The 576,716-nt window shown below is 43.0% G+C and overlaps 1 protein-coding gene across 3 annotated transcripts; it reads left to right on the plus strand.

Moving 5' to 3' along the window:
- The first annotated feature begins 151,919 nt into the window (after positions 1–151,919).
- LOC126299485 (uncharacterized) lies at positions 151,920–478,860 on the plus strand. Of its 3 annotated transcripts, none has more exons than XM_049991422.1 (6): positions 151,920–151,993; positions 216,638–216,778; positions 311,438–311,544; positions 418,142–418,381; positions 436,511–437,017; positions 444,609–446,034. In XM_049991422.1, the coding sequence occupies exons 1-6, from the start codon at positions 151,945–151,947 to the stop codon at positions 444,825–444,827; spliced, it is 1,263 nt and encodes a 420-aa protein (XP_049847379.1). In that variant the 5' UTR covers positions 151,920–151,944; the 3' UTR covers positions 444,828–446,034. The 3 variants fall into 3 exon arrangements, with proteins under 3 accessions (XP_049847379.1, XP_049847380.1, XP_049847381.1); XM_049991423.1 differs by lacking the exon at positions 444,609–446,034 and adding an exon at positions 478,559–478,860 and having other exon boundaries at positions 151,923–151,993; XM_049991424.1 differs by lacking the exon at positions 216,638–216,778 and having other exon boundaries at positions 151,930–151,993.
- The last annotated feature ends 97,856 nt before the right edge of the window (positions 478,861–576,716 follow it).

Genomic DNA, 576,716 nt, shown 5'->3' on the forward strand with positions numbered 1-576,716 from the left:
AAAACCATTTTTATGTGCATGTTCCCCTTCTGCTGCTTGGTGAGTAGATTATTTTATCTATCACACTACATTGTAATTTAGTTTTTGTATCAATTTTATTTGCTCCTCATTAATTATTGACAGTGCATAAATTAACAAAGACAAAATATCTTTCCATGAACTGACTTTTTATTGCAATTTTATTTTGAATTTAAGTGCTTTGGTCAATTGACTATGTCACTGAAATCATATTTAGCAGCTGTGTCATATTCTGTCAACAAAATAGCTATATTAGACAGTCTGATGTTCAAACTTAAGTAGTATTTTAGCATGTTCTATTTGCTGAAGCCATGTCCACAAGATTCTGTAGTTACTGGTGTAGTCATAAACATCATCAAAACGTTTTTTTGATGCCTGGCTATGCATCTCTTAACTTTCAATATGTCATAATGGGAAGCTGTGTCAAATGGTCAAATAGCATATTTGCCTAAGCACATGTTCTTTGACTTTTGATATCCTACAATACTGTATCAAGTAGCAGGAAGAACTCTATTGTTGAATGTGAGTGTCTTGTGTAGCAGCATCTGTGCTAACTAGGAGGATTGTACCACATGATGTGTGTCTGTTCGATGGTACTCATTCTGTTACGATACTACACAGAGAAAATGGCAACAGCATGCATTTACAGTCAAAGGCCAAGAGCAGCGGTGTCTTCTCATATGCAGAAGATAGAAATATGGGGTTTAGAAGAGCTTACATACCTCTCATGGTTAACATTTCTGTCTTTTTCCTCCTGCCATGTTTTGTGCCCTCTTTGTGCCTGCCCCCTTAGCAGACGTCTGTCTCACAATCCTCTCAGTATGGACCGCATATACCCAAAGAAATTGACCAAGCAAGGTGGCGCAGTGGTTAGCACACTGGACTCTTATTTGGGATGATGATGGATCAAACCCACGTCTGGCTTCTGATTTACGTTTTACGTGATTTCCCTAAATCGCTTCAGGCAAATGACGGGATGGTTCCTTTGATAGGGCATGGCAGATTTCCTTCCCTATCCTTCCTTAATTCGAGCTTGTGCTTCCTCTCATGACCTCATTGTTGACAGGACGTTAAACACTTATCTCCTCCTCCTCCTCCTCCCAAAGAAAGCAAAGTCTGCTTGGCCCACTGTCCATGAATGAGAGGGAAGTGTTTTGGTGAATATGTAAATTACAGTTTCAAAATATTTCACTGAAGCTATTATTACTCTACAGGGACAATGTTGCCTGAGAACTATGTGAACATTTGTTAATCAAGCTCATTCGGAAATGTTATTCATTAACAAGGGCATCATCTTCCAAGCTGATAATTCCTAAATGACGTGTACTATCTTTGCTCAACTATAGTTTGATTAATAAATGGACACACTTCAAAATGTTCTGTTACTCACTCAGTTATTCAACATTGGCTTTATCTAGCTAGTAAGAATATTTCAAAACAGAGCACTTGATGCTGATTTTGTCCCTTACCATTATTGATGGAATTAAGTACTACACTGTTTGATGAATAGTATGGAATTTTTCTGTTTACAATTTATGAGGGGCACTCATTAAGTAATGCAGCACACATTTTTTCTGAAAGCAGGTTGGTTGTATTCAGGATTTCCATATTCCATATCATTCCTCACTTTTTTGGTTACAAAACCCTATTTTCCAACATTATCTCCACTGAATGCGATGGCCTTACGCCACTTTGCTGAAAGGGTCTGTATGCCCGCAAGGAACCTCACTAGTAGTCAACATCAGAGCCAACATCCTGCTGCATCAATAACCTTTTCGCCATCACATAATGCTTCCCATTGAGTTCATCATTCATTGGGCCATACAGATGGAAGTCAGAAGGAGCAAGATACAGGCTGTAGGGTGGATGAGGGAGAACAGTCCAATGAAGTTTTGTGAGCTCCTCTTGGGTGCACAGACTTGTCTGAGGCTTTATGTTGTCATAAAGAATGAGAAATTTCTTTGAATTTTTGTGGTGACAAACGTGCTGAACTCATTTCTTCAGTTTTCTAAGTGTACTACAATGCACTTCAGAGTTGATTGTTGTGGCAAGGAGGAGAACATGAAACAGAATAACCCCTTCAGAGTCCCAGAAGACTGTCACCATGACTTTACTGGCTGAGGTGCAGTTTTGAATATTATTTTTTGGAGGAGAGATGGTGTGGTGCCACTCCATGGATTGCTGTTTTGTTTCCAGTTTGAAGTGGTGAACTCATTTTTCATTGATTTTCACAATGTTCAACAAAAATTGTCATGATCAACCTTGTAACACTCAAGTAATACCACATAGATGGTCCTTGGTTACTCTTTATGGTCTTCTGTTTGGCGGCAAGAAACCCAGTGGGCAAACACCTCCAAGAGCGTGGACGAGTGTGTCAGCATTACCATCAGAGCAGCAAGCTGTCTGAATGTTATCTGTTGATAACTGCAAATGAAAGTGTCCACACATTCCAACATTGCAGGTGTCACAGCTGTTTGTGGCGAGCTGGTATGTGGATCAGACAGGTCTGGAATGACTCACTGTGCTTTTGTTCAGTAACAGGTCTCCATAGACATTCTCGAAGTGTCCATGAAATAGTAGTCCACTTGAAGAATGGAAAGGCCACAATATAGTAACAGCAATATGGAGAAGATAGACTGTTACTCATCATACAGAGTCACAGACTGGTACAATGAAAAAGACTGCTGAAGCATTAAAACTATCAGACAAAGTCCTCCTACTACAGTAGAAAACACACACACATTAACACAAGCACAGCTCACAGACACATAGCCACTGTCTCAGTACACAAAAGCCTGACTGGTGGGCTCCAGTGTCCTGATGAAGTGGCCAAGTGTGTGTGAGTTGTCCTTGTGTGAATGTGTGTCAGTTTTCTATTGCAGTAGGAGGTCTTTGCCTGAAGGCTTTAATATTTCAGTAGTCTTTTCCTTGTGCCTGTCTGTGACTCAATTCCTCCTCTACATAGTCAGTTGTAGTCTATCCTTTCCATATTGCTGTTATTCCATTGTGGACTTTCCATTGTTCAAACAGATTACTATTTCATAAACTGAGATATCTTCGGCTAATGGCACATGACTTCTTCCCTCTCATTAGGCTTGTATTTCATCTCATACACTTGCTTAAAAGGATCAGCTGCATCCATTCAGTAAATCCTAGACAGATAAATTATTAGCTAAGTGGAGCACATCCCCTGCTATCAATCAGAAAACAGTGAGTTACTCTCCAGCAAATGTTTTCATGTGTCTTCTCTAGGAAATATGGATCTAATGGTAAATTTCTGATTCTGAATGTGGAGTTAGAACATGTGTACTCCTTTTGTTCACATCAAGAACACCAAAAGGGCAAATAATTATGACTGCTACTTAAATAAATAGTACCTTATTTAGGAAACACTATATTTCTATTTCATATAGACATCCTGCAATGAATTTTCCAAGGTTAGTCTATCTCATTCCAGCACTATGGTTGGATGGTTACTTACAATAAAGTACTGTTATACTTTTCTCTTTTCTTGCCAATGATTAGTACTTTGAAATTAACAATTTGTTCAATTTAATTATTATAATATGATTATTGTTGAGGTTTATACATATTTAATTAATGGTAGCCTGATATAGTGAGGTGACACATGAACACATGTTTCTATCAAATATACATAAAATAAAACAATAGGAGGACCTCAAAAGGGACAATATTTGGTTAAAGGGCATACTTCATCATTTACTGAAGCATGTTCTTCACATAGTACAACAATATAACTACCTATGTCAAGCCCTCATAAAATTATGAATTACTACTTTTTGCCAATGAGCAGTTAGAATTATTGGCTCTGATTCATTCAACATTTTTATCATCACTACTGTCAAGGCAGCAACAGAACATAATTTTACAGTTTTTATTACTTATATGTAAATATTAAACATTTATAATGCTAATTATTATGAACATATTACCCTAAGACCAACAACTTACCAAGTGTTAGGGACAAACTCCATTATCATTAGCTCAGAACTAGCATAAAGTATTTGTCAAACATTGACTGCTGTAATAGCAGCAAAAGCAGGAAATGAATTAGCTGCAAGACAAGGCTACAGTAGCTATGGCCATAGCATCAAATGGTGTTGCCACTCCTGTTACAACATAAATAATCATCATGTTTAATATTGTTGTCACAACAATTTGTTTTGTTGAATCAAGGGATAAAGGGGAACCTACCAATTCATCTTCTAGCTATGTTGTGAGACAAGTAATATTTCCAAACTCAACAATGAAAAGGTTTTGTTATGTTCTTCTAGTAGTCACTGGCATGAAGTGGTTCAAATGATTTAACCACTGCTAGAACCTATTAATTTGTCTTTGGACACCAGTTTGTTCTCCAGTCACATGTAGTGGCTGTGAGACTATTGTTCAGTAAGCATCAGGAACAACTACCATGGATCAGTCATATGCAGAATAAGTGACTGACTTCCATAGTCTCAGCAACAAGTAAAAGTAAATTTATATTGCGTGTTTGAGAGGGAGACCCCATGTGGAAGGTTCAGCCACTTACTTTGAAAGATATTTCTTACTTTGTGCACCATGGCAGCTTTTCTCCATGAAGTGTGAGAGTTAGGTGTTAAGTGTGTGTGTTGAGTGTAGGTAACTGCAGTGTGTGTGTGTGTGTGTGTGTGTGTGTGTGTGTGTAGTATGGTGTCATGTTTGTGTTTTATTATGACAAGAGAAAGGAGAGGGTGTGTTTTCTTTCTGTCTTATATTGATTCACTGATTTCAGATTTACCACACATAGGCTATGGCTGTATGGTCTTCTGATGCTGCTTTTAGTGAAGTGTCAAAAATTTCTGTTTGATGAATCCGTACATCAACATTGCAGGCAACTGATCTTGATATTGAAATATCTGTAAGACAATGTTGTACACGTCAGTTACCAGGTTACAATACTTCGTCAGCCTTAACATAAACCAATTCACAATCACTGAGTACAACAGTTAATTGTGATCCGATGAAGACCAAACAACTACAATCATTTCTAAGAAAAGTGAATTATTACACAAAGTTCATCACCAATACAGTCCATACTCCATTCCACTAAATGACCTAAGGAAAAAGGGTGCCAAATGTTTTTTTTTTTTTTTTTTTTTTTTTTTTTTTATGTACAACCTGGCAGGAGTCTTTCCTGAATCTATGCCCCATGCTTGCTTCTGATGTCTCCTGGAATGGAACTGGTGGATTCATATCAAGCAAAAATTCCAATGCCATGAATAACTAATCACCTTTGCATGTAAAACGTTGTTACGATTTCAGCTAAAATATTATCAGATTGAGAAAGAAGTCTGAGTCATGAAGTTCCCCATACATAATGACTACAAATCACTAAATTTTCTATTCAGCCTCTAGTGCCAGTATTTGCAATGGTTAGTCTTATACATCAGTAGTTATTATTATGGTAGTCACTATAGGCCTCTCTCTCAACAGACCAACACCAATGCCACTTTCTGGTTATGTAAGGGTCTGCATGATATGGTGATGATTATGGTAGTAGTCCCTTATTAAACTGGAAATTCAAGTAAAATGATGTGAAATGAGAAACAGAGAATGGTCATCTCCAGGGTCGTAAGCTCATCATGATGGTAGAAAATTTGTGTGACAGTAACTTAAGTCATATGATTAGAAGTGAGATAAAACCTAGACAACTAGGAACTATAGCTGGTCATGGGTAACAGATGCCAGTGTGGAAACCACCACAACTGGAGACTCCCAGCAACAAATACATGTTGAGAGAAGTGCACCCTCCACACGTGCCTCATGCCATCATCACTGATGGAAACACTAAGAAAGGCCATCAGATTCAGTATGACTAAAATACAATGAGAAAATGTAGACTTGTACAGAACAAAGAGCTCACTAGCTTCAACAGTTAGATAAATACAATGTGTTCATAAAAACTTAAAAATGCCCGACAGTATGGTGGAATCAATTTGAATCTAAGTTATGAACTTATGATAGAATTTGGTATCTATGTGTAAGAATTGAGTTCCTTGGATACTATTTTGTGATGTATGCTTAGTGTATGTGCACTGAAGATGTGAAAAACACAGCAAGCTTGCTCAGTATTGGGGTCACCACTTTAGGTATATGACATAATACCTCTGAATAAACACTATTATATATACTGCACTCTCTTTGATTTCTTGTATACTTCCTTCAGAGCACATGCAATAATCATACATGACAAAACAGCATCCAAAGATCTCATTCCTTATGCATAGATATCACTTTCTATCCTAAATTCATAACTTGGTTGAAATCAATTTTGCCACAACAGTACAATTACACAAAGCAGCTGGAGGCCTCTCAGAGCATGTCATGCAAGAAGTACTCCCTCCACCCCTACCCCTCACATTAAACACTGATGTGCATTAAATTTTGTTATAATGTCTGCGCACTCTCTAGAAACATATGGCATTTTTAGCTGCTACCCCACTCCCCACAAGTATCTGAGGTAGGGAAGCAGACTGACTCATGGCTAGTCTCAGATCAGCCAGCAGGGAATAATCTGTTGGACTGTAGACTATGATTAGGGAACAACTAGCACAGGTCCTCTTGATGTAAAGGGAACACATGAGTGAGTCTAATGGGGCAGCCTGCCATTTCACATCCTTGGTTTTTCCAAATTTTCTTCTGCGGTTACTTCTTTAGCTAATTTCTAGAGAGTTAGCTGCCAATTATGCCCAAATGACTTGGAATCTAGATGAATTTTATGTTGTGCATCTTTATATTTTTGTGGTGAAAAGACTCTTCCATAAAATTTCGGGCATGCGGCCACATAAATTCGAATTCTTCTTCTAATATTTCGCCTGAATACCATCCAGCCATCTTCAGAGTGAGCCAGAGTGATACTCCAGCACTTGATCCATCCATGAATTTTATGGTGCTTCTGGAGCTATGGAGGTCTACTAATAGGTCTTGGATATTAGTGATCAAAGAGTTTCTGGGCTAGCACTGATAAATTTCTTGTAATTAGTTCATGGGTTTGCTATGAACAAAGAAGTTCTTTGTTGTGAGAGTTTAGATATTTTGCATATCCTGAGCCATAGCTAACAACTGAGGAGCTTATACACAGTATTCACTCAGTAGGGAATGCTTTTCATGATCTCTTGCATATGCAAAAGCATTAACCATATCTGTCACTGACTTTCAGCCTATATTTGTGTAGATGCATCACAAATTGAGGTAGTTGTGGGGAACTGAATGGAGTAGTTATCTGAGAATGGGGGGGGGGGGGGGGGAGGGTCTGTACTTTCCTTAGGGCTATAGAATCAGAATCACAGGACTGAGTACACACAGCAGAGGATGCGGAGAGGAATCTTTGTGTACACAGACAAGATGGGGAAGTTGGAGGTCACTGAGCAGAGCCTTCAGTTTCATCCCAACTGGTCAACCTATTCTTCAGTAATCCACAAACAGTCTGAACTGCTAGATGTCAAACAAAGTCCAGTAACACTGATGGGTAAGCACCTGAAACAGTGCGACTGTGTAGTTCAGCAAGAATTGCTGCTGTCTGACCCTCAGTGATGGGATAACAGCTACCACATGGAGACTGTCTATGTGGCTTGTACAGAAGGCTCCAGTTGTCAACCACATACTGTAGTGGTAGGCAGGGTCTAAAAAGTGAGATCTCACCACTTTCTGCAAGAATTTTCATGTTTTGACTTCTGGGAGAGCAAGTGACCTGTGGCTCTCTCAGCCACTAGTTAGTGTTAGACTGCTGGTCTGTTCTTTTTCCCTGGTGATGTTGCAGAAGAATGAGGCATTGCTGGCTGCACTGGTGGGGTAGTTACCACCTGTGCTGTGGGTTGGGGATTGACAGATATTATGTCCTCTCCCTCGACTAAAAGACAGGCTTTGACATGTCACTACAGTCAGAAGTTTGTGTCTGAGACCTTGTTGCCATCGTACTAGGTGTACATTTTTTACAGAGTTTGATGTCATGTCAACTGGATGATATTATTCAAACTTTTCTTAGCATCTTGATATGACAGGTGGTGAAGTGTTTTATATTCCTAAATTTTCTTATCCTTCTTGAAAACTGGACTTATCAGTGAATGAGAGGAACAATGCTCTGAGCATTTATGTATGTATGGAGTTGTCCACAAGGTCTGCCCCCGTGTGTCATCCTTCCACATGTCCCACAGGCATATTCATTAGTACAGTGGCAGTAAGTGTGTGCAAATCTCAGTCATTTGAAGAATCTTATAGCTGGAGGGAAATGTGGTTTTATATCACACCTATATGTCATGACCTTAACTTTCTCAAGTAAAACATTTCTGACAAAGATTAGGGCGAAAGCTCAAATGTCCACCCTATTATGTTTAGGTTCTCTTTGAATATAACAAACAAAATTTACTCCACAACAGTCTAGTTTAGTGTGCAGTTGTATGTCTGTTCATAACATGAAGGTCCAAATGGAAGATGTTATGAGGAGAGATGGTAAGTGGTATATCCCCAAGCTTGTAACATGCCTGACATGCCTCAATTGGTAACATTAAACATTTAAACCAACAGATAGCCAGTTCTCATTTTCTGTATTGCAGAAATGTCTCTGAACCTATTCTTAATGGAAAACAGTGGATTTGTTGTTGCAAAAGAATCTCCATCACTTCTGGAGCATACCAAGAACAGAGCAAACTGTCCACTTCCATTTCCTCTGGCCTGACTCTCATCCCATGGTTTGGCAGAATATGGAAATGCCATGGGGTTGTAAGTCTCTGTATTGAAACCCTGTTTCCTAGGTGCTGAGATGACTGTGTTGACATAGCTACTGGTTTTGTTTCATTGTGGACTGTCTGCCTTGGTTCCACTCACTGCACTCAGAAGCTGTTCCATGGTTGCAGCCTCACCACACCAGAGGCTACCAGGCATAGTAGCTGTTGCCTGGAGTCCCAGTGCTCTGAGATGGGCAGGCACCTAATGCTCATCATACATGGAAAGTCACACCTCAGGTATCGGTGATATGATCCCTGCATTGTCAGGGGGCTACAGCTGTGAGTGTGCATGATGAGTCCTCCATAATGGATTGGCTACTGCATTAGTTTTTATGTCTGAACATAAATCCACTCTAATAGTAGGTGCGTGGAACCACAGTGCACAGTGGATAGATTATGCATCACGTAAGGTGTCCTTCTAAAAAGAGCTCACACTTCTGTGAAATTGGAGGAAAGTGGCGGTCAAAAGAGTTGTCCTGATAATAACCGAGTTGTTAACATGACAGCTTTACAAGGTGTAGAACTTATTTTAATCACCTCTTATGATAGGCAGGAGTTACTACAGATCTATTCTAGCTCCTCAAAGAGCAGAGGAGGGGGAAGGGGTGGATGAGGAATTTGACAGGCCCACATGTTTCAAATTGACAATAATGTGAGACAACCCCCAGACATTTTCAAAATCACCACAAAAAAGTAGCCCAAGCAACACATCAGGGCCTGCAGAACTGAAGGGAACTATCTACGATTCACAATGAATGGACCTTGCATCACCTACTATCCTTGTGAGACAAAAAGCAAAAATAGCTTGCAGGCTTGTCAGTTGGTGCTGACACTATGATCTGAATCAACAATATTGGCCCACTTCTACCAATAATGGTCCACATACCATGCTAACAATCAGAAAGCTGACATTTGCCAGAAGTACTTCACAGTAGGGGGCTTTTGGGCATACTGGCGCAATGGTTTATGATCTGTCAATCTGTTGCTCCCTCCCCTACTCCCTACCCTAGATTACTGACCCACTGCCCCATCACATCCCTTGATTTATGCCCCCCTCTACCCTATTCAAAGGCAGTTATCTCACTGGTTCTCTCAAAGTCAAAATGACTGCCTCAGTCACATCAAAACTCAAGATGCCAGAATTATGATGTCACAATCAAAGGTGGCAAAACTAGACCCCTTGTTCTTGATGGTTATAATGGATTTCCCTCTCACCTTCCTCTGAAGTTCAACATGGGAGGATACTTGTCTTGGCACACCCTTTACCTGACAACATTAATTATTATTATTAAATGGTACAATATGGAGAATATGTCTAGCCCACCTGTGGGGTGTCCATGATGATTTATGTGAACATAGATAAACAACACAATGGATCTAACCGACTTGCATGTATGATAAACATTTATTAAATAATTGCACTCATGATATGTAACAATTACACTGTGAAAGTACCATAATTCATTTGGTTCACCCTTTCTACATAAAAATTACACTGTGAGGCTGTTGGAGTTCATTAGTACATTCTTACTACATAATAGCTATACTATGGAGGTGTGTGTACAAATTACATTGGCTCTGTCTGGCTCTATGTTTAATAATTACAGCAGCCTCCAAGACATATGTATAGCAGTTCTTAATTATCAGTGAACCACAGACATTTTATTTAAATAGGTGGCAGGCTCGTTCGCATTGTGCATCACCTGTCATGTGAGTGCCACTAGAGTGGTCATGTATTATGTAGGTGGGCATCACATGCTGTCAGGCACAGTGTTGTCCACCCAAACAAGCAGCTGATAGAATTACTGCACGTATGGCAGAGTGAACACCAGCACCCACTGCCACAAGAGATGTGCTACATGCACCCAGCAGTCAAAGCCAGTTCACCAAATCAGTTCTCCAGTGCCTGCTGCCTCACCTCCTCTCAGTCGGCAAGACCTTGCCTCACCATGGGCAGTGGTGATGCAACACCTACTCCACAGTAGTCTCATGCACTGCAGCAGTAATCTTTGCTCTACCTTCCTTCCTACATTCCAACCTCAAGGGACATATGAGATGAGACATGAGTAGAACCATCATCAATAATCATCTGGTTTCTACAATGAAATGTTCACACTCTGGCACTAGCTCTTGAAATATTTGTGAAGGTCACAGCTGTCCTCGTTTCAATGAGAACATTTCAAGCAAGTAACACAACACATTTTATACATGTTTGTGTACATTTTTATGTATAAGTATGATCTAATAAATTTTTGTCACAGATGTCCACTTGCTTGCAATCACATTTGAGAAATTAAAGACTGTATCCATGAAAACATACACTCTGGATCCTCCATTTTATTACATTCACCAGAGCTTTAATAAGAAACCATGCTCAAAAGTGCAGAAGTTAGCATCATACTCTTAATTGATGGTGACATGTTTCTGTTTTTCAGTGCGAAATTTATGTTTCCATAGGCATGCCAAGGCAAATCACTCATGAATGGGTGTAAAGGTGAACAAACCATCTGATGATTTGTGTTACGTCATGAACTTGGATGTAAACAGCTCAGATGTGACAGCAGATTCCAATGTAGGATATGTCTTGGATGTGGACTTGATGTACCCCAACAGTATGCATGATGTACACAACAATTTGTCAGTTTGTCTGAAGCACCAAGTTCTGCAAAATGGTTCCATCCCCAAAATGATGATGAGATATGATAAAAATGATATATACTGCATTATAGCTAAATCTGCATTGGTGGCCTTGTCATTTGTACTCAGATGACTCATGTGAAAAGGTGTCTGGCAGGATTATGGCTGCACAACAGGAATTAACAGAGTTTGAATGTGGAATGGTAGCTAGAACTAGACACATGAGATTTTGAATTTCAGAAATTGTTAAGGAATTCAATATTCTGATATCCAGTCAAGTGTATGCCAAGAATACCACATTTCAGGCATTACCTCTCACCACACACAACAGTCACCAACGACCTTCACTTAATGAGTGAAAGAAATGGCATTTGCATACAATTGTCAGTGCTAACAGACAATCAACACTGCATGAAATAACTGCAGAAATCAATGTCGGATGTATGACAAACTCATCCGTTAGGGCAGTGAAGTGAAATTTGGCATTATTGGGCTATGACAGCAGATGAGTGAGGCAAGTGCCTGCAGCGTCTCTCCTGGGCTCGTGACAATATTTGTTGTACCCTAGATGACTAAAAACTGTGGCCTGGTCAGATGACCCCTGATTTCAGTTGGTAAGAGCTGATGGTAGGGTTCAAGTGTGGGGCAGACCACATAGAGCCATGGATCCAAGTTGTCAACAAGGCTCTATGCAAGTTGGTGGTGACTCCATGATGGTGTAGGCTGTTTTGATATGGAATGGACTGGATCCTTTGGTCCAACTGAACTGAACATTGACTGGAAATTGTGATGTTTGGCAACTTGGAGACCATTTGCAACCATTCGTGGACTTCATGTTCCCAGACCACAATGGAATTTTTATGAATGACAATGCACCATGTCACCAGGCCACAGTTCTTTGTGATTGGTTTGAAGAACATTTTAATAATCTGAGTGAATGATTTGGCCACCCAGATCATCCAACATGAATCCCATTGAGCACTTGTGGGACATAATTGAGAGGTCAGTCCATGCACAAAATCCTTCACCGGCAACACTTTTGCAATTATGGATGACTGTGGAGGCAGCATGGCTCAGTATTTCTCCAGTGTACTTCCAACAACTTGTTGAGTCTATGCCATGTTGAGTTGCTGCACTACACTGGAAAAAATATGTCTGGTATGATATTAGGAGGTATCACGACTTTGATCGCAGTGTGTTTCAAAACTGATGGTCAATATTCAGGGATATGACAGGAATGATCATTCAAAATAAAAAGGTCAAATGAACATAGGCTCTAAAATGCCTACTTAAGGACTATGAACAATTCTTGAGCTTCAATAATGTGAAACAAATCTCTTCTACTGCAAGCTCTTTGCTTTCCATATTTTGAGAAGTGATAATATGAACCAAAAAAAAGAAAAAATGGCCAGTAATCATGTGCTCTAAAATTTTTTTATTGGTCCTGTAGATCATATATTTTGTACAGCAAAGCACATTATGATATAGGACAAGTCAGTTTGAAAATTATGTTAAGAGAATGTATGATGAGAGATGACGTTAGTGGTACATAACTCACATAGCAGAATATATACAGGATATATAGACAAAATATAAAAAAGGTGGTGTGTGATGAGAGATGACATTGATGTTACATATTACACATAGCGGAATACATATAAGAGATACAGACAGAATATAAATAACATAAAATAACTAAATTATCTCACTAAGTAGAAATACCTACAAGTGAATTAACAGGTTATTACAAGTAATTAAAATTTGTTTCAAGAAATTCATGTACAGAATAGAAACAGTGATTTAATAGTAATTCCTTTACTTTAATTATCATTATTTTTGGGTTTTTGATTGTATTTATATCTGTTGGGAGGTGATTGTATATTTTAATGGCCATACACTTGAACCCCATTAGCATATAATTTTGTGTTGTGAGCTATTATTTGTAATTGGGTTTTTTTTCTGGTGTCGTATGTGGCAGTCTGCATTTCTGTTGAGGGAATCCCAAGTGCTGTACTGTGGAACAAACTAGTTCCATTATATAGAGACACAGCAGTGACAGGATTTTTAACTGTTGAAACAGTGGTTTACAGTGTTCAGTTCTTTTTTTACATTTCATTATTCTTCCTACTTTTTTTGTATCTTGAAAATTATGAGAGATTCCGAGATATTTCTCCAGAAGATTAGACCATAGATCAAGACAGATTCAAACAGATCATGGTACACCAGCTTCAAGGTATCCACACTGTCTGTGTATTTTAATGATCTTAATAAGTAACAGATTTTATTAAGCTTTTGTGACAGTGCCTCAATAGGTGGTTTCCAATTTAGAGTGTTGCTGATAAGTCCAAGAAATTTGGTGCCCTGCTTGTTTGTAATGTCATCTCTGCCAATAACTATAACTACATTGAAGAGGGTAAGTTTTTGTCTAGTGTGGAAGTTCACACCTACAGTTTTTGAGTCTTTATGAGTAGTCTATTTGCTTCAAAACAAGATTTTAATTGAAAAGTAGTTTCATTGACTGCATCCTCTAATGTGTCTCTGCTACTGGTTATCAGAATATTTGTGTTGTTAGCATACAAAGACGAGCTGCCAGTTGGTATGTTTCTGGGAGATCATTTATGAACAGTATGAAAAGAACAGGCCCAAGAACAGATTCCTGAGGGATGCCATTTGTTGTATGCAGTGCCTGGATGTCTTTGATTTTCTTATTTCTACATATTGCTTTCTTTCACTACGGAAGGTAGCTATGGAACCTCTAATCCCATACTTCTGGAGTTTCATAAGAAGCAGCTTGCGGCCAGCCATGTCAAATGCCTTAGACTGATCAAGAAATATACCACCAGCAGGTTGTTTATGATTAACAAAACTTGAGCATTTTTCTAGAAATGCATACAAAGCATGTGTGTTGAACCTATTTTTCCAAAATCCATATTAGGAAGATGTGATTACATTGTTAGAATTTAAAAATGTTTCTAATCTAATTGACATACAGTATTCAAATATTTTTGAGAAGCAATTGGCCTATAGTTCGCTATGTCCGTTTTCTTTACCTCCTTGTAGAGAGGTATAATATTAGCAAGTTATAGCTGGTTTGGACATGTTACCTCTAGAAATGAGGCATTTATGATATTTAACAGGTGTCCACTGGTGTAATTTGAACACTTATGAAATAAGAAGCAGGGTATCATATCATGCCCTGCAGAATAAATCTTGTTTTAATAATATCTTCAATTTCATATGGTGTGGTAGGAGACAGGAAAAAGGAGTTCAGAGGAGTACTGTTTTTGAGAAAAGAGTGTAGAGTGTTTAGAGAGTTAGTTAGGAGATTTGTGGGAAGAGAGTGTACAATATTTGAAGAGTTGGTCAGGAGATTTGTGGAAATTTCTGAAAAATGGATGTTGAATTTATTGGCAATTTTATGTGTATTTTCAATTTTTTGTCCTTCTATATTTAGTGTGATTTTATCCCCTATCCTTAACTTTCTACCAGTCTGTTCATTTACTATACCACAGAAGGTCTTAACATTTGTTGGAAAAGCCCCTATGTGTTTTGTCATTATGAGCTTTTTCAGCACATTTGATAACTCTCCTTTATGTGGTTTTGCAATTGTTATAGTATACCTTGAACTCTTTGGATTTGCCACTGTCCAGTTTGCTAAGTCTGTGCAGCAGCCTCATATTTTCTGGTGACGTTTTAATACCTTTTGTGATCCAAGCATTCTGTTTTTTGTTAGTGATAGTCTTTGTATTCTCTGGGAAATGGCAGTTAAAGTAATATTCAAATATCTGCAGAAAATTGACATATTTTTCATTAGTAGTTGAAGAAATAAATACACATTGCCAGTCTTCTTTCTTTAAGCTAAGTACAAAGTTATTTATGTTACTGTCACTATAACTTCTACACTTAATAACTGTTTTTCCTGTTGGGAGTACGTTGAGTGGTGGATTAAAATGTATTGTTAGTGCACTGTGATCTGAAAAACCAACATCTATAATTTTTACAGTGAAATCAGTGTTAGAAGCAACCTGATCAAGACAATTGTTTAATCTCGTTGAACATATTACATTCATATTTAAGTTGAATGACACCATTAAACTTACTAATTGCAACATTTGAGCAGGTTCTTCAAGGAAATCAATGTTGAGATCACCACATGTTATTATATTTTTTTGAGTTATTGTGACATGCTTTTTCTAGCAGTAGTGCAATGTTTCTGAGGAAGACAGAAAAATTACCACTAGGTGATCTAGATACACACATTATATACATATTTAGATTGGCAAGTGCTACCCCACATATTTCAATGTCTTTGTCAAAGGAAGACACTTCACAGGGATGGAAAGGTTCACAGCTAATGCTATTTCTTATGTAGATACAAGTTCCACCACCTATGTAATTTTTTCAAGAATATTGGTGAACTAATCTGAAGTTTTGAATATACTGATAAGGTAATTCTGACTGTTTTAGCCAGTGTTCACTAAAACACAGTAAGTGTACATCTGACAAAACATTAGCATCACTCGTAAGAGTTTCAAGTTCACTTACTTTATTTCTCAATACTTGTATGTTGTGACAGTATATGTTAAGGTTGTCACATTCTTCTATATGAGGAAGATTTATGTCTGCTGTGTCCTCTTGGGAAAGTGGTGACTTGACCATAAAAAATGTTCATCATTAGATGACAATTTTTTTATTTTTCTTGACGATCTTCTCGGAGATATTGAGATCTTGCTTCTCGAAGCTGTATTCCCAGTAGAAACATGACTCTCCACTGACGAGTATGATGTAGTGGGAGTACGTCGTGATCTTGTAGACTTTTCTTGTTGAGCTGTTGTTCGGATAGCAAATTTTGACTGTGTAATAATTTGCCAAAACTTTCTTGCATTTTTGTAGGTGAAGTTTTCCTATCTGCTTCTTCACTATTTGCAAGTGACTTTTTTTTGATGCAGCTGTTTATTTTTCTTCCAATAGTATAGTTTCATTAGCTACAGGTGCTTTTAGTGTGATTGGTGGAGTGGTGTTTTCATATAGGGGACACTGGGGCACAGTAGGCACTTTTTTTTCAAGAATTTGTTGTGATGTAATTTGAACATATTTTGGATTATTTCCCATCTGGCAGGAAGCGTAAATCATCTAGTATCTATGTTAAATTAATTGTTTTGCTCTGATAAAAATTTTACATATAAAATAAATGAAAGCAAAGCCATGTAAAAGTGCCCACTGTGTCCCCTTCATTGGTATGGGGCACACTGAACACTAGTAAAAAAATCCTCACACATGCTGAAACATTTATTTTCTTGCCAAACATTATTTGATACAATCAGTTGATACACTATACAATCACCCGACATTGTAAGATTCTGTGTCAATGGGAAATACAAACATTCCTTCTGTTCGTTTTGTGCCACCAACTGTGGAAGGCTTTGGTAATTTACAAATAACATCTGTTAAACAAATTTCACCCGCTTCTGCACCTGCAGGAAGTGCAAAATGCTTGTCAAACATAGGTTACTTTTGCCTTCATTTTTATTCACCGAATTAATATGCACAATAAAGTAGCAAAATGGTATTTCTTTTCCTTTCATTGGCACTTTCACAACAACAGAGTCATTGTCTTCAAGCTCACCTTCTGGGTTAAATTCTTCTTCACTGTGAAGACTCAAATTATCATCACTATCATGAACAAAGAATAGCAGAGCCTTCACTGTCTGATCTACATCTACATCTACATCCATAACCCGCAAGCCACCTGACGGTGTGTGGCGGAGGGTACCCTGAGTACCTCTATCGGTTCTCCCTTCTATTCCAGTCTCGTATTGTACGTGGAAAGAAGGATTGTCGGTATGCTTCTGTGTGGTCTCTAATCTCTCTGATTTTATCCTCATGGTCTCTTCGCGAGATATACGTAGGAGGGAGCAATATACTGCTTGACTCTTCGGAGAAGGTATGTTCTTGAAACTTTAACAAAAGCCCGTACTGAGCTACTGAGCGTCTGTCCTGCAGAGTCTTCCACTGGAGTTTATCTATCATCTCCGTAACGCTTTCGCAATTACTAAATGATCCTGTAACGAAGCGCGCCGCTCTCCGTTGGATCTTCTCTATCTCTTCTATCAACCCTACCTGGTGAGGATCCCACACTGCTGAGCAGTATTCAAGCATTGGGCGAACAAGCGTACTGTAACCTACTTCCTTTGTTGTCAGATTGCATTTCTTTAGGATTCTTCCAATGAATCTGTCCGGCATCTGCTTTACCGACGATCAACTTTATATGATCATTCCATTTTAAATCACTCCTAATGAGTACTCCCAGATAATTTATGGAATTAACTGCTTCCAGTTACTGACCTGTATTTTGTAGCTAAATGATAAGGGACCTATCTTTCTATGTATTTGCATCACATTACACTTGTCTACATTGAGATTCAATTGCCATTCCGTGCACCATGCGTCAATTCGCTGCAGATCCTCCTGCATTTCAGTACAATTTTCCATTGTTGCAACCTCTCGATACACCACAGCATCATCTGCAAAAAGCCTCAGTGAACTTCCGATGTCATCCACCAGGTCATTTATGTATATTGTGAATAGCAACGGTCCTATGACACTCCCCTGCGGCACACCTGAAATCACTCTTACTTCGGAAGACTTCTCTCCATTGAGAATGACATGCTGCGTTCTGTTATCTAGGAACTCCTCAATCCAATCACACAATTGATCTGATAGTCCGTATGCTCTTACTTTGTTCATTAAACGACTGTGGGGAACTGTGTCAAACGCCTTGCGGAAGTCAAGAAACACGGCATCTGCCTGTGAAGCCGTGTCTAAGGCCCTCTGAGTCTCGTGGACGAATAGCGCGAGCTGGGTTTCACACGACCGTGTTTTTCGAAATCCATGCTGATTCCTACAGAGTAGATTTCTAGTCTCCAGAAAAGACATTATACTCGAACATAATACGTGTTCCAAAATTCTACAACTGATCGACGTTAGAGATATAGGTCTGTAGTTCTGCACATCTATTCGACGTCCCTTCTTGAAAACGGGGATGACCTGTGCCCTTTTCCAATCCTTTGGAACGCTTCGCTCTTCTAGAGACCTACGGTACACCGCTGCAAGAAGGGGGGCAAGTTCCTTTGCGTACTCTGTGTAAAATCGAACTGGTATTCCATCAGGACCAGCGGCCTTTCCTCTTTTGAGCGATTTTAATTGTTTCTCTATCCCTCTGTCGTCTACTTCGATATCTACCATTTTGTCAACTGTGCGACAATCTAGAGAAGGAAGCACAGTGCAGTCTTCCTCTGTGAAACAGCTTTGGAAGAAGACATTTAGTAATTCGGCCTTTAGTCTGTCATCCTCTGTTTCAGTACCATTTTGGTCACAGAGTGTCTGGACATTTTGTTTTGATCCACCTACCGCTTTGACATAGGACCAAAATTTCTTAGGATATTCTGCCAAGACAGTACATAGAACTTTACTTTCGAATTCATTGGAAGCCTCTCGCATAGCCCTCCTCACACTACATTTCGCTTCGCGTAATTTTTGTTTGTCTGCAAGGCTTTGGCTATGTTTATGTTTGCTGTGAAGTTCCCTTTGCTTCCACAGCAGTTTTCTAACTCGGTTGTTGTACCACGGTGGCTCTTTCCCATCTCTTACGATCTTGCTTGGCACATACTCATCTAACGCATATTGTACCATGGTTTTGAGCTTTGTCCACTGATCCTCAACACTATCTGTACTTGAGACAAAACTTTTGTGTTGAGCCGTCAAGTACTCTGTAATCTGCTTTTTGTCACTTTTGCTAAACAGAAAAATCTTCCTACCTTTTTTAATATTTCTATTTACGGCAGAAATCATCGATGCAGTAACCGCTTTATGATCGCTGATTCCCTGTTCTGCATTAACTGATTCAAATATTTCGGGTCTGGTTGTCACCAGAAGGTCTAATATGTTATCGCCACCAGTCGGTTTTCTGTTTAACTGCTCAAAGTAGTTTTCAGATAAAGCACTTAAAAATATTTCACTGGATTCTTTGTCCCTGCCACCCGTTATGAACGTTTGAGTCTCCCAGTCTATATCCGGCAAATTAAAATCTCCCCCCAGAACTATAACATGGTGGGGAAATCTACTCGAAATATTTTCTGGCTGAAGTTGCATTCTGATATTTTTTTAAAAATGGGCTTCTGGGCTGTTTTGTTTGTAGAGTTTGGTCTGTTTCTTTTTTCCTAATGTTCTCAGATTCTAGAAGCTCCGGCATCTCTGGGGTGTCAGGAAGAATTCTTGTCCTTCCTCTTTTTCTTCCATGCTGAGGTGTCTTACAGATGATTGCTTTTGGAAGAGGTCAGATTTCCTACTGTGATGCCAAGGATCCTGACGTACTTCAAATGCTACTATTTGCAGGCAGTCTTACTGCTGGAACAGTGCTTGTGTTGTTGCAGTCTGTTATATTTGTCCCATTGGGATCATCAACAGTATTTTCTGGTACACTTCCAACTAATGCACATTGTTGACCATCTACATCTACATCTACATTTATGCTCCTCAAGCCACCCAATGGTGTGTGGCGGAGGGCACTTCACATGCGACTGTCATTACCTCCCTTTCCTGTTCCAGTCACGTGCGGTTCGCTTGGAAGAACGACTGCTGGAAAGCCTCCGTGTGTGCTCGAATCTCTCTAATTTTACATTCGCGATCTCCTCGGGAGGTATAAGTAGGGGGAAGCAATACATTCGAGACCTCATCCAGAAATGCACCCTCTCGAAATCTGGACAGCAAGCTACACCGCAATGCAGAGTGCCTCTCTTGCAGAGTCTGCCACTTGAGATTGCTGAACTTCTGCGTAACACTATCACCCTTACCAAATAACCCTGTGATGAAACGCGCCACTCTTCTTTGGACCTTCTCTATCTCCTATGTCAACCCGACCTGGCATGGATCCCACACTGATGAGCAATACTCAAGTATAGGTTGAACGAGTGTTTTGTAAGCCACTTCCTTTGTTGATGGAGTACATTTTCTAAGAACTCTCCCAATGAATCTCAACCTGGCACCTGCCTTACCAACAATTAATTTTATATGATCATTCCACTTCAAATTGTTCCGTATGCATACTCCCAGATATTTTACAGAAGTAACTGCTACCAGTGTTTGTTCCATTATCATATAATCATACAATAAAGCATCCTTCTTTCTATGTATTCACAATACATTACATTTGTCTATGTTAAGGGTCAGTTGCCACTCCCTGCACCAAGTGCCTATCTGCTGCAGATCTTCCTGCATTTTGCTGCAATTTTCTAATGCTGCAACTTCTCTGTATACTACAGCATCATCCGCGAAAAGCCGCATGAAACTTCTGACACTATCTACTAGGTCATTTATGTACATTGTGAAAAGCAATGCTACCATAACACTCCCCTGTGGCACACCAGAGGTTACTTTAACATCTGTAGACGTCTCTCCATTGAGAACGACATGCTGTGTTCTGTTTGCTAAAAACTCTTCAATCCATCCACACAGCTAGTCTGATATTCCGTAGACTCTTACTTTGTTTATCAGGTGACAGTGCGGAACTGTATTGAACGCCTTCCAGAAGTCAAGGAAAATGGCATCTACCTGGGAGCCTGTATCTAATATTTTCTGGGTCTCATGAACAAATAAAGAGAGTTTGGTCTCACATGATCGCTGTTTCCAGAATCCATGTTGATTCCTACAGAGTGGATTCTCGGGTTCCAGAAATGACATGATATACGAGCAAAAAATATGTTCTAAAATTCTAAAACAGATCGATGTCAGAGATATAGGTCTATAGTTTTGCACATCTGCTCAACGACCCTTCTTGAAAACTGGAACTACCTGTGCTCTTTTCCAATCATTTAGAACCTTCTGCTCCTCTAGAGACTTGCGGTGCACGGCTGTTAGAAGGGGGGCAAGTTCTTTCACTTACTCTGTATAGAATCGAAATGGTATCCCATCAGGGCCAGTGGACTTTCATTTGTTGAGTGATTGTAGTTGCTTTTCTATTCCTTGGACACTTATTTCAAAGTCAGCCATTTTTTCGTTCGTGCGAGGATTTAGACAAGGAACTGCAGTGCGGTCTTCCTCTGTGAAACAGATTTGGGAAAAGGTGTTTAGTATTTCAGCTTTACACATTTCATCCTCTGTTTTGCTGCCATTATCATCCCAGAGTGTCTGGATATGCTGTTTTTATCCACTTACTGATTTAACCTAAGACCAGAACTTCCTAGTATTTTCTGTCAACTCGGTACATAGAATTTTACTTTCAAATTCACTGAACACTTCACGCATAGCCCTCCTTACGCTAACTTTGACATCGTTTAGCTTCTATGTGTCTGAGAGGTTTTGGCTGTGTTTAAATTTACAGTGAAGCTCTCTTTGTTTTTGCAGTAGTTTCCTAACTTTGTTGTTGTACCACGGTGGGTTTTTACCATCCCTCAAAGTTTTACTTGGCACGTACCTGTCTAAAATGCATTTTACGATTACCTTGAACTTTTTCCATAAACACTCAACATTGTCTGTGTCGGAACAGAAATTTTCGTTTTTATCTGTTAGGTAGTCTGAAATCTGCCTCCTATTACTCTTGCTAAACAGATAAACCATCCTCCATTTTTTATATACCTATTTACTTCAATATTCAGGGATGCTGCAATGGCTTTCTATGAGTGCGAAGTTCTGGTATTTTACCAACGCAGCTTCAACAGTTTACAATTACAATACCAATTGCTGCTTGGTCCCCGCATGTCCTGACTTTGCCCTGCGCCCTTTGAGGCTGTTTCCCTTTCTGTACTTGCTGCAGGCCATCTAACCTAAAAAACTGCCCAGTCCATGCCACACAACCCATGCTACCTGTGTAGCTGACTGCTGGGTGTAGTAGACCCCTGACCTATCTAGTGGAACCTGAAACCCTACCACCCTATGGTGCAAGTCGAGGAATCTGCAGCCCACACGGTCGCAGAACTGTCTCAGCCTCTGATTCGGACCCTCCACTTGGCTCTGTACCAAAGGTCCGCACTCAGTCCCATCGACGATGCTGCAGATGGTGAGCTCTGCTTTCATCCTGCTAGCGAGACTGGCAGTCTTCACCAAATCAGATAGCTGCCTGAAGCCAGAGAGAATTTCCTCTGATCCATAGTGACACACATCATTGGTGCCGATATGAGTGACCACCTGCAGATGCATGCACCCTGTACCCTTCATGGCATCTGGAAGGACCCTTTCCACATCTGGAATGACTCCCCCCGGTATGCACACTGAGTGCACATTGCTTTTCTCCCCCTCTCTTGCAGCCATATGAGATCTGTGTCTCTCTTATCCTGTCAGTAACATATGAGCCCAAAAAATCCTCATCAGGATTAAATGGCCAAATACCAGTACATTGAAAACCAGAAACAATATTCTTTGAAGTAAATACCAATGGGTATGCCTTTCCTACAAGTCCTGCAATTTCAAGTGTTGTTATAGTTTTTCCTGGATTCATCAATATGTAATAGTCACAGGCATTGTTATAAAACTTTTTGAATGGACCATATACAGTTCTATCTAAAGGCTGCAGTGTGGTGGCAATGTCAGAATAGTTACATTATTTGCTTTTGCCAGATCAGTGGTCTTAACAGTCAGATGTGAATCATGGTTGTCATATATAAGTAAAACTTGGTGCTGTTTTGATGCATTTGGAAACTGAATGAAATGTTTGATTGCACAATGGAAATTATCTACCATTATCCAGCCAGAAGGATGCACCAGTCCCAGTGTCTGTGCAGGGGCTCCATGAAGGATACTCTCCATAAATCGAACTCAGGGAAATATCAGGACTAGTGGAATTGCATTCCCTTGTGCATTAACACATCCAACAAATGTAACCAATTGATCACATTCACCAGAGGTGCATCTTCCAACTTCTTTTTGACCCATTGGTGCAATGATTTTATTTGGTGTCTGAACAGTGATCACACCAGATTAGTCTAAGTTGTATTTGTCCGCAGGACCATAAGAGTGTCTGGTATATATTCAAAAAAGAGAAGCCAGTTGGTTCTATAAATCTAGTTGCTCTCCCAAGACTTGTTGGCTGTGGAACCCTCAGTGATAGTGATTGTCTCCTTATAAATCCCTGGCACCAATCAACTCCTGCCATCTTATTTGAAGTCTAGTTTACAGGCACACTGATATTGTTAACAGTAGCAAAGTCATATGCCAGTTGCCTCAGACTCTTCATTGTTAAGCCATATAATATGTTGGCTGATTCCTGTGCATATCCCACAAACATGTTTTCTTCTTTTTTCATAATAACTAATCTGGACTGATACTTTGAACAGTAATGCAATTCATCTGGATTGGCAACTGCCTTGGCCTGTTTTACATACCTAGAAAATGTGAAGGTAATATGTAAAGCCTGGTTACCGCAATTTAATTTTAACCCAACATAAAAGAGAAAAAAAGTACTCATTAAAGGAATTGCTACAGGTGTTTGTTCAGAATATCATTATTCAAGGGATATCAGTCTCATATTGCAGGAAAAGCTCAATAAAACCTGAAATTAAGGAGCATTTTTTCAAAACAACAAAAATCAATCAACTGAACTAGGCTCTTTAATGGCATAATGTTGGCCTTTTACATGAACAAATTTTAATACCTTTCATTGCAATGTTTTATTAATGTCAGTGAGATCGAGTAGGCCTAATTATGTATAAATGTTCAAACATACCAGTATCTAGGTAAAAATAGAAAAGTTACAGTTCCTGTAACTAAAAATTCGATTGCTTATTCATAAGAATAGTGACTAGATCTCGCCCATGGCTATCAGAAAAAAATGCAAAGATTTGGTTTTGTTGCCTCTCCTCTCAGTAACTTCTTCTGTCTTTCTGGCTGTAAATTGATTTTTAAGCCATTTACTACACTTCTAACGCCTTTAGAGTTGCTCTGTATATTATTTGTTTGGTTCTGTTTTGAAACTTTTGGTGCCAAGCCTAAATCACTTAAAATATTTGACCTTGGCACACCTTTAGAGCCATGAGCACTTAGTCATCTTCACTACTGTCAAACAACACAACTCTTGTAATGAACAAGTGCTCATAACTTTTAAGATATGCATTTTAGAGCACATCTTTATTGGACATTTTTTCTTCTTTTGATGCAAACTACCACTTCCCAAAATATGGAAAGCAAGGAGCTCGCAGTAGAGGAGGTTTGTTTCACAGTGCCAAAGATTAAGAATTGCTCATAGCTGGTAAGGTATGTGTTTTAGAGCCCATGTTTACTTGACTTTACTGTTTTGAATGATCTTTCCTGTCATATCACTGAATATTGACCATCACTTCTGAAACACCCTGTATATTGGACCTGTCCAAACCCCAAATGTTCTAGTTTCTGTATGAGTTAGCAAAAAATTAATTTTGCAGACCCAAAGTTACTTTATGTAGATATGAACAGTGCCATCTATTGGATGAAGAGTTTTGACTCACATGAAGTAATTAGGTGGTACCATGATGCTTTCAACATATCTGGATGTGCAACTGCTTTCAACATATCTGGATGTGCAACTGATAATCCTTATTATTGTGACCTTATGTGGGTTCACAATATCAAATTGTTCAAATGGCTCTGAGCACTATGGGACTTAACATCTGAGGTCATCAGTCCCCTAGAACTTAGAATTACTTAAACCTAACTAACCTAAGGACATCACACACATTCATGCCCGAGGCAGGATTTGAACCTGCGACCATAGCGGTTGCGCTTTTCCAGATTGAAGCGCCTAGAACCGCTGGGCTACTGTGGCTGGCCCACAATATCAGACAAGATGTCCAGGTACAGATAAAACAATAAACTCTTTACTTTAATTAACATAAAATTAACAGCACACTGTTGAAACTCATGTCCTGTCCAGGTTGATACGTGGGACTTAGGGAAAGCAGGAAAAGGGGAGGACAGGACCTAATCAGTTACAGTTGGTTGCACAGTAAACAGATACACTTTATTTAAGGAAATATTTTTTTTAAAAAACAAACATTTAAAAAAATGACTGTAACACAAGCTTCACTGACAGCTGAAGGCCTTATTAAGAGAGAATTCAAAATTATTTGTTGGCTGAAGGCCACAAGCAATACTTCAGAACAATTAACAGCTGAAGGCCTGTATCTCAAATGAGCAGACAATTACATGATGAAAATACCAAAACAATCTTTAAAACAATCATTAAAGGAATTGACTGTAATGTAAGTTACACTGACAGCAGAAGGTCTTATTATATTAAAGAATTCAAATTATTTGTCAGCTGAAGGCCACCAGCAATACTTCAGAATAATTAATGGCTGCAGGTCTGAATTAAAAATGAGGAATAATTTAAACAAATATTATTTTTAAACAATTGACACTATCAGACCAAATAAAAAAAAGGGAGTGATCCACAGACAGTGCTCCAAGGATCAACCTGAGAAAAGTCGCTACAGCTGGGTAATCAGTGAGACAGTCATCCAAGAGTTACACTCACCTAAGAGGATGGCATCTCAAACTAGTGACAGTTTAAATGCCATTCAATCCTCTTACCAACTCCACTTAATGTGATAACCAGTTCAATGATGGAATAATTCCAGTGAGGGCGAAGTGACAGACAACACTGCGTTTTCAGAAGCCAGGGTTTAAAGGCAAAAGGAACCAATAAAACTGAGGTAGACAAAAGAAACCACAGTCCACACCACAATCGAGGAGGCTGTTGAACTACACGTCATGCCGGACAGCATCTGCCAGACCAGGAAAAGTACACTGCCGCTAAAATATGCTAACCGCCAGGCCGGTTAACGGGCGTTAGCGGCCACTAGGCAGTGGTTGCACTTCACCAAATAATGACACAAAATTCAAAAACTAATAACAGGCAGTAGAAGACGGCTAATAGATTCTGCCAACTCCACACGCCCCATCGCCATTAACTGCAGTGACCTTATGGGTGTTCACAACAGCAGACAAGATTCCAGTTAGAGATAAAACCATACACACTTAATTTTAATTAACATAAAATGATTCACAACTAATGTCCACAGATGAAGCAGATTAGCACTATTAGCTTTATATAAATAAATGATCTTCTCGATGTATAATTTATTCTGAATAATTCTTATTCAATTACTGCAGAGTTTTTTTTAATAATACAAGACTAAGTCCAACTGGGCCGAATCTGTGATGATAATCTTTGAACACAATCAAAGCAGTCAATAAAAGCTGGTAGATACCACGGTTTGGTGACCAGAGTCTAAGGGAGGCCACTGTCAGAGATGCAAAGGCTTGTAGATTATGCATGGTTGTAACTTAAGGTTGTTGTGGCAGCTGGAACCACTGGCTCCATGTCTGGATGGCAACCTAAATACTGTTCTGGTGGATGGATACGACCTGTCATACTTGCTGGCATGTACCAAGGTAGAAGCAAGCAGTGCCATGCTAGATGTACCTCTAGTGGCAATATGGTCAACCCCTGTATATGGATCAGGTGCCGCTTGTCTTTGTGGGGTCCACTGGAGCTGTACACAAAAACAAGCCAATGTTAATGTTGTCAGCTGGGAATGTTTACTTGTGGTTCCTGAAGTAGTGTTGCCTGTGGAACAAGCACTTATGTAACCCACGCACAGGCTTGTGTTGCTATTAGACAAAGTGTTCCGATACAGCAGTTGTGGCTTAAATCCAATAAGGTTATCAAGTGAAGGAAAGATGAGGCGAAAGGGTCACAGGTTGAGTATTTTTAGATCGAAAATATACACATAGGGTATTATACAGTGAAAGATTCCACCCAAAGGTGGCAAAGGGTGTGCAGCATGCAGTTCCGGTGGCTCCTACCATTGATTACTTCGAATGACTGTGTGGTAGTACAGATGATGCTCCTCCACATATGCTGAGTCAGGTTAATATTCTATCGTGTAGCGGTGTCATATATACTGTATAGCAGACGAAAATCAGCCTGTCACATCGTAACGATAAATAGGTCGTTTGTGAGGACAGACTCAGAATGCTGCAATACTTGCACCATTCACGTGGGAGAAAGATAAGGAGTAGATGTATTTACGAGTGTGGTTTGATAAGGCTGATAAAAAGGCAAGAAAAATGTTCATTTTATTTCTTGACATAGTCTCCTTTGAGAGATATACACTTGGTCCAGTAATATTCCAGTTTCTTCATACCGTAGGAAAAAAGGGTGCTGTCAAACTCTGTAAAACACTCATTGATTGCAACTGTCATTTCCTCATTTGATGAAAATTTCTTCCCAGTAAGTCAAAATTTCAAGTCACGGAATAGGAAGAACTCACTTGGGGCTGAGTCTGGTGAAGGGGGTGGATGAGTAATGGATTAAAAAGTCAATCCATGCACTTTCACCGTTATTATCAATGATGTGTGGGATAGTGCATCATCCTGGTGCAAGAACACTGTTTTGCATGCCAACCTTCGTCTTTTTTCAGGCAACGTAAGTTTCGGATGAATCAAAATTGAAGCCTAATACGGACCCTTTATGGTTTTGTCTTTTTTCAAGCGATCTGTGAGGATTATTCCTTGGGGATCCCAAACAACAGTGGCCATCAAATTACCAACTGACAAAATGATCCTTGCCTTCCTTGGTACACTTATACTAGTCTTTGTCCATTGTTTTGACTGATGTTTTAACTCCAGTGTGCAAAACGTCTTGTGGACTGAGATTTAACATCGGTAGACATTGTGTTGGATTGTTGTGTTACCTCGCAAAGCAGTTTGAACACACGAGATTTCGTGAATTCAGTGTCAGTGTTCGCAAGGTAAACTGCACTGAGTCATCTCTGTGATGGAAAGGAAAGTGGGAACCACGTTTAAACAGTAATTTTTCTTTCTGTAAGGGATTCACAAATTTAACAAGGAAAACATAAAGTTCGGTGTCAAAATATTCTGTGCGTACCTGATCCGAACTCAAACCGAAACTATCTACCAACCAGTCTTGCCAGAGAGCTGGGCTGAATTTGAGAGGTAGATTTATCACAAGAAAAGGTCACTGTACCATTATGTGGAATAGACATGGACGCCATAGAATCAAAAGAAGCGGACAACGCCGCTACCAACGGCACATTTAAATTAACACAACGACGAATTCTACGTAGGGTATACACCCAGAACACAAAATCTGACGTAATTTTCAATGCTTGTAGCGCTGTGACGGAACGGAAATAAATAACGTCCTACCAGTTCGGCGTCGTAAGCGGAACTCTCAACTGCACTTTCACAAGCACTTGCGGCCAGAGTCGCAATGCGCCGGGACGTATTCGACACATGAAACTTCTGTTGCGATTTTCGAAATCGCCCAAGTAGTGCTCCTTAATACTTGCTCATTATGTTACGCTAGTGAACTACTAAAAGTGTACGAAGTTTGAAATTCGTTACCCGAACGTCATAACCTTCCCTTGTTAGTATATCTTGGGATATGACTTGATTTTAGGATAAATTCAGAAGCAATACTAATCCATCCAATGTATAATGCTTCCGTTTTAGATACTTGAAAATAGGCTAAGGTCTAAACTGTACAATCGTACATCAAATAAAGAAAATATCAGCTGGAGGGATCGAAAATCATTCGAAAGATTCATCGCAGTGCACATCCAGTCGCAATGATTATTATGCTAATATCTTTGAAAAGGGCACAGACAATTCACTCTACCATCATTGTTCAACTGAACTACTTGTCCGTCTCTATATCGCTCTACATATGTCCTCAGTCCTACACAGTGCGTAGAGGAGTCATTTAGCATTCCATCTTCTGCTCTCGCACAGTCACTCAACTTCGACCCCTTACCGTACAACACAACAACATCAGCAAACAACCACAGATCGCTGCCCACCCTGTCCGCCAAATCATTTATGTATACAGAGAACAATAGCGGTCCTATGACACTTCCCTGGAGCACTCCTCACCCTCTCTCTCTCTCTGATGAACACACGCCGTCGAGGACAACATACTGGGTTCTATTACTTCAGAAATCTTCGAGCCACTCACATATCTGTGAACTTATTCCATATGCTCGTACTTTCGTTAACAGCCTCCAATGGGGCAGCATGTCAGATGCTTTACAGAAATCTTACGTCTCTTGCAGTTGCTTCAGGCAGCCAACTGACTGAGCAAGGTGATATTTTTCGCGCTCTCCACCAATACACGGAAATATATGCGGTGGACAACAATGTGAGACCCTTTCCCGATGATGCTCAAAAAATGGTTCAAATGGCTCTGAGCACTTGGGACTTAACTTCTGAGGTCATCAGTCCCCTAGAACTTAGAACTACTTAAACCTAACTAACCTAAGGACATCACACACATCCATGCCCGAGGCAGGATTCGAACCTGTGACCGTAGCGGTCGCGCGGTTCCAGACTAGCGCCTAGAACCGCTCGGCCACCCCGGCTGGCCGCCTTTCATGCAGATACGGTGTTTGCTCATCTAGCTGATTATATCTCTCTAGTAAATCAGCTGGCCTTTCTCGGGTGCGCCGTTTACGCTGATGTTAATTAAGGTTATGCAAGGGAGAGTGTTGCCTGCAGACTTTAGGGTGAGTAAAACAATATTAGTACCGAAACAATCTAGCCGTGTCGTCTTTCTTTTCGTCTTCTAACTTTGCTTAATTTTGACGATAAAACTGTTGCGAGAGCAATCAGTAGCAGGTCACCCTCTCTGCTCACGAACGTGGTTGGCAGCCTAAGAGTTGCCTTCCTCGTCGCTCATTTTTGACTTCAATAGTGGAGAACAAGGATGTGATGTCAGCTGCTTCTGTTCACTGTGCTCTTGCTTTTATAGATTTTAAGAAGGCATTTGATCGTGTTTCTCATAGTTATTTGGTCATTGTATTGGAGATAAACAGTTTTACCCTGAAATTCGTGTATTTCCTTCCGATGTGTTTCAGGGCATCGCGGCGGAGATACTTGTTAACGTTCAGCTGATGCCGTTGATCATTAGTCGAAGTGTGCCCCGGGCGCCCGCTTTCGACGTTCATATTTGTTATCTCTCTGGAACCGCTGCTTCGCTGTCTCTCACTTTAATTAAGAGAAATGATCCTTTCTGGTGCAACCTTCACGGTTCGAGCATATGCCGACGATGAGGCGGTTCACCTCCGCCGTGGTGGGAAATTTCCCTTGTTAAAAGCAAAGTTAGATGATTCTCGTCGAGTCTCTGATGTACGGCTGAATGAGGGCAGAAGCAAAATTCTCATACTTCGCGGCTTGCTTTAGACCGGTATACGTCATTGGGGCTCATCGTCCATCGTTGGCCTCTTAAAACGGCGACACTGGAAAGCTATAACTGGCAAAATCCAGGAGACCATATTTGGAACACGAGCGGTGCCAAGTCACAGTTCTTCAAAAGTTCGCATTTTGGATACATACGTATTATATAACTCATTTTACAGTGCCTATTCGTTCTCGCTCCCTGTGATGACGACAATAAAGTTGCAGCAATTGTCTGGGTGGTTTTTATCAGACCGTTAGATATCTATGATGGGCTATGCGATCACGACCAAATCACGTGTCTTAGGGGGTTTGAGGCTCTCTGATATCAAGGCCAAAGCTTCTGCTTTGTACATTGGGCATACGGTTTTGATCATTACTCAAGAGTCAGATTCTTTCGCAGCTCGGCTGTTCACACTTGTGCGTGCACTGAATCTTGCTCCACTGTTGGTCGCCTTAATTTTAAACCACAGCACGTTAAAGAACTTTACTTCGCCGTGAGCTACTTGGGTGCCGATGTGTAGCAGTCGGCAGTACTTACGACCCAGTCTTTGGTCGCTCGCTGGAAGGGGATGGACTGTCTCAACCCTACCGAACTACTGCCGCCGCAAGTCCCCTGGAAGATAGTATAGAAGAATGCTAGTGTACCGGTTCATTCCATGCCAGTGGTCGATTCTTGGTATACAGTGGTAAATAATTTGATGCCCCCCCTCCCCTAATGACCGTTTACATCTGATCTGGGTTACTGACAAGGACTAATGTAACAAATGTACTCTGATAAATATCATGCAGCATCGACTACCTGCTGTGGACATTTGGTGAACTAGTATTGGCTTTGGAAACAGTTGGCGTTCCTTACCAGATCTGCTGACACTGCGTACACTACTGACATCGCTCTCCAATCTGCAATTTTGTTTGTTCGTTGTTTTTTTTTCGAAAGCGAAAAACAATACTATAATGTGGCTGCTTGGTCATTTTGTATACTTCGTGGTCGCTGGTAATGGGGTAGATGACCACTTTGCGTTTTGCCAGTATATGCATCCCACATACTAGTGCAGCTGGCAACTGCCCGCCTTCCAGGAACCCTTTGCCAACATGTTCACCCTTACGTCCTACCGGCAAGATGATGTCGGATGGGGATACCGGAGACTAGTGATGGCATGCTTTGTAACACAACTACACAGAAACACTCATGCAAGAGATGAGTCATCTTACAGTACCGGCTGACAGGTAGTAGACACGTAACAGTACAGCTGAACAATATACACTGAAGTGCCAAAGAGACTGGTATAGGCATGCATATTCAAATACAGAGATACGTAAACAGGCAGAATGCGGCGCTGGGGTCGGCAACGCCTATCTAAGACAACAAGTGTCTAGCGCAGTTGGTAGATTGGTTACTGCTGCTACAATGGCAAGTTATCAAGATTTAAGTGAGTGCTATAGTCGGTGCACGAGCGATGGGACACAGCACCCCGGAGGTAGCAATGGAGTGGGATTTTCCCGTACGACCATTTCACGAGTGTACCGTGAATATCAGGAATCTGGTAAAACATCGAATCTGCAACATCGCTGTGGCCGGAAAAAGATCCTGCAAGAACGGAACCAACGACGGAATAGAATCGTTCAACGAGATAGAAGTGCAACACTTCCGCAAATTGCTGCAGATTTCAATAGTGCGCCATCAAAAAGTGTTTGCGTGCGAACCATTCAACGAAACATCGATATGGGCTTTCGGAACTGTAGGTCCACTCGTGTACTCTTGATGACTGCACGACACAAAGCTTTACGCCTCGCCTGGGGCTGTCAACATTGAAATTGGACTGTTGATGACTGGAAACACGATGCCTGGCCGGACAAGTCTCGTTTCAAATTGTATCGATCGGATGGATGTGTACGGGTATGAGACAACCCCATGGATCCATGGATCCTACATGTCAGCAGGGGATTGTTCAAACTGGTGGAGTCTCTGTAATGGTGTGGGGCGCGTGCAGTTAGAGTGATATGAGACCCCTGATACATCTAGATACGACTCCGACAGGTGACACATACGTAAGCATCCTGTTTGATCACCTGCGTCCGTTCATGTCCATTGTGCATTCCGACGGACTTGAGCAACTCCAGCAGGACAATACGATACCCCACACGTCCAGAATTGCTACAGAGTGGCTCCAGCAACACTTGCCTGAGTTTAAACACTTCCGCTGCCCACCAAACTCCACAGACATGAACATTATTCAGCATATCTGGGATGCCTCGCAACGTGCTGTTCGGAAGAGATCTCCCGTACCCTTATGGACTTGTGCGTAGCCCTGCAGGATTCATGGTATCAATTCCCTCCAGCACTATTTGAAACATTAGTCGAGTCAATGCCACGTCGTTTTCCGGCACTTCTGCGTGCTCGCTGTGGCCTACATGATATTGGGCAGGTGTGACAGTTTTTTGGCTCTTCAGTGCATAAAAAAGTGCAATGATGTGTGGCTGGAAACCGAAAGCAACTAAATAATAAAAGCAAAAATAAAAAGGTAATTAGCGTTCAAGCTCCGTAACTGGTGGATCGCTAGAACGAGTACCACTCTTTTTTTCATATTTATATATTTTCAACACTGGTAACATTATTTCATACATACGACATTTGAAAGGTAATACAATGAAAAAACACCTGTAGCTGCATGAAATTTAATTGAATTTCAAACGTCGTTTGGCTGTTTCTTAATTTTAATTACTACAACAATTATTACATTTATAATTATGGACAAGTAAACGACCAAACGCATAAAATTTTCCTGAAAATTTACGTCTGTCATGATTTGCGAAATAGCTTCTATCTGCAATCGGGTAAGGTACCCGGAACTACTTTGCACCTGGACGTTTCGGCCTGCAGGCACAGAGACAGACCCAGCTTGCTAATGTAGCTAGAACGAATAGCGTACGTGCGACTTTTTTGAACATTACAAAATTTACATTTTTACTGTAAAAATGGAGGTGACTCCCGTTTCTTCGAGTACTGTGGAAGATGGATGTTGTGAAGGTTCAATTTATAATACAGATGCAAAACGTTAGTTAAAAGATGCGTTCGAGTACTGTGATAGTCTTCTTCAGGAAGCGGGCCTTACTGATACAGAATCATCTCCAAGGATTTCTGCAGATGCAATGGTGATTGGAGAAGAACTTTATCAGTCTACCGTCGAAATCTTCGGAGAATAAATACTTATTACTGACGAAGTCTTCGTTCATTCCGACGAAGCTGATGAGGAAGGCCTATTTCGAGAAGCTGCAGATTTTTACGATAATGAGGATTATGAGCAAGCCGAAAAGAAGGTAAAAGCTGGATACATTTCGTTAGAGACAAAAACAAAAATAGTGAGACTGACAAAAAAAACCTTACGTGGAATCTACAAATTCTTCATATAAAAGGTTCTTGACTTTAAAAATATTTGAAGAGATGTAAGGAAACATAAAAGGAGTAACATCTATCGATAAATTTGCAATACTTGATTCGTGGACCAATGATAACTTCGTGGAGGCTTGCAAAAGTCACCAGCAACATAGCGCATATTTTTATTAACTTTACATCTAATTTTTTTAATCTTCAACGACCGTATTAGAACAAGAAATTATAGGTAATGAAATTTATGTTTAATTTTGCTTTTCAAGTAACAAGGAACTTACAGCAGTGAGCTTTGGCTGCTGCAGTACAGTTTCCGTCGGAGGACTTTACCTTGAAACCATCTCTTCCATGGTTTAAAAAATTCTAGGAATGGTACACAATTCGCTAGAGGAAGATTCGACATATGGGAGTAGCAGCGTATCTGTGCCTTGGGAAGAAATAATAGAAGCGGCAAGAAAGTTTCACCTGAGGACGAACGCAGTTATCTAAATTTTTTACAAAAAAATTGTGATTAATACAGACCAACCAGTTTGCCAGTATGAGTCAACTTACTACAGAACTCTTTCTGGGAAAATTCAAGAACTGAGTTTCTAAAAAGGCACGATATGAACGAGGTAGCATTCACAGAGTGTACACTACGCGATGACGATAGCTGGTTAATTATTATGCCAATTGTTTTTGTTTCCGCAAAAAGTCACGAGAAAGCTTGGTCCAAAGGTTCAAAAAACTATTCTTTGAGGTTTTGGGAGTGCAGCTGGCTCATATTTACTTCTTGCTTCAATATTTCGGCTGGCAACCATCGAGCCATCATCAGGTGAGTGTCCGCCACTGGAGACTGCTAGTTCACGGTGTTGGTTTCATACATTTTTTCCTTTATTGTTGTTTCAGACCCCTGCCCCATGTGGACATCAAGACGAGGATAAAAGATGAAGGTTACACATGAGAAGGGGAAACAATTGGAGTTAAAATATATAAAAAGAGGCTAGTTTCACAAGGCACGTTTACATAAAATCCACATATAAATGAAAGGGTACCCGACGAACACGTAGCACTTAAACGCTGGCGGCACGAAGAGCACAATTAAAAATGGCGTTCACAGTAATGAGAGCCATACTGGACGACGACACTGACCACACACTGCACTTACGTTATATACAAGGCGAGCACCAAAAGACAACAAAGTAACTGGGTTAAAATTGGAAGGACTTGCCAACAGAGGGGAAGTCAGTGAGGAGCGAGAGAGGATAGAGAAAATAGGAATTGGTGGAGGAGGGGGCCAGGAAGGGGAGGAAAGGGGTGAGCCGGTAGCACGCCAAGGGGCATGAGACAGGGAGGGTGGGGAGGGAGCAGCCCAGGAAGGAGCGCAAGGACTGGGAAAGGAGAAGTAAGGACATAGGGGTAGGAGGGATGAAACAGCAGAGGGGTAGTGGAAGGAGAGGGAGCCGAAGGGAGGAGGGGAGGGAACAGGAGGGTCCGAGTTGGAAGGAAGGATAAATATTGGAGTGAAGCACATCATCCGGTATGGGGAAACGTTGGAAGCTTCTTTGGGAGAGGAGATGGAGTGTGTGGAAATGGAGAGTTGGTGGGACACATCGGTAGAGGGACAGCAGCAGGAAAGGAGTGGAGAGGAAAGAAGACAACAGAGGGTGAGGGGGATCAAGGTGGCAGTTGGTTTAGAGGATATGGATGTGTTCAAGGAAACAGAGGAGATATGGGAAGGGGATCAGGTCATAGAGGATCCTCATCGGGGGTGGTAGACAGATACAGTAAGTGAAGCAGAGCACGTGGGGTTCAAGGATTTGGACAGCTTTATAGAATTTAGGAGGGGCAGAGATCTGGGCAACACTGGCATAACAAAGGACGGGACAGATCAAAGATTTGTAGGTATAAAGGATAGTGGAAGGATGCAATCCCCATGTCCGGCTGGACAGGAATTGCAGAAAGTGCAGTCTACTGTGGGCTTTGCGTTGGATGGTGAGGAGATGGTGTAATGGTACTTGAATTACATAACTGTTAAGGCACCTCACCTCAACCTCTCGAAATCAGCAATATTCTACTGTGTTCCTGTAAAGTAGTTAACATATTTCTGAGACAACATTCAGATTTGATTTTATTAATGTAGAGGTACTTTGATACATCGATACGTTTATATTGCAATGATATTATTCTTATGTGAATTCTTTCTTTTGTCACTATGATCTTTGACGTACGGCGCGTAAGCGATTATTAGAGTCAAGACTTGGTCGCCATGTTGAAAAGACGCAAATTGTAGTCAGTTTATAAAATGTGAACTTTAACAGTGAGGAAGATATTTTCAAGTATGTTTTATATTGTGAAGTGATGTTTTGTGAGTCACGTGATATACCAAAAAAATAATAATAAACAAGAAGAGTAACTTAAATTCGGAGTGCTGATTAGTTTTTTTACATCACCATTGTGCTAACTTGCAAAAGTTTAATCTTCAAGAATGGTTTGTGAAACACATCTATAAAACTTTTGAATATCGCAGAATAACACCTAGGCCTCTTTGCATCCGAGCTTGGAATCATCACTACCTAGATTTTCGACGATTGAGCCATGAGTTCACGAGACCAGTGTGGGAAACACGAAAAGATGAGTGCCTAGTTTATCCATTATTTCATGAAATGACTTTATTAACTGTGCTCTAATGACACCTGCCACGTAATGTAACTTTGTTGTTGCCCGAAATTGCAATATTTAGCAGCGTGAGCAACACTACAATCGTAATTAAATTTTACCTTTGTTGTGGTAGGGTTGTTAGAATGGGGAGTCCAAAAGTGAGGCCAAGGTATTTCAAGTGGGGGTAAGTTGGATAGGATGGTCATAGATGGCGAGATAGAAATCATGGAGCCGGAAGGAGGGAGTGGTATGTCCTATAATGATTGCTCGGGCTTTAGAAGGATTGATTTCAAGGGGCCACTGGTTGCATCAAGCAGTAAACTGCTTTAGGTGGGTTTGGGGGCAGTGCTGGACCCATTGAAAGTTACGCTAGAGGGCAAGGCAGCATATTGGAGGAGATTTGACAGGTGGGGGTAGATCGGGCATATCAGCGGTGTACAGGAGGTGTAGGAGAGGAGAAAGGACGGATTCCTGGGGCACAACAGTAGTAGGTTAGAAGGTACGGGAATTGGTATTATGAATGCTGACATAGGACGGATGGTAGGAGAGGAAGGGGGCAATGAGGTAGATGAAGTTCAAAAGAAAGGCATAGGTCTGGAGCTTGAAACGGAGTCCAGAATGCCATACGTGGGTATAGGCATTCTGGAGGTCGAGCAAAACAAAAATAGCAGAGTGACAGGAGTTAAGTTGGAGGGAGAGGAGATGGGTAAGGTTAAGGAGCTGGTGGTTGGTTCAGAAGGAGGGCCATAAAGCACACTTTATAAGAGGGAAGAAGTGGTGTCGAATTAGGTGGTGATGGAAACGGCGGAAGAGGATGGACCTTACTGAACATGGAGGTGTGGCATATGGGGTGATAGGAGGAGGTGTCAGAAGGGTTTCTTGAGTTTAAGGAACGACAGGATGCAGGAGGCCTTCCACAAGTTGGTGTAAGAGCCAGTGGAGAGGATGGTGTTGTACAGGGTAGTAAGAGCGGCGAGGGAGGAGAGAGGGCATTTCTTGAGCTGGCAGTAGGTGATCAATCGTGATAGAGAGAGGTGTTGCATATGGAGTGGAGGATGAGTTTAATATCTTGTGCTGTGATAGGAGTGTTCAGATCTGAGGGCAGTAACTGGTCCAAGTACGAGAAGTTGGGAGCAAGGGCGGGACAGTGGTATCAGTGCAGTCAAGGACAATGGGGAAAAGAGAGTAATCAAAGTGAGGTTCATTGGGTATGGAGAAGACTTCAGAGGGGGGGGGAAAGCAAAATTGTTAGCTTTACTGAGGTTGCCAGTGAAGGGGTGGTTGTCATGGAGGAGTCGGTAATCCGGGGCGGGATTGCTAATAGTAAGGTTGTGGTGTCAGCACTAAAGCAAAAATTGATGTGGAAATACATGCACATTGGTGGCCGTCACAGAAGCATCCTCTGTCGAAATCCGCGCCCTCTGCAAATACAGTTTCTACCTCACTATTTATGGTCGTCCTATCCAGCCCACCCCCACCCTGAGATACCTTCTTGGCCTCACCCTCGACTGTCACCTCACGTGGACCCCTCATCTCCTGACCATCCAGCAGAAAGCCCATTCCCGCCTCTGCCTCCTGAAACTCCTGTCTGGCCGGGCATGGGAATTGCATCCTTCCATCATCCTCCACAACCACAAATCCTTCATCCACCATATCCTCTATTATTCCAGCGTTGCCTGTAACTCTTCCCCCCCTCCCCACTTTTATAAGGCTCTCTGAATCCTTAAACGTCACATGCACCACCTTGCCTTCTTTCCTCCACACGGCTCCTGTATGACCTCATCCCCTTCCCTCACCTCCTCCTTTTTCTCCAACATCTCCTCATCCTTTACACTGTCTGCAGGCTTGATCTCCCCCTCCCCCTGGTTTCCTCCTTTATCTCCCTCCCTCTCTCCACCTTCACACCCTCCATCTCCTTCATCAGGGCAATTTCCAGCACCTCCCCTTTGCATATGTTGAACTTCGCCGTGACATCTACCATTCCTACCTACTATAGCTTTGCCTTGTTCGTCCCCCCTCCACAAGGCCCCCCTTTTTCCTCTCCGCTCCTTCTCCCAGGGCGGATTTCCCTCCTTCCCCCTGAGTCCTTGCAACCCCTCCTTGGCTGTAGCCCTATCCCGACCCTTCCCTCCCTAGCCCTCCTTCAGCGTGCCCCCTCCTCATCCCCCTTTCTCTCCCCTCCTTCTCGCCTCCTTTTGCCTTCTCCCATGTCTCCCCCCCCCCCCAGCAGATTCTCCCAGGTTTTTATACCTTGTCAAGTGTGCTGCATTTGTGTTGTGTTTGGTGCCATTGTACAGTGACATTAAGTGATGTGCTTTTTATACTGTGGTTGACTTTCAACTTGTTTTTGCCGTCAGTGTTTTTTAAGTACTCTACACATGCCAGCTGTGTTCTTTTTAACTTTATGTCGACTTTTTAACTGTCCCCCAGCGCATGTCCCCATATTACTGTGAATTTAACTCCCATCATCTGCATTTACAGTGTTCTTTATGTCCCCTTTTTTAACCCCCTTTTATATAAAAGTTCGCCTTTTGTGTTTGTAAAGCCCTTTGGCTGAAGAGCGGTGGACTGTGCTGCTGACAGCCCTCCCCTGGCCGTGTGGGGCAAGGGAATGAAAGTACAATAAAAAAAAAATTAGCAGTCTCCACACACCCTGTGGGTTGAATTCCCACGCCTTCCAAGCCGGAAGACTTTCACTGCCTGGGTTTCTCTCAAAGCCAAAATCGATGTTTTGGAAGCTTCTCCCCTGTAATCTGATGCTGCCGGCATCACCATCAGTTGCTGTTTGTTGTAGCCCGCTGCTGTCTGTCCCCGCTCACTGCTGGTTCCTGTCACCGCCTGCTCCTGCTGCTGGGGTCCTGTCATCACCTACTCCTGCTGCCTGTCACCACCTACTCCAGCCACTGCCTGCTGCCAGTGCCCGCCACTGCCATCTTGTCCTTCCGTCCGCATCTGCAGGTTAACCCCATCTTCATTTTATCTTCCTAAACACTGATACCTGTCACCGGTAGGCCTCCGCACTGTCCACTGTGGACAACCCCATCACTACAACATTTATACCTCCCCTTCCCCTGCCCCCACCATTGCCTCCAGTAGTGCCTCCTCTGAGCTTCCCACCCTATGCTCTGCCTCCTCTCCTACAGTCTCCTCCTGTTCCATCTGATGCCCTGCACTATATCCCCACCTGTATACTACTACTGCAACTTCTACTACTACCGCTACTGTTCTTGTTCCTGCTCATCCTCCTGCTCCCGCTCTTGCTGCTGCTCCTGCTCCCACCGTCACCACCTGTCGGGATAACTTTCTCCTACTCCCCACTCGCCCTGCTATGACTGCCCCTGCTTCCTCCACACATCTCCTTGCCTGCCTCGCCACATTTCGTCACTAAGGAGCACTCAACCTCACTTCCAACTGCCTCTGCATCACACAAGGGGCATGCCTCCCATCACTTCCTACTCCAACCAATCCCTCACCCCTCTTCCCAGGCCACCCCAGCCAAAATACCCTGCAAACGCCCAAGTGCCAACCTCGCCTTCACCCCCTCTTGCAAGAAACCATCCCTTGTCCTTCTGATACCCCTATGGACACCACCCATTGTCCCACATCCCCAGCCCCTGCCCTGCACCCTGCACACATTCGTCCTTTCCACTTCCGATCCCAAATTCTTTAATGCCTGCACTCCCACACTAGAAACACGTAAGTATGTCCTCAGTGCCCCCATCGCTCAGTTTATCCCTTGTAGAGACTCTGTCTTTATCAAATACCCCTCTCTCTCATTCCATACTGAAATACTCTAGAAACTTCGCCATATCACCTTTGGCCCCCATGCATCTCTCACACCTTTCCTTACCTCCTCCTCTCCCAATCAGCCCAACCCCCTCATCGCCCTCCAAGCTTAAATGGGATGATCACAAAGCACAGCCCTGTGATCACAGAGGCAGAGGTATTGACGGCATCAAATGCCCACCCCACCCTGTAAATCCGCTCAGCCTGACGAATCTACAGTGACTCCGGCCCTATCTTCCTGGTGCGTGTCTTTACCAAGTCTGCCTCCAATATTGATCGCCTCCTCACTCAGGGAGCCGTGATTTTTAACTTTTGCCACCCTTTTGACCCCTGCAATTCCCCTCCTCAATCCTACCACTGCCAACAATGCCTCCTTTACAATGACCACCTCACCCAAAACTTCAAAACCTCCCCCACCTGCCCTCACTGTAAAGCCTTCCAGTTCCTAAAACAGTGTCCTAACTTTGCCTCTCCTCCTTTCTGCAACACTTGCAATGAATCCCATACCACTGCCTAGAACCTCCTCGTTCCTTACCTTATCAGTCCACCTAATTTTCAACATTCGTCTATAGCACCACATCTCAAATGCTTCGATTCTCTTCTGTTCCGGTTTTCCCACAGTCCATGTTTCACTACCATACAATGCTGTACTCCAGACGTACATCCTCAGAAATTTCTTCCTCAAATTAAGGCCGGTATTTGATATTAGTAGACTTCTCTTGGCCAGAAATGCCTTTTTTGCCATAGCGAGTCTGCTTTTGATGTCTTCCTTGCTCCGTCTGTCATTTTTTATTTTACTGCCTAGGTAGCAGAATTCCTTAACTTCATTGACTTCGTGACCATCAATCCTGATGTTAAGTTTCTCGCTGTTCTCACTTCTACTGCTTCTCATTACCTTCGTCTTTCTCCGATTTACTCTCAAACCATACTGTGTACTCATTAGACTGTTCATTCCGTTCAGCAGATCATTTAATTCTTCTTCACTTTCACTCAGGATAGCAATGTCATCAGCGAATCGTATCATTGATATCCTTTCACCTTGTATTTTAATTCCACTCCTGAACCTTTCTTTTATTTCCATCATTGCTTCCTCGATGTACAGATTGAAGAGTAGGGGCGAAAGGCTACAGCCTTGTCTTACACTCTTCTTAATATGAGCACTTCGCTCTTGATCGTCCACTCTTATTATTCCCTCTTGGTTGTTGTACATATTGTATGTGACCCGTCTCTCCCTATAGCTTACCCCTACTTTTTTCAGTATCTCGAACAGCTTGCACCATTTTATATTGTCGAACGCTTTTTCCAGGTCGACAAATCCTATGAACGTGTCTTGGTTTTCCTTTAGCCTTGCTTCCATTATTAGCCGTAACGTCAGAATTGCCTCTCTCGTGCCTTTACTTTTCCTAAAGCCAAACTGATCGTCACCTAGCTCATTCTCAATTTTCTTTTCCATTCTTCTGTATATTATTCTTGTAAGCAGCTTCGATGCATGAGCTGTTAAGCTGCTTGTGCGGTAATTCTCGCATTTGTCAGCTCTATCCGTCTTCGGAATTGTGTGGATGATGCTTTTCCGAAAGTCAGATGGTTTGTCGCCAGACTCATATATTCTACACACCAACGTGAATAGTCGTTTTGTTGCCACTTCCTCTAATGATTTTAGAAATTCTGATGGAATGTTATCTATCCCTTCTGCCTTATTTGACCGTAAGTCCTCCAAAGCTCTTTTAAATTCCGATTCTAATACTGGATCCCCTATCTCTTCTAAATCGACTCCTGTTTCTTCTTCTATCACATCACACAAATCTTCACCCTCATAGAGGCTTTCAATGTATTCTTTCCACCTACCTGCTCTCTCCTCTGCAGTTAACAGTGGAATTCCCGTTGCACTCTTAATGTTACCACCGTTGCTTTTAATGTCACCAAAGGTTGTTTTGACTTTCCTGTATGCTGAGTCTGTCCTTCCGACAATCATATCTTTTTCAATGTCTTCACATTTTTCCTGCAGCCATTTCGTCTTAGCTTCCCTGCACTTCCTATTTATTTCATTCCTCAGCGACTTGTATTTCTGTATTCCTGATTTTCCCAGAACATGTTTGTACTTCCTCCTTTCATCAATCAACTGAAGTATTTCTTCTGTTACCCATGGTTTCTTCGCAGCTACCTTCTTTGTACCTATGTTTTCCTTCCCAATTTCTGTGATGGCCCTTTTTAGAGATGTCCATTCCTCTTCAACTGTACTGCCTACTGCGCTGTTCCTTATTGCTGTATCTATAGAGTTAGAGAACTTCAAAGGTATCTCGTAATTCCTTAGAACTTCCGGATCCCACTTCTTTGCGTATTGATTCTTCCTGACTAATGTCTTGAACTTCAGCCTACTCTTCATCACTACTAGTATATTGTGATCTGAGTCTATATCTGCTCCTGGGTATGCCTTACAATTCTGTATCTGATTTCGGAATCTCTGTCTGACCATAATGTAGTCTAATTGAAATCTTCCCGTATCTCCCGGCCTTTTCCAAGTATACCTCCTCCTCTTGTGATTCTTGAACAGGGTATTCGCTATTACTAGCTGAAACTTGTTACAGAACTCAATTAGTCTTTCTCCTCTTTCATTCCTTGTCCCAAGCCCATATTCTCCTGTAACCTTTTCTTCTACTCCTTCCCCTACAACTGCATTCCAGTCGCCCATGACTATTAGATTTTCGTCCCCCTTTACATACTGCATTACCCTTTCAATATCCTCATACACTTTCTCTATCTGTTCATCTTCAGCTTGCGACGTCGGCATGTATACCTGAACTATCGTTGTCGGTGTTGGTCTGCTGTCGATTCTGATTAGAACAACCCGGTCACTGAACTGTTCACAGTAACACACCCTCTGCCCTAGATTGAGCGTTTGCGTTTCCCTTTTCAGATTTTCTAGTTTCCCTACCACGTTCAAGCTGCTGACATTCCACGCCCCGACTCGTAGAACGTTATCCTTTCTTTGATTATTCAATCTTTTCCTCATGGTAACCTCCCCCTTGGCAGTCCCCTCCCAGAGATCCGAATGGGGGACTATTCCGGAATCTTAGGCCAATGGAGAGATCATCATGACACCTAAAAATTCAAAGCCAAACCCCCTCCCACCAACCCTGAGCTTACCTTCCCCATTCGCCCCAATGATCAGCCCATCCACCCTAACAATTAGCTTTGCCTGCCCCCTGCTGCGGATGACATCATCCATTTCCTTATCATCATCCTCCAGAAAGTCCACCCCTTCCAATGCCCCAACACTCTCCAGCACATTTCCCTTGCCTCCCATTGCGTCTTCCATTCCAACACCTACACCACCTACTACCACAACCAGGCCCATCTTGATAGCCCCGTTTAAGCCTCTGTCCTCCTCCCTCCACTCCCTTCCCCCTTCCCCACATGGCATACAAACAGTATCGTCTCATCTACCAAAACATCTGCTCCTTCCCTGCCAACAAATGCCTCTTCATGCATACCTTGTCCTAGTACAATGTCGACTCCTTCATCCTTAAGGGAATCTTCCTACAACCTCATCATGTTGCTGCACCTCTCCCTACCTCCTTCACTTCACTGACAATCCCCTTCCTCTAGGGTGAGGTGAGGTCGCTATTTACCACCCCAAGCTTACCCCTGTCCAGCCAAAACACTTGCTCAATGGCCTGACAGAACACGTCATCTTCAGTATCATTTTTGTCTACCTCACTGTCACCTGTGCCACAATCTATGTATGTCTAGCAGCTTCTCTCCCATATGACTTCATCTCCCATGCCGACTGCACCTTCTCCTATGTGATTGCCGCAGACCTCATTATCCACAGCCACAACCCCACCACCTTTCAGTGGTGACATCGGCTCCTTGTTACCCTCCTCCTCCCACATTACACCCATCTTGAAAGTGATTCCACCCCTGATGTCTTCGCTTCCCCCAAAATCATTGGTTATATTGCCACAGAAGTCCTAGACCCTATTGGTAGCGACCACATCCCAGTCCTTCTCACCATTTTCTCAGCCCATCACCCACCTCCTGCCCCCATCCTGCTGCCCACCAAGGTTTGTTCATGACTACTGCTGAGCCAACTGCAATGCCTACTGGGAATCCATTGTCACTCATGTTGAAAGCTGCCCACTTATCTTTCAATATCCCACTGATGTCACCTATGCCTCATCTTTCCTCCAGAAGACCATCACTGACACAGTGAAGACACATGTTACTACCACAATTATCTGCCCTCACTGCCCTACCCTTCCTCCACAGGCCATCCTACTTTTCCATGAATCCTTCAGGCTCTACTGCTCTTTCGTCTGCACCAGTGACTCAACACCACCCACCCTGTCAACTCCTCCAAGTACTGGTCTACCTTCCACTGCTTTACTGGTACCCATCTTACCCTGCATTTCCCCCTCCTTGATGATGACCGCCCCTTCCCTGACAACCTCAGTAGGGCTAACCGTTTTGCTTCCCGCCTCTCTGAGGTCTTCTCCATTCCCAGCGATCCCCACTTTGATTACTCCATCTTCCCCACAATCCTAGAACACATTGACACCTCTCTCCTGCCACTCGTTCCCAGTTTCCAATACTTGAATCAGTTACTTCCCTCAGATTTAAACACTCCCATTACAGTACATGACATAAAACTCATACTCTGCTCCAAACGCAACATTGCCCCTGGTCACAGCTGTGTCACCTACTGTTGCCTCAAGGAATCGCCCCCCTCCCTCCTGGCTGTCCTTGCTACCCTGTATAACGTCATCCTCTTCACCGGCTTTTACCCCAACATGTGAAAGACTTCCCACATCTTATTGTTCCTCAAACCCAACAAACCCCCTTCTGAAACCTCTTCCTATCGTCCCATCTGCCCACCTCCATGTTCAGTGAGGTGTTCGAGTCTATCAGCTCCCAACATATACATCAGCACCTGAGCCAGCACCACCTCCTTCCCCTAACCCAGTGTGGCTTCCAGTCCTTCTCCACTGACGACCAGGTCCTTAACCTTATCAGTCTTCTTTCTCTCCAAATTAACTCCTGTCGTTCCACTGTCTTTGTTACACTCAACATCCAGAGCACCTATGACCATGTATGGCATCCCGGGCTCCTCCTTAAACGCCAGACCTACCCCCTCTCCTCTATCTCCTGTACACTCCAGATGTGCCCAAACCTCCCCTGCCTTTTCACCTCCTCCAGTTTGCTGATGAAAACGCCTTACTGGCCCTCTATCCTACCCTTCAACGGATCCAATGTACCCTACAAACTCACCTTGACCAGTTCATTGCGTGGTGCAACCAGTGACTCCTGTGCATCAACCCTTCCAAGACTCAGGCAATCATCATAGATCGCACCATCCCCTCCTTCTGGCTCCACGATTTTTACCTTACATTTTATGGTTGTCCTATCAAACTCACTCCAACCCTGATATACCTCAGCATCAACCTCAACTGTCACCTCTGTAAATTCCGCATCTCCTTACGATCCAAAACAAAGCCCACAATAGACTTTACCTCCCACAACTCCTGTCCAGCTAGACGTAGAGACGGCATCATCCCACCATCCTTCACACCTACAAATCCTTGATCCATCCCATCCTTTGTTATGCCAGTGTCGTCTGGATTTCCACCCCACCCAGATTCTATAACGCTCTCTAAATCCTCAAACGCCATGCACTTTGTCTCACTTTCCTTACCTGCCTCCTACCCCCCACATGGATTCTGTATGACCTCATCCCCTTCCCACATCTTTTCTTTTCCTCGAATACATTCTCAATCTCCCTCTCCCCCTTGCGTCTCCTATCCCCTCTAATCCCCGTCTGTTGCCGCACCTTTACTGTTGTGTTCCGCCCTCTTTCCATCTCCACACTCTCCACCTCATTTACCAACACAACTTCCAGTGCCTACCTCTCCTGGATGGTGAGCTTGACCCTGATATCTACCCCTCCTACCAACTCTAACTCCATCCCTCCCCCCCATCCCCCTACTCAGGACACCCTCTGTCTTCCTTTCCCTTCCCTCCTGGCAGTTTTACTCTGTCATCTGTGCTCCATATCCTGCAATGTTTTTGAAGTGCCGTCGTTCTGGTGTGTATTTTTAATTCTGTGGCTAACTTTTATCTTGTGCTTGTGACTCTGATGTATTATTGTGGCCAAGATAGATACGAAGCCCACGCCTATCACAGTAGTACAAGTTTTTATGCCTACTAGCTCCGCAGATGACGAATAAATTGGTCAAATGTATGATGAGATAAAAGAAATTATTCAGATAGTGAAGGGAGACGAAAATTTAATAGTCATGGGTGACTGGAACTCGATAGTAGGAAAAGGAAGAGAAGTAAATGTAGTAGGTGAAGCCGCCTGGTAGAATTTTGCACAGAGTATAACGTAATCATAGCTAACACTTGGTTCAAGAATCATGAAAGAAGGTTGTATACATGGAAGAAACCTGGAGACACTGGAAGGTCTCAGATAGATTATATAATGGTAAGACAGAGACTCAGGATCCAGGTTTTAAATTGTAAGACATTTCCAGGGGCAGATGTGGACTCTGACCACAATCGTTTTGGTTATGAACTGTAGATTAAAACTAAAGAAACAAAAAGGTGGGAATTTAAGGAGATGAGACCTGGATAAACTGAAAGAACCAGAGGTTGTAGAGAGTTTCAGGGGGAGCATTAGGGAACAATTGACAAGGATGGGGGAAAGAAATACAGTAGAAGAAGAATGGGTAGCTTTGAGAGACGAAATAGTGAAGGTAGCAGAGGATCAAGTACGTAAAAAGACGAGGGCTAATAGAAATCCTTGGATAACTGAAGAGATATTGAGTTTAATTTATGAAAGGAGAAAATATAAAAATGCAGTAAATGAAGCAGGCAAAAAGGAATACAAACGGCTAAAGAATGAGATCGACAGGAAGTGCAAAATGGCTAATCAGGATGGCTAGAGGACAAATGTAAGGATGTAGAGGCACATATCACTAGGGATAAAATAGATACTGCCTACAGGAAAATTAAAGAGACCTTTGGAGAAAAGAGAACCACTTGCATGAATATAAAGAGCTCAGATGTAAACCCATTTCTAAGCAAAGAAGGGAAAGCAGAAAGGTGGAAGGAGTATATAGAAGGACTATACAAGGACGATGCACTTGAGGACAATATTATGGAAATGGAAGAGGATGTAGATGAAGATGAAATGTCGGGTAGGGCCCATGTCCAGTATGGAAGTGTATGAAGTATGTTAACTTTGAACGTTCCTCCATATTTGCCAACAGCTCATAGGTTCTGCGCCCCGTTTCCTCGTTATTCCACTGATCCTGCCGTAGTTCTAACCCTCTCTTTTTTATTGCAGTCTTGTCCCGTGCATAGACCCCCATTATTTCTATTACTTTTTCCCTCCTCTCCTTTTTCACCCAGTACCAGGCAGCCTGCTCTCTGATTTTAATATCCAGTGGACAGATCCCCATTAACACTAGAAACGTCCCTCCAAGATTTCTTCTGTATGCTCCTGCTGAACGTAGAAGCATATTACGCTGCACTCTTCTTACAGCCATGGCAGGCGTGACCCTTGTGAGTCTGTGTGCCCAGACCCCTGGTCCGTATCCTACTATCGATGTTAGAATGCTGTTATGGTAAAGTTTTATTAGGTTACGTGGAAGATGAAAACGTTTATGACCTATTCCGATGAGGTTGTTTAACAGTACCAGAGATCTTTGAAATACAATATCAATGTGTGATGCAAAGTTCCACCTCTCGTCGATGACTACACCTAGATATCGGGCCTCACGGCGTCGAAGGACTGGTGGGCCATTGATTCTTACTGTTGGGTTTCTGACAAGTTGACCTTTAAGTAGCAGATATGTTGGCTTACTAGGTGCGATAGTCATTTTAGCCTTGTGGCACCGTGCTGTCAAAATAGTTATGGCTCTCTCTACTTTGGGCTCTAAAACCTCGCGGCCCCGGCCGCCGACGAGCAGGAGGAGGCCGTCAGCGTAGGCTATGACCTCTAGCACATCGTCACTATTCTTCATGTCTTCCACAAGTGGCTCCATGTCGATGTCCCAAAAGAGAGGTCCTAAGACGGAGCCCTGAGGACATCCTTTGGTTACTTTCTTACTGACTTTGCCGCTAGATGCCGATAGCCAGACCTCCTTGTCTGCACAATAGCTCCTCAGACAGCCATACAGCAGCCCTGGACAGTCCCTGTGCCGCAAGCAGGAGAAGAGTGAGGACCACCATAGGTTGTCAAAGGCGCCACTGATATCCACCACAATGACGACGACATGCTTGTGCGGGGCAGAGTCACAGACATCGGTAGCCGGGGCAATTGTGTCAGACGCAGATCGCCCTGACCGAAAACCTAATTGTCTGTCACTCATCCCGCACAGTACACGGTGTGCTGTCAGTCTGTCTTCTAGCAACCTCTCAAGAAGTTTGCTCAGTAGGTCCAATAGACAGATAGTTCTGCATGATTTAATTTCTGTGGGATCTTTTCCCGGACCCTTTTTGATTCTTACTATATTTCCTTTTTTCCAGATTGCTGGGAATTTCCCGAGTGTTAGGCACTTGTTGTACAACTTTGTGAGAGGTGCTACCAGCTGGGAGGCGAGGAATTGCACCACCTCCGCAGTAATGCTGTCTGGCCAGGAGCCTTTCCCCTCATAAGGACCTTGATTTGGGCAGCTACTTCCTCTTCAGAGAAGGGGTAGATCATGGTGTTGTTCTCATAGGCCCTTAGGTCTCCTCTTCTAATTCTTTTCTGTTCTTCTGTGTCATCTTCCTCATCATCGTCAGGCAGGAGGGCCTCGGCACTTTCCTGCCTTGTACCTGTCATCCAGTCCCCGTACTTGATGGTGGATAACACCATTGGTGATCTTATTTTTTCCCGTACATGTTTGTACGGGACCCCTCAAGGGTCTGTAGCCTACTGGCTTTGCACATAGTTTTCCCAGATCCTCATCCTTATTGTCTTGAGCTCCTGTTGAAATTGCTCCTTGCTTTCTCTGTAGACTATCAGCCATCGTTGTTTTTCTCCCCAGACGACACTCCGCTAGTAGTACCTTCTCACCCTCCTTACAGCCTGGCGCATCTGTCCCACTTCGACAGACCATGGTGTGGGGATGGCCGTGACGGCTCTCCACGTGGTTGGTACAGCTGCTCGTACCGCCCTGGTAATTGCTTGTATCAGTTCTTCAGCGTACTCCTCCACGTTTTCACAACCATCCGGCAATATCGGGATGTCACACTCTTCCGCCAGGCGGTCCCAGTTTGTCTTGTTATAATTAAGCTGTATCTCCCACCCCATGTCTCTTTACCCTATTGTGAAGGGTTTTAGATTGTGGTCACTTGTTGTTATTCTGTCCCACACTTTCCAATATGTGACTTTTGTGACAAGATATGGCGTTACTAATGTAATGTCAATGTTTGTATCTTCCCCTCCGCCAAAGTAGGTGGGGGGGGGGGGGGGTTCTCTTGCCTGTTGGCAACCACAAGTTACAGTGCCATAATCGTTTCCTCCGCCTTTTCCCCACGGTCGTATTGAGTGTCACTGAAACATAGGGGGGACTTTGCGTTTATGTCTGCAGTCATGAGTATTTTGCGCCCCTGCAATGCTGTGGCTACTTGTGTTACCTTGTCCAGGAATTCATCTATCCTCTTCGATATTGGAAGCACATGTTTATGATGTGTGACACTCCCGCTGGCGATTGTAACTCCACGACATTGCAGTGGTCATCGGAGAACTGTGCTACGACTGTGGCTCTTAATGCTCTGTTGATTATTATGACTGCAGCCTTTGGTTCTGCTCTATAGTGTATCACTTGCCAATAGGCAGCCATGAATTGGATCCACACAGCTTGGGAGTACGGCTCCTGCAGAAAGACATTTCTCCTCCACCACTTTTCCGAGTTCCTGCAAGACTAATTTGCTGTTGTGAGTGTTAATGTGTCCCACGTTTAAACGGCTCATGGGGAAAATATGTATGAATATGTGAGTCTGGCCAGTTCTTTGTCCAATCGTGGGCTACTCTTCCATTTGTTATGAGAGATTGATTGTACAGTTCTCAAGATCAAATTTTTCATTGTGTCTTTCAAACACTTTTTTAACTAAGTCCTGCAGGGCCCCAAAGTCGGTGGTGCGATTCATTGTCTTGAGCTGAATTCTATCTCCAGCCTCCACAACCGGGAAGGTGATGTCTACACCGTATTCGTGGCCGACACGCACCACATGCCTTAAGGCTGTGGTGAGGACTGTCAGCTCCTCTATACGAGATAATTGCAGTGCATGCACCAGGTTTGGGTATATTCTTGCCAGATCAATTCCCATTCCTCTCTGAGGTGGTGAGTCTGTGGGTGAGCTTGTGCTGCTCACGTCATTGCTTTGGACATGTTCTTTAGTGGTTATTTCTTTGAGTTCTAGCATCGGTGAACTCCCTACCACGGGATGCCTTTGTGGCCGTGGATGATCTTCAGTCGACCTTAGTCCCCGGCTGGGAGGATAGGCAACGTCTTCTTGATCGCTGCAGTCTGTTTGTATGCACACGTCTTTCATCTCTATTGTGTGGAATTGTGATTTTGTGATTTTTTGAATAAATTCTCTAAATTTGTTCGCCCTCACTGCGTCTGTCAACCTCTTTCTCGGGGACTTCCTTTTCGGCTTCCTGTGTACAGGTGTGGCCTCAGCCATAATCAATTCGAGCGATTAATCTCTGCTCTAACATCCTGTACGTAGGGCAGTTCCTACCGGTGGTATTGCACGGCTTCCTTCCTCTTTTTGTGCGTGGAATGCAAGTCCCTATCTTACTACAGTTTTTTCTGACATGATCTTCCGCCCCACAGCTGGAGCAAGCCGGCTTCCTATCACAATGCTTATGGAGGTGGTCCAAATGGCCACAATTGTGGCATCGGGGGACTACTAGGTAGTCTCTAACATTGATAGCATGGAACCCGATCTATATTTTCCCCATAGTGCTAAGTTTCGCCATATTTTTCCGGAGACCTCGGCAACGGGATGGACAACATCGCGTTCCCGGGACCCCGTTTTGAAACGAAGCTTAAATTCATTTTTAAAAGTTTCCCATTCCACATCGTCAAAGTTTTGATTGTACATGGTCTAGTAAATGTCCCCTTCTTTTAGTGCAACTGGCACATCATACAGGATCACCAGCGGCTTACGCTTCTTGGCTGATTCGCACTTGATAGCTTTGTTCAGTTTAGGATTTTTTAGAATTTTGTCCCTATCTTCCTCAGTTGTGAGATATACTACTACAACGTTTTTGGTGGCTTTAACTTTGTTGATTTTGATTTTGTCTTTGGCAGGGTCAATGGTAGTAGTGAAAATCTCCTGCACCTTTTTAATGGTCTGGTCAGGCATGGGTCTTAGAAAGACCGCCGTGTCAGATCTTTTTGAGATTTTTGCTATTGTTTCTTTCGCAGTTTGGGCATTTGTGGCTGCTTGCGCTACCACTCCAGCCCGTCTTTTAGTTGATTGTTGTCTCAGTCTACCATTTTCCTTTTCTAGTTCCTCAAAACGCCGCTCAAGCTTCGCATTTGCGATAGCCCAGGCAGCAAGTTCATTTTTTATTGTCAGGACTGCAGCCTGGCTGATTTTACCATTTTTTACACTTGAGTCTAGTATCTAGCTAATTCTACAATGTCCCTCGTATACATTTTCATTGTCTTGTCCCACTTCCTCCTGTGAGTTAGAAACGGTAGACATACTCGCCCTCGAGTGAAAGGAAATGGGAGCCCGTCTCTTGCCCCAGACCGGCTCCTCTGGCATTGGGGGGGGGGGGGGGCAGGGGGGGGGGGGGACTGATGCAGCTCGCCCACCGGCCTCGCCCCAAGGCCAAGGGCACTCTCCAGCTGCAGGGTTCAGCGCGCCGTCGCCAGCGCACTGGTCCCCATCGGTGGCTCCTTCATCAACGATTTCACCCGACGCTCCTCGGCAAGTGCCCCCCGCACTCCAGAGAGGCGGATGCACCTCACGCCCTTCACCGCTTACTAGCCCAAGCTCCCACCTCTCGCCCGAGGACCCTCAGGTGGTGGGCCAGTCCCCAGTCGTTCAGAGGTGTGGCCCAGCTAACCTGGTCCAGGCGATGTCACCACCTCCTGGGTTTGGCAGAACACGCCCCGGTTACCCAGGGTCGCGGTGAAGCACCCTTGCCGAGGTCGCCAGCATGCAGAGCACCTGCTGGTCTGTGCCCTGCGAAAAGAGAGAGCGATTTACAGGGGATAAGCAAAATAATATGAACAGTGGTAGTAATGGGATGGTTGTGTTTGACGGTCAACAACGCAGGTAAGACACGTGTTGCGCTGGATTGTGCATGTTCAGTACGGACTAGGCATCAGTACAGGTTGTTTACGAGTAGTGCAGACGTATTTTCATTCAGAGGCCGACGTCAACGTTGAATGAAAGACCTAACAGAGTTTGAAAGAGGGCAGATTGTGGGGGCCCGATCAGCTGGAGCATCAATAACCAAGATAGCCAAGTAATTGAATGTTTAAAGAGCAACTGTTTCAACGGTCACTACATCCCACACAGAACATGGAAAGACATCTTCGTATTAACGTAATAGTGGGCACAAATAAAACTAAATGACAGAGATCATCCTACTGTAACACGAATTGTGTCAAAACAACGCAAAACTACGGCGGCTAAAGTGACTGCAGAGTTCACTAGCCATCTATGGACACTATCCGCCGAGAGCTCTATAAAGCGAATAGTCGTGGACGAGCTGCTATGCCGAAACCGTTAGCGACGACAACCAACCAACGCAAAGAAACGTAAAACATGGTGTGAAGAGCATAAACCCTGGACGGCTGATCAGTGGAAATGCGTCATATGGTCCGACGAATGACGCTATTTCTAACATCGGGCCGTGTTTGTGTCTGGAGAACGCCAAAAGAAGCCTACAATCCTGACTGCTTGATTTGAAAGGTTAAGCATGGAGGTGGAAGTGTGATGGTGTGGACAGCCATATCATGGTATTCTGTTGGTCCCATCATTACCCCCAAAGGCTGTGTTACAGCCAACGATTATGAGAACATTTTATGTGATCAGCTGCACCTCATGATTCAAATTTGTTCCCCAACAGTGATGCCATATTTCAGGACGATAATGCACCATTGGCACAGCCAGGACAGTACAATTGTTATATGAGGAGCATGTAACTGAACTGCAGCGTCTTCCCTGACGAGCACAATCCCCGGGCTTGAACATTATCGAACCCTTGTGGGCAGACTCCAGAGCAGACTTCCGCCTCCCTCGCCACTACAGTAGTTAAAAGAGTTTCTGATCGAAGAGTGGCATGACTTTCCACTGGAAACTACACAATCATTATATGCCAGTATTCCAAGAAGAATCGCAGTTGTATTATGAGCAAATGAGGGTTCAAAGCATGGTTCAAATGGCTCTGAGCACTATGGGACTCAACTGCTGAGGTCATAAGTCCCAGAGAACTTAGAACTACTTAAACCTAACTAACCTAAGGACAACACACACATCCATGCCCGAGGCAGGATTCAAACCTGCGACCGTAGCGGTCGCGCGGTTCCAGACAGTAGCGCCAGAACCGCTCGGCCACCCGTGGCCGGCGGCAAATGAGGGTCCAACCCCTTATTAATAAACAATTCCCAAGTAAGTACAGGTGTTCACATTATTTTGCCTATCCCCTGTATCTGACATCCAAAAGGGCACGATCATTGGTTTAGCGTCAACGGTGGAAACATTTACGAAACGGCTGTTTGTAAACTGTTCACGTGCCATTGTTGTTAAAGTATACCATGCATGGCAAAACACGCTATCTAAAACAGGTGCTGAAGCAATTGTGGTGCACTATGGGCCATAGATGGAAGGGGTGAACGAGCGAGTAGACGTGCAACTGTTGAGCAACTGACCACCCTGATGAACCAAGGGGCTACTGACAGTATTTCGTCAACGAGCCATCAGCGAACATTGCAGCATTTGGGCTTCCGCAGCAGTTACCAGGTTCATTCATGCATGGTAACTGCTATTCATCGGCGACAAAGGCCGGAATTTGCATTCCAGTATAGCAAGTGGTCTCCATTGAGCGACGACAGGTGCGCTTTTCAGATGAATCACGTTTCGTGATCTATTGGACTGAAAGCAAAACCCATGCAACAATCGTCGGTAGGCCCCAGACCGTAGGAGGGAACCTTTTAACTTGGTATAAGTCTTAGTGGCATTTCTTGGGTGATCTCATCATTCTGGAAGGCGACAGTCATGTTGGTATCCCACCGCTGTCCGGCGCGTCTCTAGACACGTCTTCGCCTTGAAAATCCATTGACTGGAGCAGAACTGTCTTCATTGACGAGTCCTGCTTCGATCTGAGCCTCGCTGACCGGCGAAGAGACGCCTGGACAGCAGTGGGGTACCATCCTGACTGGCGCCCGCCATACGGCCCGACGAGTAAGAGTAATGGTCTAGGGTGCCATTTCTTTTCACAGTAAGGCCCCATTGATTGTCATCTGCGGCATCCTTATAGCACAGCGCTACATCAATGATATTCTATGCCCCGTTTCGTTGCCCTTCGTGGTGAACCATCCTAGGCGTAAATTTCACCAAGATAGTGCCTGCGACAGGAGTTTCTACTTTCTGTCTTCGTGCTTACCAAACCCTATCTTGGTCAGCGAGGTCGCCTAATCTCTCCGCAATTGAGCAAGTTTAGAGCTTTATGCGAAGAGGCTTCCAACCAGTAAGGGATTTTGACGATCTAATGCACCTGTTGGACGGAATTTGGCACGATATCCTTCAGGAGGACATCCAAAAACTCTATCAGTCAATGCAAAGGCAAAAAATTGCTTCCATAATGGGCTGACGTGGATCAACGCGTTCTGACTTGCTCAGTTTGTGAAACTCTTTCTCCTGAATAAATCACCCATCACCCAATATTCCTGATTTTGCAAGAATTTTTTGTCAGTACGTGTACATCACATCCACCGAGTTCCGTCCTATTCGGATAATTCGTTCGTGGTCCGTCGTTTCTTTTCTTCTTTTTATTTGTCTTAGGGTGTATTTTACAGAAATAAAATGCAGTCGTATTTACAACAGTGATGGACGATAATTAAGCTGTAATCCTCCTAGTATATCTTGGGGTATGACTTGTGTTTATGCTGAATTCATAAGTGATATTAATGCTCACAGTATATACTGCTTCCGTTTTGCAGTAGATACTTGCAATGGCCCAAGGTCGAAATTGTTGTTGTTGTGGTGGTCTTCAGTCCTGAGACTGGTTTGATGCAGCTCTCCATGCTACTCTGTCCTGTGCAAGCTTCTTCATCTCCCAGTACGTACTGCAACCTACGTCCTTCTGAATCTGCTTAGTGTATTCATCTCTTGGTTCCCTCTACGATTTTTACCCTCCACGCTGCCCTCCAATAGCAAATTGGTGATCCCTTGATGCCTCACAACATGTCCTACCAACCGATCCCTTCTTCTGGTCAAGTTTTGCCACAAACATCTCTTCTCCCCAATCCTATTCAATACTTCCTCATTTGTTATGTGATCTACCCATCTAATCTTCAGCATTCTTCTGTAACACCACATTTCGAAAGCTTCTATTCTCTTTTTGTCCAAACTATTTATCGTCCATGTCTACACTCCATACAAATACTTTCAGAAATGACTTCCTGACACTTAAATCTATACTCGATCTTAACAAATTTCTCTTCATCAGAAACGCTTTCCTTACCATTGCCAGTCTACATTTTATATCCACTCTACTTCGACCATCATCAGTTATTTTGCTCCCCAAATAGCAAAACTCCTTTACTACTCATTTCCTAATCTAATTCCCTCAGCATCACCCGACTTAATTCGACTACATTCCATTATCCTCGTTTTGCTTTTGTTGATGTTCATCTTACACCTTCCTTTCAAGACACTGTCCATTCCGTTCAACTGCTCTTCCAAGTCCTTTGCTGTCTCTGACAGAATAACGATGTCATAGGCGAACCTCAAAGTTTTTATTTCTTCTCCATGGATTTTGATACCTACTCCAAATTTTTCTTTTGTTTCCTTTACTGCTTGCTCAATATACAGATTGAATAACATCGGGGATAGACTACAACCCTGTCTCATTCCCTTCCCAACCACTGCTTCCCTTTCATGTCCCTCGACTCTTATAACTGCCATCTGGTTTCTGTACAAATCGTAAATAGCCTTTCGCTCCCTGTATTTTACCCCTACCACCTTCAGAATTTGAAAGAGAGTATTCCAGTCAATATTGTCAAAAGCTTTCTCTAAATCTACAAATGCTAGAAACGTATGTTTGCCCTTCCTTAATCTAGCTTCTAAGATAAGTCGTAGGGTCAATATTGCCTCATGTGTTCCAACATTTCTACGGAATCCAAACTGATCTTCCCCGAGGTTGGCTTCTACTAGTTTTTCCATTCGTCTGTAAAGAATCCGTGTTAGTATTTTGCAGCTGTGACTTATTAAACTGATAGTTCGGTAATTTTCACATCTGTCAGCACCTGCTTTCTTTGGGATTGGAATTATTATATTCTTCTTCCTGTCTCATACATCTTGCTCACCAGATGGTAGAGTTTTGTCAGGACTGTCTCTCCCAAGACCGTCAGTAGTTCCAATGGAATGTTGTCTACTCCGGGGTCCTTGTTTGGACTCAGGTCTTTCACGCAGTATCGTATCTCCCATTTCGTATTTATTTACATTCTCTTCCATTTCCATAATATTGTCCTCAAGTACATCGCCCTTGTATAGACCCTCTATATACTCCTTCCACATTCTGCTTTCCCTTCTTTGCTTGGAACTGGGTTTCCATCTGAGCTCTTGATGTTCATACAAGTGGTTCTCTTATCTCCAAAGGTCTCTTTAATTTTCCTGTAGGCAGTATCTATCTTACCCCTAGTGAGATAAGCCTCTAGATCCCTACATTTGTCCTCTAGCCATCCCTGCTTAGCCATTTTGCTCTTCCTGTCAATCTCATTTTTGAGACGTTTGTATTCCTTTTTGCCTGCTTCATTTACTGCATTTTTATATTTTCTCCTTTCATCAATTAAACTCAATATTTCTTCTGTTACCCAAGGATTTCTACTAGCCCTCGTCTTTTTACCTACTTGATCCTCTGCTGCCTTCACTACTTCATCCCTCAAAGCTACCCATTCTTCTTCTACTGTATTTCTTTCCTCCATTCCTATCAATTGTTCCCTTATGCTCTCCCTGAAACTCTGTACAACCTCTGGATCTTTCAGTTTATCCAGGTCCCATCTCCTTAATTTTCCACATTTTTGCAGTTTCTTCAGTTTTAATCTACAGGTCATAACCAATATATTGTGGTTACAGTCCACAGCTACCCCTGGAAATGTCGTACAATTTAAAACCTGGTTCCTAAATCTCTGTCTTACCATTATATAATCTATCTGATACCTTTTAATATCTCTTATATGTATAAAACCTTCTTTCATGATTCTTAAACCAAGTGTTAGCTATAATTAAGTTGTGTTCTGTGCAAAATTCTACCGGCGGCATCCTCTTTCATTTCTTAGCCCCAATCCACATTCACCTACTATGTTTCCTTCTCTCCCTTTTCCTACACTCGAATTCCAGTCACCCATGACTATTAAATTTTCGTCTCCCTTCAATATCTGAATAATTTGTTTTACTTCATCATGCATTTCTTCAATTTCTTCGTCATCTGCAGAGCTAGTTGGCATATAAACTTGTACTACTGTAGTAGGTGGGTGTGGGCTTCGTATCTATCGTGGCCACAGTAATGCGTTCACTATGCTGTTTGTAGTAGCTTACCCGCATTCCTATTTTCCTATTCATTATTAAACCGACTCCTGCACTACCCCTATTTGATTTTGTGTTTATAATCCTGTAGTCACCTGACCAGAAGTCCTGTTCCTCCTGCCACCGAACTTGACTAATTCCCACTATATCTAACTTTAACCTATCCATTTCCCTTTTTAAATTGTCTAACCTACCTGCCCGATTAAGGGATCTGACATTCCACGCTCCGATCCGTAGAACGCCAGTTTTCTTTCTCCTGATAACGACATCCTCTTGAGTAGTCCCCGCCCGGAGATCCAAATGGGGGACTATTTTACCTCCGGAATATTTTACCCAAGAGGACGCCATCATCATTTAATCATACAGTAAAGCTGCATGCCCTCGGGAAAAATTACGGCCGTAGTTCAGGAAAGATAGATTAGGCAGAATTGGTGGTGGAGTGTTGGTGTCTGTCAGTAGTGGTTTATCTTGTAGTGAAGTCGAAGTAGATACTCTGTGCGAATTGGTGTGGGTGGAGGTTATACTTAACAGCCGAATTAAGTTAATAATTGGCTCCTTCTACCGACCCCCAGACTCCGATGATACAGTTGCGGAACAGTTCAGAGAAAGTTTGAGTCTCGTAACAAATAAATACCCCACTCATACGGTTATAGTTGGTGGGGACTTCAACCTACCCTCGGTATGTTGGCAAAAATACTTGTTCAAAACCGGTGGTAGGCAGAAAACGTCTTCCGAGATTGTCCTAAATGCATTCTCCGAAAATTATTTAGAGCAGTTAGTCCACGAACCCACGCGAATTGTAAATGGTTGCGAAAACACACTTGACCTCTTGGCCACAAACAATCCAGAGCTGATAGAGAGCATCATGACTGATACAGGGATTAGTGATCACAAGGTCATTGTAGCTAGGCTCAATACCATTTCTTCCAAATCCATCAGAAACAAACGCAAAATAATTTTATTTAAAAAAGCGGATAAAGTACCACTAGAAGCCTTCCTAAAAGACAATTTCCATTCCTTCCGAACTGACTATGCGAATGTAGACGAGATGTGGCTCAAATTCAAAGATATAGTAGCAACAGCAATTGAGATATTCATACCTCATAAATTGGTAAGAGATGGAACGGATCCCCCGTGGTACACAAAAAAGGTCCGAACGCTGTTGCAGAGGCAACGGAAAAAGCATGCGAAGTTCAGAAGAACGCGAAATCCTGAAGATGGGCTAAAATTTACAGACGCGCGAAATTTGGCACGTACTTCGATGCGAGATGCCTTTAATAGGTTCCACAACGAAACATTGTCTCGAAATTTGGTAGAAAATCCGAAGAAATTCTGGTCGTATGTAAAGTACACAAGCGGCAAGACGCAGTCAATACCTTCGCTGCGCAGTGCCGATGGTACTGTTATCGACGACTGCGCCGCTAAAGCGGAGTTATTGAACGCAGTTTTCCGAAATTCCTTCACCAGGGAAGACGAATGGAATATTCCAGAATTTGAAACACGAACATCTGCTAGCATGAGTTTCTTAGAAGTAGATACCTTAGGGGTTGCGAAGCAACTCAAATCGCTTGATACGGGCAAGTCTTCAGGTCCAGATTGTATACCGATTAGGTTCCTTTCAGATTACGCTGATACTATAGCTCCCTACTTAGCACTCATATACAACCGCTCGCTCACCGATAGATCTGTACCTACAGATTGGAAAATTGCGCAGGTCGCACCAGTGTTCAAGAAGGGTAGTAGGAGTAATCCATTTAACTACAGACCTATATCATTGACGTCGGTTTGCAGTAGGGTTTTGGAGCATATACTGTATTCAAACATTATGAATCACCTCGAAGGGAACGATCTATTGACACGTAATCAGCATGGCTTCAGAAAACATCGCTCTTGTGCAACGCAGCTAGCTCTTTATTCGCACGAAGTAATGGCCGCTATCGACAGGGGATCTCAAGTTGATTCCGTATTTCTAGATTTCCGGAAAGCTTTTGACACCGTTCCTCACAAGCGACTTCTAATCAAGCTGCGGAGCTATGGGGTATCGTCTCAGTTGTGCGACTGGATTCGTGATTTCCTGTCAGGAAGGTCGCAGTTCGTAGTAATAGACGGCAAATCATCGAGTAAAACTGAAGTGATATCAGGTGTTCCCCAGGGAAGCGTCCTGGGACCTCTACTGTTCCTGATCTATATAAATGACCTGGGTGACAATCTGAGCAGTTCTCTTAGGTTGTTCGCAGATGATGCTGTAATTTACCGTCTAGTAAGGTCATCCGAAGACCAGTATCAGCTGCAAAGCGATTTAGAAAAGATTGCTGTATGGTGTGTCAGGTGGCAGTTGACGCTAAATAACGAAAAGTGTGAGATGATCCACATGAGTTCCAAAAGAAATCCGTTGGAATTCGATTACTCGATAAATAGTACAATTCTCAAGGCTGTCAATTCAACTAAGTACCTGGGTGTTAAAATTACAAACAACTTCAGTTGGAAGGACCACATAGATAATATTGTCGGGAAGGCGAGCCAAAGGTTGCGTTTCATTGGCAGGACACTTAGAAGATGCAACAAGTCCACTAAAGAGACAGCTTACACTACACTCGTTCGTCCTCTGTTAGAATATTGCTGCGCGGTGTGGGATCCTTACCAGGTGGGATTGACGGAGGACATCGAGAGGGTGCAAAGAAGGGCAGCTCGTTTTGTATTATCGCGTTATAGGGGAGAGAGTGTGGCAGATATGATACACGAGTTGGGATGGAAGTCATTACAGCATAGACGTTTTTCGTCGCGGCGAGACCTTTTTACGAAATTTCAGTCACCAACTTTCTCTTCCGAATGCGAAAATATTTTGTTGAGCCCAACCTACATAGGTAGGAATGATCATCAAAATAAAATAAGAGAAATCAGAGCTCGAACAGAAAGGTTTAGGTGTTCGTTTTTCCCGCTCGTGGAATAGTAGAGAGATAGTATGATTGTGGTTCGATGAACCCTCTGCCAAGCACTTAAATGTGAATTGCAGAGTAGTCATGTAGATGTAGAAGTAGATGTAGTTTCCCCTTGCTTTCAGCCGTTCGCAGTACCAGCACAGCAAAGCCGTTTTGGTTATTTTTACAAGGCCAGATCAGTCAATCATCCAGACTGTTGCCCCTGCAACTACTGAAAAGGCTGCTGCCCCTCTTCAGGAACCACACGTTTGTCTGGCCTCTCAACCGATACCCCTCCGTTGTGGTTGCACCTACGGTACGGCTATCTGTATCGCTGAGGCACGCAAGCCTCCCACCAACGGCAAGGTCCATGGTTCATGGGGGGGAGGGGGGGGGGAGGTTGAAATTACACAGCCGTAAATCAAGTTAAGAAAATTTTAACTGCAGGCGCCACAAAATCATTTTAAAAAATTAACGTAGCATGCGCCTGAATTCAGGGAAACCACAGAAAACGTAAACCAGATTGTTGAACAGATAGTAGTAAAAAAAAAAAAAAATTAAAAAAAATTTGTTATTTCCTTTGTCAGCATTTTTCTGCACTGGTGTCGAAAATTAAAGCAAGGTTGCGTTTATTTTACCACAAAACAGTATAAACAGATGATAGTAAAATTGAATCAATGTAAAGAATACAGAACATAATCAACTGCAACATGCATGACGGTAGACAAAAATGTTCTTCGTTTTTTTTCCAGCTCAAAGGATTTGCGCACACATTCCGACAACTGGTTAAGGTGCTCAGTGTGGGTTGTCTGGCACCAGTACAGGCCAGACAAAGACGGGACATTCTGTGAATGATGTCATAAATCTCATGTTGAGGCAGTGACACCCAATCTTCCTGCAGAGCCGCCCACAAGTTTGGACAGTAGTGGCTGCTGATGTGATGCAACCCGTCTCGATAGCGCATCCCATATATGCTCTATGGGATTCATATATGGAGAGCGAGCAGGCCATGCCATGTGTGCAATATCTTCCACAAAAAAAAAAGAAAACACCTGTGCTCTATGAGGTCAAACAGTACCGTCCATCAGTACGGAGTCTGGGCTTGCAACAACTCGCAACAACCTTGCATGAGATCCCAAGATCTATTCACGGTACATGGCAGCAGTTAAATTTTGCTGATTCATTTGGACAATTTCATGAAGAGGTATTCGGGTGGTCAACATAATCCCTGCCCACACCATTAGCGATCCTCTTCGATATCGGTCTCTTTCTACAATGTTTGGGTCCCGAAATCGTGTTCCACATGCAATCGAGAATCACTCTCCAGATCAAATCGGCACTCATCTATGAAAAGAACATTGGCCTACTGTGCGACCGTCCAGGTGGCATATTGATGGTTACACTCTTGACGTTCCCTTCTGGGAAGACACACCAGAGGTAAACAGACATCAAGTCTCCAACAATGAAGGCCACTCTGCTGAAGCCTCCTGTACACCGTTTGCCTCGACACAACACGTCCAGGGGATGCTGTGAGGTCAGATGCCAGCAGTAACGCGGTACTGTCGTGCCCTTACGGCTGAACAGCGGTCCACCCTTTCTGATGTCACGTGTGGTCGGCCATAGAGTTTCGTTCTCTATAGACTGTCGCCTCATCCGAGAAACAACAGCCATTCACATTAAGCCATCAGGCCGCATCAGTTTGCGACTCCTCTGCTTCCATTCTTCCTATGGCCCTCCCCAGCAAAGAGTCTGTAGGCGTCTTCTCTGTCCCATGTTGCACCGTCTGCGACCGCGTACACAGCGGGACTACCCTCCAAATACTACCCCGCTTGATAGGTGCCCTGACGTCATTTCGCCGCGCGTAATGGCCGCACGGATAGAGGCGCCATGTCACTAATTGAGCGGCCTCTGCCGACGGAGGTTCGAGTCCTCCCTCGGGCATGGAATTGTGTGTGTGTGTGTTGCTCTTAGCATAAGTTAGTTTAAGTAGTGTATAAATCTAGGGACCGATGACCTCAGCAGTTTGGTCCCTTAGCAATTCACACACATTTGAAAATTTGAACGTCATTTCTGGTGTGGAGAACACGATCGTAACGACATCTGTTGACAGTTTGTATGATTATATCGTGAATTAGACACAGGACGGGGAAACAGCAATTTGTTGATTTAATTTTGGACATCGGTATAGAACAAGTACAATGTGCTGAACATCATAATATTTACTTGACTTAATTTATCTTCATCTGTTCAGTTCAGAAAATTATTTTTCTAGAAGACAAGCAGTAACTAAAGCTTCTGACGTATTCTTTAGTCTTAGGCATTGCTATAAGCGTCTTTACCTGCTCGTTATAAGTTAACAGCTGGAATCACAGAAGTTTATGGATGAAAATTACACTACAAACCAAAAGAAACGTCTTTGTCTGTGCTATAAATCTTACTTCGGACAGCGTCTACGCGCGTCGGCGGCGTTTTACGTTACCAGGATGCGTGATGCACAGTAGCCTCGAAACGTGGTATCATAACCAATTAAAAGAAGTTCTCGCTCTAGTCTGGATCACAAGCAGGGCATGTCTCATTCGAGATATATCTTGAGACGAAGCTCACGCGACTGTGAGAGGATGAGGTGATGTAATTCCAGCTGTAGCAAAGAAATCACGTGTTATATGTGCAAAGAGGCCAGTGCTGTGTTCTAACAGAACAAGCACATGGTAATTCACCAGAAATTAAAATTAGCAATCTGTATATCCTGTGCGATGTATTCCCAACATCGCACAGGATATAAAGATTGTTACCATAATAATAAAATCTCCATAACTACAGTGGCTGATATATCGGTGAATCACCTTTAACCTGTAGTACAACTGCGTATCGTCGTGGAATTGATATATACAATACGAGAGCTATTTGCAGATGACTTATACTTCAGTCATAGTACGTTATAAAACTTGCAATCAACAATGATTATGAGAGAGGACATTTTAATCGGACTACCTGTTCTAAAAGCAACCACATAAGCTTGATCACATTGAATTGCTATGAATGGACGACCCAAGTGAGGTATAGAAAACTGTTCGCATGCTCGTCAAGCAACAAATTTGAGGTTTGGTCATTGGTATCTTGAAATGCTAAACACCCAATATGTTCTCACAATAACTGACTGCAGTTCGTTATCAGAGGGCCAAGAGAGCACTATGAAACTACAGCCAACAGCAGCATCAGTAACTTCACCATGTTTGATGACAGTATATAGGTACTTCAGCTTATTAGGTTCCTTTACAGTACGTACTGATGACGGAAAAGTATCAATGTAATCAATGTCATAAGAGAGACATGCTTCTTTCATCATGTCTCTCTTATGATCATTTCTGTTCTTTGTTGCTTTTATTTTTCCAATGTTTTGCTCTTTCTAACACTTCTTGGTGTTGATCAGACAGAGATTGTTACCCAGCCTCAGGTATTCAGAATTAGTACTTCGCGTGGGCCTGTAGTTCGTTGAAGACGTTGATTCAGTTTTAACGTTGCTTGTCTCATTAGCTCAGCGCTTTTATGAGAATATCTTCATAAATTGCCGACAATCTGGATGTGTTATGATTCCTTGTATACGTTGTTATTAGACGCTGATTACGTCTCACTGAGAGACAGGTGGACATTGTTACGCTATACATAAATATTTTCAGGCGTCTTTACGATAACTGGAACTAACCTCTCTTCACCGATGTGCTCTTTTTCGGAGTCAGAGAGGTCTTAAATTTGGCTTCGTCTACATATGCATACAGGAATACTTGATACTACGTTAGAGCTCTCCAAACTAAATCCTTCCATTACAATAACTAACGACAGTAACATCTCACTATTGTCACTGTTATCAGAACCATTAATGAAATGTATGAATTCAAGAAGCATTGGAAATGGATGGAACTTCGTAAGAGTAAAAAACCCAACAGCAGTCGTAATTACTCTACTGACGACAATAGACACTTCGGTGTACTGCGAAATGTAAAAGTCAAGTGCAAGTATTGAGTGAAACATTTCATAAGTTACGTGTACAGATACTATACCGCCAAACACTGTAGCGTCATTGGAAATAACTTGATTCGGTCAGTTGTGGGGTGCATTTAAAGGCAGATCTCTACTTTCCATTATCGATCCACACATACTTCACTAGGGCCAAAGCACGCTCCTCCCGCGCTCTTGACAGACTCAATGTGATTTCTAACTGTGATGGCTTCTGTGACAAGTGGTTCAGAAACCCTAACATTTGATTCGTTGAGACATATCAATCACGATAATTAGGAGCTGTGGGATCTGTACAGGGTGACTGGCTCTATTAGAGAAATTTCCTGTTTCTGCAGCACTTGAAGATTTAGAACACTTCTTTCTTGTTTTATGTTTACAGGCAACAATCATAGTCTTATATCATATAAAAGTTAATTTTTACTGTAAGCTGCAGTCATCTTCAGATAAAATGTTGCGATATAAAGAATCTCTTAACACCTGAGATATATGCGTTGTCTTGCTACGATAATGCATAGGCCTTAATGATTATAGGGAAATTAGAACGACTGCAAGGCTTGAGCGGTATTTCCAGTGGTACCATATGCTAACTTTCCTTAACTGAAGTCAAATGCAGGGTAACGCCCATAAATAACATTAGGAACGCGTCAGATTTAGATAAAAGCAATAGTGGTGAACTTCAGGAGACTGTCACACTGCATAAATACTGTATGTAGCAATATGAAATGGAACAAAGATGTGAAATCAGTAGTAGGAAGGGTAAGTGGAAGATTTAAATATTTTGGGAAAATCCTGGAAATGACTGAGCATCTGCTGTGGGAATCGTATACAAAATTTTACTAGGCCTACGACCGATTCTAGAATACTGCTGCAGTATTTTACGTCCTTACCAAGCTGGCCTGACAAAAGACGTCGAAGGAACTCAGATGCTGTATGGGACAAAGAATCGAGGAACTCAAATGCTATATAGACTGAAGTGTCGTTGAATCGGAAGGTTCCACAGTTTCAGTTACACAGCACTTAAACGCGATGTTGACGAACGCTATTTTAATGAAAGCGAGGTTGCTAGCAATGCTGCGTGACACTGCGGTAAACACGCCATAACAATTGAAGTTAAGGAGCGGTGAGAGAAATATGTCATGAATAGTACATGTTAGCAATATACCAACGACAGAGACCGATACCAAAATACTGTAAAGGCAATATATGGACAAGGCAAAAATTGTCCTCTGATGGTAGATGCCAATGCAAAATGTGAAATGGGGAGGAGCCGTGAGACTTAGAAGACGGATTTAAAGTTACGGAACTATAGACTAATTGCTGTTTTTGTCGTTAATAAAGCAAAATAGCATCGTAAGTTTGAAAACTGAACGTAAGTTTGTATGACCATCGATATAACTCTGGCAAACACAACTGCGGTTACGAGTAGGGAAAGCATTTTTACCTAAATAAATATTTATTTTGCTTTTTGATACAATACTGTAACTAAGACACAAATTCCCGAAACAGCACATTTCACTCGTATACGAAGTTCGGTTTCACATAAATATACAAACTTTTTAATATTCTATGTAAATGAATATTTTAAATAATATTGCTAAAACACAATAGTTTGTTACTTTTCTTTGTTATAATATCTAAATTTAAACAAAAATCTCATGAATTGTCATATTATGGGAACGCAGTTTGAATGAACTTCATTCGTAAACGTATTGCGTCGTGACTGACTCCATCTACTACAGGTGTTGGCTAGCAGTCTAAATGGGGAACCCTTTATTTATGATGTGGACGGCCGTAGCAAGGTTCACAACAGTCGTCAGTCATTGCTCTCGTCTTGTTTAAAGCAGAACGCTTGCACAGTATGGTATTTTAAGTGAAGTTATCGGTGATATAACGCCGAAAGTACACTGACCAGCCAGAACAGTATGACCGCCGACCTCCTATCGATATAAACCCGTCCAGGCGATAGCAGCATCGCTTGGCGAGGGATGACTGCTAGTCAGGCACAAGCAGAGTGCAAGCAGCATCAGTGAACGTGCTGTCCGTGTGTAGAAAGGGGTAAGCGCTCGATGTACCTGTTGGGCCGAGGACAGATTGTGGTAGCCCAGAGGCTCGGCACGAGGATTTCAGAAACTGCACGATCAGTCGGGTGTTCGAGGAGTGCTGTTGTGTGTCTTCAACACGTGGCGAGACCAAGGTGAAATCACATCCAGACGTCGTGGGGTCGGGCGACCACCTGTCATTAGAGATGTCGGACGCCGTAGGCAGGGCAGACTGGTAAAACAGGACAAGCCGCGACCTGTGACGGATATAACATCAGACTTAATGCTTGGCAGAGTACACGTTTGTCTGAACACACAGTGCACCGAAAACTCCTAACGTTGGGCCTCCGCAGCCGACGACTCATGCATGTGCCAACGTTAACACAGCGACGTCGGCAACTACGACTAAAATGGGCACGTGACAATGGGCACTGGACGTTGTCGCAGTGGCAGAACGTCGGGTGGTCTGATGAATCCCGGTACCTTCTTCGTAATGCCGATGGCAGGGAGCGAATATGTCGTCTTCCAGGGGAACAGCTTCTTGATGTCTCTACTGCGTGACGCAGACAAGCTGGGGGCGGCTCCATTATGCTCTCGGGGACATTCACGTGGGGACCGTGGGTCCAGTGGATGTCGTTCGAGCCACTATGATGACCATGGTGTATCGTGCACTGGTTGCAAGCCATGTAGACCCGTTCATGTCGATCATGTTTCCCGACTGCAGAGGCATTTTTCAACAAGTTAGCGCTCCATGTCACAAGGGCTGGAGTGTGATGGAGTGGTTCGAGGAACACGAGTTCCAGTTGATGTGCTGTCTCCTCAACTCACCAGATCTGAACCCGATCGCATACATCAGGGATGTGGCGTCAGAGGTCATCGCCTCTCTCCCCAAAAATTACGGGAGTTAGATGACTTATGTGTGTAGATGTGGTGCCAACTCTTCCCAGCAACCAACCAAAGCCTCATTGCTTCCATGCCACGACGCGTCGCCGCTGTGATTCTCGCCCAAGGTGGACATACCCGCTATTAGGTAGGCTGGTAGGCTGGCATAATGTTTTGGCTGATCAGTATAAAGTCAAATATACACTCTCGTTTGCAAAATGTTAATGAATTTAGAAGCACCATTACAAGTGATGATACAATTCTAATCTGTCAAAACCATGGGTTCAAATGGTTCAAATGTCTCTGAGCACTATGGGACTCAACATCTGTGGTCATAAGTCCCCTAGAACTTAGCACTACTTAAATCTAACTAACCTAAGGACATCACACACATCCATGCCCAAGGCGGGATTCGAACCTGCTACCGTAGCAGTCGCGCGGTTCCGGACTCAGCGCCTAGAACCGCTAGACCACCGCGGCCGGCAAAAACGTGGGGAATCGGTAAATGTAGACCAGTGATCTGAAGTCTTACAACACTTAGCAGGTAGTGAACAAAGAATGGCCGCTTCGCGTACAACTTCTAGACATGTTCTTCTAGGCGAAACAGTTCCTCTTCACATACTGTAGTTTCAGAAATTTCCAAATATTATGCAGATTTACGCAACACTTTCCTTTCGTATGACATTCCTTTATAGAAACTCAGATGTCCAGCGCTCAGAAATTTTCTTACGAAGAACACAACTTTTGAAACACCAGTCAACAGCAAGAAAATTGTATGTGCCTGCCTGTTACGAAGAAATGCCAGTAAAGATCGGAGCAGGATGTCAAAATAAAAAAAAAATAGGGTAAGCAATGACGAATTATCAGACTCTGTCCGTAGGAAATGGCAAATGCTGTGGTTGGTGTGCTAGATACGGATGAAAGTTTCCAAGCAGTTTTTTCGATTATCATGTAAACATAACAAACATAACAATGGCTTGCTCATTCAACGAATCTCTGCAGTTGTTAATGGCGAATGGGGGAAAATTTGATAGCATTTTACTTTTACTTACGGATGAACTCAAATGGCAAACAGATGTTTGTGAAAGCGCCAACAAGAATTGATTTGTTCACAGTCAGAAATCCATACTTTGCATTTTCATCTAGACGCATTGTTACGGATTGTGGGACACGGTTAGAAGTAGCAGTGTACTATACAAACAATTTTGAAAACTTTGAATCAGTGATTGATGAAGGAAATGAGGATGACGCTTATTCAATTATAATGCTTCAGAATATACTCAACGACAGCACACAAAAATTGAATTATCTTACATATCTGCAAATTTGAGTTTTTTTGTTTCACTCTATAAAAAGTTAGAAACATCAGCTAGCTTCTTAACTGAGGCAGGTAATGGGGTGCAAGACATTGAGGAAAAAATGCATTAACTCACAGGCCCAAATGTGGAAGCTATTACAGACACATTTAAAACTGTGTTGAAAAAAAAAATGTGATTTCATAGGACGTGTAAAATTTATAAGTTTTTAGAAGAGTAAGTAGACGGTGGTAAAATTGAAAATGTGTGTGCTAGTCACATTCTTTTGATGAAATGTGGAAGACAATCATCATGTGATGTTGAAAGGTCTTTCTCCCGGTATCGTGCATTATTTCGCGACAACCAAAATCGGTTTGTGGTGGAAAACTCCGAATAACCCGTTCCCAAGTTACAATGTTCTGTATATGGACAGTCACACAAAAATCATCCTCATCTAATCGTGATGACTCGTCCAGACCAATACAGACGAGTGTCCACGATTCCATAATGGATCTGAAGGAAGTGGATTAGACAAAATTCCCAGAACACGAAACTACCTTCCCTCAAAACTAATACAGACGGAACTGTTTATTTGTGTGTTGATTCAGATAGCAAGTGTGTTTGATAATCCTATAAAATAAATATCTAAAATTACTAGATCCCCTTGGATCTTCGCAGATGCGAATACGGACAACAATGAGCTGTGTAATGGAATGACGACAATGAAAATTTGTGCCGGATCGGGTCTCGAACACAGATTTCCCTCTTATCGTGAGCGCTCGCCTTGCCATTAGGCATGCATGCATGTCCGAAGGAACTTTACATCGTAATTCGAAATAACACAGGCACTGCAATATTGTTTCGTATCGTATTATGTAAAGGTCTTAGACTCGCAGGAAGGCTCTATAAAGGATTTTTAGGCGCCCAAGAAAGGGAAATAAGATTTCCTCAGCATAGCTGCAGCATAGGAACAATAGTTATGTGAACTACCACGGGGTTACCCTAAGGAGTGATACAAAACAGTTACTGTTTACAAGATATTGAATTTGTTTAAGTGAACCATATTCTTAGAGGAAATAATACTGCTCAAAGCGAGGAAAAGTCTTACAGGCACATGTTCGTAAACACTTCTCAATAAGTGGGGCATTACATTCAAATGTAGGTATCTGACGACAGTCTGTAAAGTACTCACTTTAGGTACCACACATTCTTACACATCATTCAGCCCTCCTCAAAGAACCACGCACTCAAATGAGCACGCCTGGTTGCCCTCGGATTTGGTAACATTCATGAGACAGACGCTTCTGAAAATGTTGTCGATGGTTGTGGTCTACACCAATGCCTTTAAATGCTCCAGAGCCAGAAGGCGATGGGACAAAGGTCAAGTGAACGGGGCTGTCACTTTACTGGACCTCCTCGCTCAATCTCTCAATCATTAAATATTTGTATTATATATTGTCGTGCTTAGAGTAGAAAATAGGGTGTTCCCGTCACGCATCAACCAAATCCTTTAACTTTCTGCAAGGGTAATATTGTCCATTAACGCGTGTGATTTGCTTCCCAGAAAGAAGTGATAAGCGACATTTGAAAAGACAGATACATCACTGAAACTAACTCAGCAAGAATTTTGAAAACCAAGTATAGCATGTAAAGAAAAGAGCTAACTTTAACTATCTGAATGAAACTATAAATGAAAAAATTCAGAACTGGAAAAGTGAAATTAAGATATCTGTACAATAAACAAAGTTTTATAAGGATCTAAATTTAATCCATTAGAATACTATTGTAAAACCGGACGTCTTCTATGGGTCGGAAACACTATTTTAATCTGCACGCACGACTGCATTGGAAGATTTGGAAACGATAGAAAGGAGAATCTTGCGAAAAATATTCAGTCTAATCGAGAACAAAGATGGCAGTTGGGTTTTGAGCCCAAATAACGACAAATACTGTTTCTGCCATAAGCCAACAGATAATATCAGGAAAAGACATATTGCTGTTTGTGGACATCTAGAAACAATAAAGTATTGCGCTCCTGAGAGCTGGGGTCACGTCGTGAGCAGTACACCAGGCGTAGAATGTGAGTGATTGGTTCAGTTGATGCCTGGATGCGTCGGTGATGTAGTGGTATCTGCTGGAACATTTATTTTTCGTGCTGAGTTTACAGAGTTATGAAGTGCATTCAGGTCGGCTGTAGGAGGCTGGGAATAAGCGCGTGTCATGAAGAAGTGCTGCTGCTCATCGGCGAGGCTTGCCCTAGCTCCACGGGTCAGTCAGTGACAGTAGCTCGCTGCGCTAGTGGCAGCAGGGCAACGAAAAGGCGTCATCCGGCCAGACGATCTGCGGTACAGGGCAGCTTCCATCTCACAAGACAGCCTGTTGCGTCCTCAGGCGAGGACAGCCGACTGTGGTCCAGGATGTCGATTTCTGTGAGGACCGGGCTCTGGTCGTCCGCCATGGACTGCCCGAGGCTGCAGCAGATGTTCACAACACGCCCAGAAGGCTGTGGGTAGAGATCACAGCTTGTAGATCCTCTGCAATGGATTGTAGTGGAGGAGAACTGACAGCACACCAATCTCCTCCTCATCGGCGATGTCCCAGTAGACAACAATGGCAGACTACAGCTGTGGTACGCACTGCGTCGACAGTACCAGGCAGACCATCATCGATTGGCTTGTCGCGTTTCACTGAAAGTCAATGGACCATCATTCTCTCTGGTTTTAATGCCATGGACCGTGTGGCACCGTGAATTAATGTGCCCTTAAGCTCCTAAGAAATGGTTCAAATGGCTCTGGGCACTATGCGACTTAACTGCTGAGGTCATCAGTCCCCTAGAACTTAGAACTACTTAAACCTAACTAACCTAAGGACATCACACACATCCGTGCCCGAGGCAGGATTCGAACCTGCGACCGTAGCGGTCGCGTAATTCCTGACTGTAGTGCCTAGAACCGCTCGGCCACACCGGCCAGCCTTAAGCTCCAAAAGTCTCATCGCCACCGGTGTGGCGGATCTGGGTGTATGGACCCATTTTCTCTCGTTTATCGATCCAGTAAGCGCCCGTTTGCCATATAATTAATTTAGAGAGATCCGCTTCTGTTGTATTAATTATTCGTTGAAACCACGACCGGTTTCAGGACTTTAAAATCCTCCCTTCAGGTGTACAACGGATAGGAGGGGGGGAACTATAATTCAACATACCTGAAAAACCAAGAGAGCAGACTACCGAAACGAGGCAACTTATTGTATTTGGTGTCTCTTGCGACTTACAGTATAGTCTGTGGGATATGGCCATCCTCTTACAGTACCAGTGATGAAACCTTAAACTGCCCTCTGCAATGGATCAAAAGCATTACATTTAATAGGATCGTCCCGCATCGGCATCAGCAGCAGTTTGAGAGATAAATTCGATGACGGATGAGGTGTCCCGTTAGGAATGCCATTCTGGGAAGCATCACAACAACTCTCTCTCTGCGCCAGACCCACATCGCAGCTATGCGTCATTGCACTAGCAACGGCACCTAGGTGAGTTCTATATCGGATGAAGGTAGTGGAACTTTGATAGTTGGTAATTTTTCTCTGTTGGATGGTACAGAATAACGATGATAGCATGTTGGGGAGATAGATGTGAATGGACGCGGATCTGCTTCGGATTGTAGTATCTGTATCTAGTTTGGAGACGCGCGACAATGCGCGCATTTCCACCGAATGGTCAAAACACGGTCCTGTTGCACTAACTCAGGTCGTTCTGTTTCTACATGAGTTGCAGAAGGTGGTGGATATGGCTTTCTCCAACTTCTGCTCAGTTCCAACTTAAAATGGAGCGATCACATGCGCAAAGCTGCAGAAATGGGGCAGTTACAGGATATGTAGGGACTGACTAAAACCTTGGTGGAATTTTACTGTAGCAGATAAGTTCGAGAAAGGTGACTTGTTTCGAGATATGAGAGTGTCAGAAATATGATTCACCTGTGGTTGTGATCCAATGCAGGTATGCAACTTAAAATGGAGCGATCACATTAGCAAAGCTGCAGAAATGGGGCAGTTGCAGGATATGTAGGGACTGACTAAAACCTTGGTGGAATTTTACTGTAGCAGATAAGTTCGAGAAAGGTGACTTGTTTCGAGATATGAGAGTGTCAGAAATATGATTCACCTGTGGTTGTGATCCAATGCAGGTATGTGGTTGAATGGAAGGACTTGATTCCAAACCATAGACATCATTTCTAGCAGATAGCGTAACACTAGAGATGTGAAAAGCTAGTGTACATTTCTTACAACCTCAATTATCACACCATCTACTACTGTTTGTGATCCTTCTCAATCAGTCATCGCCTACAGCACAGTGGACATATCGCAGAAACTCTGACATGGTATCGAGACACAATATGTTACAAATACTATAGAAATATTTAGCGGTCTGAGGGAGCTGAACATACCAGCATCATACCACGTTCCTTAGCCGAATCAGCTTTAAAATTCAGCGATTTCATTACTAGGTTGCATCTTGGGTTACATGTAACCTGACTCCTTGTCTGATAATATACTCTCCTACGATCTTGGTTTTTGTTTGCAGAAAAAAACAATTCATTCGGAGGTAATGCCATACCTCGATTTATAAAACCGGTATAGCTTTGAACATAGATACTTGTAGCATCTGTAGAACCAAGAATGCTTGTCACAGTAGTTGTTGCAATCGGGTTTTTAACATCAGGCGGTTTGTAAGACGATTATGTCTCTCTTTCTAGGACAGAATGGTATCACTCGCAAGAAAACTTTTTAGACATGTCTACCCATCGCTCATTTTCGGTCAGTATTATTTTATATCGTCTGCAGTCATTTACTCGTGAAGTATTATACTTAGTAGTAGCAGGGGATGCGTGATAGATTAACTTTGAGCATGAGGTTTATAAAAAGTATGTGTTTGTGTTCCAAAATATGCAAAGGGAAGAGTAAAGTTCTAAAGGTGGTACAGATGTTTCTATTTCCAGACCCACTGCCCTCAGCAAAGTGTATTTCCGATACTTCGCTCATTGTAGAATGCCGTTCAATTGTGACCGCAATCCTAACATTTAGTTGTAAGTACATTCATAAAATATGTATGACAGTAGTTTCTTAAGATGATGATTCTATCTATGCGTGCAGTGTAGTTGACCTGTGCGTGAATGATTCACGTTTCCCGTTAACTGTATGAGTCGTGCGAATGTAGATGACTTAACTGTGTTACCCTCTAGACGATCAAATAGCGAACTAATAGTATGTGTTGGATAGCTTTGGCGATCGAGCGGAAACTTGAGACGGGTGAATATGGAGGTGTGTTTGCGCTGGATCTTTATTCCCTCCCATATAAATTGTTTGGTGACTGCTTCCGCACATTTCCCGTCTCTATTTAGTTGAGAGAATATCGATTGTGGTGTGTGCATCTAGCAGATGAAAGATACGTTTGTTGGTTCTCTAGACATTAGAAACAACTTAGTTGGGTTTGTAAATTATAAGGATGATTTGGAATGTATTACATCATCGACAACGGTATTCGCGAGTGGAAAAATCAGTTTTCTCTATTTGTTTCGAGTTCTCGTGTAAAGGTCTTCGCAGACGGGATAAGCGCTAAAGTTTCGGGGTTGTAGAGAAATAATTTCCAGTCTATATCTTTGGAATCATACTGCGCAAGCGATCGGTAGTATACTGCTGTCTGCTTGAGATCGAGAAGTACCGCGAATATGGTATGATATTCTAGCAAGCCATGCGAGATTACATATTGTTCTTGTAATCCCAGAGTCTGGAGATGGGTGTAGAAAAGCGAGCAATCTAGCAAGTAGGTCCAGATCAAAAACAGTAACACGTTTGTGCCGAGAGTAAACGAGCCCGAATTTGTAGAACCGTTCTGAGAGTGACTTCGATCTACTGAATTCTCTCTGGTCACGCGTTGTGTGTTGGTGCCCGCCCGACCTCGAGGTAAATATCTAGTGCCACGAGTACACATACTGTGCTGTCTGTCTTTGTGATATGTGTACGAATGATGTAAAAGGGCAGATTTTTTATGGCGCAGGATACGAATTGCATGTTTACTAGATCAGTCTGGTATGCGGTGATATATTGATGGGCCCGAGATCGGTTTCACATTGTAATATCGAAGCTCCTGTCCTTGGTGGGAGAGCAGTGTAATTGAGTAGGAGCCTTTCCGTATTTGACGATATGTAGGGCACTTTGCAGGGTTCAATTGCCGTTGCAATATGGCGGTCTGTGTAAAATACTTTTTTGCTGCTGAAAGTCTTTTCTGCAGAAAGAAGAAAAAAGGCAGACAGTGCTTCCACACCAGTGGCATCAGTAAATCGGCAGGTAAATTCGATAAGACAAGACATAAGATTCACAAGACATCCTTTGTACCAGGACGTAGGTGAATCTACAAACTAATTCGAACAAGATGGAGGCAAGGTATGTACAGAAAGTTCAGAGAAAGCAAGTGTTCAAAGACAAGTTGAAGCATACCACCCATCTCTGGCAGGGATTCTGTCATCCGCCACTGTGGCATTAGGTTATCTCCAGACCTGTAGCTGTAGGATACTGAAAATTCATGACATTTTTTCTCTTCTGTATGATAGTGCTTTGGGTTCTGCTTGCGCAATTGTTCTGAATTGCCCCCGTCTGTGCTTAGACAGGGATCTATTTCCAAAGATGGAGAATGTTTTTATGATGAAAGGTGTTATCGCAAACATGCACAGGCTTTTAGCTGTGTGAACGTTTAACGTTTCTGAGAGGTATATTGACAGCAGAACGAACATTCCACCATGAAGCGTGAGGCATGGCTAGACACAGCTCGCATGTTCCGTTAGGAATGTGAGGAACAAAGGACCCTGTGATATTCTGGTAACGACTTCTGTAGTGTCTGTGACAGTGAGTAAAAAATGGTTCAAATTGGTCTACACACTATGGGACTTAACATCTGAGGTCATCACTCACCTAGACTTAGAACTACTTAAACCTAACTAACCTAAGTACATCGCACACATCCATGCCCAAGGCAGGATTCGAACCTGCGACCATAGCAGCCGCGTGGTTCCACACTGAAACGCCTAGAACCGTTCGACCACAGCGGCTGGACGAGTGTGAGTCGCTAGGCAATTAGGTCTTCGTTGGACTGCAGGTAGAGAAAGGGTTCACACGTGCGCACGCTGCCAAGGATGACTTGGTGCATATTTAGATAGACGGACATGTGATGTCAGTATAACACACGATCCTGTGCTGGCTCATGCTGGCTGTCCCTGATAACTGTGGTTGATGATAGTTCGGAAGCGTTTTTTACATGCACTGAGTATTTGTGATCTGGATTTTTTTCCCAGCTGTTTAAGGGCTGTGAGCGTTAGACATGCAATGTGGTTTGAGGATTTAGTAGTTGTTTTGGTGATTTTTGTATTATATGGTGAACAGGTGTGCAGTGCATGATATCGAAAGTTGACAATTAGTAAGCAATTTTGGGAAATATTTTAAGTGGAGTCGACACGCAGGCACCCTTGGAGTATCTGTGCTATCCAAATGGATCTTCGCATCTACATCTACATTTATATTCCGCAAGCCACCCAACGATGCGTGGCGGAGGGCACATTACGTACCACTGTCATTACCTCCCTTTTCTGTTTCAATCGCGTATGGTTCGCGGGAAGAACGACTGCCAGAAAGCCTCCGTGCGCGCTCGAATCTCTCTAATTTTACATTCGTGATCTCCTTGGGAGGTATAAGTAGGGGAAAGCAATATATTCGATACCTCATCCAGAAACGCACCCACTCGAAACCTGGACAGAGCGCCTGTCTTGCGGAGTCTGCCACTTGAGTTTGCTAAACATCTCCGTAATGCTATCACGCTTACCAAATAACCCTGTGACGAAACGTGCCGCTCTTCTTTGGATCTTCTATATCTCCTCCGTCAATCCGATCTGGTACGGATCCCACACTGATGAGCAATACTCAAGCATGGGTCGAACGAGTGTTTTGAAAGCCACTTCCTTTGTTGATGGACTACATTTTCTAAGGGCTCTCCCAATGAATTTCAAACTGGTACCCGCCTTACCAACAATTAATTTTATATGATCATTCCACTTCAAATCGTTCCGCACGCACACTCCCAGATATTTTACAGAAGTAACTGCTACCAGTGTTTGTTCCGCTATCATATAATCATACAATAAAGGATCCTTCTTTCTACGTATTCACAATACATTACATTTGTCTATGTTAAGGGTCAGTTGCCACTCCCTGCACCAAGTGCCTATCCGCTGCAGATCTTCCTGCATTTTGCTGTAATTTTCTAATGCTGCAACTTCTCTGTATACTACAGCAACATCCGCGAAAAGCCGCATGGAACTTCTGACACAAAGCAATGGTCCCTTAACACTCCCCTGTGGCACGCCGGAGGTTAGTTTGACGTCTGTAGACGTCTCTCCATTGAGAACAACATGCTGTGTTCCGTTTGCTAAAAACTCTTCAATCCAGCCACACAGCTGGTCTGATATTCCGTAGACTCTTACTTTGTTTATCAGGCGAGAGTGCAGAACTGTATCGAACGCCTTCCGGAAGTCAAGGAAAATAGCATCTACCTGGGAGCCTGTATCTAATATTTTCTGGGTCTCATGAACATTAAATAAAGCGAGTTGGGTCTCACACGATCGCTGTTTCCGGAATCCATGTTGATTCCTACAGAGTAGATTCTGGGTTTCCAGAAACGACATGATACGCAAGCAAAAAACATGTTCTAATATTCTACAACAGATCAACGTCAAAGATCTATAGTTTTGCGCATCTGCTCGACGACCCTTCTTGAAGACTGGGACTACCTGTGCTCTTTTCTCCTTTAGAGACTTGCAGTACACGCATGCGTGAGGTCCCGTCAGCAATAGTGACTAGGTGATCACATATTTTGAGAGGAATTTCTCGGGTGTCGAGTATGAAAGGGGTGCCACCGCCTCATGCTTGCAGGACCTGTGCATCATTTCGCTGGGGGTGCCTGTACGTCTTGACTTCTGGGAACGTGTGCAGTCCAGTGGACAGGGGGCAGCGGGCTGTGCCTGTGTGTGTCTGTTGCATTTTTTCGCAAGCAGGTCTGTAGGCTGTGCTATGTGTTATTTGGACAGTTGACGACTACTGAGCATGTCTACACATCAGTCTATTGCGTTATTTAGGAGGTGTTTGAATGTCTGTACTGAAATTATTTCGGTAATTTAGGAGTTGTTTGTGTGTCTGTGGGCTGTGTGGCATGATCCCAAACATGTCAGTGTGTGTGTTTTGTATCAGTGTGATAAATATACTATCTTTCAAAATCCATCCCTAAATAAATTGTTCAAAAATAAATAAAGTACACTCCTTCCCTACTCTCTCCAGCAGCCCAGCGCTGGCTGAGTGATTTTTACACCATTTTCCCCCTCCAGACTACCATCATGGATTATGTCACAGGAGTGATGACAGCACCCTCTGTGGCAGTACTGTGTACTAAGTCAGTTGGACTCTAGATATGGTGGTGGAGACACTGCCTGCAAAATAAGGACTTATGTCCAGCACAGGCAGAGTCCTTTTCCCACCATTTCTCCCACCCTGGACCGTCATCTTGGATTGCCTCAGAAAGCAGACTAGAGCGCTCTCTGGTGGTGATAATGTGTACTATACCCAGACCTCGTGGCGAACAAATTGTTTCCCATCATCTTGGATAATATTACTTGCGTCATCAGCTGACGTCATGGCGGCCATCTTGGATAATGTCGTGGATTGTGGATGAGAGCGCCCTCTAGTGGTCTTACTGTGTACTAGGTCAGTTCGAGTCCGGACCCCTTGGCGACCACAATGGATGGTGGTAGTGCCTCTAATTGTTTAAATAAAATAGAGTATGCAAAATAATAAAGACTTATGTCAAGCACTATTTGAGTCCACTCCCCACCTATTCCTAAGAAGAGGTGGCGGTCGGTTGACTTATGTTAGTGGAGGTTGCCCAATTGACCTTCTTCCCATCAAAATTAAAACTTCCCTCCAAAACCCGCCATTTTGGATGACATCACAGCCGTCATCTTGGATGATATCACACACTGTTGCCAAGTCTACACCCCGCCATCTTGAATGACGTCATCGCCGCCATCTTGGATCCATTTGGCAACAATGGAAAGTGGCACAGAAACAGTTTTGCCCCAATACTTGGATAGTCCATATCTCCTCGTTCTGGGGAACTTTGGTTGTAATCTGAAAGCCACATGGTCTTTGTAAGCTGCTTGTGATCTTGTTCACTTTGTTACACTTTTACCTAGCATGTTCAGCACTGCAGCCTTCCTACTCAATGTATCTGCATTTGTGTGAATCCGACCCAGTTTATGGATCACGTCTCAATCAAACTGGCTAAGCTTGAGTGCCTATCTTGTTAACCTACTCAACAGGTATTTCAGCTCCTACAGCCATTTTAATGATACGTGGAGTGTGACAGCCTTAAACGTCCATCCATATAAACAACAAGAAAGTATGCCACTCCATATATTACTGCCAATGTTAACGTAGTGGAGTACCTATACTCCTTTTTGTTCAGTTGCCTTGACTCACACAGCACTGGGTGTTCCTATCCTTCAATATTGTGGCTCAGTTTTCAACGAAACTTATAATGTGGAAATCATTAAGCCCTCTAACAGACTAAAGTTTCTGAGCACCAGTCTGTACACCAATGTCTCGGATTAAATAACAAAAAATTCTCCGCAGTCTCCTATGAAGTGGGGGCATTGTGAGGAGCAGGCTATGTGCCAGCACTGGGTTTCTCCCTCCCCCTTTCTTTCATCCTTAACATCACAAACCCAACACCACCCACTACAAACCCAATACTAAACTTTAAAAACACTAATCACAGTCATTCCTACGACAATAATACACACTTCATAACAGGTCAGAGGAGAGCAACAGCAAACCACCTCCACTAGGCCCTCGCCATGACCGACAGTGCAGAATTCCTGTATTTACTCCCCTATGCTCATTCGCCCTACGTATGTGACTATCTACGTATCACTTATGTGCAATTAGCTTCTGTGCACAAACCGAAGCATTCTGTCTAATTCTCCAGTTTCTCTTAGTGGCTCCACCACATACAACGCTTCACGTGGTAAATCGGTACCAATGAGAACCGATACTAACTTCCCGTACCTGCTGACATTTATTATGGGAATCAATCTTTAGCATACGTGTTCGCAGTTTAGTTGGAAACATCTTCAGAGGGTGTGCCACATGACATTGCCTCGCTTACAGCTGTATCCCCCAATTGAAACAAAGTTCCACTGAGTTCTACTGTATACTGCAAAAGGTGTATTTTGGCATGTTCGTCGGGAAAATTTTTTCCAAGATTTGCTGAACACCCATCGCTGATGTATGGTAACACTTCCATATGTTCATTAAAATTCTTAGTACCGATCCTAAAACAGAGCAAAATCGTACCTAACGAATCTACATTATTATCACTCTACACAATTTGTAACGTGGGGTCCTAGTATCCTTCTGCCTATAAGGTCCAGACTGATGACTGACACGTGTGCACCTGTATCCAACAGAAATTTGTGCTGCTTGCTTCTCAGAAAGCCTGCCAAGTAGAATTCCGTTCGTGCATCTATTTGTGCAATGTGATGTCCTATTGGACTCGCCTTCCGACTTAAGATGGTGAAGAGCGGTCATCAATGGCCAGGCATAACTGCATGCCACAAGGAAGTGCGCGCCTCATCAAGGAAATGTGACATTGCCCTGCAGGTTAGTGAGTCAGGGCCACGTGTTCTGTTGGTGGCAGTTGGGGTACTAGAGGGTGTGGCCCTTGATGGCTGCTTCTGGTCATGATGTTTTTCTTGCCTTTGTTTCCCACACTCCTGTGCTCGGTGTCCATCTTGGCCACACTTTTGGATTCAGACTGCCCCAGGATTTTCCATCCTTATCCTGTGTGACATCTCGGTGGTAATACGACGTAGAAAAACATCCAAAGTTCTATTCTCGGCTTCCTGCAACAAGGCTTTGTCTGCTTCTGTGTTGTGCGTCAACTAGTATGTTTCAAAATCATATCTGAAAAGATTTCCACTGATTCCATATGCTTATGCGTTCAGTTGTTCAATTTTTCACGGAAAAACCTTGCACTAATTTGCTTACGATAAACTGTAGCTACCTGCTGGAATGTTTATGCCTAACTGAGAACTTTGTGGTACAACACGTATGTCTTTGCTTCGCCTGCCAATGGTAAATTAGACATAAGGAGCATAAGCTCGTCTGATCAACCATTCAGTGTAGCGGTAGCCTTAACATCGTCAATGAACGCAGTTACTTCTATTGACTTGCCAGAGAAAGGCGTTATGAAGGTAGCTGCCAGTGTATCAATGGACTGAGAGGATTGGGGAGGGTACACACCTACTGCCTCGGATTCCTCTGACCCTGGCTGCAAACTAGAACATCTAAAACGTCCACCAGCCTACAAAGCTCCTCTTTTTCCTACTGGTGATGGGAATTCAAACTGGCAACAGTCGCACCTATAGCAGCAGGATGTCTGTCTGGCATTTTGAGTAATCCAATATCGCCGTTTACAACAACAACAAGTAAAAAAAAAAAAGAAACTGAACCTCCAGCACGTAAAAAATAATTATATACTAATCCATCATTTCCCTATGAGATTCATATCAGACCTATGCCAAACGCCCAAATAGTCTAAAAGTTCTGGAACAGGCTCAGTATGCGTAAATTCATGCCTTGACAGGTTACAAAACATACATCGAAATGGTGTTAAATATATTTCCCTTGCACACCCTCTAAACAATGACAAATCCACAAGCTCTAGTGGTTTACAAAATAATACCTTAAGGGTGCTACTGATGTCTCTGGCACTTGACATTGCCCAAGCTTATACACTAAAAAGGCTATCAGCAAAGAAAACCTTCACTCACCACATCACATTGTGCTGTTACTAATAGAGGACGGTCACTGTTGTAGACGTAGCTCCACTGTCACTGAAGTCCAATTCTGGCACCTGGAGAACTGTGGTCACGTTGCAAGCAGGGCCTGGGCTCGGAGTTTGGGTGAATGGTCCTGTTTACGCCCAGTGGCGTTGGTGACACAATGGTGCCTACGATAACATTTATTTCTGGGGTTGCGGCTACAGAGGTACAGAGAGTCTTCAGGGCGGTCGTCAGTGGCCAGGCATAACCACATGCTGCGAGCAAGTGCTGGCACCTCATCAAGGAAATGTGACATCGCCCTGCAGATCAATGATTCATGGCCACGTGTTGTGGGGGGAGAGGGTGTCGCCTGCCAAGACGTTCTGCAGTACAGTGCCCTCCCATCTCATCATTCTCGAAGACACCTTGTCGCATGCTTAGGTGATGACAGCTGTCCAGGAAGTCGGTTGTTGTGAAGAGTAGCCCCTGGTGGTCCACCATGGATCGACCAACACTGCAGGGGATGTTCACGAGTCCGCCAGGGGGCTGCATGAAGACATGATCCCTGGTTGGTGTGGAGATGACAGTTTGCAGATCTTCTGCAATAACCCATGGTGGAGGAGGGCTGGCTGCTCACCAGTCTTCTCCTCATTTTTGATGTCCCAGTAGACATCAGTGGCAGACGACGGCTATGGCATGCATCAGGTTGACTGCATAATGGTGTTGAAGTCAGCATGCAGTTATCAGGCAGACCACCATCGATCAGCTTATAATGGTTTCACTTAAACTCAACGTACCGTCATTATCTCTGGTGCTAGCGACACAGACAGAATGGCAGCACAGCTGAATCTGTCTTTAACTCTGAAAGCCTCATTATTAAAGGGCCAATCCTGCACCTATGATGCGTTGGCTCTGGGTGTATGGTTGCATTTGCCCTCGTTTATCATTTGCTCCTTGCCTCACTGTGGTAAGTCAACGAATACAGATATTTCAGCCTTTTCAGCCTACAAATGACTTTGTAACGACGCTCTGGCTGTGAAGTTATGAAGTGTTACTTCACATTGTGTTACTATGAGATTTTTGTTTCTACTTTCGTCGCTCGGCGGTACATCTTGTTGACATTCCAATTGGCACTCTGGTCCAAAGCTAGCCTTCTCTGCTCTGAGCTCGCCTCATATAAATATAAAAAATTTAAACATGAGCAATAACCTTATCCTGCTGTGTAACAGAAGGGAAACAGATTAACATGGAATATATACACATTCTTCCAAATCAGGAAAACAGACAAAGAAAACGGAGGGGGCCAGGAAAGACCTAAAAGGACTTAGAAGAAATACAGATTGAACTAGAGGCCTTATACAACAGACACAGAGTCAGACTAAAAATGAAAAAATTCAAAGGTTTTCAAAAACATAAAACAGATAGAAAAAGCAACTGCACTCAGACGATCAGGTGGAAGGAAAAGAGCTCATTCTGAGAAAACGAAAGAGTTTTCAGGGAGATTGTAGGAAACGAGAAATAAATAGTTAATCTTATATGGTCCATAGTTGACCTGAAACGAAGTGAAAGGAAAGCAAGATGCAGTCTACAGAACTTTGGTTTTCTGTTTTGGAACTTATTTTCAGAGTTTTCATATGGGATGGTGGTCTTCTGGCCTCAGAGTTTGCACTCTCTGTAAGTGATGTGCATAAAGTAACTCCTCGTGCAAAACTGATCGCCTTCAGTAGCATCTATTCTGTGCACACATGTTTCAAGATCATCTTCTACTCGGATTAACACGCCACACTTTTTGGTTCTGAATGCACAGTGAGCATGTAAACACGCGCCTATAACAACAGTGTCTTTTTGGTTCTGAATGCACAGTGAGCATGTAAACACGCGCCTATAACAACAGTGTCTCCTGCCAAGTGTGAAGTGCCTATTAAAGGGTTTCGCCTGATTTCATGCAGCCCACACAATGTAAGAGTCATGCCATTCCTTCTTGATTACGATACTCGACAGGTGCAACAAAAACTCTCCTGCAGTGTTTTCGATGGGAAGTGTTTGATCGCCCACCATAAAACCCATTCTTGGCTCACTCTGACTTTCCTCTCTTTGCTCAAATGAACCACTGCCTATGAGGACAGCATTTTGGCGCAGACAATGAGCTGTGATGTTACATGTGTTAACGGAATCAGATATGTTTCCATGCAATACAAACCAATACATCATCGAGTCACTACTAGGTTAGTGGAGCGTACATATTACCTATGGAGTGCTGTTCCCAAAATATCAAAACAACCTGTTATTGGATGATATGGAGCTGGGTAGTAAAACCCATTTTTTTGAAAGAAATTTAAAGATAACAGCCATCGTCTAATAATAAGAGTTGACGTATCTCTCTAGGTATTTCTTGCCTCGATATACAACAATGAGCATATTTGACCTATCTTTTTTCCCCAAGACAGGCTCTACATTCAGGAAATTCAAAATAGTAGCACTCCCCACCGCCGCTCCATCCATTCAACCTGCCCATCCTGGACCAACAGGTTTCAGCTTGATAGCCCTCTCCACCACCACCACCCCCAGACAGATGTGGACGATTGTGATTAATATACAGCAACTGGCTGGCCTATATAACCTCATCAGTCCATCCAACTAGTTAATTGACAAAATAATGTTGGTGTTCACCAATATGTATCATTTGTCCACCATTGGGTTGGAGTGTGTTAATGTTGAGATAGCATATGACATTGAGTTCAAGATTATAGTAGAAGCTTAAAATGTACAGCAAGGTATGAAGAAGAGAGACTTTCAAACTGAGCAGGAGCAACTGATCAACAATCTGATATACCTGTATATTGGGGCTGATGTGGAGATAAAAAGAATGACTGTGTTTTAAAGCTATAATATATATGGCCAATGTTGTCCTATGTCAAAACATTGTTTGTTTGTGTGTGTGTGTGTGTGTGTGTGTGTGTGTGTGTGTGTGTGTGAGAGAGAGAGAGAGAGAGAGAGAGAGAGAGAGAGAGAGAGAGAGAGAGAGAGAGAGAGAGAGATGAAAATGTAATAAATTGATATATTACAAGTTGCAATATGTGTTTAATTTCATGATGCATGTTATCATATTTCTGTGGCAAAAGATGTGAATTAACAGAGAGTCTTTATTCAAAAACATGTGTAGCACGATATTTTTTATAACATGACTATCGAATAGTAAATTTCTATTCCTGTATCTCAGGTCTAAAGTATCATGTAAACTAGCATGTACTGCCATATGCCACAGTAGTAGTACTGCATTTTATTATCAGATTACTGAGAATAAGATTTAGAAAATGTGCTACATGGGTATTTCTTCTACTTAAAATCTTGAATAGAGATTTAAGTCTGTTTGACACAGTGACTCTTTTACCTAATACTTGCACAATAACATTGCTTGTGTGAACCAGCCCTAATTTGATAATATCTATATTTGACTGTACTGTGGTGATTGGTTTTCTGGACTGAGAAAAATATTTATCCTGCTTTAATAAATAGTCCCATATTGCTAGCATTTAATTCATTTAGAAAGTTCCCCACAGAATGAAGCACGAACAATCAAGTCACACTTATGAATTGTAGCTTTAAAAGTATAGTCCCTCGAAATGGTATCCAATGCTCCTTCACTGATTTTTTTCCCCCAAATTGCTTCTTGCTGCCAATGTCGAACGTTGTACCTCAAGAGAATAGTTTGTTACTAAGTGCATCGAGTGATGTTTTCGTACTCAATAACAGTTGTAAATCATCAAGCAATCCTGTGGCAAAGAACTGTGCAAAATGTTAAGTAAACCTTTTATCCATTTATGTAATAAAGTGAGCTAATATTTCATATGTTCTAGTTTTATGAGCCTTCTCCCAGAGCAGTCAAAGTACCCACAGTTATAACCGGAAGACAGTAATTCTGTGTGATCACAACAGTTAAGATGTAGTTCATTTCACTCTTTGAGCATCCATGGACTTTCATATCAATTTTCTAGTTACTTTTTTTCGTAAGGTGGTCATTGTTTCTTCCGGAATAGTATCGCCCTACATTTTCTCTTTAGCTCTATATTCCCATTTCGCAGTAAAGTCTCTCATATAACAGTTGAGTTCGTCCAGAAGTTGTTGAACCATTCAGCTTTACGTTTTCCGAGGGTTCTTAAGATAACTTAATGCAAAAGCTGGGGTGCTACCTTTGGAAGGATACGACCGACTCCTCTTCCATCTATTCTTCAGTCAGGGATTGTGCTCCACTTCTAATACCTCTTCCTTCAACCCTTAAGTTCCGTACGTTTTATTGAGATAATGTGAAAAGTTGTGGGTTGTGGACGTAACAGAGAGAGATTGGGGGGGGGGCGGAGAGAGAGAGAGAGAGAGAGAGAGAGAGAGAGAGAGAGAGAGAGAGACAGAAAGAGAGAGAGAGAGAGAGAGGGAGAGAGAGCTTTTTACATCAAAACTGCTTTTTTTAGGTTGGCCTGTTTTATTAGAATTCCATTCCTGGTGTGCAAGTCTAGAAGGGCTGCAAAACACCAGTGCGCTCTTCGGACTCAAAAAATTTTCCACCAACAAATTTCTTTTGATTCTGGAATAGGTAGAAGTCATGGGTTGCCGGATATTCCAACAAATCGTACTCAGAACCTCAAGTTTTCCCATTTCTGCAGCACCCTTGGAAGCTAGTACATTATCCTGATCGTTTTACCCTTGCAAACTACGTGCGCTCTCAAGTATTTCTTCGTTTAATTGGTTCAAAAGAAATGTGTAATATTCGCGAGTTTTTATTAAATCCTTTTTATAACCAGTGAGAAGCATCATTTGTGCAGCAACAAAAGTCTGGGCATAGCCTTCAGCTTCTTTTGTCCATTGCCATCGGCTTCCACCTATCGATTTGATGCAGCTTGATTTCTGGCGACAACTGGGGCACCAAAGTATCGTCCATTGTTCGTAAAATGGTCTAAACTGTTGATTTTAACCAGCAAGCCTAAAATATGGCAACCATCTTGCACGAAAATCCCTCACAATTCGTAATCTAAAACGTTCTGTTCTCTTTATTCGGAAATATCCTTAGTGTATGCTGTTTCATATACCTTTAATCGCTAATAGGCTAATACTAAGTTCCTCTCTTGATGCAGTCGCTGCGTATCATATACGAGGATCAACCTCAAAAGAATTCGGAAGCCCATTTCTTAACCGTTCAAAATGAAGGATTGCAATCGCAGTAATCAAAAACACATGGACAACCGCAACCTATTGCTGTTATATTTGATAGGCTGCGGACCCGTCCCTCATCAAACAACTTTTAATAAACTGTTATTAGCTTTGAGTGAAATCCATTTGTGGCTAAAATGTCGAAACCAAAGCAAAGGGTACATTGTGTATGAGTCACATTACCCCTCCACGTCCCCTACTGTCTCATTAACGGATGGGAAGAAAGTACATCGGCATCCTTAAGTACGGGTCCGAATTCCTCTACTTTTAGCATCGTGGTTTTCATGGGAGATGTATGGTTGGTTGGTTGATTTGGAGGAGGGGATCACACAGCGACGTCATCGGTCCAACCGGATTAGGGAAGGATGGGAAAGGAAGTCGGTCGTACCATTTCAAAGGAACCATCCTGGAATTTGCGTGAAGTGATTAAGAAAGCCACGAAAAACTTAAATCAGGATGGCCGGACGCGGGTTCGAACCGTCGTCTCCGGAACGCGAGTTGTAATCTTCCCCTCCCTTCTTTGTTTTTGCTACTGTCCCCTACAGTGAAATCTTTTCAGAAGTATCGAGAGGAGTAAGATTTAGAATAAACTTTTTACTTGTCTTTTATCACACAGTTGGCTCCAGTTCTCCATGTCCAGGGGTCAGATTCCCGATGCTGAAATTCTCTTAAAAAATTGGGAAATCTGTGGTAAGTACCATGGGACCAAACTGCTGAGGTCATTGGTCCCTAGGTATACGCACTACTTAATCTAATTTAAACTAACTTACGCTAAGGACAACACACACAACCATGCCCGAGGAATAACTCGAACCTCTGGGGGGGGGGGGGGGGGGGGGGGGGCGTGCGAACCCTGACATTACACCTCAGACTGCGCGACTACCCCGAAATTCTCAAATTTTAGGTTCTCATGGTTCAATTTATCTAAATAATTTTGAAGAACGTAACTGCAGAATTTTTGCTTTTACGATAATTTATCGTCTCACATTTTACTATATCACACTGTCTTCTGAATTTTTACATTAAAAAAGCCGAAATTGCATTGTACGTCCGAAATACAAAAATACGTCCTAACACATCAGAGGCATTCTTACTGATACTTCACTCTGTGGTAATAACAAAATTCCAAAGGGTTTACAGTTTTTCTTGACAAATGAATTTCTATTAGTTTTGATTATTATACTATAAATGAATCCAGAAGTAAACATGATAAACAGTAATAGATTGCGTAATTACTAGTAGAAATTTTAAGCGTGCCAAATATTTCGTTATTTCAAATATTTCTAAAAAAAAAAAAAAGCAATTTGAACTGTGCGTTCAGAGCTAGTACATATCGATTGTAACAACGAAAATAAAGTAATTCCTTTTCATACAGTTTACCTTGAAATATAACACATTTTGTATAAAAATTATATGAAATTTTTCAGAAAAACAGCTGAGATAACATTTACCTGTCCGAAATTCAAAAAATATTAGCGATATCGACTACTAATGCGGAGGAAAAGTAATGCTAGAGTCCAGTGACCTAACCATTGCGACATCTCGCTCAGTGGACATGTATGGTGGTGGTGGTGGTTAGTGTTTAACGTCCCGTCGACAACGAGGTCATTAGAGATGGAGCGCAAGCTCGGGTTAGGGAAGGATGGGGAAGGAAATCGGCCGTGCCCTTTCAAAGGAACCGTCCCGGCATTTGCCTGAAACGATTTAGGGAAATCACGGAAAACCTAAATCAGGATGGCTGGAGACGGGATTGAACCGTCGTCCTCCCAAATGCGAGTCCAGTGTGCTAACCACTGCGCCACCTCGCTCGGTGGACATGTATGTTGGAGGAAATTTGGCTCTCTGACTTCTGCTGGTAAGACTCTCTCCACTGAACACTATCTCTCTTGCAACATCTCCTATTGCAGTTGTTTGAGCGTTTCCATGACGTATGATAAGAAACAACCATGAGCCACTAAAATGATAACATTTTTCTTCAATACGTTTTATTATTTTTGCCATTGACATTTTTGGAGGTTTTATTCATTACCAGATGGTTTCACTTTACTTACTATGGTGCAAGCCCGTGATCGGAATCGACCTGACTGCAGTCAGCTGTAGCCCAGGTACTAGGAGGGATGGGTGTGGCGGGTCCGTTTCCCTGCACGCCTTTTACCACTGGAGAAGATCCCCGATACTCATTTTGGCAGCAGACTAATTGGACCTGGCCATCCTGGAAAGATTGCAACGAAGAAAATCCCTATCCCAATCGGGACTGAAACCGAGACCACCCACTAGATCACCGTGCCCACTCTGTATTATAGCACGAACTGGTAATCAGCTGTTAAATATTTGAATTCCAAGGCGCACTACAGTGAAGGCATTTCAAACTTATAAATTTTAGAAAATAAAATGAAACTCTAGGAAACATTTCATTTCGATGTGTATGACAAATGTATAGTAAATATACATGTAGTGAATGTGTACTAGCTACTTTGGAAACTTGCATAGTTTTCGCGTAAAACAAAATATTATATCGGATAAACATACCGATGTCACTGTGTTGCATGTTTCTTGATCATTATTAAGAACACACAGAGTTGAAAGCGGGTCACCATTAGCACTTTTACTCTGAACAATCTGATGTTATATTAACATAGCGTCTTCTGTGTCCACTGATAGCAAGCAAAGATGCTACAATAGATGGCAGAGCACCATGGCGTTCAAAGCCTGCAACAGCTGATTAATAGTTCGTCGTAGATATACGAAGCAGCCATCCGATAAGAAACAAAACGTTCGAAACTATTAATGCTACGAAACAAGAAAATGTGTTAGGAAACGTCATAAAATTATTGGTTGGCAACTGTATTTATGACAAATCTTCTAACACAACCACGGAATCCACATAATGTGATACCTGATAAAATACATTCCCTTGACGCTCTCATGCTGAGTAGAGAAACCGAGACGGACAGTGTAGTTAGTAGTACTGGGGCAATGAGGGTTCTAGGCCACTCTGCATTTTTGCCAGATGTATCAAACATGGCGGCGACGACGTCATCCAAGATAGCGACGTGTAGACTTGGCAACAGTGCATGATGTCATCCAAGACAGAGGTCATAACGTCATTCAAAATGGCGGATTTTGGCGTGAAGTTTGAATTTTGGTGGGAAGATCAATCAATTGTGCTACTTCCACTAACCTAACTCCCTGACCCAGAAAATGGCAGGAAGTTCAAATTCCATCTGGATAATGCAACACACCTTTACCAGCCTAAGAAATTGGTTGGGAAATAGGCCAATTGGGCTACCTCCTCTAACCTCAGTTACCTGACCGCCAACTCATCCTGTAACTGGTGGGAAGTTTGAATTTTGGTGGGAAGATAGGTGAATTGGGCTAACTCTACTAACCTAAGAAAATGGTGGGAAAGAAAGGGGACTTGGACTACCTCCCCTAACCTAAGTGACCTGACCACCATGTCTTCCTAGGGTTGGTGGGAAGTTTGAATTTTGTAGGGAGGATAGGTAACATGGGCTGTCTCTACTAACATAAGAAAATGGTGGGAATGAAAGGGCAATTCCACTAACCTAAGTCACCTGACAGGCACCTCATCCTAGGAAATGCTGGGAAAAGGACTCATCCTGTGCTAGACATAAGGTTCTATTAATTTTGATGCACTATTTATTTAAACAATTTGATGCAGTACAGCCATCCAGTGTGTTCTCCACACTGTCCAGTCTCCAACTTGACCTAGTATACAGTACAACCACCAGAGGGCGCTGTCGTCCATTCAGTGACGTAATCCTAGACGGGGGTCATGATGTCAGCTGATGACGCAAGAACTGTCAACCAAGATGGCGGGAAACAGCAGGTTTACCGCTTGGTCTGGACCGAGTACACAGTACTGCCAGGGGAGACCACTCTCATCTCTGACATAATTCAAGATGGTGGTCATGACCACAGCTGATTACGCAAGTACTGTTATCCAAGATGGCGGGAAACAGTGTGTTCGCCACGAGGTCTGGCCCTATAGCACAGTACCAACACCAGAGGGCGCTTTCATCGTCTGTTCTGTGATGTTATCCAAGACGGCGGGGGACAGTGGCGGCAGACAGTGTGTTCACCATGAGGTCTGGACCTAGTACACAGTACGGCCACCAGAGAGCAAGGTCATCCATTCCAAGACATAACCCAAGATGGTGAGGGAAAATGGTGGGAAAAGGGCTCTGCCTGTGCTGGACATAAGTCTTTATTTTGCAGACAATGTGTTCACCACCATACCTAGAGTCCAACTGACCTAGTAAACAGCACTGCCTCCAGAGTGCTGTCATCTCTCCTGTGACAAAAATCCAAGATGGTGGTCTGGAGGGGGAAATGGCCCGAAAATGACTCAGCCTCCGCTGGGCTGCTGGAGAGAGTAAGGAAGGAGTGTACTTTATTTATTTTGGAGCAATTTATTTAGGGATGGATTTTGAAAGATAACATATTGATCATATCGATACAAAACACAAGCTCTGACATGCTGGGCGTCATGCCACACAGCCCACACACCTGTAAACTACTCATAAATAACGCTCTGCATACACGCAAACAACTCCTAAATTACCGAAATAATTTCAGTACAGACATGCAAACTCCTACTGAATAATGCAGTACACTGATGTGCAGACACTAAATCAACTCGTAAACTCTCCAAACAACACATAGCACAGCCTACAGACCTGCTAGCAAAATAATGCAACAGTCACCCAATCAAAGTGCGCAAGCACCATCCGCCACCCCATGCCCACTAGACCTCACAGGAGGCTACCGGCAGCCCCTCAAAGTGACGCGGCTGCCGCCTGTCGAACCACGCACAGGTCCCCTCAAGTGTGAGGCGGCGACAAAATCCCTCGAAAATATGTGATCACCTAGGCACCATAATTGATGCAACCAGACAAGAGTGAAGAATTATTTGTAGAGGCCACTGCTGGACGCAGGCCAGTGCGAGCCATCACTCTCACGCCACTGCTACCTGCAGCGAGCTTGTGAAAGTTGCATCAATTTTCGGGTATACAATTAGAGTTCTCCGAGTGTTATACTGACGTCACAGAACTCCAATGTGCACTCACGACAGTCCCATATGTGAGACACCGCAGGGCAGCACGTGTGTAAATGCTCAATTCATTCACAACACAATCTTTTGTGCTGGTATATAGGAGTGTCTACATAACGGTGGGAACATTTGTGTGTGTTGAAAGCAGGAAGGGTAAAACGTGATGGACGGCGTATCATGTTAGGATGGCAACTGATTTTACACAGCCATGAGACATCAGTATAAGATTGAGAACCTTGTTAGATGCGCTTCCGATGATTTGAAGAATCACGCGCACAGTTTACAGCGTTGCGACAGTCAAGCTGGGCAGTTAAGCATGGTTAAATGCGCCCACTTGTTGATCTAGGAACAATGCACCCTGTGCTGTTTGGTGACGTCGACATACGCAGGCATCGCATCAGCATTAGTAAAATACAAATGCTGCCCCAAGGGGTCTCGCATATGGAACCGTCGTGAGCACGCATTGGAGTTCTCTGATGACAGTATAACACTCGGAGAACTCTAACTGTATACCTAAAAACTGAGCAACTTTCACCTGCTCGCTGCAGGTAGCAGTGGCGTGAGAGTGATGGCTCGCACTGGCTTGCGTCCAGTAGTGGCCTCTGCAAACAGGTCTTCGCTCTTGTCTGGTTGCATCAATTATGGTGCCTAGGTGATCACATATTTTCGAGGGATTTTGTCGCCGCCTCACACTTGAGGGGACCTGTGCGTGGTTCGACAGGCGGCAGCCGCGTCACTTTGAGGGGCTGCCGGTAGCCTCCTGTGAGGTCTAGTGGGCATGGGGTGGCGGATGGTGCTTGCGCACTTTGATTGGGTGACTGTTGCATTATTTTGCTAGCAGGTCTGTAGGCTGTGCTATGTGTTGTTTGGAGAGTTTACGAGTTGATTTAGTGTCTGCACATCAGTGTACTGCATTATTCAGTAGGGGTTTGCATGTCTGTACTGAAATTATTTCGGTAATTTAGGAGTTGTTTGCGTGTATGCAGAGCGTTATTTATGAGTAGTTTACAGGTGTGCGGGCTGTGTGGCATGACGCCCAGCATGTCAGAGCTTGTGTTTTGTATCGATGTGATAAATATACTATCTTTCAAATTCCATCCCTAAATAAATTGCTCAAAAATAAATAAAGTCATTTTCGCCCCATTTCCTCCTCCTGACCACCATCTTGGATTACGTCACAGGAGAGATGACAGCACTCTGGAGGCAGTGCTGTTTACTAGGACAGTTGGATTCTAGATATGGTGGTGGACACATTGCCTGCAAAATAAAGACTTATGTCGAGCACAGGCAGTGTCTTTTTCCCACCATTTTCCCTCATCATCTTGGGATACGTCACGGAACAGACGACAGCACTCTCTGGTGGCTGTACTGTGCACTAGGTCCAGATCTCGCGGTGAGCACACTGTCTGCCGCTATTTTCCCCCAGCATGTTGGATAACATCACAGAACAGATGACAAAAGCGCCCTTTGGTGTTGCTACTGTGCACTAGGTTCAGACCTCGTGGCGAACACATTGTTTCCCACCATCGTGGATAACAGTACTTGCGTCATCAGCTAAGGTCATGACCGCCATCTTGAATTATGTCACGGATGAGAGCGGTGTGTGGTGGCAGTGCTATGTACTACGCCCAGAGCAAGCGGTAAACCCGCTGTTTCCTGTCATCTTGGTTAACGGTACTTGCATCATCAGCTCTCATCATCAACGCCATCTTGGATTATGTCACGGAATGGTCGACAGCGCCATCTGGTGGCGGTACTGTGTACTAGGACAGTTGGTGTCCAGACGTCGTGGTGAACACACTGGATGGTGGTGCTGTCTCTAATTGTTTAAATAAACACTGCATGCAAAATAATAAAAAAACTTATGTCTACCACAGGATGAGTCCTTTTCCCAGCATTTCCTAGGATGAGGTGGTTGTCAGGTGACTTAGGTTAGTGGAATTGCCCTTTCATTCCCACCATTTTCTTAGGTTAGTAGAGATAGCCCAATTGACCTATCTTCCCTCCAAAATTCAAACTTCCCACCAATTACTAGGAAGAGGTGGCGGTCGGGTGACAGGTCAGTGAAGGTAGCCGAAGTGACCTATTTTCTCACCATATTCTTACGTTAGTAGAGATAGCTGTGGTGTGTTGCATTGTACCGATGGAATTTGAACTTCCTCTCAACCCGTGGGAGGAGGTGGCGGTCGGATGACTTAGGTTAGTGGAAGTAGTCCAAATGCGCTTTCTTTCCCACCATTTTCTTGGGTTAGTAGAGATAGCCGAATTCACCTACCTTCCTGCCAAAATTCAAACTACCTGCCAGTTCATAGGATGATTTGGTGGTTGGATGACTTAGGTTAGTGAAGGTAGCCAAATTGACCTATTTTCCTGCCATTTTCTTAGGTTAGTAAAGGTGTGTTGCATTAATCTGACGGAATTTGAACTTCACACCATTTTCTGGGAAGGGGATTAGGTTAGTGGAGGTAGCCCAATTGACCGATCTTCCCGCCAAAATTCAAACTTCCCCTCCAAAATCCCCCATCTCGAATGACGTTATGGCCTCTATCTTGGATGACATCATGTGCTGCTGCCAAGTCTACACACCGCCGTCTTGGATGACGTCATCGCCGCCATCTCGGGTACATCTGGCAACAATGCAAAAAATGGTTCAAATGGCTCTGAGCACTATGGGACTAAACATCTGAGGTCATCAGTCCCCTAGAACTTAGAACTACTTAAATCTAACCAACCTAAGGACATCACACACGTCCATGCCCGAGGCAGGAATCGAACCTGCGACCAGAGCAGTCGCGCTGCTCCAGACTGTTGCGCCTAGAACCGCTCGGCCACCCAGGCTGGCGCAACAAAGCAGAGAGGCTCGGAACTCTCACTACCCCTATACTGTTAGTTACTTGTTCCAAGAACACTAGTGGGCCAATAATCGAAACTTGTGTAATTGCCATTGAAATTTCACACATGCAGATGATGTACCATTGCTTTTCTTAAATAAGAATTAAGCTACGCTTGTGCTGACCTATACAGGGTGTCCCTGCTAAGAGTGGTCACGCGCATTATCTGTGGTGTTTCGTTGTGTATTTGCAATTTCGCGTTTGAAATGTGAAGCTTTAGTGAATCCAAACAAGTTCTGCTTATCACGTCTATTTTGCGCTGCCCGTTGTTGACAGAAAGCGTCAGTTTGTTTCCCATTACAGACCTAATTATTTTTAAGCAGTATGTCACGCGTCCATATGATAGAGCGGTCCCAGATTAGTGCAGCGCTATATTTGTTTCATCGTTATGTGTTAACAGGGAAATTAAATCACAAATAATAACCAGTATTACAGCAGCGAGTGAGCAGCGGCGCTGCATGGCGGTAGCAGTCAGTGAGGGCCAGGGCTGTGCTGCTACCCTCAGCGTACTGGTTTTCTTCTTATTTTACTGTTCCTGTCACCACATATCTATTAAATCAATATCACAATTGACTTATCTGTGATCACTCTATTGGTTTGAAATGTAAAATTCCGCTTTAAAAATAATTCTGTTTCTAATCGGAAGCAAACCATTGTTTTCCATTGACACTAAGTGTAACATGAACGATTTGATGAGTAGCATTTGTTTCAACTGACTCCGGCTACACACTGCAGAAATTAAATTGCAGATATCTACCGAAACACCAGAGAAAATGTATCTGTCGGCTCGTAGGAAAGACAGACTACACAAGGTGGTCCATTGATCGTGACCGGGCCAAATATCTCACGAAATAAGGATCAAACGAAAAAACTACAAAGAACGAAACTTGTCTAGCTCGAAGGGGGAATCCAGATGGCGCTATGGTTGGCCCGCTAGATGGCGCTGCCATAGGTCAAACGGATATCAACTGCATTTTTTAAGAAAAAAAACCCCTCTTTTACTGCCTATTCGTGTAGTACGTAAAAAAATATGAATGTTTTAGTTGGACCATTTTTTCGCTGTAATAGTCACAAACATATGGCTCAAAATATTAGACGAACAGTTGGTAACAGGTAGGTTTTTTAAATTAAAATACAGAACGTCGGCACGTTCGAACATTTTATTTCGGTTGTTCCAGTGGGATACATGTATCTTTGTGAACTTATCATTTCTTAGAAGGCATGCTGTTACAGCGTGATTACCTGTAAATGCCACATTAATGCAATAAATGTTCAAAATGATGCCCGCCAACCTCAATGCATTTGGCAATAGGTTTAACGACATTCCTCTCAACAGCGAGTAGTTCACCATCCGCAATGTTCGCACATGCACTGACAATGCGCTTGACGCATGGTGTCAGGCGTTGTCGGTGGATCACGATAGCAAATATCCTTCAACTTTCCCCACAGAAAGAAATCCGGGGACGTCAGATCCGGTGAACGTGCGGGCCATGGTATGGTGCTTCGACGTGCAATGCACCTGTCATGAAATATGCTATTCAATACCGCTTCAACGGCCCGCGAGCTATGTGCCAGACATCCATCATGTTGCAAGTACATCGCCATTCTGTCATGTAGTGAAACATCTTGTAGTAACATCGGTAGAACATTATGCGGCAAATCAGCATACATCGCACCGTTTAGATTGCCATCGATAAAATAGGGTCCAATTATCCTTCCTCCCATAACGCCGCACCATACATTAACCCGCCAAGGTCGCTGATGTTCCACTTGTCGCTGCCATTGTGGATTTTCCGTGGCCCAATAATTCATATTATGCCGGTTTATGTTACCGCTGTTGGTGGCTAAATAGAACGCGTGAAAAAAATCTGTCATCGTCCCGTAATTTCTCTTGTGCCCAGTGGTAGAACTGTACACGACGCTCAAAGTCGTCGCTATGCAATTCCTGGTGCATAGAAATATGGTAAGGGTGCAATCGATGTTGATGTAGCATTCTGAACACCGACGGTTTTGAGATTCCCGATTCTCACACAATTAGTCTGCTACTGATGTGCGGATTAGCCGCGACAGCAGCTAAAACACCTACCTGGGCATCGTCATTTGTTTGCAGGTCGTGGTTGACCTTTGACATGTGGCTGAACACTTCCTGTGTCCTTAAATTACGTAACTATCCGGCGAACGGTCCGTACAGGATACCGAGCAGCATACGTAGCACACGCCCGTTGGGCATTTCGATCACAATAGCCATACATCAAAACGATATCGACCTTTTCCGCAATTGGTAAACGGTCCATTTTAACATGGATAATGTATCACGAAGCGAATATCGTCCGCACTGGCGGAATGGTACGTGATACCACGTACTTACACGATAGTGACTATTACAGCGCCATCTATCACAAAGCGAAGAAGTGGTCCGTCTATAACATTTATATTTCTTTACGTACTACACGAATATGTAATAGAAAATGGGGGTTCCCGTTAAAAAAAAACGCAGTTGATATCCGTTACGGCAGCACCATCTAGCGGGCCAACCATAGCGCCATCTGGTTTCCCCCTTCAAGCAAGAAGAGTTTCGTTCTTTGTAGTTTTTTCGTTTGATGCTTATTTCGTGAGATATTTGGCCCGGTCGCCATCAAACATCTAAAAAATGGAAGAATATTTATGTATCTAAATGCGGACCATTTAGAGTTTTTCTCTGTAAAAATGATTAATTAAATCTGTTCAAAATCTCCTGTGTAGTATATAAGGAGTTGTTAAGGGAGAAAAACTTCAGTCTTCATTTGAAAACACTTTTGCCATCTGAGACTTCCTGGCACGTTATAACTGGGGGAGACTGTTCATAGTCTGATGAAAAGTGAAAATCCATTGTGGAACCTTTGCTGACTGCCAGCCATTTTATTTCTACGGCTAAACTGTCAAAAAGTTTATAGCTGCATGTTTCGCCTCTCTGTGTGCCAAAGTTAGGTTTATTAAATGATAATGCACGCCATTTTTTGCTCATTCTGATTATCCCTGTTACCCTCAAACTCAGATGAGCGGTTCATAACAAATTTCGTAAGTGAATAAATATACGGTTGTGTTGTGGTTAAGCCGGCCGCTGTGCCGAGCGGTTCTAGGCGCTTCAGTCTGGAACCGCGCGACCGCTACGGTCGCAGGTTCGAATCCTGCCTCGGGCATGGATGCGTGTGATGTCCTTAGGTTAGTTAGGTTTAAGTAGTTCAAAGTTCTAGGGGCTGATGACCTCAGATGTTAAGCCCCATAGTGCTCAGAGCCATTTGAACCATTTTTTGTTATGATCAATATTTCCAATTGCTTAAGGAAATACGTGTAAGATATACATGTGTGAATGGCACACATAATTCTCTTTGAAACTTCCTGGCAGATTAAAGCTGTGTGCCGAACAGAAACTCGCACTCGGGACCTTTGCCCATGGCAGGCAAGTGCTCTACCAACTGAGCTACCCACGCACGAGTCTCGGTCCGGCACACAGTTTTAATCTGCCAGAAAGTTTAATATCAGCGCACACTCTGCTGCAGAGTGAAAATCTCATTCTGATAATTCTCGGTATTTACTTTGTGCCAGGAATATCTGTTGCTTAAGTGAGGAGTTACTATAGAATATTATTAAATAAAGCATCACTGAATGAAAAATGCTAAAATAATGATGTAGTATGTCAATGTACTAACATAAGGAACTGGTATATCTATTGAGACACTGGTTACATTATTTACAGATCAAAAAGCTTTAATTTGTTTACATTTGTGACATCACAAGTCACACTCCTTTATGAATGATGTCTTCTTGATGATGCCACACCCCCTTTTCAATGATGTCACGTTGGTAGGAAATTTATAAAAATACAATGATGGCAGTGGTGGGAAAGTATTTAAATTTTTCAGCCAATCAAAGCGTTTAAAAATGCGAGATGGTAGAGGCAGAAAAAAATTTACACCCAATGACAATGCCGTATATTTCTTTGCTAAAGTCAGCCGTATTCAAAAGTACCCAGTTATACTACAGTACAGACACACATCATTCTCACCACAGGCAATGCATACAAGTAGACGGAATCATCCTATTAAATCGCCCCCCCCCCCCATATATATATATATATATATATATATATATATATATATATATATATATATATATAATTTTGCGCTATGTTTAAAAGTGTTCTCTCTATCAGGATTCTCGATGTCAAAAAGATATGTAAAGACATAACACTCTGCCTCATTAGTAAATTCCATCTTTGTTTTTATTTCATATATTACTAAGAAAGGTTTATGTCAAATATGATACCAACCATCTCACTTTTGGTCTTACACATATCTGTGTCATTTACCAATATACATAAGCACCTAAAATTCTGTCTTATGAGTGTACTACATCATCAGAACAGCAAAAAAATTCCATAACGGTGTTACTGACAGTATTTCCTTCATGAAAAATATGTAAGAACCTACAGTTCTCCCTCATCATTGCACTGAAACATCAGTAACAGCAACAAATATGTCATTGAGATGCAACTTACAGTATTTCCAGCGTCAAAAATACGCAAGCGCCTAAAATCCTGCCTTCTCAGTAAATTACTCTCTCCTTTGAAATCAAGTATAATCTCTCCAGGATCCAAAGAACTCAATTTGACATCTGAAAACCCACACAGTAATTATGTGGACTGTTTCTAAATCATTTGAATTTGCGAAATGTACATTTTCTGGATGGCTTTGAACTGACTAAATGTTCTCATGCACAACTTCGCATTCTGCAATTGAGTCTTTCATTTTATTATTTTCAATGGCAAATTGTGAACTTCAAGCAAAAATCCATACTTTTTGAAATTCCTCTTCGATAGGTATTTCATTATCATGTGAATTATTGCCAACCACTTTTAGAGCCGGCAATAAAACTAATCACTCTATCAATTTATTTGCGAGAGCAATTTTCCAGTGAACAAAATGGATATGTGCTGGTTATTCGTTCCACAATATTTTACAATAGTAAACTCCATCTCCCTCATCGTAATCATCCTCTTCTGCTTCTTCTTCTTGTTCATATTCTCGAACATCTCCACTTTCCTTTTTGATAAATACACTGTTTTCTTTGACTTTAACATCTTCATCTTCTTGGCCTTGGTGTGTCTTCTCCTTTTGGAATAACTCTCCCAATCTCTGCAGTGGCTGAGATACGAGAAAAAAGTGCATCCTTCATGAATTGCATCTTCTCCTCTGATAAGATCTGGTGACACAGTTTTTATATAATATTAGGCACAGCTGGATCAGGATCTCAGATTCAGAATAATATAGCACCTCAGTCATATCTCCATTAACGATGACAAGAGGCAATATTAATGTTGTATTTAACACTCTTATTGACTCACTGTGTTTGTTATGGACGATAGCAATAAATTTGCAAATTTATTTAAATTAAAATATTCACTGAATTATTTTATATAAAATAATTTGTTCTTAGCTAATTATCCTGTAAACTTATATGTAACTAATTATTACTAGCAGAAACAGTTTTGATAGAATCGCTGTGTTGTAATGCAATTTATTCCTTGAGAATGAAATCTTTCGCGATAGCACTATTGTGGAAAACATTCACGAACTTATGATTCGTTCAGAAATCCACTTAGAATGCGTTCCAAAATGTTCATAAACCTGGATGCTGAACGCTTTGTGAAACGAGGTTTTTTTCTTCAAAAATATGAATCTGGCACCAGATTTTGAGCCTCCCCCCCCCCCTCACCCAGATCTGGGCCTGCTTTTGATGTAAGCAGTGGAACGTGAAAATTTTGTTCGTGTTTGTAGCAGACAGAAAGACCAGAGCCTTCGGCACTCACGTAAGAGCTGTAAGAGCTGTACGTCAATGATGCCGCGGCCCCAAACCTCTGCTACACGGACCTCAACGACATTTCAAGGTGCAGCCTTACGACTAGCTAGTACCTGTTCGAACAACATCGCTTGATATCACATACTAACAACTGCAAAAATATCGACCGTCATCAATTAAATCCACATGAGAAATATGCGAAATTCGTTGTGATAATTTAAATTCTATAACACATTACTGAGAAATTTTTAAATGTATATTAAGGGGCGGCTCCGTCTCAGAGTCCTTAATACGAGCGCATCTGCTGTAAATGTAAATTTAGTCTACCTGTTACGTCAGTCCATTCATTTACAGGCACACGAAACGCACCAAGTACTGTTGTCTCGTATTTATCGAGAAAACAAAAGATGTAATTACGCTGCTGATCGTCTCTTGGTAAAAACCCTTGTAATAGCCACTAATTTTCTCATGGCTGTCACTTTACGACATGTATGTGAGAAATAGTAGTTCACAACACTTACAGCGGTACGGAGCTCAACTCTCAGCTCGCCTTTCCCAGAGTATAGCTTACATGCAATACTCTCACGAATCTTCCAGTCTTTGTTATATAACACTTGAATCCACATGTTTCTGACGAGTAGGAGATGTCCCCCTCCAAATCACAGATTGTCTCGATATCCCATCACGTTCCGACAGCATTGTTCTATCAGTGAGAAGGCTGTCTAGTCCTACAGTCGTCATTGACTAGGCAGAGAGCTATCGCAACGAGAAAAACAGGACACTAACGTACAGGAAGAAATAAACAACCATGCAACGTCTACCAGGACTACAGAAAGGAATTCAGAAGCATACCACCTACAATTCATAGCTATCGAATCCCTCTGTTCTTATACTAATCTTCTTTATCGTATTCCTATGATTGTTACGCTAGAAATACGACAGTATAATGCTGTCAGAGTCTTCGTTGACAGAATGTTTCGTGAGAAATACATCTCCTTTTTTTCAAATGGATCATACCGCTGCAATACGAATCTAACAGTATCACAGCGCTTCCACTACACTATCCAATGAATCATCTACAATGGTGCAACAGCCCCAACCTACATGCATACTTCAGAGCTGCTGCAAGAGTAGTTGCAGATTCGAGACTTCACAGCTGTTGCTCATTTTTACCCCCACGCGCTGTTCGATAGTGGACCGTCCGCGATGCCGTGTTCCGTCTAGACCAAAGTATGTCCACATGGGTAGTACGCATATGTCTAATGGTTGTTATTTATTTAGAAGCAAACCCAGAACTTACACGCTTATCCAACTATCGTACATCGAGAGCCAATTAGGACGTTCTAGCTACACCAAATTAATGTCACTGTTTAGTCCAGCATCAGCAGTCATCTTAGAACCTCTTACACCTCGATTCGAATTGTACTGCCACAGTCTCTAGGCGACATACCGACGGGATTTGAGGTCACTCCCCTCCTACACTGCCACGTCTTAGTGGCTGGATCACACCCGCCTTAAAAATATATGCAGTTGACGTATCAGTTCTTAGTGTTTGGATGGCTTCCCTTAAGATTCCAGCGAATGAATCCGAACCCGACATATGCACTGTTCCTCAGCTCGCTGCGGATGCTTACTGCTAGGTATTTTACTACATTTAACGCTTCTGATTACGGTGTACTAGATTTATAGTCCTATTAATGTGCAACTACAAACCCCATGATAGGTCTTCCCGCCAGCTTGCAGACAACTACTTCACCTGCTAACATTCTAGATATAAAAGAAATACACTACATGTCACTGTACAGTACTTGATGAAAGGTACAATGCACTAGTATTATCAAATGGTTCAAATGGCTCTGAGCACTATGGGACTTAACATCTGAGGTCATCAGTCGCCTAGAACTTAGAACTACTTAAACCTAACTAACCTAAGCAGATCACGCACATCCATGCCCGACGCAGGATTCGAACCTGCGACCGTAGTGGTCGCGCGGTTTCAGACTGAAGCGCCTAGAACCGCTCGGCCACTCCGGCCGGCACCAGTATTATCGATTACGTCCCATCCCAATCTCATGCTCTAATCAGGTTAAAAAAGAAAGATTGTCTATTTACTTACATATACAACCTAATCTGGCCTTGGACAGCGACTATATGGTGTTGAGCTGTCGAATCGATGCTGCTGTTCATCAGTATATGTCATTTAAGCACAAACCGTAAGCTCGCATACAGAAAAATAACGCATTTCTGCTAAGTGTTTACAATTTTACTACATTTACGAGCAAAGTGGCCCAAAGTGATGTTATGATCATGTGAGCAGAAGTGTTGGCGTCTTGGATCTTTAGAATAGGCTATATATAAAGGGAGCATTGCTCTGTAACATAGTGGAAGTTTGGGAGTGTTGGGCAGGTATATTGGTGAGTCACACTGTTAGTATTGTAGGATAATTCTAACCTTTCCAGAAAAGAGATACTCTCACATTCATCTCCTGAATCAGCGTTGTTATAGAGTTCAAGGTGTGGTTTGCAAGAGATTAGGTTAGCTCACCTCAAATATAGAACTTACGATGTGAGACTGGCACGTTTCAAAGGTTGGTCTTTAGCTATTAAGCAACGTCCTGACTAAGTAAAGCTGGATTCTTTTATACCTTTGACGGAGACTGAATAATGTGTTTCCATTGTGGTGGAGGATTGAAATATTGGGAAGAAACGCATACCTCTTGGGCTGAACATGATATATGGTTTTCCAGGTACCTGTTTGTGCTTTTTTCGAGGGGCACGAATTTTGTGGATAATATTTGTCAGGAGGGAGGTGCAAAAATTGTTGCGGGTGTTGCATCTAATATGAAAACTCCATCAAATCTTCTGAAAGCGGTATCAGAACACAGTGTGACTGCAAGAGCTTCTGACAATGTGCACCTGTGTAAAATCTGCTTCCAGTAAGAAGTGGGAGTGCTATTCTTTTCTTGCTGACACATTGCTGTCTGCGTTAAATATGGACCTACCCTTTCCTCGTATGCCCTGTGTGAGAGACCTGTTTTACCTACAGCAAGAGCATTTTTGACGAAGTAAATGATGTTGTTAGAGGTACTAATACTTAACGATGAATTCTGTATACTTTGTTAATACCCATTGTGATCAATAGAGCATTATCCCTAAAATTCGATATTTTCTTGTTTTCTCCTACATCAATCACACTTAGGTTTGCTCTTAACATGATTGCACAGTGATCTTAACAACTCCTGACCTGCATTGAAGAATGTTTGAGTGTCGAAGCTTGGAATTGCCATACAATACCACCTTTCTGTCAATGTAAGCAGTCTTCCATGGGGTTAAGAAATATCATTTCGCCTCATTGCAAAGAACTATCGTTAAGACCTGCACTAAAGAGTTCCGTATAATCTGGTACCAAATGCTTTGCGACTAGATTCTGTATTGGAGTGTACTGCATGGCCAAAAAGAGTGCTGCCTGCAGCTGAGTGACCTATCACTTTAGTACAAAGCATTACACGGCGGATGTAATAATGTCGTGTGACTAGGGCCACCCGTCGGGTAGACCGTTCGTCTTGTGCAAGTCTTTCGTTTTGACGCCACTTCGGCGACTTGCGCGTCGATGGGGATGAAATGATGATAACTAGGACAACACAACACCCAGTCCCTGAGCGGAGAAAATTTCCGACCCAGCCGGGAATCGAACACACGGGCCCTGAGGATTGACATTCTGTCGCGCTGACCACTCAGCTACCGGGGGCGGACACAGCGGAAGTAAGTGGAATAGGCCGCTGAAGGTTCTTGGTTTCTTGACGTATGCACTATTTGTTGGATGGACGGGCGATGTCATATGCCAGTACTTAAATAGGGGAAGTCTATGCACTCTAGACACTTTGTATCGTATTCCATAGGCAGGACCATATTGTATATTAGGAGAAACTAGTTTGGATGCAGCAGGAATATAAAAAAATCCATCTAAAGCAGAACTGGTTGACGTTTCAATGAACCATCAGTCTCTGCTATTGCAATGGCCTTCTATAGATGACTATTAGCTTATGGATTTGGGTAAAAACTCTAGACTTTTTTATCAGAATGGATATGTGCGAGCACATAACATTTGAAAGAAACGTCCACATCTTTCTCTGCTAATAAGAACCTGATTTTTAAGCTCTGATTTATAACTATGGAAATAGGCTGTTCGAGTGTGATCTTGTCTAAGTCTAACATTGTGGACATACACTCGACAGTACAAAAACCTGGCCAACACTCAATTCGAACGTGTAGGCCACACCAGACTGTATGCAACCAACATAGCATAGCTGTGTCTCAGGTCCTCTAAACTCTCTGATGTACAATCGTTTGATTATACACAATGGGTACTACAAAATACTACAAGAGACATTGCTCTTTATGACAGTCAGTTCAGATGTAAACCAATACCATCATACAACAAAAATTACAAAACACATCATTAAAGATGAGACAGTCCTTAATGCTTGTAAATTAAACTTCTTTACAGTAAGTGATACATCAGAAGTCTTATCACACTCAATAAATCACATGAATTGTTGTTCATGATCCGAATTTGAACCCACTGTTAATAAAGGAAAGCTGGAGTGTCTGATCGAGACTCGACAAACAGATTGAACTTTTCGGTTCTGTAACCGCAGAACAGGGAATCAGTGATCATAAAGCCGTAGCAGCATCCCTGAATATGGAAGTAAATAGTAATATAAAAAAAGGAGGAAGGTTTATCTGTTTAGCAATAGTAATAGGAGGCAGATTTCAGACTACCTAACAGATCAAAACGAAAATTTTTGTTCCGACACTGACAATGTTGAGTGTTTATGGAAAAAGTTCAAAGCAATCGTAAAATGCGTTTTAGACAGGTACGTGCCAAGTAAAACTGTGAGGGACGGCAAAAATCTCACTGTGGTTCAACAACAAAATTAGGAAACTACTGAGAAAGCAAAGAGAGCTTCACTGCAAATTTAAACGCAGCCAAAACCTCTCAGACAAACAGAAACTAAACGATGTAAGGAGGGCTATGCGTCAAGCGTTCAGTGAATTCGAAAGTAAAGTTCTATGTACCGACTTGATAGAAAATCCTAGGAAGTTCTGGTATTACGTTAAATCAGTAAGTGGCTCGAAACAGCATATCCAGACACACCGGGATGATGATGGCATTGAAACAGAGTATGACACGCGTAAGGCTGAAATACTAAACACCTTTTTCCAAAGTTGTTTCACAGAGGAAGACAGCACTGCAGTTCCTTCTCTAAATCCTCGGACGAACGAAAGAATGGCTGACATCGAAATAAGTGTCCAAGGAATAGAAAAGCAACTGAAATCACTCAACAGAGGAAAGTCCACAGGACCTGACGAGATTCCAATTCGAGTCTACACAGAGTACGCGAAAGAACTTGCCCTCCTTCTAACAGCCGTGTACCGCAACTCTCTAGAGGAAAGGAAGGTTCCAAATAATTGGAAAAGAGCACAGGTAGTTTCAGTTTTCAAGAAGGGTCGTCGAGCAGATGCGCAAAACTATAGACCTATATCTCTGACATCGATCTGTTGTAGAATTTTAGAACATGTTTTTTGCTCGCGTATCATGTAATTTCTGGAAACCGAGAATCTACTCTGTAGGAATCAACATGGATTCCGGAAATAGCGATCGTGTGATAGCCAATTCGCTTTATTTGTTCATGAGAACCAGAAAATATTAGATACAGGCTCTCAGGTAGATGCCATTTTCCTTGACTTCCGGAAGGCGTTCGATACAGTTCCGCACTGTCGCCTGATAAACAAAGTAAGAGTCTACGGAATATCAGACCAGCTGTGTGGCTGGATTGAAGAGTTTTTAGCAAACGGAACACAGCATGTTGTTCTCAATGGAGAGACGTCTACAGACGTCAAACTAACCTCTGGCGTGCCACAGGGGAGTGTTAGGGGACCATTGCTTTTCACAATATATATATATAACCTAGTAGATAGTGTCAGAAGTTCCATGCGGCTTTTCGCGGATGTTGCTGTAGTATACAGAGAAGTTGCAGCATTAGAAAATTACAGCAAAATGCAGGAAGATCTGCAGCGGATAGGCACTTGGTGCAGGGAGTGGCAACTGACCCTTAACATAGACAAATGTAATGTATTGCGAATACATAGAAAGAAGGATCCTTTATTGTATGATTATATGATAACGGAACAAACACTGATAGCTGTTACTTCTGTAAAATATCTGGGAGTATGCGTACGGAACGATTTGAAGTGGAATGATCATCTAAAATTAATTGTTGGTAAGGCGGGTTCCAGGTTGAGATTCATTGGAAGAGTCCTTAGAAAATGTAGCCCATCAACAAAGGAGGTGGCTCACAAAACACTCGTTCGACCTATACTTGAGTATTGTTCATCAATGTGGGATCCGTACCATGACGGGTTGACAGAGGAGATAGAGAAGATCCAAAGGAGAGCGGCGCATTTCGTCACAGGGTTATTTGGTAAGCGTGATAGCGTTACGGAGATGTTTAGCAAACTCAAGTGGCAGACTCTGCAAGAGAAGCGCTCTGCATCACGGTGTAGCTTGCTGCCCAAGTTTCGAGAGGGTGCGTTTCTAGATGAGGTATCGAATATATTGCTTCCCCCTACTTATACCTCCCAAGGAGATCGCGAATGTAAAATTAGAGAGATTCGAGTGCGCACGGAGGCTTTCTGGCAATCGTTCTTCCCGCGAACCATACGCGACTGGAACAAGAAAGGAGGTAATGACAGTGGCACGTAAAGTGCCCTCCACCACTCATCGTTGGGTGGCTTGCGGTGTATAAATGTAAATATAGATCTAGGCATAAAGGGACGTAAAATACCGAAATGTTCACCAATATCAGTTTACAATGTCGAATGTCGAAATCTGGAAATTAAAAATTTTTCACTATTGTCTTATAGCCACAAATAGACATGAAATATTTGTTGTTTCCTCACGAGTAGTGATATGTGCAAACGTTCGACTATGGGTAACGCGACGAATAGTTCTGTACGGCCTGTAGCTCCAACCCCACGCATATTGTCGTTGTTGACGCTACACGAAGAGGCGTCAGCTATCAAATTCCCTTTCACTAGTAGTTAGAATAGCGGCATTAGGAGAGATCTGTAGGAGTTTGGCATCGTGAGGAAACAATGAATTGATGGGACATTATCATCTTGACGGGTTCAAAACCAGAGAAAAGTTGTAATAGCAGCTCGAATCCGAGTCCAGTGCCAGTATTTTCAAAATCTAAAGAAAACCTAAAATAAAAAATAAAGGTATTATGACCTTACATGCCAACTGGTTCGTGAACTAATATAACATTACTAGTGTAAGAAAGCTTACGAGAGATAGAGTTCCTCAAGCACTTACTTCCGCCACCAGAGATAAAAAACATAAAATTCTGTGCTACTGAAAATAAACAAATATGTTAATGAAATCGTATCACTGAATACTCTGTCAACTGTGTTTCATTCAGCAGCTACTCTGACAGCCACATTGTCGTGGTATTATGATGAGACACCAGTCGTATTAGCGCAGTGCATATTAACAGCGTTTCCCATTAGGTTACTGAACGAAACAGACACAAATAGCAGAAAAACTGTCGTCAATATATTCCACCTCGACATCGAATACCGTCTGATAATGTGCAGTTAGTTTCTCGATCTCAAGCATGCAGCGACTTGTTGATTCTGATTGAAGTCACGTTTAAACAGAAAAAAAACTAACATTGTTGGTGTCTGATCGATAAGGAGCAAGAACGGTAAACACATGTGATCGCCACATCAGAAAATGTGCGGTAGACGTGTTTACCAAAACAAATTCTTTGTGCCACCAGGTGTATATCAATAACAATATGTTTAATGGATGTATAGAGGCCGTCGTTTGAGGTAATATTTGTTATGGCTTACCCACTATTTTCTTCTTACGAAGTTACCATACGGTACTTCAAATAGCCATCAGGTTGCACTGATTTAAATTTACGGTGACCTCCTTACATCTGTTATGGAAAATGCCAGGATCTATACTTTGAATGAGCACAGACAACTTCCTTCCCCATCCTTCCCAGTTTGAAATTCGGCTTCGATTCTAATTTCATTTTCGACGACGCGTTGTACCGTAATCCTCTTTCCTTTCTTGTGACCTCAATATGACTACTGAAGGCAAATGTTGCACGAAGGTTAATTGGTCATCACGGCTGCCAGGTATGGGATCCACTGTCATTGACCATAGTAGTAAATCGTGCAAATGTCCTTCACCGACGCTTGTTTGTCTTCTTGAATGTGGTGATTAATTTATCTCAAAACGATCGTATGTGAAAGGATGCAACTTGACTTTCTTGATAGCACTCACGCCCTACAGGACACAGGTATTTCGAATTGCTTCCGTTGCTTTCAACCTTTTATTAAACATAAAAGGAGCACAACGTCACAAATGTTAGACTCTACTCCATTTTAGACTCCGTTTTCTAATGCAGAACCGACGCTCCTCGTAACGTCAAAAATGAGAAATATTCAGGTAGTCATTGCTCGAGCTATACTACAAAGACCACAGTTAAATACACTTGTAGCAACATGCCATACAAAATCGCTACGGAGCATGCTGAAACACAGTATCATATCATACGCAACGTTACATAATGTTATACTTGCTAATTGGAACGCAGAAAAGTCAGCTCTATGCTCGATGCTTCACGATCACTTCAGAGAACGCTGGTCTGTATCAAGAGGCCGTCGGCTGATGGTGCTGAAATTGGTCTTACCATGACAGACATGCATGAGCCCTTTCATAAACATGCCTCCGCTAGATTTTTCTATTACCGGGTGGTTAGAAAATGAATGAAACTGTGTCTGACCTTCTGTCAGACTGATGCTGTTTGGAGACAGATGGAATGCGGCTTTTTTAAAAAAGAAAAAGGATGGGTTTGATATCATGGTTTTGCGTTCACATTGCATAACATTGGTAACTAGACAACGAATAATATTCACAACAACAGCTCAAGAAGCTCGCATCTCGTGGTCGTGCGGTAGCGTTCTCGGTTCCCGCGCCCGGGTTCCCGGGTTCGATTCCCGGTGGGGTCAGGGATTTTCTCTGCCTCGTGATGGCTGGGTGTTGTGTCAGTGTCCTCAGGTTAGTTAGGTTTACGTAGTTCTAAGTTCTAGGGGACTGATGACCATAGCTGTTAAGTCCCATAGTGCATAGAGCCATTTGAACCATTTTTTGAACAGCTCAAGGTCAACACTTCTCGTACCATGTGCTGTCTACCTCACTATGAGAAAAACATTCAAACACATGTGAAATTCAGTGACTGGTTGGACTGAAGCTAAATTGTAATAGCTAAGATGTAGGTTTGATTTGCTCTGGGGTACCAGTTTTTAACAGCATCAAACATACCCTCTTCACCTCCAATAAAGCCAAGTAACAAATGCAGGACTGTGCCATGGTTCCAAATCAGCATTAAACATGTCCATTCGCTACTGACTGGAATGGAGTTGGATTAGTTTTGGCTGTTAGAGGTGGAAGTCGCTCCTTGCAGCTTTCTTACACTAGTAATGTTATATTAGTTCACGAACCAATCGTCATGTAAAGTGAGAGGGCCTTTATTTTTTATTTTAAGTGACCTTTAAATTTTGGAAATATTGGCACTGGACTGGGATTCGAGGTCCGATTCCTTCTTTTCTCTGATTTTGAGCCCTTCAAGGTGATACTGTTTCATCATTTCGTTGTTTCCAAGCGATGCCAAACTCCTCCAGATCTCTAGGAATGGTGCGATCCTAGCTACAAGTGAAAGAGAATTTGGTAGTTGACGCCTCTTCGTGTGGGGTCATCAATGACGATACGCGCGGGGTTGAAGCCCCAGGCAGCACAGAACTATTCATTGCGTTACCTCTAGCCGAACGTTTGCACATCTCATTACTGGCGAAGAAACAATAAATATTCCTTGTCTATTTGTAGCTATAATAAAATAGTGAAAGGTGCCAGGTTCGACTCCCTGTCAGATAAAAATCATCTGTGCCGTCGTTTCAGGTTCCAGTATCACGCTGTTCGTGAACATATTTAATATTGACATATGATTGTACTTAGTTAACAATTCCTATGGGCTCTGGGTTCTATTCCCCGTCCATCACCACAACTGTACTTCATGGTGTTCCACACTTGCGAGTCGCACTTCATTACATACTCTTCGTTCTTACTTGTCAAGGCAATATAAGCTTCATGAGGTTCCTGGTGCAGTGCTAAACGTATCGTCATTTATTTCCAGGTTCGGACATTCAGTATTCTAAATTAATACTTGTGAACACTTCCATATTTTACGCCCCTTTAAGCCTAGTCGAGTCTGGATCAGACAAGCAAGCTTTGTTTGGTTAACAGGGGATTCAAATGCACGAACAAAAACACGTGATGTCATTTAATGGGTGTGTTAAGATTTCTGAAGTGTGACTTATTGTAATGATTTTTAATTTACAAGCGTTAAGGACTGTCTCATTTCTAATAACGTGTTTTCTAATATTTGTATATCGCGATATTAGTTTACATCGGAACTGACTACCATAATGAGCAGTGTTCTCTAGTGGTCTCTTGTGGTAACCATTGTGTAAAGTGAGACGACTGTACCTGTTTAGATGACATAGCTACGTTATGTTGGTTGCATTCAGCAGAGGCCCACTTTTTCTATCAAGTGTACATTTCATAAATCAGTATGCTATGTACACTCCTGGAAATTGAAATAAGAACACCGTGAATTCATTGTCCCAGGAAGGGGAAACTTTATTGACACATTCCTGGGGTCAGATACATCACATGATCACACTGACAGAACCACAGGCACATAGACACAGGCAACAGAGCATGCACAATGTCGGCACTAGTACAGTGTATATCCACCTTTCGCAGCAATGCAGGCTGCTATTCTCCCATGGAGACGATCGTAGAGATGCTGGATGTAGTCCTGTGGAACGGCTTGCCATGCCATTTCCACCTGGCGCCTCAGTTGGACCAGCGTTCGTGCTGGACGTGCAGACCGCGTGAGACGACGCTTCATCCAGTCCCAAACATGCTCAATGGGGGACAGATCCGGAGATCTTGCTGGCCAGGGTGAAGAAACAATAAATATTCCTTGTCTATTTGTAGCTATAATAAAATAGTGAAAGGTGCCAGGTTCGACTCCCTGTCAGATAAAAATCATCTGTACCGTCGTTTCAGACTTACACCTTCTAGAGCACGTTGGGTGGCACGGGATACATGCTGACGTGCATTGTCCTGTTGGAACAGCAAGTTCCCTTGCCGGTCTAGGAATGGTAGAACGATGGGCTCGATGATGGTTTGGATGTACCGTGCACTATTCAGTGTCCCCTCGGCGATCACCAGAGGTGTACGGCCAGTGTAGGAGATCGCTCCCCACACCATATTGCAGGGTGTTGGCCCTGTGTGCCTCGGTCGTATGCAGTCCTGATTGTGGAGCTCACCTGCACGGCGCCAAACACGCATACGACCATCATTGGCACCTAGGCAGAAGCGACTCTCATCGCTGAAGACGACACGTCTCCATTCGTCCCTCCATTCACGCCTGTCGCGACACCACTGGAGGCAGGCTGCACGATGTTGGGGCGTGAGCAGAACACGGCCTAACGGTGTACGGGACCGTAGCCCAGCTTCATGGAGACGGTTGCGAATGGTCCTCGCCGATACCCCAGGAGCAACAGTGTCCCTAATTTGCTGGGAAGTGGCGGTGCGGTCCCCTACGGCACTGCGTAGGATCCTACGGTCTTGGCGTGCATCCGTGCGTCGCTGCGGTCCGGTCCCAGGTCGACGGGCACGTGCACCTTCCGCCGACCACTGGCGACAACATCGATGTACTGTGGAGACCTCACGCCCCACGTGTTGAGCAATTCGGCGGTACGTCCACCCGGCCTTCCGCATGCCCACTATACGCCCTCGCTCAAAGTCCGTCAACTGCACATACGGTTCACGTCCATGCTGTCGCGGCATGCTACCAGTGTTAAAGACTGCGATGGAGCTCCGTATGCCACGGCAAACTGGCTGACACTGATGGCGCCGGTGCACAAATGCTGCGCAGCTAGCGCCATTCGACGGCCAACACCGCGGTTCCTGGTGTGTCCGCTGTGCCGTGCGTGTGATAATTGCTTGTACAGCCCTCTCGCAGTGTCCGGAGCAAGTATGGTGGGTCTGACACACCGGTGTCAATGTGTTCTTTTTTCCATTTCCAGGAGTGTATATGGTGTGAATGACTGCAGTTTAATGGAACATTTGTTAATGATGGACAGGCTTACACTGCACAGCATCACTCTGCTTAAATAGTGCTGACAGTCATTTGGAACCTATGTTACACGCATCTTATTCCATTGCACGACAGGATTAGAGGACACGTTTTCCCTTCGTAAGCATATTGCTTTTAGAAATTAGAATGGAGGTTATACACATGTATATGACATAGAAGAGTGTAGTTTTAATGGTACACTTGTTAATGGAGGGAGGGAGTACAGCATAGCATCATAGTACTTAAATAGCCCTGAAAGACGTTTCTAAATTAAGTTACGCTCACCTCATACCTCTTCACCGCTGGATTATTACGTTTTTTTTTTCTTCGTAAGTACATTACGTTTCGAAATCAGGAGGGAATCTATAAGCACGTATATGGTATGGAAGGCTGTAGTTTTAACGGAACATTTGTTAATGGCGGGAGAGAGCATCACACACGGCATCATCTCATTTAAATAATCGTGACAGACATTTGGTAACTATGTTACACATTCTCAGTATGCACTATAGCTTTCGGATGATTGTCAGCTGCTGTCGCGACATACACATGCATAGACCCGTTTGTGGTTATAGGATATGTACTGGTGAACAGGAACATCGACCGGCCGCTGTGGCCGAGCGGTCCTAGGCGCTACAGTCCGGAACCGCGCTGCTGCAACGGCCGCAGATTCGAATCCTGCCTCGGGCATGGCTGTGTGTGATGTCCTTAGGTTAGTTAGGTTTAAGTAGTTCTAAGTTCCAGGGGACTGATGACCTCAGATGTTAAGTCCCATAGTGCTCAGAGCCATTTGAACCAGGAACATCGATTAGACAGCACAGCACTACATAGCCACTGTCCACCAAACATGTGAGCCCACATCTGCTCGTGTGATGTGGCTGATTCACGAAGCGGAAGAGTCATGTGGATACTGTTAGGATCGTATAACTTGGCATACTCCATACTCCATTCAAATACGTAACAGGAAAAAAATCTCTGCGAAAGGTGACCTATTTCTCCTGGAAACATAAGGCTGGATTATTTTGTGTATGGAAGTATATAGACAATCATTTTTTTAACTCGAACACAGCCTGAGATCGGAGTGGAAGGGTAATCGATAATACTGGTGCGATGTACCCTCCATCAAGCTCTGTACAGTGGCATGTAGTGTATTTCTTTTATATGTAAAGTGTTCGCAGGTGATGGAGTTGTCTGCGAGCATACGGGAAGACCTAGCATGCGTTTTGTAGTTGACCTGAACGTAAATAATCTGTTGTACATTAATAGGACTATAAATCCAGTACACTGTCATCTGAAGCGTTGACTGCAAAATACCTAGCAATAAGCATCTGGAGCGAGCTGAAAATGAATGCTTATATCGGGTTTGGATTCAGTTGCTGGAATCTTAAGGGAAGCAATCCAAACACTAAGAACGGACAAGTAGGTGAGATAAAGCGGAAGAATATGTCGGATTCAAATTCATCTGCATAGACGTTTAAAGGGGGTGTGCTCTACCCATTAAGAAGTGGCGGCGTAGGAGGCGAGTGACTGCAGATCTCGTCGGTATATCACCTAGAGCCTGTGGCACTGCAAGTCGGATCGACGAGTAAGAGATATTAAGATGAATGCTGTTGCTGGTGGAAATATTCGCACTGATTTTGTCTCCCTTGTACTTGTTGGTTAATTGCCTCTCGATGAACGATAGTTGGATATGCCTGTAAGTACCTGGTTTGCTTCTAAATAAATAGCTACCACTATGCGTATGTGTACTACCCATGTGGAAATACTCTGCTCTAATCGGAATACGGCACTCTGCTCTAATCGGAATACGGCATCAAGGATGGTCCACTATCTAACAGCGCGTGGGGGTAAAAATGAGCAACAACTGTGCATAAGACTCGAATCTCCAACTACTTTTGCAGTAGCTCTAAATTATGTGTGGAGGTTGTGGCTGCTGCACCATTGTAAATGATTCAATGGATTGTGTATTGGAAGCGCTGTGATACCGTTACATTCGTATTATAGAGGTATGCCCCATTTGAAGAAAAGGAGATATATTTCTCACGAAACACTGTGTCAACGAAAATTCTGACACCATTACACTGCCGTAATTCTAGTGCAGTAATCACAGGAATACTATAAAGGAGATTAGGGCACGTACAGAGGGTTATTTATAGACAATCTTTCGATATCTATGAACTGCAGGTGTTATGCTTCTAAATATCCTTGTGCAGTCCTCGTATACTCCGCTCGGTTGTGAATTTCTTGCTGTACGTTAGTGACGGATGTAGGACTAGACAGCCTTCTAGCTACACTCATGCTCATATATTAAGGACAATTGCAGAATGTGGTGCCACACAACGTGGCACTACACAAAACTGGCGCTAATAGCATAGGCACATAGGGAACACACACGACACAGATCCGTAAGTCCACGGTTTTCGTGATAAGTTGAGAAAACCGTCCCGACCACTGTTTCCTGCGCATGTACCCCGACATTAGGATGGTATATGATCACCAAGCACACGTACACAGGCCGCACAACGGGTTGGCATACTCTGGATCAGATTGTCGAGCAGCTGCTGAAGTGTCGTAGGGGTTTGAACACGTGCAGCGATACGTCAACCGAGAGCGTTCCAGACGTGCTCGCTGGAGTTTAGGTCTGAATAACAGGCAGGCCACTCCATTCTCCTCGTATCTTCTGTTTCAAGGTACTCCTCCACGATGGCAGCTCGGTGGGGCCGTGCGTTATCATCCATCAGGAGGAAGGTGGGACCCACTGCACCCCTGAATAGGCGGACATACTGGTGCAAAATGACGTCGCGACACACCTGACCTGTTACAGTTCGATTGTCAAAGAAATGCTGGGGTCTACGTGCACCAATCATAATCCCACCTCACACCATCAAACCACGACCTCCATACATGTCCCTTTCAAGGACATTAAGGAGTTGGTATCTGGTTCCTGATCCAAGCCAGATGAAAACCCTGTGAAAATCACTGTTCAGACTATACCTAGAGTCGTCCGTGAACATAACCTGGGACCACTGTTCCAATGACCATGTACTGTGTTCTTGACACCAGGCTTTACGGGCTCTCCTGTGACCAGGGGTACCAGGGGTCAGTGGAATGCACTTTGCAGGTTTCCAGACGAATAAACCATGTCTGTTCAGTCGTCTGTAGAGTGTGTGTCAGGAGACAACTGTTCCAATAGCTGCGGTAAGGTCCCGAGCAAGGCTACGTGCAGTAGCCCGTTGCCGTCTGCGGGCACTGACGGTGAGATATCGGTGTTCTTGTGGTGTTATACACTGTGGACGTCCAGTACTGTAGCGCTTGGACACATTTCCTGTCTGCTGGAATCGTTGTCATAATCTTGAGATCACACTTTGCGGCACACGGAGGGCCCGTGCTACGACCTGCTGTGTTCGAGCAGCCTCCAGTCGCCCTAGTACTCTACTCCTTCATAACGTCATCAATATGTGTTCTTTGAGCCATTTTCAACATACAGTCACCATTAGCACGTCTGAAAACGTCTTACTCGCTGCACTGTACTCTGTACTCTGACATGCACCAACACACCTCTGCGTATATGGATTGCTGCCAGAGCCACCGTGTGACGACCGCAGGTCAAATGCACCGCATGGTCATACCCCGAGGTGATTTAAACCCTCAAACCGCCCACCAGAGCGTTGTTTCCCATGTATGAGCATTATCCTTAATTTATGAGCATGAGTGTAATAGAGCAGTGCTGTAGGAAAGCAATGGGACTTCGAAAGAATTAGCGGGGATGTCACTTGGCGGGGCACATCTTTTATTCGTCAAAATCACGTGGATTCAAGTGCTTATGTGAAAGACCGGACGATTCGTGAGAGTATGGCAGGTAAGCGATACTTCGATGAAACGACAGCTGAGAGGTGAGTTCTATAATGCTTCTTGTAAGTCTTGTGGGCAAACATGTTACTATATCCCACGAACATCTCGCGAAGAGGCTGCAATGATAAAATTAGAGGCTAATACAATAGTTTTTAACCAAGAGACAATCAGCAGCGTAAGGTCTGTCTCGTGTTTTCTTAATAAATAAGAGAGGTTTTCAGTGCCTATAAATGGATGGACTGAAATTTTAATAGGTAACTAAATTTACATATGCACCTATATGCATACTTCGCAAACCATCGTAAGGTGCGTGGCGGAGGCCACCCTCTACCACTACTATCATTTTTGTTTCGTATTCCACTCGACAATGGAGTGAGGGAAAAAAAACGACTCATATGCTTCTGTATGAACCCTAATTTCTCGTACCTTATATTCGTGGTTGTTACACTAAATGGATGTTGCCCGTTGCAGAATCCTTCTGCAGCCAGCTTTAAATGTCAGCTCTCTATAGTTAGCTTCTCTATAGTGTTCCTCGGAAAGATCATCGCCTCCTCTCCAACGATTCCCATTTGAGTTCTCGAAACATCAGTCCCCATATTTGACGGTAACCAGTAGCTGGGAGCGGTGCAGCTGTTGCGTTCGTGATCCAGGGGCAGCTGTTGCGTTCGTGATCCAGGGGCAACGGGCACGAGGGCAGAAGCGTCACGGGGTGGAGAAGAGAGTAAAACATCCTAATGACCCGTAGACCGACAGGATTAATTCAGAAGCAGTATACCACAATTCTAAGGGTTTTACTTCCACCACGATGATAAAGCAACCAACAGGTAGCACGTAATGGGTGTTGGACATCTTCGGCTATTTGACGACGGTTACCACCCATTTTGGTAGCGGATGAAGTGATACCTAGCCCGTGATAAGCCCCCAGAGACTCCACACAATCATCTGCAGTGTGTTACCTGGCGAGCGTAATCCGACTGCAGGAAAAAAATTACCATGCAAAGGGACTCTCATTATCAATTTAATTAATTAGTTAATCAATTTGATATCAATGACGTGCTGCCGGCCCAGTGGACACGAGGGCGAGAGCACATGGATAAGATTCATGAGTTGCAGTGGTAATGAGGAGTGTTTTCGTTGCGGCAAGATCTTTTAACGAAATTTCAGTCTCCCGTGTACACAGGGAAAGACGGCCATCGTAATAAAATCACCTATATTACCGAATTTATAAAGTGATACGTAGCATTGACCTCGTATTCACAACTACTCTGTGCTGTTATTTGTGCGCCGTAAGAGACTTCATACGTGATGATGCATTTGACTAACTTGAGAAAATTCAAAAGAGAAAATAGAGGTAGAGCATTCTCTTAGCACTCAATCATGAGCCAAAAATAAGTTTAAGATTCTTGTCCTGTGATGCAGGAAGTAACAGATATTAACCTGATCACAACAGATTTCTTTTAATTGATGAAGGAATACTTAGAGGCAATAAGTTTTTGCCATACCGTTGTACAGGTTTTTCACACAAGGAATCAGCAGTTGCCGATACTTTAGCGATGTAATAAAGCGTGTATGCTCCGATTTCTTCTGTCATCGAAAGTAACGCGTATAAAAGAGGAGGAATCTACATTTCATTTCGCAAGTTTTAAACTTTGACTTGAGATGGGCGCGTCGCAGTATTCAGGTAGTGAAGAGAGACGAAAACTTAATAGTCATGGGGGACTGAAATTCGAGAGTAGGAAAAGGGAGAGAAGGAAACATAGTAGGTGAATATGGATTGGGGGTAAGAAATGAAAGACGAAGCCGTCTGGTAGAATTTTTCACAGAGCACAACTTAATCATAGCTAACACTTGGTTCAAGAATCATAAAAGAAGGTTGTATACATGGAAGAATCCTGGAGATACTAGAAAGTATCAGATAGATTGTGTAATGGTAAGACAAAGATTTAGGTACCAGGTTTTAAATTGTAAGACATTATCAGGGCCAAATGTGAACTCTGACCACAATCTATTTGTTATGAACTGTAGATTAAAACTGAAGAAACTGCAAAAAGGTGGGAATTTGAGAAGATGGGGCCTGGATAAACTAAAAGAACCAGAGGTTGTACAGAGTTTCAGGGAGAGCATAAGGGAACAATTGACAGGAATGGGGGAAAGTAGTACAGTAGAAGAAGAATGGTTAGCTCTGAGGGATGAAGTAGTGAAGGCAGCAGAAGATCAAGTAGGTAAAAAGACGAGGGCTAGTAGAAATCCTTGGGTAACAGAAGAAATATTGAATTTAATTGATGAAAGGAGAAAATATAAAAATGCAGTAAATGAAGCAGACAAAAGGGAATACAGACGTCTCAAAAATGAGATCGACAGGAAGTGCAAAATGGCTACGCAGGGATGGCTACAGGACAAATGTAAGGATGTAGAGGCTTATCTCACTAGGGGTAAGATAGATACTGCCTACAGGAAAATTAAAGGGACCTTTGGAGAGAAGAGAACCACTTGTATGAATGTCAAGACCTCAGATGGAAACCCAGTTCTAAGCAAAGAAGGGAAAGCAGAAAGGTGGAAGGGTCTATACAAGGGCGATGTACTTGAGGACATTATTATGGAAATGGAAGAGGATGTAGATGAAGATGAAATGAGAGACATGATACTGCGTGGAGAGTTTGATAGAGCACTGAAAGACCTGAGTCGAAACAAGGCCCCGGGAGTAGACAACATTCCATTAGAACTACAGATAGCCTTGGGAGAGCCACTTCTGACAAAACTCTACCATCTGGTGAGCAAGATGTATGAGACAGGCGAAATACCCTCAGACTTCAAGAAGAATATAATAATTCCAATCCCAAAGAAAGCAGGTATTGACAGATGTGAAATTTACCGAACTATCAGTTTAATAAGTCACAGCTGCAAAATACTAACACGAACTCTTTGCAGACGAATGGAAAAAATGGTAGAAGCCGATCTCGGGGAAGATCGGTTTGGATTCCGTAGAAATATTGGAACACTTGACTGAATACTGACCTTACGACTTACCTTAGAAGAAATATTAAGGAAAGGCAAACCTACGTTTCTAGCATTTGTAGACTTAGAGAAAGCTTTTGACAATGTTGGCTGGAATACTCTCTTTCAAATTCTGAAGGTGGCAGGGGTAAAATACAGGGAGCGAAAAGCTATTTACAATTTGTACAGAAACCAGACGGCAGTTATAAGAGTCGAGGGACATGAAAGGGAAGCAGCGGTTGGGAAGGGAGTGATTATTCAATCTGTATATTGAGCAAGCAGTAAAGAAAACAAAAGAAAAATTTGGAGTAGGTATTAAAATCTATGGAGAAGAAATAAAAACTTTGAGGTTCGCCGATGACATTGTAATTCTGTCAGAGACAGCAAAGGGCTTGGAAGAACAGTTGAACGGAAGGGACAGTGTCTTGAAAGGAGGATATAAGACGATCATAAACAAAAGCAAAACGATTATAATGGAATGTAGTCGAATTAAGTCGGGAGATGATGAGGGAATTTGATTAGGAAGTGAGGTACTTAAAGTAGCAAAGGAGTTTTGGTATTTGAGGAACAAAATAACTGAAGATGGTCGAAGCAGATAAGATATAAAATGTAGACTGGCAATGGCAAGGAAAGCGTTCCTGAAGAAGAGAAATTTGTTAACATCGAGTATAGATTTAAGTGTCGTTTCAAAAAGTATTTGTATGGAGTGTAGGCATGTATGGAAGTGAACATTGACGATAAATAGGTTGGACAAGAAGGAAATAGAAGCTTTCGAAATATGGTGCTGAAGATTAGATGGGTAGATCACATAACTAATGAGGGGGTATTGAATAGACTTGCGGAGAAGAGGAGTTTGTGGCACAACTTGACAGAAAGAAGGGAAAGGTTGGTAGGACATGTTCTGAGGCATAAAGGGATCACAAATTTAGCATTGGAGGGCAGCGTGGAGAGTAAAAATTGTAGAGGGAGACCGAGAGATGAATACACTAAGCAGATTCAGAAGGATGTAGGATGCAGTCAGTACTGGGAGATGAAGAAACTAGCACAGGATAGGGTAGCATGGAGAGCTGCATCATACCAGTCTCAGGACTGAAGACCACAACAACAACAACAACAACACACATAAAAAATATCGTACGATGTATTTCTCACGTTTCTGTTGGGTAGGATGCTACTTGAGGCTCGTAAATAGGCGTAAGTGTGTTTCTTTCCCCAATGCTATTGCCCCATGACTCCTGTAGATAGGTAGTATGGATTTAATGCAGATCTGAGACATTGGGTCACTGTCATAATATTGTTATTCATTTTTATATCCATCGTAGCAGCTATTCACTTGTAGATTGGTAGGAGGCTACTCCCCTGCACTTCTTCGATAGTTTGCTGTCCTATTATCGTCTACCCCTTCAATGAGCTGCCTTTGGTCACCACCAGTTTTTTCACTCGTGAAGTCACAATTTCGTTACTGACAGTAGCAATGTGAAATGTGATCTAGGTCTGTCACTCTCCACACATCAAGGTCATCATATGCACAAGAAAAAATTTTTGGAAGCATTTTGCAATAGGAAAACACCCAAAAAGATGAAATAAAGACATGTCCTTCCAAACCAACAGCTCAGAACCGACTGAGCGTTTCCCGCCTTTTTTCCAGTAGGAGAGGGGAGGGGAGGGACTGAGCTTTTTCGCAAATTTCCAACAGAATAATTCCTGAAAGAAGCATCCTATATGCTTCTACACCAGCAGCTCAGCACAGACTGAGCAATTTTCCTGGCATTTTTGAAGTTGGTGTAAGGGAGGGGAAAAGGGGGAGACGGTATTTAATTGTTGAGTTTAATTAATTAATTTGATCTCGAAAGTGTATCATTGCCACATGTACACCAGAGGGCAGGGGGTGTAGAGGTGTGGGGTCTATCGTCTTGAATAGATGACGTCGTATCGGCCTTATTCCCCTACTACACATACAAATGCCTACAGGACCTAACTCTGTCATACAGAAGAATAATGGTGGAGCTCCTGTAAAATTAAGGTCTACCAGCTGATGTCATTAAAAATCTTGGAATATGAGCTGCTAGAGCTCCTAGGTTGTAAGAACTACATAAAGTGCACAAGGGAGTTATTCTATTGAGGTCAATTGCTGGTGCAATGGGTACTCCTACATACAGACTGGCCAAATATTTAACGAAGTTGATGACTCAGATAGTTCGCCGCTGTGAACATCATATCAAAAAGTCTCATATGTTTATTGAGAAAATTAAACAGATTATAGTTGGCCCATACGACATTTTAGTCAGCCTGGATGCGGTCTCACTATCTACAAAAATTCCTGTGGAGAGCACATTACAGTTGTTGGCAGAGCGTTTTCTTCCTGAAACAATACAGTTGTTCCTCCAACGACGACCCCCTACTTCTTGTATGGCGGTAAATTTTATGAAAAGATGGACAGAATGACTGTGGGTTCTCGGTTTTCTTCATAAATGGCCAACATTGTTACGGCACATTCTGAGGAATATGGATTAATTGTTGCCCCCCTTCGTCCATCTTCATTTTATCGATATATTGACGACATGTTTATGATCTGGCCACACAGCGTAGAAACTCCTGAGCACTTCTATAAACACGTGAGTAGTATTCATTCGAACATCCAATTCATTGTCGAGACAGAGAAGAGGGGAGGCTTCCATTTTTAGATGTTTTGGTACAACGAAAGTCGTATGGACTTCTCAGTGTACTGCATGCCGATGCACGCTGATTTATATCTTAGCTCCCAAAGTTTTCACCAGCCAGTCCAGAACGGAGCAGTTTCAAATACACTGGTACACAGAGCAAAAACTATTTCTGACAAGGATCATTTGGATTCCAAAATCAATCATCTGAAGTATGTGTCCCAAATGAACGGCTGTGGGTCATGTGATACGAAGTCAACGTTCTCCAAGAAAAGGAAAATTGAAAATATTGAACATTCACGTGACGAGACACCAACTGCATTCTTTCTTTCTGAGACGCTACATCTAGCACAATACTCAGAACCCTCAGAACCGCTGTGCAGAACGTCAACAGCATATTAAAAATCGAGAACTGGAAAAATCTGCAGTTGCTGAGCGCGGCCTCATAAACAAAAATAAAATCTTATTTGACAAAATAAAAATTTTGTCACATGCTGCTACACACTGGCAGTCTGTAATTAAAGATGCTGTACAAATAAGAATGTGCAAGAAGATCTTTAACTGTGACACTCTTAGCAGTGCACTGAAGCGACTCTCGATGCAGAAAAGAACCACAGATATTCGTTGCAATGTTTAGGCTACGGACGGAGTTGTGCCACCACTGTCGAAGCCATTGTCAGTTGATCCTGAAGAACAGGATGGAGATAATCTTCGAAAGCTTGAGATTCTGCAATGAACTGATGCGGTAAGAAGTCCAAGAATGTTTTCCGCAATTTATTCCACGTTTGTTACCAAACTCGGTGAAGAACCAGCTATTACTTGCTTTGCCACTTTGCTATAGGTTTCGGTTGGGAATTGTGCCTCTGTTGATCTTGTTTTTATAATTTCCCATGTTGTCTTCACAAGGAAAATACAAAATACAAAAATTATCATAACTAAATGTAGGCTGTTATACCACCACAATTTATAACAAAATTGTATGAAATTGCCCATGTATCACTTTTTTATATTCAGTTACAGGTAAGCATAACAAAACGAAATTGTATCAAATGTGCCTCATATATCAGCAATGTTACAACAAAATTGCCACAAATTATCTATTTTGCAGCGAACTTGTAACGAACTGGCCCTTGTGACAACAAGAGTGTAACAAATCGCTTTACACCCTATCTGATCAAAGGTATCTGGATATCTATTAGCGGATATTGAAATGAAATGTCGTGTGGCTAGGGCCTCCCGTCGGGTAGACCGATCGCCTGATGCAGGTCTTTCGATTTGACGCCACTTCGGCGACCTGCGCGTCGATGGGGATGAAATGATGATGATTAGGACAACACAACACCCAGTCCCTGAGCGGAGAAAATCTCCGACCCAGCCGGGAATCGAACCCGGGCCCTTAGGATTGACAGTCTGTCACGCTGAGCACTCAGCTACCGGGGGCGGACAGCGGATATTAATACAGGGTGAGTCCACCATTCACGTGAATTTTGGTGGGAATTCTTTCAGTGTTGTGTCTGAAAGTTTGTGGACGTGTGGCAGCCCGTTCTTACTCAGTTGTTAGACACAGGAGTCTGGAGCAAAGTCATTGTTCTAACTGCTCCCAAAGGTATTCCACTTGGTTCAGGTCGAGACTGTAGGCAACCCAGTCCATTTCTATTGTATTATTGTCTGTAAAAATTTGACTCACAATGCCACTTTATGACAGGGTGCATTGCCGACCGCGGTGGCCGAGTGGTTCTAGGCGCTTCAGTCCGGAACCGCGCGACTGCTACGGTCACATGTTCGAATCCTGCTTCGGGCATTGATGTGTATGATGTCCTTGGGTTTGTTAAGTTTAAGTAGTTCTAAGTTATAAGGGACTGATGACCTCAGAACTTAAGTCCCGTGGTGCTCAAAGCCATTTTTACCATTTTTGAGAGGGCACATTGCTGATGTAAACAATCTTCGTCTCCAGACTGTTCCTCTACTGTATGCAGTACAGAATGCTGTAAAATGTGCCCATATGTTTCAGAACTTAGCATTTTCTTAAGCACATAAGGGGGCCAATCCCTTACCATTAAAAACACCCCGAGACGGCAATTACACCTTCTCTGTGCTTCATTGTTGACACTAAACATGATGGCAGGTAAAGTTTTCAACCGTATTGCCACTGGATATAGCATGATCCACTCATTTCTCTTCCACAGTCCAGTGATATCTTTCTTTACACCGCCCTAAACGTTACTTAGCACTGACGTCACACAGCTCTTCTGTCCAACCATTATGCTACTACTTCTTCTCTAGTGACAACACCATACTCCCCTGTTCTTTTGTACTGGTGGGTGCACTTCTCATAACACCTAGTGGTCAATCCACATTACATAGAGGTGTCTGGACACTTTTGATCAGATGGTATATGTTACAACGAAATTGTAACAAATTACCCCCGTGTTACAGTGAAACTAATAAATTACCCTACACGTAACAAACGGAGCAATGTTACAAGAAAACTGTAAAAAATTGCCCTCTTTGTACCAAAGTGAGCCATGTTACAACTGTAATAAACTGCAATACATGTTACAGCAAAACTTCAATAAATTGCTCTCCATGTTACAATAAAACTGTAGCGAAGGATCCCCTATGTTATAGCAAAACTTTAGGAAACTGCCCTTTATGTTACCATTCCGTTTTTGTTATTTTCAGGCACAGTCACAAGATTAACCAATTTCAGCTCAGGTAACTCACTTTGGTATTACGAACACAGGTGATATTTTGTGTGCTACAGTGTTATACGTTGATAACCACATTTTGTGAACGGTTTTGACTGCATCTCACATATACACAAGGAGAATCATAATTAACAGCAAAGAACTGACATGAAACAGAGTTTGCTCATAAATGAAGATTAAAAAGATTGTATGAGAAAGTAAAAAAGAAAAGGAAGGATGTCATTCCTGAAAAAAAAAATTCAAAGTGTGATAAACAGCAAATTTTTTGCAAGTCATAGTTTCAAATTAACTTTCAAGAGTGCTTTCACTTTGACATACTAGAAAGCCATTTCATAACGTTGCGACACAAAAATTTATTGACTCAGAGACTCGGCAATACGATAAAGTAGACCCGAGAACTCTATTTTCTTAACCTATATCATAAAAAATACGCTACCTTGAATAACATATAACATCAACTGCATTTTGCTACAGGCTTCTGGTGCTCCTCGCTTGATGTTTCTATAAACCATTTAGGAAGCACCGAAAATTTCGTTATTTGGTTTATGATTCTCGCCAGTGCATATGACAGTTTCGTGTAATATGACACACACGTCAATTACTTGACAGGCAGGCCATCAGCAAGTTTGAACTCGCTGACTGAGCATTTTGCTTGTTCTGACAAGTATTGTCTTGATGACATCGGCAACACTGAGAAATAGCACATTTGTTTTTGTTGAGTTAGCAAATTATGACATGCTTGAATATTGTGAAAATATTGACCCGCAGACTAAGCAAAAAGTCAGATAACAAAGAAAGGAAATTCCTTGTAAAAAATTATTGATTTTGAGCCATCTTAGCAATCATTCAACATTTTCTTCGCACGCGAAGGCAGCTCTCTATCTCTCTCTTCAACACATATTTCACTTGCTGATTACTCGCTGTACCTCAAGGATGCTTTTTTCTCATTGAGTGTTACAGGATCTGAAGCAGCCGAGCATGAAATGCACATGACAGCGGTTGTCTCCAAAAAATGCGTCACAAAATTCGGAACATCTGCTGCATCATTGTCTTTCTGACGTAGTGCCAAGGCAACAGACCTGAGTTTTTGGACAAGTTGTAGTATGACTGAACAACAATGACACTGAGGATATCCAAGATCGATTTCTACATTGTAACTTATGTCAGAAATGAAATGAACTAAAGTGATTCTATGGCCTTTCATTGGCTGAGAGATTCCATTTGTGGTTGTTCGGCTCCTTAGTGCAAGTCTTTCTACCTGATGCAACTTCAGCAACTTGCACATCAATGAAGATGATGTGAAATGATAATGATAACACAAACAACCACTCCTAGTGTGAAACAATCTCTGACCAGGCCGGTAATCGACCCCGGGAGCGATGCCAGCCACTAGACCACGAGCTGCAGACCAATGTCAGAATCGTCTCATATGTTTTGAACATTATAACAACTGATGCCACACTCAAGAAACTGTAATTGTTCCATGTCTGTAATTTGCAATTTAACGTTGTTAGTTTTCAACAATGCATCCAATGCCAAGGCAAATGAGATCACATAATGGGATCAAATTAAACTGCTCGCTGTCAAGGTGAATTCTCTCTTTTTATTTTCAACTCCTCAGGAATTAACCGTAAGAAACACTTTTAGAGAACATGCCAGAAAGTTAAAGGAATCTATAAAACAAATTTCGTTTTTTCTGTGATCGCCCACAGAGATAAATTTAGTGAAAGTTTCATATTTTCCAAAAACAGAGACATGTTTTGGATTTATTTCAGTCATTTTCCCCACTCATTTGCATAGATTCATAATTAGAAAATCTGCATCACAGTTCGTTAGACTGTGAAACACAAGTGACACTGTAAAAATACCTCTGTAATTTAAATTACATCTATCATGTACAGCTCAACGAAATCTACATGTAAAATAACAATGATCTATATGTTTCACATCCGTCTGCTTAAAGCATTCCTTGCAGATGTGACAAATTTCTGACGCCTCTTCCTCTTCAGGGCTAATAATCATTTGCTTATTTTACAACAAGTAATTTTTGGTTCTTTCCTCACTAACACCCAGTTGCATCAAGCATCATGTCTGCATAAATGACAAATCTCCAAAGCTGGTAGTTTTCTTTTAGGGAAAGTAATTTTACCTATTCATTTTAGGAGTTCTGCTGTATGCTTTTTCCCACTTTAAAATTTCACGAATATCCTCACCTAAGAACTTATAATTTTCTACTCCGTTCATTATTTCTTGTTGGTATACTAGGTTAACAGGAAGTGGGATACTTTTGACAATAGAAAGCAGGATAATTTGTGGTTTTTCAAGGTTTATAACTTGTCCATTTGGGCAAAACCATTAAGTAACATTCAGAAACATATCATTCGCTATTTCTATGTTGTGCTTATTTTCACTGTTACACAAAAGACTTGTATCATCTGCAACAGGACTAATTTTGCCTTCTGATTCAAATAAAACCACAGATCATGAACATGAAGCAAGAACAGTAGTGTCCCAATAACCGAAAGCTGCGGAACTGCCATTGAACTTTCTCCCCATGCAAATGATGTAGCGTCCCTTTGCACATCATGCTGACAGAGTTTTATGAATTTATTGGTGAAAGTGTATGGCCTGTTTGACTTCCTACACCCCCCCCCCCCCTACACCCTTAATACATAAATATAAAACGAAAATCACACAAGACAAATTTTCGATTCCTCTATCGAATGAGATCTTAAAAGAATACTTTAAAAAGTCACTTTGTTTGTACCGTGATTAAAACAGACGTTTACATTCGACATCAGACGTCGCATGAAAGACGTGATGGGTAGCTTCGGTTTGGGCTCACGTCAGCTACACGTTGCAGAAATGAAATTGCAGATATCTTCTGAAACATAAGAGAAAAATGCACGTGAAGCCTGTCAGAAGGAACCCCCAGTTATATTTCATAAAAACGGAACTTCTCCAGTGGAAAACACTGCTTGACAAAATGAGTGAAGCACCCATAAGGGAAGGAGCAAGCGAAATGAGTTCCAGGTGTTAAGAGGCTATTTGATGACACTGCACTGACTACAAAATCAAATCACATTTGCAAATAAATTAGCAGCATGAGCCCACTTATCAGTACGATGTTGAACTCCAATGGTTCAAATGGCTCTGAGCACTATGGGACTTAGCATCTATGGCCATCAGTCCCCTAGAACTTAGAACTACTTAAACTTAACTAACCTAAGGACAGCACACAACACCCAGCCATCACGAGGCAGAGAAAATCCCTGACCCCGCCGGGAATCGAAGCCGGGAACCCGGGCGTGGGAAGCGAGAACGCTACCGCACGACCACGAGATGCGGGCTGTTGAACTCCGTCTAGCTTGTCTGCATGCACTGATTCGGTAGGGAGAGCCGGGACGGAGTTGACGTCCGACCTGATCTTACGCATGTGCTATTGGGGATCATGCTGGCTACGGGAAAATCTCAACAACACGCAGATATATCGTAGAGACATGCGTCATTTGCGGACGAGCATTTTCCTGTTGATAGATTGTACAGTCGCATAAGAGATAACGCACGAGTACCTAAAGTCACACGTGATGTCTCCCCACACCGCGACGCCAGGAGTAACACTGCTGGGCCTCTCCCTCTCCAGAATATTGGAAAAATGGGGCCTCTTTCCGATTCGCCTTCGTAGTCACCGGCAATGTTTATCCGGAGTGGTACAGAGCCGTGATCCGTCGTTGAAGGCAATGGGGCGCCAATTGTCAGCACTCAATGCTTCCCAGTCTATGTACCACTCCAAAACGCAGCCGTTTATGTTGTGGTCTTAATGGCAACCTACGCGTGGGGCTATTAGGTCGTTAGTTCAGCGACTACTAGTCTCCGACCAATGTTGCAGGAGGACGCAGAATGTTGTAGAGACTCAATTACTCGTTCTCGGATGACGGGCGCAGATGTGAAGGGGTTTCAATGTGGTTGGTACACAATGCGCCGATACTCTCTTGTGGTGGTCAGACGTGTTCGAGCGGAACCTCGTTGACGAGTATGCCTGCGCTCAGGACATTGTCACATTCGAACGGTGGTGGTGGTAAGCTCCTGTGGGACCAACTGCGCCTCAGAGCGCACGGCTACCCCGCGCTGCGCATTCCGATGACTCACAAATGGAGACTCACGATGAGGCCGTTTTCAAACTCTGTCAGCTGCTCCTAACGCTACATTACACGAGTACGCGCCATCGGCGTGTCCTTCACAGTGAACAGTCAACATCTGACGCTGTTCACGCCATTTATATTCCACAAGAGGCCCAGTAACAACACTAAACACGACCGAGACTAATACACTCTAGTAACCGTTTCCCAAGTCACAGAACTGCATTCATTTACGTACCCTCTGATGGTGCATACGTGTACGAAGTTACATTAATATTCGACCGAGTCATTTGGGTTCCTCAATATTTTTTTTGTAAGACAGTTATTAAGTTTATTTATGTTCTCAGTAAATGCATAAATTGAAGACTCAGTATAAGCTCTTCTTTGAATGATTTGTGGCTCACTTGTTAATCCAGAAAGGCAAGAATCCCTGACTAACAAACATTACTCAATAATATTCGACTAAGCCATTTGGGTTCCTCAAATTTTTTTTTGTAAGACAGCGTACTAACGTTATTTATGTGCTCAGTAAGTGGACAAATTACTGACGCAGTATTAGCTCTTCTTTCAGTGTATCCTGCCTCATCTGTTAGACAAGCATCCCTGACTAACAAATATTACTCAGTAACTGGTGGAAACAGTTTCTTAGTCACTGAGATGAGAAAAGTCACAGGCTTATGATATGAACATATACAGATGGTGGCAATATCTCGTACACAAGGTGTTATGGCGTCAAGCCTAGCGCCGCACGCCAGCCGGGAACGATGGAGAAGAGAAGGCTGTGACAAGACGTCAGCCAATAGCACACTGGCCGACCCCCCTCCAGACCGACAACGCCACAGCAGCGGCTCCTATGTGAAGCGCCGCGATTGACGGCCGACACCCCAGTTCAGTAGTAGCTCCGAGACTAGTGACTTGTATAGCGGCGACTTGGGGTTGTCTTTACTCAAGAAAATTGATTATTTCGTATGCTGCCCTTTGCTTGCAACTCATCTGTGTGATTGCAAGTTAAGTATTGTCACATCATTACGGCCGCACGACCAGAGTTAACAGACTTTGAACGCGGAATGGCACTTGGTGCTAGACGCATGGGATATTCCATTTCGGGAATATCCCATAAGTCAATTTCGGAAATTGTTAGGGAATTCAATATTCCGAGATCCGTACTTTCAAAAGTGTGCCAAGAATATCAAATTTCAGGCATTACCTCTCACCACGGGTTATGCAGTAGCCGACGTCCTTCAGTTAACGAGCGAGAGCAGCGGTGTTTGCGTAGGGTTGTCAGTGCTAGCAGACAATCGACGCTACCTGAAATAGCTGCAGAAATCAATGTGGGACGTATGGCTAACGTATGCTTTAGGACAGTGCCACGAAATTTGTCGTTAATTGGCTGTGGAAGCACACGACCGACGCGAGTGCCATTGATAAAAGCACGACTCCATCTGCTGCGCCTCTCCTTGGTTCGTGACCGTATCGGTTGTGTCCTAGACGACTGTCAAACCTTAGCCTGGTCAGAAAAGTCCAGATTTCAGTTGGAAAGATCTGCCGGTAGGGTTCGAGTGTGGTGCAGACCCCATGAAGCCGAGGACCCAAGTTGTCAACAAGGTGTAGGCTGCGTTTACATGGAATGGACTGTGTCCTCTGGGCCAACTGAACCGATAATTGACTGAAAATGGTTATGTTTCGCTACTTGGAGACCATATTCAGCCATTCGTTGACTTCAGTGATCCCAAACAATGATGGTTTTTTTATGGGTGACAATGCGCCATATCACAGTGCTACAGTTGTTAGCTAGTGGTCTGAACAATTCGAGCGAATGGTTTCGCCATCCAGATCGCCCAATAGGAATCCCATCAAACATTTATGGGACATAATCGCGAGATCAGTTTGTGTACAGAACCCTGCACCGTCAACACTTTCCCAATTTTGCAAGCTACACACAGTGACTTTTTCCATCATGTACAAACTCTAGGGACTGATCGATAAGAGGATACAGAACAAGAAAGATCTAATGAACTTATGTCCAGAAGAGCATTGTTTCCACGGTAGCGACCATTTATTCAGTCATACACTGCTACAGAGACTGTGGTCCAATACTCTCTGTACCATGCAGCCTCAGCTACATAATGTGCTGAAAATGGTTTCTGTGTGCCTCAATGCATGCGTGTAAGAGCCGTAGCATGTTCTTTCTCACACATTCACATTAGCCAGGCTGCATCCGATCAGTGTCAAAGGAAGCACGAATACATTGCTCCAATGTCTCCACACCTGGAATAGGCTCTGCTACACGATAGTTTTGAGATGGCCCCATAACCAGAAATCCCATGGGTTGGAATCAGCACGCTAATGGCGAAGTCTGGAGCACCATCATGTAGCAGCCACATAACCCTTTGTATAATCAATGGCACTTCTTCCAGCAGCGGAAGCAAAATCACCTGAAAGAAACGCCGATAGTTCCGGTCTATTCGGCGACGTGGAAGGAAGACTGATCCCAAAGTACGGTCGACAATTATCCCGGCCCACGCATTCTGGTTGCAGCGATACTGATGATTCGCTGTCACCGTACTATGGGGGTTCTGCATACTATCCCACAGACGACTGTTATGTAAGTTGAAGATACCACACCGCATAAAGGCGGCCTCATCTGTGAATGGGATGTACGACACAAATCTCGGAGAAGTGGCTGCCTCGTGAAGAAACCAGTGACAAAGCTGCCCCCGATGTGGAAAGTCTGTCGCTAGTAAGCCCTGCACACACTGTAAGTGATACGGGTAGTAAAAATTCTCATGGAGAATGTTCCACACGGTCGTCTGGCCTATCCTGGACTGGTGGGCCAACTGCCAGGGGATCACCTTCCACAGTGTTCATCGTATTCTCCTCCAAGTCTGGCGTATGTCCTTCATGGTTTCCTGCTTCCTGAATGACCCCGTCTCAAGAAAATGGTGAAATGTTGTTTTAAACATTGAATGCTGTGGTTATTGTCAGTGGGGATGGGTCTCCCGATGCAACATTGCTGCCGCCGCCCGTTGGCATTAGCATTTCCATAAGGAAACACCATGTCGACAAGCTGTTGACTCGGATACGGAACCATTCTGTACAACACTGTATCATATCCACTACAAGACGAGACAGAAAGAGAAGTGAATGAGACACAACGTTACCAATTGATAGAGCATAACGTATGAGCAATAGTATCACTCTCAAGGAGGAAACCATCCATACTACAACTATAGCTGAATGGTACAGCGTGTATTAGGCCGCAGTCTCTGTAACAGAGTATAACTGAATAAATGGTCTCAAGCATGGAAACCATGCATTTCCGGACACAAGTTCCTTAGACCTTCTTTTGTTTCATATCCTCTCATCGATCAATCCCTAGTGTTTGTACACGGTCAGAAAAAATCACCCTGTAGAGGCAGCATGGCTCATATTTCTGCAGTGGACTTCCAGCGCGTGTTGGGTTCAAGATGCTGCACTACATCGGGCAAAAGGCGATACGACATGATATTAGGAGGTATCTCACGACTTTAGTCACCTCAGCGTGTATGACCTACTTCACAGGTAAATTACACTTCCCAAGGATCCTTCCAATAAATCTAAAACTTCCAATAAATCTAACACTTGACTTCCCCATACTTACATTTACGTGTTGATCGCCTTGAGCCACATAAAGGTTGTGACTCAGTCAAGTGGCAGAGCTCTTACAACGTTAATAAGAGATACTGAACCATTTCGTCTATTTAGGCGCATTACGTTACATTTGTTTATGTGAAGAGGCAGGTGGTTATCATTGCTTATCATCCGCAAATCGATCTATATTTCGTAACAAGTTTCTAACTATGTGAACAGCCTAATAGCGGTATAGACGTAATCCGCCAGGTTATTTTTATATCGGGTGTTTCAAAAATACTCATCCAATATCACAAGAGTATATCTTCTACGTGAAGCAAGATAGAAACTCCGGGTTGCTTGTAATAGTACACAACTGTTAAGATTAAATTTTCTGAAGAACCATCCGATTTTACAAGGGTATAACTTTTACATGCCATCACATTCAACCGATGGGTACGTTTTCATTTATGTTCAGGATCAAAATTTTCGTATATCTTTCACAAATGTTCAATGGACCCTTTAATTAATGTGTTGTGACCATCTCGAATGGACACACACTGCCGTATTGACCGTAAGGTGTCAGGCAAATCCAACACCTTCCATGAAAATCCTGACATCATGAGCAAATCCAGTAGTATATCACACAGCTGCGAATAAGTTGTGAAATTAAATTAACCAAAGTAATACGAGTAACGAGTGAGCAAATGGAATACCACAGACTAACACAAGAATGCCTAAATGCATGTCATACCTTTCAACCGTGAGACAGACGCAGTTCCGAGGGGAGAAACGAGAGCAGAAGCAGAGAGCAGAACCGTGTTAAGCTGGAAGGCCCTACGATAAGGGATGGACACCCACGTCGCCAGCTAACCGCTAGGACCACACCCCAGCTGCAAATTTTTGCGTGAGACTTTTTCGCGTCTCTGTTATGTCAGGACCACCCCCCAGCCCATGTTAAAAGATAGAGTCCTCCAGAAGAACAGTATAGATCTTATGATAACACAAAAAGGGCCACACCACCCACAAGTTTTAGCGTGAGACTTTTTCGCGTCTATGTCACGTCAGGCCCACCCCCCAGACCATGTTCAAAGATAGAGCCCTCCAGAAGAACAGTATAGATCTTACGATAACACAAAAAGGGCCACCCCAACTGAAAGTTTTTGTGTGAGACTTTTTCGCGTCTCTGTTACGTTGCAAACTTTAAAAACATTGGCCCAACACGAAAAGTATGACGTTTCTCATTGGATAGACAAAATTTTTGTAGGCGGAGCTTAAGGTTAACATTGAGACCCTGATTGGTCAGATGAAGACACAGCCAGATAGTTTTTTTAAACCAACTTCGGTAAATTGTAGTAAGGAGAAGTGAGGGGAGAGTTGCTTCCGAGATGGCGAGGTGATCGGAGCTATGCTGCCCACCGCCCCCTGACGAACACCGACAAGGTAATGAATGCACGCGATGCTGCATAACAGAGCATAAAGCTTCACTCAGAACTGCAGAACTTTCATCTGTTACACCCCCTTTTTGCGTAATACTAGTGTCTATCGTCAATTAAAGTTCATGGTGTTCATATTTGCCACTTGAAGTAAAAATCTGAAACGCGATGATTTTTCTGTTATGTAGTTATTGAGAAGCCACCTCAGCCACGGTAATTTATGACAAGTTAGATAATTGCGGCTCACTGTAGACCATTTTGATAGTTTTCTCTTTTGTGAAACTTAATTTAAACCTAGATTATATATGTGATATGGCATAGGTCATCCTTCGATCCATTGTAGAACTTGGAAACCCATTCAGGGAATATGCGTTCACAGTTTTGTTGAACGCAGTTGGTTTTTACCATCCTGTATTAAAACATTTCCTTTTATCAATAGTGCAATGTATAAACAATGTTTTGCGAGTAGAATAAAATTTCCAATGGTAAACCTAACTGCTTTTTCGATGTTATTTTTAGCAGCTAACTAAAAATAGGAAAGCCTTAAACCCCTTCCACTAAATTTAGTTAGTATTAAGATTCTTTTACAGGGAGTGCAGTGGAGCTGACGCTGAAATCATTAAGTATTTGGCTATATCATTGCTAGTCTCACTGACCTCTTCTGAATTCTACATGTCATGTGTGGTCTGACGTCTCTTTACCAGCAACAGGTCCCAGGTTCAAACTAGTCAATTCCCTAAAAAACACGCTCAGAGCATTGTTGCGTGAAAGTTGTAGGGAGACACGATATAGAACAAACAGACACCATGCCGAATGTTAGATAATGGCGACCATGCCAGGATGGTAATATACCATGATTGAAGGGCGACCACATGCCTAACTAGGTCAGAAAAATATCCTGTTAAAAAATTTTCGTAGTAAAATTTTTTTCTTAATGTTATAGATAGTCGAAAACAGTAGCTGCAGCGATAGCTTGTAAGAAAGTACTCAATAAACAATGAGACATTCTAGTAGTGACAATAGCATAATTAAGTTATGAATTTTAATATTGTCAGAATTAAGTTTTCTCTCCAATGCAAGTGCACAGGTGGTGGATACATCATTGCCAAGTTGGTTCTGACCCAACAAGTAAGTGAATGGTTTGTCTAGTCGTGTGAACAAAAAGTTTATGAAACGCGTGAGATCGTATGAGCGCATGTTGACTCGAATTAGGGCGCGTGAATTGCTTTTAAAACAGAAAATAAGGGTTTCGGAAAGATAAGCAATGGCAGATCGAGACCTTGACGGAATTGAGGTAGAGACCCAGCATGAAAATGGACAGAGAATAGAGGACAGTACAACAGATGATGCAGTATCGCGAGAAATAGGACATATAACGCACCATAACGAGGATACTGTACGTCAAGTCATAGAAAACGTAAGTCAGCATACGACAGAGGAGCTGGAAAGTAGAGAGACAGTCGATGAGGATTCTAACTTGCGTCTTGAATACGTAGAATACATAGTACAAGTAATCAGAGCTCCCTCACCACAGAGTACAAGGAATGCTAGCAGAAACGTGGCACAGTACAGTTCAATGCAATCGGTTGCTAACCAACAGTTGAGCGAAAACATAGAGCGTAGGACGTCGGAAGAAAACGCAATAGGACCCACCAATCTGGCAGAATTATTACCACAAATTACGGAAACCATGACAAGGCAAAATAAAGAAATAGCGAACCAAATTCAAATTCAGAATGCACAAACCACGAGACAAATGCGTGAGAATAAAGAACAAAACAAACAAATTCAGTTACACCTAAGTCATATTGAAGACGAGGCAAAAGTATCTCGAGAAGTGATAGGAAACTTAATAACAGGTCACAATCAATTGAGAACATACATTGACAAGGTACAAGCGTACGCACAAACAGTGTGCAATGACATTCAGGACGAGATGAAAATTTTACGTAACAACGCCTAGGGAGAAGTCAAGAAACTAGAGAAACAGATAAACGAAATTACTAGACAAGCAGCAGGTACAGCGCGTGAAGTTGTTGAAAACAGTGTGTTACACAAACGTATCACAAAAGCAGCGCTGAAAAGATATGATAACCGCATAGTCAAAATAGAAGCGCAAACGGAGCGACAATTTCAGAAATTGCGAACAGAGTTGTTGCAAACCATTGAAGAGCGTAGTGAACAGGATCGAACAAGTTGTTGAAAACAGTGTGTTACACAAACGTATCACAAAAGCAGCGCTGAAAAGATATGATAACCGCATAGTCAAAATAGAAGCGCAAACGGAGCGACAATTTCAGAAATTGCGAACAGAGTTGTTGCAAACCATTGAAGAGCGTAGTGAACAGGATCGAACAAGCACAGAGTCTGCAACCACATCCGTATCTGTAACAGCACCGGAAAAAGAAGCAATTAACGAAGATATTACGCATTTGCGATTCCAATCACAGGCGGAAAGTAACATACGTGAAATCAGACAGCCTGAACAGCAACAAACACGTTTCGAAATTATTGATGAACAAACGGCACCACAAACACATGCGGAACCACAAATGTATGTTTCAAGACAGTTTGGATTGTGCAATGAAGCGGCAAGGTTATCCAGATAAGATTCCGAACCAATACGTGACAATGGAAAGCCAGGTCGCGAAGAGTACAGTGCAATGCATTCAGCTACACGTTCACAACCGATGGAAGAAAATTATTGCGTACCACTCCAACGATACTACGCAATGGTAGGCGAAAGTTACAGTGGACAATATCCAATGGATCTACCACAACCAGAAAGAACGATGGGAGAAATGATCAGAAACAGAACTGACGAAGAATCGCGAATTTCATATGGAACTATGACGAAGTACGACAACGATCATTTCCTCACAGTCAGAAAATTTCAACACTTTCGAGAAGGAAACTCATTACATCCACGAACTTTTATTGATCAGTTCCGAGTAGGATTACCAGAACACTGGATGCTAGCACACAAATTAGACTTTATATGTGCACACATGTCAGGAACAGTCGAAAAACCATGCAGAATGTTGCAGCGACATGCCGATCGTACGAAGATTTCAGAGAGAAGTTTCTCTCACGATATTGGTCCAGCGAAGCACAGAACAGAGTGAAGTACGAATTATTACTGAACCCATATTTTGAAAATTCAGGGGAGAAGACTCCCGTGAAATTTTTCGAATTAATGGCAAAGAAAAATCAATGATTAGATGTACCATACAGTGACGGAGAGTTGATTAAATTACGCGCGATGAAGTTACCATTGAAATACCAGCAATCATTAGTAGGTCGCGGAAGCAATGACGTCGAAGCATTTAAAGGTATTCTAAGGGAACTAGAGTTCATATTTTCAGAAGATGACGCAAGAAAAAGACGAAGGGCACGTGAAAACGAAAGCAAAAAGCAGTGGAATCCACAAGACACAGTACAAGGAAAAAAATAATTACGAGCCATGTGATAGCTTCGCACCAAGAAACCACAACAGATTTCAACAAAGAATCGGTTATGGATTTAGAAGAGAATATGGCAATAACTATAATTCACCCAGGAACGGCAACAAGTATTACAGAGGGAATAACGGCAACCGGAACGGGTACTGGAGAACCAATAGACCGACAAATTATCAACCAAGAAACCACTATCAACAAGCTGAACAAGAAAAGAGAGTACAGATAGAAGAGGTGGAGGTAATACTACCAAACCCCGATAAACTTTCGAATTGACAGGTAAGCGCCCATGCCAAAGAGAATGACGCACTGACCCAGGACAATTGCAGCACCTTGAAAAGAGAAGTAGAAATCTTATCACGAGAAGAGAAGAAGGAAGAAACAAATCCGCAGGGACCAGATGAAAACGAAGACAAGAAAATAACAATATCGTGTTAGGACGAAATTAATTGGGAGAATACTGACGAGGAAGATGAATTACCAGAGGCTTGCACAACGAATGTAGGAGGAAAGGACGAAGTAATGAGTATTGCAGAGCTATTTGAGATGGAAACCAGGGAAAGCGAATTCAATGGGGATAATGCGCAGTCGACAGAAGTTGAAAATAAGTTACAAGTGGGCACACAACCCAACGTATATAATGAAGGAAGTTATGAAGCAATAATTAGTGCATTTATATACGATTATGTGGAAGTAGCGACGAAGAAGGAGAAGATAGACGAGGATGAGGAAAAAGTAGAGGATGTTGAAGAAAGTGTAAATGATGGAAGAAATAGAGAAGAGGAAATAAAAGAGAGAGAAGTAGCAGTCGAAGCTTATCCTACAGAAAGTTCGAATTCCCAAGGAAAATTCCTAAAAAGACTCATGTATGATTCAGTGGAGGATTCGTTGATGCAATAAGAAGAAGAACAGAACCAACCCTTTCAAATTCAACCAATTGTGAAGGCCATGGTAAAGCATATCCCAGTCAATATTGTAAATGATAGCGGAAGTGAACTGACTGCGACCTCAGAAAATTTATTCATGCAGTGTAATGCCAATGAGGAATTGCCAGTTCTAAAAACACGTAAGATTAAAGTAAGAGGTCCTATTGGAAACAATGCTATGGAAGTTACGAGAAAAACAAGGTTAACTCTTTCGTGTCAAGGTCAAAAGATCGAAGCCAACTTCGTGATTATACCTAAACTAACTGTAGATTTGATTATAGGTGCAGATTTTTTAAATGAGAGACGAGCGATAATAGATATGGGGAAAGGTAGCGTAACATTCGGGAATGTCACACTTCTCTTTGAGCAAAAGCTACAATTAGAAGAAATACCAGTTATAAACAAGCAATTAAGAATGACGCGAGATAAAGAGGATGAAGAATTAGAATGGTATACACAAAAGAAGGAATCGCCTCAACTCATGTTAGAAGTCCGCAAAGAAATCGACGAAAAATTGCAAGTAGTTCAAGGTATTTCGGAACACAGTAAAAGAGAATTAGAGGGTATTTTACGAGATAAAGCAGAGGTATTTTTACCTAAGACTCGCAGTATTAAACGCTTTCAGTACAAGTTTCAAGTAAAACATCACAAACCATTTAGAGTGCCACCCTATACAATCCCATTAAGCTACAGGAATAAAGTATTCCAGGAGATATCTAAAATGTTAGATGACGATATTATGGAACCAGCTACCTCCACATATAACAGCCTGCTCCATATTGTACAAAAACGAGATGGGAGCATCAGGTTAGTGCTTGATTCCAGACAGATCAACACAATCATAATCACTGAGACAGATCACCCAGAAAAATTAGAGGAATTTATACAAAACTTCCATGGTGCTAAGATATTTTCATCAATTGATTCAGAGAGTAGTTTCTGGCAAATAGAATTGACCCCAGAATGTAGAAATTTACAGCATTTATCGTATTCGGTAGATGTTACCAGTTTAAACGATTGCCATTTGGTTTAAACATATCATCAGCAGCATTTATTAGGGGATTTAATACTATACTCAGTCCTGAAATTTTACAAAAAAATTACTTGTTATGTTGATGATGTGATTATAGCAGAACCCTCTTGGGAATATCACAACGACACATTAAATCAGTTTTTACAGATCATGAAAGAGCATGGTGTCACAGTAAATATAACAAAATCCAAATTTGGAAGGCGAGAGGCCAGATTTCTAGGACACATAATTTCAGAGAAAGGGCTAACGCCTGACCCAGAAAAACTAACAGGAATCAAAGAATTCTGTACTCCATACAATAAGAAAACTCTCAGAGGATTTCTAGGTCTCACCGGATTCTATAAAAATTTATTTGGATCGACTCTCTCGCAACACCACGCCTATGTGCATTAACTGGAAAAAACACGCCATGGGTATGGGATCAACAAACCAATGAAGAATTTTTAAAAGTGAAAAACGCACTAACAACAGCACCGATTTTAGCACATCCTGATCTAACACAAAATTTTTGTATGGCCACTGATAGAGCGAAAACAGGTTTAGGAGTTGTTTTATTCCAAGAATACGAACAGTCAGGGCTAAGATCATATAGAACAATTGCATTTGCCAGTCGGGCACTCACAAAAAGCGAGAAAAACTATTCAGTCACGGAGCTGGAAGCATTGGTCATTGTATGGGGCTTCCAACGTTTTCGATACTTCCTATTCGGAAGAAAAAGAAAAGTATACACTGACCACAAAGCATTAGAATTTCTGTTATGCGCCAAACTAATTCATGGGAGGTTAGCCACACGGATGTTAATACTACAAGAATTTGACTTCACTATTACAGACATACCAGGACCAGCGAATGTATTAGCAGATGCTTTATCAAGATGTCTACAGGGCGCATTCAATAACATTGGTTTGGAAGCAGCAGAAGACCAGTTTACAATGTACAATATGATACAAGTACCTTTCGAAAACTACATTACGACTGCATTGAAAAACATAGACAAAGAACAGGAGAAGGATCCCGAAATACTAGGAATCAAACACAAGTGGAGAAGTAAGGATTTTCCAGACATTCGACAGCACTATCTCGTAAAAAACAATGTTTTATTTTTTAGACGAAATGTTGCAATGAATGAATGGTTAATTTATATCCCAGATGAACTAATTAATAAGTACATATGGTATACACATTTAGGTAATGGCCACTTTGGACCAAAGAAATGCTTTTTAAAAAATAAAGTAAACAAGCCATTTTCCTAATATGGAAAGACGAATTAGAACAGTATTAGTCAAATGCAAAAAATGTATGAGGGCTAAACACGTAACTTTCCAAACCAAACCACCTAAGTTTCCAATAATCCCTAAAAGATTAAAACAAATAGCTGCAACAGATTTGATGGGGCCCCTCCCACGCACAAAAAATGGATATATTTTCATATTTGTCGTTTTGGAACTTACTTCTAAATATGTCACCTTGACAACATGAATCAGCAACAGGTCTTACTATAAGTAAATCATTTAGACAAGATTTTCTCAGACAAGTAGGTCGAATGGAACGAATAAATTCGGATAATGGCCCACAATACAAATCAGTGCAATGGCAGAACACGTTAAAATAACACAAAATAACACCCATCTACATATCTAACCTAGCGTAAATCCAGCAGTACGATCTATGAAGGACATAAGCACTTTATGCCGATTATATGCAGGCAAAAGACACAACACTTCGGATATATACCTTAAAGATTTTCAAGAAGTAATAAATGAAATTTATGTAATAAATGACTACACTACTACCTCCAGTTACTGTACTTAAAAATATTGAACCCCCAAACATAACCAGAGAAAATGTTAGATATGGTATTGTACCACGTAGACAGCACAAACAAGTCATAGCAACAGCACTCTCCAACATCAGAAAGGCAGCCATTAAAAGAAAAGAAAGAGGAGATAGAACAGCAATTAAAAGAACATTCTCCGTAGGCCAGAAAGTATTTGTAAAAACACACCATCTCTCCAGCAAACAGAAACACAAAATACATAAGTTTTCCACTGCATACACAGGACCTGTCATAATTAGCCGAATTGCTCATGATAATGCTGTGGAACTAATGAACCCAAAAACAGGCAAAACCTTAGGACTTCACCATGTGAGCCATATCAAAAAGTTTGAAGATTAATTTTATTAGTGTTAAATAATCAGCACAATATTTCAAGATTATGTTGCAGATAAGATCGTCAGAAGAAAGAAGAATGAAGAGAGAGGAAGGTGGGAAAAAGAAAATAGTTTCAATAATAACACCAATAGTACCATAGATTAAGGTGAAGGGATAAAGGTAGATAGTCTAATAGCATGAAATACTAAAATGCTATACACCATGACACTACACAAAAAATAAAAAACGAATTTGAGGATTCTTTTAGAAGTTAAGACTCAAAATATCTTAGAATTGTAACATGGAAAGGGCGCCGAAATTTGTAAAGCTTTTAAGAAGGCGTAAAACAATGTAGGTACTAGACATATGTTAGATGATTATAAGTAAAACTTTTTGTAAGAACCATTGTAAAAACTCCAGCAAGGACGAGATGCAACGACCCACAAGTTGCAACGAGAGAAATATCAAGAAAGAAAAGGACGTAATCAGCAAGACACGATTCCTACAAGGCAGAAGCGTCGAGAGAAAGCAAAGGACAGCGAGACCAACAGAAGGCCCTTGTATCGGAAGTGGGCCGCAAATCTGCCTGCTAGGCAGAACCCTGCTGGGAAAGAACATGGAGCCACACGGTGGCGGAGCCCTGCAGAGACGTGATGGGACGCCGAACGCCGGAAGGGTCTCCTAGCGCCCCGACTCAGCGGAGCGAGCAAAAACCGGCCCGGCGAGAAGACGGCTTGGGCAAGCCACCACTGGCAAAAAAAATATGTGTAAAAGTCACACTACTGCTATTAAACAGCACGCTGATGCACGAAGCCGAAGAAAACTTCCACAAAGTAAAAATGACATGCACAAACAATTTATCAAACTGTTACTAAGAGGAGAACTTCAAAGCGAATAGTTATCAATAAATATTTCCATATCCTGCCCAGAGAAGAACCAAGAAGCAAGTAAGAAGTTGAGAAAAAGCAGGAAGAACAGAAGTTGAAGATTCGCAAGATTGAGACAAAGAAAGAAGATGAGTGCAGAATAGACGACGTACCTTCCCAAATCCCTATCCTATTGTAAACTAGTCGTCTGCGAAGTATTACAACGAAAAACGAGCGCTTTCAGCGGAACATAACGATGACTTTCACACATACAAAACCAGTAAACCATGAGATTCTGCACTCACAGCTCCATTCCATTATGGGACCTCCACAACAGCAACACACACTTGCAAAGCCAACAAGGAATGATGACCGAAGCTGTACACCAAATACTTGCCCACATCCATCTCTCTCAAATCCATCACCTTCGTGCGAAAACATTCACCAACCTGATGCTTAAACATTCATAGGATTGTGTGAAATCAAATTATGTGATGTAGGAATTGTGCAAAAGAAACGTGTGAAAAACTAAACAAGTTAAGCACACTAGACAGCTAATAATCTACAAAATAACAGTCATTGACTATGGACTTAAGAAAAAAATTGACTATCGATAAAAAAAGTCATTACTTCTGAAATGAACAGTATATAAAGAACAAAAGTAAGGCATAATAAACACTAAAACTATATGCCACTTATTTTCTCCGCATAAAAATAAAAGAATAACTACATTTTACTTATTTTCTCGCTATAAAAACAATAAATAAAAAATTATCTTGTTGGATGTTTTCCCTTTTTTAACATTTGTACCATTTGTTAGGATAATATCTCAATACTTGTGCATGTATATTTTTTTGTCAAAGCAATTCTTGGAAATAATTCTTATTTGTTAGTGTAACAATGTTGAAATGAGTGTCTAGAAACAAAAACGTTTTACTTGTACCTGATATTTAGAAAAGGTGTTAGGAATAGATTTTACTTAATTACTACATTTATAAAAACAATATTTCTAAGAAAATCGATGTGAAAGACTCATCACTTTCGATAACAAACTTCTTAAAAAACAAACTTCACAATTAAATAAAGAAAGAAAATAATTAAAAATTAATAATAGCATAAAATATTCTTCTCTTGTCATTTTTGAGAATAATGTGGAAGAATAAAAAAATATAAATTAGTAATACAAACTAGCATAGAACCAGAATAATGTGGCTGAACAGTAGGCAACAAAATTTAGATAAAGGAATAATTTTTGACTGACTTAGACAACGATTCAATCATTGCCTAAATTCAGTGCAAAAATTAAGTTCGAAGGCTGGTGATATGTAAGGTGTCAGGCAAATGCAACACTTTCCATGAAAACCCTGACATGATAAGCAAATCAAGTAGTATGACACATAGCTCCGAATAAATCGTGAAATTAAATTAACCAAAGTAATACGAGTAACGAGTGAGCAAATGGAATACCATGACTAACACAAGAATGCCTAAATGCATGTCATACCTTCCCACTGTGAGACAGACGCAGTTCCTAGGGGAGAAACGAGAACAGAAGCGGAGAGCAGAACCGTGTTAAGCTGGAAGGCCCTACGATAAGGGACAGACACCCACGTCGCCAGCTAACCGCTAGGACCACACCCCTGCCACAAGTTTTAGCGTGAGACTTTTTCGCGTCTCTGTCACGTCAGGACCACCCCCAGACCATGTTCAAAGATAGAGCCCTCCAGAAGAATAGTATTGATCTTACGATAACACAAAAAGGGCCACCCCAACTGAAAGTTTTTGTGTGAGACTTTTTCACGTCTCTGTTACATTGCAAACTTTAAAAACATTGCCCCAACACGAAAAGTATGACGCTTCTCATTGGATAGACAAACTTTTTGTAGGCGGAGCTTAAGGTTAACATTGAGACCCTGATTGGTCAGATGAAGACGCAGCCAGATAGTTTTTTTAAACCAACTTCGGTAAATTGTAGTAAGGAGAAGTTAGGGGAGGGTTGCTTCCGAGACAGCGAGGTGAGCGGAGCTATGCTGCCCGCCGCCTCCCTGACGAACACCGACAAGGTAATGAATGCACGCGATGCCGCATAATAGGGCATAAAGCTTCACTCAGAACTGCAGAACTTTCATCTGTTACACCCCCTTTTTGCGTAATACTAGTGTCGATCGTAAATTAAAGCTCATGGTGTTCATATTTGCCACTTGAAGTAAAAATCTGAAACGAGATGATTTTTCTGTTATATATTTATTGAGAAGCCAAATCAGCCACGGTAATTTATAACAAGTTAGATAAGTAATTAGAGATGATTACGGGTCACTGTAGACCATTTTGATAGTTTTCTCTTTTGTGAAACTTAATTTAAACCTAGACTGTTGTTGTTGTTGTTGTCTTCAGTCCTGAGACTGGTTTGATGCAGCTCTCCATGCTACTCTGTCCTGTGCAAGCTTCTTCATCTCCCAGTACTTACTGCAACCTACATCCTTCTGAATCTGCTTAGTGTATTCATCTCTTGGTCTCCCTCTACGATTTTTACCCTCCACGCTGCCCTCCAATGCTAAATTTGTGATCCCATGATGCCTCAAAACATGTCCTACCAACCGGTCCGTTCTTTTTGCCAAGTTGTTCCACAAACTCCTCTTCTCCCCAAATCTATTCCACACCTCCTCATTAGTTATGTGATCTACCCATCTAATCTTCAGCATTCTTCTGTAGCACCACATTTCGAAAGCTTCTATTCTCTTCTTGTACAAACTAGTTATCGTCTATGTTTCACTTCCATACAAGGCTACACTCCATACAAATACTTTCACTGACACTTAAATCTTTACTCGATGTTAACAAATTTCTCTTCTTCGGAAACGATTTCCTTGCCATTGCCAGTCTACATTTTATATCCTCTCTACTTCGACCATCATCAGTTATTTTACTCCCTAAATAGCAAAACTCCTTTACTACTTTAAGTGTCTCATTTCCTAATCTAATTGTCTCAGCATCACCCGATTTAATTTGACTGCATTGCATTATCCTCGTTTTGCTTTTGTTGGTGGTCATCTTATATCCTCCTTTCAAGACACTAGACATTCCGTTCAACTGCTCTTGCAAGTCCTTTGCTGTCTCTGACAGAATTACAATGTCATCGGCGAACCTCAAAGTTTTTGTTTCTTCTCCATAGATTTCAATACCTACTCCAAATTTTTCTTTTGTTTTCTTTACTACTTGCTCAGTATACAGATTGAATAATCACTCCCTTCCCAACCGCTGCTTCCCTTTCATGTCCCTCGACTCTTATAACTGCCGTCTGGTTTCTGTACAAATTGTAAATAGCCTTTCGCTCCCTGTATTTTACCCCTGCCACCTTCAGAATTTGAAAGAGAGTATTCCAGTTAACATTGTCAAAAGCTTTCTCTAAGTCTACAAATGCTAGAAACGTAGGTTTGCCTTTTCTTAATCTTTCTTCTAAGATAAGTCGTAAGGTTAGTATTGCCTCACGTGTTCCAACGATTCTACGGAATCCAAACTGATCTTCCCTGAGGTCGGCTTCTACCAGTTTTCCATTCGTCTGTAAAGAATTCGTGTTCGTATTTTGCAGCTGTGACTTATTAAACTGATTGTTCGGTAATTTTCACATCTGTCAACACCTGCTTTCTTTGGGATTGGAATTATTATATTCTTCTTGAAGTCTGAGGGTATTTCGCCTGTCTCATACATCTTACTCACCAGATGGTAGAGTTTTGTCATGATTGGCTCTCCTAAGGCCGTCAGTAGTTCTAATGGAATGTTGTCTACTTGTTTCGACTCAGGTCTTTCCGTGCCCGGTCAAACTCTTCACGCAGTATCTTATCTCCCATTTCGTCTTCATCTACATCCTCTTCCATTTCCATAATATTGTCCTCAAGTACATCGCCCGTGTAGAAATCCTCTATATACTCCTTCCACCTTTCCGCCTTCCCTTCTTTGCTTAGAATTGGGTTTCCATCTGAGGTCTTGATATTCATACAAGTGGTTCTATTCTCTCCAAAGGTCTCTTTAATTTTCCTATAGGCAGTATCTATCTTACCCCTAGTGAGATAAGCCTCCACATCCTTACATTTGTCCTCTCGCCATCCCTGCTAGCCATTTTGCACTTCCTGTCGATCTCATTTTTGAGACGTTTGTATTCCTTTTTGCCTGCTTCGTTTACTGCGTTCTTATATTTTCTCCTTTCATCAATTAAATTCAATATTTCTTCTGTTACCCAAGGATTTCTATTAGCCCTCGTCTTTTTACCTACTTGATCGTCTGCTGCCTTCACTACTTCATCCCTCAAAGCTACCCATTCTTCTTCTACTGTATTTCTTTCCCCAATTCCTGTCAATTGTTCCCTTATGCTCTCCCTGAAACACTCTACAACCTCTGGTTCTTTCAGTCTATCCAGGTCCCATCTCCTTAATTTAGCACCTTTTTGTAGTTTCTTCAGTTTTAATCTACAGTTCATAACCAATAGATTGTGGTCAGAGTCCACATCTGCCCGTGGAAATGTCTTACAATTTAAAAGATGATTCCTAAATCTCTGTCTTACCATTATGTAATCTATCTGATACCTTTTAGTATCTCCAGGATTCTTCTATGTATACAACCTTCTTTTATGATTTTTGAACCAAGTATGAGCTATGATTAAGTTATGCTCTGTGCAAAATTCTACCAGGCAGCTTCCTCTTTCATTTCTTCCCCCCAATCCATTTTCACCTACTATGTTTCCTTCTCTCCCTTTTCCTACTGACGAATTCCAGTCACCCATGACTATTAAATTTTCGTCTCCCTTCACTAACTGAATAATTTCTTTTATCTCATCATACATTTCATCAATTTCTTCATCATCTGCAGAGCTAGTTGGCATATAAACTTGTACTACTGTAGTAGGTGTGGGCTTGGTATCTATCTTGGCCACAATAATGCGTTCACTATGCTGTTTGTAGTAGCTTACCCGCATTCCAATTTTCCTATTCATTATTAAACCTACTCCTGCATTGCCCCTATTTGATTTTGTGTTTATAGCCCTGTAGTCACCTGACCAGAAGTCTTGTTCCTCCTGCCACCGAACTTCACTAATTCCCACTATATCTAACTTACAAATATCCATTTCCCTTTTTAAATTTTCTAACCAACCTGCCCGCTTATGGGATCTGACATTCCACGCTCCGATCCGTAGAACGCCAGTTTTCTTTCTCCTGATAAAGACATCCTCTTGAGTAGTCCCCGCCCGGAGATCCGAATGGGGGACTATTTTACCTCCGGAATATTTTACCCATGGGGACACCATCATCATTTAATCATACAGTAAAGCTGCATGCTCTCGGGAAAAATTACGGCTGTTGTTTCCCCTTGCTTTCAGTCGTTCGCAGTACCAGCACAGCAAGGCCGTTTTGGTTAATGTTACAAGGCCAGATCAGTCAATCATCCAGACTGTTGCCCCTGCAACTACTGAAAAGGCTGCTGGCCTATCAACAGATACCCCTCCGTTGAGGTTGAACCTACGGTACGGCCATCTGTATCGCTGAGGCACGCAAGCCTCCCCACCAACGGCAAGGTCCATGGTTCATGGGGAAGGAAACCTAGATTATAGATGTGATATGGCATAGGTCATCCTTCGATCCATTGTAGAACTTGGAAACCCATTCAGGGAATATGCGTTCACATTTTTGTTGAATGCAGTTGGTTTTTACCATCCTGTATTAAAACGTTTCCTTTTATCAATAGTGCAATGTATAAACAATGTTTTGCGAGTAGAATAAAATTTCCACTGGTAAACCTAACTGCTTTTTCGATGTTATTTTTAGCAGCTAACTAAAAATAGGAAAGCCTTCAACCCCTTCCACTAAATTTAGTTAGTATTAAGATTCTTTTATAGGGAGTGCAGTGGAGCTGACGCTGAAATCATTAAGTATTTGGTTATATCATTGCTAGTCTCACTGAACTCTTCTGAATTCTACATGTGATGTGTGGTCTGACGTCTCCTTACCAGCAACAGGTCCCAGGTTCAAACTAGTCAATTCCCTAAAAAACACGCTCAGAGCGTCGTTGCGCGAAAGTGGTAGGGAGGCACAATGTAGAACAGACACCACGCAGAATGTTAGAGAACGAGTCAGCAAGCTAGGTACACCAGGGAGACCCCTACCAGCAAATAGTAACTGGTAACATGCTAAACATTTAATTTCAGTGCGGAAGCTAAAATTTTTCCCAAGTTTCTATCTTAATTTATGCAGAAGAAATAGCTTTTCAGAATGATTAGTTATTTCATTGGCGTGATACAATATTGGACTGGTTTAGAAAATATATTCTTTGTATAAAGGTGTGGCATTGTGCGTGTATAATATATGAATGAAAAATGTTTTATGACGCACTAAGTATAGTTAACGTACACCCAAATATTTTGCGAGACTATTATCTTTCCTGGCGCGTAAGCGGCGCCTGAGCAGCAACTACGCTGGCAGCATCAACTATCAATTGTAAACAACAACTATGCATTCGACTAGTCGGTTGTGAACGCGCTCTATTATGAAGTGGACATGCGGCTGTAGTGTGTGAACGATGTTGTGTGACAAATCGTAATGGCGCAACATCTCCCAACCAGGTGTTCGTGACATTATCCGGTATGTTTAGAAGAAGGGAGAAGAATGTGCATAGTTTGTCCCACACACCTTGATTACCGGATAGAAAAGCGACTTGGAAGCCTGCCGCGACTCGATTGAAATGTGGGCAATTATTTTCTGGAAAAAAATCATCACGGGTGGCGAGACGTCGCGTTATCAGTACGAACCTACCAAAAAATGAAAAGTGCATAAATTCACATGAAGGGTCAACACTTTGAAGACGCCGCCAACATTCGAGCCAATGTGACGTGAGAATTTAGGGGAAGGTTGCTATCTGTGGGCCACTTAAACGAAAAGTGTAATAAAATCCTCGAATGTTGTAATAAGTATTTTATTTTCAGAGTAACTCGAACATTATTTTTATTCATTCACTGTAGGAGACGCAAAAGTCATAAATATTCATTTTTAATGAAATATTTGAAAACCAAAAACAGGTGTCACGATCCAGTCAAGGGGATTGCTTTCCCTCATTGGTCCAGGAAGTTTCCGTGAAGGGGCTGTAGTGTAACAGCTCTTAAGTACTATACACATCTAAACAAGTAACAATAAATTTCATATTTCTTATTCTTAGGAGTTTTTTTCCTTGGCATCTGAAATCGCATAACATGTATTCGACAGCAAGGATGCTACAAGTATAAATGTTGTCGAAGGTTTCATTTTGTTCATAGGCCTAAGATAAGACAAAATTCGAGGTGACTTATTCGTGACAACTCGCACTGCGTCGCTTAACAACACCTAGCATACGTCCACAGTATGTAACTTTATATTGTGAATATGACAAAATGGTGTGAATCGCTCGTTCTTTCCAGTGATAGCTGCAGAAATTTAATCACTATTACCTTAACACTACGACCTTTCACTCATTAATATTAGTCAGTTAGAAGAAAATAGTGCAAATCGTACGTTTTTTTCACTGTTACTTTATGTCTATATGGATCAACGCACCACTAAGATGACGAATATTTGGCAACAAGGGATACACTTAATGGTCGGCAGTATGCGCCTATTGTCAATATCGGTAGAGAAATCGAGCCGGCCCATCGATAACAACCTTCCCCTAACAACATCCCAAAGAAGGACGAGTCTGATTGTTTTACACGGTTGTGTGGGTGTTCTACACGTTGTTCAGAACCTTGGTGGAGGGGGAGGGGGCGAGGGGGGCGAACGCGAATCCTGTAGCATTGAAAGCCCATTTTTTAAAATATAAATCCAATCTCGTAACTTTTTTGGGTACGCACTTTATGTATAGTTCTCCATCAATATAGATCGTCCTAACATTGTGTGAATTTGACCGAAATCGATAATCTAAACAAAAGAATAAGTACAAGGTATATGAAAGCTGTCCAGCACTACCTGCGCAAACTGTACAATGTATATCGTAAACAATTCCGATCCTATAACACCACCTCGATGTACGCCATCGTTATCTTCGTTTACGATTATTACTTTCCTTTAATAACTACATTCTGAGCACTGTTTCCTAGGAAGTCTCGTGTCGGATATTCTGTGTACACGCACAACTTCAGTTTCTTCAGAGAGCTGAGAGAAAAGCAGGCAGCAGAACTGTCTACACTATCGTAAACAAACTGGACCTCTTAAAATCTAGGCGACCTCACAGCTCCTCGGCCGAATTTTACCCCTCACCCACATACCGTAGTGTCTGTTTTAGTGCTTCCAGAAGCTGGCCGGAGAGAAGGATGATAATTAAAAGGAAAAAAAGGCGTGTGTGGGCCACGAAAAATGGGGTAGATGCTGCAAGAAGGAAGATATGTCAAGGTGAGTGGTTTAGAAACTCGCGGTTCCCGTTAGGCGATTGGCCGGAGCGGCGGCCGAAGGGGGTCAGCCCGGAGCTGCGGCGCGGCGCGAGCTGGCGCGCCAGTCCGACGCTGCCGCCGCCGCCGCAACATGCAGGTCACCGACTGCGCGCGCGCATGCGCTCTGCTGCTGCTCCTCGGTGAGTTCGCGTCTCGACGCACGACTCGACCAGCTGACTACGGCACAGCACCCCTTCCCCTACACCGAGCGCTTTGTTCGCCGACGTAGCTTTTCAGTGGAATACCCGTAACAGTGTGCGTGCGTGTATTTGGCAAAGAAGAATTAATTTAATTTGTGTAAAGTGTCGAAGCTTGTGCCTCTCAAAACGATTGCTCCCTAAGCGGATATACGAATGTTTTACTTTGTTATTCATTTCTGGATTAAAGGTTTGAAAGCCTGTCAGTATAGATAAATTATCGTCGACTATTTTTGTTCATCCGTACAACTCTGTCACTTCGACGTCCTTCTGGCTCTGCAGGGTGAATAAAAGCCTCGTAATTTACAGCAACTAAAGATGAAATTCTATGTATTATTCGCAGATGCCTCGACAATGGCAACTATAGCCGAAATAAGTCTATCGCAATAAAGAAATACAACTGTTGCAGCTGACTTGCATTCATTAACATACTGTTCGGTCGGTTCTTGGCAGAATATTTTATACGTTATGAATGAAAACGCACACAACACTCGTGTAATATTCTACTATATTTATTATTTGTTTCACGACAGCCGAAAGCCGGTTTGTTAAATGAGTAATAAAAATTGAAGAATATTACACCCGGGTTGCGTGTGTTTTAATTCGTAGTATGTATAAAATTCTGTCACTGCTTGCTCCTTAAGTGCGTAGATTAAATATTCTAGATCTCTTACAAAAGTTCGGTTGCAGTTTCGATCAGTTTCATTAGTGAAGCAACTAGAGCGTAAGTTACTTACCGCTTCAGATAAAAACAGCTACCAATAATTTTTATAGTAAGTGACGTTTATGACTTACTTTGAAGACATATATCTTCATCTTCCAATGACCATTGCTCGTAACTCTATGTCCTCGCGAAAGAACGTCTTTATGTGGGAGTTTCTGATTATTTTCTTCAAACGAAACGAAATTCACATGTGGTATATTTACTTATGTTTTCATTAATTTAATCTCGAAATAGTGTGCCATGAAACGAAAACGGCGTGTTGACACCTTGATATGTGCTATTTAGAGATTTCGCTCTTGAAAAATCTGAAGAAAAATTGCTACATTTTATACGTTACTCTCTGAAAGGAGATACTGACCCAGCGCTTTGATTGCCGTTGCCGTCATTGAAAGCTCCCAGACAGAGAAGATGGCGCACTGGAGCCCCGTGTCACAATATATGTTAAATAGCAGACTTTTGGCATTGAAAGATAAAGATATAAATCTCGAATGGCGTCAGAAGGGGCACGAAAGTATTTAACAGTTGTTTTATCAAAAAATAGTAAGTAAAGAGTGTTTTACCTCGTTGTCCTTCCTTGGTGGAAGTGGTAGAAATTATGACTGATGTATAACAGTAAATTTGCCAATTATAGGAGTAAGTAGAGCGTAAAAACTGACGAGAAAACTGACATAAGTATGACTGGGTGCATAGGCGAATTAAATACAGTAAGGAGCAATGAGAAACATTCAAAGGACAAATGGTTGATGTCATTCTTGCCCGACTGTCCACGGGTGGTGCTGTGTTTACGTCTAGTAAAGTTATCGACGGTCCAAAGCAAATTACAATATGCTATAGACAAGACATCCACTTGGTGTGAAAAATGACAAGTGACCCTGAACAATAAAAAGTGACATCCTTCACATAAGAAGTAAAAAATCCGTCAAATTTTGGTTACACAATAAACTACACAAATTTAAAGGTTGTCGATTCAACTAAATACCTACGAACTACAGTTATGAACAGCTTAAATTGGAATAATCATATAACAATACTGCGGGGAAAGAAAACCAGACTGCGTTTTATTGGCAGAGTGCTTAGATGCTTGTCTGCTCTCTTGTGGTGCGCTCTATAGAAACCTTAACACATAAGATTGACGGTGGCTCGTGATAGGGCAGATCGTATTACATTACTGCGAAATAGTGGAAAGAGTGTCACGGATATGATAGGCAAACTGGGATGGCAATTACGAAAACAAAGGCGTTTATCGTTGCAGCGAGATCTTTTCGTGTAATTTTCATCACCAACATTCTTCTCCGAAAGCCAAAACATTTTGGTGACTCACACCTCTATAGACAGAAATGACCATCATAATAAAATAACTAGAGCTTGCACGGAACGATTTAGCTGTTCATTTTTTTCTCATACTATTCGAGAGCGGAATGGTAGAGAAATACCGGATGGTTACAATTAAAATGCGGTTACCCACAGAGGTCCATTGTGGACCGCAATTATCGTATGTCTGCGAAACTTGGTAGTTATTCTAATGCATTAATGCGGAATTCATTTGCGCTGCAAAAAATTAGTTCCAATTTTGAGTACCAGGTGGAAGCCTGGCGCTGTGGATGCAAGAAAGGCGTATAGAAATGTTTCGACGTGTAATGGATTAGGAAAGGGACGTAGACAGAAGAGGTCAAACAAGAAAGAAAGGCGTACTGTTGCTTTTTTACTAACCGCCACTTACGCAAGTTGTTCAAGACGAGCACCGGATACGTCGACGAAATGTTGTAAAGCGCCAGATTTGCACGTGGTGGCCGAAATTAGAACTATTTTTTTCCAGCGTAAACTGGTTCTGCATTAACACATTAGCATATCTACCAAGTTTCGCTGCCATACGATGATTACAGCCCACACTGGACCTCCTTGATTAGCTGTCATTTATTTATAATCACGTGGTAGCTAGGTAGGTAGGTAGGTATGAACCCTTCCCAAACACTTAAATGTGGATTAAAGAGCAATCATGTAGATGTAGATACATAAAGACATGCATTGTTATTATCTTTCAGTCGATTTTAAGGCTGCATCTTATGTATAGAGAACACCAAATGAAATTTCAAGAGTTCTTCCTTCATTCTGTCTCAGGAGAAGACAATATGCCTGCACAATATGCATGCACAATATCCAGTGTATGATTTAAAAATTAGACGATTTTCTCTGTGCCAGGTTTCGCAAACTCAGCCTAAAGCTGTAGGCCGATCACATATGTACCTCACGTGACTACAAAAGATTAGTCTGCGTGGAGAGCGATTGTAATTTCCGATACACTATGTGATCAAAGGTATCCGGACACCTGGCTAAAATGACTTATAAGTTCGTGGCACCCTCCATCGTTAGTGCTGGAATTCAATATGGTGTGGCCCACTCTTGGCCTTGATGACAGCTTCCACTCTCGCAGGCATACGTTCTCTCAGGTGCTGGAAGGTTTCTTGGGGAATGGCAGCCCATTCTTCACGGAGTGCTGCGCCTAGGTGAGGTGAGGCCTGGCACGAAGTCGGCATTCCAAAACACCCCGAAGGTGTTCTAGAGAATTCAGGTTAGGATTCTGTGCAGGCCAGTCCATTACAGGAATGTTATTGTCGTGTAACCACTCCGCCACAGGCCGTGTATTATGAACAGGTGCTAGATCGTGTTGAAAGATACAATTGTCATCTCCGAATTGCTATTCAACAGTGGGAAGCAAGAAGGTGCTCAAAACATCAATGCAGGCCTGTGCTGTGGTAGTGCCACGCAAAACAACAAGGATGCAAGCCTCCTCCATGAAGAACACGACCACACCACAACACAACCGCCTCCGAATTTTACTGTTAGCACTACACACGCTGGCAGATGATGTTCACCGGGCATTCGCCATGCCCACACCCTACCGTCGGATCGCCACATTGTGTACCATGATTCGTTGCTCCACACAACGTTTTCCCACTGTTCAATCCTCCAATGATTACGCCCCTTACACCAATCGGGGCGTCTTTTGGCATTTACCAACGTGATGTGTGACTTATGAGCAGCCGCTCGACCTTGAAATCCAGGTTTTCTCTCCTCCCGCCTAACTCTCACAGTACTTGCAGTGGATCCTGATGGAGTTTGGAATTCCTGTGTGATGGTGTGGATAGATGTCTGCCTATTACACAATACGCCCCTCTCAACTGTTGGCGGTCTCTGTCAGTCATCAGACGGAATCAGTCTGTACGCTTTTGTGCTATACATGTCCTTTCACGTTTCCACTTCACCATCAAATGGGAAACACTGGATCTAGGGATGTTTAGGAGTGTGGAAATCTCGTGTACCGACGTATGATACAAGTGACACCCAATCACCTGATCACGTTCGAAGTCTGTGAGTTCTGTAGAGGGTCCACTCTGCTCTCTCACAATGTCTAATGAATACCGAGGTCGCTGATATGAAGTACCAGGCAGTAGGTGGCAGCACATTGCACCTAATATGAAAAACGTATGTTTTTGTTGGTGTCCGAATACATAGTGTATGTACATGCATACATTAATCCTTGTTACATAGATCATGAATATGACATTTCGTAATGATGTGGAACGAGTCACTTAATATAAGTAATCTTTACACAAAATAATTAATGAATGAATTAATTTTTTTACAGTTACTCCTTCATATGTAAGAATTCATCTATTGAGTAGAAGGAGATGTCATTCAGAAATTCTTTTAATTTGTTTTTAAATGTTGGTTGGTTATCTGTCAGACTTTTAATACTATTTGGCAAATGACCAAAGATGTTTGTGGCAGCATAATTCACCCCTTTCTGTGTCAAAGTGAGATTTAATCCAGAATAGTGAATATCATCCTTTCTTCTAGTATTGTAGCTATGCACGTCGCTGTTATTTTTGAATTGGGACGGGTTATTAACGACAAATTTCATAAGTGAATAAATGTATTGCGAAGGTACTGTGAATATCCCGAGTTCCTTAAATAAATGTCTGCAGGGTGATCTTGGGTGGGCTCCAGCTATTATTCTGATTACATGCTTTTGTGCAATGAATACTTTCTCTCTTAATGACGAATTGCCCCAAAATATGATGCCATATGAAAACAGTGAATGAAAATAGTCATAGTCGGCTAATTTACTGATATGTTTATCACCAAAATTTGCAGTAACCCTACTAGCACAAGTAGCTGAACCCAACCGTTTTAGCAGATCATCGCTGTGTTTCTTCCAAATCAATTTCTCATGAATGCACACACCCAGAAATTTTGAGTATTCTGCTTAGTAACAGACTTCCGTTCATAGTCTACATTTATCAATGGTGTTATGCCATTTACTATACAGAATTGCACAAATTGTGTTTTCTCCAAATTTAGTGAGGGTCCATTTGCAGAAAATCACTTAATAATTTTCTGAAAGACATTATTTGCAATTTCCTCCGTTGATTCTTGCTTATTTGGTGTGATTACTGTACTAGTATCATCAGCAAAAAGAACTAGCTTTGAATCTTCGTGAATATAGAGTGGCAAGTCGTTAATATATATTAAGAACAATAAGGGACCAAAGACTGAAGCTTGTGGGACACCATTCTTGATACCTCCCCAGTTAGAGGACTCTGCTGGTTTTTGCAGGCTATCTGTACTGTTAATTTCAACCTTCTGCATTCTTCCAGTTAAGTATGAATTAAACCATTTGTGCACTGTCCCACTCATACCACAATACTCAAGTTTATCTAGAAGAATTTCATGATTCATTCAGTCAAAACCCTTTGAGAGACCACAAAATATCCCAATGGGTGATGTTTGGTTATTCAGTGCATTTAATATTTGATCAGTGAAAGCATATATAGCATTTTCTGTTGAAAATCCTTTCTGAAAACCATATTGACATTTTGTTAGTACTTTATTTTTACAAATATGTGATGCTACCTTTGAATACATTATTTTTTCAAGAATTTTGGGTAAAGCTGTCAGAAGTGAGATTGGGCAGTAGTTGTTAGCATCAGATCTATCCCCTTTTTATGCAATGGTTTAACAATAGCATATTTGAGTCTATCTGGAAAAATGCCCTGTTACAGTGAGCTACTACATATGTGGCTGGGAATCCTAGCTATTTGTAGGGAACAAGCTTTTAGTTCTCTGTTGGAAATGCCATCAATTCCATGTGAGTTTTTACTTTTGTGTGAATTGATTATTTTCCTAATTTCAGTAGGAGAGGTGGGTTAAATTTCAATTTTATCACATTGCATAGGTACTGCCTCTTCCATATATGGCCTTGCATTTTCTAATGAATAGCTGGATCCTATTTTCTCTACGACACTTACAAATGATTATTGAAAATGTTTTCTACTTCTGACTTCTTGTTAACGAACTTTTCATTGTGTTTCATAGAAATACAATCTTCCTGTGCTCTCAGCTGCACTGTTTCCCTTTTCACAATATTCCAAATTGTTTTAATTTTGTTACCAGATGCGCTAATCTCAGACATAATGCACATACTTCTGGACTTTTGAATATCTTTTCTTAATACAGTGCAGTAGTTTTTATAATGTTTCACTGTTTTGGGATCATTACTCCCCCTAGCTGTAAGATACATTTCCCTTTTCTGTTTTCAAGATATTTTAATCCCTTTCTTAAGCCATGACGTTTTATATGGTTTCTAACAATTTTATTTCACTATTTTATTAAGGAAACTGTTTTCAAATATACTCACAAAGATATCACGAAATAGGTTAAACTTTAAATTAGCATTATGTTCCCTGTACACCACATCCCAATCTAACTGTTGCAAGCTTTCTCTAAAATTTTGAATTGGTAAGTCGTTAATGAAACGCACTATTTTAGAGGACAGTTTTGCATTACTGTATGGAGCTATATCATATACTGTAACCAGCTGTGCATCATGATGAGCCAGACCATTCTAAACAGGAAACGTTTTTATTCGATTAAATTTATCTTGGTCTGTGAAAACGTTACCTATCAGTGTGCTGCTTTCCTGTACAACCTGAGTAGGAAAACCAATAACTAATGTCAAATTGAAAGAACCAACTAATACTTCTAGGTCAAGCTTTCTATTGGACTCTTTCAGAAAATCTACGCTGAAATCCCCACAAACAATAATTTCCTTTTCTTTGTCTGACAGATAGCACAATAAAGAATCTCTAAGTTTTCTAGTGGGGACCTATAAGCGGCTACAATTACAAAAGTGCCATTATTTAGTTTAAGATCACTATATGTTGCTATACGCAAAAATTTTTAGTTTCCAAATGTTTCACGCTATGACTGATTTTAACATTGTGGCTAGTCCTGCTCTCTCCATAGTGTCTCTGCTTACATGTGCTGAAAGCTTATATCCACCTCCTTTTACCATTTCTGTACCTGTGACTGTATGATGTTCAGACAGACATAGTACATCTATTCCACCCTCAGTTTCTAAATGTTCTAAACAAACAAGAAGCTTTGTTTTTTAATCCCCTGATATTCTGATGCAACATATTAACATTATTTTTCAATGTGCTTTTGTATGACTCTTGTGACATACTAACATTATTTTTCACTGTGCCGGCCGCGGTGGTCTCGCGGTGCTAGGCGCGCAGTCCGGAACCGTGCGACTGCTACGGTCGCAGGTTCGATTCGTGCCTCGGGCATGAATGTGTGTGATGTCCTTAGGTTAGTTAGGTTTAATTAGTTCTAAGTTCTAGGCGACTGATGACCACCGATGTTTAGTCGTATATTGCTCAGAGCCATTTTTCACTGTACTGTTATGAGAAGCTTGTGATATTTTCGCATCTCTAGTATATGCCTGTCTGAACTTCTCAGAAGATTAATTTCAATCGTATGATGATTGGACACTGATCTAAGCCTAAAAAAGTACTCCTATGAGTTCCAGTGCCCCCCCCCCCCCCCCCCGTTAAGGATTTTGCTATCATCTCAGCCAGTTTACCCTTCGCGTTCCTATTGAGATGCAGGTCATGACTTATGAAGTCCCACCTACCAATACCATCAACAAGAACCAAACCTATGCCTGACAAAGTAGCCGCCCGAAGCAGCTGATCTAGCTCCATATTGACTCTCCTGACAGAGCTGTTCAATTGGGGCCAGTCATACCGCATGAAAGCAAGAACCAAGCCAACATTTGTATGGTTCGTTGCAGATGCTATTTTTACCAGGTTACACTCAATATTGTAGCCATGATACCTATCAATACTGCTTCCCTCTCCACCCACTACCACAACATGATCCTGCTTTGTAAAACCCTTGCACAGTGATCCTACATCGTCTATCACTTGGCTAAGACATACAGTGGGCTTGAAAATACTTGTGATCTGGTACCTGTCACCTAATTTTTCCTGTAAGACCTGGCGCACGCCTCTTCCATGGCTACTACCTAGCAACAGAACTTTTCTCCTACTTTCTGCTTTTTTGCGACAGTTGGTTTCCTTGCGAAAGTCTGTTGAGTGCTGACTGCACTTACATTTACTTGATCCTCTTCCTTAGTTGACTGAGGTAGCAAGACAAATTATTGTTTGTGCCAACGATGAAACTGTCAGATACTGTTCTATTCCTGTGACCCCTGTTCCTTGCTACCACTTCCCACCTGCCTTCACCCTTCTCCCCCCTTAACCTCATCAGTTCCTCCCTAGCACTAACCAATTCAGCCTGAAGGGCTCTAATCTTCCCTTCCTGTTCCGCTGGTTTCCTATCCCTTGAACATAATCTGCAATACCATGGAAGAGACCCATTTACTTCCCCGATTCCCATGCCACTTTATTCACCCCAAAGTAACCATCTGCCACAACAGCTGCACAGAACCGCAGAACTGACTTTCCTACGGCAGCTCAAACACTTTTTGTTCATGGTTGTTTACAATATTTTTTACAAAATTTATCTAGGCAATAACAGTAATATTCTATTAACTACAGATCACAAAAGTCACTTACGTTATGTGGAACACTAATATACTTGTATACTATTAATATAGTAACGTAATGCAGTTAAACTAACGTTAAAAATCAAAACTTGTACACCCGAAAAATTAGGCCTAAGATCGTGTATGCGCGATACGGTCTTTACGCGTTTTGAAAGGAAATAAAAGATAGAACCTTTAATTCCCCGCGTAGATACGGCACTACTAAATATATGTGTAACATATAACATGCAAAACAACCTAAATTCTTCACTTAATACTTAAAGAAATGTCTTAAATTTGTATGTAAACCTACGTCTAAAGTAAGCGGAAAGCGGCCCTCATGTTATGTTTTTGTTTTTTTCGGGAAATACTTTGAAACGAGTGAAACCTTCCACAGATAATATAAAACAGATTCCAATTAACTTAGTTACGGTGTAATATTAACTTAATTGACAGTTATTACAGAATTAATTACGTATCTTCACGAGCTTAACATTCAAGCGTGTGCGATCTGCGCCAGTGCTGCCAACCAACTTGCCATCAACAGCTAAGTTTAGGATCTATGAGAACTTATGTGAAATTATGTTAAAGATTAGCTCACAGAAACCTCTGCCTAGTTTTTAAATTTTATTTTATTTATTTGATAAATTTTATTATTCCATTGATGTCATCACTGACAGAAAGTTAACAAGCTTTCAACTGACAAGGCCGCTTTCAGAAGTCTAAAATTTTACCGCTAAAATGTCAGTCACACTGAAATTCAGCTACGGTGCCCGAATTCCTAATCACGTCTCGTGAAAAAAACTTGTAGTGTTTAGTTAAATACACCAAGAAAGTCAACGATACAATATCAGTTTGGAGTGCTGCATAGCTTGGTTTTCTGTATGTTTTGAGTCTGACGTGGGCTCAGTAGGCTATCCGTGTACGACTGTTACAAAAAATACGAAGTACTGATTAGAAAACTGTGAAGAGTGTCTTGATCGTTTCATTGCGTAAGTGTTCGTTTCTTCGTAACTTGGTTGAGGGTAATATTTGCATGTTTGGAAGCGTAGTGGTGTTGAGTTCCTAATGAACGGGAGGGCTGTGCGAAGCGGTTCTTCTGTGAACTGATTTTTATAACTGTTCCTTAAAGACATATCAGTGGCTGACCGACCCAAATGAAAGAGCAGTCAATAGGTGGAAGGAGTGGTTAACACCTCAAACATTAATTCCCTAGAACAATTATGACTGTTTTTTTACGTTCTGTTGGGCCAGCAGCATAGTATACGTCAGTATTAGACATTATGAACACGAATGCTCCAAACTAGCCGTAATAAGGCAGTCAAAAATTAGTATAGCGAGATATTCGGTGTAACAATATGTTTTAAGAGGGACAGGAATAGACGTGGCGCAGGCGGGACACGTGCGGCGGCAGCCAGCCGCTGCCGAAGTATCGATTATTCTCCGTGCTTGAATGTCACTTATCATACGTATCGTTAGATCACATTAATTTGGGGCTGCTCTATCGAACGGACACACAAATTCCACTGTGCAAAACATCGGTGTTTATAACGAGAAACAAAAAGACATCCGTTTTTAGACAAAGCGCAAAGCGTCGCGTGAAACACATGATGAGCAGTGTTTGTTTGGACAAATTCCAGCTACAGATCGCAAAAATGAAGTTGCAGATAACAGTCTAAATAGCAGAGAAATAGGTTCCAACAACTCTTAGCAAAGACTCTTGGCTGTACGTATGGTTATGGTTTCAATTGCTCTGTAAACTTTGTCGGACCAGGAGGTCTATTGGTAGCTCGGCGTGTTCCGCCAAAGGACTTGGCACCCTCTGTAGTAAGAAACTGAGAAAGTTTTCACCAAAGGAACTTGAGAGATGTCATGCAGCATCTGCACAGAACTGCAGAAAAAAATCAAGAACAGACAGAAAGAACAGTTGAAAAATGTAGTGAAGCGTGTGCTGGAAACCGAAGGGTTGCGGGATCGAATCCCGATCAGACCGCGGAATATTTCGTTGTGCCTTTAACTTAACCTTCACCCCCAAATGATGTGAAAATTCACTAGTAGCGACAGGTGGTTCGCATTCTATGTTAAACTTCCGGTCCCTTTTGCCCTGTAGAGTTATCGGGGTAGGTTAGGACAAGAAAGTTGCCGTAGTGACGAACAAAACATCTGTCTTAGCTTCATATTTACTCATTTCTGTGAGTATCGGTCTGGCCACACTAACGACCGTATGTGGACCTAAGATACATGCTTTCTAAATTTTTGCAATGAAACTGATGATCGTAAGACAGCCACCCAGACTTGGTTCATACAACAATTCATGTAAGTAGAAAAACATTAACATTACCATTTCAGAATAGTTTTGCGATCTTCAGGAAGAGTTTCCTCATGATAAAACGGGTAATCTGTTTTTTTTTTTAATTTCGCGATCTTGACATAACAATTTATTATATGGACTAAATATGGGTGATTGACGGACTTAGGGCCATCAGTTTCAGTGCAAAAGCTTACAAAACATGTATGTTTTTGTTTGGCAGGCAAGGCAGATACTGACAGAAACGACCAAATATGAAGCTAAATTAAAAAATTGAATGGTAAACCAGAGGTGTAAAATCTAAGTTGAAATGTTTTCTTGTGGCAGACTCCTATACTCTACAGGAGTTCCTCGCAGTAGTTGAAAACTTTTCTCTACAGTGTGTTATTTAGTACTATACACCCTCAATTTTTTCGTGTTTTACGAATTCCTTAACTGTTTGTTTATAAATTTTTTAATCAGCATTCTGTACTGACTCGTTCCATGAGCCATTACCTTCAGTTTCCACGCTCCTACAGAACCTGATAGATAAAAAACTGAATAAAGTCGAACGTTACTAAGTTGTATTAGGAAGGGTTCTGTTTCGGAGCCTGGTATGACAAAGTAATTGGAGCTATTTTCCATATGCTCTGATGTATTCGTCAAAATCAGTAGACTGATGCAAAACATTTTAAATCGGCCCGGAAAAACTTTTTGTAGGAATATTAAATATTAACAGAATAATCTTTCTTTCACGGATTAACAATCGCCTTTTAGATGGTCAATATGGCACGGGGGTCCGCAGGAAGATCTGACTAACCTGGTAATATTTCTGGCAGGTAACGTGACTTCCACACGTGGTAACGCCTTGTGCGTGAGGAAAAAATCAAGTAGGACTGCGGCTGGGGTCGACGCATACCTTAGCGTCCCGCTATAAGTGGCTGTGTGTGCCGGTTCTCAGCAGCTCAAATAGGACATTACAAATAACGCTTTGCAGTGTTCAAAAAACCTTTAAATTGATGTCTGTCTTTATCTTGTACCTTAGAGGTAACTAGGAGCATTTCTCCCTCGCTCGTGTAATATTTGTTGTCCGTGGTTAGAGGTGTATCATAAAAAATGTACGAATCAATGTGTTCGACTGAATAATAACATTTCTTATACGTATGTTTTAATGAAAGTAATGGGCGTGACACACAGAACAAAGCCAAAGAGCATTCTTTCGCTTCTCCGTGGAAGCGAATTCAGTAACGCCGTCTCGTTATTCGATGTGGCCGAGAAACAGTTGCCGTAGCTCATTTCGCCATTCGCAAAGCGATGTGCTTTAGTCTCACACTCATGTGTCACAATGACGTAATTTCAAAATTGAAGTATTTCTTTTGCCTTCGACTAGCTACGATTATTATCTCATCTAAGAGTAAGGAACATATGATTGTGCACACACATACAGACTGAGCTCGATTGCATTATTGCCTAACACTATTGCGTACATTCAGCACGGTTTTTTTTTCTCTGATGTATATCACAACATTAATATGGTTAAATAATCTGGTATAAATTAGCGATATTGCATTTCTTATCAAATACGACAAGAGCTTATTAGCTTATACAGCTAGGCCAGGTGGCGAGGTCAATTACAGCGCTCTTTCTAGGCTACACGACTATAGTGCTTTTACTAAGCTAGAAAGCTTCCGTCAAGTAGTTTTTTTCTGTTTAGTTCATCAACCTCCATACCCGAAGTCGCTAACTCACCGTGAGGCGCTGGTACTCGACGCGGAGAACTTTCTCGTGTGCTGTTGGTGGAAGATGTTTTCGTCTGCAGAGTTTCGTTGGCAAGGGGAAGGAGGGGTAGTGGTGTGCAGTTCACAATCACTAAATTAAGGTTACATGCCCAGTGTGCAGTGTTAAACTACTCTGCAGTTTCTTACAGAATGAAGATCGACAGTGATTCGCCTCCCGTCGGAGAAGAACGTTAAGTTTGGTGCCATATCACCGGGGGAGGGGGGGTTGGTATGTCAGCATTGGTACTTCAGAATGACCCTTCTGTCGTTTGTTACATTATAACAGTTGCGAAACACTGTACGTGTACCAGTTACGGTCATCTGATTCAGACTTCAAGGAGTCGAAGTTGGTTTCTCTCTCAGGCAATGATAGTTAAGAACGACGCAAAAGCCCTAATTACTGTCCTGGACAAGTTCCTAGTGAAAGTAGTTTGCCTTTGCCCTTCTCTGACCTTTGGGAAGAGTCACACAGCTACATGTGGATGACTGCGATAAGTCCTTGTGGGACGAAGGGTTTCCTCTCAGGCAGGCGCAGGTCTATCTAATGAAGAGATCATCAGTAACAGCGTCACAGCCGGCCGGAGTGGCCGAGCGGTTCTAGGCGCTGTCACATGTGCTCTACCTTACGCTGTTGTTTTGTCTTCTACCAGAGCTGATAAGTATGCGCAGCCACACAGGTTTGAGTACCTAAAATATTCTCCACTTCTTCGCTTTAATGCACAACCTATAACTGGACAGAGAAATGTCACGTTCACTAAAAAGAGCAATTAATCTTTTCATAAATTAACGAATATCCTTCATACATGCAACTATTTCTGCATCAGTCCTAATATTCATCAGTGAGATCACAAATTTTTGCAGCGTAATCGAATGAGAGATCGTTCAGATTTGTTTTAATTAACGTAACTGCTGGGTATCTATGAACTTATTGTTTGATATTCGTCAGCAACAATATCGAAAAGCCTCTGAACTCACAGCTGTTGCCGAGGCCATAAACTTATGCTACTGGCAGTGGAATCGAGCTAGTTGGCCCATCGGACTCGCGTTTCGGAGGACGGCTATTCCAGTCTCCGTCTAACACACGCATTTAGGCTGTACGTCGTTTCTCTAAGCCACTTGAGGCAAATAGTGGGACAGTTCCTTCGAAACAGGAGTCGGCCATTTGTTTTCACGAGCCGAGCAGCTATCCCGTCTCCGATGATGAAGAAAAGACAGTGTAATACAAAAGCTGCTCTTTACTTGCTGGCCAACCAGTTTCGGGTTTTGCCCATTTTCACAAGCCACCTGTTACCGGGAACAAAATTTGTTATGAGCGGATGTGTAGAATATAGATAATAAAGGTATCACTGAAATGGTTCATATGGTATCTACTCACATATTTTTATTTAGGATATGGTTGGCGTGGACAGTTCTGTTTATAACATCACACTTAAATGCATCTCATATGAATCAAAAGATGCCCCAAATGTAGTCACACATTACGGTATTATGTCAATGTATGTGCATTATATATATATATATATATATATATATATATATATATATATATATATATATATATATATATATATATTTCTTAATTGTGGTACCTGCATTATCCAGCATAATGTGATCCACATGCCAACACTATTGTATACACAATGTAGAATTTTTTTCCTACTGGATCACGCTGTACGTCACGCTGGCTTATTTATCGTAGGTGGTATTGTCATTTTGACAGATTTTGATGCAAAAAATTTTATCATGAGGTCTTACATAATCCCTGACATATTGAATTTACTTCGCGGTTGTATTAATATCACTGACTTTGTTCAGCGTGAGACACAGTGTTCCATCACAACACAGTTTTACAATAAATTTTTATTTCCTTTTCAGCACTGTGTCAGAGGAAAAATACTATTTCATTCGTATTTCAATAGAATCCACATATGATAGTATTGTTATGCTGTTATAATTTTCAGTTCATAGTTTGTAGTGTCGTTGTTAAAACTGAAAACATTTGCATAGAGTACCACATAAAAACGCTGCACGTGCGTGCGTGCGAATCGTTTGTAACCAGGTTCAGGGCGACTGTTTCTCGACGTCGTGTGTGGGTTGTTGGGTTGCTTTTGGGGGGAAGAGACCAGACAGCGAGATCATCGGTCTCATCGGATTAGGGAAGGACTGTGAAGGAAGTCGGACGTGCCCTTTCAAAGGAACCATCCCGGCATTTGCCGGTAGTGATTTAGAGAAATCAGGGAAAACCTAAATCAGGATGACCGGACGCGGGATGGAACCGTCGTCCTCCCGAATGCGAGTCCAGTGTGCTAGCCACTGCGCCACCTCGCTCGGTGTCGTGTGTGGTTCGTGTTGTAGAGGCAAGTGCACAATGAAAAAAAAGACAGCCACTTACCTAGTACACATGATTCTACATAATAACTGAAACACAACACCAGTGTGCACAAACACTAGTCATTACTCTCCACACGATTTGATTATACGTTTGGGCCATCAGCACGGATAAGAGCATGGAAAGATAAACAACCTCCACTTACTAGGACAGCAAGTACAATTCTGTCGTAGCAGATGAGCTCTAGAAAGCTTTTTCGTGACATCTGTTAAACATTATACTTCAAGGTGATTTGATTAAAGTCGTAGACACGCGATGATAAAAGTAACTGTACGTAGATTTAGACTCCGAACGTGTTTTCAACAACAAATTGCGCCGTTCCTGGAATATTGTTTTTCTTGATAAACTAGACTAATTACTTTGAAATATCTTTCCAGTTCGCTACGTAAATTTTCAAAATTGATCTGGGTGATTGCTGACTCTCCAAAGTACAACATTGTGATTGATACATTTTCAAAAATGTCTATTCACTGACACTACCGCTACGTAGTTTCCCACTGTTACCATTCTGAGTGATAAGACTTGTTAAATACGTTGTTGCAGCATGACTTTTACACTGTGGAAACCAGTAACAGTGTGAAAATACTTGGTGATTGTGTCTGTGATTAAATATTTTTGTTCATTTCTACTGCCCTTAGCCTGGTACTTGTTGCAACTTCAATTCCGCACTCATGTGGTATTTCTGAACTTTTTTGTTGAACAGCCTTTCGTAAGCAAAAAATTCTCTCATATAACTCCGTAATAGGTTCGAATCCTTACATGACAGGACGATCAGCATGCTAATAAGAATAAAAGCGACACTCTCTGTTAAGTGAACTATGCACGGTTTGTTGAAATATTGCTACGTTGTTACGAGCTTGGTCTTTAGAACGGTTTCCGAAAAAATTAGACTGACGGATTTCGTGTGAGTCTGATTGAAATGCCACCCACGTTGCTTAACAAACGACGCAACCAGATGTAACTATGAGTCTACCATAGTAACGCCCTACGACATATCCTCAATATCTTTTTCGTATTGTGTAGTATCTGTTTGCCTCGTGCAACACGAAAGAATTGGCTTTCCAGAAATGAGTAAGACTTTGATACTAAAGAAACGTTTACCACTTAATACTGGAAGTACCTCCACCATTGTTTCATTTACCTCGGAAGGACAACTATCGGAATCATTTTTCTTTTTTTATATTCATTGTAGGGGTTGAACACTGTAATGTACAAGAAGAGACAAGTAATGATATGCAAGCGCTTGTAGTCCAGGAAGAACTTTTAGCATTCTTTAGTTCGGTTCGTCGTAAGGAATCTGAACTTGGGCAATGAGGTCACTGTGGTTTTACTGTTTACCGTTCCGTAGGCATCCGTGTCAGTGGAGCGAAGCAGGTTCCTAGAGCCGGAAGTGAACACAGAAGAAATCAGCGTGACATCAGTTGGGAAACAGCTGCTAATGAAGTGAAACCTGGTCCTTCCGGATACTAGCTTACATTCTAAGGGTGTCATACATCACATAGCGTCCTGGTGATTTCGAGGTCGCTAGAACGCAGCCTTTACTTCAATATACAAGGACCGCAAAAGCGTAATGTGCTGCCTTGCACAAAAACCCATTTCGTATGTTTAAAGAAGAGTAAAACTTAAGTCGTGATTACTTAGTTGGTGATCGAACCGAGTCAGTGGCAACGTATATCCGTTATCCAACCCGCGTTTTTTAGATAACAGGAACATTTCCCTCATAGTCCGACCCACAAGAATGTTTTGAACACTCCAAAACCCTCGCAAAGAGTTTGTGAAACGCTAGTGGGGAGGTCTTCCATCGATAAATAAGTACTGGGAATGCAAAAACATCCTTTAGAAGTTGACACTGTGCACAACATAGCTACTAAATGAAGTCTTAATTTCAATCTGTTTTTGCAGTGATTTCGGGGGTATGATAGTGAATTTCAATAATTCCCAAATCTAGTGGGAATCCTGATCGACACACCTGACATGTTATCGAACATCGTTTCAGAGCTAATGAATTCCTCCTGATTCTACATGTCCCACTTACCTCTGACTACAAATCAAGGATTTACAGACTCCAGTCACGATGAACTACTGCAGCATTGCGTGCCATATAATATTAGTCAAAACCTTATAAGATTAGTTGTCAAAATGTTCTAATTCATTGGCACATATCTTGTGTGACACTATCCGACTATCAGGAGTGATAAAAGCGCCAAAATATAGTTGCGTACCTGTAGCTGTGAAAAAAGACGGAACTCTAAGATTCTTAGCGCCGATGCTTTTCTGTGAATTATAGCGTTACGAGAATTTTACTGGATGTGGATACCATTACCACACATTACTTTGAAGTAGTAGTAACTGTCAGTAGTTTTGTTTCATTTTTAGAAGGCTGCGTTTCACTACGTAATTATAATTTACATCAATACTGCCTGACACGTAAATGTAACGTTATAAAGAATCACAAGCACTTGAGACAACTAACCTATCTAGAAACGATGAGAAGTTGCCTTGTAGAAAAACTATTAAATTTTTTTAATCCCACCGAACGATTTTCTGGACGCCTGTGTGTCCAACATATTTGTCTGGAAAGTAGGAAAAAAGTCGCTTCAAGTATACGATTGCGAAAGAATGTACTCCTTTTGCAAATATTTCACTCTTTTGCTTCCGAAAATTTTTGTGACAAAAGCCTCTATTTCTTGTATGCATGCGCCACAACGCCTGCACTTACTGGCCACTAGAAATTATTAATCGAAAATATTTATAACACAGGCAAGACTTAAAGGTTCTTCAAACTTTATGAACATCATTAATTAAGATAATCTAGGTACGTATAGTTCTAAAATGGCAACTTGTCTGTGACGAAACAAGTAGCTTGTCAACGAGTACGATTGCATGTCAGAGAAAAGGTGACGGCAATAAAAAAGTATGCTCCCAGATTTTCTCCACGCCCCCACCACCTCTTGCAGCATCGCTTGCTACCTGGAAAGAGGACAGCGTTACATAAAAAGAGGAAAAGACCAGTTAGTGATAAGAAATTATTGGTAGAGCGCCTTATAAAGAAGATACCCGCCAATAAAATAAAACATTGTGATTTCACTCTTCCAGTATTTTATTAAAATGAGTCCTGTCTCATCCTTCCAACAAGCCCACAGCTTGTTTCTGCTCCATCTTCGTCTAGCTGAACTAGGGCTACATGTCTAACAAGCTTGATAAAGATGGGCGCTCTAAATAGACTAATGGATTTAAGTGTTTAACTTAGGTGTATATTCCACTATATATGGAAGACCTGGAACAATTTCAACTGAACTTTATACACCTGAGTAATTATTTAGAAGACGCTCATGCAGAAGTAAGACACTTCTAGCTTTCCTAAGGTGTAATGGTGGTAGGTCGTGGTAAGTTTGGAACTCTATGGGACCAGACTGCTGAGATCATCGGTCCCTGGGCTTACGCACTACTTAATCTAAATTACCCTAACTTCACGCTAAGGACAACACACACAGCCAGGCCCAAGGGAGGACTCGAGCCTCTGACGGGGGACCCCGCGCTGTGACAAGACGCCTCAGATCGCACGGCTTCCCCGCGCGGCTAGGTCGTGGTAACAAGCAGAGTTGCAAATATAGCTGTAACTGTGGAACCGCTGGAACAATTTGAACCAAATATGGTGCAGAAATGACTTACTATCTGGTAAAAATACTGTGTTGGTAAGACACCCCAACCCACCCTCAGACCCGTGTAGTCGACCAACGTTGCTGCCCATCTATGATATCACTCTATCAGATCTCAATTCCTTATGAAACCAAAATTCCTGTGGAGAGCACATTACAGTTACACTTTAATAACTCTGATGACTTTACGGTCCTCAATTTATTTATATATGATGCACTTGCTGTAGTTATATACTATTTGTTTCTTGCACTGTCTACGATTTCTAAACCTTGTACCGCTGTCAGTAAGGGACAACTCTAGTCACGGCGTAAGTATTCAGCGTCTAAATACTACTGTGCATTTGAACAGATCATTTTGTGTATACAATTTAACATTTTGTATCAAATTCAGTATACTTAGCTGAGGGATGTATACGCCAGTGCAATAAATCGTCACCTCAGTACGTTTTCTTCAGGTTGGCTCAATTATTTGTATCTAGGTAGCCTTAAAATTAAGTTAGATAAATGAACACAGGTGCCTGAGTGCATTATATACGTTCCCAAACACTTTCTACGTGCCACAAATAGATGATTGTTTATTATTGCACTATATTTGAAGCAATGCGTGCTCTGTTTTTCGAAAGTTCACACACTACAATCTTCAATTGCACATCCATTCACTCCAACTAACTAATTATTCGTTCCAGCTAACTCCAAACATAAGTTAGACATCGTCGATTATTGTTATGTATTCCATGTTTTAAACAATAGCGCTGCCCGAACCTCACCTGCTATTCACCGGTCGGCCAGAGTGGCCGAGCGGCTCTAGGCGCTTCAGTTTGGAACCGCGTGACCGACCGCTACAGTCGCATGTTCGAATCCTGCCTCGGGCATGGATGTGTGCGATGTCCTTAGGTTAGTTAGGTTTAAGTAGTTGTAAGTTCTCGGGACTGATGACCTCAGATGTTGAGTCCCACAGTGCTCAGAGCCATTTGAACCATTTGAACGCGCAGTGTTGCGCATCTTACGCTTTCACTGTTTCTATTTTGCTCGTTTTTTCACAGTTAAATACACTTCCTTCCTGTTTTCATGCTTGACCTGTGTTCAGGTTTTGACGGTCTATCCGTTGTGCTATCTTTCCCCTAAACCTGATGGGGGTGTGTGGGGGATTTCTCTTGTTAAGAGTACAGGACGTTCCAGGAGGAAAGGTGAATATTCAGCGATATGACAGGAACGATCATTCAAAGAAAAAAAAATCTAGTAAATATGTGCTATAAAATGCATACCTTAAGAGCTATGAGCACTTCTTCACCTTCGCTGGTTTGAAGCACATCTCTGCTACTGAACAAATACTAATAGTTCTTCAGGTAAGCATTTTAGAGCCCATGTTTGCTAGAAATTTCTTGTTTTAGTCCACACTTCCCTAAATATGGAAAGCAGAGAGTTTACAGCAGAAGAGATTTGTTTCACAGTATCGAACATGAAAAAGTGTGGCCGGCCGCCGTGGCCGAGCGGTTCTAGGCGCTTCAGTTTGGAACCGCGCGACCGCTACTGTCGCAGGTTCGAATCCTGTCTCGAGAGTGGATGTGTGTGATATCCTTAGGTTAGTTAGGTTTACGTAGTTCTAAGTTCTAGGGGACTGATGACCTCAGATGTTAAGTCCCATAGTGCTCAGAACCATTTGAACCATTTTGGAAAAGTGCTTCCAGCTTAAGGTATGCATTTTTCAGCCCATGTTTACTGGACTTCTTTGCATGGAGTTATCGTTCCTTTTATATTCCTGAATACTCCTCCGGGAACGTCCTGTATATGTCATTACTGTATGTCTTTTTGTGTTCTAGGCATCGCTCTAACATAGAGCTCGCATTGCGTAGCGTCTGTTCTTTTGATATTTTCTTTTAAGAGTACTATGCCAAATTTAAACAGACGCAAAATTTCCAAGACTAGCGATCTTTTACAGAAGCTCGAAATTTAGAACGGACTTCAATGCGAGATGCTTATGATAGTTCCCACAGCGAAACTTTGTCTCTAATCCTGGCAGAAAATCCAAAGAGATTCTGGTCATATGTGAAGTATGCTAGCGATAAGAAACAATCAGTGCCTTCTCTGGGCGACAGCAATGGAAATGCTGTCGACGACAGTGCTGTCAAGGCAGAGTTACTAAACACAGCGCCGGCCGGAGTGGCCGAGCGGTTCTAGGCGCTCCAATCTGGAACCGAGCGACCGCTACGGTCCCAGGTTCGAAACCTGCCTGGGGCATGGATGTGTGTCATGTCCTTAGGTTAGTTAGGTTTAATTAGTTCTAAGTTCTAGGGGACTGATGACCTCAGAAGTTAAGTCGCATAGTGCTCAGAGCCATTTGAACCATTTGAACTAAACACAGCCTTCCGAAATTCCTTCACCAAAAAAGACGAAGTAAATATTCCAGAATTCGAATCAAGAACAGCTGCCAACATGAGCAACCTATAAGTAGATATTGGCGGAGTAGTGAAGCAACTGAAATCAGTTAACAAAAGCAAGTCTTCCGGTCCAGACTGTATAGCAATTAGGTTCATTTCAGAGTATGCTGATAAAATAGCTCCATACCGAACAATAACATACAACCGTTCGCTCGACGAAAGATCGGTACTGTACAGTGAGGGCCGATACTGAATGGATTTATTAGTATAAAGTTTGATTTTTAATTTTTCACTTTATGTTCGTCAGTGCCTTCTGCCTGGCGGTAAGCTGCAGTGTCTCAGTCACGTTGCCCAGAACCGGATAGAACCACCCTGAAACTCACGTGTTGAACCATCAGCAGCTAAACTCACGTGTTTCTGACGAGGTAACGCCACCGAACTACGCGTCTTACGATCTGACCGACCAATAGGGAGGCTTGGAGATGGTCAAGGGGGGGGGGGGGGGGGGGGGCGGAACCGCGGCCGCGGCCGGCTGCCGGGAGAGGACACGCCGTTCGCTCTCTTCTGCTGGCAGCCTCCAAACCGATCAGACGCCCTCCTCACCTGCTGTCTTGGGCTACTGCCCATTCAGTCTCGGCGGCTTCCCCAGGTCTGCCTTTCTTTACGGCCTTAAAACTTTAAGCTATGTTTGATTCTTCACCTCAACGGGTGCCTACTGCTTTCCCCTCCTGGCCAATCCTAACGCAGTAACAGTACCCAAAGACTGGAAAGTTGCACAGGTCACACCAATATTCAAGAAAGGTAGTAGGAGTAATACACCAAATTACAGGCCCATATCGTTAACGTCGATACGCAGCAGCACTTTGGAACATATATTGTTCTCAAACATTATGAATTACCTCGAAGGAAACGGTCTATGACACACAGTCAACACGGATTTAGAAAACATCGTTCTTGTGAAATACAACTAGCTCTTTACCCACACGAATTTCTAGATTTCCAGAAGGTTTTTGACACTGTACCACACAAGCGGCTTGTAGTGAAATTGTGTGCATATGGAATGTCGTCTCAGTTATGTGACTGGATCCGTGATTTCCTGTCGAAGAAGTCACAATTTGTAGTAGTTGACGGAGAGTCGTCGGGTAAAACAGAAGTGACTTCTGGCGTTCCCCAAAGTGGTATTATAGGCCCTTTGCCGTTCCTTATCTATTTAAACGATTTAGGAGACAATCTGAGCAGCCGTCTTACATTGTGTATGGATGACGCTGTCATTTATCGGCTAGTAAAGTCATCAGAAGATCAGAGCATATTGGAAAACGATTTAGAAAAGATATCTGTACGGTACGAAAATTGGCAACTGACCCTAAATAACGAAAAGTGTGAGGTCATCCACATGAGTGCTGAAAGGAATCCGATTAACTTCAGTTACACGACTAATCAGTCAAATCTCAAGGCCGTAAATTGAACTAAATACCTAGGAATTACAATTACGAACAATTTAAATTGGAAGGAATACATAGAAAATGTTGTGGGGAAGGCTAACCTAAAACTGCGTTTTATTGGCAGGGCACTTAGAAAATGTAAGAAATCTACTAAAGAAACTGCCTACACTACGCTTATCCGTCCTCTTTTAGAATACTGCTGCGCGGTGTAGGTTCCTTACCAGATAGAATTGACAGAGTACATCCAGAAAGTTCAAAGAAAGGCAGCACGTTTTGTATTATCGTGAAATAAGGGAGAGAGTGTCACTGAAATGATACAGGATTTGGGGTGGACATCATTAAAACAAAAGTGTGTTTCGTTGTGGCGGAATCTTCTCACGAAATTTCAATCATGAACTTTCTCCTCTGAATGCGAAAATATTTTGCTGACGATGACCTACATAGGGAGGAACGATCGCCATAATAAAATAAGGGAAATCAAGGCTCGCACCGTAAGATATAGCTCTTCGTTTTTTGCGCACGCTTTGCGAGATTGGAATAATAGAGGATTATTGTAAAGGTGGTTCGATGAGCCCTCTGCCAGACACCTATAAGTGATTTGCAGAGTATCCATATAGATTTAGATGTACTGTGTAAGATTGGGAAAAACCGACTGGTTAAAACAGACACCTGTAGTTAGTTCTGAATAACCGGAATTTTTCGGTACTGCTCGGTCTTGGTTATAATAATTTTTAATAATAGCCGGGTAAAAAACCAGCATGTCTATTTGTCATTGCAGCAGTGTTAAATTGTTAAATTTTTTAAGTATTTTTTTAAACTGGTAATGCTTATTCTCAAAATTTCCATATCTTTGAAAAATTGGAGTATTATAGAAAGTGGGAGAAGCGATTAGTGCAATTTTAATATCAAAACCGACAAATGAGCAACAAACACACGACATAAGAACCGGTACAGTATTGCCGAGACAACACTATACTTGTCATCGTATGGCGTGTACGTCCAGTGTGCAAGATTTGCCCCCACCTGGTTTATACAGCAGTTTTTCACTGTCATACTCGGACATCGATTGCATTGCAGCATGCCACATTCGCAGTTTGGAAGTGTTTACGAAGTGCAGTAACAAAGAAGTACGGTGTTCCGTCTGCACTCCTCCACTGGAAGAAGAAAACATCTACAATGTTCCTTGGAAGAGAAAGTAAATTTGATTGATATATCTATAATTCTATTAGCACTGAACCCACAATTTGTGGTTGCTTCAGTGTGAAAAACTGATACCATCCGAAAGTGACGATGCAGGGAAGTCATCAGTTTCGCTGACACCGTCACCGCTCCTGTCTCTTTCACCTTCACCATCTTTGCTGGAAATAGTGAGAGCGATTTTTGCCACAGCCTTAAAGCCACTTCGATCGAGATCTCCTATTCATTCGCCTTCGTTAGAAATTTTCAATCTTTTTTCCAAGTCTTCGTTTGTTGCTGAAAATAATAGCAATAAAATACCGAAAATCGGTTATTTAAGAAACCAGTCGTTTTGTACGATTTTAACAGGCAGGGTATACTGGTATAACCGAAAACTGGTTGTTTCAGCGATAACCACCATCCCTAGTACTATGTCCTGTTTCATTGGACTTTTTATCCCAACCACTGGCCGCTGTTCTGCCGTTAGAACTGAACAGGGGGACAGCACAACCCTGCGGTGATGCCTTACTTCTGTGAGATCGTTAGTGGGCGGAATTTTCTAGCTGTCTGAGAACTCGTCTCGAGTTGTGGCTGACGTCGTTAGTACCGGTCCAGGAGTTTCGCCATCTCTGCAGGCTTTCAGATTGTGCCCGTTGTCTCATCCTTCGTGCGCTACGGTTGCTAGCTACTCTCACCGCCAGGTGACAAAGTGAAAGAATTATCCGCTGCTACCTCCGTCCGTTACACAACATTAAAGTCTCCATCGCAAACAGATAAATAAGTGTGCAATGTCGACACAAAACTTTCACGACGTGCTCGTTGCGCCAGCAGCCGCGCGGCATAAGAACGCACACAGTTAATTGTAGATAAAAACGAGTAACACAAAAAAAGATGTTTGAGGCGGCAGCAGCAACCGGTCTTGTGGCCAGCTGGGGTCCGCGACTGACCTCGTGCAACGATAAACGACGTACTGAAGGCCGTTTTATTACAGAAACTGTGGCATTTGTTTCTCCGATGCCGATCTCATTAGGTCACTGGCACAGTTGGGTTCAAATGGTTCAAATGGCTCTGAGCACTATGGGACTCAACTGCTGTGGTCATCAGTCCCCTAGAACTTAAAACTACTTAAACCCAACTAACCTAAGGACATCACACACATCCATGCCCGAGGCAGGATTCGAACCTGCGACCGTAGCTGTCGCACGGTTCCGGACTGCGCGCCTAGAACCGCGAGACCACCGCGGCCGGCAGGCACAGTTGGGGAAGGAATGCGAAAAAGAGTGGGGCGAGCCCTTCTTGAAACATCGCACACGGCTTTCAGCTAAAGTATGAGCTCATTGTTATAACCAACGTCTCATGTTACCTGCCGGAACGGAGTAGTTCCCTAAAGTGAACTGACGGCTGAATTACCGGGTGATCAAAAAGTATAAATTTGAAAACTGAATAAACCACGGAATAATGTAGATAGAGAGGTAAAAATTGACACACATGGTTGGAATGAGATGGGGTTTTATTAGAAGAGAAAAAAAAAACAAAGTACTGCTAGACGCGTGAAAGATCTCTTGCGCGCGTCGTTTGGCGATGATCGTGTGCTCAGCCACCACTTCCGTCATGCTTGGCCTTGGCCTCCCAGGTCCCCAGACTTCAGTCCGTACGATTATTGGCTTTGGGGTTACCTGAAGTCGCAAGTGTATCGTGATCGACCGACATCTCTAGGGATGCTGAAAGACAACATCCGACGCCAATGCCCCACCATAACTCCGGACATGCTTTACAGTGCTGTTCGCAACATTATTCCTCGACTGCAGCTATTGTTGAGGAATGATGGTGGACATATTGAGCATTTCCTGTAAAGAACAACATATTTTCTTTGTCTTACTTTGTTATGCTAATTATTGCTATTCTGGTCGGACATTTAACTTTTGTATTTTTTTTTTTTTGTTCTAATAAAACCACATGTCATTCCAAGCACGTGTGTCAATTTGTATCTCTCTACCTACATTACTTCGTGATTTATTCAGTTTTCAAATTTATACTGACTTTTTGATCACCGGGTATCAACGTATTTGTTGTTATACATAGTTAGGATGTCTCCCGTAATGATTATGAAGTCGGAATGCGCAAAAGGTAACGATGGATTTAATATTTGTTTGTGATGACTACACTGAGAGGAAAAGCAACATGGAGGGTTCTATTAGGACGAGTGATGGCCTCCATCAACAAGATCAAAGTCAAGTTAGAATTCTGAACACTGGTGGGCAACTGAATTAAAGGCATTCCCTCAGTAACGTGGAAGAATTCTAATCTCTCTGATACAGTCGGAAGTTCCTCAAGACATCTGCAGCTTTGGGAAGCGGTACCGAAATCGTCAAACATCACAACATAAAAGACTTGCTCATTACAATGAAGGTCAGAAGGCTAGATAAAAAACAACTACTATGGTTCATTTTTGGGGAACTCTGACACAAACTGAGATGTAGATTAGGAGTTAACGTCCCATCTACATCGAGGTTATAAGAGACGATCCCACACTGGACAAGGTCAGACAAGGAAATCGACTGTGGCGTCTTTCGAGGAAACCTCCCAGCCATTTTCAAAAACGGTAGGGAATCCAAATCTGAATAACCAGACGTTGGTTTGAACACCTCTCTGCCAGACTATAAGTCTAGCTTCGTCACTAACAAAAATCGGAAGCGAAGGGATGGTGCAGTGTCCACAAAACGTGCATGGCTCCACCGGGGCAGTATCAGCAGGCCCCTATATCGTTCACCTACTAAAGACGACGCCCAATACAACAGATCGCATCCTACTGCCAGCACTATCGACCACCTCACACTTATTTGTACAGATTGGTAATCCACTATCGATGATGGGCGATTCATCAATCCGGGCAGGGTTTATCCATATGACCAGCTTCAAATGGGGATTTTCCTTCGGCTGTGTTATCTTCTTTGCCTTCAAAATATTGCCATGTTGCGTCTGTGGGCTTATTCAATTTTATTATAAACATTATCAGTCAATTCTCACAAATTTTGTTTATTGGCTACATTGACTTCGACTATTTAAGCATTTTCAATACCATGTGATGATTTTCAGGGGAGGACAGCGTCATAACGTAGTATGAGTGATCATGTAGGAGCCTTGAGGATCTGCTCACTCCCATTACTTTCTGACACAGCCATGGGCCGATAAAAATTTGGGGTATTGAAAATGACTAAACAGTCGGAAGCGGTATAGCCAATAAGCAAAATTTGTGGGAGCATTGAGTGATAATCTTTACAATCTCTGCTTTGTGGAGTGCGATCAATAGAAGTATGCCTATGCGACAATGGCCTATTTAAGATACAACGAAGAGCTAGTTATTATAGTCTAGCATTAATGCTAAACTACTACTGATGCTATTATTACTGCTACTACTGCACTGCGTCCGGTGTACGTATGAGCTAGCCGATAGGGACGCCCTGTCATCAACACGCTGTTCCTCATGACACGTTGTTCCTTCCGGCTGCAGTTTTAGCCTCGACACAGTGTTTCCAGAGAAGGGCAGTGCGTGCTCAACATTGATTATGGTCCATGCGTTTGGTCGGTTGACCTGGCCACATTTGAACGCATTTAGATGGCTAACAAAAACTCTGACGACACCATGGGCACATAATATGCTAAACTAATCCATTCCCTTTTATAATAATGCATACCACCTTTTACAGTAACTTTTTCAGATAAACCTATAGAATGTTATTACTTTTTATGTGAGAGTTTCAGAATTTCACAAATACGTTTCTCTAAATATGTAAATGACTGAAAATTACATGTGCAATGTACGTCATCCATTTTTGTATTAACAAAAGTGGAATCCCTTACGATCTGGTGCATGACGTCAGTAGTTCCATGAGGGTGATTTCTGATGACCTTATTATATACACGGTGAGTCAGCTGATCCGACTGATTCGTTTAATACAACACGCACCACATCTGGATCAAGATCGGTATCCAGACAAGTGACAACCACTTAGTCGATGTAAGTTCCCTCTCAGAGCTTTGGGTTTGCAAACGGAACCATACAGTAAGAAATGCAAGTGCGGATTTTCCATGGCTTACACGATATCTTTGTACCAAGATATACCTTACTTCTGCCATATTTATCCAAGTGTGTCTAATTTTTCTTTATGTAGTTAGCAGTTTGGTCATACAGGTTTTGGATGTCTCTTTAAGTTTATTCTGTTTATAGTATTTAATCTTCCGTAAATCGTACAGGGGCTACATTTAGGAAAGTTGTTACTTCCACGATTCCCATTTGATATCTCCTGTTTCCGATGGTGAAACACAATTCAAACGGCAAAGTTTCTATCGTTGGAAGACATGTGTTCGTCGCCAGGGTGATTATGGTGAGAAATAAATGCGCAAACATGAAGAATAAAGATGTAGAATGTTAATAACGTTTGTTTTATTTAAAAACTTTTTTAAAAAGTTTTCACATAAAAAATTCTGAAGCACTACTTTTCAGAATTCGCTCGTAATTACGCTGCTCCCATCATCTCTGCAAAAAATAAAGAGACAAATTAGAAAAACAGTCATTTATTACAAACGTTCTATGTACCATCACCCCTGGTTGTTGGGCCATATCGTGGAAGAAAGTCAGGTTGGTATCCTACTCCTGTCTTTAAACACGTCTTCGTTCGTCGTCGGGACTCATTTCGAAGCAGGACCCATCAAAGAAAACAGTTCTACTCCAGTCAATGAGATTCAATGCCAAAGACGTGTCTGGAGACGCCCCGGTGAGCAACAGGATTCCATCCCGACAACCGGGAGTGTTAGTCTGGAGCACCACTTGTGTTCATAGCAGGACCCATTTGGTTATCATCCGCGACGCCCTTACAGCACAGCGGTACGTCAACGATATTATTGTTGCCCTTTATGGCAAGCCATCTTGGGCTTATATTTAAGGATGATAATGCCCGCCGGTACACGGCTAGAATTTCTAACGTGTGTCCAAAGTCTACCTTGGCCAGCAAGGTCGCTAGATCTCTCCCCAATTGAGAACGTTCTGAGCATTATGGGCAGGAGGGATTTTGACGATCTAAGGCACCAATTGGACGAGTTTGGCACGATATCCCTCAGAATGACATCCAGCACATCTACTGGTTTCCATCCCATTCGGATAATTCCTTCGTGTTGTGTTTTTTTCTCTCTTAGAGCGTATTTATTTATGCATTTATTTGACAAGGTAAAATTAGGGCGTTTAGGCACTCTCTTACATCAAACCTCCATCCGTAGAGACAAAGGAAAGTAGAAGCGCATGTGGGACCAGTTAAGTATTTCAACATCTTTCAAAAGCCAGACTGCACTGAAAAATCTAGAAACGAAAAACAGCACATCCATAATAAAAATGTAAGTATGACGAGGACAAATTTAAATTAATTCTGTATTTATGTTCACAGTTTACAACTTAATTCATAAACTTCAAGCTAATAATCAATGCAGGAGGCATTTCATAAAACTAGTCTTGTTTCCCTTCTTCTTTCCCCAAACCAACGAACAAAAATAACTGTCTACAATGTCTCTTAATGCAGAGAAGAACGAATAATTCAAGTCAATCCAAAGAATGAGAAAATTCTTTGTTGTTATTAGGACGGTATCTGCATTCAAAAAAATGCTTAAGCCTTTACTCCTCGAGGATGATAGCACAACGGAGCTTAAATGAAGTTTTCAGAGAACTGACTGCTTAGAACCGAGCTGCCAGCTCCTCAGAGAGACAATCTACGGCTGGTGGCTGCCTTTATGCGAGGAGGTGGGTGTCAGCATTTCAGAGGCGGAAAGCCCGGCGCCCTGATGTAATTTAATCACTCAGCACCGGGTTTTCTGCTGCAACGAGAAATGCGGAGAACTTCGCTTTTGAAATCAGCATTCAAGTCCGAATGCAGCGCGCTCTCTGTGGTTTTGCGGGGGATGGTTCATCCGTGTTGCTTTAGTTGTTCTTGTGCTCTCGTCACTCTCGAGAACGCAGTTACAAATGGAAGACTCTCCTCAATTCACACATCACATTCGGAACTTTTTTGTTTTAATTTTATTGTTGTTACATCACAAAAACCTTTTCATATTGTTTGGCTGAAACAGACCTTCTACACCGTCCACTAACATAGAGCGACGCTTGTGTGCACTACAGGTTACACTAATATTTCTGTTGTATCCACAGGGCAAAAAAGTTGTGAAATGGATAGCAATATTTTATTCAATTGCTCGAATGAGTGCCAGGAACACAAGGGAAGTAATCAACATGAAAAGCTTTCTGGGAAATAAGATATAGTGAAGAGCGAAGGCAATAAATACATTAAAATAAATAAATACAGGCAATTACTCGATGGAAAAGCTAAGCATAATGACGAGACAGTGAAGCACTAGTATTAAGAATGGCGTAGTGCTTAACCCCTAAGACTTTATTATGCCAAATATTTTCCGTTGACCTGTGTTATCCATTCAAATTTTAAAATAATACTGTAGTCGATGAATGTAAAATAAGATTCGATGTCTAGGCATCTGTAAATAACATTCTGTGTAACAAAAATCTAAAAGGCAATACTGTACCAAGAAAATATAAAAGATGAAAGCAGGACAGCATTTTGGAATAAAAACAGATATATATCATAATCAACACCAGAATCCACTTTCGTAACAGGTCAACTTAAGTAATATTTGTAGTCAAAGTGAGACCAAGATTATCTCTAGTTACGTAACCTGGTGATAATTCTACACGTGATGGTTTTTACTCTGATGTCTGTGGATGTTTTCATCTTTTCTGGATCCTTAAGAATTAACTTGTTGATTATCGATTACTCGGAGTATCATTTCTACGTTGAAACGTTATGGTCCCTAAATAAATTGCAGTGTAATTGAAACTTCCGAATATGTAACACAGCTGGGAGTAAAAAAAACATTTGGTGTACTAAATCAATTAGCAGTTTACAACACCAGTTCTTATTGTCTCATCGATGAACTCGACAAACAAAGAGAAAACTAAATTTTTCCCGCGCAATCACGTTGTAGTGCCTAGTGCCGAGTATAGGGACAACACACTAGGGATCCGTGTAGTGTTAGACGCATGCTTGTGGTGGGCTTTCGTTCACCTGAATACCCGTACATGGGAACTGTCACTGTTGGCGTGGACGCTCTCGGTGCTTCACCTTTCATAGACAGCGTGATTACTAGAAGTAATCATAAACCAGAAGGTTCATGTGGTATCATATTAATTCCTGTTGCACTATGAGTAACTGTGTTACATGTAGATAAATGAAACTTGGTTGGTGGTGTGGACTTCAGTCTGGGGACTAGTTCGGTGCAACTCTCCATGCTATCTGTAACGTGTAAGTCTCTCCATTTCTACATAAACTGTTTCCGTCTACGTTCTCCTGAAACTGCTTGCTGTAGTTAAGCCTTGGTCTTCCTCTACAATTTTTTACCGTAACACACTTTCTCCATTACCTAATCGACGATTCCTTGATGCCTTAGGATGTGTCTTACCAAATAATCCTTTCATTTAGTCAAACTTTGCCACAAATTTCTCGTCTTCTCAATTCGGTTCAGTACCTCCTCATTAGTTACCAAATATCTAAATAATCTCCAGCATTCTTCTGTAGCACCATATTTCAAAATCTTTTATTTTTTTCTTGAATGAACTGTTTATCGTCCACGTTTTACTTCTATACAAGGCTACCCTCTTGACAGGTTGTTTCAGAAAAGACTTCCTCACATTTAAATTTATACTAGATGTTGAAATATCTGCCTTTTTCCAAAACGCTTTTCCTAATATTGTAATATGGATTATATACCTTTCATACTTCGACCAAAGTTAGTTATTTTACTGTCCATAATGGCAAACTCATCTTCTAACTTCTGTGTTTCATTTATTAGTCTGGTTCCCTCCGTACACCTTGATTTAATTTGCTTACACTACATTACCCTTGTTTTACTTTTGTTTCTGTTTTGCAATCTCTAACAGAAGTACAGTCTCAGGGGGAAACCTTAAAAATTTCATTTACTTACCTTCAAGTTTCCAAATTTCCCTTCGGGTTCCTTTACTGCTTGTTCAATATATATATATATATATATATATATATATATATATATAAAATAACATGGGGGATAGACTACAATATCGTTTCACTCCCTCATCATCTACTGGATAGCTGTCAAGTCCTTCGTCTTTTGTCATTGCAGTCTGGATTCTCTGCACGTTGAAGATAACCTTTGGCTCCCTTTGTTTTACCCCATCTACCTTTCGAATTTCAAAGAGTTTATTCCTGTGAGTATTCCCAAATGTGTTCCCTACATTTTAAAATTGGTAGGTTAGTCTTTTTAAATCTATCTTCTAAGATAAGTCGTAGAGCAGTATTGCCGTCACGTTCTTTCACTCCTCCCGATCTCCTCCGAGACAGTTTACAAGTTTATAATTACGTCAAGCAAAAGCCTTCATCCTAATTGCTAACGTTGGCCTTTTAGTGGTTTAAGCTCAGGTTCAAACTGCCTTGCAAACGCTCGACGCTTGAAGCGCTTTTCAGCTTTACTACTATAAACGACTGCAATTGCCGTATTGCTACTGACGCCCTCCGCTCTGTACTACGCAGGAGAAAATCGGATCACGTATAGGTCGTTGCACGCGAAATGTCTCGTTTCCGGAATACGTAAGTCATATACTCACGGAAGCCGGCAGATGATGTCCCTTTATACGAAAGTTAGTCACGTGACATTGTACAGTGCTGTTTTTACAACTTAAAACTTGGACAGAACACTGAAGAAACTGCTAGGAATATCAAAAGAGCATTTGATGATATGAATTTGTACCGTTACAATTTGCGTTTGAAGATTCAGTCATCCAGTTTATCATTGTTTGAAAGTTACGCTCAACTGACGGCGTCATCTTCTACGTATACATACGTACAATCTACTGTGGATCATTCTCTCTTCGTTGTAATATCTCAACTAAGATAGCAAAACTTTAAGGTAACACTACGAGAGAAGAGAGGGACAGATGCTAAGATGTTGGATGTAATAGGTTACGTCATAAAATCTTGAGATGACACAGTTAACGCCGAATTCCTCCACTGCTGCACCAAATTGCACTATCTCATCATATCTGCCCCAAACATTAGTCACTGAGGTTCGCTCTTAAATCTCGAAAAAGTAATGTTACCGTGTGACAAAACTGCTCAGTAAACCGTCACCTTGAAACTATATGCAAATTGTTCATCAATTGCTGTGAGGTTATTTTCTGTCCAGTAACAATAATACTTCATATGCATTGAGTCTTACAGGAGAAAACGGGCCTGATCTTAGTGTTACAACTATTCTGTGAATTCACTGGCCGCGTTTATATTTACTTTGTTGCAATCGTTAAAAACTCTTTCAGTTCTTGCACTATCTGAAGCTTATACAAATGAAAGTGCTAATCGACAAGAAGATTTCGGTGAACTCGCTGGTGGGAGAACTAGAGAGCGGCAACCTGTTAAAGAATCTAACACTGTGGGCTCCGTATCATTGAACGTCGCACAACCTCGACATTCCACAGACTACAAGTACTTCGTGGTCGCTCGTCTGCCTCTTTCTCTGAACGGATCCAGCTTCTTCGGTGTTAGCAATCCACGTTTTCATCCGAACTGGAAGGAAAAAGGTCATGCCTCAGTGCGCACAACTTCAAAATTACCACTGTGTTGGCGAAAAATTCTTATGGCGTAAACACGATGTCGTTCGTTCCATTGCTCCACGATTCATATATGGCAAGCGTGTTCGTAATTCGTGGTCCACGTTCTAAAATGATACCAACTACTCAGGGCTGTCACAGTACATTTCAAAAGCTTATTTTTTTCCTTTTCACACTGTAGTTACGGTGCAGAAGAATCCAACACAGACGTATATCTGCTGCAGAAAATTGTTAACGTGCAATAACTGCGGCCGTGATCGACAAGTTACGACCAAATTTGTGATAGAGTGAGTCTAATTTTCGTCTAACACTCGTTAGCGGCAACGGCTGCAAATTTCTCCATCCTTCTGGCGTCTCCAAAGGCTCGGCAAGACGAGTGGTTTCTCTCTGGGACCACGGGACGACAAACAAAGCTTATTTGGCAGTTCCCCTCCAGAAAACGAATCATTCCGTTATGTAGAGTAGTGACAAGTGGCACAAAATCAGATTGTGTTCTTATTTGCGCCGTTGTAAGCGACAGCTTGCTGCTCGTCCAGGCTCTGGTGCTCGTGGCACAGCCAACCTTGTAGCCAGATCAAATAGTGATGATTGTTTGGTGCACGGCTCCAAGGCAACTGTGGTGCATCAGTGGGCACAGATGCCAGAGATGAACGACGGCTGCGGGGACCTGTACGTGCATCTGTCGATTAGCTGCCCGCTCAGATGAACCAAAGGGCTACCAACAGCGCCCCCTCGACGCGAACGCTCCTGCTAATCAAAGAGAGATTATAAAATCCGTGGCTTTCTCTAATCTGTCATTAACTAGCCCTCTAACATACAATTACACATGTAGCAAATTTCTGAATCACTTTATATTATTTTCTAAGAAACCGTTCTCGCTTCACCTACAAAATTTAACAAAATGGAGTTAGACGGTTTTGATTGCCTACCGTCGCCACGCTGATTGCTGTTGATCGCCTGCAGGAGGTTGGAATTTACACGCCCCTACGACAACTGGTCATCCACTGAGTGGCGACAGTGGCCTTCTCAAATGTATCACGTTTTATGCTCCATCGGACGTATGGTCGTTGGCGTCAAACTTCTGAAAGCGAACACCCTGCAACAATCGTCGGAAGGGTCCGTGCCGGAGCAGGGAGCGTTACGGTCTGGGAAATTTTTCGTGGCATTCCCTGGGTGGTCTCGATATTCTGCAAAGAACAGTGGATCGACAGAAGTATGCATCTATCCTCGAAGACTACGGCAAGCTCTACATGCAGTTTATTTCTCCTCGTATCTGCCAGCAGGACAGTGCTACGTGTGATACAGCTCGCAGTGAACGTGCGTGGTTCGAAGACCTCCAGGATGAGTTTACCGTACTTTCCTGGCCTCCCAGTTCCCTAATTTAAACCCGGCCCAGAATCTGTGCGACCACCTCGATCGGGTTGTTCGCGTCGCGTACCCTCAACCGAGAAACCCATCGCAGCTGGAATCGCAACGACTTTGGAGTCGGCATGACCCCACCTCCCTGTCGTTACCTTGCAGAACCTCACCTTCCTGCACGTCTCGCGGCGATCAGCGCTGCAAAATGTGGTTATTCAGGCTTTTGACAGGTGGTCACATTAAAATCAGTGCTCAGTGTATTACTCGGGGATGCTGTCGCTACAAACTCCGTAGACGTACTACTGAAGATACTTAGGTTGATAAACGGAATGAGCCTCAGTTCTTCGCAACAAAATGAAACCGTAGGTGGCAATAACAGCTATGCAAGAACATCACTGATTGCACTGTAAGCTTCTACTTCATGTAGCACACTAATCAGACTACTAAGTGGACAAATATATTTTTTTAAATTTATGGGCTTCCTAGACCATCTTCACATAACTTAATACTAAACAGATAGTCCACACAACATCAGCGAGTGTTCGTAAATATGGTTCAAATGGCTTTAAGCACTACGGGACTTAACATCCGAGGTCATCAGAGCCCTAGACTTAGACCTACTTAAACCTACCTAACCTAAGGACATCACAGACATCCCTGCCCGAGGCAGGATTCGAAACAGCGACCGTAGCAGCAGCGCGGTTCCGGACTGAAGCGCCTAGAACCGCTTGGCCACAGCGACCGGCAGTGTTCATAGCTGTACAGAGATTGCCTTCAAAATATATGTGGCATTTGAAGACCATTTATCGATACAAAAACGCAAGCAAAATGTAGTTCACAGAACTGCACCTAACATAACTTTATACTCAAAGTTTAAAAGTATAGGAACGCATAAACCAAAAACGTTGAACACGTGAGCACTGCTACAGACTTGTATGTTATTTGGAGAAACTCCTGAACATGCCGAAAAAAAAGGCGGGAGGGGGAGAGGGAAGAAAAGTGTCTATGTAATGTGGGTGTGGCATAATTATAACAAGAATATTATCTAATGGTGAGAAAAATATCAGCTGCTTGCTGCTACTTTAGTAAGGGTGAATGACGAAACTGTGTTTAGTATTTAAGAACAAGCCAGAATTCTTTGATCGAAGTTTATTAATGGTCGGAATTTCGAGTAGTGTTAGTTCTCCACTTTCAGTTCCACTATGGAGAACAACACATTTAATATCATAAGAATGACATCATTCAGAGCACGTTCAGAAAAGGTGGAATCTTTCTGTGACAGTCTACAATTCCTTTCATGCTTAGTCATTCTAGCAGTTATAGTTCTAGATAATTGATCTACATATAATTTCCCACAGAGATGCTGGAAATCCTATAAATTTCACTCTTTTCTAAAGGTGAATCTTGTCTTTATTGTCGAAAAGAATATGGGCAACAGTATTTCCACTCTAAAAAGCTGGACTATATTTCCTGGATTTTAGTACCTGTGCAATCCTACCTACATATGGCATGGGTAATCAGTGTGGGTTAGTACTTTCTGAGAAGGATGTAGAAGTGCTGTTATCCTCCGTCTCTCCTTTCTACTGAGTATGTTGTGAATAACATTTGGGTAGGACTATAACCATTGCTGTGTGTTATTCCTTTAATTATTTTCAATTCATTTTCAAAATCTTGTTTGGTTTGTGGAATAGATAGTAGGCGGTGTACTATGGATGAGAAGGGTGCATGTTTGTACGTTACAGGAGTGTCTGTAGAAGTTACTTTCCTGCATATCTTAAATGAATGCCATGGCTGGTTCTACCCCACCATTCTGCCACAAAACTATTGTTCTTTCTCTGATGACCTCAGTATCAACGACGCTCGAAGCCTAACCTTCTGTTTCGAGCCAAAGTAGCCTGTGATTATGTTTATTCAGCATATAACAAACACAAAAGTAACGTCACTGTGTGTTTACATCTTTTTGTGTGTTTGTATGTTGAGCAAAGATGTCCACTGCGTTAACAAACACCGCCTCGGGTCCACAAGATGGATAGTACTGAAGGGGTAACCTTCAATACGTGCGTCTCAGAAAATACCTGTGACAATCTTGGTAAACCTCACTCGCTTTCGATGCGTCACCAAAGCCTAATACCCCAGAGAAAAATTTTAACGGCCTTCATGGAAAAATAGTGACCAGAGGACAATTGAACTTTGTTGGAACATTTGTAAGAAGATGTGGAAGAGAAATAAGGGATAAACCATTGAAGGAAACACATTTTAATTTTTACCTGAGAGGGTAACATATCTTAATTGCGCACCACGTTCACCTTCTAGTTTACAAACGTTGCTCATTGTGATGACCATTTGCATCATCTGCATCAACGACAGCCTGGAATGGCACTACAGATACCATTTCACAATTGTTCGCAGCACTTTCCGAGCAGTGGACCACGGAATGTTCACGCAGCTCGTGCTCTGCCTGAAGATCGCTTATCCCGTCCAGCATTCTCAGTCACGACAAGAATAACTTCTTCGACAATTTGGGGCGCAACTGGCGAACGGCCTCTACCAGGAGCAATTCCCAAATCGCCAGCTGATTCGAGCTTTCGAATCATCTATTCTCCGTATTCCTTCAGTGATTCGATGCTAGCGAAGAGCAGCAGCACGACTACTGTTGTTTTGATAAAAAAGCTTTACGAGTAAAGCCTGCTCATCTTGTCCAGGTCCATGTTGACTGTCTGCATCTCTAATGCACACTGATGTTTGTGTTTCAACCCTACGTCGCCGTACCAGTACCGACGCCTACTAACACCACAATTCCTGCAACGCACAGTCTCAACATCATTTCTATAAAGTTGGGCACCAATGCGTTAGATAGTTCTCCGTCTACACTGCCTAAAGTAGCGAAAGTTTACTTACTGTATTACAGGTTGCACTCAGCATAGTTCATACTCAAGGAGTCTCGGTCAATAACTTCAGTATTTAGTGTAGTCGCCTATGGATAATATGAGATCCTGGTAATGTATAGAAAGACGTTCATAGATGTGTCGGATGTCATCTTTGGAGACTGACAATATATGGAAAAGATAGATCGCTATTTACTGTAAAGATGACACATTAAGCTGCAGACAGGCCCAACTAAAAGGGTTTCGGCCACAGAGTTTGTCAGAAAAACAAACACACACATTCATTCACACGAGCAATCACATCTCGACCACACACGAGTGCCATCTGTGGCGTGTTTTTTTTATTACGAAGGCTGCAGCGGAAAGCTAATGTGTACGTGTCTTTTAGTTGTACCTGTCTGCAACTTAACGTGTCATCTTTGAGGTAAGTAGCAATCTATTTCTTCCTTATACTGTTGATATTCCAAGCCGGACTTTCCATCTTTGAAGATTACGGACGCAAGGCCCTCTCTTGCATCTTTCCAGGAACAGCACATACCAAAGGTTTCACAAAACATTCGTAATAATAATAATAATGGTAAAGAGCATTAAGAATATTATAGGTTAGTTTAGCTCATTTTACGCCATGTTTAGTATTACCAGAAGCGAAAGGGATACAGAACTCTGCCGACAAGGTTGAAGGGGGGAGGGGGGATGGAAGTTGTGGAGGAGGGAGATTGACAAAAGTGAGCTGCAGACTAGTATGTATGAGAGATGACTGTTGCGACAGAAGGTGGCTGCCCTTTAAAGTTGGAAGGAATTCTATTTTTGTGATACTTCGAGGAAGATTGTTCGAAATCAGGTTCCTGATACAGAAAATGTTTTACGAAGTATGCCAGCGTTATGAGATGGTACACATAGGAGTTTACTTATTTCAGAAGGAATATTTCAGACGTGCTGTTCGGATAGTGGTGTAAGAGTTGAAGATAAAGAAGAGGGAGTGCAATGATACAGTATCTACTCTTATCAGTACGTAACCATGATCGCAGGCAAAAGAGATATGGTCAAAATAGAGTGCGTCACAAATGTATTTTACACAAGCTTTAGTCGTTAGCTCTAGCCTTGGAGACTCGTAGCATCACTATAGTCGAGCATGGGGAGTATTAGTAACTCTGCAAGCTTCTTTTTAAGTTCGAAAGGAAATTTTTTTTATATTCATGTAGTTAATGAAGCGACGCTAACACCTTCTTACCGAGTGAAACTGTGTAATAGTCCAGAATTATCCCCAAGTTCTTTGCAGAAGAAGAAAAGGTTACTTCTGTGCCATTTAGGATAAAGTGTGGACGAGCTTCTCTGAACTGCACGGTAATAAGTCTCTTGTGAGCAATTAAAACTGCTTGCTTTTTAAATAGGTTAAGCTTCAAAGCTATCTTCTGTGTCAATTCCTATAACAAAGTAAATCAGTATTTGCATGCTGGATGGCTGTGCACACGTTTGGTGGATGACTATGTTCCGCGCTACTCTTAATGGCGATTGCATCGGGTGAAGGGGTGTCTCCAGTAATACATGCCGGATAGACGCCGTCAAGTCGTGTTCCACGGGGTACAGGTCTGGTGATACTGCGGACCAGTGAAGTGTGTCCTCGGCTACTGTCGTGCTGAAACATCATATTTCCCTGGCTGCACTCTTCGGTCTATTCAGAATCCTCTATCAATAATACACTGTGCAGTCACATAAATGTGAGCACCTGTCAAAAGCCCGAATAGACCCAACTTTCGCAGCGCGGACTTCTGAGAGCCGTGCAGGAAGAGAGTGAATGAGATCCTGGAAGGTACGTACAGGGATGTAGAGCCTTACCGACTCCAGATGCTCCATGTTCCACGACTGAGGATCAGCCCGATCGAGGTGCACCCACAGATTCTCGATTGGGTTTCAATCCGAGGAGTTCGGCGACCAGAATAGTACGGAAAACTCATCCTGGTGCTCTCCGAACCGAGCACGTACTGCACTGTCCTAGTGGCAGCTCCCATCTCCCCGAGGAAAGACAAACTGCATGTAGGGGTAGATGCATATTTGTGGTGACGTTTGCTCTCAGACGTTTCACGCTATACACGCGTGAAGCATAGCACGTGGAGCATAGCACGTGAAGCATAGGACGTGGAGCATAGCACGTGGAGCATAGCACTTGGAGCATAGCACGTGGAGCATAGCACTTGAAGCATAGCACGTGAAGTATAGCACGTGGAGCATAGCACGTGGAGCATAGCACGTGAAAGGCCACCTATCGCCACTCAGTCGACATCCGGATGCGGTACTGGAGTGCAAATTTCAGCCTTGGTCGCCAGTGAACATGGCTGCATGAACAAGGCGCCTGGCACAGAGGCCGTAGGCAGCAATGTTCGCTGCACGGTCGTCTAGGAGAAACTGTCGGCATCCCCTAGATTCATCTGGACGACCATCTGCTCGGCAGTTGTACGTGTATATCTCCGCAGCCGTTGTTTACCCCTGTCATCTAGGCCTGTGCTATACCACAGTTGCCTCGGTGCCGGATTTCGATTGTGCCATTTTGCCGTGCAGGGTATACTTTAACTAAGGCACCACGCGAAAGGTTCACAAACTTAACCGTTTCAGAGATTCTTCCACCGTTTTTGGGAGGACTGTGTTTCAAATCACCATCCTGTCGTCCTCATTTACGTTTACCGCAATTACCTAAATCCTTTAAGACAAATACCGTCAGGGTTCCTCCTCCAATCTGAGCTTGTGTTCTGCCTCTAATTATCTCGTCGTCAACGAGGCGTTAAAACCCAATCATTCTTCTCTAAACGAACATGTGATGGATTGCGCTATTCTTCTTTGTATCTTCTCTATGAACACTATCAAATACACTCCTGGAAATTGAAATAAGAACACCGTGAATTCATTGTCCCAGGAAGATGAAACTTTATTGACACATTCCTGGGGTCAGATACATCACATGATCACACTGACAGAACCACAGGCACATAGACATAGGCAACAGAGCATGCACAATGTCGGCACTAGTACAGTGTATATCCACCTTTCGCAGCAATGCAGGCTGCTATTCTCCCATGGAGACGATCGTAGAGATGCTGGATGTAGTCCTGCGGAACGGCTTGCCATGCCATTTCCACCTGGCGCCTCAGTTGGACCAGCGTTCGTGCTGGATGTGCAGAACGCGTGAGACGACGCTTCATCCAGTCCCAAACATGCTCAATGGGGGACAGATCCGGAGATCTTGCTGGCCAGGGTAGTTGACTTACACCTTCTAGAGCACGTTGGGTGGCACAGGATACATGCGGACGTGCATTGTCCTGTTGGAACAGCAAGTTCCCTTGCCGGTCTAGGAATGGTAGAACGATGGGTTCGATGACGGTTTGGATGTACGGTGCACTATTCAGTGTCCCCTCGACGATCACCAGAGGTGTACGGCCAGTGTAGGAGATCGCTCCCCACACCATGATGCCGGGTGTTGGCCCTGTGTGCCTCGGTCGTATGCAGTCCTGATTGTGGCGCTCAGCTGCACGGCGCCAAACACGCATACGACCATCATTGGCACCAAGGCAGAAGCGACTCTCATCGCTGAAGACGACACGTCTCCATTCGTCCCTCCATTCACGCCTGTCGCGACACCACTGGAGGCGGGCTGCACGATGTTGGGGCGTGAGCGGAAGACGGCCTAACGGTGTGCGGGACCGTAGCCCAGCTTCATGGAGACGGTTGCGAATGGTCCTCGCCGATACCCCAGGAGCAACAGTGTCCCTAATTTGCTGCGAAGTGGCGGTGCTGTCCCCTACGGCACAGAGTAGGATCCTACGGTCTTGGCGTGCATCCGTGCGTCACTGCGGTCCGGTCCCAGGTCGACGGGCACGTGCCACTTCCGCCGACCACTGGCGACAACATCTGTGTACTGTGGAGACCTCACGCCCCACGTGTTGAGCAATTCGGCGGTACGTCCACCCGGCCTCCCGCATGCCCACTATACGCCCTCGCTCAAAGTCCATCAACTGCACATACGGTTCACGTCCACGCTGTCGCTGCATGCTACCAGTGTTAAAGACTGCGATGGAGCTCCGTATACCACGGAAAACTGGCTGACACTGACGGCGGCGGTGCACAAATGCTGCGCAGCTAGCGCCATTCGACGGCCAACACCGAGGTTCTTGGTGTGTCTGCTGTGCCGTACGTGTGATCATTGCTTGTACAGCCCTCTCGCAGTGTCCGGAGCAAGTATGGTGGGTCTGACACACAGGTGTCAATGTGTTCTTTTTTCCATTTCCAGGAGTGTATATCTGATCACAGTCACGGAATAACGAGTAACACTCACGTATCGGTCAAACGAGTGTTTTGCAAGCATCGACTTACGTCTTTCGGTTGTGGACTACGACTCTTGAGAATTCATCCACTGAATCTATCAGGTATCTCCTTTGCCTTCATTTAGTTTTTCACTTCAGATAACTTCTTGCCGAAACCCCTGATGTTTCACGGAAGTGACTTTGCAGTGAGTATTCGGTAATCGTGCAGTAAAACAGTAGCGAATCAGTTCGCCTGTTTGTGGGCAACACGTGGCACTTATTTATGTTGGGGATCAAATACCAATCCCTGCACCAAACGACGATCATATACAGGTTTTGCTGCATTTTGCTACAATTTTCCGTCGTTGCGGCTTATTTGTGTACGACAGCATTATCCCCAAAACAGCATCACCCACAATGGTGCTCTTGGGACTGAGCGGGGTGGCGCAGTGGTTAGCACACTGGTCTCGCATTCTGGAGGACGACGGTTCAAACCCGCGTCCGACCATCCTGATGTGGGTTTGCCGTGATCTCCCTAAATCGAATCAGGCTAATGCCGGGATGGTTCCTTTGAAATGACACTGCCTACTTCCTTCCACATCCTTCCCCAATCCGATGTGACCGATGACCTCGCTGTTTGGTCCCCTCCTCCAGCCAACCACGCTCTTGGAACTTTTCTGACTGGATACAACGGGTATTTCTTATAAGTTCCTACCTTCGCTGGGAGTAACTACATAATTGTGAGTGAACATCATGCTTCCGTTCATCCCTGTATGAAGAAGTAACTGACAGTATATTGCCCCGATGTACAATGGCGTATATTCGACGCCATGTTGTTATTTCGAGTTGTTGGCTTTCAGTATACTGGGTGATTTATACTATCGTACAGTACAAAGAAAACCTACCGTATTGCGTCACAAGTAAACAAATAAAAGATTCCGAATTGCGTCCCCATCAGTAAATAATTCAAGTGTTCTTTATTAAATAAAGTCTGTAAACAGCGTTTTTTATTTTGCTTGTGGACAACTGCTAGGATCCCCTTCAATTCAGCCACAAAGTTGGACTGATATTCCTTACGCTCGTATTTTGCTCCGAAGGCAACAGTGCTGAACTGTATGAGAATCATTGAGTCAAGGAACGCAGCATCGACCAGGTCGCCTTTGTGTCTCGTCGACGGACAGAGCGAGCTTCGTTTCACGCGACCGCTGTTTGCGAAATCCATTTTCATTCCTATAGAGGTCATAAAACGTGATGAGTATGAAACGTGTTCGAAAATTCTACAACAGACTGAATTCAGTGATGTAGGCATATAAAGGAGTGCATACATTCGACGATCTTTCTCGAAAACTACAATGTCTAGGGCATTTTTCCAATCACTTTGAACATTTCGTTCCTCCAGGGACCTACCGTGGATCACTTTCTTTCCCCTACTCTATACAGAATCGTATGAGTATCCCATCAGGCTCAGTTGCCTTTCCGCTGTTGAGCGATTTTAGGTGAATTTGTGTCCGCCCCCTTATCTGAATGGTCAGCGTATTTAACTGCCATACAGCGGGCCTGGGTTCGTTTCCCGGCCGGATCAGAGATTTCTTCCTCTCGGGGACTGGTGTTGAGTTGTCTTCATCATCATCGTCACGCAAGTCACCCATTGTGTAGTCAGCTGAAAAGACTTGAACTCGGTGGCCAAACTTCCCCAGGTGAGGACTCTTGGCCATCGATGTCATATGATCACTTCATTCATTTTCAGTTAATTTTTTATCCCACGGTCACTTATTTCGACTTATGTCATTTTGGTGTTAGTATGACGATTTAATGGAGGAAATGCAGTATTATCTTTCTCGCTGAACACAACTTCGTTGCATTTTCCCTCCAGCTGTGTCGTTTGCCACACCGTCGGAAGTGATGAGTTGAAAGCCTGGCGAACGCCACCTTTACTCGTAGCCCAGATGCCACACGCGAGGCTCGTATCTGTCTTCCTGGGTGCTGTATTCATCCCTGTTTGTCTCGCAGTCGTCGTATGGCTAACAACCGGCACTCTTTCTGCGGGCGGGCGAGGCATCAACGCATACTCATTCCACTGAGTGTACTTTTTATTTTAATGGCGGACTAGTAGCGGGCATGTATACTTGTGTCACGTATATAGTTTTTAGCACATGCAAAAAACATTTGTTGATAATGTTAAGTAATTATCCAGTGTATGGCTGTGGTAATGAGCATATGCATTTTGACACTGGGGCTATGTCCTTCACATCCACAGATTATCAGTTGTTTGTACCACTGACTATATAATTTCATTTCGAAGTTGTTCTGTCTGAGTTCTCGGAATATACAAAAAAGGAATGTGTTTAGTGACTAATTGTTTGCTGGAATATTCGTGAAATTTTCTATACTTTTTTTGTTTTCTTAAGATCAGTATGTTTAATCATATATGCGATTTCCTATTTCTTCTAAAATTTTGAGCTTACAAAACACTATACGCTTGAGATAAAGACATTGTAAAACGTACTTAGTTGTCTGAAGTACACTCTATCGGACAGCTTAATAACGACTGCCAAATAATTTCAGACAGATAGTGAAATTTCGCTCATGAAAAGCAGAACAGAGCGACTCCTTCTTTTCCTGCCGTGTGACTTTATATCCGCCTACAGAAGGTGTGTTCGCTAAATTACTGCAACTTAAAATACATTTATTGCCGCCTCGATGGGGTATTAACCACTGATTATGTTCAAATGGAAACTGTTCCTCGTGTTGTACTTTTAACGGACGGTGACCCTTCGTGAGAAGAGGATGCACAACGTGTCACTGTTTTGAGTTTATGCATTAATACGGGCCCGAAAGTTCACCTCGTTTATATGTGTGCACCCACTTGTGGACTCAACGCTACGTCTCATGGCTGTCCCATTCAGCCTAAACAGTCACCGGACACATTACACTCGTAACTCTAATGGTTCCCAGAAAGCGGCAAGCACACCCGAGGCGCTACATTTCTTGCGCTACTACATACGTGGCCTGCGTGTCTGATACCTTTTACTCTTTTTCTGGATTTCTGTGTCGGCTTCGCAATTAGCCGCTCTCCATTAGCTGTCACGATTCAAAGAGAACACCAACAACTCGGAATAACAACGAAGTGTCGAACGTAAGCCATTGTACACCAACACACTACAGGAATACTTACAGGAGAAGCATGCTCTGCAAAATGCGCAGCGACTATCCTGGCCAGCACGATCTTCGGACTTGTCTCCAATCGAGAACGTTTGGGGTATGATGGGACGAGAAGTGACTCTTGCGACTCATCGACCGACAACTGTTACAGAAGTACAGGAACAGGTCGAGCAGGCGTGGTATAACTATGCCAGGAGTCGATCAACTGGATGCCAGAGGATACAACAGGTACTAATATTGGGGTTTCAGCATGTGTCGATAGCTGGTATTTCAGAACCGTTGGTGCTATTGATCTGTAAATGTAATCATTTCGTGTAACCTTGAATGAATTCGAAGCTTCTAAAAAGGTGTACAAATTTTTTCCGGCAGTGCATTATGGATAAAATGATGGGAAAAACTTTGTCTACGCTACTGCTGCTGCGTGTTGGGCGCCCACCACAGGAATCCACTTTTTTCTCGCATCACGCAAGCCAATCTCTGGCCTACGCGGAGACAGGGAAACTTCCTTCCACGACTAAGCTTGCAGCTCATAATAACGCCGGTTGCGATATTCTTGGGCTGTACTGGTCTCGCTCTGAGGTCTTTTCTATTTATATCTTCTCCCGTTTAGGTGATACAATACGTGTCTGGAAACATGTCCAGATAAAGAAACTATGCAGCTGAGGTGGTGAAGTAGCAGTTTTCAGAGGAATCAGCTCTCCAACAAATATTTGCCTTGGTTCAAACTCCTGCCAACCTGACACCTGATAAGAAAATTACGCTGTTCCCACATATTCACTTCAGGCAGGATCATGTTTTTCGATGCTTTGGGAACACTGACGAAAGCCAGTTTCGCAATGTAATTTAGAATTATTCTTTATCTAGGTCTCTGTAACTGCCAGAGTCTGTCTCAGACGATTAAAAAAAAAAAAGAAAAAAAAATATGGCTTTGAGCACTATGGGACTTAACATTTGAGGTCATCAGTCCCCTAGACTTAAAACTACCTAAACCTAACTAACCTAAGGACAGCACACACATCCATCCCTGAGGCAGGATTCAAACCTGCGACCGTAGCAGAAGCGCCTAGAACCGCTCGGCCACAACGGCCGGCGCAGACGATTACAGTATCACAGCTGTACATGGAAAAAATTGCCAATCGAATGTTACTGCTAACATAAAAATTCGATGCACACTGTTGTCTCTAAGATGGTGTTACAAGGCGTCATGTAAAGAATCGATAACCTGGTTTATACCACTCGACTAGATAACCTGGTTTATACCACACGACTATAGCTGTATTATGAAGTAAGTAGTGGTTTAACTCGGTCTGATGCTTTAACAGAACTGCTAAGGAATCCTTGTGCTTTTTAAATAGATAGAATATCTAATAAACAAAGATTCAGTTTTCAACGCCCTTAAGGAAGAATTTATAGATCTCTGAAGACTCATAGTTATGTTGGCCGAAATACCAAATGATACATAAGTAACAGAAACAGTTAGCAACTAATGATTTGTTTTTTGTAATATCGGTAGCTCGTTGCGGTTTCACAGAATGGAAACAGTGAAAGTAATCATTGCTATAATAGTTCCCTGTTCAGTGACGGGTGGCGCTGTAGCAATGCCGGTCTGCTGCACGTCATCATTCTAACAGGCTTACAGGCTGGTGCAACTGGAGAACCAAGCGACCTGTTTCTCAAACACCGTGTGGACAGGCGAGGTGCAGTTTACTCTTAATACAATTATAAATGCACACAACTGTGAATTGCATCACACCAGTATACGGCCTGCAGCATCTAGTTCGACAACTCACAAGCAATGCAAATATTTCAGACCGTGGAGCTAAAAATAGGTTCAAATGGCTCTGAGCACTATGGGACTCAACTGCTGTGGTCATTAGTCCCCTAGAACTTAGAACTACTTAAACCTAACTAACCTAAGGACATCACACACATCCATGCCCGAGGCAGGATGCGAACCTGCGACCGTAGCAGTCGCACGGTTCCGGACTGCAAAGCCTAGAACAGCGAGACCACCGCGGCCGGCTAAAAATAGGTCTGACCTTGTCGACAGTTTCAGTAGAGAGGTAGGGATTAGTGATCATGACATCATAGGGACGATGGCTACTAAGGTTAATACTTCCATGAAGAAGGCTAGGATAGTCTTTATGCTAGAAAAGGTAGATAAGCAGGTCTTGGAACCCTACTTAGTCAGTGAATGGACTTCATTTATTTCCAATAAGATGGAAGTACGTAGTTACGGGAAAAGTATAGACTGATTTAAATCTAACTCTGAACAAGTATGAACTGAGCAAGAGGATTTATAATAAAATTGGGAAAACGCTGAGGCAACAGAAATTATTAAACTCTCGGTTCAAAAAAGAACTCAAAAAGTTTGGCAGGCAAAAGTTAGTAGAAATTTATATGGCTACCAAAGTGTCGACGAGCGCAGCATACAAACATTTCCACCGTCGCATGTTAGCAATGGACCTTGCCGAGAACCCGAGAAAATTCTAGTCCTAAATAAAATCGCTCAGTGAATCGAAGGCTTCTATTCAGTAACGTGTCAATAAGTCTGGTATAGCAATAATTGGAAATAGAAAGTATTAAATTTCGTGTTTAAATATGATTCACGCAGATGAATCGTACTGACGTAATTCCATTATACAGAGAGTACTCTTCGGCATTGGCCCCTTACTTAGCTTGCATTTCTCTCGAATCTTTCACCCAGCGCAAAGTTCCAAGCGATTGGAAAAAAGTACAAGTGACTCCTGTATGTAAGATGGGTAAAACAACCGCCCGCAAAACTACATATCAGTACCCTTAATGTCAGTTAACTGCAGAATTGCTGAATTACATGGCACATTCTAAGTACGAATGTAACAAATTAGCTTGAGACAAAAAGCTTTCACAATAAGATTCAGTCATCAGTTGCACAATTATTTTTAATTCACGTTACCGTTATCAACAGACTAATCTGTCATCTTCATAAAAAATTTGGGATCCCATAAATCATTAGAACTTGTTTATACATTTATGTGAAGTATAAGAAGTCTATTACAAAATTTACTTAGAACTGGTTTAATAGAGGTCAGTATATTCACAGAAGTATAACGCTATAGCATATCCAAAAACAAACGCGTTGTACACTGATCAGCCAGAGCATTATGTCCACCTGTCAAATAGCCGGTACGTCGACGTTTGGAACGGATGGCAGCGGCGTCGCGCCATGGCATGGAACCAATGAAGACACTCCTCAAACATCTGGCAAGTCGTGCAGTTTCCGAAATGCTCGTGCCGAGCCTCCAGGCCGTCATGATGTGCCCTCGGTCAAACTTGGACAGTTCGCGCCCCTTCCCTGCCCTACACACGGACAGCATGCTCGCTGACAGTATATGCACAGTGCGTGTGTCTGATCAGCGGTCATTCCTCTCCAGGTGGTGCTGCCGTCGCCTGAATGGATCGGCGGCCATAACGTTTTGGCTCATCAGTGTATGTCATAGCTATAAACACATATTGACACATTCACAATTTACGGTAAACGAATCATATTTATGTACATAGTCAAGTTGCTTTGCTAGCAATAAGAAACATATATAAAAGCATATGAACAGTGTAAAAATGGTATATAAGGGAGGTTATATGCAATAAATCTGAAAAACATGACACATAGTTCCGCACAAGCTACTGCTGGCATTAATGTCTAAAAGGACTAAAGCTAATTTTCACAGTTTTATGAGATGCTATACAATCAAAATAGCCGGCCGCGGTGGTCTCGCGGTTCCAGGCGCGCAGTCCGGAACCGTGCGACTGCTACGGTCGCAGGTTCGAATCCTGCCTCGGGCATGGATGTGTGTGATGTTCTTAGGTTAGTTAGGTTTAAGTAGTTCTAAGTTCTAGGGGACTGATGACCACAGCAGTTAAGTCCCATAGTGCTCAGAGCCATTTGAACCATTTTGCCAATCAAAATATCTCTAGTTTTCAATGCAAGCTGATGGTTCAACAAATCTTGTGAATTAAGATAGGAATGTTTATGTATTTCCAACTCTTCTAAAAGGTTCATTTTGTAACTCTTGTCAACTATATACAAAAGTTTTACGTTAAGCAAGGATGGAGGAGGAAGCGTGTTTTCCTCTTTTGAGACGTTTTGAAACAGTTGACTTACACTTGTTAAGCAATTGCTCACACAAGCAGGACTTAAATTCCCTTCCTGCCTGTCCTATATAAAAACGTGAACATATATCGTATTGAATTTTATATAGTCCTTCCTCAGATCTGAGAAAGTTTTCAGTTCGAGTCTTCTCAGAAAGTCTAAAGAGAAACTTGGTGACAGTATTGGTGGTAACGGATACAGTGATGACATATTTAAAAAAAAAAAATTGCTATACGGTATGAAATGTCACATACGAACGGGATTCTTAGCAGAAAGGCCATTTTTATTGAGTGTAGAGGAAATATTTACTACAGATAGTGAGAAAATAACAGCTATGAATAAAGTTACAAAAGAAGATTCTGTCCACGTATCAGCAAGGACTTAGGAAGTATCTATCATTCTTGCGAAATTTAATTTGCCCTTTTCTCGCACGATATCCTGAAAATCATGGATGAAGGGCAAAAGGTAGATTCATTATTCCTAGAGTTCCACAAAGTGTTTGACACGGTGCCCCACTACAAACCGTTAACGAAGGTCCGAGCATATGGAATAGGTTCTCAGATATGTGAATGGGTTGAAGACTTCCTAAGTAGTAGAATCCAGTACTTTGTCCTGGGCAACGCGTATTCATCAAAAACAAGGTTATCGTGAGGAGTGCTACACGGAAGTGTTGTAGGATCATTCTTTTACTCTGTGTGTATTAATGACCTAACGTATAAGGTAAGCAGCAATCTGTGACTGTTTGCTGATGACGATGTAGTGTATGGGAGAGTATCGTTACTGAATGCGAGTAGGAAGATATACGATGGCACGGACAGAATTTATAATTGGCATGATGAATGTCGGCTTGTTATAAATCTAGAAAAATTTAAGGTACTTCAGCTGAGTAGGAAAAACAATCTTGTAATTTACGAGTACAGTATTAGTGATGTGCTATATGACACAGTAACAGTGATTAAATATCTGGGCGTAATTGTGCAAAGCGACATGAACTGGAACGACGACGTCAGGTCCGTTATAGGAAACGCGACTGGTAGACTTGGGTTAATTGAAAGAATTCTAAAAAAGTGTAGTTCATCTATAAAGGAGACCGCGTAGAGAGTACTTGTGCGACCCCCATCCTTAAGGACTGCTCGAGTGTTTGGAATCCTCACCAGATCGGAATAAAGGCAGACTTCGAAGCGATTCAGGGGCGTGCTGCTAGACTTATTACCGATAGCGTAGATCAACACGCGAATATTACAGAAATGCTCCATGAGCTCAAATGGGAAACCGTGGAGGGAAGAGGACATTCTTTTGGCGTACACTATTGAGTCTACGAGAGACTGCAGAACGATGTCACTGCCATCAGCATACATCTCGCGTAAGGACCACGAAGACAAGATAAGAGAGACGAGGTACTGGCAGAAGTAAAGCTGTGAGGACCGGCCGTGAGTCGTGCTTCCGTAGCTCAGACCGTAGAGCACTTGCCCGCGAAAGGCAAAGGTCCCGAGTTCGAGTCTCGGTCGGGCACACAGTTTTAATCTGCCAGGAAGTTTCAAGATAAGAGAAATCAGGGATCGTACCGGCCACACTTACTAGTGGAACAAGGAAGGTAATGATTAGCAGTGGTGCAAGGTACCCTACGCCATGCACCGAATGCTGACTTTTAGAATATGAATTACTAAAAAGAATCCGTGAATTCGTTGCAAGGATTACGAAATCGGAAATTGTTACAGAATTATCGCTCACAACTTGTTCTATTTCATCTGGAGTAGGTGGTGCTTCAGACATTTCTGTCTTACGGACAAGACAGGAATGCAAGGAGCAGAATCTGCTGAAAATGAGTGCTGCGTAAAAAAAGCATCTGAGCTGACACGCTTTCTCGCTACCAAGACGGAATTCTCTTGCGGCTGCATTGTCGTGAAGCATCAAAACTATTGCTCGCTGGGAAAGTGTCATCCCGTCTTCTTGCAACATATTTGCGCACCGCAATACTCCGCCGTTCTCAAAGACAGTCTTTATACAACTGCATTCTTCCCCCGAACTCTGACAGTATCAACATCTATGCAGAGACTTGCTTCATAGCCCTTCTAGATACTGATGCGACCTCATCCTTGCACTGCTTAAAATTTATTTGCCTTTGCGAAGTGTTGGGCCGAGGTCGCATCCACTCCCTCCGATTCTGGAGAAAATCAGATGTTTATTCACGTTATCCGGTTCTTCGGAAATGTTTGTATATCTCATGGAAGCTCAGTAAGACTATTGCTCACAATATACAGAGTAATAAGTACTATCTACAGAGAACACTGCTCTCGCAAACAGTACCGTCCGTATAATAAGTTTTTGCGGCCACTTTAAAACATTTTTGAGAATTTAATATGAATACACTTCAGTAAGTTTACTCCAAAGCCAGCTGCAATGTAAAATCGAACAAATTAAGGATAACTGGGTCCACGTCCATACACGAAAATATGTATTTCCAGACAAAAGTGTCGTGTTCTATTTTTTTTTTTTTTTCGTTTAGGGGCTACTACTGAATTTTGTATCCATAGTTTCTATTCTTTCTGCATATAAACGGTTTAATATACCGGGTGGTTATAATTAAAGTGCAGTTACTCACAGTGGTCCAGTGTGGCTGTAATCATCGTATGGCAGCGAAACTTGATAGATATGCTAATGCGCAAATGCGGAATTGTTTTACGCTGGAAAAAATAGTTCCAATTTTGGCCACCAGGTGCAAGTCTAGCGCTGCAATTGCAAGAAAGACGTATAGAAATTTTTCCTTGTGTAATGGATTAGCGGGCAGAAAAGGTCTTTGAAGAGAATATACCCAGTGGGCCTGGCAAGTGTACTGTGACGTCTGCTCGCTATCGACATCACCTTGCGCAGCAGGTGATTGCTGCTTTGGAAGAGCACAACTGTCTGGAAACCACTGGTTTCGTGGAAGATGGGGCAACACCTCATGTCGTTCGCCCTGTCAAAGATCTGCGTAATCCAACCTTCCACGAACGTTTTTCCTCCAGATGTTTTCCATATGCGTGGCCTGAAAGATCATCTGATCTGAGGCCACGTGCTATCTAAAAGAACGCATTTACCAAGGACACGCTTGGTCTCTACCTGTTCTGAAAGCCAGTATAAATGAACACTTTGGGCAGATTCCATCTCAAATGCTGCAAGGAACTGCTGATAACGTCGTTTTACGGATGCAGCACCTCGTCGACGTCTCCGGTGTTCATACTGAACAAATAGTGCAAACAGCGGCTAATAATTAAATCGACACTATTCCTTTCCCACTTGCCTGAACTATTCTGCTCACGTCCCGTTTCTAATCCATTACATATAGAAACATTTCTATGCGTCTTTCTTGCATTCGTAGCGCCAGATTTGCATATGATGGCCAAAACTGGAACTTTTTCCAGCGTAAAACGGTTCCGCATTAACATATCTACCGAGTTTTGCTGCTATACGATAATTACGGCCTACACTGGACCACTGTGAGTAGCTGTGCTTTAATTATAAGCGCCCGGTACAACGTCTGCAACTTCCTAGGACTGACCAGAGACGGTGCTGTTGTTTAGAGAGGTATTCTCTCGTGGAACTCATTATATCTGCTGATAGTCTTCTGAAAATTATCGGCAACTACCTGGAATGGCGACTGCTGATTATTTGTAATAAGCTTCAGTAGACGAAACCCCCCTTGTATTCTTTAATTGCTGCTTGAATTAATAAAGCTAACCAGCAACAAACACAGTCAGAAACACAAACTGATGATGAAAAAACATGACAAGAAGAAAGATAAACAAGTCATAAAAAAGAAGAAACACAGCAGTAAGGCTTCTTTATACCATACAAGAAAAACAAAACATTAAAACGTCTGTATGTCCATCTTTTAGAGATGGTTGCGGGACTCGGCTGTCAAATTAAATACCTATCACCTGTTAGTTTCCAACCTTAATTTATTTGGCAACCGGTTTCAGCGTTTTACAATGCCATCAAACAGTCGGCAGGTGATGGTTGAAGAGATCACTGTAGCAAATATCTACTAATACTAGTATTTTTGGCCCCTGTTTTGATCACGACCGAGGTCGTTTCTTCCTACACGTAGAAGGTCTGAAGATGGCGTAGTAAAACTCTGAAACTGGTTGCCAAATAAAGTAAGTTTGAAAACTGACGGCTCAAAGGTATTTAACTAGACAAAACATTAAAAAGACGCGTTACCCAAGATACAGAGCCCAACATATTAACACAGAAATAGCCCAACTATCAAACAGTTTGGAAAAGGCAGAACGGAAATATGAGAAGGAGAACGTGGAAATACGAAACTAACAAATCCACTTCGCCGATCACTTTCGGGACGAGAACAAGAAAATATCAAATTTAAAAATTTAAGTCTCAGAATATGCAAACATCCTGAACTGACTACCTGTCAAGGAAACCTCCACTTACACAAAGCCACAGCTGAACAGAAGCAAGTGCTTTAAGACTGCACAGACATTGGAGATTCTCTATTTAGGCTGCCGAAAGACCTAGAAGACGGCTGACGCATAAAAACGAATTACATCTACGCCTCTAGCCTCACTGTTACAAAATAATCTCACATGAACAAACAGACAATTTATAAGAAATTACGTCAAATACAACCACAGAAATGGTTACAAGAAACAAACAAGCAGCTAGAAAAGGTACACATATATATTCACTAAAAAATAAAAGACACTCGATACTCCATTAATTCATAATACCTCACGAAACTCTATACATACACTTAGGAGCTGTAATTGTCGCGCGTCAGAAAAATGGTGATAGATGAAACGATCGTCCACGGACCTACCACTCTTGATGTGAAATCAGAGACAGACATGAGCATATAAAAGAACAGGAAGAATAAACAATGAAGTAACGATGTACATCTCTGTGACCTACTTTGTTAATACACAATTATGAAATTGATCCTTTCTAAACAAAAATTCACCACTGATTGTGCTGTTAGACATAAAGTGGGACAGCCTGATGGTAATAAAAGAAATATTATGTACATGCAGATGATTTTCATAACCTTATCAAAAATCACTTAAGTTACGGCATCGTTAATGTACCTTGATTTGTGGGTTCTAAAATGACTCACGGTGTTTAGGGGGAAGAACTCGGTTGTGGAACGTTGGGAAGACGATAGGTAGCTATAGATTCCGAACGAAAGAAGTGTCGTATAAAACACTGGCACGGCCCCTCCTTGAGTACTCCACTTTTGATTTGGATCTCTTCGAATCACAGTAACTGAATAAAGGGAAACAATTCGTATAATACTCATGCAGTTTCTGATTGGTCTACGTGGTCGACGTGAGAGGTACACTGAAGTACAAAGGCTGGTCCTATGAGAATGATAATGTGCATTACGTGAAGTATTACTTTCACAGTCTGGAACCGCGCGACCGCCATGGTCGCAGGTTCGAATCCTGCCTCGGGCATCGATGTGTGTGATGTCCTTAGGTTAGTTAGGTTTAAGTAGTTCTAGGGGCCTGAAGACCTCAGATGTTAAGTCCCATAGTGCTCAGAGCCAGATTACTTTCACTCTCTCGAAAGCTTATGTTATCGAGAGATACTAAGGAAATGAGCCTCCCTGGCCTACATATTAGCCACCTCGCAACAGAGTCTTGTAAGGCTGTTGCAGTGGTACTCGACATGCAGATCGAGTTCGAGTGCTGGCGGCGGGGGTAATTTTTATCGCCACTACACTGACGCCAAAAGAGACAAAAAGTAAGTGTTGTGGAAGAAGTCATTACAACGACGCGCAAACTGGGATCGTAGTAAATGGGGAAGCAAATTGGCTGTCTCCCTTACATGTTTTTCGTAGGACGTTTCGCGGCATTCGCCTTAACCGACGTAGGGAAACCGTGTAAAATCTGCGCTTAGATGACTTTGAAGACTGCTGCTGCCAAACGCCTTAACCGCCGCACCACCTCTCTGGGTACGAATGTGACACCGTGGTGTTGTTTGAAACAAGTAAAGTTTAATGGTAAAAATTTGTTTGCCGGAAATCCATTTCTGCTAGTGACAGATTCAGTCCTCTAAATGCTCTCTCAGTTCTAGCCAAGATCCCCTTCTTCGGCGCTGTTTTCGCTTGTCGACGATTCATAAGCAATGTGGATTTATGTACTAGAGTTTTAAAATTTTAATTTCTTGCCCGTGTGCGCCCCTCGTCTTTACAACGTTACGCTAACGCAATGGGGTGTGACAGCTGTCGATGTCTCAGAAGTGGAGATAAAAGACAAGCAAGATATTTCTCCAAACATTCGTGGAAAATAAACCAAAAACCAGGTACTGACTGGACCGTGAGTCAAATCGGTGGAGCTTAATCGTGCCTGCGAGTTCAGTCTGGACAGGGTTCACCTCAGTTTTTCAGTATATCCATGGGATGTGACAAAAATATGGAACCACCACTAGAAATGGATGCTCGAACATACATGCAAACGCTAGCCAAGCCTGCAGATTTCACTGCTGTATTTGGCCACGAACGGTAGTTGTGCAATGGTCTCAGTTGGTTGCGCGGGTCCGTCGTCGTCAGACTAGTGTTCTGTGCAGTATGTCGGAATTAAGTACACTACTCGCCATTAAAACTGCTACACCATGAAGATGACGTGCTACAGACGCGAAATTTAACCTACAGGAAGAAGATGCTGTGATATGCAAATGATTAGCTTTTCAGAGCATTCACACGAGGTTGGCGCCGGTCGCGAAACCTACTACGTGCTCACACGAGGAAAGTTTCCAACCGATTTCTCATACTCAAACAGCAGTTGATCAGCGTTGCCTGCTGAAACGTTGTTGTGATGCTTCGTGTAAGGAGGAGAGATGCTTACCATCACGTTTCCGACTTTGATAAAGGTCGGATTGTAGCCTATCGCGATTGCGGTTTATCGTATCGCGACATTGCTGCTCGCGTTGGTCGAGATCCAATGACTGTTAGCAGAATATGGAATCGGTGGGTTCAGGAGGGTAATACGGAACGCCGTGCTGGATCCCAATTGCCTCGTATCACTAGCAGTCGAGATGACAGGCACCTTATCAGCATGACCGTAACGGATCATGCAGCCACGTCGTGATCCCTGAGTCAACAGATACGGATGTTTGCAAGACGACAACCATCCGCTCGAACAGTTCGACGAAGTTTGCAGCAGCATGGACTATCAGCTCGGAGACTATGGCTGCGGTTACCCTAGACGTGTGTGTTACGACCCGTGGCTCTACCCTTCATTCTATCCCTACGAAACCCTACATTTCAGCAGGATAATGCACGACCGCATGTTGCAGGTCCTGTACGGGCCTTTGTGGATACAGAAAATGTTCGACTGCTGCCCTGGTCATCACATTCTCCAGATCTCTCGCCAACTGAAAACGTCTGGTCTATGGTGGCCGCCTGTCACTACTCGTGGTATCGTGTTGAAGCGGCATGGGCAGCTGTAACTGTTCACGCCATCCAAGCTGAGTTTGACTCAATGCCCAGGCGTATCAATGCCGTCATTACGGCCAGAGGTGGTTGTTCTGGGTACCGATTTCTCAGGATCTATGCACCCAAATTGCGTGAAAATGTAACCACATGTCGGTTCTAGTATAATATATTTGTCCAATGAATACCCGTTTATCATCTGAATTTCTACTTGGTGTAGAAATTTTAATGGCTATTAGTGTAACATTGAAAGCTGTAAAATGCTCGTATGGTGGGTGCTTCCGTAACCAAAGGAGCCGAAATGTTAGGTGTTTCCAGAAGAACAGTATCGAAGATTTATACTGCACACGGGGGAAGCATGAAAACATGATACGCTAAATCCAACAAGGACGAAAGTGTGTACTGAGTGATACTGACGTCCGGTCATTGAAGAGGATTATGACGAAGAATAAGAGGACGACAGTTGCAAAAGTCACTACAGAACAGAATATCGTAGTCACGAACCCTATCGGCACCAAAACATAACGAAGGCAGGTCCATAAGCTGGGAAATCGGAAAACCACTCACTAGTGATGAAAATGCCCGTAAAAGGGAAACATGGTGCACAAGCCATAAAACCTGAACCGTGGAGCAATGGAAGAGAGTCATTTGATCGGATGAGTCTTGTTTCAAACTGTTTACAACTTCTCCAAGAGATTAAGTCCCAAGAGTGAAAAATCGCAGATGTTCGTGATTATTTGGGCAACCATATCGTTGTATTCCAGGGGGACCATGGTTACTCTGCAAAGCTCCATTACTGCCAAGGATTATGTGACCATTTAGCTCATCAGGTCCATCCCGTGGTACAATGGTGATGCTGTGTTCCAGGACGACAAGGCCTTGTACACACGGCTAGTATCGGCCAGGACTTGTTGTGTGAGCACCAAAATGAACTGTCGCATCTCCCCTGGCCAGCACAGTCACCACATCTTAATCGTATTGAGCCTTTGTGGTCTACTTTGGAAAGAAGGGTACGTGGTCGCTATCTACGTTCTTCATCGTTATCTGAACTTCCTGCCAATATTTTGCCGGAAGAATGGTAGAAGATTCCCTTGAAAACCATGCAGAACCCGTATTTATCCATTGCGAGAAGACTGGAAGCTGTTTCGCACGCCAAAGGTTATCCTACACCGTATTATGCCTGCTAATGTGTTGCGTTTGTGTTGTTTCCATATTTTTGATCAGCCCCTGTGTTTAACACCATTGAAAAGCATCGACATCATTAGTAAGTAAAACATTTGCAGTGGAATAAAGGACTTGTAATATAATACGAAAGACTAATGGATAATGTCAGTCGTTTCTTCAAATGGAAAATGAAAATCGTTTCAGTTAGAAACAGGTTCAACATTTGTAGTAACAACTTCGCTCAAAAACAATCTGAAAGTTATGGGAGAACCTACTTAGAATGTTCACTGTGACCGAGTGAGGTGGCGCAATTGTTAGCACACTGGACACGCATTCGGGAGGACGATGGTTCAAATCCAGCTCCGGCCATCCGGCTGTAGGTTTTCCGTGATTCTCTAAATCGCTTGAGGCAAATGCCGGGATGGTTCCTTTCAAAGGGCACGGCTGATTTCCTTCCCCATTCTTCACACAATCAGAGGTTGTGCTGCGTCTCTAATGACATAGATGTCGACGAAACGTTAAACCTAATATTCCTTCCTTCCTTCCTTCCTTCCTTCCTTCTTTTTTTACTGTTTCGTAATGCTATTGCTTGTACAACGCCACGGATGTAGAGTTACTGACTGCAATTAGATGTTGGCATGCAAATAAGTAGGTAAACTATAACCACAGTATAATTTGTCGATACGTACAGCCTTCAAAATAGTGGTGGTGGTGGTGGTTAGTGTTTAACGTCCCGTCGACAACGAGCTCATTAGAGACGGAGCGCAAGCTCGGGTTAGGGAAGGATTGGGAAGGAAATCGGCCGTGCCCTTTCAAAGGAACCATGCCGACATTTGCCTGAAACGATTTAGGGAAATCACGGAAAACCTAAATCAAGATGGCTGGAGACGGGATTGAACCGTCGTCCTCCCGAATGCGAGTCCAGTGTGCTAACCACTGCGCCACCTCGCTCGGTCTTCAAAATACTGAATATATGTATGGGGTGGCTGATACTGTTATCCTGATGCAAATAAATTAAGTTTTTTTGGTCACTTCAACTATTTTCGTGATTTCCACTGCAGTTATTTTATAAAGATCGTTGCCAGTGTGTTTGCTATCCCCCTTTATAATAGAGTATATATAATACTCGTGAGCTGCCCATTCAGTATTTTTAAGATTGTCCTGATACAAGCTACAAGCGTTTGCAATCTAGAATTTGCACAGTTCGGTTTACTAATAACGAAGGCCATAGTGTTTCTGTGTTACACATGATCGAGTTTTCTTATTCTTTTTGTTATACGACGTTTGCACTAATCATGCCATGTAAAAACCGTAATGGTTTGTCCCGGTAGTCTTTTTTTCCATAGCGTTCATCCCTTTCAGCACCCCGTCCACTTTTTTAGGATTTGGCAAATTTTATTTTATTGTTTAAATTTGTGGCCGTATGCCTTTCCTAACGGCACAACCGTTAAGTTAACCTAAGAGAAGGAAGTCGTGTGCGCTACCTGTGTGTGATTCGTGTAAACTTTGTTCTCTCTGTTGTAATTTAACTCTTCGTACATCATATTCTTTGAAGCTGAATTTGGGGACAAAGCCTACCACTTTCCTAAACGAGTGAGGGAAACCTCCGAAAAACTACACTTGGAATGCCCGGTGTAACAGCCCACGGGCGGAAACCAACCTCACGGATTCTAACCCCGTCTGTTTCGCAAGATTCTGCACTGCGTATTAAACTATAATCAAGGGATACGGCACCTAAATAGCTATATGACGATTATTTAACACCGGCATCTAAATAATTTTGGTGTTAGATGAATACCAGGTACCAAATCCACTGTGCGGTCAGCTTTCTTTGATGACGTTTTCTTCGTGACATTTTGCCTTCAACTCTTATCCCTCCATATTCTGCTTAATAAAATGACGTAAATATTCGGAATCTAAAATTTTACATTATTCCCTTAATAACTACTTGTGGATCTACATTGTGGTCCATTGATCGTGACCGGGCCCAATATCTCACGAAATAAGCGCCAAATGAAACAACTACAAAGAACTAAACTTGTCTAGCTTGAAGGGGGAAACCAGATGACGCTATTGTTGGCCCTCTAGATGGCGCTGCCACATGTCAAACGGATATCAACAGCGTTTTTTTAAAATGGGAACCCCTATTTTTATTACAAATTCTGTAGTATGTAAAGAAATATGAGTGTCTTAGTTGGACCACTTTTATCGCTTTGTGATAGATGGCGCTGTAATAGTCACAAACATATGGCTCACAATTTTAGACGAACAGTTGATAACAGGTATGTTTTTTAAATTAAAATACAGAACGGAGGTACGTTTGAACATTTTATATCGGTTGCTCCAATGGGATACATGTACCTTTGTGAACCTATCATTTCTGAGAACTCATGATGTTACAGCGTGATTTCCTGTAAATACCACATTAATGCAATAAATGCTCAAAATGATGTCCGTCAACGTCAATGCATTTGGCAATACGTGTAACGACATTCCTTTCAACAGCGAGTAGTTCACCTTCCGTAATGTTCGCACATGCATTGGCAATGCGCTGACGCATGTTGTCAGGCGTTGTCGGTGGATCACGATAGCAAACATCCTTCAACTTTCCCCACAGGAGAAATCCTGGGACGTCAGATTCGGTGAACGTGCGGGCCATGGTATGGTGCTTCGACGACCAATCCACCTGTCATGAAATATGGTATTTAATATCGCTTCAACCGCACGCGAGCTATGTGCCGACATTCATCACGTAGGAAGTACATCGTCATTCTGTCATGCAGTGAAATATCTTGTAGTAACATCGGTAGAACATTACTTAGGAAATCAGCATACATTGCACCATTTAGATTGCCATCGATAAAATGGGGGCCAATTATCCTTCCTCCCATAATGCCGCACCATACATTAATCCGCCAAGGTCGCTGATGTTCCACTTGTCGCAGCCATCGTGGATTTTGCGTTGCACAATAGTGCATATTATGCCAGTTTACTTTACCGCTGTTGGTGAATGACGCTTCGTCGCTAAATAGAACGCGTGCAAAAAATCTGTCATCGTCCCGTAATTTCTCTTGTGCCCAGTGGCAGAACTGTACACGACGTTCAAAGTCGTCGCCATGCAATTCCTGCTGCATAGATATATGGTACGGGTGCAATCGATGTTGATGTAGCATTCTCAACACCGAAGTTTTTTAGATTCCCGATTCTGGCGCTATTTGTCTGCTACTAATGTGCGGATTCGCCGCGACAGCACCTAAAACACCTACTTGGGCATCATCATTTGTTGCAGGTCGTGGTTGACGTTTCACATGTGGCTGAACATTTCCTGTTTCCTTGAATAAAGTAACTATCCGGCGAACGGTCCGGACACTTGGATGATGTCGTCCAGGATACCGACGAGCATACATAGCACACGCGCGTTGGGCATTTTGATCACAATAGCCATACATCAACGCGATATCGCCCTTTTCCGCAATTGATAAACGGTCCATTTTAGCACGGGTAATGTATCACGAAGCAAATACCGCCCGCACTGGCGGAATGTTAGGTGATACCACGTACTTATACGTTTGTGGCTATTACAGCGCCATCTATCACATAGCGATAAAAGTGGTCCGACTAAAACATTCATATTTCTTTACGTGCTACACGAATATGTAATAAAAATGGAGGTTCTTATTTTAAAAAAACGCAGTTGATATCCGTTTGACCTATGGCAGCGCCATCTAGCGGGCCGAAAATAGCGCCATCTGGTTTCCCCTTCAACCCAGACGAGTTTCGTTCTTTGCAGTATCTTCGTTTGGTGCTTATTTCGTTAGATATTTGGCCCGGTCACTATCAATGGACCACCCTGTATAGCTTGGTTTTTTTACAAAGATATGAACAGCGGTATGACTTTTTAAAATGGAACCCTGTATTTTTTATTCGGTAATTCATTTCCTCTCGTAAAGACCTATTCAAAAATGTATCACTGAAACACAACGTCATTAATTACATAACACAACATTGACGTTGACGCTCCCAGCCTTTAGTGCAGGTACCCGGGGTAATGGAACACATCCACGTGCTGACATCGACAGAGGACAAATGTAAACATAAGTAGTTAGCACATCCTTCATTCCGTCAACCATCGTCAGATGAAGAGTTGTGTGAGGAGAATGTACACCAACGAAGAGAAAGTAGAAATGCTACTCATCTATGGGGAATGCAAGTTAGCAGAACAGTAAATGTAATGCTGTTTTCTTATGTATGGGTACATTTACTACAGTAGTTTAGTCCTTTTAAATATTGTTATATAGAGTAGGCATACAGTAAAAACTGTCCTTCCTACAAATTGCATCGATATAATGTGTCTTTTATTGTTGTCGTTGCTGTTGTTGAAGGTAGGCGAAATGCTACGCAGGCAGCAGAACAATACCGAGAGCTATATCATAACGAGAACCCACCTTCCCGACGAATGTTTTCTCGTCTTTTTGCGACGCTTCAGGAAACTGGAAGTTTCAACCTACGACAACGCAATCGTCGTAGTACTCGCACAGACGAAGCTGCCGAAGTTGCTGTTCTCGCTTCCGTTGCTATGAGTCCACATGTGAGCACACGACAGCTTGAACACGAGAGTGGCATTCCTAAAACCAGTGTATATCGTATTCTTACAAGTCACGGGTTCCATCCTTACGATGTACACCTATATCAAGAATTGCAAGGGAATGATTTCCAGAATCGTGTCAGTGGGCACAGCAGCAAATTCTCGGCAATCGGAACTTCTTCTCCAATGTTCTATTTACCGATGAATGTTCCTTCTCAAACAAAGGACAGGTAAATAGAAGGAACATGCATTATTGGTCCAGCGACAATCCACGATGGCTTAGACAGGTGGAACATCAGCGTCAATGGAGAGTTAACGTCTGGTGTGGGATGCTTCGTACTACAATTATTAGCCCTTATTTCATCAATGGTAGTCTAAACGGCCAACTTCCTCAGACGAATTCTTCCTCCTCTTCTGCATGAAGTGCCACTAAGAACCAGAATGCTTATGTGGTATCAACACGATGGATGTCCAGTACACAATGCCTTGCGTGCACGTCATGTTCTGATCCGAAGGTATCCTGCCAGATGAATTGGTCGAGGAGGAACAGTTACTTGGCCCGCTATGTCTCCTGATTTAAATCCTCTGGACTTTTTTCTTCGGTGGTGCATTAATGACGTTGTCTATCGCGATATTCCAACAACTCCAGAGGACATGCAGGAACGTATCATGCTTGCTTGTCATTCTCTTCAGCAAGCAACACTGGAAGCGGTAAACAATTATTTCATTCAACGAGTGCACCAGTGTATCGGTGTCCTGGTTCACTATTCTGAGCACCTTTGATTGTTCTACTCCTGGGCAGTGGTACAGGAGAGTCAATGTCAATTTTGTGTTATGATTTTACTTGGTTTTCATTTTTTTTCTGACAACTTCAGCAAGTGGACGAGTTTGTGATTGCAGGCTCAAAGTCAGTGTTATGTTGTGTAATTAAGAACGTTATGTTTCAGTGAATGGTACACTGTGATACAGTTTTGAATAAGTCATTAGAATTGGAAATGAATTACCGAATAAAAATACAGGATGCCATTTAAAAAAGTCATACTGCTGTTCATATCTTTGAAAAAAAACAAGGCTAGAACGAAGGCAATCATGCTGATTGACGTCCCCCTGATGGCTAAAGATCATTTGCTTGAAACATTTTGTAATTTGCATCTGGACAAATAATTATTTAGGGTGGTCAAGATCAATGGGACACCTAGTATATAATTTTATTCCAGTAGTTTCTGAGATATCTTCATAGGGATTCATGAGAATTCTTTGAGATTGTTCCAAATTTATTATTTGCAATACCGAATTGATCTTTTAAGTGTGAGCAATACATTGGGTGGTCAGAAACAGTCTAAATAGCTTGTAGGGCTGTTGCAGGGTAGGTTGCTAATTGTTAAGCATAAAATTCGATTCGTTGCGCCGTTTTCGAGTTAATTATCAATTGAAGTTAGCCAGTCAGGCCGGTGCGGGAACAAATTCGAGCGGCCCGCCAGAGACAGTGTCGTCAGACTTGTTTGTTGTTTGGTTTCTTAAAACAGAACAAAACAGCGTATAAAAATTGGACGCGGGACGGTAATAAGGACCGATCCTGAGCCGAAAGCTGAGCAGTCTCGTGCGCTATCATCTACGATATAAGAACAACTGACGCTAATTGTTAACTGGCAGATTACTTGAACGGCCTGATTGGCTAACTTCAATGCTAATCGACTCGGTAACGGCGCGACGTGTAGAATTTTTTTCTTAGGAATTATTTCTCAGCACAGCCTACCGTCAACACCCGCAGAGCTTTTCAGCCTGTTTCTGACCGCCCTGTAGATCTATGATTATTTCAGTCTTTCACGTATAGTATGAAACACTCGTTTTGCATCTTTATGACACCATACTTAAAAAGTGATATGTCGTATGAGCAGAAGGTTCGGCATTACCCCAGATGTTAATAAGGGGCATAGGAAGCGTCTTCGTAGCAAGAGCCCTGTCGCAAGCCGTTTAAAGTTCACGACAGACGTCCGCAGCGCTAATAACAATGGGTATGCCCGGAAACTTTCACCTGTTAGCGCCGCCAGCCCCCTCGCTTCTTTGACGGCAGACTTTCCTGACGACGATTGACATAACTGTGACGAAACTCTTTCCAGTACTCGCTTGCGGCTACTGATTGGCTTCGTGCTTGTGTGTGTGGCAGCTTGGAGCGACTTTTGGAGACCTGCCCACGGGACCTGCGTGTTCCAGTCGGACTTCGGATTTAACGTGAGCTGCGCCTTCAAGAAATCCGGCCTGTTCAGGGTGCGGAACCTGGGCGGCGTCAAGGGATATGTCGATCTCGGTCAGTATCGTACTCATGCACAAACACTTCTTCTTTTCACACATACGTTTTTCTACCCTTAAGTAAATACCATAGGCCTAGAATTGATACACAGTGCGAGGTTTTCGGCCGTGCAGTAGGGAGTGGAGGTGCCTTAGTATTTACTCACACACAAATTGGTGTGATCACTCGAACAATCAATTTAGGTTGAACGGCATTTCTTAAACGTTATAATTAGTATCTGAGACAACACACAGTCATAGTCACTCAGTTTTGTATTGTTATCTGAACCTCGACCCCACTGGACAACTATTATTGCTGTCATGCCCTGGCTTCGAATTTGCCGGGCAGAATAAATTTAACCTTGATTTTACTTTTCCCACTACTTGGTGCCACGTAAATTGAAGCAACGTTCGTCACGCTACAACGGAACGTTGTTACTATTTCGTGCACGAATATACTGATGGAAGTAAGTTGAAGCACACTCAGTTGAAATTGACACATCTTTCTTCTTAAATAATGAGAATCTTTGGAAGGAAAGCGACTTAGTTCTCACGATATTCTTCTGGGTGTGTTTAGAAAGCCGTTATTCGAGTGAGACTGTACAATAGTTGTAGTGCCTGTATGGTATATCACTCATAGAAATCGCGATAATAAGATAGAATGGATTGCGGAGCGAACGGAGCGATATTAGTAGATATTTTCCTTTCACTTCATTCGGGAGTGAAATAAAGCATGGACATGAACACGCATTCATATAACTGATAAGCCTAGCTGTGCAGTGGATCCACCTTCTTTAGTGAGGATGCAAACATACGTCCGACCTCCTGTGGAAATCTCTGAGTACCTAACGGCAATATAATGGACACTGACTGCGGATATGGCGGAGCGATTCTAGGCGTTTCAGTCTGGAGCCGCGCAACCACTACGGTCTCAGGTTCGAATCCTGGGGCATGGATGTGTGTGATGTCCTTAGGTTAGTTAGGTTTAAGTAGTTGTAAGTCTAGGGGACTAATGACCTCAGATGTTAAGTCCCATAGTGCGAAGAGCCATTTTTGACTGCGGATAGGAGGCATTCGTTGGCAGTGTAGATCGGCCGTTTGGCGTGCCGGGATAGACCGTGCCGTTGCGATACGCAATGGGTTACCGCACTTGCCTAGTAAGCAAGGGATCCCGGGTTCGAATCCCGGTCCGATGCACATTTTCGCTCGTCGCCGTTGATTCCATCTAATGTCCCGCTGCGGCTGACTCCAGTGATCCCTTTCAATTTACACAAAAAGCAAGAAGGGGCTACTACTGCAACAGTGTGCTTTCCACGATACATTGTCCAGCAGCTTGCAGAGTACGTATGAAGACGCAAGTTTAAGGATGGCACACACTAATCACGTGGCAATATACGGAATTGATCTTAAACTTGGAGGTACTTCTTGGGTTATTAGGGAAGTACGTGCGTACGGGGAATGTTGTCAGGTTTGCCAGCGTATTGTGGACTTGGCTCTGAGCACTATGGGACTTCACATCTGAGGTCATCAGTCCACTAGAACTTAGAACTTATTAAACCTAACTAAACTAAGGACATCACACACATCCATGCCCGAGGTAGGATTCGAATCTGCGACAGTAGCGGTCGCACGGTTCCAGACTGTAGCGCCTAGAGCCGCTCGGCCACCTCGGACGGCATTGAGGACTTCTTTACAGGTATAACACTGGACGTTAACCTGAATCGCGGATTCATCCTCATACACAGAAATAATTTCGGTGAGCCCCAAGAATATGTGAATGGTTCACTACTGTACGTGTTACATACTAATCAGTTAGTCGATACTATCAGATCTTCCGTAAATCTACGAACAGGTATTGTCCGACAAACCATGTAGTAACAGACGGTGAGTAATTACAAAATATCAGCTTTGTATGAAGCTGTCCAACTAACTCTTAATGTATAGAAATGTAAAAAGAATACACTTCAGGAAATTTAGAAACTTTATAACCTTCTATATATACTGGGTGATCAAAAAGTCGATATAAATTTGAAAACTGAATAAATCACGGAATAATGTAGATACAGAGGTACAAATTGACACACATGCTTGGAATGACATGGGGTTTTATTAGAACCAAAAAAATACAAAAGTTCAAAAAATGTCCGACAGATAGCCCTTTATCTGATCAGAATTGCAATAATTAGCATAACAAAGTAAGACAAAGCAAAGATGATGTTCTTTACAGGAAATGCTCAATATGTCCACCATCATTCCTCAACAATAGCTGTAGTAGAGGAATAATTGCACGGACTGAGGTCTGGGGACCTGGGAGGCCAAGCATGAGGAAAGTGGCTGCTGAGCACACGATCATCACCAAACGACGCGCGCAAGAGATCTTTCACGCGTCTAGCAATATGGGGTGGAGCGCCATCCTGCATAAACCCCATGTCATTCCAAGCATGTGTGTCAATTTTTACCTCTCTATCTACATTATGCTGTGGTTTATTCAGTTTTAAAATTTATACTGACTTTTTGATCACCCGGTATATATAGTTAAGACTCACCAGTCATTTGACCATCTTCTTCTGTGCGGATGCACGAACAGTGGCCGAACTCTTACGGGAATCGGCGGTAAAGCCGCCAGTAATGAGTATAATGGGCAGGGGCACTATGAATGTAGTGCAGGACAATAAGTTGGGAATGTGGGTCTCACGGGAGGTGTGCCAGATGGATAGAGCGTATGCCATGCAAGCAGGAGATCCCGGGTTCAAGTCCCGGTCGAGGCACACATTTTCAACTGCACCTGTTGAATTATATCAACGCCTGTATGCAGCTAAGGGTATTCATTTCATGGTAATTTAATAACTTTTCTCCGTTTCACGCGAGAATTCGTCTTGTGATGCAAACAACTGGCAGTAATAATAAAATCAGCAGCCGATTACGCGAAGAGCAATCCATTGCTCAGAAACTGTAAAACTACTATTATTTTTTCCTCGAAAGAGACTGTTTACACATTAATTGTAGGTAATGTACTGGTATTTTGTTCAGGTCATTGGGACCCCTGGTGAACTAACAGAGGATTTGAAAGTGCGCAGCCGGCAGCGGTGGCCGAGCGGTTCTAGGCGCTTCAGTCCGGAACCGCGCCACTGCTATGGTCACAGGGTCGAATCCTGCCTCGGACATGGATGAGTGTGATGTCCTTAGGTTAGTTGGGTTTAAGTAGTAAGTTCTAGGAGACTGATGACCTCAGATGTTAAGTCCCATAGCTCGCAGAGCCATTTCAACCATTGGAAAGTGCGCAGAGGAGAGCAGGGCTAACAGTTACAAGCTTGTTTTAATGACAAGCGTGTGCAACAGAAATTCTGCAAAATCTGAAATGCACTTAAGGAAATATGTCTACTACGCTCCGAAAATCTGGCCAAAACTTCGTGGAATCTATTTTCAACGAAAGACCTCTACATAACGCTGCTATAGGATCAATGCAAACAAAATTAGAGTAATAACATATCGCACAAAGTGAATGTAGAAGTTCTCTTTAACACGTTCCATCTGTGGAAAGTACAATGAAAATCTCCCGCTATCTCACACTATACATTTATTCGTAGACTACAAAAGCGGATATACATAATAAAACTGAACAACGTGTAAACGCCCGCAAGTGTTGCAGGTAACTTGGTAGCCATATGCTGAACTGGCGTAGCTGTACGATGGTAGTCGTCAGGATCAGAGCGGATACTGGTGCTGTCTGATCATGACCAACGGGTGTACGATCGTGTTCACTTCTAGAGACTACAAAGATATAACTTGTGTAGAATCCTCTATTTTCCCTTTCGTTATAATTCTAAAGAATGATTTCTGTCATATACAAATATGAGACTTCTCAGATACAAGAAACACTCTGCACGTATAGCAAAAGTAACAGGAATTTGAAAATTTTCTTTTCCTAGCATTATGCCGTTTACATATTTCGCCTTTGGTGTATCTCTGCTTTTCGGATGTCTGGCAAGTGTTTTCGTAGCTGGATGACCTTCCACACACCACCTCATCCCTTTCATGTAGGGGGAGGACTATAATATGTACCATCTGTGTAAACCCACATCCGTAAAAGAGTGCCTTAACACATGCGTAGACGATGGCGGTCGACTTCGAAATAGTCTGGTGCTAGTAGGACTTCTACGGCCAGTATTTGCAGGAGAGGAAAGGTGGTGGTGTAATGTTCCTGATCACCAAACTTTTCATCAATTCATCAATGTCCAGGATTAATTTCCACAGCTCTCTGCAGTGTCTCATGAAGAGAGGGCATATGATACTGTTAATGTGATCCGTCCATCGGACGGGGACTTTAAGATCGGCGGTGCTGTAGGAGGGGAGTAGACTATGTGCTGCCACCGGATTTCACCGTATCCATTCTCGAATCATCATCATCCAACTCAAACATGAAACCACACTATACACGCACAATTAGAGTCACCCACGCTCAACAGCTACACTTAAGACGTAACTCCCACCCACAGCGTGGAAAGGGGTCATTTGTGTACGGAGGAAGGTAACACTTCCCGATTAGGTGGCTAAACGACCTGTCTGAGTTTCCCAGCCAAAAATGCCATTTGAACCTTTTTGTTTTTCAGATCGTGTAATCAATGATGTGCGTGTTTTAAGTTGTTGTGTATTTCTGAGGTTTACACGAGGAACTTTCGGCTAAAAGAGTGAAGGAAGCAGCCTTAAATAACGACATCCAGGCTAGCTGATACACCGGACAAACAGAAGTCACAAACTTTCTATTATTCGTAACATATATTTCCTACTCACAGCTGTTGTCTAATCATGTATTCAAATGTGATCGTATCGGAAACTGCATCGTCAAGCCCCTCATCAGACGCCACGATTTCGTCGATGTCGCAAGAACTTGCTCAGAAACGCGATTATGTACACAATCCAGAATATTAGGTATGATGCTAATAATCAGAGGAATCATGTTACATACGTTGCGATACGGCTGAAATTGACCACTCATGTTGTAGACAAATAAAAAATGTATCGGAGCCCCATACAACAGTCGTCAGTCCGTTTCTGGAATTTTGTCCAGGTCTGTTTCGTCTCCCTACGTTGCAGGCTAGAACAGTACACGTTTCGTTATTCTAAGCTTATCCGCCTTAATTTCGGAATTTCAAACGTGATTCCCCAACTGAGGCAGCGAAAATATGACGAAATGTCCCGGTCATTCTCACGCTTGCAGAACAGACCGCAATCGTCACTTTTCTCAAATAGGAAAGTCTCTCACAGCTGAATAGAAGCGCTCACTGTTCGCTTGCTGTAGTGCATTGTGTCTCGGCAGCAACTAAGACGTTCTCCGCGACGACGGATCATCCGGAGTGAATGTGGCAGAGGAACGCATACATGGTTGCGGACGCGTGTAGCCATTCAGGCACTCACTGCTGCGATAACGATCCAGTTTTCAAGCACTTCAAAAATCCTTTGTTTCGTGTAGTTCATAGCATCAGTGCGTGACAAATGATGTATTAGCGGTAGAAAGTTAGACCACACGAACATACCCTGAAATACTGCGGTATGACCCCGCCATATTTAAGCAGACGGACGTTTTGGTTAATTTGTGATTCGATTTTTTACATGTTTCGTGGGGAAAGGAGCCAAAGAAACGGGTGCAGATACCTAATATCGTGTAGGGCCCCAGGGAGCACGCACAAGTGCCACAACAAGATGTGGCACGCGTTCTACTAATGTCTGACACTATGAATCCTGCAGGGCTGTCCATAATTCCGTAAACATACGCGGGGGTGGAGATCTCTTCTGAACAGCACGTTGCAAGGCATCCCACGTATGCTCAATAATGTTCATGTCTGGGGAGTCTGGTGGTCAGCTGAAGTGTTTAAACTCAGAAGAGCGTTCCTGGAGCCATTCTGTAGCAATTCTGGATGTGTAGGGTGTCGCATTGTCCTGTTGGAATTGACCAAGTCCGTCGGAATGCACAATGGACATGAATAGATGCAGATGATCAGACAGGATGCTTAGGTAACTGTCATCTGTCAGAGTCATATCTAGACATATCAGGGGTCCCATATGACTCCAACTGCACAAGCCCCATACTATTACAGAGCCTCCGCCAACTTGAATAGTCCCCTGCTGACATGCAGGGTCCATGGTTCAGATGGTTCAGATGCTTCTATGCACTATGGGACTTAACATCTGAGGTCATAAGTCCCCTAGACTTGCAACTACTTAAACCTAACTAACCTAAGGACATCACACACATTCATGCCCGAGGCAGGATTCGAACCTGCGACCGTAGCAGCAGCGCGGTTCCGGACTGAAGCACCTAGAACCGCTCGGACATAGTGCCGGCCCAGGGGGCCATGGATTCATGAGATTGTCTCCATACCCGTACACGTCCATCCGCTCGATACAATTTGAAACGAGACTCGTCCGACCAGGCAACATTTTTCCATACATCAAGAGTCCAATGTCGGTGATAACGGGCCCAGGCGAGGTGTAAAGCTTTGTGTCATTTAGTAATCAAGGGTACACGACTGGGCCTTCGGCTCCGAAAGCCCATATCGATTACGTTTCGTTGAATGGTTCGCTCGCTGACACTTGTTGATGGCCCAGCAATGAAATCTGCTGAACGATTCTCTTCAGTCGTCGTTGGTTCTGTTCTTGCAGGATCTTTTTCCGGACGCAGCGATGTCAGAGATTTGATGTTTTACCGGATTCCTGATATTCACGGTAAACTCGTGAAATGGTCATAGGGGAGATCCCCACTTCATCGTTACCTCGGAGATGCTGCGTCCCATTGCTCGTCCGCCGACTATAACACCACGTTCAAACTCGCTAAAATCTTGATAACCTGCCACTGTAGCAGCAATAACCGATCTCGCAACTGCGCCAGACACTTATTATCTCAAATAGGTATTGCCGACCGCAGCGACATATTCTGTCTCTTTACATATCTCTCTCTTTGAATACACATGCCTATATCAGTTTCTTTGGTGCTTCAGCGTAGGATACATTCAACAAGAGAAAACATTTCCATGCAGCAGCCTTAGAGCACAACATAGCAACTCAGAGGTGCTAACTATGTGTCCAATAAGCTTCCTTCATCTACCTCATCCTTTCTAAAGCTCGATATTTCTCTTGCGGTTTGTAGCAATTCTCTAGAAAACAGCAATAAATACGGCCAGTGAGTTGCGTACATTTATCGAAGTCTATTAAGGCCAGTTACGTGAGTGCTCTCTGTGGCACTCAAACACGCAGAGAGAGGGAAAGGCAATTTGAAGCGACTGGGACGCAAAGCATGTAGCAGCAGCGTAACTTTAAGACCCGGGCTCCAGTGGCCGGTGGTCCGTGACAGCGCGTAGCGCCGCGTACTCAGCACTGGCACACTTTGTCTTCGCTAAAGCACCTACCTTTATTTTCTAAAAATTGTCGAGCTGTTGCCACTAGACGAGGTAGCTCAGTGACAGGGAGATAGTCCTGACTATTTAGGCTCCTGCTACGTCGTAATTCCTCTGTCCCAGTCCGCGTTCGATTCCTAGCGCGCGCGCACACGCACACACTCGTTGCATCACAGTCAGCCAAACAATGAAACGGACCGCCGACTGTAAGACACGTAGCTTTTATTTGCAGACACAGGTTGTTTAGCAAATAATCGACTGCTGATGCATTACAAAAAATTAACATTTAGTTTACAGCTGAGCGTCGGTGAAGGCTTGAGGAGCACGTAATATGTCGCAACTCTTTGTAGTTCCTAAAGTGGCGTTGTCCCAAATAAGGTAACATTTAACAGTTGAAAAACAGAAAAGGAAGTCGAGACCGGTTTCTTGCCGGTGACATCGAAAATAATGGGAGATGCTAGCTCGTAAACAGTATAATATAATAAAATAATGGAATAGATGATAATAAAATGTTGAAATGCGTGGCTTTTTAAAATGTATTGAATTAATGAGATTAATTTTTCGGCATGAATGACAAGCACAATAAGCTGAGCTATGCCTGGAAATAAGTTCGTATTAGTTCATATTATTTTGCAGGGCGAAGTAGTTTCTTTCTCCGCTGTAGATTTGTCCTTACCGTTCTTTATAATTCTACGTTTGGTCGCCATGTTAACCTTTGAAGTCTTGACCGTGTTCCCATTAAGTTTATCGGATCTTCGTAATTTTTCAAAGTACACAGGTGGGTTTCAGTTCTTGCAATTATTGTACTATTTGAAATAAAAACTCACACGACCTTTCTGTTAATAAAACAATACTGTATTTTTCTAAACGGTGCACACATAAAATACATACTCCTGACTTATTCATAGCGACCCCAAAATGGCGGTCTGCAATTACTCGCTAAAAATGGCGTGCTTCTCACTCGTTCACTAGCTGAGAGCGAATCCTTCCTTCCTCCTACTGGTACCAGAAAAAAATACTCTGTTTTTTAACAACTGAAAGTCAAAAAATACATGACGGTAGGCATAGGCTCTATGATGGGCTACCGCTTCATCTTCTCTCTTTGCCTTTAAAGAACACGAAAACATAAAGGAAATGCAAAAGGTTTATCACAACAGGTAAAGGAAAAGTGAAAAATGAAATAAGGTAGTCAGTATCTGGGACACGCAGTATTTATGCGCCGTTTTTTGTGTCTGCAAGGGAGGCGACAGCTCGAGGAGAATACGTAATGCACAGACTCTTGTTACGTAAAGTAGTGAATATGCATCACGAGCTATCCCCCCGCACTCATGTTGCCATTTCAACAGCTTGAGAAAAACATTCCACTTTGTCTCGTGGGTAGTGAGGTCAATACAGTGAATTAAGACTTCAAAAAAAAAAAAAAAAAAAAAAAAAGTCCTGAATCTGTGTTTCCTCTACGCCATATCATTTGTGTATAAATAACGTACATTCCACTAAACGGATTTTGAAGAAACTTTTCTTGTGCATTCACAGTTATTTAATATAAACTGTAGACTATGTTTATACACTATCAGTCAATAGCATGAGAAGTGATACTAATTCGTAGTAAACGAGGATGAAATCGTGGTGTTGTTCACTTTTGCACCCAACACATATCTTTGTATTTTCAGTACGCTGGCGACTGAAATTCATAGAAAGAGCACATGCGCTGGGTATTCGCAGTGTCATACCGAGCGCTGTAGGTCAACAGATTGAGCGACCGATTTTCTCCGCTTGTTGTTGTTGTTGTGGTCTTCAGTCCGAAGACTAGTTTGGCGCAGTTCTCTATGCTAGTCTATCCTGTACAAGCCTCTTCATTTAAGAATAATTAATGCAAGAGACATATAATTGAATTTGCTTACCTTAATCATCTCTTGGCCTCCCTCTACAATTTTTACCCCAACACTTCCCTTCGTTAGAAAAACTACGATCTTTTAATGTTTATACACACTGAAGCGCCAAAGAAACTCCTATAGTCTTGCTTATTCAAATACAGAGATACGTAAACGGGCAGAATACGGTGCTGCGGTCGCACCGTCTCTGGAAAACATCAAGTGTCTGCGCATTTGTTAGATCGCTTACTGCTGCTACAATTGCAGATTATCAAGATTTAAGCGAGTTTGAACGTGATGTTATAGCTGGCGCACGGGCGATGGGACACAGCATCTCCGAGGTAGTGATGAAGTGGGGTTTTTCCCGTAGGATCATTTCACGATTGTACCGTGAATGTTAGGAATCAGATAAAACATCAAATCTCCGACATCGCTGAAGCCGGAGAAAGATATTGCTAGAACGGGACCAACTACGATTGAAGAGAAGCGTTCAGCGTGACAGATGTGCAACCCTTCTGCCAATTTCTGCAGATTTCAACGCTGGGCCATCAACAACTGTCAGCGTGCGAAACGTTCAACGAAATATTATCGATATGGACTTTTGGAACTGAAGAGCCAAACGTGTACCCTTGATGACTACTCGACACAAAGCTTTACACCTCACCTGGGCCCATCAACACTGACATTGGACTGTTGGTGACTGGAAAATGTTGCCCGGTCGGGCGAGTCTCGTTTCAAATTGTATCGAGCGGATGACCGTGTACGGGTATGGAGACTACCTCAAGAATCCACGGACCCTGCATGTCAGCAGGGGACTGTTCGAGCTGGTGGAGGCTCTGTAATGGTGTGGGGCGTGCGCAGTTGGAGTGATATGAGACCACCTGATACGTCTAGATACGACTCTGACAGGTGATACGTACGTAAGCATCCTGTCTGATCACTTGCATCCATTCATATCTGTTACGCGTTCCGACGGACTTGAGCAATTCCAGCAGGACAGTGCGACACTGCGTACGATCAGAATTGTTACAGAGTGGCTCCAGGAACACTCTTTTCAGTTTAAACACTTCTGCTGACCACCAAACTCCCCAGACATGAACATTACTGATCATGCCTTGGATGTCTTCGAACATGCTGTTCAGAAGAGATCTCCACCCACTCGTTCTCTTATGGATTTATGGACAGCCCTACAGGATTCATAGTGTGAGTTCCCTCCAGCACTACTTCAGACATTAGTCGCGTCCATGCCATGTCGTGACGTGTTGCGGTACTTCTTCGTGCTCGCGGGGCTCCTACACAACATTAGATAGGTGTACAAGTTTCTTTGGCTCTTCAGTGTATTTATTACAAGATGTAGTTATTTGCTTAATGACGTGACCAAGCGTGACAGATGCATATCTTAATTCACGTGCCTAACAATTTCAGTATTATTGATGATAATAATTTGGTTGGCGAAAGTGGCTTCGATACTGAAATACGTACTTTCAATAATATAGCTATTCGGTGTGTCATCTTCTCTGAGAGATCTTTTTATTAAAGTTTGTCGTTTTGTAAATCTTCAATCAAATGCTTGTTGAAAGACACCTAACACCTTTGTCAGTATACTTCAGACGAATGAATGACTGTACGGTTCTTCAACAAGCCATGGACTATTTATTTCGTTTGTTTCCTGAGCTGAGCTACTTCTCCGTTTCCGGCCTGCACGTCGATCACGCGTTAAATCCTCCTTCCTGCAGTCCTTCTGGACATACAGGCAGCCTTTGCATGTTCCACTCGACAATGCTACTGCAGGGGGTAAGAATGACGCTGCTACCGTATACATTCCAGAAAACACAGTGCAGTTGCTGGTGGAATAATACGTAGTTGAGTAATTTCTGCCATATTCGCAGCAGAAGCTTACATAAAACGGTTTCGTAGGACGGTTTCAGGAAATAAAAACTGGAACGCGACACTCCGCAGTTTCTGTTTATCGAGATTGCTTGTACAGCTATTTGATGGAACTGAATAAAATGTTCTCGGGTTTCCAACCGTGTCAATTGGTTAAGAATACACGAGCTTTCGGCCAAGCCCTCCTTGGCCATTGTCAAGTGTTATGACTGCCAGTGGGCAGAACATTTTATTCAATGTTATCGCCGCGAGACTCTGCATTCATACATTTGATGGAACTATTTCTGTTCGAAGGTGTTATGCTTTATCACACAACCGCTACATAGTACCGCTACGGGGACAACGTCCGGCGCTCCGCACCCAGAGCGCAGCAAAGCTGCGTCAAGCCAAAGGTAACCCCAGTCCTTACAGCCTCCACGGAAGCCACTCGTTAGGGGCTTTCTACATCGAATTAAATTGCAGTCCCTGAGCTTGCTAATGCTTCGGCCGCTTTGGCATGTACAGTAACAAATGGCAAGCTGTTTCACTGGCAGCACGAAACATAGCTGGAAGCCCTGAGGTTGATTTTTGGGACATTAAAGTCTGTAACAATAATTAAATCTTCTTGATCATCGGGAACTGCCAGGAAGGTATGACAACTCAATGAAGGAATTACCAGAAAGGTATAAATTAATGGCTATATTCACTACTAGTAATTGAAACAAATGAGTATACCTTCAATGGTAAAACTATATTAACACTGAAAGGTAAACAAGGGGCTATTCCGAGGCGCCAACCCGGTTTACAGTAGGCCGTTTTAGCATCAAGGCATACATCATAGTTCCGATAATTTATTTCCCATATATGTCGTATGCAGGTGTGACGATCTGATGGTATAATCTTATTTCTTTCTTTATTTTCTAGTTATCTGGTGGTCTGTACCCTAGAAACTAAAACAGACCGAACATTTTAAATGCAAACCTTTTAGATTCTGTTTAACCGTGACTGTTATGAATATCAACTGGTGATAAAAACCATTGTAACCCGTCACATCTATCACTCGTGCCTGAGGATTATATCTCGATGATCAAATGGTTTTATTACAACCAAAAAGGCATAGACGATTTGTATACAAGACTTTTGTGAGCAACCTGTAACACTGACTTTCAGCGATCACAAATTGCTTTTCGATTTCCGTTTACATTATACATTTCACTATCGATAGTTCTAATTTCAAGGGTTCGAATAACTGAGAGTTCGAGTTAAAGATATTGTGACTGATCAAGGGGGATGAAGAAAATGTCGATGTAAGAATTTCTCCTCCAAAATTAAATTTAAAAATATTACTGTAGTTTCAATAATATTCTTATTTCCTTCCAGAGGAACAACTAGATCTCAGAAGTAGATGACTTTTTTAGGGTTCATTAACTGTTACTCATTTTAACATTTAAAACGAAAAGCACATATAAAATTCCTACAATAAGTAAGAAACTTTCAATTTTTTTCTGCTTCGGTGCCATTCATCGTGTTGTCAGCACATTTCCTATCGTGACCAAAACCGAAAACACATCAACGTCTACTTCCGTTCTGACAAGGGGAACTCCCAATCCCACCCCCCTCAGAATGAGTGGTAAGATGATCCAGTGGATAGCCCGTCAAGAACTGGGCAAAAATCTAGCACGAAGGTGTACCGAACTGTGGAAAACTGAAGCAAAATAGTAACAGTGAAAGTTTCAAGCTGAAGACGTGCAACAGCGAGCGAAGTGGTACAACTGTGGCGTCGTGGCCCTGTGGTCACAGCGCTGGACTACAAATTTGGTCACCCGTGTTCAAATCTCTCTCCCGCCCTCGCTTTTTTCCCCAAAATTATGAACTATCCGTCCGGTCACTGACGTGTCTGGAAGTCGTGGGACGAGGTGAAACCCGAAGGTAGAAGTTCAGTGAATTAGAAAACCACGTATACCAACAATTTATTCAAGCCATAAATGAATTAAGTGCACTGCATGATACAGACTTGCAAATCTGAGAATCGCATTATGCTAGAAGGATCGGTCTGGACTAAACGGCTTCACCTCATTGGATATTCACTTTCAAAAGGAAATACAAGATTACGTGCAGAAATATTAACAAATCTGTAAGCAAAAACTATACCTATAAACTGTAAGAACTTGTAGACTGTTTCAAGAAGTTTGTTACAGCAACTAACGTCAAACTCTAATAGTATGAAGACGCATATGTCATCAACACAGATCAATCTGGTTTTAACTATGAAATGAAATCCACCCGCACCTAATCGTTAGTTTGAGAAGACGACAATAAATGTAGTGTAGACCAGCTGCAGCGAACGAGGTGGCGCAGTGGCTAGCACACTGGACTCGTATTCGGAAGAACGACGGTTGAATCCCGCGTCCGGCCATCCTGATTTATGTTTTCCGTGATTTCCCTAAATCGCTTTAGGCGAATTCCGGGATGGATCCTTTGAAAGGGCACGGCCGGCTTCCTTCCCTGATCCGATGAGACAGATGACCTCGCTGTCTGGTCTCCTCCCCCAAACAATCCAAATCCAGACCAGATGCATGCCGCTTCCCACAGTTGCATCATGCAATGTTTCCTTAACAAAGCAGGATTTCTTTTACCTACATTTTACTTAAGTTTGCACGAACAAAAATGGTGTCTTTGGACCGCAAATTCAGCAACAGGTGAATAATGTACTTGAGCAAACCACCAATGTCATTGTGAACTGTAGTGTGTTGGGCAAACTGGTGAAAAGACTAGTGAAAAATTTTAACTAACGTGTGATTACTCCTTATACAAACAAATATTTTGCTTTACTTCTTGACAGCAAAGCAGGACAGAAGGATCAGCCATTGTACAATTTTGGTGTGGAAGTAGACATGATTATCATTCCTCCAGGTTGTACATCTCCTGTGTAACCGTTAGATGTGTTTGGCTTTAGACAAGTAAAAATACTTTGTGAAAAGACTCTACGGTTTTTCAGAGCTGGACAGATACACAGAAAATTATTGTTTACGTGTTCGTGTGTCTATTGTCGAAGTCCAAGCTCTTAATCATAATCAACTTCGCTCTTTGAAATTCCAGGACATGTTCAGATTTGCTTGGACATATGCGTGATTTGATGGTGTACACGTGGAAAACTTCAAAAACGTTCAAATGTATGTTTTGATAGAGCACATTGAAAACTATATGATCACTGTTGCGTTTATTCGTTGCAGCTCATGTGACGAACTATTATGTTTTCATCATTTCTTTGGGAGTGATCACTTCCACATTCATACAAACATCTGAATCAGGAAAGGAGGAATAACTCGATCGCTCACCAGGGATTAAGTTAGGTGCGTCGAAAAGAGATTCGTATGATACGACACACACACACACACACACACACACACACACACACACACACACACTGTCTCCAACGCCGTTTACGACACACCAGAGTTTTTTTCCGGTGGAGGATTCCGTTGACTTGTTGCCTTGTTATCAAATGTTTTAGGTTCCCATTCGAGAGCCACTTCCTTTCGGCTACTCGTAGAGCATTTGTGGGGCATCAACTTTCGTTATAGGTTCCTTCCGCAGACCTCGCCGTTGAAAACGGACTTTACACCACAACAGAGACACTACTTTGAATAAAGCGAACAGGCACGTCAGTGACCAGTCGGACAATTCATAATTTTGTGAAAAAGAATGGGCTCGAGGGAGATTTGAACATAGATCTCCCGCTCTGCACTCCAACAGCGTGATCACATAACTGCGATTCCATGGCTCTGAGCAATTCAAAAATGATTCAAATGGCTCTGAGCACTACGGGACTTAACTTCTAAGGTCATCAGTCACCTAGAATGCAGAACTACTTAACTAACACATCCATGCCCGAGGCAGGATTGGAACCTGCGACCGCAGCGGTCGCGCGGTTCCAGACTGTAGCGCCTTTAACCGCTCGGCCGCACCGGCCGGCTCTGACCAATTCGCTCGAAGTTGCACATCTTGCGCGTGGACTGTTAACTGTTTCTGTTTTGCTTCTTTTGTCACAGTTCACTACACCTTCTTTCTATTCTCATGCTTGATCTGTTGGACGGGCTATCCACTGAGTTTATGTTACCACTAAACCTGAGGTAGGTGCGATGGGTAGTTTCCCTTGTGATGATCTACACTGATCAGCCAGAACATTAAGATCACCGACCTGCTATCGATATAAACCTGTCCAGGTGATACAAGCGTCAACTGGCGAGGAATGACTGTTAGGCAAACACACGCACGGTGCATGTAGTATCAGCGAGCCCGCTATCCGTGTGTAGAATGGGAAAAGCGCGTGATCTGTCTGAGTTTGACCGAGGGAAGACTGTGATGGCCCGGAGGCTCCGTAAGAACATTTCGGAAACAGAACGACCTGTGGGCTGTTCGAGGAGTGCTGTGGAGAGTGTCTTCAACATGTGACGAAACCGAGGTGAAACCACCTTCAGACGTCGTGGGGTTGGGCGACGACCCACCATTACAGATGTCGGATTTCATAGGCTGGGCAGACTCGTAAAAGAGGACAGACGGCGAACTGTGGCCGAACTAACATCAGACTTTAATGCTGGACAGAGTACAAGTGCGTCTGAACGACGTTGGGCGACGACCCACCATTACAGATGTCGGATTTCATAGGCTGGGCAGACTCGTAAAAGAGGACAGACGGCGAACTGTGGCCGAACTAACGTCAGACTTTAATGCTGGACAGAGTACAAGTGCGTCTGAACACACAATATATCGAACACTCCTAACGATGGGTCTCCACTGCCGACGACCCGTACGTGTGCCAATGTTAACAAATGGTTCAAATGGCTCTAAGCACTACGGGACTTAACGTCTGAGGTCATCAGTCCCCTTGACTTAGAGCTTCTTAAACCTAACTTACCTGAGGACATCACACACATCCATGCCCGAGGCAGGATTCGAACCGCCGACCGTAGTAGCAGTGCGTTTCCGGACTGAAGCGCCTAGAACCGCTCGGTCACAGAGGCCGGCGCCAATGTTAACAACACGTCAACAGTAACTACAACTGAAATGGACACGTGACCATCGGCACTGGACTCTGATGCAGTGGAAGAGCGTTGCACGGTCTGATGAATTCCTATACCTTCCTCATCGTGCCGATGGGAAGGCGTGAATCCGTCTGTTTCCAGGGGAACAGCTTCTTGACACCTTCGCTGAGGGACGGAGACAAACTAGCGGCGGCTCCATTACGCTCTGTGAACATTCACGCGGCAATCCATTGGTGCAGTGGTGCTCGTACAAGACACCATGACGGCCGAGGACTATCCGTACAATGGTTGGAGACCACGTACACCCCTTCACTACGGTCATGTTTCCCGACGGCCGTGGCATTTCTCACCAAGATAATGCGCCATGTCACTAGGCCAGGAGTGTGACTGAGTGGTTAGAGGAACACAATGGCGATTTCCAATGTATGCACTGGCTGCCCAACTCGCCAGATCTGAACCCGATCGATCACATCTGGGATATGATTGAACGTGGCGTCAGAGCTCATCGTCCCCCTGCCCGCAATTTATAGGGATTGGATGCCCTGTGTGTGCAAATGTGGTGGCAACTCCCTCCAGCGACGTTCCAAGGCCTCGTTGCTTCCATGCCACGACGCTTCGCCGCTGTTATCCTTGCCAGGTATTAGGTAGGCCTGATGAGCGTATGTGCGCAACGTTTCCAGTGACGACTTGGTCTCTGTTGGAGTTACAGACGGAATCAGTGCTGCCTCTTCTTCTTCTTACAAATGATGCTGGCGGGTTCGCTTGCTCTCTCAGTATGATACGTTTTCAGCAGTCCGATCTCTCTGTTTCAGGACTATTGACAGCGTCGATGGCGGAATCCCGAGAGATTTCTCTACAGCCTTTCTTTTATGCTCCACATTCCACGTCCTCAGTAACCTTGCTTCTTTTCTGTGAGAGGCAAACGCTTGGACTTTTTTAAAGTCATTTTTGTAACTGATTTATGTACTATAGTAAATTATTCATTGTATAGTGAACAAAAGAGTGTTGCCAAAGAGCTGAATGACGAAACAAATGCAGAAACAATTCACGAAACAATTCGAATTACAGTGTTAGAAAGCCGCTAACTTCGAATAATAGTGTATCTGTTGGGCAGTCTGATTTGACTATTGCTTCGATTTATCGAGTGGTCGAACCCGACAAGGGCTGTTGTGCCTGCCAGCCTGGTTGTAGTTTTTAAGCGGTTTTCCACATTCGATTAGGTGAATACTGGGCTGGTACCCATGTCCCAAACACGATTCGCAAACACTCCGGAAAAGTTGTCATTCTTTCACATGGGATAATACAAACCACAAGGAGGTGGTGTACAAATTCCGTCCTGAGGAGGAAACGGTGGAGATAGGGAAGATACCTGTCCACCCTATATCAGTGACACAGGTCAGGGGAAAGAAGAAGAAGAAGAATGCACTTTCTATCTAGTTCACAGAAGGTGTACGAGGTGTGATGAAAAAGTAACGGAAATTTTTAATTTCGTGGGCTTTGTAGACCTGATTTTCAATTTTTTTTATCTTCTTAGTACACATGTTTCTGATGTATGTTTGTATTTTCAGCTGTTTTGAACATTAACTTATTGTTGATAGTCGAAAAGGTTATACGTGTTTTCGTTTGCTCGGCGAATTTCTACTTTAGAAAAAGATGGATATAGGAATTTGCATTAAATTTTGCATGAAAACTGGAATAAGGTTCATCACCGCATTCAAAATGTTGACCGTGGCTTTTGGCGAATCTACTGTGAGTCACACAGGAGTTTACGAGAGGTAAAAACGTTTCAAAGAGGGTCGAAAAGACGTTGGAAACCGCCCTGGACGCTCTAACACATTTACTAACGACGAAGTGGAAGAAGTAAAGGAAATGGTTCTGAAAAATCACCGAAATACAATCAGAGATGTCGCTGATGATGACGGTATAATCTTTGGTTCATGCCAAGCAATTTTTTCGCATGTGCCGGGCATGAAACGTGTAGCAGCAAGCTTTGTTCCGAAATTTCAACCAAAAACGACGTCGCGTAGACATCGCTCAGAAATTGCTGAATGACGTCGACAATGATCCAGAATTTCTAAATAACGTTACAACAGACGATGGAACATGGGTATACGGGTATGACGCCGAAACCATAGCTCAATCGTTGCAATGGAGACCGCCTGAAGAGCCAAGACCGAAAAAAATTCGACAAGTTCCGTCACATGTGAAGGTTCTTCTCACTGTTTTCTTTCATTACTATGGGATAGCACATCACGAGTTCCTGCCTTATGATCGTACAGTCAAGAAGGAATACTATTCGGAAGTTACGCGCCGCTTGCGAGAAGCAATCCAGAGGAAACGACCAGAATTGTGGCAAAACCACTCGTAAAAATTGTATCACGGTAATGCTCCCGCTCACATCTCAATGCTTGTTCGTGATTTTTTGGCAAAATACGACACCGTTATGTTGCCTCAGCCACTGTATTCGCCAGAAATGGCCCCCTGCGACTTCTTTCTATTCCCGAGGTTGAAGAGAACCATCAAAGGATTCGTTCTACCACCAATGGTGAGATAAAAACAGAATCGCTGAAGGAGCTGAACACCTTAATGAAAAGTCAGTTCCAGACGTGCTCCAAAGTTTGTAAAAAGCTCTCGCACAAGTACGTTATATCTGAGGATTACTTTGAAGGGGCAGACTTGATGTTGATGAATAAATATTCTTTAAGAAAAACAAAAATTCCCTTTTCTTTTTTATCACACCTCGTATAAACATAAGTTCAACTTGAAAAGCACCCTGTGCCCAAATCGTCTATTCCTTGTTAATTCAAATAAAACCATCTGATAATGGATACATTAGTTGAGAAGAATAATAAATGTGACTGCGGTAAGTTGTACACTCAGCTGACAGATAGCTCACTACGTTTTCCTAGCTGTTTGAATCCAGAGCGTTGAATCTTTTATTGTGCATTGAGTGCAATGTGTCGAAACGCCGACACAGTATCCCTCTTGACTACTCAGCTAAGTGAATGAGATTTTTATCTGTGATGTGTGGAGAACTGTGAGTCAGTGTTTGTACAGTATCGCAAGTGTGTTAGTACGGAAATAAAAGTAAAAGACTGGCTGCGACCCAGAGATTGAGCATCCTTTCACAGCGCCGCCAAACTTAACGTCCCATTTAGGCAGACATATAGCCAACCACCAAAAGTGTCGTTCGAAGATACAGTGCAAGAGGTATGATGATTAATAAAGGATATGTTTGCAAATCTTGATGGTGAGATATTGTATAGCACCATCCCTACTCGCCTCGACAGCCAAATACGAATGAACAAAATTTACTCCAGGACTGGTATTCGAAACGGCTTTCTCTGGGTATAAACTATTAAAAATTTGGCGGTATAATATCGGCTTCATAATGTGTAATTTTTTGAACTCTAAAATTATTTACCTGTATAGAGAATAGCCCATTGCTTGGTCAGAATTTGCCTCCTTAGATACTAACTGAACCAGTATCTTATTAATATTGCCTAATTAGAATTTCTCACGTTATATACTAACTACAGTCATATATTATACTGTTATCAGAAAATAACACCACTGGCTACTAAAAAGGAACAATATCTATCTAAATATACTGCTTAAATGTATACATTACCACACCCACCCACCTTATTATTAGATCGAAGTCTACCACCTGCGCTCACCCTGCTCAATTACTGCCCACCGATACTCAGACACAGCTGGAATCCGGTACACTCAGCTGTACACAATTAACCTACTGAACTACGTGGCCACCACAGATTCGCTTTTTAAATATGCGTTACGTCCTATGAGTAACTCTTAATTGTCGAAAAAAGACTTATTGCTTTACACTGAGGTGAAAAAAAGAAATCCCAGTATATTCTATGTAAACACAGCCCACACCATTATGGAGCTGCCACCAGCTTGCATATTGTCTTGTTGACAACTCGGGCCCACTGCTTGCGAGGTCTGCGCCGTATTCGAACACTAATATCTCTGTCGTAAAGGATACGTTAGTCGTGCGTTCCACAATGATTTCTGGAATTATTTCAAGCACAGTTGTTTGTCTGTTAGCACTGAAAACTCTACGCAAACGCCGCTGCTCTCAGTCGTTACGTGAAGGCCGTCGGCCACTGCGTTGTCCGTGGTGAGAGGTAATGCCTGAAATTTGGTGTTCTCGGCACACTCTTGACTCTGTGGATTTCGGAATATTAGATTTCGTAACGATTTCAGAAATGAAATGTCCCATGCTTCTATCTCCAGCTATCATTCTGCGTTCAAAGTCTGTTAAATCCCGTCTTGCGGCCATAAACAAGTCGCAAACCTTTTCACATGAATCAACTCAGGACAAATGACAGCTCCTCAGATGTACCTTGTGCACCCGATACTACCACCATATCGCTATCCCATGACTTTTGTCACCTTTGTGTATAACTGCAGCGAGCTCTCATTCTTTTGTCCAAATCTTTTTTCCTGTAGAATTACGATCCACGGCGCGCTGAGACACCACTCGTAAGCCACATGGATGGTACTGATATCTGTGTCCTTCCTCCAGGCCTAGAGATATCTCTGTTCCATACATCGTAAAGTAGCATCGACTGGGACTAGAGTGGCCGTCACGGTCTCTGAAGACAATTATGGCCATCCTTGCACCGCATCTCCCGATCACTTGAAGACACATCGCCGGTCGCTGTGGCCGATCGGTTCTAGGCGCTACAGTCCGGAACCGCGCTGTTGCTACGGTCGCAGGTTCGAATCCTGCCTCGGGCACGGATGTGTGTGATGTCCTTAGATTAGTTAGGTTTAAGTAGTTCCAAGTCTAGGGGACTGATGACCGCAGACGTTAAGTCTCGTAGTGCGTAGGGCCATTTGAACCATTTGACTGATGACCTCAAATGTTAAGTCCCACAGTACTCAGAGTCATTTGAACCATTTGAAGACACATCGATTTCATTTTTTTGCGATACTTTTTTCTCATTTTGTCTCTGAGCCAGATGCAGCAGATATTTCTTGATACTCTTCCTACGTGGCGTTGCAATTCTGTTAGGTATTTTGCAACTGGTATAGGCTCCCTCCCTTCGGCTGCTGCATCTTGTTTATTGACACACTATCAGACTATAAGGATCAAGTAGTCAATTTCTCCAGCACTGGATACCTGTAGATAAACGAGACACTCTTCGTGAGTGGTGTAGTCTACTGCTGAAAAGATTTGTTCGGCTACCGCTGCTAGCCACAAACACTATGCAAGCCAGAGTATCCCCGATGACAACCCATACCATCACACCCCCAGCCAGCCCAGCACCTGTCACTGTTATGGAGAACAAGGTCTGAAGACGACCTAAGAACAATAGATCGAAAACCGTTACCAATTTAAATAAAATATTTATGCGATCAGGACTCTGTTTAGCAAATTTTATTTTTAATTATTTGCATATCCGAGTATGTTGTACATTGCATGCCAGTTTGACGTTTGTTGGAATTCCACCCTCAGAGTTTTGCAGTTTTAATAACGGTAGTGTATTTCATTCGCTGTAGTGATAGGAGCGCTCTCTGTTGGATGCAGCGACTACTCGTATCTCCCTTTCAGCAACTCATGAAAACACTGCCCACTCACTCTAATGTAGCCACTTGTCGAAAGCGTGAATTACCACCTTTTGTAGCGTGACGGGCAGGAAGAGTGTCAGCGAGGTTTTGAAAGGGACCATCAGGAATGTGAAGCCTTACCGACTCCATTGCCGCTGCGACTCCAGCTGCTATAGATTTCTCGGCTGAGGATCCGTGGAACGAACACACAGCTCGGCCGGGGTGGTCCCACAGATTGTCGATTTGGTTTGAATCCGAGATGTCTGGTGGCCAGGGCAGTACAGTAAACTCGTTTTGACGTTCTTTGAACCACTCTCGTACACTGCAAAGCTGTGTGACGAGTTGCATTGTCCTGCTGGTAGATGCCATCGTGCCGAGGAAAAACAAACTGCATTTAGTGGCGGACGTGGTCCCCAAGCAGAGATGCATACTCGTATTGACCCAGTGTTCCTCCCACAATAACGAGATCACCCAGAGAAAGCCACGAAAGAGTTGTGCATGTGGTGACGGCGTTCAGGACTCCCGAGAGTACTGCACCACAATCGATAAACCGCGGTCGAAACACTCGTAGTGTATCAACTGTATAGGTAGGCAGTACAGACTGCACAAAGGTCCGCCAGGAGCTGCAGCTGACAACCCGTGGGTATCACGTGTGTGGATAGCGATCGGTCGATGCCTCGTTAAATACCGGAGCACTCAGTTACGGCGGAAACCAGAGTAAGGCTAACCATTTTGCTTCTCATCTCTCCGAGGTCTTCTCCTTTTCCGATGATCCCCATTTTGATTACTCTCTCTTTCCCACCGTCCTTGACCGCACTGATACCTCTGTCCCACTGCTCGCCCCTAGTTTCCGGTACTTGGATCAATTACCCCCCTCAAACATAAACACTTCCATCACTGCACGTGACAACACACTCATCCTCTGCTCCAAATGCAACACCGCCTCTTGTCACGATGGCGTTACCTGTCGCCATCTCAAGGAATACCCCCCCCCCCCCCAATCCTTCCTGGCTGTTCTTGCTACCTCCTCCTCCTCCTCGCCTCTGGCATTTACCCCGCCCTGTGGAAGACTTCCCGTGTCCTGCTGTTCCCTAAACCCAACAAGCCCCTCCTCTGATACCTCTTCCTATCGTCCCATCTGCCTCATCTCCACGTTCAGTAACCTCTTCGAGACCATCCTCTCCTGATGTATTCACTGCCACCTTAACCGGCACCACCTCCTTCCTCTTACCCAGTGTGGCTTCCGGGCTTCCTTCTCAGCTGACGACCAGCTCCTTAACCGTACCAATCTTCTTCCATCCAACTTAACTCCTGTCGCTCCGAAATTTTTGTTCTCCTTGACCTCCACAATGCAGACTGCCTATAACCGTGTCTGGCATCCTGGGATCCTCTTCAAACTCCAGAACTATGCTCTCCCTATCAATTTCGTCTGTCTCGTTACTTCCTTCCTCTCCCTTCGTCCCTCCTATGTCACTATCCACAGCTCCAACTCCCGTACCTTCTATCCCTCCGCCAGCGTTCCCCAAGGCTCCGTCCTTTCCCCTCTCCTCTATCTCCTGTACACTGCTGATATGCCCAAACCTACCTCACCGGTTCATCTCCTCTAATTTGCTGATGACACCGCCTTCTTAGCTCTTTATCATACCCTTAAACAGTCCCAACGTACCATACAAACCCACATTGACCATTTCACCACTTGGTGCAACCAGTGATTCCTTCGTGTCAACCCCTCCAAGACCCAGGTGATCATCAATGGCTGCACCATCCATTCCTTCCATCTCCATGATTTCAACCTAGCCATTTATGGCCATTCTATCCACCTCACTCCTACCCTCAAATACCTTCACCTCATCCTTGACTGTCACCTCACCTGGACTCCCCATCTCCTTACAATCCAACACAATGGCCACAACAGACTCCGCCTCCTGAAGCTCCTGTCTGGCTGGACATGGGGATTGCATCCTTCCACCATCCTTCACGCCTACAAATCCTTGATCCACTCTATCCTTTGTTATGCCAGTGTTGCTTTTCTATCCCTCCCAGGTTGTATAAATCCCTTCAAATCCTAGAATGCCATGCACACCACCTCGCTTTCCGTATCCATCCCCCATGCGCATCCTCTACGACCTCATCCCCTTCTCCCACCTTCTACTTTTCCTTGAACACGTCCTCACTTCTACGTATATTGTCCACTGACTCGATCGCCCCCACCCCCTGGTGTCCCCCTTCCTCTCCACCCCCAGCCTGTTGCTGTGCCTTTACCGTTGTGTCCCACCCTCTCTCTATCTCCAACCCTCCACCTCCTTTCCCAATGCAACTTCCAGCACCTATCCCTTCCGGATGATGAGCTTTGCCCTGACGTCTACCCCCTCCTACCAACTCCAACCCCACCTTCCTCCTGCCTCACCTCCTCCTCATGGCTCCCTCTCCTCCCCCTCCCTTCTCCTGAGTGGCTTTCCCCTTCCTATACCCCCTCCCTCTCCCATGCTTCCCTTCAGTGTCTCCGCACTCCCTCCTGACTTGTCTTCCCTCTTCATCTCCTGCCCTGCCTGTCTCCTTCCTCTTGGTGTGCCTCCTGCCCCCTTTTTTTCCTTCTTCCTGCCACCCCCTCCCTCCCAGAACCCCCCCTCCCAACCCCCCCCCCCCTCTCCACAACACCTTCCTCGCCTCTTTTTTCCTCCTTTCCAGCCTCCAGTACCTCAGCAGGTCCCTACCGGCGGTTTTTTATTCTTCATGAGGGCTCCATCGTCTCCAGTGTTTTTTTTAAGGGTCTTGCTCTGTCTAATTTTTATCCTGTGGCCGACTTTTAACTTGTGTTTTCCTCCAGTGTTTTTTTAAATGCTGTGTTCTTTTAAGCCGACTTTTTGACTGTCCCCAGTACATGTCCCCATCTTAGTGTATATTTTAACTCCCTTCATCTCCATTTACTGTGTTTTTATGTCACCCTTTTTATCCCCCCCTTTTCATGCAATCACCCTTCTGTATTTTTATAAAGCCAGTTGGCTGAAGAGTGGTGGACAGTGCCCCTGCCAGCCCACCCCTGCCCATATGGGGCAGGGGAATGAAATTACAATAAATAAAGAAAAGTTATGGCGGACAGTTCTCTTTAGTGCAGCGAGTCGTATGCCAAATTTACAAGCTGCAGGGTTCATCCGCCGTCTCCAAGACATAGGCTCTGTAGGCATTGTAGGCCAGTTCTGGACTCTAAATAGGCATCACTCAGAGGCACAGTGATAGGACTTTGATATTTTAGGGGACTTGTAAAGTTAAGTGTTTCTTCATGTTTAATGAATAAAATTTTATTACTAATTTTGAGAGTCTTTCTTATTGAAGGTAACCTACGCTGTCCTCCTGCATTCCCAACTCCCCAGACTATATAACGCTTTCACCTGGCTGCGCCGGCCGGGGTAGCCGAGCGGTTCTAGACGCTACAGTCTGGAACTACGTGACCGCTACGGTCGCAGGTTCGAATGCTACCTCGGGCATGGATGTGTGTGATGTCCTTAGGTTATTTAGGTTTAAGCAGTTCTAAGTTCTAGGGGACTGATGACCTTAGAAGTTAAGTCTCATTGTGCTCAGAGCCATTTGAACCATTTGAACATGGCTGCAAGCTGTTTCATACTGAGTGCGCCAACGGCCATCTGATCGCTGAAGCATAAAACGTGATTCATCTGAAAAGGTCACCTGTCATCATTCAATGAGTGTCCAGTTACGGAAGTGGCGTGCATATTTCAGCCTTCGTCAGTGATGAACAGCAGTCACCGTAGGTGCAAGAATCAGACGCCTGCTTTCGCTGAGGAGACACTGTTTGTACCCCTCGGTTCACCTGGACCGTCAGCTGCTCTACACCTGCGCGTGTAATCGGACGTACGTATCCCCGCAGCCGCCGTTAACGCCTGTCATCTAAGACCAGTGGTGCTCCACAGTTGCCCTGGCGTCGGTTTTGGCTAGAGCCATTTTTCCGTGCACAGTATACTTTAACTACGACGGCACGCGAAACTTATCCATTTCAAAACTATTTCCACCAACGGCCAGAAACCCAATGATCGTACCCTTTTAGACGTCTGATAAATCGCTGTTTCCATATTATGACAAGGACTGCACTGTTTTCCACGTCCCCCTCGACACGTTTTATACATGCTTCACTGCTAGTGCTGCCAGTGGTTATGACACGGACTTAGGCGGTCACATTAATGAGACTAGATCGTGTACGAGTAAACGTAGATAAGCGGGATCTGATAGAGAATACAGAAATGGACTGGAGCCAGAAGGGTAGACGAAGAAGGAGAGTAAACAGAAAGCGAGGAGTAGATGAAAGCAATACTGCAGCCTCTTCATCTCGGTATGTAGTGCGGTACTGTTTGGGCAAGAGTATTCAACTCGATTGCCTGGGACGCCATTCCCCTGGTGTAGAGTAAGCGTGTTGGAGCTCTGTGGTAACCTGCAAGAATCCGTTAGGTGAACGTGCTGCTGCGGAAGTTTTGCTCATTAGTGCTGCATTCCTGGCGCCAGCTAACACGTGGAATCCACGTGGCCTTCTGCGGGACAGCGTCGCTACTCTGAGCTCCACTGTCACCGACGGAAGACCTCTTAGAAGCTGTCCTGTCCCCGTGGCTAATCTGTTTCTGCTGTCTCTGTCCGAGACGCTCTCATTATTTTCCCTTCTTTCACAGTCACCGCTTGTGACAACTTTCCATCCCTCTAAAGCTGTCTCGTCTCTGAGTACTCGTTGTGCTTTAAAATTCTTATGTTTATTTTCTGTCCAACCATTCAGCAACGCGAGTCTTAGCCCTTGTCACGCGCTGGGCTTAATCTTCTGGGTGCTGGACTCGTGGTTGGAAATTGTCACCACGTTCCACCAACACAGGAGATCGAAAATTCAACCATCTCTCAGTATGTCCTGCCTCCAATCTGTCAATGGCAATATATCGTAGTTTTTACGGTTCAGGCTGCCCCGACTTCGTTCGAGAGAGTCGATCATTACAGCTATTTTCTATCATTCCCATTACAACTTCTGTCCACTGTGACTCTTATGTTTCACATCCGTATTGCTGTTTTTGTCAGTTTTAGTCATGCGAATTAACACGCTATCTGACTGGTACTTTAGAAATGGGATACGTCATACAACAAAAATAAGGAAAATGCATTTTACTGCTGCGCTATGCAGATGGCGCTTTACTACTTGCGATCTTCCTCGTGTAATCAAAGAAGCTCAAAACGTCCACCATTAATCTAAGTGAATACGAACTACTGGTGTCCCAGTGCACAGAGTTTCCACTGACACAGAAGAGATTGTTGCATTACAATTTCTGTTCTCGATCATAGCTCCTCTTGTGTTATTTGCAGCAGTGCTCTTTAAACAGCAGTGTCCTGGGAACTAGTAAGAAGGGCGTCTTGTTGGAAAATTACTCTCTTAAGAAGCTCTAACGTCCGTTGACGTCTTTTGGATCGGCTGTTAGCTGCGTGATGCATATTATTATAAAATACGGTTGATAACTGCGGCCAAACAAATACTTGATTCAAGCCGCATACGGTCCTCGGGCCGCTGTTTGACGACCACGAACCCCATTGGTGAGCGGAACAGGAAGAGGAATGACTAACAGCAGTGCAGGTTACTCTGCGCAAAGTACCGTACGATGGCTTACGAATTATGCATGTGGATGTAGATCATACATTCATCCAGTGCTCCGCAACTGTAGTTCATTTGGCAGGCCAGTGCCACTCTCATTTTGATTCCATTATTGCTTTTGCAATCGGCTAAACACAAACATTAGTGAAGGCATACCCACTAACAAACAATAATATACACATCAAAAGAAGTTTTGCGTCACCCCGGTTCCCAGCACGCCTGAAGATGTTGACTGTGGATATTGTATCACAGTCACTGACCCTTTGAATGTTCAGAGATGTCACTAAACCCGCCAAAAGATGTAAGCAACCATGCATGAGCAGCTCCTATTAGACAGATCAGTTCTAGTCATTCCACCAGGAAGGACGTACAGGGCTCGTGTTGTCTGTTGTTCAACCATGCGTAGACGGTCAATACCGCGTTTCGATCACGTCCGCATTGTTTCTTTGTGCCAGGAAGGGCTCTCAACAAGGGAAGTGACCAGGCGTCTCGGAGTGAACCAAAGCGATGCTGTTCGGACATGGAGGAGATACAGAGAGACGGGAACTGTCGATCACATGCCTCGCTCTGGTCGCCCTAGGGCTACTACTGCAGTGGATGACCGCTACCTACGGATTATGGCTCGGAGGAACCCTTACAGCAACGCCACTACGTTGAATAGTGCTTTCTGCTAATGCAGCCACAGGACGTCGTGTTACGACTCAAACTGTGCGCAATAGGCTGCATGGTACACAACTTCACTCCCGACGTCCATGGCGAGGCCAATCGTTGCAACCACCACGACACCATGCAGCGCGGTACAGGTGGGCACAACAACATGCCGAATGGACCGCTCAGGATTGGCATCACGTTCTCTTCATCGATGAGTGTCGCATATGCCTTCAACGTCGGAACATGTTTGGAGACAACCCAGTCAGACTGAAAGCCTTAGGCACACTGTCCAGGGAGTGCAGCAAGGTTTCCTGCTGTTTTGGGGTGGCATTATGTGGGGCCGACGTACGCCGTTGGTGGTCGTGGAAGGCGCCGTAACGGCTGTACGATACGACAATGCCATCCTCCGACATACAGTGCAACCATATCGGCAGCATATTGATGAGGCATTCGTCTTCAGGAACGACAATTCGCGCCCCCATCGTGCATATCTTGTGAATGACTTCCTTTAGGAAAAAGATATCGCTCGACTAGAGTGACCAGCATGTTTACCAGACATAAACCCTATCGAACATGCCTGGCATAGATTGAAAAGAGCTGTTTATGAACAACGTTACCCGCCACCACTGTGATGGGTCTACGCCGAATCGTCGGTGAGGAAAGGAACAATCTGGACCAACAGGCCTTGATGAACTTGTTGATAGTATGCCATGAGGAATACAGGCATGCATCAATGCAAGAGTACGTGCTACTAGGTATTAGAGGTACCAGTGTGTACAGCAATCTGGACCACCACCTATGAATGTCTCGCTGTATGGTGGTACAACATGCAATGTGCGGTTTTCATGAACAATAAAAGGGCGGAAATAATGTTTATGTTGACCTCTATTCCAATTTTCTGTACAGGTTCCGGAAATCTCGGAACCAAGGTGATACAAAACGTTTTTTGATTTGTGTATTTAAAGAGACAGTAATACTTTCATATGTGTTTAATTTTAACTGATGTTGGTGAATTCGGTAGTGAGCTAAGCAAGGCTGGCCGTTTACCTCATGGGCAGAGGGGTAAACAGCGCGACCACTGCAGGGTTGCAAGATGTGAGAGTGGGAATGTTTTATTTATCGTCTTCCAGTACTGACTACTCACGGGTGTGTGTGACTCGTACTGATTAGCTCCCTTTAACATAAATTTTGCCAGGTCTCTAACATGCACTCGTAAATGTACATCACAGAGACGTCCATCTTCAAATGTGGTACTTATTTGCGGCAAGGAACGAATGAATTAAGACTGTTGCAGTATAATGCAGTCAATAGAAGAAAACTGGCATTTAAAATAATTTATGAAACTTTTGTGGTGATGACTCATACTCAGATGTAACTACATATACTGTTACTAACCAATTTATCATCTTCTCACACTCAGAACGCACCAATATTTCGTCAGGCAGTTTTACCTGGGTAGGGTCACAAATTGCATATCTGAAACAGAGGACACCTGATACGAAGTGTTGCGAATATCGGCGACTTTTAACGATCGCCGCTGGGGCGAGCGGTTCTAGGCGCTTCAGTCCGGAACCGCGCTGCTCCTACGGTCGCAGGTTCGAATCCTGCCTCGTGTGTGATGTCCATAGGTTAGTTAGGTTTAAGTAGTTCTAAGTCTAGGTGACTGATGACCTCAGATGTCAAGTCCCATAGCCCTTAGAGCCATTTTTAACGATCAGTACTTGGAGGCTGGCGTCCAACTAATCGCGCCCTTACTATAGCTGTTCTGTAGGGGGCTCATAACATACTAATTTATGTACATGGTTGCACGTATGGAAAAGCCTCGAAAAATGCATGCTTGAACATAAATGCAGATGCTAACCTAGCCTGCAGGTGGCGCTGCTGTATTTGACAGTGAACGGCACCTTGCAATATCCTCAATAATTTGCAAGCGTCAGTCAGTGTATAATTAGTGTTGGAGCTAAGTGAATTCGAATGTGGGAAAATTGCTGGTGCTAGTGTAAACGTAACCACGGTAGCAGAAGTGTCTGGTGTTTCAAGAAGGGCCCCATCGAAGATTTATGCCCCACACGGAGAAAGCAAAGAAACATTATCCGCTAAGTCACAACGCGGACGAAATTGAGTGATCGTGACAGACGGTCATCGAAAAGACTGAAATAATAGGACGACAGCTGCAAAAGCCAATGTGCAAATTAATGAGCCGGCCGCAGTGGCCGAGCGGTTCAAGGCGCTTCAGTCTGGAATGCGCGACCGCAACGGTCGCAGGTTCGAATCCTGCCTCGGTCATGGATGTGTGTGATGTCCTTAGGTTAGTTAGGTTTAAGTAGTTCTAAGTTCTAGAGGACTGATGACCTCAGATGTTGAGTCCCATAGTGCTCAGAGCCATTTGAACCATTTTGCAAATTAATGACGCACTCGCGAATCTTGTCAACACCAGAACAACACGATGGGAGCTCCGTTGTATGGGAGCTGCAGGGCGACCTCGAATTCCAAAACCACTCGGAAGTGACGCATGTAAAAACCTGCCATATGGAGTAATGGAACAAAGTCATTTGATCGGATGAGTCTTGTTTCATATTGTTTCCAACTTCTGGCCAAGTTTACGCCACAGAAGTGAAACATGGCGGGGTTCGGTGATGATTTGGGCAGCCATATCCTGGTATTATATGGAACCCATGACTACTCTGCAAGGTCGTATTACTGCCAAGGGTTTTGAGGCAGTTTTCGCTGTGAGGTCCCTCCCACGGTACAACATTTGTTCCTCAGTGGCGCTGCTGAGTTCCAGTTTGCACGGACCAGGACTGGCTTTGTGAGCTGTGAGGACGTGGATGAATGTCGCGTCTCCCCTGGCTTGGTACTGCTGGATGCATGGTGTCGGCGACCGTTTTAGGGGTGTGAGCTGCGGCCCCTATCGTTTTCAAAATGACGTGCAAGATATTGAAATCGGATTCATGACTGATTATCACTTTCTCCACTATCGTTTCGATTGTGATACCAGGACCACCACTCCTCTTACAGTTCCCAGTTCATCACAGATCACAGTGCGATTGGGGGGGGGGGGGGGGCTGAGCTACATAACCACAGTGCCATATGACAACGAATTGTTGCGTATAGTTCCACCAAATCAATATGGATTGTTAGAGCGTTGTTTTCCCTTGAAATGCTGAAAACGAATGACTACACCACTCTCCACTTCATCAATGGGATCCGCCATTTGTGTTTAGTCATCACTTTCTGTGAAAATTAATACATTTCGACTTCTCCTTTTATCTTCTTTCTTTTCTTAGCTATAACTATACTCAATAACGAAGTATTTTCGTTAATTTGTAAATGACAAAATACCATCAGCACGTTATTATAGCTAGTAAGAGAGTTCCATGGAACTTTAATCACCTGTAAGCTTCGGGTTTCCGTTACCCAATGCGTTAATTAATGGCAATTAAATTTTCAGTTCGATCGCCTCGGATTTCGTAAAGCGTGCGTTAATGAGGCTCACTGTAAACGGCCACTGACAAGGCAAATTTACCGCATACGCATTGCATGATGTCGTACTTTCGGCATAAAATGAGATTTCATGTAATAGGGTAGGCTTTGGCTTATTTTTACATTTAAGATGTATATTAAACGAAATTGTCAGTATAAAGTGTTGCCTCGTTTAGGGACAAATTTAAAACTTATATCGGGCTCTTTTTGTTTAGGTGTAGAGTTTCCCCTTATGTTTCAACATTTCGCACCACATAATGTGAGGCATTTTCGGGTCCACAAGTAAACACAATAAAAGTGTACACATATCCACTAAGTGAGCAGACGTTTTAGGGTGAGATATAAAAACGGTCACTACATTCGAACTCGCCAGGAAATTGTTTGAAATTCCGCACTGGCCATCCTAATTTAAATACTCCATGGCTTCCATAGGCATCTATATCTACATCTACGTCGGTACTCCTCAGTCCACCTTAAGGCACGTGGCGGAGGGTGCCCCGTACCAATACTAGCTTTTTTTCCTGTTTCACTCGGAAATAGAATGAGGGAAAAACGACTGTCTGTATACCTCCGTATGAGCCTTAATTTCTCGTATATTATCCTCGAGGTCCTTACGCACAATGTATGTTGGAGGCAATAGAGTTGTTCTGCAGTCAGCTTCAACTGCCGGTTTTCCAAATTTCCTCAATAGTGTTCCTCGAAAAGAATGTCACCTTCACTCCAGAGATTCCCATATGAGTTCCCGAAGCATCTCCGTAACACTTGTGTACTGTTCTAACCAACCAGTAACATACCTAGTAGCCCGTCACTGAATTGACTCGGTGTCTTCCTTCAATCTGAACTGGTATGGATCCCAAACACTAGAGCAGTACTCTAGTATAGGTCGCACCAGTGTCCTTTAAGCGGTCTCTTTTACAGATGAACCTCCCTTTCTTAGAATTCTCCCAATAAACCGAAGTCGACCACCAGATCTCAATAATATTGAGCCTCTGTGGTATGCTTTAGAATAAAGCTTGTGTGGTGACTATCCATCTCCCTCATCGTTACCAGAGCTTTCCAACATTTTGCATGAAGAAGGGTGTAAGATTCCATTGAAAACCAATCAGAACCTGTAATTATCCATTCCGAGACGACTGGAAGCTATTTTGTATGCCAACGGTTTTCCTACACCGTATTAGATATGGTAATATATTGTGTATGTGGTGTTTCTTTATATCTGGTTCTAATGGCTCTGAGCACTACGCGACTTAACTTTTGAGGTCATCAGTCGCCTAGAACTTAGAACTAATTAAACCTAACTAACCTAAAGACATCACACACATCCATGCCCGAGGCAGGATTCGAACCTGCGACCGTAGCGGTCGCTCGGTTCCAGACTGCAGCGCCTAGAACCGCACGGCCACTCCGGCCGACTTCTTTGTATATTTCCACCACTTGTAGATTAAAAATTGATAATACGTTCGGTACATATGCGGCCCATGGTTCGGCCCCACAATGTCAGTATTGGCTCTGGAGTAAAGAAATTTGACGATCACTGGTCTACATGCTTCAGCACGATTCCTGTCTTCACTTATCTTCTCTTCGCAGTCGTTAAGCAAGTTATATATTGGTACCAGTAACATCTTCCGGCAGTCTGTCGTAAGTGCCGATTGTCTAAACTGTGTCAATAATGTTTCACATCTTCTGCCCTCCAGGGATGCCCAATTGAGTACACGTAGCATTTCCGTAATACTGGAGTGTTGATGGAACCCACCGGTATGAAACCTAGTGGCACCAATCTGAATTGCTTCTATATCTTCCTTTAACCCTGCATGATGAAGATCCCAAACATTTGAACAGTATTCAATAATGGGCCCCACAAGTGCTGCAAACACAGTCTCCTTTATAAATGAATTACCCTTCCCTAGAATCGACCGTTCGCTTTTTCTACAACCAGCCTTACGTGCTTCTTCCATTTCACATCGTCTTGCAACGTTACTCCCAGATATTTAACCTACGTGAGTGAGTGGAGCAGCACACCACTACAGTATAACACTGTTCACATTCATTAACTTACTTTTTCCCACAATAAGAGCAAACAGAAATGACACCAGGTAGAAATTCTATCCAAGTCATCTTATATCCTAATGCAGTAACCAAAAGACAGTAGTTTCCTTCATACTACAGCGTCATCAGCAAACATTTGCAGATTGCTGCTCACCCTATGTGTCAAGTTGTCTATGTCGTAGAGAAAAAGTGCGACCGCATTTCCCTCCCCTGGGGCACTCGTCACATTTTTGTTACGACCAACACTCGTCATCTAGGACGATGAACTAGGTTCTATTACAGTGATGTCCATAATTAAATCAACAAAAGGAAATTTTTCAAGGTTGAGTTTATTTTGCCACGAAACAGTACAAACAGGTGGTAGTAAAGTAGAAACAATGCAAACAATACAGAACGCAAACAACTGCAACATGCATAACGATAGTCAAAAATGTTCTTCATTTTTCCTAACTTAACGGATTCCACACACATTCCGACAGCTGGTTACTGTGCTAAGCATGGCACCAGTACAGATCTGAGAACGACGAGGCATGCTGGGTACGATGTCCTCAGTCTCACGTTGAGGCAGTAATGCCCATTCTTGCTGCAGTGCTTGGAGCGTGGTTGGTGGGTGCTGACACGATGCGTGCCGTCTCCCTAGTGCATCCCAGACATGCTCTACGGGACTCAAATCGGGAGAGCGAGCGGGCCACGCCATGCGTGCAATATCTTCCGTTTCCAAGAAAACATCAACTACCCGCGCTCTATGAGGTCGAGCATTATCGTTTATCAGTATGACGTCTGGGCCCACAGCACCTCGCAACAACCGCAAATGAGGTCCCAAGATCTCGTCACGATACCTGACAGCAGTTAAACCTTGCCGATTCACCTGTACAATTTCATGAAGAAGAGTTCGAGTGGTAAACATAATCCCTGGCCACATCTTTAGGGATCATCCTCGATCTCGGTCTCTTTCCACAATTATTTGGTCCCGAAATCGTGTTCCACGTTCGCTCCAGGTGCGAATCCATCGAGAATAACTCTCCAGACTAAATCGGGACTCATCTGTGATAACAGCATTAGCCCGCTGTTCGACCGTCCAGGTGGCACGTTGATGGCTCCACTCTAGAGATTCCCTTTTGTGGAGACGTGTCAGAGGTACACATACAGCAGACCTCTGACATTAAAGGCCACTCTGCTGAAGCCTTCTGCACACCGTTTGTCTGGGTACAGCACGTCCAGTGGATGCTGCGAGCTCACATGCCGGTTGCCGTGCTGTACTAAGGCGGTAATGTCGTGCCCTTACAGTCAAATAACCGTCGTCTCTTCTTGAAGCCAAACGTGGTCGGCACTGCCGTGGTCTTCTTGATACAGTTTCGGTCTCTATAAACTCTTGCCACATCGGAGAAACAACAGAACGATTCACATTAAGCCGTCGGGCCAAATCAGTTTACGACTGTCCTGCTTCCTTTCTTTCTATGGCATTCCACCGCAGAGAGTCTGTTATGCATCTTCTCTGTGCCGTACTGAACCCTCTGTGACTGTGTACACAGCGATTGTGAATGTGGGGCTACCCAGCACACACTACCCCGCTTCACAGGTGCCCTGATGTCATCGTTGTCCGTTGATCGGAATGCCATCTTTCGTGCAGAACACGATCGTACGGACATCTGGTTGTCAGTTTGCATTATTATATTGTGAATTAGGCACAGGACGGGAAACAGCGGTTTGATACTTTAATTTAGGACATCAGAGTATTTACAAATTATTTGAGCCATCAACATATTTGAGAAACTGTTCCCTATGCTGTAACCTTGAATAACAATCAGCTGCGTATGGTTAAAGCAACACTCAGTGTGAGTACCTTTCTTCATCTCCTTCTTCTCCTCCTGCTCCTTCTTCTTCTTCTTCTTCTTCTTCTTTGGGATAGATACTCTAATCCGATTCTCATCGGCACCGTTTTTTGCAAACACCTTCCGTCCCCTCTCCTGTCGACATTTTCTGTCGTTTCTAACTCCCATCATTAATAAGTTTGACGAGTTAATAACAAGCTGTCGTATCTGTCCACCATGACATTTTCTACGAACACTACGCATGCCCGCCCGGCGAAGTAACAGTGTGCACTATTTTGAACCAGAAAATGACAGTTACCTAGTCACGTAACTAAGTTTCCTTTACTGTCCTATCCACAGTCTGCTTTATCGAGTAATACACAATTGCGATTTAAATTCTTGATAACTTTCTGCTGTGCATGCCTGTTTATATATGCAATTAGCGGCACTAACAGCCTCACTATTGAAGAGGTATTAAGCAATAATCGTGAAACAATTACTAACGATACGACATGCTCTGTCAACTAATCACAAGCTTATCTGACTAAAACTCATATTTATGAGGTTTCTGTAAATATAATCCGATTTCTGTTTCGTTGAATATTTAATTTGTGATGTGTTCTGAGGATTTTAATTCCTCAACATCCGAGATAGACTTGTTTGTATCACCGACGTTAAGGATGTTTAGATTCTTTTCCTTAAAAATGACAACACGTTTCATCTGTGTTCTATAATATCGGGCACATAACGTAAGAGGATTTCTGTATCACATTAGAACACAAATACGCATCAAAATCACTATATTATTACAGAGGTTGTTTTGTGGCTACTTGTGAAGTCTATGAATTAGAGTGATACTAATATGGTAGACAGAGGAACATACTAATGTAATTATCAGGATACAGACATTTTTCCTGCAATGTATTAATTATTAAAGAGCACGGAAAATATTTTTAAAAAAGGAAACATAAAGTTCTTATCGCAACAACCTCATTGTCTTAACATGACTCTCCACCTACGAATGAAGGACTAAAATTCTTAAAATAAGTAATGGATAAAGTAAATAATATTGATTATACTATGTAGTGCGTTTTACTTTTAATTTAATTTCTAACTTTCGCGTGCTTAACCTCAACAACAACTGTCATACGTCTTATTAGTTAACAATGTATTAAACGATCACGTTAAAACTGAAAAATAATTTATTTGGTTTGTTTAAATTATAACAAACGTGGTGAGGTGGTAGAATGCAAATAATCTAGGAAGTACCCATCGATGTTACCTTTTCCATCCATACTGACAAAATAATTCAAATTGAAATAAAAGTAAACGTTCAGGGGGTTAAAGTGAGGTTAATAAGTGGGTCATTATACAACTCAGACGGTAATATGGAACAAGGAATAGTTGTACAGTCGACCCACGACATTTATAGACATCCAAAAAACCTGTGGAGGACGACAGGAGTGTTGTTTGAAACAGATTCGACCCTATCTAATAGAACATCCCAGACCTTATCTGTGACAGGCAATTGATCAGTTCTGAAAGTTAACCTCCGAGTAATATTCATCGTAAACTAGTTTCATTGCTCAAATTTCTTATATCAGTCCAAAAAGTTCAAACGATCAGACATCAACTCCACTTATGAAAGGTGAAAATATTTGTTCCTATTCAGCTGGGAAAACTCAAGTCTCTGACGTAACTGTCAATGCAACATCTCCATCAAAACTAGGACAGCAGTTAGATTATAGCCGTAACGTTCGTCTGTCCTGATTAGAAATAGCCTCGTCTCACACGGTGTATATTTATTGAGTCCCGACAACTTTCACTACGCAAACGTTGGCTAGTGTTGCGTCTGTGGTTTTGATGTACCCTGACCACAAATATTCCGAGTACGTATCGCATTTCATTGGTATTATGGTCATGCTAAAGAGAAAAAAATGTTGTTTAAATGATAATTAAATCAAGACCCTTAGTTGCTGACAGACGTTGATACACATCAAAGGGGACAGTATGCCCCGACCGGGACTCGAAGCCGGGATCTCCTGTTTTCATGGCAGACGCTCTATCCATCTTTTTTTTTCTTTTTTTTTTCTTTTTGATCGGTATTGTTCGTTGCGTTTGGTCTGGGCGGACGTCACAAGACATCCATTCAAGTTGATCGTTGATTGCTTTACTCAGTTTTTATTACAGAGGAGGAGCATCCCTCTGACCGAACGGTGAGCTACCGTGCCGGCTGATCCATCTGAGCCACCGAGGGCACAGAGGATATTGCGACCGCAGGTATTTACCCCTTGCACTCTCCCCTTGAGAGCCACATTCCCAACTTAATGCCCACACTCTGCATTCGTAGTGCCCCTACCCATTACACTCATTACTCGCGGCAGACAATCTTACCGAGTCCCGTGAGAGTTCGGGTAATGCGCGTGCATCCAGCACAGAAGAAGAAGGTCAATGGCAGTTAGCCTTAACTGTATGAAGATGGTATCTGTTCTTTCGGACATCTTCATATAAATGTTGTTTACGTCCATGAGTTACCTTCCACGAGTGATGCATGACATCCGACGTGATACGTCTGTGTGTCTCGTTTCAGTTTCACCGAGCGAGCAAGATGGCGCTGCGGTTAAGGCCGTGCATTCGCATTTGGTTAGAGGGTCCAGCCAGAAAGATTTGTTTTCCTTAATTTCACGAAATCCATAAAGCAACTGTCGCGATGGTTCCACTGACGGGACGAGGCCGAAAACTTTCTCATCCTTGTCCAGTCCGACCTGGTGCTCTAATGTCCTTGTCCTCGAGAGGACGTGAAATTTTCGTTCCTTCCATTCGTTCCACTGCTCAAGCTTACAACACGGCCTGAACGTTTCTCGAGACTATCGCAAGAAATACGTGTACCGTGCAATTAACCTTCTGAAAACTACACAGCAATATTTCCGTCATGTATAAAGAGCGAGGCCATCGAAGACGCCGATATCACCCACACACTAAGCCCGCAAAACACAAAATTCGATTCGTTGAGAACACCACTTCCACTTCAATGCAGCTGAGCAACAGACGGAAGGCATGTAACAATTTGCCTTGATCTCTCCCAGTGTAAAGTCGCAAGCGTATAAAAACGCTAAGAGAACGGACCCGCAAAATTACACACGAATAACCTTAACATCGCTCTGCTGTAGAATTCTTGAACATATTCTCAGTTCGAATATAATTAATTTCCGTGAGACGAGGAAAGCTTCTGTCCACGAATCAGTACGGTTTTAGAAAGCATCGCTCGTTTGTAACTTAATCCCTTTTCTCAAGTGATAGTCTGTAAGATGTGGTTGAAGGGCAACAGGCAGATTTCACATTTCTAGATTTCCAAAAAGCGTATCACACGGTGCCCCACTGCAGAGTGTTAACGAAGATATGACTATGCAGAAGAGGATTGCAGATATATGAGCGGCTCCTAGATACCTTAAGTAACAGAACTCAGTACGTTCTTCTCGACATCGAGTGTTCATCAAAGACAAGATACCGCCAGGAGCGCCCCAAGGAAGTGTGATAAGACCGCTGTTATTAGCTATATTCATAAATGATCTCGCAGACTGTGTGAACAACAATTTGCGGATGTTTGCTCATGGTGCTGTGGTGTACGGGAAGGTGTCGTCCTAGCACAACTGTTGGAGGATACAAGATACCTTAGGTAAAATTTCTAGTTAGTATGATGAATGGACACTAGCTCTAAATGCAGAAAAGTGCAATTTAATGCAGATGAGTAGAAAAAACAAACCCGTAATGTCCGAAAACAGCTTTGGTCGTCCGGTGCTTAACACTGTCATGTCGATTAAATATCTAGGCGTAACGTTGAAAAGCGATATGAAATGGAACGAGCTTGTATTGTAATAGGGAATGTGAATGGTCGACTTCTTTTTATTGGAAGAATTTTAGTAAAGTGTGGTTCACCTGTAAAGAAGACCGCATATAGGACGCTAGTGCAACCTATTCTTGAATACACCATGTTGGGTTAAAGGAAGACACTGAAACAGTTCAGAAGCAGGCTGCTAGATTTCTTACAGGTAGGTTTGAATATCTCCCAAGTATTATGGAGATGCTCCGGGAACTCAAATGGGAAGCCGCGGTGGAAATGCAACATTCTTTCGAGGAACACTGCTGAGAAAATTTAGAGAACTAGCATTTGAAGCTGACTGCGGAACGATTCTGCTGCCGCCAACATAAAACCGCGTAAGGACCACCAAGATAAGATGCGAGAAATTAGGCCTCATACAGAGGCATATTATCAGTCATCTTTCCCTCGCTCTTTTTGCTATTGGAAAAGAAGGGAAATGACTATTAGTAAATATGGTTATGCAGGGTACCCTCAGCCATGCATCATATGGTGCCTTGCGGAGTATGTACGTAGATTTGTAGATGTGGTGTAGAACAATGTGACTGCAGTCGTTGATTATTCACTTCAAAACAGAAAATGTGAATATTCAAACTGAAATCACGCAATAAATATCTCCCCCCCCCTCCCCCCTCTATCTCTCTCTCCGTATCTCTCCCTCTATATCTATCTATCGCGCGCGTGTTGTCTCTGACACACATACACAAACATACACGCAGAGAGAGACAGAAGGGGTAAGGAAGAGCAAGAGAGAAAGAAAGGGAGAGAGAAACGTACATTGCGACGAATCTAAGAGCCAGCCGTAGTGGCCGAGCGGTTCTAGGCGCTTCAGTCTGGAACTGCGTGAACGGTACGGTCGCAGGTTCGAATCCTGCCTCGGACATGGATGTGTGTGATGTCCTTAGGTTAGTTAGGTTTAAGTAGTTCTAACTTCTAGGAGACTGATGACGTCCGCTGTTAAGTCCCATAGTGCTCAGAGCCATTTGAACCATTTTGAACGAATCTAAGAGTCTTTTTCTCGTCATGAAACATCAGATTTGATGTCAGTGATTAAGGACTATAAGCTGGGACTATAACCTGAAAGTAACACCTAAGATTACCGAACTCCTGGGGACATTGAGAACATTAATCACATATCGAGAGAGGAAATAATCGGAACTCACGACTAATATAGCCTGTAGATTAGTAGTTGTACTGATAAGGGTAAAGAAACATCTTGGACTGCTCTGACACAGCTGTAACGTGTCCACTGCTGGCGAAAACGAATTACCGTAGGATACTTTACATCATCAGCGGGCTCCGAAATTTTGTTTTGACTCCTCTAGCGGTGTGATACGGTGCTGTGACACGATTTTATTATGTACCTGGAGTGCAGAGATGAACCTGAAAACAAACGTAAATTAATTACGTAACTTTATTTTTACGAGGCGACAATTAAAACTTTGACTATCACTCGCATCACTGGGCGTATGTCGTCAGAACTCCATCACTAAACAGTCGCCTACTAAAAAACACAGTTGCAACGGACGTGCTTGAGGGTGACGCCACACAACACCAGAACGTGACCGCGACATTCAGACGGCTGCTCAGTCAGCAGCTGCGGTCAGGCGCGAGGTGGCGCTGGTGCTCCAGACGCCGCAGGTGGAGAAGACGGGATCGTCACATCCGCCGCTTTACGGCCAGTGGCGCAACGAGCAGACAAATCTTGCGCTATGCCCTGCTTCTGTAGCTCTCTGCTGTTGCAGTCTCGACGGTTCCCTGCGAGCGGCTGGGTTACATACACCACGTCACACACGCGGCTTACACCGATGACATTATGACCACCTGTTTAATAGCGTGTTGTTCCATTTTTCAAACGCAGTACAACAGAGATGCTGTTTGGCACGGATGCTACAAGTCCTTGGTAGGATTACAAAAGTATGTGGCACCCGCAAATTAAGGAATGGTGGTTTACGGGTACGCGGCTGGCGCCCGAATTGTGTTCCAGTGGATTCAGATCAGGTACATTTGCTGGCCAAGACATAAATGTGAGTTCACTATAAAGCCCCTCAAAGCACTGCAGCACGATTCTGACCTTGCAACGCAGACAGTTATCCTGCTGGCAGATGTCACCGCCGTAAGAGAGACTTCCAGCTCGAAAGGATCAGGTGGTCCGCAATAATCTTCACGTAGTTCAGTGTTGTCACGATGCCTTCAGTTACCACCGCAGATCCAGTGGAACACCAACTCAATGTACCCCGTAGCATTATTCTGCCCTCACCGGCCTGCATCTGTGGCACGGTGCGTGTTTCGTGCAACCATTCGCCTGGATGACGGCTTGTAAGGACCCAACCGTCGACCTGGTGTAGCAAGGAATGCGATTCATTCGACAGAAGACACATTTAGATTTATCCAAGGTGAAAACACAGTGATGTGTGCCCACTGCAATCATAACTGACGTTGTCGTCGGAGCCGGCCGTGGTGACCGAGCGGTTCTAGGCGCTTCAGGTCGGAACCGCGCGACTGCTACGGTCGCAGGTTCGAATCCTGCCTCGGGCACGGACGTGTGTGATGTCCTTAGGTTAGTTAGGTTTAAGTAGTTGTAAGTTCTAGGGGAGACTATAGAAATGACACCGTTATTCACAGTCAATAATTACACTGAATCCTCCGCGATTTATGATGGCTCTTTGAATATTACAAATGGCGGACACAGTGTGTGATGACGGCGGAAGGCAATGCATGTTCTCATACTGGTTGTTGTGGTTGCTCCACGAGCGCCGTTGACAACTACTAGATTGCCATCTCTCACGTCCTCCATGGAGCAGGCCAGGCCATCCTCTCGTTACAAGAGATCCTCCACCTGTGGTCGCCAACTCTCATCCAAAACCCTGAAAAGATGCGAATGGGGAAGGAGTACAAACGTTGACTGATGAGTGTTCCGTGTTCAAAGATTTGGATGTCATACCATTAGGCCTATGCCTCCCCACGCAATACCAGCTGAACCCCAAAGCGATCATATTCGACAATGTCGCAAGGTGCATTACGTGTTCCCACATAAGGGTATGTGCAGCGTTCGTCGAACATTAGTGTTACCGTGTGGGGAGGCAAAACGTTGCATAACAGTATTGACCTCCAAGTCTATGAACGCAATCCACTCGCTTCTCAGCGTTGTTTTGACACTGTACTCCTGGCTCGTGTACGTCTTTTCAGTAGTGCGTAAGGTCCTGACTTCATTTGTAGGGTTCCGTGCCTCAATATGTAAAAACGCAACCCATATAGGAACGGTTTGTTGTCTGTCTATCTGTCCCTCAGACTGTTAAGAACCCATTTTTCTCATGATCGGGTTGACGTATCGAGTTCAAATTACTGCCATATATTAAGGTCTGTGGCCTCTCGGCAGCGTAAAAATGTTGACCTTATAAGTCAATTAAATCAAAAGTTTGGCCATTTATGTCACGTACTTTAATACTCGAAACTCACTCTGCAAAACCTATATCTACTTCCAGTTGAACTAGAATCAAGAAATTTGGAAAGAAGCAAGATTTATCAGCACAAGTAATAGAAAACATTCGAAAATTTTTAATTTGTTGTTATATAACACAAAAAATATATTTGTCATTTTTCATTTCTCTGTCAGTTTGTTTGTCCGTCCGTTACTGCCTGTTTTTCTCCTAAACAGATTGGCGTATGAAGTTCAAATTTAAGTCATATAATAAGCTCTACATGCCCTTGGCGGTGAAAAAATTTTAAGCTTCTAAGGCAGTGTAATCAAAACGTACAACCACTTATGTCACATATTTTGATACTCGAAAATACTCTCATCAAAACCGAGAGGGTACTTCTCGTTGACCTAGAACCATGAAATTTGGCAAGAACGAAGATTTCACAATAAAAGTAAAAGAATCTGAATATAGTTGAACTGTAGCTATATCACACAAAAACATCTTTCTGCCATTAGAACATACACTGCATTCATCATCTGTCAAAAGTGTAATAGACAAACGTTTCTGCATGCAGACAAAAATTGTAGTCATGTTATGATAAGCAAATAAAAATATATTATAAGAAGAGGTTCAAAAAAGTCAGCCAATTAGTTGCAAACCAAAGTTTTATTTAGCCTTCGACCTAAGTTTCGATATTTATAAAAATATCTTCTTCTGAAGGAATGGGTCTTGTTACATCACATGGTGGACAATCCAGATTACATTCAGCTTATGTCAGAATAAATGAACAAATGTATTCGCCTTCTGGTAAACAGTCTTGTCTCCATAAAATTATATCTTGAGTCCAAAGAATAAAATATTTGCATTATATAAGGTTTCATCATGCCACAGACAAAGGCCAAAGGTTTAGGTCAAGGGCTAAATAAACCTTTGGTTTCCAACTGGTTGGCTGATTTTTTCAACCTCTTCAAATTTACGCAGTTGCTGAATCACAGCCATGTTTAAGATTTTGAAATGTATTGTTACAGCTTCTGTGTCTACATATATAAACTGAAGTCCCCAGGTCGCTCCTTTTTGTATTCCGGGCTACCCTGACGAACTACTGCAGAGATTTTGACCCGGTCTTGGAATTCCCGGGGCTGACATAAGTTTGCACGGAGCCCTTAGTGCGTGAGTCCTACTCGCAGCTGGCCAGTTTTTACTAATGAGGTACCTCGACCGCAAGTGGAACTGTGGCCGACACGTTCCTCCGACTTAAATCTCATGGAGCATGCGGGGGGGTGCGTTGACGAGACGTATTGCAGTACTTCCACGTTCAGCATTTGTCCATCGCGCTGCTGCAGAAATGGAAGTCCTACCCACCTTGTGGGAGTACGTGGTTGAGAATGCATTGCTTTCCAGGGTGGTCACACACACCACTAACAACCGAGACACTCCTTTCGTAATGTCCGGGAGACCATAATGAATCGTGGTGACTTCAGTGTAATCATTGTTTTGAATAAAAGTGTCACATCATTTCATTGCTTATTGCTGACAATTACCTAAAGCACTTCTCTGCAGTTATTCTTTCCACTTTGTTCCAAGTTTCATCGAGCTATGTTATTTTGAAATGACAAGTCACGCGAAAGTTATTTTCGTCCTCAAAATTTTGCACTCGGTGTACAATTCCTAACGTCGCTTACATAAATGTCGACGAGTCTACATTCAAGGTAACGTGCCGCCTATTTCCTAGCAAGAAGTCCTCAGTCTAACGACAGATTTCGTTTGATACCAAGCGGTAGTATGGTATCGACAAGAGAAGGCTCTTGGCTCTAACAGGAATTCGGTTTTAGGTTGTATTTCGAATCTTCATGTACCACTGTGATTAGGGTGGTGAAAGCATTTGATTGTGTTATTCGTAGCTTGCCCACTATCGGACTTTAAACATGTAAATGAGTTTCCTTAACAATTGAGCTGCAAAATCAAATGCCAATTGAATTACACTCTTGAATCTAGCAGCATGTGCGGGAGTATTGCACATAGCCGCTTTCCAGTAATATTGGAGTATAGGCTGACACACTGAATCAGCTGGTTATGAATAATAGCACGTAATTTTCATTATGAAAATTCTATTTTCTAATTTAGTGTCGAAGTCACTGCAGAGAGTCCTTGTAGAGTCAGTAATCATTCTCGCATATGTTTTATATTGCCGGAAGAAATATGCACCCAAAGGTTGTACGTATTCTGTTGTTTATGGCTGAATGCTCACGTATTCAATGTCCTTACTTGCAACATTACTATTTTTGTGTACTCGTGAGCACTCAAACAATCGTAAAGCAATATACACTTCTGATTATTTGCGACATTATCACATTCACATAAAAGTATTTTAAATGGTCTTTTGACATTTTCCCAATTCTCCAGATGCTGGAAGATTTTTTAATAGCCTTTTTAATTTTCGGGCGGAAACTTTTTTCCATGAACAAAAATATACAGTATTTTAGGTGTCCAGTCATACAAAGTCCAATTCCTATTGTATGACTATGAGTTGCATTGCGTGCAGACTGCACCAAGGCAACTGTTGACTTTTCCCCTTTTTTAGATAGTTTCGCAGCTGAAGTTAGTTAATAATTAAATCCACTTTGATCAGTGTTCCAAATGCAGTGTGGCAGTATTGGGAAACTTGAAGTTTTCTGGTTTACTGCTTTGATAAGACGAGCCCGAGACTGGCGAATATCTTGGTATTCCTGTACATCTCTGACTGTCATAGAAACATCACTGTTTTCATGATGTATCCTTTCTTGAGGCGTACTATATGAGCTGCAGAACATTTAGACTTAGTGTGCCCAGTTTCTCTTGCTTTTTGCATTGCCCAAAATTTCAGGTGTCAATAATGGACATATTTTCCTTTACTCCTTGCTATGTTAAATTGGGATAGTATGTGTTGTTCTATGTCTAGTTCTTTGATTGCATAATTTCCGCGAAATAGGTGTTCACTACGTCTGTTTTTCTACACATAATCAAAAATTACTTTGATATTCGACGAACTTTTTGTAGGTGGATCTCTCTTCAATAACGAGCTTAGGGTCACAGCTTTACGTGGAGGTGTATGATAATCGTCACAAATACATTCAAGACGTTCTTTCGAAACTTTTGTTAAAGTGGCAACAGTATTGGGTCTATTTTCTGGTGAAGGTTCATAATCACAAGAACTCTTAGCTTTTCTTTGAGGAGTTCTGCTCCAGCCACGGCCACTAGCACTACAATCTTGACACTATTAATCGCGTCATCGTCTATAAAGTCGTTTTCTTCGTCCACTTTCATATCCAGTCTAACTTCAGTTGAGTAGTCAATTGCGTATTCACGTTTCTGAATATTCATCGAAAACACTGCCAAACTGTCGTCATCCTGTGCTACATCGTTTTCGGTTGGATAACACCTTCATGACGTAGATGGCTCAATATTTAAACAAACATTAATGGTTACGTTCATTTTTGCTCCATATGCACGACAATACTGACATACGTATACTAAATACGTCAAATGCTTGCTCAGCCTGTCGTGTTAATCCCCCTCCTCGAAGACTGCAAACGCTGTTGTGTACAAACCGAGAGAAACAGGATCACACACCGTTTCGGGCGTTGGTAGAAAGGTGAGATGGTCCTGTGTACGAACGTTTAATTACAAATTCCTCTCCGAGAGACATGTGAGTAAATTGACTATCCCGCTCGCTAGAAGAGCCTCTCCATTGCACCTAGGTGCGACGCGCTCCGGTCACGGAGAGGCGCTCTCACGCAACGCGATGGCAGGAGCGCGCAGTGCGGTGGCACAAGTGTTGGTGGCCGGCCTTTCCCCCCGGCCCACAAGGCTGTCCGCGAAAGCCGGTCGAGTGGGTCTCGCTGCCCTCACGTGGAAAGCCCAGCCAGCTGACGCACTGCCCGTCGTCACAAACAGCGCTCTGCTTCTGCAGGCCCACCGACAGTTTTTCACAGTCGACGCCTGCGGCGTTACCTAACGGACGCAAAAGAGGTCACTGGAAACAGAATGAAGTAATTTAACGAGGAATGTTTGACCGATGAATGTAGTTTTTGTCGCTCGGTAGGTGCGGTTGGATGTTGTAACCTGATTTGAGACCTTGGCCCCCCTGTGGCTGGCAACAGTTGTGCTAAAGAGACTAATTGTGTATCTGAGCTACACACGACCTGCATCAGCCGGTAACTCGTACCTCACGGCAGGAGCGGATTCGTGTGGATATACGAAAACTGCGGCCAGTCACATTTGCGCTCGTACAAAAATATACGAATTATTCCCGGAAACTACCTGCTCACTAAGTCGTGGGCTATCTGCACCCTCATAGTCCACATCCACCGCAAACTCTCCTTATACACTATGCCGATCTGCCCGAGCCGCTTCGGCACTGCCACGCAAGTGCCGGCAAAGTAAACATCTTGTTTTTATGTAAGTTATTTTATGATCAATACTCTGTCCTTTTAAACTATATCTCGCCTAATAAACAATTTTATAATTCTCGTACATCTTCCTTTTGACAGTACTGATAATGATATGCAGAATTATAAATACAGAGAAAACTGTTTTCGTGTTTGGAAGTCTTATGTAGCGCTAGGAATGGGAGTAAAAGCTATGTACAGATTATTCACCCAAAATACATGCATACTCCTGGCTTTCAGTTAATAAGAGTAGTACGTAGTTTGTGTGTACCGTACGCTGATCGACGGGCAAGGATCACATTTTATTTTATATTTATTTTAAAATATGCCTAGTGAAGTAGAGGATAAATGATTTTTAAATTCTTCGATTGTAATTTGGTTTTTATGTTTTCTATTGCAGTTTTCAAACGTGCGGTCACTAGTAAAAATGTTGTAATTACTCAGATAGAAAATAAAATATATTATGTTCTTCTCCAATTGCAAAAATTTTGGCATCACAATTCTCGTTCGAGGCTCTCCAGTCCTTTTCGTCTGAACAGCACGCAGGAGTCCTCAGCTGTTCTGCCTGCCGGGCAAATTGGGGAGATCGGACAGGAGGTCAGTGTACGATTTCTGGGTGTTAATTTGACTGGAAGCAGTTTGCAGGACTCGATTCTTTGCGGAGGAGAGGAGAGGAGGAAAGGGTGGGGTCACATTTTCTTATCGTCTCCCCTTTCTCCATCCCCTCGCAAATATCACTTCGCAGTCACTCACGCTTTCAGCAGGCCACACTTACTCACATCATAAAAAGTTTTGCATCACCTCAGTTCCCAGAACTCCTGAAGACAGACGTTGACTGTGGATATTGTGTCACAGACACAGTCCCTTTGACTGTTCAGAGACGTCACTAAACCCGCCAAAAGCTGTAAGCAACCATGCATGAGCAGCGCCTATTAGACGGATCAGTTCTAGTCATTCCACCAGGAAGGAGGTACACGCCTCGTGTTGCCTGTAGTTCAACCATGCGTAGACGGTCAATACCGCATTTCGATCGGGTCCGCATTGTTACTTTTTGCCAGGAAATGCTCTCAACCAGGGAAGTGTCCAGGCATCTCGGAGTGTACCAAAGCGATGTTGTTCGGAGATGGAGGAGATACAGAGAGACGGGAACTGTCGATGACATGCCTCGTTCAGATCGCCCAAGGGTTACTACTGCAGTGGATGGCCGCTGCCTACGGATTATGGCTCAGAGGAACCCTGACAACAACGCCAACACGTTAAATAACGCTTTTCGTGTAGCCACCGGACGTCGTGTTACGACTCAAGCTGTGCACAATAGGCTGCATGATGCACAACTTCACTCCCGACGTCCATGGCGAGGCTCATCTTTGCAACCACAACACCATGCAGCGCAGTACAGATGGGCACTACAACATGCCTAATGGACCGCTCAGGATTGGCATCACGTTCTCTTTATCGACGAGTGTCGCATATGCCTTCAACCAGACAATCGTCGGAGATGTGTTTGGAGGCAACCCGGTCAGGCTGAACGCCTTAGACACACTGCCCAAGCGAGTGCAACAAGGTGGAGGTTCCCTGCTGTTTTGGGGTAGCATTATGTGGGTTCCACATACACCACTGGTGGTCATGGAAGGCGCCTTAACGGGTGTACGCCACGTGACTGCCATCCTCCTACCAATAGTGCAACCATATCGGTACCATATTGGAGAGGCATTCGTCTTCAGGGAAGACAATTCGCGCCTCCATCGTGCACATCTTGTGAATGACTTTCTTCAGGATAACGACATCGCTCGACTAGAGTGGCCAGCATGTTCACCAGACATAAACCCTATCGAATATGCCTGGGATAAATTGAAAAGGCTGTTTATGGACGACATGACCCACCAACCACTATGAGGGATCTACGCCGAATCACCGTTGAGGAGTGGAACAATGTGGACCATCAGTGCCTTGATGAACTTGTGGATAGTATGCCACGACGAATACAGGCATGAATCAATGCAACATGATGTGCTACTGTTTATTAGAGGTACCGGTGTATGCAGCAATCTGGACCACCACCTCTGAAGGTCTCGCTGAATGGTGGTACAACATACAATGTGAAGTTTTCATAAAAAGGACTGAAATGATGCTTATGTTGGTCTCTATTCCAATTGTCTGTGCAGGTTCCGGAACTCTCGGGACCGAGGTGATGCACAACTTTTTTTGATGTGTGTACCTATGATTTCAACAATAATAACAATAAAATATATAAAATGTTTTAATATAATAATATTATTAATTTCTTTACTGCGTCGCTTTGGCGTAATATCTTAGAAATTTCATTACAGAGAAATACAACATTGGAAAAGCGTTCGTTAAAAAAATATGACAATCTGTGCCAAGCAATTGTTTCGACAACTATAATAGTAAAAAATTCTTATAATTATGAGAACGCCGTAATTTACACGATATAAAATCAAAATATGCACTCACCATTAGCAGTATTTCTCTCAGCACCACTACTGGAGTCATGGGTCGTACAAGACTGTGGCTATGCGAGCGTGCAAATGAAGGGAATGTTGTTTCTTCCAGTCGTTTCCATCTACGTTCGGGAAGTCAGTGTTTCCTCCAGTCGAGAGCCTTTCACTTTCTATCTTTACCTGCTCGAGTTCCTACAGCTTGTCGGTACTGGCGGTGGACTTACAAACCGTGTCTGAGTTGTTGCTGATGTCGAAGCCCTCAGACATCACCTGCAAAGTTGTGAAACGTAGCTTGTCATGTACACAAGTCCTTGCCATTTTCATGCTACTTTGTTCTACTCTAAACAGCAATTGATTGGAGGTCCAAATGTTTTTCGTGGACTGCATCTGAACTTCACTTGTGATGTACAAGCAGTGTTTGGAGGTAGTACATGGCTGACACTGGCTGTTGTATGGGGCAACCCAGCAGATTATGGTGGCCTTGAAGCATTTCCAGATGCTAACATTTTGGCATGGAAAACTTGGAGTATTGCTGAGACTACAGGACTGTTGGCTAAACAGTCTTATGGTACTCTTGTTTCAAGCATGCCATTTGAGAACCGAGCACGATTCCAGTCTCTACTCAACTCTTTCACGACACCAGATTAAGACTGAGAGTGTCAAGGTGTCACGGTATCCTGGCCACAGGTATACTAGACCTTAAGTCTGCTGCAAGCAGACGGTTCCCGAAGGTCCCTGATGACACATCTAATGCAACATGTCCCCACATTTCGTCCCTGGATGACGTTTGGTCGGCCACCGCTGCTACCACAATGTGTCGACCGTGACGTGCGTCTCTGTTTCGCGGACGTGCAGAACCGAGCATAGAGATATGGGATTGTTGCACAGACTACTGTTGAAAGCATCTCATCAGCGATGCATTGGAGACCAACAAGTGCGACAACCACCGATACATCCATCCAGCTCCCCGCAGCCCACAATACAGTACAAAAGGAGTACGTACTCGTCGGTGGAGCACGGTTGTACCCTAGAATGGATGGTGCAGATACTGTTCACTTCTAGACTCTGCACAGCTACTCCTTGCTGAGTCAAAACAGAGGACCTCCTGAGCCCCACGTTGCCACTGTTGTTTCTACTACGCCGCAGAGGCTTCGCTGAAAAGCCCTTACACATTCTCCATACATGACCGATCTCTTCCTATGCGATTTCCACATTTTTGGTGCCCTGGTTTCGGACAAAGAGGTGCACGACTGCGTACAGTCACGGTTTCACAAGCAACCGCAAACATTTTTCCATGAAACCCAATGTTGATGGTCTTGCCTCACAGTGGGATAAATGTATTAACAGCTGCAGCGATTACTTTTGAAATAATAAACTGTTTGCTTACTTTTCACCGAATCATTTTACTGCCCCTTATATATGAAAAAGACGACTGTCACTATAACCTGAAAGTTATAATTCATATTCATGGATATTACTCTGACGAACAAAATACTAAGACGTGGGCCCCTTGCTTCCTCGGTCTCTTGCAATAGATTAAGTGTTTGTATAGTGTAACGTTGCGTTTGCTATGAACCACTACAGAAATGGAAATATCGAAAAAGATTAAACGCGATACCAGTGATAATGTAATAGCATGAAAGATCCTCCGATCTCAAAGCCCACGTCGGGTCGTTATAATATCAGACACTGCGGAGAGATCCGTGGCTTAATCCAGGGCACTGGCTTATATTCTGGTGATCAGGATATCTTGCATATACGAGTCCAACACTGGTGACGTAAATGTCTTGCACCACTGGTTCAAAATGATTCAAATGGCTCTGAGCACTATGGGACTTAACATCTGAGGTCATCAGTCCCCTAGAACTTAGAACTACTTGAACCGAGGCAGGAATCGAGCCTGCGACCGTAGTGGTCGCGCGGTTCCAGACTGAAGCGCCTAGAACCGCTTGGCCACACCGGGCGGCATGCACCACTTGGATTTTAACCAAAGGCAGGAGCGTGCATTGGCGACTCCAGCTGCGACGATGGTTGAAGTAGACGTTAGTATAAATCATGATCAGACGACCATACATAATTTTTTAATAACTAAGGTGAACCATGCGAATTATCTGTGAAACACGTGCTAACTGAGTAGGTGTTTTCGAATGGAAGTTGGTTTTGAGATGTTAACAAGAATATAGGTTGGAAATGTAGCTTGTGTCAATGTTTATTACTTATCTACAGTACAAATATGGAAACTTACAGTGAGTCAATCTGGAAGGAGAATAAATACTTGACATCCCGTCGACGGCGTGGTCATTGTAGACGCATTACAAGCTCGGAATGGGAAAGGAATGGTCAGGACTTCGGCTGCGTTCTTTACAAAGAAACGATCACGTCATTCACCATCACCTGTTTAGAGGAGAAGCCAGAGAAAGGCAAAATGCAGATGATCGATCAGAGATTCGAAACGCTATCCTCCCAAATGCAAGTCTAGTGTCGTAACCAGTGCTCCATCTTGCTCGTTGTGAACGAAAACAAAAATTAAATAATCGTCCGTTCGTAGAGCCCAAAAAGTAACCATACATATGACAAGTCCATTGATACAGTATTGAACTGGGCTGCAAATGCTGTCCTCCAAAAAAGTGAAACGTCAGTCTTTTACGCTCCGTCAATATCGAGGCCATTAGAGAACAAACATTTTCTTTGAGTAAGAATGGAGAATGAAATTGGCCGTGACCTTGTGGAAGTAATCATCCTGACATGCACCAAAAGTAATTTAGAGCAACCATTCGACGAAACACAGTCGATGAAACTGCTCAGAAAGAACTCTGTGATATCCATCGTCTTCACACATACTCATGACGAAGAGACGTTCCAGGACGTTAACGTCGCTGCTCGCACCTTGTGCGATATTCAGACAACGTTTGAAGATAATTCTGACGAATTTAGAAAGAGGGCTTGGCCACCAGGTTAATAAGAAACGAATGTAACAATTATCGGAAATGTTGTGTAAGACCCTTCGCTTGCGTAGCAGTGAGTTGTGGGCACGTACTGGAGTGTTCAATAAGTCTAATACTCAGACACAAGATCGCTATGGTATTGTGCGTTTCATTTCTGACGGTGTACGACTTGCTGCATATGCATGTAGTTTTTGGGGACATAATCCAAAATATTGTTCTGAACGATTACGAAATTAAGATTCACGAGGTAACGAAGAATGTTAGCAGCTCAGACGAACGAGTATCAGTCACACTACACGAACATTTTATTACAAGGAAGATGAAGGCAACATAAGTGCCACTGTTCCTCACAGTGGGCCACCAGCAGAATCTAGTTGCAGTTTCCTAGCAGTGTCTGGACACATTCTGCCTCAATCACGTGATGTTACTAGGCACTATGTTACGGCTGATGAAATGTGAATTCATTACTTACAATCTGGAAGCAAGAATCAGTTAAACCAGTGTATTTTCCTCTGTGAACAAGCTATGTTGATGATACCATTTCCATTAGCTGGAAAAATCATCCAGGAAATCTTTTGGGTTTTGCATTGTACGATATTTCTGTCAACTCAAAGCTAAAAGACGATACGAAGTTCACATTATGTTCGCCTTAAAGGAATTTTTTTAAGTAGTATCAAAATAAAAGCGTTTTATATGCCAAACAAAAGATATCTCACTCACGAGCGCTACAACCACCCAACATCGGTATCTCACACTTCAATAATCTGTAGAACTGTGCTACAAACGGTTACTTCGTGCAAGTTGATTTCGAGGTTTGGCCTTTGTCACTACCTTTTGGAAAGGTTCGTTGTGAGGAAAATATCGTGACTGAAAAAACTTAAACTTTGCAGAGACTGATGATCTTTTTGCCTTCTTAAATAATTTCGCAAAAGAAACTTCCTGGCAGATTAAAACTGTGTGCTCACCGAGACTCGAACTCGGGACCTTTGCCTTTCGCGGGCAAGTGCTCTACCAACTGTGCTACAGAAGCACGACTCACGCCCGGTACTCACAGCTTTACTTCTGCCAGTATCCGTCTCCTACCTTCCAAACTTTACAGAAGCTCTTCTGCGAACCTTGCAGAACTAGCACTCCTGAAAGAAAGGATATTGCGGAGACATGGCTTAACCACAGCCTGGGGGATGTTTCCAGAATGAGATTTTCACTCTGCAGCGGAGTGTGCGCTGATATGAAACTTCCTGGCAGATTAAAACTGTGTGCCCGACCGAGTGCTCTACTGTACTGTTGGTAGAGCACTTGCCCACGAAAGGCAAAGGTCCCGAGTTCGAGTCTCGGTCGGGCACACAGTTTTAATCTGCCAGGAAGTTTCATATCAGCGCACACTCCGCTGCAGAGTGAAAATCTCATTCTGGCCAATTTCGAAAAAGATTATTTTGAATCAATGAAATGCTACTTTCATTACTTGGTACATGAAGCATTTACAGAACTAAATCATAAATTTACTACGATCAATATCTTTTCTGATATTACTGTACGGGCCGCAATCCGGGTAGCCGTACTTTGAAATACGTGGGCCACCAATTACGCCGCCGCGTTTGCTACAGCCGCCACGGCGGCACGAGAGCGCTGCCACGAACGATTACACCACTGGAAGCATCTCCTATCCGGAGTTCCAGCGCCGGGTCTACATTCACGCACTGACCCCATTTTGTGTGTCTGCCCGTCGAATAATATTTACGGACTATCGTAGCGGCCACAGCTCGATATCTTCTGAATAGACATTGTACTGAAGAGTGACATTTATAAATCTTTTCTACCTGTGTTTATTTTTAAATTCAAATCTACCATTAGCAATGGATGCTGCCACTACAGCAAGAAAGTTATGTATTATTCTTACTATTTGATATTAGATGTAGAATAAATTAATATCTGAATTCTCCGTTCGTGGTCGGCATCTGTTCCTCGCTCCTGCTACCACAAAAGAACAACATAGTGTGAAAAAGGAAGTCATAACATATCTAACTAAAATGTTAACTATAAGGACCATGTTATACTTATGCGTTAGACGTGTCATTGTGGAAGTTTGGGAAGAGTTCATCACTTTTCCCTTTCATGCGTAGCAATTAGGAAGCAAAAGAGGGTACTCCTATGTCAATAACCAAGGAAAAAGGGTGAGTACAAAAAAAGGAGTGGTTCGTATTCTTATAGTGAGCTTAGGTCCAGTTGCTGAATCGACGTCACAGATTCTGAATCTGTGTGACGTATCTGTTACCTATGCGGTGCCTTTGTTCCTATTGATGTTACGTTTCTTATTGGGAAGTCTGTCGCAACAAAGCTCTGCTTACAGTTTCAAGTGGGTGACTTAGTGTTTCTCATCAGAAACTTATATGCAATCAACATATCAAACAATTTTTCACATTTTATAAACCCGAAATTCTATCTGTTTCGTTGATAAGGACTAATATCGGTCTTCTGAATTAAGCTAACATATTTAGTTGTCCTGAAAGCCTCATAATAATTAGGATCATTGTATCAGAATGTAGAACAACTACAGTTAAGCCGGCCGGGGTGGCCGAGCCATTCGAGGCTCTATAGTCTGGAACCGTGCGACCGCTACGGTCGCTGCTTCGAATCCTGCCTCGGGCATGGATGAGTGTGATGCCCTTAGGTTAGTTAGGTTTAAGTAGTTCTAAGTTCTAGGGGACTGATGACCTCAGATGTTAGTGCTCAGAGCCATGCGAACCATTTTGAACAACTTAAATTGGAAGTCATACGTAGAAAATGTTGTGGGGAATGCTAACCAATTTTTCCAAATAGCGAATTCTTATATATGCCTTCGTCTCTCTACGAGTTTTTCACTCATCTGCTTTAGCACACTTCCAGTAGTCCGCCGTAGCAAGGTTGTCTCAAAAGATGACAAGTTGAATGACGTTACAGACTCGTGTAACGCTAATCCTTTCTGACAGTTCGATTTCAGAAGCAGCCCACCACTTCTACATATCGGAAATTCTTTAATTACTATTTCCGCAAGAAAATGGCGTTTTTCTACTTTTGTTCTCAGCTGGTTGCAATTATTCGGCAGCAATGTTCAATCTCCATTTCTCACTATCTTCATCAAGTCTCTACAGTTTCGAGTATATTGCCAAATTCACATCTTGTTTTATCTTCCTGAAGTATTGGTCTTCCCCACGCATCCTTGCCGGGCATTTTTGATCTATTAAGTTCACGACGTAGGGACAATGTCTATATAAATGTCCAACCCATCAGTCACTCCGTTCCTTGATAGTCCTCCACAATGAACTTTTATTTCATATGTTGTTGAAGACTTCATTGATAATTCTCTCTGCCCACGAAGTCTTTCATATTCTTCTCCAAAACCATGCACCAAAGGAATGTACTCTTTTCTGTTCTGGCTCCCGTACTATTCACGTCACCAATAGGGCAACGCTTCAAACAAAAGTTTTTTCACACTTTTTCTTGTGTCTAACCCAATATTTTTCGATATCGGTAGCTTCTCCTTCTTATTGCATGATGTTTCACCTTGTACAGTTCTGCATTCAGTCTTGTGGCATGTTCTACCATCCTCTGCTATGGTACTATCCAGGTACTTAAAGCTGGTGATATGCTTCAAATTCTCTCCATCCACACGTAGGTCTGCTGTACTGGAATTATACTGCATACAAGGATTTCGGTTCTTTTATTTATTTTCCTATTATATATGTTTTGAAAATAGGTTATTCATACATTTTATGCCCTGTTTGGACTTTCTTTTAAGATTCGGCTGATACTGCTACACCACAAGCAAATTTAAGCATTTTGATGTTTTCGCAATGTATTTAAAAAAAAGTTAAATGGAGAAGGCTAAACGGTGCCAAACACCTTCATTTACAGAATCAAATTCTTACTCTGCAGCGGAGTATACACTGATATGAAACTTCCTGTGTGCCAGGCCAATACTCGAATGCGGGATCTTTGCCTTTCACGGGCAAGTGCTCTACCGTCTGAGCAACACAAGCCTGACTCACGATACGTCCTCACAGCATTACTTCTGCCAGTACCTCGTCTCCTACTTTCCAAACTTCACAGAATATCTCATACGAACCTAGCAACACTTCCTTCCAGGAGGGCCAGTCATGCTAGGTTCGCAGGGGAGCTTCTGTGAATTTTGGAAGGTAGGAGACGAAGAACTGGCAGAAGTAAAGCTGTGAGAAGCGGTCCCGAGTTGCGCTTGGGTAGCTCAGTCGGTAGAGCGGTTGCTGCGAAAGCCAAAGTTACCGAGTTCGAGTCCCGGTCTGCCACATTGTTATAACCAGTGAGGAAGTTTCATATCAGAGCACGTTCCCCTGCAGAATGAAAATTTCAGTGTCGGAACATCCCCTAGGCTGTGGCTAACACATGTCTCCGCATCATTCTTTCTTCCAGGAGACTCGCCGTAGTTTGGTAGACGAGGTCCTGGTGTAAGTACAGCTGCGCGCGGACGGGTCGTGAGTCGCGCTTGGGTAGCTCACTTGCCCTCGAAAGCGAAAGGTCCTGAGTCTGGGTCCGCTACACAGTTTTAAGCTTCAAGGAAGTTTCACCTTTATTTACTCTTGCAAATCTTGAATCACTGGCTAGAAAATTGCTCGATCCGAATCAAATTCGCGTAATTGGAAGGTTCCACACAAATATGCTCTTATGCGTAGGTATTTCACACAGATTCCCACATTCGTCCTTAAGAATCCGGAAGCTAATATCAGTTTAATACTAGGAAGATACTACAAGTGAAAAATGTTTCTACGTGGAAGGTTATATCTCTCGTTAAGAGATGGCCACTCGACCCCAGTAGGAACGATGGGACATGGTAGAGGCTTACTTTCTCCGTAGCCTGACCTAGGTCGAGTCCGTGAGCCAGGCGTGTTACAGGATAGCCACCTTCGTTTTGAAAGTAGACAAAACCTGTTACTCCCACGCACGGGCGACGCCTCTGCACCGATCGCTGGTTGCCTCTGAGAGGCGCTTCTGTCCGAAGGTACGTCGGACAAGCATTTGTGTTAAGCGAATCTACGAAAAAAGTCTTATTGCTTCTAGGAAAATAAACAACGGAAAGATTAACGTTTTAGATGACTTTAATTTAAGCTTGCCAATACAGAATTATCTATCGCCCCTTCATATCATTTAGAAATAAAGTTACGAAAACTAACTAAAACAGATTCCACACAGCTGTCAAAATAAATACAAGGTTGTCTACCACTGAAACAGTATCACATACAGGGTGCAGCACTGTAACTTGGAACAGCGAAAGATATAAATGAAAAATATTTTATTATTATTCAGTTGTGAGATTAAAAACATGTACCATACCTGGTCTGAAAGAAAGAAAGTTAGGTAGGAAAGTTAGAGAAAAATATCTCGGTGACTTTATTGTAAACGAAGCGCTGCCTGTTTCGGATAAAGGGGGAGGGTGGAGGAAGGAGAAGGAAAGGACCGTGCCCTGTTTAAATAACCATCGTACCATTCTCCAGGTTGAACTGTATGGAACGTATATGTGAATGGCCAGGCGTGGCTTCGAGCATATTGCTTTAACCATTGACCCACTTCGTTCGATATGGGACCCCATACCCAATATTTGCGTTTGGCGGGCAAAAGCCTACCAACGGGAAAATCCGAACTCAACTAACAGCTTAAATCTGCCAGTAATTTTCATATATAGCTCCTTGTTCCTCAAAAAAGACAAATATCCACTTTCGAGTCTCATTCCCGTACGCAGTTTCAATCTTTCAGTGGATCACCATCGATGAATACTCTGATAGTGAATTAACATTTCAGGCCACTCGTTTAGCACGTTTCGCATCGATTTGAAAGACTTAAAATAGGTGAAACAGCTTTCTAAGGTCAGCACCAGAGCGTGACAGTATAAATGAAGTATCTGAAGATGTGTTACGTATGTCAAGGGACAAATTGCAATCACAAAAGTGGAGACGATTGACGTCGAAGGATGCAAAGCAACATATTTTTGTAAAGGTAGTACACAGAAAGAAATATGTGCTAGACACACGACAAGCGTTGTCAGATATCAGGCTCTCGCCTCAATCAATTCATCATCGCCCAAAGAATCATCAATGTATATCTGCGATCTGCTTAACCACTCAGCCTTCAATTACAAATCCATCTCATTTTTCTCCAAAATTTTCAAAACTCCTTCGCAAGATTGCCTACAGCAGATTACAGACTGTCACTTACCAACTGTATCCTAGTTTATCTTCTTTGTAGACTTTTCAACAGACAAATTAATAGTTAATCTCACTAATAAAATTTTGGTTCAAATGACTCTGAGCATTATAGGACTTAACATCTAAGGTCATCAGTCCCCTAGAACTTAGATCTACTTAAACCTAACTAACCTAAGGACATCACACACATCCATGCCCAAGGCAGGATTCGAACCTGCGACCGTAGCAGCAGCGCAGTTCCGGACTGAAGCGCCTAGAACCGCTCGGTCACAACGGCCGGCTAAAATTTTGGCGGAGCTAAAGTAGAGAAATATACTGTTGAATACGTAAACTTCTGTTAGGCAAAATATAAACGTTACCATATTTGTAGTTCGCCCTTTGGATGACAGAAGTCTCTCTCCATGGCAAGGAACAAATGGAAACGTATACAGAGGCCCAAAGACATAGCAAATGGTATTCAGAATGCAGCGACATGTAAAATGCTGACCCTCAAGAAACAGTTCTTGGATCAGTCTTCAGCTTAATCTATATTTAGTGAGCACTAAACGCTAAAGGTTTCCTTAAAGAAGCAGAAATGTTTGCTGAGGATACAAATTACATATCAGTGACCCAAAGTCGATTGTACCAGACGTAAGTGAACACAACAGCTGAACAGATTCCACTAAAACTACAGCAAGTACAAATGTTCTCGGGCATTCAAAGAAGCCTGTAAAGCTCGTCAAAGAAAGGAATTTGAAACAAGTTCTAGAAACAGCTATTATAAGTAGAAAGCTGTATGATTTGTGTTTAGATATGTAGTATATGGAAACAAACTAATTTATAAACTGATCGGAAAACTTAGTTGTGATGGCCTGGAAATATCAGTTGTCTCTCATATAGTCGAAAAGCAAACGTAAACGGTTGCATTCTTTTTCAGACATCTACACATTCCGAACTTACGAGATAATCTTCCGTGATAGCAATGCAACGAATGAAATATGTTTGGAAAGTGATCAGGATGACTATCGTATGGAGGCAATAACAGACCATTATACAGAGACCTTTCTGTGGATCTTCGAATTCTGACTAACAGATTTAACGGAATTTGTTGCTACGTATTTAGAAGCAGTTAATTTCGTCACAGACCTTGCATTCCCGTGTGACGACAAATAGGTAACATCAGCTAAACATAAAATTTGAAAAAGCAGCAACTGTTAACAAAGTAGCAACCTTTCTACGAACTGATTACCAGGTCCAATTCAGCCATCTTAAGTAATAATAACTGTAATCCGTTGATGAAGTCGCTCACGCACCTTGGTATAGCGATACTCGACCCGATACAGCTGGTGAGAAGCCTGATCACTAGGTGTAAAATAACATCCTGGATTCCAAATAAATCTCACCACATAGTCTCAGGGAGTGGGGGTATGTGGCACGGTGATCCGTCTGTCCAAAGGTGAGAGTCACACTTGGCGGTCCTCGTGACAGGAGTAAGCTGTTGTCGCTACGTGGTTTCAGTGAATGCAGGGTGCCTCTCCTAGAAGTCGACAGGCGCATTTTCTCTGTTGTTCCGCCAGTTAACTACGATTTCGTTTTTGCGATGGAGCCGGCGTAGACAAAAGCTGCCCGTAACCTGTTTTATGTGACTCCCAGTGTGAACGGGAAGAGTCGGCTCGTCCCCTAATAAGAAAAAAATTACGTGTCCGTTAGATATTTGGTTTATCGATATGTATTACCAAGGACAGTAAAACAAAATGGTTCAAATGGCTCTAAGCACCATGGGACTTAACATCTGAGCTCATCAGTCCCCTAGACTTAGAGCTATTTAAACCTAAGTAACCTAAGGACATCACACAGATCCATGCCCGAGGTAGGATTCGAACCTGCGCCCGTAACAGCAGCGCGGTTCCGGACTGAAGCGCCTAGCGAGCAAAACTGAAACTTATACTAGCTGTGCTCCAAAGAGCACGATCCAATCTCCACGCTGTCACAAGGAAGTCTCTTCTTTAAAGCATCTCTAGATGCCCTCGCTACCCGCCGGAGAAATCACAAAAATCTCTAAAGAGGCTGGAAGTGTTTGCCCAATCGGGAGGACGCTAGAAAAGCGACAGGATCGTTGTTCTGGACCCACACCATTTTATCGGACAAAATTTTGGAGTTCAGTGGAAAATTTCCACGACTTCGCGCATTGACTTGCTTGACCAATTGCGAATGTTAAAAAGAAGGTCGGACATTAGTTTTCCTCGGTCACATTAGGCCACAAGCCACGTCTGAACAACATTCCCAAGACACTCCAAAGTGAAGCAAAAAATACCTACTCTGACCACTACTGATACATGTGCACACCCAATTACTCACCCATCCACACACTGCCGAGCCTATTCAAGGTGGTGATTACGGAAAAGGGTCAGACAGGTGGCTGATGTGAAACACAGAAATATTAATCAACAAAAATGGGTTTCTGCGCTATACTTCTGGAAGCATATAAATATTATAAGAATAAAATAACGGAAGGCCAGTCTGCCAGACTAATTCAGAGTAAGCTAGGAATTATAAACGATAATTATATAAAAGGGAGCTGAAACAGGAAACACACCGACGCTTTCCATTGACACTGAGCATAGCGTGAAAGATGTGATGAGTACTTGAGCAGTATTTGTTTGGGCCGGATCCAGCTACACATTGCAAATATCTGCCGAAATAGCTAATAAAATGCGCCCGACGACACACAGAGTGTACCACTACATCTATGCTCCGCAATCCACCTTACGCTGAGGGTACTTTCGGTACCACTTTGATTCCCTCCTCCCCGCCCCTCCCTTTTTCTTATTCCATTCGTGAATGGTGTCCCCATATGAGATTCAATTTCTCTAATTTTCTCGCCTGGTCATTTATTCAGATGAATCTGAATCACGATAATATGTAACCTGACTTCTTGGAATGTCCGCTATTAGAGTTTTACAGAACATTTCAATGTCAAGCACAACGGCACTCCTGTTGCATTTGCTACTGGAATTTGATGAATATCTCCTGAACTCTACCCCGTTTACTAAACGAACTCACGACAAAATGAGGCGCTATTCTTAGGATCTTCTCCATCTCCTCTACTGATCCTAAGCTGTAAGGGTCCCAGGCTGAAATGAAATACTCAAGAATCTCTAGACGAGTGTGTTGTTATCCACGTCTTCCGCGGATAACTTACTGTCTCGAAATCTGGCAGAAAATACAAAGAGATTCAAGTCGTATGTAAACATACCATCTCGAGACACAATTGGTGCCATCAATGAACTATAATAACGCTAATGTTACCAGCGACAATACCACTAAAGTGGCGTTACTAAACATGGTTTTCTGAAATTCTCTCCCTAAGGAAGACGCAGTAAATATTCCATAATTTGAATGAGTAACTTAGAAGTATATATCCTCGTCGTAGCGAAGTAACGTATATCACTTAATAAGGGCAAGTCTTTTTGTCCAGACTGTACACCAGTTAGGGTTCTTTCAAAATAAGTAATATAATAGCTCCATATTTAGCAATCATATACAGTTGCTTATTCAACGAAAGATCGGTACCTGAGACTTGGAAAGTTACACAGGTCACACCAACAGACAAGACAGGAAACAGAGGTAATCCGCTGAATTATAGACGTATGTCACTGACATCGATTTGCAGTACGATTTTGGAACTTTTGCTGTGTTCGAACATTATGAAATACCTTGAAGCAAACGAACCGTTGTGATCTGTTGACACATGGCTAGCACAAATTCAAAAAACATCGTTCTTGTGAAAGCACAATTGGCCTTTTATTAACAAGAAGTAATGAATGCTACTGACAGGGAATCTGAAGTGAATTCCGCATTTCTAGTTTCGAGATGGCTTTTGACACCGTCCACCACAAGCATCTTCTAATCAACTTGGTTGTCTATGGAGTACCGCCTCAGTTGTATGAGTGGAATAGTGACATCCTGTCAGCAAGGACATTGTTGGTAGTAACTCACGGAAAGTGAGAGTGAAATCGAAGTGATATTTTGGGATCCCTAATGAAGTGTTGTATGTCATTTACTGTTCTTAATCTATATGAAAGATTTAGGAGATGATCTGAGCAACGGGATTGTTTAGAGATTATGTTGTCGTTTACCACCTAGTAAACCCGTCAAAGGAGCAGTATGAATAACTAAATGATTTACACAATATATCTGGTGCGAAAATTGGTAATTTATCGCGGAAAGTAAAGTGTTAGGCCCTCCACTAAAAATATCCGTCAAATTAAGAATAGATGATAAATCATACACATTTAAAGTTTGTCATTCAAGTAAATACCTGGGGATTACAACTATGAGCAACTTAACTCGCAAGCATAACATGAAAAATATTTTGCAGAACGTGCAACAAGTCTTCATCAGAGAATGTATACACTACGCTTCTCCGTCCCTATACTGCGCGATACGTTTTTCTTACCAGATAGTATTGACGGAGGACACCGAAAAATTCAAGGAAAAAAGTATTTTTTTGAGTTTACCGAATTTTAGATGCAAAAAGTTTTTTTCCGCAAAGCCGATAGCGGATACAAAGTGAGACCCCAGCACGAAAACAAGCAAGTCCGTAAGAGCCATCTGAAAACGGATATATAAGAAATACGAAACCGGAAATGGTTTGATTTAAATAAGCATTTTTAAACAATAGTTGCAGTTGGTTGCAGTTACAAATTATAAATCTTATAATGACTTATTTATTTAAGTTGAGGATCAACCGCCAGACTATACACAAAGCATCGATATTCTGCAGGTCTTCTTGCGTTTCACTACTTTTTTCTGAGGCTGCAACTTTCCTATGTTCAACAGCATTTTCAGAGAATTTTTCCAACTTACCAGTTTTCTGCACTCATTCCATGCTCCCCTGTAAGAAGACCCATTCTAAAATCCTCCAGCACTCATTAGACCTCCACTAGATACATATGAAACGTCTTGTAACTTAACACGGGTCTGTGAATGGAAATGGTAAACCACAACCACTAGAATCTTGTCCAGGGCATCAACATGGAATTCTCGCTTTTATTCCCACAGCTCACTGAAGAGTGTGGAACTTTGTTTGACTCCGAGAGAAAACTAAAGAAAATACAGCTGGTTAATATTTAATATAGATGCGAAGGTAGTTGGCTGTCTCTTCAAGCGTTACTGAAGGTTCTCTTTCGTACAGGTGCCTACTAAGCGACAAGTGTGAGTGAAAGTATCTGCTGGTGGTGCTGGAATGCCCAGTTTCCCACTAATGATGCACAACTGTTTCGCAAGCATACTCAGACTGGTGACGCTAGAGGCCCCTCTTTTATTAAAGTTATGTTACGGTAGGCCTAAGTTTAGATGATGTTGAATTAGTTCATCTTGTGCGACGGTCATAACGTCAGCGTACAGTATGCAGACAGAGCTAAAAACGAGATTCATAATTTTTTCCGCATAAATTCTGGATCTAATTTCTACTGCTCGTGTGAGACCCACGAGAACGTTATCATCATTATCTTGCAAAGTTAATTGATATACAAAGCAATGACAGAATTCTCTTCGACACTGCGTTCAACGTGTTACAGTTTATGAGAATTTACTGTCCGAAAATGTAAGAATGAAATTCACATGGAAAGAAAACAAACCGTTCATTTGGTAAAGTATCTCAAAATAAATCCCCTGCAAAAAAAAAAATAGTCCTGAGTTACAAATATTAAAAATAGAGCGCTTAAGAAATGTCACAAGTCAGACATGGACAGTGTTGATAAGTAGTTTTCACAGAGTGGATTGGTAGTCAGGAGCTTGTATTGTTAGCGAATAAACAGACTGAAGTAATACTAAGAAAAAGTCCTTTTTGTGGAAACATACACTTTTTTAAATGGTATAATTCCTATTGACATTAACAGATTAAAAGTAGAGTAAATTAGAACATCACTGTGCTTGAACGATTTAAAATTCTGAACTAACTAACTCAATTTTGTGTATATTCCAAGCCACCCTGTCAAGAGAGTGTTATTGATGTAGCATACATGGTCCGTATGAGATGACTTAAGTAATATGACCACAAAGAAAAGCTAAAATAAAAGTCTGAAAATGCCTATTGTCGTATATCGCTGGTACAAAAGGACCAAAACGTTATTAATAATAATAATCACAATAACATTTCAATTTTTGTCCTTTTCGTCATGGCTGCATGCTTTAGTGCGAAAAAATCATACAGCTTGGAACGATATACTAGTCCAGTCACTTTTGTGCTAAATGCATTACATCATTATATTTAATACAACCTAAAGCGTTTCCACCTTCAGCTCGTCATAATGTGACCTTTCTGGGGCTGTAGCATTATAGCTACACATAATGGGCCGTGTGCATTTTCGGACTGCGTTTTACGCATACAACAGTACCGCAAGGCGTATTATATAATACGGGTGAGCATACTGCCGGCACTACCGAGGGAGCGCGAGGCCAAATACGAGCAGGTTGAGTGGGTGCTCCAGCTCACATGTAGGAGTAAAAAATGTGGGTCACGGGAAAGCTCGCCAGCTACAATTTAATAGAGCATTTTTTTCCTTTTTTTTGCCTCTCTACGACAAGCAAGGCTGCGATTTGAGAAAGTGTTGCCCGTCGAGTCTGTTTTCCTGGCGGAAAATAATATAACGTGGAAAATTAACACTACCAAAGACACGGACGAGTAATGACCTCTCTTATACATTCCAGTGATGTAAATATGCAAATAAACAGTAATTACGCGAAAACCACTTGAAAATCTCCGGCACATCTTACAGAAACAGCTAAACATCACAGTAGTTTTTTGAAATACTCAACCTTCTGAAATTACCAAAATCTTCTGGAACACGTAGTAACATAACCTTCTACAGTGATTCTCGATGTCTCTGGCTGCGCCAGAGTTTCCTATATTGAATTTAAATACGTCTAGGTAAAGCGAAACCTGATACTGAGAAATGATTGATAGTAACATCGATGAACCGAAGGTTGTCTCTCAGGCAGCTTTTCATTGTAATACATTTTTTTTCCAGAGATAATTATAACCGAGCGTGCTGAAGCAGTGTTTAAGGCACTGGATTCGCATTCAGTTCGCCGATCTTGACTGAAATCCCGCGGCCTAAGGCACGTTTCTGTGCGTAATAATTCGTCGCCTGTCACCGGAGACGTTCTCAGAGGCTATGAAGACATTGTTAATTTACAAACGAAAACCTCCTTCCATATGGATATCAATTAACTACCTTTATACAGCCGTCGAGGATGTCTCCTGCAGTAGGAGACGAAATATTAAGCACATAAGCATGTTTTAGACCATTGCCTAATGCCCATAAAACCATTGTCACTAAAAATATAAATACCTTTCGTGGAAGCCTGCGTTGCGTGATTTTTTATTTAGGTTTTCCGTTGTTTCACCTATTCACTTAATGTAAACGACGAGATGTGTCCTGTAAAAAGTTACGTGGCTAGTCTCCTTTCCTGTCGCTCCCCAATAAGACACCGTGTGCACCGTCTCCAACAGCCTCTCCATAGACGGAACGTGAAACCGCAACTTTCCTTTTTTTGTTTAGTCATTTCATTCTTACGGGGTATTTTTCTGGGGTAACTCACCACTTAGAAAAAAAGTATTGATTGCAGTAAGAAAATCAAATGGCTCTGAGCACTATGGGACTTAACATCTATGGTCATCAGTCCCCTGGAACTTAGAACTACTTAAACCTAACTAACCTAAGGACATCACACTACACCCAACCATCACGAGGCAGAAAAAATCCCTGACCCCGCCGGGAATCGAACCCGGGAACCCGGGCGTAGAAAGCGAGAACGCTACCGCACGACCACGAGATGCGGGCTTGGAGTTAGAATAACATGTGGTGCTCACCCACGGTCGTCAAGGAGTTAGGCATTTTAAATAAACCATCACAGTACATATTATCGCTACTGAAACTCGGCATTAGTAATCCACCGGAATGTGAGAAGATTATTGACGTCCACACCTACAACAATAGAGGAAAAATGACCTTTATTGCCCATTATTAAAGCTGTCAGTGATTCACGAAGGAATTCAACGTGCAACAACAAAAATTTGCCCGATAATGTAAAATGTGTGACAGATAGCAAAACAACTTTTAAATCTAACATTTCATTCACAACTTTTTGTATTTCAGTGGACGAATTTCTGTTTGAAAAGTGGTAGGTTGAAAAAAGGCCTTTTTAAAGTGTAGTTGCAAGTGTAGGACCAACAAATAATGTGTTCATTAATATTGTTACTAAACGTCCTGTAAACTGACTCGTTCCAGATCATTTCGATAAAACAATCGTTCAGAAGATCTATGAAACATATAACTAACTTTGTAAATTTTAAAGGAGACTCGACGAAGTCACGTCCATGTAATATTATCCTGTTTCTGGAAATTTTGGATTGAATGACAAAACACACAGTTGGCCATTAAAACTGCGACACCATGAATGCGGAATGCGGCAAACGTCAAATTTGTATGCAGTATGTTATATGCATGATTAAGTAAGTTACTTTCAGTTTAGAACAACTACAAAAAGAAAGTAGAAGTAACGCTCTCTGTAATCTGTATAGCTATAAGGATGCGTTTCTCACTCGAAAATAGCGTTTGAGTATTGGGTTATAAGCGACAAGATCGTGTAATGACTCATGTAAGAAGGAGTAACATTTAACAGAATTCGGCAGCAACCTATAATTCCGCGATATTGCTGCTCGTATTCGTCGGAACCCTACGACTGTCACGCGAATTCTGACTCCATGGGTTCAGGACAGCCAAAAGGACATGCATAGTGTTCGCTCGGTGGTCAATATTGTACAGCCACGTCACGCACCTTCAGGCAGGATTTTTTCTCTTTTTCAGCAAGATTAATAAGTATGCTCATAGAGAGTGCGACATTGTGTGGTGCACCACGGAATGTCAGCACTGCACTGTCAATTTCCATTCGTCATTGTCATACCAATTTTTGTTGCACTATCACAGTAGCTTCCCAGTTTATCACTGAAAAACACATTTCAATTCCGAGCCTCACAGACTGTCATCGCCTTAAAAATTAACTCGACTTGAGCCCTACACAGCGTATACACTGAGTGGACAAAAATCATGGAATAGCAATATGGACATACACACATGGCGGTAATATCGCGTTCATGAGGTATAAAAGGCAGTGCATTTGAAGAACTGTCATTTTTACTCTGGTGATTCGTGTGAAAATGTGTCCTATGTGATTATGGCCACATGACTGGAGTAGTAGGACAAACTGTTTCCTGGGGCGTTTTGTTAGTGCTGGTTGCCTATCATCAGGGGCAAGTATACCTTCAGGGGTCAACCTATTGTTCTCTTTCGATTGACAGGGTCTTAATCTATTCTCCTGCTAAGAGGTTTATGAAAACCTGGGAATAATACTTCCTTTTGATTGACAGGTCCTTAACCTATTGTTCCCCCACCATCCCCATCCCCCTCCTCCTGCCCCTCCCAATGCCTCAGGAAACCTCCAACCCTCCCCCCAGCCCCCTCACTGACTTAGGTAGACTTTCAGGCCTGAGTTATTCGAATGCCCCCTCTATTAATTTGATGGACTACTCAATTAAATTGATCAGTTCATTAATGCCCCCTCTGGTAACCCCCAATCTCCTTTCCCCTCTCCCTCTTCCCTACCAGGAAATTGGCAGCTCTCTGTTGGGGAGGAAGGATCTCACAACAGGAAAATCAATTATGTAGCAGAAGGTATACTGTGTATTTATAAAAATTCAGTTTGCAGGAGTTGGCTCTCTCTTGCTCGTCATTCTCTGCTGTTTTGGAAGATTCAGGTCTTGCAAAATACATTGGAAAAAAGTAATTAAATCATCGTTTTTTTATCCCAATCGTGCAGGGAATACTGTCAAGGAACAGTCACCACACGTAATTATACTATTAAAAATGTTTAACTGTGGACCACGCACCATCCACCATTGTGCACCCAGTGCCAGCTCGCACCACCTGTGCAGGCTGCGTGGAATTGGTGTGCATCGGGGCCCCCAGTAGCAAGGTGACATGTCCGTCAGTGGCCGTGCCACAAGCCGGTGTCCGAGAGGTGTCCACTCGGGCCCCGTGACTGACAGACCAGATGTTATACTAATCCCTGAACAAAAGCATCGTGTGGCCGCAAACATTTGATACTTGATACTGGAAAAATTCCTGTCGAAACACGTGCTCTCTCTGTCTTTCTCCTCCTATAGCATCCCACTGCTCAGCCTGCATGTGCCGTCTGTTACTGTCAGACCGAACCACAAACAAAGTGGTGTTTACCCAGTAAACCCCTGCAGAATACTGACACATGTGAGAACTCCTTCCAAGGCAAATGCTGACTGACAATGGGTTGTGCCACGGGCTCTAAGCTGCCGTCTGTGCTGGAGCCGCGCGGGATTAGCCGAGTGGTCTCAGGTGCTGCAGTCGTGGACTGTGCGGCTGGTCCCGGCGGAGGTTCGAGCCCTCCCTCGGGCATGGGTGTGTGTGTTTGTCCTTAGGATAGTTTACGTTAAGTAGTGTGTAAGCTTAGGGACTGATCACCTTAGCAGTTAAGTCCCACAAGATGTCACACACACTTTACACACTGTGCTGGAGAGGAAGGATGTCATCAGAGGAAATTCAAATTACATAGCATAGGATATAGTGTTTATTTATAAAATTCAATTTCCAGGGGCTGGATCTCACTTTTATTTGGTGGTAAAAGTTAACATCCAGCAACTACATGTCCTAATTATGTAATTACACTGCTGCAGATTGGAGGTGTCGGCTTATCGGAAAATTTTCATGTGTGCGCTAACCTTGCGATGTAGGTATCAACAGTACCAACCAATCCAACACGTCCTACCTCTCGTCTCCTCCCTCCCCACCCTTCCCAGAAGAAACTGGTAGGAAAAAGACTCACTCTGTACCGGAGAGGAAGGAACTCATAACATGAAATTCAAATCAAAGTCAATAATATATTGATACATATTCCTTATTTAACCAGTTTGTGGGAGACAGGATTCCCCCACTTGGACAGACGCGATGACTGCATTCCCCCACCGTTGCTCCCCATGACATAATAGCAGTAATCAACAGAGAACGGAATGAAATGCGTTATAGTAGCCACAGTTCGGGGTCGTCACGGCGCCACCACTAAGGTCAGAACAGCCCAATGTCCTAATTGCATATCACATTACTAAATACCACCGACAACGGACCGGGCACCAGCCTCCTTTGATCTCACAGCTGTCAAACAAAGCATCAAGTGGCATTATTCTGTTGATTGGCAAATTCCAGACTCGCTCCCTGTCTCTGTCTCTCAAAAGGCCACTTCTTGCTTTTTTGTGTGATCCATCGTCTCCAGACACGAAGGAGGCTTTCATTTCTTCTCAGACTACTGTATTCCAGTCGGTTAATGCTGGAGACAAAGGGAAAGCTGACGCAATTTCGACATCAAAAATAGAGTGAAATAATCCATTTGCACTACCCTGTCAGATTAATTGTTTAAGTTTTCAGGAGTCAAATAGATTGCTTGGAACACACACTTCCACCTAACAATAATCCTTCTTCATAATGGAACATATTTTCAATGTTTGAGTATCACGCGCAAACATTATGCGAAACAAGTAATGAAATTTCCATCACAGACAGATCGTAGCACTAAATATACGTGAGGTCTTGTATGCATTGACGTTTGACAGCATTAACACCCTCCTCCACTACATCGGCTCCACTAAACATATCTGGTGAAAAAGAAACCCTGACGATCACACAAACTCGCAATCACAAAGTGCACTGACCGCCGACTGCAGAGTAGCCCCGTCCTCACCAGCTGGGAGAGAGAGACCCACTCCCAAGCCGGTTACACCCGCTCATACCAAACGCATGCATGCAAGCAATACAACTATCAGAACCTTTAAACTGATCAGTCAGAAATTTGATGTCGCGATTGGGTATTTAAAAGTACTATAGACTTCCTAAATTGGTTATTTCCGCTACATTTGTAAGGGGGAAGAAGATCCTCCTGCACGAAAGAATAGGGACAACAGCAAAACCACTGCAAGACAAAGTCCACTGCGACGTATTGAGAAGCACTGAACACCACACGCTTAAACCACGATCCACTGTAACCAGCCACGTTGCACTGTGAAATAAGCAGCTGCAGCTTGGACGTATACAGTAGTTCTACAAAGTTCCACCCCAACATAGACCCACCACTTTAGAAATCTACTTTACCCAATCCGAGGCAGTGATGTTGTTGACCATACACCTTGAAGTTCTCTTGGAAAATGTAGATTACTCCCTTTCATACAAGTTATTTTCAAATGTAGAAGAAGTCTGACCATATACACGTTTCCACAACGCCAAAGTATCGTTACTTGTTGTGAAAACCCTGTGGAGGACTATGGTGTAGCCTATACTCCCTCTAAGTATTCTCTCATCAGGTATAAAAATATCTTTTCTTATCTGTCATGTCTTGAATCACAGGACTAGAATATTAAACGTATTTTAGGCTCATGATGGAGTGCTAAGATCTACCTCTGTCACAGGACGCCTCTTCACTTTCTAACTCTCTCTTAAGGTAAGAGCACAGAGAAGTCGTAAATATAAGGTTTATACTACGTATGACTTTATAAATTCGGTAATACATCTGATTTTATTGCAATGATCGTATCTCCCTGCGTAGGTGAGAGAGTCACATATCGTTAAAAGATATCGCCGCAACGAAAAAAAAAAAAAATCGCCAAGTCAAGAATCTTATGTGTGGTGCCCCAGCCATCATCTCCACCCACCAAGCTGCATGTCACTGATATCAAATTTTTAGGCTAATTAATTAAATTGATCATGAGAGTCACTTTCCATGGCAAGTGAATTTTCTTTTTCAGTAGTCAGATTACACTCTCCAGGTAGCTGAAATAGGAATCCCTGGAGAGAAGATGATGTTCTTTCCGAGGATCACTATGGAGAAGTACCACTTGAAACTGACCACAGAAAGATTCCACCGTCAGCAACATACATTTCGCTTCTGCAGTTTGGAATCCAGTCTCTCCATTCTACCCCATACCTAAAATGGATCCTATGGAGATGTCTTTAAATGATCACAGCCACTAATGAATCATATTTGTGTCACTCTCATATCTCGAAATGAGTCACCTTTTTCGAACCTATCTGCAACAGTTAAACTCCAACGTGGTTTTTTAGACAGCCCCTATGCATCTTGTAACTGTTCCTCAGTCACTGCCCTGCCCTCCCTGCAACTTTGTGCACGTGATTTTTCCAGTTTAAGTCGGAACTGAGCAGAAGTTGGAGAGCGCTATATCAACCACCTTCTGCATCGTGTGCAGAAACAGGTTGAGCTGAGTTAATGCGACAGGATTTTGTTTTGACCATTCAGTGGAAATGGGGACATGCCATAGCTCTGCCAACAGTGTACGATGTGTAAGCCCAACGCCACACGAAGTTTTCTTCTGCAACACGAGATAGTAGTAGAAAAAGACAGTGCGGGAAGTGGAAGAAGCACGAGGATTTTGCTACCGCATTGTACTGCGTCTACAAACTGCATACAGGTACTGTGGTCCAAAGGAGATCTGCCTCCCTCAGGGTGCATTCACGTCTGTCACCCAAATATTCTCTCTGTCGTCGTTATTTTGTGCCAGCGGACAGAGAATAAAAAACTATGAACTATAAAAACTCCACTAAAGTCATGTAGTAGAGAACTCAATCAGATTTTACCACGTCCCTGTCTTCCAATATAATAGCAAAACGTTTGCATGCTGGCTGGCATCGAGCATATGTGCTGATCTCCATTAAATATACAGGTACTGATTGACGGAGTGACTGAAGTCGCCTGCACAGACCAGTTTAAAGTATCGTTGCCTGTACTGTAGGGGGGCCAGACTATTAGTCGCAACAGAGGGTCCCTGTTTTGTTGTTTGATGGATTGTTTTTCTCCGCTGTAGCACTTCCAAGCAGCGTGTGACACAGCTTTGTACACCGACATACATTTTGTTTTTTCCACCAAGACTTCAAAGTCTGTGTCAGCTTCTAAACTGGCACTAACATGTTTTGATCCATTGGCTCTGACTGAAAGATGGACATCGCACTGTGTACACTGTGTAGACTTCTCCCACAACACACACAGAGGATGACTTTAAGTAAAAGACAGTCACAACAGATGGAAACTGGAAGAGTTTTGCGGTATTGTGGCGTATTTCCAAACAGCTGTCCAAAGGGGACTGACGGACTCTACATCTGAACTAATATTTCACTGTGATGGGACAGGAGATGGCACAGTGTTCCATTTCGATTGATTCCTCATATTGCAGTCATATACCCGGTCACTGTTTTGGTGCTAGCCATCCCCAGAAGGTGTTGCACCTCTGCCAAGACTCTTTCTCCATCTAAAACAAGCGATGTCAGCCAATCATTATGTGGTAATCAATAACGTACTATTGGACAGATGGGATGGAAAAGACACCATCGATGTACTGTAATAAGCATCACAGTTTATAGTTTGACCAATTTTAGCAATTTTACCAGTTTTTCTGTAACTTCAACACTGACCTATGACGCTGCAGCGTGCTTCCCTATTTCTGTATCATCGCTAAACCACCCCTTTGCTACTTTGAGAGAACCATACACTAGACTGTGAATGTAGATAGATGACTGTGCAGTACATCCATTCATTGTTACTTCTCGAACATATACATCTAAGTATACCAGATAGTGATCTACTTATTTCTAGCACTTTGAGCATAGTGTGTAATTTACAATCTTCCTCTATTTGGATGGAAGCCACAGGACATTCTTGCATTCTTAGAATAAAGTTAGAGACCGAAAGATCTCCTCACATCGTCTTTGACCAACGCCCCCTGCAACACTGGCACCGGTTTAATTTGCAGCTGACCAGAAGAAGACTACTGCTACTTTCCACATTCGTGAATGAGCAGAGCGAGCTGAGTCCATAACTGCTGTCCCGCACCCATCCAAGAGTACAACATTTCTCCAGATGCACAAATTTTGAGAAGGTTAGCACCCCTTATCTGTGTATAGTAGATAAGAAACTGTTGTGATGATATAACAGATGATTAAGAAAAAAACAACAGATGGTTTTGATGCATGATGGAGCTCCAGACAAATGGATTTTATTTTGAAGTATTGTGTGTAAGTCAACTGTGCTATCAATTCTAAAGTATTGTTCTAGTATCTCGGGTCAGTGCCAAGAAGGGATTGGTAAGAGAGAAAATAAACACATACACCCCTAAGGCTACACGGTTCTGCACCTAAAACACACTGTAATGTTAGAGCAGTGCCGTTCTCGACCTATTAGTTGTGGGGAATGCAATGCTGTTACTATCCCAATGTAGAAATATATCTCTAGTGCACGACATAGATTCCCGTGCAAGTTTCTCTACGATAAACTATGGCGGCAAATTCCACTTGCATACATTTTTAACAGTTTAATTACGTGTGATAACTATTTCAGGACAGTATTCCTTGCGCAATCGGGTTAAAAAAAGCGAACGAGTTAAGTAATTCTTTTTTATGCATTTTACAAGACCTGCATCTTCGCAAAGAGCAGACAATGATGAGCAAGAGAGGTCTAACGCCTGCAATCTGAACTTTTTTTTATAAATGAATAATATACCTTGTTCTATGCAGTTGAATTTCATGTCATGAGATCCTTCCTCTCCAGCACAGGGCCGCCAGTTTCCTTGCAGGGGAGGGGGAGAGGGGAAGGGGAATTGGGGGTTCACCAGAGGGGAAGGGGTTAACTAATTGATCAATTTAATTAAGTAGTCAATCAAATTGTTAGAGTGAGTGGGAGCTATTCGATTAACTCAGGCCTGCAAGTGTACTGAATCAGCGAAGGGGATGGTTGAGGGTTGGAGGTTTCCTGAGGGGTTGTGAGGAGGAGGGGGAGGGGGACAGGTGGCGGAACAATAGGTTACAGACCTGTCAATCAAAAGGAAAAAAATGGTTCAAATGGCTCTGAGCACTGACTTAACTTCTGAGGTCATCAGTCCCCTAGAACTTAGAACTACTTAAACCTAACTAACCTAAGGACATCACACACATCCATGTCTGAGGCAGGATTCGAACCTGCGACCGTAGCGGTCGCGCGGTTCCAGACTGAAGTGTCTAGAACCGCTCGGCCACACTGGCCGGCTCAAAAGGAAAGATTATCCCCAAGTGGTCATAATTCTCTTAACACAAGAATGGGTTAAGGACCTATCAGTCAAAAGAGCACAACAGGTTTGCCCCTAAATGTATACTTGTCCCTGAATGTAGGCAACCTGCAACTAAAAAAACGCGGCAGAACGCAGTTTGCCCTACTACTTATGCGAATTAACTGACTTTGAATGCGAAATGGTAGTTGGAGCTAGACACATGGGACATTTCGTTTCGGACATCGTTAGGGAATTCAGTATTCCGAGATCCACAGTGTGAAGCGTGTGCTGAGAATACCAAATGTCAGGCATTACCTCTCACCACAGACAATGCAGTGGCCAACGGTCTTACTTAACGACCGAGAGCAGAGTTGCCAATGCTAACAGATAACCAACACTGTACACAGCAGAAATCAATGTGGGACGTACGACGAACGTATCCTTTAGGACAATGTTGCTAAGTTTGACGTTAATGAGCTATGGCAGTAGACGACCGACGCGAGTGCCTTTGCTAACAGCACGACATCGCCTGCAGCACCTCTCCTGGGCTCGTGACGATATGCCCAAATTTCAGTTAGGGTTCGAGTGTCGTGCAGATCCCACGAAGCCATGGACCCAAGTTGTCAACAAGGAGTTGACTGGGTCCGCTGGTCCAGCAGAACCGATCTTTGACTAGAAATGGTTATGTTCGGCTACTTAGAGACCATATGCTACCATTCGTGGACTTCATGTTCCCAAACAAGGATGGAATTCTTATGGATGAGAATGCGCCCTGTCACTGGGCCATAATTGTTCGCGACTGGTTTGAAGGACATTCTGGAAAGTTCGAGCAAATGATTTCACCAGATCGCCTGATACGAATGCCTTCGAACATTTATGGGACATAATCGGGAGGTCAGTTAGCGCACAGCATCCTACACTGGCAACACTTTCGCAATTATGGATGGCTATAGGAGCAGCATGGGTCAGTATTGCTACAAGAGACGTCTAGCAAGTGTTTGAGTCCATGCCACGTCGAGTTCGGGCAAAATAAAGTTCTACACGATATTAGGAGGTATCCCATGCCTTTTGTCACCTCAGTGTATGTTACCCTATTTACTTATCTCAACAAATCTGCTCAAGATGGGTTTGCATACAATAATGAAACTGCTGTATATCTGTGTAGCTTGAGCTGAACCCACCTTATAAGTTCTACCGAGGTAAAGGAGCTTCCGTCACTATACTCGCAGATATCATTAGAGAAGAACAACTCAGTTTGAAAAGGATGGAAAGTGAAATTAATCAGAACCACATAAGACGGAATCAGCTCAGCATTTGACTAAAGTGATTCTGGGTATCTACGGCTTCCCGAAATTAAGAAAATGAATTTGAAAGCTATGCCCCCCTAATACTAATCACGGTAGGTAATCATTGCGCAATGTTGCTCTGTGCCTCAGCCTCAGTGCAGTTAGATAGTACAGCCCATGGGTACTCAGACTATAGCGCGAGACTTTGGCCGTGTGTGAACGAGAGAGCGAGCCATGCTTGCTAAACGCTTTCCTGTAAAGCACCTCAGAAAGTAATGAAGGAGCACGTTCGGCGGCGAAAGGGCGCTGCAGGCCGGAGCGGTTCAACCAGTGCCGCGCCGTGATGTAATCGCCAGCCGCACCGCCGCTACTCGCAAATATGCGGAAACCATTACGCTTTAATTCTCAGAAGCTCTATGAGAACTACTTGAAGTGAGCACAATTTCATTTCATACACTACTGGACGAAAAGTAAGCGAACGTGCAAATTAGTATACAGGCATTGATATTTGCATAAAAATTAGAATTTTCGGTTACAATATTTGCGCACAGTATATATGCAATAGTATTAAATTCAGTATACTGACAAAGGCAGTCAGATGGTATTGCATTTTATATTGGTTGCTTGATTTGGGGGGAGGGGGCCAAACACCGAGGTCATCGGTCCCAGCGGAATAGGGAAGGATGGGGAAGGAAATCGGCCGTGCCCTTTAAAAGGAAGCATCCCGACATTTGCCTGAAACGATTTGGGGAAATCACGGAAAACCTTAACCAGGATAGCAGAAACCGGGTTTGAACCGTCAACCTCCCGAATGATAGTCCAGTGTGCTAACCACTGCACCACCTCGACCGGTGTATTTTATATCAGTAGTACGGCATATAACAAGACATCGACGATTCAGGTGAAGAGGGTGGAACCTGGTATGAAGGCAGTGGACTCTGTGCGGTGTTGCTGTGTCTGTGCCTGCCTTTGCTGCAGGTGGCAAACAGACACCATTAGTGACAGTGCGTTTTGTGTACATAAACCGCCATTGTAACGCAGCCACTCGAAAAACAGTTATCATGTGATGAAAAACAAAAAAATGGGAATATCTAATCGTCAATTCGCCAAGAAGTTGAACCGTTCAAAAACACTGATTTATAATTTCGTTAGATTCGCGCACGATGTGGACAGAGCGGATAATATGTGCAAAGTACAAAATTGTCTGAGCCATCGAAACAGTTACTTTTGCGCAAAGCGAGGCCCACTAACCGTTATTCTTTTCAAGTTGTTGTTGATTTACAGTTGCCAGTAACGGCCAGGCGTGTACGATAAATTTCGTCAAATGAAAACATCTTGTATTCACGAAAAGACTGCAGATACCAACTCTAACACCCAAACATAAACAGGCTAGTCTGTAGTTCGCTGAAAATGATATGTCATGGTCTTGAGAATGGGATAAAGCGATCTTCAGTGATAAGAAAAAGTTTAATTTTGGTGGTGCGGATGGATTTCAATATGATTGGCATGATCTGAGAACAGAACAGCGCGTAAGAATGAGAGGAGATTTTAGTGGTGGAAGTGTTATGACTTGGGCAGCATTCTGCACTAAAGGTAAATCACACATTGCTTGGGTGAACACTACAATAAACTCTACATCTATATCTTCTTGGATACTCTGCAAATCACATTTAAGTGCCTTGCAGAGGGTTCGTCGAACCACCTTCACAATAATTCTCTATTATTCCTATCTCGCGCAAAGAACGAACACCTGTATCTTTCGGTGCGAGCTCTGATTTCCCTTATTTTATTATGGTGATCGTTTCTCCCTATGTAGGTCGGCATCAACAAAATATTTACGCATTTGGAGGAGAAAGCTGGTGATTGAAATTTCGTAAGAAGGTTCCGCCGCAACGAAAAACGCCTATATTTCAATAATGTCCACCCCAAACCCTGTGTTATTTCACTAACACTCTCTCCTCTATTTCGCGATAACAAAAAACGTGCTGCCCTTCTTTCAACTTTCTCGATGTACTTCGTCAATCCTATCTGGTAAGGATCCCAAATCGCGCAGTAGTATTCTAAAAGAGGACGGACAAGCGTAGTGTAGGCAGTCTCTTTTGTAGATCTGTTACATTTTCTAAGCGTCCTGCTAATAAAACACAATCTTTGGTTAGCATTCCCCACAACATTTTCTACGTATGACTTCCAATTTAAGTTGTTCAAAATGGTTCGCATGGCTCTGAGCACTATGGGACTTAACATCTGAGGTCATCAGTCCCCTAGAACTTAGAACTACTTAAACCTAACTAACCTAAGGACATCACACACATCCATGCCCGAGGCAGAATTCGAACCTGCGACCGTAGCGGTCGCGCGGTTCCAAACTGAATCGCCTAGAACCGCTCGGCCACACCGGCCGGCATTTAAGTTGTTCTTAATTGTAATTCCTAGGTATTCAGTTGAATTTACGGCCTTTATATTTGTCTCATTTATCGTATATCCGAAGTTTAACGGATTCCTTTTAGCACTCATGTGGATGACCTCACACTTTTCGTTATTTAGCGTCTGCAAACAACTTAAGACGGCTACTGAAATTGTCTCCTAAATCGTTTATATAGATAAGGAAGAGCACAGGGCCTATAACACTACCTTGGGGCACGCCAGAAATCACTTCTGTTTTACTCGATGACTTTCCGTCAGTTACTATAAACTGTGACCTCTCTGACGGTAAATCACGTATCCAGTCACGTAACTGAGACGATATTCCATAAGCACGTGATTTCACTACAAGCCGCTTGTGTGGTACAGTGTCAAACGCCTTCTCGAAATAAATTTGAAATCCCCTGTCAATAACATTCAACACTTCGTGTGAGTAAAGAGCTAGTTGTTTCACAAGAACGATGTTTTTCTAAATCCGTGTTGACTGTGCGTCAATAGACCATTCTCATCGAGATAAGTAATAATTTTTTTTCCAAAATCCTACGGCATATCGACGTTAATGATAAGGAATTGCAATTTAGTGGATTACTCCTATTACCTTTCTTCAATATTGATATGACCTGTGCAACTTTCCAGTCTTTGGGTACGAATCTTGCGTCGAGCGAACTGTTGTTGTATGTGATTGTTAAGTATATTACTATTGTATCAGCATACTCTGTACGTAACCTAACTGGTATACAATCTGGACGGGAAGACTTGATTTTGTTAAGTGATTTCAGTTTCTTCACTACTGCGAGGATATCTACTTCTACGCTCTTCATGTCGGCAGCTGTTCTTGATTCGAATTTTGGAATATTTACTTCGTCTACTTTGGTGAAGGAACTTCGGAAGTCTGTGTTAGGAACTCTGCTTTGGAAGCACTGTCGTCGACAGTATTTCCATTGCTACCGCGCAGAGAAGGCATTGATTGTTTCTTGCCGCTAACATACTTCACATACGATCAGAATCGCTTTGGATTTTCTGCCAGGTTTCGGGTCAAATTTCGTTGTAGGAACATTATAAGCATCTCGCATTGAAGTCCGCGCTAGATTTCGAGCTTCTGTTATAGATCGGCAATCTTGGATATTTTACGTCCGTTTAAATTTGGCATGTTTTTTTCGTCGTTTCAGCAACAGTGTTCTGATCCGTTTTGTGTGCCAAGGAGGATCAGCTCTGTCGTTTGTTAATTTATTTGGTATAAATGTCTCAATTGCTGCGGATACTATTTCTTTCAATTCAAGCCCCATCTGGTCTGCACTTACATTGTTAATTCGGATGGAGTGGAGATCGTCTCTTAGGATTTCGCCAAGTGAATAGCTACATTTTTCATTTATTTTTGGAGAATTTGGGGGTTGTTATTCAATGTCTCTACGACAACAATGTGTTCACTAATCCCTGTATCCGTGTTGATGTTCGTTATTAGCACACGATTATTTGTTGCTAGGGGGTCAAGTGTGTTTTCACAACCGTTTACTATTCGCGTGGGCTCATGAACTAACTGCTTGAAACAATATTCGGGGAATGCGTTTAGCACAATTTCGGATACTGTTTTATGCGTACTTCCGGAATTAAACATGTATTATTGCCAACATATCGAGGGTAAATTAAAGTCGCCACCAACTATAACTGTATGAGTCTTGTACGTCTTTGAAATCATACTCGAGGTTTCCTTGAACCTTTCAGCAACAGTATCATCTCTAATATGTACACTGAGATGCTAGACAGAGACTGGATTAGAATGTGAGAGGATCTATTGAACGACAGTCTAATGTTTCAACAAGATAATGCATCCGTCCATGTCTCTGTACAATAAATAGTAGTTTCAAGATAAAGATGTCGATGGCCTTCCCTGGCCTGCATGTAGCCTGTTTATGTCTTATATATGTCTACGACTTTCATAAAAAATTCGACACATGTATGCTTCAGACATTGTATATCGTTTTCGTAAGAACCCTTCCTTTTTGCTGATTTTCACTAGTGTATTAGTGATGTTGATCTGGGATGTCTTCATCCTTTCCTTTATGAAGTCTCGAACTCTGTTGGGGACAGTTTCAATGACGTGTCTGAATTGGGTGTGGAGAATGGCAATCCATTCTTCCTCAAGAGCCGACACCAGTGATGATGGACACTCGGGTCTGTAGCCTGGTCGACGTTCTAACATTTCAGGAATGTTATTGTCTACATACCACTGCTTTCCAGATGCTGCTTTATGACAAGTCGCATTGCCAAATGGCCCTGAGCACTATGGGACTTAACTTCTGAGGTCATCAGTCCCCTAGAACTTAGAAATACTTAAACCTAACTAACCTAAGGACATCACACACATCCGTGCCTGAGGCAGGATTCGAACCTGCGACCGTAGAGGTCGCGCGGTTCCAGACTGTAGCGCCTAGAACCGCTCGGCCACTCCGGTCGGTTCGCATTGTCATGCTGATACATGTATTCGTCGTCTCCAAACTGCACGCAGTACAGTGTTGTAAAATATGTTCACATAGCTCCACGTCCCGCGTTTCCTCAAGCACAATAAGAGGACTAAAACGCAACCACGAAAAACACCAGCTCATCCTCATTTCACTGCGGGCACCACACATGGTAGCAGGTATGGTGATTCAGCACTTCAAATCAGTGGTTTGCAATCATCCACTGCCCAGTGGTTCCGCCTTGAGCACTTGGTGTGGCCCGACCATTGTGTCACTCGCTAGTGCTAGCTGGACTGCTGGCAGCCTTCTCGAACTCACGGGTGATCGCTTCCGCTGGTTTCGTGTGATTTTTACAACTATTCTCTGCAATGCTCGACGGTCTTGGTTTAGCTGTGGTAACCACATCACCAAGAGTCGACTTTAGAAGGAAGTCCATTCTGGTGTTACTGTTTCTCTGCCAACAACACAGTACTGCCTGCCTCCGTTTCTAAAGGTGGGTCTGCCTCTCGTCACATCTAGTCACAATTCCACATTATATTGGGATGTCCGGATCCTTTTAATCAAATCGTGTATACAAGCAATGCTCTGTGAGTTTCGTTCGTGGTACAGCGTTACCAAGAGAGCGTTGTAGAGACGAATACGGCGCTACGTTGTATACTTATATTCGGCTATGTGTATTTCTTAATTATTTTACCGTCTGGCAAATTCAGGAAACAGTAACACCCGAGAGCAATTGTTTACCATAACGACACGTCGTTGCTAAAGTGTTTGCGTTTCGCAGAAAGCAACGCAAATAAGGGCGTGGTTCAACCTCGCGTGTACTCGTGCAGTAAAGACGTTTTACGTGTCACGTCGCTGTACATATAGGCACAGATGTTAGTTAACAGCTGTTAATGAAAACAGTTTAAACAGAAGAAGGTAGGACTGAAGATTATGGTTTAACTTCCCGTTGTCGACGAGGTCATTAGAGACGGAACACATACACTCCTGGAAATGGAAAAAAGAACACATTGACACCGGTGTGTCAGACCCACCATACTTGCTCCGGACACTGCGAGAGCGCTGTACAAGCAATGATCACACGCACGGCACAGCGGACACACCAGGAACCGCGGTGTTGGCCGTCGAATGGCGCTAGCTGCGCAGCATTTGTGCACCGCCGCCGTCAGTGTCAGCCAGTTTGCCGTAAAATACGGAGCTCCATCGCAGTTTTTAACACTGGTAGTATGCCGCGACAGCGTGGACGTGAACCGTATGTGCAGTTGACGGACTTTGAGCGAGGGCGTATAGTGAGCATGCGGGAGGCCTGGTGGACGTACCGCCGAATTGCTCAACACGTGGGGCGTGAGGTCTCCACAGTACATCGATGTTGTCGCCAGTGGTCGGCGGAAGGTGCACGTGCCCGTCGACCTGAGAGCGGACCGCAGCGACGCACGGATGCATGCCAAGACCGTAGGATCCTACGCAGTGCCGTAGGGGACCGCACCGCCACTTCCCAGCAAATTAGGGACACTGTTGCTCCTGGGGTATCGGCGAGGACCATTCGCAACAGTCTCCATGAAGCTGGGCCACGGTCCCGCACACCGTTAGGCCGTCTTCCGCTCACGCCCCAACATCGTGCAGCCCGCCTCCAGTGGTGTAGCGACAGGCGTGAATGGAGGGACGAATGGAGACGTGTCGTCTTCAGCGATGAGAGTCGCTTCTGCCTTGGTGCCAATGATGGTCGTATGCGTGTTTGGCGCCGTGCAGGTGAGCGCCACAATCAGGACTGCATACGACCGAGGCACACAGGGCCAACACCTGGCATCATGGTGTGGGGAGCGATCTCCTACACTGGCCGTACACCTCTGGTGATCGTCGAGGGGACACTGAATAGTGCACGGTACATCCAAACCGTCATCGAACCCATCGTTCTACCATTCCTAGACCGGCAAGGGAACTTGCTGTTCCAACAGGACAATGCACGTCCGCATGTATCCCGTGCCACCCAACGTGCTCTAGAAGGTGTAAGTCAACTACCTTGGCCAGCAAGATCTCCGGATCTGTCCCCCATTGAGCATGTTTGGGACTGGATGAAGCGTCGTCTCACGCGGTCTGCACGTCCAGCACGAACGCTGGTCCAACTGAGGCGCCAGGTGGAAATGGCATGGCAAGCCGTTCCACAGGACTACATCCAGCATCTCTACGATCGTCTCCATGTGAGAATAGCAGCCTGCATTGCTGCGAAAGGTGGATATACACTGTACTAGTGCCGACATTGTGCATGCTCTGTTGCCTTGCATCTATGTGCCTGTGGTTCTGTCAGTGTGATCATGTGATGTATCTGACCCCAGGAATGTGTCTATAAAGTTTCCCCTTCCTGGGACAATGAATTCACGGTGTTCTTATTTCAATTTCCAGGAGTGTATATTGGGGGAGGGTGGGGTATTAAAGAGGCCGTCTCCTTTCTAAGGAACCATTCCGGCATTTAGGTGACTCACGAAAAAACACACATCTGGTTGGCCGGACGGGCATTTGAACTGTCGACCTTCCGAATGCAATTTCAGCTTGTTACCACTGCGACATTTCGCTCAGTAGTCCAAACGGTGGCAGGAACGCGAGACATCTCTTACCGTCATCACCACTTTCTCGCTTAAATCTACCCGTTTTTGTCTACTACACTACTGTTATTGTTATTACTGCACTAATGGCAGCATGATGTTTTCACAGACCAAATATGAAGTATCTCAAAGAGTGTAAATAAACTTCTCGTTTATTCTCTTAGTTGAATTAACGCTTTAGGTCGTCATTTCCTGTCGAGTTATTAGTTATAATCCGACGTTGCTATTTTCGTGTGTATTCGTCTGATATACTGAAATATTGTTTTAGCTTCTCTCTATTTTTCTCATTGTAATATGCCAAGTATGTACCTTTATTGTATGATGCTTGTGCAGTATAGAATTACATTTGTGTTATTCTTGTGGAGCGTCTATGCTGCGAAATTATTTGAAGGAAGACAATTGGATCTGATGCTAGCACATAGCTTCTACTTCTCGAATGGCGCCATGTGCCTTCAGACTATAAGACAAGGTAGCGAGGTGTGGGATTTAACACTCAGCATCTACACACAAACAACTACTTCTCCGGTTGGATTGCTACTGTCCATGAGCAACCTCAACTACAGACGCAGGGAGAGAAAGACACGGTATTAATGACGTCGAGCAAGTTTTAGTTTCTTAAGTGAAGTATTTCCTTAGTTATTTTCAAGTTTCTGAGCGTTGCAACAGTTTCTGTCATCTAACTGAAAGAAGAGAGTTATGACGCACGTATGTGTAGCCAAGATGGTCTTCTCATAGGATGAAAACCTTTCTTATTTTTGAAGTATTTAGGTTCGATCGGTACGATATACTCTATTAGAACCATATTTGGTGGCTCGACAAAGTTTTCAGCCATATTTGGTTCAATATCTGTCGTGTGGTTGCTGTTCTGTTAAGGGATAGATTATCATACATTCGCAGATATTACCTACCACAGAACATCAATTTTAGAAATTGTTGAATAATATTTCAGCTAACTGACTCGCCCTTTGTCGCTAACTGAAATAAGATATTTTTCATTTTTCCTTATAATTCTATTATGAACACAATTGTTTCTTAGCTGTCCACAGTGTAACTTCAATATATTGAATGAAAATCGTTTTTCCAGGTTTATCTAATCATGAATATAAATTATTGGTGAAACTTCCTGGGAGATTGCTACAGCTGTCTGGAAATTAATTCCCCCAAACGTAAAGTAATGGGGAGTTACTACAAAAATTCTAACGAACCATTTTCAAGGAAAATAAAACAGATTTCTACAGTTTCCTAAGTATCTTCAAAAAGCCACATGTGTACGCCTCCCAAATGGAAGCAAAACAACAATCTTATGTAATAAAGTTTTCCTTGAGACTTATGAGTCTCAACTTCATCTACTAAATGGGGTAGTCGCAGGACTAGATAAGTGTTAACAAAATCCACCCTTTGGAACATGTCCAGTGCTCTCAGGAGCTTGCCACGAACGATAGTGCGGATAGCTTGAAGCAGGTGTTTATAGTTACAGTAGATCGTGCGGTGTATATCACGCGTGAAGGTGATCCCCAAACATTTGAGCTTGTCCAATAACGGCAGTGGAGCCACACTCTCTGCTGGAAGACCCCTACCGGCGGACATAGCACTAGATTTCGTCAGGTTCACACGGCTTCCCGCAGCAGTCCCATATTGGTTGATCCGTGCCAGTGCCTCTCGCACTTCATCCTCCGTTAGAACCGAGAACACCACGTCATCATTGTTATCCCTGTGAACCGGCTCCTCAAGCCGCGTAACAGTGGCTCAAGGGCGATGACGAAAAGCAGCATCGACAGCGGACATCCTTGACCGCATGACATTAATAGGGTCCGCCACACGGCCATTGACCAACACTCGCGACGTGGCACCTCGGAGGAGCCGCAAGACGAAGTGTATAAACCCGTGGGGAAAGGCCATCCGTCGGAGTAAGTTTCCTAGAAAGGCATGACTCACTCTATCAAAGGCGTGGTCGAAGTCCACTGTCACTAAGGCACTGCGACGGCGGCAGGTCGTGGCCAGGGCTATGACGTCACGGTTATCGCTGAGTGCCGTCTGAATGTTACTGTCGCCACCAAAGCACGTTTGATCCAGAGAGACGACTTGAGGGATGACGCGCCGAAGGCGAGCGGCAAGAATCCGGGTAAAAATCCTGAAGTCACAACTTAACATGGTCAACGGCCGACAATGCCCAACTCCCAGACCTTCCGATGGCTTGGGGCCCGGAATAAGCAAGCCGGATAAGCAAGCCTTCTACGAATTCGGGTGGGAGGGGAAGGTCAGGGTTCATCAGATCCTCATACATCGCAGTCCAGCGTGAGCCCATGATGTCGTAGAATGTGCAGTAAAACTCCAGCGGGAGCCCGTCTGGACCTGGTGCTTTATTCGCCGCTCCCTTATGAAGAGCGTCGGCGACCACATCAGCCGTAATTGTCGCTGTTAGAATCTCCGCAGCAGCCTCATCCAGGGTACCCTTCATTGAACAGAGGACATCAGTCGTTACCGCTGTGTTCTGTTCCTCTGGTGCATATAACTGGTTGTAGTGGTCCGCAAAGGCTTTTACGATGTCATTCCGGGACGTCAATCGACGACCATCTGGCATGTCGAGGGCGTTGACCAGCTTTATTCGACACCGCTGCTTCTTTCGGATAATATGATGCACGGACGGGGGCTCTCCTAGTACAGAATCGTGACATCTTGCGCGTACTACTGTACCTTCAAGACAGTGACGCATAATAAAAATTATCTTCGCGTTAATACGTTGAATTTCAACCTGTCGTTGAACATAGGATGGTTTGAGAGTTCCCGGAGAATTGTGAAATAGTATTCCACGGTACGTCGTTGCCACAGCATTTTGTCTTGACCGTAATTCATCATCGAACGACGTAAAGCAGGCTTAGTGCAGTCGAGCCACCACCGGAGTGTTGAAGGATACGCTTAAGGTGTTCTCACAGTTGTTCCACGTCGTTTCTACGACCTGCATGCATTCCGGATTCTTGAGATGGGTGACATTCAGCTTCCACAGCCTTCGACAGCGGCACACCTTCTGGAGCGAAACAGTGCAAATGTAGGCGATATGGTCGGAAGAGGTGGTAGGCCATAACTCAGCGTCGAGCGTGGCAGTTACGATTCCTTGGGAAACGTAGACACAGTCAAGACGACTTGCTGAATGGTTGGTGACGGACGTATATCCAGGCTGATCACCATGCACGCCGTCCCAAGAATCGGTGAGGTTCAGTTCATGCGCGAGCAGTTTGAGTTCCTGGCATGTGGTGAAATGGGGATGTTGGTCCTTCTGGGATAAGACACAATTGAAGTCGCCGCCAAGAATAATATGGTCGTAGCGGCTTACAAACAAAGGAGCAACCTGTTCTGAATAGAAACGCGACCGTTCCCGTCGCTTGGCCGTGCCCGAGGAAGCGTAAACATTGAACCGTTCAAGTTCAGTGTTGAGCCGTTGACTCAGTTTATTGTTACAGAGTGCAGCTAACCGTCTGACCGAACACACTGATCTATCGTGCCGCGATACTAGCCAGATGTGTTAGCTATTACACCACTGTAACAGTTCGGCTAATATACGTGCACGGACTACTCTAATCCATTGTCCTCCTTAAAGCAAACTTCAATTTAAGCCTTCACCCTATTTGCCCCCTTTTAAATCGTCAGTATCGCCGAAGATGTCTGTTATTGGAATAGCAAAAAAATGCTTGAAATGGCTCTGAGCAGTATGGGACTTAACATCTGTGGTCATCAGTCCCCTAGAACTTAGAACTACTTAAACGTAACTAACCTAAGGACATCACACACATCCATGTCCGAGGCAGGATTCGAACCTGCGACCGAAGAGGTGACGCGGTTTCAGACTGAAGCGCCTAGAACCGCACGGCCACACCAGGCGGCTATTGGAATATATATTGGAATGTAATGGGAAAATCCTTCCTATACCTCAGGTAAAGGTGATCTATAGATCTTATATATCATTATCATAGATGAAGTTGAGACTCGTAAGTCTGAAGGAATACTTGATTGTTTAAGATGTATAGATGACCTATGGCTGAGGTACAGGCAGCATTTCCCCATTACGTACAAAGCTGGGGTACTATTCCAAAGACTGACGATTTAAGAAGGGGAAAATAAGTTGAAGGTGTGAATTGAAGTTTGCGTTATGAAGGGCATTGGACTAGAGTATTCTGTGCAACTCTGTTACCAATAACGCTATGATGGGGTAATGGCTAAGACATCTACCTAATAAGCAGGAAACCCGGTATTATCGCAAATTTTAATTAATTTCTTCAGCTTATATCATTACCGTAGCAAAACAACAATATTGGGAAATTACACTGAGTGTTCATATGTGATAATGGATAGTTATTGATTTACCGACATAGTTTCTTATTCCTGTTGTTATCGTCAAATGTCTCGTCGACAGAAATACGTATTAACAGATGAAAGACAGGAGTACCCAACACTGTTTGCGAAAATTGTAACATTCACAAGGAATACTCTGAATCGTTCCAAAAAACCGGAGAATGCGTAGAACACTGAAATAATACTAAATGATTGAGACTACAGAGAGATGGCGCGCGCCTTCTTTTATGTGAGTCGATGCGGAGCTATCAAAGTGGAAAAGTGGAAGCAAGTGCCGATATGCCTTGTCGACGTCAAAGGGCGTGATATCAGCATGTGATGTGGCGGAATGTTTGGTCTCCAAGAAACAGGTTTATCGAACTGTGCATTGTGGCTCGTACAGGGTATGCTGCTATGACGGTGATGCTTTCATGGATGGATGGATAGAAAAGGGTTGTATCCAACGACGAGCGGGCACTGGACCACACAGTGTGACCACAGCACTGGATGAACGCCTTCTTGTCTATTTGGGCATAACCGACAGTTAAGCTTCGTCCGCAGTTTTGGCTCCACGCTGCAGTACTGTGGACATGTCTAGAGCTGGACTGGCGGTATGCATTCCACTGGATCGGGACTTCCATCGATGAGAAACTACAGCTCTTCCCACTAGAAAGAGACCCCACAAACAAACATTTGCTTAAATTACACTCAAAGGCTTTGCATAAAAATCAGGAAGTGGAATAAAATGAACATGTCATACCGTGTTCATGGGGAAATAAAGGTAAATCACAAAAAGTGCTGGAAGCGACCGCCCTCGACTTGTAAATACAGTTAACACGACGCTGCAGATTCTTGAATGTTGCTGCCAAAAACTCTGGTATCACTGCCTGAATTTCACGGATGATGCAATCTCGTAAATCTTCCACGTTGTGTGCTTTGTTACTATAGATCTTGCCTTTTAGGCCACCCCAAAGGAAAAAGTAAGGTGGCGTTAAATCAGATGACTTAAGGGGCCTCAGTCCTTTCGAAATCACTCTGCAGGGGAAAAATGATCCGACCTCAGTCATGGTCACTCGAGACGCGTGGCATGTGGCACCATCCTGTTGGTACCAGCCGAGGGTAAATTCTTCATTGTCCAGCTGGTTCACACATTCCCAAAACACTTCGATCTAAACTCCACTTGTCCCAGTAGACTCGAAAAAAAACTGGCCTGATGCAGCGACGCTGTGATACTGCACAGAAAACGCCAATCTTTTGTGAATGCAGGTGTCGCTTGACCAGGCCATGAGGAGTTTACACAACCAGAGAGACGGAATCACGCCTCATTACTGAACCGTGTGTACTCGAATATTCCTGGCCTCTGAGCAATAAATTATTGAAACCAACCGCAAAATATGACGCGTTTGTCTTTGTCATTGACATTGACATTCAGTTCCTGAACAACTATGAGCCTGTATGGATGAATGTCGGCTTTTTCGGTAGCTCTGTGACATGTGCTCCGTGACATTCCACATACCTGAGATAAACGTCGAACAGATTTTGAAGGAGAAGCCAGCAATCGTTGTTTCATGTCAGTCACTTTTTCTTCCCTGTCGTGAATATCCAACACCGTTCTACTAACACCTTAAACTGCAGTGGCCACATGAACTCCGCCACCGGTGTGCCGCTTCATCTTGTATAGTGGTGGCCGCATACTTATTAGACGATACTGAGGTGAAGGCAGTCGGGCATACTGCATTGTTGAGCGGCATAGCGGACAAACGTCGAGTGTGATCGTTCTACATCTACATTTATACTCCGCAAGCCACCCAACGGTGTGTGGTGGAGGGCACTTTACGTGCCACTGTCATTACCTCTCTTTCCTGTTCCAGTCGCGTACGGTTCGCGGGAAAAACGACAGTCGGAAAGCCTCCGTGCGCGCTCGAATCTCTCTAATTTTAAATTCGTGATCTCCTCGAGAGGTATAAGTAGCGGGAAGCAATACATTCGATATCTCATCCAGAAACGCACCCTCTCGAAACGTGGACAGCTAGCTACACCGCGATGCAGAGCGCCTCTCTTGCAGAGTCTGCCACTTGAGTTTGCTAAACATCTCCGTAACGCTGTCACGCTTACAAAATAACCCTGTGACGAAACGCGCCGCTCTTCTTTGGATCTTCTCTATCTCCTCTGTCAACCCGACCTGGTACGGAATCCACACTGATGAGCAGTACTCAAGCATAGGTCGAACGATTGTTTTGTAAGCCACCTCCTTTGTTGGGGTGTCACTGGCTGTAACATGTGATCTCGTCACCTATGTATTGAGGGAAACCTGAACTGCTATCGCTACATCACGGAGGTTTTAGAGCTCGAAAGACTGCTCCTCCTACAGGTAACTTATCACGCCATATTTCAGCAGGAGAACGCCCGGTCACATGTGGCGAGGAATGTGCTAGCCTTCTTCGAAGAACGAGGGGGACCACTGCCTCCCTGGCCTGCAAATCCGCGTAACATGTCGTCCGTCGAACACGTCTCGGATAAGGGTGGTCAGAAACTACTCCGTTCCTAACTTCCTGTAGCCACTATCGATGGCCTCGAACGCACTTACAAACGCCGTGGCATAGTATATCCTGTCCCTCTTTGATTCCGTGCCACAACGCTTCCGTGCCCTTCGCTCCCAGCTTCAGGCAGTGTTGGCTTCGGTCACACAGCTTGAGGCTGTTGCCAATGGGCATCACTGTGGGGGTCCAGATGGGGGTTTGTCGGGGACGGCCAGCTCGTCCCACGCATCCCCCGATCGGACTACGACTGTGGTTGCCCGAGATACTGCCCGCATTGAGGCTGATCCCTCCCTCACCTGTGATAGAGTGGGAGGTCGCCTCGAGGTGTGGCAGGGGGCGAAAGACATTCCGGAGGGCTGAACGGAAGGCCTCTCCAGTTTGTCTGACGAACCGGTTTCAGGCTCTGTCTCAGGCTGATACTGATCTTCGGCAGGACATGGCTGCTTGTCCTGTTCCAGAGGTTGCCCCTCAGTCTGCAAGATCCGGGCGGTCGCAGAGGGTGGGCTTACTGGTAGTTGGGAGCTCCAACGTCAGGATCGTAATGGGGCCCCTTAGGGATATGGCAGCAAGAGAGGGGGAGAAATCCAATTTACACTCCGTGTGAATACCGGGGGGAGTCATTCCAGATGTGGAAAGGTTCCTTCCAGATGCCATGAAGGGTACAGGGTGCATCCATCTGCAGGTGGTCGCTCATGTCGGCACCAATGATGTATGTCGCTATGGATCGGAAGAAATCCTCTCTGGCTTCCATCGGCTATCTGATTTGGTGAAGACTGCCAGTCTCGCTAGCAGGATGAAAGCAGAGCTCACCATCTGCAGCATCGTCGACAGGACTGACTGCGGACATTTGGTACAGAGCCGAGTGGAGGGTCTGAATCAGAGGCTGATACGGTTCTGAGACCGTATGGGCTGAAGATTCCTCGACTTGCGCCATAGGGTGGTGGGGTTTCGGGTTTCGCTGGATAGGTCAGGAGTCCACTACACGCAGCAAGCGGCTACACGGGTAGCAGGGGTTGTGTGGCGTGGACTGGGCGTTTTTTTAGGTTAGATGGCCTCGGGCAAGTACAGAAAGGGCAACAGCCTCAAAGGGTGCGGGGCAAAGTCAGGACATGCGGGGACCAAGCAGCAATCGGTATTGTAATTGTAAACTGTCGAAGCAGCATTGGTAAAGTACCGGAACTTCAAGCGCTGGTAGAAAGCACTGAAGCTGAAATCGTTTTAGGTACAGAAAGCTGGCTGAAGCCAGAGGTAAATTCTGCCGAAATTTTTACAAAGGCACAGACGGTGTTTAGAAATGATAGATTGCATGCAACTTGTGGTGGCGTGTTCGTCGCTGTTAGTAGTAATTTGTCCTGTAGCGAAGTAGAAGTAGATAGTTCCTGTGAAATATTATGGGTGGAGGTTACACTCAACAACCGAGATAGGTTAATAATTGGCTCCTTTTACCGACCACCCAACTCAGCAGCATTAGTGGCAGAACAACTGAGAGAAAATTTGGAATACATTTCACATAAATTTTCTCAGCATGTTATAGTCTTAGGTGGAGATTTCAATTTACCAGACATAGACTGGGACACTCAGATGTTTAGGACGGGTGGTAGGGACAGAGCATCGAGTTACATTATACTGAGTGCACTACCCTAAAATTACCTCGAGCCATTAAACAGAGAACCCACTCGTGGAGATAACTTCTTGGACCTACTGATAACAAACAGACCCAAACTTTTCGACTCTGTAAGTGCAGAACAGGTAATCAGTGATCATAAGGCCGTTGCAGCACCCCTGAATATAGAAGTTAATAGGAATATAAAAAAAGGGAGGAAGGTTTATCTGTTTAGTTAGAGTAATAGAAGGCAGATTTCAGACTACCTAACAGATCAAAACGAAAATTTCTGTTTCGACACTGACAATGTTGAGTGTTTATGGAAAAAGATCAAGGCAATCGTAAAAGGCGTTTTAGACAGGTACGTGCCGAGTAAAACTGTGAGGGACGGGAAAAACCCACCGTGGTACAACAACAAAGTTAGAAAACTACTGCGAAAGCAAAGAGAGCTTCACTCCAAGTTTAAACGCAACCAAAACCACTCAGACTAACAGAAACTAAACGATGTCAAAGTCAGCGTAAGGAGGGTTATGAGTGAAGCGTTCAGTGAATTTGAAAGTAAAATTCTATGTGCCGACTTGACAGAAATCCTAGGAAGTTCTGGTCTTACGTTAAATCAGTAAGTGGCTCGAAACAGCAATTCCAGGCACTCCGGGATGATGATGGCATTGAAACAGAGGATGACACGCGTAAAGCTGAAATACTACACACCTTTTTCCAAAGCTGTTTCACAGAGGAAGACCGCACTGCAGTTCCTTCTCTAAATCCTCGCACAAACGAAAAAATGGCTGACATCGAAATAACTGTCCAAGGAATAGAAAAGCAACTGGAATCACTCAACAGAGGAAAGTCCACTGGACCTGACGGGATACCAATTCAATTCTACACAGAGTACGCGAAAGAACTTGCCCCCCTTCTAACAGCCGTGTACCGCAAGTCACTAGAGGAACGGGAGGTTCCAAATGATTGGAAAAGAGCACAGGTAGTCCCAGTCTTCAAGAAGGGTCGTCGAGCAGATGCGCAAAACTATAGACCTATATCTCTGACGTCGATCTGTTGTAGAGTTTTAGAACATGTTTTTTCCTCGAGTATCATGTCGTTTTTGGACACCGAGAATCTACTCTGTAGGAATCAACATGGATTCCGGAAACAGCGATCGTGTGAGACCCAACTCGCTTTATTTGTTCATAAGACCCAGAAAATATTAGATACAGGCTCCCAGGTAGATGCTATTTTCCTTGACATCCGGAAGGAGTTCGGTACAGTTCCGCACTGTCGCCTGAAAAACAAAGTAAGAGCCTACGGAATATCAGACCAGCTGTGCGGCTGGATTGAAGAGTTTTTAGCAAACAGAACACAGCATGTTGTTCTCAATGGAGAGACGTCTACAGACGTTAAAGTAACCTCTGGCGTGCCACAGGGGAGTGTTATGGGACCATTGGTTTTCATAATATGTATATAACCTAGTAGATAGTGTCAGAAGTTCCATGCGGCTTTTCGCGGATGTTGCTGTAGTATACAGAGAAGTTGCAGCATTAGAAAATTACAGCAAAATGCAGGAAGATCTGCAGCGGATAGGCACTTGGTGCAGGGAGTGGCAACTGACCCTTAACATAGACAAATGTAATGTATTGCGAATACATAGAAAGAAGGATCCTTTATTGTATGATTATATGATAGCGGAACAAACACTGGTAGTAGTTTCTTCTGTAAAATATCTGGGAGTATGCGTGAGGAACAATTTGAAGTGGAATGATGATATAAAATCAATTGTTGGTAAGGCGGGTACCAGGTTGAGATTCATTGAGAGAGTCCTTAGAAAATGTAGTCCATCAACAAAGGAGGTGGCTTACAAAATACTCGTTTGACCTATACTTGAGTATTGCTCATCAGTGTGGGATCCGTAACAGATCGGGTTGGCGGAGGAGATAGAGAAGATCCAAAGAAGAGCGGCGCGTTTCGTCACAGGGTTATTTGGTAACCGTGATAGCGCTACGGAGATGTTTAGTAAACTCAAGTGGCAGACTCTGCAAGAGAGGCGCTCTGCATCGCGGTATAGCTTGCTCGCCAGGTTTCGACAGGGGGCGTTTCTGGATGAGGTATCGAATATATTGCTTCCCCCTGCTTATACCTCCAGAGGACCACGAATATAAAATTAGAGAGATTCGAGCGCGCACGGAGGCTTTCAGACAGTCGTTATTCCCGCGAACCATACGCTACTGGAACAGAAAAGGGAGGTAATGACAGTGGCACGTAAAGTGCCCTCCGCCACACACCATTGGGTGGCTTGCGGAGTATAAATGTAGATGTAGATGCACGTTTAGAGGCTCTGACTGCAGCAAATGGCAGCTACACACTGTACTAAATTCTAGCCGTCAAAGTGCACGTAAAGTTCTCTGGTTCAACTCATTTCTGTACTATTGTGTCCTTAATCTATGAAGTAAAATTCATTGTAGACACATCATCCTGGTGCTGCAATTAACATAAACAGTAGAGTATTTAAGCACGCTCTTATTGTACTGATGCAGAGAAGTGAGCCGCAAACTGGCTGACAAAATGTTGTTTGTGATGACAGGCTTCTCCGTGGGAGACGACCTGGGCTTCTCGCAGTCGCTGTCGGCCCTGGAGGCGAACAGGCGGCGATCCGTGGCGGGCCGCAGCACCAACGTCCCGAGGAACGGGGTGAGTGACGACACCTGCCAGTTACGTTGTAATCACTGCTCTTCACTGTGCATGTCAGTCTTTGAAATTTCATTGGCCCAGCACCCCACTACTTTTAATCGATTGTCTAAAAATACTGTAAGGTTTTCCTGTCTTCGCTTGCTGAGCATAACTCACTTATCTGTGATTCACTCCACGGGTTATGCAGAGTTACTGTTATTAAATTAGCAAACAACTAAGCGTCCTAGAGACCACCATTATTATCCTCTCTTCGCACCACGTGTCACAGTTAACAAACCCACATATGAATAGAAAATCACAGGGAACACGAAGTAGCGTTCCGTGCTCAAAAAACGAGGGCACCAGTATCTCACCGTGCTTCTATCACATACACTATATAATCAAAAGCATCTGGACACCTGCTACTGAACATTAATATGGGGAGTGTCCATCCTTCGCCTTTATGACGGCCTGAACTTTGCTGGCGACACTTTCAGTGAGGTTTCTGTGTGTCGTTGGAGGAATGGCACCGTTCAGAACCGAAACAAGAGAAGGTAGTGAGTTTGAACGCTGAGGTCTAGAACGATGACGACGTTATACTTCACCGCAATGGTGTTCTGTTGGATCCAGGTCGGAGCCTCGGGCAGGCTAGACCATTTGAGGAATGTTATCGTACATAAACCACGGCCTCACATATGCTGCTTTGACAAGGCGCATTGTCGTGCTGGTACAGTCATCGTCTCCGAACTGTTACTCCACTGCACAGAGTAAATGTGTCCATATCCTTCCACATTTAGTGCTTCCTTAAGGGCAATAAAGGGGACCACACCCTAACCACGAAAAACACTCCCATACCGCGTCACCATCTGCTCCATACTTCACAGCTGATCCTACACATGATTCCAGGTAACGTTCCAGAGGCATTCGCAACACCCAAACCCTTCCATCGTATTGTCGCAGGGTATTCATCTCTCCAAATCGCTCGTTCCCAATCATACACTGATCAGTCCCATCGTTCTTTTCACAGCGTCATGCGTCACTAGCACAGAAATGTGTGGCTTATTAGGATCTGCTCCACCACTATACCCCGTTCTTTTAACGCCATACTCACAGCTGTTGTCCCAGCTGGACTACCAGTAGCACGTTTTAATTCTGGAGTAATTCCTTCCGTTGATTTCATGCGATTTTTTACAAGCACCTTCCACAATGTTCGTCACTCCCTGCCCGACATCACTGAGCTCTCCTGGTCGACCCATTCTGCTGTTAATGCTTCTCTACTGGCAACATTCTCCGCCTCTTTTATAACGGTAGCTCCACCTCCTGTATCATCTAGTGATCAATTCCGCATTACGTAGGGTTGTCCGGATACTTTCGATCAGGTAGTGTATATTAAAATGAAAATAATCTGCACGTCATAAATTCGTCGATTTTTATGCTGACACTTTTCTTTAAATGAAGTACTTTAGGGATGTATACTGTTTAACGTGTCATCGATGACGTGGTCTTTTGGAAAGGAAGATTAGTGTTTAACGTCTCGTCGACCACGAGATCGTTAGAGGTAAAGCAAAATCTCAGATTTGGAAAGCATAGAGTAGGAAATCGGCCGCGTCGTCTTCAAAGAGGCAAAGCAAAATCTCGGATTTGGAAAGCATAGAGAAGGAAATCGGCCGCGTCATCTTCAAAGAAACCATCCCAGAATTGGCCTCGATAGATTTAGTGAAAACACTGAAAATCCAAATCTGAATGTACGGATGGGGATTCGAAGCGCGCTTCTCGCAAATGCGAGTCCAGTACTGTAACCTCCGCCGGTTAAAATGAGGTACTAGATCGCTCTGAAACACTTTGTCCTTCGCAGGTTCAAGAAACAACTGAGATCTGTCGAATTAATAGATATTTGTTCCAAGATAAATGCCGCCGTATAACAATTCCTACTTATTTCTGCAGACGATGTCGTCATAAATATACAGATTGTAATTTCCTTTACAGTACTGAGCATGAATTTCAATACTGTAAATTACACATGCTCGTGAAGGAAAAACTGAGGGAAATTGTGTTAAAATTATAGCCAGATGAGTAGCACAGCAACGTTTCGCACCTCACGCTATGCGAATGAGACATAAAGTACGAACCACGATTATAAAGTTTGAACACGATATTTTCCGACAGTTTGTAAAATAAAGGCGTAAATCAGAAGATCTTCGTATCAGTTGACGTCTTTTTGTGTGTATTGTGTATAGAACCAGAGACCTAGAAACGACGGAGAGGCTTCGTCCTGCCATAGCCCTCAGTGGTTCACAACCCTACAATGGGTCATAGCATTCCACCCACCCAGGGTTATTGTGCGGTTCGGCCACCAGTGGACCCCCCGCCCCCCTCTTCCCCCGGGAACGTCTCATAACAGACAAGTGTACCCCAAGTGTTTGCATGGTAGAGTAATTATGGTGTACGCGTACGTGGAGACAGTGTTTGTGCAGCAATCGCCGACATAGTGCAACTGGGGCAGAATAAGGGGAACCAGCCCGCATTCGCCAAGGCAGATGAAAAACCGCCTTAAAAATCATCCACAAGCTGTCAGGCACACCGGCCCTCGACACTGATTCGCCGGGCGGATTCGTACCGGAGACCGGCACACCTTCCCATTCGGGAAGCAGCGCGTTAGACCGCGCGGCTAGCTGGCGGGCTAGTTGACGTATCTACTATTTATGCTAATGAGCCAAAACGTTATGACCACATGCTTCATAGCGTGTTGGTACACTTTTGGAACTCAGTACAAAAGCGACGCTGTAAGGCATGGATTTGGCACGTCTTTGGTCGGTTTCGTGAGGTACCTAGCACCAGGTGTCTACGTATAGGTCTCGAAATCCCCGTAAATTACTTGTCGGTGGCTTGTGCGTGCGGAGCTGGTCCCCGACAGCGTCCCAGACGTATACAATAGGGGTTCGGATCAAGCGAATTTCATCGCCAAGACATCAACGTGAGTCTACTATCCTGCTAATCAAACCACTGTACCTTGTTACTGACCATCTGATACAGACATTTGTCGTGTTAGGAGATGACATCGCCTCTGGAAAAGACGTCGGGAATAAAGGGATGCCGGTACTCCGCAGTTCCGCAATAAAGGTCACGTAGTCCACAACTGTCACGGTGCCTTCAATTACTACGACAGGTTCCACGAAAGCCGAAATGAATATTCCCCATATCATCAGAACAATACCCCCACCGGGCTACTTCTATGGTGCTGCACATGTTTCGAGCAGCCGTGCTCCAAGGTGACAGTCTAATGCAGACGTGACCGTCGGCCTGATATAACGAGAAAAGTGATTCATCGATACACGGTTCAACATCGATGATTCCGTACCCACTGCAGTCGTAATTAACGATTTCATTGGCTCAACATGGGAAAATGTAGCAGTCGTCTGCCGCGGAGCTCCGTGTGCAATAATTTGCTCTGAATGGTGTCTCGAAGCACTTGTCCTTACGCCAACATTGTACTCTTCTCCAAATCTGACACAGATCGCCGTTTTACACAGTAGTCAAGCTTCAGACCTCCACGTTCCGTGTTGAAGTGCAGACGCATAGCACTGTGTCGTCTACTAACGGTTTCATCGTCATTCATCCTTTTCCATAGGTGCCGGCCGCGGTGGTCTCGCGGTTCTAGACGCTTCAGTCCGGAACCGCGCGACTGCTACGGTCGCAGGTTCGAATCCTGCCTCGGGCATGGATGTGTGTGATGTCCTTAGGTTAGTTAGGTTTAAGTAGTTCTAAGTTCTAGGGGACTGATGGCCACAGATATTAAGTCCCATAGTGCTCAGAGCCATTTTTCCATAGGCACTCGAGACAATAGTACGAGAACGGCCTACCGGCTTCGCTCTTTCCGAGATGCTCCTTCCCAGGCGCTGGGCCCAAACAATCTGCCCTTTGTCAAAGTCATTTATACAAGTGAATTTCGCGATTTCTGGCCTGTGTCGTCACTAGAATAAGTCCTATTCGTCTCGTGTCTGCTCCGCTTATATACTTTTCTTACTAAGTCACGTACCCACAATGGCACAAGGCATCTTGTCTCGCAGGGAGCAGAAGTCATAACGTTTTGAGCGATTAGTGTAGGCACTAAATCCACACATGTTTAGCCATCTAAAGAGCAAGGCTACTAGAACCTTCAGTTCCCATCAAAGGGACGCCATTAATTAGAAGATTCAGTAATACATAATTGCTTCGAAAATGGGAGAAATGCTTACTCTGACACATGAAATGGTAAAATTTGACAGGTTTTTTTTTCGTAACAAGTTCGTAATTTGCAAATCTTAAAAAAAGAATATGTCTATAAGCTTCTTCGTGCAGTAGTTCATGGCGTCAACGCGCGGAGCAGTAAAGGCCTTTCCACTCTGTAGCACTGATTGGAAGAATGTGCTACGTTAGTGCAATAGAGTCAACGTTTCACAACTAGTGAACTGTGTAGGTGAATATTGCACCGTTTTCAGATCAAGAATACTTCGCGTTAAAACATTTCTGTATGGGAAGACATTTCCTCCTAGATCACTGGATCAGTTTCAACTAAACTTGGTACACATATCACTCATTGTCTGCAGAGGACCACTACTGGAGTAAGACCTATCTACCTCTCAAAGTGGTGGGGGTGGGGGTGAAAAACAAGCATAGTGCATGACTCGCATGTAGCCAGGCTATATTCATCCAGTATAGGAGACTTCGTGACTTGCAACAAACTTTACACGTTATTTCAAACCATTTCGAGACTTTTCCCGCTGACATCAACTATTAAATGATGAAAAAAAGTTTATCAGTTACTATATTTTCGCTGTCAATACAGTGAAACTGTCGATCAGTGATGATCTTTTAAATTATTATTTGTTCACTACCAAGTCTATTTGCAACATATTTTGCAGACAGTATCCACGATTACCACTGAACGTACATACAAATATATATCATTGTACAACACATGGTTCAGGAGATACGACGTTATAAACACGGAGATGCGAGAAAAACTGCCGCATTTTGCATGACGCATTGATTTATTATGTCTTTACTACTAACTCTATTCGTAACACATTTCAGAACAGTATCTACTTATGCCACTGAATGTACTTGCAAAATTATATCACTTTACGACACATAATGCAGCAGATATAATGTCATAAAAATTGAGCTGCGTGAAAACGAAACTGCAGGGCGTAATTCGCTGGACGCACAGGTGAAATACGCATGCAAATATGTGGTGGTGGTGGTGGTGGTTAGTGTTTAACGTCCCGTCGACAACGAGGTCATTAGAGACGGAGCGCAAGCTCGGGTTAGGGAAGGATTGGGAAGGAAATCGGCCGTGCCCTTTCAAAGGAACCATCCCAGCATTTGCCTGAAACGATTTAGGGAAATCACGGAAAACCTAAATCAGGATGGCTGGAGACGGGATTGAACCGTCGTCCTCCCGAATGCGAGTTCAATCCCGTCTCCAGCCGTGAAATGTAGGTGAAATATATGTGACATGTGCGAACCCAGACAAAGATGCGGGTATAAAAGTTCCCCTAGACTCATGGATAGATTTCAACCGGACTTCACTTATTAGTTACAATTTGGAAAGAAATGCTGTAGGGGAAAGAACCACCAGCCTCCTATTAGCGTATGATACCTTAGAGAGAGAAGGGAGGACGAGGATATGGACAAACAGAGAGGGGGAAGGAAATACTGTGGGGGTAAGAACGACCAATTTCCTATTGGTGTGGGATGTTACCACTGTGATGCAGAGAGAAGGGTGGGGTGGGGGGGGGCGGGGGGGGGGGGAAGGAGGAGGAGGAGATGAATAGACAAAGAGAAGAAGGAGGAATTGGACACAGATAGGGGGAAGGGAGAGAGAGACAGAAATGAGGAAGGAGGAGATGAAGAGAGAGAGGGGAAGGAGGTGGTTGCCAGAGGAAAGGGGGAGGGGATACGGACAGAGAGAGGGATGGAGGGAATGAACAGAGAGAGAGGAGAAGTAGGAGATGGAGAGAGGGAGGATGAAGAGGGGATGGCGAGAGAGAGAGGGGGGAGGTGCTATGGTTAGAGAGGGGGGGAGGAGATGGACAGAGAAAGGGGGAAGGAGAAGATGGACAAATGGGCGATTAGAATAAATACATACCCAGGCAACACTGGGTACTCATCTAGTATAGTATGTACCAGAATCTTCGGCATCGTTTACATTTACACAAAACACGTTGACAGCGCTGAAAGACGGGTATTTCTCGTGGAAGAAAAGCGTTACTGAAATATCTAGGGATGGAGAAAGCATTTTGGCTCTAAGGAGTCAGAGCACAGATTGACAATACATGGCACTGTTGTTCGAATTCCATGCTTAACTTCACGGCTCCCTGTAACAGGCCACGTAAATTGGTAAGTTGGTTTCTCAAATCCTGAGGAGACAAGAGCACAACACTTGAAATAGGGCCATTACTAGAACTAACGTCTACCTTTGCACTGTTGATCTCTTTACTTTCGAGACGGAACTCCCAGATGACACGTTATATGTCTGTCGCTATTCTTAATATGTACCGTCTAACTGGTGGTGTATTGTGTACTAAGAAATGCAATAGTACAGCAGTCAACACGGATCAGCTATAGGCTCTACACAGCATTACTTCTTACATTCCCTCAAACATTCTGTTTCATCATCTGCTTCCTCACTTTCACCGTGGACACAACTCACATCATGATGGAGTATACATTTCTGTGCATTTCAGGTCCATCGGTCCATCTACTGCCAAGTCGCCTCTTTTGCTCGTGCTCGAGAGCTAATGATGATGTTCGGTCTGCGACCTCTGTTAGTGTTATGGCTGTCAATGATATTCATTTTTCTCGTTTACGACAAAGATTTGAAATTATTTGACGACTACGGCATATCTTATGCAGTATGGAAACGTATATCCCTTATTACTCAACAATAGATTTCATTCCAGGCACCTTGATTCTATTTTCGTCTTTTATTATCCACGTAGAAGTTTCGTTACTATAAGCAGATGTGGATAGGTCACTAATTTATAAAATTTAGTTTACATGGCTTTCTTAAACAGTCGCTCTATTGCGATATTTTGTATCTGTAACTTATCGAACGTTCAGAGGTCATTTTCAGAGGAACCCGGTACAGCCTATTTGTCCCCGAAGTGTACTGAGTAATTTACGTAGTGGAGGTTGACTCTTCCGTTCCACGCTTTAGTCTTCGATATGCAACATTAACGGAATAGCTACACTGAAATCCTTGTCTTAATGCTTTATCGGCTCCGTGACCTAGCCGTTGTCAGTAAATACATTAAAACAGCGCTGTCACTAACAGACTTTGGATGATTCGTTACTTCTATCAGGTGATATGTTACTCCTCTCTGTTTTAATATAGCCCAGAGTTTTTAATGCGGATTACTTACCTCTGCTTCAAGTTCCAGGCATGTCGTCTTCCTTCATCTCAGCAATACAAAATTTAATCATCGAAGATTAGAATGTATTTCGAGGACAGCAAATGCTGTATTCAGTATTACTGAATGCAACAATTCTGGGAACCAGCGGAGTAGTGAGGTGAATAGTTTGCACACTCTATAGCTTTTAACCATTCGATGTTACAAAGAGGTTAAAACTCTGGAAGAATATTCGAGGAGTGCGAAGCTGGAATGCCAGATGGATGTTTTTTGTTTTCCATCGATAACTTTCAACAAAACGACATCTGGTTGCCTCCTCCCGCGTTGTACTTCTCCATCCCTGAAGGTCTCCATGTAGATGGCACACTTTCATTCTTATTTCTTTACCACAGCTCTTTGATTTTTTCGTTGGTACATCAACGAGACAGTGAAGCAATCGAGATCTTTATTACGTGATAAAAGCAATACACGTTCCGTGACGACGATATTTCAAGTTATAATTCTGTTCACTGTGGTAATTTATAGACCTAAAATGATCCCCTGATCTAACAGAAGGATGTTTAATCGAAGCGATAGTGTTAAAGTATAGGCTGATGTTTTACTTGTTGACTTATATTGCTGGATTGTGGGTTAGTAGCCTGTAACCTAGCCACAGATTGGACACCTTAAACACTGGTGTCCAAAATTAAAGCAACAAACCGCTATCTCCCTCTCCTGAGCCTAATTAACGATATAATCATACAAACTGTCAACAGATATCCGTACGATCGTGTTCTTTCGATTTACAGGAACCACACCAGGGCACTTATCAAACGGAGTTATGTTTGACGGGTACTCCCACATCCACAGTCCTACGTACAAAGTCACAGACGGTGCAATATGGCACAGAGAGGACGTCTACAGACTGTCTGCGGTGGAGGGCCATAGGAATAATGGAAGCAGGACAGTCGCAAACTCATGTTGCCCAATGGCTTAACGTGAATCGTTCTGTTGTTCCTCCGGTGTGGCGACAGTTCATAGAGACCGAAACTGTATCCCGAAGATCAGAGCGGGACTGACCACGTGTGACATCAGAAAGAGAGAACCGTTATTTGGTTGTAAGGGCACGACAGTACCGCCTTCGTACTGCGGAGCAATCGGCATCAGACTTCGCAGCAACCACGGAATGTGTCGTATTGCTGCAAACGGTGTGGAGAAGGCTTCGACAGTGTGGCTTTTATTTTCGGAGACCTGCTGCACGTGTGCCTCTGACGTGTCTTCATACAAGCGAACGTCTAGAGTGGAGTCGTCAACATGCCACTTGGACAGTCAAAGAGTCGGCCAATATCCTTTTCACAGATGAGTCGCAGTTTGGTCTGGAGAGTGATTGTCGACGGATTAAGGTAATGTGGAACTCGATTTCGAGACCCGAACATTGTGGAACGAGACCGATATTGAGGGGGTTCACTAATGGTGAGGGCAGGGATTACATTTACCACTCGAACCCTCTTCATGAAATTTTATGTATGAAGCAAAGGTTTAACTGCTGTCGGATATCGTGTTAACGTCCTGGGACCTCATATACGGTTGTTGCGAGGTGCTGTGCTCCCATACGTCGTACTGATAGACGATAGTGCTCGACCTCGTAGAGAACGAGTGGTTGATGTTTTCTTGGAAACAGAAGTTACTGCACGCATGGCGTGGCTCGCTCGCTTTCCCTATTTGAATCCCACGGAGCATGTCTGGGATGCACTAGGGAGACGAGTTGCATCATATCAACGTCCTCCAACCACTCTCCAGCTCCGCAGGAAGAATGGGTGTTATTGCCTCAAGATGACGCTGATGACGTTATTCACGGCATCCTGTGTCGTTGTCAGGCCTGTACTGCTGCCACAGGTCCTCACATCCCATAGTGAGCACATTAACCAGTTGTCGCAGTGTGTGTACAAATATGTTGAGTTGGAAAAAACGAAGAACATTTTCTTCTAGTGTTATGTATCTTGCAATTGTTTACATTCTGTATTCTTTACGTTGTTTCTACTTTAATATTGGCAGTTAAGTCCCATATGATTTCACACACATTTAAACATTTTTATATTTTACTATCACCTATTCATACTGTTTTGCTGCAAAATAAATGCAATCTTGCAAAATTTCCGTTTGTTGCTTTAATATTGGACACCAATGTATTAAGTTTCAAAGTAATCCGTACAAGTCAAAATAAAATCCCGTGAACTATTTGCAAGAGGTGCATGCCACATAGACGATCACGTTCGGGGATCAAATGGTTCAAATGACTCTGAGCACTATGCGACTTAACTTCTGAGGTCATCAGTCGCCTAGAACTAAGAACTAATTAAACCTAACTAACCTAAGGACATCACACACACCCATGCCCGAGGCAGGATTCGAACCTGCGACCATAGCGGTCGCTCGGTTCCAGACTGTAGCGCCTGGAACCGCACGGCTACTCCGGCCGGCGCTCGGGGATCAGCGTGATATTTTCCTGAAAGATGATTTGCAAGAATTCTTATACCATATCGTCCTATGATACCCAAGAAAAGACTGTGAGCTTATATGAACACCCATAAAGCAATAAAAGACATATTTCGACTCAGAAACGTTGTATGAGGGAATAGGGAGTTGGTCCGTGGCCACCGGACGCTCCACTAACCGCTAGGCGCCTCGCCGCTGTCGTTGCAACAGGCGGGCCCCGCTACCGCCAGTTTAGTCGCAAACCAGGTACCGCTATGCCACTCCCTTTCTTCGTCAAAGGGACACGACGGAAAAAAACACCTGTGCCAGTTCCTTCTTAATGAGCGCTGTCATTCAGCTCGATATATGCTGCATGTGCCACGCTCCTTGTCGGCTCTGTCTAATGGGAGGAAACACAGTTGTAAAATTTATAAGAAATAAGAGTGCTATGTTACAGAAAACAGTACTTCGGCCTTCCTTGCGTAAGAGTCGGAGTAAAATTAAAAAAGCACGGGTCGCTTCAAAAGTACAATAAGGAGCGACTGTTTTAGAAAGACCTGCCTGGTAGTAATCTGCCTACGTAGTCGAAATGGGCAACTCACCCTGGTTGTGGATGAAATTGTCGCTGCCAGTGGCCGGTAAAGGGAGTAGAGGTGGCAGCGGAAAGTCACCGATCACCACACTTCCCTGGGTTAAATTCCAATCCTCTCACGAAGTAGGGGCACGTGATACTTTAACGGTGGTCCGTCCGTTGCATGGGGACGCTCACGCTCGGCTGCTCCCTTGCTACTATTTGAGAGGAGCAGGCTCTGTGCCGCACCAGACTTTACCGTCTCCCATCTCTCATCAATAAAGCCAAACGACATTTACATATTTTTAGCCATTAGTGTGTAGCATCTCCACTCCAAGGCATACACCAAGTGAAATGTAGCAGTGGCAAGGCGTCGTACTCCTATTCGGAAAGGCGGTGGTTCGAACCTCCGTCAAGCCACTCTAAGGTAGGTTGCCCGTGATCTCCATAAATCGGTTACGGCGAACGCCGAGACAGCTGCTTTGAAGGACACGGCCCATTATCTTGCCAAGCTTTCCCCAATCCAATAATGTGCTCCGTCTCTAATGGATTCGCCGTTGTTGGGACATTAAGCCCTAACCTTTCTTACTTCCGAGAGACAGCTAAAGCGTTGTGGAATAATCTCGATCTATGACCGCTCATCAGCAACCCACAACCTGTCGGAGATTAGTACATCGAACTTCCACACGTGTTGGGACTGAAGTGAGTTAACCTATGTTCTGGGTCATACTAGCACCCGGACGTATGTGAGGTGTCCTTATGACATTACTGACTGGCAAGATGGGATGATGCATTGTTTTCTGAATGTACGGGTCACTAGAATAATATTGTAGACGAACAAACGGATGCATGTGATTGGACAGTAAGTTCCTGTACTGTTCGTCAATTCCAGGTAGCCGCACGGGATTAGCCGAGCGGTCTAGGGCGCTGCAGTCATGGACTGTAAGGCTGATCCCGGCGGAGGTTCGAGTCTTCCCTCAGGCATGGGTGTGTGTGTGTGTGTGTGTGTGTGTGTGTGTGTGTGTGTGTGTGTGTGCGTGTGTGTGTGTGTGTGTGTGTGTATATGTGTCTTTAGGATAATTTAGGTTAAGTAGTGTATAAGCTTAGGGACTGATCACCTCAGCAGTTAAGTCCCATAAGATTTCACGTACATTTTGACCTTTCATTCGAGGTACCCCAGTTCATTCCGTACAGACGTTCGTCACACGATAATACAGGAGATGAACACAAATATGGAAATACCGTGAGAAATGCACGATTGAACATAAATACGGATAGTAAGCAAGTGTACAGGTTGCGCTGTTGTACGTGACCATCAGCTGCACCTGCACACTGTCCTCGATACGTCAGTCGTGATCAGAACAGTGTTCTTGGTAGTTGAACTTTGGCATACTAATTTATCCCTGTGCAGAGGGATACATCTTGCACCTTATTTGCAAGGTCCACTTAGTTTGATGTCTGCAGTTTGTTTCCCAACATACCTGTAGACAAATGTGTTGATACTTTGAGTTGATATACAGGTCTGATGCCAACCTTGTGGAACTGAATGACTTGAGACTGGCCACTCAGTATTGCCAGTTCTAAGGGATTCTGTATTAGTCCACTTTTGGCTGATATATTAATGGACCATTTTGAACTCCATTTTTGGAGAAAAAAAACCTTTGAGTGCAAATATTAAATACTGGTGCAGATATGTAGATAATGTGGGCTGGCACTACAAGACAGCTCATCTTAAACTGTCAACACAAAAATATTCAGTTCACAATTGAGACTGGGAACGAATCCATGAACGTCCTACATCTCATCACTGACGTCTGTACACAGATACAATGTTTCAAAATTTATAGAACAACTAGAAATATCGAGAAACTAATATCTTCTCGCTCACGACAGCCAGTAACACAAAAACAGGCAGTTTCCACTCAGTGGTGCACCATCTCATATCTGTTCCCATGTCCAAACAAGATTTCAAAGCAGAGTGAGATACAATAAAGTCTATTATCTCAACCAGTGGCTACAATCCTGTCCAGAGAAACCATATCTTACATAGGAAACAACAAGTGAAAATTATACCCCTCTTCAACGCTCCATCTGCTGCCCCTTCCAATGTCTGCAGGAAGTGGTGTACAATACCATATCTAGGACAGGTATCACAGACTGGAGCAAAAACACAGAAATCCTACTATGTGAAGAACGCCACAGCCCCATGTATTTTCAGCAGCAAAAATAAAACTCAGTTACTAGGCAACAGTGGGGTATACAAATTTACTCGTACTGATTGTGATAAATTTTATATTGGTCAGTCAGGCACAGACATAGTAAGTAGGCTGGCTGAACGAGAAGGCAACCGCAGAATTATGGCTCCACGTTTGCTGTGCATGTACTAAATGAGGACCATAGCTACCAGCCACAGTCTCATGTCCCTCACTTAGCAAGCAAAGACCAAAAACTCAATCTCTTCATAGTCCTGGAAATCAATAAACTTACATCCCACAATCCTGATTTAATCTTAAATTACCAGACGCAACTTAATATTTCCGCTCTTATAAACTTCACACAATCTTCTCAGCTTTCCATTATTTTCCACACTATCGGTTCCTTCAGATTCCTCTGTTTTCCATTATGTATTCATTTCTTTTTATTTTTTTGCGATTGCCTATGTACTCCATATATTCAAATGTTACAATTGTTAATTCTTTCTTTTAACTGGTTTCTTTATCATTTTCTATGTTTAATACTTCTTGAAGTAATCTCGTCAAGCACTAACTTTGATTTATTTATTTGGTTGCTTTATTTAATGTAAACTGTTATATTTGCACTGTTTTCGAGTATAGTGTTAAGGTTTTTTCTGATTTGTCTCTTTATATTTATTTATTATTCAATTTTTTGTCTTTTAAATTGCATTGCCACCACACTGTGTGTGTGTGTGTGTGTGTGTGTGTGTGTGTGTGTGTGTGTGTGTGTGTGTGAGCCCGCGCGCGGCTCAATCTATATCAGTAATATCTTTTCCAATGTTGTTTACAAACATTGTAAATTCTTTGGCCGCGAAAGTCAGTTAAAGTCTGATGATGGGCTTGTAAGCTGGAAACCGGTTCACTCAATAAATTAATCTTGTAGAAGATAAGCAATATAAGGCTTTTCATTTAACAGAATGAATTTGAACAATTAACATAAATTTCGTAATATTATAATTTGAAATAGGGATTGTTTTAAAATGATTACTTTAAAAGAAAATCAATTGGCAGTGATATGTTCTTTCCTGAGCCCATGCGTATTTTGTATTACTTGAAACAACAGTACCCAGTTTTCAAACAATGGGAGTTACGAAATTTAGAAACCAAAACTGAAAACGTTCGCTAAACACGACATCCCACTTTGTACAAGCCTAACGCACTAGGCTAGATCTCACACGCACTGACTACTTGGCAACAACATCAACTTTTTGGAATCCACAGTGTCTGCTTTATATGGGTACTCAGGAAAAGTATTTACTGTGTCCATTATCCCAGAAAAACTGCCACGTCTAATACAGTAATAACCTTTCAACTCTCGGGCATGGCTTACGATTGTCTGTAACAAGGCTACAATCAATTTACGTACTAAAATGATTTTGCATCTCACTGCACTAATTCACTGCAAATGAAGTTTTAATTGCTTCCTTTCATGTAGACCTATCGGTAGTATTTATAGGTACAGGTGCACACCGACCGTTGAATAACCTGAAGCTGCAATTTACATAACAGGTTCACCTAGCTGCCGCTTTCTCAACTCCTAACATATTTATCCAGGGAGAAAGGTTGTTCTATCAATAGTACTTTATTTTAGTTTTACCGAAGATTTTTGAGGTCAGTCTGAAAGACAGCCAGCAACTTCAGCCGCCCGAGTTAAATACACTCCTGGAAATTGAAATAAGAACACCGTGAATTCATTGTCCCGGGAAGGGGAAACTTAATTGTCACATTCCTGAGGTCAGATACATCACATGATCACACTGACAGAACCACAGGCACATAGACACAGGCAACAGAGCATGCACAATGTCGGCACTAGTACAGTGTATATCCACCTTTCGCAGCAATGCAGGCTGCTATTCTCCCATGGAGACGATCGTAGAGATGCTGGATGTAGTCCTGTGGAACGGCTTGCCATGCCATTTCCACCTGGCGCCTCAGTTGGACCAGCGTTCGTGCTGGACGTGCAGACCGCGTGAGACGACGCTTCATCCAGTCCCAAACATGCTCAATGGGGGACAGATCCGGAGATCTTGCTGGCCAGGGTAGTTGACTTACACCTTCTAGAGCACGTTGGGTGGCACGGGATACATGCGGACGTGCATTGTCCTGTTGGAACAGCAAGTTCCCTTGCCGGTCTAGGAATGGTAGAACGATGGGTTCGATGACGGTTTGGATGTACTGTGCAATATTCAGTATCCCCTCGACGATCACCAGAGGTGTACGGCCAGTGTAGGAGATCGCTCCCCACACCATGATGCCGGGTGTTGGCCCTGTGTGCCACGGTCGTATGCAGTCCTAATTGTGGCGCTCACCTGCACGGCGCCAAACACGCATACGACCATCATTGGCACCAAGGCAGAAGCGACTCTCATCTCTGAAGACGACACGTCTCCATTCGTCCCTCCATTCACGCCTGTCGCGACACCACTGGAGGCGGGCTGCACGATGTTGGGGCGTGAGCGGAAGACGGCCTAACGGTGTGCGGGACCGTAGCCCAGCTTCATGGAGACGGTTGCGAATGGTCCTCGCCGATACCACAGGAGCAACAGTGTCCCTAATTTGCTGGAAAGTGGCGGTGCGGTCCCCTACGGCACTGCGTAGGATCCTACGGTCTTGGCGTGCATCCGTGCGTCGCTGCGGTCCGGTCCCAGGTCGACGGGCACGTGCACCTTCCGCCGACCACTGGCGACAACATCGATGTACTGTGGAGACCTCACGCCCCACGTGTTGAGCAATTCGGCGGTACGTCCACCCGGCCTCCCGCATGCCCACTATACGCCCTCGCTCAAAGTCCGTCAACTGCACATACGGTTCACGTCTACGCTGTCGCGGCATGCTACCAGTGTTAAAGACTGCGATGGAGCTCCGTATGCCATGGCAAACTGGCTGACACTGACGGCGGCGGTGCACAAATGCTGCGCAGCTAGCGCCATTCGACGGCCAACACCGCGGTTCCTGGTGTGTCCGCTGTGCAGTGCGTGTGATCATTGCTTGTACAGCCCTCTCGCAGTGTCCGGAGCAAGTATGGTGGGTCTGACACACCGGTGTCAATGTGTTCTTTTTTCCATTTCCAGGAGTGTATGTAACTCCCAAGAGAACTATACCTGGAGTCCATTCGAAGTAGATTGGGTATTGGGTATTGCCATAACTAGTCTAAGGTGAATATTTACATCATTTTCCGTATCAACATATAGGAGCAGAGAGATCACTGTATTTCATTCTTGAAAAACTGGACTACGAAAAACTCGCTTAATTAAAATATCCACTATGGTTGAGTATTTCGCATGTCAAGTTTGCACGTCAGCACCAGGGATCGTACTCCAAAAAAGATTTGTACTAGGACTTTCTCGTTTCTCGTTATTATAATAGAGCTATTTGAAAGAGAAGTAATGGCTTCAGTATCACAATCAAGTATTAACGAATGTTAGATCAACACACTTGTCGCTACAGTAGCAGCATTCCTTGGCGCCTAATATGGAGAAAAATGTTTGCATGGACTGTAGTACCAAGAAGTTATTATTTACTGTAATAACATGCAATTCAGTTCATGAATGTCATGTGTTCCCGCGGAAGGTTACATGAATAGAAAAAAGCAGTTTTTTGTAACTTTGAATTCTCCAAATCTCATCTGTGTATGGCTTGCCGGATGTGTGGGGAACTGTCAAATAAAAAATTCCAATCCTAATTAACGATTGGTCCTAAAATTTTTGTTGTTTATTGATTCTTTCACCTCTGGGAATTATTTGTGTCCATGAAAAATACACCAAGGTTAAGTTTCCATTCTAAATGTTTCAGAGGTCCCCGTATAAATGACTGGGTAAATCATTTCAGAGATCGGAGAAAGGCAAGGGACCTTACTTACGAAGATACTATGATGCTGGCAACAAAGTTTGAATTTAGAATCATTTCATTTTCATTCCGCACTATAGCACATTTTGCATCTTAAATTAGATCAGCAAAGCTCTAATTTTTCAGTTAAATAACTTTGTGTATTCGAAAACGATATTTTTTTTATTTAAATACAGACTCATCTGGCATGAACAGTATTTTGTGTTTTGTGAAATTCGTACATAAAAGATGTAAGACAATGTTCTTCCCTTCACGTTGACTGATCGAAGAATCTCCGAGAATGCACACACACACACTGTCAGCTTAGAGCACAGATATTTCGTTTGCGAACTGTACATCCTTTTTCCCCGAGTGAATTGAGAGATCACGTGGGTGTATTACTCCCGAAGGCAGCGATTAAACTTGTGCGTCATAGATATTAACGCGCGTCGAGAGAGCGTCAGCAAATTGCTGATAATGGAACGAAATAGGAAAGCTGACTTTTTCTATCGTGAGAGATTCAGAACCTTCGCCACTGAGAGGATCTCAGATTTTATTTGTTTACCTACCGCTCTAGCGGGTAGAAAACGTCCATAAAATTTTTTCAACGTCGAAATACACTGGAGAGCCAAAGAAACTGGTACACCTGCCTAATATTATGTAGAGCCCTCGTGAGCACGCAGAAGTGCCGCAGCACGACGTAACATGGACTCCACTAATGTCCGAAGTAGTGCTGGACGGAATTGATACCATGAATCCTGCAGGGCTGTCAGTCGTAGGAGTACGAGTGGGTCGAATTCTCTTCTGAACAGCACGTTGCAACGCATACCACATATGCTCAATAATGTTCATATCTGGGGAGTTTGGTGGACACCGCAAGTGTTTAAATGAAAAGACTGTTTCTGAAGCGACTCTGTAGCAATTTTGTACGTGTGGGGTATCAATCACATCGTCCTGCTGGAATTGCCCAAATCCGCCAGAACGCACAATGGTCATGAATGGATGCAGGCGATCAGACAGGATGCTTACGTACGTATCACCTGTCAGAGTCGTTATCTGGACGTATCAGGGGTCTCATATCACTCTAACTGCACACTCACCACACCATAACAGAGCCCCCACCAGCTTGAACAGTCCCCTGCTGACATGTAGGAATCATGGATTGATGTGCTTCGCCGGCCGCTGTGATCAAGCGGTTCTAGGCGCTTCAGTCCGGAACGGCGCTGCTGCTGCGGTCGCAATTTCGAATCCTGTGCGATGTCCTTAGGTTAGCTAGGTTTAAGCAGTTCTAAGTCTAGGGGACTGATAACCTCCGATGTTTAGCCCATTGTGCTTAGAGCCATTTGAGCCATTTTGAGTCAGCTATGAGCAATTCTTTCCAGAGAAGGACGTTGCATTCCACGCTGAAAATCAACACACAGCTGCCCTGTAAACAAAAACAGACGCATTCCTGTGTTTACGAGTACTTCAGCACTACCTGTTAACACGGTGTCTTTACGGAACGTCGTAAACATTTGGCGAAATTACGTTCCATCAAGAACGAGAAAGTTTCACTGCACTCCGTCGAAAACTTCTCCTACAACTCCCTGTGACAGTGACAAGCATTTACGACTCTGTCTTTCTTTTTGGTCGTTTAGTGATGCTTCAGTCACCGGGACATTCGTAATGCCTCATTTATCCACAAATAGTTATCTAATGTACATGATATTTTTTCAGTGACATCAGCTTCAGCAGAAGTTTTATACAGAGTAGGGCCAGAAAAGTGCAACTTTATGAGGGACGTAACAGAAATTTCATGTATTTGGTACCACATATAGCTAATGATGCTACAAGTAAACAACTAGCGTTTGAGATTAGTACAAAAGTGTTATTACAAAAATAGCGTGTTTTGTGCCAAAGAAACTGGTACAACTTCCTAATACCGTGTGGGGCCACCGCGAGCACGCAGAAGTGCCGCAACACGACGTGGCATGGACTCGACTATTGTCTGGAGTAGTGTTGGAGGGAACTGACACCATGAATCCTGCAGGGCTGTCCATAAATCTATAAGAGTACGAGGAGTGGGTGGAGATCTCTTCTGAACAACATGTTCCAAGGCATCCCACATATGCTCAATAATGTTCATGTCTTGAGAGCTTGGTGGCCATAGGAAGTGTTTAAACTGAAAAGAGTGTTCCTGGAGCCACTCTGTAGCAATTCTGGACGTGTGGGGTATTAATCACATCGTTCTGCTGGAATTGCCCAAATCCTCCAGAACGCAGAATGGTCATGAACGGATACAGGTGATCAGACACGATGCTTACGTACGTGTCACCTGTCAGTGTCGTATCTAGACGTATCAGGGGTCCCATATCATTCTAAGTGCACACGCCCCACACCATTACAGAGCCTTCACCAGATCCAACAGTCCCCTTCTAACATGCAGGGACCGTTGTTCAAATGGCTCTGAGCACTATGGGACTTAACATCTGAGGTCATCAGTCCCCTAGACTTAGAACTACTTAAACCTAACTAACCTAAGGACATCACACACATTTACGCCCGAGGCAGGATTTGAATCTGCGACCGCAGCAGCAGCGCGGTTCCGGATTGAAGCGCTTAGAACCGCTCGGCCACAGCGGCCGGCGGGGGCTGTGGAATCATGGAGTTGTCTCCATACCCGTATACGTCCAACCGCTCGATACAAATTGAAACGAGACTCGTCCGACCGAGCAACATGTTTCCAGTCATCAACAGTCCAATGTCTGTGTTGACGGGCCCAGACGAGGAGTAAAGCTTTGTGTCGTGGAGTCATCAAGGGTAAACGAACGGCCCTTCGGCTCCGAAAGCTCATATCGATGATGCTGAAGTTCGTACGCTGACACTTGTTGATAGTCCAGCATTGAAACCTGTAGTAGTTGCATTTCTGTCATGTTGAACGATTCCCTTCAATCGTCGTTGGCCCCCTTGTAGGAGATTTTTCCGGTCGCAGCGATGTCGGAGGTTTCGGAGATTCGATGTTTTACCGGATTTCTAATATTCACGGTACTCTCTTGAAATGGTCGTACGGGAAAATCCTCACTTCGTTGCTACCTCGGAGATGGCGTGTCGCATCGCTCGTGCGCCGATTATAACACCACGTTCAAACTCACTTAAATCTTAATAACTTCCCATCAGTAACCGATCTAACAACTGCATCAAATACTTGATTTATATAGGCGTTGAAGACCCCAGTGCCGTATTATGCCTGTTTACATATTTCTGTACTTGAATACGCATTCCTATACCAGTTTCTTTGGCACTTCTGTGCAATAACCAGAATTTTAGAAACTGCTATACTTTTACTATGGAACCCCAAAGTGATATTGACTTCTGGACGGCAATGTACGGTCAGTTTCCAAGCGACCTTTTGTACTGATTTTTGAAGACCACAGGCAGATCGAGTAGGAAGACTAGGGCTGAAACTGTAGCTTTTATGCAAGGAAGAAAGCTTCCATTTTCCAAGCTATAAGTAGTTTAACTTTCGTGGTTTGTCTACCGTCTTGATTTCAGAGGTTGTTTACTGTGTGACCTTATACAAGGAACCAGTGAGCTGCCAGAGTGTATTTTCGTTTGTTTCAGTAACGAACAGGCCATTGCAGCCTCAGCATTCCATAACCGGGTCTTGTCACACTTTTTGAAGTACATATTGATGCACCATTTAACTGGGAAAAAACGTGTTACTAAGCTACTTATACTGCTCTTCGCAGAAGTGCTAGTTTTGGAAACAAACAAACATATTAACATTCTGTGTACATTTCCACTTATTAATGTCTTATGGCACAGTTATCTGGCGTAACTCGTCACTTGATTGCACAAAAGCCAGCAGTGAGACTAATGCCTGGCTTTCACCCATACACATCTTGTTGGCACCTTTTCATATAACATTTTAGCTGCTCCTTCACAATACATATATCCCGAAAACGAGCTGCGTCGTAAATAACTGTCCGATTTTGAGAATAATAGTAACGTCTACAGTGACAGCATTAGAAGAAAAAATGTACTTTGTTACACAGCACTGAAATTATTAATAAGGAGTTGAATTTGCACTCAGAAAAATCATCGATCACTTGCCTGAAATGTTTGACAGATAAAAAAGCAAATTTCAAATTGCATCTGAAATGATCTATTCCGCAACTCCTTTACAGTGGTCGAAACTGTACCTGTTATAAAAATGAATCTATATATGTATGTTCCGACATCCTCTCCCAAACGACTCCATCGATTTCAACGAAACTCGATACACACATCACATAATGTCTCGCAAGAACTACTGTAGGGGTAAGAACCACGTACCTCTCAAAGGGGTGGGAGTGGGGGTGAAAATGAAGAGTAGCTAACGACGCGCAAATAGCTAGACTATTATTTGTCCAATATGTGAGAATGAGAGCAGTTAGTGATGTTAAACCAACTTTACACATAGTTTAAAACATTTACGAGTCATTTTCTCGCTGACACCACCCACATAATGATGAAAGGAAAAATGTTTACCGTTTAATACATTATCATTGTTCACGCAGTGAAACTGCCGCATCAAGCATGTTGTTTTAATTTATTACTCTTTGCTACTGACTCTATTTGCAGCACAATTTGCTCACAGTATTCACATATACCACTGACTGTACTTGCAAAAATATGTCATTCTACTAGACGTACTTCAGGAGATATGACGTCATAAATACTGAAATTCCTTAAAAAAATGCCGCATCATCCATGACGTTTTGATTTACAACTAAATGTATTCGGAAAACATTTCGCACACAGTATGGGTTATGTAACACTAGAGGTACCTGCAAATAATATCACTGTACGACACATAGTTCAGGATATATAACGTCATAAGCAATGATCTACATGGAAGCGAAACTGCAGGCCCAAATTGGCTGGTGATACAGGTGAAATATGGATATAAATATGAGTGTACACATATTACTTACTCTCTGGAAAGAAGTACTGTGGGGCTAAGGACCAGCAACCTCCTACTGGGGTGGGGGTGATCATGTGGAGGAGGAGGAGCTGGACAGACAGAGAGGCAATAGGAGGAGATCGACAGAGACAGAGCGGAAGAAGAAATGGACAGAGAGAGGGGGAGGAGGAGATGGGCGAAGAGAGAGGTGAGGAGGAACTGGACTTAGAGAGAGAGAGGATGAGATGCACGAAGGGAATGAGCAGAGAGATGGGGGAGGATCACATGGACAGAGCGAGGGGGAAATGGAGAGAGAGAGAGAGAAGTGGAAGGAGGAGATGCACAGAGAGAGGGGGAGAAGCATCTGGACAGTGAGAGGGGGAAGGAGAAGGTGAACAGAAAGGGCCAGCAGGAAATGAATGTAGTATGGGGTGTGGAGGGGTTCGACAGAGAGAGAGAGAGAGAGAGACGGAAAGAGAGGGGGAAGAGGAGATTGACAAAGACAGGGGAAGGAAATGGACTAAGGGAAGACTGGAATAAATTCATATCCGGTCGACGTCTGGTACTCGCCCAGTATTTGATTAAAACAGTGATTTAGAGTTTATTAAATTTGTGTTTTGCTTTTAAAATAAGAAGTTAAAAAAATACGAATATTTTCATTTTTATTCGATTGACACCAGTGTGCTATTCAGTAGTCCGTAAATGGCCAGCATGTTTTCCCATACGAAGGAAAATGAGAGTAGGAATCCTGCATCGCCGTTCTAGGCAAGGTCCTAATGAAGGTGGTTTGCCATTGTTTTCCTCCGTCTTGCGATGAGCGCCCGCACGGTGTTGTGTTGGGGCTGCGTTTTAATGGACGAAAAGAGGCGAGAGGAGACATACGGTGCCTGTACATAGCCTACTCATCTCGAATAACACCAAAGAGTCCTAAACTTAACATTTCCGTCCTACAGACGGATCACCATCAGCAGTGTAACATGCCCTCAGTTCGTGGGCCACTGTGGAGAGGTTTGGAATTTAATGCAGGATATTAGCGCAAACAGCGGAGATCAAGTCCATTACGCCACCTGCTTTCCTCCCCTTGCCAGCTGGCAGTGAAAAATCGAGCTGGTGTACCTCCGGGTCGAACGCCAACGTACAAGCTTGCGGTTATGGAAGCTGGTCCAGCATGCAGACATACAGACAAACAAGTCATACATGCATAGATCGTAAGCTGAATTGCTCCACATCATGTCGACAGAAGTACTACAGAATGATCTGCAACTAGGTAAATAAATGTGCCACTGGCGTTCGCAGATTGTCGCGTCAGTGCACTTAACTAGCAATGTTGGGGGCCTCCTCTTGATAGGCAACCTCGGCAATGATAACTCGACGTATGGTAATGCCCACAGGAATAATCAGATAACGTCTGATATACAGACAGCGGAAATATCATCGCTAGAAATGGACTACATGTAGCTATAGGCCCAGAATCTCATCGATTAGTTATTAATACGGGAAAATCTGAAAATTCACATGAAATACTTTCTCGATTGAATATCCTAAGCAAAGTCTTACTTTCGCTCATGCTAACAATATGAAGTTCCGGTTCGTGTCAGATTACCGAAGTTAAGCGCTGCCAGGCTCGGCTAGCACTTGTATGGGTTACTGCCTTCGTCTGCCGAGTGCTGTTGGGAAGAGGGGTGCGCTCACCCCTTGTGAGGCAGTCGATGAGGTACTCGATTAAGAAGCAGCGCCACCGGACACGAAAGCTGACAACGGTGTGCTGGCCACGTGCATTCGGAGACGTCTAAGGGCTGAGGATGACACGGCAACCGGTCGGTACCGTTGGGCCTTCAAAGCCTCTTCGGACGATCTTTATTTCTTTGTTTTTTTTTTTTGTTCTTTTAACAGTATGAAGTATCTATTGTTCGACAATGATTTGATGGTACTCCTCCTAAACTTTAATCTTTAACTTTTACCACTATTATTTTCTACGCTGTCCCTAACACGTCTTTCCGACATTGCAATATAGAACAGCGAGTTATTTTTCTTTCGGAGACTTGGAATGGAGATTTATGTTTTTGTGGTAGTCTTTAGTCCGTAGACTGGTTTTGACGCAGCCCTCCATCCTAGTCTATCTGGTGCCTTTGTATTCACCTCTGCAACCAACACCCACTTGAGGCTGTAAGTCAAGTCTTCGTCTCTCTCTACAAGTTTTACCTCTCCACCACTTCCCCTTCCCACTTCCTTCCAATACCAAACAGACAATTCTCAGTACCTATCTTATCAACTGATCTGTTCGTCTAGTCAACTTGTGTAAAAAAAAATTTCTTTCCAGATAGGTTCAGTACCTCCACATTTGTTATCCGATCTGCACAACTAATCTCATCATTCTTTTGTAACACCACATTTCGAGAGCATCTATTCACTTCCAATCTGAACCGTTTATGGTCCAGGTTTCTCTTCCGCACAAGGCTACACTCCAGACAAATAACTTCGGAAAAGATTTTCTAGCACTTAAATCTATATTCGACGTTAAAAAATATCTCTGTTCCTGGAACACTTTTCTTGTTGTTGCCAGGCTGCGTTTTATATCAGCTCTGCATCGGCGATCGTTGGTTATTTTGCTGCTCAAGCGGCAGTTGTCACCGACTACTTTTCGTGTTTCATTTTGTAACCTAATGCTCTAATCAGTTGCTGGTTTAATTCGACTACATTATCTTACCCTCGATTTATTGTTGTCGATGTTGATCTTATAATCTGTTTTCAAGATATTATCCGTGCCATTCAACTGATCCTTCAAGTCTCTGACAAAATTAAAATGTCATCGGTAAACTTCAAAGATTTTATTTCTTCTCCCTGAACTTTCTCTTTCCAGATTTCTCCATAGTACAGTATACAGACTGAATAACTTCGAAGATAGTCCACCATTCTGCACCAATACCTTCTCTGTTACTGTTTCCCTTTCATGTCCTTCGACTCTTGTAACTGCAGTTTGGTTTCTGTTCACGTCGTAGATACCCTTTCACTCCCTGTATTTTATCCCTACTACAGTCAGAATTTCAAAGAGTATATCAATTCAGCTTCTTCAAAGGCTTTTCGTAAACCTATGAATGCTATAAAAGTAGGTCGGTCTTTCTTAGTTCTACTTTCTAATGCGTCGTATGGTCAAAATCGCCTCGCTTGTTCCTACATTGCTCCGGAACCCAAATTGATGTTTCCCGAGATCTCTGTTAATGTTTCTCCGTTTTTCTGTGAATATATCATCTCAGTATTTTGCAACCATCATTTACCAAACTCATGGGTCATTAATGTGCATACCCGTTATCACATGCTTTCCTTGAATTAAAATTGATTACATTATTTTTGAAGTCCTAAATTATTTCGGCTGTCTCATATACAGGGTGTTCGGATTTGTAGAGGGGAGTGAATATATAACATTTTGTAAAGGAACCCATGACAGGAAACGTACCGTTTCCGTTGTACTACAATTTCAATTTCCACGTCTGACGAGGGAAAGAATGAGTCTCAGAGTTGCTTATTCTGGTATACAATAGGATAGAGAGGATGACGTATATTCCAACGGACTACTTCCTGTGGGGTCGTATGCAAAGTTTAATTTACGAGACTCCTGTACAGACAGAGGAAGACCTGGTTCGAGTTCTGGCTGCTGCAAGAGAAACTGAAGAAACACCAGGTGGGATGGAGAGTGTATACTAGAACATGCTTCGTAGGTGTAATGTCTGGAGCACCGTTGGTAACCCGCCACATCGAACCGCTGTTGTAATGCATTAGTACTGGTCTGTACGTACAGTTTGCTGGGTTCTTTTTGGTTTCGGTATAATGTAAATACATAATGTTTAAGTGTTAATACAAACAAAAGCACTTAAGTAAGAAATTGATGTTGAACTCTTACCTAATAATTGTACTGCGTCACACCTAATTCAGTTCCTCAAGCAGAAGAGGATGAGTTAAGCATCTTAATTGAAGCTACCGTAGAACTTAAACGGTAAGTTTTTCGGACATGGGTTCCTATTCAAAATGTTATGTCCTCACCCCTTTCTATAAGCTCTAGACGTTTGTAATGGGAAATTCCGAGCACTTTGTATTGTGGATACTACGTGAAATAGTTTTGTCAAGAATTCCAAGAATCTCAATAATTTCGAGGGAATGTTGTGTATTCGGGGGCCTTGTTTCGACTTTGATTTTTCATAGATCTGTACAATTCTTTTCGCATTACCACATCTCCGATGTCATCTTTATTTAATCCCTTTACTTTGCTCGTGGTATTGTCTCATGTATGGGCGCTCTGTATGTTCCTTTCATATTTCAGTCTCCCCTTCTTTGCGTGGTACAGGTTTGTTGTATGAGCTCTTAATATTCTGACCTATCTTCTCTCCAAAGACCTCTTTAATTTTTTTATAGGTGGCATCTATCTTTCCGATAGCCATGCATGGTTTCACATATTTGCATTTCTCCTCTGCCATTCCTTCTTTACCATTTTGCACCCTTGCTCATTGAGCACTATTAGAGGCCTGCTGAAATGCCTTCGAATATTTTATACGAAAACTCTTAGTGCTTTTTAAATAAAACAAACGTTAATAATATTCTACATATTTATTTTTCATGTCTACATATTTCCATTCCTCTGCCGCTAGAGGGTTCCGAATTGAAGCGTGAAGCATATCGGTGCGTGAGAAAGTGTGTGCTGTGGTCGAGTTCGCCCACACATGGAGCACCCTCTCCTTCAGCATTATTGCCAGACCACACACGAATGCTGCCACATCTGCAATAATCCCATTCCTCGGGTTCGCTGTCGTCGATCATTCTCCTCTCAGTCCCGACCTGACCTCATCAGATTTTCACCTGTTTGCAAAGCTTAAAGAACACCATGCACGAAACGGTGCAAGCGTAGGTGAAGTTGCGGCTCCATCAACAAAGTCGAAGATTCTACAATGATGGCATAAATAAATAAATAAACGTTACTCTTATTGGGAGAAATGTGCTCGTCGGCTGGGTGGCTACGTTGAGAAATAAATATGTAGACACGAAGAATAAAGATATATAGAATGTTAATAACGTTCGTTTTTTAAAGAATCTTTAACCAACACAGACAACAATTCCTTATTCGACCGGGCATAAAGGACGATGCGATTAATTCTGCAACCTGTGGTCTCAGATTATTGCGAAATGCAAGTTTCCATTAACCTATGATCCCTCGAGAGCAATTAATAGTACTGTTTACTGATGCTACCACCAAGTCTGCAAATGAACGGCACCTACACCGAGAGGTGTAACCAACTTGTACAGCTCCTAAAGCATTATCCGTCCCCGTTGACGAATCTGTCGCTGTTACGAGAGCCTCATGCGCGAAATTAACAGAAAGTAAAACGTATGACGATGAACGTAGGTGATCCGCATCGCTCTGTGACTTCAGCCTCGTTGTCGCTGCTGTTGGATTTAGTACGTTTCTCCGAGCCACAGGTATTGAGGTAGATTTACGAGGGTTTCTCATTTGCCTCCGTCCACCAGCAGTCTTTTCTCTCCGCGTCACAGTAGCGCGGCATAAGCTGTGCCAGTCTTTATTCCCGTCAATAATTTTTATCTCCAGTGCTCCTTTCCGTTTTTTCCTATTCTGTTATATGTAGACTGAATGTCCAGTCGTGGAAGGCATTGATAGAAACGAAAGACTATCACAGCGATGATAAAGATGGTAGTAAAAGGAGTCACGAAATTTCCTGTGAGTCTACTGAACACTGAACACTGGAATTTGAGTGGCATGTATTAAGGAATGCGGAAAATTTGTATTTAACTACCTGTTAACTATGGAGTCCTTAAAGACGAAGTACAAGATCTAATTGGACAGTAAGGGGAAGGGAAAGGGATAAACCCTGCTCGTCCCAAATAAAGGTGCAGAATGTTAAAGTGGGCGCCATGTCGCTAGGCGACCAGATTTTGTGGAACAGTAGAGAAGCTATGCGTGCATAGCCAGTCTGCGATCTGAACCGCGCTCTTCTTGCTGTCTGTCACCTGAGTGCGGCCTTCATGGCTGAATATTAACAAAGAAAGTAAATTTTCTGAATGAGTCTGCGATCATTGTCGACTGTTGTGAATAAAGCCGTCTAATTCACTTAATACACTTAGCTATTTACAACTACGTTTGGTACAGTGCTATCATCAGATCATACCCTGTGAGACAACATTCAATGTCAGTGTCAGTAATACCCATTCTTATCTCATGTGCGCTGTTTCCTATAGAATTATTTACAGTAAAATATTGTGAGCTTAAAATTGACGCGACTGTACATCAGGTAGTACAGTGCTTAAAGCCAATACAGACACAGACACAGATTAAGAATGAAACTTTATAAAAGATGATTGCCCACGGAAGAAAAGAAGCAACGAAAGTTTCGTTCCGCATTTAGCGGTTTTGAGGTTATTAAAATGCAACGCAGATGAAATGCCAGTATAATCGAAATTCTTAAGCGTTAGCGTCATTGTTTCGACACAGTTCGTGAAGCGACCGGAAGTGGAATGAGTGAGTAAGCGCAGTGGAAAGCCGGCAGCGGGGCTGTGACGTGACGTCACGTGACGTTGGCGGGGAAGGACGGACGCGCCTCCCGGACTCGGCCTTCCCCGCCCCTCCCACACCCCTCCCCGCGGCTGGTTCTGGTTCTGATTACCCGTCGACCCAGATACCAGGCGCTCTACTTGCGCTCACCCACTTGCGCTCACCCACCTGTCGACGCACCTTCACCCTCTGAGCCGACTCGGCGCCGTCCTGCCCACTCGCTGTGTACCTGCAGTAATAATCGTACCACTATTCAGCGGTTTAAAGTAATAGGCACATGACAGCTAGCTACCAGCCCTCTCGCGCTTGCAGTACACACACTGAGTTGCCGCTTCCGCTGCGCAAAACAATGTGCCTGCCAGTTCCTAAGCAGTGAACGTGTCAGGGATCGAAGTTTTCAACAGTTAAAAGAAATAACTCGAGCCGCAGTTAAAATGCAGAACAGATTTTTGACATACTGAGAGACACTACGTAGATCTACTAGCTTTTTACCAGCGGCTGCGCCAGCGTACGCGTGTCACATACAGGGTGTTTTACAATTCGTATTACACACTTCTAGAGCTTGCATAGGGGACTCAGTACATCAAGTTTTACATAGGAACCCGGGTCCGGAAACGTCTTCCAGCGACGCTACAGAGCGTCAAAGCTGTAGGCGCCGGCGACTGTGAATGTGTGTATATACAGGGTGACTCCGTGAAGATGTTAAAACTTTCCAGGGTGATGGACAAGGATAAATGTATCAGTTTGAGGTAACGGTCCTGAGGAAACGAACGAGTTGAAAGTTGTAAGCGAAAACCATTCTGATACTCTGACAGTGGAATACAAGTACTGGTAGTATTGGTGTTGCTACGATTGTACGGGACGCAACTTTTAGAGGTGGTAGTATGGACTAAAGCAAGGGAAAAGTGTGCACTAAACATGGGCTGTAAGAGTTTAAGAGCTGTAAGCACATGTTCAAAAGAGGGCATATGTTTCATAGCAGCGAAGATGAACTAGTGGTCATAGCTCCTCGGGTATGCATTTTAGAGCCCATGTTCACTGGATATTTTTTCCTTTTTTAGTCCATGCTACCACCTATGAGAGTTGCCTACCCTACATTCTCAGCAACAGCAGTATCACTACATGTATTCCACTGTCAGAGGTATCAGAACGGTTTTCGCTTATAATTTTCGACTCGTTCGTTTCCGGTAAAGGGGCCCTTTGCTCATATTGATACATTTATCTTTTTCCACCACGGTAGAGAGTTTGAAATATCATCACGGAATCACCCTGTATGTATATACGAAGCGTATAGCTTTGATACTCTGTAGCGTCGCTGGATGAAGTTTCTAGATATGGGCTCCTACGTAAAAATTGATCTACTATGTCCCGTCTACAACCTATACAAGTGTGCAAAACGAATTGTGAAACATCCCGTATAAGCGGCTATCAAAAATTTCCGTTTGCGGGCGGTGCTTCAGCGTATATGCAACGTAGCGCGACTCCGATGCCGGCATATAAGCACCGACATGTAGGAAAGGGATCAATGAGGCATTCGTGTCTTTCCGACGTGCGTGCGGTAAATGTGAAGACGTGAACTATGGCTACATTATTACGAAATGCTTCGAAGCAGGACCAACATGTTGTCATTCTTTTCTTGGCTGCTGAAGGACAAACACAGGAGGACATCCATCGGAGAATGAAGAATGCGTATGGGGCAGCATGTCTGCTGAAAACCACCATTCTGAAATGGTGCGCCAAGTTTGATACTGGTCGCGATTGGATATAAGACGCCGGACAATCTCGGAAGCCAGTCTCATCACGAAAACTGGTGTCAGCACTGGGAACTGGAGTCGAAACCGTCGACGGTGCAGTCGTGCCGTCCATTGTTCCCTCGTCCAAAGTAGTTCAAGAGCCAGCCAACTGGTCGAAAGGTAATGCTCGCCCTGTTCTTTGATTACCGGGGACCATTCCTTATCGATTTCAAGGAACCTGGTGTCCTATCATTGGGGAACGGTACTGAGCAACGCCGAAGAAGTTACAACTAAAGCGAGCCTTCCGGGAAAACTGCGACAAGGGGTGCTGCTGCCTCATGTGAACGCACGTCCCTATATCGCAAATGTCGTGAAGCACAAGTGGGAGACGCTGTAGCGCTCATGCTATAGCCCTCATCTCTTCCCATGCAATTATCACGCCTTCGGTTCAGGCCTTGAATGGTCGAGTATTCCTGTCAGATGAGGATTTGCAGCAGGCAGTTACGAACTTCTTCATGCAGTAGGACACGGTGTTTTCCCAAACGGCTGCGTTGATGGTATGATTGCCTCAGCGCTCACGGCGATTTTGCCTGATTGTCGTATCGATTCAGGACTGTAGGGCCTTCGAACGAGAGCTTTTTGATCGTCTCTTGTACATTGGCCACAAATAATATGTCTGCTGTTTTGCACCACACACCTCCAGTACGGATGTTAATTGCATCTGTGGTATTCAGCGGTGTGACGTGTTCTTACGTCCCCAAACATGTTGACAAAATTATTGTCCCGCTGCGGTGCTAATTCTCGCGACATGGTAGACACACTGAAGAACACAAATAAGAGACAAACTCTACGTCATACTTTTAAACGATTCCAACAGGTCGTTTTAGAACAAAATTACATATTACCCCCTTATCATTCCCATCTCCGTTGCTAGGGGTAGTAGGAATATCCATCACCTTTTGTCACCCCCAGCCTCAGCCATAGAGGTTCTATGGCGTCTTACCGTCACAGTGATTTTTTTTTCCAGGTTGCAAGTGATATGTGTGCGTAGTTTGGTAGAAACTGCTTCAGACGTTACAGAGATGGGCTGAAAGGTCGCTGTCTTTGCACCCTATGGCAACACACCTAGGGGCGAAACTTCATCAGTAATGTCACCAATAAGACTAGAGATCCCAAAAACTATGGATTCTATACTAATACTGGTTGTTAACGAATATTTTTATGTCATGGCTACTCATCCCCACAGCCACCCCTAGAGGTGGTATTATAGCCCACACAGTATTTTTATACAAATAAAACAAATGTGTGTCATATACATACAAAACGTGATGGAAGTTGCTCCAGACACTCCTCAGTTGCGATTCTATGTCACCCACTTTTCAGCCCCATCTCCGCCCATACTACTTACACAATAAATAGTAAATACATGTTTACCAAGTTTGGTTGAAATCGACTAGTGGTTTAGGAGAAGACGTGTAATATACACACATCCTTACATACAAAAGGTGGACAAATGAAAAAGAGACTGGTGGAAATAATGTAAGTAAACTACTTATTATATCAAAAGTAATCGACGCACCTGTCAACAATTTTATCCCAGTGCGAGGCAAGACGATCAATGTCCGCACATGTGTTGTGAACCTTGTTTCGACTACACTGCAGGAGTTTCGCTATACAGTCCCGATCTCTCCCTGTTTTCGATTTGCTTCGGACTAAGAGGTGAGGTGCACGCCTGGGTACAATCACATTTTCCTAAGAAGGCAGTGACCGTCTTGTCTCACAGTCAGGTCACTGTATTACCAGTTACGGTGATTGCTTTTCAAATAGTAAACATTTTACTTCCTTTCCTTGCACCTGTCTCGTTTCGATTTGACTGCCCCTTATACATACATTTTCATAATATATAACTGCATTAATAATCGACTGTCTCGGAACCCGGAACACGTTATCAGTTGCAGGTTATCTATCAAACGGCTTCCAGGGGCAAGAAAAATTTGATTTTCAACACACTTCGACTTTATTGACCGAATTCAGAAATTTTAAAGGATGTCGTAATCTGTTTACTAGGAGATATAGTCTTATGTGACAAGTTTAACGCAGGAAGAGACCTGTTACAGCCAGCGTAACTGACAGCGAGCAACAACTCGCGATTTATTTATCTGTACTTGAGAATGAGAGCACTTAGCGACTTCCGACAAACTTTACACGTCATCTCACACCTTTACGAAACTTTTTCTCTCTGACTACCCCACGAATTGATGAAAGGAAAAAATTACTAAATTTTCTTACTAAATTTACTTACTAAATTTTTGCTGTTCTTGCGGTAAAATTTCGGCATCAGACGTAACGTTTTAATTTGTTACTTCTTTACCACCGACTCTATCCGCAACACAGTTGGCAGACAGTATCCACATGTACCACTAAATGTACCTGCAAAATTATATCATTGTACAGCACATAGTTCAGAAGATATGACGTCATAGGCATTTAGATGCGTGAAAATCAAGCTTCTGCTTAAAATAGAGCTCAAAACACTTTTCTTTAGCAAGCAGAACGGTTTAATTTATTACTTGTTTGCTACTGACTCTATTCGCAGCACACTTTGCAGACAATATCTACATACATTGCTGAATGTATCTGCAAAATTATATGATCGTGCGACACATATCTCAGGAGATATGACGTCATAAACATTGAGATGCGTGGAAACTAGTTTTTGCTTTTAAGCATAGTTTCAAACCGTTTTCAAACTTTTTGTCGCTTACCTGCTTAACGTCAAATATTTAATACATTAACTCATTTGTAAAGTAACCAGACGTCTGAAGCTGTTTTATACACCGAAGTTCGATCTGTGAAGAATGTGGGGTTTGCAGGTAGATACAGATATAGTATATGAATTTTATTACATTCACGATGCAGGGAATAGAAACTTAAAAGAAATTTTCTGTCGCCATGGAGAGCAGAATGCTATGTGCATGCCTCTAGACCACGTCGCATCTTTTGACCTAAAACGTCAGGTGCAACTAATTTAAATCAGACTGTAGCCACCCTATGTCTATTTTGTGTATGACTTTCTACACGATGGTAAGGAGAGATGGCCTACAGAATGGTGCATAGGAAAGCAGGACAGGAGCAGAAATGATTAGCGAAAATCTTAACACAATATACAGAAGATTTTTACTTAACTTGTATTTCTCCAAGTGAACCGGGACTCACTACAAATACTGCAGCAAGAAAGAGAGACCAAATGTACGCAAGGATGAGGCCCCTGACTGATGTGTCAGTGCCGTGACTAGGCGGCGTCTGCGTAGCGTCACGTAGCGAAGAGGCTCCAAGTCCGAGTGGACTGTCTGGTTGCCAGCAGACGTCCTGGTACAGAGCGGGGCCCACTGGCTCCAACGGATCCCACACGACCTCTATTTTCGTCTCACAGAAACTTACAACTCTGTTGCCGACTTTGAAGCCTGTGGAGTGGCATCGATATGTGATACCACAGCCTAGGTTGTCGTTGCGGTCTACAATAGAAAGTATGGTTTGTTGCACCATTCCACATTAATAAATCTTTTCCAAGTCCCTCCGTCTCTTTGTAAGTGCTGCAACCTACTCCTATTTGAGCCAGCTTACCGTAGTCGACCCTTGCTTTATCTCTAAATACTTTCATTTCCGCACCCTCAGACTTCCTCCAGTAACCAAATTCACTATTCCGTGAGAACTCGGGCTATGTCCAATCACATTCTCCTTTTCTCCCCAATTCTATTTAGTACAATACTGGGGATAAAATACAGGGAGCAAAAAGTCAACTACAACTTGTACAGAACTCAGACTGCAGCTGAGTCGAAGGTTCAAAATGGTTCAAATGGCTCTGAGCACTATGGGACTTAACATCTGAGGTCATCAGTCACCTAAAACTTATAACTACTTAAACCTAACTAACCTAAGGACGTCACACACATCCATGCCCGAGGCAGGATTCGAACCTGAAACCGTAGCGGCCACGCGGTTTCCGACTGTAGCGCATAGAACCGCTCGGCCATCTCGGCCGGCTGAGTCGAAGGATATGCAGCAGTATGCAGTAGTTGAGAAGGAAGTGAGACTATTGCAGTCTATCCCCAATGTCATTCATTATGTATATTGAACAGTCTTTAAAGGAAACCGAGGAGAAATTTGGGAGCGGAATTAAACTACAGGAAGAACAAATAAAAACTACGATGTGTGCTGAAGACACTGTAATGACAGGGTTTGGAATTTCAACTGAGTGGGAAGGATAGTGACTTGAGAAGACTTTATAAGGTTTGTATCAACAAAAGTAAATCAAATGTAATAGAATGCAGTCGAATTAAATCTGGCAGTGCTGACAGAGCCAGGATAGGACATGAGACACTAGAAGTATTCAATGAATTTTGCTCTTTGGGCAGCAAAATAACTAACGATGGCTGAAGTAGACATATAGAAAATGTAGACTGGCAGCAGAAAAAAAACATTTGCTGAAAAACAGATGTTTGTTAATATCGAATACAAATTTAAATGTCACAAACTCTTTTCTGAAAGTATTTCACTGAAGTGCAGCCTTGTAAAGAAGCGAAACGTGAACTATCAATACTTCAGATCAGAAGATAATAGAAACTTTTGAAATTTGGTGTTACAGAAGAATGCTGAAGATTAGACGGTTAGATCAGATTTCTTATGAGAAGGTACTAAATCGAACTGCGGAGAAATGAAAAAGCTGCAGAATGGGACCAAGGCTTGACTGACTAGCGTGAAGAGCTTCAGCAAATCAGTCCTCGTACTGAGCAGAACAACGCACCTCTTCATTGCATGGTTATCAATTCTTACCACCTGGTTTTCAGCATTCTTCTGTAGTACCACATTACAACATATCGTATTTTCTTCATGTGTGTACCGTTTATCCTCCACATGTAATGCTACACTCCAGACAAGTAGTTTCATATAAGATTTGATGACATTTAAGTTTATATTAGATGTTACATGTGTACATACACAGACGAATCAATTCATTATTGCCAACTACTAGTACCCAGAGTAACGCTAATAATGTTCGATTGACTGGAGCACTGTCAGCATTATGGTGCCAAATTTGCGAGCGCTTTCAGTGTTGGGAAATGCGGTTAACCCGAGAGTTGGACGCTATTAGAGCAGCCCGATGCATTGATTTCATGTTATTGTTGGCGATGGACCATATTGCATGGAGCGTTGTTAACGAACTTCTGTGCTATTTTGGTACTTTCCACACGTCCCGCCTGTTACTTCGCCGAGTTATCATTTAGATTACTATTCTCTATTATACTACTAACTTTTAAATGGAAAAGTTGATGTACTTAGGCCTAGGTAGTTGAGAGCAGCCACCTTCCTTAGACTTCGAGGCAAAGGACCGCCGTATATAAATTAAGATCGAATGCTGGAACGAAGTCGGTGAGAAAATGCACGATAAAGGAAGTCATCTGAACCACAGAGGAGAAAGAGCTAGCAAATAACATCGGAAAAAGTCTACATTTTCAATTTAAGCTGTTAAAATTTCGTGTAAATAGCATAAGAAAAGCGCAGATAAAGCAGAATCATGATAAACGAAACCATACAGCGAAAGGTAATGAAAACAATCTTATTCTTGAGTTTTTGGCAATTTATGGGATTACGAATAGGAAACTATATTTAACCAAATAGAAGCAAACGCCTGTACTGTCTCTACAATCTACTGCGATTTGAGCATACTTCTCTTACCAAATTTTTTTGGAAATTGTTTCCCACTGGATGCAGCTACTTAACTTAAAAGATCTGCGTGATCATTTGTCGTAGCTGTTTCTAGCACAGCCACCACCATCCACGTTTAATGATAGAAAGAAGACAGTCTATCACGTAATCATGCATACACAAAACCGGTTGTGGGCGCAAGATGCAGGACAGATGAATGCTCCTTGTTACTCTGTTGCCCGATACAGTACGGTGGTCGTATTGTGTCCATAGCGGTAATGAAAGGATGATACTGTCTCCCACTCGTCTACGGAGCTCGGGTCGACATGTGTTTGGAGAAACGATTGCCCGAGTTCTTGACTGAGTACACTCATTTCTTGCTACGAATAGTTTACGCTGCCATCGTCATGCGCACCATTGTTCTGGATAAGCTGTAGAAACTAATATTCTTTCAAACTTGTAGTATCTGCTGTTCCGTAAATTCGGAGAAGGCGAGTAATGCGTAGATTGATTCCTCCCGCCGATGACGCCCTTACGATTACATACTATCTGATCAAAAATAAACCGACACCCATAGGTAATGCGGAATTGACCACTGGATGCCACGAGAGGTGGACACGCCAGTACGAAAGGAGGCGGAGAATATTGTGTTGTCAGTAGAGAAGCGTAATGTTTCGGTCAGGAGAACTCAGTCACTTAGAATGTGGAGTAGTCTTTGGATGTTACCTGAGTCAGAAATCCATCAAGGACATTTAGACCTTCTAAAGTTGCCCAAGTAGACAGTTGGTGATGCGATTGTGATGATGATGATTTTTCTTTTGTGGGGCGCTCAACTGCGCGGTCATCAGCGCTCCTACAAAGTCCCAATCATTACACAGCCCAATGTAGCCACTTCCACGAATGACGATGAAATGATGAAAACAACAGAAACACCTAGTCCCCGAACAGAGAAAATCCCTAACACGGCCGGGAATCGAACTCGGGACCTCGTGGTCCAGAGGTAGCAACGCTAGGCGCTAGACCACAAGCTGCGGACTGATGTAATTGTGAAGTGGAAACGCGAAGGAACAGCCACATCTAAACAAAAACCAAACAGACCTCTTGTAGTGATGGACGCGGATTGTCAAGCATTGTAGAGGGTGATTGTGAAAGATAGCATGAAAACTATGGAAGCAATTACTAGTGAGTTCCAAAGTACATCCGCCAGCCCAGTTTGCACAATAACTGTGCGTACAGAGTTCCAAAAATGGGGTACAGCGGCAGAGCAGTTCCTCAGAAGCCACGCATTCTGTAGTCAACGCTAAGCGACGCCACATGACAGTGGATAACTGGAAACCAGTGATGAATCCTGTGATAATCCGATGGTAGAGTTTAGGTGTGGCCAATTACTGTAGAACGTTACAAGCCATCATGTGTAGTGCCATGAGTGATTTATAGACGAGGTGTTGTTACGTTATGGGGGTGTTTCTCTGGTTAACGTGTGGTCCCCTTATTGTGCTTAAGAAAATACTACATGGGGAGGGACACGAACACATTTTGAAGCATTCCGCTCTGATTGCAGTAGAGGAAAAATTCGGAGACGATGACTGCTTTTATGTGCATTACACTGTAACTTGTCGCAAGGCAGCTTCAGTTAGGCAGTGTTGAGTGGTCAGTAACATTCGTGGAAGCGACTGGCATACCCAGAGTCAAACTTTAAACCAATGCAACGCTTTGTGATGAGTTAGAACACCGACGTCGCTTGAGACCCCACCGTCCAACATCGTTACCTTCTCTGGTATCGGCTACTGAGGATGAATGGGCTGCCTTTCCTCGTCAAACGTTCAGACACGTCATTGAAAGTGCCCCAGCAGGTCACGCCATCAAAAAGGCGAAAGGTGCACGCACCCCATGTTAATGGCCAGTTGAAGGATGCCCGGATACTTTAGATCACATAGTGTATACATCTCCCACATCAGCGAGAGTGGTTATTCCATGTAGTTTCACGGGAGATAATGTTGTTTCATGATGATATACTTCGCGTGGGATGCTATCTCAGAACAGCAATATAAGCGTCAAAGAAACCGGTACAGTCATGCGTATTCACGTACAGGGATATGTAAACAGGCAGAATACGGTGCGGCGGTCGGCAATGCCTATATAAGACAACAAGTGTCTGGCGCAGTTGCTTGATCGGTTACTGCTGCTACACTCGCAGGTTATCAAGCTTTAAGTGAGTTTGAACGTGATGTTACAGTCCGCGCACGAGCGATGGGACACAGCAGCTACGAGCTAGCGATAAACAGCGGATTTTCCCGTACGACCATTTCACGAGTGTTCCGTGACTATCAGGAATCCGGTAAAACATCAATTCACCGACAACGCTGAGGCCGGAAAAGATCCTACAAGTACGGGATCAACGACGACTGAAGAGAATCGTTCAGCGTAACAGAAGTGCAACACTTCCGCAAATTGCTGCAGATTCCAATGCTGGGCCATCAACATGTGTCGACGTGCGAACCGTTCAACGAAACATCATCTTTCGGAGCCGAAGGCCCCCTACATACGACGCTGACAGGTGACACGTACGTAAGCATCCCGTCTAATCACCAGCACCCGTTCATGTCCGTTCTGCATTTAAGCGGACACAGCCAATTCCCTCAGAAGAACGCGATACTCTACGCGTCCGGAATTGCTACAGAGTGGCTCCAGGAACACTCTTCTAGTTCAAACACTTCTGCTGGCCACCAGACTCCCCAAACATGAACATTATTGAGCATATCTGGGATACAGTGCAACGTGCTGTTCAGAAGAAATCTCCAATCCCTCGTAGTCTTACGGATTCACGGACAGCCCTGCAGGATTCGTGCTGCTGTCAATTCCCTCCAGCACTACTTCATACATTAGTTGAGTCCATGCCATGTCATTTGCGGGACTTCTGCATGCTTGCGGGGGTCCTACATGATATTAGGCAGGTGTACAAGTTTCTTTGGATCTTCAGTGCACTACCCATTCTGTATTTTTTTATTTGTATTAATGAAATCATGCGTACTTTACTGCTGTAGAACGATTTAATGATGAATCTGTAGCATTAGCTTGACGACGGCGCCATTTCCCTTGAGTGGAGCTATATGACTTGTTGACACAGTTTCAACGTAAAAAAAAATACACACATCAAAAAAGTCTTACGTCACCTTGGTTCCGAACGTTATGGAACCTGTACAGAAAATTGGAATAGAGATCAACATTAACATCATTTCTGCCCTTTTTATTGTTCATGAAAACCACACATTGCATGTTACACCACCATACAGCGACACCTTAAGAGGTGGTGGTCCAGATTGCTGCACACACCGGTTCCAAGTTATGAGAAGATCTCCAGTTATTACTGCCACAGCTTTCAGCGCAAGACATGTTACATGCCTATGGCCTAATTAAAATTACGAGGCCTCTTCGGAATGTAAGGTCCGATTAGTCGCGAAATGGAAACCACAGTGAAAATCAACAATGTTTTATTGCAACAGTTTGCTACACCTTCCAGCTACTTCTCTACATAGTCGCCGCTCGGACTGAGACATTTGCTGTAGCGTTCTACCAACTTTCCAGTACCCTCGTCATCGAAGGCAGCCGCATCTGCTTTCCGCCACTTCTCTGCGCTGGTCTGCAGTGCGCTGTCGGTGTCACAATGTTTTCTTCATAGCCAGCGGTTCATGTAAGCAGAGACTAGCATAAGAGGGAGCCAAGTCCGGGCTGTGTGGTGAAACACTTCCCATCGGAAATGCTGCAAGGGCTTCTTCGTTTTCCCTGCAGTGTGCGGCCGAGAATTGCACGAAGAAATAAATGCTTGAGAGGTACGCTATGTGGGATTGCTTGGATTGCACGAAATCAGGTGAAACCTCCATGTGGGCTCCAATACTGGGCGGGAGGCACTATTACTCTAGGCATCTTTACCTGCTCACTGTGCGCTCAGAACTGAAAAGAGCGACGTGACGCCATCGACGGGCACATTAAAGACACTGACCAACAAATCTGTGTAAAGCTTCTTCGGACTTCTACCGTTGTTTCCATTTCGTGACATATCGGACCCTACTTTCAGAATAGCCCTCGTACTTATTAGCTGACGTCTGCCAGGTGTTGCTTCAGACGTAGACTACGGCTTTCATCTGCCTGTAACAGTTTACATCTACATCACTACCTGCAGTTCACACATAAGTGCCTGGCAGTGAGTTCTTCGAACCAACTTCAGAATATTTCTCTACCGTTCCACTCTCTAATAGCACGTGGGAAAATGAACATTTAAATCTTTGTGTACGAACTATATCTCTTATTTTATTACGGTGATCATATCTCCCTAAGTAGGTTGGCGACAATGAAACATCTTCACATTCAAAGGAGAAGGTCAGTGATTGACATTTCGTGAAACATCTCGCCGCACCGAGAAACGCTTTTGTTTTAATGATTGTCACCCCAACTCGCTTATCATATCGGTGACACTCTCTGCCCTATTTCGCGATCATTAAAAACGAGCCTCCCTTCTTTGGCTTATTTCGACGTCATCCGTCAGTCCTATCTGATAAGGATCCCATACCACACAGCAGTACTCTAGCAGGGGACGAACAAGCGTAGCGTAGGCAGTCTCTTTAGTAGACCTATTGCATCTTCGAAGTACTGTACCAATAAAACGCTGTCTTTGGTTTGCCTTCCCCACGGCGTTATCTACGCGATCGTTCCAGTTTAAGATGTTCGTAACTGTACTTCCTAGGTATTTAGTTGAATTGACAGCCTTTAAATTTGTGTGATTTATCGTATAGCCGAAATTTAACGGATTTCTTTCCGTATTCTCACACCTTTCCTTATGCAGAGACAATTACAGCTTTTCACACCATACATATATCGTGTGTAAGTCATACTGCAATTGATTTTGATCTCCTTATGACTTTACTAGACGGTAAGTGACAGCATAACCTGGAAAAAATCTAGGAGGGCTTCTCAGATTGTCACCTAAATCGTTTGTATAGATTAGGGGCAGCAGAGGGCGAGTGCGTCCTATTGTGGCAGATTGGCAGCAATGGGTAACTGGCGCACCATGCTGGGTGCTCCCACTGGAGGACCTCATTCACTTTAATCAGGATTCATTTACTTAACTCGTCAAACATCAGAAAGGATTTGGCAATCAGAAAAAGAAGTAATCGTTCAAAATGCAAAATTGAAAATGCTGCTGCGATGACGCAAGGAACAAAAAGCAAGCTTTACGATGCAACGATACGACTTCAGTTTTCTGGGAGAGACGATTTTCTGGCAACTGATACAAATGTGCAGGTGGCTGCATAATTAATGTGTCTGTGGTAGACAACCACAGGAATGCAATGTTTGTGTTTGGATCAGCAACCAGAGGAAAGTTTTATATGGTACAGATTATGGGTAAGTACGTCCGACCTAATCTGTCCCGCTTCTCGATTAAGTAACCGAAAGCTTTCGGTAAAAATTAATACTGAAGCGTTTAGTCTCTGGAAAACGGATACATTAGTCTACCGTACGATCACGCAGAATGGTTCAATCTCAGAAATCTGAGAAACTCGAAACAGTCAGCTTTCTAAAACAGCTCTGTCTGCCGAACAATCTATATGTACCCGTATGCGGACTTCTGCTTGAAGCCTCTCAGTGTTTCTGAGTCATCAAAATGTTTCATAATTGAACTTATTAAGCAAACCGGCAGTCCTACACAACCCAGTGATATAGGAAATACACAAATGCGAGGGTAGAATTTCGTTGTGACAGCCCTGATTACATTCACGTCATACACGCATGTCTGACATTCACTCCCACTAACAGCAGCTAGTGGCTATATGTCTATGACTGGGTGCTATTCCTGCCGCCAAATCGTCATACGAAATTCGATGGAAAATACTTAAGTCTACTGTGCGGTAAGGTCAGGTCAGTAACAACAAATAAAGAAATGGGGAATCAGGTAGTATACCGTTATTCCCAGATTCGAATGGGGATGTTTCATACTCGTGACTCGATTACAAACTGAATAAAGTTTTTACGAAAATTTTCGAGCTAGTTTCATTCACTTTGATCTGAAACCCGTATTTCGCCTCATTTACGAGCGTGTAACACATTTCAGAATGAACCTTGCTCTCTCCAGCGGAGCGTGCCGTGAAACGGACCTTTTTGAAAAGCTACAAGTTTTTTTAGGACCTGAAGTAGAACCTGATGTTTTCCGTGCTCTTGATATAACAAACATTCAATGAGTTGTTTATGTGCGTGCAAAAATATAAGTTTGTCTTACCATTTGGAAAGAATCTATAATTATGGATATGCATTTACTGCGTGCTCTTCCGAGACAGCGTGAATATTGTTTTTAGTTATTTCCGATACTCATATGTACAAATACTTCTGGTATAATTCGTTACTTTCACTACAAATGTCCAACTGCAATGGAAACAGTGAAGCAATAATCATTTTCACGAAGTATGTTGTACTTCAAAACGTATAGCATCTCTTCTGAAAACTTATAGATGTAATTAATCTAGTCTAGCGCATTTTAAAGACACGTTATTTATCAGGAATTAGATCTAATGCATGAAAATAGCATGTTGAAGCTAACGGACGTTCCGTACTAGCTTCAGTGTACTGGAATTGATCCCCATCCCGATGAAATGGAGTAGAAGATGAACTGTGCCGCCGATCTTCAATGTCTACGGCCAGAAACGCAAATGATACAAAATTTATAACACCTGTTGCAGATGAGAGTTGCTACATGTGTGAAAATCGGGCGTCCGGTGTGCTCTAAACGTATATAGATTTGTTCCACTACTAGGTTAGATGATGTGATGTAGACATGAAGTTTGGAATTCCGCATTGTAGAATTGCAGTATTCTGATGACTAGATGCGCATCATCTATGTAATTACTTAATGTAATCATTCTGTTTCTGGTTGTTGAAAATATTTACTGCGATCGCAGCTGCGTTCATTTTGTCATTTCCAAGTAAAGTAGGATGGTAAAATCCATACTCCAACGTTACATCGTGACAAGCTGGAACATCGTTTCCAGCAGTCTCCTAGTAAATGTAAATGTTGTATGACTAGTGCCTCCAGTCGGGTAGACCGTTCGCCGGGCACAAGTCTTTCGATTTGACGCCACTTCGGCGACTTGCGCGTCGATGGCGATGAAATGATGATGATTAGGACAACACAACACCCAGCCCCTTGGCGGAGAAAATCTCCGACCCAGCCGCGTATCGAACTCAGGCCCTTAGGACTGACATTCTGTCGCGCTGACCACTAAGCGACCGGGGACGAACTCATAGTAAAAGCGTGGTGTATTAAGTATTCCTGTGCTTCGACATACCATCTTACCACTGTTGTAATACAACCACGTTGGCTACACTAGCCATTCATTTCCGTGTATGGTACGATTTTGCACTGAAGCGCCAAAGAAACTGGTATAGGCATGCGTATTCAAATACACAGATATGTAAACTAGCAGAACATGACAGTGCGGTAGACAACGCCTATATAAGGCAAGTGTCTAACGCAGTTGTTGGATCGGTTACTGCTGCTACAATGGCAGGTTATTAAGATTTAAGGGAGTCTGAACGTGGTGTTATAGTCGGCCCACGAGCGATGCATATCCGAGATAGCGATGAAGTGGGGATTTTCCTGTACGACTATTTCACTAGTGTACCGTGAATATCAGGAATCCGGTAAAACATCAAATCTTCGACACCGACATTGGACTGTTGATGACTGGAAACATGTTGCCTGGTCGGACGAGTCTAGTTTCAAATTGTATCGAGCGGAAGGACGTGTACGGGTATGGAGACAACCTCATGAATCTATGGACGCTGCATGTCAGCAAGGGATTGTTCAAGCTGGTATAGGCTCTTTAATAGCGTGGGGCGTGTGAAGTTTGAGTGATATGTGACTCCTGATACCTCTAGATACGACTCTGACAGGCGATACGTACGCAAGCATCATGTCTGATCACCTGCATCCATTCATGTCCATTGTGAATTCCGACGGACTTTGTCAATTCCAGCAGGACAATGCGACACGCCACACGTCCAAAATTGCTACAGAGTGGCTCCAGTTCTTCTTAGTTTAAACACTTCCGCTGGCCACCAAACTCACCAGACATGAACATTATTTAGCGTATCTGGGATACCTTGCTACATGTTCTTCAGAAGAAATCTCCACCCTCTCGTACTTTTACGGATTTGTGGACAGCTCTGCAGGATTCATGTTGTCAGTTCCTTCTGGCACTACTTCGGACATTAGTCGAGTCCATGCCACGTCTTTTTGCGGCACTTCTACGTGCTCGCGGGGCCCCTACATGATATTAGGAAGGTGTACCTGTTTCCTTGGCTCTTCAGTTTATTTTTTATGCTTGGTTTCTGGGAGCAGGGTTTCCTTGTGCAGGAGATCTTCTGTGAAGAGCTGAGAACCACTGGTGGAAGTCAAGCTGTGAGGGTGGGTCGTGTGTCATGCCTTGATAGCTCAGTAGGAGGAGCAACTGCCTCCGACTGACAGAGGCTACGGTCCAGCAAGCAGTTTAAATCTGCCAGAAACTTTCAGATCGGCACACATTTCGCTGCGGAGTGATGATTCATTATGGGTTGTTGCTGAAGATACAGCGCAAATATCGAAAATAACCGAGAACAAAAATTGAAGTCCTACTTTCTGTGTTTGCTGAGATAGAATTTTTGATTTTACAAAGTTAAGATGTCAGCTTCACTTCTGATTTGTATTTGATACTATCACTGTCTTAGTATAAAAAGTATGTTACCTGCATAAGTACGCTTCTTTTCTAAAGTTTATAAATACAGAAGCAATTTCGTTTTACAACATTTTGTGTGGTGAAACGGGGACGGAAGTAGCAGACTTAATTAAGCAAAACAGAACTTAGTATTGGTAGCAATAGTTTAAAATTAGTCAACTGGAGAAAAACTCTGACAATAGGGCAGAGTGTTGTACCTTGGAAGACTTTTTTCACTTTCGTCTCCAGCCAGTTATGTAATAGAAGTTTAATATATTTTATTGTTCCATTAGGAGATAATAGCATTCACTCTATGTGTGTTACAGTGTTCTTTTTTTGTTGAGATTAAAAAATTTTCTCCTGATATGTCAGGTTTTGCCATATGTAAAAAACTGTTGCAAGGTATGTGTTCATGCACCTAGGAACAAATATTCTATTCAACTTTAAAATGTTGCAGTTGAGAAAAAATTGCCAATTCTGTATTTAATAGTGGTATGTGTTATATTATTACTGTACTACACACCGATAACCAGTATGTGAAATAAAGTTAAGAATAATTATTATTATCAAAAACAAGGCACAAGTTAAAAACATTTTGCAATAAAAAGTATTCAGACTTTGCAGAAATTTCCACTTTCAAGAAAGGGAAAACTGTTGAGACATTAAAGAAACTCAGCTCATTTGCAAATATCACATGAGACATGGTAGAAGACCTTCCTTCGTTTCAAGGCACAAAATGCTGCACGACAGACGAAGTTCGACTTAACGGCCACGCCTAATCAGTTTTAAAAATATATAGAATTTTACTCACCGTAGAGCTCTATAACTGAAGAATTAAAAATATCTCCCAAATAGCTTTAATATATTATGAAGCACTTAAATACGTAGAATTCGTAATATTTACAAACACTGCACAAAACACTACCACATGTCTCACAACAACAAATATAGTAGACAATGTTGGAAACTGGTTAGAATGCTTTTTTTTATAGTACACATTCAATCATGTGATGCTAAAATCGGTCACGAGATTGAAACACCGACCAGGCTACATCATGTGTTTCTAGGTACACTATCCTCCAGGTGCAGTACTCTCTCCTACTGAATAACCAAGAAATACTAAACAATCATACTAAATAATATGGGGCATGACACGAATATTCTTTTGTAAAAAGGTTGTATTTTTATTGTATGTGCTCTCTCACCAATTGAAATAAGTTTTACTTAGCAGATAAGAATCCTTGCAATAGAATCAACTCAATGTGAAAGGATTAAGTGATGTTGTATTTATTCTTGTGCTCTGTGTGACAGACAAATACACGTTCAGCAAAGCTGTAGGCAGAGACATCACTGAAATAATTTAAACATTCAACTCATTTATGGTGATAATTGATATGTTAATATATCTGTAAAGGGATAAATTTCGGTGCATAAGCTCACTGCTACACCCAGAAAATAGATTTATCACTCTCCAAAAGAATGAATAACTAAAAATAAAAGGAGACACTTGATGATGACTACATGCTGCCGAAACGGTTCATGCCAACAAATGTTAGTGAAATTTGACTGAAGCACAAAAAGTATTTTATACAAGAAAACCTAGTTTGGGCTGGTGATTAGGTGCACAAAAGCTTTTGTAATCACTTGTCAGAATCTGGACACGTACTTTTAACAAGAGGACATACATTTCCATAACAACAATGTTTGTTTTTAAAAATTGGCAATCGGTATCTTATAGCCGACGGTCTAGGACGTCTTGTCACAGTTCGCGCGGCTCCCCCCGTCGGAGGTTCGAGTCCTCCCTCGGGCTTGGGTGTGTGTGTGTCGCCCTTAGCGTAAATTAGTTTAAGTTTGATTAAGTAGTGTGTACGTCTAGGGACGGATGACCTCAGCAGTTTGGTCCCATAGGAACTTGCCACAAATTAGTTAGTTAGTACACTAATGTTTCAGAAGTAGCAGTTACCAAACAGTTTCTTCTTTTTCACAATCCCCATACATATACTCACTTTTTTGATAATATGATGCACACACAGAAACGGGACATTTATAACTCACAACAAATTCCAGAGATGGGCATCGTGCACTCAACCTCTGGTTTAAAAGGGAGAAGGGCATTCCTCAGCCAATGAAATCCGGAATACATCAGTTATACACCGTAAAATCAGTACATCCTACAGTAGTTTAGCTGTTGTTGTCCCTCCAACAAGGTAGCTGCAGTGATACCATAATTTATGAACAATGTTTAAGCCTTTTGTATAATAGTGCGATATATGCAAGGATAATTATTGCAGTCCCCATACACTATCTGTTTACCCAACGAGAACGAGATGTACGATTACTGCAAAGTCATCACATTTCGAATATTGTGAATTTTCTGATGATGATGATAATGATGTTTGGTTTGTGGGGCGTTCAACTGCATGGTCATCAGCGCCCGTACAAAGTCCCAATTTTTACACAGTCCAATTTTTACACAATCCAGCCTAATCACTGTTGCGGATGATGATGATGAAATGATTAGGACAACACAAACACCCATTCCCGGGCAGAGAAAATCCCCAAGCAGGTCGGGAATCGAACCCGGACCTCAAAAAACGCTACGTGCCAATGCGAAGGTCGTTTCCTATACAAAACCATGGGAGATTTTGTTCCCTGAAATTTTTAAAAATATCATTGACTACTCGCTGAGTGAACAGCAGCGTATTCATGTAGCCCCAACATGGAGACTCCCCGCTTGTTGAACACGTTAGTCTCGCAATACTTATTTCTACAAAAACTTAGATTACTGATATTAGTAACCATTAATTAGTTCTACAGAAGGCAGAAGACTATAGAATCTTACTATGTTTTATGGGTAACTGCAACAAGAAGGCAACTACGTGTAACGTGAGAGTAGAGGTAAAAAATTGTATTGCCGAGTGTAATAAGGACAATTTTGAAACTGCATCTACGCCATTAACCTTAATTGCTAAAGAAGCACGTGTGTTGAAATCTAGCCAGTTATAGTGACAAAAGGAGTCCACTCTCGGTTTGACATTGGTTTCACATGGGTGAAGGCTGCCCTGATATTTAAGCTGGCCAACAAAAACAAAACGACCGGTATTACAAGTAGCGTTATTAAGTCTTATAGCATGACCCGAAATTTGGTTACAGGCATATCGCAAGTGAGTCTGATGAGTGGACTGCAACAACATTGCCCCACATTGCTGATCTGGAGACTGTTCGTGTAACTAGGGAAAAACAGCAACCACAATGAGCACTGAACGAAGGGCATAGAAGTGATTAATACTTTGAAATATCGTCTGTAGACGCCTTATTCTCAGCGACGCGCTGAAAAAATGTAAAATAATTGCAAGTTGTTCCCACAATAAAGAACATTTATATTCTGGAGATTAACAAATAGCCTGATGAACAATCCGTTTCTTTCGTCGCTTCGTCTTTTCTTTTTTACGTCTTTCTTCTCAATTCCCAACGTCGACTCCCATATCGACCCTTAAAGGTAACAAGGATCTGTAACAACATGTCGCTGATTCCAGTAAAGCGACCGCCATACTATTATTTTCGTTGGACTTTCTGGGCGTAAATAACTACTTCAACTGTTCTGCATCAGCGACAACCGATTTATTACAGTGAAGATGTAACTAATAGAACACTCGGTGCTGAGCCGTACCAAAAGATAACGATTGCGTTTTTTAGAGGGTTCTAACTTAAGATATTCGCTGCCTCTCTGAAAAATTATAGTTCAGCAATTTAGTACTTAATTTTTGTTGTTTTATTTACTTCTGTGCACTTGAGTGAGACATGGCAAACTAGCCCAGCATTATGAACGTAGCTCACTTTGGGCAAAAGCAAGTTAATTATAGATTTCTTTGTCCTTTTTCATTTTTAAATGTCAATGTCCATTGTTTACTTACATGTTTTATAACTGTTAATTCCCTTGTAGTTGATGCCTTTGACACGAATAAAAAAAGCCCAGTATTGCTCTAAATAATACGGAAATACCGCCTATAGACCAAGTACTGCATCTGTCATGTCAGTTCATGGACCATAATTCCCAAGAGGAAGTGATATGTATGACTGACTCTTTTTCCTACTCTCTAAAACACACTATGTTTTACGAGCTAGTGGTTAAGCCTTGCTAATAACAAGCCATTAACTGCCGACTGGAGTTGTGCACACTCAGAGTGTTACGTAAGGAAACAGAAAACGTCATAATGGCTAAAATGTTTTGTAAGGGGTTAGCCTTAGGCTACAGCTCGCAGAGGGTAAGACATTAGCGCAGCACTCCTTGAGACACAGTGACGGGGAAATCGGAAAACTACGATTCGATATTTCCTCTTCCTACTTACACGTCTCCCTTTCCCTTCCATATCACCCCCTCCCACCACCAGTTACACACACACACAAACCATACAAAATGTTGGTAGTGCAAACCATGTAATACAAACACAAGGTGATGGCATTTCTCCTGGAAAGAGACAACTGTTCGCTGCAAACGTACGTTAGATAGATTTATTGTTATATCACCCCCCCCCCCCCCAAAATTCATTGTCTGCGTAAGGAAATATTGTTCTTGCAACGATGCTTCTGGTTTGTCGTTTATTACAGAATGCTTTCCAATAATGGCTGACATCTTCCTCATACCTTTTTCATTATGAAGCATTATCGGTTTGTAGTATATTAGGAAACGCATCTATGTTACAATAACGATTTTCTAATTTTGTTTCTGTATCATGATTCTTTTGTATTTATTTAAGTCAAATTTTATATAATATAATGATACTTTCCTTTATCTAGCGGTAACAATATAGAGGCCTACCGGTAAAATAAACACTTAGTTGATTCAAGTACGCCTGTATGTCTAACCACTTTATTTTGATTCATGTTCGTAGAATTCAGTGTTAGACCTAACCGAAAATTCTAAATGAATTAAATTAACGTATTTCAGATAGATTTGCCGTATTCACGTCGAGGCATGGTGCTACGCTTCTCCCGTAGTATAGTTTTCAAAATTCTAACTTCACTTCAGAGACATTCAGAATCACGCACAGCTACAAAAGAAGTCGAAGAGCTGTGGGACCGAAACCCCCCGTGATTTCGCGGCAAGGTTATCGCATCGTTCAAAGCCTAACAGATTCCGCTTCTGAGCAGGAGAAATTTCCCAGTTGTGGATTATTTTTAAATAACAAGCTCGATAATATTATACATGCATGGACGAGCTCTTGTCTTATGTATGCCAAGCCGAACTGTAAAAATTTTATTTTGAAGCACAGTTCGACTAAATATTGCATACATTCTCCAATAATTAATTACTGTATTATTTTACATTACAAATTACCTGCAACAATCTTATATCGGCCTTCGAATTCATTCGCCTTGTTGCCAGTTTTGCTCATACTTCTTTTGATATATTTCTACGACTACATATGTATGCTGCAAACCACCGTACAGTGAATGTGATGGAGGATATCGACTACCATTATTTATTTCCTACTCTCGAATCGAAGGCGACAGAAATGGCAATTTATAGAGTTCAGTAATCTCTCTTACGTTGTTCTTGTGGTCCTACCCCATAAGTGGGATGGAAGCAGTTGAATTTTTACAGCCTATCTACAACATTACTTCTCTTCACTTACCTAACACTGTCTCGCCGTGATAACGTCGTCTTTTTGGAAAGATGCCACGTAATGTCCGGGATCATCTCCATAACACTTTCATATTAAGTAAACCAGCGGGATTTAAATCTAACAGTACACCTCTGAATACTTCTCATCTTTCCCTACAATCCGACCTAGTGAGAATTCCAGAAAAGCTAAGATTATCCAACAATAGACAGGACTCAGCCCTTTTTTGCCTACGTGAGCGTCTCCTTCAAATGTCCGTTGCTTCATTCACTGCGCTAGGCAATACTGAATGGCAATTTTGAAGCGGCACTTGTTCAGCATACCGATATATTACTCTTAACGCGTGCTTTAATTGAACAGAACTGCAGAGTTGCTACTTATCCTTACGCCAACTCGTCAGTCATTCTCCAGATTCTATGCAGACTCTCACAAGTAAAACGCGTAGGCGACGCCTAAAGCAGAATCAGGCCATTCGTACACCGATGGCCCAACCCCTGAGGAGGGCAGCCACGGTGGAGTGCTCGACCCGTATTCGAGGGAAGAAGGATTCAAGTTCCTTTCCTGCCATCGTGGATTGGTTCCCCACAGATTTGGAGACAATGCTGGAATGATTACTTAACAAGGTCAAGGCCGATCCTCTTACCCCTGTCACTAATTACATCGGTGTCTACGATATGTTAAACACCACCTCCCCATCCTTCTTTCCTCTCTCTAAGAACTTTGTACCATTTCCATCTCTTTCGCCACATATTCGGTGAGCAGTGGGAAGCTAGTCGTTAGCAACGCTTCGAACGCGGAGGCCCTCACGCAAGCAAGAACACAACTTGCACCTTGCCATGTTCCGCCAGTTATCTTCATTTTAGATAATAATGTTCTTGCGGGCCTCTAATAGGTCTTCTGACGTGTCTGAGAGGCTGCGCAACACGAGAAAGTGAGTATGAGGGACCGGTTAGCACCTAGCGGAAATCTGGGAAGACGAGAAAGCCGGCGTCCGCCTTCTGCGGGGGGCGCCGAATCCGGGTCATTAGCCACGGCAGCCTCTTTAACTGACTCCGATCCATTCGCACCTTACCGGGAGCCTCCGCCACTGGCAGTCTCCTAATAACACCGCTGTTTGACTACTCTAATGGAATTTTTTATTCGCGTGACAATTGTAAAACTACCAGAGGCGTTCAGTAAGTAATGCAACATTTTTTCTAGGACAATTTCGTTTGACAAAAATGCGGCTTATGTTGAAGAACATAGTGGAATATTCCCCGCTTTATCTCGTATAGTTTCATGAAGTTCCGATAGGTGGCGGCGCTATACGTAGCCTTCAAATTGGCGTCTGTAACGGAGCTACGTTCCAAGCACAGAGATGTCATTCAGTTTCTTTTGGCGGCAAACCAGAGCATCACAGATATTCACAGGCTCTTCTAGAACGTCTATGGAGACCTGGCAGTTAGCTAAACGACGGCGAGTCATCATTGCAACAAGGTCGCGCAAACCTGTCCGATCTCTCGCGTGACGGCCGGGACGTGGAACGTGCGGACACTCTCATTCGAGTTGACAGACGAATGCAAACGGATTTTCCCTTCTCCCTGACGACATGAGACCTGACACAGGTCTGTGCACCAGAGAGGAGCTCACAAAACGTCATTGGACCGTTATTCCTCATCCACCGTTTCAGCTCGGACCTCGCACCTTCCAACTTCCGTGCACTTCGCACAATGAAGGATGGAGTCCGCAAGAAGCAGTACGTGGATGATGAGGAGGTTATTGATGCTGAAACTGATGTTGTTGTATGAATGGTAACTGGCTCTAATTATAGAAAAATTAAGGTAATGCGGATGAGTAGGGAAAAAAACTGTGATATTCATATACAGCATTAGTAGTGTACTGTTTGACAAACTAGCGTTCTTTAAATATCTAGACGTAGCGTTGCGAAGCGATATGAAATAGAAAGAGCATGTGAGGATTGTGGTAGGAAAGGCGAATGGTCGACTTGGGTTTATTGGGAGAATTTTAGGCAAGTGTAGATCATCTGTAAAGGAAACCGCAAGACCGCATCTAGGACACTAGTGCCAGACTGTTTGGCATCCGCACCAGGTCGGACTGAAAGAAGACATCGGAGTGTTACAGAGGCAGCTTGCTAGACTTGTTACCCGTACGTTCGATCAGCAAGCAAGTGCTACCGATACGCTTCGGGAACTCAAGTGGGAATCGCTGGTGGGAAAAATACTTTCATTTCGAAGAACACTTCTGAGAAAGTTTAGAGGACCTTCATTTGAAGCTGATTGCCGAACGATCCAACTGCCGCCAACATACATTTCGCGTAGGGACCACGAGGATAAGGAACTAGAAATTAGGGCTCATATGTAGGCATACAGACAGTCGTTTCTCCCTCGCTCTATCTGCGAGAGGAAAAGGAAAGGAAACGACTAGTTGTGGTACAGGGTACCCTCCGCCACGCACCGTACATATGGAAGTTTGGGTCTGGGAACCTTGCTCGGATAGCTGGATGGTAAGGCGGCCGCTAGTGATAAGCGGGAGTCCCGGTCCGGCGCAGATTTTCATTGTCGTCCTTCCAGCTGACGGTAGTCCATATTCGCAATTGCAAATACGTTTCATGTATAGATTAACCGAGGGGCCAGACAGCGTGTTCGCTTTCATTCACTCTTTCTTACTTTTACACTGCCTTACAAAACAAGTGAAGCACCCAGAAGAAATGGTCACTGCAACGTCGTAAAAGTACACACGAACGGTGGGTGTGTAAATGATTAGATTTGAAATTCTCTGTGACGGGTTGAGTGGCCACAAAGGTGCGTTAGTGTTGTTCGTGTTTAGTGATGTTACCAGGCCAGGAGGGTGTGAATAGCATCAGATCTCCATTTGGGAGGTGGGCGAATCGTGTAATATCCAGATTTGTCTGGCATTCGGATGACAGTGGTCCGTGTTGGACTGGATAGGAACGCGAGGGCAAACGTACTCGTCGACGACATCTGGCCACCAAAAGGCAGGATCGCGAGCACATCGCAGCCCCTACACGCCAGCGCCTGCCATACGAGAACACCGAAACATTCTGTGTAGCAACAGTCGGAGTGGGGAACTACCGAGTCATCCGTACGCTGCGAATAACACAAACGGCTGCGTTTCGAGTGGTGCTGTGACCGGGAAGCACGGACTGCTGATGATGACGTTGCTTTGTGTTCTGGGTTCAGCACCACTCTGGGTAACCGATGCTCGTGTAGTGGCAACCTGGGGAGAAGACCCTTTCCTCCTTTGTTTTGAAGAGGCACAGCAGGATGAGTATTGGCTTCAGGGTGTGGGAAAGAAAGGAGGAAGGAAGCTTCGGTTTTAACGTCTACACGGTGTGGGGAGCCATCGGGAATGGCTTCAGGTCACGGCTGGTAGTGATTGACGGATCTCTGACGACGTAATGGTACGTCAAAGGTATCCTGCGTCCTTCTGTGTTACAGGATGTTGGTGCCACTTTGAACAGGACAATGCTTGCCTGCTGGCCGCGGTGGTCTAGCGGTTCTAGGCGCACAGTCCGGAACCGCGCGACTGCCACGGTCGCAGGTTCGCATCCTGCCTCGGGCATGGATGTGTGTGAAGTCCTTAGGTTAGTTAGGTTTAAGTAGTTCTAAGTTCTAGGGGACTGATGACCACAGATGTTAAGTCCCATAGTGCTCAGAACCATTTTGAATGCTTGTCTACACGTGTCATGTGTCTCACTGAACTGTTTGAGGTACCCTGGTGGCCAGCAAGATACCTAGAATTGTCCCCGCTAGAACATCTGAGGAAGCAGTTCGGACGTCGACAGGCTTCAGGACATCGTTCTCAACCGAATCAGTGCATGCACCCTGGCCACAGGGAGTGGAACGTCATACTATTGAGGGGGTTCATGCTGCCAAGTTCTTTGTAAATATGATTCGAGTTTGTATTAACACAACATACCTGCTCAACCTGTGAAGTTTGATTTCGTTTCCTCCTCCCTGTCTGGGTGCTTCACTTTTTTGTTAGGCGGTGGTGAATATTGACAACTCTTTAAAATCGGAAATCAGAAAATCGTTCGAGAATTAATTAAATAAAGAGTCTAATCTAAGTGCATTACTATTTTCATATGAACAAATAATAAAACAAGAAAGCGAAGATGACTTCCAGGCTAAACCAAATATCTACAGAACACAATCTTAAAATTTCATTGCATCATAGCAAAATTATGTGGTTTCAATGTAAACAGTCAGTACGCTCTAAGTTAGTTATTAACAACAAAATAATTGAACATGTCTCACATTGTAAATAACTGGACTCCGACAAGAGTTAAGTTTATCATAATGGTGACGATACAGATGAAAAGCTGCACAGATTTGTGAGGAGAGCGAGGAACTGCATATGATCATATTTAATTGGATATAAAAACGTTCGGAATGTGTTGAATTCACAGTGTATTTTATTAATGAGGGAACAATTGAACTCACAGATAGGTGGAACCAGCATATGGACAAAATGAGAGATAATAGACTACCGAAGCAATCACAGATTTCCAAACGAAAGGATGGAGACACATAGGTCAGCCAAGGAACTTTGTCAAGACGGAAAAGACATGTGTTTTATCCTTGTATGTAAGACGACGAAGACAACTTATATTGCCTCTTCTGCACGCAGTAACTCGTACACACGTAACTCTGTTAGAAAAGTTGTCCTTGCTGAAGAAAAGAGTCCTGTTTCCCGCGAATTTCAGGAGGATAGTCAAGACATGACTTGGCAACCGATCAACATAATTCGATAATATTAATATGAAACTTTATACATACCCTACTTCTCTCTCTCTCTCTCTCTCTCTCTCTCTCTCTCTCTCTCTCTCTCTCTCTCTCTCAGCATTAGACTCGCCGTATTGCTTGTATATATTGAAATATTTTTAGAACAGTGTATCAGCATTAAATCATCAAGTCTTCAGGCAGATGTCCTCCACGCAGGGTCAAGGCTGCCCTCTTTTGTGACTCTGAAAACGCTACCTCAATGTCAGTGTTACACCAAGCTCAATAACTGAAGTGGAAACGTGAAAGGAAGTGCTACTATGCCTCCAAGGTTGTTGTATCAGCACATATGTTGGTTCTGACAAGACAGGATGATGGATCTCCAGGAAATAAGACTGCCACACAGTGAACAATCTGAATGTACTGGGCAAGCCACTACAACAATGATTGTGTGTGGGCCGGATGGTTCGTTCGCAAGGACGACCACATGGACAGCGCATTGTGAGCACAGTACGAGTTAACCGCTGTCTTCTTTGTACGTTTGTAACGTTCCGTTCTTTTCCATCAACAGCGTTAGTTCCACACCGGAGCACTGCTACGGTTATGACTCCAGTACAGCGGCACGTTTGCCATTGCGTCGGTTTATACAGCCGAGAAACCACAAACGCCTCTGATTGTAGTGGACAGGTGAACGCCGCGCTTATGTATTACGTTGCAACATGCATTGTTCATAGATGATCCCTACTTAATTCCTTGGTTTGAGACGTCACTGAGCACAAAATACGATCTCGATTCCTGCGTATCAAACTCGATTGTAACAGGAAGGGCTTAGAATTAGTGGTAACGCATCTCCTTTAGGAAACTCCACGTTTCATATTTCAGCTGAACAACGCCAAGTTACAAAAGACGTAGGCTGTGTGAGCCTTCCGGTGAACGACGAGTACCACTGCGTCCATGGCTTTCAGATTCATGTCACCCTTTGAACAAGTATGGGATACTGAAGGTAAAATATTATAGATTGATAGGCAACTTCACGCTCCTCTTCAGTTTCTTCTTATACAATAGACGTTTCTTAGCTGGGATTATGTCCAGAATCTTGTGGTGTCCCCGGTTAGATGGACGCTGTCTGGTATACACACTAACAAGCCGAAACTATATGATGACTGCTCACCGCGAGACTCAATGCCGCCTAGTTTTGTTGCGGTCACATGGTGCATAAGGAAAATGTGAGTACACTATGTGATCCAAAGCATCCGGACACCTGGCTGAAAATGACTTACAAGTTCGTGGCGCCCTCTATCATTAATGCTGGAATTCAGTATGGTGTTGGCCCATCCTTAGCCTTGATGACAGCTTCCTCTCTCGTAGGCATACATTCAATTAGGTTCTAGAAGGTTTCTTGGGAATGACTGCACTGAGGACAGTTGTCGATGTCGGTCGGTGAGGCCTAACACGAAATCGGTGTTTCAAAACATCCCAGAAGTGTTCTATAGGATTCAGTTCACGACTCTGTGCAGGCCAGCCCATTACAGGGATGTTACTGTCGTGTAACCACTCAGCCACAGGCCGTACATTATGAACAGGTGCTCGATCGTGTTGAAAGGTTCAAGCACTATCCCCGAATTGCTCTTCAACAGGGAGAAGCAAGAAGGTGCTTAAAACATCCATGTAGGTCTGTGCTGTGGTAGTGCCACGCAAAACAACACGGGGTGCAAGCCCCCTCCATGGAAAACATGACCACACCATAACACCGCCGCCTCTGAATTTTACTGTTGGCACTACACACGCCGGCATATGACGTTCACTGGGCATTCGCCATACCCACACTCTGCCATCGGGTCGCCATGTTGCGTACCGTGATTCGTCACTCCAAACAACGTTTTTCCAATGTTTACGCTTTTACACCAAGTACGGCGTCGCTTGGCATTCATCGGCGTGATGTGTGGCTTATGAGCAGTCGCTCGACCATGAAATCCAAGGTTTCTCACCTCCCGCCTAACTGTCATAGTACTTGCAGTGGATCTTGATGCAGTTTGAAATTCCTGTGTGACGGTCTGGATAAATGTCTGCCTATTACACATTACGACCCTCTTCAACTGTCGGCGGCCTCTGTGACACAACAGACGAGGTCATACGCTTGTACGTGCCTCTTCACGTTTCCACTTCACCATCACATTGAAAACAGTCGGCTTCTGGATGTTTAGGAGTGTGGAAACCTCGCGTACAGACGTATGACACAAGTGACACCCAATCCCCTGACCACGTTCGTAGTCCGTCAGTTCCGCGGAACGCCCCATTCTGCTCTCTCACGATGTCTAATGATTACTGAGGTCGCTGATATGGAGTGCCTGGCAGTAGGTGGCAGCACAATGCACCTGATACGAAAAACGTATGTTTTTGGGGGTGTCGGAATACTTTTGATCACATAGTGTATATAAGCGGAGCAGAGACGAATGGTGAATCTTTCTGGCGACGATACAAGTGGGAAACGGGGAAATGCACTGACATAAGCGACTTCAGAAAAGGCAGAGTGTTATGGTAAGGAGCCTGGGAACGTGCATCTTGTAAAAGGTAAAAGCTGTCGGTTGTTCGTGTGCTGCTGTCGTGACCATCTGTGAAAAGTTGTTGGACGAAATCACGAGCAGTCAAGAAGATGTTAGATGTCCACGCCTCATCATAGAAGGTGGAGGTCGGAGGCTTGATGGCTCCTTAAAGTAGTGAAGGCGGTGATATGTGGCAGATCTGAAATCAGAGCACAACTCTGATACAGGAACAAGTGTTTCGGACCACGCTGTTCTGCGTACGTCGCTGAACATTGGTCTCCGCAGTAGACGACCCATGCATGTTCCCTCGTTGAACGGACGACATCGTCAGTTAAAATCGCACTGGGAACGAGACCAGCGAATTGGACAGTGGACCAATGGAAGAATTTTGTCTGGTCGGATAAATCACGGTTCTTATAAGACCAGGTCGATGGTCAAGTCCGGATGCGCTGTCATACAGATGTACCGCTGTTCGAAGTGTGCACCGCACCTTAGGCACAGCCCTATGGGGGCAGCACTATGCTATCTGTGCACCCTTGGGACCTGTGGTAGTAATCGAAGACACCGTGACAGCTGTGGACTACATGAACATTGCCTCCATCCCTCAGTGTCACAAGGGCAGGATCCGGTCACGGTAGTTAGAGGGGCATGTGTTATGAGGAGCAGCAGCACGAGCAGCACATTCAGTAAGAGCCACGAAACGCGGCTGCCTGTAGCGAGGCCGATTCACTCACGAAGCGCCTGATTCACGAGGGAAAGCTCGAATTCACATTCCTGGCGGAACAAGGAGTGGGCCGCGCTAGCCTGCCAGCTGTATCAATGCTACACGTTGGCTGGCGTGTCAGTCTGCTGGCTCTCAATCGTGCTGCCGTAACGCTATCGACATACCAGCTGCCCGAGGACCTGGAGTGATTTCAAACAAACCTCGTAGGTTTGGCCTCATAAATTATATATAGTTATTTACAAACACAAAGTGCGAGTGTAGCTTTCATTAGATCGACACACTTGTTCCACGCACTATGCAATAATTTCCACCTTCGATAGATGAAGAGTGAATAAACTTTCCGACCAGTGTAGTGAGAACAGATCGCCATTTTTCTGACACTATAAATTTACACGTTGTTGATGCCTTCTAGTTTAATACCTCTTTGATGTCGCTGTTATTGTAAATGAGACTTATGCTTTATTCATCCGAAATTAGATGGAGATTAGAAACGCGAAATCACTATTACTTGTCAAAAATCTATAACCATAGACGAATTCCACTGTCTCTTCGTTGTTGCGCCGCTGGTAAGACTGGTTAGCAAAATATTACGTACTTTCTCTAAAAGTAGTACCAATCGAAGCGGGTCACTAATATGACACTGAACTTCTATCCGGCAGGGCGGTTTTTTAAATCCAAGTCCAGGCACCTAGATGTACACTCCTGGAAATTGAAATAAGAATACCGTGAATTCATTGTCCCAGGAAGGGGAAACTTTATTGACACATTCCTGGGGTCAGATACACCACATGATCACACTGACAGAACCACAGGCACATAGACACAGGCAACAGAGCATGCACAATGTCGGCACTAGTACAGTGTATATCCACCTTTCGCAGCAATGCAGGCTGCTATTCTCCCATGGAGACGATCGTAGAGATGCTGGATGTAGTCCTGTGGAATGGCTTGCCATGCCATTTCCACCTGGCGCCTCAGTTGGACCAGCGTTCGTGCTGGACGTGCAGACCGCGTGAGACGACGCTTCATCCAGTCCCAAACATGCTCAATGGGGGACAGATCCGGAGATCTTGCTGGCCAGGGTAGTTGACTTACACCTTCTAGAGCACGTTGGGTGGCACGGGATACATGCGGACGTGCATTGTCCTGTTGGAACAGCAAGTTCCCTTGCCGGTCTAGGAATGGTAGAACGATGGGTTCGATGACGGTTAGGATGTACCGTGCACTATTCAATGTCCCCTCGACGATCACCAGAGGTGTACGGCCAGTGTAGGAGATCGCTCCCCACACCATGATGCCGGGTGTTGGCCCTGTGTGCCTCGGTCGTATGCAGTCCTGATTGTGGCGCTCACCTGCACGGCGCCAAACACGCATACGACAATCATTGGCACCAAGGCAGAAGCGACTCTCATCGCTGAAGACGACACGTCTCCATTCGTCCCTCCATTCACGCCTGTCGCGACACCACTGGAGGCGGGCTGCACGATGTTGGGGCGTGAGCGGAAGACGGCCTAACGGTGTGCGGGACCGTAGCCCAGCTTCATGGAGACGGTTGCGAATGGTCCTCGCCGATACCCCAGGAGCAACAGTGTCCCTAATTTGCTGGGAAGTGGCGGTGCGGTCCCCTACGGCACTGAGTAGGATCCTACGGTCTTGGCGTGCATCCGTGCGTCGCTGCGGTCCGGCTCCAGGTCGACGGGCACGTGCACCTTCCGCCGACCACTGGCGACAACATCGATGTACTGTGGAGACCTCTCGCCCCACGTGTTGAGCAATTCGGCGGTACGTCCACCCGGCCTCCCGCATGCCCACTATACGCCCTCGCTCAAAGTCCGTCAACTGCACATACGGTTCACGTTCACGCTGTCGCGGCATGCTACCAGTGTTAAGGACTGTGATGGAGCTCCGTATGCCCCGGCTAACTGGCTGACACTGACGGCGGCGGTGTACAAATGCTGCGCAGCTAGCGCCATTCGACGGCCAACACCGCGGTTCCTGGTGTGTCCGCTGTGCCGTGCGTGTGATCATTGCTTGTACAGCCCTCTCGCAGTGTCCGGAGCAAGTATGGTGGATCTGACACACCGGTGTCAATGTGTTCTTTTTCCATTTCCAGGAGTGTAGGTTTTCCGCGATTTCCATAAATCGCTGAAGGCGAATACGGGGATGGTTCCTTTGAAGTGGCACGGCCTATTTCCTCCCATATACTTCCTCAGTATGTGGTTGTGCTCTGATGTAAACGACCTCGTTTTGGACGGAAGTTGGGCAATACTCTTCCTCTTTCCTTTTGACAAATTCACTTGCTTTGCGACCACCAGAGCTCTAGGTGCTTGCCGTACAAATATGTCCTACACCACACAGCTAATGGCATCTTGCTGTGGGCACCTTGAAAGATGAATACACAGTCTCGTATGTAACAAACATTTTGATAACCAGAGCAGAAACATATCTTTCCGTCTATTTTGTAGATCCGTAGTTTCCGCTAATGAATTTACATTAAACATGGATGACGTAATATGGGTCTCTTGGGACTGTCCACACGTCAGGGTGTGACGTGCATGACGATCAGGGATATGTTCTCTTGATCACTGAAGTAATGGATGGTTAGCTGCCCCCAACTACTACGTCTGTTGGTAGGGAATATATACATATCGCCGACCTCTGCCCTTGGCTACACTATCGTCATTTGTCTGTCCTCTGCAGTTATTCCAGAGGACTGTTGTTTCTCCGTGTTGACACTAATCACTAAGCGCTAACTGTGGAACATGCCGAACACACCGGCCGGCCGTCTAAATTATCAAACAGCGACACTTCTTCTCGTTTCTAAACCACGCATAAGTGTTTTACACCTACCATTTACTGATTAGTACAATATATATGCTCTATGGAAATGAACGATGATCCGTAACCCACGACATTACACACTGCCAACTTTAAGAGTCGAAAAGGTGGTACAGTAATCGATAAAGGAAACTAAGGTACCGTCAGAGTGGCAGCATAGTAGTGCTAACTTCTGAGATTGACATACAGACGTACGAACTTCGTTGATCCGGTACAATTACACTGCAGTGACTGCTGATACATTACAGATAGGGCTTACATTTCTTTGTAATTCTCCTTGGATCGTGAACTTTCGCTGACAGTATCTGGGCAATTATTTTTTGTTGAGATATTAGACATTTGTGATAAGAGAACCGTGTTCTAATTATTTATTTGCAGATGATAAATACGACTTATGTGACGTTGCTGTATTTTCTGTTTTATTGCCCCCAACGAACGTGTCATCCAGCAATTATCTTCTTGTAATATAATTTATCGCTTCTTGTGACCTGATGCAACAGCAGGAAAATGAGTTATTATTTTATTTTAGCTTAGTTTCTACTATAGTCAGGACTACAATTGGCTTTGCTGGATAATAATTCCATCCACAAACAGAGAGGCATTCTGAATTTGGCCCAGCGGTAGAGCCGTCGCCAATGAACTGTAAACCTGCCAGTGGAAATCACAGCATGGATTCATGTGCAAAATCACAATACGAATACATCATGGGGTTATTAACTGCGACGCGCTGTCAGAATAACTGAGGGAGAATTTTCATATAAAAAGGTTGCTCTTTGCATGGTGCGCAACACTACCACAGAAGCCACTATAAAGTGTCATCGACATTTTCTCTTGCTGGAATTACAGCCATTCTGACTTAACTGCCAATACCTACGGAAATTACAAAAACGAAAGCCATACTCTTCTCCCATAGTCTGGTGGAAACACGTTCAAGAAGACGGTCTCTCACCGCCTTCTTCGCGGCACAATGATAACATAGTCTCCACGACCTGCATGTACGATCGACGTGTCGCCAGTTGAAAGTGTGTATTTGCTGACAGTAAAATAAAAAAAGACCATCGGCAAAACTAAATGCAATTTGACATCTTATTCCAGTAATTACGTTTGTGACATGGTGGAATTAAGCCAGGAACTGTTCGTTTACGGTGGTTAAAATGGTTATTCTGGTGTTGGATACAGTGAAGTTGCAGATGTTCTGGCAAGAACAGTATTAAATAAGAGAAACCACTACTTACACAGCTTCCATCTTCCAGTTTTCTCCAGATTTCAAGGAACGAGGATGACATGCCATGAGAACAATAAGTATCACGACATAAACCGGGTTGATATATATTTCATTACAGCGTATCATACCAAAAGAACGAATCTGCCTAGCAGATACGTTGTGGATCGAAATAGTTTGGCGGGGAACACACCAGGAGCAGTTTCACCGTTTGGTCAATATGTGTATAAACTCTTACTGACTTCTGAAAGCTTCCAAATATATTGATTTCGTGTGACTAATTTGGTAGATTTAGTTTTAGACTGTAATAGATCGTTGCACTACAACAGATATTTCCAGTATACATTTTATGCTTTTGTCATGATACCGCCAAGGTGATGCGGTTCTTACAAATATGAATATACCTTACGCAATTAATTAATGTCGTGGACTTACATGATCCTGTACTGTAATTTTGGTAATTTCGAAGCTGACTGCCTTAGAAACGTGTTTCCTTAATAACAAAATATGAAGAGGTCACAACCTTCAGCAAAACGCAGATTTTTTTATAATTTCTCTCGAATATGTTTCGCTACTTTCTTACCTTCGACAGCAGTCTGTTTTATTTTGTCTAAGCGATCTATTGTATTATATTATATTACTTTACATAAAACTCGTATATTCAGCTGTAGATACTGCCATGGTAGGCTGTGAATTGAATATTTACTAAAGACACTTGGTTATGTATGTGACTTTCTGTCTTAGCTGATTCAGACTGTCTTTTTCTATAATTTGTCATCAATAATTAATAATGTTTTTACTGTAACAATTTGCTGTCTAACGGAAATTCTGACTAAAAATAAATCGTTTCTGATTGAATACATGGTATTTATAGCTAACTTTGTTGTTTTACTTTGTCTTTCACCACACACTAATGTTCATTGGTCCGCTAGGTACGACTGAACACTCGAATAAATTCTAGGGAATCGCGTGCCGAATCCCGTGATATACACTAGTTACGCAGATCTAGTCCTTAATTAAATTAGGCGTTGGAATATGTATTATAACTGTGTATGCACTCGGATGGCTTCGTGCAGGACTTTTGCCTTTGAACTATTTAGTGTCAGAGTCAAACGTACTGTCTGTTCCACTGGACATCTCTATCAAAGGAATATTGAATTGGCTCGAACAGCTGGAAGCCAATACAGCAATTTTGCTAAGGCACTGTATATCACAGGTCTCTCCAGTTGTGGTAACTGCAGTGCCAGTAATATGCACACGTGAAACTATTTATCACCCTTGATAGCATTTTGATATGGATACGAAATGTCGTCACCCTACCTACTAGTTTGCCAGCTAGATAACCACCTATTCTAGTGGCAGAAACCGCAACGTCTCTGCACTTGACCTGAGGTCTATACTTACATATTAAGTAGTCACAACCGCTAACAGCTGCAGCTGAGCCGAGAAGTGAAATACTGGCACGCGTGACTTGTCAGTACATAGCTATAAATAATGTATGTCGCTCTCGCCGTGATAGTTTTCATGTCCACCGCTATCTGAACGTTACGTTCTTTACTATACACCTTCACGCTGATACATCTTCTCACGTTAATCAGGTTTACTGGCATCAACTTTATTTGTTTTTTAATGCGTCCATGAGTTTAATTCACGTGCTCCTTTACCATTATTTAACAAATATGATTGACTGCTGTCCTCTCGCTAACTTTTCTTTCACGCCAGCCATCTGGTACTACTCCGTCTTTAACGAGACTTGTAGCTATGATCTGCTTCGTCTTATTTTCATCACTGTAACTGTATGAAACGTTGCTGTGTCTCCAATGGAGTGCTAACCATACCCATACCTATTGTAAAAATGCATGTATGTATGTGTGTACGTATCTTCCACATCTCCTCCTAAAACACTGGACCGATTTCAACCAAACTTGGTACACAGATCCCTTACTATCAGCCAACAATCGCTGTGGGAGCAGGAACCACCTACCTATCACGGTTCAAGAGATAATACTTCGTAAACAATGATATTCATGAAAAACTCGTTCGTTGCGCATGACGTTTAAATTTGTTACTTTTTTGCTACTAAATCTGTTCGCAACACATTTTCCAGACAGGATTCACATATTCCCCTGAATGTACAAAATTACATCATTGTATGACATATAGAACTGGGGATATGACGTCGTAAACACTAAGATGTGTGAGAAAAATGTTGATTATTGTGACAGTTATAATGGTAACCATTAACATCTCATAGGCGGTGGTGACTGATAGGCTTACTTCATCATTAGCTCATGATGCCGGAGAGCTGGTTGTGACAGCGCACTCATCCGAATAGGAACAATTCAGTGCAGCTCTTTGTGTCTTCTCAGTGTCCAGAGCTGCTTCCAAGCACTACTGAAATAATAGCCGCTCATCCGTTTTAAGTAGCTCTCGTATATCCTAATTCCGATTGCTTTTTTAATGACAGATTTCCAGTACCTAGAAGCGTGATACAAGACTTTAGTCTTCCCAAACATTGTTGTTACTGTTGTGGTCTTCAGTCCGAAGACTGGTTTGATGTATCTCTCCAGGCTTCTCTATCCTGCGCAAGCCTCTTCATCTCCGAATAACTACTGCAACCTACATACTTTTGAACCTGCTTACTATATTTATCTCTTGGCCTCCCTCTGCAGTTTTTATTCCCCACACTTCGCTCCAATACTAAACCGGTGATGCCTCGATAACTTAGAACGTGTCCTATCAACCGATCCCTTCTTTTAGTCAAGTTGTGCCACAAATTTTATTTCTCCCCAATTCTATTCAGTATCTTCTCATTAGTTACATGATCTACCCATCTAATCTTCAGCATTTTTCTGTAGCAGAACATTTCAGAAGCGCCTATTCTCTTCTTGTTTAAACTGTTTGTCTCCGACGTTTCACTTCCATACATGGCTACACTTCAAACAAACACTTTCAGAAAAGACTTCCTAACACTTAGATCTATATTCGATGTTAACAAATTTCTCCTCTTCAGCAATGCATTTTTTGCCATTGCCATCTAAATTTAATATCCTCTCTACTCCGACCATCGTCAGTTATTTTACTGGCTGAATAGCATAACTGATCTACTACTTTTAGTGTGTCGTTTCCTAATCTAACTGCCTTAACATCGCCTGATGTAATTCGACTACATTGCATTACCCTTGTTTTGCTTTTGTTGATGTTCATCTTATATCCTCCTTTCAAGACAGTATTCATTCCTTTCAACTACTCTTGCAAGTACTATGCGGTTTCTGTCTGAATTACAACGTCATCGGAAAACCTCTTAGCTTTTATTTCTTCTTCTCGAACTTTAATTCCAGGTTTCCTTTAATGCTTGCTCAATGTGCAAATTGAATAACATCTGGGATAGGCTACAGCGCTGTCTCAGTCGCTTCGCAATCAGTGATTTACTTTCATTCCTCTGGACTCTCAAACTGCTGCCTGTTTTCTGTACAAGTTGTAAATAGCCTTTCACTCCCTGTACTTTATCCCTGATATCTTCAGAATATCGACGGGTGTATTCCATTCGATGCTTTCAATAACTTCTTCAAAAATTACTCTTTTTTTTATTTTTGAGATTGTGTCCAAACAGACTGACCTATTGAGCAGCTATCGCACTCACAAAGGATCTTACAAACCCAGAGACCGAGATTGTCCTTAACTGGACGCAGCATCTCCTTTATCTTCATGACCGGTTGGAAAATAATTTTTACGTTTCTTCCTTCCCAGGACCCCAGAATAGCAATACAATAGGGAGGTCGTCATGTGATACGGTTCTCTACACAATAATTCACCGCCAATCCACCTCGTGGAAGGGGCTCAAAGTAATTTTTTAAAATACAGTGTACATTAATATAGACGCTAGAGGCACAGTTGCATATTGAGGACTGAATACAGTGAAATGAAAAGAGAACAACATCTCAAAAATATTTAGTTGAAATTCTGACATCACTGGATGAGCATCAGTTGAATAAAGTGTGTGGGAGATAGAGACTACACTCAGATTATAAGGTGACCTATAAACTCGAATACTTTCCATACCACACCAAGTTATATTACACTACAGTCGTCACACTAGAATGTGTGTATGCAGCAGAGAAACTACTTATAAATGGGCTATTAGAAGCATAAAACAAAATAAAAGGCTCAAAACAAATTTTTCACTACCATCATAACTCGTATAGCCTGTGGTTTTCTTTTTAATCGGAAACCTCTTTCTCAACACCGTTTTGACCAGAGGAAATCACTACGCACAGGCACCTGTGTGCCGCAAGTGAAAGCAACCTGAACTCTCAGTAGCGCGCGGTTTCTCTCCAGTAGTGAATGGATAATGCAGTACTGTTAACTTTGTCATAATGCCTCGACAGGTTTAGTTGTACCGTCCGTGAGTACTGATACAGGAAACTGTGAAGAGCCAAATAAGAGCAGCGCGTTTCTGTACAGGTTTATTAAGTCACGGAGATAATCAGCCAACTTCAGTGGCAGACGCTACAAGAGAGGTGTTGTGTATGACTGTCAAAATTCCTATACCAAATAGTCCCAGAAGTGTCAACTGATCCTACGTATCTCTAGCGAAAAGACAATGTGTGTGTGTGTGTGTGTGTGTGTGTGTGTGTGTGTGTGTGTGAACCCCCAAGCTCATTGGTCCCTAGACTTACACACTACTTAAACTAACTTATGCTAAGAACAACACACACACCCATGCCCAAGAGAGGACTCGAACCTCCGGCATCATTCTTCCCGCAGACCATTCGCATCTGGAACAAAAGGGGAGGGAAGTGAACATACAACACAAACTGCCCTCCGCTACACGACATAAGGTAGCTCGTGGGGTAGAGATGTAAATATAGACATAGAAGTGCGAAACTATCTACAAACAATCAACTTGGCTTCTAGGCATGCATTGTGAACAAAGGTACAAACCCCCCCAACCAATAAGTGGTCAAGGGAACACTGGAACTGGCCAAACCTTGGAATGACGTGGGACGGCTTCATCGCAACGGAGACTAATTTGAGGGTTACACAGCATCAGGACATGATCCTCCAGCCTACAATACAGACCCACAGTCAATATATTTCAGCTATGAGTTCGTCTTTTATTGAAAGACATGTGTTGTGATCGTAAACCAAGCTCTGGAACCTTCAGGCTATGCAAAATATTTAAGTCTATTGCCCCAGAAAAACAATTTGGATCGGTATCTGACTCGTGAAGTTAAGCAGAAATAGTTTCTCTCCCTCCCTCTCTCTCTCTCTCTCTCTCTCTCTCTCTCTCTCACACACACACACACACACACACACACACACACACACACACACATGCACGCAAAACACACACACATATGCGAGCTTGCGCGGACGCGCGGTCCAAGTCAAACAGATGTACGTAGATGTATATGTGGATGGCTATTTATGGTGAAGGTCGATTCCGCACATTATTTTTATGGAACGCGAAATTGATTTACATTAATTACTTTTTGAGTCAGATGGTTTACAAATTCCTTATATTCTCAAGAAAGAATTACAAAACCGAGGAAACATCCTCATATGAGCAGAAAGCGAGAGCGTCATACCTCGATATCCACAGGAACTTAACCAACCGTTTCTGCGGGCGTCCGCCGATAACATAACACAGTACGGACATGATTACACAGTGTGTCTCATATCTTTCAGGTCAAATTACAGAGGCAGAGGATCCAAAACTGGCTATTTTGAGATCAGAAATCAATGGACGGAAATGGATATTTGAGACTATATGAGTTCTTGAAAGAACTATATGTGTCAGGCACGAGATTGCAAAGTGCACATTTCATTACACACAGTTGCCAGCCGCATCGACATTGCTGGCGCTACTTTTCTGAAAAACAGTACGCAGTCGTCTTTCATGTAGTCGCAGTGTTTAACTCTTTTACAGTTGATGACTGCTTGTGGAAGATGAGGCATCATTCAATACGGATATGTAGAAACTCTTACACGTTTTTAAATAAAACTAATATTATTAACATTCTACGTCTTTATTCTTCAGGTCTACATATTTATTTCCCAACATATTTACCCTGCGACGAATACATTTCTCCCAGCAGGACCAGTTTGTTGACACCGCCGCAGTAGAATGTTTGACTTTATTGACGGAGCCACAACCTCAACTCTGTTGGCACCGCCTCTTCACTATCAAATTGAAATCCCCCGAGGCGTTGTTTAAGTTTTGGAAACAGATGAAAATTGGATGAGGCCAGGTCGCGACTGTATGGACGATGATCGACGACAGTAAACAAAAGGCGTCGGACTGTTGCAGATGCTGCAGCGCTCGTTTGTGGTCTAGAATTGTCCTGCTGAAGAAGAGGCTGCTCCGTGTGTGGACCAACTCTTCGAATTCGTGGTTTCACCTGAGGGACTCTCACGCACGACTATATACATCGATTATTTGAGAATGAGAGCACTTAATGATTTGAAACAATCTTTGCACGTTTTCGTAAAACTAGACTGTAAAATATTTCCTGCACCTTAGGATAGACAGACCAGCTTACATCATGTGCTCCCGGGCCCGATGCTGTAAGCTGTGTTACCTGACTTAAGGTGCATGAAATTATTTCAGCAAAATGGTTCAAAATTGTTCAGATGGCTCTGAGCACTACGGGACTAAACATCTGAGGTCATCAGTCCCCTAGAACTTAGAGCTACTTAAACCTAACTAACCTAAGGACATCACACACATCCATGCCCGAGGCTGGATTCTAGCCTGCGACCGTAGCGGTCGCGCGGTTCCAGACTGAAGCGCCTAGAACCGCTGGGCCACACCGGCCGGCAATTATTTCAGAGCCAGATTTATTTGGTCCACCCTTTAGGTTTAAAAATTGTTATATTTCAGCTTTGTATAACATTAATAATAATAATAATAACAATAATAATAATAATAATAATAACAATAATAATATCTCTGCTATCACCAATCCCAGGCCTGGGGCGTCATCTTGCAAATGATGGGGAAGGAGAAAGAAGAGGAGTAACAACTTCGTAAAAACCTTGGATCCGTTTGGCTCCGAAACGTAGCACCCAGTAAGGACCACTGCCTAGGCTTACAGGCTGAAACTTGGCTAACGATCTCTAAGGCGGAAGAGAAACTCGAAATTCCCAACTGTGGACGGAACGGAAGAACCTACTAGAGTAAACCACAAACATTAACTCTGATTTGAGACTAACAATCTGGTCTCATCCTGGAATTTAATTTCTGACTTTACGTATTTAAGTCAATTTCAGCTGTGTTATGGAAATTCCGCTAAATGAATTCACTGTCCCTGTTGGTAATTCGAAATGAAAATCCACCACTGTGTCATGCAGTGTATTGAGACAAAAGGATCTGAGGAGTCCTAAGAACTGCAGCCAGAGCTTTAAGCAACCTTGGAATACCTCTAAAATAAAGTTTAAATAGAATTTTTTTTGTCGCTTTACATGTAAATTCTCTAATGAAAGTCGATAAACAAAAATAACTAGAAACACTTTTAGAGAAAAATAAAATCCAGAGTCTAGTGGTACAAGGAGTCAGACTTCCAGAAGAAAATATACAGATAATTGTAACTACAGAATCGTCAAAGGCAAACCAGCTGTCAGAATTATGAAAGGATAGCCATTTTTTGGATACAGCTATCTACGTAGTAGGAACTGTTACAGAATTTAAATCTGCCTCAGAAAGACTAAATGTCTTACAAATTAATTTGCAAAAACACAAAAGACACCCGTGTTACCTGACACGCACCAATAAATGAAGACAACAGGAACAATCCGAAAGGAACAAAATAATTTTGAGATCTTTAAGAAACCGACACATTTTAAATATCGAATAAGCTTTTGCGCGACCTCAGCGCTCAAATAAGAGAAAACAAATTTAGGAACATAGTATTTTATTTCCCAGCCCACAAAAGAATCGACAGAAGTGGTATGAGACTGATCAGTCCACGTCGAAATTTTCAGCTGAATTTAATTCCGACCTTCTTCAGGAAGCGCCCAAGAAGATCCAAAACATAGAAATCTCCAAACCTAAGTTGCGAGAATTTCAGTTAGTTCATGCAGCTGTTTCTCAAAAAAAGTACAAAGGAAATTATGAATGTCAAACAATAAGGAATGGCGAATTTTATTCTGATCACTACCTCTCTAAAATTAAGGCTAAATTCCTACTTAATAAAATAAAATAACAATCGTAAAACAAATAAAATATAATACCGACTGACTTACTACAACAAAATAATCGGTTCAAAAATATCAAGATGAGATTAACATAGTTAAACCTGGCAACTGGCCAGAATTATAATTAATAGTGCTGCACATAAAACATTTGCGTCAATCAAAAATAAAAATAAAATATGTTGGTATGAAGTATGTGAAGAAGCTGTAACAGAGAGGGTCAAAAATGGAAGAAGTGGAAGTGCTGAAGAAAAATGGAACACTATGGTTAACTTGAACCGCAAAGAAAGAAAACAGCAAGGCTAATTAGAACAACAGAGAGATTTTGAAAAGAGGTAACTTGCAAAAAATGAGGACAACTTTTCGACAAATAATACTTGTGATTTCCACCAGACAGTTAAGGACAGACTGAAGGGATACCAAACAATAGGCGTGTGTTTCATAGATGAAAATGGTAAACTTTGCATGAACAACACTAAAAATTGCGAAATACTTGCAAAATATTTTGATCAAATTCTTGATTGTCCGGAACAAATCCGTCAACCGAAATTCTGAAACACTACTGAAAATCTAGATTTGCCTCAGACTATCAACGAAAATGGACAAGTAATTAAAACCTTAAAAAACAAAAGTAGAAGATTCTATTTCAGCACGCTTTTGGAATGGTATCTGCCAAAAACAAAAAAGGGAGCTAAAATTAATCTGAGGGAATGTGGAAAACAGAAAAAATTCCAATACAGAAGAGCAAGATGTTAACAACTACAAAGGAACTGCTTTGGTACCAGTTGCATATAAAACACTTTCCACGATAATACGAAACAGGATAGAAGTAACAATGGACACTTATTTAGGTGGATGCCACGGTGGTTTCAGGAAGGGCAGATCATGTTCTGAACAAATACATAATCTACAGTAAATCATTCACCACCCATTGCTAAAATCGAAAAGTAATGTAGCATTGTTTGTTGATTTCATAAAGGCTTTTGTTTCTGTTGACACACAAATTATAGATAAAATAATCCCAAAACTTGGTTTAAAGTCTAGATCAGAAAATTTAAATAGCGAAACACTTATTCACGCAGTATCTAAAGAGCCAAAGAAACTGGTACACCTGCCTAATATCGTGTAGGGCCCCCACGAGGACGCAGAAGTGCTGCAGTACGACGTGGCATGGAGTCGACTAATGTCTGACGTAGTGCTGGAGGTAACTCACACCATGAATCCTGCAGAACTTGCAATAAATCCGTAAGTGAACATGGGAGTGGAAATCTCTTCTGAACAGCACGTTGCAAGACATTCCAGTCATAAACAGTCCAATGTCGGCGTTGACGGGCCCATGCTAGCCGTAAAGCTTTGTGTCGTGAAGTCATCATGGATACACGAGTGGGCCTTCGCTCACAAAGGCCATATCGATGACGATTCGTTGAATGGTGCGCAAGCTGAAACTTGTTAATATCCCAGCATTGAAATCTGCAGCAATTTGCGGAAGGGTTGCACTTCTCTCACGTTGAACGATTCTCTTCAGTCGTCGTTGGTCCCATTCTTGCACAATCCTTTTCCGGTCGCAGCTGTGTCGCAGATTTGATGTTTTACCTGATTGCTGGTATTCTCGGTACACTCGTCAAACGGTCGTAGTAAGGGAAAATCCCCACTTCATCGTCACGTCGAAGATGCCGTGTCCCATCACCCGTGCGCCGACAGTAACACCACGTTGAAACTCACTTACATCCTGGTAACCTGCCTTTGTAGCAGCAGTAACCGATCTAACTAGTACGCCAGACACTTGTTATCTTATACAGACGTTTCAACGGCTGCGCCGTATTCTGCCTGTTTACATATATCTGTATTATAGAGAGAGAGAAGATTACTGTTTAACGTCCCGTCGACAACGAGGTCATTTGAGACGAAGCACAAGCTCGGGTTAGGGAAGGATGGGGGAGGAAATCGGCCTTGCCCTTCGTAAGTAACCATCCTGGCATTTGCCTGAAGCGATTTAGGGAAATCACAGAAAACCTAAATCAGGATGGCCGGACGAGGGATTGAGCCGTCGTCCTCCCGAATGCGAGTCCAGTGTGCTAACCACTGCGCCACCTTGCTCGATCTGTATTTGAACACGCATGCCTCTACCAGTTTCTTTGGAGCTTCAGTGTAGAATTTATGGGAGAAATCTCCCTGCTCTTCGAAATAAAAACGGGTGTAAAGCAAGATGATGGCTTGTCATCAAAGTTTTTCAGCCGTATTCTAGAAAGAATGTGAGAATTTAAAATGCAGAAATGAAATAATATACACTACTGGCCATTAAAATTGCTACACCAAGAAGAAATGAAGATGATAAACGGGTATTCTTTGCCCAAATATATTATACTAGAACTGACATTTGTTTACATTTTCATGCAATTTGGATGAATAGATCCTGAGAAATCAGTACCCAGAACAACCACCTCTGGCCGTAATAACGGTCTTGATACGCCTGGGCATTGAGTCAAACATAGCTTGGATGGTGTGTACAGGTACAGCTGCCCATGCTGCTCCAACACGATACCACAGTTCATCAAAAGTAGTGACTGGCGTATTGTGACGAGCCAGTTGCTCGGCCACCATTGACCAGACGTTTACAATTGGTGAGAGATCTGGAGAATGTGCTGGCCAGGGCAGCAGTCGAACATTTTCTGTATCCAGAAAGGCCCGTACAGGACCTGCAACATGCGTTCGTGCATTATCCTGCTGAAATGTAGGGTTTCGCAGGGATCGAATGAAGGGTAGAGCCATGGGTCGTAACACATCTGAAATGCAACGTCCACTGTTCAAAGTGCCGTCAATGCGAACAATAGGTGACCGAGACGTGTAACCAATGGCACCCCATACCATCACGCCGGGTGATACGCCAGTATGGCGATGACGAATACACGCTTCCAATCAGCGTTCACCACGATGTCGCCAAACACGGATGCGACCATCATGATGCTGTAAATAGAACCTGGATTCAACCGAAAAAATGACGTTTTGCCATTCGTGCACCCAGGTTCGTCGTTGAGTACACCATCGCAGGCGCTCCTGTCTGTGATGCAGCGTCAAGGGTAACCGCAGCCATGGTCTCCGAGCTGATAGTCCATGCTGCTGCAAACGTCGTTGAAATGTTCTTGCAGATGGTTGTTGTCTTGCAAAAGTATCGATCTGTTGACTCAGAGATCGAGACGTGGCTGCGCAATCCGTTACAGCCATGCGAATAAGATGCCTGTCATCTCGATTGCTAGTGATACGAGGCCGTTGGGATCGAGCACGGCGTTCCGTATTACCCTCCTGAACCGACCGATTCCATATTCCTCTAGCAGTCATTGGATCTCTACCAACGCGAGCAGCAATATCGCGATACGATAAACCGCAATCGCAATAGGCTACAATCCGACCTTTATCAAAGTCGGAAACATGATGGTACGCATTTCTCCTCCTTACGCGAGGCATCACAACAACGTTTCACCAGGCTACGCCGGTCAACTGCTGTTTCCGTATGAGAAATCGGTTGGATACTTTCATCATGTCAGGACGTTATAGGTGTCGTCACCGGCGCGAACCTTGTGTGAATGCTCTGAAAAGTTAATAATTTGCATATCACAGCATCTTCTTCCTGTCTGTTAAATTTCGCGTCTGTAGCAGTCATCTTTGTGGTGTAGCAATTTTAATGGCCAGTAGTGTAAGATTTCATCAATAAGGTTGGGAAGAGAAAACAAAAATGTTGTAACAAATTGTCCCGTATTTGTAGATAACTTCACTGCACTTTTTGAAAATTTGACATTTGCTGTAAGACAAATTAATCTTTTGGAAGAAATAGCCAATAGAACCAACTTAAGAAATGCACCTAAATGTCTGTAAACAGATACTGGCCAAATTGAAAAGATAAAAAAATTTAAACATCTTCGGAGGTAATCCAAGAAAACGTTTTTCAAAAGCTCCTATAGAGGAAAGGATACATGACACGGAAGTGCGCATGGTACATACATAGACTTTAATAACAAAAAACATCTGTCTAAAAATACAAAAATGAGACAGTAGTAAATCAAAATTCAGAATATCTATATGCAAGTGAATGTCTAGGATAAAACTAGACCCAATAACTTAGATAAATTAGAAATACTAGACAGGTGTATCATCAGGAAAATATTAGGACCACAAAAAACTATGAAAAGTTGGAAATTGCGTAGTAATGATGAAATTTAACGAAACATAAAAAAACATATCAGAGGTAATGAGTAAACAAGACTGGTATATTTTGAACGTTTATATCGAATGCAAAACAGTAGATTAAGCAAGAAGGACTTCAAATATTTGTTGGATAAGAAGTAAATAAGATCTATGAAGAAAAATGGATTTAGAACAAAAAATAATATAAAAGCTGAAGAAACAACTAACAGAAATATTTTTAGGGAGATAGTATTGAATATGAAAGCATTCCAAGGTAGAAAAGTGAAAAAAACTGGTTTGAAGTGGTCAGAGGAGAAGAAGAAAAAACATAGCGAACAGATGAAAGAATACTGCTAGAAAAAAGCGAACAACGAATAAGGAATCGAAACTGGCATGTGGGTATTCTTTAGGTGGTCCATGTGTGAAGGAATTGGAAATAATAATAAAGGAAAGAAAGAAAATGATTGATGCATGAAAAGGATAAAATACTACAATTACGCCCAGAGATAATGTATATAACTTATACCTCACCAGTTCTCAAAATTAATTCTAATATAAACTCTAATATACATTGCATACGTGCCAGTCTCACTAAAACTCGAATCAGAGGACTCACTGTGCCTGTTAAGAATTTTATATTGCTTAGATAAAGTTTTATATGGTCCATAGTATAAAGTACATACGGTCTGTTCCGCACCAACAGAGTCTGTGTAGAGCAACAATAACTAACATATCTATCCCAATTACAAACCGTAATACAAGATATGACGTGCAATGTTCAATGTATGAGTTTAACATATTGACAAGAATAACTGTTCTTACTGGAATCTGAAAATGTGACCACTGATCGCACACTTTAATGTGATGCCTCTCTGATCGGTGAAAATTAATTGACTTCGTGCTGCTCCGGAAAGTTGACTAACGTTGCCAGCTTTAGGTACGTAACACTATTTTGCACCGTACCAACGCGAAGCAACTATGTGAAAATAGTGGGGATTCATGTGTGATGTTGCAGGTAGTGGTTATTATTATTATTATTATTATTATTCAGAAAAATGAACGAAGGGGCTATACTTGGTCCTTTGTTGTCACTTATGCAACGCAATGACCCATTACATATTCGTTTCCTTTGCAAGCTGTAAGTTGGCTGCCTTGGGAGCGGGTGGCCGGACTTGTCCCAGCAGGGAATGCGCTAGAAGCCGGTCTCACATTTTCTTTCCTTCGCAGAGTGGTGAAGTTAAAATGCGTACAAAGTACATTTTCCTTTAATGTTTTTGACACTTCACATGTTTACATTTCTTTGTGCTTCGAATCTGAAAAATATCTGGTTAGTAATACAAAAAGAAATGTTTTGTAACAGGCATGACCACGAATGGAATTATTTCATTCCCTTGGAACTTACAAAACAGGGATCGTTCAGGCGAGAGAGTTTTGCAACATAAAATGCTTTGCAGAATATAATTCTAGGAGATGATGTGGAGCAATGTTGCAGAATGTTCAGCTTTCCCATGAAATGCACAGTGTGGAGAGCACTGTTCAATAGTGACACCATCCCTGCCCAAACGTGTACAAGAAATGGTGACAAATGGTTCTGAACCCTGAAATTATTTCTCTCAATGGCTATACAGCGCAGTGCTGCAGAGTCGAACTCTCTATAGTTTGTATTGTTCACGGAGGAAACCTCACTCTACTGCGATTGAGCTTCAGCTGTCCCATTAGCCCTGTCTGATGCAATGAAAATCCGAATGCCGTTCTTGCCTCTGATCACCAGCAACGACTCACCAGCAATTTGTGGGGTGGAATTGTGCAAGAGAAATTAGAAGGACCTTACACGCTCCGATCCAATTTGAACGGTGCACGTTACCTGGTGTTAAAACGACGGTGCACCATCTCACTTCAGCATCATCGTTGGAGTTGAAGGGTAAATACTGTTCCATCGCCGGACATCACTGGCATATGGCTCTTTTCCTATGGGGTTGATGAGGTTGCAGAAATCCCCAAAAAATGGTTCAAATGGCTCTGAGCACTATGGGACTCAACTGCTGTGGTCATTAGTCCCCTAGAACATAGAACTACTTAAACCTAACTAACCTAAGGACATCACACACATCCATGCCCGATTCAGTATTCGAACCTACGACCGTAGCAGTCGCACGGTTCCGAACTGCGCGCCTAGAACCACGAGACCACCGCGGCCGGCAGCAGAAATCCCAGTAGCTGGTTGTTATGGTCTTAGTTTCCTGTCTCGTTGTACAACATACTACATGGGTATCTGATACAGTAAATCATGTATTCAGATTGCCGGTTGTCACTTCGAACAATTGTTATGAGCTTAAGCTAAGGCGTAAGGTGTTTATATATCAATAAAAAAAACCATATAAATGAGAAACACACGACCCTTGTCTGCTATTCTAAGATATTTAATATCTGTTGAGTCATCCATCATTAGATACAAAGGTAAATATGTGTGACTGTGACTTTAGGGAGAGAAAAGATTGTAAACAAGGTGTATCCAAGTGCCTCAGTTGGCCGCCAAAGATTACAATTATTAAGTTTAGATATTTCATTAAAATATAAAGAATTATTTCGATAAAAATGTGAAGCAAAACTATTTATCTTAGATAAGATATGACACTTTGAGTTAATGACGTACACGACACATTACAATCGTTCAAAGAAGAAGAATAAGACATATATACAGTATACTTTGATGACGTGTTCCAAGGGCATGTTTAAAAAGGACAATATTGTGTTAAACAAGTATGATATTTCTAGCGAGACACATGATAGGACTAAATTGTAATTCATAGAAAGAAAATTATAGGGTAAGTAAAATCATAATTTTACTTTTAGTGGTTTTACTTGCCAGTTTAGTCTTATCGTGTGGCTGGCCAGTAATACTATATTTAAAGCAATATTATGCCACTGAAACACATCGCCAAAGTTTATTATGTTTTGTTCCGTTTATCTTTTTCTCTGAACAGTTGTAGCAGTTTATCGTATACTTCATTAACTCACACGTGCCATATACTTTATCACCCACGGGTTGAAACTTGTCGACTGCAGTACGAGGACCGATCTGTGATTGTGGAACGTGTGATCAGCATGTCGCCAACCCCACCAGCCGTTATTGCCAGCAGATGAATCCCGATGGTGCTGTTGCTTTTTTATTCAAGCAGTTCCTCATTGGCAATCGCAAGAAATTATATAATCATTTCCGACCACCAACTTCACATCTCGAAGTTTTCAGTTTAGTACCCACTACCATCCGTGTAGTTTTGACACACTCCGGCTACGACGTCAAAGGCCGTTACGGCGCGGCTGTGGAGACGCTGCGCAGCCTGCAGGCATGTCGTTAGGCAAATACTGCGCGCTCTACTGACCATGCATCTAGTGCGCTCTCATAGCTCACGCAGCAGATGGGCGACATGAAACTGCCGCTACTCTTTCAGACCTTCAGTGAAAGCTTCTGAAGTGATACCAGCCGAAATTATGGTCATTAACAGCAAGCTGTAAGGCTGCGTTTATTTTCGCGGTGAACATCAACCCCAGCGTCAGACTTTACCTTCTTTATTTTACACCATCACCCAGATCAGTTCCAGTCACCCAACTGAAATGTACATCTGCGCATGCACTTTAATGTCAGTATAAATTTACGTCCTGACTGGACGCTTTTAATACTTATCGCAATAGCTCCGTGACACTAGAAAAACAGTTATTTGTATTTCACTCAAATATGGAAATGAAGCCCCGTGCTTCTTGACAGAGTGTAGGAGAACGATACGGGAGACCCGCACCGCCGTACTACGCAAGGTCCTAATGGAGATGGTTTGCCATTGCCTTCCTCCGACCGCAATGGGGATGAATGATGATGATGAAGACGACACAACAACACCCAGTCATCTAGAGGCAGGTGAAAATTCCTGACCCCAACGGGAATCGAACTCGGGACCCCTGCTTGGGAAGTGAAAACGCTACCGCGGGACCACGATCACGGACTCATTCAAATATGCTGCACCAAAATGACAAAGAGGCACGACTTTTGCTCTGGTGTCAGTTTCCTATATGACTTGAAAAGGGGAAATATTAGTCCAGGAAATAATAATCATCTAGTTGCAATCCTGAACGCTAATTGACAATTTCAAGCAAAGTTTACATCTTCTGAATGTTTTGTTTCTGAGAATGTAGAAAACGAAGATGATTTACAGTGGAAATACAGTACTTTATGCTGCTTTCCGCTATTATCTATATGATGAATTGCAACTTTTCTTTCGTGTTTTAGCTGTTGGTCTTTTGTTCAAATGGTTCAAATGGCTCTGAGCACTAAGCGACTTAACTTCTGCGGTCATCAGTCGCCTAGAACTTACAACTAATTAAACCTAACTAACCTAAGGATATCACACACATCCATGCCCGAGGCAGGATTCAAACCTGCGACCGTAGCGGTCGCTCGGACCCAGACTGTAGCGCCTAGAACCGCACGGCCGGCCTGTTGGTCTTTCCAATTAACACATGCTTTTCGTTTCATAATGCAGTATGCCATTTGGAACACTGTTGGCTCTTACGTTCGTAACATTTACTGCTAAGCGTTAGTTAGTCTTAAATTACGAATATCTCGGAATTTCTAAATGAATACATAAAGAAGTGTTACACATCCATGTTTAATTAAGTTTTCACTCAGAATGGCCAACAGATTTGAAATTTAAAGCCAATTCACGCTAAGAGAAATTTCATTATTCGAAACGACACTGATGTTGCAGATGGAACGCTGTACTATGAAGGAGGAAATAATAGAGTTTCATGCTCCGTCGATAGCGTGGTCATTACAGACGGAGGAAAAGCTCGGATTACGAAAGGATGTGTAAGCAAATCGGCCGTACCCTTGCTAAAGGAACGAGCCGGCGTCTTCCTGGATCGATTTAGGGAAATCACTGTACTATGAAGCGAAATACGTGTATTTAATGAAAAGGCAAAACGTTTGTCACGTGAAAGTATAAAAAGTATGAAATATTTCATCATACTTTGAGGAATGCGGAGCAATGTGAATTACTGCATTTTTACTGCACGACCTCCTTGTTTTCACGAAAAACTCTGACAAAAATTATTCCGAAAGAGGTACGTATAAAAAGCGAGTATGAGTGTTCCGTATCTAGATAGCCTTACAAAACATACGTATGTCCTCACAAAGGTTTATGTCACTGTTAATGGGTTTTATGCAACCTGCAGTGCCTGCAAATACCATGCGCAAACTTCCAATTTCTCTCGCTCGCCACGCGCGAACTATTATTCCACATTTTTAAAGGAAATTTAATATAGCTAAATTTTGTACTGGGAAACGATTCCGATAGAGGTTCTATTGTTCGAATTACTGAAGAAAGACGTACAAAACTGACCTTCAAACGTGTTTTTCTCGAATAACTCGAAAAAAGTGGCCTCCAGCGAAAACGTATCCTAATACAGTATTTAATTGCATTAAATTTCCTACAAAAATATTCTGTTCAGTTTTCTGTAGTCCTAATAGCTTGCGTGTAGTGAACGAGAGAACATGAAAATCTTACACATATACAAGGATTGGAACTGTAATAGAGGCAACTACTTATTTACAGCTCGTACAAAATAGATATTTGTTTCAAAGTTTTACTGGCCTTCAGAGTAGTCACCAGCATTGTCTATAATCCGTTGCCAGCGACCTGGTAGTCGTAGGATACTCTTTGCAGTGCCAGTTGTGTTTACAGTTCGAGCAGCGCGGTCTATTGCCCGACGAATTTGTAGCATATCTGAATGCCGTGATGTGTTTCCTTCAGTTTAGAAATAGATTTGAGCTCACTAGGGCTTATGTCAGGAGACTGCAGTAGGTCGTATAGCACTTAGTAGCCCCATCAGTCAAACAAATCAGTAACAGCTTGCACTGTACGTGCTTAAGCACTGCCCTGCAAAATGATGGTCAGGTCCTGCAGAAAGTGTCATCACTTCTGTCTCCAAGCCGGTCACAGGTAGTGTTCCAAAAATGAACAGCAAATTCGTCAGGCAATAGACCGCGTCGCTCGAACTGTCAACACAACTGGCACGACTTCCACATCGCTGGCTACAGGTTATACTCAATGCTGGTGACTACTTTGAAGGTGAGTAAAACTTTGAAACACGTGTCTATTTTGTACGAGCTGTAAATAAATAGTTGCCACTATTAAAGTTTCAACCCTCGTATGAAGGCGTTGCGGATTACTTAAAACCCATAGCTAAGAGCTAATTTTGAGATAACATGAAACTTTTACTGACATCATACCATAAATGTGTAGCCGTAAAAGAGAGCGCACAGTGCATAAACAAAGCACTGGAAGTAAGTATTACTTAAGATCTCCACTTTTATGATACGTTTTTTGCACAGTGTTCCTCCTCCAGCGCCGATTTCGTGAACTGAAACGTGAGCTTCTAAACTGAAACAATGGCTCCGAGACATAAACAAATATTTAGTATAAAATAAGAAAATTAGTGAAGGGAATTTTCTTAAAGAAGTTCCATTTACTCTGGAATTTATGGTCAGGAACAATTCTTTAGTATTTCATTTATGCGCAGTCTCATACATGAATATATCTCTAGAGCGAAAACTGTGCTTTTGAAATAAGAAAGCAACTGTCACATTACCCTTGCAGTATAAGCAGCTCCGGGTTTGCACAAGGAGAAAGCGTGCCTGCAGGGCAAATTACTCCCGCAGAGGAACAGAAAGCATTGTCCGTGTCTGTGAGTGTGCAACTACACGGGGATCCGCACTTTGCGTGATATCATAGCGCTGTTAAGCTCTCTCTGAGCTCTATAAAAGGCTGTTCTTGTCGTGTCTTCCATGCGACCTGTGACAGTATTCGAAGGCATTACGATAGCGGACCACCTGAATCCCTTCACGATCGATGTATTCCCCGATGGCGATGGCATCTTCCGGCAGGATAAATACTATCCGTATCACAAAGTCAGAATGATGGTATAGTAGTTTCAAGAGCTTGATAGTGAACTCAAGTTGATGTCTTGGCCACCAGACTGGCCTAATCTGAATGCGATGAACACATCTGGGACGCCTTTCGGCAAGAAGTCCGCCCCCACGAAGCACCGGAGTGGCCGTGCGGTTCTAGGCGCTACAGTCTGGGGCGAGCGACCGCTGCGGTCGCAGGTTCGAATCCTGCCTCGAGCATGGATGTTTGTGATGTCCTTAGGTTAGTGAGGTTTAATTAGTTCTAAGTTCTAGGTGACTGATGACCTCAGAAGTTAAGTCGCATAGTGCTCAGAGCCATTTGAACCATTTGAACCACAAAGCACCGGGATTTGCGTGACCTCTAAATAGACATCAGCTGCCACAAACCTTCTGAGGACATGTCGAAGTCACGCCAGTATCTTACTCCAAACGCGGACGAACAAGCCGGTAATAATGTTTTGGCTCTTCAGTGTTTGTTACAGGTATAATGCGTGATAAACATTTTTAACATCTCTCTCTCTCTCTCTCTCTCTCTCTCTCTCTCTCTCTCTCTCTCTCTGTGTGTGTGTGTGTGTGTGTGTGTGTGTGTGTGAGTGTGTGTGTGTAAGATACGTGAAGGTAATTATTACGCAATAGCTGTTACCCGCAGCTGCTGTCTCGTACAAAACCTATCGAATGAAGCAAAGCAGTGTGGTTAAGTTTTCAACACACAGAGCCGAATCAGTAAATCTGTATTCGCTGATAGTTTGCATTCGTAAAGACAATATTGCGCCACTTAATTCGTTTAGTGACGTACACTTCGGAAAATACATCTGTCACTCAGTTTAAAAAAAACAAACATTGTCATTTATTGGTTCTTTGGTGCACTACGCCGAGATGACCATACCACTGGGGTAAACATCCGGAGTTCTAAGCTGAACAGATGTTTTTATATAAAATTTGAAATTGCCATTTTGCGTGTTCCGATTTTAATGAAATGAAGCCTATACGCTTAATTTACCTGTGAAAACCGCATTAAAATTTGTCCAGTGGTTTTTGTAGCTCAGCGTGTCCGAAGAGACAGACACACGACGGTTTTAGATAAAACTTTTAAATCACGATATGTTTTACTTTCATGATCCGATTTTTACGAAATAAAGCCTATATGTTACCCCAAGCTACGCTCAGATTACCGGTGAAACCTTCATGAAAATTCGTCTAGTGGTTTTGTAGATTAGCGTGTTCTACCAAACAGGTAAAGCGGTTATACCGTTTAATTATGAGTTCGTATATAGATATAGATTATAGAGTTAAACTTTAGTTCCCTTAAAGAATATAAGCATTTAAATTTGGAACAAAGTGTAAGAAACTTAAAGTAGGCAATAACAGCAACAATAAACCAACGGTTCAGACTTATTCGTTTATATTCGATGTCGTTGGTGTAATGAAAATTGCATTAACCAGCAAACTAGCTATCGGAAAAGAGGCTGTTCATTTGCCCATATTTCTTTTAGATTTGTAGTGGCAATCTGTTAGATAAAATGACGTAGACTTCTGCAGAAACATCGTAACATAATGTGAGCTTCCTCTCCCGTCAGTTGTGTGTGCTGTCTCAAACCACACCAACATTCTTTTCTTTCATGTGCTAGGAAACATCGAATATTGTTCAGTCGTGTCCCTACCATACCCCCTCATCTTACCGAAAAGCTATCCTCGAGCTGTTCTGGTCGTAATGTACAACGCACTTTTTTCTCATAATGAAATGAGGTTATGCGCTAATATGCCACATGTTCAGTACTATAGAGGGACTGGCTGAGATATGTGAATACGTGTTTAGTGTCTTGTACGAGGCGAACAACTGATCATTTTGCAAGACGAAACCATATCGGTAAATACATAGTTTTTTGCGCTGTGTGACAACAAAGCTTGGGAACGACGGCGTCGAAGCTTATGTATCGTATGCTAATTACCAATGCAAATCATTAGCCGTCAATGTAAAGTGGACATAAGCACGAACTGCGCATTTGCGGACATGGGTTCCGCCTTAAAATGTGATCAGTTTACTGTCCTGCTAAACGCAGTAAGCGTTCCGAAGGCGCCTAGACTGTTTCAAGAAAACCGTACTGACATTCTCCTTTGTCAATTTAGAAAACCTACGGAAAATCTAAATGTGGACGAACAGGTGGGGCTGTAAATCCTGCTGCTCTCGGATGCGAGTCCAATGATGTAACTACGGCCACATCTCGCTCAGTGAAAGCAACAAAAAAACGTGGACTGTGATGTAACTGTTATCATCATTTGTAGATTACAAAAAGTGACCGGAACAGACAAACCGTTCTGAATCGGTGACAAGGAGATAGTTAACTATAATACCGAGATGAGACCGGCTTTCGATACACAATTAAGATTGAATTCCGAGCACCGTACACTGCATAGTGAAAGTTACCTGATTTCTAACAGCATTAGCAGCATGTGACTTGCATCAATAAGAGAGGTTGTAAGCCATTTCATGTGGTAAGCGATATATAGAGCTCATTTATCCGTGCTCTACAAAAAAGGAAATCTGGATATCATTTCTTTTTTTACTCAGTGACACTAAATGACGCAACATGATATTTTTGTAAGCTTAAGAATTCGAAAATTACTATCGGCTGTGGTTATCCACCGATTATATAAGGTTAGGTCGAATATTTACAGAGAGAGTTGAAGAGCTGCTCCAAGTATGCTACCATTCGTCAACCTCGGACAAAACTAATTTTTTACCAACGCATCCCCTTGCAGTGGGAATAATGCACTCACTGCAGTATTTAAATATAATACTAGGAATGATCTTTCTATGGGAACCTTCTTAAGCGTTTGGCGTTGAATACAACGTCTCGTTGAGAAGTGGAAAAAATAATCTTTGTTTACCAAACATAGCTTGCAGACTACATTATGTATTTGCACGTACACACTGGACTCTGAAGATCGCAGTGGGTCGCACGCCAGAAAGACGAAACGCTGTGGAAGATCTAGATATGTTATATGAACATATTTTCTTCATCATGTGTAGGCCCACTACTACATACACTGAACAGTCAAAGGAACTGATACACCTGCCTCATATCGTGTAGGGTCCCCGTGAGTACGCAGAAATGCCGCAACACGACGTGGCAAGGACTCGATTAATGTCTGAAGTAATGCTGAGACGGAATTGACACCATAAATCCTGCAGGGCTGTCCATAATAAATCCGTAAGGGTACGAGGGGGTGGAGGTCTCTTCTGAACAGAGAGTTGCAAGGTATCCCAGATATGCTCAATAATGTTCATGTCTAGGGAGTTTGGTGGCCAACGGAAGTGTTTAAACTTAGAAGAGTGTTCCTGGAGCAATTCCTTAGCAATTCTGGACGTGTGGGGTGTCGCATTGTCCTGCTGGAATGGCCCAAGTCCGTCGGAATGCACAATAGACATGAATGGATGCAGGTAATCAGACAGGATGTTTACGTACGTGTCACCTGTCAGAGTATATAGACGTATCAGGGGTCCCATATCTCTCCAGCTCCAACTCCAACACGCCCCACACCATTACAGAGTCCCCACCAGCTTAAACAGTCCCATGCTGACATGCAGGGTCCATGGATTCATGAGGTTGTCTCCGTATCCGTACATGTCCATCCGCTCGATGCAATCTGAAACGAGGCTCGCCCGACCAGGCAATATGTTTTCAGTCATCAACTGTCCAAGGTCGATGTTTACTGGCCCAGATGAGGTGTCATGAATGCCACACGAGTGGGCCTTCGGCTCCAAATGCCCATATCGATTATGTTTCGTTGAGTGGTTCGCACACTGACACTTCTTGCTTTCCGAGCATTGAAATATGCAGAAATTTGCGGAAATGTTGCACTTCTATTGAACGATTCTCTTCAGTCGTCGTTGGTCCCGTTCTTGGGGGATCTTTTTCCGGCCGCTGCGATGTCGGAGATTGCACGTTTTAGCGGATTCCTGATATTTGCGGTACACTCGTGAAATGGCTGAACGGAAAAATCACCACTTCATCGCTACCTCGGAGATTCTGTGTCGCATTGCTCGTGCGCCGACTATCACACCACGTTCAAACTCACTAAAATCTTGATAACCTACCACTGTAGCAATAGTAACCGACCTAACAACTGCGCCAGACACTTGTTTTCTTATATAGGAGTTGGCGACAGCAGCGCCGTATTTTGCCTTGTAGAAAGCTTTTCGTAAGTCTATAAGAATCGAATTCCCCTGGTAATCTTTATTCCTTTGTCATGGGTATCATTCGTCAACAGCGTGCGCGCAGTCTTTCTCATTTCCGGTGTTTACTGACTTGACGCTGGCTCCATTGGAGAAATTTGGAAATTTGTGGTAAGGTCTTATGGGACCAAACTGCTAAGGTCATCGGTCTCTGAGCCTACATACTACTTAATCCAACTTACGCTATGGACAACACACACACCCTTGCAGTAGGGAGGACTCGAACCTCCGAGGGTGGGAGCCGCACGGACAGTGACAAGGCGCTTTAATGGTTCAAATGGCTCTGAGCACATGGGACTTAACATCTCAGGTCATCAGTCCCCTAGAACTTATAACTACTTAAACCTAACTAACCTAAGGACATCACACACATCCATGCCCGAGGCAGGATTCGAACCTGCGACCGTAGCGGTCGCGCGGTTCCAGACTGCAAGGCGCTTTAGACCGCGCCGCTACCCCGCGCGGCTCCATTACAGAAGATTATTTTTCTCTAGGAAGTCATTCCGTCAGAACTCGAATTATGTTGTAGGAGTCTTCTACAGTTAGAGGTAGTAACTCTATGGATCAGAACCGCGACCACAAGTGTCAATACCGGAAGTTACTTCTGTGGTTTCTCTCTACAAGTACAAATAATCGTGGAGCGTTTGAAGTATATTGTCAACGATTTCTCGATGAAAATTACGTATGTCGTGACACGATCTACCCATGTACAGGGAGTGGATAAAAATATGAAAACAAAACACATTACCATGCCTTACGCTGTAGAAAAACCGTTTGCACTTGAAATGAATGGGAAAATACAGGTCCTGTATTGTCTTCTACCATTCTTCCTACAAAATAGCGGTAAGGTCAGGTAACGATGATGGGGATGGGTAACGATCAGGCATCCTTCTCTCCAAAATGAACAAAGAATGCAGAATAAAACTGAGACTGGGTGACTGTGGTTTCGCGAAGAGATGCGAAAATTCATCTTTGTACTAAAAAAAAAAAAAAAAAGAAAAAGAAAAACCTCCTGGACGATGTGAGCTGTGTGAACTCGGACCCTGTTGTCTTGGAACACAGTGCCACTATTGAGGAACAGACATTGTACCATGAGATGGAACTGATCAGCCAAAATGATCATACACTCCTGGAAATGGAAAAAAGAACACATTGACACCGGTGTGTCAGACCCACCATACTTGCTCCGGACACTGCGAGAGGGCTGTATAAGCAATGATCACACGCACGGCACAGCGGACACACCAGGAACCGCGGTGTTGGCCGTCGAATGGCGCTAGCTGCGCAGCATTTGTGCACCGCCGCCGTCACTGTCAGCCAGTTTGCCGTGGCATACGGAGCTCCATCGCAGTCTTTAACGTGGTAGCATGCCGCGACAGCGTGGACGTGAACCGTATGTGCTGTTGACGGACCTTGAGCGAGGTCGTATAGTGGGCATGCGGGAGGCCGGGTGGACGTACCGCCGAATTGCTCAACACGTGGGGCGTGAGGTCTCCACAGTACATCGATGTTGTCGCCAGTGGTCGGCGGAAGGTGCACGTGCCCGTCGACCTGGGACCGGACCGCAGCGACGCACGGATGCACGCCAAGACCGTAGGATCCTACGCAGTGCCGTAGGGGACCGCACCGCCACTACCCAGCAAATTAGGGACACTGTTGCTCCTGGGGTATCGGCGAGGACCATTCGCAACCGTCTCCATGAAGCTGGGCTACGGTCCCGCACACCGTTAAGCCGTCTTCCGCTCACGCCCCAACATCGTGCAGCCCGCCTCCAGTGGTGTCGCGACAGGTGTGAATGGAGGGACGAATGGAGACGAGTCGTCTTCAGCGATGAGAGTCGCTTCTGCCTTGGTGCCAATGATGGTCGTATGCGTGTTTGGCGCCGTGCAGGTGAGCGCCACAATCAGGACTGCATACGTCCGAGGCACACAGGGCCAACACCCGGCATCATGGTGTGGGGAGCGATCTCCTACACTGGCCGTACACCTCTGGTGATCGTCGAGGGGACACTGAATAGTCCAAATCGTCATCGAACTCATCGTTCTACCATTCCTAGACCGGCAAGGGAACTTGCTGTTCCAACAGGACAATGCACGTCCGCATGTATCCCGTGCCACCCAACGTGCTCTAGAAGGTGTAAGTCAACTACCCTGGCCAGCAAGATCTCCGGATCTGTCCCCCATTGAGCATGTTTGGGACTGGATGAAGCGTCGTCTCACGCGGTCTGCACGTCCAGCACGAACGCTGGTCCAACTGAGGCGCCAGGTGGAAATGGCATGGCAAGCCGTTCCACAGGACTACATCCAGCATCTCTACGATCGTCTCCATGGGAGAATAGCAGCCTGCATTGCTGCGAAAGGTGGATATACACTGTACTAGTGCCGACATTGTGCATGCTCTGTTGCCTGTGTCTATGTGCCTGTGGTTCTGTCAGTGTGATCATGTGATGTATCTGACCCCAGGAATGTGTCAATAAAGTTTCCCCTTCCTGGGACAATGAATTCACGGTGTTCTTATTTCAATTTCCAGAAGTGTATAATCCTATGCAGTTATGCGACCTTGCAGAGTAACTATGAGGCCCAATGAATACAACCACCATAGAGCTGCCCAAATTGCCATGTTTCACTATTGGGACGTGAACTCGGCCAGGAGTTGGAACAGTGTGCAACAAGCCTCATCTGACCAAATGCCATTCTTCCATTGCTCCATAGTCCAGATCCTAAGGCATCAGCACCACGTTCTGTTGTTACTGACATTTGCCTCACCGATGTGTGGTTGTCAAATTCTAGGTCGCCCTGCAATTCCCTCGTGTTGTTCTTGTGGTAAGATGGTTCGCGAGTGCGAAATTCAGTTCTTCAGTGACTTTTGCAGCTGGCGTCCCCTAAGTTTTCGTCACAATACTCTTCAGCAACCGTCCGTCACAATCACTCAACACACTCTTTCGTCTACGTTGTGATTTAGTGGATGATGGTTTTTCGCTTTCCTTCAATCACCTATGCGGTATAAATCTTCGCTACAATGCCTCTTGAAACATCAAACACTTCGGCTACCTTGGTTACTGAAGCACCCCCCCCCCCCCCCCCCCCAAAGGAGCACCAACAGTTTGCCCACGTTAGAATTCACTTAGCCCCGACATAATGCACTCACAACCACATAGAACACCATTTGGACAACGGCCGACACTTGCAACGCATTGCGGACATTGCACAGATGCCATTTGTTATGCAACAGCGCAACCTGCGGAGATCTACGTTTATACGATCCTGCAGTTCCGGTGTTGTTAAGAAGTACGATGCATTGCATCGGTTTTATGAACAACACAGGCACTGCAATACGGTATTTATCCACAGACAGAGGACAAGCATAAAATGTCTCCGCTGTACGGGAATATCCATAAAGGATGTACGAGTGCAGGTTGTACACTCATGGCTGACGACATATGGAAGTTTGAGACTGGCCGTGAAGCGTGCTCGGGTAGCCTAAGGTAAGGCGTCCACTCACGATAAGGGGGAAATCTGGATTCATGTCCCTGTTCGGCACAAATTTTCACTGTCGTCATTCCATTATACAGTTGTTGGCTGTCCATATCCGCAACTCCGAATACATTTCATGTATCTGCATTTATATTCAAGCACACATTTCCTACAGTGTTTATATATTTTTGTGCAACCTCTGTAGACTGGCAGTTCATTTTTCGCTAGTTAAAATTACCCCACTAATTGCAGTTTATGGTAACGCTTGTGCAGTTCAGAGGTTGCTGATGCGCAAAACGAAAGCAATGACGTTTCCAATGAAATCAGATAGCCTACTGACCGCAGTGTCACGTTCTACACTACAAATTTAGCAACCGAAATCACTCCTAATCCATATTTTTTAGCTTTTACGAACAATATTACCGTATATTCTTCGTATCCCATTAGTTAACACAAGTGCTGTCATCGATCCAATTTTCCTTATACAATCCGTACGTAAAAATTTATGACACTTCAGAATATTTATACGCATTGAAACCTATATACTCATAAAACCTGTATACATGTAACCGTCGTGAATGATATCTTTATCTATTGCTACCCTCAGGTATACTATACAATGAAATGTAACTCGGAATGGACCACCAGATGTCACAAAGACCAATATAAAAGGAGGCGGGGAGTATTGTGTTTTCAGCAGAGGAGCTATAACAGCAGAATGGGTCCATCAGGAGAGCTGAGTGACTTCGAACGTGGACTACTCATTGAATGTAACAGATCCATCCTGGGCCTTTCAACCCCTCTAAGGCTGCCAAAGTCGATTGTGCACTGTAAACGTGAAGGCACAATCACCACTAAACCAAGACAAGGCTAACCTCATATACTGCCGGACAGGGTCTATTGAACAGAGTGGCGGATGGTCGTAAAAAATCTCATGAAATCAGCGTAAGGAATCATTTGTGAGTTCCAGAGTGCAGCTAGCACAATCATTGAGGCTATGGAGTGAAAACGAGTGAGGTAGAACGTTGGAGCAGCTCGTCGTATGCCACATATTTCTGTAGCCAATGCTAAGCAACACTATAGGTGCGGCACTGGACTCGAAACGAGCGATCAGGAGCGGTGAATGACGCTGTACCCTGTGCCAACCCGACACAGGGGTTTGGGTTTGGCGAAAGTTACGTGCCATAGCGTTTAGTACCAAAAGCGAAGCTCAGGGGGGGGGGGGGGGGGGGGGGGGGTTACGGTATAACGGCGTGTTTCGTGCTTAGGGCGTGGTCTTCTTATCGCTTTTAAGAAAACGCTAAATGCGGAAGGAGACGAACACATTTTGCAGCAGTGTGTACTGCGTACAGCAGAAGGAGGGAAGGAAGGAAGGTTCATTTTATAGGAAATACAAAAAGTTAGTTATATATGGTGACTTCAATATCAATTGTGTAAGTGATTGTGCAAGGAAAAGGATGCTGGTAGACCTCCTTAATTCATGTAATCTTATGCAAACCGTATTATTTCCAACGAGAGTGCAAGGGAACAGTAGAACAACCATAGACAACATTTTTGTTCATTCCTCATTACTAGAAGGGCATTCTGTTAGCAAAAAAGTGAATGACCTTTCAGATCATGATGCACAAGTTTTAACTCTAAAAGATTTTTGTGCTGCAACACATGTTAAATATAGTTATCAACTTTTCAGGAAAGCTGATCCAGTTGCTGTAGAGACCTTTGTAAACCTTATCAAGGAACAAGAGTGGCAAGATGTTTATAGTGCTGATACAGTAGACGATAAATATAATGCTTTCCTCAAGACTTTTCTCGTGATCTTTGAAAGTTGCTTTCCGTTAGAAAGTTCAAAACAGGATACTAGCACAAACAGGCAGCTTGGGTGGCTGACTAGAGGGATAAGAATATCCTGTAGAACAAAGTGGCAATTATATCAAAACGTTAGAAACAGTCAAAATCTAAATGCAGCAGCCCATTACAAACAGTATTGTAAGGCGCTTAAAAAAGCTATTCAGAAGGCAAAAAGTATGTGGTATGCAGATAGAATAGCTAAGTCTCAGGATAAAATTAAAACAATATGGTCAGTCGTAAAGGAAGTGGCTGGTCTGCAGAGACAGGTCGAGGATATAGAATCAGTGCATAGTGGGAATGTCCGTGTTACTGATAAGTCGCATATATGTACAGTATTAAATAATCACTTTCTGAATATAGCAGGTGTACTAAATAGAAACCTAGTCCCAACAGGGAATCATATAGCGCTTGTAGAAAAAAGTGTTCCGAGACTGTTACCTGAAATGCTCCTCCATGATACTGACAAGAGGGAGATTGAGTTAATAATTAAACCACTAAAGACCAAGAACTCTCATGGATATGACGGGGTATTTAGCAGAATACTGAAGTATTGTTCTGTGTATGTTAGCCCAGTACTTAGCCATATCTGTAACCTTTCCTTTACGAGTGGTCGGTTTCCTGACCGATTAAAGTACTCGGTAGTGAAGCCACTTTATAAAAAGGGAGACAGGGATAATGTTGACAATTATAGACCTATTTCTATGCCATCGGTGTTCGCTAAAGTTATCGAGAAGGTTGTATATACAAGGTACTGGAGCATTTTAATTCACATAATTTGCTGTCAAATATATAGTTTGGTTTTAGAAATGGTTTAACAACTGATAACGCTATATTCTCTTTTCTCTGTGAGGTTTTGGACGGATTAAATAAAAGGTTGCGAACGCTAGGCATTTTCTTTGATTTAACGAAGGCTTTTGACTGTGTTGACCACAAAATATTACTGCAGAAGTTGGACCATTATGAAGTAAGGGTATTAGCTTACAATTGGTTCGCCTCTTACTTTAAGAACAGAAAGCAGAAGGTAATTCTCCGCAATATTGAGAGTGGTAGTAATGGTCAGTCCCAATGTGGCACTGTTAAGTGGGGCGTTCCCCAAGGGTCGGTGCCGGTGCCGCTGCTGTTTCTTATTTATATAAATGATATGCCTTCTAGTATTACAGGTGATTCAAAAATATTTCTGTTTGCTGATGACATCAGATTGGTAGTGAAGGATCTTGTGTGTAATATTGAAACATTATCAAATAATGTAGTTCATGAAATAAGTTCGTGGCTTTTGGAAAATAATTTGATGCTAAATCACAGTAAGACTCAGTTTTTACCAGACAGAATCAGACAGAATGGGCATATTGTAAGCGAGGCGGAACAGTTCAAGTTCCTAGGCGTTCGGATAGATAGTAATCTGTTGTGGAAAGCCCATGTTCAGGATCTTGTTCAGAAACTAAATGCTGCTTTATTTACCATTAGAACAGTATCTGAAATAAGTGACAGTTCAAAACGAAAAGTAGTCTACTTCGCATGTTTTCATACGCTTATGTCATATGGTATTATTTTTTGGGGTAATTCTTCTGATTCAAAAAGGGTATTTTTGGCTCAAAAACTGGCTGTTCGAGCTATATGTGGTGTAAGTTCGAGAACCTCTTGTCGACCCCTATTCAATAGTCTGGGAATTCTGACATTGCCCTCACAGTATATATTTTCTTTAATGTCGTTTGTTGTTAGCGATATTAGCTTATTCCCAAGAGTTAGCAGCTTTCACTCAGTTAATACTAGGCAGAAATCAAATATGCATGTGGAATGCACTTCCTTGACTGTTGTGCAGAAAGGAGTGCGCTATTCTGCTGCATCCATTTTCAATAAGTTACCACAAGAACTCAAAAATCTTAGCAGTAGCCCAAACGCTTTTAAGTCCAAACTGAAGAGTTGCCTCATGGCTCACTCCTTCTATTCTGTCGAGGAGCTCCTGGAAGAGTTGAAAAATTAAGCAAATTCCAGTGTTACATTGTTGATTTTCTTTATTTAAACTTACGAATTGTCGCCTGAATACGTTTCTTGTTTTTCATTTTATCTGTTTCTACTGTCGTGTTATAATTTCATGTATTGACTCGTTCCATGACCATGGAGACTTCTCCTTAATTTGGTCCCACGGAACATAAACAAATAAATAAATAAAAGGAAGATTAGGTTGAACATCCCGTCGACATCGACGTCTAGACGGAGCACAAGCTCCGATTGTGTCGAGGATGGGGAAGGAAACCGGCCGTGCCCTTTCAAAGGAACCATCCCCACCTTTTCCTGGATCGATTTAGCAAAACCACGATAACCCTAAATCTAGATGGCCCGACGCGGGTTTGAACCGTTGTCCTTCATAATACGAGTCCAGTGTGCTAACCACTGCGCCACCTCGATCGGTGCGCACAACAGAGGAACAGTTCGGAGATGATAACTGTATCACCATAGCAATGCACCCTGTCATAAAACAGCATCAGTGGTGCCATAGTTTGTGAAGACTAACATTCCCGGAATGGGGAGCCCTGCCCAGAGTGCCGACCTGAACCTCTGGAATGAGTCAGCACGCCGACTTTGCTCCAGACACCAGCGCCAATCGCTACTTTCTCGGCTTCAGCTCTTGAGGGAGAACAGGCTGCCATTGCTCCTCACACATTCAGACACCTCGTCCAGCAGAATTCAAGAAGGGTGGTCACACCCCAGATTGATTTTCACTGATAGGTGTCCAAATACTTTTGCTCAGATAATGTGTATAAGTACTCCAAGAGATTATAGTTGTGATACGATAAACCTGTACTCAAAGGCTAGACCAGTAAGCTACCTTTTGTTCGTGAAGTGCACAGCTTTCTTTTTGTCTACATTTGAAACAAAGTGCCAGTTCTTTCTGTGGTATCACGTATCGATACGACCCCACGGCGTATTAAGGTAGGCAAAAGAATGGCATGTTACAGTCTGACGCCGATAGCGTCGCGCAGGATCTGGCGCATGTCCGGCTCTAGTGGCTGTCTTCCTCTGCCACCACGATACAGAATGGCCGGCGGCAGACACTCAGCCCACTTGCACTTGGACCCTCAACGTTACAGCACCACAGTTCGTGCTTTTGTTCCTAGCTGTCATTGTGGCAACTGGACTCTTTGTTTCTTGCTACATTATTTGTAATGAGCCTTCGTATGTTTGGAGAAGTAAAAGTTAAGTAAATGTTTTGTTAACTGTGTTTCTGTTCCTGTCCAGCTATCCTGCGACTACAGCTGTTGCACCACTCTGTTGCCCACCTTACCGTTGTGTACAAAGCCGTGCACAACACTTTCGCCACACTAACACTATCTTGACCGTATTTAATATTCGCGCTACGTTCATTCGTGATGTAGATGCACTTGTCGTAGGCCAAGTTTTTACGGTTACCATTAAGAAGTTCTCTCAAATATATGCGAGTACTGTGTGTGTCTTTAAACATTTCCATCTAGATTAACGATATGCGTTTCTCTTTCTGGAGTTGCTCTTGACTGAGTATGTCAGGAAGTCGCTGCAGTAACTAGCCTGAAAATTTCATACGTAAAAATTCATGGCGTGCAAGGAACTCGGCGATCCCTTACTGGACAACCTATTGAAACTCATTTTGGCAAAATATCTCAGTAACATAAATTCACAAATCTAGGTGAAAATATCCAGGCTGCAGTATTAAATCGTGAAGCAAGAATTAAACGATCTCCTAATTACAAAAAAGGTTACAGAATTATCTGAAACCGGCACAACAAAAAAATTAAAATCCCCGAACACAAAAATAAGACCCTGCAACATGGTACCAAACCGAAAGCATTGTATGTTTTGTAAACGTCGAGGCACATCATTAATTCAAGACACAGAAAAGCAAGATCGAGTGGAAGAGAGGAAAGTACCGTCGACAATGAAGTCATAAGAGGCGGAGCACAAACTCAGAATATGGGAGGATGGGAAAGGAAATCAATCGAGCACTTCCAGAGGGACCACGTTGACATCTACCTGGAGGATTTAGGAGAAATCTTGGAGGGCCAGACAGGAATCTGAACCGTCGTTCTCCCGAATACGAGTCCATTGTACAAACCACTGCGCCACCTCGCTCGGCAAAAGCAAGGTAGAATACTTCTAAGAACAATATTTGTTCCAGCCATCATAGATGGACTTTGAATGAAAAGGGAACTACAGGAAACATATCATCACACTCAGAACATTTCTGGCACTTTCATGAAGAGATGCTTAAAATTTTTCGGTCAAATTCTCAAAATAAATACTGACTAAAACAGTTCTCAGTCTTGTCATCTCAACGAAAATTAAGAACATTTGGCAGCTTGAAACTGAACGACATCATCAAGAAATTGGCGTCGTGGGTGACAAGGTACAGATCTGCATTCAGAACTCTTGTAGAAAACTATTAAGTTACAGACAACCCGGTAACTGGAACCGAGGGAACCTCAACGGAAGAACAGAATGGGAATTCCAGCGAAAAAAGAGCAAGTTGTGCGATAAGAAGAAACCAAAGTCATCAGCTAAACAAGTTCATTGCGCTCGTGAAATGATCGTAATGCTGTAAACAATAATATTAATAATCATAATAATAATAATAATAATAAGACGGAGAAGGAGAACTAGAAGACTTAAACTCAGTTTCTTCTAAATTCTGAGATGAAATTTCATTTTCATTGGCATTGCCTATTAATATCCATTATACACTGAAAATCCAAAGACGCTGGTACGCCTGCCTAATATGATGTAGGGCGAGCTCACAGAAGTGCCGCAACGCGACGTGGCATGGAGTCGACTAATGCCTCAAGTAGTGCTAGAGGGAACTGACACCATGAATCCTGCAGGGCTGTCCATAAATCCGTAAGAATACGAGGGCGTGGAGATCTCTTCTCAACAGCACGTTGCAAGGCATCCCAGATATGTTCAATAATGTTCATGTCTGGGGAGTTTCGTGGAAGTGTTTAAACCGAAAAGAGTGTTCCTGGGGGCACTCTGTAGCAATTCTGGACGAGTGGGGTGTCGCATTGTCCACGTCCGTCGGAATACACAATAGACACGAATAGATGCAGGTGATCAGACAGGATGCCAACGTGCGTGTCACCTGTCAGAGTCGTATCGAGACGTATCAGGGGTCTCATATCACTCAAACCGCACACGCCCCACCGGCCGCTGTGACCGAGCGATTCTAGGCACTTCAGTCCGAAACCGCGCTGTTGCTACGGTCGCAGGTTCAAATCCTGCCTCGGGCATGGGTGTGTGTCGTGTCCTTAGGTTAGTTAGGTTTAAGTAGTTCTAAGTCTAGGGGACTGATGACCTCAGATGTTAAGTCCCATAGTGTTTAGAGCCATTTTAATTTTTTTACACACGCCCCACACCTTTACAGAGCCTCCACCAGCTTGAACAGTTCCATGCTGACATGCAGGGTCCATGGATTCATGAGGTTGTCTCCACATCCGTACACGTCCGTCAGTTCGATACAATTTGAAACGAGACTCGTCCGATCTGGTGACATCCAGTCACCAACAGTCCAATGTCGGTGTTGACGGGCCCAGGCGAGGAGTAAGGCTTTGTGTCATGCAGTCATCAAGGGTACATGAGAGGGCCTTCAGCTCCGAAAGCCCATATCGATGATGTTTCGTTGAATGGTTGGCACGCTGACGCTTGTTGATGTCCCAGCATTGAAATCTGCAGCAGTTTGCGAAAAGGTTGCACTTTTGTCACGTTGGACGATTCTCTTTAAGCGTCGTTGGTCCCGTTCTTGCAGGTTGTTTTCCCAGCCACAGCGATGTCGGAGATTGCATGTTTTACCGGATTCCTGATATTCACGGTACACTCGTGAAATGGTTGTACGGGAAAATCCCCACTTCATCGGTACCTCGGAGATGCTGTGTTTCATTGCTCGTGTGCCGACTGTAGCACCACGTTCAGTCTCACTTAAATGGTAATAACCTGCCATTGTAGCAGCAGTAACCGATCTAACAGCTGTGCCACACTTGTTATCTTATATAGGTGTTCCCGAACCACCGTTTTCTGCCACTTTACATTTTTCTGTATTTTAATTCTCGTGCCTATACCAATTTCTCTGGCGCATCAGTGTAGATTCAGTAAGGATGCTGTCTTCCTCTTACCTTGAATTAATATCCCATCAGTGTTAGAGTTATGAATGCAGCATAATGCTTGTAATTTCTGATAGAAGGAGGGACGCAATGGTGCCACTGCGGCTGAAAAACGTGCCAAATCTAAATCAGTTTAAGATAGTGTTTAATCAGTTTTGAGATACTCTTTAATGATGAAGATGCAAAGCACGTTTTGACACGACAGCTACTACACGCAGCTCCGGCGTCGAGAGCGGACCGTTAAAGTGTTCCCCAATGCGCGTCGTGTGCACTAGCGGACCGTTGCTGGCGACCCCGCGTACCCACACCAGCCCAGCATTTCAAAGTGGGATAAACGGCATCTGAGCATACCTGCAGAAATAACTGGAAGCTCCTGCATGTGACCTTTACGTGAAAGTTCTGAGTCAAACAAATGTGCCACTGGACTACTCTTCGTAAGAAAGATAATTTTACAGACCTTTACGAGAAATACCTCTAGCTTCTCCACAGTAGAAGACAACGTTTCACGACTAATCGAACAGCAAATACTGAATGCTTCAACATTTTTGAATAACACCTGCATCGTATTATTAAAACGAGAGACAGCAACAAAATTAGATTAAGTGGCCACCATGGACTGTAATTAAATTAACTGAGCTCGTATTTTAGTTTAGTAGCATGAAGTAGAATGAAATATGCTTTACATCATGCTGCTAAACTCACATTGGCTCACACACAGATGTCAGTGAAATGCTGTGCACTCCATCTGTTGACAAGAACAGAAGCTCGAGACTGGTAGTTCCACAAATAATAAAAAAGTGACTGCTTACTGCGTTTATTCATCACTCATTCTATCTACAACACTCATATGATTTCACTAGTTGGGTGGAAGCGTCAGTACTTCTGTTTTCTTGTGTATGTCGCTTAATACCTTACCAAAAGGTTTTGAAACTTTTATGTAAGAGTTCAGTCGAAACTACAATATTTTGCCTATGAAAATTATCCTTGACACGATGTCCTGTTAAAAATTAATCGTAGATATTAAAGCACAGCCACACAAAATCTTTCAATCAAATTTGTCTGAAATACAAAAGCTACGTCATAAATTTTTTGAAGATGACGTTGAGTACATAAATGGCGTACCTACATGAAGCGTTTAACAGACAATTGAAACAAAGACTCCATATGATTCTCCTAAGTGTAAACGGTAAAAATACAACTTTTAATAGAAAATTAATTCGTACGATAAGTGGATATTTGCATGGACACTTCCAGTTTAACACCGATTACAAGACACACGAATGAGGTATTTTACCACTTCATTCAAAATATTCAGAATACAAGTATTTCGTGTTGCAGTAGTGCACATTGTTAGGCCTGAATAGTCGTGTTAATCGGGTGAACAGAAAAGAAAGCTACAAAATCAGTTTAAAAACTCAGAAACGCTTTTCCTTTTCCCTAGCCATCTCGCAAAGTATAGGGAACTTCACGTGAAAAAGTGAATCGCTGTATCCGTAATTACAGTATTGGCGACTGCTGAGTGCTTGAACAGAGATAATGTAACATCCAAGACCCAATTTTACATTCACACAAACAAGATATAGACGATTTGACAATTTATGTTACACAGGCAATAGAGATTTCATTAATAAATATGTCCAGAAAGAAATCCATTTTTATCGGAAATGAGAATTTTGTTTTCCCAGCAATGCGTGATCATTCTTGTCTAGAATCTATGGAGTTAGGTAACTGTTTATCTTATTTGAAGTTGATTAGCTCGAAGTTCAGAGTTCTGTTAAGAAACATTTTTCTGCGTGAAAAATTAGTTTAACATGAAATTCGCAAGTTGTGGATTTAGATGTCGCAGATAACTCTTTTTTGTAGCAGGCTGTAGGAAGGAATTGGTAATTCATACAAAGACAGTACACTATACAGGATGTCATTTATTTTACGAGAAATGAATTTCTCGCTAAACAAAACGGTACACTTCAGTTTAATCGAGTGTCCTTGAACTTTTCTCAAACTATTATGTTGAAATTTGCACCTTTAAAAGTGTCCATACAACACTCCTCATTAAACATATGTGCTGAGGGGACCCCTCCAACAGAGGGACGTCGATTTTCGGCAGTGAAGTTTTACTAGCTGGAAACTCCAAACGCGTAAGGATAAATAAATAAAAACCATGGTTTAAGAAGCAGCACCAATGATAACTGCAAACTTGTAAACCCTTCAAATGAACCAGATTACACTATCTGAATTCTGCCAACAGAATTTTGCCAAGGTAGCACTGAGGTGTGTGCTATTAGTTTATGCGTCGTAGATTTCCTCATAAACAGGCGTCAAATCAGACAACAATTTTTTTAGAAGAGTAGTATGAAACATTTTCGATACAAATGAAAGAAAAATCTCGTGCATGGAGAAATTTCATAGTAATGACCGGCCGATGTTAAGACGTGGGCGAATGTTCGTCTCAATAGTATACTGCGGAAGAAGCAATTGAAAACATAGTAGTCGTGTGAACAGAAGTAGCTTGCTAGTCATATTTGCTACAGCAGTCTTTCTGGTATTCGTCAGTTTCCACCATTAACACACAAACCACATGTTTAATTGGAAAGCAGGGGTACGCAGCATGTATCACGCATTGTACTGGAAGACACGTGACAACTTAGTACGCGTCTTTCTATTAATAACGTAATCAGCCCTTTAGTAAATGGTGGTAACCTGGGGTGGTCGAAAAAACAAACTAACATCAGTTTCAAGTAGAACTGCTCTGTCTGGAATGCAGAATATTCTGGAAGCATTTGCCAACCATTTACGTCCAAAGGCGTACTCTATCAGTGAGAGCTCACGTTAGGCCCTTTATCAAACTTGCGTTTCATTACTAATTTGTGGTAACAACTCCATTATCACCGTCTTGAGATACATCAGCGACTTACTCTGTATATCGTAATGGGGGAAGAGCGAATATTTCAGGAGGTTGTAGAGTGACTGGTGCAGAGAGTCTTTCCTTCAAGGGTTTAGATGCAACTTGTTTTGGATAATCGCCAGTCGACAATTTATTTGCCAACGATCTATTTGCGGTAGTTTTGCTACTGGAGCTATGGACCTAGAAATTATGCAAAATAGGCATAGTTTCTTTCAGCTACAGTTTTTTTTAGGACGACAGATTAACAGAAAGCCGTGAGATTACTCGTGAATTAGACGTTACTTTCTCCGAAAGATGTGTCGGTTGCGGTGTCCCGTCTCCTGGCCACGGTATTACCCGGACACTACTTTAGTGGGTTTATAACTGCGGAGATGGAGCAAGAGCGAAGTTAATTGAAGAGATCAATATTGTAAAATAAATTCAGGACCATTTAAAGTGCTGAATATTTAACTATGAGTAAAAGTAAACTATTGTGTGTGATTCAATTGTTGACACTTGATTTGAAGTGTCGCAACGTTTATTGATTTCAAAGAAGCGAATAATCGTAATACGTTTATCCTTAACTTTTTTTAATTCAATAGGTTGTTTATTAATTGTAGCACCACTGACTATTAGCTTTTGTGATTTACGATTATAATAACATCAAAATACGACGCTTTTAGGACAGGTTCCATTCAGCATCAGGCATATGAGGTATGGAAATAAACTGAAATTCAGCTCACGAAAAGATCCGTAACAGCAATGTTTTATTTAGGGCCGGGAATAGGACTAGGAATTGCACATTCCCTGCCGTCTTCAACCTGGTGTCCACAGTGCAACTGGAATCCTGTGTGTGTCAGGGACAAATCGACCTTAAACAACTGTGAAGTTTTCTTCTGCGCTACAGTCAGGTAGGTTGTAGTTTGATCACATTACGGTAAGACAGGTACTTTGGAACCAGATTTGAAACTATAAGACATTTCCAGTGGCAGATGTGTACTCTGAACACAATTTATTGGTTACGAACTAAGGGTTAGAACTGAAGAAATGGCAAAAAGTGAGTTTCAGCGGGAGTATTAGACAACGACTGACTGAAACAGGGAAAGCAATACTGTGGAAGACGAATCGATAGCTTTGGGAGATGAATTAGTGAAGGCAGAAGAGGATCAAAAAATCCTTGTCTAACACAAGAGATATTGAATTTAACTGATCGAAGGAGAAAATACAAAAATGCTGTAAATGAAGCAGGCGAAAAAGAATACAAACTCTAAAATATAAGATTTACAGGAAGTGCAAAATGGCTTAGAAGAAAGGCTATAGTTCAAGTGTAAGAATTTAGAAGCATATATCACTAGGGGGAGGTAGATACCACCTACAGAAAAATTAAAGAAATCTTTGGAGAAAAGAGAAATACCTGTATGAATATCAGGAGCCCAGATGAAAAACCAGTTCTAAGCAAAGAAGGGAAAGATGAAAGATGCAAGGAGTATATACATGCCTATACAAGGGAGATGTAATTGAGGGCAATATTATAGAAATGGAAGAGAACGTAGATGAAGATGAGGTGAGAGATATGATAGTGCGTGAAGAATTTGACAGAGCACTGAAAGACCTAAGTTGAAACAATGCCCCTGGAGTAGACAACTTTCCGTTAGAACTACTGATAGCCTTGGGAGAGACAACCGTGACAGAACTCTTCCATCTGGTGAGCAAGATATACAAAACAGGCGAAACACCCTCAGACTTCAAGAAGAGTACAATAATTCCAATTATTATAGGTGCTGTCAAGTGTGAATATTGCCGAACTATCAATTTAATATGTCATGGTTGCAAAATAATAACATTAATTATTTACAGAAGAATAGAGAAGCTGGTAGAAACCGACCGTGGGGGAAGATCAGTTTGGGTTCCGGAGAAATGTCCTAACACGCGAAGTAGTACTGACCCTGCGACTTCTCTTAGAAGATAGGTTAAGGAAAGGCAAACTCACTTCAATACCATTTGTAGACTTAAAGGAAGCTTTTGACAATGTTGACTGGAATACAGTCTCAATGTATCAGGGGTAAAATAAATAATAATTAGTTCTCCCATTTCAGGAAATGAACGTAGGGGAAGCAGATGCAAAAATCTTGTAACGCCGCCCACAGAAGGTCCAAATGGGAGTGCTCCGTTGTCGCCTTCCTCCGACGTGTTATGAAGAACCAGATGTGGATCTGCGTCTGTGATGAATGCTAGTATTGAGTAATATTGGGTTTGCGTTGGCATGGACGAAGGGAACAGCGAGGGTGAAAGCTGGTGCAGGCACATGGCATACTCCTCATCAAAGGGGCCGCCGAGCGTAATATTCCCATACGAAAGAGGATCATAATAAACAGAGTCACATGCCCTCACTTCACGAGACACTGCGGAGAGGTTAGCAATTTGATCCAGGATACTGTCGCGGAGACTGGTGACCAGAAACTTGGCGTCACCACCTCGCCTCCCATTGCAGAACAAATACTGGAAGTGAAAATTTCATCCACCACTAGAATTCGAACCGGATTACCTCCGAGTTGAATCAAGGCGTACGTTACGACTACGGCTACAGAGGCAACTAGGGATAAAATACAGGGAGCGAAAAACTATTTACAGACTTGTACAGAAACCAGATGGCAGTTATAAGAGTCGAGGCACATGAAAGGGAAGCAGTTGTTGAGAAGTGAGTGAGACAGTGTTGTAGCATATCCCCGACGTTATTCAGTCTGTACATTGAGCAAGGGGTAAAGGAAACCGAGGAGACATTTAGAAAGGCAGTTAAAGTCCAGGGGAAAGAAATAAAACTTTGAGGTTTGCCGATGATATTGTGATACCGTCAGAGACAGCAAAGGACTTGATGGAACAGTTGAACTGAATGGACAGTGTCTTTAAATGAAGATGTAAGATGAACGTCAGCAAAACAAAGGTGTAGGAATGTAGCCAAATTAAATCAGATGATGCTGAGGGAAGTAGATTAGGAAACGATACGTTAAAAGTAGTTGGGAAGTCTGCTATTGGGGTATCAAAATTACTGATAAACAGGGAGAATATAAAATGTAGACTGGCAATGGTAACAAAAGCGCTTCTGCAAGAGAGGATTTTGTTAAAATGGAATATAGATTTAAGTTTTAAAAAGTCTTTTCTGAAGGTATTTGTGTGGGGTGTAGTCTTGCAGGAAACTGAAACGTGGATGATAAACCCTTGACACAAGAAGAGAATAGAAGCCTTTGAAATGTGGTGCTGCAGAAGAATGCTGAAGATGGGTAGATCACGTAACTAAAGATGAGATACTGAATACAATTTGGGAGAAAAGAAATTTGTGGCACAACTTGACTAAAGGAAGGCATCGGTTGTTAGGACACATTCAGAGAATTCAAGGGATCACCAGTTTCTTACTGGAGGGAAGTGTGGGCGAGTAAAAATTATAGCGGGAGACCAAGAGATGATCACGGTACGCAGGTTCAGAAGGATGGAAGCTGCAGTAGTTATTCGGATATGAAGAGGCTTAAGCACAGGATAGAGTATCATGGAGAGCTGCATCAAACCAGTCTTCGGACTGAAGACAACAACATCAATCAGGTGGTTGTAACAACAGTCTGCTGAAAACCGGGAACATTTTTTGCCACGTAGTCAAATATTTACGTTCCTTCTTGAAACATGAAACACAGTGAGTAACTCTTTCGACAGTTCGTCTGAAGACGTGTCATTATCTGCCGTAGACTGTGGGAGGTACAATTAGCCAAGTGCAGAAAGGAATAAATTATTGGTTTCGGAGGCAAGAGACTCGCATTTCTGAAACAGAGGCGTTTGTGAACTGCTTGCGTGTTAGGGAGAAAGCGTCTTGTGTGTTGAAAAATTACACAGCATTGAGAGAAAAATATGGACTACCACATACTGCTTGTGTAGGAACTGAAAGTCACAGACGAAAGTGCACCATCGCATGCTGACTAGAATGGAGTGCGTTGAACCAGGAAGCTACCAAATGTCATTTTAGCGATTTGTGTTTCCTGTGATTCCTTAGTATCAGTCATATAAGCAGAGCTCATATTATGAGGAATTTTCAGCCGAAATGGCCTTATTCTGCGTTAGAGAACTGGAGTTACGAGGACTGGCGAATTCTTTCCAAGCTTCTTTGCTGCACCATGAAACGCACATACGCTAACATACATGTCAGAAACCGCCGAAAATAAATACCATACAGCCACTGTCAAATTGACGAAAATGTGGATGCAGGGTAAGCTCGTGTGAATTATTCTCGTCGTGTATTATTTTTTTTCTTTATTTTTTGACCACGCATTCTTGTGACATACTCTCGAGCTACCTGGTTATGAATCCAGCAGTACAGATCACGTATGCTAATGAACGTAAAATTTTCTGTCTAGCTACTATCGAGCTGGACTGCACTGTAGTTACGGAACTTCGATTGTACTGTGGTTTCATACCCCTCCGGACATCCTAACACAGGTTTCACTAAATCATTTTCGGTGGATGCTGTAACTGTTCGTCTAAAAAAGCTGCAGCCGACTGCACCCCCATACTTTATACTTTTCCATACGAGCTACTGCACTGTCTCTAATGACAGGATGTTAGTCACTAACGTTCATCTTTTTTAGTTTACGGCGGGGCTCTAAAAAGTAATGCTGCCAGATTTTGTATGTGAAAACTCTTAAAGCTTTTTAAATAAAACAAACCTCATTATATACTGCATTCTGCCGCGTTTTTTTAGTTGCAGGTTGCCTACATTCAGGGACAATTATTCATTTAGGGATAAACCTGTTGTGCTCTTTTGACTGATAGGTCCTTAACCTATTCTTGTGTTAAGAGAATTATGACCACTTGGGGATAATCTTTCCTTTTCAGCCGGCCAGTGTGGCCGAGCGGTTCTAGACGCTTCAGTCTGGAACCGCGCGTCCGCTACGGTCGCAGGTTCGAATCCTGCCTCGGGCACGGATGTGTGTGATGTCCTTAGGTTAGTTAGGTTTAAGTTGTTCTGAGTTCTAGGGGACTGATGGCCTCAGATGTTAAGTTCCATAGTGCTCAGAGCCATTTGAACCATTTATACATGTTTTCCTCAACAACTCCACGATGGCTACGAAAACATTCTCGTAATGAGACACCAGTTTTTGATAACGTCATTGTATCAATGTGTACTCTGAGTACACGGCGTTGCTCGGACATGTATTTATTCCAATCTTCTATTAGTCCATCTGTTCCTTCCCCCTCTCTCTGCCCATCACCTCCTCCCCTTCCTTTCCTGTCTGTCTTTCCAACTTTTCTCCAACCTCACTCTATCCATCTCATCCTCTCCTTCTCTATTTCCTCCTCGAACTATCTCTGTCCATCTAACACTACCCCCTCTCTCTATCCATCTTCTCCTCCGTGTCTCACTGTCCACATCTTCCACCCCCCCCCCCAATTCTGTCCATCTCCTCCTGCCCCTCTCTTTTCACACTTCTTCCTCCACTCTCTCTCTGTCCACCTCCTTCCCCTGCTGGTTATGTTCTCCTCCCCTCTTTATGTCCATCGCTTCCTCCTCTCTTTCTCTAGCCATCTCCTCCTCCTCTCTCTCTGTCCATGTCCTCCTCCTCGTCCTCCTCCTCCCGTCTCTCTCTGTCCATCTCATCCTCCTCCTTTCCCTGTTCACCTCCTCTTCCCCCTCTCTCTGTGCATCTATTCCTCCCCTACTCTTTTCTGGACACTCGCACCCCCAATATTAGGTTGTTGTTTCTTAAACCCTCAGTATTTCTTTTCAGATAGCGAAATTCGTACCAAGCTTTGGTGAAATGGATCCAGAGGTTTAGGAGCTTCACCTGTGTATGCATATGTGACATATACTCCACATGTATTTAATATATTTCGCACATGTTTTTACAGATATTTCACATGTACCTCTAGGGAATTTCGACCTGCAGTTTCGTTTTCACGCAGTTCAATGTTTATGACGTCATATCTCCTCAACGACATGTCGTACAGTGATAGAATTTTGCAGGTACTTTCCGTGTTATATGTGAATACTGTATACAAAGTTTGTTACTAATAGATTTATTAATAAAGGGGTAATAAGTTAACAGGTCATGCCTGATGCGAAATTTTAGTGGCAATGAACTATTTTCTTTTCATCATTTTATGTGTGTATGGGGAGAGGAGGGGGGGAGGAAAGGGGGGCTGGTGAGCAGAAACAGTTTCGTAAACGTTTGAAATTAATCAATTAATTAAATTAAGTGGCTAAGTGCTCTCATTCTCAAATAGTGGATGAATAAAGTCTGGGTATTAGCGCATCATGGACAACGTTTCTGTTTCAGCCCCACCCCTTTGAGAGGTAGGTGGTTGTACAACATGTACTAGTGGATAGAGCATCTCTGCAAGTTTTATCTCACATTACAGGTGCTCAGTATCGGCACCGTTTGTGACACTGAAAATGTAAATACTTGCATACTATTTATTGAAGTTGCTACAACTGCTGTCCGGACACGTGCAGCAATATCGAGCCCACTTCGGAAATCTGTTCATTGGGTTGCCTATCTGCAGGCGCGAAATAATTTGATGTGAGAATACGTACTGGATGATTTGCCGATAGTGGTGCGTTCTGCAACTACGCCAGGGAGCGTACTACGAATCGAAACTTGGAGATGCTCCATCCAATGATATGTGTTATTTTTCTGTATGTCTTTCAGCTTTCGCACAGTCCTGTTCTGTCACCACCAGAGGAACTTACGAATTATGCCATACTTTACTGAGGGTAGTGAAATATTGTGACGTCTTGGGATTGAACGCGATGATCCGCGAGGTGACTCCACTGGAAATAAAATGTGTCGTCTCGCTTTTTGTTGGCGAGGCACCCCTTAACGCAACGCTTGTGTGTGTGTCAGCAGGTGGTGGTCCCGGGCGGCGTGATCCCCCCCTTCAAGCCGATCGCACCGGCGCGCAACGTGAGCCGGCCATCGCGCCTCGCGCCGGGCGCGGCTGCGGGGGTGGTGGGGCTGCCGGTGTTCCAGGCACTGCCCGCCTCCATCACCAGAGCCGCCGCCCCCGCAGCCGTGGCGCACCCGCTGCCGCTGCCCGCGCCCCAGGCACTGCGCAACGCCCTCAACAATGCCAACAACCACTTCCAGGTGCGTATCACTCCACAATGTTTCTTATCTGCCTTAAACCTTCACGTCCCACAGACGGCAAGCGTTAATTGTCACTCTTATGATAATGCGTAGGGGTGAGAGAGGAGATTGTGCGTTGTCTAGTTCTTCCCCGAATCTACCGTAGTTCTCTTCGCCAGTAGATACTCGAATGTAATCTGGACCTATACTATTACTGCTTCTTCCGTGCTATACAGTCTCTGAGACCTCACCTGGGACTTTGTGCAGTGGGTTCAGTAGCCAGGTCTTCGTCTACGGTTGTTACGGACACTGACTTTGAGGATATTATTTTAAAATCGTTTGAGGACAATTTAGAAAGTGACGATGGATCAGATAGTGACAAACGAAACTCGAATAGGAACGGTGCGAAAGTCAAGACAAATTTGTTTTGCTACCTGTGTATTCGCTGAATGAAACAAGTGATTAAGGTGACGATGGCAGAAGTGCATATACTAGATCTTTAGCTAAGGATTCTGCTAGAAATGTATTTGGTCGAAACAGATATCGCTGGTTGTCGAAGCCTTTTTCAAATATGGCCAATGGGATTATTTTTCCGCGTATTAGACATAAGTGGGGTGAATTCGTTTCCCCTTCAGAATTACTACAAAGACAATACTCAGGTGAGCCGCTTAAATGTCTGAAGAAGCTTGCAAACTCGTTGGTGACACCACAGTTAAAAAGGGAGTCAACAATTATCATATGCCACGTAAACTTCGTGCATCCATTCACCGTGTTTACGGTGTAGCAGAACCGAGAGTAGCACGATTGGAAAACGCAAAACAGGCTTCACCTGTGGCCCAAAAAAGAACAGAAAGATGCAAAAATCGATCTAACTTGAATTATCTGGAAAAATTTCCAGCGAGTGCAAAGAAAACCTCTAAAAAGGAAACTCAAAACCTATAAAGTACTAGTGTAATATTTTTTAAATTTTTAACGGAAGTTCCTTGTGATATTATTATTACATGCATAATAAACAATAAAAATATAGCAAAAAGTAAAATTCATAGCGCAAGGTATTTGAGCATAGCATAGCATTCTTATTCCTAATTTCATTGTTAATTATAGGTATCTTTTATTTTCATGCATTATTTCCTCGTTGCCTTTATTATCTTCTTAACATTCTGTTATGCATTCACAAACTTTTCTCATAGATATTAGTGTAATCCACCGCTTAAATAATGCAGTTAGTGATGACTACTATAATTTGATGATAGATACAATGGGAATCGTACAATTCGCCAGTCAAAGCTTAGTCAATCCTTTTCCTACGTTTCGTCAGATATAAACCTAGAAAGTCTCCTCGGGTTTGCTGCTGGATCCCAAAATCAACATGACACATTATTTCGGCGATCCAGCTGTCCGCCATCTTCAGGAAAACGCTGCTGCTGATTCCAGCATCAGTTTTCAGCAGGACTAAGCAACAGCGTTCTCCTGAAGATGGTGGGCAGTTGGTTCGCCGAAATATTGAATCAAGTTGATTTCAGGATAAGGCAACAAATCCGAAGAGACTTTCAAGACTAGTCACGCCGGGGAAGTCTAAGAAGTCACAGATATAAAACTGTCTTCCATGGAAGAATAACACCTAAAAATAGGACGTATTACAAGCAGTGTAGCCGACGCAGAATACGGTGGCCGATAAGCAGTGACCAGTTTTCGTCCAAAGCGTTGGGTGAGTTCATTCGTTTGTTCGGAAGGGGAGGCCGACAGTGACTCAAACCTTTCGGTCGGTCGGCGGTGACAGAATCGAAGGGGCACGCCGCGCAGTCTTTCTCAGAAGATTTTACAAAAAGTATGTGGTAAAAAAAAATCATTTTTGCTTTGCTCACAGTTTTACAGAACAGGTGCGTGATGACGTGATCATCATATCGTTAATCGTCATAGTTACCGTGATATTTGCGCGAAACTCGAAAAAGTTTGCAACGAAAAACAGAGATCGCTATGATTTTGCGTTTGGTGCATATTACATAATATGTTGAAGCGTTTGGAATTTAGCTAACAGATTGAATTTTTTTTAGACTTGGAGCTCTCTATCTGTCATCAATCTCAAGAAAATTAGTCTAGTGGGAAAATAGGTCATTTGGGCTACCTCCACTACCTAAGTCATCCGACCGCCACCTCATCTTAGGGCTGGTGCAAAGTTTGAATTTTGGTGCTAAAGACAGTCCACTTGGGCTATCTCTACTAACCTAACAAAATGGCGGGAAAGAAAAGGCACTTGGGTTACCTCCACTAACATAAGTCATTTGACCACCACCTCGTCCTAGGAAATGGTGGGAAAGGGACTCATCTTGTGCTACGCATAAGTCTTTATTATTTTGCATGCACTATTTATTTGAACAATTAGAGACAGGAACACCATCCAGTGTGTTCACCACAACTCCAACTGTCCTAATACACAGTACTGTGCACTGTCGTCCATTCCATGACATAATCCAATACGGCGGCTGTGACGTCAGCTGATAACCCAAATACCATTATCCAAGATGGCGGAAAACGGTGTGTTTGCCTCGAGGTCTGGACCTAGTACACAGTACTGCCACCAGAGAGTACTGTCGTCCATTCTATGATGTAACCCAAGACGATGGGAAAAATGGCGGGAAACAGTGTGGTCACCACAAACTCTGGATGTAGTACACAGTACTGTCACCAGAGAGCGCTGCTGTCTGTTCTGTGTCATATCCCAAGATGACTGCCTGGAGGGGGAAATGACTCAGCCTACTCTGGGCTGCTGGAGAGAGGAAGAAGTGTATTTTATTTATTTTGGAACAATTTATTTAGGGATGGATTTGAGATAGTATATTTATCACACTGATACAAAACAGATTCTCTGACATCCGGCCGCGGTGATCTCGCAGTTAAGGTGCTCAGTCCGGAACAGCGTGACTGCTACGGTCGCAGGTTCGAATCCTGCCTCGGGGATGGATGTGTGTGATGTCCTTAGGTTAGTTAGGTTTAAGTAGTTCTAGGGGACTGATGACCTAAGAAGTTAAGTCCCATAGCGCTCAGAGCCATTTTTTTGACATGCTTGGGGTCATGCCACACAGCCCACAGACCAGTAAACTACACCTAAATAACGCAGTACAAACAAATTCTAAATTACCGAAATAATTTGAGTACAGCTATGCACTCTCCTCCTAAATAATGCAGTACACTGATGGGCACACACGAAATGAACTTGTAAACTGACCAAATACCGCATAACACAGCCTACACACCTGCTCGCAAAATAATGCAACAGACACGCAAACAACGTATGCAGACACTGCCCGACGCCCCCTTTCCATTGGAGCGCACAGGAGGCTATTCCACATGCTCCCAGAAGTCGGGATGCACCAGAACCCCTCGCAAAGTGATGCACAGGTACCTGTTCGGGTCTCGGAAGCATGAGGCGACGACATCCCTTTCATACAAGACACCTAAAAAATTCCTCTCGAAATATGTGGTCACCTAGGCACCATTGGTGTCGCGACCGGATGGGAGCGAAGACACATTTGCAGAGCGAGGCGACGCCGCAAGCCACCGCTGGAAACAAACCAGTGCAAACCACCACTCTCACACCGCTGCTACCTGCAGCAAGCAGATGAAAGTTGCTACTATTTTTGCGTATACAGTTAGAGTTCTCCGAGTGTTATAGTGATGTCACAGAACTCCAACACGCGCTCATACTGGGCCAATATGCGGGACTCCTCTGGGCAGCACATGTGTTTTACCATAGCTGATGCGATACCTGGGAATACTGATGGCACCAAATAACACAGGGTGCACTGTTCCTAGTGCGACATGCAAAACACATCTAACCGAAATTAACTGTCCAGCGTGACTGACGCAGTGCCGCTAAGTGGGCGCTCATAGCTACAAACCGTCGTAAGCATATCTGACAAGGTTCTCGGTCTTATACTGAAATCACATGGCTATGTAAAATAAGAACAATTGTTTAGTGTCACAGAAATAGTTAACGCTCGTTTTCTTGGTGTTTCAGCTTGTATCATGGAATTTTGCCCTAATATAACCTGTTTACGAAAATAGTGCAGAATAACCTTAAATGCATTCTTCTTCACGGTCCTAACGTAGCACCCTGTTCATCACATGTTACCCTTCGTACTTCCAACATACACAAACATTCCCACCGCTATGTAGAGACTCCCTATATCCCAGCATGAAGGATGTCATGTGAATGAATCGAGCACTATGATTGACTCTTATCGGTTTTAGTCTCTGAATTATTAATGCTGCCAGTGTGGGAGCACTAGCCGCCTTTTCTTTCTTTCTGGAGGCGAGACTTTCTGTGGGAATAAAGTGTTTTACACAGATCACCATATTGCAATGACCATTAAACCCTGCAGAGTGCCCCTACATATCGTCAAATAGAGAAATCCTGCTATCCCACAGAGGACAGGAGCTTGAATATCAGAGCATGAAACCGATCTCCATCATTGTGTACCATGTCGATGTAGTAAACATACAATTCCTATCCTGTGCCATACAAAATCATCCCTTTTACATAAAAAATTCGTACATACGAGGGTTGTTTTTTAAGTAAGGGCCGTTCGCGCGTATAATCCCGTAGTTCGCGCGGACGCCGCAACAAGCCACCGCGCCACTTGCCGGCATCCTTCCCGTTCACACTGATGCAAGTTGCAGCTCTGTAGCTGACGTCTACGCATCGCTGTGCTACTTTATAATGTTTACGATTATTGAATCGCCCGCCGCGTGTGAGATACCGTCAGTGATACGTTTTTTGACCGCGAGAAGCCTATCAGCTGCAGAAAGTCATCGTCAGTTAACAGAAGTTTATGGCTTGAATTCAATGAGTGGAGGTAAGGTGCGTCAATGGGTTAGACAGTTTAATAATGGCCGTCAAAATGTCCATGACGAAGAACGCTCAGGCCGGCCCTCTGTGATCACTGATGATTTGGTGGCTGCAGTCGAAACAAAGATTCGTGAGGACAGAAGACTCACAATTTCCACTCTTCAAGTTTCAAGATCGGTTTTCTACAAAATTGTGTCTGAAAACCTAAACTTTAAGAAACTGTGTTCTCAGTGGGTGCTCAGACTCCTCACAGAGGACCACTTCATTGGACTTTTTGATTCGTTATGAGGAAGAAGGGGATGACATGTTGAGTCAAATTGTCACTGGAGATTAAACATGGGTATCCCATATCACTCCCGAAAGCAAGCGACAATCGATGGAATGGCGACACACAACCTCATCCGTCAAGGTCAAAGCCGAACAGACGCTGTCAAAGCGCAAGATTATGGCAACTGTGTTCTGGGACCGGCGCAGTGTTTTGCTAGTGGACTTTATGCCACAAGGAACGACAATCAACTCAGATGCCTACTGTGCAACTCTAAAGAAGCTCCGCAGAGCAATTCAAAACAAAAGGCTGATAAAAGGAGTTTTGCTCCTGCACGATAACGCTAGGCCTCACACCTCTCGAAAGATTCGAGATTTGATTGATTCTTTTGGCTGGGAAGTTTTGGACTATGCACCATACAGCCCCGACCTTGCTCCTAGCGATTTTCACCTCTTCCGGTACCTGAAACACCATCTTGGCGGGCAGCGCTTCAATGATGACGATGAAGTTAAAGCGGCCGTAAGCTCTTGGCTGAAGAGGGAATTAAAAACTTTGTTGTACGGTATGACAAGTGCTTAAATAAACAAGGCAACTATGCAGAAAAATAGGTAAAAGTGTGTAGAATCAGAAAAAAAAGTTTTTTAACAAAAGTATTTGTATCTTTTTTAAAAATAAAAACGGCCCTTATTTAAAAAAACAACCGTCGTATACCATGAAGACAGACAGAATCATAAATACTTCTAGCAGCACTAGAGAGTTCCCTGCGAGGGCGGCAGTCATCCACCCCCAACGGGTGACCAGAGCGCCCTCAGCGGATCACAGTTCTTTCTGAGAACTGTTCTACAAATTTGGGCTCGCTTCCCCTCAGCACAAACGTGTTACTGTTCCTGGCCCGGACCTGCTTGCTTGCTCGCTTTTCTACACCCGTCCACAGACTCGGGGATTACAAGAACACATGTATTTTCGCAAAGTTTGCTAAAATATTATACCATTTTCTCGGTACTTCTCGATATCAAGCACACGGTTTCATCCTACCGCTGCGTCTTCAAACCAGATACACATACTACAGTCCGAAGGAGATCAGCGTCCATTCACGTCTATCAGCCCAACATGCTATCATCGTTATTCTGTACCATCCAACAAGTAAAAATTGGGCACTATGAAAGATCCACTTCATCCGACATAGAACTCAGCTAGGCACCAATGCTGGTGCGATGACTCATAGCTGTGGTGGAGTCCAGTGCAGAGAAAGAGATGTCGCATTGCTTCCCAGAATAGCATTCCTCCTAGCAATCCGAATGGAACAGCCCATCCGTCACTAATTTTACCAGTCAAACTGCTACTGCTGTTGCCGTTGTGGGACGATCCTATTAAATATACAGCTTTCGATCCACTGCAGAGGTCAGCTTAAGGTTTCATGACCTGTACTGTAGGAGGATGATCGTATCCCATGGACTGTATTGTAAATCGCAAGAAACGCTCCCTGTGGAACTTCTTTGAAACATTATTTGTTTCTGCTGTAGCACACTTTGTACATAGCCATACATTTTGTTTTTCTGCCACGACTTCGAGGTCTGCGTCAGGTTCTAAACTGACATTAAGACGTTCTGATCCACAACCTCTCGCAGAAAACTAGATGTCACACCATATAAATCATGTTATTACTGCGGCTGCCATAACACACCACACACACTCAAACACTGGATGAGTTGAAATAAAAGAGCGTTCCAACATAAGGAAATTTGGGTTCATGCGCTCTACATTTAAACTCATCTGTCACAGTGATGGAATACCCAATGGTTCTGCGTTCTGTTTTGTCTGATTCCTCACATTGCAGTCATGTACCCAATTGCTGTTTCGGTGCTATCCAACAGCAGAAAGTGCTGTTCCACCGCCAAAACTCTTTCTCCGACTCAGACAAGCGATATCAGTCAATCATTATGTGGTAACAACAGCGTGCCAGTGGGCAGATGGGATGGAAAACACACCATCATAGTACTCTAATAATAAGCACCACAGTTGATAGTGTGAACAACTTTAGCAATTTTACAGCAATTTCTACACTGATCAATGCTGCAACAGCATGTTTCCCAATTTCAGTATCATAGCCAAACCACTGCTTCTCCGCTTTTCGAGTATCATTGCGAACATGGATACATGACAGTGCAGTACGTCCATTGATTGTTAATTCTCAAACACAAACACCATCAAAGAATATCAGACAGTGCTCTACATATTTCTAGTACCTCAAGCATAGTGCTTAATGTACGATCTGTGTCCCTGCGTCTGTGCATGTGAACATTCCAGTTTAAGTCGGAACTGATCAGAAGTCAGAGATAGCCACTTCCAACATCTTCTGCAGCCCGTGTATAAACAGGATGGCCTTAGTTTGTGCAATAGGACCGTGTTTTGAGCATTCGGTGGAAATTAGAGAGTGAAAGACCCTTCTCACAGTGTCATTGACCAACCCGCTCTGCAGCACCGATAGCGATTTAATCTGCGACCGATCAGAAGAAGACCGCTACATTCCACGCCTCGTGAATGAATGGAGCTTGCCGAGTCCTCACCCATCCAAGTGCACAAGATTTCTCGAGATGCGCCCATGTCGAGGAGGTTAGCACTCCTTATCCATGTATAGTAATAGATTTGAAAGTGTCGTGATGTAATAGCAGATGGTTAAGAAGAACAAGAAACGAATGATTTTTATCCGTGATGGAGCTCCAGACGGATGGAGTTCGAAGCATTTTTATGTAAATCAACCAAGCTATCAATTTTAAAGTATTATTCCTGAGTCTGGGATCAGGACCTGGAAGGTATTGGTAAGAGAGAACATAAACACATGCACTCCAAGACTATGGCGTTCTGCACTTAAAACGAGCTATAATGTTAAATCGCTTGCGTTTCCGACCTATCAGTCGTATGGAATGTAGCGCTGTAAGTATTCCAATGTAAGAAATATATTTCCAGTGCATGACATACATCATTCTTCCCGGTTTCTCGACGACAAACTACGTTATCGAACAGTAAAATGAAGAAACTACGCCCGTAAAACGTTTGCTGTGTATGATACGACCACAATATAGCTTTCTGGAGACGTATAGAATCCACTGTTCACATCCAGTCACGGTTCAGAAATTATACGATGCCTGCATCAGGCCTATATAAAATGATTGTTAGTAATAAGGGATACCTCTTACAAGGAAACAGATTAATGCACAGCAGCGTCCGACATGTGAAAGTCATTCAGCCACTAACTCTGTAAACACTACATCTGTCATGCAAATGTATACATGGGGATGGCAGTGCCTCACAAGCACCTATCGCTAACTTAGTTATGAAGCTGAAGTCTCAATTTTACACCCAAGATGCGAGAAGGGGATGGAGTAAATCGCATAAATCAAATATCGCTTAGAGGAAAGTGTCACGTTTCATCACACATGCGATGGGAGTCCTCTGATGACCGACAGGTTTACCATTAACGATCGTATGTAGACAGTGCTTTAAAACACATACAGAAGACGTGGCTGTGTATGAGTCGGATGCAGGTTACATCACGTGACTGATGCATCCTGACAGAACAGTGGAAAAGTTGACCTGTAGCAACTTCTCCCTCCCTAGAATGTATCATCAGTCTACCATTAAATCGTAATTCGTTACAGCTCCATCTCAATCGATCACCCCTTCCACTCTCTGTTATCCTTTAACGCAGATGCAAGTAAGTTTAGAGGCGAAATGGTTCTCTGTATTCCAGAAAAGTATCAAATACAGTAGTCAACTCATATGTATCACTGGTACCTCAATAGACATAGAGTGTAGTGCTACCTCGATGGAGAAAAAATTGACTGCTTCCCTGATTCCCTTTGATTCCATGTCGACGTTTTCTCGGATTCCTATTGCTGCTGCATAGCTTGTCCCCATGTGCAAATTTTTCTGCACAAATCAGAAGACAACAAGAACTTCCTCAATTTCCCCACATTTCGGTCTATATTTGGTCAATTTATACCTACTTCCCGTCATTTTTTGCAATTCTATCGATTTTTAAATGTCACTTCTATCCATACGATAATGACGTAACCTCTCCTTCTGTGTTCTAAAACTTGCGTGTGCTTCATATCGAGAAGTAGCGCGAAAATGGTATAATATTATGGCAAACCATGCGAAAATACATGTGTTCTTGTAATCCCCGAGTCTGGAGATGGTTGTAGAAAAGTTTGCGAGCAAGCAGGTCTGGATCAGAAACAGTAATGCGTTTGTGCCGAGAGAAAGCGAGCTCGGATTTGTCGAACAGTTCTGGAAGTGTTTTCTATCTGCTGAGGGCACTCTGTCACTGATCGGGGTGGTTGACTGCCGACCTTGCAGGAAAATATCTAGTGCTGCTAGGGGTATATACAATGCTGTCTGTCTTTGCAGTATATGTACAAATTAAGTAAAAGGGATGATTTTGTATGGCGCAGGATAGGAATTGTATGTATACTACATCGACATGGTACACAGTGATATTTTGCTGGGTTGTAGATCGGTTTCATGCTCTAATATTCAATCTCCTGTCCTCAATGGGACAGCAGTGTAAGAGTATTTCTCTATTTGATGATATGTCGAGGCACTTTGCAGCGTCTGATTGTCGGTGCAATATGGCGATCTGTGTAAAGTACTTTTTTCTCGCTGAAGGTCTCATCTGCAAAAAGAAAAAAAAGGCGGACAGTGCTTCCACACCAGTGGCATCAATAATTCGGAAGCTGAATTCGATAAGAGTCAATCATAATGCTCGATTCATTCACATCACATCCTTCGTGCTGGGACATAGTTGTCTCTACATAGCGGTGAGAACGTCTCCGTATGTTGAAAGCAGGAAGGGTAACACATGATGGACAGGGTGCTACGTTAGGATCGCGAGGAAGAATGCATTTGAGGTTATGCTGCGCTATTTTCGTAAACAAGTTCAGTTAGGGCAAGAATTTCCGCACACACAATCTGAGACATCAAGAAAGCGAGTGTTAACTATTTCTGGGACACTATACAATTTCCGAGAGGTCGACTTGGTTCTTATTTTACATAGCCTTGTGACATCAGTATAAGATTGAGAACCTTGCTAGATGTGCTTGCAATGGTTTGTTGTCAGCCACGCTGGGCAGTTAAGTACGGTTAGACGTGTCTCGCATGTCGCGCTAGGAACAACGCACCCTGTGCTATTTCGTGCTGTCAGTATCCCCATATATCGCATAAGCAATGGTAAAACACACATGCTGCCCAGAGGTGTCTCACATGTGGGACTGGCGTGAGTGCGCATTGGAATTCTGTGACGTCAGTATAACACCCAGAGAACTCTAGCTATATACATGAAAACAGAAGCCACTTTCATCTGCTCGCTGCAGGTAGCACCGGCGTCAGAGTGGTAGCTTGCACTGGCTTGCATCCGGCGGTGGCTCACGGTGGCGGCGGCGCGCTCTGCAAATAGGTCTTTGCTCCCATCCAGTCGCGTCACCAATGGTGAGTGGATAAACATGAATTTCAAGCCGAATTTCTCAGGTGTCAATTATGAAAGGGATCTCGCCACCTCATGCTTGCGGGACCCGAACAGGCACCTGTGTGACACCTCACAGGAGATGCTGGTTTCGTGTCTGCACATCAGTGTACTGCATTATTTAGGAGGAGTTCGCATGTCAGTACTGAAATTATTTCGGTAATTTAGAAGTTGTTTGTAGTGTGTTATTTAGGAGTAGTTTACAGGTCTGTGGGAAGTGTGGCGCGACCCCAGCAGAACATGTGTTTTCTATCAGTGTGACATATATACTACATCAAATCCATCCCTAAATAAATTGTTCCAAAATAGATAAAGTAAACTCCATCCTCTCTCCATCAGCCCAGTGCAGGCTGAGTCATTCCCTCCTCCAGACATTTATCTTGGGTTATGTCACGAGACAGACGACTGTGGTCTCTGGTGGCAGTACTGTGTGCTAGGTACAGACCTCATGGTGAACACACTGTTTCCCACCATCTTGTATAACGGTACTTGCATCATCAGCTGACATCATAGCCGCCATGTTGGATCACATAATGGAATGGATGACAGCATGCTCTGTTGGTGGTACTGTGAACTAGGTCCTAACCTAGTGGTGAACACTCTCTTTCCCGCCAAAATCCGCCATATTATATAATGGTACTTGCGTCATTAGCCGACATCGTGGCCGCCATCTTGGATTACATCACAGAACAGACGACAGCACCCTAAATAATAGACTTATGTATAGCACAGGACGAGTCCTTTTCTGACCATTTCCTAGGATGAGGTGGCAGTTGGATGACATAGGCTAGTGGAGGTAACCGAAGTGACCTTTTTTCCTGCCATTTTCCTTGGTCAGTAGAGATAGCCCATGTGGCCTTTCTTTACCTCCAAAATGCAAACATCGCGCCAATCCCTAGGATGAGGTGGCTGTCGGATGACTTAGGTTAGTGGAGGTAGCCCAAGTGACCTATTTTCCCGCCATTTTCTTAGTCCATTTGACCTATCTTCCCTCCAAAATTAAAACTTCCCACCAGTCCCTAGGAAGAGGTGGCAGTCGGGTGACTTAGGTTAGTGCAGATATCCCAAGTGACCTATTTTCCCGCCATTTTCTTAGTTGTGTTGCACTGTCCTGATGCAATTTGAACTTCCCGCCATTTTCTGGGGAAGGGGTGTTAGGTTAGTGGAGGTAGCCCAACTGACCTATCTTCCCGCCAAAATCCGCCATCTTGGATTACGTCACAGCCGCCATCTTGGATGACAAATGGTTCAAATCAACGACCTATACAAACAACATAGACTGGCTATGGCACCGCCATCTTTGAAGCAACATGAAAACTGAGCCGCCATGTCTTGTAGCGTCAAGGTGCAGCCTACACGTCGCCTGCTAATACTGAATGTTATTGTTTACTTCGCATGGCGTAAAAAAAATCCAATCTGCACTGACAATCTGATTTCTCTACTGTAAAACATGTACTGATGAAGGCTAAAAGAAATGAAACACACTTCTGACATCCATTAACTGAAAAGTTTATTTCGAAATGTTGCAGTTCATTTCGCTGCAATGCCATATAGATTAGGTCAAAAACAATTTTAAATAGTTCAGTAGGTCCAAAACCGATCAATTGACAGCGCAGGACCTTTCATTGTCCATTAAACAATATAGATTTGTATATATTTGCCGTATATGTTTCCCTCTTTTTCCATTGGCCTGATTTTTGCACAAATGGTGTAACCTACAATTAAAATACTATTTTAACAGCATCCTGACTAGAAAAGAGTAATGTGACTCTTCTCCAAATTCAGCTGGCACCATTAGATGGTCAAAATCGAGAAATAAATTCGGCCTGTCACCCAACATTCTGAACAATTCCACACACAACTACAGAAAGAAGTTCTTTTTCCATATTAAGGTTTGACAGTCCCTGAGAACCCTTTCTGCCACGGTTAACAATTTGAATACACCCTTTGGAGCAGTATAAAAGCTATTTTTGATGCATTTTATTGCAACGAATCCTGTTTTCCATCAGTTTCCTCCAATTTACGGAGGTACTCCTGCAGTAAATTAAGTTTCACACTTGCTGTTAAACCATTAAGAAAACAATAGTCAACAGGAATTTTCCAACTCCTATTAATCCCAGTGACCATAAACACTAATGCCGCTTTTGCTATTTGGCTATCATCACTTTCCTCACATCCTTGCCCTAAGTCAACATAACCACAGACCTTATTACCATCCTACATTAAGTCTTTTTTAAGAGCCACCTCATCGAACATAAGTGCAGGTAAAATAGGTCCTGAACTACGTTGAACGTCATCTGCTAAATTTTTTAAGCTTTCTTCTGTAAATCCAGGACTGCCATTTACTGTAGTTGCCCAGCTGCGGAGTGTTTGAGTATGGCGTAATTTAACAAACTTCCTCAATTAGTTATAAGCTTTGGAGGAGTAAAAATTGAGTGTAAGGGCAGACTGTCTTATTTCTTTAGGATATTCAGGAATTGAACATTTGTTTTGCATTGCAAAAAGGGCTACAGAATATCACTATTTTTGTCACATCCTATCACTTCAGAAGCACAGTCTTGAAGTCTCTTATTTAGACCCACAACCACTGTTTTATATGTCACAGTTTGTTTCTTCTTTCTTGAAACACTTTGCCTTGCATGTTTCGCTTGTTTCCTCAGCTTCTCGGTCCTTTTCTGTAGTGCCTCATAATTCTGTTTCAATTTTTTGGGGCTAGGCAAACAATAAGAATGATCTGTATGGTCATTCTCATTCACTCTTTCAACTACAAAAATGAAGCATTATCATTAAGCTTTATTTTACTTTAAACATACATTGATTAATAGTAAAATTCACACATAACCCATATAGCAAATAAATAACAGGAAAACTATTTTACCTGGTTCATCTGATAAGGAAGGTGATTCTTCACTGACAAGCCGTTTCCTTGGTTGTGCCTATACTATAGCTGTTTTCTGCAGATTGTCAGGAAACGTAAATATTGTCGATACTGCGTTTGCCAGAAGTCGCCTTTTCTCGTTTGTACTATACATGTATCTATCTTCAAAGTGAAACGAGCGTATGTAGCTATACTGAGTTGGCTGCCACTTATCTCGCCTCAATATGGCTACCCACCGACTTAACAGCTCTTTCTTTTTCAGAGGAAATCTAAAAATAAAGAGACGTGTATACAGTAGCTTATTTACATTTTGTATACAGCTTAACCACGAAAATGATGCACAGGATGCTAAGTACAACACGCATTTAGATACTCACCTGAAATATGATATTCCAGTTGTTTTATCACATCTATTAGCGCAATTGTACGCTGCACATACACTGGGCATGATTCGCGATCGGTCAATAAGACTTTTAAAACAAATTACAACCGGAAAACAGTGAGTTTCTAACGTCAGTACTATACACCAAATGTAAATATACTGACATGTAGACGTTTCAAAAAATGGCGCCCGATGTTGCTTTTTGCTGCCGCTGGGAGCGCTGTTACCTCACAGATGTAGTTTATATACCTCCTCGGTTCAAATGGCTCTGAGAAACTATGGGAATTAACCTCTGAGGTCATCAGTCCCCTAGAACTTAGAATTACTTCAACCTAAGTAACCTAAGGACATCACACACATCCATGCCCGAGGCAGGATTCGAACCTGCGACTGTAGCAGTTGTGCGGTTCCAGACTGCAGTGCCTAGAACTTCTCGGTCACTCCGTATCTTGGATGACATCGTGCATTGTTGTCAAGTCTACATGTCGCCATCTTTTCTGACGTTATCGCCGCCATCTTGGATACATGGGAACAATGGAGAGTGCGGCCGCACCCCTGTAACCCCACTACTTACTTACTTCCACAAAACAATCAACAAACTGTCGGATCCCTGTAACGCAGAATCAGTTATGTATTTCGTTCCAAAGACGGGCAAACAAGCTATTATGCAGGTGGTCATAACGTTTTGGCTCATCAATGTACATGGGAATCTTTAAAAGAAGGAAGATTAGTGTTTAACATCTCGTCGATGACGAGGTAAATAGAGACGGTGCATAAGTTCTGATTAGGGAAGGATGACGAAAGAAATCGGCTGGGCCCCTTCAAAGGTAATTGCTGGAAGAAAGGCGGCGCGACGTTGTTCTCGACAAACCTTGTTGGATAAATTTAAAGGATGTGAATTCAAAAAACTGAGCCATACTTTTGCTGTCACGGTCGTACATGTCACGTAGGGATCCTGAGGAAAAGATAAGAGAGATTATGGCACTTACAGAGTCATATCTTTGTCCTTCTCCTCAACGTTTGTCTCGCAGTAAAGAGGAGTTCGACCTCTTGTATGTCTTTCACCACTTCGTGCTATCTTGTACTTGATCAAGGTGGAGATCTCTTGCCCCACATAAAGTCCCGAGTGACTGGAAAAAATCGCAGGTGACGCCTGTATATAAGAAGGGTAGAAGGACGGATCCTCAAAATTACAGACCAAAATCCTTAACATCGGTTTGTTGCAGGATTCTCGAACATATTCTCAGTTCGAATATAATGAATTTCCTTGAGACAGAGAATTTTCTAACCGTGCACCAGCACGGCTTTAGAAAGCATCGCTCCTGCGAAACGCAACTCGCCCTTTTTTCACATGATATGTTGCAAACCGTGGATGAAGGGTATCAGACGGATGCCGTATTCCTTGACTTCCTGAAAGCGTTTGACTCGGTGCCCCACTGCACACTCCTAACTAAGATACGAGGTACGAGCATATGGGATTGGTTCCCAAGTATGTGAGTGGCTCGAAGACTTCTTAAGTAATAGAACCCAGTACGTTGTCCTCGATGGTGAGTGTTCATCGGAGGTGAGGGTATCATCTGCCCCAGGGAAGTGTGGTAGGTCCGCTGTTGTTTTCTATCAACATAAATGATCTTTTGGATAGGTGGATAGCAATGTGCGGCTGTCTGTTGATGATGCTGTGGTGTACGGTAAGGTATCGTCGTTGAGTGACTGTAGGAGGATACAAGACGGCTCTGACAGGATTTGTGATTAGTGTAAAGAATGGCAGCTAACTCTAAATATAGATAAATGTATATTAATGCAGATGAATAGGAAAAAGAATCCTGTAATGTTTGAATGCTCCATTAGTAGTGTAGCGCTTGACACAGTCACGTCGATTAAATATTTGGGCGTAACATTGCAGAGCGATATGAAGTGGGACAAGCATGTAATGGCAGTTGTGGGGAAGGCGGATAGTCGTCTTCGGTTCATTGGTATAATTTTGGGAAGATGTTCATCTGTAAAGGAGACCGCTTATAAAACACTAATACGACCTGTTCTTGAGCTGCTCGAGCGTTTGGGATCCCTGTCAGGTCGCATTGAGGGAGGACATGGAAGCAATTCAGAGGCGGGCTGCTAGATTTGTTACTGGTAGGTTTGATCATCACGCGAGTGTCACGGAAATGTTTCAGGAACTCGGATGGGAGTCTCTAGACGAAAGGAGGCATTCTTTTCGTGAATTTAGACAACCAGCATTTGAGGCTGACTGTAGTAAAATTTTGCTGCCGCAAACATACATTTCGCGGAAAGACCACAAAGATAAAGTAAGAGAGATTAGGACTCGTACAGAGGCATATAGGCAGTCATTTTTCCCTCGTTCTGTTTGGGAGTGGAACAGGGAGAGCAGATGCTAGTTGTGGTACGAGGCACCCTCCGCCACGCACCGTATGGTGGATTGCGGAGTATGGATGTAGATGTAGATGTAGATGTAGATGTAGAGATCTGTTTTCTTGAGGTCTATATGGAGGTTATCTAGCCAGCTTTACCTCCCTCTCCAAATTGGTCGCTTATCATCGGCTTTTAACGATAACCCACATGTTGCTATAATATTTTGATCTGTTAGAAGTGCATTATTTGATCAAAGGCATCCGGACACACCTACGGTTTGCGAATTGACCATTAGATGTCACTAGAGGCGGACCCGCCACTGTAAGAGAAAGTAGGGAGCAGCCATTTTGTTGTCAGTAGAGAAACTGTAATAGCAGAATGAGTCGATCATTAGAGCTCAGTGATTTCGAAGAGGGACAAGTTATTGGATGTCTCCTGAGTAACAAATCCGTCAGGGACGTTTGAATCAGTCTAAAGCTGCACAGGTCGACTGTCGGTGATGTGACTGTTAAATGGAAACGCGAAGGAACAACCACAACTGAACAGGACATGTACTGACGGACAGGGACCGTGGACCATTGCGAAAGGTGGTTATAAAAAATCTCACGAAATCAGCGAAACGAATCACTCGAGAATTCAAAAATGCTACCAGCAGTCCAGTTAGCACAATGACTATGTGTATGGTGTTAAAAAGGACGCCGCACGATGGTCAAGCAGCTCTTCATAAGCCACATATTTCTGTAGTCAATTCTACGCGACGCTTGAGGTGGTGTACAGAGAGACGTCACTGAACAGAGAACTAATAGAAACGAGTAATGAGGAGTGATGAATCACGCTATATCAGATAGAAGGGTTTGGAGGACGTTACCCACCATTATGTGTATAGCATGGAGGACGTGGTGTTACAGTATAGGGATGTTTTTCAAAGTTACGGCTTGGTCTCCACGCTGAAGAAAACGCTAATGGTGGGAGGATGTGAACACATTTTACAGCATTGTGTATAGCCTACGTCGATGTAAAGTTAGGAGACGATGATTGTTTGTATCAACATGACAGTGCACCCTGTCAAAAAACAACACCTATGAGGCAACGGTTTGTAGACAATAACATTCCTGAAATGCAGTTACCTGCCCGAAATTCCGAAATGAACCCAATGGAAGAACGTCAATTTAGCTGCAGACCGCAGCGTCCAACATCACTACCTTCTCTGGTTCGGCTCTTGAGGAAAAATGGGCTTCCATTCCTACTCGGGCACTGAGACATCTCGCTGAAAGTGACGCCAACAGAGTTTAAGCCGTCTCGAAGGTGAATTGGGGACCCACCACATATTAATGCCCACTAACAGGCATCATGTAGTGCACGTATGCATACCGTCGTTTGCCATCTTGTGACAGATGCCAGTACACACCCCATGCGAATATCATCGCGGGTCGCACGATCACAAAGTTTCAGGCCAAATGTCCACTGAAGCATTTTTATTTCCATTACAACAAGCCGTTTCTCTGATTCTGATGTTGCATCCGAACATTGTGCACCGCACAAGACAGTTGGGCGAATTGGAAAGCAGTAAGTTTTCGACTCGAGTGGGTTCGGAAACTTCACGTTACAGAGCTCACCAGACATTGTCCGATATTTAAGCCATCTATTGCTAAGGCGGTTTGTGATTTCGGGAGTGGGTCTGGTGTCGGCAGCGCTGTACGGTAGATATTGACTGCACACATAATTTGCATCTGTCGACTGGTATTAAGTGTTCAGTCTGCACGTAGAATAGGTAGAAAATTCTAATATTCTCTCCGTCAATCGGTGTGCAGACGATTGACGAGTCTATATAAAGATACAGATCGCACTGGAGGGTGGCACGTCTGTAAGGTGTTCGCATTGGCTGCAGGTGCGGAAGGACCTGGTGTCGGACAACGGCATCTCGAGCAACACGCTGTCGCTGCGCACTCTGGCGTCGCAGCAGCCGACGGCGGCGTCGGCCCAGGCCGTGTCGCTGCAGCAGCTGGTGACGCCGCCGCAGCCGGCGCTGGTGCGCGCCATCGCGCAAGCCACCAACCTCAGCACGGAGACGGTGGCCGCCGCCATCGCCATCCGCCAGCAGCAGCTGTTGCAGGCGGCCATGGCCACCAGCACGACCAGCTCCACCACCACCACGACCACCACCACGACCACCACCACCACCCGCAGGCCGCCGCCCGCGGAACCGCCCAAGAAGTACTCGCTCGCTGGGCTCAGCAAGGTCATGAACGCGCCCAAGGAATACTACCCAGTCGGCTACGAAAAGAACTTCGACGATAATTTCGCCTCCAGGGTGGAGTTGCCCGATACCTCCTTTTACTGCGGCGACCAGAAACATTTCCCTGGCCTGTACGCAGACGAGGATTTGGGGTGTATGGTAAGAAATATTTTCCTTTTTCGGCTCGTACGTACTTTTTAAATTCATTTTCCCCGACTGAGGAGCGTGTTTGAACTTATTTCCCACTTTAATCCTCTTTTCCTCGCATCGTTCCTTCATTTGTTCACTGTTTTTCTTTGTACGTTCTTTGACGGGAAGGACTCATTCTATATTTGTGTTTGTCATTTAAGATTCTAAATTTCCTTCACGAATCCCCGTTTCTGTTAGGTCTTCACGAACTTCTGTAGGCCAGTTATGGTTTTTTCATCCACCGACGGAAAAAATCGCAAAACCGAGAAGGAGTTGTGCTGGAGCTGTCTTCCGCTCTATTGGAGACATATCTGGTGACATAAGTTGGGGAAGTTGGTAGGCGTGTTTCTACATCTGAAAGATGATGTCCGTTCAGATTTTGCGCCAATCACATAAGACTGACGCTAGAAGTGCCACTATGAGCATATCTTAAATACCCGCTGTAATGGTCGTGAGCGCTAGTCACCTTTTAGACTGGACTCGGTGACATTCAGCAAAGCCGCCATTGTCATCGTCTCCCTGAGACTGAACGATGTCGTGTAATCGGCAAATTTGTACGATACTCTGATGATTCGCCCTTTTTTGCTGCCATTCGTGGACGGAATTCCAGGGTAACCCTCACCCACATACCAGTGTTGTAGCCCAACACGCTCTGCAGAGCGTCGACATGTAGTCTTGGCCTGTTATGTCACCAGATATGTCTCCAATAGATAGGAAGGCAGCTCCAGCGTCATCCACAACCAGCATTAACTGTCCCTGTACTGACCGACCAATTGCAACAGACATGCAACTCCATCCCACAAAATGATATCCAGCACCTATGCAGCACACTGCATGCACATTTGCATGCTTTTATTCAACATTCTGGCAGTAACACCGGTTATTAATGTACCAGCATTTCACATTTGCTATGACTTATCTCGTACTTACATTAACCTGTGATCTTGCAATGTCAACCACTTAAATATCTTACCTACATAAATGTATTACCGAAATTTCATTACGCTACATGAATTACTTTTTTGGTGTGGCTATTTTTCCGTCAATGTAAATAAGGTACCCACCGCCGTGTGTGAGGTCGCTAATGCAGGCGTTTGTGGTGCCACTCGACTCTGGAATACGCCAGTTCGAATCCTGCTGGTGGCTGAAATTTCAATGCCAGTATTTGCCTGGTAAGGCGAGCACAGGCTGTGATGTAAAATTCCTGATCACCAGTCTCTGCCCAAGTATCGCGGATTACATTTCAAACCTCTCTGTACTCTCTTAAGAAGTGAGGGCATGTGGCACTGTTAATGGTGATCAGTCCGTCGGATGGGGACGTTAAGTTCGGCTGCTATACAAGAGGAGTAGACTACGTGCCGGCACCAGGTTTTATCCTCCCCAATCGCATCATCATCATAGATCACATACACAACACTACAATACACACGCATCCATTACAATCACCTGCACTCTGTATGTCCACATACGACACAACTCTCACATATCCACAAGGACTGGGGCCAATGTTCGCACAGGAAGAACACCCTTTCGGACAGGCCGCTGAACCCGCCTCATGGATTACTCCAGACAGCAATGTCATGCAACATTTACATCTTAAATCGCTAAGGTTAAGTTAGAATTTTCTTGGTCAGATTGCTTTTATCGATGATTCTGTGCAGGTGACTGTAAGACTGTAATCTCACTTTCCTGATTTTTTATTTGTAAATAAGAAATATCTTTTGTATTTTTTTATCATCCAAAATTCTATTTCGCATTTTTGTCCTACATTTCTCTGAGAATTATCTTTGTTTGTTTTTCAAATTATTTTTATTTATGATCTGTAACACATTATCATGGTCACAGATGTATAAAGAGCTTATGTTTTAACCATTGTATTATAATTTAATTTTCCCTTTTCTGTTACAGATTTTTTGTGTAATTTATTCCAGTTACTTTTTATGTTCTTTGTAGTTTCGCAATGCACTCTGTTTCTCCAGATTTTGCCCTGCAGCTTCAGAACCTTCTCTTACATACTTTGTCTGCTCGAAAGCTTGCACAGAATTTGACAAGAGGTTGATTGTTCAGTCTTAATCAGATCCCTTGCTTATACGAGTGGTGCCTCTTCTCATATGAAATTGTTTTACACTGTATGGAGAAAGTAGAGCGATACCCATTCCGTTTGAAAATAATCTCCGTTTCCATTTTTTTCTCAGTATGCATTAAAATTTTGTTGCCAAGATATTTCTTTTATTTTTAAGTACCGCCAACATATTGTTTATCTACTGTCCTCTACCACTGTCTTAAGACTACAAAGACTAGCAATTCACGAACACCAGGCTTTTGCCTACTCATATATGGCTAGTGTATCCCACGTTGTAGATGGAAACCGAGAATGATTCGGATCATGAAAGTTAGTCACATGGCTCATGCTGTGCGTAATAATTCGCAGCAATCAATATACTTCGTGCCCTCTGTAGATTGCACAAGCGAGAGCCGCATCATTCTGCTAACATCTAATTTCTTGATTCTCATGTAAATGAAGTTCACAAAAGCACTCTGTTTACCGCTGCCTTATTTTGCATTCCATACTACCTACGTCAGCTCCTTACGTCTTTGTTGGCCCATTGATAGTGCGCCGTCATGCAGTTTCGAGATGCCAGACTTCGAGGGCAGTAATAACGGTTAATAAGGAATAAATATACTGAGGTGACAAAAGTCATGTTCAAACTGTTCAAATGTGTGTGAAATCTTATGGGACTTAACTGCGAAGGTCATCAGTCCCTACGCTTACACACTACTTAACCTAAATTATCCTAAGGACAAACACGCACACCCATGCCCGAGGGAGGACTCGAACCTCCGCCGGGACAAGCCGCACAGTCCATGACTGGAGCGCCTTAGACCGACAAAAGTCATGGGATAGCGATATGCACATATACAGATGGCGATAGTATCGCGTACACAGCGTATAAAAAGGCAGTGCATTGGTGGAACTGTCATCTGTACCCAGGTGATCCGTGTGAAAAGGTTTTCGACGTGTTTATGGCCGCACGACGTGAATTAACAGGCTCTGAACGCCGAATGGTAGGTAGTTGGAGGTAGACGCATGGGAAATTCCATTTTGGAAATCATTAAGTAATTCAATATTCCACGATCCACAGTCCCAAGAGCGTGCCGAGAACTCCAAATTTCAGGCATTTCCTCTCATCAGGGAAAGCGCAGTGGCCGACAGCCTTCACTAAACGACCGAGAGCAGCGGCCTTTGCGTAGAGTTGTCACTGCTAAGAGACAAGCGTGAAATAACCGCAGAAATCAGTGTGGAATATACAATGAACGTATTTGTTAGGACAGTGCGGGCAAATTTGGCATCAATGAGCTGTGGCAGCAGATGAGCTACGCGAGTGCCTTTGCTAACAGCACGACATCGCCTGCAGAGCCTCACCTGGGCGGATGACCATACCGGTTGGACATTAGACAACTGGAAAACCGTGTCCGGGTCAGATAAGACCCGATTTCAGTTGGTAAGAACTGATTGTAGGCTTCGAGTGTGGCACAGACCCTACGATGCCATGGACCTAAGTTGTGGTAAGTTCCTATGGGACCAAACTGCTGAGGTCTTCGGTCTCTAGGCTTACTCACTACTTACGCTAAGGACAACACACACAACCATGCCCGAGGGAGGACTCGAATCTCCAACTGGGGGAGCGGCGTGAACAGTGGTTCACAATGGTTCAAATGGCTCTGAGCACTATGGAACTTAACATCTGAGGTCGTCAGTCCCCTAGAACTTAGAACTACTTCAACCTAACTAACCTAAGGACATCATACACATCCATGCCCGAGGCAGGATTCGAACCTGCGACCGCAGCGGTCACGCGGTTCCAAACTAAAGCGCCTAGAACCACACGGCCACTCCGACCGGCCGTGAACAGTGGCAAGGCGCCTCTAGACCTCTCGGTTACACCGCGTGGTGAACTAAGTTGTTAACAAGGCACTGTACAAAGTGGTGGTGGCTTCGTAATGGTGTGGGTTATGTTTTTTTCATAGAGTGGACTGCTTCCTCTGGTTCAACTGGACCTATTATTGAATTTATACGGTTATGGAGATTATTTGCAGCCACTCGTGGACTTAATGTCTCCAAACGCCGATGGTACTTCTATGCGTGACATTGTACCATGTAGCCAGACCACAACTGTTCCTGACTCGTTTGAAGAACATTCTGGGCAGCTGGAGTGAATCATTTGGCCACCAGTTCGTGCATAAAATCATACATTGACAACTCTTGCGCAATTACGGACGGCTATAGAGGCAGGATAGCTCTGCGTTTCTGCAGGGGACTTCCGACAATTTGTTGAGTCCATGCCACGTCGAATTGTTGCACTGCGCCACGCAAAAGGAGGTCCGAGACCATATAAGGAGGTATTCCATGAATTTTGCCACTTTAGTCTGTGTGAGAGCATACAACGAATCGCTTCCAAGTAGGATATAGTAATTCAAATTACGGAAAAATTGTTCTTTCACCTGTTTGTGTTTGACATCTCTATCATATTGTTATTTACACGGAAGACGACACGCGACACACGCGAACATCAAGATGGCTCTTTCCAGTCCGGAGAAAAAAAAATCGGAGGCCTTAGAACTTGACTGCACCTCGTATAAAAGTATCAATATAAAACTATATTTCAAAAGACGTTTTGTAAAAATGTAATTATGTTTTACTGTGTTTGTACAACCATGCCATTTTCTGAACGTTTTAGATAAAAAAAACACTGATGATGGTGATATTTTGTCGCCGAAGCTAGTTTGGGATAATAAAGAAATAAGCAAATAACACGGTTTTGCATCAAGGCGGACTCAATTTGTGATATGACAACCGTCAATTGAGGAGCTACTCGACCGAATAGTAGCGACTTCGGTCAAGAATACCATCAGAACGACCGGGAGAACGGTATGCTGACCCCACGCCACTCCTCTCCGCATCCTCCACTGAAGATGACAGTGGCCGGATGGTCCCGGTAGGCCACTCGGCCTGAAGACGGAGTCCATTTTTTTTTTTACTTCATTGCCCTATATTTAAAATTAAGATTTGCTGTGTTGTGATGACTCGTTTCAGTGTGGAATTATTTTGTACTTCGGCAGGTGAAGAAATCACATGCCACCGTACTGGAATGGACATTCAGGACAAATCAGGGAATATAGTACTCTTGGCCCCGTCGAGGGAACCATATGAACATGTACGAGTACTTTAGGCGACTGAGCAAAACTACAGAAAACTTAAAATAGGATTGCCTCGTAGGCATTTGAACGTCGCGCCTTCCGAAAGTGCGTTCAAGTCTTGCATACCATGCCATGTTGTCACCTTCTCATACTCGGGCAGCACAGAGTGAAGCAAGTAGAGCGTGTCTGTGCGTTTTCTTTTTTTTTCCAACGTTCATATCAGGAATCTAATGCCGTCATACCCTTTCTCTCAATGGGAGCGGCTACCTCTGGAATTTAATTCGGTAACGCATCCTTAGCCACACAAGAAAATACGGGATATGAATTCACAATGAGTACTACTCTGAGAACTGACGGGCAGACCACAGTACTTTAATCTGATTGGAGACACAGACACAGAAGTAATCTCTTGAATCTAGTAAGAAGTGGTGGTAGGGCCACTACTATCGATGCTACACATATCACTGATTTAGTGGATGGTCCTGGATGTCATTTTACAAATCTCGCAGATAACTCAGTTCTCCATGAGAAAGAATTGTGGAAAACAGTTAATCCAAAAGATTTGCGTGGTATTCGCCAGTTACTGTTTCGACACTGTCAACTGCGGAGCGAAGCGATCTGTTACCTTTAAAATGTATGGACACACAATTCTAGGTAAAGATCGCAAAAATATCTTTACTGACAGCTAATTGCAACTCATTGAAGATCATCTTTGAATGTAAAATGCAGAAAATTGCATATAAGAGCTAAACAACAACCAGACATATTTAATAACTGAATTTCCGTTATGCGATGCATACCAGTATGAATTTACTATTTTGTTCATCACTTATTACACCGTAATTCCTGTTTGCTAATCTCATTATCTTACATTTCCACACATTTGAAGAGAGTTGTCATTTTGTCCAAGTCTTTCTGTAATTTCTTACGACAGTCGAACGATTCTTTCCCGTACACAAGTCCATCGTCAGCAAATATTCTTATGGGTCTTCTGATCCTCTGTGATAAACAGTTTACGTATATTGTTTGTTTTGGAAGAATAAATCACCTTCGTCGGCTTCCACGGCAGCGTCAGCTATTCCGACGCCTTTGACTGTCGGTAGTCATCATATCGTCTACTTGCTCGGAGTTTACGTGGAAAGACAAAAATTAGAGCACTGACGTAAGGCACTTGCCACTGTAGACACTCTCTCTAACACACTTTACTGGGATGTATTTTTTTATTCCATTGCTTCTTAACAATAATGTGTTGTATATTATGCGACAAATATCCACAGACTTCGTTCACGTGGAGTATCATAAGATGCGTACGGCACTCTCCAGTTCAGTGTCATATTTCTTATTTATTGATATCTATGGATCATATTTCTTGTTAACCTTCACTAACTCTGGACGAAATTCCGTTGAGCATTGCCTGTGCAAAACAAAGAGTATTATGTCGGCATTAATTCCCAAGTTATCTGTATCGACGAGGCAAACAAAACACAACAACATTAAAAAACCACAACCACGAGGTTGTGTCAAAGCCAAGTTCAAAATGAGTTCTTACTGCGCGTCACGTACAAACACAACAAAGTTTCGTTTATATGAACGTCATCTCAGGTCGAAGAATTTCTCATTGTCTCTGAATTCACAATGAAAATTTCGAACGTTTAGTTACATAAGCAGTTGAAAAAGTATACGATATTTTGATTTTGAATCGTAATTACGCTTTTTATATCTGAACGCATTATCATGCACAGATGCGCCTTCGTAATTGAAATCGCTTACGCAGGGAAATCTTGTTGCGTCCGACTCGGAGGCAGCCAGATCGAGTTATGATTATGGAAGAAATATGCACCGCCAGTATTAAAATGGCAAGAGGAAGAGAGATGGCTCTGCGAAGATTCCCGCCAGTATTCCGGATTAAATTCTGAACTTCTCGGTGCGTAGCTATGTGGCACTGGTAACTGTGACTCGCGGCTGGAGACGTTAAGCTCGACAGCCCCCTTGGTGGTATCCGGTAGTACTAGTCTGTGTGCCGGCATAGAGTTTCCTTCCCTTCCTCTTTTCTTCACAAAATGCACACACTGAAACCACCTATACTCTGCAGAAACACATACAAAAAACAAACGTCACCCTTCAAAAATCAAAAGTGCCGACATGTGTGAAGGAAGAAAACCATTCCAATCGGTCCTAACCCTAAAAGTCTCCCACCAATAATGCCACGCGACTCTTTTCTTCTCTCTTGCTTGATCGTACAAATGATTCATGGAAAAAGGTGGAAAATTTGACTACACTCAGTTGACAGACTCACTGTGTGACAAAATGCATAGACTGTTGTATCAGTGAAAGATGAAGCTGAGCATCTTTTTCTTTGCAGGTGTTCCACGTGTGCGCTTTCACGGACGATGGCCTCATCATGAAGAGCTTCCTCTGTCCAGAGTCGACACTGTTCGACCAGAATATCCTCAAATGCAACTGGTGGTTCTACGTCGATTGCAGAGCATCGTCGAAGCTGTACGATAGCAACATTCCCATATCGAAGAGCTACCAGTTGATGAAAGCACTCGCATTCTTCTCATCCTACAACAAGAGTTAATTCCGATACTGCACACGCAAGTTTATTCACAAAAACAGCCTCGCATGAGAAGAAACTGAAGATGGTGCTCATCGGAGAGGGACTTAACGGTGCAAAGCGCAGCAGACGGACTGCAGTCGCCTTCGGTCAACATGTACCACACACCAGCTCAGTGTGCGATCTCGGCGCTCGGTTGCCGCTTTCGTACACACACACCTTTTTTCAAGCGCCAGATAGTTCAACGCAGCCGCGTTTGTAATGCCAACTGGCGTATAGCTTCTACTACTACCTGCATTCAGGGATCGTCACATCCAGCTGTTCCAGAACCTAGTCTACATATTTCTGCCAGTCACCGTTCTGGTAGAAGATACAGCTTTCACCGACCGAATAATTGCTATTTGTCCTTAAACATGGAACTCTGTTTAATTTATTGCATAATTTATTGGATTTCTAATAAAAATGCCATATCTTTATTATTGAAGAGTCTGCGGATATTTGTCGCGTAATATACAACACAGGCTTGTTAAGAAGCAATGGAATAAAAAAATACATCCCAGTTAACTGTGTTAGAGAGAGTGTCTAAAGTGACAAGTGCCTTACGTCCGTGCTCTAATTTTTGTCTTTCAAACGCACAAAACATACGAATGCATATCTTTTGCAAATGTTGATACATAATTAACCAACTTTTCTATACTTCAGACAAGTTTTAATACACCGTATTTCATGCTTTTTATATGATTTTTTTTTTCATGTAAAGTAAAATATGTTGCTCAGTTGGAAAGAGATATAAATGCCTTTTTCGGTAGCAAGATATTGTTATTTGGATACTACGTATGTCTGAAGTATCTTACTGTACTGTCGGATTTGTGTACAACATTGAGAAAGATATTTCATTTTCATTATTGTTATTATTTGTTGGAAAGTGCAGTGAATTCTAAAATCGGTGAGTTGCTTCATTCATTTTCTTTCTGTTGCGGAATTTCTGATGAACTCCGCTAAAAAGACAAACACGTGACACAACATTGGAAAAAGAACCCGCGAGTTGGAAGTCAGAAATGCAACAGAAATAAAATTGATCGTTATTCAAGATTTATGACTGTACGGAAATATAATCTCGGGAAAAACAGGAATAAATGGTTTGTGCTTCTTAAATTTTTATCAATTTACAAATTTAATTTTTAGCTATTTTTGTACATTTTAGACATAAATAAAGTGATGTAGAAATAAGTTTGCCTCTTTAAATACTCAACAATTAAATGTAAATATTATATAACTACATATTATCAACTTGGAAATTTCAGCCGAAATGAAATTTGTATCAATGTTTGTTTCCTCTGATCTCGTTCAAAGATGTGCCCTCCTCAGAATTAAACTTGTATTTGCATATGTTTCTGAAATGGGTTGTTCTGTTCCATAACATCAGTCCCTTAAAACAAGATCCAAATGCAACGTTTATATTTTTAGAACGTAGATAAGCGAAACACATGTAAACAGAAGTATAGATTACATTTATGACACAACAACTACAGTTACAAACGATTTCCTCATCAAATGGATTCAATAAGTCTCCAAGACTGAAAAGAAGAAGAGGTACAAACAAAGTGCACGCTCTTTATGTGAGTGAGTTCACAGGCAGTCACAACCAATGCCTTCACGATGTCCATTTTCCGCTATTTTCAGATACAATAACTGTTGACGCAGTTCCGTTATTCCTAATCTAATCAGTTACAGGAATGAGAATAAAACTTAACATAAGGTGCAATAAAATGTACCCATCGGCTGGCGCTTAGTGAGTTATGGCGTACATTTATGTAAAGAGAAGCATTCTGTCCCGATGCTGAAATCGACAAAGTTTCGATAATGCATCAGTGTTCATTGACAAAATTTGTATCACACTCTACCTAAACTCGAACTTCATCACTAGAGATTGCAAAGATTTTTCCACTGTCCTTAATACTACTTCGGCTTAGCGAGGCAGGATTTAACATTCGTTTCGGATAACAGATCTGATGTTTCATAACGTTTTGTGCAGTACCGATAGGTACATTCAATGTAAATTGTCATGTAAGTGCTTTTATGTTCAATATTGGAAACAAGACTGTATATATTTTTCTCTCTCAATCGTTGTTGACAATGGCATCTCGGAGGCACGCAGTCGCAATTTATTTTACTATGTGAAAGGTAACAGACTTGCTAAGGCTGTAGTTTATTAAATTTAATTGTTCTACGACGTACATGATCGCTTTTGAAACACACATTCCACCATTAAATGTATCTGGGAAACCAAACACATCTGCATCGAGTGAATGAAATACGTCCATGCAGGGACACCACGTAGATGATTTCATCTAAGTGGAAAGTCATGAAATGTATTCACAGTTGCGAATATGGGCTACCATCAGTTATATAATGGAATGACGACTTTAAAAATTTGTGCCGGGCCGGGACTCCAGCCCGGAATTCTCGGTTATCGCGTGCGGTCGCCTTACCATTTGGCTATCCGAGCACGACTCACGGCTACACCCAAACTTCCATATGACGTCGACCATGTGTCTACAACCTGTACTCGTACATCCACTTTGCATATTCCTGTGCAGGTGAGAAAGTTTACTTGAAAATCACTTGTCCGGTGTCGGTGGATAAACACGATATTGCAATGCCTGTTTTATTTCGAATCACAATGCAAAGTTCCTTCGGACACGCATGTATATCCAAAGGAACTTTGCACCGTAATTCAGAACAGCACAGGCACTACAATATCGTATGTCGAAAGTGGCCTCGTTGGGTGTTTCAAAAAAGTTTCACATACTCCTACAGGATGTAATACTGATCAGAACTAGAAGTCCGAAAGTCAATACCCTCTGAAATTTTTTAATCGTGGGGATCAATGTGTAGCATTTACGGATGAGGCAGTATTAACAAGAGATGGCATAGTAAATTACCGCAATGCGCACGTGTGGGCAGATGCAAATCCTCGATCTATCATGGAGATGCGTCAGAATTAACGTTGGTAAGAGATTGCCGGTGGTAGACTCATAGGACCATACACTTTACCGAAAATATTAACAGGTGCTGTGTGTCATCGGTTTCTGCACTATGAATTATTTGCGCTGTTGGAGAACGTCGCTCTTGCGAAAAAACAGCTACTGTGCTTTACGTACAGCGAGGCAGCATCCCATCGCGGATACTGCAACAGTACCTCATCGCAACGTTTCATGTTCGATGTGATCTGGTAGCATTGCCTCCCCATGCATCGGACGTGAACCCATTGCATTTCTGGCTACGATGACATTTAAATGCATTGGTGTATGCCCAACTCACTGGCAATATGCAGAAGTTGCAAGAGCCCGTGACCAGTGCATGTGACGCAATTTGAATGTATCCAGGTCTATCCAGAAGACTGCATGATTCACTACGTAGAAGGCTGAAGGCTATGTCAGTATGCTTGGTAACCACATGCAGCACTCCCTATAGTGTCTATGTTTACGAAGATGAGAATGAAAGGACAGATTGGCCCATATCTCAAATGGTACTGGTTTCCTGAGATTTGATTATGGGAACTTTTGACCAATGCTGTTTCCTATAGGCATATGACACCGTTTTTAAACACCCTGTATGTAGCTAAAATTCCCCTTTACTTTTCGTGAAAGATCGTACAAGATTACAACCACTTATTCCACCACTGTTCACTTTTATGCTCTGAATTGTTTATTTGTAGGAGGCAGTCAAATGAAAACGAGATACATGGAAAAACGTAAGTAAAGTGTGTATTCTCACAAAAACAATCACTATAACTGTTAATACATTTATCCAACTGTGAGACAAAACGGTCAATGCCTTCATGGAAAAACGTTTGCTATTGCTTACGGAATCATGATTGTACCTAGGGTTAGTGAACCTGAAGCTAACAGCAAACAAAAGAATAAGAAATAAAAAACTGATGCTATGGAACTGTTATTTCCATGGAAAAGTATGGCAATGGTGATCGAGAAGCGTAACTTTGTTTGGACTTTGAAGTACGTTAGATCAAGCATGATGGACTAGCGTAGAAGTTGGTAACATCAGTTATCGAAAAAAAGTTTAGTGTCACTAGTCACTGTTTATTTATATCAACAGCGCGTTTTAAAGGTTCCAGTATCAAGTGGTTTTATATATGTTCGTACGATATGTGTGTGAGGTGTTACGACTTTGGCGTAACCTGTGATACTGAGTAATGCAGAAACAAAACACTATTTCAGAACACACACTCCTGGAAATTGAAATAAGAACACCGTGAATTCATTGTCCCAGGAAGGGGAAACTTTATTGACACATTCCTGGGGTCAGATACATCACATGATAACACTGACAGAACCACAGGCACATAGACACAGGCAACAGAGCATGCACAATGTCGACAATAGTACAGTGTATATCCACCTTTCGCAGCAATGCAGGCTGCTATTCTCCCATGGAGACGATCGTAGAGATGCTGGATGTAGTCCTGTGGAACGGCTTGCCATGCCATTTCCACCTGGCGCCTCAGTTGGACCAGCGTTCGTGCTGGACGTGCAGACCGCGTGAAACGACGCTTCATCCAGTCCCAAACATGCTCAATGGGGGACAGATCCGGAGATCTTGCTGGCCAGGGTAGTTGACTTACACCTTCTAGAGCACGTTGGGTGGCACGGGATACATGCGGACGTGCATTGTCCTGTTGGAACAGCAAGTTCCCTTGCCGGTCTAGGAATGGTAGAACGATGGGTTCGATGACGGTTTGGATGTACCGTGCACTATTCAGTGTCCCCTCGACGATCACCAGAGGTGTACGGCCAGTGTAGGAGATCGCTCCCCACACCATGATGCCGGGTGTTGGCCCTGTGTGCCTCGGTCGTATGCAGTCCTGATTGTGGCGCTCACCTGCACGGCGCCAAACACGCATACGACCATCATTGGCACCAAGACAGAAGCGACTCTCATCGCTGAAGACGACACGTCTCCATTCGTCCCTCCATTCACGCCTGTCGCGACGCCACTGGAGGCGGGCTGCACGATGTTGGGGCGTGAGCGGAAGACGGCCTAACGGTGTGCGGGACCGTAGCCCAGCTTCATGGAGACGGCTGCGAATGGTCCTCGCCGATACCCAGGAGCAACAGTGTCCCTAATTTGCTGGGAAGTGGCGGTGCGGTCCCCTACGGCACTGCGTAGGATCCTACGGTCTTGGCGTGCATCCGTGCGTCGCTGCGGTCCGGTCCCAGGTCGACGGGCACGTGCACCTTCCGCCGACGACTGGCGACAACAGCGATGTACTGTGGAGACCTCACGCCCCACGTGTTGAGCAATTCGGCGGTACGTCCACCCCACCTCCCGCATGCCCACTATACGCCCTCGCTCAAAGTCCGTCAACAGCACATACGGTTCACGTCCACGCTGTCGCGGCATGCTACCAGTGTTAAAGACTGCGATGGAGCTCCGTATGCCACGGCAAACTGGCTGACACTGACGGCGGCGGTGCACAAAATGCTGCGCAGGTAGCGCCATTCGACGGCCAACACCACGGTTCCTGGTGTGTCCGCTGTGCCGTGCGTGTGATCATTGCTTGTACAGCCCTCTCGCAGTGTCCGGAGCAAGTATGGTGGGTATGACAGACCGGTGTCAATGTGTTCTTTTTTCCATTTCCAGGAGTGTAGTTTTGGGAAGTTTTTTGACTAAATAGTATACGTAAATGTGAAAAGAAAACAACTAAAATACAATACCTCCAATGGTCACAGGCTCCTTTATCTGTCGTAATAGATCACATGCAAATTTTCACACTTTGTAAACAAAGATGGTGTCTGGAAACAACTAGGTGCAAAGAACATATAACAATAAGACAAAGATTATTTCTAAGTATAAAGGACATATAGCAAAACAACACTATTGTTTCAGAGCAAGTTTTAAAGCATTGTATAGATCTTTGGTTTAGTTGATGCATACGTAATACAGTAATTACACGTCAAGATGGACCAAAAGCAACACTGAAGATGCTACCAATTTGATAATAATACGGTCGCCAGCCTAATTAGGCATTGACTGAGTTTCTTCCCTGTACAAGTTGGTGTATATTCATGCAAAACAACACGTAGTAACACTGCATAATATAGTAAAATTTTAGAACCAGAAAATCTATTGAACTGATAGTTTCACGTTCTGTACTGATATGGAAAAACCATGAATACATAACACTATATTATAATGTATACTACGAAACTTCGTACTGTCTATTGATCTGATTAAAATCGGGCATAGGTTACCCTATAAATATCACTTTCGTGCCACACACAAAATGTCAATTTTGATAAAGATAAAACACTGTTAAATTTTGACTTTTATATTGACTTTAACTTTTGCTGGTCAAACCAATTTAAAACACTTCAGAATTCAAATGAATAAAAAAAGGGGGGAACCTGAAACTGTTATGATCACTGTATTAAAAAAATTTGATTACTGAAATTATTATGCGTTCAAGATTTCCAGTATATGAGTTACTACTCCTTTTATCTTATTTACTGCTCATTTAAATACCTTTATATCTGTCACGAAATAATTAAACTTCATTACTATATCAATATTAAAGTTATCTGTCAACTTCGTTAGACTATAGTTATTCATATACTGGTTCATTAACAAAACAGTTCTGTAAATACCATTCTAACATAGCTAGGTCTGCAAGTAATTATTATTAACACAAAATTTAATTTTTCATTTCGGAACACTCGGATTGCACAACATCTCTCGGGCTTTGCACGGACTTTTCAAACGCTCCTCGCATATGAGCACCATAAGCGGAATTGATTCTGATGGCACTGAAGCATTACATCTCAGGAAATCACTTTGTACATTATTTAGTCGTAGGTAGACTCGATTATGACGGTAGTCCTTGTGGCCACGCTCCTGGAAGTTCCTGGGTGGAAACAGGTAAGCAGGAATAGTGTTGTGGCCTTAGATCTGTGTGCAGCAGATGAAGAAGAGTCGTGGCCTTGGTGTGGTGTGATATGTGCAGAGGAATCAAATCAGGGCAGCTTCAGTGCAGATTATTCTTTCAGCTTTCCCATTTTACCCTGAGAGTGGAACATGCTGAATTTTGTTGTGTCTAGAAAATCCAAGAATTTTTTGGAAATGAATTAATATAAATTGCGTAGAATGATAGTGTGAGGGAGAGGGGGGAGACGTCCTTCAATGGCTAGGATCATGGCGACTACCCTGGTCGTCACCTCGGACATGGCCACCACGCTAGGAAAATCTGGCAAAATCACTGCCACCTCCAATAAAATGGATTCAAAAAAAGGCCTGCTGAAGTAAATGTCGATCTGCTCACAATGTTGTGTTACGATAGGCTAGGAGGGAAAAGTGGCTCATGGAGCACGTTCCTACTCTTTACACCTTGTGCAACTGTGGAAAAACGCTAGCGAGGTCCGACCATTAAAAACATTTCCGGGCTAGGTTTTTCGTTTAAATTATTCCCCGATGCCCACAGTGATCTCTGGGTTAAGGGAATGATTAATCAGGACTGCTCGTTGTTGATACTTAGGAGAATGACTACTCAGTAAAGCTCGTGGTTGATGCTTAACATAAGGAGCTGTCCACTGTTGACAAATGATATCTCAGTACGTGAAATGCAAGCATCTGTGAGTCTGTGAGAGAATTTTGTGGTTCTCCCGACTGCAGGCACTTGACCCGTGGGCCATAATACAGAAGGTGATGGGGAAATCTGCCACTTTTTCCTGGAGCTTGTCGTCTGGTTGAAAACTAGTGACATCTTTGCTGAACTCCTGGTCCTGCTCCATTCTTAGGGAGAACGGGATGTAAGCGATAGTACTGTTTCTGAAGATCCAAACAATGTTTACAGCGGCTTTTGATCTGTTATCAAATGGAAATTAATATGAAGCTTCTAGACAGGAAATGTGGACGGTTCTTCTGTTTCAATATGAAAGCAGTTTTATTGTGATGCTATTAGTGTATTAGATGCACAGGCAGTTGGTTTCTCTGAGCAATTTGTATTCCTGTGAGCCAGCACTGCACCCAGACTAAACTGTGATGTAGCTGTGGCCACCACCAGAGATTTTCCTGAAGTACACGTTGACAAGCATGGTATGGAACGCAACTTGGTTTTTAATATTTGAAAAGCCTGCTTGTACTCGTATGTCTCGGACAAGAAGAAAAGAGATGGCGTAAATTATTCAAACGGCTCTCGACATCTAGTGCTTAAGGTTGTAATCCAAGCAGTTGGTACAATAATTTGCATTCACTTGCGCTAGATTCTTAGGTTGAGGTAAAGAGTCTGTTGCTGCCAGATGCCATCCGTCAGGATGATACCTCACCGGACTTAACACCTGTCTTGGTATTTTGACTTCCTTAAAAAAAACTGTAATTTCTATACGCCAGTTTAACCGAGCTCTTACCATGTCATGGAGATAGTTCACACAGAACTAAACGGTATCTGCAGGCTGCTTCATGTATCTTTGGAATATTGCGGATGCTCTTGCCACACGAAATAGGTGACATAAAAATCTGTGGATTCCAAAGGGAATATTAATTACCATTATGCCTTCAGATTCTGTATAAAGGCAAATAGGTGTCTGCCAAATCTATTTTATTAAAGTGTTTACCTAGTGCGAGTTCTGACAGATGTTCTCACGCCACAGGTTATCGGGTGCAAAAGTTTGCGTTTATTGCGGACTCGCACAGCCAAAGACAACCACTACCTTTCTTGAACACCGCCAATGGTATGGCCCAAATACTGCATGTTAATGGTTCAATGATGCTCAAATCTTGCACACAGCTAACTCGTTACTGATTGATTGTTTCATGGCTATAGGTACAGGCCGTATACTACAAAAATTGTACATCACATTTGCTTCATAAAGCTGTTAGCATAACCTAGGTCAGATTCGAACAAACATGCGTTTTCCTGTCAAAAAATGGTTCAAAACCAAATTTGAAGGCCAAAAATATATTATGGTGCCTCCTGTGTTACCAGTAGCATGGGAAATTCACGGATCACTTTCTTTTGTGTTGTCTTTGCCTCGAACAGGTCGTTTTAGATTTTGCTTACTGTTGGACACAAGACGATAATTCAGACGTGAAAAAGATGAGGTAACTAATTTTGTGACACATTTTTCAGGCTGGTTAGGGAAATTGCAGCGCTGTTATCAACTTTGAAGGGAACTAGGTGCTAATTGATTACTGGTGTTATTTCAATCTTACAGCGAGAATTTCGTGTGTGGCTCACTGGCGCATACGCTTGCTGAATCGTAGTTCTTGTGGGCAGTCACGCCGCGAATGAGCGCGAAAACGCTAAGAACAGGACTGAAGTGCTGAGAAGCGCTTTGTCAGCTGACTGCGCTGTGCTGAGATGCCGGGCAGCTTGTTCCGTGTGCGATCAATACTGGCGTAACTGGAATACGAAGATATATAGATTAGTCAGCCTGAAAACCTTGTAAGAGTGTCGAGGGAAGGTTCTGCCGAGAAATAAGTGTTGGAAAATAAATTCGATACGTTGCGCCGTTTGCGAGTTATTTAACACTGAAGTTAGCCAATGAGGTCCGTGCGCGCGCAAATTGAAGCACTTGCGCGCGCTGAAACGAGGTAATGCACAGACATCTATGGGTCCGTGAGTTACCACTCATTGAAATGCTCACTACCAGTTAAAATATGCCTTTTTCGGAAGTGACGAATTTAAGCTGGCTGAGCAAAAGTTTTGTTTGCTCGGTTTGAGGAAACCAAACTAAGTACAAGACTGGCGACATCGCCTCCGGCAGCGTGCGTGAAGGCCTGATGTTTCGGTGCTAAATAACGCGGAAACGGCGCAACGCGTCGAATTCTTTCCTTAACAATTATTTCTAAGCACTGCTGCCCCTACAAAATCTTTACGAGCTCTTCGGACTGTTTCTGACCACACTGTATATCTTGACCTGTGCAACTGTGCCACCTATGACCCCTGGTTTATTTGAGAATACGCATGTCTCGCAAGATTAGAACTTTCTGCGACCGGCATGACCTCTTCTACAGGTACATCTGATAATTTCAAAATGTAGTGGATTACTGTCTTTACACTCCCCTGTCTTGTGTACGCTGCACCATTACGTCAGCCGCTAATGAATCGGCATAAGAGGTTAGGAGCCCTTGGCATGCAAAAGAGCACTTGCGGCTTAAACCGAAAAGATCAGCAATCAACGCCTTTTAATATTCGTTAGCTTCCGTTTGCGATCGATGAAAACGCAGTCTGTATGTTAAAACGCGTTATTTTTACCAAGATATACTGTCAGTAAATTACGTACTTGCGAAATTGATAGGGCGGGGATTGTGAGTGGGGCCAGTTAATCCAACAGATGGAACATTTATGGTCCAGACCAACAAAGATGACGTGCCTCTTCGCTATAAGCATCCTTTACACTATACACTGTGAAATTTCATTGTTGGCGCTTGAGATTTGAATGCCTGTGTCCAACGTCACCATACCGTGGAGTAAGTGTCAGAAAGACGTGCTGACAGCGCTGCGGGCTGCAGTTGGATGGGCAGCTCTATTCACTATTGTGGTTGTTTCAGACATACCTCGCTTCTGTTGGTAGTGAGACGCTTCTTGTTGCTGGAGCTGGTATTCTGCCAAATTCAGTTCCATTTCCCTAAATTCAGAGATTCCAAATCGCCGCAGATATATCACAATTTGCTTGTGTTGCTCAGATCAACTCGTCGATAATGTTGTGTCGGTGCTACGTCTGTATTTATTGAACAGTTTGAGGATACATGAAATGCCAATACGAGAAGGATATACGTCTAGTACACGGCTTGGCAGTCGGCGGCGATATACGCGAAGGTGGCCATAGTCGTGGGAAAGCGATATGGTCATATACAAAAGGCGGCAGTACCGCGTACAAAACGTATAAAGGGGCATACCTGTCGTTTCAACTCAGGTGATTCATGTGAAAAGATTTCCGAAGAGATTGTGGTGGCACGGTGGGAATGAACACACTTTCAACGCGGAATGGTACTTGGAGTTAGACGCATGGGACATTACATTCTGGAAATAGTTAGAGAATTCAATATTCCGAGATCCACAGTGTCGAGAGTGCGCCATTACCTCTCACCACGGACAACGCAGCGGCCAGCGGCCTTCACTTAACGACCGCGAGCAGCGGTGTATGAGCAGCGTTTTCAGCGCTAACAGACATGCAACACTGCATGAAATAACTGCAGAAATCAATGTGGGGCTTACCACGAACGTATCCGTTATGACAGTGCGACAAAATTTGGCGTTAGTAGGCTATAGCAACAGACGACCTTTGCTAACAGCACGACTGCACCTTCAGTGCCTCTCCTGGGCTCATGACCGTATCGCTAGGACCCTAGACTGGAACACCGTGGCCTGGTCACATGAGTCCCAATTTCAGTCGGTAAGAGCTGACGGTAGGGTTCCAGTGTGACGTAGACGCCACGAAACCGTAAATCCAGGTTGTCAACAAGGCACTGTGCAAGCTGCTGGTGGCTCCATAATGGTATGGGCTGTGTTTACATGGAATGGACTGGATGCTCTGGTCTAACTGAGCCGATCATTGACTGGAAATTGTTATATACGGATACTTGGAGCCATTCGTGAACTTCATATTTCACAACACCGACGGGATTTTTAGGATGAAAATGCGCCATATCACCGGCCCACAATTTTTTGCGATCAGTTTGAAGAAAATTCTGGACAACTGAAGCGAATGATTTGGCCACCTCGAGCGCCCGACGGTAATCCTATCGTTCATTTATGGTATATAGGCGAGAGGCCAGTTGCTATACAAAATCCTGCACCGGTAACACTTTCGCAATTACAGACCTCTATAGAGGCAACATAGCTCAATATTTCTGCACTGCACATTCGACGACTTGTCGAGTCCATGCCGCGTCGAGTTACTGCACTAAGCCGAGCAAAATGAGGTCCGACACGATATTAGGAGGTATCCCATAACTTTTGTTACAACCGTGTACAAATCCGTAACGTTGAAGAAACAATCGAAATACAGTCCACTGCCAACGTACGTAAACAGCACTAAGACAAATACTCGTAACTGGAATAGTGATACAGAATCCAGGCAGCCCGGTAGTCATCGTAGGATGATCCGTTCAGTAAACACCCGAAGGTATCAGGTCGATGCGGAAGATGAATAATAAGTGTAGTGAAACTTGGTGCTAGACTAAAACTCAACACCGGAACGTTTTTCCTTTGGCGGACAAGTGCTCTGTCGACTGAGCGCCCGTTCGGCCAGTACCTCTCTCCTATCTTCCAAACATCACACAGTTTCTCCTTTCACACGCGAGTGCCAGTTCCGCAGCGTACGTAGGATAACTTACGTGAACCTCGTAAGACACGTGAGTGACACTTGCAGAGCTAGAGCTGTGAGCTTGGTGTGTGATTCGCGCCTGCATAGCTCAAGAGTTAGTGCAACTGAATCATCCGTATTACTGAGACGCGGAGGAGTGAAAATATATCTCGTATGCAGTTAATTTCACTACCTGACAAAGAAATTGAAGGACCCACAAGACATTGACATCTACGTCAGTACTCCGCAAGCCACTTGACGGTGTGTGGCTGAGGGTACTTACGGTGCCACTAACCGATCCTCCCCTTCCCTGTTTCATTCACAAATGATTGTCGGTAAGCCTTTCTATTGGCTCTAATTGCTCAGATTTTCTCGTTGTGATCATTTTGCATGAGGTATGTGGGAGAAAGTAATATGGTGGCCGACTCTTCACAGGATGTCCTCCCTCTGAATTTCAATAGCAAGCCTCACCGTGATGCACAACGTCTCTCTTGTAGCGTATGCTACTGGAGTTTGTTCCGAATCTATGTAAGACTCTCGCGCCGATTGAACGATCCCGTGACGAAATGTGCCGCTCTTCGTCGGTTCTTCTCTATCTCTTCTGTCAGTCCTATCTGAATGATCAACAGTGCTCACGAATGGGTTGAACAAGCTCCCTGTAAGCCACTTCTTTAGTGGGCGAAATACTGAAATACATTTCCTTAAGATTCCTCCTATGAATCTCAGTCTGGCTTTTGCTTTCCTGCTATTTCTTTGTGTGGACATTTCGCTTAAGTTCGCTCTGGGTAGATAATCCTAGATACTTTACGGCGGGTACCGTTTCCAGTAATTTGACATCAACAGTGTAGTTGTTCATTAGTGGCTTTCTTTCCCTATGTATACGCAGTATATTATACGTATTTACGTTCAGTGTGGACTGCCAGTCCCTGAGACATTCGTCAACGCTTTGTAGGTCCTGCAAATCGTTGCTGTCTTCTGGCCTTGTTGCCTTCTTATACACAACCGCATCATCTGCGAACAGCCTTCAAGAGCTTTCGGCGCATACTGCTAGGTCATTTATATACACTGCAAAAAGTAACATACCTATCTCACTTTCTTGGGGCACCCCTGAAATCTTTGCATCTGTCGATTTTGTTCTGTGTGGGAGGAAGTCTTGAACCAGTCGCAAATCTGCTCCGATGCTCGGTAAGCTCGTATTTTTTTCACTAAACAGCAGTGCGGGACAGTGTCAAATGCCTGCCTGAAGTCGAAGAATATGGCATCAGCTTGAGCGCCGATGTATACAGCGTGGTGGATCTTACAGATGAACAGACCGAACTGCGTTTCGGAATGATCTCTGTTTGCGGAAGCCATTTTGATTTTTATAAAGGAGATTTTCACTCTCCAAAAAAGTCATAAAACTTTAGCATGAACCACGTTCCATTATTTTACAACAGATGGACGTCACCGATATAAGCCTCTGATTATCTGTCCTATGACCCTTCTTGAAAATGGAAATGACTTGTGCTCTTTTTCTAGTCGCTAGATACGCTTGGTTGCTCCTTTCCTAGCAGCAGTTTATCGTAGATTACGATAAACTGCTGCTAGGAAAGGAGCAAGTTTTCTCACATAATCTCTGTGGAATTTTTGTCATATCGTACATATCTGGTGCAGATCCCAGACTGACGAGTAGTAATCAGGTGTTGGTCGAACGACTGCTACGGTCGCAGGTTCGAATCCTGCCTCGGGCATGGATGTGTGTGATGTCCTTAGGTTGGTTAGGTTTAAGTAGTTCTAAGTCTAGGGGAATGATGGCCTCAGATGTTAAGTCCCTTAGAGCTCAGAGCCATTTGTTGGTCGAACGAGTGTTTTGTAACCTACTTCCTTTGTTGATGGACTATATTTCCTGCGGATTATTCCAATGAATCTCAATTAGTAAGGAAATCTCGAACCCAGTCGCAAATCTGGTCCAATACTCGGTAAGCTCGCTTTTTTTTTCATTAAACGACAGTGCGGGACAGTGTCAAACGCCTTCCTGATGCTGCGAATACTTTTACGTGGTCGTTCCACTTCAAATCGCTTCATACACTTTCTCCTAGATATTTTGTGGAAGTAGCGGCTTCCAGTGATCGCTCTGCAATGGAATAATAATTCAATGCAAATCTAACTGATTAATGCTGCAATTCATTGCGACAGGTACAACGGCCATCAGAGAGCATTAGTGTTGCTCGTGTTTAATCATGTTACCAGGCCTGGTAGTGTAGAAAAGGGACATGAGAAGCTTCAGATGATGAGTGATCACTGTGAAGGGCACGGAGATGCCACGTACTCGTGTAAGGCAGCGTTATCAGCATCTGATGGAGTATAAAAGAAGTTTCATTTTGGCTTCCCATATGGACGACTGGTCGAATGGTGCAATATACAGATTTTTGGGCATTCGGATGTGACACTGGGCCGATCTTAGACTGCATACTAGTCGTCATATTACCCAAGTTACCATTCGATCATGTCTGACCACCACAAAGGAGGATCGCTTTATTGTTCACCAAGCACAACGGAACCCCTTCACATCTGCGCTTGCTATCCGACAACAAGTAAGGAAGTCCCTGCAACGTTTGTGGCATGGCATCTAACATCATTGCTCGTAAACTTCCAGCAGCTGATACTTGTTATTGTAATCACTGAAATAAAATGTCATATCCGTAAAGTTTCATTCTGTTTCCTCTTCCTCGTCTGGGCGTTTCACTTTTTTGTCAGGGTGAATCATCTAAAACTGGCACCGTAGATTTTGAGGAAATCGAAAGTGCTATTGACGTGCGGTTTTCGCACAGTGGATTGGTAGTCAGGGGCTCGTTTTGTTAGCCAATCATCAGATTGTAATAATACTTAGAAAGCGTACTTTTATGCAAATATACCGCTTTTTAAATGGAACAATGCTTACTATCCTTAATAAACCAAAATTAGTGTAAATTAGAATATCGGTGCTGTTTGATGCAGGATTCTAGTGCGAGTCGTTTACGAGATACGTACATTGATAAGTTCCCACGTCTGTGGTAGCACGTACTAAAGAACAACGTAAGTGCATACACTAGTTATATGGATTCTGACTAGTAACGAGACAATTGACACATGTGTTCAAAATGACCACCGGCAGAGTCAATACACGCTTCAGTCTGGTACGGAACGACTGCTGCACACGTGCTAGCATTTCAGAGGAGATATCCGAGCAGGCTGCAGTGATATGTCTTTGCGTTATCACGGGTGTAGTTGGCCTGTCCTTGTAGACAGCGTCTTTCAGCTTTTCCCACAGAAAAAGTCTACAAGCGTAAAATACGGGGAACGGGATGGCCAAAATACAGATCCTCTGCGTCCAATAAAACGTTTTGGAAACAAATCGTGAAGACATGCCGTAGTTCAAATTGTTCAAATGGCTCTGAGCACTATGGGACTTCACTACTTTGGCATCAGTCCCCTAGAACTTAGAGCTACTCAAACCCAACTAACCTAAGGACATTACACACATCCAAGCCCGAGGCAGGATTCGAACCTGCGATTGTAGCGGTCGCGCGGTTCCAGACTGTAGCGCCTAGAACCGCTCGGCCACTCCGCCCGGCATGCCGCAGTACTTCGTGCACTGTGGTGTGGTTAGCCACCATGTTGGTGCCACAGGTTCCTCCTAGTCTGAAGAATAAGGTGTCCTAGTATCCGCGGAAGATGGTCTGTCAGAAAACTGCGATACTTTTGCTTGTTCAGTGTTCTGTCTATGAAAAACTGGCCTATGAGCTGTGGTTCATTATCCCGTACCACACGTTTACACTCCATAGGAACTGACGTTCCACCTGTCGAAGCCAATGGGTATTCTCAACAGTCTAATAGTGCATATTTCGGCGGTTTATCTGGCCATGATTGGTAAATGTGGCTTCAACACTAAACAAGATACATGATGTATGTGGAATATCCTGTCTTAATGCTCATGTACAGAAGTTAAGCGATTCTCATAATCGTTTCCGTGTATCTCTTGATGGAGAGAGGTGTGATAGGGGTGGAACCTATGTCGATGGAGAAGGCATAGGACACTTGCCTGACTCATGGCACTTCCTTGCCTGACTGCACGGGAGCTAACGTGCCGATCAACTGCAACAGCAGAAAGAATATTAATTTCCCCCACTCCTGTCGTCAGTTATTTCATTTTGTTACGTTGTCTAGGTATAACACTACCACTTTCACGTAACTGGCTGAACAATGTGGTAAACAGTTGTCGAGATGGTTGACGTCTGTTGTGCTACCTTGCCGCATACACCATACAAGAACTAATTGCATTCTTTCTAACTCTCCATACACCATAAGCATTTCGGCTTTTCCAGCATTGCTAAATCCCATCGTCCACTTCAAGTCGCAGCAAATTACAATACATGGTAAAAGATTAGCACTAGAATCCTTCAACATTGACATTCTAATTTATGTTACTTTTAGTCTGTTAATGTCAGTTCATTATAAGTGATTTTTTCCCTTATTATGGTGTAAATAACGCGTCCCCAAACTTTCCCAAAATATTGTTGATAAACACTGTGCATCTAGTGACGATCTCGTTTTTCATGTTCGAGGTGCGATGTCTGTGACAGTCCCAGCGTGTTAATCATATCCTGGGTGCCGCAGGGACGGTTTTAGGATTCCTAGCTCCCGGGACAACATTGTAATTCCGCGCCCCTCTCCCCACCTCCCCCGTCTTATCGCTGTTTTCATTAGTTTCAATTCGCTAAAACTGCTTTCATTTGATGAAACTGAGACAAGCTTTGTTACATAAATACTAAATGCTGTTGTTGCATTCAAATATGCATGCCGTAGACCATTTTGGTAAATGTCTACCATATCTTGTCACTAATCGTTAAAAAGTGAATGAAACTTTCACAGATCTCTGCACCAGTTTCATTGAATTTTGCATATCTGATAATCTGCGACATCTGCTCAAAATGACTTACATCAGGAGTGCAATCAAACATGATAGAAAAGTATTTTGCGCTCTTAATATCACTCACTATTTGTTCCTTTAATTTTGTATCCAATTATTCCCAAAAATTCATTTAGGATGCCATGTGAGAAGTAACTGACTTGGTCTTTTTTTGTGACGATTCATATCCTCTCACAGTGTGTAGTGGTAGCGAGACAATAAGTCAATGGTGTTTGAAAACTTCTTACATCTTGGATCAAAGTCAGGACTTTCATTTGAACCTCTGAAAGGACTGCTCTGTTTTGCCAGATGCAAATCACATCAACAGTGACAACTAAAACTAATTTCAAATGCTGCTACTCCTCCGATACTTATTGCAACCCTTTGTCAATCCGGCCGCTGTGACCGAGCGGCTCTAGGCGCTTCAGTCCGGAACCGCGCTGCTGCTACGGTCGCAGGTTCGTATCCTGCCTCGGGCATGGATGTGTGTGATGTCCTTAGGTTAGTTAGGTTTAAGTAGTTCTAAGTTCTAGGGGACCGGTGATCTCAGAGGTTAAGTCCAATAGTGCTTAGAGCCGTTTGAACCATTTAACCTTTTTCACAGAGTGAGACCGTCCTTAGTCAAAATAAAAAGATTTTTCTCAAATAAGTTATCATGAAATAGTTTGAATAGTATGCAAAATAAAGCATTTTTCGATGTACTTTAGGCACAACTTTTTTCCGTTAGGAAGCTTTTAATAAAACCAGTCTAAGAGAATCACTTACGTCTCGTTCAATTTTGCCTTCGCATAATAATTTTTCAACAATCAGGCATCTCTCTGAGTCTCAAATTCTCATTGGCAAGGTCCGTGGATCCTTGAAATCAAATGATTCTTGGCTTATCCGTAGACGCGAACTTGATTCCAACGCTAGTTCAGCCGGCTTCCGGCTTGGAGCAGAGGTGGACCCGAGGGGGGAAGTCATGGATGACACGAAAAAAATAGTAAAAGCGTTTATATTTTGAAATAAACTTTCAGAGAATAAAGCAGTATAAAAACTAAGTGCCTCGAAAATGCAAGAAATTCTAGAAAATTACGAGCTACCTTCTAATTTATTGTAGATGGGTTGGCCCTTCCGCCTGCTGAGTGAAGTGCGATAATGGTGAATGCACACTTAGATTTAATATCTTGCTAATTTTGATGATGAAAGTGTTATGATAATTTGTTTTCATCATAGTTCTTAAAACAATTGCATGCCTTATGTACTACTAAAATGCTCGGAAGAACGCTTTCTAAAAGCAGTGTTTCTCTTAATGGAAGTTTTTTTGGAAATTACACTAAAGCGATGCACTAATCACTGCTGTATACAAATTATTACGGTTATTATAGTTGTTGTTGTGGTCTTCAGTCGGAAGACTGGTTTGATGCAGCACTCCGTGCTCTATCCTGTGCAAGCCGCTTCATCTCCAAATAACTATTGCAACCTACGTATATTTGAATTTACTTACTCCCTCTATAATTCTTACCCCCTGACACTTCCCTCCAGTACTGAACCGACGATCTCTTGATGTCTCAGAATGTGTCCTATCAGCCTATCCCTTTTTGTGCACAAATTTCTTTTCTTTCCATTTCTGTTCAACACTTCCTCATTAGTTATATGATCTACTCACCTAATTTTCACCATTCTTCTGTTTCACCAACCTTCATAAACTTCTATTCTCTTCTTGTCTGAACTGTTTATCGTTTACGTTTCACTTCCGTGCAATACCACACCCCGAGCAAATACTCGTACATTCAAGAAAGACTTCTTAACACTTAAATCCATATTCAGTGTTAACAAATTTCTCTTCTGCGGGAAAGCTTTTCTTAGCAGTGCCAGAATACTTTTTATACCCTCTCTACTTTAGCTTATAATGAATCACCCTTCTCTAACATTACCTTTTTTTTATAGAGGTAACCGATACCATGTATACTACAGATTCTTGCATAGGTTAAAATTATCTCAGCTGTTTCATTAAAAGAATTGATATGATGTTGTATACGATGTATTATATTTCAGGGTAAAATGTATAAAAAAGAAATTAAGGTGTTCCAATCGATATGTACTAACAGTTGGAATTACTCTTATCTTAAAAATAAATGAAATTACAAAATTTCTGGAACACTTAAAATTCATATTATTAATTGCTCAATCTAACACTGATTATTAAATTTATTTCTAGATTGATTTACCAAATAATGATATATTTTAGCGTAGATTCTTCTTTGGCAAAGAAAGTTTGTAAACTCTTTTACTTTGTAAGCTCTTTGGGATAATGTGTGTACTGCAGAATGTAAGTAGTGGTGGACATGCCTCTGATGAAAGGAGACGTTTTCTAAGTTTGTCACCAACAATGTAATTATTGGTTTTTTTATTATGGAAAATGTGAAAACGGTGTGATGTTGAAAGATGTGACAAAGAATAAAATTCAAGAATAATACAAGCAAGTCTTCATCGGTTAGTTAGTCATCAAGAACCTACAAAATCGAAACTTCAGCTGCAAGAATGTACCCCTAGACATGACTTTGAGCCATCGACAACAACAACGAGATAACGAAGATAAGTAAAAAGTCATTCTTTTATATATCTTAGGTCGGCCGAAACTTTCAAAGTTTGTGGAAAAACGAGAATTTTAATAGTATTGTGTGGGAGGGTAAGATTACAGGCCATCATCAGTTATTTCATTGCCCAATAACAAATCTCGTATGATACTTTTAGTGTCTCATTTCCTAATCTAAGTCCCTTAGCAGCGCCTTATTTAATTCGGCTACATCTTTGTTTTGCGTTTGTTGATGTTCATCTTATATCCTCCTTTCAAGACACTGTCCATATCGTTCAACTGCTCTTCCAGGTCCTTTGCTGTCTCTAACAAAATTACAATATAATCGACAAATGTTAGAGTTTTTATTTCTTCTCCCTCAACTATAATTTCTTCTCCAAATTATTCTTTGGTTTTCTTTACTGCTTGCTCAATGTATATGTAGAATTACAATGGGGATAGGTTACAACCCTGTCTCACTGCCTTCTCAACCACTGATTACCCTTCATGCCTCTTGACTCGTATAACTGCCGTTTGATGTCTATACTAGTTGCAAATAACTTTTCACTCCGTGTATTTTACCCCTGCTACCTTCAGAATTTCAAAGAGAGTATGTCATTCAACATTGTCAGAAGCTTTCTCTAAGTCTACAAATTCTATACATGTAAGTTTGTGTTTCCTTAACCTACCTTCTAAGAGAAGTCTTGGTGTCAGAATTGTCTCGTGTGTTCTTTCATTCTTCCGGAATCCACACTGATCTTCCCCGAGGTCGTGTTCTACCAGTTTTCTCCAATCTCCTGTACATAATTCGTGTCAGTATTTTGCGGCCATGACTTGTTAAACTGATAGTTCGGTAATATTCACACCTGTCAAAACCTGCTTTCTGAGGAATTGCAAATATTAAATTCTTATTCTTGAAGTCTGAGAGTATTACTACGCCTGTCGCATATATCTTGGACAGTAGCTGGAATAGTTTTGTCATGACTGGCTCTACCAAAGATATCATAGTTTTGAGGGAATGTCGTCTGTTCCAGGGGCCTCAAATCAACTTAGTTCTTTCAGTGATTGTCAACTTCTTCTAGCAGTATGACGTCTCCCATCTCATCCACACTTACGTCCTCTTCCATTTCTATAATATTGTCTTGAAGTTCATTTCCCATGTACAGTCCCTCAATATACTCCTTTCATATTTGAGCTTTCCCTTCTTTGCTTAGTGCTGGTTTTCCATTTGAGCTGATATGCTGCTTCTCTTTTCTCCGAAGGACTCTTTAATTTTAACATGGGCAGTCTCTATCTTTCCGCTAGTGATATATGCTTCTACAGCTTCACATTTCTCCTCTAGCCCTATTTTATTTTTATTATTATTGTATTTATAAAGACAGGCACACGTGGGACATTAAAAGTGGTGGTGGCATAAATTTGAGCCTGAGGTTTGCACCTGCTCTGGTGAGCAAACATTAGAGATCATGCATGGGATCGGCATTACCCCTGTTCTTCGCATAACAAGAGCTCGGCTAAAATGCGACTTTGCTTATCTGTTACACTTCTGGTTTGCTAGGATGGTCTTTAACCCTGTAAATCATAAAATGCTATGTTCGCCGCAGATCGCCCATAATTTTCTCAATTTTCTGCACACCATCACTTACAGTCATCAAATTGCCACGTGTTTAATATTACAAGAGTATACACTATGTCTGGTTGACGTTTTCTGAAGGAATTTCTCGTGTGTCACGTATCCCATCTGCAAGTGCAGCTGTCGCCCTACATGGCCAACAGCAGCTGCCGGATGTCTGTCACACTGAATGCCGTGCTTTCGTTTCCCACGCTGGTAAACAACTGTGACTTGTTATTTGGTACCTACGTAATCTTGTTGCGTCTTCAGCATTTGAGAGTTATTTCATAAGCTAAGGGATTGTTTGCTAGAGTATGCAGAGTTCAGTGGCTGGATCTGTGTCAGGTTTACAGCAATGGAAGTGGGCTCACGCAAATTGTAGGCAGTTGTGTGTTGTGAGAACTTACGTTTGTCGTACGTAAAGTGGTTACCACTGGCATTTCATACACCATTCTAGGTGAGTATTTTGCTGTATAATTACTCGTTGTAAAGTTTCTGTTTATCGAACTACGGAAACAAATAAGTTCCGTTAATAGAACACTTCATTTTTTAACCGTATTAGAGAGCTCTTGCTAAGAGAACTGTAGTGTCATGAAACTTACCTAAGTGCACAGCGTAGCTTACCAAAAAGAAGGGAAAAGGCATTACATGTGAAGGTCAAGGTACTGGACACAGCGCAATAAAGTCCAACAGAGAATCGCTGTAGAAATGTTCAGCAAGTATCCTATCGTTATAATAGTTTTTCCCTATTCTTCCATTTTACATCTAAGCAACATCTTCGAGCTGTGATTTTTGAAGTTTTTCAGGCAGATAGAATATTCCATCATCTTTCCCGATAGAAATATTTCTTCTTCCGATATTTTGGTTGAAAACTGTACAAGTCAGTGGGTGAGTGAATTAAATCTACTTCATGAAAATATACTGGTGAATGAACGTACATAGGCGTTTTTCAGAAAACGTTGAGGAGATAAATGGTCTTTAAGTCAGAAAATGGAATTCGAATTGAATTGGCAGACTATCAGAAATATGTACAATATATTAAAGAAATGCATCTCATTATTTGTAACACAAATTCTACAGTTCCCTGCTGATCATCAGTTTGCTGCAACATATTCAAGAAATATGTGCCGTATAGAGTGACAGATCTATGAGAGCGTCAGGAGGTGGGGTGGGGGTGGGGGGTGGGGGGGTGCATGGTTAAGGGGCGGCGCCAAAATGGGCACAAGTGCTAGAACAATTATTATGGTTTTTGGGAAGATAGACAAATGATCTAAACCAACCTTAGAGTAAGCTGTAGCATAAATTCCGTTATATTAGCCATAACCAATTATAAATACTTCTTTTTGTATTCTTGCCCTTTTTACAACTTTTGATCCATAATGCTGCGCCCATACATACTTACATTACAAGTACTGGCTGAGTTTCTGGTTGTCCGCCGACCGCGAACCATAAATTTGTTTATGCATCAGTATTGCGACACCTACGCCACAGTGGCAGGAACACGAACTCTGAATTTATTTTGCGTGTACTATCAATTCTTGTAATCATAATCGCTCTGGCAGTTGTTTTGTACTTTTTTGTTTATCTGTTGGTGGATGCATTCCTGGTGTTGTAAACTAAAATAGTTGTAATTTGTTTAACTCTGATTATCTGTTTTAATAAGAATAATAAATCAGTATGAATCAGCCTACTATTTACGTGCAGAGTGTGGATGATGCCGAAAAAACTGTCGAGAGTAGCATTCAGGAGGAAAGTCGAAACAACGGAAGCATAAAAATCGTCTTTTTTTATGTCAGCTTCGTTGAGAGGAAATACAGAAGGTGAGTGAATTGTTGCTAATTAAGATATGTCGGAATCATCACATTTTGACAAGTCCTTTGTTTCAGTTTATATACCCCTGTTAATAGTCCTCTTATTCCAAATGTTTTTCAAAGTCGTGCAGTGTTCACTCTTTTCACAAATGTATGTGAAATCAAGCGGCTATCTATATTATGGAAGTACTAATCGAAATATTTTATAGTTAAAATATCTTTGCAAAAATCCATTTATTGTAAGGGTAGAGGCACTGTACCTCGCTATTCCCTAGACTTCTGCTGTCTATTTAACTGAAAGACAATACTTGTTCACCACATAGTCACATCAACCATCAAGGGTCAGTGAAGATATTAAAAAGTTATATCCATGCACAAACTACCATACCTATAAATAAGGATCTTATGAGCACTTTAAGCTCACGATTACCTATGTGCCGTTAACTAGTGTTTCTTTCTTTTCCATCCACTCCATGTCTTTCATTTTTTACTCAGTTGTAACCTCCTGATTAGGATTCTTTGTTAAATTGCCATCCTTTCGACAATGGAATCTGGAAGACATTCTTGAGCCTAGCCGGTGAGACATGGGCACCCAAACTCTGCTGTGGTCGGTTCAAATGGCTCGGAGCACTATGGGACTTAAAATCTGTGATCATCAGTCCTCTTTAACTTAGAACTACTTAAACCTAACTAACCTAAGGACATCACACACATCCATGCCTGAGGCAGAATTCGAACCTGCGACCGTAGCGGTCGCGCGGTTCCAGACTGAAGCGCCTAGAACCGCACGTCCACAACGGCCAGCTGTGGTTGGAAGAGCCGGGCTGCTCTCGGCTGAGAATGCATTCTACGTTGATATCGCAAGAGGTTTGACACTATCAGCAACCCGGCCGCAGTAGCCGAGCGGTTCTAGGCGCTTCAGTCTGGAACCGCGCGACCGCTACAGTCGCAGGTTCGAATCCTGCCTCGGGCATGGATGTGTGTGATGTCCTTAGGTTTAAGTATTTCTACGTTCTAGGGGACTGATGACCACATATGTTAAGTACCACAGTGCTCAGAGCCATTTGAACTACACTCCTGGAAATGTAAATAAGAACACTGTGAATTCATTGTCCCAGGAAGGGGAAAATTTATTGACACATTCCTGGGGTCAGATACATCACATGATCACACTGACAGAACCACAGGCACATAGACACAGGCAACAGAGCATGCACAACGTCGGCACTAGTACAGTGTATATCCACCTTTCGCAGCAATGCAGGCTGCTATTCTCCCATGGAGACGATCGTAGAGATGCTGGATGTAGTCCTGTGGAACGGCTTGCCATGCCATTTCCACCTGGCGCCTCAGTTGGACCGGCGTTCGTGCTGGACGTGCAGACCGCGTGAGACGACGCTTCATCCAGTCCCAAACATGCTCAATGGGGGACAGATCCGGACATCTTGCTGGCCAGGGTAGTTGACTTACACCTTCTAGAGCACGTTGGGTGGCACGGGATACATGCGGACGTGCATTGTCCTGTTGGAACAGCAAGTTCCCTTGCCGGTCTAGGAATGGTAGAACGATGGGTTCGATGACGGTTTGGATGTGCCGTGCACTATTCAGTGTCCCCTCGACGATCACCAGAGGTGTACGGCCAGTGTAGGAGATCGCTCCCCACACCATGATGCCGGGTGTTGGCCCTGTGTGCCTCGGTCGTATGCAGTCCTGATTGTGGGGCTCACGGTCACCTGCACGGCGCCAAACACGCATACGACCATCATTGGCACCAAGGCAGAAGCGACTCTCATCGCTGAAGACGACTCGTCTCCATTCGTCCCTCCATTCACGCCTGTCGCGACACCACTGGAGGCGGGCTGCACGATGTTGGGGCGTGAGCGGAAGACGGCCTAACGGTGTGCGGGACCTTAGCCCAGCTTCATGGAGACGGTTGCGAATGGTCCTCGCCGATACCCCAGGAGCAACAGTATCCCTAATTTGCTGGGAAGTGGCGGTGCGGTCCCCTATGGCACTGCGTAGGATCCTACGGTCTTGGCGTGCATCCGTGTGTCGCTGCGGTCCGGTCCCAGGTCGACGGGCACGTGCACCTTCCGCCGACCACTGGCGACAACATCGATGCACTGTGGAGACCTCACGCCCCACGTGTTGAGCAATTCGGCGGTACGTCCACCCTGCCTCCCGCATGCCCACTATACGCCCGCGCTCAAAGTCCGTCAACTGCACATACGGTTCACGTCCACGCTGTCGCGGCATGCTACCAGTGTTAAAGACTGCGATGGAGCTCCGTATGCCACGGCAAACTGGCTGACACTGACGGCGGCGGTGCACAAATGCTGCGCACCTAGCGCCATTCGACGGCCAACACCGCGGTTCCTGGTGTGTCCGCTGTGCCGTGCGTGTGATCATTGCTTGTACAGCCCTCTCGCAGTGTCCGGGGCAAGTATGGTGGGTCTGACACACCGGTGTCAATGTGTTCTTTTTTCCATTTCCAGGAGTGTATTAGCAAAATCGTAAGTTCCCAAAATACTAAATTTCCAGCTGGATGTGTAGAAGGCTTTTAATTTATGTGCCAAAAATGTCTTAATGGGTGCACTGGGAATTTGTTATGCGTCGGAGATTAGTCTCACGGATTTGTACTGCCCGACAACCATCATCCATGACACACAGATCTGTATGACACAAAGTGGGATTACTAAAATGTTGGATACAACTGAATTCTGTTACAAGTTTGGTACAGATGGCATAGAACCATTCCTATTATTTTGTAGCTTATGACAGGGACATTTTACAAAAATATTTGACTTTCTATGACACGTGATTTATCAGGTATTTCTGTGGTGTCGCCCGAAGAACGTGGTCTACTATCAAAGTTGGTACGTCACGATGGAACCACGAGTAAAGAGAGTCGTTGTCTGATTGAGCAACCACTGAGAGAAATCGGTGCAGAGACGTCCTCAAGGAGTTCCATACACGGCCGCTGCCGGGAGATTACTTAGGTCAGAGCGCTACGCCGCTCACCCCACTCGGTAATCATCGTCTGCAACGATACCTTCGTCTCACTTCCTCAGAGCTGGCTGACAACTAATAGAACTGTTACTCAGAACCGTATATAAAAGTTCACGGTCAGTCGTGCCATGAGGTGAAGCTACCATTCTGTTTAGTATCTAGTGATAACAGTTAGTGTTCAGCGATTATTACAAATACAGATTGACGTGCATACGGACATAGATTGTTTCCAAGTTAAGTATTATATCTTGTTCAAGTTTTAATAAAGTGAGCTAATGATTTGTGTGTGTAGTATCCGCTCGACCTCTTCCAGAAGTAAATATAGGCTTACTACGACATTCTACAATGTCAACGAGGATATCTCTAGTGTTTCTTCCGCCCGTCACTGCAAAGGCGACGTTGGTGTGTGCATGTTTATGCCAGTGCATTGAATTCCGCCCTGGCCTGCCTCGTGGATGTTTTTTGTCATCCGCCAGTCACAGCGGCCAAAATAATATTTGCATATTTTTTGTATACTATAAAGTGTTTAAACATTCCTGAGCCCCGCTACAAATGTCTCTAAAAGAAGCTGTCCAGTTTGAGGCAAAGCAGACTGATCGACTACGATAGATGACCACCTTACTGTCGCAACATACAGTTTCACAATCGGTTACTGCTCCCAACGTTTGTTGTTTAACTGCAAAGAAGAGGACTGGTCGGAATATCCTGCCGAATCGAAGCAGCATACCATATTAAAGGTATGGCGCACATTGCTTCTTTTTTTGTTAAAGGTCGGAGCGGACGTGTTGCCTCTGTGTACAGAATTGTTCCCTGACTCTCATCCCGAAGATATTGCTTATGAGGAACTCGTGCCCAAACTCGACGAACATTATGAAGCACAAATTCTTGTCGCTGAGGCGAAATTTCGTTTTTTTATCCTAGAAGCCGCCTAAACAGTCATTAAAACAGTGGATTGCTGAACCTAGAGGGGCAACAAGAAATTGAAGGTTCAAGTGTTATTGTGGATACAGTCATAGCGATGTTGTGTTATGTGATGCAGTTACGCGAAATATGTCAGAGGCACGCATTCGCACTGCTTTTCTGAAATTGCCAGATCCAGATATGAAACAAAATGGCTCTGAGCACTATGGGACTTAACATCTGAGGTCATCAGTCCCCTAGAACTTAGAACTACTTAAAACTAACTAACCTAAGGACATCACACACATCCGTGCCCGAGGCAGGATTCGAACCTGCGACAGTAGCGGTCGCGCGGTTCCAGACTGAAGCGCCTTGAACCACTTGGTCACTCCTGCCGGCAGATACGAAACAACTTCCTGGCAGATTAAAACTGTGTGCCGGACCGAGACTCGAACTCTGGACCTTTGCCTTTCGCGGGCAAGTGCTCTACCAACTGAGCTACCCAAGCACGACTCATGCCCCGTCCTCAGAGCTGTACTTCTGCAGGTACTTCGCCTCCTACCTTCCAAACTTAACAGAATCTCTCCTGCGAACCTTTCAGAACTAGCACTCCTGAAAGAAAGGATAGGAGACAAGGTAAGGCTGTGAGGAGGCAGCGTGAGTCGTGTTTGGGTAGCTCAGTTGGTAGAGCACTTGCCCGCGAAAGGCAAAGGTCCCGTATTCGAGTCTCGGTCCGGTACACAGTTTGAATCTGCCAGGAAGTTTCATATCAGCGCACACTCCGCTTTAGAGTGAAAATCTCATTCTAGATATGAAACAGTTTTGTCAGTTACACAGTCTCAAAGGACACAACTGAACTTAATTTTGATGCTTGGCTATTTCTCTTGTTCATGGTGCACAAAGTATACAGACTCCAGTTCATGCTAATTTAAAGAATAGCAAAATACTACATATTCAATAAAGAACTCACAAAATGCTAATTAGCAAGAGATTATGTAGTGTCAATGAATATTTAAATCATAGTCATTCAAAATACAGCAGCTGATTTCATATATGACAAATCCTATATCATTTTATAAAGACGAGATACAAGGAAGCGTATGTACAGTACAATACAATATACAGACTGTCTGTTTACAAAGTAGCCAGCGAAGGCACCGGACTCAGGCATAGTTTTCAGAAAGGGAATGTCGTGTCTGCACTGCCATTACTGTCGACGCCAACAAAGGCTCTTTTTTCCCCTTCAAGCAAACCTTCTACTGTAGTCCACAGACAGAAAAAGAAACTTTTTTTCCTGTTAAGAGTAGGTCAAAAGACGGTTAAATTTTAATTAGACACAGGTGCGACTGTTTCCCTAATCCACAAAGACACCTATGAAGTAACTGGTAGCCCATGGCTGCAGAAGCCTTTTTCTGTTTTAACTGAATATAACGGACATGAAATAACAGTACTTATTATGTGCAATTCGCCAGCAACTTTTCGTGGCATCACAAAAAGTGTTTCATTTCATGTTCTATGTTATAGGAACAGTGCAAACATTTTTGGTTTATACATGTCTAATTTGTTCAACCCGTGCATACAAGACAATGTATTACAAATGTGTTTCAGTCCTCATACTAATGTTTATGACTTGAGTAATAAGTACAGTGAATATTATGAATCAGGCGTAGGGAGGGCTAAAACTTTTGAGGCAAGCATTGCTGTGAAAGTGCATGCCCAACCACGACTTAGTCACGCTGTACCTATTCCCCATGATACACGTGAGCAGGTTGCTCAGCAACTGCAACGATGGAAAGACAGTGAGATGATACAACCAGTTTTTGTTCAAGTCAGTGGGTGTCCATCTTGGTTTTGGTTATGTTGTTGTTGTCTTCAGTCCTGAGACTGGTTTGATGCAGCTCTCCATGCTACTCTATCCTGTGCAAGCTGCTTCATCTCCCAGTACCTACTGCAACCTACATCCTTCTGAATCTGCTTAGTGTACTCATCTCTCGGTCTCCCTCTACGATTTTTACCCTCCACACTGCCCTCCAATGCTAAATTTGTGATCCCTTGATGCCTCAAAACATGTCCTACCAACCGATCCCTTCTTCTAGTCAAGTTGTGCCACAAACTTCTCCCCAATCCTATTCAATACCTCCTCATTAGTTACGTGATCTATCCACCTTATCTTCAGTATTCTTCTGTAGCACCACATTTCGAAAGCTTCTATTCTCTTCTTGTCCAAACTAGTTATCGTCCATGTTTCACTTCCATACATGGCTACACTCCAAACAAATACTTTCAGAAACGACTTCCTAATACTTAAATCTATATTCGATGTTAACAAATTTCTCTTCTTCAGAAACGCTTTCCTTGCCATTGCCAGTCTACATTTTATATCCTCTCTACTTCGACCATCATCAGTTATTTTACTTCCTAAATAGCAAAACTCCTTTACTACTTGAAGTGTCTCATTTCCTAATCTAATTCCCTGAGCATCACCCGATTTAATTTGACTACATTCCATTATCCTCGTTTTGCTTTTGTTAATGTTCATCTTATATCCTCCTTTCAAGACACTGTCCATTCCGTTCAACTGCTCTTCCAAGTCCTTTGCCGTCTCTGACAGAATTACAATGTCATCGGCGAACCTCAAAGTTTTTACTTCGTCTCCATGAATTTTAATACCTACTCCAAATTTTTCTTTTGTTTCCTTTACTGCTTGCTCAATATACAGATTGAATAACATCGGGGAGAGGCTACAACCCTGTCTCACTCCTTTCCCAACCACTGCTTCCCTTTCATGCCCCTCGACTCTTATGACTGCCATCTGGTTTCCGTACAAATTATAAATAGCCTTTCGCTCCCTGTATTTTACCCCTGCCACCTTTAGAATTTTAAAAAGAGTATTCCAGTCAACATTGTCAAAAGCTTTCTCTAAGTCTACAAATGCTAGAAACGTAGGTTTGCCTTTTCTTAATCTTTCTTCTAAGATAAGTCGTAAGGTCAGTATTGCCTCACGTGTTCCAACATTTCGACGGAATCCAAACTGATCCTCCCCAAGGTCTGCATCTACCAGTTTTTCCATTCGTCTGTAAAGAATTCGCGTTAGTATTTTGCAGCCGTGGCTTATTAAACTGATAGTTCGGTAATTTTCACATCTGTCAGCACCTGCTTTCTTTGGGATTGGAATTATTATATTCTTCTTGAAGTCTGAGGGTATTTCGCCTGTCTCATACATTTTGTTCACCAGCTGGTAGAGTTTTGTCAGGACTGGTTGTCCCAAGGCCGTCAGTAGTTCTAATGGAATGTTGTCTACTCCGGGGGCCTTGTTTCGACTCAGGTCTGTCAGTGCTCTGTCAAACTCTTCACGCAGTATCGTATCTCCCATTTCGTCTTCATCTACATCCTCTTTCATTTCCATAATATTGTCCTCAAGTACATCGCCCTTGTATAAACCTTCTATATACTCCTTTTGGTTGGTTATACCGTATTAAAAAAGCAATCAGGAGGTTTACGTCTGTGTGCTGTCTTCAAAGATATAGTAAACCCACAAACTGCTGTGGATTCATTTCCTTTCCCATGACCGAAGGAATTAATGGGAAGATTAAGACAGGTCAGATTATTTTCAAAGACTGATTTACGTGAGGCATACTTACAGTTACCACTGGGCAATCGGTCCAGGTGAATTTTGTGATCAAATACTCAATTGGATTTGTTCCAGTTTCAAAGACTACCATTCAGCAGTGCTTCAGATGCTGCAGTTTTCCAGCGGTTCCTGGAACAATTAATAGCCAAAGTCTTTTCATGTGCAAACTATCCGGACGATGCTGTTGTCGCTGAACATTAGGAAAATTTAGGATGTTTGTTTAAAGTGTCTTCTGCAGTTGGCTTGAAGTGTGACAAGGAAAAGTGCTTCTTCTTCCACGAAGAGCTTGAACATTTAGGAGCCATCGTGGAGAAGCTCGCATATTACATTAAGTTCAGTGCAAACACTGCGCAAATTGGTGTTCCGCTGAACTGGCTGTGCCAGAAAGGTGTTCCTTTTGTGTGGTCCCAAGAATGTCGGGATACATTTCAGCTGCTAAAGGACGCAATGTTAAGTTGTCATTGTCTGATTAATTTTTATCCAACTAATCCTGCTTTGTTAGCTGTGGATACATCTTCTTACGAGCTTGAGCTGTGCTCTGCCATAGAATTGGTTCTTCTGATTGGCCCATTCTTTTAGCCTCAAAAAATCTCAAAAAAGTGCAATGCAGTTATAGTCAATCCACCAATATTTGTGCAGGCTTAAGTTCTATTTGATTACAGATCATCGGCTATTAATAGCTTTGTTCAAGCCTCTCACACTGCAGACCGTGTAAAAATCGTTACTCTGGGCTCTGTTACTGTCTAATTATCAATAACAGGCCCAGTGCACAACATCCGAATGCTGCGCTGCCCCGGTTGCTTGTTGGTACTAACATATCATTTGGTTCGTCTGAGCATTTGATTCGGATGAGGAATCATGTAATCAAACTGATACTCACGATTTTGAAAGTCTCGATTTTCGACGTATTGCAGGAGCAACTGCTTCCGATCTAGCTCTCCAGGTAGTTTTGCAGTATGTGTACCATAGGTGTCCGTGCACTTTCAAAGAAATTCACCACCCAGTGGCATGTCAGTAATTCTCGAATTGCCGCGCACTGTCAGCCCACTCAGTGCTCTGCTGCTGTGGTGACAGTGCACTGATTGCGATTCCTCACTCCCTCCATTGTGAAGTTTTGTCTTTGTTACACCAAGCTAACTGGGTTAAAGTTCACTCAAAGCAACTCGCCCAAGGTTATTGCACTTGTTGTGCAGAATGTCAGTTTGCTTCACCGCAGTGCTTTTTTCAGTGACAACACTCGTCTGGACGGTAGCAACACACACACACTGATTTTGCTGCTCCATTTCGGATCATGCGATGGTTGTTGGTGGTAGACGCGTAAAGTAAATTTCCATTTGTACTCCCCATGACATCAGTCACCACTGCTTGTATGGTATCAACTTTGTGTTCTATTTTTTGTCTCGAATGTCTTCCTGATGTCCTTGTACCGGACAACAGACCACAATTCAGGTCAGCCAATTTCCAACAGTTTTGCGAGAACAACAGGATACACCATGTAACAGCTGCTCCTTTTCACCCTCAGCCCAGCAGTGAAGTTGAACAGTTCATTCGAACATTTTAAAGTCACATGAAGAAACTCCGTTCCTCCCAGACATGGGTGAAAGCCTTGAAGATTTTCTTTCCTGGTACTACTCCTTGCCACGTGATGGGTAGACACCAGCAGAATCCCACTAAAGTGACAAAGAAACTGGTATAATCATGGGTATTCAAATACAGAGATAAGCAAACAGGCAGAATACGGCGCTGCGGCCGGCAACGCCTATATAAGATAACAAGTGCCTGGCGCAGTTGTAGTTCGGTTACTGCTGTTACAATGGCAGGTTATCAAGATTTAAGTGAGTTTCAACGTAGTGTTAAAGTCGGCGCACGAGCGATGGGACACAGCATCTCCGAGGTAGCGATGAAGTGGGGATTTTCCCATACGACCATTGCACGGGTGTACCGTCAATATCAGGAATCTAGTAAAACATCAAATCTCATAAATCACTGTCGCCGAAAAATATCCTGCAAGAACGGGATCAACGACGACTGAGGAGAATCGTTCAACGTGACAGAAGTGCAACCCTTCCGCAAATTGGTGCAGATTTAATTGCTGGGCCATCAATAAGTGTCAGCGTGCGAACCATTCACTAAACATCATCGATATGGGCTTTCGGAGCCGAAGATCCACTCTTGTGCCGTCGATGATTGTACAACACAAAGCTTTACGCCTCGCCTGTGGCCGCCAACACCGACATTGGACTGTTGATTACTAGAAACATGTTGCCTAATCGGACGACTCTCGTTTCAAATTGTATCGAGCGGATGAACGTGTACATGTATGGAGACAACCTCATGAATCCATGGATCCTGCATGTCAGCAGGGGACTGTTCAAGCTGGTGGAGGCTCTGTGAGGCGTGTGCAGTTGGAGTGATATGGGGCCCCATTGTGCATTCCGACGGACTTCGGCAATTCTGGGAGGACAATGCGACACCGCATACATCCAGAATTCCTACAGAGCGGCTCTAGGATCACTCTTCTGAGTTTAAACACTTCCGCTGGCTACCAAACGCCCCAGACATGAACATTATTGGGATATCTGGGATGCCTCACATCGTGCTGTTCAGAAGGGATGTCCACCCCCTCGTACTCTTACTGATTTATGGACAGCCCTGCAGGATTCGTGGTGTTAATTCCCTCCGAATTTAGTCGTGTTGCTGAACTTCTGAGTGCTCGCGGGGTTTCTACGCGATATTAGGCAGGTGTAGCAGTATCTTTGGCTCTTCAATGTATTGCAAGGTCCCTGACACCGTACCCTGTCGAATTTTCTGCAGCTGCCACGGAAGCAATTCATTCCACCAGGCCATACAAAGCTGCAACCACAGGACGAAGTTTTCTTTAAAATTTTTGACAAGAAACGGCGTTGGGAGCACAGTATCATAACCAGCACCAGCTGCAGCCCTCTTATGTCAGTGATTTTACGGCAGAAACTTTGCCCACAGACCCAGCATGACACTACGGTCGTCGCCATTCAGAGTGGTGCCGATGGAGATGGACGTCCGTCGCGTGTCTTGCAGCCTGAGCCGTTGTGTGTGGGCAACCGTCACGACGCCGCTGCAGCCAACAAAACGACAGTGTTTGCACCCTGAGGCCAGTTTTTCGGCTGGTGTTCCTGCCCGCTCAGAAGATGGATGTTGGCGTGCGGACACGGAGCTGCCATCATGCATCGTTAAACTCCCTGTCACTTCATCTGTTTCGACATTCAGGAAGTCTTTATGTGTCACAGCATTACACAACAATGGTGCAGAGGTATTTTTTTTTGGGGGGGGGGGGGGGGGGGGCAGGCGGGAATGTGGTGTTGTCCGAAGAAGCCGGTCATTTGTCAATGTAGTACAGCACTATGGAACGACAAGAAAGGACAGTTGCTGCCTGACGGAGCAATAGATGAGAGATGTCAGCATAAACGTGCCCTCAAATACTTCCATACGCCGCCGCTGCCGGAATCTCACTTCAGAGAGCAGCGCCGCTCGGCCCACTCAGTAATCATCGCCTGTGACAACTCCTCACAGCCGGCCGCAAACTAACACAACTATTAATCAGAAATGTTTATTAAGGTTTATGCTCAATTCCACCGTGAGAAGAAGACTATCAATCTTCATTGTACGAAGTGAAAACTGTTGGTTTTCAGCGACAGTAACAAATACAGATTGTCATTCGTGTGGATATGGATTGCTTCCAAGTTACGTGTTTTGTTTTGTTCAAGTTTTAATAAAGTGATCTAATATTTTGTGTGTGTTGTAGTATCCGCTAAACGTCCTGCAGAAGTAAATCTAGGCTTATTACAACAGTCCACAATGTCGATGAGGATGTCTCGAGTGGCTTTCTTTTGTCCATCACTACAATATACTTTTAACTCATATTTTTAAAAAACTCGGACCATATGATCTATTCAGAGAGGTACTTATTAATGTGATGCAATTACATTTTTCTGGAGACATGTGAGTCTCAACTTTATCGTAGATAAGGTTAGAAGCAGAAGTAATGAATTAAAATTTCTGCCAATATCGGAGAGCCTCGGCAGTACTAACGATTTAAGAAAGGGGAAATGGGCTGAAGACGTGAACTGAGGGTTGTGTTAGGCAGGGCACTGGACTAGGGTAGTCTGTGCAGCTATCTGACCCTCAGTGCCACTGTTAGGTAGCGTATTTGCCGTGTTAGCAGGAGACTCAGGTTGTGGCCTTGGTATAAATTTTTATTCACTACTTCACCTTCTGCCGTTATGGAAGTACTTATTAACATTTCATTTCTATTTATAGATCTAAAGACGGTACTTAAATGATTGAAACCAGTAGCTACTTCTGACAGTTTGTAACTGAGTCTTTTTAAATAAATATTTAAAGAAATATATGGTAGTGGCATCTCGCATAACAATGTATCATCCGTTATCAAAATTAGTAGTATCTAGAAACTAAATGGAATCTCTCACTATGTTAAAATTATCAAAGTAGACTCTGAAAATCCTTCAGAGGTAAAGATATGCGTATTATTCACTAAGTTTACACTGGCCGAAGATTAGTCTGTATTAGGACTGGAACAGAAAATAACTAAATGTATAAAATGGAAGAGACTAGATCTTATTAAACGACGCAATCACCCTATGCTGCTCCAGATGAACTGTCCGTGTAGATGTCTTGCTGCAAACAAGTCCATTTCCTTGCTCAAGGTGTGTGATGTTGCTGCACGAATCCGCCCAGAAGAGCAAATAAAGTGTGTGTCCTCTCAGGTGCTCGACATGTGAGGTCTTCGAGATCTCGTACGGCGCTTAGTGTGGCCATTCTGAACCAATCGATTCCATAGTTACGTGACTGCAATCTCAATAGGACACGATCCTGACGCTGTCGAATTCTCTCACGTGATGGTAGACGTTTCTCCTTTCTACATGTGAGTAGCGCATAAAACGATCTCATCACAAAGAACTGACACTGAAATGCGATTTGTGAATGAGAAACCCTCTGCATACTCTTTCCTTATATACAGTATATACACTGATCGAAAAAAAGTCGCAACACTGAGGAGTTGAGCGACATAAACGAAAGTTAGTACGTGTGTTTCTACAACTGAAAGACGATGTCTAGTCAAATTTCGTACTAATCGAATAAAGATTACGCTAGTGACGCTACTACGAGGATGTAAATCAGATTTGTTATCAATACACGCTACAACAATTGTGAGCGTTAGTTACGTTTGAAATCGGTCACGGTGAGCCGATGTTAGTGAAGAATACCTTCAAGCTGACAAAGACACCGTTATCAACACCTCACTGCGTTTGAACGAGCTACGAGAAGGTGGATGTTCCTTCTTCCATATTGCAGAAAGACTCGGTAGGAATGCAGCCACTGTGCACGACTGATGGCAGTCTATACGGCCACAAGAAGGCCGAGTTCCAGACGGCCACTACCGAGAATGAAGACACCGTGTTTGGCATAGGGCTCTGGCGCATCACACTGCGTCTACGACGGTTGGCACCACAGTGACACAATGAAATCGTACAAAACGGCTCTGAGCCAGACGCCCTGTAGCGTGGTTCCCACCGCCATATGGGACTTGATGGTGCCAAGGGAAAGTTCGTTGGAGGGCAGGGTGGAGGTCTGTTGCGTTTTTTGGTCAACGCTGGTTCCGTCCCAGTGGCAGTGTGTCAGCAGCATGTCAGCGTGCTCCACGAACTGGACCTACACCTGTGGTTACGATCTGGCTGCAAATTTCTACGTTAATCTGATGATTCGGCCTGCTCTGCTGCCATTCGTGAACAGCATTCCAGCGGGTGTTCTCCAATGTGATGACGCTGGCCCACATACCGCTGTTCTAACCTAACACGCTCTACAGAGTATCGACACATCGCTTTGGCCTGCTCGATCACCAGATATGTCTCCAATCGATCGTGTTTGGGACATCACTGCACGACACCTCCGGCGTCATTCACAAACAGCATCACTGTATTGACCGATGAAGTGCAACAGGCGCGGAACTCCATCCCACAAACTGACATCCGGCACCTGTACAGCACAATGCGAGCATGTTTGCATGCTTACATTCGACAGTAGGGCAGTTCTACCTGTTATTAATGTACCACCGTGTCACATTTGTAATGGCTTATCTCGCGCTTACATTAACCTGTGATCTTCCAATGTTAATTACTGAAATATTTTACCTAGACAAATGTATTCCTGAAATTTCATCACTCTACATTAATTATTTTTTGGTGCCGCAGTTTGTTTTCCGTCCTACCTACGTTTTGTGTGTTGTTGCTTATAGCTCTTCAGAGCGTCTCTGCTCGAGCTAGAGAGGGTTCTCGATTCACTTTGTAACAAGTACCAGAAACTAATTATATGTGGTGATTTCAATATAAATTTCGTGTATGATGGTGCAAGAAAAAGGATGTTGGTTGATCTCCTAAATTCGATGCAGACTGTGTTCTTTCCAACTAGGGTGCAGGGGAACAGAGTCACAGCCATAGACAATATTTTTATTCATTCTTCATTACTAGATGGGCATTCTGTTAACAAAAGCGTGAATGGCCTTTCGAACCATGATGCACAAATTTTAACACTAAAAGGCTTTTGTACTCGAACTAATGTGATATTTAATTACAAACTACTTAGGAAAGTTAATCCAACAGCAATAGAGAGTTTTTAAATATTGTCAAGGAACAAGAGTGGCAGGATATTTATAGTGCCGATAACATAGATGATAAATACAATGCTTGCCATACGCATTCCTCATGCTCTTTGAGAGTTGTTTTCCATTAGAACATTCTAGAGGGGGCACTAGTAGTAATAGGCAACTCGGACTAGTGGGATAAGGATAACATATAGAACAAAGTGGAAATTATATCAAAATGTTAGAAGTAGTCACAATCAATCTACAGTAGCCCATTACAAACAGTATTGTAGGGTGCTTAAAAAATTTATTAGGAAGGCAAAGAGTATGTGGTATGCAAATAGAATAGCTAATTCACATGATAAAATTAAAACCATGTGGTCAGTTGTGAAGAAAGTGTCTGGTCAGTAGAACAAGGTCGACAATATAAAGTCAGTTTACAGTAAAAATATTTCTGTTACTAATAAAGCAGATATATGTACAGTATTTAACAATGATTTACTGAGCATTGGTGGTGAATTAAATAAACATTTAGTTTCAACAGGAAATCATATAACTTTCTTGGTAAATGCGTTTCCAAGATTGATGTCTGAAATACTCCTCTGTGACACAGACAAGAGAGAGGTTGAGTCAATAATTAAATCATTGAAGAGTAAGGACTCTGATGGTTATGATGGAGTGTCTAGCATAATATTAAAGTACTGTTCTGTACATGTTAGCCCTGCATTTAGCCATATTTGTAATTTTTCCTTTAGGAATGGTCAACTTTAAAGTACTCAGTAGTAAAGCTGCTTTATAAAAAGGGAGAAAGGGATAATGTAGATAATTTTAGACCTATTTCTATGCCATAAATATTTGCAAAAGTTATTGAAAAGGCTGTGTATGTAGGATAATTGATCATTTTATATCACACGATTTGCTATCAAATGTACAGTCCGGCTTTAGAAGTCGTTTAACAACTGAAAATGCTATATTTTCTTTTCTCTGTGAGGTACTGATGGGCTAAAGAAAAGGCTTCGAACGCATGGCATATTTTTTTAATTAACTAAGGCATTTGATTGTGTTGATCACAAAATATTGCTCCAGAAGTTGGACAAATACAGAATACGTGGAGTAGCTCACAATTGGTTCACCTCTTACTTCAGCAACAGGCAGCAAAATGTCATTATTGACCATGTTAACGGCTGTGATGTGGGGTCTGAGTGGGGTACTGTCAAGAGGGGGGGGGGGGTGCCCCAGGGATCAGTATTGGGGCCACTCCTTTTCCTTATTTATATAAATGATATGCCCTCTAGTATTACAGGTAACTCTAAAATATTTCTGTTTGATGATGACACTAGCTTGGTAGTAAAGGATGTTGTGTACAAAACGGGCTCGGTTTCAAATAGTGCAGTACATGACGTAAGTTCATGGCTTGTGGAAAATAAACTAATGCTAAATCACAGTAAGACTCAGTTTTTACAGTTTCTAACACCCAGTTCAACTAAACCTGACGTTTTAATTTCACAGAACGGGCATATGATTAGTGGAACTGAACAGTTCAAATTGCTAGGTGTTCAGATAGATAGTAAGGTCTCGTGGAAAGCCCACATTCAGGATTTTGTTCAAAGACTTAATACTGTCATTTTTACAATTCGAACGGTATCAGAAGTGAGTGATCGGTCGACACGAAAATTAGTCTACTTTGCTTATTTTCATTCGCTTATCCCCCCCAAGAACCATGGACCTTGCTGTTGGTGGGGAGGCTTGCATGCCTCAGTGATACAGACAGCCGTGCCGTAGGTGCATCCACAACGGAGGTGTATCTGTTGAGAGGCCAGACAAACGTGTGGTTCCTGAAGAGGGGCAGCAGCCATTTCAGTAGTTGCAGGGGCAACAGTCTGGATGATTGACTGATCTGGCCTTGATATGCTGGTACTGCGAACGGCTGAAAGCAAGGGGAAACTACAGCCGTAATTTCTCCCGAGGGCATGCAGCTTTACTGTATGGTTAAATGATGATGGCGTTCTCTTGGGTAAACTATTCTGGAGGTAAAATAGTCCCACATTCGGAACTCCGGGAGGGGAATACTCAGGAGGACGTCGTTATCAGGAGAATGAAAACTGGCGCTCTACGGATCGGAGCGTGGAATGTCAGATGCCTTAATCGAATAGGTAGGTTAGAAAATTTAAAAAGGGAAATGGATAGGTTAAAGTTAGATATAGTAGGAATTAGTGAAGTCCGGTGGCAGGAGGAACAAGACTTTTGGTCAGGCGAATACAGGGTTATAAATACAAAATCAAATAGGGATAACGCAGGAGTCGGTTTAATAATGAATAAAAAAATAGTAGTGCTCGTAAGCTACTACAAACATCACAGTGGACGCATTATTGTGGGTACGATAGACACGAAGCTCACGCCTACTACAGTAGTATACGTTTATATGCCAACAGGCTCTGCAGATGACGAAGAAATTGAAAAAATGTAAGATGAAATAAAAGAAATTATTCAGATAGTGAAGGGGACGAAAATTTAATAGTCACGGATGACTGGAATTCGGTAGTAGGAAAAGGGAAAGAAGGAAACGTAGTAGGTGAATATGGAATGGGGCTAAAAAATGAAAGAAAAAGCCGCGTGGTAGAATTTTGCACAGAGCCCAACTTAATCATAGCTAACACTTGGTTTAAGAATCATAAAAAGGTTGTATACATGGAAGAAGCCTAGAGATACTGACAGGTTTCAGATAGATTAAATAATGGTAAGACAGAGATTTAGGAATCAGGTTTTAAATTTAAGATATATGTGGACTCTGACCACAATCTATTGGTTATGAACTGTAGATTAAAACTGAAGAAACTACAAAAAAGTGGGCATTTAAGGAGATGGGACCTGGATAGATTGACTAAACTAGAGGCTGTACAGAGTTTCAGGGAGAGCATAAGGGACCAATTGACCGGAATGGGGGAAAGAAATACAGTAGAAGAAGAATGGGTAGCTTTGAGAGATGAAGTAGTGAAGGCATCAGAGGATCAAGTAGGTAAAAAGACGAGGGCTAGTAGAAATACTTGGTCAACAGAAGAAATATTGAATTTAATAGAAGAAGGGAGAAAATATAAAAATGCAGTAAATGAAGCAGGCAAATAGGAATATAAACGTCTCAGAAATGAGATCGACAGGAAGTGCAAAATGGCTAAGCAAGCATGGCTAGAGGACAAATGTAAGGATGTAGAGGCTTATCTCACTAGGAGTAAGATAGATACTGCCTGCAGGAAAATTAAAGAGACCTTTGGAGAAAAGAGAACCACTTGTAAGAATATCAAGAGCTCAGATGGAAATCCAGTTCTAAGCAAAGAAGGGAAACAGAAAGGTGGAAGGAGTATATAGAGGGTCTATACAAGGGCGATGCACTTGAGGACAATATTATGGAAATGGAAGAGGATGTAGATGAAGATGAAACGGGAGATACGATACTGCCTTAAGAGTTTGACAGAGCACTGAAAGACCTGAGTCGAAACAAGGCCCCGGGATTAGACAACATTCCATTAGAACTACTGACGGCCTTGGGAGAGCCAGTCCTGACAAAACTCTACCATCTGGTGATCAAGATGTACGAGACAGGTGAAATACCCTCAGACTTCAAGAAGAATATAATAATTCCAATCCCAACGAAAGCAGGTGCTGACAGATGTGAAAATTACACAACAGTTAGTTTAATAAGTCACGGATGCAAAATACTAACGCGAATTCTTTACAGACCAATGGAAAAACTGGTAGAAGCGACCTCGGGGAAGATCAGTTTGGATTCCGTAGAAATATTGGAACACGTGAGGAAATACTCACCCTACGACTTATCTTAGAAGCTAGACAGGGGATCTCAAGTTGATTCCGTATTTCTAGATTTCCAGAAAGCTTTTGACACCGTTCCTCACAAGCGACTTCTAATCAAGCTGCGGAGCTATGGGGTATCGTCTCAGTTGTGCGACTGGATTCGTGATTTCCTGTCAGGAAGGTCGCAGTTCGTAGTAATAGACGGCAAATCATCGAGTAAAACTGAAGTGATATCAGGTGTTCCCCAGGGAAGCGTTCTGGGCTCTCTACTGTTCCTGATCTATATAAATGACCTGGGTGACAATCTGAGCAGTTCTCTTAGACTGTTCGCAGATGATGCTGTAATTTACCGTCTAGTAAGGTCATCCGAAGACCAGTATCAGCTTCAAAGCGATTTAGGAAAGATTGCTGTATGGTGTGTCAGGTGGCAGTTGACGCTAAATAACGAAAAGTGTGAGATGATCCACATGAGTTCCAAAAGAAATCCGTTGGAATTCGATTACTCGATAAATAGTACAATTCTCAAGGCTGTCAATTCAACTAAGTACCTGGGTGTTAAAATTACGAACAACTTCAGTTGGAAGGACCACATAGATAATATTGTCGGGAAGGCGAGCCAAAGGTTGCGTTTTATTGGCAGGACACTTAGAAGATGCAACAAGTCCACTAAAGAGACAGCTTACACTACACTCGTTCGTCCTCTGTTAGAATATTGCTGCGCTGTGTGGGATCCTTACCAGGTGGGATTGACGGAGGACATCGAAAGGGTGCAAAAAAGTGCAGCTCGTTTTGTATTATCGCGTTATAGGGGAGAGAGTGTGGCAGATATGATACACTAGTTGGGATGGAAGTCATTACAGCATAGACGTTTTTCGTCGCGGCGAGACCTTTTTACGAAATTTCAGTCACCAACTTTCTCTTCCGAATGCGAAAATATTTTGTTGAGCCCAACCTACATAGGTATGAATGATCATCAAAATAAAATAAGAGAAATCAGAGCTCGAACAGAAAGGTTTAGGTGTTCGTTTTTCCCGCTCGCTGTTCGGGAGTGGAATAGTAGAGAGATAGTATGATTGTGGTTCGATGAACCCTCTGCCAAGCACTTAAATGTGAATTGCAGAGTAGTCATGTAGATGTAGATGTAGATGTAGATTAAGGAAGGGCAAACCTACGTTTCTAGCATTTGTAGACTTAGAGAAAGCGTTTGACAATGTTTACTGGAATACTCTCTTTCAAATTCTAAGGTTGCAGGGGTAAAATACAGGGAGCGAAGGGCTATTTACAATTTGTACAGAAACCAGATGGCAGTTATAAGAGTTGAGGGACATGAAAGGGAAGCAGTGGTTGGGAAGGTAGTGAGACAGGGTTGTAGTCTCTCCCCGATGTTATTCCATCTGTATATTGAGTAAGCAGTGAAGAAAACAAAAGAAAAATTCGGAGTAGGTATTAAAATCCAAGGAGAAGAAATAAAAACTTTGAGGTTCGCCGATGACATTGTAATTCTGTCAAAGACAGCAAAGGACTTGGAAGAGCAGTTGAACGGAATGGATAGTGTCTTGAAAGGAAAATATTAGATGAACATCAACAAAAGCAAAACGAGGATAATGGAATGTAGTCGAATTAAGTTGGGTGATGCTGAGGGAATTAGAGTAGGAAATACGACACTTAAAGTAGTAAAGGAGTTTTGCTATTTGGGGAGCAAAATAACTGATGATGGTCGAAGTAGAGAGGATTTAAAATGTAGACTGGCAATGGTAAGGAAAGCGTTTCTGATGAAGAGAAATTTGTTAAGATCGAGTATAGATTTAAGTGTCAGGAAGTCGTTTCTGAAAGTATTTGTATGGAGTGTAGCCATGTATGGAAGTGAAACATGGACGATAACTAGTGCGGACAAGAAGCGAATAGAAGCTTTCGAAATGTGTTGCTACAGAAGAATGCTGAAGATTAGATGGATAGATCATATAACTAATGAGGAGGTATGGAATATGATTGGGGAGAAGAGAAGTCTGTGGCACAACTTGACTACAAGAAGGGATCGGTTGGTAGGAGATGTTCTGAGGCATCAAGGGATCACCAATTTAGTATAGGAGGGCAGCGTGGAGGGTAAAAATCGTAGAGGGAGACCAAGAGATGAATACACTAAGCATATTCGGAAGGTTGTAGGTTGCAGTGGGTACTGGGAAATGAAGAAGCTTCCACAGGATAGAGTAGCATGGAGACCTGCATCAAACCAGTCTCAGGACTGAAGACGACAACAACAACATTCGCTTATGTCGTATGGTATTTCATTTTGGGGTAACTCTTCCCATTCTAAAAGGATATTTTTGGTCCAGAAACGGGCGGTTCGGGCAATAAGTGGTGTGAGTTCACGAACCTCTTGTCGACCTCTGTTCACGAGTGTGGGTATTTTGACATTTTCATCTCAATATATATATATATATATTCCTTATTGTCGTTTCTTGTTACCAATATTAGTTTATTCCCAAGAATGAGCAGCTTTCACTCGGTTAATACTTGGCAGAAATAAAACGTGCATTTCGATCGGACTTCCTTAACTCCTGTGCAAAAAGGCGTGCAGCATACAGCTGCATCCATTTTCAATAAGCTGCCACTCGAATTCAAAAATCTTAGCAGTAATCCGCGCGCTTTCGAATCGAAACTGAGGAGTTTCCTCGTGGGTCACTCCTTCTATTCTGTCGAGAAGTTCCTTGAAAAATTAAGCTGATTCTTATTGTATTGCTGATAGAGTTTACTAAAACTTATGGACTGACTTTTTTCAGGTTCACGAACATTTATTTTTATCTGTTTTACTTTTATGTTGTAATTTCATGTACTGACACGTTCCATGACCTTGGAGTTTTGCTCCTCAATTTGGTCCTAAGGAACTTGACGTGTAAATAAATACACTCCTGGAAATTGAAATAAGAACACCGTGAAGTCATTGTCCCAGGTAGGGGAAACTTTATTGACACATTCCTGGGGTCAGATACATCACATGATCACACTGACAGAACCACAGGCACATAGACACAGGCAACAGAGCATGCACAATGTCGGCACTAGTACAGTGTATATCCACCTTTCGCAGCAATGCAGGCTGCTATTCTCCCATGGAGACGATCGTAGAGATGCTGGATGTAGTCCTGTGGAACGGCTTGCCATGCCATTTCCACCTGGCGCCTCAGTTGGACCAGCGTTCGTGCTGAACGTGCAGACCGCGTGAGACGACGCTTCATCCAGTCCCAAACATGCTCAATGGGGGACAGATCCGGAGATCTTGCTGGCCAGGGTAGTTGACTTTCACCTTCTAGAGCACGTTGGGTGGCACGGGATACATGCGGCCGTGCATTGTCCTGTTGGAACAGCAAGTTCCCTTGCCGGTCTAGGAATGGTAGAACGATGGGTTCGATGACGGTTTGGATGTACCGTGCACTATTCAGTGTCCCCTCGACGATCACCAGAGGTGTACGACCAGTGTAGGAGATCGCTCCCCACACCATGATGCCGGGTGTTGGCCCTGTGTGCCTCGGTCGTATGCAGTCCTGACTGTGGCACTCACCTGCACGGCGCCAAACATGCATACGACAATCATTGGCACTAAGGCAGAAACGACTCTCATCGCTGAAGACGACACGTCTCCATTTGTCCCTCCATTCACGCCTGTCGCGACACCACTGGAGGCGGGCTGCACGATGTTGGAGCGTGAGCGGAAGACGGCCTAACGGTGTGCGGGACCGTAGCCCAGCTTCATGGAGACGGTTGCGAATGGTCCTCGCCGATACCCCAGGAGCAACAGTGTCCCTAATTTTCTGGGAAGTGGCGGTGCGGTCCCCTACGGCACTGCGTAGGATCCTACGGTCTTGGCGTGCATCCGTGTGTCGCTGCGGTCCGGTCCCAGGTCGACGGGCACGTGCACCTTCCGCCGACCACTGGCGACAACATCGATGTACTGTGGAGACCTCACGCCCCACGTGTTGAGCAATTCGGCGGTACGTCCACCCGGCCTCCCGCATGCCCACTATACGCCCTCGCTCAAAGTCCGTCAACTGCACATACGGTTCACGTCCACGCTGTCGCGGCATGCTACCAGTGTTAAAGACTGCGATGGAGCTCCGTATGCCACGGCAAAGTGGCTGACACTGACGGCGCCGGTGCACAAATGCTGCGCAGCTAGCGCCATTCGACGGCCAACACCGCGGTTCGTGGTGTGTCCGCTGTGCCGAGAGTGTGATCATTGCTTGTACAGTCCTCTCGCAGTGTCTGGAGCAAGTATGGTGGGTCTGACACACCGGTGTCAATGTGTTCTTTTTTCCATTTCCAGGAGTGTAAATACATATCCAAGCATGTAGCACACTTCATGCCAGTTTGGCCCTTGTTGCTTCCCATCTTCATGATGTACCAGTTTTAATGACAAGCATAGTGAATTGTATCTAGCGGCTGCTTGGATTAGTGGCATGTTTCTTGTTGCGTTCTCGAACTGGATAGTGACTATGCCTATTGTGTGAAGATGAATTCGCCAGTCTATAAACAGTTAGGGGCTGTATTGCCTACGGTCGGCAGACTTCCGTCTGCTGCTCTGGGCAGTAGTGGCATTAAGGAAGCACCTGCAGCGCCAAGTATGGTGGGATGCCTGTAGTCGGAGCGCCTTCCGACACTCCGAATTTGGCCCAGTCATTCTCATTTGAGGGTGAATGGCGAACAATCGCAGGGTTGCGAATCTTTGACTGAAAGACGAAACCGAGTGCTGGCTATATGGATGTCCCGTTACACCTTAAAAACAAAAATGAGGTTTTGAAAGCACAGCAGGTCTCGTCTGTTCGGACAGGGAGCAATTTTATGAAAGCTCCAGGCAAGCACAGCGGGTGGATTTACTGGTTATTGGGAACTCCACTGTTAGACACTTAATGAGGAATAGCAGACAGGTGGGAAACGGACACCAGTGTCCACTCAGTAATCCGATTTGGAAAAACTGACATATTGTCAACGGGGATTATGTCATTGAATAAATACCTTTTTTTAATTTTCTTGTGACAACAGTCACAAAAGTTTTGAAACTGCAGTTACTGGTTTCTATGACTTTAGGGACATCGAAAACCGTTAGACTAACATACAGATTGGGGAAATAGTAGTAATTATTGAAGAAAATTTATTATACCATAGACAACTGTATCGTTATTAAATCATAGAGCATATTAATATCGTACGCTATGTTGTATCGTAGATTTACTTCTTATTAAACAATAAATGCTATAAGCAAAAAAAGTCTTGCCGGAAAATATTGCACTGTGAAGAACTTAACAAATTAGAAAAGCCTTTATTTGAACAACAGTTTGAGTTGGCGGATAGAGTCGTCTATTACAAAAGATGTGTAAATGATTCCATTACCCTTTTCAATAGCAGTGAAAAGCAGTTCGAAGAACTAGTTAAGAAAATGAGTAACCTACTTCAGAAAATTAACTTTACAACGGGACAAAAGATCTGAATCTCACTCTTTGATGGATACAACTGTGACATGAAATTTGTACACAACAAAATTATGGAAACGAACGACATTCTACCAACTTTGGACCAACAGAAGGTAGTAAAGTTCACCTTTCTGGAATAAGTAGGTAGAGCGTCTGATAGAAATTTAACATGTTTCGAAAGAATAATAGAAAAATCTCCTTTAAGCAATACATAACATTCCAGAATGAGATTTTCACTCTGCAGCGGAGTGTGCGCTGATATGAAACTTCCTGGCAGATTAAAACTGTGTACTCGACCGAGACTCGAACTCGGGTCCTTTGCCTTTCGCGGGCAAGTGCACTACCATCTTTTTATTTTTATTTTTTTTGTCTCATTTTGTTCGTTGTATCTGCTCGGGGCGGACGTCGTAGGACATCCGATGTAGTTCGTTGGTGATCGATTAACTCAGTTTTTTTTATTACAGAGGGTACTCAACCCTCTGACCGAACATGCTGAGCTACCGTGCCGGCTGTCATCTGAGCTACCGAAGCTCGACTCACGCCTGGTACTCACAGCTTTACTTCTGCCAGTACCACGTCTCCTACCTTCCAAACTTCACAGAAGCTCTGCTCTAAAGCTGTGAGTACCGGGCATGAGTCGTGCTTCGGTGGCTCAGATGGTAGAGCACTTGCCCGCGAAAGGCAAAGGTCCCGAGTTCGAGTTTCGGTCGGGCACACAGTTTTAATCTGGCAGGAAGTTGCAATAAATAACATTAAAATACAGTTACAAATTACAGAAGTAAGTTAATAAGTTTCAATGCTCAGAAGTTAAATGGGTTTCATGTTGCAACTGTTAAATGAAACATATGGGGTGAACTTCAACAGAGATATTTTTTGTGTATTTTGCAACATTAACGAGTAATAACGTAATTATGATTTACTCAGTTTGTTAAACCAGTTAACTTTGTTTCTGTGAAAATATATTCACAACAGTGAAAAATCATTCAACAAGAAACCATCAAAACCTACCACAAAAACACAGAGTAATGCAAAAACCCTCAGACATATGCAAAATTACTGAGATGTGATAACCATCACTGCGCCAACAGCTCATCATAGCGTCTTCTACTGTGTTCTGTGATCCCATATACTAGTTGCATATCAGCCTTATCTTCATTAGGAAACTTACCCGTACTGCTGTGAATCACTCATAATGTACAACTAACACTGCCAGGAAAACAAATTTGACATACAACCGAGAATGTTAGCCTGGAAGTAGCCTGTTATAATTGTCATCTATTAATCACAACCACTCTTTGCTTTGTTGCAGTGCCTGTGCCTGCCGTTTCTCTTAGCTTTGGTCTTTGAGCCAAGCAGTGGCTCAGCCAACGAGAAGTGAAGGCAGCTGAGTAGGTAGTATGACCTGTGGTTTTGGAGATGAACAGAAACTCTTATTCTGTTCTGGCTCCTGCCTTGTTCGGTTCTTGTGTGTACTACGATGACCACTCTGACGTAGACTGACAAGGAAGTAGAGTGATTCATGACTACAACCTGGATTTGTATACGTGTGATTGTAATAATAAGAATTGCAGAGAGTATTTCTCTGTGGATAAGTGCTGGAAAACAAAGCAATATTTGCAGAAAATGTATGATTTCCAGGTCATATTGAGATGAAGGCTTCTTGTCTATACTGAGCCATTATGAGTAACAGATTAGGACTTGCAGTTTCGATTAGGGTGGGGCACTTAGTTTTCTTTCTGTACGGTGCACTTTATTCGGAACCAAACTGAGTAAATACATTCTTCGTTCACTTAACTTGCTTTGCGTTTTCATTGGTTTCATGAAAACTTTGTAAACAAAGTCTTCGTTATACCATAGCAATATTGCCACATGGTACTTGTAACATTAATTATGGTGATTCATATAAAGTAATTGTATCTTGGGGTTTCAGAAATTATCAGGTGATACGATATCTCTTGCATTGATTTCCACACTAAACCCCATTAACCTGAAAATATGTACTTAGATGTTGGTTATTGTCAAACTGCTACATGGCCATGAACTTATACACTGAGGTGAGCCGGCCACGGTGGCCGAGAGGTTCTAGGCGCTTCAGTCAGGAACCGCGCGACCACTACGGTAGCAGGTTCGAATCCTGCCTCTGGCATGGATGTGTGTGATGTCCTTAGGTTAGTTAGGTTTAAGTAGTTCTAAGTGCTAGGGTACTGATGACCTCAGATTTTAAGTCCCATAGTGCTCACAGCCATTTGACTCATTTGAACACTGAGGTGACAGAAGTCATGGTACAGCGATATGTACACATACAAATAGCGGTAGTATCCCGTACACAAGGTATAAAGGCTCTGTGCAATGGCGGAGCTCTCATTTGCACTCAGGTGATTTACACGAAAAGCGTTCCGACGTGATTATTGCCTCACGATGGGATTTAACAGACTGAATGTGGAATGGTACTTGGAGCTAGAAGCATGGGACATTTCACTTCAGAAAGCGTTAGGGAATTCAGTATTCTGACATCCACAGAGTCAAGACTGTGCCGAGAATATCACATTTCAGTCATTACCTTTCACCAAAATGCATTGGACCACGGCAGTGGAGTTTGTGTTATCAGTGGTAACAGGTAATCAACACTGTGTCAAATAACAGCAGAAATCAATATGGGACATACGACGGACATATCCTTTAGGACAGTGCGGCGAAATTTGGTGTTAATGGACTATGGCAGCAGATGACCGATGTGAGTTCCTCTGCTAATAGCACGAAATCGCCTGTAGCTCCTCTCCTGGGCTCATGACCATATCAGTTGGACGCTAGACGACTGGAAATCTGTGGCCAGTGTCAGATGAGCCCCATTTTCAGTTGGTAAGAGCTGACGGTAGGGTTAGAGTGTAGCGCAGACCCCATGAACCCATGGACACAACTTGTCGACAAGGTTCCAGCCATTCATGGGCTTCACCTTCCCAAACAATGATGGAATTTTTATGGATAATATTGCACCAAGACACCGGAACACAATTGTTCCTCACTGTTTTGAAGAACATGCTGGACAATTTGAGTGAATGATTTGGCCAAATGGATCGTCCGGCACAAATTCCATCAAACATTATGGGACATAATCGAGAGGTCAGCTTGTACCCGCCAGGTTAGCTGAGAGCACTAATGCGCTGCTTCCTGGACTCAGGTAGGCGCGCCAGCCCCGGATCGAATCCGCCTGGAGGGTTTTTTAGGCGGTTTTCCAAATCCCGCTAGGTGAATACCGAGCTGGTCCCCAAGCCCCACCTTAGTTACTCGAGTCGCAGACATTTGAACATGTTCGCACTATTCCATGTATTACACTCGACGCCGACAGTTGGGGTACGGGTTACATTAATGGGCGGGAGGGGGGAGGTACGGGGTGGCGACAGGAAGGATATCGAGCCACCCTCTGACACCAGTAACGCCAAATCAGTAGTAACAAGGCCGATCCCGCGTTGAATGCGACAAAGACACAAGGGAATGAAGATGAATCGATGGATGAGCTTCTGCACCAAATTCTGCACCGGCAACACTTTTACAATTATCGATGGCTATACAGGGTGTTACAAAAAGGTACGGCCAAACTTTCAGGAAACATTCCTCACACACAAATAAAGAAAAGATGTTATGCGGACATGTGTCCGGAAACGCTTAATTTCCATGTTAGAGATCATTTTAGTTTCGTCAGTATGTACTGTACATCCTCGATTCACCGCCAGTTGGTCCAATTGAAGGAAGATAATGTTGACTTCGGTGCTTGTGTTGACATGCGACTCATTGCTCTACAGTGCATCCAACAATGTATCAATCCTCATTTCAGTTCAAATGTTCTCTTTACGGATGAGGCTTCATTCCAACGTGATCAAATTGTAAATTTTCACAATCAACATGTGTGGGGTGACGGGAATCCGCACGCAATTGTGCAATCACGTCATCAACACAGATTTTCTGTGAACGTTTGGGCAGGCATTGTTGGTGGTGTCTTGATTGGGCCCCATGCTTTTCCACCTACGCTCAATGGAACACGTTATCATGAGTTCATATGGGATACTCTACCTGTGCTGCTAGAACATGTGCCTTTACAAGTACGAAACAACATGTGGTTCATGCACGATGGAGCTCCTGCACATTTCAGTCGAAGTGTTCGTACGCTTCTCAACAACAGATTCGGTGACCGATGGATTGATAGAGGCGGACCAATTCCATGGCCTCCACGCTCTCCTGACTTCAAACCTTTTGACTTTCATTGATGGGGGCATTTGAAAGCTCTTGTCTACGCAACCCTGGAACCAAATGTAGAGACTTCGTGCTCTTATCGTGGACGGCTGTGATACAATACTCCAATCTCCAGGGCTGCATCAGCGCATCAGGGATTCCATGCGACGGAGGGTGGATGCATGTACCTTCGCTAACGGAGGACATTTTGAACATTTCCTGTAACAAAGTGTTTGAAGTCACGTTGGTACGTTCTGTTGCTGTGTGTTTTCATTCCATAATTAATGTGATTTGAAGAGAAGTAATAAAATGAGCTTTAACATGGAAAGTAAGCATTTCCGGACACATGTCCACATAACATATTTTCTTTCTTTGTGTGTGGGGAATGTTTCCTGAAAGTTTGGCCGTACCTGTTTGTAACACCCTGTATAGCCATTGATAATTGTAAAAGTGTTGCCGGTGCAGAATTTGGTGCACAAGCTCATCTATCGATTCATCTTCATTCCCTTGTGTCTTTGTCCCATTCAAAGCGTGGCTCACTTTTTCTGCAGAGGACTTGAATGATTTTTTGAGTCCATGCCACGTCGAGCTGCTGCACTATCCCAAGCAAAAGAAAGACCAACACGATAGTGGGAGGTACCCCATGACTTACGTCACCTCAGTGTACATCTTTCATTAATAGGACCTTACTGCGATCTTTTGCCTTCAGCAGAAGTACATCGTCAGTGAGAATTGGTTTCTAGGTGGTACAGGTATTTAGATAGCATGTGTTTGCTTACAAAAGTTTTAGTTGATTTCTTCTGAGTTCTAGAAGATAAGTTTCTGTCAAGGTCTTCTTATCTGCATTTGTATGCCATGTTCCATGCAATGTTTTACCAAGATTCTATAGCATTAGATTCTTGATAAAAAAGTGTTCTGAATTACTGTCATGAGCTAAACTCAAAACATATGTGTTCCCTATAAGGCAAAATATAGGAAACTTTTTTATGATCAAGTATTAGTTCTTTTGATAAGATAATTACTCATAATTGAATCTCAATCTACTACTACCCACACCAAGGCCTCCCAGGGACTCTGGTCTGGGCCCACGAGTTTGGGTTCTGTGGCTTTTGGAGTCTGGCAGTCATCTACATCCATTACAGTCGGCGCATCTTCACCTTGCAGACAGAAGAAAGGCTGCTGACCCACACCACAATCAGTGGAGTACCGTCCTCCACCAACCTCTATGCTCACCTATACGACTGCCCTCTCTTACCACATCTGGACCTCCTTCCTCTCCTCCACCCTTGATGGCCCTGCTACTGATTCTACTGTATAAGATGCTATGTATTGCTCACCCTCTTTCGTTCACATTTCAAGTCGCCTCCATCAGGGCCTGGGCGTGGACAGCCAAGCACCACAGAAAGGAGTACTGTATGGACAGTAGGCGCCACTTCCACCAGATTTGTCTCCTGCCCCCTAGCCCCAGCATGCTCACATGGATATGTTTCCATTGTTGGCGCCCCAAGTGGCCAGTGTCCTACCCACAGGCATCCCTCCATGGCGAGACCGTCACTGCTGAGGTCGTTTTGGCCATATCCTCCAGCGCAGACCAACAAGGATCTCTTCACAGCACAGGGTGTGTCAACCAGCGGTGTCACAGAGGTAAAGGATGTCGCCTTTCTGTGATCACTGAGCGCCATCCTACACTACAGGGGAGGGATGCAGGAGTGGCACCAGCTTACAGTCACTCCAGAAAAAGGAGGGGGCTGTGAAAACCCACAGTTGCCAGCACCCTGTTGTATTTCAAACTTGGCTACCAGGAGGAGGCATTTTCTGACAGTGTTGACAGCCATACATCAAGAACAGCACGTGCAGCCATCGCCCAGTGCCACCACTTGGTATGTCACATGTCATTGTATATAACCCCAGAGGGGAGAGACTTCTGTCTCATTCCGTAATGTCCCATGTGCTAGTAAACTTCATTCCACTTGCAGATCAATGTATGTGAAACTGATACCGACCAGTCTACATACAAGGACTATGTACTGAATTCTTCATTGTTTTGATGCTCAAGTGAATGTAATTTTATTCACATTCTCAATTGTGTGCATTACTACAGTTAGGATAATTAGGTGTTTGGTGGTGAATTATTGCATGTACTGTTGGTGTCTTTTTTAATTTTTGCAACAGGAGTGTGCTTGTGAACATTTTTGGTGGACTTGGTGTCTTGAGTGGTCACCTGAAATTTTGTTTGATTTTTGTTGGTCTTACCGTTCAGTACATGATGGAGAAGTCTACAGTTAGTCAGTGGGGGACCAGAAGGCCACATTTAAATAAAGTAAGGAGAGGGTTAAGGAATCGAAGGTGATGGAACATTCTGACTCAGATAGTTTGTTAGCTGGTGTTACTGCAGGAATTGATACTAACTTTAGTAGTGACTCTCTCTTTCAAACAGTCGCTGTTGAATTCAGTGATATTAATCTTAATATTAATGGAATAAGTAGAGTAGTCATATGTGAGAGTGCTGTTATTTCTTATGCGACTCAGGCAAATGAGTCTACTAATAATTGTGAGGAATCAGTAGATGGTACTGCAGCTTGTTTTGTTCACGCTGAGGCACTGAACGCCAATTCAGTTCCAATTCCTACAGTTTATCACGATTTCTTTAGTGGGTTTTTGGCATCCATGGAGAAATTAGAGCCTAGTAATAAAGAAGTGAATAAGAATTTGTCAGAGGGAATTGATACTAGTGCGAAGGGATTTGATGAGAAATCAGGTCGCAATGAGACTGAAGCTGGTGTGAATGGGCTTAATGAGAAACTGACAACTAGTAATCAGGAACTGAGGAACGATTTGCCTGAGAAGGTGTTACTACCTTGCAGAGACAGCTACATAGCTCGGAGCAAAAATGTGAACATATTACTGGAACAGATAAAAGGAAATTTACCGGACTTAGCACTCAATTGAGGGAGGAATTATATTCAGAATTTGTTTAGAGGATTGTTACTGTTGAAAGTGTACTTGGAAATACTGGAGAAGGTCAGATTAAATTTCAGGAAGCTATTAACAAACACAATGTACAGATACAAGGCGAATTTCAAAATCTGATGGAGGAATGTGAAAAGAATCAGAGAGATCAGTCATAAAAATTTTACGCAATACAGAAGTGGTTACTCAAATACTCAACAACAAATTTCAACGCACACTACATTATTATGACTTTTGAAAAGAATTGTGAGGATTAGATCACAGAAGAAGGTAGGAGATGGCAGGGAATAGGTTAAAAAGACAGTTAAACAGTCTGATGACGTAGGAACTGATTGTTAATGGTGAACACGTTTCTGGTGGTACTGTACCTGTGGCTGATAGTGAGTATGAAGAGGTGAGATCATTCTTAAAGTTTAAGGCAGGCCAGATAGAAAGTAACAGGAGAAGAAGCGAACTAGGTCAAGTATTAAATGAGAGAGTCTAAGATAGGAGAAAGGTTGGGTGCAGGTGTTACAGAAGGCCACTGTTACGGCAGAGTCACGTACATGATGATGATACGGATTCAGGTCATAAAGATGAGTCTGATACTGTGTCTCATAATGAGGGAAGGCGAACCTATTATAGCCCTCTCATTTCAGTCATGAGAATATAATTTGTGAAGGTATGTCTGATTTTGACTATAATCATTTCTTATGTGAAAAAAAGTTTCAGGTACTATTGATCCTCATGCTTGGTTGCAATAATTTGATTTTTCACTTTCACCAACATGGCCCCCAGGTCTTGAAGTTGAGTTTGTATATGTTTACTTAAAAGGTGAGACTGCTGTGCAGATGTGGACATTGGTTAGGAACTGTGAGTTTTACGAGGAATTGAGGCATTTCTTCTCATCAACACATTGGTTTGAGGCATCATAGGGAAGTATCACACATGGTATTCTGATGACAAAAAGTTTTAATCGTTCTGCCTTTAATAATCGTGCATGTTTCTTTGAAAATATCTTGTTGAAAAATCTGTTTCTGTACACTAAATGAAATCAATACAGACATTTTATTGATATTATTGTATTTATATTTGTGACAATTATAATCTGTAACCTATGAAGCACTCCACCAATCAGGATGATATTGATCACAGAAACAAGGAAAACGATAATTACCGCCACATACAGCACATGCAATGAGAGCTAAATTTTTGCATGTGTCTGGTTTTTCCACTGTGTCTATTGCAAAACAAACTTGATTTAGATTCATAAACGGTTCCCAGTTATCACACAATTTTGTTGTATAACACACATACCTGTTGCCAGAATTATGTGGGAATGAAGAGAAATTTGCTGTCAGCGAGATTTGATCCAGAGAACTCGAGCTAACCGAATAGCTTACTCGCTCGGCTGTAGAATCCTTGAATACTAGTAACCATTCAAAACGTATAACGACGCTTTAAATTTTCAAACTCGATTTTTTCAAAAATGGTTGACAGTTGCGACTCAATGTGTACATATGTTGAAGCCCTAGCAATGTCTTACACGCCCTATCAACATGAATCAAATTTGTGACTGGAATTTCGTAAGGTCTCCTTGTTAGGTCAATCGATCGTGACAACTGGTGGTAATTCTTTAAACTTCGGTGGGGTGAGCATGCATCCAAATTCATCACCCTCGTAGTTAAAAGAGTGAAACCACAAGTTATATCTAACAGTAAACCAATATAGTCATTGTTCTAGTCAAATTGTAGATTATCGTATTGGTATTATTCACTGGTTAGGTTACAGTTGTCGAATACACTGGATTCCTTATTTACATTGCTTGTCTTTCTGTCTGCAGTGCCAGAATAATGAATCAAGGCGTTTCTAGTTGAACAGATGTCTTTATTGATCAGCTATTTCTTGATGTCGATGGTAGAATTGGATACTCGTAGAGCTCTTATGAATGGCTATTTAATGGTAGCTGAACTCCAGAATTTAGCACACGTAAAAGCTTCAGAACGTCTTCACCTGATACGTATATGTGCAGCACTTTCCACGCCAAGTTATCCAAAACAATTTTAACTTCTGCTGCTTGCGATCCTTGCATGTACATGGGCACTTCTAACGAGAATCAGTTCTTGTTTGGCACCCATAATGACGTGTTTATTGAACCGCAAAACACTTTGAGAGGGATGGACATACTGAAGTGATTACCTATGTATCCGTCAGTAACCATCCTCCATTTTGCATAGCACTCAGGCTGAATCTGATGCGGATACGTAAGTTTTGAGTGTTGAGGTCGCAATGTTTCTTGAGTGATAGACTTCAGTGCCATTAAGTTCATATCATACTTTTTGAAACAGGAAGGCGAACGCTTCACATGTATGTCGGCATGTTTCTGCTGAAGTAGTTGTATCAATCTTCTTATAAATGTGCTATAAATGTACATGAAACTTCTGCTTGCAATTGTTAAATCATCTTGACGAATCGGAATGCTTATCTCATTGTCATTATTGAATGTCAGTGAAGTAAAAAGTTTTTGGGAGATATATTCCTGTCAAATGTTTGGTTCGTCATTTGTTGTTATTTCATGTGATGTCATTTTGAGGATCCATACTGTTGAATTGAGGAATTCGTAATTCTGACATGCTACCACATTGTTGCAGAATGGAGCACTGGCTGGTGTGTGGTCTGATATTACACCGATAGTGCTCCTTCAAATGAAGATGTACCATGATTTCCTCTCCTCGAAAATAAACTAGATTTCCATTCTGGTAAACAATGTTCAACTCGGGGTGGTCTAATACCTGAAGTCCTGAGAGGTATTGAAACGTCCCCTTAGAAAAATTATTACAAGACTGGTCTATGTGAAACGTCCTCTTTGAACAATTATACACGACTGTGCTTAAACTGACACATATTATTTTTATAGCGCAACGCAATCTGACTTCCAAAAATCCCTACAAGAGAATGGCCCTGACTAACATTAACCTATACCTTTCACAAATCACTTACCTCACCAAAAATCTTCGTTACTCGAACTACTGCAATACATCGAGCGCCACTACTGCCAGCTAAATAAAAGATTCAAACTACTGAAGGCACTAACTACTGATAGGCATAGTTAGCAAATGAAAGATTTTAATAGAGAACAAACAATGTATTTACCTCACTAGTCATAATATATATAGCAGTTCATGACACCAATTCTTACAAATTTCAAAACTCCGCCATCTCTCTCCCCACGTCCACCACTGCTGGGGGCTCAGCTCCAACTGTCAACGCTACCCACTGTTAGCATCCAGCTGCCGCTGCTCAACACTACAATGGCAGACAACAATGCAAACTAAACACAGACTGCACATGGCACAGCCAGTGATTTTTATACAGAGCGTTACGTGGCGGCGGCGTTACCAATAAAAAAACCTAAACAGCTTACTTACATAGCCCCATGCTCCCCACAAAAAATTTTTACAAATTGTTTTGGGCAGTGGCCAATAATGATTTGATAAAATTTTTCATAATTACTATAACAAAGGTATCAAATGTACACACTTATTGATACAATGTTGGTCAGAAGCTAAAATTTTCTCACAGTCCATAAAGACAGTTCTGATCGTTCATCACAGTAAAATTGCGTTTTTTTTTAAAAAGTCTGAGCAATGAAAGAAATTGCACTTGGAAGTAGTGGATTTCTAAGCAGTCTTGAAGAAGTAGTGTTGTCCTTCCAACGAAAGACAGTGCTGACTCTTGACATGCAGACAGGTAATGGGCCACAGCAGAGTCAGTCGACGTTGAAGACTATCGGTAGGTAGGTCATCACAGAGCAGACCCACTGTAGTCCTGGTAGAGATTACTATTGGTGGGCCACCAGAGGTGCAGACCCATTGCAGTCCTTGTAGAAATAATGGTATTAGTGGGTCATCAAATGTGTAGACCCACTGTAGTCCTTGTAGAGATGGCCAGCAGCCATCTGTTTGACTGTGCAGGCACACAATCACCATTGAAGAGTCTTGCGGATAATATAGCAAGTCCATAACCACCACTTGTGCAATCACAAAAATTGTTTTTGAAATGTCCTTAGAACCAGCAATGCTGTTATCCAGTCCCTTACTGAATTATTAACACACGTGCAAACACTATCAGTCCCTACTTCTCACATATTGTCCATATACTATGACCAACAGAAACGTGTGCAGTGAAATGTAATTTACAAGTTACTTAATTTGATGAACTGGTGTCAATTACAATTTTATAACATAAGAATACAATAACAAAGGTACAAAATACATCTTTAAAGAACATAACAATACAGATAACATTTGCAGTAGTACAGGCTTTACAAAAGAATCGAAATAACAAATACATCAGTGTTACAGGAATTGTGACAGGAGCACATACATAAAAAATTAGAATAAATTTCGAAACATCAACTTCACACATGAGCATTAAAACAAAACAGAATAAATAATGTGTAAACACCTTTACAAAGTAAATAACATGTTATTAATGCAAATTATATTTGAGGATAACAGTATTCCTCATCATAGTGAATGTAGCTTAGTATTAGAAAAATTCAGCAACATAAGTCTTATCAGATAAACATATAAAGACAGGAAGAACATAAATACACAAGGGTACACAAACACATAGTGGGATAACACAAGGAAAGGACAGGGTTTGTTTTACTGCAGTATTTTGCAAACAAAACTTTCTTTACTTCTCGGAGATCTCCCTTCGTTCTTCATTATTTCCAAAAAGTCCTATCTATACCTGATTTCTGTACTTTTTTCGTATAACTTCTCAATGCATTTCTTCCAATCCATCCTCTTAAGCTAACTTAAATCTACTGAGCTCAGATATTTAACTAAGGGATGAGGCAATGCAGCAGCACAAAACAATTTACACAAACAGCAATGTTAAAAAATGGAAATTGGCAAAAAAAGGCAGCAATATTACAACTAATATAAGGCAATGCGCAGCAAACAAGAAAAATAAATCAGTAATAAAATTGGCTTAACCTAGTAATACAAAGTGACATTCAGTAGCACTATGAATGGCAAACAGCCGCAGCAAATGCTATAACTTGTACCTAAACATGACAAAGCTCAATCAGAAAAAATGTTACACTAAAGACAACAATGCAGATAAGGACAATGTCTATTCACATCTTAATGTCTATGCAATTAAAGTGGTGCACCACAAAAAATTATTGTAAAAAAATATTACCATGTACTTGAAAAAACAATTCTGTATGCAATTTCTGTGAAGGGAAATGTCTTTTTGTGCTACTTCGTTTTCTTTTAAGTACATCATAAAGTTATTATTTACTGGATCTGTAGGCATAAAATATTTATATTAGTACATCCATAAAATTTATTTTAACCAATGCTTCAGTGCAGTTAGAAACTATATATTAAACAAAATGAGTAAATAAATGCATAAAGCAAGCCACATGGCATTTCTCTCAACTAGCAGGACAATAGCCATAAAATGTTTCTCGTCGTTTCATTAGGCATTTTAGTAAATATCATAAATTAAGAGCTCCACAGTGTAATCATATGTTTTCAAGTTTGGGCGTGTAGTATTTGCGATGCTTTCTACAAAGGAATCTCAACAGCGAGGATAATGGCCTCCTTTTTTTTTTCTCCATCTGTGCCTCTGACAGGCACACACTAATGGCTTTTTTTTCCAGGCGCCTGTCGCGCAGCTGGGTGCCCACGACGCATTACGTGCAGGTGGTCACTTACCTTTCTTACTGAAAAATTTACTACGTCAGTTTCCGCTACAGTGACAGTCACATATAAAAATATTTTCACAGGTTGAGAATTTGCATTACAAATCTGTAGAAACAAAATCCTTTAAATATAATAGTGTTCAAAAAATTTTCATCGGCATTGTAATACATTCACGCATTTACATACATTTCATAACTCTTAAAGTACGATTCTTGGTTTCCAACAACCTTTTGCACAAACCAGAGTCCCTAACCGCTACTCATTATTCCTTGCTTTATTACACATATACATATTTGTCGACACTTCTTCAATATTTAATCATAAGAAATACATAGCATAATCAAATTCCTCACATAGCATCAGCCTATTGATCATAAACATACCACAACAGCGTAATACACATCGTCATCATAACATCATAAAACCTCAACCAAATCTCAAAATCGTCGTGGCTTCCTATTTCAAAACCTAAAAAAAAATCTGTGCTAATGTCAAAAGGGTCATCTGCCTCAAACGTACTTTAAAAATCATGACCCCATACCAAATATGTCATTCAAAGCTCTCATAGTATCACAATGGTTCCGAAAAAATGTGAACAGTTCACAAAGTACAGACAAAATACAATTTCGTAAGTGTGAAGTTATCCAACAGTGTAATTACGTAAACATGTGTCACTGATGTAGTAAAATGAATGTTTGTCTCTCCCAGTTAAATGATCAGATAGCTGTGTAATTAATGTGTTAGAGAAATACGGTACCGATGTGTAAAGTTGTATAAGCAAATACCATATTAGCTAGGGCTCCTTGTGCTTACCACACACATGGTACACAAAGTAGGCGTGTACCCCCCTGAGGAATAATGTAATTATACCCTCAGGTGTTACCGATTACAGCAATGGAATGAAATGTATCACAAAAAACTTTCTTTTTAATTCAACAATATTGATAAATAAATGGTTTAAGTACCAAATTAATCACTCAAATGCGTGCCCTGTAGTGCTAAATGTGTGTTTTGCTGTAGATAATTCTGTGGAACTGTCGTAGTTATCGTCCTCTGTAAGCAAAGTTCTGCTGAAGTCAATGTACTTACCTCATCATAAACGAAGGTGAAATGCTTTCCGTATAGATATCGTAGTTATTACGTACCTTACCGTGATCAAGAAAGTACTATAATGTAACGTATTGCTGTTCTACGATAAAGGCTGTCTCATTGTAGCTATACCACAAAAGTTACTACTAAAACATGTTTTACTTTCCAGAATAATACAGAAAAACTGTGCAGATATAAAACAGAAACACCGCAAAAGCAACAATGTAAATCGTGTCACATATTAGTAGCGTCGTGATATAATCGTGTAGCTATTATAGAAACCAAATGCTAAGTCATCTTTAATCTCACCGAATGTACTTCAAATAAAGAATGTATTTTCAAGTAAACCAAAATGTTGCATTAAAATCTCATTAGCAGTACTGGTAAATGTTCTAAGTATGTAAGCCTTATAGTCGTTACGTAATCGTGCAACTAACAAGCAAGAATGTACAAATAACGACACTGTGTCGTCTGTTCACTATAACAGTGCATTCGTAATTTCTGTTTTAAAATGTTCCCTAGGTTCTAGACTGGATAGTTAACTTCAAAACATTGTTGCATGTTAACAGTTTCTCAGTGTGACAAAGCATACTAGAAATGTGAAGTGAAATGTTTTATGGCAAAGACAAAGTTAAAAAGCAGATTATCTTTCAATAAACGGTTTTACATGTGAAATGTGGTGTAAACTTTTACTCTTCCCAGTACGCAGAGTTTCAACTGAAAAGCAATTATCATGTGGTTACGTCGGTAAGGAACACTGGAATTTTGCTCAAGGTTAGCTTATGTTATTTTTCTCTGAGCCAGCCGGCGCACGCGGCTGCCTGCGTTGCGAGTCATTGTCTGTTTCTTTGTTGGCGCGCGTCGTTAATGGGATTAGGAGACCTAACTTCTACAAATTCACCTCGCCGAGAGGGCCCTGCTTTGTTTGAATCCCGCCAGTTCTGATGCAATTCAGGTCTGTCGTTAAGATCATATCGTCTGTCGTCATGTCGGTAATTTCTGTAATTAATTTCTTGTCGGTCACGTGGTGGAGAATTTCTCCTTGAATCGTAACTGCGCGCTGGACCGTTGCGTCTGAAGTTATTCCGTCTCCCGTGATGATAATAGTTCTGGTTGCCATATTGTCTGTTTCTATGATTGTCTCTGTCATATTCATTACTACGGAAATGCGATCTTTCTCTGTAATTATTATTACTCCGCCAGTGGTTGTCATATGGGTGGTGTCTGTTTTGGTCACGATTTGCGTTGTAAGAATAGGCCTGTCGTGTCCAGTTATTGTTTCTGTCGTCACGGAATTGTGACGGATGTGAACTGTAGTGATTGTTTTCCTGTTTTCGCATTCCGCGACTGTCTGTGTCAATTTCTAATTCTTGTAAGAGTCCCTGAAAAGCTTCAATGTCGCCTTTGCATCGTCCAGCTAAAATAATATTCCTTAAATGTTCAGGCAATTTCATTATGCAAATGCGGATGAGTTCTGAAGGGCTATATGGGTTTGAAAGATATTGGTTCTTATGCAACATATCTTCAAAATATTTGACAAGACTGGAAAATTCAGATTGTTCAAAGTGTTTCGTCATCATTATGCTATGTTTTACTCGGTCTTGTGTAGCTTGAGACCAATATGCTGAGAGGAAAGCATGATAAAATTCTCCTTCACTGTGACAATCGTGAATGATCGATCGCATTCTTACAGCTGGTTCATTCTCCAAGTAGCCACACATAAATTCTAATCTGTGTTCTAATGACCAGTTGGGAGGAAAACAATGAGAGAATTGATGAAGCCACGCTTGTGGATGAATGTCGTTGCCAGAATTCTTAAATGTTATGAATTTACGTGTAGTAATGAACAGCTTATAGTCAAAATCATCACGTCGGCGAGTCGCATGTCGGTCATTGTTACGTCGTTTCGGCGGTTCCATCTCAAAATTCGGTGCACCTTGCCAATTACTTTCATGATTTCCGAAAGTTATTATTTTGTGGCTGTTCTGTATTGCTATGTCCCTTTTCCCATACTGGTGCGCGAGTGTCCTCTGAAATATGTAATTCTTGTATTACTTGAGCCAACTGATCTTGTACTTCCCGCATTTCTCTTTTGTACTATGTGTTGATTTGATTTTGATTCTGTTTGAATTTCCTAATTTGTTCATACTCTTCAGTGTCAGTGAAGGCACAGGTTTTGTGTCATTCAGATCATCATCTACCTTCGTAGATAAGTTAGTGAACTGATCTGAAAGTTCGGCTACTTTATCCGACAGTGAAATTATTTCCTCTGTGTGTCTTTCTGAACCAATTTTCAGAGTATCTACTGTGTCCTTTAAGTTCGCTTGAGTTTTTGCAAGTTGCGTAACCGAATCGGTAGATGCAACTGAGTCAATTTTAGCTTGCAAGGTCTCATGATTTTCATGAACAATAGTTTGCAGTTCTTTTATGGCTGCTTCGTGATTCTGTAATGTATTTTCATGCCGCGAAAAAATAGGTTGGAAATGCTCACAAATTTGTGTTTTTACGTCATTACAGACTTTTTGACATTTCGATTCGATGTTATGTAACTCATTAGTTAAATCTTCACGTGTTTGTTCAAGTGTGGTGTCTAACTTTTGAAGCTTTTGCTGTGTTTGTCTCTGATTTTGTTCCATTGTGTCTAACTTTTGAAGATTCTGTCCCATTTGTTCCTGATTTTGTTCAAGCATTGTGTCTAACTTTTGAAGATTTTGTTCCATTCTGTCTAACTTTTGAAGCTTTTGTTGTGTTTGTCTCTGATTTTGTTCCATTGTGTCTAACTTTTGAAGATTTTGTCCCATTTGTTTCTGATTTTGTTCAAGCGTTGTGTCTAACTTTTGTAGCCTTTGTCCCATTTGTTGCATTAACTGTAATAACAGTGCACTGGTGTCTGAAACATGTTCCTCAGTGCTTTTCGGCAGTGCATTTGAACCGGCAATATTCGCATTTTGAAAAGCAGAAAATGTGTCTTGATTTATTTGAGAAAACGGTGAGGACGCAAAATCTGAATCTACAGTATTTGCAAGATTGTGTACTGTCATTTCGGAATCCTGAGGCGAGCTGTTGCCGACCGATCGATCGATAATGCTTCCCTGTTCACTAATTGTTTCACTGGCTACACCATTATTTGCAACCCGCTCCATTTCCCTATGCGCTATTACCAAATTACTACTTTGAACATTAGTGAATTCATTACATGGTGACGTTAACACACTGCTTTCGTCTTCACTGTCATTTCTCAGTTTACTTTGGAGCCTAGTGCTACGTTTTTCACACGCCATTATTGTCACAATTTTTCACACGACAACACAGAAAAACACAATTTGAAGAGCAAAAACAAGAGAACACATTAACATAGCACTGAAAATAATATCTAGTTAATTGCAAGCGCAGCTGCGAAATACTTGGTGCAAATCTACATGCATGCCACAACTGTTTTACTGTACAACAATGGAAGACTGCAACTACAAAGGAAATTCTCTCTATGATTACGCGCTAGCAATAAAAAAAATCTACATTAATTACACAAACTACAAGAAAAAATCAGAGGATTCCAGTGAGGTATCCTCGGCTAAGGGTCGACATATGAAATGTCCCCTTAGAAAAATTATTACAAGACTGGTCTATGTGAAACGTCCTCTTTGAACAATTATACACGACTGTGCTTAAACTGACACATATTATTTTTATAGCGCAACGCCATCTGACTTCCAAAAATCCCTACAAGAGAATGGCCCTGACTAACATTAACCTATACCTTTCACAAATCACTTACCTCACCAAAAATCTTCGTTACTCGAACTACTGCAATACATCGAGCGCCACTACTGCCAGCTAAATAAAAGATTCAAATTACTGAAGGCAGTAACTACTGATAGGCATAGTTAGCAAATGAAAGATTTTAATAGAGAACAAACAATGTATTTACCTCACTAGTCATAATATATATAGCAGTTCATGACACCAATTCTTACAAATTTCAAAACTCCGCCATCTCTCTCCCCACGTCCACCACTGCTGGGGGCTCACCTCCAACTGCGCAACGCTACCCGCTGTTAGCATCCAGCTGCCGCTGCTCAACACTACAATGGCAGACAACAATGCAAACTAAATACAGACTGCACATGGCACAGCCAGTGATTTTTATACAGAGCGCTACGTGGCGGCGGCGTTACCAATAAAAAAACCTAAGCAGCTTACTTACAGTATACTGGGCTACTCAGCACCTCAACAAGTTTGTATCCTGGTCCCACTGTAGGCAAAAAGCCATTGGTTGTACGTATTCATCAGCCATTGAGGTAAGAATTCATTGCAATAATACATTGGACATGGATCATGCTGACAGGTACAATATCCACTGGATGATGCCACTCTAGAATTTTCTTGATATTATTAACCAAAGTTTGACTCCTCGAGAAAAGTCAGTACTGAGCTGTCCTGACTAAAGTCTATCGTTTACCTTGTTGTTTTTACTCTGGTTTCAACATATTAATATTTGCATATAAGTCAAATCCTTTTACATATCGTCTTATAACTATATTTAGATTGTAAATGGCATGTGAGCTAGGAGGAATCTCCACAAGTTTTCCACCTCCTAGACGAAGTTATTGTTTGTCTTGGTGATATTTGGTATGCTGTTGTAAGTTTCCTGGCTGATCAATACAGTACTGCATTCTCCCTTGCTTGATCTATTAGGGGCGGGGGTCGGAGAAGTAATTTTCACCTAATACAAAGGAGCACTCATTTAAAGTCAGGGTGTACAATGTCACATGTAAAGTTAAACTGATGTATTGATGTTCATGCTGCTTGTTCTTATGCATTTGTCAGGAGAAACATTAGACTGAAATATTCACAGAGGCCTAAATCGAAGTCTTGGTAGAATCGAAAGTTGTAGAATACTTGGCTGTTGGTGAACCAGAGTATAAGGAGAAAGCAGTTTCTACCCCACTCTCCATTGTTGCCAGATGTATCCAAGAAGGCGGCGATGACGTCACCCAAGATGGTGGGGTGTAGACTTGGCAACAGTGCTTGACGCCATCCAAGATGGCGGCCATGACATCATTCAAGATGGCGGATATTGGAGAGAAGTTAGAATTTGGGTGGGAAGATTGGTCAATTGGGCTCTCTCCACTAACCTAACCCCCCCTCCCCACCACTCCCCCAGAAAATGGTGGCAAGTTCAAATTCCATCAGGACAATGCTACCTGTACTAACCTACGAAAATGGCGGGAAGATAGATGAATTGGGCTACCTCCACTAACCTAAGTCATCTGACCCCCACATCTTTCTATGGATTGGCAGGAAGTCTGAATTTTGGAGGGAAGAAAGGGCACTTGTGCTATCTCTACTAACTTAAGAAAATGGTGGAAAAGAAAGGGCATTACCTCCACTAACCTAAGTTAATGGACCGCCACCTCTTCCTAGGGATTAGTGGGAAGAGGACTCAATGTTGCTGGACATAAGTCTTTATTTATCATGCATTGTTTATTTAAACAATTAGAGGTAGTACCACCAAGTGTAATCGCCATGGGGTCCAGAGTCCAACTGACTTAGTACACAGTACTGCCACCAGAGGGCGCTGTCATCCATTCTGTGATGTAACCTAAGATGGCTGTCTGGAGGGGGAAATGACTCAGCATGCACTAGGCTGCTGAAGAGAAGAAGGAGTGTACTTTATTTATTTTGGAACAGTTTATTTATGGATGGATTTTGAGAGATGATATATTTATCACACTGATACAGAACACACGCTCTGACATGCTTGGGGTCACGCCACACAGCCCACAGGCCTAAATAATGCTCTGCAGACACACAGACAACTCCTAAATTACCGAAATAATTTCAGTATACAGCACACAGACATAAGGCAGTACACTGATATGCAGACAAGAAATCAACTTGTAAACTGTCCAAATAACACATAGTACAGCCTACAGACCTGCTCACAAAATAATGCAACAGACACGCAAACAACATGTGTATGCACCGCCCTCCACCCCTTCACTGCTGAACCGCACAGGAGACTCCCAGAAGTTGGGATGCATTGACAGCCCTGCGAAGGGACATGGAGTCAGCAGCCAAGCTACGCACAGGTGCCTGTTCGGGTTCCACAATCATGAGGTGGAGGCATCCCTTTCATACTTGACACCTGAGAAACTTCTTTCGAAATACGTGATCACCTAGACACCATTTCTGACGCGACTGGACGGGAGCAAAGACCTATTTGAAGAGTGCAGATACTCCAACGGGGCACGCGCATGAAGGCTACCACCAGCACAAGCCATTGCTCTCACGCTACTGCTGCCTACAGCAAGTAGGTGAAAGTTGCCTCTGTTTTCGGGTATACAGTTAGGGTACGACAAGTGTTATAGTGACGTCACAGAACTCCAAGGCGCGCTCACGCCGGTCCCATATGTGAGACGCCTCTGAGCAGTATGGGTGTCTACCTATGGATACTGACGTCACAGAATAGCACAGGGTGCTTTGTTCCAAACAGAACATGCGAGCTGCATCTAACCGTCCATGCGTGCACAGTGTGGCTGATGCATCACGCGAAAGTCCGTCCTACTGTCAATATACGTCTCAGAGATGTTATACGTTCTCACCAATAAAAGCCTGTGCACACTTGCGAAAACACAGTTAATCATAAAAGCATTCTTGTTGTTTGGAAAGAGAGCACTGTCTAAGCACAGATGGGGGGAAATCAGAACAATTATGCAAACAGAATTCGAAGCACTGTCTCACAGAAGAGAAAAAAATAGCCGGAATTTTCTGTACCCTACGGCTATATGTCTAGAAATGTCCTAATGTGACAGTGGTGGATGAGTGTTGGCATCCCCGCCCGAGATGGATGGTGTGCTTCAACTTGTCTTTGTACACTTGCTTTCTCAGAACTTCCTGGACATACGTTGCCTCCATCTTGTTCAAATCTGTTTGTAGACCCTCCTACTTCCCGGCACAAAGTATGTCTTCTGAATGAATAGAGCATTATTACTGCATTTTGTACAGACCACCATATTGCACCAACTATTAAACCCTGCAACGTGCCCTACAGATCGTCAAATATGGGAAAACTCTTACTCAATTACACTGCTGTTCCACTGAGGAGAGGGCAAAACAGATCACCAACCCAGCAATATATCGCCGTGTACCATGTCGATGTAGTAAACACACAATTTGTATCCTGCGACATACGAACTCAGTCCTTTACATCATTCGTACATATACTGCGAAGACAAACAGCACCATATACACTCCTCACAGCACTAGATATTTCCCTGTGAGGTCGGCGGTCATACAACCCCGACGGGTGACCTGAGCACCCTCAGCAGACCAAAGTCTCTCTCAGAACTGTTCTAAAAACTCGGGCTCGTCCCCCCTCGGCACAAACGTGTTACTGTTTCAGGTCTGAACCTACTACTTGCTTGCTTGCTATTCTACACCCATCTCCAGACTCTGGGATTACATGTATTTTCGTATGGTTTGCCATAATATTATACCATTTTCTCGATATCAAGCACATAGCAGTAATGTACCGATCGCTCACACAACATAATTCAGAAGATATAGATTTGAAATTATTTCTCTACAAACCCGAAACTTTACCTAGGTGGGGCGATCTGTAAACCAGTGACTAAGTAGATATTTGTCACATCTGTGAAAACATGGTGACTGCACTTGATAGTGGTGATACCTCTAATTGTTTAAATAAATAATGCATGTAAAATAAGGATTTGTGTCCAGCACATGTCGAGTCCTCTTTCCACCAATCCCTAGGAAGAGGTGGCGGTCTGGTAACTTAGGTTTGTGGAGGTAGCCCAAGTGCCCTTTGTTTCTCGCAATTTTCTTAAGTTAGTAGAGATAGCTCAAGCGACCTTTCCTCCCTCCAGAATTCAGACTTTCCACCAGTCCCTAGGACGAGGTAGCGGTCAGATGACTTAGGTTAGTGGAGGTAGCCCAATTGTTCTATCTTCTCGCCATTTTCTTAGGTTAGTAGAGATAGCATTGCCCTGATGGAATTTGAACTGAGGGAGGGGAGAGGAGGGGTGTTAGGTTAGTGGAGGTATCCCAATTGACCTATCTTCCCACCAAAATTCAAACTTCCTGGCAAAATCTGACATTATGTATGAAGTCATGGCCGCCACCTTGGATGATGTCATGTGCTGTTGCCAAGTCTACATGCCACTATCTTGGATGACATCATCGCCGCCATTTTGGATACACCTGGCAACAATGGAAAGTAGGGTAGAAACTGGTTTGTCCCAATACTAACCAGCAGTGCAGTTCTTCCATCAGACAAGCAAGTTAATGTAGAACATGGTATTCTGTCTTTTTTTAACATATACAACTCACTGCATTCCAGATTCTCCTCTAACATACAAATTTGTGAGTCTACATTCTTGCATTTCCTAATTGTCTTTGGCATTGTACTCCACATAAACACACCATGAAATCTTGGGACTTTGACTTTCTTGATGAAACGAAGCAGATCTGTATTGGTAAGAGGCCTGCCTGGTAGTATAGTTGGGGGACTTTTTTTAATAAACATTCTAAGTCCTTTTTTGTGTGGTTTTAAATATAGCCCTTCCTCTACATTCATATAGTTGCTCCTCAGCATTTTGTGTATTCTTTACTCTTTCGGAAATTGCAGTTCCTCCTCTTGCTATTGACGTAATTACTGATAGCCCCACTATTGCGGGAATTAGAAACAGGATAATTCCACCAGATGCCTTAGGTATTGACAGAACCCTAAGTGTTTTAACATGGCTTCTTCTTCTTACTCCTTCTTTTCCTTCCTCAATACACTTTTTGCCACTACCACTGCTAACTGGATGCAATTTTTTAAACAACTCAAAGGTTTCTGCTTTAGTGTACGATGAGCTTCATCCATCATTTGGTTTAAATTTACTCCAGTACCTAATTTCAGTTTGGTACACATTGGTTAATCAACTGAGAATGCCACAACACATCTTACAAAAATGTTTACTTTACTTCATCAGCTAAAGTTATATCTGCAGCATGACTTCTGTGAAACCTTGATGTGCAGCATACGCTAAATCATGGTTTTGTCAAGTAGATTAATCCCTTTAGCATCACAAGCCAGATGCTTATTTTAGTTTCCTTTCAGGTCCATAGAAGTCATATCCAGGAATTGCAGTGCCAGTGACAGTTTACTGAGAATACCACTGTCACCTCTGATGCATACCCTAGCACATATGTTACGCTACTGCACTGTGTAAGGTTTGTTCATTCTGTTGTATACCAAATGGCAAGTGTTCACCCAACTGTTCTGCGATAATGGAAAGTAAAGCTGAGCCATTTCGCTGAAGTCTTCGTCCTGTGAAGCCTTACAAAATGGTCTATGAGAAATACGTCTGCTTCAGAACTTTCCTGTAATTCCTCAGTGTAAATATACGCTGTAATTTCTTCATCCTCACCGTCCTTTAAGATGTACATTATCAGGTTTGTCCTCTGTATCAGTTTCGAAATATGTACCATTACACTGAATTTCTACTTGTGTGAATTCACCATCTTAATAGAACTGTATACTGCATTCAGAAGCCCATTGTCACATACAATAGTAGGTTTCATTTTAATCATATGATGTTCATCTCGATTATGCTCTCCAATAATTTGTGAGGGAATGTCTATGAACCACAAAGATGAAATTGCATCCACATACAGTTTTTACAATTCTTATCAGATGCCCCACAATACTTGCTTTTATGTGGCAGACTGTAGAATCACCTGTTCATCCCAGTCTGCAGCAATTGTTCTAATAACATGTGCAGTTTCCCTCCTAGTCTTCACCTTCACAGGAAGTGCAAAGGCGAATTTGGAATTTGTATATATGATCACTAAAATTATTTGAAACCTTCACTTAATTGTGAATATTATGCCATATCCTCGAGATCAGCCTGCCATAAAACATCCAACCAATTTATTATTACTGGTGTGCGCAGGAATGTCTTTTGAATGGGCCTGTGGCATTCATGGATCACCATTTCTATAATTATTATTCAGTAATGCGCCTTTCTCAAAGTTCTGAAATGACGGGTATTTCGTTCATTGGAGCTGTACTCCCTGTGTTGGCTGATGCTATCAGTAGTAGTATTCATTCTATGGTTTCGTTCAGGTCATTGTAATATATATACTCCAGAGATATTGTGTGCAGCGTTTTACAAGGAATTTGCTTCACTATGTAAACTGCCTAACATTGGTCTATTAATGTTAATGTATTTCCTACTGTTTATGCCTTGTAATCATCCTTTTGGAGCATTGTCTCACCTTTTTGCATTAGTCATATGTAATATTTTGGCATATGATCTCTTTCAGCAAATACTTTTAGGCATTCAAAGTTTTTCAGCTTATTATCCTCATTATATCAGGCATACACTCAGACTCCTGTCTCCAACGTGTATAGTGTCCTTTATGAATCTAGACTGACCCCATATTGTATTTTACCTAACTCGCTAGCACTGTGAGAGTTAATGAAATCGGTAGTAGTACATACTTCTTCTTCTTCTTCTTCTTCTTCTGCTTCTCTTCTCCTTCTAGAACCATCTGTGGTCATGTGTGAAAACTGTTTAATACTTTCTGTTACGGGTCTAACAGCTTCAAGAGAGGCTGTTCACACTCCACCTGTCTTAGTTTTAAGAATCAGAGTTTGTGATGAATAGGTTTGAACATCTCTGTTACTTTGGCTTTTGTCGACCTATTGTCACAAAATGATCACACTTTGAGATAGTAAACATGTTGTACAGTATTATCCACTTTTTCTGAGCTCATCAATCTTTCAGTTTATTATATTCTGTTCATTACATTGCCTTCTCCTCAGGCTGCCCTTTCTGTGATACTTGCAGGACGAGATTTTTTTCTATTCTTATGTTTTTGTACCTTTGCAGATACCATAAGAGCCTTGATGATCTTTGCATTTGTAACCTCTGTACATGACTGTACTGGTATTCAACTACTGCACGAGTTCCGCCTTTCGTAGCTACTGTCTTGATAATGCTATCCAGTTCTGTTAACTAGTTATTGATTGCTTGTCCACTTAACTAGATTTTATCATTCATCTGAGAATCACCCTTCACAGCTATCGCCTTGGCACTGCTGTCGAAATTTCGTTAATCTCGCATTGTTTGTCTCAATTTTTCTGTTTGACTTGTGCTTCATCCCATCAGAAAGCTCACTTTGCATAACCTGCAGTTAGCTGACACATGTCATGTATTGGTACACTGCCTTTTATGTAAAATCTCCTCACAGTTTTATCTATATCCACTTTTCTTCAATTTCTTCGTTTTATCAATCCGCAGAAAGCCATACTGTGAGTTATTCCAGCAATTCCCACATATTTTAAGAAAGTCATTGAATGACAAGTTGGTTCCTACATACACTTGTTAAAAATGCTTTACATTCAGTCTGACCTTTTTGAGAACAGTAAAAAGTTTCCCATTATCGCTGACCAATTGCTCAGGAATCCTTGAGTATGTCTGCTTCAAATAAAATACATTGACTTTCATATGTTGGCCAAAGCAGAAATATTATAGAATCTCATAACTGGATTTCCATTGTGATGTTGTCAAATGTGAATACACTATTCACTTTTTGGTTTTTCATGCAGTGGAATATCTCTGCTTTTGCTGAATGTCTTGTATGTTACTCCATCGATACCATGCAAAATCTCCTGCAATAACTGATTATATATACATATAAAGTTCAAACATATATATATATATATATATATATATATATATATATATATATATATATATATATATATATATATATATAGGGTGTTTCAAAAATGACCGATATATTTGAAACGGCAATACAAACTAAACGAGCAGCGATAGAAATACACCGTTTGTTGCAATATGCTTGGGACAACAGTACATTTTCAGGCTCGTTTAGTTTGTATTGCCGTTTCAAGTATACCGGTCATTTTTGAAACACCCTGTGTGTATATATATAATAGTTCTTAAACTTTATACATAAATGCTTACATATTGTAGGATATATGAACACACCTAGACAACATTTCAGTTCTGTACTTATATCTGGCACACCTGGAACATACATTTCTACTTTGATACAAGCACAACATGAACTGACAGTGATTTCTTCCGACAGGCGCTTTTCTTGGCAAGCAGGCCCCAGCTGTTTACTCCACAGTGTCTTCCAGAACTGGTCAACGTACAATTATCATCTTAGTCCAAGTTGTGTACATTAGATTCTTAAATTTTGTTGCTATATTAGTATGTACTTCCTTCTGTTAAATATTTTAATTGTCCCAAGGAAGTCTCCTGCTGTGATCATTTGATTGCCCAGTATTGCTGATGGAGAGTGAACATTCCCATGGAACAAAGCATAAATCAGCATTGATGTATCACATAGTCGAACATATTCACCCACAGATAATATCAATTTAGCATCAGATCGTGGATTTTCAAATTCAGCCACTGGATAGAATTTCCAGTGCAACGCCACACTGATGCTGATATGTCTATAGCCAGTGTTGTTTAAAATGTAGCTAATATTAAACAACATATTAATCACGTAATGTGGCTGCCGCACCTCACGTGCTATGCATTTCAACGTCTTCACAAAATGCCAGTTGTCTCATGACTGGGTGAACCATTTATCACCTGCTGTTAATATAACAATGATAAGATTGCTTGGAGGTAGGATAGCAGTGTATGTTCTAGATGACCTTGACCTTGAGTATCAGGTTACACTGATAAGGACCTCAGGTGTCAGGTTCCACTAATAATGACTTCTGGTGTCAGGTTACCCACTCCCTCTGCCCTGAGGACCCACTTGAAATTGATCAAGGCCACCTAGAGGAACCCCTACTCCTCCCCTCCTTCCCTTTTCTCCTTCCCTCCCCTCTAGACTAGTGAGGATCAAGCACTGCCCATCCCCCTCCCCATCACCATCTTTTATAACTGAGACAATTGAGTGGTAGGAATTCAATCTGCAGCTGAGCAGTACAAAGTGAGGACCAGATTGTGTCTATTTGTTAATGCCAAACAATGTTAAGTCACATGATTTGAATTCTAGGCCATGGGTATTTGTTAAAACTAATTTAGTATTACATCATTTGAGACACCAGCAGAGACCACACCTAGGCACATACGTAAGTACTCTCATTCTTCCACAATTTCATGTATTTTTCCACATTCTCCACAGTTTTTAGTATTTTCCCCAATTTTAAGTATTTTGCATCTATCTCCGTATTTTTTCCAGAGTTCCACAATATTACATATTTTTCTACATTTCTCGTATTTTATACAATTATACAAGATCCACCCCCTGTTCCCAGTGTCTTGTCGACATCATAATGCTCTCAGGCAATCATAATGGAGTATGTGCCCAAATTAGTTATCACCACTATTGAAGCATCCCTCCCCAACTACATCTTTTACATCTGAGACACACTGGAGGTGAGCAGCATAAAGCAAGTTTGTAGGCTGCGTCTATTTGTTAATAACAGCTTACATTAAGTCACATCACTTGAGGTTTAGGAAAAGCCTGTTTGTTAATGACACTATAATACACTCCTGGAAATGGAAAAAAGAACACATTGACACCGGTGTGTCAGACCCACCATACTTGCTCCAGACACTGCGAGAGGGCTGTACAAGCAATGATCACACGCACGGCACAGCGGACACACCAGGAACCGCGGTGTTGGCCGTCGAATGGCATTTGTGCACCGCCGCCGTCAGTGTCAGCCAGTTTGCCGTGGCATACGCCACTTCCCAGCAAATTAGGGACACTGTTGCTCCTGGGGTATCGGCGAGGACCATTCGCAACCGTCTCCTTGAAGCTTGGATACGGTCCCGCACACCGTTAGGCCGTCTTCCGCTCACGCCCCAACATCGGGCAGCCCGCCTCCAGTGGTGTCGCGACAGGCGTGAATGGAGGGACAAATGGAGACGTGTCGTCTTCAGCGCTGAGAGTCGCTTCTGCCTTGGTGCCAATGATGGTCGTATGCGTGTTTGGCGCCGTGCAGGTGAGCGCCACAATCAGGACTGCATACGACCGAGGCACACAGGGCCAACACCCGGCATCATGGTGTGGGGAGCGATCTCCTACACTGGCCGTACACCTCTGGTGATCGTCGAGGGGACACTGAATAGTGCACGGTACATCTAAACCGTCATCGAACCCATCGTTCTACCATTCCTAGACCGGCAAGGCAACTTGCTGTTCCAATAGGACAATGCACGTCCGCATGTATCCCGTGCCACCCAACGTGCTCTAGAAGGTGTAAGTCAACTACCCTGGCCAGCAAGATCTCCGGATCTGTCCCCCATTGAGCATGTTTGGGACTGGATGAAGCGTCGTCTCACGCGGTCTACACGTCCAGCACGAACGCTGGTCCAACTGAGGCGCCAGGTGGAAATGGCATGGCAAGCCGTTCCACAGGACTACATCCAGCATCTCTACGATCGTCTCCATGGGAGAATAGCAGCCTGCATTGCTGCGAAAGGTGGATATACACTGTACTAGTGCCGACATTGTGCATGCTCTGTTGCCTGTGTCTATGTGCCTGTGGTTCTGTCAGTGTGATCATGTGATGTATCTGACCCCAGGAATGTGTCAATAAAGTTTCCCCTTCCTGGGACAATGAATTCACGGTGTTCTTATTTCAATTTCCAGGAGTGTATTTCATCATTAGAGGCAGATGCCTCACCCAGACACATATGTAAGTACTCTCAATCACCTTAAATTTTATATATTTTTCAGCCATTTTCTACTATTTTACGGATTTTACCCAATGGCGTGAGTTCCAACCCACTGCTCTCCATGTGATTCAACATTGCATCATGTCATGATGTTGCATCATGACATCATATCACACCTCATTGTGTTGCAGAGTCACGTTGGATCGTGTGATGTTGACTTCATGATGCTCTTGGCCAAACACAATGCAGCATAGTCCTGATGTATGTAAGCGTCCAAAACCTGTATCCCCTACGTTAGGTTTGACACTGGCGCCACCCCTACTCCTAACAACAACTGCCCTACCGTTGCTTCTCTTGCCCTCGACAATGCCTCTGGTGTAAGTGGAGGGACAGAATGGGGTCCCCAGTGGGGAAGCTGACGAACGAGGTAGCGTCACGGTGTTATGTGTGAGTTTACAACAGAATAATGTCAACACGTCACCCCCACACCAACCCATATACACATGTGTGTGTTTTAGCATTAGCTTTGCTACTTAGTGGTGACATTTGGAGGAATAAGTAGACACCCTGGCTGGATTGGGACTCTGTGTCAGAGTTGGATGGTATGGTAGTAGTAGTAGTAGTAGTAGTAGTAGTAGTAGTAGTAGTAGCAGCTTTATTCATCCATAGATATCTTTTTACAAGGATATAGGACATGTCACAGTATTTATAAATTTAGATCAATTTAAAATAAACTAATTCATATACACATATATTTAGAGATTTCTAGTTAGAGACAATAATTAGATTCACTCCTGGAATACAATACTTTCTTTACAAATAACATGTTAAATAATGTAATGCCACACTGTTCACTCATATCTTACTATCAGTTACTGCACACACTATACACACATTGTTTTGTAACACATCACTCCCCACACACACACACACACACACACACACACACACACACACACACACACATTTTTGATGCGTACAACTGACTGGTAAATGTATTCACATGGAGCAGCTAAAATCTCCAGTGTTTTGAACAGATCTTTACTATTAGCTCGACTAGTATTCTTGGTTATTATTCTTATGGTTCTTTTCTGGAGTTTGAAAATTGTGTTCATATTTTGTGCATTTGTTCCCCAAAAAAGAAAGCCATAGCTAAGAATTGAGTGTACATATGAATAATATGTAACTGAAAGACGATGCATGTTACACACTGATAATAGGATTCTAAGGGCATAACATGCTGCTGACATTCTTTTTGCACGTACTTTTGTGTGTTCACACCACTTCAACTGAGAATCAATATTCCTAGGATTTCAGCATTTGTTAGACAGTCTATAGAGGTGGCATTTACATTTAATTTAACAGTGTCATTTTTCCTCTTCAAACTGAAATTCATGGTATTAGTTTTCTTTGTGTTCAGTATCACTTTATTGCTTATTGATCAATCATAAACTACCTTGAGAGTTTTATTTGCTTTCTCAGCAAGGAGTTCTCTCATTTTCTCAGTGAATATAATATTGTTGTCATCAGCGAAGAGAAATTTTCACCATGAGTAGCACTACTGGGAAAGTCATTGATGTATATCAGAAACAGTATTGGTCCTAATATGCTACCTTGTGGAACCCCTATAGTAATGTATTTTGGTTCTGATAAGTATTTTACTAAATGTTTAGATCTATTTGAAGTAATTGTTATTTCTACTCTTTCTATCCTATCCGTTAGGTATGACTGAAACCAGTCATTAGCTACCCCTCTTATTCCTAATGCTTCTAATTTATTTAATAGAATCTTGTGGTCGACTGTATCAAACGCCTTAGAAAGATCCAAAAATATGCCTGTGGCAAAATCATCTTTATCAAGAGCATCAAGTACAATTTTAGTGAATTCTACTATGGCTGACTCACTATTTTTGCCAAACTGTGATTCGCTAAAAGATTGTATTTATTCAGGTAATTTATTAATCTGTCTTTCATAATTGCTTCTATTATTTTTTAGAATGGAGACAACAGGGAAATAGGCTGGTAATTTTCTGTGTTCTGCATTACCTTTCTTAAACAAAGGTACAACTCTTGCCTGTTTTAACTGCTCTGGAAATGTCCCTGATGTGAAAGATTCATTTATTATATTTGTGAAGGGGCCTTGTATAATCCCCTAATCCCTATGTATTGTTTCAGTACACACATTGGTACTCCATCTAAGCCTACTAACTTTTTATTTTTTAGTTTTTGGATTGTTTTACTGAATTCATCTCTGTGGTTGGAAGTTGTATTTAGTGCAACATTATTTACAAGTGTTATACTTGTTTGGGAGAATTTTTGCTGTAACTTCTGCAATACTTGAAAAATGCTCACTTACCTAGTTTGCTAAGTGTTGTGGATCATTTATTACCTTATCCTTCTCCCTTAGCACGATGTTATTCTGCGTTTGTTTGCCTCTCCCCGTTTCCTTTTTTATAACATCTAAGACTGCTTTGCTTTTATTCTCTGCATTATATATTATTTTGTCATTAAATGACTTTTTTGCAGCAATCAGCACCTTCCTATGGATCTTTTTGTATCTATGATAGAAATTTAAGAATTCTTACGAATCTTTTTGATGGAACTGAGGTGTTAAGTGTTTGGGAGAACTTGGTAATACCTGCTGTTATCCATCTGCTTTTGTGAGATGTTGATACAGTTATGCATACTTTTGGAAATACCTTTTCAAAGTTCAATTTCAACCATGTAGCGAGTTTAGAGTGTTTCATATTCACATTGTTTTCCTTATACGCTTCATCCCAGATTTGTTTTTCTAGTTCTTCTGAAAAATCTTTTATTTTGATTTCTGATGGATGTCGTTTCTAGGCTTGTAGTTTAGGGAATGATTCGATGCCAGATTTTACTGTTGTTATTTGACAGAGATGGTCTGATAGTCCAAGATCTTTTATAGGTACATCACATTTTTCCCTGTCTATATTTGTGGCCACATGGTCAGTTACTGATGAAGTCGTTGCACTATTGACCAACAGAGACATGTCAAAACATTGAAGCATGCGTATGAAGGTGCTGCTAGTTTCCTTTATGTCACTAGTGTTGATGTTAATGTCCCCACACAGAATTATGTTGACCTTTGTACTTGAGACTTTATCTAGAACTGGGAGATCGATACACACATCAAATGATAAATTTCTTGGTGATATCAAGCCATGTTAATTCAATAACTGATATTTCAAAGTGTTTGCGTTCACTTACTGTACTGAGGTCATGTCTTGATTTGAACTGTGTCCCTTTTCTGAAATAAATGCATGATCCTCCACCCCTTGAAGTAGTTCTGCAGTAAGAGTTTCCTTTTTCATACAATGATAATACTACATGTTGGCTTTCTGTGTCTCTACACCAGTGCTCAATTAAACAAACTACTGTGCAATTCAAAGATTGGAGCTCTATTTCTAATAGTTGTATTTCATTTTTTATTGACTGCATGTTTTGCTGGAGGCTTGTTAATTTTGTGAAATGCCCCATGTTACTCTTTCCAATGGTTTTTTTGTGACATCTGGTATATGTGATATTTGAGGTGTTAAAATCTGTCTTGTGAGTGACTGGAGAGGAGGAGATTAGTGTTTAACGTCCCTTCGACAACGAGGTCATTAGAGACGGAGCGGAAGCTCGGGTGAGGGAAGGATGGGGAAGGAAATCGGCCGTGCCCTTTCAAAGGAACCATCCCGGCATTTGCCTGAAGCGATTTAGGGAAATAACGGAAAACCTAAATCAGGATGGCCGGAGACGGGATTGAACCGTCGTCCTCCCGAATGCGAGTCCAGTGTGCTAACCACTGCGCCACGTCGCTCGGTGTGTGAGTGATTGTTTCAGTATTTTTTAAAGTTCTCGAGATACTCTTTAGGCAGGGAACCTGTTTTCTCGATTTATCCTAAAAAAGACCTACTTTTCCTACCTATGACAACAGGTATTTGACCATGTGTGACCCGATATCCACCCGCTATACTTTCATGAATCAGCTGTACCAATCTTCCGTTCCCACTCCTGTTTAGGTGTAGGCCATGCCTAGTGAAACCCCGTCTGTTGATAGTCCTGACGGACACCAGAGAAACGTGAGCAAAATTGGCTGTCCGCAGAACCATCCCTAACCCCACACTGATTCGCCTCACAGCTCCATCAAGGTGTGGTCGATCATGACCCCAAACAGCTCAACAAAGTGTACGTTGGTGCCATGAGACAGGAAAGCTTTCTTGTACAGGTCACCACCTACGTCATATGCCCCATCCCTGTCCAAACTGTTTCCTGCCCCACCTACTATCACTACATGGTCCTCTTTTGAAAATCCCTTACATAAAGATCCGAGGTCCTCTATCACATGACTTAGCCCTGCATTTGGCTTGAAGATAATGGTAGCCTGGTACGCTGCCCCTAAACTTTCCTGTAATTGAGGGCCTACACCTTGCCCATGGCTACTACCTAGCAGCAACAATTTCTTCTTCCTAAGGCTTTGTACATTCCTAGGCTTCTTGGCCTCAGTTGAAGTGTGCTACACATTTCCTGCTTCTCGTTCTACCTGAGGATCTTCTCCACTTAACTCTGGGAGTAGTAGGTACCTGTTCTTGATGTTGATGATAAAACTGTCAGATCGCGTTCTCTTTCTTCCCTTCCTCCTACCAGCTGCCAGTTCCCAACCACCCTCCTCCCCCTATCTCCCTTGATCCTTATGAGTTCCTTCCTTGTTTCCTCCAACTGTGCCTGAAGGGCAGATATTTTCCTTCCTGTTCCCCAATCAAAATGTTCCTACTGCATACTCTGCAGTTCCAGGAGAGAGCCTCTTCTGTTCTCCAAACATTCTCCCCTTGCATCCCCCCCCCCCCCTTGAAAATATTTCCTACAAGATTGGCAACAAATCTCTCTACTCACTACCCTATAACAGCTTCCACATTTATCACTCATGGTCAGTTTCGAAAGAATAATTAAGTTTAAAAACTGGTTTAAATTTGCCAAGGACGCTAGATTGGCTGTGTGTAATCAAAAAACGGTACAAAGGTCTTATGTGCGGTGGTTGTTGTTTTTGTACTGATTCAGAGATACAATGACAGAAGCATGAATTTGTAATTAATTTGCTTTTAGATAATTTACGTTATCAGACGCGTTTGGTCAGGTTCTTAAACGTTTATAACTCGGAAAATGTAGGCCTAGAACTCTTCTATCTAACTAGTAAAAAATACGAAATGTGTTAGTTAAATATGATTAACAAACGTTTAGTTTCACTTTTATTACGACAATAGATACTGACGAAACTAGTAGCTGTCTTTTTTAAACAAATTTTTTACTGTCAAGAAAACTTGAATAGAATCTTTTGTGTTTATGTCACGCAAAATTTCGGGTTATCTCGCGATTATCGGGACTTCAGCTAAAGAACAGGTTTTTTCAAGAGCAAGCGCTGCTGGGACGCTAACATTCAGTTGTGTGACAAGAACGGACACGACAGCAAGTATACAAAACAAAGAAAATTTAAATTTGACACTATTTGCTCTTAAATAAGTTATTTTGGCAGACAAAGAAAATACCTATGATCTCACTCGATGGCTGTCTTGGTAAGCCACATGATATTATGTAAGCAATAAGGGCATATATACTCTTGTACATTTACAAATGGAATATGGAAAAATGGATAAATTTCATAGAGTGTGGAAAATGTCAAAATTTTAGTAAAAAATCTGGATGTGATATGGTTACAGAGTGCAGTCGAAATCTGGCAAAATCACTAAAGCATGCCAAGAATATCAATACACGACACAGGACTTTTAGAAGTGAACATAATACCAAGTGTACACAGAACAGAACTTCTCTCCAGTACTGCATTGTGTAAACTTGGTATCAGTATGTTTGCTCCTAAAAGCCCTGGGTCGTATATTGATATGCTCTACACATTATTTAAATAATGACCAATGTAATGTTGCCACTTAAACCATTTCAACTCTTATCTGTGAAGCTGGTCCATGACCGAAACTGGTCGATATTTGTGTTTAAAATAAACGCACCTGATGGTCAAACATGCATTTTATACATACACAAATGGCCCCTTAGCCACTCAAAAAAAATGGGTGCTAGAGACGAACATATCATAGATCCCTAATTTCTCTTATCTTACGCGAAAATGTAAGCCGGCTACGAATATCACATCTCAATAGTATTTTTACAAAGAAATATTGTCCAGTTTGAGTTCAAGTAATACTAGCATGTTGACTGAACATACAAGTGCAGCATTACATTATCGTTTTTTTGGGAAAAGTCTTCTACTTAGTAAGATGTGTGTTACAACCTGAAAGGATTCACTGCTACAAAGTGTGGCCAGCAAGCTTATAAAAACACATTACAGGATTTGCTCATCAGTCTGACAAGTGAGACGCATACCAGGTTAGGTTAATATATGTAGATTATAATTAGCTTCCATTCTATGTTAAACGAATGATCTTCAAACAAACTGCCTAGTAAAGTGCTATTAGAGGGAAATATCACATGAAAGGATTATGGGTACTTTTCCAAATGAGATGTCTCATTTACCTCCTCAGAAGACAATGATACAAAGATTTAGTACTATCTTCTCTTCATGGTTCTCCTCCCAGCATCAGGCTCTGGTATTAGCTGATTTGCATTTTGTTATCAATGGCTATGAAAGAGACGGGTTGTTGGCACAGCTCTAGCTATGTATCTGAACCACTGGAGAGGTGGATTTATGGTACAAAATCTTAACGTCCAGCGCTTTACAACTGGTGATATTATACAAATAGGGCATGTTGTTACTACTAAATAACGCATTTGTGTTAATAAGTCTGCATGGCTAAGGCTAGCAGCCCCCTGTCCATTAGCACTACCTCCCACTAAGTACACCTCCCTCCTCCTCCACGTTCTCTCTCTACCCATCTCCTCCTCCACCTCACTCTACCCATCTTCTCCTCCCCCTCTCCCTGTCTCTTTTTTTTACATTTTCATTCCCCACTCTGAAGGACTTGGGTGGGCCACTGAGAATTTCTCCCCTATCGGACCTTAGTTTTGAATTTAAAATTTTATTTTCTCTTTAATCTCTTTTCTTACAATATTTGACTTAAATTCTAACTTATTTATGCTCTTATAACTAGAATTTGAGGAGTTACGTTTGCAGTTTACAATGTACTATTGTTTTTTTAATAATATAAATTGTTATTTTTCTCTTCTTAATTACTAATAACTACAGCTACATTTAAAGCTAGTGAATGTTTTTTTGACTTTACAATATTGTTATGTCTTAGCAGCTATTATCATTATAATTCATGATCCATGAAACAGGGTATTGTTTGATTTACTGCTGTTGGTAACTTAACTAAATGTTTTGGATCTGGGCAGTGATGATGTGCACATGTCTTTGTTGATCCCCTACTCTATCCACCTCAACCTTCTCCCAGCCATGCCCATCCACATGTATAGCCCTGAAAAACATGTTGATAAAACTGGTTGTTACTACTCCCACAACACATCTGTCCTGTTGGCAGCCTACACATCAGGAGATTGAAAACCATTTAATTCCCCTCACATATAGACTGCCATGCAAAGGGAGTCATTAGAGGAGGCCAATACTACTGCAACAACACATAAGCCGTGCAGGGCAGCATACACATCAACAACTGTTGCTTGCTCATGGCGTGTAGGCAGCCCATCAAAGCAGGTTGCTAATGTAGGCAGATACTATTCCCACCTGCCATAAAGGGCAGCCTATAAGGTAGGGGATTTAGCCCTTATTTTTTACTTTTACTTGAGATAGGAGGTCATGTCCCCCGCAGTGCTGATATTCAAGAAATTTGCTGTTTGCATGCCAGTTTTGGTTGAAATTGAGCCAGCGGTTTGGGAAGAGATGCCACATATACATATTTGTCTGTAGAGCAAAACATGTATGTCACGAATACTTTGTACAGTGCTTCTTATTTTTAGCCCTAAAACATTTCTAGAATAACACTTTTCAGAAATAATAATCCCAGGCTTACTAATGATTTGCCCATGTATTCAGATGTGTGCTGTGTTCTGTGAAGTGCTTTCTTTCCAGTTCAAATATTCTGAGAAAGAAAGCATTTAAAGTGCACTGTCGCATAACACAGACACTAAATATCCATTATTTATGTCAATGTCAGTATTCTTCACAATTTTTCTTATATAGTACTTCTATTTCCATTCATATGTATTAGAATTTTCAGTAGATGCAACCTGCGTTCCAATTCTAAAAGTTGAAACAGTTTATGACACGTCAGGTGCTAATATCTGGGATATTGATCTGAATCACGGTCTTGTACTTTAAGAGAACTAAAACCCCTCCCCTACCCCAGAAGAAAAAATTATCTAGGTCCCTGACTGTTATCGATCATCCTCCACATAGTCCCTACTTGGCCCCATCTATTCCTAAAACTTAAAAGAACATCTTTGAGGGCTTCACTTTGATAGCAGTGAAAGTGGTGCAAGCAGAGGTGAGGTTGTGGTTCCATCAACAAACTCAAACATTCTACAGTGGCAACAAATTGGCCTCTCATTGGGAGAAATTTATCCATTGTCAGGGTGAATGCGTTGATAAATATACGGGGTGTATCATAATTAATGGCGTAAACACATACTGTTGAAAGTACATGATACTAGAAGCAAAAACGTCTCAGTAAATATAGAATTGAAAATGCATAGCATAAGAGCTACAAGCAATTTTTCATCTTCAATACTGAGAAACAAATTTCTTCTACTGCAAGTTCTTTGCTTTCCATATTTTGGGAACTGGTAGTATGGACCAAAATAACAAAAAAATGTTCAGTAAACATGTGCTCCAAAACGCATACCTTAAAAAGTTACGAGCACTTGATCATTAGAAGAGTTGTGTTTCAAAGTAGCAAAGACGACCTAGTGCTCATTACTCTTAAGGAATGCATTTTACAGCACATGATTACTCGACATTTTTTCTTGTTTTGGTCCATACAACCAGTTCTCAAAATATGGATTGCAAAGAACTTGCAGTAGAATACGTTTGTTTCGTGGTATCGACGATGAAAAATTGCTCGTAGCTCTTAAGGTGCGCATCTTCGACCCTATGTTTACTGAGACTTTTTTGCTTCTAATGTCATGTACTTTCAGCTGTATGCGCTTACGCCATTAATTATGATACATCCTGTATATGCAGGCATGATGAACAAATCGAGTCAGTTAATGCAGAAAATCCTGCACCGGCAACTCTTTCGCTGTTATTGAGGCAGCATGGCTCAGTATTTATACAGGAGACTTCCAACGACTTGTTGAGTCCATGCCACTCTCATCTGTAAGTGGTCACTAACTTTAGCGCCACTAACAGCCTTTACATACGACCAAAATTTCTTTGGGTTTTGTAAAATATCATTAGAAAAAATTCTGCTACAGAAGTCATTGAAGGCTTCATGTATTGCCCACTTGATAGCCAAACGCATTTCATTCAGCATCTCTCTATTTATAGCTCTGTACTTTGTTTTACACCCATTATGAAGTTGTCTCTGTTTCCTTAGAAGTTCCTTTACGATTACTGTATACCATGGATGGTCTATCTCATTATGAACTATTCTACTGGGTACACATTTATCCAGAGCAAGGTCAACTATTCTTTTAAACTCGAGCCACAGCTCCTGTACAAGTTCAAACCCTGTGCTCAAAGATTCAAGGTCCTCACTGAGATATTAACCACTGCCTTTTTTATCTAGTTTACTCAATATATAAATATTTCTACTTGTTTTAGTTGCCCTTTGTACTTTGGTAATCATTGTCACAACTGTGTCATGGTCACTGATGCAAGTTTCTTCGTGGAAATCCTCAGAGGGGTCAGGTCTCTTCGTTGCCATTAGAGGAAAAATATTTCCATAACGAGTGGGGTTCTGAACCATCTGTTCTATCTAGTATTCCAAGCAAGCAATTATTAATGTTTCACAGGATCTCTTGTAAACGTTCATCACTAACAAAACTGCAACTTTCCCAATTGATTGCTGGGTGGTGGAAGTCTTCTCTGACGATTGTAGTATGGCCTGAGTACTTAAATGCAGGAGAACTGAAGTATTCTCTAAAGTTTGTGGGTGCATCAGGAGATGAGTCTGACTGTTGATGGAAGGATCCAATTACAATTTTATGCCCACTCCTGATACCAAGTCTTGCCCAAACAATTTCGACGGCACCTTCAGGTTCCATCTTGATGGATTTGAGTGACTTGCCTACTACGATAAATATATCACCTCCATTTCTTACCATCTACCCTTTCGATATACATTTAAATGTTTCCGAAAAATCTCACTGCCATCAGCTTCAAGTTTTAACCATATTTCCGTACTGAGCACTGTGTGAGTTTCACAGCTTTTCAGGAGAGCTTCAAACTCTGGCACTTCTTCGAAAATGCTTTGGCAGTTAACTACTAGGGTTTTAATACTTCCACCTGTAAGTGCCATTCCTTTGAATCTTACACTAGCACTTCTGAGTCTCCCACAGGTGTCAGCTGTCCTTATATGGACTGAATGGAGAGTTGTCTAATCCGAAAAACCCTTCAGTGCACCCCATACACAATCAGCTACTTCGGTAGCAGCCTCTGATGTACAGTGCATACCTGACGACCCATTTAGGGGGACCCCACAGTTCTCAACCATATGGCGCAAATCAGCCTAGCTTGTCATAGCACCTTCTAAATCAGTAGTTCAGTCCTTCCACTAGATTCAGAACCAGGGGGCCACGATCAGTTCCGGGGACAATGCTGCAAACTGTTAACATCGTTGAACTCCATGCGCAAGGCTGGTCTTCTCATCCTTCTCTGCCAGTCGCTCGAATCATTCAACTGCGACCTCGGAGTAGAGTCCTGCATGACCGAGTAAGCGAGCACAAAATACGGGATGGGGTTAGCACACCCTAACTGGATAGGCTGCCCGCACTAGTTCTAGTGACCGAGCATAGAAGTCGTGACCGAGTACGTAGCACGTAACTTCAAACACATTACACATGTCATTATCCATGTGAGACTGCAGCCAGTACGGGCTTCTCATTTGTGGTGTGTCTCTCTCTCTCTCTGTAATCGTGCAGTTCGAGGAAGCCAGTGCAGTAAGACGTCAGATTGAAATCAATGTTTACACATTGCAGAGACGGGAAGGTCTAAAAAGCCAGGTATCGAGCACATTTTTGTTGGTTGTAGACGAAAACAGTGTGTCTACTGGGTACGTATCGTGCATAAACTGCTCCACATTATTGTGTTTCCAATCGGGAACCACTCATTTAAAGAAACACAATTGCAAGAAACCTCACAAAGATACAGCTCCTTCAGGGATACAGGCAGTAATAAAAACAGTATTACAGCAAAGTGTTTTGCAGTGTGTGCGAAAGATATGAGACCTTTTAATGCTGTTTGCGGTGAAGGTTTCAGAGAACTAGGCCAAGCATTAATACATCTAGGTGCGCATTATGGAGAAGCTAACGTGGCAGATGTCATGCCACATCCCTCTACTATAAGCAGACATGTCAAAGAACAAGCTGATGTAATACGAAACAGCATAATGCCTTCTGTTATTGCAGAAGTTATTAATAAAACATGTGCTGCGACAGTTGATATGTGGACTGATTCGCATAATCAGGTGCACTATTTGCCGCTTACAACACATTACATTAACTCAGATTGGTCTCTTGTGATCAATGTTTTATTTACAACAAAATTCCCGGACGTTAGGAAGACGGGAGTAAATATTACAAAATAAAGTGCTCTATGAATTTAGCTGTGTTACGCATCCGCTCTTGGAAACGTTACTTTTGTATTAAAAGAGAGAGAGAGGGAGAGAGAGTGACAGAGATAAATACATTGTGTGCGTGTGCGTGTGTGTGTGTGTGTGTGTGTGTGTGTGTGTGTGTGTGTGTGTGTGTGTGTGTGTGTGTGTGTGTGTGTGTGTGTGTGAGAGAGAGAGAGAGAGAGAGAGAGAGAGAGAGAGAGAGAGATGCTTTGGATTTGTACAGCACAGTGCAGCGAGCCGGGGCGAGGCGAGGTGAGACGTCAGCGCTGACCGGTCATGCTCGGTTATCCGCGTGTCCGGAATCCGGACATCAGACATGGGGCGAGTACGTGACCGAGCCGAGTCGTATGGGGGCGCACACTAGCGGCTCGGTCCCCCGTCAACAGGCGAGCTGTGACCGGTCAAACATTGAGCGTTGCAGCACTCTACCTCGGAGCCCAAACAACAGGTATTGTTTCTTGCAACGTGTGCCACAATCTGTAGTTGGTTGCATCCAGTTCCCTCAATGGCTACCAGAGTAGCCTCTTCAACATTTTGAAGGAGACCAAACACACTGATTGCACCTGGTGTTCCTTCCTGTCCCTTGCTGCCTTTTCCCTAAGGGGTAGCATTATTCACTAAAAGCTTGAACTGCCAGCAATTAATACTCCTGTACACCTTTAAGTTTGCTTCCTCTTGACACAGGACAAAGAAGGTTTTTCAACATGTGAAATGAGTCCCACTGGCTCAGTTTTAGTTTTCGTGGCGGGACAACACCACAAACCTCTTGGTTAGGGGGTTGGTATATCATCCTGAGTGCTCCCTGTTACATGTCTACCCTTCACGGACACTACATCTACCACTGACACGGTATTCACAGTCAAGTGATGAGTAGTGACAGATCCTGCTCTTCTCACAAGGGGACAAGATCCACAGTAAAGTCTCTCAGCAGCTCTCCCAACACACCCATTCATATCAGTTACCAATCGTTAGACAGTAGTCAGGGCGACTTCTGGCTGCTTAGAAACGTCAAGTAACTCATCCTACGGTCGATAACAGCATTCACAGTGGAGCTCGTAATGACCAGTAAGGATGTACAAGTATTTCAGACACAGAAGTTAAAAAGAACGCCTAAACTCAATAACGTGATAAGTTATTCAAAGTGTCACTTACTTGAGATCATCAACAACAAAAAAGGCACTCAACTAGAAAGTAACTTGTGAGAAAAGCCAGAACTTTACAATGTTGTACCAAAAAGAATGTAAATGAAGCAGGAAAGTCTGTCCATGAAATATCGCGTATTATTTGCAGTTGATTATCGACGTTTAAAAATCTTTTTTTTTAATCAGACAACGCAATTTTGCAATGTAAATGTTCTATGTAATACTTCAGCCCCATTGGGACATACAAGCCGATGCAACGCAAACGAATTATCTGAATGGGACCGAAATCGGTAGATGTAATGTACGTATACACACAAACAAATGATTACAATTCCACAAAATTTTGATGATTTATTCAAGAGACAGGCCTTAACAAATAGAGCACGTCAATAACGTGTTGGTCCACCTCTAGGCCTTATGTAAGCAGTTATTCGGCTTGGCATCGATTGACAGAGTTGTCGGATGCCCTCCTGAGGGATATCGTGCCACATTCTGTCCAATTGACGTATTAGATCGTCAGAATACCGAACTGGTTGGAGGGCCCTGACATAATGCTGCAAACATTTTCAACTGGTAAGAGATCCAGCAACCTTGTTGGGCAAGAACGGGTTTTGCAGGCAGTAGAAACTCTCGCCATATGGGGGTGGGCATTATTTTACAGAACGGGATGGCTTGCCATTAAGGGCATCAAAATGGGAGGGTAGAATATCGTCAACGTTCCGTTGTGTGTAAGGGTGCCGTGCATGACAACCAAATGGATACTGCTATGAAAAGGTATGGCACCTGAGACCATCGACAGTCAGTTTGGTATCCCACCGTTGACAGGGGCGTATCCAGGCACGTCTTCGCCACTCACTGGGACCCAGTTCGAAGTGGGACTCGTCACTGAAGAGAGTCAATGAGGTTCTAGGCTAAAGACGTGTCTGGAGGAGCCGTGGGCAAAGTGAGATACCAACTTGACTGTCGCCCCCACGGTCTAGGCTGCCATTTCTTTTCACAGCAGGACCCATTTGGTTGTCATCCACAGCACCCTTACAACACAGCGTTACGTCGATGACGTTGGTTGGTTGGTTGGTTGATTTGGGGGAGGGGACCAAACAGCGAGGTCATCAGTCACATCGGATTAAGGAAGGATGGGGAAGGAAGGCGGCCATGCCCTTTCAAAGAATCATCCCACCACTTGCCTGAAGCGATTTAGGGAAATTACGAAAAAACCTAAATCAGGATGGCCGGATGCTGGTTTGAACCGACGTCCTCCCGAATGCGAGTCCAGTGTGTGACACAAACGTCGCTAGGTCGACGATGCTCTGCGTTCCGTTTTGTTGTCCTTAATGGCAAGCCTCCTGAGCTTACATATCTGCGGGATAATAACCGCCCACGCAGAGCGAGAGTTTCGTCTGCTTGTCTTCGTACTTGCTAAACCGTTCCTTGGCCAGCAAGGCACCGAATCTCTCCCCAGTTGAGAATGTTTGGAGCATTATGGGAGGGCCCTCCAACCAGCTAGTCATGTTCACGATTTAACACACCTGTTGGACAAACTTTGGCACGATATCCCTCAGGAGGACATCGAAGAACTCTGTCAATCAATGTCAAGTCGGTGTCGAGAATGCTACACCAACATCGATTGCACCCGTACCATATTTCTATGCACCAGGAATTGCATGGCGACGACTTTGAACGTCGTGTACAGTTCTGCCACTGGGCACATGAGAAATTACGGGACGATGACAGATTTTTTGCATACCTTATGTTTAGCGACGAAGCGTCATTCACCAACAGCTGTAACGTAAACCGGCATAATATGCACTATTGGACAATGGAAAATCTACGATGGCTGCGACAAGTGGAACATCAGCGACCTTGGCGGTTTAATTTATGGTGCGGCATTATGGGAGGAAGGATAAGTGGCCCCCATTTTATTGATGGCAATCTAAATGGTGGAATGTATGCTGATTTCCTACGTAATGTTCTGCCGATGTTGCTACAAGATGTTTCACTGCATGACAGAATGGCGATGTACTTCCAACATGATGGATGTCCCGCACATAGCTCGCGTGCTGTTGAAGCGGTATAGAATAGCGTGTTTCATGACAGGTGGATTGGTTGTCGAGGTACCATACCTTGACCCGCACGTTCACCGGATCTGACGTCCCCGGATTTCTTCTGTGGGGAAAGTTGAAGGATATTTGCTATCGTGATCCACCGACAACGCCTGACACCATGCGTCAAGCGCATTGTCAGTGCATGTGCAAACATTACGGATGGTGAACTACTCGCTGTTGAGAGGAATGTCGTTACACGTATTGCCAAATGCGGTGAGGTTGACGGACATCATTTTGAGCATTTATTGCAATAATGTGGAATTTACAGGTAATCACGCTGTAACAGCACGCGTTCTCAGAAATGATAAGTTCACAAAGGTACATGTATCACATTGGAACAACCGAAATAAAATGTTCAAACGTACCTACGTTCTATATTTTAATTTAAGAAACCTACCTGTTACCAACTGTTCGTATAAAATTGTGAGCCATATGTTTGTTACTATTACAGCGCCATCTATCACAAAGCGAAAAAAGTGGTCCAACTAAAACATTCATATTTCTTTATGTACTACACGAATATGTAATAAGAAATGGGGGTTCCTATTTAAAAAAACGCAGTTGATATCCGTTTGACTTCTGTCAGCGCCATCTAGCGAGCCAAGCATAGCGCCATCTGGTTTCCCCCTTCAACCTAGACAAGTTTCGTTCTTTATAATTTTTTCGTTTGGTGCTTATTTCGTGAGATATTTGGCCCAGTCACGATCAATGGAGCACCCTGTATACACCACATCTGCCGATTTCTGTCTCATTCAAATAATTCCTTCGTGATGTGTGTTTTTCCTTTTTTTCTTTAGTGTGTATATACCATGAGAAACTCTTCAGGTCAAAACCCGAACATTCAGTGGTTGGTCTCAAAAACGTGGTAACCGAAATCTATTATGAAAGATTTAAAGATGTAGGAGAAGAAAAAGTGCTACAAAAATTGCAAAAAACTCACATGAGTGTTCCTTTCACGTTTCCTATTCCATGATAAATTTATTTAAAACCATTCAAATTGCAAACAAATTTTAAGTGCAGTACCTAACAATCATACCTCTATTAGTACCCAACCAGTCGCTGCAGACGATAGTGGTACCCCTAGTTGCCCTAGGCTATCACATTACGAACATAGACCCAGAGAGAGACTGTGTAACACCCCACCCGTCACTTAGCTGGTTTTGGCGTGTGTTCACCCCAACTCATTGAGTAAAAGATCAACAGAGAGTGCAAAACTGCCGCAATATCGGATAACGCAAAACGTAATATGGCCCTGTGACTCCTGATTGAACTGCGGCGGCAGTGTTGACATTAATTTATTCATAATTGATCACTTTTAATTAAAAAGGGGTGCACATTGATGTTATATTCAGCTATTGAACACCAGATGCAAATGTTGAACATAAAATTAATTAAGAAAGTGACTTGGGATTGCAACTACTTGATTGAAAACAGATGCAGTCGATTAGCACAAATTTATTTTAACTCCCAACCTTCAATCATCACATTACAAGACTCTCCTATCAGGCAGTGGTAATAAATTGCGTTTGCGTGGAGTAAAGCGCGATAACTCAAAAGTAATTCCTATCGACTGACCCAGGCGTAATGCGAAGAATTCTACAATACACAGCCCATGAAACCCTCATGGAAACTTTGCCGACGTGATCCAACAAATTAATCAGTGGCCGGAGCGGGCGCAATATCACCAAATACAGCGTGGCGGAGCGTCGTCGTCGTGTGGACGTCGGCCGACTACGTGGTGCTGCAAGGCTGCGCTCGTCTATTGACTCCTAGCTATCTTGCTCAGTACATAGCTGAACCACAACTTCCTAACTCCAAGCTCAATCGTTCCATTTGCAAAGTCCTAAACTGCAGAGATGCTCACTCTTTCTCAGACAAGCTGAGTAAGGAACGCCACGTCCGCACTCTAGGCAAGCTGGGAACGGAAGACCTCTACGGGGACTTCTCCCTGTCCGCTCTTCGCCTCGGTTCCCCCCCCCCCCCCCCCCCCAGCAAAATCACTTACGCCAATTGCAGCGCAAGTCGCGTTAATTATGCATCGCTTCCCAGCGCCGACCAATGCCTGCTCTGGGCAGTGAACAAATTTCCACAAAATTTCCCTTCCTCTCAACTTCTGTTATTTAGCTCCTCCAAGGGCACCAATCAAGGTTAGCGTCTGCACAAAACACCAAATTTTCCGGAATTCTTACTTCCAGGAGAGTACTTCAAATTCCTCGGTCCTACGTTCCCACCAGAGGCTGGCATATTTCATTCTGTCGCTCTTCGCCTTATTTACTTCAGACTCTGCGGACCGTGAATTCAGCGTGAAGTTGCTATAGTCACAAACACGAATATTTTGATCTCTGTTGACAGCTCCACCGTAGTTTTGCGCGGCTTTCCCGCATGTTTCCCTGAAAACGGGACGATGGGCATTTATCAAGTTCTCTGTCTGCTTACCGGTACACCAGCATGGGGTCGGGGTCAACCACCCATGCTGTCATTCATCTTAAGGCGGCTGGAGGCCCAGCCGCGTTACCGCTTTGTCAGAGCTTGAGCCACCCTAAGCTGCCTATTGTCGCTTCCCTTCACTGTTCCCCAGCCAGCCACGGTCAACTCTAAATATTTCCCTGGGGTAAACTAGCGTCCAGTAAATCGACTCGTTTCCACAAAGTTTTCATGCCGTGTGAATTACTTTAAAACCATCACCTGACATTAATTATTCCAATACGTCCATACTATACCCTCTACAAGCTGCATTGTGCCTTGTCAGTCATTTTTTGTTCAGCCCTACTGCTCGCTCAACGTGAGTTAGGTAATCCTTAATGACTTCATGTAAGGGGCATAGTTCTTGCCACCTTACAACTGAATGGGCCTGATAGCGTTGCGGGCACCTGATCCCGCAGAGAAAGTACAGGGTTACTCATAAGTACCTATGGGGTTCAGAACATGACTGCACAAAAGCTACAAGACATACAGAAAAATTATACATATCATGTTGACCAAATGACATCATCAATCACCACTCCAATGGTAACGAGATCATCGCGACTGAACAATGAACCAATGGAAACGTATTGTCTGGTCAGATAAATCACATTACTGTCATGTTACAACAGGTCGATTCTCACATCTGGATACGTCGTCACTCAGACGAGCGGCTCTTCGAAACACGCCATGCGCCACAAATGCAGCCCAGTGGTGGCAGTATTATGTCATGGGAGACGTTCGCCTGAGCCTCCATGGAACCTGTGGTAGGAGACGAAGGCATCATGGCAGCTGTGGACTAAATGAACATTACTGCAAACCACCTGCGTACCATATGTTTCCTGATAGCAATCACATTTTCCTGCAAGACAAGGCCAGAGTCATGGTATAGTAGTTTGAGGGATATGGTAGTGGACCACTAAATACAGATGATCTGAAACTGACAGAACACATCTGTGACGTTATCAGACACCAGTTCTGTGCCGACAAACAAACAGTCCTGTAATTTGCGAGAATTGTGTGACCTTCCAAAAGCATGTCAAATCGATTTCACACAGAGTCACTGCCGTACTGCATTTCAGAGGTAGGCCAACACATTGTTAAGAAGGTGGTTATAACGATTTGGTTCGCCTGGGTATTAGCAGCATAACACTAATGTATCTGGTGATAGAGAATGGGTTAAACATGAAGGTCTGCATGAAATATTTGCAGAAATGTGCTGAGCGAAGTAGGCAAATATACTGTAAAGCACACTGTGGATGAACTTTAAATTTATTAAACAAATGTAATACGGGACTACAAGGACATTACTGAGTTACATTATTGACTAGCCTTAACTCAGATTATCAGCTATCAGATTTCAGGAATATTCTCATGATCCAATTGTTCCACTATTGACCTATTTGTATGATACTTTGTAATATTTATATTTTTATTTAACAAAATACAATGAATGTATTACTCAAATGTTGGAAAATACAATTTTTTCTCAATGATCCACAATTGAAAAGTGCATTAAAATGCTGACTGCCACAAGGCAGCCGAGCACAAAAGATGTTGATGCCTGATGCAGTGTGCCATTAGCAGCCACATTCTCTACTAGTACTGGGACAAAAAGGGCACGACCCCACTCTGCATCGTTGACAAATTTATTCAAGATAGCACCAACAGATGTGGCAACGATGCAGTGATATCATAGCGAGAAGTTCAAATTTGGCGGGAAAATAGGTCAGTTGGGCTACCTCCAATAATCTAACTCCACCCTCTCCCCTCTCCTCCCTTCTACCATCTGGAAGTTGGTGGGATAAAGACTCAGTCTGTGCTAGGCTACCGGATAGGATGAACGTAAGTCTATTTTGTGTGCATTGCAGTATACAAGGTGCTATCCAAAATTTTCGGGACTCGTGCTGCCACCTGTTCAAAACCTTGCCTTTGGACTAATGGTCACCATCACCCTCGAAGTAGTTCCCATCTGCATACACACACCAGTCCCAGCGCTTCTGCCACTGGTCATACGTTTTCTGGAAATCCTGTTCTTTGAGGTTGTTTATTACTGCCAGCAATGCTTCTTGAATCCTCTCTACAGTGTTGAACCGACGGCCTTTCAACTTGAGTTTCAGTTTTAGGAATAGCGCGAAGTCGAAAGGTGCCAAATCTGTCGAGTACGGTGGGTGGGGTACAACCACCATGTTTTTTGGCAAAAAGATCCGGGTGAGCAAGGACCTGTGACAGGGAACGTTGTGATGCAGCAGCCAGTTCCCTTAATGACAAAGTTCGGGTCGTCATCACCGCACGTTTTCACGGAGCCATCGCAGAACGTCACACTAGTATGCGGAATTCACTTTTGGTATGGTGGAACGAATTCTTTGTGCACAATTCCTTTTATATCAAAGAAAACGATCTTCACTTTGCTCTTCAGCTGTCTCGCTTTTTTGGGTCTTGGAGAGCCCGGGCTCTTCCATTGGGACAATTGTTGCTTTGTCTCTGGGTCATAACCGTAAATCTAGCTCTCATCGCCTGTGATAACCAATGACAAGAAGGTTGGATCATCAGATGTGGTCTGACGAAGGTCTGTGCGCACTTCAAAATGCTGTGCTTTCTGATTGGCAGTCAAAATCCTTCGCACAATTTTTGTGGCGACACGATGCATGCCCACTTCAGTCAACATTCGTTGACATGTTCCATAACCAAACAATTTGAGCTGTCATAGACAGTAGTTCCATTCAGTATGTTCACCTTGAGGTCTGGAGACCAACTAACCTAGTTCGCAACACCACCACCTGAGGTGCTGTTGTCCCTCCCACCTGCCCTTCCCATGATGTAATCCAAGACGGCGGTCTGGGGAAAAATGGCTGGAAATTCGCTTGGTCTGTGCTGGGCTTGCCAAGAGGATGGACATAGTTGTTTACTGTATACTATGTGTTCAGTGGATGAAATGTCTATGCCGAAAAAGGAGGAGTTTAACAAGTATATTAGCTGTAACCATGCAGCTGAGGACTGTGTCCATAGCCACCTGTTCAATGTCTGAGAAGCAATGATATTTGGTGAATGTATGAAGAAGACGAATAAACTTAATCAAATAATGAAGATGCAGTGGGAAGGGGTTAATCAGCTCATGCTGATAAATATATGTGCTGTACCTGCAGATCATTCGATAAAAGCCCAGTCAGTCTTCCGAAGTGAAAGAGGCAAGACGTTCAGCCACTCCAGCATGCACACTCGCTGCTCCAGAGTCTCTGCACCTGCTGGGAGAGGCCATGCACTGGGCTAACAGCGCCAGCACATGGAAGCTGCAGGATGGGCACACGCCTACCAATAAGTACCTCAGCCTTCTTTGTGGTGCATGGGTGATGACAGTTGAACACGAACTGCCTCAGGAGTTGTTACATCTGGTGCTTAAGCAACGTGCTGAATATTGTCACATACATATCTTGAAGATGTTGCAGGAACTAAATGTACGACAGCACAGAGAGAGAGATAGAGAGAGGGAGGGAGAGAGAGAGAGAGAGAGAGCTTTGCAGATGATGCAAGAATATTGAAACAATTTGCCATGTAAATACACGTTTTATTATGAGGAGTATCACTGCCATCACATTTGAAGACGGACTCTAAAAATGATCGCGGTACACTTGTGAAACCATCCCTGATACACTTCATCTACATCTACATCTACATTCATACTCCGCAAGCCACCCAACGGTGTGTGGCGGAGGACACTTTACGTGCCACTGCATTACCTCCCTTTCGCCGGCCGCGGTGGTCTCCCGGTTCTAGGCGCGCAGTCCGGAACCGTGCGCCTGCTACGGTCGCAGGTTCGAATCCTGCCTCGGGCATGGATGTGTGCAATGTCCTTAGGTTAGTTAGGTTTAAGTAGTTCTAAGTTCTAGGGGACTGATGACCACAGCTGTTTAGTCCCATAGTGCTCAGCCATTTGAACCATTTTGAACCTCCCTTTCCTGTTCCCGTCGCGTATGGTTCGCCGGAAGAACGACTGCCGGAAAGCCTCCGTGCACGGTCGAATCTCTCTAATTTTACATTCGTGATCTCCTCAGGAGGTATAAGTAGGGGGAAGCAATATATTAGATACCTCATCCAGAAACGCACCCTCTCGAAACCTGGACAGCAACCTACACCGCGACGCAGAGCGCCTCTCTTGCAGAGTCTGCCACTTGAGTTTGCTAAACATCTCCGTAACGCTATCACGCTTACCAAATAACCCTGTGACGAAACGCGCCACTCTTCTTTTGATGTTCTCTCTCCCCTCTGTCAACCCAACCTGGTACGGATCCCACACTGATGAGCTATACTCAAGTATAGGTCGAACGAGTGTTTTGTAAGCCACCTGCTTTGTTGATGGACTACATTTTCTAAGGACTCTCCCAATGGATCTCAATCTGGCACCCGCCTTACCAACAGTTAATTTTATATGATCATTCCACTTCGTATCGTTCTGTACGCATACTCACAGGTATTTTACTTTTCGCTCGTTTTGGAAAATACTACATCATTTTCTTATCTTTGAGCACGGGCTGCTTCAGAAGTTATTAAATCCAATTGAATATGTCTCGAAATACACTTTCAAAAAGATCGCTGCACAATAGTTGGCCTCAATTTTGCGATGTATACAGCCAGACTTGAACAAAGACTCTAAAAAGTTCGCTGCACAGTTGCTAAACCCTCCAGTCTTGATCCCTGAGACACTTTTGTGGGAAACAGACCAAGAGACCGATATCAGCTGCAATATCTGAGTTTACACGATGTTTGTAAGTAGAAATAAATGTCTCTGTAACTCTAAACAGGACGCTCATCACTTTTCCAGTTTTAGCTGATTGTTTGAAGGCACTGCCAGAGAGAGAAAAAAGTTTCTGAATCCTACAACTGCTACGGTGGTCATCACTTTCCTGAAACGGTGAGTGGGCTTAGTTTATATTTGCTGCTGGGGTCAGGGACGTTCTGTTTCTCACTTCTCAAGGATTACTGGTGTCTAAGAACAGACGAGAAAATCATAACAATTACAAGTTTATGGCGTATTTTGAATCCCTCAACAGATATTGAAAAAAAAACACTAACAGAATTCGAAGCACTGTCCAGCAGACGAGAAAAATTGCTGGAATTTTCGGTGCCCTACAGCTGCTGGTCTGGAGATGCTCTGAAGCCACAATGGTGGGTGTGGGACAGCATCCCGCCTGTCTGAAACAGAGGAGGATGGGCTGTTTCGACTTGTCCCTGAACACTTTAACAAGTAAGACATCATGTGACTCAGTCGTCATAGAACTTTCCGTAGATATCTTGCCCCTGTCTTGTTTGAACCAGTCTGTAGAGGCTCCTATGCCCAGTACAAAGGATGACTTGTGACTCTCTGACATCATGGAACTTCCTGTGAGTGGAGCATTCTGATTGGTTCTTACAGAATTTACCCGCCACACCGCTGCTGCTGCCAGTGTGAGAGGGCAGTGCGGCATTATGGACAAATTACGAGACGTTTAGCGGCAAAACTATTTTTAACAGAGCGAAAAACAAACCATGCAGGAGTCATATTGCACTGACAGTTAAACCCTGCAGAAGTCGTCTGCAGATCAAAAAGTACAGAAACTACCAACCAAGACAATTCCGCAGTTACACTGCTCTGCTACTGTCGAGGGAAGCTTGAATCTTTTAGTGTGAAACCGATCTTCAACTAGGCTATATCTCCACACACCATTACCATATCGACGTAGTAAAAACAATTCATACCCTGACCTATACAAATTCATCACTTCTGCATTCTGTGTGTAGCTATTTGCCAGCAGACACTCATGCATATACCTCAATGACAGACAGATCCCAAATAAATAAATAAATAAATAAGCAAATGCACAACATATAGTAGCAGCACTATGGTAGATATTTCCCGTGAGGTCGATCGGTCATCCACGGTGGTCACCAGTCTGCTGCTCCCACACAAGTTTCGGTGATGCCCCACCAGAGCACCATCCATCAACAGCAGTTACTCTCGGAACGCGTGTACAAATACTGCACTGGTTCCACTGGCACAAAGGCATTACTGTTTCCGGCCCCGACTTGCTTGCTGCCTTGCTTTCTATAGCCATCTCCAGACACTGGGATTACAAGAACATATGTATTTCCATATGATTTGCAGAAAATCATACCATTTATGTGACAGTTATCGATATCAGCCACATAGCAGTATGCTACAGGTTGCTTGCAGAGTATAATTCCGAAAATAAACGCTAGACAGTATATCTCTAGAAACCCGAAACTTTAGCGAGGTGCATCGTTGTGAGACATGCTGCAAACCACTGAGTAACTAGAAACTCATTCCGTCTGTGAAGATCTTTACGTGAAAACTCGAAAAAAACGGAGGAAACCGGTAGATCCAATGGCAATGATATGTTGTTGTGGTCTTCAGTCCTGAGACTGGTTTGATGCAGCTGTCCATGCTAGTCTATCCTGTGCAAGCTCCTTCATCTCCCAGTATCTACTGAAACCTACATCCTTCTGAATCTGCTTAGTGTATTCATCTCTTGGTCTCCCTCAACGATTTTTACCCTCCACGCTGCCCTCCAATACTAAATTGGTGATCACTCGATGCCTCAGAACATGTCCTACCAACCGATCCCTTCTTCTAGTCAAGTTCTGCCACAAACTTCTCCAAAAATGGTTCAAAGGGTTCTGAGCACTATGGGACTTAACTGCTGAGGTTATCAGTCCTCTAGAACTTAGAACTACTTAAGCCTAACTAACCTACAGACATCACACACACCCATGCCCGAGGCAGGATTCGAACCTGCGACCATAGCGGGCGCGCGGTTCCAAACTGTAGCGCCTACAACCGCTCGACCACCGCGGCCGGCTCTCTTCTCCCCAATCCTATTCAATACCTCCTCATTAGTTATGTGATCTACCCATCTAATCTTCACCATTCTTCTATAGCACCACATTTCGAAAGCTTCTAATCTCTTCTTGTCCAAACTATTTATCGTCCATGTTCACTTCCATACATGGCTACGCTCCATACAAATACTTTCAGAAACGACTTCCTGACACTTAAATCTATACCCGATGTAACAAATTTCTCTTCTTCAGAACGCTTTCCTTGCCATTGCCAGTCTACATTTTATATCCTCTCTACTTCAACCATCATCAGTTATTTTGCTCCCCAAATAGCAAAACTCCTTTACTACTTTAAGTGACTCATTTCCTAACCTAATTCCCTCAGCATCACCCGACTTAATTCGACTACATTCCATTATCCTCGTTTTGCTTTTTTTGATGTTCATCTTATATCCTCGTTTCAAGACACTATCCATTCCGTTCAACTGCTCTTCCAAGTCCTTTGCTGTCTCTGACAGAATTACAATGTCATCGGCGAACCTCAAAGTTTTTATTTCTTCTCCTTGGATTTTAATACCTACTCCGAATTTTTCTTTTGTTTCCTTCACTGCTTGCTCAATATACAGATTGAATAACATCAGGGAGAGGCTACAACCCTGTCTCACTCCCTTCCCAACCACTGCTTCCCTTTCATGCCCCTCGACTCTTATAACTGCCATCTGGTTGCTTTACAAATTGTAAATAGCCCTTCGCTCCCTGTATTTTACCCCTACCACCCTCAGAATTTGAAAGAGAGTATTCCAGTCAACATTGTCAACGCTTTCTCTAAGTCTACAAATGCTAGAAACATTGGTTTGTTATAACAGATTCCAAATCATCCTTGTACTTTACAAAGTCAACTACGCTGTTTCTCATATCTAGAGAACCAACAAACGTATGTTCCACATGTATTCACCATGTAGATGCACAAAACGCACATCGCAGTCGACGTTCTCTCAAGCAAATAAAGACGAGAAATGTGCACAATGGCAGTACAAGCAGTCAACCGGACAATTTAGAAGCAAGAGAACAATTGTCCAGCGCTAACACACGCCCATATTGAATCTTCTCAAGTCTCCACAGACGACAATACTCGCATCATACGCGACCACGAAGACTGCCCAACACATACTGATTATTAGTTCGCTATTCACCCGCCTAGAGGGCAACACGGTTAGGTTAGCTGCATTCCTGTACTCCAGTTAGTCCACCGGATGCCGGAAATGTCAGTCGTTCGGGTCACAGGCTGCCTCCGGCACACGCCCTAATACGCCAGGAAGAATCGCCCTACGAAACTAGCCACATATTTATCATTGTACTTACAATTAAATATTACGATTGCAGTCTCAATCTGATGACATCTGACAATGAGCAAAGTATCGGAAATACTCCCTGCTTATGACTGTCGTGCTGGAAATATAAATATCAATGTCCTCCTTATGACTGGACGTAATTTTAAACATGAAGGAATCTTTCAGTCTCCTTACAGCTATTGATGCATTGAAATCGCAGTTTTCAATGTCTATCCATACCTTCCTTACTACAGGACACAGTCATTTTCTTTGCACATGTTGGAACCCTGACCATAGTAACTTTACATCCAAACACATACTTTACAAGCCTGCTGATCACAGCTGGTCTATCACTCATCCCCTACTAAGTATAATACGTTAATAATACTTTACGAATAACTGAATGCTGATGACACCAAAAGATATTGAGCTAAAATCCGCGATGCGTGGACATGCCTCATTTGTTTTTCTTTTGAGTGGTACAAGTGCCTCTTAAGAAGAGAGACATAATTGACATATAAGTCACCAGCTATTAAAAACACGATCGCAACGACTGTCTTGTATTGTATGCATTTTATGTATTGTATGTTAACCGGAGGCCTATAAACGATGGAGAGGCTTCGTCCCCGCCGCTGCCACAGTGGTCCACAACCCCACGACGACTACCTCAGTCCACTTCACCCCTCTGTTGCCCCACACCAAACCACTCTTTCAGGGTTATTGTGCGGTTCAGCACCAGGTGGACCTCCCCCCCCCCCCCCCCCCAGGGAACGTCTAAATCCAGACGAGTGTAGCTGTAGCCCCTGGGTTTGCATGGTAGAGTAATCGTGGTGTACGCATCCGTGGAGAACTTGTTTGCACAGCAATTGCCGGCATAGTGTAGCTGAGGCGGAATAAGGGGAACTGGCCTGCATTCGCCGAGACAGATGGAAAACAGCCTAAAAACCATCCACAGACTGGCCGGCTCATCGGACCTCGACACAAGTCTGCCCGGCAGATACGTGCCGGGGACGAGGCATTCCTTCACAGTCCGGAAAGCCGTATGCTAGACTGCACGGTTAACTGGACGAGCAACAAGTATGTTACTGTCACCCTGCATAAAATGCGGTCTTGCTTCTACAGGGACACACAAGTATCACTAACGATATCCATATTAAAGACTATACAGGCTTAATAAATCGAAGCATAATATAGCTTCCGAATGAAATGGGCTTCCACACAAATACTGCAACATTGAACACAGTTGGTGATCGCCTGAGAATGTATTAACAGAACAAAAGCGAGGCTGCACGTTGCCAGCGGTATAATATCGTAATAAAATCATCATTCTCGTGGGATTTAGAGAGTGATTCGGCTAAGGAACGTGGAATTAAGCCGATATTTGCAACTCCCTCCCCCCATGAACCATTGACCTTGCCGTTGGTGGGGAGACTTGGGTGCCTCAACGATACAGATAGCCGTACCGTAGGTGCAACCACAACGGAGGGGTATCTGTTCAGAGGCCAGACAAACGTGTGGTTCCTGAAGAGGGGCAGCAGCCTTTTCAGAAGTTGGAGGGGTAACAGTCTCGATGATTGACTGATCTGGCCTTGTAACCCTAACCAAAACAGCCTTGTTGTTGTGGTACTGCGAACGGCTGAAAGCAAGGGGAAACTACAGCCGTGATTTTTCCCGAGGGCATGCAGCTTTACTGTATGGTTAAATGATGATGGCGTCCTCTTGGGTAAAATATTCCGGAGGTTAAATAGTCCCCCATTCGGATCTCCGTGCGGGGACTACTCAGGAGAACGTCGTTATCAGGAGAAAGAAAACTGGCATTCTACGGATCGAAGCGTGGAATGTCAGATCCCTTAATTGGACAGGTAGGTTAGAAAATTTAAAAAGGGAAATGGATAGGTTACAGTTAGATATAGTGGGAATTAGTGAAGTTCGGTGGCAGGAGGAACAAGACTTCTGGTCAGGTGACTACAGGGTTATAAACACAAAATCAAATAGGGGTAATGCAGGAGTAGGTTTAATGATGAATAAAAAAAAAATAGGAGTGCGGGTAAGCTACTACAAACAGCATAGTGAACGTATTATAGTGGCCAAGATAGACACGAAGACCATGCCTACTACAGTAGTACAAGTTTATACGCCAACTAGCTCTGCAGATGACGAAGAAATTGAAGGAATGTATGAGGAGATAAAAGAAATTATTCAGGTAGTGAAGAGAGACGAAAATTTAATAGTCATGGGTGACTAGAATTCGACAGTAGGAAAAGGGAGAGAAGGAAACATAGTAGGTGAATATGGATTGGGGCTAAGAAATGAAATGATAGCTAACACTTGGTGCAAGAATCATTAAAGAAGGTTGTATACATGGAAGAGTCCTGGAGATACTAAAAGGTATCACATAGATTATATAATGGTAAGACAGAGATTCAGGAATCAGGTTTTCAATTGTATGACATTTCCAGGGGCAGATGTGGACTCTGACCACAATCTAGTGGTTATGAACTGTAGATTAAAAGTGAAGAAACTGCAAAAAAAGGGGGAATTTAAGGAGATGGGACTTGGATAAATTGACTACACCAGAGGCTGTACAGAGTTTCAGGAACAGCATAAGGGAACAATTGACAGGAATGGGGAGAAAATACAGTAGAAGAAGAATGGCTAGCTCTGAGGGATGAAATAGTGAAGGCAGCAGAGGATCAAGTAGGTAAAAAGACGTGGGCTAGTAGAAATACTTGGGTAACAGAAGAAATATTGAATTTAATTGATGAAAGGAGAAAATATAAAAATGCAGTAAATGAAGCAGGCAAAAAGGAATACAAACGTCTCAATAATGACATCGACAGGAAGTGCAAAATGGCTAAGCAAGTATGGCTAGAGGACAAATGTAAGGATGTAGAGGCTTATCTCACTAGGGGTAAGATAGATACTGCCTACAGGACAATTAAAGAGACCTTTGGAAAAAAGAGAACCTTTTGTAAGAATATCAAGAGCTCAGTTGGAAAACCAGTTCTAAGCAAAGAAGGGAAAGCAGAAATGTGGAAGGAGTATATAGAGGGTCTATACAAGGGCGATGCACTTGAGGACAATATTATGGAAATGGAAGAGGATGTAGATGAAGATGAAATGGGAGATACTATACTGCCGTAAGAGTTTGACAGAGCACTGAAAGACCTGAGTTGAAACAAGACCCCAGGAGTAGACAAAATTCCATTAGAACTACTGACGGCCTTGGGAGAGTCAGTCCTGACAAAACTCTACCATCTGGTGAGCAAGATGTATGAGACAGGCGAAATACCCTCAGACTTCAAGAAGAATATAATAATTCCAATCCCAAAGAAAGCAGGTGCTGACAGATGTGAAAATTACAGAACAGTTAGTTTAATAAGTCACGGATGCAAAATACTGAAGCGAATTCTTTACAGACGAATGGAAAAACTGGTAGAAGCCGACCTCAGGCAAGATCAGTTTGGATTCTGTAGAAATGTTTGAACACTTGAGGCAATACTGACCTTACGACTTATCTTAGAAGAAAGATTAAGGAAAGGCAAACCTTCGTTTCTAGCATTGGTAGACTTAGAGGAAGCTTTTGACAATGTTGACTGGGATACTCTCTTTCAAATTCTGAAGGTGGCAGGGGTAAAATACAGGGAGCGAAAGGCTATTTAAAATTTGTACAGAAACCAGATGGCAGTTATAAGAGTCGAGGGACACAAAAGGGAAGCAGTGGTTGGGAAGGGAGTGAGACAGGGTTGTAGCCTCTCCCTGATACTATGCAATCTCTATATTGAACAAGCAGTAAAGGAAACAAAAGAAAAATTCGGAGTAGGTATCAAAATCCAGGGAGAAGAAATAAAAACTTTGAGGTTCGGCGATGACATTGTAATTCTGTCAGAGACAGCAAAGGAATTGGTAGAGCAGTTGAACGGAATGGACAGTGTCTTGAAAGGAGGATATAAGATGAACATCAACAAAAGCAAAACGAGGATAATGGAATGTAGTCAAATTAAGTTGGGTGATGCTGAGGGAATTAGGTTAGGAAATGAGTCACTTAAAGTAGTAAAGGAGTTTTGCTATTTGGGGAGCAAAATAACTGATGATGGTCGAAGTAGAGAGGACATAAAATGTAGACTGGCAATGGCAAGGAAAGCGTTCTGAAGAAGAGAAATTTGTTACATCGGGTATAGATTTAAGTGTCAGGAAGTCGTTTCTGAAAGTATTTGTATGGAGTATAGCCATGTATGGAAGTGAAACATGGACGATAAATAGTTTGGACAAGAAGAGAATAGAAGCTTTCGAAATGTGTTGCTGCAGAACAATGTTGAAGCTTAGGTGGGTAGATCACGTAAGCAATGAGGAGGTATTGAATAGGATTGGGGAGAAGAGAAGTTTGTGGCAGAACTTGACTAGAAGAAGGGATCTGTTGGTAGGACATGTCCTGAGGCATCAAGAGATCACAAATTTAGCATTGGAGGGCAGCGTGGAGGGTAAAAATCGTAGAGGGAGACCAAGAGATGAATACACTAAGCAGATTCAGAAGGATGTAGGTTGTAGTAGGTACTGGGAGATGAAGGAGCTTGCACAGGATAGATTTGCATGGAGAGCTGCACAAACCAGTCTCAGGACTGAAGACCACACTCCCTCCACATTGTGCGATAACTTTCTGTACATGCTGAAGTTAGAAATTGGTCACAGAATGTTGTTAAATTTTTTCGATATGTTGCCCATCATCTATGTATTTCCCATGTAGTCTTAGATATAAAACCCAGCTTCTGGCCACTGCAGAGATGACGTCCAAGTCGTCCACTTAAGGCGGCCAGTAAAACTGGCCGACCATCAGAATTCTAAGTCTGGCCATATGCGCGATTTGGCAACACTGTAGGATGTGGAAGTCTCTGGACAAACAGTTATATCCTTCTCGAGCTGTAGGGTGCTGTATGGATCTTGATCTTGATAATGAACTTGGGGCTACATCTTCCATCATTTCTGGTGATCAGCCGACTGTTTCCTTTATCACTGCAGATGATATTCCACCATTGTAAGCAAAGCCTGACACTGTTTTTTTTTAGTTGTGCCTTCCCCTGTTGTTACCTTTCCCTGACCTGTATTTGTCTGTTACCCCTACCAGTAGTGTGGTACCAGATACCACACTAGTTCTGGCGAAGAGGAGATGGGGGAGGCAGCCTTTGGTAGTGTTGCTGCTGCGAAGGTGGCGCCTATGCAACCGCCTTAGAGCGAGTGTATGTTGGAGTCGTCTCCTACATAGCTTCAACAACAGGTACAATTGATAATACCACAATGCCTTCCTATTCCTCTGTCTGGTCTCGACAATGGGGATCGTGATTTGCTGCCTATTGCGACTCTTGTAGCGGAAATTGTTACCTCACATTTGTCTGCCACCGTCTCTGAGATTCACTGTGACTGCTCTCTATTACATTTGAATCCATGAGCGATGGCGGAACGTGCAGGTCAGCACAGTGTAGAGGCACAGACGAGGATTGCAGCGTTGCTGGTTGCAAATAACAACTGCGGTATGCGCTTAGAGAGGTAGAGACTGAACAGTTCGTGAACATGTGTTTAAAGGGTAGCGAGCAATGGAGAAAGTTATTCAGTGAATTTTTATTCAGGTTGTTGCGATTTGTGAGAGAGTTGAGCTCCCACCACCACATGACTACCACTGTGAGATAGCCGGATCGAAAGGAATGAGACGTGCAATTCGTCTGGCACAGCAAGTTGCGATGCTTGGGCCTGAGCATCTTTGTACAGGGGAGAACGAATGCTTGGGTCCAGTGACAAAATTAAAGTTTACAGATAAATATTTTCGTAAAACGCCAAAAAATTGATGTTATGTGCAGTGCTTAACTACTTCCAACATGGACACACTCTACCTGAAATTACATGTTATATAACGTTCTGAATGAAATAACTTTAAAACTACGAAAATATTGTATGTAATACTGGAACACTTTCCGTTCTTTGCGATTGTGACAAACGTTTTATTTATACCAGACACACTTCGCTTTTTTTTTTAGACATCTCGATTTAAAAAAAGTTGGTTAAGTATAACAAGTCAGTTGTGGGGGAGGAATTATTTGAGGGTGTCACACACAAACAGCAATTATTTGATAAAATATAGATCAGTCGAAATCAACATTGAATACGATCTTACAACTGCAGCGAGGCACAAAACTACGACAGGTATTCAAGTGGCAGTATAGAAGCCAAAATACTGTCCACCGAAGATTCTTCAAAATAAAGCAAAAATCGGCTGGTATAAATAAGACTTTTATTACAGTGGCAAAAGACAAAATACATCTCAATAGTACTGGTAAAACTGCAACTGCAGAAGAGAAGCTATAGAAAAAGAAAAGATAATGTGTATATTGCATGTGTGGCTCACCTTTGGTTTTTTCCAATCGCTGCGACCGTCGTCATCTACATCGCTGAGTCCTTGTCAGTGTCTGACTCATCTGGTCTTAGAGTGATGACGATGGGATCGAGCATATTATCAATTAAAATTTCCTTTTCCATGTTCTCCTCCTGTAGCCGTTCTGCATGTGGAACACATTCATCTCATGCTGAAGCTGTTATGCTGTCAATTGCTTCGTCCAAACGTCTCTCTGTGTCAGCAGTTTTAAATGTCTTGTTTCGTTCTGCGACATACCCTTTCACTTGTGTCCATATGAGTTCTGCCGGATTGTACTGGTAATGATATGGTGGCAAAACCAAATTGTATGCCCATATTCCTGTGCGATACAATCGATTTCTCTCCTAACCGCTACATGATTTAAAAATTCAGCCCGAGTGTGACTGGCAGTGTGCAGAATCTTCTTACTTGCAAACCTCATCGTGATATCGGTTTCTTTGTACTTTTTCTGGCAGCCTTGTCAACAACAACTGAGTGGTAACTCGCATTGTCCATGACAATCACTGAGTTTGCAGGCAAGTAAGGGATAAACTGTCTCCTATACCATAATGTAAATATCTGAGTTCATTGCAGAATGATGATCATCTGAGTTGCTCTTTTTTGCCCAGAACACTAATTTGCTTTCTGGAATGAATGCGGAAGCAGAACCAGTGTGAAGCAGATTATTTGTCCCCCTTTATGAACTGGTACTTTAATACCATCTGAGCCATCACTCAGTTTCCAACAAGCTTTCCTTGTATGATTCTGGTTTACCCATGTTTCGTGCAAGTAAAAAATTTTCTGATTGCCAGATTTTCTTATTTCAAGAATACTTCTTAGAAACTGTGCCCTTGAAGCAGTAATATCACAATGCTCCACTAAAAAATTTTCGTCTGTCATTTGTATTTACATATTTGAACCAAATGTCTTTCAGTATTTCTCGCATTGAGGTAACACTGCCTTTAAAATTTATGGCTTCACGCATTTTCAGAGTAATTTTTTTAACATTAGTAAATTCGCCTGTCTTGTACATATTTAACACAACTCGCCTTAGAACATCTTTGTCAAAATCGTCTAAATTCGTGACAGGCTTCTCATGAATGTCATGTTTCCCTGGTGATTTGAAAACTGGGCTTCCACTTGTCTCGACAGCTAAATTACCTTCACTGGCAATCCGCTGAACAGTTCTCAAGCTGACGCCATTCGCTTCTGCTGTGCGTTCCTGAGATCTGGCAATATATGTGATAGGTACGCCGTTTTCTGCTTCGCGCTTGAAGAAACCGTGTATCCTGTAAATTATGTCTCTCACTAGTTTATGCAGAATTTGTCGCTTACCACCACCATCAGCCATGACAAATCGCAACAAACTGAATAAAATTTCACCGAATAACTGAGTAAACATGTGCAACACTCGCACTGCCTAAGACGGTAACAGCAGAGCGCTGAGAAAACTACTGAACGTTCATTGGCCGTCGGAGGATGACGTCACGTCAGATGCGCAGAACGAGCCTAAACTCGAGCACATTCGTTCACGGCTTCAACTTTAGGGGAGTCAGCAAGCCTAGCAGAGTGGCCCGTTTACCACGGGAAGCCACAGATTGATATGGAAGTTGTACAATATCAGCCTACGCCACCGACTGCAGATGCTATTATACCTCGAGCCGGAACGCGCAGCAGCCCACTAAACCAACAAAGCTAGGGGTTCAGTTGGTGCGAGGACTGACCCCCGCTCCTTGATGGACTGTGACAATCGACTGATGGAATAGTCAAGCTGCTCTGTATTCTTTCGGTGTTTTTTCTTTTGATTGATGGCTCAATCATATACATTCGTCACACTAGATGTTAAAGGAGTAGTATCGGAGCTATGCGTCGTTTATGCATGACTCCTGTGTGGATATAGTAGTACTCCAAGAAGTTTTATTTACCACTTCCCCTCTCCCTGTATTTCAAACTATTTTTAATAGGGCGTCCGAATTTTTGATGGGAACTGCCTCATTCTTTTGGGAACGCATTCCCATTGCTGAGGTAGAGGTTCTTGAGTCTGGCAGAAGGATAAATTTTAATAAAATGAAAATATAATAAAATAAAATAAAAAAAATTATTGACCTCACCTTACACGTCTTATATGCTCCGTCTTGTTCTGATCACACAGTGGAACATCCGACGTTGGCCAAATTTAGACTTTTTATTGCGACTTGTAGTAGCAGGATTGACCTATTCTACTTACCTAATTGGATGTGGATGTGGATCGCATTCTTGCAGTCGGCGTTGTCCCTGCTAGATTTTCTTTATGATCTCAGCCGGTGTGCATGGGTCGACCAAATACTGATTCTTCTTGGCCACGTTTCGAAAAACTTCAGCGGACTACGGAACCCTGAACTCTCCGAGTCTCTACTCAACATTATTTCCTGTTTGATACTGTCCTGTGTCTCCTTGGGCCAGTATTTGTTTAAAAATACGTCACAAAAATCTTCTTATGACGTGCACGTTTTGGCAATGTTCCGCATGCATTCAGCCGTTGTTCCCTCGAAATGTGAACATACGAAGTCCAGTTTGTACATCAGAGGCCAGTGAGGAGGTAATGATAAATCAAATTGTCCAATGAAAGCTTTCGGATGTAAAACATTTCTTTGTAGTGCTGAAATTTTCGTACAGAGATAAAATGCTTAAAATCGAAAATTTCATAAGATTTTTTCCCGCCCGGCCTACCACATTCTCACTTGGCGCTAACGTTCCCTGTCTACCGTTACCTTGGGCATCCCCTCTTCTATTCCCTGTCCCGTTTTCCTCGCTGGAAAAATGTTCCGTGGTGCACATTATCGGATAACAATTATGCATATGAAATATTTCATTTCTGTTTTCCGTATTCGCAATTTGCGATCCAGTCGTGGCCTGTGTAGACGCGCGGACCACATCTCCAGCGATATTTCGTTGGTCTGCAGATACTCTTTCCGTCTGTAGTTGACGAACAACTCTTACATTCGAGCATATTCTAATATCGTCTGGGCTTGGAAGTGATCGTGTAGAGTTCGAACTGGCTCTTTCGGTTTCTATTGTTTCCAAATCGCCTACTGCTTCTTTTCTGACAGGTGATTTTTGCCTTGATTGCGACCTGACTTCCTGAGATAACTGCTTAATTTCGCTCTCTATGTTCTGTTTAAATTGGGAGAGCTCCTCGGTCAATGCCTTATTTGGTGCAATTACCGTATTTTGCACCTGCGTTATTTCTACTTCTTTCACGCTCCTCTGCAACTTCGTTAATGCACATCTGCCTACCTTTGTCCTGTTTTCTATAACGTTCCAATAGCAATCCGATTTTCACCCCTCGCTAGTAATCGTGCCTCGTTCGCGGTTCTTCTGTCCTCCGCAATCTCTCGTTCTAGTTTTATTCGGAGCGTCACTACCTCATTTCTCACTTCCATCATCTCATGTTTTATTGTCGGAATTTCGACACTAACGTTGTGAATTCTACTTCCCATTTCACCACTAACCTTTTGAATTTTACTTCCCATTTCTGAGCTGACCTTCTGCATTTCAGCAGTGACGTTTTGAATTTTATTTCCCATTTCTGAGCTGACATTCTGCATTTCAGCACTAACGTTTTGAATTTTATTTCCCATTTCACGTCCCATTGCTTTCAGGTATGTAAGGATGTCCAACACACCTGTGTTATCTAAATCTTCTCTCCTGTTGTGACTTTCCATTCCTCTACTCTTAGGTGGTCTTCCCCCCTTTTCCCTTTCCATTTATTGGTATTCATAAAAGTCATCACCGCGCACCCTTGATATGCTGCATCGTGACGATGCCACAGACGGCGATCTACCACAATTCTTAGTTGTTCTGCGTTCACTCGGTCTCCCTACATTTTATTGCCGTATCTTTACGATTTCCTCAGTGTGTCGCTCATCTTCGCTATCAGATTGCCCACCACGGGCTTGACTGTGTCTATCATCCTCAAAATATTCCCTTGGATCGGTATCCTCCTAACCAGTGCGTTGTGTTGTTAACATAGCTAACTCTTTCTCATCCCATAGGCTTTCTTAACTGCACTGTGTATCTGCCATTTCTATATTGTTACAACTAGTGATCCACTGAGCTACTGAGTGCGCTTTCGCCCTACTTAACATGGACTCGTCTCTGATTACAATTCTCTCTTAAAATACACTCAATTCACAATACTTACATTTGTTACATAATGGCACATAAGATAAATATCTACAACAAAGAAGCTAAACTAATAGCAATGTCATGAACGAGCAGTGTCGTTACAATACAACAAAATACACTTGCACATTACATAATATAAATCAATAAATTGCAGCCTGTGGGCTGAAGCGCAACACCTCTGAAAAGAAATACAATTAATACACAAATATTATTTTTAATGTTACCGCATGATTTTACCACTGCAAACTATACACGCAAGCTGTTGATCACTATCAATAAGATCTAAACATTAAATGGGAAACAAAATTTTGAAAATTTCTGAGGATTCAAACCACTTTATGACTACTATCAGAAGACTGTAAGTAGGATCTTGGCAGTGTCGCCGTGTCCAAGATGCTACTCCAGACGGGTGTAAAATGAATGTGCACAGCGGAAAATAGTAAACGCCAAATGAAGATTTGGCCTTGCCTGACTACCCTCTGAAGCAGATCGTACGATCTCTTAATTATATAAATTACCACCTAAAAATAAATGAATAATGAAGGCAACTAATCCTACTAAATGATAAATGTTGTTTCTGCTTAAATATTTATTGTAGATTAAAAAATACCTTTAGATTACAAAGTTTTCTTTTCCCAAGTAAAATTACTAATCAATTGCCCAACTCTGCCCCTTATTATGACTGCGCGGTCTAATATCAATAACGCGAAATGACTGACATCATCTACATACCAAACACTAGAAGACATTACTTTCAGATATGATCTAAGGTGGTGTGAAACCTCAGTGGGAATAAACTAACGTGATCACAACTGTTTACCTTTTATAGCCCTAATAAGCAGAAGCAATTTGCGATATCACCATATGTACTGTGTCCGGTGCGTCGAAGTGATTGTTCTCGTAGTCGTCTGCGACGATGGAAGAACTCCAGCCACAAATAAACTCTTTCAGACACTAGGACGGCAGAAGGTGGTCCTCTGACTAATATACTCTAATACTGTCTTCTCCACTCTGTGTTCTACAGACGAGAAACGCGAACTCGCAGCCACAACGACGGAGATCAGATAACGTCTCAACGTAAGTGTAGGCAGAGGAACTGCTCTCAAACACTGACTGCTGCGTACTCAACGACGACTTCCAACCCGGAGGTGAAGTCCAGAACTGTATAGGTTCGCAACAGTGGGGTGGCTAACTGTTCTAACTATAAACTCTCCTGAGAGCAAAGACATCAAGTCCGCCTGTACTAACGAAGCTGATATCGAGCGACTGTCACACACGGGCGCTCACAACGGAAGACCTCGTCTCCCCACCGCTGGCCTCCGAGCAAGGCTCTGCTCCCCACCCTCGTAATTCCGAAAACGAATCATATTCCCGAAACCACGGAATTTTCTCCCTCTCTACAAATTCTTTCGAACGCCGACCAACCATATTTTAGTCTTTTCTTGTCCAGCGTGGAAAGTTTGCGAACAAATACCTATACTCGTACAATGGTATGCTTTAACACAGCCTGCATGGTTTCCGAGGTGACGCTTCCTCGTTCCTCTCAGCTGCGTCCAAGATTTTCGTAGTTTCCGAAGTATAATCCTTCCCATCCGGCTACAATACTGGCTGGTTGCGACTCTATTGCACCCCAGCGCTCAGGTGTCACGACGTCCGTCTACATACTTCCTGTGTTTAAGCAGGACCAACACCTGTGCAGTCCACCCACCCAGAGCTGTTCTGCCTGTCATGTCATCTCCACTGGCGTTCCAACATCTACTAGTATAGGCACTCATGCGTTATGCCGTTTTTATAGTAAAGACACTCCGACAACTTTCATGCAATAAGCGTTAACAATTACTTACAAGGTGCACTTGACAATGTCAGTCTCCTTTAAATATTCATATATACGATGTACAACCTATCAACTGATATCTAATTGTGGTTGTAGTTCACGGAAATGTATGTGGGTGAGTGCTTGTAAGGTGCGAAATTATAGCCACCTTACACTATCGACTGATTGCCTGCCTTCTTCACCCGCTTCATAGCTAACCTCAAGCAGAGAACCAATCTCTCACTCCTACGCACGAGTAAAAGTCTGTTACAATTCTATGAAGATCTGAAAACAGCAAAAAATTCAGAAACGGCTACATTTTCCTTAATACTTGGTGACATTAACATCAAAGTAGAACTTAAATCCACAGAAAACCATCCCTTCATTGGAAGCTTTGGGCTTTCAGCGTAAAACCAGAGAGGACAAATTATAATGAATTTTGTTAATAACCAGCGGCCAACCATCCACAGCTTTCGGAACGGTCGAAGAGAATCTGTTACTGAAAGAGGCAAAGCTATAAAAATTGTCGAGAGCTTTCATCGGAGGCTCTACAATCCATCACTGTCAATCAAAATGACGAATCACAAAGATTTGTTATGAATGTGGCATTGGAAGAACTGGAACCTATGGATGAAAAGTAGAGCGGAAACAGCTCTGAAACATCTCAAAAATGTAAGGCACCAGGTGAAGAACAGATCACATGCGAGTTCCTCTAAATCTGGGGAGGGACGAAGGAGGTGACACTTGTTGAGGTCCCAGCATTGAACTCTGCAGCAGTTTGTGGAAGGATTGCACTTCTTGGTCCTGTTCTTGTAGGATCTTTTTTCTGGCCCAGCGATGTCGGAGATTTGATGTTTCACCGGATTCCTAATATTCACGGTACACTCGTGAAACGGTCGTATGGGAAAATCCCCACTTTATCGCTACCTCGGAGATGCTGTGTCCCACCGCTCGTGTGCTGCCTATAACAGCACGTAAAAACTCACTTAAATCTTGATAACCGGCCATTGTAGCAGCAGTAACCGATCTAACAACTGCGCCAGACATTTGTTGTCTTATATTTGCGCTCCCGACCGCAGCACCATATTCTACCTGTTTACATATCTCTGTGTTTGAATACGCATGCCTATACCAGTTTCTTTGGCGCCTCAGTGTATGTGAAAACATCATTAATCAGTAAATGCACACAGAAGGATCTGAATATTCGTGCAGACAGGAAATACATTTTATGAAAAGCAATCAGTAAGGATCACAATCAGCTTAAGGCTGGTGCAAGGTGGGCAATGCCAACCCCGCTCCTTCTCGTCAGTGAGCTGCTCCTAAACATGTCTTTCTTAATTTTCAAAAAGTAATACCAATAACGCAAAAGGGATGAATATGGAAGAAAAATCGAGAGGAGAAAACAAATACACAAAGAGGGCAGCATCTGCTGCGGGAACTATCTCTGAAAAGTAAGATTCAGTTTGCAAGGAGTTCTCGAAATCGGGGCAGTTGCGTGCAGGACCAGTAAGCCATAGACATAAGTTGGCGAAAAGTGAAATGGTCATCATCACCCTCTCCAGCCACAACAACTGTAAAATGTGACCAACGAACCATATGATCTTTGTCCTCAGAAAAAAAGAAGAAGCCAGGCGCAGAATTATATGAGTGGATTTTGCACCTTCAACAGACCGAGTGAGGAAAGCCAAGTGCTTCCTGAGCCGGTGACTGCAGCAAGTAAACCGGTGCTGCGGCGTATCTAGGGACGCACACTTACTGCATTTATCTGTCTTACTAATCCCGATGTCATATAGACGCTCATTGGTGTAAATCAAATTGTTGACCGTCCTGCACCAAGAGGAGCTGCTTCAAAGATTTCACGGGGTTTCGGTGTTTTCCTCACTTGATTTGCGCTCGAGCTTTTGGCAGATAGAGATCGATCCTGAATGCCGAAAATACACGGCCTTTATTGCCTTCGGTATGTGTTTTCCATTCAAAAGGCTCCCTTTTTGATTGAATATGTTGTGGTTGGCAGGAGAGCCAACCATGTTAGTGAAGGAGGCCGAAATGCACGCGTCTCAGCTCACGCAGGCTGGCTTGAGGTCTGGAACACGACAAGGAAATTAGAATTGAGAAAAGCGGACGTAGCTGGTGGAATACTTAACTTTAATCCATTAACGGAGAACGTCGCTCTTTATGGTACATGATTCACAATATCAATAGTACGGATACTGGCGCCTTGCTAGGTCGTAGCAAATAACGTAGCTGAAGGCTATGCTAACTATCGTCTCGGCAAATGAGAGCGTAGAAGACAGTGAACCATCGCTAGCAAAGTCGGCTGTACAACTTGGGGAGTACTAGGAAGTGTCTCTAGACCTGCCGTGTGGCGGCGCTCGGTCTGCAATCAACGATAGTGGCGACACGCGAGTCCGACGTATACTAACGGACCGCGGCCGATTTAAAGGCTACCACCTGGCAAGTGTGGTGTCTGGCGGTGACACCACATTCCTCCCCCACAAATCAAAAAAATGGTTCAAATGGCTCTGAGCACTATTGGACTTAACATCTATGGTTATCAGTCCCCTAGAACTTAGAACTACTTAAACCTAACTAACCTAAGGACAACACACAACACCCACTCCCCCCGCAAATTGGTGTGCCGTTGTGGCATAAGGCTTCCGCCCGCCTTGGGGAGGACCGCATGTTGACGTATGCGACGAGGTGGGGAGCCTAACAACAGGCGAGGCTGTGCCACCCGCATCCTGCCATTCGGACCGCGGGGAGCGAGGAAACGCCTGAGAACCTGCTCCAGGGTGCACGCCAACATGCGGTGTATGCGCCCGTAGAGAGACAGGAGGGGCGGAAGGGTCGACCTCCATCGGACCGGGGCACCCGACGGGCGAAGACGACACATGGTCCGGAGCGGGCAAGAGTTCCATGTCGGAGGACAACTGGTCCCGGGAAGCGATCCACGGCGCGTGACCCAGGAAGGCGCCCGGCGGTTGCAGCGACGCGTCCACTGCGGGCGTCGCCGGCGGAAGAACAGGCGGCGGCGGCGGCGGCGGCGGCGGCGACGGCGCGTCGCCATGGGGCAAAATGGAAGGCAGCGTCGGTAACACCTGGGGCTGAGGTGAACCAGTAGATGGGTCCCCGGGGCGCTGACCGGACGGGACCGTCGCTGAAAGCAGACGGCGAGCGGCAGATCCCGTGCGACGACAGAGGCGCAGCTGATTGAGATGCCGACGCACCTCACCAGAGGCCCCCAAAACCAGATACATAGCGCGTCCGAGGCAGCGAAGAATGCGCCCTCCGAGCCAACGCCGTGAACCTCGATAGTGGCGATAGTAGACTACGTCGCCTGGAGCAAAAGAAGGTGTCTGCCGCTGCACAGGAACCTGATGCGGCGGATGTAGCAAAGACATCAAGGTTCGATGATGACGACCGTGAGGCAACTCAACCGGCGAGCGACCATCTCGGGGCTGAGAGCGATACGAGGACAAAAAGAGCAATAACGCGTCCTCCCGAGAATGTGACTCTTTCAACTTCAACATCTGTGACTTTAAAGTCCTGACCAATCGTTCAGCGGCACCGTTTGACTGTGGCCAAAACGGCGCAGACGTCAGATGTTGAATACCATTGGCCTTGCAGAATGACAAATTCTGCGGACATGAATTGTGGGCCATTGTCGGAAACAATAGTCTGTGGAAGACCTTCAATGCAAAAGATAGCGGATAACGCTTGGATGGTGGCAGATGACGTCGTGGAAGACATCCGGACAATAAAAGGAAAATTACTGAATGAATCTACCACAACCAACCATCGAGCATTCCAGAATGGACCAGCAAAATCGATGTGTAAGCGTTGCCAAGGGGAAGTGGCTTTTGGCCATGCAAAGAATTTCCGCGGTGGTGCTGATTGTTGTTCGGCACACACCATGCAAGAAGAACACATATTCGTAATCGCGGCATCGATGCCGAACCAGGTACAGTGCTGACGAGGAAGTTGTTTCGTTCTCACTATACCCCAATGTCCTTGGTGGAGAAGCTGTAAGACAGAGGACTGTAACGAACGTGGTACCACGACCCTGGACTGATTAGCAGAACGTAACAGCAAAACACCACGTCGTACAAAAAGTCTCTCCTTGTGAGCAAAAAATCGGCGAACCAACGGGTCCCCGATACGTGACTTTGACAAGGGCCATTGCGTAGCAACAAAACGCAGAACTGGAGCAAGGACAGGGTCGACAGCTGTGTCTGTAGCTACACGACGAAAATCAATCGGAAACGATTCGACCACGTCATCAGTTTCCGCATCAATGAACATGCAAGCAAGTTCGGAGGAATCGAATGCCCTATCCTCAGCAACAGGCAAGCGGGACAACGCATCGGCGTTTCCGTGCTTAGCAGTGGACCGATACAAGATATCGTAGCTTTACTGCGAGAAGAAAATAGACCAGCGAATGAATTTCTGCGCTGTACGCAGACGTACAGGCTTGGTCGGATGAAAAAGCGATGTCAAAGGTTTGTGGTCTGTGATTATGGTAAAATGACGACCATACAAGAAAGCATGAAACTTTGTAACACAAAATACGAGAGCCAATGCTTCTTTCTCGATCTGTGAATAATTTCTTTGAGCAGACGAGAGCAATTTGGACGCAAAGGCAATAGGGCGATCGTGCGATCCATCTTTGTGCGCAAGCACAGCACCGATCCCGAAATCCGATGCATCCATCATCAACAAGAGGGCCTCCTGGGGATCGAATGGCGTAAGGCAAGTATTGGAAAGCAACGCCGATTTCAACTGGCGAAAGGCGCGTTCGCACTCCGTCGTCCAGACGAACGGAACACCTTTACGGCGTAAGCGATGAAACGGAGCTGAAACGGAAGAGGCATGCGGCACATAGCGATGGTAGTAATTTATTTTTCCCAGCACACTCTGTAGCTGCTTCAAATTCTGCGGCGACGGCAACTCTTGTGTGGCACGAAGGTGCGTGGGACTGAGATATATGTCTTGGGCATTGAGCACATGTCCCAGGTATGGCAAGTCCCGAGCAAAAAATACACAATTGTCCTTCCGCAAGCGAAGACCATTTTGTCGCAAGACCTGAAATAATGTTCTGAGATTGGCCAAATGTTCGTCTTCCGTCATTCCAGGTATCACAATATCGTCCATATAATTTGCTGCAGTAGGGACCGACGCACAAACAGTTTGTAGATATTGCTGAAACAATGCAGGGGCGGATGCACACCCGAATTGCAGTCGTTTGAAGCGATACAAACCAAGATGCGTGTTAACCACCAAAACGCGCTGGGATTCTTCGTCCACCGGTAATTGCAAGTACGCATCTGCGAGGTCCAACTTCGAAAAATATTTACTCGGGCACAGTTTGTCAAAAAGATCTTCCGGGCGGGGTAAAGGAAAAGTTGCAATCACTAGTTGTGGATTCACTGTTGCCTTGAAGTCCACACAAAGCCTCAACTTTCCGGAAGGTTTTGGCAAAATTACTAAGGGTGATGCCCAGAGAGAAGCCTGCACACGTTCAATTACACCTTGTGATTCCAAATCGTGTAATGTTTTTGCGACCTCATCACGCAATGCGTGGGGAACATTGCGCGCTCTGAAAAATTTCAGTTGCGCGTTTACTTCCAGTTCCAAATGTGCTTTATAGTTCTTAGCGCAACCGAGGCCTGGTGCAAAAATGTCTGCAAATTCTTCACATAGACGAGAAACACTGTCTGAAGGCACCGTCTGGTTCACTGATAGGACCTTATTTACTATAGACAAGTTAAACAACTGAAATAAATCGAAACCAAACAAGTTCGCTGCAGAAGAAGAACGAAGGACGTAAAAAGACACAAGTTTTGTTTGTCTTTTGTATGTTGCAAGAAGGCTGCACTGTCCTAACATAGGGATCTTGTGTCCTGAATAGCTAGTTAACTTAACATTAGCGGTACGCAACGGAGGTGTTCCCAGCAGTTTGTAAGTGTCTTGATTGATCAGTGAAACTGCAGCTCCGGTATCGAGCTGGAATGGTATCACTTTGCCGTTAATATCCAAGTATACAAAAAGTTTATTGCCGTGCTGACGACAAGAGCGACTGTCCCGTGCAACGTGAGCTGACACTGGTACATAATCACTTGCGACTTGACGGGAGTTCCGGCGATGTCGACGCACACTATTTTTGGGACGAACACAGTCACTGTTAGAGAGAGTGGCACTGCGCGGAGTGGAATGAACTACATGAATATCCATGGGCGAAGTTTCGCGAGCCTGAGCAGCCTTGGTTCGATTCCGATTCCGGCGCGAACCAAAGGGCCTGGAACGGTTTTGAGCTTCCGATCTGAGCTTTTTCAGGCAAACACTCTGAACATGTCCTTTTTTATTACAATAAAAGCAAGTAGCTTGGCGTGACGGGCAATGTTCACGCGAATGTTTAGTAGCACACCGCGGGCATGATTTGATCACTGCAGTTGCTTGCCGGCACGGTACACGTGGCTGAGAGCCTGGCGGCAGCGACGCGGCCGGGCGCGAGGGCTGTTTACTGCTCCGTGCAACTCGCCCGGCGGTCCGGTGAACCTGACACACTGCTGGCGAAGTTTCAAATGATTCCTGAGCAAAGTCAAGTGTGTCCTGCCGATCCAATATGTCCATCACTTGTTGAAGGGAGGGATTGACTAGTTTCAAAATCTGTTCCCTTATACGAACATCAGAAAAGTTCTGTGCAATTGCATCGCGTACCATAGTATCTGAATAAGGGAGTCCACATTGACACTCAAAAGCACAATCCCTAGTAAGGCCTTGCAAGGTTGCAACCCACTCCCGATTAGTCTGACCTGCCGTACGTTTTGTACGAAAGAAGGTATACCTTTTCGCAACTAAATTGACTGATTCTTTGAAATATGTATCTAATGCAGACAAAATTTCTTCGTTGAACAGAGTTGCTACGTCGCGTCGGGGAAATAATTTGACTATCACACGGTACGTGTTCACGCCGACGGAAGACAAAAATGGCTGCCGCTCGTTACCTTGAATTCTGTAGGCGGCGAGATGGAATCCAAATTGGCGTGACCACTCCGTCCAGCTTTCCAGTGCAGCATCAAAAGGTCGACAAGTTGGTGCAACAGCGTGGTGTGCCTGCGTTAGCGGTGGAGCGGCTGCTGCCGCATCGTTTTGCATCACACGTTGACCCTGGACGAGCTGTCCCAGGGCATCCAGTAAGGCCTGCGTCTGCTGATTCTGTAAGCGATAAAATTCGGACAGTACATCTGGAGATTGTGGCGAAGCCATACACAAGTAAATCAGGGCAATTTAGATAAAAACACTTTTACTCTCGTCGCCAATGTTGTGGTTGGCAGGAGAGCCAACACCTCGTAACTAAAGGAGGCCGAAATGCACGCGTTTCAGCTCACGCAGGCTGGCGTGAGGTCTGGAACACGACAAGGGAATTAGAATTGAGAAAAACAGACGTAGCTGGTGGAATACTTAACTTTAATCCATTAATGGAGAACGTTGCTCTTTATGGTACATGATTCACAATATCAATAGTACGGATAATGGCGCCTTGCCAAGTCGTAGCAAATAACGTAGCTGAAGGCTGTGCTAACTATCGTCTCGGCAAATGAGAGCGTAGAAGTCATTGTACCATCGCTAGCAAAGTCGGCTGTAGAATTGGGGCGAGTGCTAGGAAGTCTCTAGACCTGCGTGTGGCGGCGCTCGGTCTGCAATCAACGATAGTGGCGACACGCGAGTCCGACGTATACTACCGGACCGCGGCGGATTTAAAGGCTACCACCTAGCAAGTGTGGTGTCTGACGGTGACACCACAGAGACTTCATAAACCAAGTGGGAACTGTAGACTGTATTATCTCAGATAATGGACCTCAATATAAATCTGAGGTATGGAAAAGAACACTAAGGAGGTATAAGATAAAGCCCATATTTATTAGTAGGTTTCATCCGAGTTCTAACCCTGCAGAGATAACGATGAAAGATTTGAGTAATTTATGTCGATTATACTGTGGAAAGAATCATGCTGACTGGGATGTATTTCTTAAAGAGCTTCCCCACAGCACTACACTGATGCCACCTATGATGGTTCTGAAGAATAGAGACTCTCCAGATAAAATTCGAGGACTGATCGATTTTCCACAAAAGACGCGTCGACAACATAAAGTTATAGTGGAGGAGGCTTTGTGCAATAATCGGGTAGCTGGAGAGAAGCGCAAGGTGCGCGCAGACCAAAAGGCGCACGTAAGGGAATTTGTAGTTGGACAAAAAGTCTTAGTTAAGTCTTACAGGTTGTCCAACAAACAACTGAACCTGTGTCAAAAGTTCTTCAAGAGATACAGCATCCCTGTACGTATAAGAAGACTAGCGCACGCAAATACAGTTGAAATTGAGTCTGTGAAAACAGGAAAATCCTTGGGACTCCATCATGTGAGCCATCTCAAGCCATTTATAGAATAAGTAGGGAGAATTGAAGGGAGCTTATATGGCAAAAGTATAGTATTGTATATAGTTAGCAATTAAGTATTACACTGAAGGGACCTGCAGATTTATCAAATTTTCTATAATATTATCATGTTAAAAGAAGTACTACAGTACATGAAAGGGCAGGATGTAGTGGGTAAGAAAATTAGGGTATTTTTCTTGGTGTAGGTTATAGCTATGTGCACAGCCAGCTGAGCGTAGAATTTTAGAAGGTGTTTAAGAGTTTAAGATATGCTATCTGCCCAGGAAGGAATAAAGTGAAATTGAGAGACATGTGGTACTGCAAAAATGTTTTAAAGATGTGTGACTAGATAAAAATTGTTAACCAGTTGATGTGGAACGTATTAGGAGAGAACGTCAAAAAAAAAAAATAGAAATGAGTGTCTTTTTACATGTTTAGCAATAGGATCATAAATGAGTGACTTCCTAAATGGGTTTGCGTTGACATGCAGGTGTGTTGTCCAAGTATGATTTGTCACCATTCAGACAATCAGGAGTTTCGTAGGTGGCGAGCTCCATGTGTCTACGCGAGAGCACACCGTTATTTGCATGGGAAAGTTGTATATATGCTGTCCAAAGAGATGGAATAATTGTGTAAGTGGTGGCCAGTTCTGTGGAATTCCATATGAACGCACCGAAATATTATTTGAGTGTTCAAAAAATGGTTCAAATGGCTCTGAGCACTATGGGACTCAACTGCTGTGGTTATCAGTCCCCTAGAACTTAGAATTACTTAAACCTAAGTAACCTAAGGACATCACACACATCCATGCTCGAGGCAGGATTCGAACCTGCGACCGTAGCAGTCGCACGGTTCCGAACTGCTCGCCTAGAACCGCGAGATCACCGCGGCCGGCTTATTTGAGTGTTAGAGGGACATGAAATGTAAGTGTAATAAGAGGATATAGACACGTAAAATGTAATAAAGAGAAGTACAATGCTGTAAGTTAAAACCACATGACACAGAGGGTAATAAATAAGGACATGGCAGTAGTGTTGATGAGCAGCGATTTGATATAATGTACTAAAATCTTTATATTTTCAGGTACCACTATTAAAGTAAAATGTAACTTTATTAAGATGAAAAGAAGAGACCACCAGAGAAAGGTAACAGCAGCAGATCCGAAAAGTAAAACCATGAGAAAAGGTATGTGAAAGTGTCATTAAAATAAAAGATCAGTAATTGCATTAAACTTGCTATGTTATATGATTGTCCACAGGAAGCACACCAGGAGTATGAAGTGAGGAACTGACCCACCTAATGATTCATTTGTGTGTGTTTGCGGCTGCAGTCGTGCACTTTATTGTTCACAGATATTCACGATGACAGCCACGGTGGAACCAAGATCCATGAGATTGGACGATCTTGTGATACCCACGACAGTGTAGTAGTTAGGCTAGTATAAACATCCTACTGGCCAGTAGTTTAACAAGTAGTTAACAAGTAATTTAACAAGTAGTTTAACAAATAGTTTAACAAGTAGTATTTGAAACTATTAACATTGGGATTTGGTGAGGATTAATTCCATTATTGTATGAACAACTAAGGAACGTGTATTTTTATAGGTGTACAGGTGCTGACAGACATTTAGTAATTCATTGACATAGGTAGAGGTGTATTACTTTATAATTAACATTAACTTTGTACATTAAATTTTTATTATAAGAATAATAGTAAATACGTGAGCGTTTTGGGTGATTGTACAACTCAAACAATAATAAATGTAAAGATAAATGACCTCACTAGTGAATGCATCTTAAAATGTTAAATTTCATAAATGTCAATAAATTGTTTTATGTATTGTGTAGTATTTGTTGTAAATCAGAAACTAATTGTGGGCATTAGTGAGCACAGGATGCGCAAAGAACTTTCCGAGACTCAGTGGAAGCAACAACACGGTGTTTTGTATCCCGCCTGGAAGGCGGCACGTGGGTCTGCTCCGAAGCTCTGTAAAATAGGCTGAATGAAGGAAGCGATTAGGAGCAGGTGACGTAAAGCACTTCGGTGCAGCAAGTAAAGTTAAAGAGGTTTACTATACTCCAAAACAAAGTTCACAACTGAATACATAACTTGGTACAGATGAGCACTTAGGTGCGACGTCTTAGACCTGTCATAACTGATACAAAGTCTCTATAGCAAGCTAAGCTGAAGCGATGTTTTGCCGGTTGTCTGCATTTGATGATATGGGAAGGTTGAGCCACACTCGTAGACCTGCACAGCGGCGGGAGGGCGCTGCAGTCAGCAAAGATCTTCTGCTCTCGTAGTGCCAACCTAAAAACGGGCACCTATGCTGTGGCATCGTAGCTATCAATACCACACTCCTCCCCCCTGAAACGACGCACTGTCGTCGAGTAGGGCTTCCGGCGGCGGGTGGAGGGACTCAGGGGTGGCGCAACTGAGGGGGCGGACAGCGGAACTGCAGCGCGTGCTGCACATCCGCATCTCCAAAACGCTCGTGAGGGGGGGAGGAAAACACCCCATTGAAAACCTGCCCGGGCCGTGCACCGCTACTGGGTATGCTCGGATGAGGAGGCGGAGCAACAACCTCCACGGGCGACGGCGACGGCGGTGGCGGCGTGACGGCAGCCTCACCGTCCATCGGTTCCGGCACCGCAGAGGAACACGGCGGTGGCGGCGGCCAAACCACCAGCTAAGTCCTTATCCTGCGAATCAATAATCATGCATGACAAGTCACAAGAATCAAACTCGTCGTCAGGACAGATAGGGAGGCGATACGAAGCCTCAGCACTTTCATGCTGGGCCATAGGGCGAAACAAAATTTCGTAATTGTATTTGGCCAAAAACAAAGACCGAGGTTGCAACTTTTGTGCAGTACGGGCTGCCACCGGCTTTGCCGGGTGAAACGACGATGTCAAAGGCTTATAGTCGGTGACCAAATAAGACTTGCTTCCGTACAAAAAATCATGAAACTTTGTCACTCCATATACAACAGTTAAAGCTTCTTTCTCGAGTTGAGAATAGTTTTGCTGGGCAGAACTGAGCAACTTAGACGCAAAAGGTATCCGGCGATCGACAGAATTAATGCGGTGCGAGAGAACCGCTCCGATGCCGTGAGAAGATGCATCAAAAGCCAAAACAACTGGTTTGGAGAGATCGAAAGGAATCAAACAGCGATCACTCAACAAAGCAGATTTGAGCTTTTGGAAAGCAGCTTCACATTCCGAAGACCAAACAAAAGGAATGTCGCCTAAGGCGTGGCAAAGCCGCTGCAATCTGCGCTGCATTTGGGGTAAGCCGAACACAATATGTAATTTTGCCCAACACAGACTGAAGTTCTTTCAAGTTCCTGGGTGCTGGCAAGTCTCTAATCACACTGAGATCTGACGGAGAGGTGTGGATACCCTGTCCGTTAATCATATCTGCTATGTACTGGATCTCAGTTTGAAAAACTTGGCACTTGTCTCTGTTATACTTTAGTCCTGCCTGCAAAAGTGCAGTAAATATGTTGTTGTTGTTGTCTTCAGTCCTGAGACTGGTTTGATGCAGCTCTCCATGCTACTCTACCCTGTGCAAGCTTCTTCATCTCCCAATACGTACTGCAGCCTACATCCTTCTGAATCTCCTTAGTGTATTCATCTCTTGGTCTCCCTCTACGATTTTTACCTTCCACGCTGCCCTCCAATGCTAAATTTGTGATCCCTTGATGCCTCAGGACATGTCCTACCAACCGATCCCTTCTTCTAGTCAAGTTGTGCCACAAACTTCTCTTATCCCCAATCCTATTCAATACCTCCTCATTACTTACGTGATCTACCCATCTAATCTTCAGCATTTTACTGTAGCACCACATTTCGAAAGCTTCTATTCTCTTCTTGTCCAAACTATTTAACGTCCATGTTTCACTTCCATACATGGCTACACTCCATACAAATACTTTCAGAAACGACTTCCTGACACTTAAATCTGTACTCGATGTTAACAAATTTCTCTTCTCCAGAAACGCTTTTCTTGCCATTGCCAGTCTACATTTTATATCCTCTCTACTTCGACCATCATCAGTTATTTTGCTCCCCAAATAGCAAAACTCCTTTACTACTTTAAGTGTCTCATTTCCTAATCTAATTCCCTCAGCATCATGCGAATTAATTCGACTACATTCCATTATCCTCGTTTTGCTTTTGTTGATGTTCATCTTATATCCTCCTTTCAAGACATTGTCCATTCCGTTCAACTGCTCTTCCAAGTCCTTTTCTGTCTCTGACAGAATTACAATGTCATCGGCGAACCTTAAAGTTTTAATTTCTTCTCCATGGATTTTAATACCTACTCCGAATTTTTCTTTTGTTTCCTTTACTACTTGCTCACTATACAGATTGAATAAGATCGGGGAGAGGCTACAACCCTGTCTCAATCCCTTCCCAACCACTGCTTCCCTTTCATGTCCCTCGACTCTTATAACTGCTATCTGGTTACTGTAGAAATTGTAAATAGCCTTTCGCTCCCTGTGTTCTACCCCTCCAGAATATGAAAGAGAGTATTCCAGTCAACATTGTCAAAAGCTTTCTCCAAGTCTACAAATGCTAGAAACGTAGGTTTGCCTTTTCTTAATCTAGCCTCTAAGATAAGTCGTAGGGTGAGTATTGCCTCACGTGTTCCCATATTTCTACGGAATCCAAACTGATATTCCCCGAGGTCGGCTTCTGCCAGTTTTTCCAATCGTCTGTAGATAATTCGCGTTAGTATTTTTCAGGTGTGACTTATTAAACTGATAGTTAGGTAATTTTCACATCTGTCAACACTCGGTTTCTTTGGGATTGGAATTATTATATTCTTCTTGTAGTCTGAGGGTATTTCGCCTGTCTCATACATCTTGCTCACCAGATGGTAGAGTTTCCTCAGGACTGGCTCTCCCAAGGCCGTCAGTAGTTCTAATGGAATGTTGTCTACTCCCGGGGCCTTGTTTCGACTCAGGTCTTTCAGTGCTCTGTCAAACTCTTCACGCAGTATCATATCTCCCATTTCATCTTCATCTACATCCTCTTCCATTTCCATAATATTGTCCTCAAGAACATCGCCCTTGTATAGACCCTCTATATACTCCTTCCACCTTTCTGCTTTCCCTTCTTTGCTTAGAACTGGGTTTCCATCTGAGCCCTTGATATTCATACAAGTGGTCCTCTTTTCTCCAAAGGTCTCTTTAATTTTCCTGTAGGCAGTATCTATCTTACCCCTAGTGAGGTAAGCCTCTACATCCTTACATTTTCCCTCTAGTCATGCCTGCTTAGCCATTTTGCACTTCCTGTCGATCTCATTTTTGAGACGTTTGTATTCCTTTTTGCCTGCTTCATTTACTGCATTTTTATATTTTCTCCTTTCATCAATTATATTCAGTATTTCTGTCACCCAAGGATTTCTACTAGTCCTCGTCTTTTTATCTACTTGATCCTCAGCTGCCTTCCCCACTTCATCCCTCAAAGCTAGCCATTCTTCTTCTACTGTATTTCTTTCCTCCATTCCTGTCAATTGTTCCCTTATGCTCTCCCTGAAACTCTCTACAACCTCTGGTTCTTTCAGTTTATCCAGGTCCCAACTCCTCAAATTCCCACCTTTTTGCAGTTTCTTCAGTTTTAATTTACAGTTCATAACCACTAGATTGTGGTCAGAGTCCACCTCTGCCCCTGGAAATGTCTTACAATTTAAAACCTGGTTCCTAAATCTCTGTCTGACCATTATATAAACGATCTGATATCTTCTAGTACCTCCAGGGTTCTTCCATGTATACAATCATCTTTCATGATTCTTGAAGTAAGTGTTAGCTATGATTAAGTTATGCTCTGCGGAAAATTCTACCAGTCGGCTTCTTCTTTCATTTCTTATCCCCAGTCCATATTCACCTACTACGTTTCCTTCTCTCCCTTTTCCTATTACCGAATTCCAGTCACCCATGACTATTAAATTTTCGTCTCCCTTCACTACCTGAATAATTTCTTTTATCTCCTCATACATTTCATCAATTTCTTCGTCATCTGCAGACTTAGTTGGCATATAAACTTGTACTACTGTAGTAGGCGTGGGCTTCGTGTCTATCTTGGCCACAATAATGCGTTCACTATGTTGTTTGTAGTAGCCTACCCGAACTCCCATTTTTTATTCATTATTTAAACTACTCCTGAATTACCCCTATTTGATTTTGTATTTATAACCCTGTATTCACCTGACCAAAAGTCTTGTTCCTCCTGCCACCGAACTTCGCTAATTCCCATTATATCTAACTTTAACCTATCCATTTCCCTTTTTAAATTTTCTAATCTGCCTGCCTGATTAAGGGATCTGACATTCCACGCGTAAATAAGGCATGCAAATTCTTCAATTGTTCGTCAGTGGTGCGGCCTGATACGACAATATCGTCCAGATAACCGGAACAACCAGGGACAGTGACACACAACTGCTGCAAGTAAGACTGAAAAATAGCAAGATCCGAAGCACAGCCGAACAGAAGGCGACGGAACTTGAACAGTCCCAGGTGGGTGTTGATCGCAAAACAGCGCTGCGACTGTTCTTCGAGCGGAATTTGAATGTATGCGTCTCGCAAGTCAATCGTGGGAAAGAATTTTCACGCACCAAGATTATCAAAAATGTCTTCAGGACGCGGTAAGGGAAACGTAGCTACCACTGTCTGGGGATTTACTGTAGACTTAAAGTCAGAACAGATACGGAGACGACCGTTTGGTTTCTTCACACACACTATAGGCGAAGCCCATGGCGAAGCAGAAACAGGTTCAATGACACCACTGTCTTGCAAATGCTCAAGTTCAGCAGCGACAGTGTCGCGCAGTACGTGCGTTACCGGGCGTGCGTGCTGGAAAATAGGCATGGCATTGTCTTTAATTACAACATGCGCTGAAAAGTATGTGGCACAACCGAGGCCACCAGAAAAGAGTTCAGCAAAATCATAGCATAGTGCGGCAACACTGTCTGCATGGTCACTAGCCTTGATGCAAGTACATTGGCTTGAATTGCGAGGCCAAAAAGTTCAAATGCGTCCATGCCAAAACTGTTCGTAGCATCACTAGAGCGGAGCACATGGAAAGACACTGTACGTGTGGTTGCACCATACGTGGCTTGCAAACTACTCACGCCGAACACTGAGATTTCCTGTCCAGTAAATTCAGCCAGTGTGGAATGTGAACGCCGAAACGGGGGCGATCCAAGCAAGTCATATGTTGATCTGTTCAGTAAAGAAACTGACGCACCAGTGTCCAGCTGCATTAGACCAGAACGTCCACAAATGTTCAAAGCCACAATAAGTTTCCTCGCATTGTGCTGAATGCGAGAGGAAGTGCCTGGCGAATCTTGTTTATTCACACGACGAGCTGTAGAAGCACGTGAACCATTGAACAAAAGGCATTAACGTCCATAGGCTGATGTGAATCACGATCACGGCGGTTTCCATTGCGGTGATGCCCACGCTCATCACGCGACCGGGAAACAGGCTGTGAAATTAGAGTTTCTCTTGCTACACACAGCTTGCACATGTCCTTTCTGATTACAAAAAGAACACTGTGCTTGATGGGATGGGCAACTGTGCCGTGGGTGGGCACGAAAACAGTTCGGACAAGATTTCAGTTTCTTAGTGGGTGCCTGGCTGGAAACTTGTTTAGTGGCGAGGTGCGGCGGTCTGTGCCGGGTCTGGGCACGTGTTGTGCCGCGCTGACAGTACACACACCGGGGTCACGTCGAACGTGGAAGTGGCCATATCTAATGTATCTTATCTGTCTAGCATGTCCACTACTTCCTGCAAAGACGGTTTTTTAAATCATAATATTTGCGGTGGTCTGCCGCATTCTGTGCAATAGCATCTCTAATCATGATATCCACATTTGAGCGTCCACGGGAGCAATTAAAGTCACAATCAGATGTTAGTCCCTGAAGGTCGATTTATTTGACTGAGTAGGACCACGCCGGAGACGAAAGAATTTGTAGCGTGGAGCTGTCACATTTATACTGTCACGGAAGTGGGAGTTCAACGCAGCAATCACTTTGTCGTACGTTTTAGTCTCTGAGTTGGTGGTGGGAAACAATTTTAGGCGCACACGGTATAGCACAGCACCCGCATTGGCTAAGAAAAAGGCAAGCCGCTCTGTGTCTGGTATGTTGTACGCTGAAAAGTGTGCCTCGAGCTGGGCGATGGATTCTGGCCAGCGTTGAACATCAGGATTGAAGGCACGAAATGGTGGCGCCGGAGGCGTCGTTGGCGGTGCTACAGGCTGAGGCGTCGGAGGCACCGTATAGTAGCTGCAGTTTGTAGTGTGACCAGTCTATTTACAGCAGCAAGCAGCTGCGTCATTTGCTGAGCCTCAAACCTTACAATGTAGCCTATTCCTGTGGTCAAGCCATCATCGGGGACACAAAATAGAGTCTTATAGCGAAGGGTGGAAGCTCTCATACACTCATTCACACAGGGAAATTGACAAAGCTAAAGCAGTACTAAGCACAAACAAAAAACACATAGGGAGAGGAAAAAAAAATTTATCCCTTGATCGTTGCCGTTTCTCGTCGTAATATCTCGTCGACATTTCTTTTGTATCCCACCTGGAAGGCGGAGCGTGGGTCTGCTCCGGAGATCTGTGAAGAGGGCCGAATTAAGGAAGCGATTAGGAGCAGATGAGGTAAAGCTGTTCGGTACTGCCTCAAAGTTAAAGAGGTTTACTATAGTCCAAAACAAAGTACACAGCTGAATACGTAACTTGGTACAGATGAGCACCTAGGTGCGACGTCTTAGACCTGTCGTTACTGATACAAAGTCTCTATAGCAAGCTAAGCTGAAGCAATTTTTTCCGGCAGTCTGCACTTGGTGAAATGGGAAAGTCGAGCCGCCCTCGTAGAGCTGCACAGCGGCGGCTAGAGGGCGCTGTGGTCAGCGAAAGTCTTCCGCTCTCGTAGTGCCAACATAAGAACGGGCACCTACGCTGTGGCAACGTAGCTATCGATACGACACGGTGTGCGGATGGAACGGTCCAGATGCGAGGGGCGCCGTCAGTCATATTGCTGCAGATATGGGCGGACACGGACGTGGGCTATTCATCGGCTGGCTGCAGACCTCGGCCGGGCGGCAGACAGTGGCTCCAGGTAACGCGGCAGTGAAGCACAGTGGTGTTTAAACGGCCACTAATGACTGTTGTACTACACGGTGGAGACGAGATCAACCAACTGCACACGTAATACACTCAGTTAAGCCTACAGCGGAACTGCTAAGAGCTGTAAGGAACTGTGAACTATATTTGCTTTTCTTCTGCGGTCCTGCACCAGACAGAGGCTGGTAAACATCATAAGCTGTAGCAGTCAACTGGCATTGACTTCTGAGGAATCTGAGTCACACACAACGACTCAACTTCCATGTATAGTGTCACCAAACAGATAACCTACCTGTCCACAATTACTGTATCCTTATCCAAAATACAATAGTTATATCAAGAGAAAGAAGCGACATGAAAAACAGAAGAATAGGAACGCAGACATTGTAAAAGAAGAAACACGAAGAACTGAAGACTAAATACAATTACACTTCTCTTAGCCAACACAGAAGAATTGTAGGTGACCTATACCATCATACCTGACTGTACCTCCCTCATACTGTGTGCAAATTCGACGAAAACATGGCTGTTTCAAATCAAACACCCACTTACCTGGCTGTAAAATCCGAGGATCCTTCCACATCATCAATTCTGCGAGAGACTGGTAACCTGACGGGATCAAATATCGACTGAGGGTCCAAAGACTGACTTGTAAAGGCAACATGTCCCATCTCAAATAATCTTCGAGTCCTAAACTACACAAAAAAAAACTGTAGCTTCCATCCCCGTACACAAATGAAGACGAAAGTGTGTTGTGAAATCCGAATCAGTGTGTGACTCTTGATAAAAAGGTACATAATGTAGTGAACACTGAACAGTTACACCCACAAACTAACAGTTTCCGATATCTATCATTGTGTAAACATTTTGTACTTATTTTTCAGGGTAGTCTTAAGAAAATATTTGTGTATGTATTTATGTAAAATATTGTTTGACTTTGTCTTTCTTAATGACGAGATGTCCTTCACG

Source organism: Schistocerca gregaria, chromosome X (genome assembly GCF_023897955.1).
Source record: "Schistocerca gregaria isolate iqSchGreg1 chromosome X, iqSchGreg1.2, whole genome shotgun sequence".
In the NCBI taxonomy this organism is placed as follows: Eukaryota; Metazoa; Arthropoda; class Insecta; order Orthoptera; family Acrididae; genus Schistocerca; species Schistocerca gregaria.

Coding starts and splice junctions, on each gene's coding strand:
- LOC126299485 (XM_049991422.1), top strand. CDS start 151,945: ATGCAGGTCACCGACTGCGCGCGCGCATGCGCTCTGCTGCTGCTCCTC. Junction 311,545..418,141: donor CCAACGTCCCGAGGAACGGG/GTGAGTGACGAC, acceptor GTGTGTCAGCAG/GTGGTGGTCCCGGGCGGCGT. Junction 418,382..436,510: donor ATGCCAACAACCACTTCCAG/GTGCGTATCACT, acceptor CATTGGCTGCAG/GTGCGGAAGGACCTGGTGTC.